Below are 576716 nucleotides of genomic sequence, written 5' to 3' on the forward strand. Positions count from 1 at the left end.
CTCAAAGCCTGACGAAAAGGAAACCAAAAGCATCATGTGGGTTAAAAAAAAAAATAGCAAATGGTTCATGAAGCTTTCTTTTGGCCATGACTCCCAAACAGCACTTTCCATTTCACAATCATCGCTGAAATATCGCCGCTGCTCACATTCTTCCAATTGTTAGCTGCCACTCCTGGGAAGGCTTTACACAAGATATTGGAGTGCGTCTGTGGGGATTTTTGCACATACATCCAGAAGAGCATTTATGAGGTCAGGCACTGATGTCGGATGTGAAGGCCTGAATCACAATCTCTGTTCTAGTTCATTCCAATGGTGTTTGATGGAGCTGAGGTCAGGTGAGCCTGGTGGTCGGACCATGGGACCCGAAAGAGTCACATGGGTGTACCCTCCTGCGGGCCCAGTACCTGCAGGGGGTAACTGGGGGTCGGGTGGTATGTGCATCAGGCGGCAGTAAAAATCAGGGGTCTTGGAAGACCAATCATTGGCTACAAACTGGCTTTAGGAACATGGTACCTAACCTCTCTTGTGGGAACAGAGCCTGAGCTGGTGCAGGAGGTAGAGAGATACTGCCTAGATACAGTCAGGCTCACCTCAATGCACAGGATGGGCTCTGGAACCAAACTCCTGGAGGGGTGCTGGGTTCTATTCCACTCTGGAGTTGCCCATAGTGAGAGGCACCAGGCAGGTGTGTATGTAATAAAACTCCATTTCGGCGCCAGTACATTGGAGTTGGGACTCTATTGGTCTGCTGGGGGACTTTTACGCTCATGTGGATAACTGGGAGGAACGGTTTGCCCAATCTGAACCCAATTTCACTGGTTTGGGCTTGCAATATGGGAAGTGGTGGAGTCAATTCAATTAAATTTATTTTTATACAGCACCTTTCACAACAAAGTTGTCCCAAAGCGCTTTACAGGCTTCTGTTGCGATACATACAACATAAGTAGAGGGAGATGCAAAATGGGCAAAAAGGAAGGAAAGAAAATGAATGAAGAAAGAAGAAAACCAGAAGACAATGGAGGAGAGGAATCAAAAGCTCCCAAGTAGGGAGGAAAAAAACCACTGGGGGTCCAATGTCAACTGGCCACCCAACCCCCCTGGGCATGATAACATCACTGAAAACAGAAAAGAGTGGGCATGCTTGCTAAAAGGTAGGTATATACTGTGATAAAGAATGAAGACAAAGTCCATCAATGAGTCCGTTATCCATGTTGCCCTCTGAGGGATGGCCAAGGTCTTTTCACCACGTTCAGCTGTGTCGGGTGGCACTGAAAGCTGCACCCACGATGATACAGTTCGTATTACCCATTTGTGATGCCACCCCACCATGGGACTGAACCAGGACTCCAACTTAGATGGTGCCCACCCTGGGCATCACCTGGACATGTGGGAAGGCAGAGAGCAGCGATGGTCAGAACATGTGTTGACGCATAAACGGAGAAGCACAGTAAATAAAAATGACATGTACAGCAGCACCAGCAGCCATAGTTATGGTGTGTTCGGTTGTGGGTAAGATAAACTGAAGCCATGGGTCTTTAGTTGAGATTTAAAGACCGAGACCAAATCGACATCCTGAACATAGGCTGGTAAACCATTCCACAATACAGAGGCCCTGTAGCAGAATGCTTTATTACATGCGGAACGACAAGCAAACCTGCATTATGTGACCTGAGTGGATGACACGGCTTGTAAACTTTAAGTAATTCTGTCAGGTAGGCAGGAGCTAGACCTTTAAGTGCCATATATGTAATTAGGAGAATCTTGAAGTCAGCTCTAAACCTAACAGGAAGCCAATGCAGGGAACCAAGAACAGGGGTTATGTCTTCAAACATCCTGCTCCTGGTGACAATTTGAGCTGCTGCATTTTGGATACGCTGCAAGGTGTTTAATGTGCAGTGTGTGCTGCCAGATAATAGAGCATTACAGTAGTCTAACCTGCTGTATACAAAGGCATGTATCAATTTCTCTGTGTCTTGAAGAGTAAGAAATCGTCGCAGTTTGGCAATTTGCCGTAGCTGTGAGAAGCACGCCTTCGATACTGCATTTACATGTGATTTAAACGAGAGGCTTGTATCTAAGATGACATCTAGGTTACAGGATGAATTGTTTAGGGAAAAGTTCAGCCCTTTGGAGTGAAGTGCGGAGATTATAATATTCCTATCTGCAGACCTGCCTCCAAACAGAACCTCTGTTTTCTGAGCATTTAATGATAAGAAGTTTTCCGCCATCAAGGTCTTAACTTCTTTAAAACAATTAGCTAAGGTGACAATAGATGTGGTGTCGTTAGGCGCAACCGAAATGTCGGGTGTCGTCGGCATAGGAGTGATATTTAACGTTATGTTTTCTCATTATGTTTCCTAATGGCAACATGAAGAGGGAAAATAGTAAAGGACCAAGTACTTATCCCTCTGATACTCCATATTTGACTGATGACATTGTTTTCTAACTAGCAAATAATTAATAAAATGATTTGTTCATCTTCCATTGTTTGGGGAGGCGGTTTAGTTTTGTGTTAAATTACATCACATTACAACCTTTGAGCTTTTTACGTCTTCCATGCTTATTTAACAAAAAGACCATAGTCTCTGTTGCGCGGTGGGAGAGCGACACACAAAAATGTCCAGGAGCTACAAAAGTTCCTAGTTAATGACCCAGAAATGAATTAGTTCCTGAGCTTTGGTGGGAAAGTGTCTTACAGTAGGTCGACGGCCACAGTTCTCAGCCAGAAAGGGGTGGATTACCCCTCCATTTTGGTTACTGCATCAAGCAGAGGAGTTTAAGTATCTTGGGGTCTTGTTCATGAGTGAGGGAACAATGGAGCAGGAGAATGACAGGCGGATCGGTGCAGCGTCAGCAGTTATGTGGACATTGTACCGTTTTGTCATGGTGAACAGATAGCTAAGCCAGAAGGCAAAGTTATCGATGACTCAGTCAATCTACGTTCCTACCCACACGAGTGGGCACAAGCTTTGGATAGTGATTGAAAGAATGAGATCAGAGATACAGGCGGCAGAAATGAGTTTCCTGCGCAGGGTGTCTGGGCTCAGCCTTAGAGACAGGGTGAGGAGCTCAGATAGTCAGGAGGAGCTCAGACAGTCAGGAGGAACTCAAAGTAAAGCTGCTGCTCCTCCACATTGAAAGGAGCCAGATGAGGGGGTTTGGTTGTCTGTCTAGGATGTCTCATTGATGGCTCTCTGGGGAGGCGTTTCAGGCATGTCCAACCGGGAGGAGGCCCTGGGGCAGACCCAGGACATGCTGGAGAGATTATATCTCTTAGTATCCCTCTAGAGGAGCTGGAGGAGGTGGCTGGGGAGAGGGAGGTCTGGGCATCCCTGCTTAGACTGCTGCCCCTGTGACTCGGATAAGTGGAAGATAATAGATGGATCCAGTAAAAGTCCAGAAAAAGGCTGAGGGTTTGGGGACATGAACCAGTCTGTGCAGCACAATACAGGGTCCATGAAAATGACCATTCATATGTAATTATGTGACAACTACCCCGGTTAGTCAGCACTGAATCTCAGAAAAGCCCCCAAATCAAGCAGTTAATACACATAATCTTATGAAATATCCTTTATTATACAAATACAAATATGCCTGGTGTCTGGCCAAAAAAATAAACACTATCATTTTCTCTCTTTTGAAATTGTTGTTTCTTTACTGTGATTCTGTCTTTAAAAGAACATAGTTGACTTCAGTTTTGTCTTGTAAAAAAGGTAACAGGTTTTAGTTCCCAATCAGTTAAAAGTACTTCAGTCTATGTATAACATTCATCGGGGTTTATTTTGCTGAATAAACATGTGTGATTAAGCAGAGACACTTTCCCGCTGTGGTCTGAAGGCCACAGAAAGCCCTGTCAGTGACAGTACCTGATCGTGTCGGCTGGTCCTGCTTCCCCTCTGCTGTGAGTCAGAGCTCTTCCTCAGCGGCGCTGAAACAGTTAAGAGTGACGTCATTCACAGAGTGCACAGGGTGCTCTACCAGCCCTGCTGATAAGGGCTGCTGCTCTCACACTGTCTCACTGCACCTTGCATGAGGGACACACTTCTGTTAGAGAGAAACTGGCTACAGGTTTTAGGTTTTAAAACAGGAAACACAAAAACAATGGTCGAACGTAAAGATTTCCAGCTCAATGTATGCCTGCATATTTATAAATTACTAATATTTAGAGTAAAGATTAACACTAAGGCAGCTGATACTGTGTGTAACTTTGGCACTTTCACTGCCCAGCAGTCCTGCAGGTGTGACCCACTGAGCCCCACTGGCCTTTAGCTAAGGAAGAAAGTCAGAGTTACACTGTATCACAGTGTATTAACACACAGCCCACAGGAAGTGTATAGTGTCTGTACCTGACAGACTGCACATCTGCTACGGCCCAGTCTGGGGCTGAATGAGACACAAAAGGACCAAACAGACAGGGAACACAAAACACAGTGACATCACACATGTCTGACCTTTGTAATAAACATAGCAGGCCAAGAAGATGAGGCAGAGGAGAAGGATGAAACAAATCAGGATGAAACAATGCAGGTGATCTGGGTTCTGGGTCTTGGGCTGAAGAGTCGTGCACTGGAGAGGGTGGGGAGTGGACTGGCCTCCAGGATGGTCTGTAAACAGAGTATAATCATCATCACTTTTAGGGTGATAAGCAGTGATCTCTGTTATCATCATGCATTGCCTGTAATACATTTCCTTAACCTACATATTACTCATAGATATATGACATAGTTCTCATATGTACTCTAAAAATTCCATATTGGCACCAGTGTAATTTTAATATTTGGTATATACGTAATTCTGATGTAAGAAGTCATAATAACTATGTGATTAGTCACAGACAATCCACAGTATGGTGCTTATATGTGTCCATACCAGTCAGTGTTAAATTTAACACTCTACAGAGTGCAGTGAATGTTGTTTTTACAGTGTTAAACTTTATTAGCTCTTATAGTGTTCAGTTGACACCGTAGAGAGTTTAGTCCCCGTGACTGCATCTCTTCCCAGTCTGCAAGCCTATATGGGTGGCACACAGGTACAAAATGGGAGCAGCCTCTTCTTTCTTAATGTGTGTTTTTATGTTGGTATTGAGTCAGGGAAAGACTCTTGGAGATTTATGAAGCAAGTCTCTAGTGGTATATAATTTAATGTTAGGGGGGTGTATTTGTTGTACCAGTCCTGGCCTTGTGACCTTGGCTGATGGGTAATATACACAGAGAGGTGTTAGGAGAGCTGTGACGCCCTTTACTGTGCAGCTCCTGGAACCGCCCACTCCCCTATAGACCAATGGTGCTGCATTTTTATTTGCATATTATAACCAGTGCGTTGTATAGCTGATGTTTTATATTAATCCACCACAATGGTGTTGAGTAGGGCAAGAGTATAAAAAAAACCCATATACAAAGTTTGCTGCTAATTGTGTCCACGCTCTTGTGTGCTAGTTAGTGGCTGGGTAGGAGGCTTTAACCTGTTTGTGTGAGCTCATAAGGTTCAGAGACCATAGCTGAAATAAATAGTGTGGGAAGAAAAACACATCTGACTGTTGACTGTTTTTCCTCCAAGTTCTTTCTCCCCAGAAAACCATCAGGACTAGATGTACTTCATCTATTGAGAAGCTTCCTTCCAGATACTTTTTGCATAAAAACCACTGCACCACTTAAGGAATGGAGCCAACTGACATACATCAAATATCTCAGACAACCCAAAGGAGCCTGAAGAACAACTACCAATAACATATGGTAGAGACAAATATCTGTGCCATACCATCATTTATCATGATGGGTTTCTAAAAATTAAGCTTAAAAAACCTAAATATTAAATAAGTAAAATGATTTGATTTATTCTATCTCAAGTTGTAGTCTAAAAGCAATGAGGCCAACACCCATTATATCTGCTTTAGGGAAATGCACTTCTATCACCACTAGGGGAGCTCTCATCTTCTCTCAGCCCTGCTAAATGGTATACAGTTTAATAAGCTTTATAATCTGTGCCAAGGAGTACTGGTGTTCCCCAAGAGTGGTAACATACATTTATACCATTTTATACCCTGTAAGGGGGCTCAGATGGCTGACTTTTATCCTGTTACAAGAAAACTATCTTAGGCTTAGAAAAAGAAATGAATAACAAAACCTTTCGATGTCCTTCGTCTAACTCAGTCCCAATTTTGGTGCACAGATAAAGTAAGAGTCGGAAAGAAAAAGTGTCTGTTCAGCTCACATGAGCACAGTTCTCTGGTCAATCTAGCTGAACTGACATAAAGATCGTGCAAAAAGAAAAAAGGCCATAACATACATACTGCTCATGACGGTGGGCTAATGAAACACCACAGCAGACTGCCCAAATGAGCTCTCGAGTGCACATTAAAATGGGGCAGATAGGGGCCACCCGTTTCGTACCTGTGTGCCACCCACATGGGCTTGTAATCTGGGAATATGTGGAGTCACAGTGATGTAACTGAACATTATCAGAGTTAATAAAGATTAACACAATTAAAACAGCAGTCACTGCCCTCTGTAACATGATAAATGTAACATTTGGATGCATAAACGCCATGTTGTGTTAATTTAACACACATTTGCTGTGTGGACTGAGGAAACATCTCTGCATCCTTTTGTTTCAACAGAACAGTGAATGATTAGAATACTTAGTGTATTTGTTGGCTGTATTATTATTATTAGTATTATCATTGTTACATTTAGTGTCAAAAGCATTCAGGTGGTTTCCTTAGCCGAGCTGAGCGGCCTGAACTCCGACATGCTGCACCTCTGCACTGTCTGCATGCACAGCTTCAGTCCACAAGGTGGGGGGGGGGGGTCACTATCATAGATAATAGTGAAAAGGCAGTAATATCAGACAGAGAGCTCTCTCAGATGCTGATAACTGATTATTCTTACTGTTACCATTGTCCTCCTTAATTTCCTACTATTATCATCAATTTTTGGGATTTAATACCAGCCAGAGGGAAAAGAGGCTGCATGGATACCAAGCCTCCTCTTCATTTTACTGAATTAATGTATATCTGTCTGTACAGCTGCTTCACTCATTGCGGTCATAGTGGGGTACCGCAGGGTTCGATTTTAGGACCACTATTGTTCCTAATTTACATAAATGATATGGATACCAATATATACAGTAAACTGGTGAAATACGAGGAACGGTTACTTGAGCTAAATCTGTTCAGTCTCAAGCAAAGGAGACTGAGGGGGGACATGATCCAGGTATGTAAGATTCTAACAGGTTTGGATGCTGTTCAACCAAATAGTTACTTCAGCATTAGTTTAAATACACGAACTCGTGGCCATAGGTGGAAATTAGCGGGAGAACATTTCAAGCTGGATTTAAGGAAGCACTTCTTTACACAGCGTGTAGTCCGAGTATGGAATAGCCTTCCTGATAATGTAGTGCAAGCTGAATCCTTGGGTTCCTTTAAATCAGAGCTAGATAAGATTTTAACGACTCTGAGCTATTAGTTTAGTTCTCCCCAAGCGAGCTTGATGGGCCGAATGGCCTCCTCTCGTTTGTATAGTTCTTATGTTCTTATGTTCTTATGTTAGCGTCATGCCCTTCACCTGTTTTAAAAGCACTTTAGAACAACACGCACCAACACTACATCTGAGCGGGCGAAGGGGGGCATGGAGTCTTTTCACACCCCCGTTCTCCGTTCGCCATTTGGGGCTGGGGGCTGAGAGAGGAAGAGCTGGCCGTCTGGTCGGGGTCTGGACTGGTGGGCTTCTCGGCTGCTGCGGGGTCCGGGGTGGTCTTCTGGTCTCCTCGCCAGAGGAAAAAAAAAATGGGGTATATATGGGGAGTGAGAGTATGTGTACAGCGTTCATTTCTGTGTGTCTAAATGTTGGGTGAATGTGTAAATATTTGTTTATGTGTGCATGAGGGTGGGAACGTATGCTTGTATATGTGTGTGCCTGTTTGTCTATACGCATGTGTCAGGTTGGGTCCTAGACTCCACCCGAAATAACATCTCGGGCTCTATTCCCCCCCGCCACACTCCCTGCCGGTGGATGGGGCCCCCGGCCGCTGGTGCGTTGGTGGTTCTCGTTGTCCGGGGTTGGGTGCTCGGGTGGGTGCTGGCTCACCCTCGGCGGTTGCCTGGCGGGATCTGGCCCTCCTGGCTCTGTCGGGCCCTTGCTGGGGGGTGGGGGGGGCCCTTGGATCTCTGGGCCCAGGGCCTGGTCTGCCCTGGTGGGGCCGGCCACCGGCGGAGCCTGCGGGCTCGCCGCCACGGCCCCCTGGGGCTCCTGCACTGTGGCTGCCGGATGGCCTCCCTCCAGAGCTCTCCTCTGCCCTTCTCTGGGTGAGGGGCTGCTATTCTCCCTGCAGCGGTCCTCCGGGGGCTCCCATGCCCTGGGGGGCCTCTGGATGTCTGGGGTCCGGGCCTCCTCCGTGTCAGCTTCATGTTCTTGGGGATGGGGCTGTGGCTCCCCACACACACTACTAGACATTTACATGGAGTAACCTTTTGAACACCAGCGCGCTCACATACACAGGTGTGCACACAGGGGTACAAACAGGTACTCACAGACACATACAGGTGTACACACAGGTTCTCACAGACACATACAGGTGTACACACAGGTTCTCACAGACACATACAGGTGTACACACAGGTTCTCACAGACACATACAGGTGTACACACAGGCTCTCACAGACACATACAGGAGTACACACAGGTTCTCACAGACACATACAGGTGTACACACAGGCTCTCACAGACACATACAGGAGTACACACAGGCTCTCACAGACACATACAGGAGTACACACAGGCTCTCACAGACACATACAGGAGTACAAACAGGTTCTCACAGACACATACAGGTGTACACACAGGTTCTCACAGACACATACAGGTGTACACACAGGTTCTCACAGACACATACAGGTGTACACACAGGTTCTCACAGACACATACAGGTGTACACACAGGTTCTCACAGACACATACAGGAGTACACACAGGCTCTCACAGACACACACTGTCTTTATCGGCTGTTGCTCCTTAACATGCTCATTGTGATTCGTACAGATGTTGATTGTTGTTTTCTCTCATCAGCAGGTATTGAAGCAGATTATCTGTGGTTTTCTTTCTTCTTTTCCTTTTTTTTTTCTTTTCCCTCCCTCCCTCTCTGTTTCCCTTCTTCTCTGTTTTCATCCTTCTGTCCCCCTCTCTCTCCCTCTCCCTCTCTTGAGGAAATAAAATTAAAAAAAAAGAATAAATAAACAGAAATAAAGTAGTCCTCCGCAGAGGGGGGGTAGTGGAGGGAATATTTAAAAAAAAAAAAAAAAAAAAGAATTAATAATATGAATAATATGATTCAACAGACAATTGCTGTTGAAGTGAGAAAGGCAGGGATGTTCTCAATACAAATTGACACAACACAGGATTTAACATCCAAAGACCAATGTGCAGTAGTTCTGCGATATGTTACTGATGTTGTCCACGAGAAACTCATTGCAGTCGTTGACTGTGAGTCATCAACTGGACAGTACTTTGTGGAGCTTGTGAAACAGACCTTAGAGAAGATGGACATAGACATCAAAAAGTGCATTGGTAATGCAACAGACGGAGCTGCAAACATGCAGGGACAATACAAAGGTTTCTCTGCATTGCTCACAGGAGCATCACCTAACCAACTACACATATGGTGTTACTCACATGTCCTCAACCTTGTTCTAGCTGACACTACAGGGGTTGTTGTGGCAAGTGAGTCCCTTTTCTCACTACTGAATGACATTGCATTGTTCATTCGTGATTCGTACAAGCGCATGAAGCTATGGGAGGAAAACAGTGAGGACAAGAGACACAGACGGCTTGGTGTAATTGGTGAAACGCGCTGGTGAGCCAAAGATGAGGCCTTGAGGAAAGTATTTGGAAGGTTTTCAAAGCCTGACAATGCACTTTACACAGATCTGGTCATCACTATGGAAAAAATTGAAAAGGATGTGACCATGAAACCTGTCATCCGAAACAAGGCCCAAGGGTACAAGGCTGCTCTCCTAAAGTAGGAAACCATACTGACAGCTGAGATTTTCCTCAGGATTTTTGAGTAGACAACCCCTCTCTCTAAATATTTACAAACAAGTGGCATGGATATTGCTTCAGCACAGCACTTGGTGACAGGAACAGAGGAGAGCTTTAGAAAGTGTGCCCGGGACTTTCAGGGTGTAATGAGGGCAGCAGATGGCTTTGTTGAATGGGCCAATGGCATTCTGGAGAAGCTTGAGGACAGTGAGGCTGAAGTTCAGACTTCTCTCCCAGAGAAGAGAATTAGAAAACACAAGAGGCAACCAGGTGAGCTGGCACAAGATGAGCCTATTGCTAATGCAGACACTGACTACAAAATCAACATCCACAATGTGATCTTGGACACTGTTATTGAAAGCTTTCATAGCCGTTATGTAGAAAATGCAGTGCTGTGTTCAGATGTCTCCTGCATGGATCCTAGGAACTTCCCTGAAATCAGAGAAAAAGGCCTTCCAGGGACAGCCATGAAGGAGCTCAGCAAATGCCTACTGCAATTTGATGAACGTGCCAGTCTTGAGACATTGCAGGCTGAACTGATCAGCCTTGCACAGCACTGGGAAAGATTGAAACAATCACTAATGGAGAACTACAACATTAGGGGTGCTGCCTCTAATGATGAAGCAGGGGAAGGCTCTGAGGTTCCTAATGAAAGTGTGGAGTTTGTAAGCAGAAGTTGTTCCACATGCAAAAACTGTCCAATATGCTGCTATCTCCTGTCTCAGTACAATCTGCTTACTGATGCTTATCACATCATTGGTTTGGGCTACAAGTTCCTCCTCACACTATCTATTACTCAAGTTGCCTGTGAGAGGACCTTCTCCACCCTGAAGTTAGTGAAGAGCCGTCTGAGAACCTCCCTGAGTCAAGATAACCTTGAAGCATTCCTTTTGATGGCAACTGAGAAGGAGATTCTTATGGAACTTGATAAAGATGACATAACTGACTAGATGGCAGAGAGCAGTGAGCTACTGCGCCGCCTACTGGTGTACTAGTAGTGCTAATTACTTACTGTTTACTCTTACTGGTCTGTTCCACATAATGCCATAATTGAGTAAACATTGTTATCTGTTACTTACGCTGTCATAGGTTTTGTTAAGTTTATTTGTGTTTGTGTTTCTGATACATTTGATATACTAGAGTTGAGCACTGGAAATACATAAAATGTAAATATTTCAACATGTGAATGTGTCTCTTATTATCTCTTTTAAAAAGCCAATTTTCTATTTGTCATTGGTTTGGTAGTATAAATGGTGTATTCCTAGTGAGTTGTTAAGGGTTATTTTTTTATTCATTTATATTGCATCTGGTAGTCTACCTGTTACAATAATAGGGTTAGCCTACAAGTTTATCAGTCCAGTAGATTACATGAATAGGGTGGTGGTGACTGCAGCAGCAGAGGTGGCCTGGGAGTGGAGTCAAATTCCCGGCCTGAATTATTTTCCCAGTCCGCCACTGACAGAAGACATGGCGAAATAACAAGACACAGCTGGGCATGATTGGGGAAGCACACTTGGATAATCAGGGGGTGGCACATGCGAGGATCGTACGAGCCGGGCATAACACTGAGGAGCAGAGGTTAAAAATTAAATCCAGATATCTCACTCTCCTCATTTCATCAAAAGAAACTCACTTCAACATAATGAATGATAGTTACCTTTGTCATGAATTTCTAAGGAAAATATTTAATATTGATAAAAATAACTGTGTTTTGCGATGCTGATATTGAAACTTTAGAGCATATTTTTTTCTTTTTTACCCATACAAACTCTTTTTGGGAAGTTCTTCAAAACTGGTTAAATGTCATTGATAATCTCTTACGCAAACTAGAATTTCATGATGTTAAATTTGGTGACGTCATGCAGGACAAAAAACATATATACAATTCTCTAATTTTAATGGCCAAACAAACCAAACAAAAAAAAAGTGTTTGTATCCTTGCATAGGTTTTGTGATGGTGGATTCGTCAATTTCGGAAAAGTGAAATGAAACTGCAAATATTTACTATTGTCCATACACATTCTTCAGGTTATTTAAAATATATACTTGAAGAGCAGTTTTTTTTTCATAAGGAATTCAGTTTTAGATTCCTAGACTAGTACATCACCATCCATGCTGTTAGAGAAATATACAGTATTATTCTTGTCATTTTGTTAGTTGCCATTTCTTGGAAATAACACTATGCAGCAGCCTGATCTTAATTTAGCAATTGCAGTTCTGAAGAAACTGTCGCTTAAAAATTCCCATCCCATATAAAGTGACAAGTAATGTTGAATGTCATTTACATATCCTGTTTGTGTAACTCAGTAAACGAAACTGCAAGGGGAGTTTCTCTTACGAAGTTGGCTGTGTCAGGCTGAGAGGCTAACACCTCGAAATTTGGACCGGACTTCCCTTGCAGCAAATAAAAGATTGTCACAGCTGTCCGTGTTGTTCTGTGTTCAGAGACTGATTGGTTTTCAGCGTATATTTAGGGGGGAAATACCCAACACATAGAAGAAATTAACTGCGGAAGAGAAACACAGCGACGGTAGGACGACAGCTTATACGTATCTGTATGTCAGTCTATCCAGTTATTCATTCATCTGTCAATCATCCAGCTGTGTATTATCGTGCAGGGACATGAAATTTCAACTTGTATATTATGATGTGATGGGTGGTAACGATGTTAAAGTTAGTTTTCTATTCGCAGATTCCATCGAGTGTAGTATTCACGGCGGTGTTATGCCGAAAAAGGCATCCCTGTCGTAGAATGCATGCCTGTCTCGGGAGCGCGCACCGCTGAAAACAGCGAAACGAAAGCTCTTTTTTGTAATGCGTAGAAATGATCGTTCCTGTTTACTTAAACTCATAAAACGTACGTAACACATCACATGGCTTGATTGGCTGCAGGTTCTTCAGCAAGGCTCTTAACCCTCAGCTTTCTGTTTGTCCCACCAGATGGCTGCTTTTTGTAAACAACTTACTCTATAAATAGGGAGGTGTAAAGACAATTTCTCCATGAGTGTCAATGAATTATCTATTATTATTATTATTATTGTTGTTGTTGTTGTTATGTACTTGATGATGGGAGCTACACAAATCCAAAATCCAAGGGGATGCCTTTTTCGGCAAGCACCTGCCGGAAAAGGCATCCCCCTGTTAAAACTGGCTGTACTGCAGCTACGCTGCTGAAACTTGCACAGGTAACTTATAACTCTCTCAAATACAAAGTCCCAAAGGCACTTGGTGATGGGAGCTGCACAAATGCAAAATCCAAGGGGATGCCTTTTTCGGCAAGCACCTGCCGGAAAAGGCATCCCCCCCCCCGTTAAAACTGGCTGTACTGTAGCTATGCAGCTGAAATTTGCACAGGTAACTTATAACTCTCTCAAATACAAAGTCCCAAAGGCACTTGGTGATGGGAGCTGCACAAATGCAAAATCCAAGGGGATGCCTTTTTTCGACTTGCATTTCTTGGCTTTGTTTCCATAGTCTTTCTTTGCGTTTAGTTTGGCTCTTGTTAGCTCTTGTTTCACCTGCCTGCCTTTATTTTGACCCATCATTGTCCTTGTTACGTTTTCCTTTTGAGTTTCTATTATAATTAAGTCCCCTTGTTGTTTCTAAGGTGTGCTGTGCACTGCACCTATATCATGCCATGCTGTAACTACATCTTATACAAAGCACTTGATAATGGGAGTAACAGAAATGTAAAACTTTTTTGAAACTTGCACAGGTAACTTATAACTCTCTCAAATACAAAGCCCTAAAGGCACTTGGTGATGGGAGCTGCACAAATGCAAAATCCAAGGGGATGCCTTTTTTCGACTTGCATTTCTTGGCTTTGTTTCCATAGTCTTTCTTTGCGTTTAGTTTGGCTCTTGTTAGCTTGTCATCCTCAAAAAAAAACTAAACCTTAAGTCTATGGACATCATCCTAAGATGTTCAGATTACATATTTCACATTATTCATCCTTACCGAGTACCTAAAAACATAACTAAATTAGGCAACAGTGCTAAACACTTATCCAACTTAACTTATACAAGTAAAACTGATATGAATGTGAAACATTTTGACGTACTAGGTAGTGCTCTGGGACCTCAGAAGGGTACCGGGCCTCCCTTCCAAACATGAGGTAAAATGGGGAGTATTTGGTTGTCAGTTGTTTTTTGGTACGCAGGCCAAACATTACTGCATCCAAGTACTGGTCCCAGGTGTCCGGCTTTTGTCCCACCAGTCTACTCAGAGCTCTGGAAACAAGAAACAGAGGACCCATAAATATGAAATGGGTCAAAAAAAGTGCAAATTTAAACCTGTATTCAAGTGAAAACATCATGTGAAAGCTCATTTTATGAATAAAAAACCTTTGTATAGTGGAATTCAGTCTCTCCACCAAGCCATTTGTTTGGGGTGGTATGGGGCGCACAGGCTTCTCTTTATTTGGAGTTTTTCACAAACCCTCTTGTTAACCTGTGAATACACACACACACACACACACACACACACACACACACATAAACATTTATTTGGCGGCATAAACAAAATTACACAAAATGAAATCACACACACTGTTTATACTGTTTATATGCCTATATATCTTGCTTACATGTCATCTGCTAATTTGGGGCAGCAAGCTCCAAAAATATTCAAATTTGACAGCGAAAGAAACGAAGCCGCAAATATAAGAATTAGCGGATGTGAAGGGATGACTGTAATTATAATGCTTACTCAACCATTTATCAATGTCTGGAGACATACCAGGCCAGTAAAATCGTCTGCTAATAGCATCCCTTGTCCGTTTTTGCCCAGTGTGGGCCCCTATTGGGCTGTCATGAAACTCAATGAAGATGGCGTTGGCTTCTTCAGCACCAACAACCACCTTCGTTTTGAATGATTTCTCTGGCCCTTTTATATAATAAAGCACTCCCCCTACAAAAGGAACAATTACATCAATTAGGCCTTAATCCAAAATAATAATTCAGCGCAGAAATTTCTTGTGGGTATATGCATTTCAGTTTCAAACTAAATTTATGCGAGGTCGTTGCCACTTAATGTTGTATTCTAAAAAATATATATAAAAATGTTGTTCTTGGTGACGGTAAAGATTGCATTATTCTCACCTTCTACCACATATTTGGAGGCTTTGCGACGAAGTTCAGTTTTTTGTGCCTTTGACACAGCAACTGTGTACTCCTTCTTCGTCTCATATTCCAATATCTCTCTGTAAAGTTGAGGATCCATTTCTGATTTGAAAAGAACTTTCAAAACAAACTACTCTGAAGTATATGACACACTAAATTACCAACTCCGAGCACTGCTTGCTGGGTTAAAGTTGCAGAGCAACATAAAAGACAACCGCTTACGTTAGATCCTAAAGACCACACTGTATTTTTTTTACTCACAGCACTGTCACTAATGAGCAATATATTATTCTTAAAGGCAATTTATTATGCATGACTAAAATTAAGATGAACATGCTTAAGCATGCGTGAATAAAGAGCACAATATTATATACACCTATGTATACTCCTGGGGACCCAGATGGGGAACTGCCAAACTGCCAAAGAACTGCCAAATCTACGCAAATTTGCGTAAATTCCCTGGGCCTAACACCTACTAGCATCCCTGCTGAGAGTTTATTGGGCCATTGTCCTCCTGCTTTTGTTGTGCAAACACACCCATTACCTGTGAGGCCTGGCACATTTGCATTTTTTTACTCAGAGCAGCTAAAATCCAAGGCAGGCTAAACCTCTGTGTGTGACATGGAAACCTTCACAAAAGTCTGCCATATCTATACCAAATATCCCACACGCTGACTGACCTGCAAATATGAAAGACACACATTCACAAAATATATGGAAGCACAAGTCTGTTTTATTTATAAAAAAATTGAGTGTTTCAAACTTTGCAGTGTTTGCAGACCCAGTGACCTTCATCCCTGCATTTGGCGCAAGTGAATTTGTAACACTTTGCACTGGTAAACCTGCTGCGGTTTCTGTTGCAGTTCTCCTGTACCTGACACTGAGTTGTCCATACAAGTCCTGGCACAGCAGCAGCCTTCCTCTGTCCCCATAGCCTTTTGTGGCATAAATTGGCAATAGAGTTCCTTGGCTAGATGACTCAAAAATAATCTTCTTTTGCCTTCCCACCCTGTACATGCCTTGTACAGAACGTAGGAATTTGCCACCACCAGGTCCAGCATGTTGTAAAATACAGCTACTGGCCACCTGCATGTTGCTGCTCTTACGGAATACATGCGCGCCATTTGGTCCAACACATTTACACCACACTATAACAGCAGAGAGAGAGAGAGTCATGAGTGTATTTGCTTTTTTTCTACCTTCTTTCTATATAGGCCTGTATAGTACATATCAGAAAACATTGTAGCACTGATGTAAAATTATACACACATTCACATACCTTCATGTGGTTATAGTCTGTTATCGTGTTGGGTTTCCTCTTTCTGCCTTCACAGATTGCCACATCTTGGTCCAAGGAACTCAGAACACACACAATCTTGATTTTTTAGGTGCATAAATTGTCAAGGAGACACTGCCACTTCTAAGCACTGACGCGGAGAATTCCTCTTGCTGTGCAGTGTCCTTTGAAATTGGAGGAAGTTCATACCAAACTTTATTCCCTGTGCTCAGTAGTGTTGTTTTGCGCTGAAGCAGTCTGTGTGACAGTGCCAGTGAGGTGAAGAAATTGTCCGTTGTGACATTTCTCCCGTCATCCAGAAATGGCTCCATCAGACTCATGACCATGTTCTCTGCCAGCCTCTCCCTTTTCTGGTGACTGGGGTCCTTTCCCAAGTTAGGGGACACGTTGCAGACGTATTTGGTCTCCAAATCCGTGGCCATCCAGAACTTGATCCCAAATTTGTCCGGCTTGGATGCGATATACCAAGTGACATGGAATGGATCCACATCTACTCCACGTTGTCTTTCCACCGGTGTCCCTCAGGGCTCGGTTCTTGGCCCTCTCCTATTCTCCCTCTACACTAAATCTCTTGGCGAAGTTATATCCTCACATGGCTTCTCCTACCACTGCTATGCCGATGACACTCAACTCATCCTCTCCTTCCCTCCCTCAGACACTCATGTCTCCACTAAGATCTCTACATGCTTGGCAGACATCTCATCTTGGATGACCACTCACCAGCTAAAACTCAACACTAGTAAAACTGAGTTGCTTTACATCCCGGCTGACTCATCCCCCCTCCAGGACCTTGCGATCTCCTTTGACAACTCCCTGATCCGTCCTTCGGTTTCTGCTAGAAACCTTGGAGTTACCATAGATGATCGGTTGTCATTTTCCTCACATATCGCCAGTCTTTCTCGCTCTTGTCGGTTTCTCCTCTTTAACATCAGGAGGATACGTCCATTTCTTTCCACCCAGGCTACCCAGATACTCGTCCAGTCCCTCGTCATCTCACGCCTTGACTACTGCAACTCGCTTCTAGCGGGTTTACCACTGAGCGCCATCCGTCCCCTCCAACTGATTCAGAATGCAGCTGCTCGTCTTGTTTTCAACCTTCCCAAGTTCTCCCACACCACTCCTTTGCTGCGCTCACTCCACTGGCTTCCTGTAGCTGCATGCATCAGATTCAAAACACTGATGCTCGCATACAAAGCCAAAAATTCTCTGGCACCATCCTACCTAAAGGACCTCATCACACCCCGCTCTGCACCACGATCTCTCCGATCCTCCAGCACTGCTCGACTGGTCCCAGCTCCCCTCAAGGCACAAGGAAGACACTCATCTCGGCTCTTCTCTGTCCTGGCACCTAATTGGTGGAATGAACTGCCAAATCCTGTAAATGTAAATGTAAATATACTGCATGGACAACGAACCTTGGTCGAGAACAGCTGTACATCTATGTTCATGTGTTCTCCTGGAGTGAAACTTTCAGCACAGTTCTTGGTGAAGGCTGGCAGAGAACGTGGTCATGAGTCTGATGGAGTCATTTCTGGATGACGGGAGAAATGTCACAATGGACAATTTCTTCACCTCACTGTCACTGTCACACAGACTACTTCACTTTACTGGGCATGGTGAATAACGTTTGCCGTGAACTTCCTCCATTGGCAAAGGACACTGCACAGGGAGAGGAATTCTCCACGTCAGTGTTTAGAATGGCGCGCATGTATTCAGTACGAGCAGCAACAAGCAAGTGGCCAGTAGCTGTGTTTTACAACATGCTGGACTTGGTGGCCGTGAATGCCTACGTTCTGTACAAAGCATCTACAGGGTGGAAAGGAAAAAGAAGATTGTTTCCGATTCTTCTAGCCAAGGAACTCCATTGCCAAATACAGGGATGATGGTCACTGGGTTTTCAAACGCTGCAAACACAGACTTTGAAAGATAGACAGACTGTGTGGGACAGTAACCACTGAGACAAAAGGCAGAAAGATGACGAAGAGATGAACCTGGAACTGAGGCACGGATACATCAATTTTTACATGAACAGCCAAACATGCAAAGCTGGAGAGATCACACAAAAACAAAATTCACTTTTGGTGTTATAATTCAGTGATGGCCAATGAAAATGAAATGACATTTTATTCTGCATGTGTATGAGCATGTCAAAACCCATGGACCATGACTTCACTCAGCTTATGACATTTATATACAAACATGCATTGGACACTGAAGTGTTAGCATGTTTTCATTTTATTCATTTCATTCTATTAGCAACTTTTCATTCTATTTTCACTCAATTTGTTTTATAAATAACACAGACTTGTGTTTCCATATATTTTGTGAATGTGCGTCTTTCATATTTGCAGGTCAGTCAGCATGTGGGATATTTGGTATAGATATGGCAGACTTTTGTGAAGGTTTCCATGTCACACACAGAGGTTTAGCCTGCCTTGGATTTGAGCTACTCTGAGTAAAAAATGCAAATGCGCCAGGCCTCACAGGTAATGGGTGTGTTTGCACAACAAAAGCAGGAGGAGGACGGGGCTGAAGACCTGCGAAAATCACAGCAGGGGTGACAAACACCTTGGGACTCTCAGCAGAGAATAAAAACTCGGTAAATCTAGTGTTAAAATATAGAGCATTTTTACTGAAATTGTCTGGTTCCGCTTAGACGTAACTTTGGGAGTTTTGGGGAACAGTCATGCTGTAATCTAAAAAAATTAGGTCCATTTGGATTCAACTTAGGTTCTGGGGACCCAGTACCCACATTCACAACATGGTTCTTTTGCGGTCAGAGGTAGGGAAACATAGCGCAACATGTCCTCTTGTCCGCCCAGCGGGGGGGGGATTTCCCCGTTCACTGAGCTGGGCTTCTCCAAATTGGGTGCGATGGGCGCTCCTGCAGGAATATTCTGCGACTTTGCTTTTTGCTTGCCTTCCATCTGGGATTTCGCTCTTTCCACAGAACGTATGTGTTGTGTGCTGAAATATCCATAATGTTATAAAATAGGGAAGCAAAATGTTTTTCTTTTGCAGCTGTGGTTTGCAATGGGCTGGTTTATTGTATCACTTTATTTTTGTTTTTAGTTTTGTTACAATCTAGTATAATTTGTAGCTTTCTGTTTAGCAGCGAAAGCGTTTACTTTCTTGTGGAATGTGCTCATTAAAAAAGTTTTTTTTGGGATATAGAACACAGTTATTGTATTATGTGCAAATACGAACTTTGAAGAGTACAGCCGCCGCAACTCTGGGCGATTTAGGCGCACAGTGCATACTATCGTAAGGCAACGTTTGTGGTGGGAAAAAAACTAATCAGCAGTTTGCCCTCTAAGCCCACCACTAGATATTTCCAGCATTATTCATTTGGTAAAATTGTTTTCTCTTGCCTTCCCCGGAGGCTTCTCCATACATGTGACAACTTTATGGCAGTAATTACTCTGGGCACCTGACTATCTGGTTTCAAAGTTTTGGCTCTTATCCTTTGTCAGTGACCAAATGGTAAGATAGCAACAGATACTAAAAATTGCATCACAACAGGTAAGGACCAGGCACAGTTTTGTCTTTACACCTCCCTATTTATAGAGTAAGTTGTTTACAAAAAGCAGCCATCTGGTGGGACAAACAGAAAGCTGAGGGTTAAGAGCCTTTCTGAAGAACCTGCAGCCAATCAAGCCACACGCTGCCCCCCCCCCCGCAGAAAAACTTCATCAAGAACCAACTTCATCATTATATTTGCACTAACCCCATGCACGTCTAACTAATACAATTTAGAGACAGGTCAGTGTCATCTGAGCTACATGGTGCAACACTATTAATTAACACATTAATTAAAACGAGACCCAGACATTTTAAAAAGATTGAGTGACAATTTTTTTTTTCGTGAAAAAACAGTGTTGCTGTGCATCTGATACACACTTATAATGTAACAAGCTTTATATTGCCACGTTAATGTCTGCTGTTTTGAACTTTTGAATCGATATCAACAGTGACAGCCCATTAAGTAACAAAGCGTTTTCAGATCAGCGATCTGTTTTATTTGTTTTGTGTTATATATCTGTATTTTAACAAAATACAACGTCATGTGATGTGTTACGTGAGTTTTATGAGTTTAAGTAAACAGGAACGATCATTTCTAAGCATTACAAAAAACAGCTTTCATTTCGCTGTTTTCAGCGGTGCGCGCTCCCGAGACAGGCATGCATTCTACGGCAGGGATGCGTTTTTCGGCATAACACATGTGATATAAACATTTCAACTTGTTTATGACGTGAAGGGTGGTAACGAAGTTAAAGTTAGTTTTCTATTCGCAGCTTCCATCGAGTGTGGTATTCACGGCGGCAAAAGCTGCGTGCTACATACTGCACAATTTATAGTTAGACATATTCCATCCATCCATCATCTCCCGCTTAATCTGGAGTCGGGTCGCGGGGGCAGCAGCCTCAGCAGGGAGACCCAGACTTCCCTCTCCCCGGCCACTTCGTCCAGCTCCTCTGGGGGGACCCCGAGGCGTTCCCAGGCCAGCCGAGAGACATAGTCTCTCCAGCGTGTCCTGGGTCTTCCCCGGGGCCTCCTCCCAGTGGGACATGCCCGGAATACCTCCCCAGGGAGGCGTCCCGGAGGCATCCTGATCAGATGCCCGAGCCACCTCATCTGGCTCCTCTCGATGCGGAGGAGCAGCGGCTCTACTCTGAGTCCCTCCCGAATGACTGAGCTCCTCACCCTATCTCTAAGGGAGAGCCCAGCCACCCTGCGGAGGAAACTCATTTCGGCCGCTTGTACCCACGATCTCGTTCTTTCGGTCACTACCCAAAGCTCATGACCATAGGTGAGGGTAGGAACGTAGATCGACTGGTAAATCGAGAGCTTCGCCTTTTGGCTCAGCTCTCTCTTCACCATGACAGACCGATGCAGCGCCCGCATGACTGCTGACGCCGCACCGATCCGCCTGTCGATCTTCCGCTCCATCGTTCCCCCACTCGTGAACAAGATCCCGAGATACTTAAACTCCTCCACTTGGGGGAGGACCCCATCCCCAACCCGGAGAGAGCACTCTACCCTTTTCCGGCTGAGAACCATGGTCTCGGATTTGGAGGTGCTGATTCTCATCCCAGCCGCTTCGCACTCGGCTGCGAACTGCTCCAGTGAGAGCTGAAGGTCACAGCTCGATGAGGCCAACAGAACAACATCATCCGCAAAAAGCAGAGACCTAATCCTGAGGTCACCGAACCGGATGCCCTCAACGCCCTGGCTGCGCCTAGAAATTCTGTCCATAAAAACTATGAACAGAATCGGTGACAAAGGGCAGCCCTGACGGAGTCCAACCCTCACCGGAAACGAGTCCGACTTATTGCCGCCCATGCAGACCAAACTCTGGCACCGGTCATACAGGGACCGAACCGCCCTTAAAAGGGGGCCCGGTACCCCATACTCCCGGAGCACTCCCCACAGGACCCCACGAGGGACACGGTCGAATGCCTTTTCCAAGTCCACAAAACACATGTAGACTGGTCGGGCAAACTCCCATGAACCCTCCAGAACCCTGCTGAGAGTATAGAGCTGGTCCACTGTTCCACGGCCAGGGCGAAAACCACACTGCTCCTCCTGAATCCGAGGTTCGACAATCCGGCGGACCCTCCTTTCCAGGACCCCCGAATAGACCTTACCAGGGAGGCTGAGGAGTGTGATCCCCCTGTAGTTGGAGCACACCCTCCGGTCCCCCTTCTTAAAGAGGGGGACCACCACCCCGGTCTGCCAATCCAGAGGCACTGCCCCCGATGTCCACGTGATGCTGCAGATGCGTGTCAGCCAGGACAGCCCCGCAGCATCCAGAGCCTTGAGGAACTCTGGGCGAATCTCGTCCACCCCCGGGGCCCGGCCACCGAGGAGCTTTTTGACCACCTCAGCGACCTCCACCCCCGAGATAGGCGAGTCCACCCCCAAGTCCCCACACTCTGCTTCCATATTGGAAGGCGTGTCGGTGGGATTGAGGAGGTCTTCGAAGTACTCCCTCCACCGACCCAAAACGTCCCGAGCTGAGGTCAGCAGCGCACCATCCCCACCATAAATAGTGTTGATGCTGCACCGCTTTCCTGCCCGGAGCCGCCGGATGGTGGACCAGAATCTCCTCGAAGCCGTCCGGAAGTCGTTCTCCATGGCCTCACCAAACTCCCACACCCGAGTTTTTGCCTCAGCGACCACCAAAGCCGCATCCCGCTTGGCCTGCCGGTAGCCGTCAGCTGCGTCTGGAGTCCCACAGGCCAGAAAGGCCCGATAAGACTCCTTCTTCAGCTTGACGGCATCCCTTACCACCGGTGTCCACCGGCGGGTTCGGGGATTACCGCCGCGACAGGCACCGACCACCTTACGGCCGCAGCTCCGGTCAGCCGCCTCCACAATGGAGGCACGGAACATGGCCCATTCGGACTCAATGTCCCCTGCCTCCCCCGGGATATGGGAGAAGTTCTGCTGGAGGTAGGAGTTGAAACTCTGCCTGACCGGGGATTCCGCCAGACGTTCCCAGCAGACCCTCACTATACGCTTGGGCCTGCCAGGCCTGGCCGGCTTCCTCCCCCACCAGCGGAGCCAACCCACCACCAGGTGGTGATCGGTTGACAGCTCCGCCCCTCTCTTCACCCGAGTGTCCAAAACATGCGGCCGCAAGTCCAACGACACGACTACAAAGTCGATCATCGAACTGCGGCCTAGGGTGTCCTGGTGCCAAGTGCACATATGGACACCCTTATGCTTGAACATGGTGTTCATTATGGACAGTCCGTGACGAGCACAGAAGTCCAATAACAAAACACCGCTCGGGTTCAGATCGGGGGGGCCGTTCCTCCCAATCACGCCCCTCCAGGTCTCACTGTCGCTGCCCACGTCAGCATTGAAGTCCCCCAGCAGAACAAGGGAGTCCCCAGGAGGAGCGCTCTCCAACACCCCTTCCAAGGACTCGCATAAGCGCAAACAACAGTCAGGACCCGTCCCCCCACCCGAAGGCGGAGGGAGGCTACCCTCTCGTCCACTGCGGTAAACCCCAATGTACAGGCGCCCAGCCTGGGGGCAATAAGTATGCCCACGCCCGCTCGGCGCCTCTCCCCGCGGGCAACTCCAGAGTGGAAAAGGGTCCAACCCCCCTCAAGGAGACTGGTTCCAGAGCCCAAGCCGTGCGTCGAGGTGAGTCCGACTATATCTAGCCGGAACTTCACAACCTCGCGCACCAGCTCAGGCCCTTTCCCCATCAGAGAGGTGACATTCCATGTCCCTAGAGCTAGCTTCTGCAGCCGAGGATCGGACCGCCAAGGTCCCCGCCTTTGGCCGCCGCCCAGATCACCTCGCACCCGACCCCTATGGCCCCTCCCATGGGTGGTGAGCCCATTGGAGGGGGGACCCATGTGCCTTGTTCGGGCTGTGCCCGACCAGGCCCCATGGGTGTAGGCCTGGCCGCCAGGCGCTCGCCATCAAGCCCCACCCCCAGGCCTGGCTCCAGGGGGGGGCCCCGGTGACCCGCGTCCGGGCAAGGGAAAACGTGGCTCCAAAATTTTTCTCATCATAAGGGGTTTTTGAGCCGTACTTCGTCTGGTTCCTCACCCAGGACCTGTTTGCCTTGGGTGACCCTACCAGGGGCATAAAGCCCCAGACAACATAGCTCCTGGGATCATTGTAACACGCAAACCCCTCCACCATGATAAGGTGTCGGCTCCAGGAGGGGTAGTTAGACATATTGAAAATACAAATAACGTATAAATAAGCAATTTTTGAAGTATTAAATCAGTGTGGACCAGGATAATGTTACCTTTTCTATATAGTTGGGTACCTGACGTGTACTGAGAAGTTCATATTTGCCTGCCCCAGAGAGGTTTAAGGTATTAAAATGGGCATGGAAACCTGGCTTCTCATTCACACCTTTGTGCACTATAGTATGACATTCTTTGTTTCCATCTGATTTTTAAAGTATTAAATCAGTCTGGACCAGGACAATGTCACTTGTTTTATATAGTGGGATACCTGACGTGTACTGAGAAGTTCATATTTGTCTGATTAGGAGTGGGAAAGACGTTTGCGTTTGTCTCGTTTTCTTATAAAATACACGCATAATATTACTGAAACTGCGCAGCTATGTACTTTCCTCAAAGTGGTAACAAGCCAGTAGAATCTTGTTAATAAGAATCGAAAGCCAAATGAACTTCTGGAGGTAAGCCTCGCTAAATGAGTCCCCTTACAGGCACAATCGCGTTATTGCATTCGGCTGCGCAGCATTTAAGGTGGACCTGAAAATCCGAATAAGGAGCTGCGAATAAGGAGCCAACTTCAGCCTCGTTTCTAAAATCCGGAAGTTTTAGTTCAGTCCCGTCCTGAGAAGGAGGGACGGTCTCACTTAAGACGCATTTTTAAAGGTAATTAATTAACATTCCTTTTATTCCATCTTCAGAAGGCCAAATCTGTAAGTGATATTAACTAGGGGTGTTCCGATTGATGGGTTGCCGATCACAATCGGCCGATAATTGCTTTTGGAAATTCTATAACGGCCGATATAGAAAAGCCGATCAGATGACGCAAAACTCGCGAGACAATTTTTTTGCGCGCTGCTAAAAGGGCTTCAGCGGTCCGCAGACACTGACCATGGAGTAAAAACTTCAAAAGCCACGTTGTTGGAAGCGGTCCAGAAAAGATTCCATGACATTGAATCTGAGCGCCTGTATAGCATCATTACAACCCTCGATCAGAGGTGAGAGAACGTAATTTATACATTCTTCCCATTCGCGTGAGTTGCGGTGTCGCTCAGAGCGAATTAAAGGGCAGGCAAATTGAGTATTGAAAACGTTTCAATTCAGAATCAATATAAACTGGAACATCCATCCATCCATCCATTTTCCAAACCGCTTATCCTACTGGGTCGCGGGGGGCCCGGAGCCTATATCGGAAGCAATGGGCACGAGGCTAAACTGGAACATATATATTTTTATTATTCTAGTAGGCTCTTTAATCCATATTGCAATAATCTTGCAAGAATTCATCTTTGCTCTAAATGATTGATAAAAGGAGCTATTACCGAAATGAATAAAGTGTTATTGTGTTATTCCTTAGGCTCGTATTTCCGTAGTTAAATAAATTAGTTAAATTTATTGTAAAAATAAGCATATATATTTGGGAGTATGCTAGCATAACCTTAGAAATGCATTAAATAATAGAACATTTCTTTATCAAATTAATATTATAATTTCTCTGTGCTGTTGCATATTTCATTTCTAAAATGGATCAATGTAGCCAGATCACTTAAGTATTTCGGATTATGATTTTTGACAAATTCATATTCAGTTCAGATAAATAAAGTTTTTCTTTTGTTTTCTTCTTAACAAAAAGGTACAAGGACAGATTTTTCCCTGACACACTTAAGCCCCAGATACGTGAGCTGCTTTCTGATGTCCTAGCCACTAGAATGGAGCAGCAGGATGGTGAGGCGAGTTTGTCTGCAAGCGGGTCAGAACCCCCAGAGAAAGTACCACCAACTGGCTCCTTGCATGCTATGTATGCTGAGTTCTTGGATGGAGATCAGGAACATGGTGGCAGTGAAATCAGCAGCTCAGTATCGTTGCAGCTGAACCTCTACCTATCAGAGCCAGTTATCCCACAAAATGGACAGCCTCTTGTTTTTTGGCAGAACAATAAAAGCCGCTTTCCTGCTCTCGCACAAGCAGCACGAACCTACCTCTGTGCCCCATGCACAAGTGTTGACAGTGAGCGACTTTTTAGCACAGCGGGAAATATTATAGATGAGAAGCGCAACAAGCTGTCAGGCAAAAATGTGGAGATGCTTATATTTATTAAGAAAAATCTGCCCTTGATGCTTAAGAAGTAAGCTACAAATCTTTATCCACCCTTTCATTCTCTAGCTCACTCTTGCTCTCTCTGCCCCTCTCTCTACCTCTCTAAATGTCCACAAAATCTGCCTGAGCTTCTCAGAAAAAAGTAACTACTTCAGAATTTATCATTAATTCATGAAAGTGCAGTTGTGGTTCTATTAGTTAACTGCCTTTCTTCTTGACATCCCAAGAGATGTGAACTTGCAATGGCTTGTTAGGCCTGCCCTGAGAAGTGAATTAATGTTGCAGATGGGTAGAAATAGATATAATAGAGATATAAGTTTTTTGTTAATTGTAGTTTTTTATTATTATTTATTTTTGTTGTGCAATTTATTACCTGTGGTCCTTAAAGCAAATTAGAAAAACTGAGTGCTTACTTTGGAAAACTGACTTGAAACAAAATTTTGACTATAGCCTTTTTTGTTGCAGTGTTGAACTTAAAGTTAAAGTACTCTAAAGTGAAAGACTCTGTTTGTTCTGTATGTTATTTCATTTAATTTTATACAATCTACTGGAAAGTTATATTTGTCAGGCTCTAAGCTGTTCCCAATTACTAACCAAGCACAGGCTGCTATGTTTTAAGTTGACATGTTGCACATGTTGATTGCCAATAAATGCAGTTGTCAATTCATGATATTCCTCTTCTTGTAATTTCAATACTTAGTTTACATTGTTGTTAGATATAGGTTAATAAATAATGCTACATGATAAGGCTTCAAGTAGACCCTGTAATCGGTGATTGGTATCGGTATCGGATGATACAGCTTCTAGTGATCGGAGATCGGTGATCGGCCCCAAAAATCCTGATCGGAGCACCCCTAATATTACACATGTTAATAATACATGTTCGTAAGAATTATAGTTTGTGCTAGTATGCAAATTTGTGCAGAAATTATGTAAGACACATTTTATTTTGATTTATTACAGTTTCACATTTTCTTCAGTAAAAAGCTAGGTACGACTAAATTACAGTCTTGGTGATTTATTGACGAGTCTTTAGTTGCTGGGTATATGTTCGTAAAACAAAGGCCAGAATAGATGTTGTGTGTTCTCCCTCTATTTCCAACGCCCCTGGTTACATGTATAGTAACCATTAGAGAGGTGGAATGGAGTTTCTAGATGAAAAACTGAAGGAGGAGAAAAATTGAATTAAATATAATGGGAGGGAAGTAAAGGGGTGAAATAGAAGGGATGAAAGAGGGTTAAATGGATGTAAGTTGAATATTTTTGAGCTGTACACTGGATTTCTTCATCAGGTTTGGAGGTTTTACGTTGATGATTGAATGGGAGCATTAGTTGGTCGCAGAAATGCAATGGGCATGATTATAGGGAAGTATGAATATTATCAGAATAAAGGTGCTGTTTAATCATCTCTAAACCAGAGTGTTTCCCCTTCTGTCCATCAGTTACTGGAGTGTATATCTGTGTGATTGTGTGATCCAACATAACTTGCAATAATGTGACAAAGGCTCTGCATTTTAGTGAAATTTTGCTTTAAAATGTTAACAAGAACACGATTTGAAGCATGGATCTCCCATTCAACCATTGCAACACACATTACACATGCTTTGTTTAAATCACATATACAGAACAGGGGAATAAATCACACTCCAAACTGATGTGCAGTATTAAACTGTGTAGCAGTATTTAATATTTTAATCTGTAATACTGTTGTTTTGAAAATGAATGAATACAAGGGAAATATAGATAGATAAATGGATGGATGTACATTATTGATCCTGACTAGGAAATTGATTTTGTTAAATCAACAAGGTAGTTCAAGTATAAAACATGAATGTACAATATGCAGCCTGCCGTTTAAACAGTGACCATATACACAAATGAAATTTGCCAATGAAAAACATTGAAGTACAATATGTAAGATGGATTCTTCACAGTAAATAATAAACAATTAATAAATGCTGACAACAGATATAACATAGAGGCTGTGGCAGGGAGCCAAACCACACTGTGGTACACTGAGCATCTAACAGTCAGGGTTGAGCTGTGCAGTCTGATGGCTGTTGGTAAGATTGATTTCCTGTATTGCTCTTTATGATAGTGGAGCTCAGTAAACCTATTGGAGAAACTGCTGCACCGTTTCATCAGTAGGTCATGAAGAGGGTGAGCTGGGTTTCTTTAATGTCATCCTATTAGTGGCCGTTTTGATGGAGTCTATGTTTTTCCCAGTATAAGATCTAGTTATTCAGTTAATAGATATTGTGTATTTAACTTAAGCTGCTCTATTTCACTTCATATTTTTGACAGATGAACTGTGAAGGTTTGAATCTGCATTGCCTGACAAAATGCCGTCTCTAAGGATCATTAGTAATTTGAACTCTATTTCCTCTGTTTCCAACAGAGTCTATTGGTGCCTCCACTGTGCTTCATAGTCTATAGGGAAAACCTATTGAAGCTGGACTGCCTTAACTATGCCAAGATGGACTTGCTGGTTCCTGGCCCAGATGAAAGAGGAGGGAGGTATGAGAATCCGTCTGACCATCAGCACTGTCCACTCTGCTGCTCTGGCAGTTCGCATTACTGCATATGTGTGTTCATCAGCTTGGCGCACATCAATGCTTCCTGGCCGTGACATGGGTCTGCCTGTCATCACTTCATAGACTCTCAGTCTGATCTCTTTGTTAAGTGTTACTTGGATGCTACGGAGCACAACAGGCAGAGCTTTTGGCCAAGGGGGTCCCATCTGATGACTTTGATCTCTGATAATTTTGATCTTTGATTCCTTGATAACACACGCAATTCATTCTTTCTCTTTATCCTGATGCGTTTGGTGTAGTGGCCACTGAATGTCCATCACACGAGACACATCCTTACAGAGAACTGAATGTCCACTGCAACGACATAGTGTGTAGCTACACTGTAAACAAAAAAAAATACCTTAAAAAAAAAAACAGAAATATTCTGGCAGCAGGGGGTACCAATAAAATACTGTGAAATTATATTAACCAACTCATAAAAATATGGTATTTTTTCACAATTAAAGTTTTTTGTAGTAATTTTACATTAAATTATGCCAATTCTATGTCTCATAATACTTGGATTAAGTATTTCTTTCTGACTAAAAAACATCAAATCAATAAAAACAACAGATTTCATTTGAAAACTTCAAAAACTGCTATAAAAAGGTAAGTATAATAATTACAATATGCTGTCAATGAAATGATGACACATGAATTGAATCTACATTTTGTTCAACATTCCAGAACATTGTCAATTTTTTTTTATATGTACCTATTTTTGCATACAATATATAGGCCTGTTTGTCAAAATCGCAATATGAAATATCAACATGAAATTGTGTCGTGAATAAAAATTAAAATCATTTAAACACCACAAAGATATCTTGAAAAATAATACTGGTCTACAGTGATTTTGGTACCAACGATGTCTGGACGGTTTTATATTAAGTTTATGGTGCTGATTAAGAATATGACTTCGGTTTTGCCAGATTGGCTCTAGTTTCTGAGCTATTAAGTTAATTAACGCAACACGTTTGAAAAGCATTCAGAATCTCAAGAATATTTTTATTTTAGTTACAACTAGTAAGTAAACAGTCTAATATCATACAAAAAAGAAATTAAAAATATCAAACAGTGACAGGAAAAAGTTATGTATGATTTGATTAATTAGTACAATATTAAATAGTTATTTATTGTTATTAATATCAATGCTTCAAAAAACGCTGTTTATGCGATTTCCTTTTATGTGTGTCATCAGGACAATCACATTGGAGACTCCAACAGTAGTCTGCCATCGTGTGTATGTCCCCTCTGCCTTGATATCTCTCCTCTGTCACCTTCATATCCTGGTGGAACCTCTCGCTTGTTCCTCTCTGAGGTCTCCAAGGTTATCTGGAAATCTGTTTAAATGGCTATGGAGATAGTGCATCTTTATGCTCATTTTAACTAAAATTTCTGAAGTTAGCAAGCATATCTTGCACCAGTTCTTCATAAATGTCTGCTTTGTGATTACCTAGGTAGTTCTTCACAACAGAGACAAAACTCTTCCAGGCCGAAGCCTCAGTGTCATTTATTTGTAATTCCAATGACGATTAAAGGTAACACTTACCAGCCAACTTGTAACTTTGCTATGCTAGATATGAGATCTCCTAAGTCTTTTCTGTGTTTTGTTTATTACAGTTTCATTCATGGATTTTCACCTGCCAAATAAAACACGTAGCAGGAAGAGTACACTGTTTATTATAGTATACTGTACACTACTGTATAAAAATTTACAAATGTACTAAAATGTTATAAATGGTGCAAAAGTGACATTAAAACACTATCTATAAATGGTTGACACAAACCCTCTACCAGTAGAGTATGCTTTACATATCGGTAAGGATTGGCTCCTTGCTTATCAACCAGTTCGCTTAATGATTTGGTTATTGGAACATAACTCATTTGTTAAGTGAGGAGTGTCTATACTACCATTTTAAAGATGTAATTAATCATGATTAATCACAGTGTATTATTTTAATTAGCTGGATTTTTTTTAATCGATTGATACCACTATGAATAATATAACCCGAGTCCATGGTTCATGGATTATAAATGAAAATGAACACACAAAAAAGAAAAATGTGACTGTTTGTGATGCAAAAAGAGCTACAGAAAGAAAGTAGTTGCTTTTCTTTTTTTAGTGACAGTAGCTTTAAAAAATGCCTGAACATGCAGTTTTGCCAATTATTGTAGTTTTTCTGCAAAAAGTCACATAGAACTGCATAAGTTGTATCACAAATTTTAAGAAAAGCTGCAAAAGCGTTTTGGGGCATCAATCACAAAATAAATGCGCAAAATCTTGTAAGATTTGTCAGTGTTGAAGACTTGATATTCAGCCAGGTTATATATTTATATCAGTTAAGTCTCTGCCTGGGTTAGTTAACTAAGGTAATTACTTACTTGCATGGATTTTCATTAATCTATATGACTGACACTGCAGATGATCATGATGTTATTTTAACGTTATTTAAATGTTACAGCGTCTGACCCTGAGGATGCAGACTGCAGACAGCTGGGCTGAGTTTGTATTTTTATTCCCATCCTTCATACCTGTGAATCCTGACCTCTTTCATCTCGATCTTCTCTAACTGCAGGATGATGTTCAGGTTTCTGCTGATCCTCTGCCTTGGTCACTGTCTCCCTGCTGTCTTAGGGGCAGATTCAAGTGGGTAACAGCCTCACACTGACCCTGTGTGTAATTAACTGTGTATGTCAGTGCTTCTCTGCTTTGTTAATTAGACAGTGGTGTGAGTGTCTGATGGGGGTGTCTGCTGTAATATTCCCCTGTCGGGGAGGGGGGTGTACGGTCTCTCACTGTCTCTGTTGCGCTGTAAAGGCTGTAACTTAACCAGCTGCTTGTTTACTCTATCTGCTGTATGATGTTATTTAAGATGAAGTTAAGCTGTGGTATGTGATTAGTGCAGAGTGACATGGTACAGTGAATGGACCAATCAGTGCGGTGAACTGGCACTGTGTGTAAAGTAATTGTTATAATAATCCTTTTTATTTCTTTATTCTCTATATTAATGAGGTAACGACAGTCATGTCGGAGACACTGTCATGCTGCCCTGTGATGGCCCAGCAGCTACAGACACCAATGAGGTTCATGTTATGTGGATGTTTGAAGGCAGACCTGCCTGTGAATATGAAAATGGGACCTGGTGTGAAATTGGTCATCATGTGAATCGAACTCGGCTTGGATCCATCCGACAGAACAACTTCTCTTTGGTCATTAATCCTGTCAGAAAAGAGGATGACGGGGCGTATGTGTGTCGAATCAATGGTAAAGTTATACGAATCATTCGCCTCAATGTTGACGGTAAGTGACCCTTCTGATGGTTCCCCTTCCCCTTAAACCCCCTGAGACCCGTCTCTGTGGGGCAGAGCCTCCTACAGCTCAGTCTGCCCCCCGACCTGCATGAACAGAACCGTGACCCAGAAGCTGAGAGCAGTAGGGATCCCTCTGCAGGCCGCCTTTATCCCCCGGCCCCCAGCTCTCTGCAGGCCGCCTTTATCCCCCGGCTCTCTGCAGGCCGCCTTTATCCCCCGGCCCCCAGCTCTCTGCAGGCCGCCTTTATCCCCCGGCCCCCAGCTCTCTGCAGGCCGCCTTTATCCCCCGGCCCCCAGCTCTCTGCGGGCCGCCTTTATCCCCCGGCCCCCAGCTCTCTGCGGGCCGCCTTTATCCCCCGGCCCCCAGCTCTCTGCAGGCCGCCTTTATCCCCCGACCCCCAGCTCTCCGCTGGCCGCCTTTATCCCCCGGCCCCCAGCTCTCTGCAGGCCGCCTTTATCCCCCGACCCCCAGCTCTCCGCTGGCCGCCTTTATCCCCCGGCCCCCAGCTCTCTGCAGGCCGCCTTTATCCCCCGACCCCCAGCTCTCCGCTGGCCGCCTTTATCCCCCGGCCCCCAGCTCTCTGCAGGCCGCCTTTATCCCCCGGCCCCCAGCTCTCTGCATGCCGCCTTCATCCCCCGGCCCCCAGCTCTCTGCATGCCGCCTTTATCCCCCGGCTCTCTGCATGCCGCCTTTATCCCCCGGTCCCCAGCTCTCTGCGGGCCGCCTTTATCCCCCGGCCCCCAGCTCTCTGCGGGCCGCCTTTATCCCCCGGCCCCCAGCTCTCTGCAGGCCGCCTTTATCCCCCGGCCCCCAGCTCTCTGCAGGCCGCCTTTATCCCCCGGCCCCCAGCTCTCTGCAGGCCGCCTTTATCCCCCGACCCCCAGCTCTCCGCTGGCCGCCTTTATCCCCCGGCCCCCAGCTCTCTGCGGGCCGCCTTTATCCCCCGGCCCCCAGCTCTCTGCGGGCCGCCTTTATCCCCCGGCCCCCAGCTCTCTGCGGGCCGCCTTTATCCCCCGGCCCCCAGCTCTCTGCGGGCCGCCTTTATCCCCCGGCCCCCAGCTCTCTGCGGGCCGCCTTTATCCCCCGGCCCCCAGCTCTCTGCAGGCCGCCTTTATCCCCCGGCCCCCAGCTCTCTGCAGGCCGCCTTTATCCCCCGGCCCCCAGCTCTCTGCAGGCCGCCTTTATCCCCCGGCCCCCAGCTCTCCGCAGGCCGCCTTTATCCCCCGGCCCCCAGCTCTCCGCAGGCCGCCTTTATCCCCCGACCCCCAGCTCTCCGCTGGCCGCCTTTATCCCCCGGCCCCCAGCTCTCCGCTGGCCGCCTTTATCCCCCGGCCCCCAGCTCTCTGCAGGCCGCCTTTATCCCCCGGCCCCCAGCTCTCTGCAGGCCGCCTTTATCCCCCGGCCCCCAGCTCTCTGCAGGCCGCCTTTATCCCCCGGCCCCCAGCTCTCTGCAGGCCGCCTTTATCCCCCAGCTCTCCGCGGGCCGCCTTTATCCCCCGGCCCCCAGCTCTCTGCAGGCTGCCTTTATCCCCCGGCCCCCAGCTCTCTGCAGGCCGCCTTTATCCCCCGGCCCCCAGCTCTCTGCAGGCCGCCTTTATCCCCCGGCCCCCAGCTCTCTGCAGGCCGCCTTTATCCCCCGACCCCCAGCTCTCTGCAGGCCGCCTTTATCCCCCGGCCCCCAGCTCTCCGCTGGCCGCCTTTATCCCCCGGCCCCCAGCTCTCTGCAGGCCGCCTTTATCCCCCGGCCCCCAGCTCTCTGCAGGCCGCCTTTATCCCCCGGCCCCCAGCTCTCTGCAGGCCGCCTTTATCCCCCAGCTCTCCGCGGGCCGCCTTTATCCCCCGGCCCCCAGCTCTCTGCAGGCTGCCTTTATCCCCCGGCCCCCAGCTCTCTGCAGGCCGCATTTATCCCCCGGCCCCCAGCTCTCTGCAGGCCGCCTTTATCCCCCGGCCCCCAGCTCTCTGCTGCTACCCTGCATCTCACACTCACTGCTGCAGCTCTGAGTTACAGGCTCACACTGACTCTGCTGCTTCTGTCCCTCTCTGTCTGCAGGAGACGGGAAGCCTGAGGATGCAGTGATGCCCCCTGGAGGTCAGTGCAGGTTTATTTAATGTGAACGAGGCAGTTACTCCCCCTGGGGGTCTGTGCAGGTTTTTTTTAACAAGGCTGTTACCCCTCAACCCCCCCAGTGGTCTGTGTAGGTTTATTTACTGTAAATAAGGCTGTTACCGTGTCCTGACCCCATCTCTTTTAGCCATGTCCTTGATGACAATGCACTCAGTTGTCACTGTGACTTGTCAGTGCTAATAGCATAGTACGTGTGTTTATTAAGTGATATGAATGTGATGGGATGTTACAGGCTCCCTAATAGATGTGTGTGAGCAGCATGCAAACGTGTTCAGAGGTCATGGCTGTATGACAGGGTTTGGCACAAACAGGAATAAACCAGAGATGTTCAAGAGTCACAAAATTAGAGTCAGAGTCAAGTCTCAAGCTTCCATCATGATTCCAGTTTGATGTTAGTATTTATCAAAATTGTAACCACTTATTTGTTTATTTTAGTAACTAATGTGACTAAATGGAATCACCACTTTAACAGTCAAAAACTGATTGTCTCATAGTTCCTTAAGCTTATATACATTTTCATAGTAATCATGCTTTCAGATGGCTTTGAAGCAAGTACTTTTCTAATGTGGATTTTATAATAGTTCCTCAAAAACATTATGATGAAGACATAGGCAAACTTTTATCAGGATTAGTGTGAACAGTTACAAACAGCCCAAAGAGGGTCCAAACATAGCAACAACAATGAAATATGTACACAAACACACACACACAGGTTTGTAGTTATATCTTGGGGACTCTCCATTCATTTCTATTGGTAAACCTGTAATCTCAGCATGACGACCTTAACCCCCCACCCAGCCCTAACCTTTACCATAAGTAACCAAACTAAATACAAGACTTTTGTCATTTTTACTTTTCTGATTGCATTCACAGATCTTTGTGGGGACCTTGAAAATGGTCCTCACAGCATAAAGAACAGGTTTTTATCACATGTTGGGGTGCATTTGGTTACAGGCTCAGTCTGACTCCGCTGCTTCTGTCCCTCTCTGTCTGCAGGAGGCCGGAAGCGCAGGGATGCAGGGACGGCTGGCGAAGGTCTGTGCAGGTTTATTTAATGTAAATAAGGCTGTTACCATCCCCAATCCCCGACCCGTGGTCTCTGACCCCCCCAGTCTAGGCTTCCGTCCATGTTTTAGCCGTGTCCGTGACAATGCATGTTTAATAAGTGATATGGATATGATGGGATGTTACAGGCTTCCTAACGTACATGTGTGAGGTCAGCATGCAAACGCATAGCCAGTGTTCAGAGATCATGGCTGTATGACAGGGTTTGGTACCAAGAGGAATAATCAGGCTCCAGAATTCACACAGTATCTGCTGATTTTATCTATTTTTTCCCTCCTGGATCCAGTATGTAGGCCATACAGAGAGAGAGAAGATCCTCCAGGTGAGTTTGTAAACATGCTTCTGCTCCAGTGTGATTCCTGCATTAGTTTAATTTGATTTATTTTACATGTTACTGCTTCTTAGTCATCACTGTTATGGCAGTAAGTGGTCATTACAGTTTGGACAAAATTAGCTGATTTGCTTGTTTTTACCAGGGTCAGAAACCAAAGACAAACAGGATTTTGATGAAAACCTTTCAGGTGAGTTTATCCCCTGTGTGATAAACATGCTTCTGCTCCAGTGTGATTCCTGTATTAATCTGATGTGATGGTAGATATTTATTTTACATGCTACTGCTTAGTAATCAATTCTTATGGCAGTAAGTTGTCACCATGGTTTGTACAATATCAGCTGATTTGCTTGTTTTACCAGGATTAGAAACCAAAGACAAACAGGATTCTGATGAAAACCCTGCAGGGGAGTTTATACCCTGTGTGATAAACATGCTTCTGCCCCAGTGTAGAAGCTGCTGTCTGTATCCAAGTTATCTGCTTCCTATCTCTGTATGAATAGTTATTGACTGAGTTATTAGACAGACACTAACATGTCATTAAACTTACACACCAGCCTACAGCACCTACCTACCTCTATGGTGGATTCTTAATGTTTATTAGTAATGATAATTATTACCAAGTTGTCACCCGGTCGGGATTAAATGGTCCCACCGGTCAGACCAGTAACAACGCGGGTTCTGACCCATCAGCTGAGGGTGAAGCTGTGAGAGGGTCACACTGGTGATGCAGCGCCCCCCAGTGCCCACAGTTCACAGCAGATACACACTCCTCACAGCTTGGCCATCCTGCGCTATTAGCATTTAGCCTTTCATGAGTGATACTGTGTCAGACTGGCTGTTCAGGGCCCCGCGGGCAGGGTGTCTAACGGTGTGTATCTGAACCCCAGGGGACCTGCTGTTGTACCCCTGAGGAGGGTCTGTAACAGCTGCAGAAAGGGGTCAGACGGAAAGCTGCTCTGGGTCGGGCTGTCAGCTCGGTGATGTGGCTCTACTGGCTGCTTCAGTGATGTTTTACACTGACTGGGGATCGAGTGTCTGTGTGAAAATGAGTCGGGACACTGACTGATCTCTCTGATCTCTGCCTTCAGGAAGAAAACGGGAGATGATTGGAGTGACCGTGTTGTTGATGGTGACTATGGCTGTAGCTCTAGTGTTGTTTAAAAGGAATCGGCAAAGAGCTAAAAAGCTGCCTGATCTGGGACCATCTGAAGATGCCCTGATTAATGGTGCCTCTGTCCATGCTGGGGAAAGCAGTGCTGATAAGAAGATGGAGGAACCAGCTGTGTGATAAAAAAGGTCAAATAATACAGTGGAATCAGTTGGAGGGGACAGATGGCGCGCAGTGGTTAACCCGCTAGAAGCGAGTTGCAGTAGTCCAGGCGTGAGATGACGAGGGACTGGACGAGTATCTGGGTAGCCTGAGTGGAAAGAAATGGACGTATCCTCCTGATGTTAAAGAGGAGAAACCGACAAGAGCGAGAAAGACTGGCGATATGTGAGGAAAAGGACAACCGATCATCTATGGTAACTCCAAGGTTGCGAGCAGAAACCGAAGGACGGATCAGGGAGTTGTCAAAGGAGATCGCAAGGTCCTGGAGGGGGGATAAATTACTTCAATCTGCTTTGTAGCTTTCGCTCTCATATTATCTGTATAATGCATGAATGTAATGTTAAACTTAATAGGGTTGGGACTATTGATAAGGCAGCTAAATAACAGGTGGTTTAACCTAACAGACATGCCCACATTGTGAGCACCAGTTGTGTAAATGTCTACCAGCCATAAAATGGCTTCTGAATTGTTGCAGTATTTTCGTATGTCTGGGGACCAGAAAATATAAGCCGTTTTCAAGCAGCTTCAAAAGAGTTTTCCCTTTTTCGGCAAACTGTCATCGGCACCTTCCGATCTCGCAAACAAAGCCAAACCCACAGGGTCAGCGTCATAACAGCATGTAGCGTCCAGGGAGAAGGTCAGCACACTTTGGGCTAAAGGCCGTGCTGCTGCGGTGGATGGTGTACCTACAATATTAACATAGCTGAGAGAGGCACTTAATAAAGTAAACAGACTGTCAGCCGCTGTGTATAAAGAGAGTCAGAAATACTGAGTGATAAGTGACTGGTAAATCAGATGTGTTAAATAAAAGACTGAATTGTACAGTGCAGGTTTGGATTTAAATGATGATAATGTCAATAATTTTTTTAAGATTTTACTAAATTTACTCCCCCAGCCCTGAAATTTAGCAATATATACATATATAATATTTATTTCTGACTTATTTAGTATAAATACTGCTTTTTTCTAGGACGCTCAGTGGGTCTCACTGTACAGTAGGGTTGTTGGTTTGAATCTCTGAACTCTGGTGGCGCCACATACCTTAAATTTCCTTAAATTCTTCTAACTTGTGCCTTTATACAACTTTATCCCAGAAGCCTTTTTAAAGCACTTTCCCAACCAGGCTGATTTCTTTTTCAGAATCTTGCACTACTAACTGTGAAATCTTCAAAAGACAGCTGGAGGTAATCAAAACCCCAACAGTTTGTCAGATGGGGCAGTTAGCCTAGTGTTTGATCTGGCAGCTGATTGGTTGCATCAGAGCCAGTTTAGAAAGGTGCATTATATGGGGCTGATGTTGGAGTTAGACTCCGCCGAGTCCGTTGATGAGGAAAGAGATGCACACTGGAGGCCGAGGATGGTTGTAAGTCCGCTCTCTTTATTCCTTGCACAGATCGCGATCCGGGAGCCACACTCAGATGCACAAACAGTACATACCTGAGGAAGCTCAAACTCTATTGTCTGTGTCTGGCTTATATAGCCCGTCTGGGCGTCTGCTGGTCTTGTTATTTTCCACTCCCGTGAAATACAACTCTATTTTGACATTTGCCTATTGCTAGTCCCAGTAGGTCAAGAGTAAGCATAATGTCACAACAACCCTGCAACACACACCTTCTGCTTTTTCTGCTACACCACAGTCTAGGGCGAGGCCCCCTCCCCTGCCTACCCGCAAGTTGGTTCCTATTTTTTAGTGTGACAAAGTTTAGCACAAAGCTTGGCCCCCCTTCACTTGATCACTTTACTCAACCAGGTTTTTCACTAATTGATTATAATAATTGTCCAAAATGTTTTAAAATGTTATTTTCACATTGACAATGAGGGCTATGATGTGTACCTACAGCTAAAAAAAGAATTGGACCAAAGCTGTAGATTTTAACAGGGTGATTGACTTTGTATAGGCACTGTATGTGTATGTATGTTTAGATCAGCTTTTCTCAACAGCACCCACTGTTATCACTGCATTTCATTAATATCTTGCTGCACACATATGAATGTTAAGAAGCTTGAAAAAATTCTGATTACCGTCTTATTCTCCAGTTGAAAAATGCACTTTTGCTGATTTACATAATAAACTTCCTCTGTTTTTGACTGTTTTATGGTTGTATGTGTTTCATGCATCTCCAACAATCGGGCCTATAAAACTGAGTGAGAATCTGGGCCCAGTAGAACCATCAGAACTGTCATAGTGCTGCTGGTGTCTGTGCGACAGGCCATGCAGACTCTGTCTCAACTCAGGGGGAGTTATTCTGTTAAAAGGCGAAGTAAATAGTGTGTTCGTTTATTTTTTTAACAACCCCCCCCCCCCCGTCACACTGCACTCGCTGCCGTTTGCCAGGGCAAAGAGCCAGATTCTGTGTCTGATCTCCATTACATACATGGTGACATGATCCTGTTTTTCTTGATCATTAGTGCAGCAGCCCTCTGGCATTTACTGGCACTGCTGCTCACTGTAAATAATCACAAACTGGAATAAATGGTTTCAGCTCTGTGCATCAGATCCGCCTCAAACAGCACATTGTCTGGTTTCCTGTTCTGATGAGGACTTTCCTGTTTCCTGTTTTTCTTACAGACATCAGCTCGTACTTTAGTTACACAATCAGAAATCATTGCTTTTTCAACTAATATTAAACTAAAATCAAAGTTACAGGTGGTCTGTCATCTTCTTTAATACTCGTTGAAACAAAATTAAACACAGTAGCTGAGATTCTCTAAAGAGCTCTCAGTGGGTGGCGCTGTCGCCTCACCCCGGGGGGGTTGGGGTTTGAATCCCCTCCCCCACTCTGAGTTTGCATGATTTCCCCATCTTCCCTCCCGCTGTCCCAAGATGCACAGGAGCAGAGGGGGAGGGGAAGTAGCTTCCGCTCCCATCTTCACGGGAACCTGACTTGGTGCAACTACAGTATGAGGAAATTTTAGCAAGTTCAAGAGACACGTCTTAACATTTGTTATGATACATTGGAAATGTTCCCCTTTAATAAGATTGTGAAATAAACAATATTTAACTGATGAATAAAACGATGAATAATTAAAAAAAACCCAAACACACCGAGCACACTGAGCCAGATATGCGGAACTGAAACCGGTTCCTCACGTCCAGCTGGTCTTTGACAGGCGCTTCCTAAGAAAACGCGTCACGCGGTTTAAAGCGAAAGTAACAAATGGCGCAGTGATATGTTCTGTACATGTATGGCGTGTCCTTCTTAATATGCAGGATAGTGTCCCTAGAAATGAATGGAGAGTCCCCACAAAGACAGCAATATATGAACTAAGCATGTGCATGTATGTGTGTGAGTATGTCTCAAAATTAGGAACTTAAACAGAACAGAAAGCAGGCAGGGTTGGGGCCTGATGCAGGAGAGGAGGTGACACAGACCTGGCAGTATTATATTGCCTTGGATGAAGCCCTTGGGGAAAGAGCAGGAGTCACGCTGTGAACTTCTGTGTCTCTGGTGGATCACAGGGGATTCCCTCAGATCACGGCCCTTCCCCTCAGAGCCGTCCCCTGGTAGATCACAGAGGATTCCCTCAGATCACGGCCCTCCCCCTCAGACCCGTCCTCTGGTAGATCACAGGGGATTCCCTCAGATCACGGCCCTCCCCCTCAGACCCGTCCTCTGGTAGATCACAGGGGATTCCCTCAGATCACGGCCCTCCCCCTCAGACCCGTCCTCTGGTAGATCACAGGGGATTCCCTCAGGTCATGGCCCTCCCCCTCAGAGCCGTCCTCTGGTGAACCTTCCCCTCATTTATTACCACTCAACCCTTAATCTCCACACATTTTAGCCCCGAGTCACTACTAACCAGCTGTCTACCTCCTGCCTCTCCACTGCCCTGTCTGAAAGTGTCAACTTGGCTTCACTTGTTAATGAAAGCAGCCCTGAGTTGGTGCTCAGCATTCAGGTACAGTGAGTTATATCTGCATTCAGGTACAGTGGGTTATATCTGCATTCAGGTACAGTGGGTTATATCCGCATTCAGGTACAGTGAGTTATATCCGCATTCAGGTACAGTGGGTTATATCTGCGTTCAGGTGCAGTGAGTTATATCCACGTTCAGGTACAGTGGGTTATATCCACGTTCAGGTACAGTGGGTTATATCTGCGTTCAGGTGCAGTGAGTTTTATCCGCGTTCAGATACAGTGGGTTATATCCACATTCAGGTACAGCGGGTTATATCCGCATTCAGGTACAGTGAGTTATATCAGTGTTCAGGTACAGTGGGTTATATCAGTGTTCAGGTGCAGTGAGTTATATCCGCGTTCAGGTACAGTGGGTTATATCCGCGTTCAGGTACAGTGGGTTATATCAGCGTTCAGGTACAGTGGGTTATATCCGCGTTCAGGTACAGTGGGTTATATCCACGTTCAGGTACAGTGGGTTATATCCACATTCAGGTATAGTGGGTTATATCCGCGTTCAGGTACAGTGGGCGCTCTAGTCACACTTTGGCACCAGGTACCAAGTACCTTGAGCACAAATAGCAACCAGTTAACAAACCATAATATCCAATTCCCTATAAGGACTTCTAAGTGCTGATTAGTCACCAAACACCAACAAATCAAGCTCAAACATATAACAAACACGATTCTTCTCCATTGGTCCTCCTTGGTCAGGGTACATACACCTATTTTGCTCAATTTTTCAAAACATCTCTACTGCTAGGCTTCTACTAGAGAATTGGATATGAATATGGGTTTACTGTAAATACATTGTTAACACATGGTTAATGTAATAACTACATATGAATTTGTACTACCGCATAACATATTGTGCCATGAAATACACGGAATCAGGCATGTACGTGCAACACTCTTTCCCCACTATAGCACAAATGGTTTTGCAGCTGCTTTTACGTTTAATTGATCATGGGGATTAATTATCACCGCTCGTGATAATAAATTCGCATTATCTATATTTTTATTGTTGCTTTTCTATATATTCATATGATTCATGCTATTCCATATCTGTTGTAGTACAAGGTTATTTTGCATTGTTTCGATTCGATCTTGTATCACTTGTTTTTTTGAGTGAACCTAAGCGTGCCTGTTTGTTCCTTCGAGAGCCCTATATCCCTCTCTCATCCATTTTAAGACACTTTGCCTGCAAGTTTTCTTTTATATAAACTGCAACATCACCTCCCTTCTTGCCTATCTGGTCCCTACGGAACAGCGTATAACCATCCATATTATATTCTTCTCCATCATTGTCACTCATCCATGTTTCAGTTATTCCTATTATGTCGTAAGTGTCTGATGATATTAAAGCCTCTAAATCATGAATTTTGTTTCTAATACTCCTAGCATTTAAATACAGACCGCAAAGGGTAGGCCTTTCACAGTGCCCACTTTTAATATTAATTGGGGCTTTCCGTCTCTCCCCACCTAAATTCTTAAGTAACCTCCCTGCCCCCCCAGTCCCTAGTTTAAACATTCCTCACCTACTTTACACATACGCCTCCCCAATACACTGGTTACCCTCTAGTTCAGATACTATGGAATATTATTTAGCACTATATAATGTAGAATACAAGTATTATGATATTATTAAAAAGTATGCGAAATATCCATGATGTAATCATTACAATGTAAACATTATAATGTAATCAACACAATGTAATCAACTGAGTATGTATTTGCACCTTTTGTTAGTCTGAGATTCTGTTAGATACTTTATGTTAGTCCTGAATCTATGAATATTCACTTTTATTAACGTATATTTTATCGCTATGTTAAAGGACAAATATATTATCAACCTTTTAGTTAGGCAATGTGTAAAAGGCTGAAACTGCCAAGGTTTACTACTGAAGGAAGGGATTCGCCTGAGTTCACCAGAAGTTCACGGCTGAGCATTTTTAAAAAACCAAGAGCTGCTCGCGCCACCATTATGTTCAGCCGAGAGACCAAACGGCAAAAGTAATGATGGACAAACTTATCACCTAGGGGTGTGGATTAAGGGAAAAAACAATTATTGTGAATGGCTGAAGGAATGATGATGCTTAAGTGACAAGATATTGTTAAATGATAAGAACTTATATAAAAATTGGTGTAAAACAGTACTGGACACACTTTTATGTGTCCAACCTTAGTTGTAACTTCATTGTTGCAATAAAGACTGAATTCTGGATACTACACAAGCAGACCTCTGACTTCTGATTTGGCGGGGAAGGAGAAAAAACCACGACAATACAACCCATCCGGCTTGAACAGGTCCCACCTATTCCAAAAAGTCTTCCAGAGCCCCATAAACCTAAACCCCTCTTTCCTACACCACCATTTCAGCCACACATTTAATCCCCTTATCTCAGCTAACTTAGCCTGTCTTGCATGTGGCATGGGAAGTATTCCAGAGAATACCACCGTGGACGTTCTGCTTCTAAGCTTATCCGCGACTTCTATAAATTCATCCTGCAGAACAGCCCTCCTGCCCTTGCCTATGTCATTGGTGCCAACATGCACCACGACCACTGGATCCACCCCGGCTGGGGCCAAAAGCCTGTCCACACGATTCAGAAGGTCCCCTACCTGGGCACCAGGCAGGCAAGACACTGTACGGGACCCTCTATCATTTTAGTTGATTTTATATTTGCAATGTAAATTTTCATTCTGAAACATTGTTTGCGGTTTTCAAAATTTTGTTTAATATTTCTGCCATAAACTTAACTCCATAAGTTTCTCCTCTGAAGAGAAAAGCCTCAACTAATAGCATGTATATCTTAGTGTTCTTGATGATTTTTTGTTAAACTGACTTTTCAAAGGCAACACTGCAGTAAAAGCAGTAATTTACTGCGTGTTGCGATCGGCACTGATTAAGCGGGCGATCGCTCGGGCGGGCGGGCAGAATCGGGGAAAACGGGGCATTATTCTCAAACCAGAGAGCAGGAACCATCTGACGTCGACTAACATCAATGACGGACAACGGACACAGGCAAGTCTTGGACTCAAATAGACAAGACAGATCAAAATAACTAGACACAGCTGGGTACGATCAGGGAAGCACACGTGGATAATCAGGGGGGCGGGCACACACGAGGGTCGTACGAGCTGGGCGTGACAATTACCAGTCTTATCACTAATTTTGCTCCATGTGCTGAGAGGATGTATTTTTGCTGAAGGAGTCCGTCACAGATTCGCGCTGAAAGGATGTTTTATCCTTCAGTAAAATGCATGTCTGATTGACGCAGTGTCACGTCCAGCTCGTACGATCCTCCGGAGAGCTCTGGCCCCTGCTACGCAGCCCGAGCAGCCTTCGCTGCTGCCTGCAGCTCCCACGCCCGAGGGGCTCCCTCAGGCTGCCCCAGTGACTTTAACCCTTGTGACTCCTGTCCCTTCAGCTCCAAACACCATTCTGGTGACTCCTCCGCCCTCGCCCCGGCGAGCTCGACCCTGGGCAAGGGTCCGTATGTCCGTGTCCAGGAAGGGGAGAGGACACAGAAGTAGGGCGGGGGTCCCTCCTGCCCTGCCCCCTGGCTCACCATCTCTTGGCTGCGCTGGGGCTCGGCTGTCGCCTGTGGGTCCCCCTACGAGGCCTCGTCACCCGGCCTCGATCCCGCCGCCGACTCCTCATCAGTCGCCTGCGGGTCCCCCCACTCCAGCGCGTCGGTGGATGTCGCTGCCTGCTGCGGCTCCTCCTCCTTCCTTACCTTCGCCGGTGTCCCCTCCAGCTCCCTAATTCCCTTCCCTGGTGCCCCCTCCGACTTCCTCCTCGTCCCCTCCGTCTGTCCCTCGCCCTGCCTCCTCTGCCCCTCCGAGGTCCCCTCCCGGCCGCTGCCTGTCGCCCGCTGGGGCTCCCCTTTATTCCCCCTCTTTCTCTCCTTGGTCTCCTCTTTGTCCTCCCTTTGTTCCTCTTGTTTCTGCTCCTCGTCCCCCAGTGTTCCCTCCGTTCACTCCTGGCCCTATATCAGGTCCTGTCGTGGCTTATGCTCTTGTGCCAATTCTGTGTTTCAGTCCTGTTCCCTGTGCCCCATTAATGGTTCTGTTCTTTTCCAGGTCCCGTTTCCCTCGTCTCTTGCGTCGCCTCCCCTGAGGGGGGGGGGGGGGGAGTTCTGTCACGCCCAGCTTGTCTATTTGAGTCCAAGTCTTGCCTGAGTCCTTTGGCCATCATTGATGTTTGTCGATGTCTGTACCAGAGTTCCGTCCCGTTTACCCGATCCTTAATAAAACCCAAGTTATTCCGCCTGCCTGCCTGCTTTCTGCCCGCATCGCCTGCCCGTGCGATCACCCGCTTCACCCAGCGATCGCGACTGATTGTGAGTAACATCTCTGTATTAAAACATCAATCACCGAACAAAAATTTTATTCTTTATGGCAGCATTTCACCGAGCCAACACCAGGAAAAGCCAGGTGCAATATCTGCAGCAGACTGGTGAACTTGGGAGCTGAAGAAGGTAAAAAGAAAAACACCACAAATTTGTGGAGTAACCTGAAGTGTCACCAACTCCAGGCTTATAAGGATGCAGAGAAAGAAAACGAATCAGCTGCTTCTATAGCCAATCTAACACAGCCCACTGTAGCAGAAATGTTTGATGCCCAACGGAAATGGCAGAATTCTCATCACAGGTCAAAATAATGACACTTTAATTACAGAAATGATTGCCACAGACAACCAGCCATTTACAGTTTCAGATGTTGGCTTTCGGCGGCTGGTGGCTGCAATTTGTATTGTGTTTTTGTTATTGAAGTTTATATTAACATTTTCACAAGTCAGTATTCAATAAATGCTAAGCTGAGAAATTCTGCGTATCGTTTGTTATTATTAGTGTGATATTTTACCTTAAAAACAGAGGGGAAAACGTCCAATTATCGGGCAAAAAAATATATCGGCCATCGGCTGACCCTGAATCCTAAACAAGAACAGCCTTGTTGCTACCTCATTCCACGCCTGCTTCACCTTAAAAGGCTTCGATGGAACACTGCAGTTCCCGTAGATCACGTGATTACGCATTTTCACTTTGCACCCAAGCACGCCCATTTCTTCGGCTGAAAACATCCACGGGCAAATGCACCATTGTAATAGCGATCCACTATAACTCATGTGCCACTGCGCTTTAAAGGTGAGGTGACATGCCATTCTGACAGTTTCGTTGCTTGTTATGCCCAAAACGCACCTCGTTAGGACAGCTTTTTTACGCCTTGCGCTCACGTGAAGTCTGGTTTTCCCGGCATCAAACTAACAAAATGGATTACGACACGCCCTTAAATGTTAGTCATACCTTGAGCTTTATGCTTTGCATTAGATCGTCAAAATAGAGCCCCCAGACAGGGAGGCTTTTGATTAAATTTATAGATACATACCTGGTTGCATTCTTCACACATTGTGATGCTGTGAGTAAAAGTAAACAAAGGAACAAAGGCACGTCACATATCAGCGGAAGTGGTGCAGAAAGATGCTGGGCATTTCAGCAACATTAAACCTCATTGTTAACTTCTGAGTTAAACGTCGGTGAGTCTGTGTGCAAACTCATCTCTCCCAAGTGGTCATGTGCTTTGGGCCCCTGTTTCACAATCGGGAGATGCTGACTTATTAAGTTTTGGTTTTTAATGGCTTGCTTTTTAGGTGACATCTTAACTGTTTTAATGGCCTTTGTTATTTTTACTGTATATTTGTTGGTTTTATGAATTTTGGATGTTTTATAGATCTATTTATTTTTATAGATTATTGGATTGTCTTATTATCAATAATGTATTTTTCTGCTCGGATGATGACGGGGGATTCCGTTAAGTTGACGTGATGTCATTCTGACCGGTAGAGAAAAAAATGCTTTATTTACTTAGCAGAAATTTTTATCCAAAACAAAGTGACCTTGCAGTTAGTGTTAAGGGCCTTGCTCAGGGCCCCATAGTGACATCACTGTGCTGAGGGACTTTCCGATGACAGGCGCAGCGTCCGAACCCACTGAGCCACCACAGGGCGCTTAGAAATGAGCCTTAACATGACGTCAATCAAAAGAGGGAGGAGCTGAGCCACCCTGGAGGGACGGAGTCTGTCTCTGGCCTCCGGACCCCACTGCCTGAGCTCAGCCTCCCCCCCCCACACCAAGCCGCAGGTCATATGGTCCAGTTTGCTGCCTGCAGATACAGTCCCACATAGATACAGCAGCGTTTACTGATGGATCAGCTCCAGACTCCTCGTGACCCGGCAGGTTTGGAAGACCGGCGGGTGAAGACAGCTCGGTACCAAGGATTTAAAAAAATTATTCCAAACCGGCAGCAGCAGCTGTTTCACACATAAACATCAGAAACCAGCATGAAGAACAGGAGGGGTAACACACATCCAGGGTGCTGTGATAAAACAGAGGGGGGTGAGAGGGAGGTGATGTGTCACAGTGAACACAGATAGGTGACAGTAAAAACACAGTGTTGTGCAAGTTCACACTTTTCGTGATCTAGTTCAAAGTTCAGTTCACACATGCTCAAAGTGAACTGTTCACATTCATAGCTCACAATTTAAATTTTTGAACTAGTTCAAAGTTCAGTTCATTTTATTTTTAGGTTCGATATATAGTCTAAATGAAAATTTATTTTGTTTTAACATACATCTATAACTTACCTACATTCTTGCATATATGGACATGTATAGACAAAGGACACAAAATATGATTCTTATTTATGGTTTATTTATCTCTTGCCCCAATACTAGACAAGGGAAGGAAAAGAAAAGTACTGTAAACACATATCGGCATCATATCCATCTCAAATGAAAACTAGACAGAACAGAATATTTATTATTCAGCAAAATATCTCTTTAGTTTTATTTAAAAAAAAAAAAAAAACTCTCACGCTTCTTGAAGGTGTGTGGCACCATCTCACTGAACTATTAAAAATAAAAACTTTCACATACAGAAGCCATTGTTGTAGTAAGTAATGAACACTCCACAGACCATGCCTACGGCTTCAGTCCAAACTGTTTTTTGTTCACGTTTAACAGCAGTTGCTTTTCAAAGTTGGCATCTCCCAATCGGTTTCTCCTGGGCCTAAATACCTGGCCACCGGTACTGAAGAGTCTCTCCACTGGAGCACTTGATGGGATTGCTGTGTTATATTTGATGAAGAGCTTCTTCAGTTTGGGCAGCAGCATGTATTCAGTAAACTCGTCAGTGGTTGGGGCGTCCAGATAGATGTCCACCTCAGACTTATTGACAGCTGATGGGCTTTGCTTGAACTTAAAAAAGGATGAAGCACTCTTTTTCCCCTCAAGGTCATCAGGGGGTTGCTCAGACTCAGGCACATTCACAGATCGCAGCTCTTCCCTCAACATCAATTTGTACTGCACTCGCTTACTCTGATCCTCCACCCAGTCCAGCTTGAACACTAGGAGTAGTATGGCTGCCAGTATGTGATCTTTGTTTTCAAGACAGCCTTCCAGTCTTCTAGAGAGTGACTGCATCAAGGTTTGAATGAGGGGGCGGCATGCCATCAGACCTTGTGTAGCTGTAGGCTTTGAACTCTCATCCAACAGACCATCCAAATCATTTTTCAATTGCACAATGGTAGGAGCCAGGTAGCCGAGGAATGTGTTTTTTTCCCCCTGAAGGATGTTCAGAGCACATGCCAAGGGACCCATCACACTCACAAACTTGTTGATGAAGTCTATTTCCTCTGGAGTGAATCGACGAAGCCCAAACTCATCACAGATGGTGTGCAGAAGGAGTCTGTCATACTCAGGAGTGGCATCCAATGGCACTGTTAGATTGCTGGTCTGGGGAGTCAAGGTGGCTATGTGAGCCAGGCGCTGCATTGAGAGGAACATAGAATTCCAACGTGTGTCGTTCGGAGTGACAAAGCCAATCTTTAGCTTTTCCTCAACAAAATCTGAGGCTTTCGCACTCCTTTTCACCCTATTCCACAGAGCAGATGCCTTGGAAAATACAGGCCTCGCTAATTTGTTATACAGCCTATCCGTTACATTCTTTGCATCTGTGGCAACAAGATTTAAAGTATGGGCCATGCACCTTCTATGAGGTGGGAGGCAGGGATCCTCTAACTCTGACAGAGGTGCAGGCTCAAGACCATCATCCTCATTATCGGAGCTCTCGGCAGGGGTAGATCCTGTGTCACTGCCTTCAGTCACCTCATCAGCTGCTCTAATAACACTGTCTCCAAAACAGCTGAATGCTTTGACGAAATTGGAAGCATTGTCAGTCACTGTGCGCACAATTTTGTTTTGAATTTTAAATTCCTTGTACACATCTGTCAGCACTTTAGCCAGGACATCATATGTGTGTGACCCTCTGACACGACGACATGCAAGGGCTGCTGATCTCCTGAGTGACACATCATTTTTATCAAGCCAATGAATTGTGATGCCCATGAATCCTTTGTTGACAGCTGACCAGCAGTCAGCTGTTGTGCATACAAAGTCAAGCTCAGCAAGTTCAGCTTTTAAATTACTGATAACCTCAATGAATTCCTTATTCAGTAGTCCCTGCACCTGTCTTCTTGAGGGCACATGTCTGCCTGGTTGCAAACCAGTTACTAGTTTTATGAAGGAGGGTTTTTCAACCTTACTCAGTGGCTGTAAATCTCCAACAATGTAGTCTATTATTAATCTGTCTACCTGTTGCTGGGAGATTATATCCCTGAAGGCAGCAGGCAGTGTGACTTGAGTCGTTTGGGGACTTTGGCTGGGGGTTTTGCCCTTCCCCCTATGACCTTGAAGGGCTTGCATATATGCTTTCACGCTGGACGAATGCTTCAACTCAACGTGTCTTTTCAAATTGGAAAATGAGGTCATTGATGTTCTAACTCGTTTTTCAGCGCAGGTGGACAAAGCTTGACAGAAAGGTTAGGTTTTTACCGTCAGAGTCTCTGTGAGACAGTGTGTAAAATGCCCGTAAATTGTCAAAGTTACAGCCAGCATCATCCGTGTTTTCTGTGCCAGCTACACTGGTGGTTGAGCTTTCCTCCTCTGCGCTTGCCATGGTTACTGCTGCAGCAGTTCGCTTCGCGCTCATGCGTTGCCAAGGCTGTGCCCTTTGAGATGTGTGTGTGTGCATTATGGGAAACGTAGTGTGAAGCTAAAGACATTAGATTTGACTGTCCTTGGCTTTACACTACGTTACCCAAGATGCACTGCACATAAGCGCTGAGCGAGAGTCAGCCTGTGCATTTTATTTTTCGAGTGGAGGAGCTCTTCGCTAGTGCTTGAGTGACAACGTAACATGCTGTTTAAATGTGTGAGCCGACCTTGTCACTCGACTCATCAGGTGAAAATAAATCCCGATGTTTAATTGCATTCTAACAGTGAACGACGTCTACGCCGTTCATCACACATAAAATTCACGTTCAAGTTCTTGATTTACTAATAAGTTGCGTTCAGTTCAAAGTTCACTGAAATATGAACGTGTTCAATGAACGTGTTCTTTTGAACTCGTTCATGCACAATACTGTAAAAACACAGACAGGGCCATTCGGGGGGTGGGGGGCATGAAGTCAAAAACAGCAACTTGAAACGGAGCTGACAGGAAACTGCATATAAGAACATAAGTACATAAGAACTATACAAACGAGAGGAGGCCATTCGGCTCATCAAGCTCACTTGGGGAGAAGTAAACTAATAGCTCAGAGTCGTTAAAATCTTATCTAGCTCTGATTTAAAGGAACCCAAGGATTCAGCTTGCACTACATTATCAGGAAGGCTATTCCATACTCTGACTACACGCTGTGTAAAGAAGTGCTTCCTTAAATCCAGCTTGAAATGTTCTCCCGCTAATTTCCACCTATGGTCACAAGTTTGTGTATTTAAACTAATGCTGAAGTAACTATTTGGTTGAACAGCATCCAAACCTGTTATAATCTTATATACCTGGATCATGTCCCCTCTCAGTCTCCTTTGCTTGAGACTGAACAGATTTAGCTCAAGTAAACGTTCCTCGTATGACATTCCTCTAAGACCAGGAATCATTTTTCTGGCCCTACGCTGCACCTTTTCTAAGGCCACAGTGTCCTTTTTAAGATATGGTGACCAAACCTGCACACAATATTCTAGGTGAGGTCTCACCAAGGAATTGTATAATCTTAGCATTACCTCCCTTGACTTATACTCCACATACCTGGAGATATACCCCAACATCCTATTGGCCTTTTTTATTGCTTCCCCACACTGGCGAGAATGGGACATGGAAGCATCAACATACACACCAAGGTCTTTCTCATGATCAGCTACCTTTATTTCAGTGACACCCATGAAATACCTGTACTTTATATTTCTGCTTCCTAGATGGAGTACCTTACATTTATCGACGTTAAATTTCATCTGCCAGGTATCGGCCCAGTCACTAATTAAATCAAGATCCCGCTGTAGCTGCTGAGCCGCTAATTCAGTATCTGCTACACCACCCACCTTGGTGTCATCTGCAAATTTCACCAGTTTACTGTATATATTGGTATCCATATCATTTATGTAAATTAGGAACAATAGTGGTCCTAAAATCGAACCCTGCGGTACCCCACTATGAACGCAAGCCCACTGTGACATTGTGCCTCTTATAACTACTCGCTGTTTCCTATCTGTTAACCAGTTATCAATCCAAGTCGCTACGGTACCTAAAATACCTGTCACTTTGAGTTTAAGTAGGAGCCTCTTGTGAGGGACAACATCAAAAGCCTTTTGGAAATCTAAGTAGATCACATCATAGGCCTTCTTATCATCAACTTCCTGAGTAGCTTCCTCCTACTCCAACAGATTCGTTAAACAGGATCTACCTCTCCTAAATCCATGCTGGCTATCCCGCAAAATGTTATTGGAGTACAGGTAATCTACCATTTTCTCTTTGATTATAGCCTCCATAACTTTACCAGTTATACAAGTTAGACTGATCGGCCTATAGTTAGACAAATTACTTCTATCCCCTTTTTTGAAAATAGGCGTTATGAAGGCGTGCTTCCAATCAGAAGGTACCATACCTTCAGATAAGGATTTTTGAAAAAGTAAAGTTAAGGGTCGGCAAATAATATCCCTCATCTTTTTTAACACTATAGGTAAGATGCCATCAGGGCCCTGTGATTTATTTATTTTGAGCTTAGCTAGGCTTTGCAAAACATCTGCTTCAGTTATATATATATTAGCTATAGACGATGCTGGATAGGTAATAACTGGTAAATTACTAAGGTCCTCAACAGTGAATACCCGTGCAAAACTATCATTGAATTCATTTACTATATCAATGTCGTTTACAATTATAAGACCCTTACTATCCTTCAGATTAGTAATTTCTGCAGTGACAGAAACTCTGAGAACATTTTCAAAAACAGACAATTAATACAAGGAAGGCACATGTGAGTCATCCTGGGTCACCAAGTGCATTGGTCTGTCCACTAGGTGGTGCTATCCAGGGAGGCCCCTCCCCTCTCACAGAAACACAGCCTCCTTATAAAGTCACATGGTTCCACAGTGAGCTTCCTGTTTGCCCTGACCTCATGTAAGCTGCCCCCTCTGGTTTGCAGAGAAGGAGCCAGTGGGTGTGGCTTGAAGAGGGACTAGAGGACATAGCATGCTGGGCTTTGGCTCCCCCTTCTGGCTCCTGAGAGTAGCACATCCTATCAGGACCATCTTTATGAGTTGAGTTCGATCAAAGAATGTTTTAAAAATTGTGCACAGTGTAAAAGCTGCCAAACTCTGACCTCTCTCTTTTAGCAGAGGTTGCATTTTGAAGAGTCCTGTGCCCTTTTTGCCAAGAAGGTCACAGCAAAAACTTGTAGACTGAATGCAGACAGTGTGTGTCCATGTGCGTAAATAAAGCTTCTGCACTCTTGTATGTCCGGCTTTTCGGTCCACAATCCTACGCAGGGCGCTGGTGCACATGGGACATTCAGCTCAGCCGTCTGTCACTTCGCCGGCCCTCAGCTGCTTCCTCTGCTCCCGCCCACGGTGCCTCTGGATGGCCCTCCAGATCTGGCAGAGGACTCCCCCTCTGCTCCACCCAGACCCCCCATGGGCCGCAGATGTAGGTTTATAACAGTCTGCACTGGGGATCAGCCTGCTGAGACACACTCACACAGCACAGACCCACACATACACTCACAGCTCCTCAGCACAGACACAGCGGGAACATGGCTCACCGTAGCCGTAGAAACCGCAGGTCCTCCTTGGTGATGTCGTTGAGGATGTCATTCAGAGTGTAGTCCTCCATCACAAACTGCAGCAGAGAGATGACAGGGCAGGCAGTCTGAGCTCTGCTCCTCAGGACGGACGCAGAACAGCCAGAGAGAGGGGTGCAGGTCTCAATCATAACATATAAACCCTTTTCTCCTGCTCTAGACAGTCACACATTCCAGCGTTGCTGGGTTAAATATATAGCTCATGGATACAGGTTTGACGTTCTGAACTTTAAACCTGATTCTTTTTACTATAGATCCAGTGCACTAATCACCACGCCACCTGCTGCCCACTGGCCCATGGTGCAAGTAGCGCTCCAGGTTCTCCAGAAGGCTTCCCATTCTGCAACACGCTCAGGCCGCATCCCAGCAGGCTATTCTAGCATATTTGCCTTTTCTATGGTGCCTGCATCCACAGCGAGCTACTTCAGCCAATCAGTCAGCTCCTTGACAGGCTCCACATCAACTGGGATGTGAAATACAGAGGGTGGGTGGATGTCTGTGGTGGGGAAGAGAGGCTCATGTGCTGGAGGGTTTGGTTACATCAGTGTTGGTGTCAGTTTGGCTGCTGTGGGAGGTTCTGGCTACATGTGTGTCCTGTCATGTTCCAGCCTCTTGCTCTACCTGTGTGTGTGTTTACCAAAAGGCCGGCTCTAGATTGGCATCAGCTCCAGGTGGTGCGTCCTCTGCTGGAGACTTTGCCTCGGATGCACCAGAGGTCAGTGGGAGATTGATGTGATGGGACGCGATTAATTACCCATCTATTCATCCCCCATAACCGCGGGAACCAAGCTCACCATGTCAATCACTTAAAACAGTCACACACAGTTCAGGAACCCAAAGGTAAAGGGAAACAAAGCACCCAGTGGAAGAACATGGCAACTACATACGGGCAGGGCTAGGGTGGGACTCGAACCTACAGCCAGCGGGAGAGCATGGCAGCTACATATAGGCAGGGCTGGGGTGGGACTTGAACCTACAGCCAGGGGGAGAACATGACAGCTACATATAGGCAGGGCTGGGGTGGGACTCGAATCTACAGCCAGAGGGAGAACATGACAGCTATATATAGGCAGGGCTGGGGTGGGACTCGAACCTACAGCCAGCGGGAGAACATGACAGCTACATATAGGAAGGGCTGGGGCAGGATTCAAAGCTAAACCCTGTGGAGGAGTTCCAGATGAAAATGACAATGTATAGAGATGTCAGTAAGTAGCAGAGGGGCAGGAGGTCCAGGGAGACTGCATAGGCTTTGTAAAGGACATTCCTATAGGGTACAGGTTCAGGGATGAGGAACAGCAACTCTGCTCTCCTCAGGTGAACAAGGTCCTGAGGAACCGTCACATCAAGCCCCACTGGATGTTCGCCATGGACAACATCATCCGGCGTGCCGTGCAGGCGGCGTCTGTCTGGGTGTCTGTCTGAGTCAGCTGACGGCCAGTACCTGAGTATTATGGGGAGTGGTGTCCCGGTGTGCCTCAGCAGACAGGAGCAGCAGCAACACTCCAAGGCCCTTGGTAGTGCTACGTCACCCAAACATAACCAGAGCTCCCCCTGCTGGCTGCAGCAGCAAGGAAACAGCCTATAGTCATGGCAATGCAGTTTCATTTGCATTGTTTGATCAGTGGGAGCTTGTTTCCTGTGCTTTCAGACCAGACTCATGCAGAAAATGTGTCACCACTATCAATTGTCTGCGTTATTGCAATTAAGATCTAAAACTTTAAAGATGATTTTTATAAAATGGGAATTTGGCAGCTCGTTACGATCGGACTGTACCATGACACTCAACACGGGGCTCCGATGTGAAGCTCCCCGTGGAAACGCAGACGACTGAGTAACGCTGTTTCCTGTCTGCTTCCTGTCTGCTTCCTGTCTGCTTCCTGGCCTGGAGCTTCAGACGCACTTCGGTCCGGCGTCGGAGAGCGAGGGAGCAGACAAAGGTGCCGACAAGGTGGACATGGAGGAGCACGGTGACTTTGGGACCAGCATCCTGTTTGCCTTTTTATCTGCTTCCCCACGTTGCTGAGAGTGAGACATGGAAGTGTCAGTATCACACCCTGATCTTTCTTGTTCCCTTAATCTCAGTTCTGTGGCGGAAAAACAGCCAAAGACTGGGTTTGAAGGCAGCAAATTCTTTATTAGGTTATCTTATGCATCAAATAAGCTGGGACACCGCATCTGCATACAGCTAGTGTAGGTCAATGTATAATAGGAGAAACATCCATCCATCACCGTAAGCACTTAATCCCAACTGGGGTGACAGGGGGGACTGTAGCCAATCCCAGGAACAAGGGGCAGAGGCGGGAACCAACCCTGGGCAGGTGTCAACACACCACAGAGCACACTCACTCACAGGGCCGATTTAGACTCTCCAATCAACCTGCACTGCATGCTTTTGGACCGTGGGAGGAAACCAGAACCCTCGTCAAACCCATACGAACACGGGGAGAGTGTGCAAACTCAAGACAAAAAGGACTCAGGACCAAACCCAGGACCGTCTTGCTGTGAGGCAGCAGCTCTAACCACTGTACCAACATGCTGTCCTGTGAAACATCAGATTTATTAATATATTGGCTATATATGCTGTGTTGTATTAGATGACAGCTCCAATGAGATGGTTTTTGGGCACATTACTCATGTGACATACGTCATACACAATAACCTGGAGATTTCTGCCTGGCATCTTCCCAGCAGTCAGACAGTGCTGAAGCCGGCTACTTATATGCAGGATCTGGCCACCTTAGATAAGGGATGCAGTTTGGACAGAGTCCTGTAGAGGGCACTGTGTGTGCTAAATCGAAGGCTTCAATGACGTTTTCAGCCTTTCATTTTACTAAGATAACGGTAATAATTCAAATGCTCTTGGTCACATGGCCATTGGCTCTGAAATGAAACTGTTCATTTAAATAAAAATTGTTAAATTTTGAGTCGTATGCTGTTTGATATCTCAGATATTTCACTGTGCATTTTTCAGTTTAAAGCCCTATGAAACTGTCACTCTTTCATTAAGACCTACTGTACAAACACTGCATTTCTTGCCCAGATTAAAGGCTTCTTACTGACAGTTGCTCGCAGTGACACATGCTGTGCAGTTTATAATAAAGACATTTTGAAAATACAAAATAATGCATGAACAAAACTGAGCTGTACCACCATTTATTTCATACATGCATTTTACAAACCTGTAATAAAAATGCTGAAGTTACCCAGGCTTGATGTGGTTTTTTTTTCATAACAGTAAAACGGCAGCAGGGCACAGTGAGCAACTGGACACATTGATTTGAATAATTCCAATAGGAATACCGAGGTCTTATTCATCTTGGGCAAATATGAAATACATCTTGCACAGCAGGTACAGTGAAAACAGCTAATGCAGTGAAAATGTGTCTTAAGCCTGTGTGCAGAAACCCTGGAAGAATTAGGATACATGCTGGTTCAGCAGATAGGTGGAGGCAATACTGTCCAAGGACATGTGGGCAGTGACAGTGGTGACATTCCTGGTCAGAGAGGTGATACCGAGGTTTGGGATACCAACCATTATGATGGTGCTTTGCTTATTAGCTCTGATTATTCTTGCTCTGTTACTAATCTTTTCCTGCTTAGTCCCTTTGTTCCGCACCCTAGTGGGCAAAGCACAGTCTCAGCAACCAATGATAGCTGCTATGTCAAAGGTGGTGGGAGGACCATCTGGAGCAGCAAGTGGACCAGTGCAGAAACCAACGGCAAGATAGACGTCATTGATGAGATCCTGCCTGAATCTGAGGCTGAGCTGCACCTTCCATGAAACACCATGCAAGAACCAATGGGGTGTATTTGTCTACTACAAGACGGCTGAACCGACCTGGATCGTGAAGGGGTGCATGTCTAAGATGTTAAAGTGCAGTATTATCAGATAACCAGTCATTTATCTTTGTGTGAGATTATAAGATTAGACTGGGCAATGTAGTTCTGGTAGATTATAAGCACAAGAATGTATATGCAGTACATCTCGGAGTGTTTCTTATATGTAAATCCTCTCCACTATTTACTGAAGACCCCACTGTAAAGTGGTTACCTGAATCTGAGTGTTGGCAGTTTGTGAGCCATGCCAGCCATGGACCCCGAAGGGGGGGCTGTGGGGGAGGATTAGGTGGACTAATTAATTTGTGGTTCAGGATAAGGCAGTGTTCTCAGAAGGTACCGGTCAGAGCACTGGGATCACAGCCGAGGTGGGTTTAAGTTGTTTACTCTGCACTGCTGGTTACAGTACAACAACCAAACAGTTGGCACCATCCAGGCCAATATACTTCTCTGTGACACTGTCTCACTGCACCTTGCATGAGGGACACGCTTGTGTTAGAGAGAGACTGGCTTCAGGTTTGAGGTTTTAAAAAACAGGAAACACACAAGTATGATGGTCAGACAAAATATTTCCAGCCACAGCTAATGTTTGCCTGAATATTTCTAAATTACTAATATTTAGAGTAAAGATTAACACTAAGGCAGCTGATACTGTGTGTAACTTTGGCACTTTCACTGCTCAGCAGTCCTGCAGGTGTGACCCACTGAGCCCCACTGGCCTTTAGCTAAGGAAGAAAGTCAGAGTTACACTGTATCACAGTGTATTAACACACAGCCCACAGGAAGTGTATAGTGTCTGTACCTGACAGACTGCACACCTGCTACGGCCCAGTCTGGGGATGAATGAGACACAAAAGGACAAAACAGACAGGGAACACAAAACACAGTGACATCACACATGTCTGACCTTTGTAATAAACATAGCAGGCCAAGAAGATGAGGCAGAGGAGAAGGATGAAACAAATCAGGATGAAACAATGCAGGTGATCTGGGTTCTGGGTCTTGGGCTGAAGAGTCGTGCACTGGAGAGGGTGGGGAGTGGACTGGCCTCCAGGATGGTCTGTAAACAGAGTATAATCATCATCACTTTTAGGGTGATAAGCAGTGATCTCTGTTATAATCATGCATTGCCTGTAATACATGTTCTTAACCTACATATTGTAATGAGGTGGAGCTGGAGGGTGCAATCTGGTTGGGGCACGGTAATTTCATTAACCTGATTGCTTAATTGTTGCAGCCAGCGCGTGTATATAGGACCCGGTTGTGGTTGCGTGTGTGACTGATTTGTAAGCGGTGACGTGACTCTCCGTGCGCCAGTATCTCCTTTTCCGGAAGTTGTGGCTATATCCAACGCTGCAGGTAGGGCATCAGTGGACGGGGTCGTTTGCTTGCTGTATGGGTGGTTGTAATGTGCTTTGGTATCTTCCTTACAGTTGCAAGGGCTTGGTAAATCTAGCAGCTTGCAGTTGCTTCCGCTTTTAAGGTTTTCCAACTTTTACCGCGTGTAATCTGCCAGGTATGTCTCGTCTCCTTTTACCAACGTTTGGGTAGTAGGGGCATACCTAATACTGTTTGTATTTGTAGTGGATCACGACTTGGAGTGTCCCGGACCGACGTGAGCCAGACCATCGACGGGATACTAAGTCACTACAATTGCTGCTGTTTTGCCCGGATGTTTTATGTTTTGTTTCATGTTTTAATTGGTTTTAAGTATTAATGTGTTGCATTGATTGGATGTAAATTGGGGGGGCGTCGTTGGGAAGGCTTGGTGCTGGGCGGTGTGGATCCGTGTCGGGCGATACCGTGCTGCGTGGTCGCGTTGCTTTTTTTAGCCCACCCCTTGGGTGGATGTACTTACGTCATGTACTGCGGGACCCCTTGGAGTGTTGTCTGACTGTATGCCTCCCATTCCCCTCCGATAACAGCTGCCTGGTTTGGGTTTCCTCTTTTGTCGTGTGATTGGAGTGTTTTAAACATGATTTGATTTGTATTATTTGTGCTGTGATTTTGGTTTAGTAATTTGCTGTTTGGTTTCTTTGTGTTTTTATTTGGAGTGTTAATTAACAGCAGCCTAATAAAGGGAGTGTTTATGGTCTTCGCGTCTCCCCTATGGTGATCACGAATCTGTGTCCTTTTATATTGGAGTGGGTTTTGAACTCCGGTATTCTAATTCTCTGGGTGCAATTCCCAGAGTGGCGTAGTCGGGTTGTCCATTTCCGTATTCCCTCGCTACTTCCTCCCTCAGTAACGCCACAATATTACTCATAGATATATGACATAGTTCTCATATGTACTCTAAAAATTCCATATTGGCACCAGTGTAATTTTAATATTTGGTATATACGTAATTCTGATGTAAGATGTCATAATAACTATGTGATTAGTCACAGACAATCCAGTGACCTTAATCTGAATCACTCGCTGTTACATTACCTGTGAATTTCAGCTTTGTACAGTTTCCAAACTTTGCACCTGTGGTTTGGATGCAGCAGTAGATCAGCAGATCTGTCTCAGTGATGTTCTTCAGCTGCAGACTGTGTGTGGAGTTATTGACGGGAGTCAGCCTCCCTGTAAATTCATTTCTAATGTAAACAGTGGTCATTATCCTTGATTTGCGTTCCAGGATTATGACTTTGGCTGGTATGTGGTCTGACTGCAGAGAATACCAGGAAACCTCCGTATTCACGGGGATCCCACAAGGCAGAGTGGCTGCTCCTCCAGGCTGGACCTCTATCACCCCCGGGTCCTCAGCCTGGGTCACCAGAGCAGCACTGCAACCTGGAGACACAGAAAACAGAGTAAATATGATATTAATAATGGCTGAAGTAAGTTACAAAGTGTAGTGGCGGTGATGATGCAACTTCTGCATTAAGGTACTGTGGTGTATGAGACGGCCACGTTTTACTGGCTACCTTTTTATTGATCTCATACTGCACAGAAAATGTGCCAGTGTTAAATTAACACAGTATGGTGGTTATATGTGTCCATACCAGTCGGTGTTAAATTTAACACTCTACAGAGTGCAGTGAATGTTGTTTTTACAGTGTTAAGCTTTATTAACTCTTATAGTGTTCAGTTGACACCGTAGAGAGTTTAGTCCCCGTGACTAAACATTTTTTGATGTACCAGTCCTGGCCTTGTGACCTTGGCTGATGGGTAATATACACAGAGAGGTGTTAGGAGAGCTGTGACGCCCTTTACTGTGCAGCTCCTGGAACCGCCCACTCCCCTATAGACCAGTGGTGCTGCATTTTTATTTGCATATTATAACCAGTGCGTTGTATAGCTGATGTTTTATATTAATCCACCACAATGGTGTTGAGTAGGGCAAGAGTATAAAAAAAACCCAGATACAAAGTTTGCTGCTAATTGTGTCCACTCTCTTGTGTGCTAGTTAGTGGCTGGGTAGGAGGCTTTAACCTGTTTGAGTGAGCTCATAAGGTTCAGAGACCATAGCTGAAATAAATAGTGTGGGAAGAAAAACACATCTGACTGTTGACTGTTTTTCCTCCAAGTTCTTTCTCCCCAGAAAACCATCAGGACTAGATGTACTTCATCTATTGAGAAGCTTCCTTCCAGATACTTTTTGCATAAAAACCACTGTACCACTTAAGGAATGGAGCCAACTGACATACATCAAATATCTCAGACAACCCAAAGGAGCCTGAAGAACAACTACCAATAACATATGGTAGAGACAAATATCTGTGCCATACCATCCTTGATCGTGATGGGTTTCTAAAAATTGAGCTTAAAAAAACCTGAATATTAAATGAGTAAAATGATTTGATTTGTTCTATCTCAAGTTGTAGTCTAAAAGCAATGAGGCCAACACCCATTATATCTGCTTTAGGGAAATGCACTTCTATCACCACTAGGGGAGCTCTCATCTTCTCTCAGCCTTGCTAAATGGTATACAGTTTAACAAGCTTTATAATCTGTGCCAAGGAGTACTGGTGTTCCCCAAGAGTGGTAACATACATTTTATACCATTTTATACCCTGTAAGGGGGCTCAGATGGCTGACTTTTATCCTGTTACAAGAAAACTATCTTAGGCTTAGAAAAAGAAATGAATAACAAAACCTTTCGATGTCCTTCGTCTAACTCAGTCCCAATTTTGGTGCACAGATAAAGTAAGAGTCGGAAAGAAAAAGTGTCTGTTCAGCCCACATGAGCACAGTTCTCTGGTCAATCTAGCTGAACTGACATAAAGATCGTGCAAAAAGAAATAAGGCCATAACATACATACTGCTCATGACGGTGGGCTAATGAAACACCACAGCAGGCTGCCCAAATGAGCTCTCGAGTGCACAGTAAAATGGGGCAGATAGGGGCCACCCGTTTCATACCTGTGTGCCACCCACATGGGCTTGTAATCTGGGAATATGTGGAGTCACAGTGATGTAACTGAACATTATCAGAGTTAATAAAGATTAACACAATTAAAACCGCAGTCACTGCCCTCTGTAACATGATAAATGTAACATTTGGATGCATAAACACCATGTTGTGTTAATTTAACACACATTTGCTGTGTGGACTGAGGAAACATCTCTGCATCCTTTTGTTTCAACAGAACAGTGAATGATTAGAATACTTAGTGTATTTGTTGGCTGTATTATTATTATTAGTATTATCATTGTTACATTTAGTGTCAAAAGCATTCAGGTGGTTTCCTTAGCCGAGCTGAGCGGCCTGAACTCCGACATGCTGCACCTCTGCACTGTCTGCATGCACAGCTTCAGTCCACAAGGTGGGGGGGGGGTCACTATCATAGATAATAGTGAAAAGGCAGTAATATCAGACAGAGAGCTCTCTCAGATGCTGATAACTGATTATTCTTACTGTTACCATTGTCCTCCTTAATTTCCTACTATTATCATCAATTTTTGGGATTTAATACCAGCCAGAGGGAAAAGGGGCTTTGTTGTGTTTAAATCCGATGGAATTTGAACTTTTGTGGGTAAATCCAAGCAAAATCAAAGCGTGTATTATCAGACCAGATGCGGGGGATCATTAAACTACAGTGCTGCTGTAACTGAGCGCTTCACAGAGCAGCTAATGAGTGAAGCAGCTGTACAGACAGATATACATTAATTCAGTAAAATGAAGAGGAGGCTTGGTATTCATGCAGCCAGGGTGACGTCCTTTATGTCTTACATAAGAACATAAGAAATTTACAAACGAGAGAAGGCCATTCAGCTCATCGAGCTCGTTTGGGGAGAACTGATTATTCTTACTGTTACCATTCTCCTTCTTAATTTCCTGCTATTACTATTAGTCTTTAGTGAACTCTGTGTAGGTAACTATATCAGAGTACATTTTGCAGGACATGTCTGTCAGATTTGGTTTTAGAGCTATTAATCCATTCATGTATTGCACCATGGCATATTATATGAATACAATATAATCCAATCATCCATTTTCCAAAACGCTTATCCTACTGGGTCGCGGGGGGTCCAGAGCGTATCCCGGAAGCAATGGGCACGAGGCAGGGAACAAGCCAGGATGGGGGGCCAGCCCATCGCAGGGCACACTCACACACCATTCACTCACACATGCACACCTACAGGCAATTTAGCAAGTCCAATTAGCCTCAGCATGTTTTTGGACTGTGGGGGGAAACCGGAGTACCCGGAGGAAACCCCACGACGACATGGGGAGAACATGCAAACTCCACACACATGTAACCCAGGCGGAGACTCGAACCCAGGTCCCAGAGGTGTGAGGCAACAGTGCTAACCACTGCACCACCATGCCGCCCCCCTTGCACATCTCCACTGTAAATCAAACTTGTGCGTCTCTTTCTGATGGTAGATGCATGTTCCTTGACATCAACTGTGGCAAGAGCTTCCTGCATCACCCGTGATGACATTTTAGGATTTTTGGAGACTTCTTTCAGCACTTTGCGGTCTGTTCTTGGACTGAACTTGCTAGGACAGCCTAGAACAATGTTCTAATCATCTTAACCTGATATGGTGCCACCTGAATCTAATTATACGAATATTAAATAGCGATGAATGTGAGGGTGTCCTAACTTTTTCCTCAGTGGAATCCTTAGTATCTTAGTTAATTTATTTTCGTAAATAAGTGAATTTGTTTCTTGTTTTGGTATAAATGATGCAGTTACATCACCTTTATCTACGGATATAATTTGAAAGAAGATTTAATTCTGATATGTTGATATTCCTTAATAAAGACCTGAATATTTAATGGGTTTTTTCATATGACTCTACATCAGCCAAGCTTTGTTTTTTTTTGCAAATACATTTTTGCAACTATATATGCACATAGATTAAAAGGTAACTGCAACTTTAAATGGTTTTGTGTGTATGTTTATAGCCTGTGATTTTCCTGTGTTTTTCCAGTGGTAAATAATACGAATAAACATAAATCATATAGATAATAATAAATCAAATATTTTGTTAATATATAATAGCCTATATGAGTATTGGGCACAGAGTAAAAGAAATAGGAGAGTTAGAACGAACACAATTTGGTGACACTTGGTTGAATGTGAACGCAACGTAATGCTGTCATTGATATGCAAATTAGCACATGAAGGCATCTAGTGACATCAACCAAATTTCTAGGTGTAGTTCAGCTACTTCTTGTAGGACAGACGGAGAATAGTGAATCTTTGCTGGATTGGGAGTTTATAGAACACCGGGCAGTGAAAGTCAATCCGGAGATGTAGTCCGAGCAAGAAGCGGGAGGTCTGAGAATCCGGGGAAGTGAAGCCGAGGGTCAGAAAATAGCATAAGTTTTGTAGATAACTGGTCCACTTTCGAGGGGAAGCCTGGTCTTTTGAGCCAAGATGGTATCCACCCCTCGTGGGAGGGTGTTGCCTGTATTTCAATGAACTTAGCAGCTAGCCTTTATGCAGGTACAGGTTTAGGCGGCCTTTGACAAACTGGAGCCAAGGCCAGGCCGCAGTTGTCACCTAGGTACCACCATATTGACATTGTATCTGTGCCCCAAACCAAAAATAGGACACATATACTGCAAAAAGCATCCCTTTCAGACTTAATTTGTATTAAGTTAGAACAGCTGATACAGACCACCTGCACCACTAAGCTAAAAATAGGATTACTAAATACTAGATCACTAACGACTAAGGCACTTATCCTAAATGAAATTATTTCTGACCACGTCTAAAACATACTCTGTCTAACAGAGACATGGGTAAAACCTAATGAGTATACAGCCTTAAATGAGGCGACACCTCCAGGATATAGTTATGAGCACAGACCCCGACTCAATGGTAAAGGGGGAGTTGTTGTGTCAATTTATGAAAAAACACTACCAATAATGCAGAAGTCACGATTTTAATTGAAATCATTTGAATTATTGTTCCTCAAAATCTCAAGCACCTGTTCAAAAACTAAAACTCTGTCTCTCCCCCTCGTTATAATTTATCGTCCACCGGGTCCTTATTCGGAATTCTTAGCTGAATTTGCAGAATTCCTTTCAGACCTAGTTACTTCAACTGAGAGAGCAATAATCGTGGGGGATTTTAATATTTATGTAGATAATGGACATGATCCCCTGACAATAGCCTTTATTAATATACTAGGCTCTATGGGTATCACTCAAAATGTAATTGGGCCTACCCATAACTGTGGTCATACCCTGGATTTAATCCTATCGTTTGGTCTTGATGTAGATAATGTGACTCTATTGCCTCAGTCCAGTATTATCTCTGACCATCATCTTATTATGTTCAATATTTACCTTGCTCACCCGGGTTCGAGTCTCTGCCTGGGTCACATGTGTGTGGAGTTTGCATGTTCTCCCCATGTCGTCATGGGGTTTCCTCCGGGTACTCCGGTTTCCCCCCACAGTCCAAAAACATGCTGAGGCTAATTGGACTTGCTAAATTGCCTGTAGGTGTGCGTGAATGATGTGTGAGTGTGCCCTGCGATGGGCTGGCCCATCAGACCCTACTGGAGCCTATCCCGGAAGCAATGGGCACGAGGCAGGGAACAACCCAGGATGGGGGGCCAGCCCATCGCAGGGCACACTCACACATCAGTCACTCACGCATGCACTCCTATGGGCAATTTAGCAACTCCAATTAGCCTCAGCATGTCTTTGGACTGTGGGGGGAAACCGGAGTACCCGGAGGAAACCCCACGATGACATGGGGAGAACATGCAAACTCCACACACATGTGACCCAGGCGGAGACTCGAACCTGGGTCCCAGAGGTGTGAGGCAACTAACCACAGAGTACCTCCATTTATTATTTGATATTTTTTGGATTGTCTGAATCGATTGGTTTACGCTAATTAGCTCATTGTCTTTAGCAGTACTGTAGCTACTTGGTGTGCCAGTCTGAAAGAATCCAGAAAGATTCTATTAAAGGGTTGGAGCCCATCAGAAAAAGAAGCTAATGAATCCTGTTTTTACGTAGATGAGCCTTTGTGCTCCACACCCCCCCCCCCCCCCAAACAGAGCAAAGCCAACTGCTGTCAAGTAACATAAATCACAACTAAGGCAAGTTTTTGTTTCGCTCACAGTTCCCAAGCTATTAAGAACAATGACAAAAAATCTGACAAAAATTTAACACAAAAAGAGGAAAGGCTGTATGGTCTATACTGATCACAGTTTTTCACATGACGGTGATAAATTTAATGCTGATAGGTGTGGACTAATATAAACACCATGCTGTCTTCATTTAATTTGTGCCGTTGCTTTACATAAATGCGTTTACATTATATCAACATAATTCATTTATGTATCACCAAGAATTGAGTTGAATCTTTCTTTTCAGTGACACGGCACTTTGTCAATTTATTTTTTAAATGTTCTAAGGCTACTTGAATTGTTGTATATTTTTTAACTATTAATGGAGGTACAATGTTATAAGGAAGTAAACATGTTTCAAGGAAATAAGTTTTCTTTCACCAGAATGCTTAGTTTTTGTTATAAAAAAAGTGTACTGATTGTATTATTCCTTTTGAGTTTGCCCAAATTAAATAGGCTAATTGGGTGAATAAGAAGTTTATCATTTGCTCAATTAAGCTGTTTGTCTAATATATTTGTTTATGTATGACAGTGACACATTGGGCTGACGTAGCTGTGCAATTACATCCATTAACTGGTGTTGGCTGTTTAACTGATATTGGTTGGTCCAGAAGTACAGCATTTCCTTATGATTTAGATGTGATACTACGATTAATTATTAAAATGTTGGGCAAACTCAATGTACTATGGTAATCATTTACTTAAGAATTTCTAATTGGAAGGAAGAAATATTTTTATAGTAATTTGCAGTGAAATACAGGTGCAATGAATATTTTGTTTTCTTATCTAATTTGATGTCAAAACTTTGGAAATGACTTTAAGAAGTATCAGTAACGTGTATCAGTAACGTGTATCAGTATGTTTCATACGCCCTTTAGCAACTAAACCAAGAAAACATGTTTCAAGGAAATAAGTTTTCTTTCACCAAAATGCTTAGTTTTTGTTATAAAAAAGTGTACTGATTATATTATTCCTTTTGAGTTTGCCCAACAAAAAATGGGAGCAGCGTGTGGCTCTGTGGGCTAAGCCTGTGCGCCTGTCATCAGAAGGTCGCAGCTTCAAACCCCACCTCAGACTGTGGGTCCTTGAGCAAGGCCCTTAACTCCCAGCTCCCTGGGCGCCGCTACGGGTGGCAGCCCTTCGCAGACGGCTTACTCTATGAAAAAAGAGCAAGTTGTGGGAGGCATAAAGGCAATTTCCCTACAGGGACAATAAAAGTGTCTATTATTATTATAAAACCAGATTAAAAGCATCATTTTAAATGATTGTGCTGTTCGCTCCTGAGTCGCCTCCTGTTTGATGTCTCTCTCTCTCTGTTTTTCCTTTCTTTTGTGTGTCAGTATATAAAACAAATGCTTCACAGGTTTAGTAAAAACCTTTTGCAAACGTACGATATGCTCTGGGGCTGTTTCTGTCTCACATCACATCTCTGTTTGTTCATATTCTATTAAAGGTTTTGTACCATATACATTATTACCCAGGTTGCCCTTCCGGCTGTAGGACACCCAGTAAAAGAGCAAAAGCCTCAACTAATAGCATTTATATCTTTGTCCTCTCGATGTTTTTTTGTAAAACTCACTCTTCAAAGACAACGGTGCATTAAAAGCAGTATTTTATTGCGTCAATCAGAAGCGCATTTTACTGAGGGATAAAACATCCTTTCAGTGTAAATCTGTGACAGACTCAAGCAAAAACACAAAAACTTGTGATAAGACTGTAAACATCTCTGTATTAAAACAGTTCTGTGTTATTCTCACAGTCATTTTTGTACATCACACACAAATACAAATACACATATATGCCTGTGGTATGTTTAATAAAACTGTTTGTGCGATTAAAGACAGAATCACAGGTAATATAACACTTGGAGTTGATAAATATCACAAACACTGGAAATAAACAATGAAATGAAAAATTAATTGGTACTTACAAATGAATACGAGCCTGAAAAACATTTCGTTGGAGTAACAGATTTTTAAGTTTTAGGAAATCAAATATTAGACAAGAAAAAAATAATTGGGAAATACTCAGTACAGCCTGATGTTCACTGATGACAACAGAAAATATTGATTCTGAAGCCTGTAAGTTAAAAGTCTGAACTAAATGACGTCTCACACTTACAGCTCTGCTCTGGTATAAACCGGACATTAAAGCAGGAGCAGTTTACACTGAACTGTCTGCTGGTCCCTTAATGCTGGACTCTGTTCACCACAGAGATTCACACTAAATACAGAAATAAACAGCAGGTCACAGAGGAAGTGAGTGAACAGCACAGCACTGACAGTTTAGCATAACACAACAACTGCTAACTTAGGATCTCTGAACACAATCTCTGTGGGTCCAGTGGACTCTCTCGTACCCGTGTTTGTGGGGTTCTGGGGGCGGGCTGGTCCATGGGGCTGTGGATACAGGGAGGTTTGTGCCTGAGAAAGTTCCGGTCTGTTTAAATGAGATGAAAGAGTATAATGCAGATTACAGCTCTGTTCATTCCACAGACAGCATAGTGTGGGGCTCATCTGCACGTTTGGGTAAGATCCACACCTGCTACAGCCTCTGATGTAAAATCTCTTATACTCAGACAATCACAGGCTTCTCTAAATAAGGAAACCCCACCTCTGGCCCTCTGGAGCTGCTTAGAAACTTACCAGGGCCTTTTAAATCATCTGCTTACTGATTTAGGAGCAAACTGTGGCCTGTGTCTCTGGTGCACTGTCAGGTCTCTCTGTGACTGAGGTTAATAACGGCTGATGGAAAGTCTGTCACACGCTGGAGGTGATTCAGCAGCTTCACTCTGAACGTCTGCAGGGTGCGGTTGTGGGTCTTGTTTCCATGGTGATGATGGGGCCACAGGTCTCTGGGTCAAAGCTACACTAGAATGTCTGCTCTCTCCACTGTAGCTTTAATAAAACAAACAGGATCTTCACATGAATCCCAGAGGAGCTGATTTCTGTCAGCAGGACACCAGTAAAGCTCTCTGAGCAGAACCTAAGTTCTGAACTACAGAGTCCCCAGGATACAAATGAGATCTGATCCCTAAGTCTGTCATTAAGTCCAATTTGTAGGTAAGCTGGAGTAACACAAGCCATAATAATACAGTAATAATAAATTCATTCACTTCCTCTGTGACCTGCTGCTCATTTCTGTATTTAGTGTGAATCTCTGTGGTGAACAGAGTCCAGCTGCCCCGGCAATGGATAGATGGATGGATAGATTAATGGATGGATGGATGGATAGACGTAAGGATGGATGGATGTGTACCTTTGACCAATAAGGACATAGCAGCATTCCAGCACAGTAATAGGAATGGACAGAGTGCACAGACTGCATGATTATAGAGCTGCCATCTGCATATTACAGGATCATCCTGTATTTAAAAATAAAATGCTCTGTTCTGCTTTGAACCATCGTTCCCCCCCCCCCCCCCCGGCAATTTGTTTTCCATCAGGGAACTGGGAGGGTAAGGGAGGTGCCCCCTTCATTTCTTCAGAATGAAAGTAACAGTGGAATATTATTAGGATTCCAACTGACCAATTAGAAGAAACGAGAGAAACTGACCAATCAGATCATTTACATATATTTATACAGCAGAAACATTTATGTAAAGTTACACATATTGGAGAAATCATGGTCAGTCAGGCCCTGGACCAATTGGGGTTTGGGGTCTTACTCGCCTAGCCTAATGGTGAGATCAGTCTGTCGACTATGGGACCTGAACTGACAACCTTCCGATGTTGGTTCAGTTTCCTCAGGCTCCCGTTTGTGCATGTGGTCAGGGGCTCCCTCATGTTTCTCACGTCAGCAGGACATTTCCAGAGCACAGTTTGGAAGGAAAAGCTCCATACTAACAAGGAGAGACCCTGAGCCTCATTCAGAACTGGATCAGAACCATCATGTGATTCTCTGTAAGATCGTTGTTTGGGGTAGCAGTCTCTCACTCTCTATCAGAATGTTAAATCTGCCTCTTGAGGACGACAGAAGGCTGTTAATTATCTTTCAGAGCCACTTCCTTCCACGTTCTTTTGAATAACCAATCAGCAGCAGTCTAAGGCTAAAATACCCCCCCCCAACAATCCCCCCTGACTGACTGGGTGCAGTAGCCAGTATCTGTAGGCTGTTTGTACCAGTGCACAGGAAGTCAGGAAGTCAGGCTCCTTTTTAAGGCTCCAGGCCCAGATTCTCCCTGCGCTCTGGGAGAAGCTTTTCAGATGCACCGCTGAGGTCAACCCCTGTATCTGGCTATATAAGCAAAATATACATGATAGGGAGGTTTTTATTAAATCCATCCATCCATTTTCCAAACCGCTTATCCTACTGAGTCCGGAGCCTATCCTGGAAGCAATGGGCACGAGGCAGGGAACAACCCAGGATGGGGGGCCAGCCCATCGCAGGGCACACTCACACACCATTCACTCACACATGCACTCCTATGGGCAGTTTAGCAACTCCAATTAGCCTCAGCATGTCTTTGGACTGTGGGGGGAAACCGGAGAACGCGGAGGAAACCCCACGACGACATGGGGAGAACATGCAAATTCCACACACGTGTGACCCAGGCGGAGACTCGAACCTGGGACCCAGAGGTGTGAGGCAACAGTGCTAACCACTGCACCACCATGCCGCCCCCTATTTATTTATTTAGCAGAAGCTTTAATCCAAAGCAAAGTGCATTTGCAGTTAGTGTTAAGGGCCTTGCTCAGGGGCCCCATGGTGACATCACTGTGCTGAGGGACTTTCCGATGACAGGCACAGCGTCCGAACCCACTGACCTACATAGGGTACTCTAAAATCAGCCCGAAGATCACACCCTGGGGGGGAGAGAGCCTGCATTTGACCTCTGGAGCCCGCAGGCTACCCTCAGCCACTGCCCCCTCTCCACTATCCGCTAAGCCACGGGTCACATGGTCCAGTTTGCTGCCGCCTGCAGAGACAGTCCCGCAGAAATACAGCAGCGTTTAGCGGTGGGATCGGTTCCAGGCTCCCTGTGACCCAGCACCGGCTAAGAGAGTTTGGAAGATGGGCGGGTGGAGAGAACTCGGTACAAAGGATTTTTAAAGATCACCCACAACTAGCAGCGGTGACTGAAGAGCAGGAGAGGCGAGGGTGCTGTGATAAACCAGCAGGGGGCATGAGGGAGGCGCCGTGTCACAGTGGACACAGAAAGGTCCACATGTGCAGGCCGTACAAACACTGATGGGGCTGTGGGGGGGCGTGAGGGAGGAGCCGTGTCACAGTGGACACCGAAAGGTCCACATGTGCAGGCCGTACAAACACTGATGGGGCTGTGGGGGGGCGTGAGGGAGGCGCTGTGTCACAATGGACACAGAAAGGTCCACATGTGCAGGCCGTACAAACACTGATGGGGCTGTGGGGGGGCGTGAGGGAGGCGCCGTGTCACAGTGGACACAGAAAGGTCCACATGTGCAGGCCGTACAAACACTGATGGGGCTGTGGGGGGGCGTGAGGGAGGCGCCGTGTCACAGTGGACACAGAAAGGTCCACATGTGCAGGCCGTACAAACACTGATGGGGCTGTGGGGGGGCATGAGTTAAATAACAAAACTGTTGAAGAGGCCTGGGAATTTTTTAAAAGCACATTATTGCAAGTGCAAGAGGACTTCATACCTGTTTCCAGCAAGAATAAATCTAGGAAATTGCAACCTAGGTGGTTTACTAGGGAAATAAAGCATAAAGTAAGGAGGAAAAGGGCTTTGTTCCAGCAATGGAAAATAACTGACGATGACAGAATTAAGCAGGAATATCTAAGTCTACAGACTGAGTTAAAAAATGATATTAGACGAGCTAAAAGAAATGTCGAAAGGATGGTTGCATTGGAAGCTAAGGATGACGTTAAAAGTTTCTCTAGATAAGATTTTAACGACTCTGAGCTATTAGTTTAGTTCTCCCCAAGCGAGCTTGATGGGCCGAATGGCCTCCTCTCGTTTGTATAGTTCTTATGTTCTTATGTTCTTATGAGGTAATAAACAATAACAACTCAAAATGGAGCTGAGAGGAAACTGCAGAGACAGAGACTCAGACAACAGACAGTTCCTACAAGAAAGGCACATGTGATTCATCCTGGGTCACCAAGTGCGTTGGTCTGTCCACTAGGTGGTGCTGTCCAGGGAGGCCCCTCCCCTCACAGAAACACAGCCTCCTTATAAAGTCACATGGTTCCACAGTGAACTTCCTGTTTGCGCTGACCTCATGTCAGCTGCCCCCTCTGGTTTGCAGAGAAGCAGCCACTGGGCGTGGGTTCAAGAGGGACGAGAGGTCGTAGCAGACTGGGGTTTGGCTCCCCCTTCTGCCACCTGAGAGTAGCACATCCTATCAGGAGTGTGACTTTATGAGTTTAGTCTGATTAAAGTATAATGTTATAAAAATTGTGTTGAAAGTGAAAGCTGCCAAACTCTGACCTCCCCCCTTCAGCAGAGGTTGCATTTTGAGTCGTGTGCCCTTTTCACCAAGAAGGTCACAGCAGAAACACAGAGACTGAATCCTTAGCATTTAGCAAAGCAGACAGTGTGTATCCATGTGTGCAAATAAAGCTGCTGCACTCCTGTGTGCGAGTGGGAGTGTCCAGCTTTTCGGTCCACAGTCCTGTGGGGGGCGCTGTAGCACATGATCCATTCAGCTCTGCTATCTATCACACTGCTGGCCCTCAGCTGCTTCCTCTGCTCCCACCCACGGTGCCTCTGGATGGCCCTCCAGGTCTGGCAGAGGACTCCCCCTCTGCTCTACCCAGACCTCCCATGGGCCGCAGATGTAGGTTTATAACAGTCTGCACTGGGGATCAGCCTGCTGAAACACACTCACACAGCACAGACCCACACACACACTCACAGCTCCTCAGCACAGACACACACAGTGGGAACATGGATCACCGTAGCCGTAGAAACCGCAGGTCCTCCTTGGTGATGTCGTTGAGGATGTCATTCAGAGTGTAGTCCTCCATCACAAACTGCAGCAGAGAGATGACAGGGCAGGCAGTCTGAGTTTTGCTCCTTGGGACGGATGTGGAACAGCTAGACAGAGGGGTGCAGGTCTCAATCACAACATATAAACCCTTTTCTCCTGCTCTAGACAGTCACACACTCCAACATCGCTGAGTTAAGTATACAGCTCATTGATACAGGTCTGATCTTCTGAGCTGTGAACCTTATCCTTCTGACTGTAGACCTAGTGCACTAATCACTACTCCACCTGCTGCCCACTGACTCACAGTGTGAGTAGCGCTCCAGGTCCTCCAGAAGGCTTCCCACGCTGCACCACGCCCATACCGCATCCCAGCTGGCCACTCTATCATACTTATCTTCTCTGTGGTGTTTGCAACCACAGCCAGCTCCTTCAGCCAATCAGTCAGCTCCTTCTCAGGCTCCGCATCAGCTGGGATCTGAAACATGGAGGGTGGGTGGATGTCTGTGGTGGGGAGGAGAAGCTCATGTGCTGGAGGGTTTGGTTACATCAGTGTTGGACGCTGTGGGAGGTTCTGCCTACATGTGAGTCCTGTGTGTCACGTCACTCTACCTGTGTGTGTGTTTACCGATTGACCAGCTCTTGACTGGCATCAGCTCCAGGTCGTGTGCCCTCTGCTGGAGCCTCAGCACCCGCTGGTACTCCTCCTTCTGCACCAGCTCCTCCAGCAGCCTGCAAGTCAGGACCGAGCCATCCCACAATCCCACTCACACCACAGACGTGCTGCAGATTTAATCACTGGTGGCTTCTGTGTAGGGAACAACCCTAATAAAATACAATATTTGAATGCTAGGAAGCTTCATCAGTTTGTTGACATGGCTTTATAGCTTTAGCTTTATACTTTACCCGTAATTATCAGGGTGGAGAACCAAGATGTCAGGATATATTTGTCATCAGGACTAAAGGCATATTGAGCTGAACCCGCTGTCCTCACACTCTCATGGTCCTAAACTGTAATGCTCCAAATGAGCTGCTTTCTGGGAGATTAGCACCCCCTGCTGGTCACTGTACAGTCAGCACGTTTATCTGCACAGTTAAGTAGAGCTACAGTTATTGCTTGACTAGGCCATTTTATTGGACTACTGTCCTTTGTCCTAATATACAGGCACAGGAAGGGAATTGATTTATTAACCAAAATATATCCAACTCTGCTACAGTAGGTGGCGATATGGCTCCTTTCAGCTTGTCAGTATTGGGCTTTTTCCGGTTGACCTCTTACGTCAGAGATATAAAAAAATAATAATAAAATGAATAATGATGGATGTGTGGAAATGTGAAGTGAGACAAGCTTTAATTGCAATCTGGCCGGAAGAACTGATACACCAAGATCCGGATGGAATAACAAGAAAGTATTTTGTATAATGTACTGCTATGCTCCAAGCTTCTTGTGTGTACCGGCTTCTTCTGTTATTTCCGGGTCAAACCTCGGGGAGGAAACTGTGGAGCATGTGCAGAGTGCCTAGGCCAGTTTGAGTCCGACTGAACGTATACATGCAGGAGCAAATCGACTCCCATTTGCATTATCTGAGTGTCTTAGTCTGACTAAGAGAAATTTGAATTAGTACGATTGCAGTCAACATATTCCCCCACAGGATAGCATGTGGCTCAGTGGGCTAATCCTGTGTGCCAGTAATCAAAAGGTTTCACTGGTTCAAACCCAACCTCAGCACATTTGTGGCTCCTTGAGCAAGACTATTAGCTCCCTGGGTGCCCCAACAGGTGGGTGCCCTTCACAGATGGCTTCGTCTGCATCAGTAGTTCTTAAACTCGGTCCTTAGGCCCCACTGCCCTGCTTGTTTTCCAGCTATCCCTGCCCTACACACTGCTGATTACCTGGATCAGGTGTGTACAGTCAATCAGAAGCTGAAAGACAGCTGGGACTTGTGCGTGGGGCAGGGATAGCAACAGAACAAGCTGGGCAGTGGGGCCCGGGGACCGACTTTGAGAACCACTGGTCTACATAGAGCAAGTTGAGGGAGGCGTAAAAAGACAATTTCCCGACGGGGATCAATGGAAGTGTCTATTATTACTCCATGTACTTTAAAGATCCAGTTTTAGTCAGTCTAACACAATAATTCGATCGTCTTAGTGTGCAAGTAAACATACTGACTGCCCCTGGGGAATGTGCATCACTGTCACACCCCCGACGAGCAGAGTGCACCTGCTAATGAAAGGAATCCCCGACACCTGCGCGGGGGCTGGTCATGTATAACCATAACACAGTGGCAGCCAATGAAATCGAAGCAATTTTTTGCAAAGTGAAGAGACACTCCACGGCACTGAAAAATCTCTGTTATATTTTTTTCAAGTTAGGTTGAAATGCGAATCATTTTGAAGCATGTTTCCAAAAAAGCATGAACAATTTTCTCCATTTTTTGTAGTCACATTCACCCATCATCTTCGTTGTCTTGATATTGATGTATTTCATAAACAGCTTAAAACTATGGTTACAGTACTATGTATTTATTTATTTATTTATTTATGTCACTTTGGTTTTTAAATCAATATGTAAATTAAACATACATAGACAGTTATGAATAAAATGTATTGTTTATTGAGTCTATTTATACAGAAAGAAACAAGTACTCAGGTTCTCATACTCAGGGGTATGAAGATAAGATACACATTACTGCTCAAAAGTTTGGGATCACTTGCAAATTTCTTTGTTTTCCAAAGAAAAACACATTTCCATGCAATTCACAAACAATGTTATGCACATCTACATTTTTGCATAGAGGCCTATTATCAGCACCTGTCAGTCTCCTGGTATGGCTGCTAATCCAAGTTAATAATTTTATAAGGCTAACTGGTTATCAGAAAACCCTTTTTGCAATTGTGTTGCACAGCTGAAACCTGCTGTACCGAGAATAAGGGAGCAAAAAAAGGAGCGTGGAACTTTTTAGGTTACTTTAGTATCTGAAGCATCAGCAGCTGTTTGTTTGTTTACAGGCTCAAAATGGCCAGAAAGAAAGAACTTTCTTTGGAGACCCGTCAGTCTATTGTTATACTTAGAAAGAAATGATACTGTTTCTAAACTGCCCAATACTGATAGTGTATCTTCTCTGTGATTTAATATGCTTGTAAACAAGTACCTGCTGAATCAAGACAAAACCCATAATTATGGGCCTATTCATTTCAATGAAGAGGCCCATATTACTCTTCACCTAGTAAACTACATTTTCCGAATTTGCACTTAGCCATTGAAATGAACAGAGATGATTTCGCCGCCAGGTCATAAGGCTTGCCTAGCCGGATGGACTGACATATAGCTTGTCTCGGTGCACCTTACGGTTTGCGTGCAATCCCCTCTCAAAGTCGAAAAAAAACTTTATTACTATTATGGGCCTCTTCATTTCACTGAAGAGGCCCATATTACTCTTCACCTAGTAAACTACTTTTTCCAAATATGAAATGGACGGAGCTCAGTATGGTGCCAATTTGTAGGGCTTGCTTAGACAGACGGACTGACATATCGTTTGTCTCGGTACACGTTACGGATTGTATGCAATTCTCTCTCAAATTTGAAAAAAAAAACGTTATTTATTATTATTATTATTATTATTATTCCATGAATTTCGGTAATTAATGCGGATCGTACTGTAGCATGCACCCAGACAATCTATATATCAGAAGTGAGTCCTTTATGGTGTGAGGTGTGCTATTACTTTTCTTTACAGAATGCGTTACCATGGCGACACTAATCACGATCAAACACACTAAAAATCCCATAGGAATGCATTGAATGCCAACTTTTTACTAGCATTAGCCTATACCTAACCAACCATGTGAATAGTAATATGCATCGATCTTTTTTTCATTGCAGTGAATAGCCCAATAAACAGAAGCAAAGCTCCTGCCTATTTCAGTCAAAGTTTTTCCAATTGGCCAGTGTTCATGCCACAGCAACATGACTCGGTATTCAACCGCAGACCTCATCACCCAACACCCCATGTCCACCATCTAACCCGCACTCGTCTTTCATCCCTCATTCTCTCCCATTGACTTCAATGCATTTCAGTCAAAGTTTTCCTACTCGGCCAGTGTTCATGTCATAGCAACAAGATTCGGTATTCAGCCTCAGGCCTCATCACCCAACACCCCATGACCACCATCTAACCCTAGATTAAGGCTATACTGGATTTCAAATGTTAACAAGTAATGATCTGAGAGCAGAGGACTCTGTGGCATAATAGACACATGTTCCACCAGGATGCCATGACTAATGATCAAATCAAGGGTATGGTTGCAGAGATGAGTAGGCCCGACTACATTCTGACATACACCTACAGAGTCAAGAATAGCTGCAAACGCTATTTTTAAAAGATCACTATCCTTCTCCATATGAATGTTAAAATCACCCACAATAACGGCTTTGTCAGTACTGACCACCAGGTTTGTTAAAAAATCAGCAAATTCCTTAAGAAAATCACTGTACGGTCCAGGCGGTCCATACACAATAACAATGGTGATTTGGGGTGAAGAACTACAGAGATGAGCCAGCAAGGCTAAGAACAAGAGTTTCAAATGTGCTGAAACTCACACCATATTTCTCAGACACTCCTAAGTTGGACTGAAAAATTGTAGCAACACCACCACCTTTGTGATTTGGTTGAGGGTTATGCTTATAACTGTATTCCGCTGGAGTAGATTCATTTAGTGCCATGAATTCATCCGGTTTAAGCCAGGTCTCAGTAAGGCATATGGCACCAAGACTAAACTCAGTAATTATTTCATTTATTAATAGTGCTTTAGGAGCCAGTGATCTTATATTCAGAAGTCCAAGTTTAAGTTTAAATTTTGCATCAAAACTGTTTTCTAGTGATGGATTCATTGTGATTTTAATTAAGTTATTATGGCATAATCCATGGTGGAATAGTTCTCCATGATTAAAGATGCGGGGAGCAGACACAGTCTCAATGAAATGAACCCTAGGTGACGACTCTAAGCGACTAGCAGGCGGTCGGTTATGCCCGTTTGCCTGCCGCCTGGACTTGGCTCTAGTTAGGCAGCAATTTGCCTGTAGACTACGAGCTATGCTTTTAGACAGGAGGTCGACACCAGCCCGCGAGGGGTGAATACCGTCCCTCTTCAAAAGCCCAGGCCTACCCCAGAACATCCGCCAGTTGTCTATATAACCCACACCATTTATCGGGCACCATTCTGACAGCCAGCGATGTAGCGACGATAATCTGTTGTACATTTCATCACCACGCCTAGCAGGGATGGGGCCAGAGCACGTTACTGACACACACATCTTCTTCACAAGGTTGCATACCTCTTTAAAATTTGCCTTAGTGATCTCCGATTGCCTCAATTGGACATCATTAGTGCCGACATGGATAATAATCTGAGAGTATTTACTTTTACCTTTAGCGAGCACTTTTAAATTTGCCGTGATGTCGGTCGCTCTGGCACCAGGGAGACAATTTACTATGGTCACTGGAGTCGCTACTCTCACGTTTCTTAGAATAGAATCGCCAATTACTAGTGCACTTTCAACAGGCGTCTCAGCGGGAGTTTCACTGAGTGGGGAGAACCTGTTGGAAACGCGAATAGGCAAATGGCGCCGGTGTGAGTTTACATTCCATACATCTATGAACTAATGCTGGCTGATGCTGTCAAAGTCATTTTTACACTAAATCAAGGTATTAGGTAGGCAACTACAACTGAGTTAGGTGCCAAACATGGGGCCTAGACATGGTTTTCATTACGACTGCCTACCATGGTGTTGACAGGTGTGGCTTGTTAGGGAGTCAATCCCAGAACAAACATTCTGTTAAGGTTTTCAAACTGCCAAACTTTCAAAATAGTTTAAAATATTCTTATCATAACATAGTCTACTATGGTAAAAATAGGTCACACTGGCCAAGCCTAGGTAATTATTAGCCTCCAATGAAAACTGTTATGTCATGTATGTAGTCCAATTGGTACATTGGCTTGTTTAGGAATGTTTCACATCCTGGATAAGTATTACTAAGAATGATGTCAATTCCAAGAAAAGGCCTAATTGCTGTACATTCAGTTTCTTTCCTAAGACACAGGGCAGTTATTTCATTAGTGAGTTGACTTCCCAATAACCAACAGGGATTCAGTTGACATGGCTGGTAATTCCTCCCTGGAAACCTGCTCCATTGGAAACTTCCTGAAGCACTGACCTGTCACAGGAACTGTCCGGATGGATTGGCCAAAGAATATCTAAGAACTGTGAACATGGCTTCTCATTAATTCAATGTTACTACTAGGTTTTTCAAATTTAAGATCTGATTTAAGTATCTCTGTCTGACAGTGCTCCTTCTCATTAGATTCACATTTCAAGAGGTGTACTCTCAAAAATGACCTCTTGGCAGCTTAACGGAAATACTTTAAAATGTCATATTTGACCCTGGGAGTTTATATTGAAGAACTTGACTTGAGATAGTTCTGTTTTCAGCATTTATTGTTCAGATATGCTTCTTTCAACTGTATAAATTTCATTCCCATCACTATCTACACTGTCAACCATGCCCCCGAAGTAGGGGGTCCGGTGGGGGGTTTCTCACCTGTGACCATTTTCAGATGGCAATATATCAAAGAATAAAGGGTTATTTAGAATGAATTTTCATCTGCTTACAGTATCTTCCTCAAATAACAAAAATATATAAGAATATTGGATGTAGGTGTGGTGGTGACCCCACAGCTTGGGGTCAGAATCTGAAAAAAGTGTCTGGGGTTGAACCAAAAAGATTTTTGCAGGTCCATAACTTTGAAGTGCTTCTCCTGAGCTTAATTTTAGCCAGATTCTGAACGAGCAGAGAAAAGTAGGCCAGGAGAGCAATTGTCATGAAGATATGGTCTCCTGAAAACCCTTACAAATTATATGCTCGATTCGCGAGTGCAAAAAAAGGGGGTGGCACCCAAATTTGAAAGGGCCATAACTTTGGACTACATCAGAATTTTTCAATAAAACTTGGGGAATTTTCAGTGTTCTCTATAAGGATCAAAAATACCAAGTTTTCATCAAAATCAGGAATGATGCCCATGGAGCCCCTGGTTGATTTGGCATGGACTGACCCCATACTAATCCTGTATGGCAACATTTCACCAAGCTTATCAAGTTTAAGTTATTGTTTACAAGTTGTATTGTGTTTTTGTTATTTAAGTTTATATTCAAAATTACAGTAAGTATTCAATAAATGCTAAGTTGAGAAATTTTGTGTATCGTTTGTTGTTATTAGTGTGATATTGCATCCATCCATCCATTTTCCAAACTGCTTATCCTACTGGGTCGCGGGGGGTCCAGAGCCTATCCCGGAAGCAATGGGCACGAGGCAGGGAACAAACCAGGATGGGGGGCCAGCCCATCGCAGGGCACACTCACACACCATTCACTCACATCCAGAAAAAGGGTTATTATCAGCATCCAGGACCATCACTCTCTAAGAAAAAGACATGATGAAAAGAAAAGTAATGATTACAGTGCAATGATGGGGAATCTTTCACCAACAGGCATCATGACATTGAACATGCACGAACACTCAATCCTCAGTTGCTTCACTCTGTATTTCTCCCAAAAGGCACGTGGTTTATCTGTTTTATTGAAATTTGGTGCCTTTTCAACACACATGCAATGGTCGGCAAACTTATGGCTTCCATGTTGTTGAAGATGCCTTCATCGTCCAGGATGTGCCGTCTGCTTTCTGAAATGTCAGAATGTCATTTCTAGCCCGGACCAAGTTGCCCACAGCCTGCTTTTGTTCGTCATTTAGGTATCTGCCTCTGCCTCCACTGTTTGATTTAGCTTCTATTCTGTAGGAAAAATTACAGGGGAAACTAGACTTCAAACTGCAGAACACATTTACATGGTCACATAATTTACTCTGGCATGCAGTATATGGTCATCTGACAGCTAAGAGTGGCCTACAGTATTGTGCTGATCATTGTAGCACATGCTGAGAACTTACCGGTTCTCATTGCTAAAGGTCCCGATGATTGAGGCCACAGTTTATCTTCTGTGGTTTGGTTGAAGTATTCGAGCTGCCTTAGTCATTGTCATACCATGATTTATGACCAGGTCTATAACCATTGCTCTGATCTTATGGGATCTCAGATGCGGTGCTTGTCCCCTGACATTCCTATGAGCACCATGTCTCCCTGGTCCTGCTTGACCACTTGCCTGCTCCATGTCGCTGTGGATTCCACTTATTTAAAACTTATATCACAAGGTGAAATTAATCATCAAGGAATTGGTGTCAGTGGATCTCGTTATGCTGATACTTTTCTGATGTTAACCTAGGATATTGTTCCTCAGATTTCACTATGCTTTAAGTGTGACGTAACAGTTCCTTATCATTTAGAGTAGTTGTATCCTTTGCTAGTTAAATCACTGTAATGAAATGAGCAGACAGTAATCTCAAATGCAATGCGTGACTTTTATTTTGAAATGCAGATACTTTGGTGTTAAGTTGTTATAATTTGAACATGTGATTTTGGGTCAACAAATGAATGATCTTTGTTTTATGTGTATTGTGTCCAATTGAAAAATGTGCATTTTGATCATCAGCTGTGTGTTTTGTGACTAGTGTTTTGAAAAAATACATCAAGGTTCTGTATCTAGTGAAAAAGTGATTGTAAGAAACTGGAAAGATATGGCCCACCCATTTTGTACCACCCATATGGGCTTGCAATTTGGAAAGAGGTGGATATACAGTGATTAACACTGTATACGTGGTGTCAATGGAACATTATAAGAGTTAATGCAGATTAACACTGTAAAAACATCACTCACTGCACTCTGTAAAGTGTTAAATGCGACACCGATTGGTGTGGACACATGTAAACACCATGCAGTGTTAATTTAACACTGGCACATTTGCTGTGTAGGATCACACACACACACACACACACAAGGCGATTTAGAATACGAGGCAAAGGAAGGCCAGCATTCCAACTCGTATGGCTCAGAGAGAGAAGGGCCTGTGTTAAAATTTGCCTATTGTGTGTGTCTGGCCTAAGTCTTAACTATGTGCCAACATAGTATAAATACCTAAATTTTATGTATTTAAAAAATACATAAAAGTATTAAAACCTTTTAATGGTTTTAATACTTTTGTTACTTTCACAAAGGTAACTCAGATATTATTAGCTATTCTATCTTTCTCACCTAAAGAAATATATAAGATATATGACCACGTAAACTCCCTTTCATTCACTTGTTAATCAAACCTATGTTGTTCTTCAGATTTATTATTTTGGGTCACACTTCTAGAATCCAATGCTTGCTGTTCAGAGCAGTATTTCCTTGAAGGGTACCAATTTAAATTAAGTTACTGTTACTGCTCATTGATTTTATTCTGTTTTGTTCAGTTACTTTGTTTTCGTTTCATGTTAAGTGTAGTGTCTGTTGTGTGTTAGCTGTAGTGTTAGGAATAAATGCATGTCTTGCAACTCGAACCTTCAGCTGAATGATTGCCTCGTAATTAAGTCACTTCACTGGTGCAAAATCACTACTAAGTGTCTGAATTCCGAAGCTTGTCCTAAAGTATTGCAAGACTCTCCCTACGGTTGTGAGCAGAGTTTTGCTATAGAGCTGCTACAGACCAGGTGAGAGCTACGTTCACAGGACAAACGTTCTAACCCAGGTTAAGTAGTTATACTTTAATGAATTCCACTTCTATCCTGGAACTAAATCTTCCAGTAACTCGAGGCACCAATGACTCGGTCTGCTGTCCTAGCTGTCCGTCGCAGTCTATTCCTGTCCTGTTCGGTGGCTGCTCCAAACCTGACCGTGATGGAGGAGCTCAGGTCGGACTCTGACTGCTGAATAAAACTGGATCAGCGGTTCCTGTGGGAGATCGTACTTCCTCAGTTTTCACAGGAAGTATGTCTTCTGCTGGGCCTTCTTGAGGAGGAGGAGATGTTGCTCTCCCACTTCAAGTCTTGAGAAATGATAGTTCCCAGGAACTTGAAGGTCTCCACAGGGGACACAAGGTTGCTGTGTATGGCGAGGGGGACCAGTACTGAGGGGTGTTTCCTAAAGTCCACTGCTCTATAACAAACACCGACAATTAGGCCATTTGAGCTTTTAAAATCTAGTTTTATCCATACAGCTTCTGTACTTTTATTTTTATCAGTGAGCTCCCTTGCCTGCAAGTTTTCTTTTAAGTATACTGTAACACCACCTCCCTTCCTGCCTATCTGGTCTCTACAGAACATGTAACCATCCATATTATATTCTTCTCCGTCATTGTCACTCATCCATGTTTCTTATTCCTATAATATCGCAAGAGTCTGATAAAATAAAAGGCTGTAAATTATGAATTTTGTTTCTAATACTCCTGGCATTTAAATACAGACTGCAAAGGGTAGGCCTTTTACAGTGTCCATTTTTAATATTAATTAGGGTTTTCCATCTCTCCCCACCTATATTCTCATCTAACCTCCCTGCGCCCCCAGTCCCTAGTTTAAACATTCCTCAACTACTCTAAACATACGCCTCCCCAGTACACTGGTTCCCCTCTGGTTCAGATGCAACCCATTCGGCTTGAACAGGTCTCTCCTGTTCCAGAAAGTCTTCCAGTGCCCCATGAATCTAAACCCCTCTTTCCTACACCACCCTTTTAGCCACGCATTTAATCCCCTTATCTCAGCTAACTTAGCCTGTCTTGCATGTGGCACGGGAAGTATTCCAGAGAATACCCCTGTGGATGTTCTGCTTATCCGTGACTTCTATAAAATTTTCTTGCAGAACAGCCCTCCTGCCCTTTCCTATGTCATTGGTACCAACATGCACCACAACCACTGGATCCACCCCAGCTGGGGCCAAAAGCCTGTCCACACGATACAGAAGGTCCCCTACCTGGGCACCAGGCAGGCAAGACACCATACGGGACCCTCTATCACGGGTGCATACATAACTACACCTCTAATAACTGAATCCCCTACTACCACAACCTCCCTCTTCCTGGGGGGAGGGGGCTCCTCGGTGCCCAAGGACTCTTGGCTCTAAAGCTGGAAGCACCTGAAAGCAGTTAGACACTGTCACTTCAGGTGATGCTGCTTCTGTGAACTGTGTACACCCTTTTCTGTGTCTATGACCTGTGTTCACCCAGCTCTCTTGACCTGCCTGTTCATCATTCTCCCCCCTCCCCGCTTGTGACGTACACACCATCTCCCTAAAACGTATATTAACTCTCTCCTTTAACCCCTTGTTGTGTCGGATGAGAGTCAGTTGCTCCTCTAGGTCACGAACCTTGACCATGAGTGAGTCCACTAACTTACATCGCATAGCAGATGAAGTCCGACTGGACGCAAGCATCCAGAAGGGCAAACATCTCGCAAACGCAACACTGAGCTGGCCCCATAATTACCTAACTCACTATGACCCTGCCCTTTATTCCCAGCCCAGTATATTAATATAGCGTATTTAACTTTTAGTTGATCTAATTAACGTATAGTTAAAACAATAAAGTGCCGAGTACGATAAAACACTAAATTAACACTTGCGTTAAAACTGAACTTTTTAAATTTTCCGACACCGTCAGAGATAACAACTTTTGAAATTAAACTTTTAAAATAACCAAATTAACAATTACCTACCATATACAGTATGGGGGATCATTAAACTACAGTGTGCTTCACAGAGCAGCGAAATGAGTGAAGCTGTACAGACGAATGTGCATTATTTCAGTAAAATGAAGATATCGGCTGGAGCAAAGCTCTCCTCTGAGTCTGGTTATAACAAAAATGAATCCGTTTGCTAACAGGAGGCTTGGTATCCATGTGACCAGGAAGAGGTTCTTGTGGTTTTTCTTTCCCAGAAGCGCTTGTGTAGATCTTTATTGCAACATCAAAGTTACAACTAAGCCTGGCCACCGTGCAGGAAATTTCACAGAAAATATCGTGTATTGCTATACCGCCTACTGGTTTACACTAATTTTTATGCATTTTCTTATGTGTTGGGTCGTCACTTAACCGTCATCTTTCCTTCAACCATTCACCATCATTGTTTTCTCCCTTGATCCACCCCCCCAGGTGATAAGGTTGTGAATCATTTATTTTTACTGATTGGCCCCTCAGCTGAACATAATTGTGATGCGACAATCTCTACTAGGTTTTTGTAAAATACTCAACAACTTTTGGCGAAATCAGCTGATTTCCTTCTCTTCAGTAGCAAATCTTGGCAGCTTCAGCTGGCTACGTGTCGCTTAGCTACAGGGTTGATAATGTGTTTGATCTTAAATACAGTGATAAGTTTCAGAGCTAATTAAGGTGGATGTTCATACCACCAGGACTAAAATAAAATAGCCAACAGTAACATACGGTGCAGAAACACTTATTTGATCATATTGTAATAATTACATCATGCGTATTTGCTTTTGATAATATCCTAAGGATTACATCGTCTAAGTGTAATACAGTGGTATATAATATTCCATAAATTTCCTCCCTTTTGGGACCCACAAGAGTCCCACACTCAATCCTGTCCATTCAGTCAATGGACAATCCTGTCCATTAGTCCACCAGGACTAAAATAAAATTGTTAGCATACGGTGCAGAAACACGTATTTGATCATATTGTAATAATTACATCATGCGTATTTGCTTTTGATAATATCCTAAGGATTACATTGTCTAAGTGTAATACAGTGGTATATAATATTCCATAAATTCCCCCCTTTTGGGACCCACAAGAGTCCTACACTCAATCCTGTCCATTCAGTCTAACAAGAACGGCAAAAGATTTAGAGAAATTCCACTCCCAGCCCCCCAAAGGCACAGCCCCCCTTCGGGGTCCATTGCTGGCATGGCTCACAAACTACCAACACTCAGATTCAGGTAACCACTTTACAGTGGGGTCTTCAGTAAATAGTAGGGAGAATTCCCATAAATTCCCCAAGATATATTGCATACACTTTACCTACATAATCTACCAAGACTACATAACGCAATTTGAATATGTAAGTGTATATATTTCTCACACAGGGATAATTGAGATGTTAACTGATGATGCTGCAGTCCAGTGTCCATAAAATACACTTCTTCATTCTTCACGATTCTGATCCTTCTGACCATCATAGTAGGCAGCTGCTCCCCAGCAATTCCTTCATGTTGTACTCATGGCAGGAACGGATTGACTCCCAACGTAGGCAGGACCTTGTCAGCGACCTGTGTTGCTGTCTGGTTCCATGTTGGGCCTGGAACTTGCTGATCCAAACGGTCCTCCCACCCCCTTCAACAAAGCAGCTATAGGGTCACATGTTGGACAGCATTCTGCCCACTAGGGGGCGCAGTAACGGAACTACACAATAAAAGATTAGTATGTCAGTACACTGATATCAGAGCAAGATTACAGCTCCTAAGCAAAGCCGCTTCATAATGGCTCACTGCCAACCTCCCACATATTATACCACCAGTCAAACATCCCCGCATGTTGCCCTGCATTCCTTGCCATCTCATCCTGTAACCCTGTGATTTTCCTTTTCTAGTTTAGAAATAGCTTTGGATTTTTCGGTTAGAGTCCTGAAGTACAACTTCAACTCATAAACCTTGTTTTTTTTTGGTTACATCTCCCCCTTGTGCAATTGTCAAGACTATGCACATCCATTATCAAGGTGTCAATCAATGACAGAGGTGCAACCAAAAGTCCCTCTTGGTTGCGAATCAGACGTTCAGCGTCCTTGTGCCACCCCTTTGTGTCCACACAGAGGTTCAGCACGTTGCTCCCATGTCTGATCTCACCGCCCTGGTATTGCTCTCGCCAATATAGCAGCTTAGCTCTGGCCATCTTATGCCCCCCTATCGCTAAGACCTTCAGCAACAGCACTGAGTCTCAATGGCAGTCAGCTAATTTGTCAGCACACAGCAGATCAGCTACATACTATATCACTGTGCTTCTTACATTCAGTCCATCCAAATCTGCCCTAAGCAAGCATTCGAATCCCTGTGTAAGCGTACCACTGACCCCTATAGGTGAACGCAAACAAAAATTGTGACTCTTTTGCTGGGGTCACACTGAAAAATGCCGAACACAAATCCACTATTGTAAACCACTTTGCACTGGGGGGCACATTTGTTAGCACAGTGTAAGGATCAGGAAGTTCCACTGTCTGAGCCTCTACTACCTCATTCACTGCATGCACATCATGAACTAACCTCCACAGCCTACATCCGTATCATGGGTGGTCCACACCCCCTCTAGCGCTTCTCCCACCAGCATTCCTCTGCACTTTCTTTCCCTTCACACTGCACTCCTATCATGCTCCACAGCTACAAACCTCACAATCTCCTACACTCTCTGCGCTCCACTGACTCTCACCAACTCGCCTTCTGCAGCAGCCTGCACTCCTTCATATTATGTTGGTGCCCAGACTGTCTGATTTACCCAGTCTGTCCAGAGATCATCTAATTTGTGGGTAAATGGGTGCCCTCTGAGGAAACCTCCATCCATCCAATCCATAGTTACTTCCTCAGTTCCCTCTCACACTCTTTAGCAGAGTTCTCCTCCTCTCTGTACAAGTCAGTAGTGTGCATTGGCTGCTCACAGTACTGCTCCTCAGGCTTGGCAATAAGCCCCCAAACTTATCTTAGCCTGCTTCTCACTGGCTTTGGGAGGGCGTCCTGCAGTGCCTTCCGATGCACCAAATCCTGCAGGTCCTGCTCTGTCTCAGTGCACCACCGCTTTTCTTGTGCTTGCAGATAGACAGCTGGGCTCTCCCCCTCCTTTATGGGCTCCACATACATATCTGCCCATATCTGCACTTAGTCTCAGAGAAAATATAACTCACAGCTGTTGCCAGAGGTTACTATGGTAACCATCAAAGAGACATGCATCATTTATAAGACTGAACCATCTTCACATCCCGTATTGCCACAGTTGGAACTGGGAGTCTGAGAAGCAGGCCCTCCAGATCCTGTCCTGCCCATGGCAGATACTGTGTCTGTGCTCCTTTTACCACCAATAGGAGCATCGAATACTTTTTTGGGGGCTTTATAGATCTCTTGCTTCTCACTGCTATTTTCTCTGCCTCATCCTCTTCCTCTCTTTCTTCCTCATTCTCTTTCTCTCTCCTTCTCCTGATGAACTCCTTCCTCTGTATGGAGGGTTAGGGGTGTCCAGTAGATGCATCAGCCCCTCTGCATTCTCACCAATCACACCTTCTCCCCATTTTTTTAGCTCTGCCTTTTCTGTCAGATCCCCACGCTTGGCCTCCCATTGTTACCTCCTGTTATCTCGCTGTCTTTCCCCCACTGCCTGCCACAGTAGGGCACTCACTTCCCTGTACCCAACTAGGCAGCCTGACATTCCTCTGTCCTTTCTCTTGACCTCCCTGCAATGCATTATTTCCCTTTTGAACTTTCCCTTGTATCATTGGGTATCTTTGGCCCTTATATGGCTGGGGAGGCTCTTCCGCTAACAGGTACTGACTTTGGTATGACGGCAGCCGTAACTCCTCCTGCTCTCTTTCCCCTTTTATTCCTGCCTGATTCTCACTCATCACCTTTTTCTCTTCTCCAGGCCTCTCCCTTTGCCTTAAATAACCTCAGAACCTCCAGTTCCTCACTTCTTTTCTTTTGACACCTTTCCATATTTTTGTTAGCCTTTTGGTACTTTATCAATGTCTCCATCTCCTCACATCCCATGTGCCTCCTCACATTTTCCTCAACTTACTCTTAAATCCTTGTGCTTTACTGATGTCTTAAAGATTTACCCTCAATTATACTACTGATAATTGCGATCGCTCGCAAATGCTTCAGTGGGCATTCTCTACTGTAACAATATCTTAACTTCACGAAAATGAACGGACCCCCCTCTCTCTAGAGGAATACACAGGCCCTTACTGGCTGTTACTGCATAAAGAGACCCCCCTCTCTGTAGGGGAAAACACAGGCCCTCGCTCTCCTTTACTACACAGTCAGACCCCCCTCTCTCTACTGGAATACACAGTATTCACAGTAAAATACCCCTTCTACTGAAGATGTGTGAATCTGCTGGCTCCCGGCGAGCTCAGGGCTTCTTGCTGATGGGGCTCCCAACATGCAACCATATAGATGAAACTCAGCTGGGGGACACAACAATATATAGTGTTGAGTGTTGAAAATGGTTTTGGTACTTTTTTGGTATCGTATTGAAGTTTGATATTTTGGTGACAACACTACAAGAGAGTCCACTGGACCCACAAAGATTGTGTTCAGCGAGCCTAAGTTAGCAGCTCTAGTGTTTTGCTAAACTATCAGTGTTGTGCTGTTTTCACTCACTTCCTCTGTGGTCCTGCTGGTTATTTCTGTATTTAGTGTGAATCTCTGCGGTGAACAGAGTCCAGCATTAAAGGACCAGCTGGCAGTTCAGTGTAAACCGCTCCTGCTTTAATGTCCGGTTTATACCAGAGCAGAGCTGAGTGTGAAACGTCGTTTAGTTCACACATTTAACAAACTTCAGTATCAGTATTTGTTTTTGTGATCTGACTCTTATTCGGTACTGAATACTTCTCTAGTTCAGCATTTAAAAAACAACTTGGATTATCTTTGAAAGAAGACAGCTTCCTGATACTTAAAATCACTTACAAATGTTTCTCCTCATACTCCTTTGTAAGTATTGAATAATTTTTATTTTGTGATGTTCCTACAATTTTATTGCTTTATACTGTTTAGCATCCAAATATTTATGTGAATGACCTGTTCATTGCATACATTAATAAAAATTACACTGGACAATGAGGATTTTGCTTTTATACACTTTTGGTTGTATTTTATAGATTTCAGACTGTTGATCACAAAAATAACCCTAAATTTCCCCATCATCTACCATAAATATTCCCTATTTTTGTGATTTACTGTTATATTTTAGGTATACTAGGATATTACCCACAAAGCAAGCCTTAATTTTGCTTAATCCTGAGTAGGTAGGTACAGGTGCTATACAAATACTGTTTTAAACATGCCTGGTAATGTGTAATCGGGGTAGATGCTGGCAGACAGGCTATATCCACAAGTCACATATACAGATGCTTTGCATTACATTGATATAGCACGAACGCATGTTGAAGTAAAAGTTCTTCAGACAATAACATACTTGAGTGCATGTAACAATAGCATTTACAACTGCAATATATTCTGTTACATTTGTGTACATGCTTAAGGCTCAATGACAGCATGACTGCACTTATACAGAAAGCTATGGGCTCTACTTCAGCTGTAAAATCGGTGATGAAGACAAACCCAGGGCTCCTCACATTTGCTATATAACATGTGGAGTGAAGCTGAGCGCTCGGCTCAGACATACTGGGGAGTCAGTGCCATCTGCAGCCCCAATGACATGGCGAGTACAGAAGGGTCAGGTGACAGACCGTTATGATGGATAAGTAAGAGACATACCTTGTGAACAGCTCTCTGACAGGAATGTACCAGGTCCTGATGCGGCGTGAGGTGACTGGAAGCAGAGCTGCAGGCAGGGCTTGAAAAATAATGAGGCCTATTTCAATTAGCAAAAACTACATTTTTATTAGTGACACAAATTCTGAGAAATAGACGATATATCACGTATGTGCCAAGAGAAAGAGAGATTTTAAACTTAAACAGGTCACTCTGGGTGACATGGCAGAGCAGAGAGAAAAACCCTCCCTACTGTATGTGTGTGTGGATTAGGGTTAGGGGACTAAATGTAAATGTAATAAAAACTAAATGTAATAAATGTAAATGTAATATAAACTCATTATTGTACAGTAATAAAAACTCATTATAGTAATAAAAGCAATAATGATTATCAATTGATAACGAAAAATACAAGAAGAATTGGGCTGTGAGTTCAAGCCTGTGATACTGACATTAACACTTTTGGACACAGATGTTTAAGGTTTCATGCCAGTTTTCACTAATTGTGTTTTCTCTGCTGGTCCGAATGCAGTGAGGATGTTTTCAGTGAAGTTGGCCTAGACTGTCAAAGTAATGATGAGTGCTGAAGTAATTTTTCATTCCTTCTGCAAAATGCTTGCTATCGTGTTGAGGTTGGCACCGACCCGTTTGTGCACAAAAGCACCACATAGATTTATGAACTGCATCAAGGCTTTTTGACTTTGTCAGGAATCTCTATTTAAACAAAATAAATTATTTATTTTATTTTTTTTACTAGGCAAGTCATGCCCATATATGTAAGGCAAGATAAGACCAATTCAGTTTATTTACATAATTCTCTTGAGGTTTATTTTACCATCATTTTTTTATTGAAAATGAGATACATGCTGTCAAAAGAAAGGTCCGGAAAGCCACACCAAAAATATTAAAATCAATCTTTTCATGGATAAGGCAGCTTAACAAGGTAATCAAGAGGTAAGAAGCAGATTAGATGATAAATTATTGTTTTGAGGGTATTTTATGGCTGATTTAAGACATAACAGATAGAAACAGAAAGCTAAGGATTCTCGTTGCTGGCATGATCATACTGTGATATTTTACTAAGGTGGAGGTGTAATTTGAACCCACCCCCATATCCAACTCTCTTCTACGCCGTTCTTTTAGGCTTCAAATAATTCCTGTTATTTATAAATGGCAGTAAATGTGTCCCACAATGTAATAAAAACCTGTTTTTTTGGCCCCACAAAGATGTGTCTCCAATCAAAAAACTAAAAATGTAAAAAGTCTTGTTAAGGTCGTTATGTTGAGATTACAATTCTCCCTATAGCAATGAATGTAGAGTCCCCACAAAGATATAATTACAAACCTCTGTGTGTGTGTGTCTGTGTGTCTGTGTACGTGTGTGTCTGTTTCTTCATCATGGGGCTGATTTAAATTAAGCTTTTTTGTAAGAAATGTATCTAATATGTTTTGTTTAAATTGCTTTGACGTATCTGTCATGTGCAGGTTGTTTTCTGGGGGGTATGCAGTGTTAAATTAGAGTTTATATCAATTAATGATGGTTTCGGTTACAGAAAGTTATGTAGAGCTTGTGCCTTATTAAATGAATTTAGGTCTATATCATAAGAACATTACAGGGCAGTAAAACATTATGGGTATGAAAGCATGTAATTTGATATTATTTTATATAAGCATAAAAATGAAATTAATATTAACATACCATTACAAGCCAACATGAAATACATTTGTTATCCAAATTTGACTTTGAAATGTTTATATGGCCCGGGTCCGAGTCTCCATGTGGGTCACATGTGTGGAGTTTGCATGTTCTCCCCATGTCGTCGTGAGTTTTCCTCCGGGTACTCCGGTTTCCCCCCACGGTCCAAAAACATACTGAGGCTAATTGGAGTTGCTAAATTGCCCATAGGTGTGCATGTGTGAGTGAATGGTGTGTGAGTGTGCCCTGCGATGGGCTGGCCCCCCATCCTGGGTTGTTCCCTGCCTCGTGCCCATTGCTTCCGGGATAGGCTCCGGACCCCCCGCGACCCAGTGGGATAAGCAGTTTGGAAAATGGATGGATGGATGGATGTTTATATGGACAGTATTACTGATGCCGTCCCCTTCATATGCTGTTTATTATTATTTTTTATTAATGACATTGTGCAAGACGTTAATTAACCTAATCCAGCCCATAAGGCGTAATATGAATGAAACCCAACCTTTACCATTCCCAGAGTAGCCTTGCCTATGCTTATATTTAACATGTTTCATACAATTATATTTCCTGCAAAAGCTATAGAAGGTCGTGTTTTAGGAACGTTTTTTACAGATAATAATCACTGTTTTTTCTCACTGAATGAGATGCTGCCTGCACACCCTCCCTCACAATGCTGCATGGTCACACACACAGTGTGAATTCGAGCTGCTTTTCGTGAAGCGCTTGTCTGCGGTCCACAAGTCGCACATCCTCTATCATGCTTATACTGAATGCTCTAGCTCTCTCTCACACACAGTAGAAACTATTAATAACACATTTGACCTGAATTAAAAATGCACTTGGCCCACAGACATTTTCAACTGCTGATTTTTTCATGCAGGTGAATATTTAGCTTCAAATTTTATTTTTAACTCTTTAAAAAATTACCGAGATCTGGACCTTGGTGACCTCATAGCTGGCTACAGCCCTCCTGAATCCCCCAATCTGCCATCAGCCATGAAAGCAGTGCTGCATGATGACAGTTTGCCAGGACCGAAGCCCCAGAGAGATGGAGCCTAGATGAGGTAGACGGAGATCCCACAATGAGCAAACCTGATGTAGAAAATGACACTGATCCAGATGTTTTAAACTTAATAGCACTAATAAAAATGTGGTTTTTACTATTTGAACATTGCCTTTAAAAACTGCGATTACACAATCCGTGGCAGGGGACAGGTTAGAGTACAACACCGGCATCGATAAAGGAATTGATAAGTTCAGAGGTGTACGATTCTGATGCTTTGGGAAATTTGGAACCGGTCCTCAAATGGCACCAGTTCAATTCCGATCCCTAGCTATGACTGGACATGAAAAATTCTCTTTCAGATTCACCAAGAAAATTTGACAAACTTCTTCAAGTAGGCTGGCAGCCTCTGTTTCAGCACAGACATGGGATGTTCATGGCTTTAGTTTGTGTGTGTAATGAGGTGGAGCTGGAGGGTGCGATCTGGTTGGGGCACGGTAATTTCATTAACCTGATTGCTTAATTGTGCTGAATTGTTGCAGCCAGCACACGTGTATATAGGACCCGGTTTTGGTTGCGTGTGTGACTGATTTGTAAGCGGTGACGTGACTCTCTGTGCGCCAGTATCTCCTTTTCCGGAAGTTGTGGCTATATCCAACGCTGCAGGTAGGGCATCAGTGGAAGGGGTCGTTTGCTTGCTGTATGGGTGGTTGTAATGTGCTTTGGTATCTTCCTTAGAGTTGCGAGGGCTTGGTAAATCTAGCAGCTTGCGGTTGCTTCCGCTTTTAAGGTTTTCCAACTTTTACCGCGTGTAATCTGCCAGGTATGTCTCGTCTCCTTTTACCAACGTTTGGGTAGTAGGGGCATACCTAATACTGTGTTTGTATTTGTAGTGGATCGTGACTTGGAGTGTCCCGGACCGACGTGAGCCAGACCATCAACGGGATACTAAGTCACAACAATTGCTGCTGTTTTGCCCGGATGTTTTATGTTTTGTTTCATGTTTTAAGTATTAATGTGTTTTATTGATTGGATGTAAATTGGGGGGGTGTCGTGGGGAAGGTTTGGTGCTGGGCGGTGAGGATCCGTGTCGGGCGATACCGCGCTGCGTGGTCGCGTTGCGTTCTTTTAGCCCACCCCTTGGGTGGATGTACCGGCGTCATGTACTGCGGGACCCCTTAGAGTGTTGTCTGACTGTACGCCTCCCATTCCCCTCCCGATAACAGCTGCCTGGTTTGGGTTTCCTCTTTTGTCGTGTGATTGGAGTGTTTTAAACATGATTTGATTTGTATTATTTGTGCTGTGATTTTGGTTTAGTAATTTGCTGTTTGGTTTCTTTGTGTTTTTACTTGGAGTGTGAATTAACAGCAGCCTAATAAAGGGAGTGTTTATGGTCTTCGCGTCTCCCCTATGGTGATCACGAATCTGTGTCCTTCTGTATTGGAGTGGGTTTTGAACTCCGGTATTCTAATTCTCTGGGTGCAATTCCCAGAGTGGCGTAGTCGGGTTGTCCATTTCCGTATTCCCTCGCTACTTCCTCCCTCAGTAACGCCACATGTGCATGACGCAGAACAATGGCAGATGATAACCTTAAACATCTGTGTTCAAAAGTATTTTTATCATTTTAGAGAGGCAGAAACACGGCAGTTTTCACTAATTGTGTGTTCTCTGCTCGTCCGAAAGCAGTGAGGATGAGAATGTGTTTTTAATGAAGTAGGCCTAGTCTGTTACAGTAATGCTGAGTGCTGAAATGGTTTTTCATTCCCTCAGCAAAATATCTAATCCATATTTAACTCTTTTATGGTGTTCTTTTAGGCTTTATATTATTCCTGTTATTCATAAAAGGTAGAATTCACTTTAACTACTTCTGCTAGCTGCATATAAACTACTTCGATTTAACATTGTTTTTGTAGAATCAGATTTATGAATAATAAATCTGGATAATAATGTATATGGTACAAAACCTTTAACACAATGTGATCACTTGTAGTAACAGAGATGTGATCTGAGACAGAAATAGCCCTGTGGTCAAGCTACCCGCACTTTGCTGATACATCAAATCATCCAGCTAAAAATATGTGATGCACATATAAACATAACGTTACAGTTTCATATTGTGCACAGGAAAATGACAGAGACTTGTCAGTCGCAGTGGAAAATACAGTGACGTACAGTCAGGGAAAAAAATATTTTAACCCCAGCTGATTTTGTAAGTTTGCCCACTAACAAAGAAATGATCAGTCTATAATTGCAATGGTAGGTTTATTTGAACAGTGAGAGACAGAACAATATCAAAAAAATCCATCAAATCTTGGGTGAGAATCTCCTTCCCCCAGTCAGGGCAGTGAAAATGGGTCATGGGTGGGTATTCCAGCAAGACAATGATCCACAACACAAAGCCAAGGCAGCAAAGGATTGGCTCAAGAAAAAGCATATTATGGTCTTGGAGTGACCTAGTCAGTCTGCAGACCTTAATCGCACAGAAAATCTGTGGAGGGAGCTGAAGGTTCGAGTTGCCAAACATCAGCCGCGAAACATTAATAACTTGGAGTGGATCTGCAAAGAGGAGTGGGACTAAATCCCCCCTGAGATGTGTGCAAAGCTTGTGGCCAACTACAAGACACGTCTGATCTCTGTGATTACCAGCAAAGGTTTTGCCACCAAGTACTAAAGCACGTTTTGCAAAGGGATCAAATACTTATTTCATTCATAAAAATGCAAATTAATTTATAACTTTTTCTAAATACATTTTTCTGAATTTTTTTGTTATTGTTCTGTCTCTCACTGTTCAAATAAACTTACCATTGAAATTATAGATCAATTGATGAAATTAAAGATCATTTCCTTATTAGTGAGCAAACTTACAAAATCAGCAACAGTTCAAATAATTTTTTCCCTGATTGTATATTTGGTTCCCTGATTGTATGTTTTCTTATGGCTGATATTCATGCAAACAGTCTTAAAATGTGGCCATATGTAATGTCTAATTTTTCTAATGATTAATAATTTCTAAATCATACTCCAGATGGAAGGTGTCATGCCCAGCTCGTACGTTCCTCGTGTGTTCCACACCCCCTGATTACCCACGTGTGCTTCCCTGATTGTCTCCCGCTTTGTCTGACTGTCATACAGTCCTGCAGGTGTCGCTGTGATGCTATTTTAAGCATCTTAAAGCAGAAGTTGGATTATTAACGCCAGGACAGTTTATACCTTTATTAAGCAGTGGGGGGTGCAGGAGCCCAGGAGGCCGTATTTATGAGTTTGCAGTCTGGGAGCAGCGGCTGCTCCCCGGATCAGCGTCTCTGACAGGAAACACGCCGCGGACTGAAAACCGATCTCATTAACAACAAAAATAAAGATTTAAAACTACATGTCCTGAAGGTGCTGTTCTGTCAGTATTTTAAATATCTTAATGTACACATTATAACTACATTCAACCTTTATTAATATCGTATTTACACTGTTTCCTGTGTCTCCAGGTTGCAGTGCTGCTCTGGTGACCCAGGCTGAGGAGCCAACGGTGATAGAGGTCCAGCTCGGAGGAGCAGCCACTCTGCCTTGTGGGATTTCTGTGAATATGGAGCTTTCCTGGTTTTCCCTGCAGTCAGACCACATACCAGCCAGAGTTATGGACTTGAAATTTAGCCGTGAGCATCTCAAAAGACCTGCTCCTGTTAACATCAGAGATGAATACAGAGAGAGGCTGTTTCCTGTTGATGACTCTGACACCCACAGTCTGCAGCTGAAGAACATCAGTAAGGCAGATCTGCTGATCTACTGCTGCATCCAAAATATAGATACAAAGTTTGGAAACTGTACAAAGCTGAAATTCACAGGTAATTTTATGACGAGTGATTCAGATTAAGGTGACTGAGGGTTTGTATAATGCATCATTAGCATTATTATACTATTATTATTATACTTTTTGTGTTGCTATAGCGACTCCCATGTCTTCGTATATTTTCTCACACATCACAATAATAGCACAGCTTCTGGCTGTGTACATTAGTCTGTCCCATCAGCAGGCGCAGCAACTACAGAGGTAATACATTTCATGGTGAGCAAACTCACCACTGACCATCCCAGTGTTTTATTGCTATTTCTGGTGACTTCCCCCTCGTTCTCCTCCACCCTCACCAGCTTTTTTCAGCTTGTGAGCTGCACCACTAGGGGAAACAAGACCCTGGACTTGTTATATGCTGATGCTAAGGAGGCATATGTGGTGGCCCAGGGTGTAGGACCCCCACTGCCTAATGACTATTTTTGTACTGAGTCTTTAATTCTTCCCCTTAACCCTTTCACACAGCACAATGCTACCCACACACCCTTTAGGATCTCCTGGGGCAATGACACAATGGGGCAAACAACTGGGTGAGCTGGCACAGATTTATTTGGGGCTCGGTTACAGATACTCCAAACTCCCAGGCAACAACCACCTCCCTCCCACCAACAGGTAAATCACACTACCACTACAAGTGTTATTTCTCCTTCCCCAATACCACTCCACAACAACCCCACAGCACTCACACCTCCCCCCAATATCCACTACAACTAATCACACAGTGACACAGCACCCTTATATACAGCACACTTATGCAGCGGGGAGAGGAGGTCAGTTAACATAGGAGAGGACAAAACCGAAGGGTGACCTGCAAAGGTCCCCCCTACATAAACCTAACCCCCAAACAAAAATGTAATAATAATAATAATATTATTATTATTATTATTATCAATAATAATAATAATAATAATAACAATAATAATAAGAAACGAAAATGAAAAAAAAGAGAAACTAAAGACTCAGTCCTGGGCCGGCGCACTTCCCTCGTCCGGCCCACAAAAACAACAAAAAAAATAAAAAATAAAAAAAACAAAACAAAACTTAACTATCCCTTTTCAGCAATGCCGCTACCCTCCGGCCGCGTCCACCTCCTCCTGGAGCTCTCTCGGTCCCGTGGGAGATAACCGAAACTCTTCCCACTGTCCTTCTCTTAGCCTGGTAGCTCGTACGCCGCTCACCGCCTCAATCCGTTGGCTGCGATATGCACCAACCCGGTGCCTCCCAAGCCAGCCGACCCACGGCGGCGAGCTTAGACCTGTGGGGGAAACAAAGCCCAAAACAACCCCGGAACCACACCGTCCCGGCTATAACCCGAACGGATACGTCCTACACCCCACCGATTAGGAACCTTCCCTTACCTCCGGGTTCTAAGCACAGTATCCCAGGCCACTCCCCCCACCGTCATCTGCGTCGCCTTCCCACTGCTCTTACCTCCCCAGACACTATGGCTGCGCGCTCGCTATCCCTCTATCGATACCGCGGACCCGTGACTTGTAGCCTGGTACCTCAGCTCACTCACGTCCGCGGTCCGCTTGGGAAAGCCCGCATCGCCACACCGACGCCTCCTTAAAACAACCGCCGCGATTACCTTCCGTCCCCGGACCGCGCTCCCGTCCACTCTGATGTAGCCATCTTTAAACCCGATCAAGTCCCCGCCTCCGCCAACCAATCTAACAAGTCCCGCCCCTCAATTACCAATGAGGGACGGCGCAACCTCCCCAAGCTTTCGTGGCACTGCTGACAGGAGAAAGAAAACAAGAAAATAGAAAAAAAAACCAAACCATAAACAACCCATAAATTATAATTCCCCCTTCCCCTCACAGGGGACACCACACATACAAGTCCATAGATCTGTCTCCCCTGAGCAGCTCTAACCTCAGCATAACCTAAAACCATGATTCAATGGCCACCTGTCACCACCTGGACCATGAGGACGTGGACAGAGGAGGCTGCGGACATTCTGGAGCAGAATGTAGGCAACCCTGATCCTGGAGTGCCGGTATCCAGCAGGTTTTCTTCTTTGTGGACAACACAGTCCCCACAGAGTCAGTGTTTCCTTACTGACAGACCGTGAGTCACAAAGGACCTGAAGGTCCTTCTGAACAAGAATAAGCAGGTGTTCAAGTCTGTAGACTTGGAGGCATCAAGCAGGTGCAGGCAGAACTGAATAAGCAGCTCAGCAAGGGTTAAAATCAGCAGAGTGATCTTATCATTGAACTCCTGAGTAAGACTCTTAACCCACAATTACTCCAGGTACTGTGTCACCCTTCTTTCTCAAAGATGTATGTCACTCTGGATTTTTAATTTATTTATTTAGCATTTGCTTAATAAGGAAAATATCACTTAATAAATAATCAGGGTGTGTCCAGAGGACGCTGCCTCAGCCCCGCAGGTCTGTTTTGACCACACTGACTGGGCCGTGTTTAAAGTGGCTGCCACCTATGGTCATCACATCGACTTGGAGCAGTATCATCACTGGGTACATTAACGATGTGACTGTCTCCAAGACCACACATGCCAACCAGAAACCGTGGATAACTTCAAGGATACCTGTGCTTCTGAAAGTCTGGAATGCTGCCTTCAGATCCTGGGACAAGGTGGTCCTCAGGACAGTGAGGGCTAACCTACTCTGCAGCACAAGGGCAGCCAAGTATGAATACGACAAAAAATCCACAGCCGCTTTCAGGACTCCAGGGAAATTCGGGGCACGTGGCAGGGAATCCAGGCCATCACAGACTGCAAGGCCACACCACCCATCTACAACAGTGACTCTGATGAGCTCCCTGATATGACTCTCTGTTGTGCTGAATGACTTCTGTGCACAGTTTGATGTCATGAACAACACACCTGCAACGAAGATTATCCCCCCTCCAGAGGAACAGGTACTGTGTTTGTCCACAACTGATGTAAGAAAAATTTTGCTGAAAGTGAACCACCGTAAAGCTGCTGGACCAGACAGCATAGCTGGCTGGGTGCTCAGAGAATGTGTGGACCAGCTGACAGATGCTGACATGTATGTAATAACAACTCCCTGAGTCAGGCGATTATACCCAAGTGTTTCAAGGCCACAATCATCATTCCTGTGCTGAAGAAGTCATCTGTCTCCTGACTCAATGACTTTCGCACTATAGCACTGACACTGACCATCATGAAGTGCTTCGAGAGGCTGGCCATGGGGAACCATACACCTGGATGTTCTGCACCACATGACTCCCTCCAGTATGCATACCAATGAAACTCTGCTCTCCACCTGACCCTCTCCCATCTAGAAAAGAACAGCTATGCAAGAATTCAGTTCATGGACTTCAGCTCAGCATTCAACACCATCATCCCCCAGATGTTCACAGGGAAGCTGAACCTGGTAAACTTCAACACTTCCCTGTGCAATTGGATCGTGGTTTTCCTGACAGATAGATCCAAGACAGTCCACATCGGCCGCAGAATCTCCAGCACCATTACTCTGAGCATCAGCGCTCCCCAGGGCTGTGTGCTCAGTCCACTTCTGTTCCCCTTGATGACTCATGACTGCATGGCCACATGCAGCACTAACACCATCATCAAGGTTGCTGATGACACAACAGTGCTTGGTCTCATCAGTGACAATGATGAGTCGGCATACAGAAATGAGATACAATGACTGGTGGACTGGTGCAAGTGCAACAATCTGTCTCTTAATGTGGACGATGATTGTTAACTTCAGGAAGGCCCATGGTGTCCATCTCCCACTGCTCATCGAGAGCTCTGCTGTAGAGTTGGTCAGGACCACCAAATTCCTTGGTGTACACCTGACAGCTGACCTCACCTGGACCCTCAACACCTCCTCCTTAGTCAATGAGGCACACCAGTATCTCCATGTCCTGAGGAGGGCAAGTCTACTTCCCGCATCCTGAACATGTTCTACAGGAAACCACTGAGAATGTCACCATCTGGTTTGGGAACTGCAACATTTCTGACCCCTCTACCCTACATTGAGGACATCTTCCTCAAAGTTGCATCTGCAAGGCCTCCAGCATTGTGGAAGACCCCTCCCATCCTTCACCACCCTCTCTCTGTCCCCCTCCTATCTGGCAGAAGGTACAAAAATAACGGACCGTCCTCTTCTAGGTTCTGCAACAGCTTCTTCCCCAAAGCTGATAGAACTATAAACGCTTTACTGGCCCCATAATAAACCAGCCTTCTGTGCTTCTGCTGTATTTATTGTTTTCTGTTGTATTTATTCATTTATTTTAATCAAGATTTCCACAGTGTCTGCTGTATCTGTTATATTGTGTTGGTACCCCTAGCCCCCATATGTAAGTGAATGTGAGTTTCTATAGTTTACATTCATTAGTTATTATTCTCCTTTTCCCTTCTCCCACATCTGATGCACTTTGCTTGTTTACATTCTCTTTCTTTCATGCCACTGTATGCTGTGAACCGTTATAGATTGTATGGCAATAATGACATACTTGACTTGAAATGCTGCTTTAGAGACGAGATAGAGCAGAAGCTACAGCAGAACAGTGTGAAGCCGGTGTGTGCAGTGGGATGAGGGCCATCTCTGGCTACAAGCAGCCTGGAAACACTGCGATGGAACGGAGCACAGATGGGGATAAAGAGCTAATCTGTCCTTCAGCAGATCTGACTTATGAACCAGGCCAGCTCTCCCTAACCCCACCAGCCTCAGTGTGCTGGCTGAGGCGGTTCTAAGCCCTTCACTGCCCCCTCCTGCCTCCAATAAACTCTACACCTTCCTGCAAATTCCCCATCAAAGACACCAGGCCCCCACTCCACGTCGCAGTCTGTCTCCACTGACCAGGTGGGAGAAAAGCTGAGACCAATCACCATCCAGCAGGAGAAAGTGGAGGCAGCATCAAACTCGTTGTGAAGCACAGCTCTGACACAGGACTGTCCCAGGACACACTGGAGGCAGGAGCGGAGAAGAGGATGATGGCAAGATGCGACAGGATCATGAACGATTCTGCTCATCCCCTCCAGGGGGCGCTGTCTGGGAGCACCAGCTCATCTCATCACGGTGCTAAAAAGTGCTACTGGGGATCATTCCTGCCTGCCACACCGCCATCAGACACCGTATCACCTCCTCCCAACACGCCAGGTCCACCTCCTGCTGTAACACCTGGCAGGACAGCATTTTAACTTTAAGTCAGACAGTACTGGATTGGACTTTGAAAGAGCAAAACAAAGGTTTTGATGTGACCTACAGATAATGTATGTTAATAACAGAGATCACTGCACATCCACCTGATGTTTATGCCAATGACCTATATATACTAGAAATGACAGGCGAGTCTCCCGCTATAGGCCAATGGGAGACGAGTGTTATTCCATCATGAAGAAGTAAATAATAATAATAACAATAATAGATACTTTATCAAAGCTGGCTGTTGCTCCAACCACTGTTTGTATGTGACACTATGAAATTCTTCCTAATTTCATACCAATGAGTTCTGCTGTTATAATTATTAGCTTATATCTGGAATATGATTTAGAAATCACTGGACAATAGTTTTGAAAAATAACAAAATCAACACAATGTCCACTAATCACACATTACCAGTATTTCTCAGTGGGATATACAGTATATAATATAATATAATATAATATAATATAATATAATATAATATAATATAATATAATATAATATAATATAAAGGTTCTTATTTGTAGGTCCCTCTTTGGTAAAATAAAATGGCAACAGGTGTTTCCACACCAGCCTGAACACAGACTGAGATCTTTAATCCCTTCAAACTAAAATTCTGAATGTCACTGCAGCTTCCCAAACACAAACAGATTCAAAGCTAATAATAACATTTGACCACTGCACAAAAATAAATAAGTAATTAAACATAAAACGTTTAACAGTCCAAACAGAGGCTGGAATATTGTGTTTAATCCATCTCTTCAAAATAAAATTCTGAATGCCACTGCAGCTTCCCAAACACAAACAGATTCAAAGCTAATAATAACATTTGACCACTGCACAAAAATAAACAAGTAATTAAACATAAAACGTTCAACAGTCCAAACAGAGGTAGGCATATTGTGTTTAATCCATCTCTTCAAAATAAAATTCTGCATGTCACTGCAACTTGCCAAATAGAAACAATTCATAATACTAATTTAATTTACATATGATATATCCAGCCCTTGACTTGTAATGGTTAAATACTTCACTATTTCAGAATATCTATATAGCATTATTCACACAATTATAGCTGTCATTTCGGCTATGCTACGGTATGGTGGTATATTAAAAATTCATACTGTACGGGAAATTATAACCGGTATATCAAATTAATGGGTGTATCACCCAGAACTATCTGAAAGACTGAAAAATGTATGTTTGCAAGCAAATATCAAACGATGTCAACACAAACATATATAATGATCAGTAAACACAGTAAATGGTGGAAGGTTGCAACACTGGAGCAGGATCCACGCCTGTTTCTGCAGCCAAAGGCTGCACAGTGTAAAGGACTGTTTCAACTTCTCTGATATGGTGGTCAAATTGTTGCAATATGTGTCATGGGTTTATACTTTGTTTACAGACCATCCTGGGGGCCAGTTCACTCCCCACCCTCTCCAGTGCCCGACCCCTCAGCCCGAGACCTTGAACCCAGATCACCTGCATTGTTTCATCCTGATTTGTTTCATCCTTCTCCTCTGCCTCGTCTTCTTGGCCTGCTACGTTTATAACAAAGGTCAGGCATGTGTGATGTCACTGTGTTTTTTGTTCCCTGTCTGTTTGGTCCTTTTGTGTCTCATTCACCCCCAGACTGGGCCGTAGCAGATGTGCAGTCTGTCAGGTACAGACACTATACACTTCCTGTGGACTGTGTGTTAATACACTGTGATACAGTGTAACTCTGACTTTCTTCCTTAGCTAAAGGTCAGTGGGGCTCAGTGGGTCAGACCTGCAGGACTGCTGAGCAGGTAAAGTGCTAAAATTACACACAGTATCAGCTACCGTGGTGTTAATCCTTACATTAAATATTAGTATTTTGTAAATAATCAGACATACATTCAACCGTGGCTCGGAATCTTTATTTCTTTATTTCGTGTTTCCTGCTTTAAAACCTCAAACTTGCAGCCAGTCTCTTTCTAACACAAGCGTGTCCCGTATGCAAGGTGCAGTGAGACAGTGTGAGAGCAGCAGCCCTTATCAGCAGGGCTGGTAGAGCACCCTGTGCACTCTGTGAATGATGTCACTCTTAACTGTTTCAGCGCCGCTGAGGAAGAGCTCTGACTCACAGCAGAGGGGAAGCAGGACCAGCCGACACGACCAGGTACTGTCACTGACAGGGCTTTCTGTGGCCTTCAGACCACAGCGGGAAAGTGTCTCTGCTTAATCACACATGTTTATACAGCAAAATAAACCCCGATGAATGTTTTACATAGACTGAAGTACTTTTAACTGATTGGGAACTAAAACCTGTTACCTTTTTTACAGGACAAAACTGAAGTCAACTATGTTCTTTTAAAGACAGAATCACAGTAAAGAAACAACAATTTCAACAGAGAGAAAATGATAGTGTTTATTTTTTTGGCCAGACACCAGGCATATATGTATTTGTGTAATAAAGGATATTTCATAAGATTTTGTGTATTAACTGCTTGATTTTGGGGCTTTTCTGAGATTCAGTGCTGACTAACCGGGGTAGTTGTCACATAATTACATATGAATGGTCATTTTCATGGACCCTGTATTGTGCTGCACAGACTGGTTCATGTCCCCAAACCCTCAGCCTTTTTCTGGACCTTTACTGGATCCATCTATTATCCTCCATTCGTCCGGGTTGTGGGGACAGCAGTCTAAGCAGGGATGCCCAGACCTCCCTCTCCCCCTCATCTGGCTCCTTTCAATGTGGAGGAGCAGCAGCTTTACTTTGAGCTTCTCCTGACTGTCTGAGCTTCTCCTGACTGTTCGAGCTCCTCCTGACTGTCTGAGCTCCTCATCCTGTCTCTAAGGCTAAACCCAGACACCCTGCAAAGGAAACTCATTTCTGTTGCTTGTATCTGTGATGTCATTCTATTGGTCACTAACCAAAGCTTGTGCCCACTGTTGTATGTAGGAACGTAGATTGACTGGTACATCGATAGCTTTGCCTTCCGGCTCAGCTCTCCGTTCACCATGACAAAACAGTACAATCTCCACATAACTACTGACACTGCACTGATTTGCCTTTCAGTTTGCTCCCTTCTTCCCTCACTCATGAACAAGACCCCAAGATACTTAAACTCCTCTGTTTGATGCAGTAACCAAGATGCAGGGGGAACTCCACCCCTTTCCGGTTGAACCCTGTGGTCGCCAACATAAGGCACTTTCCCACCTAAGTTCAGGAACTAATTCATCTCTGGGTCCAAGATCCAGGGTTCCTGTAGCTCCTTGCCACTTTTGTGTATTGCATTCCCACCGCGTAACAGTAACTGTGACCTTTTTGTTAAGTATTAATAGATACTTTATTGATCCCCTTGTATAAATTGTCTTTATGCCTCCCTCAACTTGCTCTTTGTAGAGTAAGTTGTCTGTGAAGGGCAGCCACCCATAGCAACACCCAGGGAACAGAGAGTTAAGGGCCTTGCTCAAAGACCCACAGACATGCTGAGGGTTTGAACTAGCAATCTTCTGATTACAGGCACACAGGCTTAACCCACTGAGCCACACACTACAAATAAGCATGGAAGATGCTAAAAGATCATAGGTGAGTGTCCTTGTATAGCGTTAAACTTTCTTAACTCTTATAGTCTTCAGTTGATACCATAGAGTGTTAAATTACTCTGACTCCACCTCTTTTCAGATTGCAAGCCCATACTGGTGCAATTGGATTCAGATTCACTGGGCAACCTTTCCAGGATTCACTGTCCCTCAGCAGACCAATAGAGTCCCAACTCCAATGTACTGATTCTGAAATGGAGTATTAGTACAGTAAATGCACACCTGCCTGGTGCCTCTCACTACGGGCAACTCCTGAGTGGAATAGAGCCCAGCCCCTCTCCAGGAGTTTGGTAGCAGAGCTCATGCTGTGCATTGAGGTGAGCTTTACTGGGGACGGGGCTACTCTCGAGAGTTGCAATGAGATAGACACCGAGATCTCGCCACAAAGTCCAAACTGAAAGACAAAACTCGTAGTTGAAAGACAGGTTTGTCAGGCAATGTGCGCCAGTGATCAGTGGGCTCAGACAGGTACTCGGTGGTTGGTGGGCAGGCAAGTTATATCGGAGTTCGGGGGGGCAGGTCTCAGAAACTGGGGATGGAAGCGGGGTCAAGAAAGCCAGGTAGACAGACAGGAAAAAAGGCTTCAACTCAGGACAAACCATGAAGATCTCGCATCGGAGTGCAAGATCAGACAAACTAAAATAGACTCCACTGATTCGAGCAGCTTGGAATCGGCCGAGCGGCAAAGCAGCACAAGAACCAGTCTGTTAAAATGTCTGTTAAAAATCATTACTGTCAGATGAAAAAACATACAAAAAATGTGAAAAAACTTAATTATTTTTGCACTCACTGTTTTAGGTAATAGTTTTTATGAGTAAAGCCAACCCCAGTTTAACAAATAATATAGCCAATGCTAATTAAGACAAAGGGCCCTATTCAGCCTCTGATGTGAAGTGGCTCCAGCATGAGGTAACTGTCTTTGCCAGCATGAGCCTGATGCTGTTTCCTGCCCAGCTGGGAGTTAAGGGCTTTGCTCAAGCGCCCATAGACATGTGACTGACTGGGCATGAACCAGTGACCTACTGATCACAGATATCGAGGCTCAATCTGCTGAGACACTGCTGAGACTCTCTACCAAAACTGGCTCTGAAGTCCATGGGTCACTGTTTCACTGTTATTTTAAGGGGGCACTGAAAGAAGTGCAGTGTAGAAATTATTTAAAAAGATCCCATTAAGTTATTGCACAAGCATTTTCTAAGTAAGTTTAACTGCAGCACTATTGAGTACAAGTCACTTAATTGTAAGCCTTAACAATCACACGTTAAATACAGGTATAAGGAAATTTAATAATTACCTTCTGGCCTTGCATATTTACTTTGTTCTATGTATTAAATAACGCCTGAATTAATCAAATTAAACCAAAATATTTAATGTGTAGAATCTTACATTACATAAACAATTAATAAATTGATTTGTAATTAACATTTATTTTTTCTATATATTCATCAACATACGTACACTAAAAAATGTGTGGGATGTAATTAATTTTATTAAGACAAGTGGTTACACACAATTTATCTAAGAATAAATATAAATTTTAAGTTCGTAGTTCAATTTTATGTTATGCAAACTAAACTAATTGTAGTACGGTGTAATTCATTTTTTTTAATTAACTCAACAGCACCCATGTCTAATTAATCTACTTAAATCTACCCAGTCTACTTAAATGTAATATGTATGTTGGTTTGCTATTAACCTTTACATTTTAATTAAATCCAACTTATAAGACCATTTTGATTCCCAGTCCTGGCCTAGTGGCCTTGGATGGTGGACAATTTACACAGAAAGCTGTGATGCCCTTTGCTGTGCAGCTTCTCCATGGAACCAGCCGCTCCCCTGTAGACCAATGGTGCTGGATGCAAACTCCTTGTTAAATAGTTAAATTAATGCGTGCAGTCGTGCTGATCAACAAGTCGGAATCGAGTCCGAGTCGAGATGGAAGTCAATTTAAGGGCGACTCGAGTGCGACCAAAATCACAAACTCGAGTCCTCATCTTCGGTATACACAGAGTCCATTCCAAAGATGGAGAACATAAATACGTTATAATCTACAAAAGAAACGCACAATAAAAACATCTGCATGAGCATTATGTCTGTACATCAGCGTAATTTCCTTAATTCTGCATTATATATACAGGCTATGTGGTTTTCACCACAAGCTGCCCTGCAGTGCTGCTGTCTCACCACCAGGTGGACATTTCAGCATGTGCCAATATGCCCTTACTCATTAGCTACATACTACAGCTGCAGGATACAAGACAAATTAATCTCTGTACCCTGACTTTATGAATAAGGAGATCCTGTCTGTGGGCTGAAAGAATTAAGCCTTGATATTGTTGAGTTCTAAAGCTTTGCTGGCTAATGTATGACATTCATGAACAATGTGGTCCCACCTCAGGGTATCGGCTGATTAAAATTGTAAAATTAAATTCAGTGGGTGCTTAAGCAACAGAAATTGAACAGGAAAACTTCTTTGTGCAAAATAATTATGTTTTGAAGTGGGGGGGATAGGGCAGGGATAGCTGTAAAACAAGCAGGGCAGTGGGTCCGAGTTTGAGAATCACTGCTCTACGAGCTGTTGGGTTACAGACATTGAGGCTCTGGTAACTTGGGTTATATTGTGGAATTTAAAAGGGTCTATGTTTGTTTCTTTAATGTTGATTCTGTTTCTTTCTACCTGTAGCATTGGAACGCTTCCTCTTAGTGTTACTGTGCTGTGAGCATTAAGCATTCCTGCAAAGGACCAGTTCAGCCGCTGTTTTATGGTTATTTGATAGGGATTTTGGTTTGTTTTCTTTTATTAGTTGCCCTGGTTGCTGCTATGGGCAAAGTTGTACGATCGTAACTTTCGTATTGTATCTCGGGTGGTGGGTACCAGTTGGTACCCTCCCGTTATATTTGTAGTGCTGGGGTGCCACACTGAGGGGACACTGTACTGTTGTGTGTAGTGCATGTCGTGTTGCATGCTGTGTGATGTTGGGTTTTGCTGTTTTCTTTGTCACCAGGGGCCTCCTGAGCTGAGAGCTGCGTGTGCCGATCTGACCTTACTATCTGGAGGATAGTCAGCCGAACCCCTAGCAGCATTTTGTATTTGTCTAATTGATTTTAGATATTTGTAATAAAGTGGATTGGGTTTTATTTTCATATGCCTCTTTGTTATTATCCCTTTGCGGGGAGGGTTCAAACTTAGCCACATTACAGAAGGAACATTAGGGGTTTCTCCTGCCCTGACCAGGAGGTGGCGTAGTCAGAGAGCAGTGTGGGTGTTCTGTGCTTTGGGCGCCACAGTAAGAGACCAAGTTTTTCTTTTTCTTTTTCAAAAAGTGCCTAGCGACAAATCTAGCGACATTTTTAACAAACCTTAGCTACTTTGAATTCAATTTTATTTATATAGCGCTTTTAACAACAGTCATTGTCACAAAGCACTTTACATTTAACCGGCCCGAACCCCACCAAGGAAGCAGTAGCGACAGTGGCAAGAAAAACTCCCTCGAGCAGGAAGAAACCTTGAGAGGAACCAAGACTCGGAAGGGGACCCCATCCTCCTCTGGGCGACCGGGGAGCATGAAACTGTATTTATATTGACATTAATTTGAGTTCATATAGTTCTGAAGTCCCAGTTGGTTTCATGTAGTTACCTCCAGGAGTCCAGGTGAGGGTTCACACGGTGTAGAGTCGGCTCGGGATCAGCTCGGAAAAGAGAAGATGGAGAAGAGTTATTGCCCTACACCTAACCTAACCTCCGGCAGGACTAAAGTAACTATGACAGCCTGGCTAAAAGAGAGACCTGGAAGGAAGCACAGATATGAGGGTTTCCAGGGGTTTCGACATCAAGCCAACCTACTGTCCACAGCTTAAGTGATCGGTGAGAGTGGCAGGACGATACCACCAATCCCTCCTTTCACGTTTAATCTCAAATGACCATGAACCTCCAGGTCTCCCATTCACCTTAGAAAAGGGGATTCTACTCTGTGTACAATGTTGTCATCAATATGGAAGTGAGCTGAGCTCCCTGCTACTATGCCCATCTCCTCTCCTTCCAGAGGGCGTGATCCCTGGGGCAGTTCAGCTGCTGAGCTGATCATTCTGACAGACACGAAAATGAATGATCTGCACATGTGGCTGTAGTACGCCAATGTCAAATCAACTGACTAATCAGAAACCTTTCTTGGTTGTTCTCACCCAATCACAAATCAAGTGACATTTCCTCTGGTATATTAACACTGATCTCTCTGGAAACTAGACAGACAGATCCTTGCTTTTGTTTTTCGAGCGTTGACTCACCTTTCAAAAGTTCTTTTCTTCCTCTGAACCATCGAACAAACAGCCTTTTTAAAGGCAACATTATATAAACATCTCCGGGTGGGTTTCATTTCTTTCTTTAAAAACAAAAAACAATTTCTTTTTGTTGTACTTTTACAATTTCTTGCCTAGTTTTAAGGGTTTGGGTATTTTTAAAATTCTTTTCAATCTTTTGTTTTTCATCCTTTTTATACTTATTCCTCCTTCCTCGTTTTAAGAACTATTTTATTAAGGGTTAGGGTTTTCCTCTCTTATTTTCTCTCATTCTCTGTCTAAGTGCTAACGCCAGCTTTATCATAGTAACACTCATTTAACATTCATGTAAAAAAATTACACACACTGAGAAATCAAACTTTTTATACAAACATAAACAAGTAAAACACACATTTGTAATATAAATACATTAAAACAATGACACAACCTATTCACAACCTACAACCATGTCATAACCTGCGTGTCCAGTCCTGGTGTGAGCCACGCCCCCTAATCATCCACGTCTACTTCCCCGATCGTAATTCCCCACGTAATCTGTTTCCTGTTATTTTTGGCTTGTCTTGTATATTTCAGACCGCGTTCAAATCAGTTTTCCCAGATCTGTCATTGATGTTGTCCATCGTGCTGTACCCTGCCCTGTCTTCCTGAATAAAACCCCCATTCCTGACTCCACCGCTTCGCTGCCTTCCTGCCCGCCGAGCGATCGTCACAGTGCAGTCCCTTGGTGTGCAAAAATAATGAAATATTAAAAGCAATAAAATAATTGTCGTATGTACAAAAATAGGGGCGGCTTGGTGGTGCAGTGGTTAGCACTGATTTAAATTTAAAAGATGAACAAAAACAAACAAAGAAAACACAGAGAGGAAGAGCTCTGAGCTGCTGCGTTTGTGCGCAACGCCACCTTGCGGGAAAATGGTGTATAATTGTGCTTTGGCTCCATGCTTTACTCAAGGGTTGGTAACTGATATTGATGGTAACAATTACAGCCTCCTGCTTGATGAAAGTAAGGATGTCAGTGTCTCCAAGTATCTGGGTGCTGTGGCTCGTTCCTTTAATGAGGGAAAGGGATGTATGGTGGATACTTTCCTTGGTCTTCTTGAGCTGGAGGGAGGAGATGTGAAGTCCATCATGAGGCAGTTCTCTCCTTCCTTGATCAGTGTGGCCTGAAGAAGGGGAACCTGCTTGCCATTGGCACGGCATACAATGATGTTCACAAAATTCTTAAAGAAATAAAACACCTTGTTCTTATCCGTTGTGTTTGTCACTCCTTAAGAATAGCAGTCAGCTCTGCCTCAAAAACCACCCTGCCTTGTACTGTTGAGTTTCTGGTCAGGGAAAAATACAATTGGTTCTCCATTTCACCTAAAAGAAAGGAAGTGTACAGGGCACTATAGGAGACCATAAACTGTGGGGAGAGGACATTAGTAATAACAGCAGTCTGTGCCACATACTGGCTTTCAGCTGCAGTATCAAGAATATTCAATCAGTGCTGAAATTACATTTGAGCCTGACCATGACAAGCAAGCACTGTTACATGGCAGATGTTTTACATTCAATGTACGGTGACCCACAGAACCTCCTGTACCTTACTTACCTGACATCAATCCTTGGTGAGGTGCAGAGTGTGGTCAAAAAGACCCACTTAAGCTCCTGGACTTTCTGATCAGACTGATAAGGGCTGTCTGCAGCAGAGTCCTTCATCCTATGGCCAAAACTGAGATGCTGAAAGACCCAATAAATAATCACATCTCACCTACAGTCACGTGAAAAAATTAGGTCTCCGTATTAAATATTTAATTATTTATTAAGAAATATCAACATATCAATATTAAATCTTCTTTCAAATTATATCTGTATATGAAGGTGATGTAATTGCATCACATACTGTATGCAAAAACAAGATAAAAATTTACTTATTTAACAAAAAAAATGAACCAAGATGCCAGTTCCTACTGAGGGAAAAGTTAGGACACCCTGTGCCTTAATTGCTAGTATTTCTCCCTTTAGCTGAAATAACCTCAATGAGATGTTTCCTATAACCATCTTTCAATCACTGACATCTACTGGCAGAAAGTTTTCCCTGCTCTCCAGTGCAGAATTCCTTAAGCTGTGTGATGTTTGAAGGGTGTCTTGCATGCACTTCCTATTCAAATCACCCCACAGCATCTCATTAAGATTCAGATCCAGGCTATGACTTGACCATTCCAGAACTCTCCATTTCTTTCTTGTAAGGCGTTCTTTGGTAGATTTACTGAAATGTTTCGGGTCATTATCATGTTGCATGGTCCACCCCCACTTCAGCTTAAACTTCTGGACAGATGATCTCACATTGTCCTCAAGCACCCTCTGATATGTTGAAGAATTCATAGTGGATTCTATGATGGTGAGCTGGCCAGGTTCTGCTTCAGCAAAGCAACGCTAAACCATGATATTTCCACTCTCATGCTTCACAGCTGGTATGAGGTTACAGTGAGGGAAATGATTTGACCCCCCTGCTGAATTCTTAAGTTGACCCATGAATAAAGAAATGAGAAGTCTGTAATGACCCTGGTATGTTTATTTAAACAGCCAAAAAAAAAAGATAGATTATTAATAAAACAAGCAATTATGTAACAGTTAGAAACCAATTTGTCATTTATCTAGGGAAATAAGTATTTGATCCCTTAGAACACATGCTTTAGTACTTGGTGGAATAACCATTGTTTGCAAGCACAGCTGTCTGACGTTCTTTGTAGTTGGTCACCAGGATTGTGTGCAGATCATCAGGAATTTTCATCCACTCCTCTTTGCAGACCTCCTTCAAATCTTTAAGGTTTTTAGGCTGTCACTTGGATAGATGAAGCTTGAGTTCCCTCCATCGGTTTTCTATGGGATTATAGTCTGGAGACGGGCTAGGGCCCCCCATGACCATAATGTGCTTCTTCTTGAATCACTCCTTTGTTGCCTTAGTCGTATGCCTAGGGTGGTTGTCTTACTTGAAGACCCACCCGCTGAAGGGGTGGCTGAAGGAAGGAGGTTCTTATCCAAGATTTTACGGTCCATGGCCCCGTCCATCTTTCCTTTGATGCAGTGCAGCCGTCCTGTACCCAGCCGTCCGAAAAACACCCCCAAAGCATAATGCTTCCACCTCTGTTTTTGACAGTAGGGATGGTGTTCCCGGGGTTATAGTCAGCATTCCTTTTCTTCCAAACACGGCGAGTAGGGCTGATGCCAAACAGCTCGATTTTGGTCTCATCTGACCACATGACATTCTTTCAAGCCTCATTGGAATTATTCAGGTGTCCACTGGCGTACTTCAGACAGGCCTGAACATGGGCCCTCTTCAGCAGGGGTACTTTGTGAGCACTGCAGGATTTCAAACTGTAACGGCAGGATGTGTTACCGATGGTGTTCTTGGAGACTGTGGTCCCTGCTGCTTTGGGATCATTAATGAGCTCCACCCATGTATATCTGGGGTTAGCCCTCACCATTCTTAACATAAGTGATGCTGCATGAGATAAAATCTTCCTTGGGGCCCCAGACCGAGGGAGACTGACAGTTATTTTCTCTTTCTTCCATTTGCCAATAATTCCACCAACAGTTGTCACTTTCTCACCAGGCTGCTTGCTGATGGTCATATACCCGATTCCACCTTTGTGAAGGTCAACAATCTTTTCTCTGGTGTCCTTAGACGTCTCTTTGGTATTTCCCATAGTAATAAGGGATCTAACCCTAACCAGGCTCAGAGGGGGAGCCCATAATCCTAGCAGGGAAAGTCAATTGATCAAGATGGCAAAGTCCCAAATCACACTGTCCTAATCTTTACATTTGAGTCACAAAGCAGGGGGCAGGGAGGTGATGACAGGCAAGTGCTGGAGCTGCTTCAGATGGCAGGATAAACAATAGTACGGCAGCAGGGCATACAGGGAAGACATCGCAGGCAGAAGGGCTGAATAACGTCACAGGTAAAGGAGCACAAAGTAAAATAGGGCATATGCTTATCATATATACAGACATGTTTTTAACCCCTACATATAATGCATTATAAATCAAACGATTATACCCAATAACTGATTTATTAACCCAAGGGACCCTGCCACCAGATCCTCACCTCTTCCCACGTGCGCAGTACACCAAAGGGAAGAGGAAATGAGTTCGGGACCCTAATAAAGGAGAAAAGACAGAGGGAGGGGCGATGCAGGACAAGAGCATCATGGGAAAGTTTAAGGGATATTGTGCCCATCAGGTTAAACAGAAAAAAGAAAACAGAATCTTGTATAATTATAAACAAAAGTAAAGTAACTAGCTGTTACACAGGCAGCAGGGTAGACAGGATATCTTGATGATTTGGGGTCTCTGGCATCAGGAGGGGAAATATAATGTGCAATAAGCCAAAGTAGGGGAGACTAGAGACAGTGCAGTCAGTTAGGTGAGTGCAATATGTAAGCTTCGGCAGATAAAACTATAGCAGCATAAATTGGAGGGAGAGGGAGGTGGGAATGCAGGTATGGGGAGTCCCTGAATGTCAGCACTCCAATTCCACAAGGGAGTGTGAAGCTAGAGTGACAGAACTGACAGTCCAGCTCATCCAAAGCCAATGGCACCGATCTTCACCCAGCTCTACACCTCACACTATAGGTCTAACTGGGAGTCAGCAGTTAGCTAGAGCTAGAACTAGAGTCCCTATGAACTAGACTAAAAAAGTGTGTTTTTAGCCTAATCTTGAATATTGAGAGTGAGCCTGAAACCCGCACATCCGGTGGGAGACCATTCCACAGCTGAGGAGTTCTATAAGAGAAAGCTCTGCAGCCTGCCGTAGCTCTTTCTACCCTGGGTACTAACAGATATCCTGCTCCTTGAGATCGAAGAAATCGAGGAGGGTTATATGAGGTCAGCAGATTACTAAGGTATTCTGGTGCAAGGCCATTTAGTGTTTTATAAGTTAAAAGCATTATTTTGTAGTCAATCTGCAACTTAACTGGAAGCCAATGAAGGGATCATAGAACAGGGGTAATATAATCATTTTTTTTAGTGTTTTTGGCTGCTGCACTTTGTACCAGCTGAAGTTTATGTAAGAATCATGTTGTCATGTTTGATTGAAATAAGAAAAATTCTTCCTAGCCGTATATGAACCTTGTGGTTTTTTTCATATTGGAAACCAGTGGGACCGGTGGCGCGATGTGTGTGACAGTTATATGGTCAAGGGATAAAAAACCTTATGGAATAAGGGAATGGAGGGGTGTTCCCTAGACTGCTGTTTAATTATTGGGCAAAAGGGAAGCTGTACAGCATACAGCTCAGAGCAAAGAGCTGAAGGAAGCAGCCAGACATGATGAGGGAAGGGAAGTGCAGAGAACAGCAGCCGTGCGACAGCAGACTGGCGGGGAGTTTGGTCCTGAGGTCTGACAGGAGTGAGAATGGCTGCCCTCCTTTGCAGACCTATCTGCCCTTTTGTTTAACCCCATTGGAACCAGAGCTAAGCCAGTGAAGAAACTGCTGGTATGTTACCCTCAGGAGGGCCACGGGGGACCTGATTTGGGATTTTCTGGTAACTGTGATGAAAATGTTAAAAAACATGATCTCATCTCAGGCACCACAGTATTGATGGACATTTACTGGCAATGTGGGACCCAGCTGTTAGATTCCCTTCTAGCAAACTGGGATGGGAGCTGTGGGCTGGTTGGTCTAGTGCAGTCCATACTGCCTGTAAAGGCTGCTGTATAACGTGTTTTATCCCACAATTCCTAATGTGCTTTTTAGGTTAATATCTGCTCAATATGTTCAAGTGCTCAGCAGTAGTAATGGTGAAGAAGAACGGATCCCTCCCTTTCAGGGGTAGATGTGTTTTAGGAGTGAATGCATTTAGCTGTGTTAAAATGGGGGATTGTGGGGGAAATGTGTGAAGGCCTAGAAATGAACACAGTCTGTATGCATCACTGATGTGGGCAACAACTGAGGAGGAGAACCATTCTGACTCCAGACACTGCTGAACCGTCTTAGTCCTCTGATGGTTCTCCACCATCCGCCCTGACACGGGGCAGGCAGCGGGAGACTCGGATCCCAGAACGACTTCTGTGTCGTAAACCCCAAGTTGTGTACGCAAACAAAAAAAACTGAGGAAACTGATTACCTCAAAGTAATTAAGTTACCAGACTTATTAGTTTCAAGTACATAACAAATGAAAAAAATTGGTCCAGTTGACTAATATTTAATAATTCCTTTTAGAGCTGGGCGATATAGCCTAAAATGTTATATCACAAAAAAAAATTCAGTCAATATTGATAAAAGTAATTTCTTTCAAGTTTAAAGGCTTAAGTTAAAGTTAAGCAAACCAGATGGTTAATAGTAGTTATAGCCTTTCCTTTATCGTCGGAATGTGACAAACACTTACCAAACAGTAGTGATGGCCAAAATGATACTTCTGGAACAATTTGCTCTATTTCCTGACCCCACTAGATGGAGGTCTCTGTTCAGGAAATTCCTCAAAGCCTGACGAAAATGAAACCAAAAGCGTCATGTGGGCTCAAAAAAAATCGCAATTGGTTCATGAAGCCATCACTACCAAACAGCACTTTCTATTTCACAATCATCACTGAAAAAACTGCAACTGACATTCTTCCTATTGTTTCTTAATTATGTGGATTATTACTGTTTTGATTTCTCATGGACTTTCCTTTTGGATCTCGCTGGATTACCCTTATTGAATGGGTTGCTTTGGACTTACTTGCTCTCAGAGTTGCCCTTTTGTCTTGACAGATTTGTCTGTTGCCTGCCTGCCTGTCTTGTTGGATTCTGTAATTTTTTTCAAAACAATCCCCCATTTTGTGAAGTAATTTCATTGTGTCGCAAAACAGGTTGCTGGCAGGTTGTTGTATTAAAGTCCATAAATTGAATGATCTCTAATAAAGTGGAATAACACAGAAAGAAATGTATTGAACACACTAAGAATAAGCAGTACACCAAGGCAAGGAACCAGCTGAAATCCTTAAGCAGGTAGAGAGTAATTCTGTCTCCTGTCTTTGGAAGTTAATATCAGCTGGGTTAGTACATATTGATGGGGTATAAAACGTGTCACTCTGTGGAGTTAGAGACCTTGGAAAATGCATATGATGAGAGCAGGTTATCAAACCACCTCCTCAGAATCACCAGTTGGTGGAGGGTTTGTGTGCCTCTGTGATCCTAGGAGCTGTGCTGTCGGGGATATTGCACCTGGTAGAGTCTCCCAAGGCAAACTGCTCCTAGATGAGCAGCCAGGCTAAGTGTGATTCAGAAAACCCCATGATGGAAAGGAATTAAAAACCAAGTGACCTCTATCTGGGGCCCTGCCCTAGAGTCAGGCCTGAGATAGGGGGCGGAGCTTCAGGCGAGCTTGATGGTCAGACCATGGGTAGTGGACTTGGTGGCAGTAGAAAAGCACCATAGAATTCCTGTAAAAATGAGACTCTCCTTTCAAACTAGCAGTCTGCCCCACTTCAACACCATTAGTACCTTTTGTTTTGTAAATGAATGAGTCACTCAGTCAAAGTCATCTCCCAGCCAGAAGTCACATCTTCAACTGAAGTCTGCTTCTGATGAGTTATCTAACTTTGGTCTAAGGAATCATATAATACATGCGCTGATAAATTGTAATGTGAAATACAGTGAAAACCCCATATCTGCTGATTTGGTTACTGTGGATACAGTTTTCCAAAAATATTTGATGTATTTGATATAATAATCCCATACACAATATGGACATGCAGCAAGTTTTATGACATCCCATTGTAAATCTACAGGTATCAATATGGAGTTGGTCCCCCCTTTGCAGCTATAACAGCTGCCACTCCTGGGAAGGCTTTACACAAGATACTGGAGTGTCTGTGTCTGCGGGAATTTTTGCACATACATCCAGAAGAGCATTTATGAGGTCAGGCACTGATGCCGGATTTGAAGGCCTGAATCACAATCTCGGTTCTAGTTCATTCCAAAGGTGTTTGATGGAGCTGAGGACAGGTGAGTCTGGTGGTCGGACCATGCGGCCCGAAAGAGTCACATGGATGCACCCTCCTGCGGGCCCAGTACCTGCAGGGGGGAACTGGGGGTCAGGTGGTATGTGCATCGGGCGGCAGTCAAAGTCAGGGGTCTTGGAAGACCGATCATTGGCTACAAACAGACTTTAGGAACATGGTACCTAACCTCTCGTGGGAACGGAGCCTGAGCTGGTGCAGGAGGTAGAGAGATACTGCCTAGATACAGTCAGGTTCACCTCAATGCACAGCATGGGCTCTGTAACCAAACTCCTGGAGAGGTGCTGGGTTCTATTCCACTCTGGAGTTGCCCATAGTGAAAGGCGCCAGGTAGGTGTGTATTTACTAATATATTTCAGCACAAGTACATTAGAGTTGGGAATCTATTGGTCTGCTGAGCGACTTTAACGCTCATGTGGATAATAGTGAAACCTGGAAAGGTGTGACTGGGAGGAACGGTTTGCTCAGTCTCAACCAAATTGCACCCATATGGACTTGCAATCTGGGAAGAGGTGGAGTCACAATGATATAACACTCTGTGGTGTTAACTAAAAACTACAAGAGCTAATAAAGTTTAACACCATACAAAGACACTCACTGCACTCTGTAAAGTGTTAAATGTAACGTTGATGCGTGAGAAACATATAAACACCATGCCGTGTTAATTTAATACTGGCATATTTGCTGTGAGAGCTTTATCCATGCTGTTTACAGGGCACTACTGACCTCAACTGGATGTAACCCGTGGAAGAAATAATTATAGTTAATATAAGTTCATGTCATTTAATAACGGAGGTTTTAACGGGTTAGATTTATAATGCTAGTATTGCAAGGTTAACCAATTCTGCACATAAAAAAAGAAAAAAATGTGTTAATGTATTGTTCTGTGCTTAATGTTATAGTATTGTTTGGTATTGTAAGAATATAATTGGAATGTGTAATGTGCATTACCTAACCAGTGAACCAATGAGAAGGAAGTACGATGTAAGGAGGAGGGACAAGAGAGGAGAGAGAGGCGGGAAGAGAGGAGACAGAGGCGGGAAGGAGGAGAGTTAATGGTGAAGTACACGGAGAGACCTAAAAGTTAAGAGAGTCAGCGCACGGTGGCTAAAAGTGCCTATGGTGGACGGAGCTGCAAAGTTAGCGGACAGCTAACATCGCGAGTGCCGTGCCAGCGACCCAGAGGACACCGGATTCGCCGAACTGTTGCACTGGACTCATCTACCCTCGCGACGGACGGGACCGACGGAACGGACGGATGCCGATGGAGTCTCCTCACCATAGTAAAGGATTTCCATTTCTTTGATTCAGTGATATCCCGAAGATTCAGGTACCTGGTTATTTTCCATATAGTGGAAGCCGCCATTTCGCGAGTCTACAGCGCACACGAGCGGCGGACAGGCCTGCAACGGTGAACATTTGGGGTTTATGATTCTAAATTTACGCCTGCTTTATGTTATTTGAACGAATAAGTTTAAGAATTACGGAATATTGGTTTATGTGTAGGAGAACCAGTAGTTTGAGTTTGATTTAAGGGTTTGTGTGCCCCTAGTTATATGGGAATGATTTACAACTGGAAAAGTGTGTTAAATTGTTAAGGTATGTGATTAAGTTTCATTCAAGTAAATACTGATATTGTTGTTTTATATTGCTGTGTGTGTATTTCCCTGAATGAGTGCATTATTGATTATACTTTGCATACTGGTAGTAGGTATTTTAAGGGTACCAATATTTCTGGGGAAGATACATTTACAATGATTAGTTAGCAAGCATAGTTGTAAGTAAAACAGGTAACTATATATCTTTTGGAGGTTTATACCCTGGGTTTAATATTAGTTTTCATAGGGGCATTGATACATATAGTCCCCTGGTCAACAAAGCTTCTAAATTTGATAAGTAAGGTAAATTATTTATTAGTAAGAGATTACACCCCTTACCAAGGGACCTGGGGTAGCTACCCCTATTTAACACCAGGAGAGCAAAGGGGCGCTACATGGAGATACAGATGCATGGTGGAAAGAGCAGTTTGAGGACCTTCTGAATCCCACTAACATGCCTTTCTTGGAGGAAGTAGAGTTGGAGGACTTGCTCATCACAAGGGATGAGGTCACTGAGGTAGTCAAACTCTTCAGCTTTAAGGCTCTGAGGGTGGATGAGGTTCACCCTGAGTTATTGAAGAGTCTGGATGTTGTTGGGCTGTCTTGGCTGGCACACAGATAATTCAGTTCGTATTGAATTCATTTTTGTCTAATATCGGTGCCAGGTGTGAAACTCGTTAGACTTATTAGCAGGATAACGTTACAACATATGTATTCCATTGAAAACGTAAGATCAATATGCTGGGCAGATTTAATGATTTTAAACATGTCACAGACTGTATAGATAATCTATATACTGTGTCCCATTCTGAACCAATAGCTTTCGGGACTTAATTTTTCAGTATTTTCGGATTCACCCCCCCATAACTAACAAATAACTAACAAAATGATTTGTTCATCCTGCATTGTTTTCGGGTGGTGGTGTAGTTTTGTGTTAAATTAGATTTGATGCTTAACCCATGAGCTTTTTGCATCTTCCATGCTTATTTAACAAAAAGTTCACAGTTCCTGTTGCGTGGTGGGAAAAGCGACACACAAAAGTGTCCAGGAGCTACAAAAGTTCCCAGTTCATCGCTCAGGACCAAGAAATTAATTACTTCCAGACCTTCGGTGGGAAAGTGCCTTATTCTGTCGGCCACAGTGCTCAACCGGAAATGGATGGATTTCCCCCAGCATCTTAGTTACTGCATCAAACAGAGGAGTTTAAGTATCTTGGGGTCTTGTTCATGAGTGAGGGATGAAGGGAGCAAACTGAAAGGTAAATCAGTGCAGTGTCAGTAGTTATGTGGAGATTGTACCGTTTTGTCATGGTGAACAGAGAGCTGAGCTGGAAGGCAAAGCTATTGATGTACCAGTCAATCTACATTCCTACCCACACAAGTGGGCACAAGCTTTGGATGGTGATTGAAAGAATGACATCACAGATACAAGCGGCAGAAATGAGTTTCTTTCACAGGGTGTCTGGGCTCAGCCTTAGAGACAGGGTGAGGAGCTCAGACAGTCAGGAGGGGCTCAAAGTAAAGCTGCTGCTCCTCCACATTGAAAGGAGCCAGATGAGGGGGTTTGGGTGTCTGTCTAGGATGTCTCATTGATGGCTCTCTGGGGAGGCCTTTCAGGCATGTCCAACTGGGAGGAAGCCCTGGGACAGACCCAGGACATGCTGGAGAGATTATATCTCTTAGTATCCCTGTAGAGGAGCTAGAGGAGGTGGCTGGGGAGAGGGAGGTCTGGGCATCCCTGCTTAGACTGCTGTCCCCGCGACTCAGACCCAGATGAGTGGAAGATAATAGATGGATCCAGTAAAGGTCCAGAGAAAGGCTGAGGGTTTGGGGACATGAGCCAGTCTGTGCAGCACAATGCAGGGTCCATGAAAATGACCTTTTACATGTAATTATGTGACAGTAATATTCCTGTGATCAAGCATGTGGATCCATCCATCCATTTTCCAAACCGCTTATCCTACTGGGTCGCGGGGGGTCCGGAGCCTATCCCGGATGCAATGGGCACGAGGCAGGGAACAACCCAGGATGGGGGGCCAGCCCATCGCAGGGCACACTCACACACCATTCACTCACATATGCACACCTTTGGGCAATTTAGTAACTCCAATTAGCTTCAGCATGTTTTTGGACTGTGGGGGGAAACCGGAGTACCCGGAGGAAACCCCACGATGACATGGGGAGAACATGCAAACTCCACACACATGTAACCCAGGTGCAGTAATTATTTATTACCCAAGTTATAAGCGGTTTGGAAAATGGATGGATGGATATATGACTTAGTTCTCATGTGTACTGTAAGGATTCCGTATTGGCACCAGTGTAATCTTAATCTTTGGTATATAAGTAATTCTGACATAATCAGAATCAGCATTATTCGCCAAATGTGCTGGGGCACACAAGGAATTTGGTTCTAGCTACGAGACTCTCTAGTACACAAACAATATATGACACTGTACAAACAATAAATTACACTATACAAGAAATAAAATTTGAAATATACACACATGGGTAACCCACTGTACAAACTATAAGGTGCGAGGTTGAGTGCAAACAGAGTTTAAGGGGGGAAAATCGACAGAAGGCAGGTGACACAGCTTAGCTGTTTAAGAGGGTAATGGCCTGAGGGCAGAAGCTGCTCCTATGTCTGGTGGGTTTTGTATACAGAGTTCTGTAGCATCTGCCAGAGGGGAGGAGCAGGAAAAGATGGTGTCCAGGGTGTGAAGGATCTGCAGTGATTTTATCTGCCCGTTTCCTAGTCTGTGCATAGTACAAGTCCTGGATGGAGGGCAGGGGGGCACCAATGATTTTTTCCGCTGCCCTCACTGTTCGCCACAGTCTCCCTTGGTCTTGTTTAGTGGTTGCTCCAAATCACACTGTGATTGATGAGCAAAGGACAGACTCAATGACAGCAGCATAGAACTGGCTCAGCAGCTCCTGTGGCAGACCGTACCCGTGGCTGCAGGAAGTACATCCTTTGCTGGACCTTTTTGAGGACGGAGTTGACATTGGGCTCCCACTTCAAGTCTTGGGAAATGGTTGTTCCCAGAAACTTGAAGGTCTCCACCATTGCCACAGAGCTGCTGAATATGGTGAGAGGAAGAAGTGCCTGATGGTGCCTCCTAAAGTCCACTGTCATCTCCACAGTCTTGATCGTGTTAAGCTTCTGGTTGTTCTGACTACACCAGAACAGCCGCCGGTCAACTTTCCACTGATATGCAGACTCGTCACCATCCTGGATGGTGTAGTGTCATCTGCAAACTTCAGGAATTTGACCGCTGGGTCATTGGAGGTGCAGTCATTAGTGTAGAGGGAGAAGAGCAGTGGGGAGAGAACACCCCAGCAAACACGGAAAGTTCAGTACAGTGTGTACTCTGTTAAATCCAAAAAACGAGAGCATATCCGGGTATTCCATCAGTACTTGACACATGAACTTAACTGATTGGTCCCTGATAGAACGCCAGATTTGAAAAAGACGATGTGCTCGCGGATGTTACTCGTCATCTGGGGAAGCAGCGGCTTAGAGACGGGTGATGGAAACGTTGTATAAAATGTCTAACTATGTATGTCATATTATATGAAGTGATTTCGGAGAAGATTTCTGTAACATTTTTACATGCACTAATCTGACAGGATTTCTTAGGTTTTTTTAACTCTTTGATTCACATATTTAACTTTCAATGTAAACTAGCTATGGTAACCTGACAGGTTTTCTGAGAGAATTATGTATGTAATACCCCGAAACTCTAACTAGGAGCAGTGAGCTTCAACATGATGTTTTCTGCACTTACATTTATTCATACATGACCATGGAAAAATTATAATGTTATAATACTGGAAAAAATATTATGACATGCAGCGTGACCCTCTGACAGCTTCACTGCCTGCTGTTGGGTTAGAACCTATGTTGTCACAAGTTTAATGTCATGTTAGTGTCTGTCTCATGGCAAGAACTAGATTCACTCAATAACTATTCATGCAGAGATAGGAAGCAGATAAATTGGATACAGATAGCAGCTTATACACTGGGGCAGAAGCATGTTTATCACACAGGGTATAAACTCACCTGGAGGGTTTTCATCAGAATCCTGTTTGTCTTTGGTTTCTGACCCTGGTATAAAGAAGCAAATCAGCTAATTTTGTCCAAACTGTAATGACCACTTACTGCCATAACAGTGATGACTAAGAAGCAGTATCATGTAAAATAAATCAAATTAAACTAATGCAGGAATCACACTGGAGCAGAAGCACGTTCACAAACTTACCTGGAGGATCTTCCATCTCTCTGTATGGCCTACATTCTGGATCCAGGAGGGAAAAAATAGATAAAATCAGCAGATCCTGTGTGAATTCTGGTGCCTGATTATTCCTCTTGGTTCCAAACCCTGTCATACAGCCATGACCTCAGAACACGTTTGCATGCTGTTCACACACGTACGTTAGGGAGCCTGTAACATCCCATCATATTCATATCACTTAATAAACACGCATGCTACGCTGTTAGCATCAACACACCACAGTGACATCAACCGTGTTGTCACGGACACGGCTAAAACACGGAGGGAAGCCCAAGCTGGGGGGGGTCAGAGGCCACGGGTCGGGGGGTGGGGGCGGCAGCAGCCTTGTTTACATTAAATAAACCTGCACAGACCTTCGCCAGCCGTCCCTGTATCCCTGCGCTTCCGGCCTCCTGCAGACAGAGAGGGACAGAAGCAGCAGAGTCAGACTGAGCCTGTAACCAAATGCACCCCAACATGTGATAAAAACCTGTTCTTTATGCTGTGAGGACCATTTTTACGGTCCCCACAAAGATTTTTGAATGCAATCAGAAAAGTAAAAATGCCAAAAGTCTTGTATTTAGTTTGGTTCCTTATGGTTAAGGTTATGGCTGGGTGGGCGGTTAAGGTCGTCATGCTGGGATTAGAGTTTTCCCCATAGAAATGAATGGAGAGTCCACAAGATATAACTACAAGTCTGTGTGTGTGTGTGTGTGTGTGTGTGTGTGTGTGTGTGTGTGTGTGTGTGTGTGTGTGTGTGTGTGTGTGTGTGTACATATTTCATTGTTGTTTGCCTGTTCTGCTCAAGGCATGTTTTCATCATAATGTTTTTGAGAAACTATTATAAAATCTACATTAGAAAAGTACTTAGGTTCTTATAAAAATTATATTGCTTCAAAGCCATCTGAAAGCACGATTACTTTGAAAATGTATATAAGCTTAAGGAACTATGAGACAATCAGTTTTTGACTGTTTAAAGTGGTGATTCCATTCAGTCACATTAGTAACTAAATAGAATAAAACAAATAAGTGGTTACAATTTTGATAAATACTAACATCAAACTTGAACCACAATGGAAGCTTGAGACTTGACTCTGACTCTAATTTTGTGACTCTTGAACATCTCTGGTTTATTCCTGTTTGTGCCAAACCCTGTCATACAGCCATGACCTCTAAACATGTTTGCATGCTGCTCACACACATCTATTAGGGAGCCTGTAACATCCCATCATATTCATATCACTTAATAAACACACGTACTATGCTGTTAGCACTGACAAGCCACAGTGACAACTGAGTGCATTGTCATCAAGGACATGGCTAAAAGAGAGGGGGTCAGGACAGGGTAACAGCCTTATTTACAGTAAATAAACCTACACAGACCTCTGGAGGGGTTGAGGGGTAACAGCCTTGTTAAAAAAAACCTGCACAGACCCCCAGGGGGAGTAACTGCCTCGTTCACATTAAATAAACCTGCACTGACCTCCAGGGGGCATCACTGCATCCTCAGGCTTCCCGTCTCCTGCAGACAGAGAGGGACAGAAACAGCAGAGTCAGTGTGAGCCTGTAACTCAGAGCTGCAGCAGTGAGTGTGAGATGCAGGGTAGCAGCAGAGAGCTGGGGGCCGGGGAATGAAGGCGGCCTGCAGAGAGCTCCCTACTGCTCTCAGCTTCTGGGTCACAGTTCTGTTCATGCGGGTCAGGGGGCAGACGGAGCTGTAGGAGGCTCTGCCCCACAGAGACGGGTCTCAGGGGGTTTAAGGGGAAGGGGAACCATGAGAAGGGTCACTTACCGTCAACAATAAGGCGAATGATTCGTATATCATCACCATAGATTCGACACTTATACACCCCGGCATCCTCTTCTTTCAAAGTATTAATGGCCAAAGAGAAGTTGTTCTGTCGGATGGATGCAAACTGAGTTCGGTTCACATAATGACCAGTTTCACACCAGCTCCCATTTTTAAACCAGCAGGCAGGTTTGTTTTCAAACAGCCACAGAACCTCCTTGGTGTTTGTATTCACCAGTTTATCACAGGGCAGCGTGACAGTGTCTCCAATTTCAGCAAATAAAGCTGATAAACAAACAGAGCAAAGTCATTAACAGGTTATTATATTAATTGCTTTATACACAGTGCCAGTTCTCCACACTGATTGGTCCATTCACTGTACCATGTGACTTTGCACTAATCACATACCACAGCTTAACTTCATCTTAAATTACATCATACAGCAGGTAGAGTAACAAGCACCTGACTAAGTAACAGTTCTTACAGCACAACAGAGACACAGACAGTGAGAAACCTGACCCCCCCTCTGACAGGAAAATGTTACAGCAGACACCCCCATCAGACACTCACACCACCGTATAATTAACAAAGCAGAGAAGCACTGACATACACAGCTAATTACACACAGGGTCAGTGTGAGGCTGTTACCCACATGAATTTGCCCCTAAGACAGCAGGGAGACAGTGACCAAGGCAGAGGATCAGCAGAAGCCTGAACATCATCCTGCAGTTAGAGAAGATCGAGATGAAAGAGGTCAGGATTCACATGTATGAAGGACGGAAATAAAAATACAAACTCAGCCCAGCTGTCTGCAGTCTGCATCCTCAGGGTCAGACGCTGTAACATTTAAATAACGTTAAAATAACATCATGATCATCTGCAGTGTCGGTCATACAGGTTAAAGAAAACCCCATTGGTTAGTAGATTATCTCGGCTAACTAACCCAGCCAGCCACTTTACTGACACTGACACATTAGAATCTGATTGAATATCAAGTCCCTTAGAACTGAGTACGAACCTGAAAAATATTTCATTGGAATTTGGGAAATACAGCCTGATGCTTACTGATGACAACAGAAAATACTGATACTGAACCCTGTTAGTCAAAAGTCTGAATTAAACGATGTTTAACATTCACACCTCTGCTCTGGTAGAATCCGGACAGGAGCGGTTTGCACTGAGCTACCTGCTGGTCCAATCATGCTAAACTCTGTTCACCACAGAGATTCACACTAAATACAGAAATAACCAGCAGGTCACAGAGGAAGTGAGTGAACACAGCACAACACTGATAGTTTAGCAAAACACAAGAGCTGCTAACTTAAGCTCACTGAACACAATCTCTGTGGGTCCAGTGGACTCTCCTGTACCCGTGTTTGTGAGGTTCTGGGAGCAGGCTGGTCCAGGGGGCTGTGCATACTGGGAGGTTTGTTCCGGTCTGTTTAAATTAGATGAAAGAGTACAGATGCTTCTTTACTTACAAATGAGATGCGTCCCGAACAGCCATTTTTTAACTTGAAATGTTTGTAAGTCATTATTCAACATCATTTGAACTTGGACGCTGGGAGTCCACAAACTACGCCGCTGCGTGGTGGGAGTAACAGCCAGAAGTTGTACTAGGTGGAACTGGAGCTCAGGAAAAAAAATTGATGTTGAGGAAATGGGAGCCCAATGAACACAATTTGGATTTACAGTCCTCTTCATTCATATGTCTGAAAGTTCGTAAGTTGAAAGTTCGTAAGCAGAGGAGCGTTTGTATAATAGATTACAGCTCTGTTCATTCTACAGACAGCATAGTGTGGGGATCATCTGCACGTTTGGGTAAGATCCACACCTGCTACGGTCTCTGATGTAAAATCTCTGATACTCAGATAATCACAGGCTTCTCTAAATAAGGAAACCCCACCTCTGGCCCTCTGGAGCTGCTTAGAAACTAACCAGGGCCTTTTAAATCATCTGCTTACTGATTTAGGAACAAACTGTGGCCTGTGTCTCTGGTGCACTGTCAGGTCTCTCTGTGACTGAGGTTAATAACGGCTGATGGAAAGTCTGTCACATGCTGGTGGTGTTTCAGCAGCTTCACTCTCAACGTCTGCAGGGTGCGGTTGTGGGTCTTGTTTCCATGGTGAGGATGGGGCCACAGGCCTCTGGGTCAAAGCTACACTAAAATGTCTGCTCTCTCCTCAGTCGCTGTAATAAAACACACAGGATCTTCACATGAACCCCAGAGGAGCTGATTTCTGTCAGCAGGACATCAGTAAAGCTCTCTGAGCACCGAAGTTCTGAACTACAGGCAGAGTCCCCAGGATACAAAAGAGATCTGATCCCTAAGTCTGTCATTAAGTCCAATTTGTAGGTAAGCTGGAGTAACACAAGCCATAATAATACAGTAATAATAAATTCAGTCACTTCCTCTGTGACCTGCTGCTTATTTCTGTATTTAGTGTGAATCTCTGTGGTGAACAGAGTTCAGCTGCCCAGCAACCCGGAATCAGATAAACTGAGGAAAATGGATAGATGGATGGATAGATTAATGGATGGATTGATGGATGGATAGACGTAAGGATGGATGGATGTGTACCCTTGACCAATAAGGACATAGCAGCATTCCAGCACAGTAATAGGAATGGACAGAGTGCACAGACTGCATGATTATAGAGCTGCCATCTGCCATGCTGCATATTACAGGATCATCCTGTATTGAAAAATAAAATGCTCTGTTCTTCTTTGAACCATCGTCGGGATACGCCCCTCCCCCGGCGATTTGTTTTCTATCAGGGAACTGGGAGGGTAAGGGAGGTGCCCCCTTCATTTCAACATCGAGAGACTCTGAGCCTCATTCAGAACCGGATCAGAACCATCATGTGATTCTCTGTAAGATCGTTGTTTGAGGTGGAGGTCTCTCACTCTCTATCAGAGTGTTAATTCTGCCTCTTGAAGACCACAGAAGGCTGTTAATTATCTTTCAGAGCCACTTCCTTCCACATTCTTTTAGAGAGCCAATCAGCAGCAGCCTAAAGATAAAAATACCCCCCACCCCCCCAACAATCCCTCCTGACTGACTGGGTGCAGTAGGGTCTTACTTAGTGTTTGTGTTTGTACCAGTACACAGGAAGTCAGGCTCCTTTTTAAGGCTCCAGGCCCAGATTCCCCCAGCGCTCGGCATTCTGGGAGAAGCTTTTCAGATGCACTGCTGAGGTCAACCCCTGTGTCTGGCTATATAAGCAAAATATGCATGATAAGGAGGTTTTTATTAAATATTAAAGTTTAAGAAATTCAGATTCATACCTGGGTTGCATTTTATTTTGTGGGCCGATGGGGTTTTCACACATTGTGATGCTGTGAGTAAAAATGTACAAAGAGGAACAAAGAAAAGTCACACATCAGCAGAATCACACGTCAGCAGAAGTCGTGCAGAAAGATGCTAAGCAACATTCTAGTGGCATTTCAGCAACGTTTTAACCTCATTGCCAACCTCTGAGTTAAATATCAGTGAGTCTGTGGTTGTCATGTGCTTTGGGCTCCTGTTTCACATTCGGGAGACGCAGGGATATTGACTTAATTTACTTATCAGAAGCTTTAATACAAAGCAAAGTGCATCTGCAGTTAGTGTTAAGGGCCTTTCTCAGGGCCTCATGGTGACATCACTGTGCTGAGGGACTTTCCGATGACAGGCACAGTGTCCGAACCCACTGAGCCACCACAGGACGCTTAGTAATCAGCCCGAAGATCTCATCCTGGGGGTATGAACATTTTAAAACATTAAAACATTTTTAATGTTTTAAAAATTGTGTTCAGAGTGAGAGCTGCCAAACTCTGACCTCTCCCCTTCAGCAGAGGTTGCATTTTGAGTCCTGTGCCCTTTTCACCAAGAAGATCACAGCAGAAACACAGAGTTGAATGCTTAGCATTTAGCAAAGCAGACAGTGTGTATCCATGTGTGTAAATAAAGCTGCTGCACTCCTGTGTGCATGTGGGAGTGTCCAGCTTTTCGGTCCACAGTCCACAGCTTTTGCGCAAAAAAACCTCATACCAACTGTGAACAATGTGAGATCATCTGTCCAGAAGTTGAAGCTGAAGTGAGGATGGACCATGCAAATGACAATGACCCAAAACATTCCAGGAAATCTACCAAGGAATGGCTATCAAGAAAGAAATGGAGAGTTCTGGAATGGTCCGATCTGAAAAGCCTGGATCTGAATCCTATTGAGATGCTGTGGGGTGATTTGAAGCGGAAGTGCATGCAAGACACCCTTCAAACATCACACACCTTAAGGAATTCTGCATTGGAGAGCGGGGAAAACTTTCTGCCAGTTGATGTCAGAGATTGATAGATATTATAGGAAATGACTTACTGAGGTTATTTCAGCCAAAGGGGGAAATACTAGCTATTAGGGCACAGGTTGTCCTAACTTTTTCCTCAGTAGGAATTGGCATCTTAGTTCATTTCTTAAAGAATTAAATATTTGTCCTACTTTTTTTCACATGACTGTAGATGAGACGTGATTATTTATTGGCTCTTTCAGCATGTCAGTTTTGGCCATAGGATGAAGGACTCTGCTGCAGACAGCCCTTATCAATCTGATCAGACAGTCCAGGAGCTTAAGTGGGTCTTTTTGACCACACTCTGCACCTCACCAAGGATTGACGTCGGGTAAGTAAGGTACAGGAGGTTCTTTGGGTCACCGTACATTGAATGTAAAACATCTGCCATGTAACAGTGCTTGCTTGTCATGGTCAGGCTCAAATGTAATTTCAGCTCCTCCCACTTATTGAATATTCTTGATACAGCAGCTGTACTGAAAGCCAGTATGTGGCACAGACTGCTGTTATTACTAATGTCCTCTCCCCACAGTTTATGGTCTCCTGTAGTGCCCTGTACACTTCCTTGCTTTTAAGTGAAATGGAGAACCAATTGTATTTTTCCTTGACCAGAAACTCAACAGTACAAGGCAGGGTGGTTTTTGAGGCAGAGCTGACTGCTATTCCTAAGGAGTGACAAACACAATGGATAAAAACAAGATGTTTTATTTCTTTAAGAATTTTGTAAACACCATTGTATGCCGTGCCAAAGGCAAGCAGGTTCCCCTTCTTCAGGCCACACTGATCAAGGAAGGAGAAAACTGCCTTGGCGATGGCCTGAATGAGGGACGATTTTTGGTGGCCGATATCACACACCTACTGAAAATGTAACTTCCGCTACTACGTATGCGCACGCTTACGACTTCTTGGAGGAGGCGTGCCATTTTTATGACATTGCGTCACACTTCATTTGATTTTTGATGAGAACATCGACAGTGAGAGGAAAGAGAAGATTTAACCGGATAATGATGGAGACCTTCGACTTTTACTCCGCTTTTAAAACATTTTATTTCGCACAGGGAATTAATGCTCAATGTGCCATACCACCCTGAACACGCCCGATCTCGTCTGATCTCTGAAGCTAAGCTGGGCCGGTCCCAAGCCCGGATGAAAAAGGAGGAGGGTTGGGCGTGGGGCTAGCAACCCCATCCCGTGAAAACCCAACCGCTACAGAAACGTCAAAAAGAGAAACAGAGACTAACTTCCTGGAAGATGAAAGATATCTGACAACTCAGAGATGCATGACGCTAGATGGTGAAAACCGAAAGGAAGCCACCGAGTTGACCACCCTTCTATCGACCAGGAGAACCAGGAGAACCCTCATCGGCACATGGAATGTCAGGACCATGTACGAGACAGGCAAGACGGCACAGGTAGCCGCCGAGATGAGAAAGAACAACCTGATCATGCTGGGCATCTGTGAAACCAGATGGACACAAGTCAGACAGAGAAAACTGACGACAGGAGAACTTTTGCTGTACTCCGGACATGAAGAGAATAACGCACCCCATACGCAGAGAGTAGGCTTCATGTTGTCCAAACAAGCACAGAGGGCACTGATTAGATGGGAGGCGCACGGCCCCAGAATCATTACAGCATTCTTCAGAACAAAACACAAGAAGATTCAACTCAACATCATTCAGGGTTATGCCCCAACCAACGACTCTGATGAAGAAGACAAGGACCAGTTCTACAACAGACTGCAGAAAATCATAGGGGCATTTCGAGCCAGAGACGTCAGCGTCCTTATGGGGGATTTCAACGCCAAGATTGGACCTGACAACACAGGATATGAACAAGTCATGGGGATCCACGGGCTGGGAGTGATGAATGATAATGGAGAGATATTTGCGGAACTGTGTGCGCTCAACAACCTGGTCATTGGAGGCAGCATCTTTCCTCACAAGCAGATCCACAAAAGCACTTGGGTATCACCGGACAGTTTAACAGAAAACCAGATTGACCACATCTGCATTGGCAAGAAGTTTAGAAGATCCCTTCAGGACGTTAAAGTTAGAAGAGGAGCAGATGTGGCTTCCGACCATCACCTAGTAGTAGCCAGCATACAGCTGAAGTTGAAGAACTGGAAGGAAACAACACAGTGTAGAGTAAAGTACGATGTCAGCCGTCTAAAGATATCCAATGTCAGGGAAGAGTTTGGACTTCAGTTAAAGAACAAGTTTGAGATACTACAAGACCTGCACAAGGAAGAGGAAGGAAATAGTGTGCAAGGCAGTTGGCAAGCAGTTAAAGAGACACTAAGGACAGCCTGTCATGAAGTGGTTGGAATAAAGAAACCTAATCACCTAATCAACAACAGTAGGACTAGGGCATCCAAAGCCAAGGCCCAAAAGGAATACGCGGAAGCCCATAGAGCAGTAAAGAAGAGCATTAGGAAGGACAAGAAAGACTACATAGATGGACTGGCAGCTGAAGCGGAACAGGCAGCGTATAATGGAAACATGAAACAACTGTATGACACAACTAAGAAACTATCTGGAAAGTACAACAGACCAGAGTGACCTGTCAGAGACAAGGAGGGAAAGGCCATCACAGGATTAGAACAGTAGATGAATAGATGGTCTGAACATTTTGAGGAGCTTCTGAACAGACCAGTACCACCAAACCCCCCAAACATCAACCCAGCCACCGAAGATCTCCCCATCAACTGCAGCAGCCCAACAAGGGAAGAGATCAGGAAGGCCATCATTCTGGTGAAGAACGGGAAGGCAGCAGGACCTGATGACATACCAGCAGAAGCCCTGTAGGCAGACCTGGAAGCTTCGGTCAAGATGCTGTACCCCCTTTTCGAAAAGATCTGGGAAAAGGAAGAGATACCGACCGGCTGGAAGGAAGGTTACCTAGTCAAGCTTCCAAAAAAAGGGGACCTCAGTAACTGTAACAACTACAGAGGCATCACACTCCTGTCAGTGCCAGGCAAGGTCTTCAACCGGATCCTCCTAGAGCGGATGAAGGACATCGTCGACCCAAAACTACGAGACGAGCAAGCAGGTTTCCGACAGAACCAATCATGCACAGACCAAATCGCAACGCTGCGCATCATAGTATAGCAGTGCTTGGAGTGGAGCACACCATTGTACATCAACTTTGTCGACTATGAGAAGGCGTTCGACAGTGTGGATCGAGAGACTCTCTGGAAGCTCCTCCGGCACTATGGCATCCCAGCCAAGGTGGTCAACCTGATCAAGAGCTCATACGAGGGAACAACCTGCAGAGTGATTCACGGAGGGCAGCTCACCAACAGCTTCCAAGTGAAGACAGGAGTCCGACAGGGGTGCTTGTTATCCCCGTTCCTCTTCCTCATTGCTATCGACTGGATCATGAAGACATCCACCAGTGAATGCAGAAATGGAATCCAGTGGACCTTGTGGAGCCAATTGGAAGACCTAAACTTTGCAGACGATCTCGCTCTTCTCTCCCACAGTCAGCAGCAGATGCAAGAGAAGATCAATGTGCTGGCAACCACATCATCACAGGTTGGACTCAACATCCACACGGAGAAGACCAAGATTCTGAAGACCAACTCCAACAGCAACAACCCAGTCACCGTGAATGGAAGTTCCCTGGAGGAGGTACAGTCCTTCACCTACCTGGGCAGCATCATCGACCAGCACGGTGGAACAGATACAGACGTCAAGGCAAGGATCGGCAAAGCAAGAGCCGCCTTCATCCAGCTCAAGAACATCTGGGCTTCCAGAGAACTGACCTTGACCACCAAGATCCGTCTGTTCAATTCCAACGTGAAGTCAGTATTGTTGTACGGGGCCGAAACCTGGAGGACAACCAAAACCAACATCCGAAGAATCCAGACGTTCATCAACATCTGTCTCAGAATGATTCTCCACATCCGCTGGCCAGACACCATCAGTAACACCAACCTATGGGAAAAGACCTACCAACCTTCAGTAGAAGCAGAAATCTAGAAGAGAAGATGGGGATGGATAGGGCATACCCTCCGCAAACCACAAACCAGCATCACCAGACAGGCTCTCAGATGGAACCCCCAAGGCAAGCGGAAGAGAGGCCATCCAAGAAACACCTGGAGACAAGACCTCGAGGCAGAAATGACAAGGATGGGCTACACCTGGAGACAACAAGAAAGAATGGCCCAGGACCAGAGGTGGGTAGTAACGCGTTACATTTACTCCGTTACATTTACTTAAGTAACTTTTTGGAAAAATTGTACTTGTAAGAGTAGTTTTAATGCATGATACTTTTACTCTTACTTGAGTAAGAAATTTCAAGAAGAAACGGTACTTTTTTTTTTCCAACAATATGTTTATTTGTCTTTTTTTTTTTTTTTTTTAGAATTTAAATGACATACAACAGAACATCCTCTCAGACACAAAATACAGTTATACCATATATAACATCAATAATGCCCTTTGACACAAGATATCAGGTATCAACCAGCTCATATCGAGCTGTTCCGTGAATGAGTAATGTTTCCTAACCATCTTCCTCCTCTTGATCTTCAGTTAAGTCTGTGCCTTCTGCAAAAAGCATGAAAGGTCTCCAAATACTTTCAAACAAGTCCTTTTTTCTTTTTAACAAGTATGTAATGCGTTCCAATGGAAGAGTAGCCAACATCTGTTTAACCCATTGTCCAATACTTGGTCGTTTTTTACATTTCCAATGCAGTGCAATCAACATTTTAGCTTGTAATAAACAAATATCAATAAACAACTTCTCATTTTTTGCATATACTGTGTGCTTGGGTTATAAACCTAAAATTATAAAGGAAGGTTCCAAAGGAAGGTCTTTAGAAATAAGACTTCACCGTTTCCTTTATTTTACCCCAAAATGTTTTAATTTCTCTACATTCCCAAACACAGTGAAACAGTGTACCCTTTTCGTCCCCACACTTTGTACATATGTCTGGGATATTCGGATTGTATTGGTTTAGTCTAACAGGGGTGACATAAACACGCATAAGCCACTTGTACTGTAACAATCTCAACCGAGAGTTTATAGTTTGCTTATATGCCTTACGGCAAACCACTTGCCACTCATCTAGTGACAAATTTATTTTCAGATCTTTCTTCCAAGCTTCTAATTTCAAGGTTGAATTATCTGGGGAGTGTGATAACAATAATTTATAAAATTGTGAGATTGCTCCTCTTTTAAGGCTACTTTCACTTATCATTTCTTCTAATTTAGATTTGGGTGGTTTCAATAGGTTTTTTTGTTTTTTTCTTCGTATATAACTTCTAAGTTGGAGATACTTGAAAAAATATTTCCTTTGAATGTTATATTTGTGTCTAAGCATGTCAAATGACATCATGTTATCAGAGCCAGTGGGATATAGATCTTGAATTTTCTCCAATCCATTTAAAGCCCATTGTTTAAACACTGCATCGGCTCTCCCCGGGGGGAAGTTCTGATTTCCCCAAATTGGGGTTAGCCGTGATAAAATAACTGGTTCTTTAATGTGCCTTTTAACATTATACCACACTTTAACCATGTTTTTCACTATTGGGTTTTTAGTTTTCTTCATCAAATTAACTTCTGTATCAGAAAGAAGGTACAAAGGTAATGGAGGGCTCAAGATGTCACTTTCCATTTCTGTCCACTGGGGAGGGTCCTTTTTACAAAAATAGCACCCTATAGATCTGAGCTGAGCTGCCCAATAGTACCATTCTATGTTTGGGCACATCAAGCCTCCTTCATCGTAGGGTAAATGGAGTAGTGACAGTCTTATTTTAGCACGTTTGTTTGACCATATAAAATCAAGAAGCAGTTTCTTAAATGCTTTAAACCAATCAGCAGGGGGTGGCAAGGGAATATTCTGAAAAACATACAACAGTTTTGGAAGTATATTCATTTTGTAAATATTAATTCGACCTATAAGGGATATGGGAAGAAGACTCCATCTATTGACACTATCTTTAACTTCGTTATTTATCGATTCATAATTATGTTGAACAATTAAATCTAAATTTGGAAGGATAAGTATTCCTAAGTAAGTAAATTTAGAAACTGATTTGAATTGTGAAACGGCTACAGGTGGATTTTCTCTCTCTCCTTTATCTAGCAATAAGATTGATGATTTTAATCTGTTAATTACATATCCTGAAATATGACCAAACCCATCAATTAGTTTTAACAAAGCTGGGATTGATGAATTTAGTCGTGAAAGGAATAAAATGATATCATCTGCATATAGCGACAACTTGTGTTCTACCTGACCAACCATGATTCCGGTTATGTGTGAATGTGACCGTACAGCTATAGCCAAGGGCTCCATTGCTAAAGTAAAGAGCAACGGAGATAACGGACATCCCTGTCGACAACCACGTCCAACCAAAATTGGCTTAGACACGTTCCTATTTGTTAGAATCTCTGCAGTTGGGTGTAAATATAATAGTTGTATCCACTTTCGAAATTTTGGTCCCAATCCAAATCGTTTTAACACATCAAAAAGATAGGCCCATTCTATCCTATCAAACGCTTTTTCAGCATCCAGGGATAGGAGGGCCGTATCCTTAGTGTTATCTAATGCTTGAATAACATTAAGAACCCTCCTAACATTGTATAGACCTTGCCGACCTGACACAAAGCCATTTTGATCCCTATGTATAATCAATGGAAGGGTTTCCTGTAAACGAGTTGCTAGTAATTTGCTGATTATCTTAAGATCTGAATTAAGCAGGCTTATTGGCCTCATATTCTCACATTTATCCCTAGATTTTCCAGGCTTAGGCAATAGAATAATTAATGCATTTGCCATTGAGTTAGGGAGGTCCCCAACTATAAAAGCCTCCTGTAACATTTCCAATATTGGCCTTACCAACTTTCCTTTAAATTTTTTATAAAAGTCGATTGGAAACCCATCAGTCCAGCTTTTTTTCCTGTGCTCATGTTGTCAATTACTTTGATTATTTCATCTTCTCTAATGTCTGAGTCTAATTGTAGGCCAAGTTCTTCTGTGATAGTTGGTATGTTTAATTTGTCTAAAAATAGTTTTCTTGTGTTTAGGTCTGTATGGTCTTGAGAATCATAAAGTTTTTCATAATAATTTCTAAATTCATTATTTATCTCTATTGGATCCACAACTATCTCCCCATTTGTATTTATTATTGTTATGTCTTTTTGTGCTTCCAGTTTTTTTATTTGCCATGCTAAAATCTTACCGGGCTTTTCTCCCTGTTCATAAAAAGACTGATTTAACCTAAGTATGTTAGAGGCTGCCCTGTCCACTGTAGCTTTATTATATTGTGCTTTTAACAGCAACAGCTCCTTTTCTACATATGAATTTTTATCTCTAAACATTTGTTCCTCTAAATATTTTATTTCTTCTTCCAACTGTTGTCTTTTCTTACGCTGTTCTTTAGATTTTGAAGAGGTATAGGAAATGATATAACCCCTTATACAAGCCTTAAAGGCATCCCACTTGATACTGGCTGTGGTCTGTGTTGTGTTTAAACAAAAATATTCATCAATTTTATTCCCTACATATCCTATGAAAGATTCATCTTTGAGCCATTTTTGATGTAAACACCACCTAGGAGGGTCTATCAATAAATCTTTGAGTATATTTTATGTTACATGAAGCATGGTCTGAAATTGTTATACTATCATAGAAACTATCTCCCATATTAGGCAACAAATCTGCCGAAATCAGAAAGTAATCTATGCGGGAGTATGTGTTAAATGTTTTAGAGTGACAAGAGTATGTAATATCGGTAGGATTTTGATGTCGCCAAATATCTACCATCCGTAATTCCTTCATAAAATTCTGGATGATTTCTCTGCTTTTATGATGAGTCTGGTCAGTTCCAGTAGATCGGTCTAGGATTGGATTCAAAACACAGTTCCAATCTCCACCAATAATAGTTTTACCTGAGAGAGAAGAAATGGTTAGAAATAAATTTGTAAAGAATCGATCATCATCTATATTCGGTCCATATACATTCACTAAATTGAAATTTTCATGTAAAATTGATCCCTGAATAATCAAATATCTTCCAAATCTATCTTTTATAATATTTGTAACATGCAAAGGCACCGATTTATGAATCAGTGTAATTACTCCTCGGGCTCTTAATGTAAATGATGATGCATACAACGATCCCTGCCACCTCCTGCTAATTCTGATATTTTCCTCCTCAAGAGTGTGGGTTTCCTGCAGGAAGACTATTTTAGAGCCCAGATCTTTTATTTTGTTCATAACCTGCTTAATCTTTTTAGGTGTACTCAAGCCTCTGCAATTCCAGGAAGTATATTTAATTTCAAATTTTTGTGTCATCTAAACAACATACAATAGTTTTATTTTTGCTCTAAATATATATGTCCGAGAGTTAACACACATTAGAACATTAGAACTAAAAGCTACAAACATTACAAACATCACAACAACAAAACCCCCCAACCCAGCTAGCTGGGTGAAACCCTGAAGTACACTACTTCCAACCGCGAACATCGTTAGATTCCTAGAATCTGAACTTTTGTCCCAACATTCACCTGCGACTGTATTCAAGTAATCCATCCTTTTTGAACAGTAATTGCATTTGCAACTTCAGTTATGCCTTATCAAAATACCTACACTGTGTAATTGGCATTGGCAGTACCTATTAACATAAGTCATTCTGCTTCTACTGTTTCCATTTGGATCTTCTGGGCAAAGAGTTTGGCCTCCGTTGGGGAAGTGAACTTGTGGACTTTCTCCTTATATGTCAGCACCAACGTGGATGGGGAAAGAATGCCATGCCTCACTCCTAGTTTACGTAGTTGATCGCGAACAACATCGAACTGCTTGCGCTGCCTGTGCACCTCCGTAGCGACATCAGCAAACAACTTCACACGCTGGTTCTTGTAAAAGATATCCTTCTTTGATTTGGCAGTTCTTAGTACGATTTCTTTCTGCTTGTAGTTAAGAAATCTCATAATTACCGTTCTCGGTGAGGTATTGGTGTCTCTCTTTGGTCCGATGCGGTGGGCCCTTTCCAGGACTAAAGGGTGACGCATTGGGTTTAGCTCCAGCGCGTCTGGCAACCAACTCTCCAAAAAACCGCACACGTCAAATCCCTCAGAATTTTCAGGGAGACCCACCAGCCTCAGATTATTCAAACGCGATCTATTTTCCATATCGACCACTTTGTCCTCAAGGTGTTTGTTTCTTGTCTGTAAGCTCTCGACTACCGCTTTCAAGTCAACCTGCTCGTCTTCCACGTTAGACAGACGCACCTCTACCCCAGCCATCCGCTCTGTACATTCAGTCACCTCCTTTCTTGTTTCTTCTATAGCTTTAAGTACCCCATCAAATCTTCCGGTGAACTCGCTTTTCAAATTGCGTATTTCTCCCAATATTTCATCTTTAGCCATATTTAGGAGCTGTTGGTCTTTGCTGGGTAAAATCGGCGCCTCATTATTCACTTCACCCTCGTTAGCTTCTGTGATAGCAGCATCAGCGTCCTTCGTAGCGTTAGCATCCCTGCTAGTTGATTGCTCTGCGCCATGCGCTCCAAAGTTTGTTAATTTGGATTGCGTTGTTGATTTAGGCTTACCTCTACTGCCTCTTCCAATACCAGACATTTCTGCCTCAATTCCACAGTTTCGAAGTTTTTTTTTTTTTTTTTGGTTCAAGTATAAGGATTAAACAGGATTGTTGTAGAGAGCAGGCTCGAACGTGACCGTCTAGCTTGCGGCCATACCGGAAGTCATAATGAAGCGGTACTTTTACTCCGTTATTCTAAGACATATGTTGCTCGCTACTCGCTACTTTCATTTTAATAATCTGTTATTCGCTACACAGGTGATTTTTTTGTCATACTAGTCCAAGGGTTCTGTCACATGATTCTTTTTCACCAATAAAATGTAGCTAATAACGCGTCACTCAGTTTCACCAATCAAATGGAGCCATACAGTCACATGACCACACAAAATTTACGCGGTGCCACACGGAGCAGTGACTGAAAGGAGAAAACAATGGCGTAAACAACGCCGTGTGATTTTGAATCAGATGAAGCAGAACTCCCCTGGCCTCACATTAAATCAATGTTTACATTACAGATTATAAAACAGAACAGCTATGTCATGCACTGTCTTGCGCGTCTGCCTAAGCGTGTCGACATTTCAACCTACAAGAACTCGACTTCGAACTTGAGGAAGCACGTTGCGGTATGTTGTAGTATATGTGTTTTGGCTGTGGATTTTATAACGTAATAACGTCATAAATAACTGTCAAATGTACATTGCTTTTGAGTAATTTATCACACTGCAGCCTCACAGACAGACACACATACACACACACACACACTAGTGAATAGCAAAGCACAGTCACCATGGTGGAGAGAAACTAAAGTGGAGTTCAGTGAATAAAACAATTTATAATAAAGAAAATCTTTTTTCTGTTAGGCACTGAGCATGTTTTTTTCAAATATCTCATTGAATTTCCCACCGTCATGGTGTGGTGTGGTGATTAGTCTGTCTGAATGGATAAATTCCCTGTAGCCCAGATATTTTTTCTGTCAACAGAGGGTTCACCCCAACAAACTGAAGAGGTACACAGACTTAGAGTCCCACAGAAAGCGAAAATCCTCCTCTTCTGACGAACCTCCTAAAAAGAATGTGAAGATCATAAATTCCTTCGCTGTCCCTCCACAGCAGGTAACACAAGCAAAGCTTAACAAGCTTGTGCTAAGTTTTGTATGTGAAGCCAACCATTTTCTGTGGTTGAGACACCATCCTTAAAGTCAATGTTAGAGACCTTGCAACCTCAGTGTACAGTAATGACAAGGAAAACGTTATGCTGTAGAATACAGGAATCTGCAAAGGACATGAAGAACATAATCATCAAAAATTTGAGCACTGTTAACCATGTTGCTACTACAACAGACTGCTGGACTGCCAGAAAACGTAGTTACTTAGGTGTCACCTGTCACTGGATAGACCACAACTCTCTAGAAAGGCACTCCGCTGCACTGGCTTGTAGACGCGTCAAAGGCTCACACACGTTTGATGTCCTTGCAGCAGCATTAGAAGAAATCCATTCTGAATACCACATCAGGGAGAAAGTAACCAGGACAACAACAGACAATGGCTCAAACTTCCTGAAGGCCTTTCGAATATATAGTGTGGAGGAGAAAGAGGACAAGGTTACTGATGGACAGGAGGAGCGAGACTCCACGGTTGATGATGTGTCAGAAGATGAAAGTGAGTTAGAGGTGGAGTATCAGGATGTGTCTGCTATTTTAGATGATGACACTGGCCTGGAGTACCAACTTCCAAAGCACCAAAAGTGTGCATGCCATCTCCTCAATCTCATATCAACAATTGACACCACTGCTGCAGGAGCTGCAAGCGAAACATACAAGAGGCTGTCTGTCTGCTTTTGCAAAATGCAATGCTCTGTGGAATAAAACCAGCAGGTCAACCATGGCATTTGAAACAGTGCAACGTGAATGTAAACTGCAGTTCCTGAAACCCAATCAGACCCGTTGGACCTCCCTGTTCCTCGCTGTAGAAAGGGTTGTGCGCATTCAGAAGGAGCAAAGAGAAAAGGCAATCCGCAATGTATGTACAGCATTGAAGATAAAGATGCAAGTTGGCAGTACTTGCATTGTTTGTTAAAGAGTAATGAAATGGATGTCAGCATTGTTGATTAATGTCGGTGAATCCTCCTGTCTTAAGTTTAAAATATTGCAACATGATTTAGTGTTCTTTACATGGTTGTGTGATAATTGTAGTTGATTTGACTGAAATAGTTATTTTTATTTTGTATTTTTTTATTTAAGATGAATCTTTTGTAGGTTCAATCCAGTGGAAATGGGATTTTTGGCTGAGTACGCTGCTGTAATGAAGCCTGTTGCCATGGCCCTTAACATCCTCCAAGGGGAAACATCTGTGCATATGGGCTTCCTGCTGCCAACACTTCACCAGTTGCAGGACAAGCTGAAGAAGTTGGAGCCAGCTTGCAATGTGTGTAGACCACTCATTGACACGCTGCAGGATGGTATCCAGAAACGTTTTGAGGAGATGATGAAAGAACCTGAGCTGATTGCTGCAGCTATACTCCTACCAAAGTTCAGGACCTTCTGGACCACTGAAGAGAGCATCTTAAAAGCTGGTAAATATACTTATGTATCAATTTAAATGTGAATCCGTAGACCTTGACATACACTTACTAGCCACTTCATTAGGTCCACTTGTACAATCTAATTTGATCCATTACAACAGCTCTGCCATAGATTCTGGCAGATGACCATGTTTATTGTTGAGGTTGTACAGTAGTTTGCAGTAGTGTTTAAATGGACTATTGTTTTGAGATGTTTCTAATATTTCGGCCACCTGAGAGGGCCAGAATATTAGAAACACCAGTCAATATACAGTACTCCAGTACAACAACAACACCCACTATAGACAGACTTCAATAATAATAATAATAATAATAGTAATAAAGTAAAATTGTTACCTTTTGACGGTGTCAACAAAAACAGGAAAATTTTGAGCTTTGTTAAAATAGAATTCATGACAGACCCTTTGTAGTGTATTGCATTATACTGTACAGGTATCCCTAATGAAGTGGCCAGTGAGTGGATATGAATCTAATTCTTGTGCACCTAATTCATTTGAAAACAATTTATTGTACCACAGGCTTTGACTACATCAAAAATCACCTGGAAACTGACTTTGAGTTGGATGATGATGCCCACACAAATAGCAGCCCGTCTGATGAAGATGACTTTTTTGCATCCATGAGGGCAGGAAAATCAGAAACAGGAGAGCTGGAGCGGTACCTTTCATGTTCAACCAATGGAGGTATGGATATCTTACATTCCTTTCCTCAAATGAAGAACCTCTCACTCAAAGTCAACACCAGTCTTCCAGCATCTGCAGCCTGTGAGAGACTCTTTAGTCATGCAGGACTCCTGTTCACGGCTAAAAGATCACAGCTTCACTGGAAGAACCTTGAGAGCCAACTGCTGTTGAAGCTTAACAGTCACTTCACTGAGTGATTCAGAACACGAATTTTCAGCAACACACACAATGCACAGCCTGTTCCTCCGTATAATCTCTGCCTGCTGAGCCTGTTGTTATTGTTACGATGTTATTAGCATTTCCTGTGGTTGAATTTGCCTTAATTTATGTTTGTTAATATTTTGTCATTTTGTGAAAACGTTATTTATTATTGTTTTAGTTAAAGAATTTGCATTGCTATTTTGTTTTTGTCTATTTAACTACATTCATGCTCTGAAACAATAAATCAAAAGTTACTCAATAAGTTACTCAATACTTGAGTAGTTTTTTCACTAAGTACTTTCTTACTCTTACTCAAGTAATTATTTGGATGAGTACTTTTACTTTTACTTGAGTCATATTATTCTAAAGTAACTATACTCTTACTTGAGTACAATTTTTGGCTACTCTACCCACCTCTGCCCAGGACAGAAACCTCTGGAGATCTACCTTTGGCGGCCCATACCCCGGAAGGGGTGGAGGGCGAAAATGAATGAAAAATGTGCCTCAGAATGAGCTACGTAAAATGTGGCGTATGGCTGTCAATTTTACAGTGAAAGGTGACATTACTTTAACGTTTTTCTCTATGTGCTAAATGAAATTACCATTACGTATTACACCCAGTTCGATGTGCTGTGAAGTTACTTAAACTAAGCCTGCTTTTTCTCCTCCTCAATCATTTCTTTTCTTAATTGTATCAGTGTAATAACCACACACCCATGTCAGATATGGCAGCTGTGTTTTATGGCGCTAAACCAGGGGTGTCAAACTCCAGTCCTGGGGGGCCGGAGCCCTGCAGTTTTTGGTTTCCCCTCATTTAACACATCTGATTCAACTCGTTGTGCTAATTACCACAGAGCTCATAAGCTAAACCATTTGTGGTGGAACAGGGAAAGAGCTAAGCTACACAGGGCTCCGGACCTCCAGGATTGGAGTTTGACACCCCTGTGCTAAATGAAACGAATTAAATTTGTTTCTGACAGATGAACGGTTGTTTTATCTTGGGCCAAACCACACATCCATATGTTTAGTTGTTTTAAATGAGGATGAAAATACCTTGTACATAATTGTAAATATATCATTTGTGAGTAGCCGGGAATGTTATCATGCCCGGGGGGCTGGGTGGCCAGTTGACCTTGGACCCCCGGAGGTTTGTTCCTCCTTGTTGAGGAGTTTTTGGTTCCTGTCCTCTGTTGTCTTCTGGCCTTTTGTTTCTGGTTTTGTAATTTTAGATAAATTTGCATTGTGTTACGTTTTATGTTGTGCAAATAAAAGTTCTTTACTGTTATTTTGGTGTGATTTTTTTTTAGGAAATGCTGTACATATATAACAACCCTTTGATAAGCAAAGTAAGATATAAAATGACCTAAACATTAACCAGATATACAAGAATTACAGTAAACAATGCCCATGTCCATAATTAAGGGGAAACGTTTTTTTAGCTTCCTTTCCCTTAATTATAGCCCTACAGGCAAAGAAAAATCGGTTCAAGTTCAGTTCAAGACTTTTATTGTTATTGTTCAGTTGCCTGGACAACGAAATTAACTGGCAAGACCACACAGATACAAGAAAAGTGACAGTGACATTACAAGATAAAAAAAAAAAGTATAATAAATAAAAGAATAACACAGGGCCATAGTAAATAGCAGCAGTTAAAATGACTATATGGAGGGGATCCACACATACTACGCCCACACACATGACTTCCTTCTTAAAACACAAGGAACAACGGGCAGGTTAAGAATTTTGGTTGATGAATAGAGAACTTTTTTTTTAAGTTATTATAATATGGGTACGAAACATTGATTTACACCCCAATTTCATTCCATTTTCTAAAGAAAAGGCATCTATTCAGCAATACCACAAAAACCTTATGTAAGATTACTGTCAGGCACTAAAAGCGATACGCACACAGATGCAAGTATTACAATCAGCAAAGCAAAATGGTTTAAATACCACAATAAAGTGGCGGCTGAACTACAAATATAAACATCGATGACCCATCTCACAATACGTGATCAATGCATGATGATACATGACGTCCGCGCCCTGAATCACGCAATCACAGTCTGCTGCAAAATGTGAATACATGCGCAGTATCGAGCCTGTGGAAGTGTTCCGTGGACGCATGCGTGATGAATGTGCGCATGCATAGTAGAAGAAGTAACTTTTTTTTTTTTATTAAACTTTTTAATACAGAACAGTGATAAAACAAAATGTAAAATAATAAATATTGTACAGTAATAAGGGAAAACATGCTAGGGGGTGCTATATACCTGTATAGCTAATTTGTAAGGGAATATTAGCAGTTGAGTCCAAACGTACCATCATGACTTATGGTGTCCCTCAAGGATCAATTCTTGGGCCCCTTTTATTTAATTGTTGTATGATCTCAGTTGGCCAGATTCTTCGGGACTACAAGGTAGCTCATCATGACAGTTATTTTGCTTTGCTGCCAAATGACTATAGTCCTATAGATTCACTGAGTCTGCGCCTCAAGGCAATAAATAACTAGATACAACAAAATTTGCTCCAATTAAAGAAAGACAAAACTGGAATAATGCTTTTTGGTAACAAAGCTGAAAGACTCAAAATGAATGGTTTTCTAGGCACTAGGACTCTACAGACTACAGGCCAAATCAATATTCTTGGTGTTAAACAGACAAGGACCTTAACTTCAACAGCTACATCAAAGTCCTATCTAAGGTGTCAGTTTATCTTAAAAATATTGCTAAAATCTTAGCTTGTGTTCCTAAACTAGACAGATAAACTTAAGCATGTATTTATCGCCAGTTAACTGGATTATTGTAATGCTCTCCTGACTGGTCTTCCCCAAAGACTATCAGAAAGCTTTAACTCATTGAAAATGCTGCTGCTAAAATCCTATGGAAGTTTATATTGGACTTTATTATTTGTAACCCACAGAAGACAACCCACAAATATGTACCGTGATCCATAAATATTTCCTTATCCACACATTTGCATTTGTATGCCACAGACTATGAAGGAATCCCAGCCGAAGATGCGGCAAGGTGCATCTGTGACACTCTCACTGCCCGCCTTCTGTGGGGCACCTGCATCTGTGACACTCTCACTGCCCGTTTTCTGTGGGGCACCTGCATCTGTGATACTCTCACTGCCCGCCTTCTGTGGGGCACCTGCATCTGTGACACTCTCACTGCCCGCCTTCTGTGGGGCACCTGCATCTGTGAAACTCTCACTGCCCGCCTTCTGTGGGGCACCTTCATCTGTGACACTCTCACTGCCCGCCTTCTGTGGGGCACCTGCATCTGTGACACTCTCACTGCCCGCCTTCTGTGGGGCACCTGCATCTGTGACACTCTCACTGCCCGTCTTCTGTGGGGCACCTGCATCTGTGACACTCTCACTACAGGTCTTCTGTGGAGCACCTGCATCTGTGACACTCTCACTGCCAGTCTTCTGTGGGGCACCTGCACCTGTGACACTCTCACTGCCCGCCTTCTGTGGGGCACCTGCATCTGTGAAACTCTCACTGCCCGCCTTCTGTGGGGCACCTGCACCTGTGACACTCTCACTGCCCGCCTTCTGTGGGGCACCTGCATCTGTGACACTCTCACTGCCCGTCTTCTGTGGGGCACCTGCATCTGTGACACTCTCACTGCCCGTCTTCTGTGGGGCACCTGCATCTGTGACACTCTCACTGCCCGTCTTCTGTGGGTCACCTGCATCTGTGACACTCTCACTGCCCGTCTTCTGTGGGGCACCTGCATCTGTGACACTCTCACTGCCCGCCTTCTGTGGGGCACCTGCATCTGTGACACGCCACAATCAGCTGACTGTCTGGCGTTGCTCAGCAGTCGGTGTGGTGTTCTGCAGTCTGTGCGGCGTTCAGCAGTTGCCCCACCTCATTTTAGGTGGGGTTTCTAAAGACCAAAATGTGCAGCTATCAAAGCCTGAGACTGACATGTTGAGAAATTGTGGGAATTATTTGATTGTAGCCAGTATTTTAACAGATGATGAACCCAAATCATCCCTTGCTAGAGCACGTTTAAAGGTACCTGTGAGTCTCGGCTGAAGTTATTAGTGGATTCTTAGTCAAGATACATTTCTGTTCTTCTTTGTACTGAAGGGTGATGCTATATTTAAAACTTGAACCAGTTTCTTTGACACAGTGGTTGTGAACCGGTTGATCATGATTAACAGGTCGATCTATTGGGCTTTTGTCGTCAATCGCAACAATCAGACGCTGAAAAAGTAGCTCACAGTAACTAAGGTTAAAGGCTGCTACTCTAACACATAAATTATAAACCTGCCATTTATGGTCAGATTGTGAATTAGATAAATTATTTATGGAAAAATTATTAATTATGCTCATTGAATTAATCTTAGTGTATATATATATATATATATATATATATATATATATATATATATATATGTATATATATATATATTTTTTTTTTTTTTAATAGAGCATATATGCATTGTAACTGTTTTATGAACCAGTGCCCTGCATCATAAAGCAAGGTTTGTTAGTTAACTGGATAACTTGTTGGATTTAAGGTACCCCAGTTTAAATGCACTTTATCTTTGTTTACTTACATTTAGTCCAGGTCAGGTCGGGGATCATGCACTGGTACAGCACGTTGGGATACTTTGGGATCCCGGATGGCAGCCCCTCAAGTGGACATGCGGCTTAGTCCTCCCCTCAGGAAATTACCATCTACAGTACTGAAGGAGTCCACTCTTCATCTCAGGTAACTGTATAGCATCCATGTCTCTAAAGACTTGGACCTTTGTGATGGTCTGTTTCGCAACCATGAGGGACTTTTGGAACAGGAGCATCCAGACACATACCTGCAGGTTCATGATGTAGGGAGCCACCCACTGGCCCAATGGCGGAATCCAATGGCGTAGCCGAAGGCTGTGAGTGTGTGTTGATCCTTCCAAGCGCTCCTGGGAATTACTTACCCTTTTTAATATATAAAGTATTCTTTTAGACACATATCTGACTCCATTTTATTAAATTCCTTATTTCAGCAAATTGTAGTCATGACGTTTATGTTGTTCGGATTACTTCGAGACTCTCCTTTATATTACCAACTCTAATTTACCCCTGACAAACGAGTCCACCAGATCCGCCTCGGCCGACAGGGCGATCCGCGGGCCTGTTCCACAGGGTTTCTCTTTGAGGTACAGAAATCACCACCATTTACAGTTTTTTACAATCGCTATGACAGTTTTTGCAATACATTTAAGAAGTTTCCTAAACTCTTAACACAGTTAGTACAACATCCGTCTTTGTAGGCTATACAATTAACACATTTCTTGTTGCTATGATACAAAATGCATACAGGTAACACCAATTTAAAATGCTTGAACTTCTTTTACACACAAGCTCAACCAAGACAAAAACAATGTAATTTTACAGTCAAATCTACAAATGCTTTCACACTGTATGGCAGAACAGATAACATCATGTTCTAAACATAACATATAGAAAGAAAGAAAGAAAGAAAGAAAGAAAGAAAGAATGCCTGCACGAGGGAGAGGAAGACAAGTACCAGGACAATTGAGAGGAGTGGGACAAGGTAGAGGGAGAGGAGTTAGAATGCAAATAGAAGTCTGTACTGCAGCAGTTCTGTGTCTGTATTTTTTTTTACATAAACTGTACATTTTATAAAGCTACTTTGAGATGGTCATAAATTTTTTTGTATTGAATTTCTGCAGCAAAGGAAACAAAATGCATGCATTTACTAAACGCAACAAAACAAAAATGTAGAAAGGTTTCAAATATAAGGGCAGACCTGACACATAAAATAATGCAGTTTCTGTAATTTCAGCTGATGATAGTGTTTTTTTGTCAATGTGTTATGATTGACTAAATGTTCCTGTTGGAAGAGAACATGTGTTAGTGTTTTCAATAATTATTCGATTTTAAAACATGTTTGCAGTGTTTTGCTAGATATAGTGTACTGTGGTACTTTATTATTGTATTTTGAAAATTAGTTTTGAGGTTTAGTTTACAACGTGTGATTTTGAGCATGAAATTAACCGTTTTGCCAATTGTGTGTTTTAGATGTATTGGTACGTTAAGAGTTTAGGGAACTTGTTAAATGTATTGCAAAAACTGTCATAGCGATTGTAAAAAACTGTAACTTTTAGTTGATCTAATTAATTTATAGTTAAAACAATAAAGTGCCAAGTACAATAAAACACTAAATTAACACTTCCGTTAAAACGGAACTTTTTAGATTATCCGACAACGTCAGCGATAACAACCTTTGAAATTAAACTTTTAAAATTACCAAATTAACAATTACCTACCATATATGGGGGGTCATTAAACTACAGTGTGCTTCACAGAGCAGCGAAATGAGTGAAGCTGTACAGACGAATGTGCATTATTTCAGTAAAATGAAGATATCGGCTGGAGCAAAGCTCTCCTCTGTGTCTGGTTATAACAAAAATGTGTCTATTTGCTAACAGGAGGCTTCATATCCATGCAACCAGGAAGAAGTTCTTGTGGTTTTTCCTTCCCAGAAGCGTTTCTGTAGATCTTCAGATTCAGTCTATATTGCAACATCGAAATTACAACTAAGCCTGGACACCCTGCAGGAAATTTCACAGAAAATATCGTGTATTGCTATACCGCCTACTGGTTTACACTGATTTTTATGCATTTTCTTATGTTTGGCTCGTCACTTAAGCATCATCTTTCCTTCAACCATTCACCATCATTGTTTTCTCCCTTGATCCACACCCCCAGGTGATAAGGTTGTGAATCATTTATGTTTACTGATTGGCCCCTCAGCTGAACATAATTGTGATGCGACAATCTCTACTAGGTTTTTGTAAAATACTCAACAACTCTTGGCGAAATCAGCTGATTCCCTTCTGTTCAGTAGCAAATCTTGGCAGCTTCAGCTGGCTACATGTCGCTTAACTACAAGGTTGATAATATGTTTGATCTTCAATACAGTGATAAGTTGCAGAGCTAATTAAGGTGGATGTTCATACCACTAGGACTAAAATAAAATAGCCAACAGAATGTTAACATAGGGTGCAGAAACATACTTATTTGATCATATTGTAATAATTACATCATGAGTATTTGCTCACCCTGCCTCGTGCCCATTGCTTCCGGGATAGGCTCCGGACCCCCTGCGACCCAATAGGATAAGCGGTTTGGAAAATGGATGGAAGGATGGATGGATATTGCATACACTTTACCTACATAATCTACCAAGACAACATAACGCAATTTGAATATGTAAGTGTATATATTTCTCACACAGGGATAATTGAAAGGTTAATTGATGATGCTGCAGTCCAGTGTCCATAACATATACTTCTTCATTCTTCACGATTCTGATCTGAGCTGCTCCCCAGCGGTTCCTTCATGTTGTACTCATGGCAGGAACGGCTTGACTCCCGATCTGGCAGGACCTTGTCAGCGACCTCTGTGTTGTAGTCTGGTTCCATGTTGGGCCAAGAATTTGCTGATCTAAACGGTCCTCCCACCTCCTTCGACAAAGCAGCTATAGGGTCACATGTTGGACAGCGTTCTGCCCACTAGGGGGCGCAGTAATGGAACTACACAATAAAAGATTAGTATGTCAGTACACTGATATCAGAGCAAGAATAATTACAGCTCCTAAGCAAAGCCGCTTCATAATTGCTCACTGCCAACCTCCCACATATTATACCACCAGTCAAACATCCCTGCATGTTGACCTGCATTCCTTGCCATCTCATCCTGTAACCCTGTGATTTTCCTTTTCTAGTTTAGAAATAGCTTTGGATTTTTCGGTTAGACTCCTTAAGTACAACTTCAACTCATAAACCTTGTTTTTTTTTTGGTTACATCCCCCCCCTTGTGCAATTGTCAAGACTATGCACATCCATTATCAAGGTGTCAAGCAGTGATAGAGGTGCAACAAAAAGTCCCTCATGGTTGCGAATCAGACGTTCAGCGTCCTTGTGCCCCCCCTTTGTGTCCACACGGAGGTTCAGCACGTTGCTCCCATGATTGATCTCACCACCCTGGTATTGCTCTTGCCAATATAGCAGCTTAGCTCTGGCCATCTTATGCCCCCTTTTCGCCAAGGCCTTCAGCAACAGCACTGAGTCTCAATGGCAGTCAGCTAATTTGTCAGCACACAGTAGATGAGCTATAAACTATATCACTGTGCTTCTTAAATTCAGTCCATCCAAATCTGTCCTAAGCAAGCGTTCGAAGTGTACCGCTGACCCCTATAGGTGAACGCAAACAAAAATTGTAACTGTTCTGCTGGGGTCACACTGAAAAATGCCGAACACTAATCCACAATTGTAAACCGCTTTGCACTGGGGGGCATATTTGTTAGCGCAGTGTGAGGATCGGGAACTTTCACTGTCTGAGCCTCCGCTACCTCATTCACTGCATGCACATCATGAACTAACCTCCTAACAAATTCACTGGGGTATATTCTACTATTAGTATGGGCATATTTACACCCTCTACTGGGTGTTGGAACATGCAGGTTGGACAGGTGTGTGCGGGCTGATTACAGCTCCAACACACGAGCTAAAGCGGCCTGTTCCCCAGTCTGTTCAGAGATCATCTAATTTGTGGGTAAATGGGTGCCCTCTGAGGAAACCTCCATCCATCCAATCCATAGTTACTTCCTCTGTTCCCTCTCACACTCATCAGGCAGAGTCCTCCTCCTCTCTGTACAAGTCAGCAGTGTGGATCGCCTGCTCACAGTACTGCTCCTCAGGTTTGGCAATAAGCCCCCCCACTCGCCTTAGCCTGCTTCTCATTGGCTTTGGGAGGGCGTCCTGCAGTGCCCTCCAATGCACCAAATCCTGCAGGTCCTGCTCTGTCTCAGTGCACCACTGCTTTTCTTGAGCTTGCAGATAGACAGCTGGGCTCTCCCCCTCCTTTATGGGACCCACCTTCATATCTGCCCATATCTGCACTTAGTTTCAGAGAAAATATGACTCACAGCTGTTGCCGGAGGTTACTATGGTAACCATCAAACAGACATGCATCATTTACAGGACTTCCTGCTGCCAGGACACTGTTTCACAGCCCCCCCTCCATCCTGTCCAACCCCAGGACACAAGCCTGAACCATCTTCACATCCCGTATTGCCACAGTTGGAACTGGGAGTCTGAGAAGCAGGCCCTCCAGATCCTGTCCTGCTCATGGCAGATACTGTGTCTGTGCTCCTTTTACCACCAATAGGAGCATCGAATACTTTTTTGGGGGCTTTATAGATCTCTTGCTTCTCACTGCTATTTTCTCTGCCTCATCCTCTTCCTCTCTTTCTTCCTCATTCTCTTTCTCTCTCCTTCTCCTGATGAACTCCTTCCTCTGTATGGAGGGTTAGGGGTGTCCAGTATATGCATCAGCCCCTCTGCATTATCACCAATCACACCTTCTCCCCATAGCTCTGCCTTTTCTGTCAGATCCCCACGCTTGGCCTCCCACTGTTGCCTCCTGTTATCTCGCTGTCTTTCCCCCACTGCCTGCCACAGCAGGGCACTCACTTCCCTGTACCCTCTAGGCAGCCTGACATTCCTCTGTCGTTTCTCTTGACCTCCCTGCAATGCATTATTTCCCTTTTGAACTTTCCCTTGTATCATTGGGTATCATTGGCCCTTATATGGCTGGGGAGGCTCTTCCACTAACAGGTACTGACTTTGGTATGACGGCAGCCCTAACTCCTCCTGCTCTCTTTCCCCTTTTATTCCTGCCTGATTCTCACTCATCACATTTTTCTCTTCTCCAGGCCTCTCCTTTTGCCTTAAATAACCTCAAAACCTCCAGTTCCTCACTCCTTTTATTTTTACACCTTTCCATATTTTTGTTAGCCTTTTGGTACTTTATCAATGTCTCCATCTCCTCACATCCCATGTGCCTCCTCACATTTTCCTCTACTTACTCTTAAATCCTTCTGCTTTACTGATGTCTTAAGATTTACCCTCAATTATACTACTGATAATTGCGATCGCTCGCAAATGCTTCCTCCTGCATCTTTATGAATTCACCGCCTACCGTAGACTTCTTACACTTTTTAAATACTGGAACAACTATTTCTGCTCCATACACCTAAACACTGCACTCATCTGTTAAGTTCTTCAGTCTCAGCACAAAACTGATATACAGCCACTTTCTTCATTCTCTCAAAATATTTCCCTATCAAACTAAACCCTCTCTGTGCCCTTCTACTCCCAGAGTACTTTTTCTTAACACAATCAGTCCGATCCAGCGGACCCTCTTCTTTTAACACAGTATCTGCAACTTTTACTCTGCTGGCTCTGTCTGGACTTACCTTCTTCAACAATACCCTTGCTTGCAAAATAACAATACCTTTGCTTCATAACATAACAGTACTTTTGCCTCACAAGTTAAAACCAAAAGACCATCCCTCTCTCTAGGGCAGTAATTCTGAATCACGTTTGCTACACAGACTCTCACTGGCCTTTTCTCTACTGTAACAATATCTTAACTTCACAAATAAACGGACCCCCCTCTCTCTAGAGGAATACACAGGCCCTCACTGGCCGTTACTGCATAAAGAGACCCCCCTCTCTGTAGGGGAATACACAGGCCCTCACTGGCCGTTACTGCATAAAGAGACCCCCCTCTCTCTACTGGAATACACATTATTCACAGTATCATACCCCTTCTACTGAGGACGTGTGAATCTGCTGGCTCCCGGCGAGCTCAGGGCTTCTTGCTGATCGGGCTCCCAACATGCAACCATATAGATGAAACTCAGCTGGGGGACACAACAATATGTAGTGTTGAGTGTTGAAAATGGTTTTGGTACTTTTTTGGTATCGTATTGAAGTTTGATATTTTGGTATTTTGGTGACAACACTGCAAGAGAGTCCACTGGACCCACAAAGATTGTGTTCAGCGAGCTTAAGTTAGCAGCTCTTGTGTTTTGCTAAACTATCAGTGTTGTGCTGTTTTCACTCACTTCCTCTTTGCCCTGCTGGTTATTTCTGTATTTAGTGTGAATCTCTGCGGTGAACAGAGTCCAGCATTAAAGGACCAGCTGGCAGTTCAGTGTAAACCGCTCCTGCTTTAATGTCCGGTTTATACCAGAGCAGAGCTGAGTGTGAAACGTTGTTTAGTTCACACATTTAACAGGCTGCAGTATTAGTATTTCTTTTTGTGATCTGACTCTTATTTGGTACTGAATACTTCTCTAGTTCAGCATTTAAAAAACATCTTGGATTATCTTTGAAAGAAGACAGCTTCCTGATACTTAAAATCACTTACAAATGTTTCTCCTCATACTCCTTTGTAAGTATTGAATCATTTTCATTTTGTGATGTTCCTACAATTTTATTGCTTTATAGTGTTTAGCATCCAAATATTTATGTGAATGATCTGTTCATTGCATACATAATAAAAATTACACTGGACAATGAAGATTTTGCTTTTATACACTTTTGGTTGTATTTTATAGATTTCAGACTGTTGATCACAAAAATAACCCTAAATTTCCCCATCATCTACCATAAATATTCCCTATTTTTGTGATTTCCTGTCATATTTTAGGTATACTAGGATATTGCCCACAAAGCATGCCTTAATCCAAGCATGACTGGGTATGTAGGTACAGGTGCTATATAAATACTGCTTTAGACATGCCTGGTAATGTGTAATCGGGGTAGATGCTGGCAGACAGGTTATATCCACAAGTCACATATACAGATGCTTTGCATTACATTGATATAGTGCGAACGCATGTTGAAGTATAAGTTCTTCAGACAATAACATACTTGAGTGCATTTAACAATAGCATTTACAGCTGCAATATATTCTGTTACATTTGTGTACATGCTTAAGGCTCAACGAATATGGAAGATTATAAGCACAAAAATTCAAATGGCAATTCATTTTGCAATTGTCAATTCAATATTCAACCAGAGCATGCATTTGTCATTTCAATATTTAATCTGTGCATGTAATTTGAAAATATATTTTGCAATCGGCAATTCAATGTGCAAAGTGCCTATAAAATCCTTAATTAATTTCATAATGTTTTGAATAAAAAATAGAATGACAATTCACTGAATTGCATTTCGTTTTGCCATGGGCTTTTTGCCTCTTTATTCAAATGGCAATTCATTTGGCAATTGTCAATTCAATATTCAATCAGAGCATGCATTTGTCATTTCAATATTTAATCTGTGCATGTAATTTGAAAATACATTCTGCAATCGGCATTTCAATGTGCAAAGTGCTTATGAAATCCTTAATTCATTTAATAATATTTTGAATAACAAATAGAATAACAAATCACTGAATTGCATTTCGTATTACCATGGGCTTGTTGCCTCTTTATTCAAATGGCAATGGCGTCCCCGGGAATTGCATTGCATGTTCGGGAGAAAACTCAATTTGCAATTCCCAACTGTCAGACCGCTCATCAAGGTGGACCTTCATTAACGACGTCACTTCCTTGTTTAGGGCCTCGCTACCATTCAACGGATTTGTTCGTTTAGTTAGAATGAGTAATGGCGGCAGAAGAGCTTGCAGTAAATATTTCTGCCTTAGCAGATGACATGGAAATTAATCGGGTATCAGCAGTAGATGCGTTTGATAGGTTGTTTGTGTTGTCACAGAGGGTAACCAACTGCGTGACTTGATGTAACGTCTGAGCTACATTAGTTTGCACCCTTCTCGTATCAAGTCCAGTTAAGATTGTAAGTTCCTCTACTCTCTGTGACAACACAAACAACCTATCAAACGCATCTACTGCTGATACCCGATTAATTTCCATGTCATCTGCTAAGGCAGAAATATTTACTGCAAGCTCTTCTGCCGCCATTACTCATTCTAACTAAACGAACAAATCCGTTGAATGGTAGCGAGGCCCTAAACAAGGAAGTGACGTCGTTAATGAAGGTCCACCTTGATGAGCGGTCTGACAGTTGGGAATTGCAAATTGAGTTTTCTCCCGAACATGCAATGCAATTCCCGGGGACGCCATTGCCATTTGAATAAAGAGGCAACAAGCCCATGGTAATACGAAATGCAATTCAGTGATTTGTTATTCTATTTGTTATTCAAAATATTTTTAAATGAATTAAGGATTTCATAAGCACTTTGCACATTGAAATGCCGATTGCAGAATGTATTTTCAAATTACATGCACAGATTAAATATTGAAATGACAAATGCATGCTCTGATTGAATATTGAATTGACAATTGCCAAATGAATTGCCATTTGAATAAAGAGGCAAAAAGCCCATGGCAAAACGAAATGCAATTCAGTGAATTGTCATTCTATTTTTTATTCAAAACATTATGAAATTAATTAAGGATTTCATAGGCACTTTGCACATTGAATTGCCGATTGCAAAATATATTTTCAAATTACATGCACAGATTAAATATTGAAATGACAAATGCATGCTCTGGTTGAATATTGAATTGACAATTGCAAAATGAATTGCCATTTGAATTTTTGTGCTTATAATCTTCCATAATCTGCAGCCCAATGACATGGCGAGTACAGAAGGGTCAGGTGACAGACCGTTATGATGGATAAGTAAGAGACAAACCTTGTGAACAGCTCTCTGACAGGAATGTACCAGGTCCTGATGCGGCGTGAGTTGACTGGGAGCAGAGCTGCAGCCAGGGCTTGAAAAATAATGAGGCCTATTTCAATTAGCAAAAACTACATTTTTATGCCAAGAGAAAGAGACATTTTAAACTTAAACAGGTCACTCTGGGTGACTTTGGCAGAGCAGAGAGCAAAAACCCTCCCTACAGTGTGTGTGTGGATTAGGGTTAGGGGACTAAATGTAAATGTAATAAAAACTAAATGTAATAAATGTAAATGTAATATAAACTCATTATTGTACAGTAATAAAAACTCATTATAGTAATAAAAACAATAATGATTATCAATTGATAACGAAAAATACAAGAAGAATTGGGCTGTGAGTTCAAGCCTGTGATACTGACAATAACACTTTTGGACACAGATGTTTAAGGTTTCATGCCAGTTTTCACTAATTGTGTTTTCTCTGCTGGTCTTAAAGCAGTGAGGATGTTTTCAGTGAAGTTGGCCTAGACTGTCAAAGTAATGATAAGTGCTGAAATAATTTTTCATTCCCTCAGCAAATTGCGCTTCTGATTAACCTTACTATCGTGTTGAGGTCGGCACCGACCCGTTTGTGCACAAAAGCACCACATAGATTTATGTACTGCATCACAGCTTTCTGACTTTGTCAGTAACCTCTATTTAAACAAAATATATTTTAAAAAATTTCACTAGGCAAGTCATGCCCATACCTGTAAGGCAAGATAAGACCAATTCAGTTTGTTTATATAATTCTCTTGAGGTTTATTTTACCATCTTTTTTTTATTGAAAATGAGATACATGCTGTCAAAAGAAAGGTCCGGAAAGCCACACCAAAAATATTAAAATCAATCTTTTCATGGATAAGGCAGCTTAACAAGGTAACCAAGTGGTAAGAAGCAGATTAGATGATAAATTATTGTTTTGAGGGTATTTTATGGCTGATTTAAGACATAACAGATAGAAACAGAAAGCTAAGGATTCTCGTTGCTGGCATGATCATACTGTGATATTTTACTAAGGTGGAGGTGTAATTTGAACCCACCCCCATATCCAACTCTCTTCTACGCCGTTCTTTTAGGCTTCACATAATTCCTGTTATTTATAAATGGCAGTAAATGTGTCCCACAATGTCATAAAAACCTGTTTTTTTGGCCCCACAAAGATGTGTCTCCAATCAAAAAACTAAAAATGTAAAAAGTCTTAAGGTCGTTATGTTGAGATTACAATTCTCCATATAGCAATGAATGTAGAGTCCCCACAAAGATATAATTACAAACCTCTGTGTGTGTGTGTGTGTGTGTGTGTGTGTACGTGTGTGTCTGTTTCTTCATCATGGGGCTGATTTAAATTAAGCTTTTTTGTAAGAAATGTATCTAATATGTTTTGTTTAAATTGCTTTGACGTGTCTGTCATGTGCAGCTTGTTTTCTGGGGGGTAGGCAGTGTTAAATTAGAGTTTATATCAATTAATGATGGTTTCGGTTGCAGAAAGTTATGTAGAGCTTGTGCCTTACTGAATGAATTTAGGTCTATATCATAAGAACATTACAGGGCAATAAAATATTATGGGTATGAAAGCATGTAATTTGATATTATTTTATATAAGAATAAAAATGAAATTAATATTAACATACCATTACAAGCCAACATGAAATACATTTGTTATCCAAATTTGACTTTGAAATGTTTATATGGCCCGGGTCCGAGTCTCCATGTGGGTCACATGTGTGGAGTTTGCATGTTCTCCCCATGTCGTCGTGGGGTTTCCTCCGGGTACTCCGGTTTCCCCCCACGGTCCAAAAACATACTGAGGCTAATTGGAGTTGCTAAATTGCCCATAGGTGTGCATGTGTGAGTGAATGGTGTGTGAGTGTGCCCTGCGATGGGCTGGCCCCCCATCCTGGGTTGTTCCCTGCCTCGTGCCCATTGCTTCGGCTTCGGCATTGGCTTATCATCTTCCTTGCTCTCCAGTTATTTCCCAAATCTTATTGGGGACAATGTGACTTGGCCTATCTCTGGCACTTAACCATCTCTCTATTTGACTATCCCTGCCGGCCCCTGGAGGATGGGCTCCCCCTTTGAGTCTGGTCCCTCTCAAGGTTTCTTCCTTCTAGGGAGTTTTTCCTTGCCACTGTCGCCTATGGCTTACTCACTGGGGGCTTTGGGTGAGGATACTGTAAAGCGCTTTGAGACAATGTAATGTTGTGATAATGCGCTATATAAAAATAAATTTGTTGTTGTTGTTGTTGTTGTTGTTGCTTCCGGGATAGGCTCCGGACCCCCCCGCGACCCAGTAGGATAAGCAGTTTGGAAAATGGATGGATGGATGGATGTTTATATGGACAGTATTACTGATGCCGTCCCCTTCATATGCTGTTTATTATTATTTTTTATTAATGACATTGTGCAAGACGTTAATTAACCTAATCTAGCCCATTAGGCGTAATATGAATGAAACCCAACCTTTACCATGCCCAGAGTAGCCTTGCCTATGCTTATATTTAACATGTTTCATACAATTATCTTTCCTGCAAAAGCTATAGAAGGTCGTGTTTTAGGAACGTTTTTTACAGATAATAATCACTGTTTTTTCTCACTGAATGAGATGCTGCCTGCACACCCTCCTTCACAATGCTGCATGGTCACACACACAGAGTGTGAATTCGAGCTGCTTTTCGTGAAGCGCTTGTCTGCGGTCCACAAGTCGCACATCCTCTATCATGCTTATACTGAATGCTCTAGCTCTCTCTCACACACAGTAGAAACTATTAATAACACATTTGACCTGAATTAAAAATGCACTTGGCCCACAGACATTTTCAACTGCTGATTTTTTCATGCAGGTGAATATTTAGCTTCAAATTTAATTTTTAACTCTTTAAAAAATTACCGAGATCTGGACCTTGGTGACCTCATAGTTGGTTACAGCCCTGCTGAATCCCCCAATCTGCCCTCAGCCATGAAAGCAGTGCTGCATGATGACAGTTTGCCAGGACCGAAGCCCCAGAGAGATGGAGCCTAGATGAGGTAGACGGAGATCCCACAATGAGCAAACCTGATATAGAAAATGACACTGATCCAGGTGTTTTAAACTTAATAGCACTAATAAAAATGTGGTTTTTGCTATTTGAACATTGCCTTTAAAAACAGCGATTACGCAATCTGTGGCAAGGGGACAGGTTAGAGTACAACACCGGCATCGATAAAGGAATTGATAAGTTCAGAGATGTACGATTCTGATGCTTTGGAAAATTTGGAACCGGTCCTCAAATGGCACCAGTTCAATTCCGATCCCTAGCTATGACTGGACATGAAAAATTCTCTTTCAGATTCACCAAGAAAATTTGACAAACTTCTTCAAGTAGGCTGGCAGCCTCTGTTTCAGCACAGACATGGGATGTTCATGGTTTTAGTTTGTGTGCATGACGCAGAACAATGGTAAATGATAATACTTGGATGTTTAAGGTTTTTATCATTTTAGAGACAGGCAGAAACACGGCAGTTTTCACTAATTGTGTTTTCTCTGCTCGTCCGAAAGCAGTGAGGATGAGAATGTGTTTTTAATGAAGTAGGCCTAGTCTGTTACAGTAATGCTGAGTGCTGAAATGGTTTTTCATTCCCTCAGCAAAATGCGTTTCTGATTAAGTCGGGATTCCTGTTACTGACATGGTTACACTGTGATATTTTACTTAGGTTGGGAGCGTAATTTGAGCCCCCCCCCCCCCCCCCCCCCCATATTTAACTCTTCTACAATGTTCTTTTAGGCTTTACATTATTCCTGTTATTTATAGAAGGCAGTATTCACTTTATATTCAGCAAACTCTAATTTAACGTTGGTTTTGAAGAATCAGATTTATGAATAATAAATCTGGATAATAATGTATATGGTACAAAACCTTTAACACAATGTGATCACTTGTAGAAACAGAGATGTGATCTGAGACAGAAATAGCCCTGTGGTCAAGCTACCCGCACTTTGCCGATACATCAAATCATCCAGCTAAAAATATGTGATGCTCATATAAACATAACGTTACAGTTTCATATTGTGCACAGGAAAATGACAGAGACTTGTCAGTCGCAGTGGAAAATACAGTGACGTACAGTCAGGGAAAAAAATATTTGAACCCCAGCTGATTTTGTAAGTTTGCCCACTAACAAAGAAATGATCAGTCTATAATTGCAATTATTTGAACAGTGAGAGACAGAACAATATAAAAAAAATCCGTCAAATCTTGGGTGAGAATCTCCTTCCCCCAGTCAGGGCAGTGAAAATGGGTCATGGGTGGGTATTCCAGCAAGACAATGATCCACAACACAAAGCCAAGGCAGCAAAGGATTGGCTCAAGAAAAAGCATATTAAGGTCTTGGAGTGACCTAGTCAGTCTGCAGACCTTAATCCCACAGAAAATCTGTGGAGGGAGCTGAAGGTTCGAGTTGCCAAACATCAGCCACGAAACATTAATAACTTGGAGTGGATCTGCAAAGAAGAGTGGGACTAAATCCCCCCTGAGATCTGTGCAAAGCTTGTGGCCAACTACAAGACACGTCTGATCTCTGTGATTACCAGCAAAGGTTTTGCCACCAAGTACTAAAGCACGTTTTGCAAAGGGATCAAATACTTATTTCATTCATGAAAATGCAAATTTATAAATTTTTCTAAATACATTTTTCTGAATTTTTTTGTTATTGTTCTCTCACTTTTCAAATAAACTTACCATTGAAATTATAGACTGATCATTTCCTTATTAGTGAGCAAACTTACAAAATTAGCAACAGTTCAAATAATTTTTTCCCTGATTGTATATTTGGTTCCCTGATTGTATGTTTTCTTATGGCTGATATTCATGCAAACAGTCTTAAAATGCGGCCATATGTAATGTCAAATTTTTTCTAATGATTAATAATTTCTAAATCATACTCCAGATGGAAGGTGTCATGCCCAGCTCGTACGTTCCTCGTGTGTTCCACACCCCCTGATTACCCACGTGTGCTTCCCTGATTGTCTCCCGCTTTGTCTGATTGCTTTGTGTCACGGGAGACAAGGCAGCGATCGCGAGCAGAGCGGCGATCGTGCGGGCAAGGAGCAGGCAAGGCAAACAGAGTACGGGGTAGAAGGGGATTTAATAAGGGCAAGGCAGGACAGGACATGGGCACCGACAACATCAATGACAGACCAAGCAAACTGGGGAGACCAGGACTTAAATACACAAGACTGAATGACAGCAAACGGAAACAGCTGGGTACAATTCGGGAAACACACGTGGGTAAGCAGGGGGCGTGGCACACAGGAGGAGCGGACGAGCCGGGCGTGACAGAACCCCCCCCCAAAGGCGCGCTGCACCGGGCGCGCCCGGGAGGAGGCGAAGGACGGGACGAGACCAGGGAACCAAAACCTGAAAAACAAGAACCAAAACCATCAACGAGGGACAGGGAACAAGACAGACAGGCAAAACTGACACAAAGGCATAAGCCAAGACAGGACACTACACAGGACAGGAAAAGCGGACAAACAGACCAGAAAGGGGGACACAGAGGGAACAGGCGGGACAAAAGGACCGGGAGTGAACGGAGGGAACCCAGAGAAAGAAGGAGGAACACGAGGAGCGGAGACGGGAGGAACAAAGGAACGAGGAACGGAGAAAGGAGGAAAGACGGGAGGAGGAGCAAACAAAGGAGGGACCAGGGCAGGAGAGAAGGGAGAGAAGGAGGGAGAACGAAGGGGAGCCCGAGGGAGCCCCAGCGGGCGACGGGAGGCAGCCGGAGGGGCCGCAGGCGGCCGGGAGGCCGGAGCCGGAGGGGACCTCGGAGGGGCCGAGGAGACAGGGCGAGGGACCCGCGGAGGGGCCAGGGAGGGAGCAGGAGGGAGCACCAGGGAAGGGGACGAGGGAGCTGGAAGGGGCCAGGACGAAGGTAAGGCGAGGGGGGGAGCCGCCGCAGGCGGCGACGTCCTCCGACGAGCCGCAGGTAGGGGCCCCGCAGGCGACCGAGGAGCCGCCGTCGGGGAACCCCCAGGCGACTGACCAGGCACCGGAGGGGGGAGCGAGGCAGGGCGACGAGGCACCGGAGAGGGACCCGCAGGCGACAGCCGACCCGGAGGGCCAGGACCCGCAGGCGCCAACCGAGCCCCAGCGCAGGCGAGGCAGGGCGAGCCAGGGGGCAGGGCGGGCGGGACCCCAGCCCTGCATCTGTGTCCCCTCCCTTCACGGGACACAGACATGATGACCCCCGGTCGGGGTCGAGTTCGCCGGGGCGAGGGAGAAAAAGTCACTGGGGGAGAAGGGACAGGAGCTGGAGCTGCTGCAGGCGGAGGGGGCGCCTCTGGAGCTGCTGCAGCGCGGTCAGGAACTGGAGCGCGGTCAGGAACTGGAGCGCGGTCAGGAATAGGAGGTGGCTGCAGTGGGGGCGCCGGCCCGGGAGCTGCAGGTGGCTGCCGTGGGGGCGCCGGCCCGGGAGCTGCAGGTGGCTGCCGTGGGGGCGCCGGCCCGGGAGCTGCAGGTTGCTGCAGTGGGGGCGCCTGCCCGGGAGCTGCAGGTGGCTGCAGAGGGGGCGCCGGGACAGGAACATGGTCAGGCTGTGGGGGCGCCGGCCCGGGAGCTGCAGGTGGCTGCAGAGGGGGCGCCTGCCCGGGAGCTGCAGGTGGCTGCAGAGGGGGCGCCTGGACAGGAACATGGTCAGGCTGTGGGGCCGCCGGCCCGGGAGCTGCAGCAGGCGGCTGCAGAGGGGGCGCCTGGACAGGAACATGGTCAGGCTGTGGGGGCGCCGGCCCGGGAGCTGCAGCAGGCGGCTGCAGAGGGGGCGCCGGCCCGGGAGCTGCAGCAGGCGGCTGCAGAGGGGGCGCCGGCCCGGGAGCTGCAGCAGGCGGCTGCGCAGGCAGCGAAGGCGGCTGCACGGGAGCGGGGTCCGCCGGCAATGGCGGCTGCACGGGAGCGGGGTCCGCCGGCAATGGCGGCTGCACGGGAGCGGGGTCCGCCGGCAATGGCGGCAACGAAGGCGTCTGCGCAGGCAGCGGCGGCAACGAAGGCGGCTGCACAGGCAGCGGCGGCCGCACGGGAGCGGGGTCCGCCGGCAGCAACGGAGGGAGGTCCTCCGTACTGGCGATCGCCGTTCTCCTCCGTCTCCCTCGCTGGCGCCTGGCGGTTGCGGGAGGCGGCGCGATGTCCGTGAAAACGGACGGTGGAAGAAAGGCTTCTGGCTCCGGGTAGTGGAAGGGCTCCTCGTCCTCGTCCTCACTAGAGAGCCAGTACTTCCACGCGGGATCGGGGACGCGTGTGGTCGGCCCCCGGGCTGGAGGTAGGGCAGGTACCTCCCTCTCGCCCTCCGTCGGGAGCCAAATCCTGGAGAGCGAGCAGGCGCCGAGATAGATCGGCTCTTCTGGGAGCCTCCTCCTCCCTCTCCGCTTCTTTTTGTGGTCTGTCATTCTGTCACGGGAGACAAGGCAGCGATCGCGAGCAGAGCGGCGATCGTGCGGGCAAGGAGCAGGCAAGGCAAACAGAGTACGGGGTAGAAGGGGATTTAATAAGGGCAAGGCAGGACAGGACATTGGCACCGACAACATCAATGACAGACCAAGCAAACTGGGGAGACCAGGACTAACAACTGGGGAGACCAGGACTGACAAGACTGAATGACAGCAAACGGAACTGAATGACAGCAAACGGAAACAGCTGGGTACAATTCGGGAAACACACGTGGGTAAGCAGGGGGCGTGGCACACAGGAGGAGCGGACGAGCCGGGCGTGACACTTTGCTTAACCGTGTTGTATTTAAGTCCTGGTCTGACCTGTTTCCCCGGTCTGTCATTGTGTGGATCTGTTGTAGATGTGATCTGTTTCCCAGCTTGATGTTCCCTGCTCCCGATTCCCTAATTAAACCCCGAGTTTACCCCGATCTCGACCTGTCTGCCTGCTCCTTGCACGCCTGCCCGCACGATCGCCGTTCCGTCCGGTCTAGATCGTGACAGAAGGGCCCATGTATCTATTTTTTTCATACCGTCATGCTCCTTGTGGAAGATTAAAAAAACACCATCCTTCATTATTGATACCACTCCACTTTTTCATTGTGGCAGAAACGTAGTTATCCAATCTACTAACTAGCGTGAATGTAAACACATAAAAATACTACAACTTTCAAAATGTTTCCGATAACTTTATTCACATGCATCTCATTCAGAGCAGTGACGGGTGTAAGGATCCAAGCCCCAGAGCCACTGTGTTTATTAAACAGTAACTGAGGGGGCATCTACAGTAGCGGTGGGTGTAGGGTTCCAATCCCCGGAAATGCTGTGTTCATTAAACAGTAACCTGGTGGTGTCCGGAGCAGCGGCTGGTGTTGGGGCCCAAGCCCTAGAGACGTCATACTCATTACACAGCTGGGGGCTGGATCAGGGTTGATGCTGATGACACTCTGTCCCCAGAAACACGGCATGGGCTGAAAACCGGGCCTGCAAACACTTAAAAATTGAATTTAAACTGCTTTTCGATGAAGGTCCCTGTGTTACCAGTATGTAATCTGACAGTAACCAGGCAACCATCAGTCACATTCTATAAAAAGTAGCAGTGTAGAGCTACTTGAAAGGTTGCATGTTGAAAGGTATGTGTGGTGTTTTTATTAAATTTAATAAAAAATCAGTTACAATTACTTTTACTTAGCAGACATTTTTGTCCAAAGCCACATACAAGCCAGGAGCTGAAGGTACGTGTCTGTAAATTCATACAGTCCTGCAGGTGTCGCTGTGATGCTATTTTAAGCATCTTAAAGCAGAAGTTGGATTATTATCATCAGGACAGTTTATACCTTTATTAAGCAGTGGGGGGTGCAGGAGCCCAGGAGGCCGTATTTATGAGTTTGCAGTCTGGGAGCAACGGCTGCTCCCCGGATCGGCGTCTCTGACAGGAAACACACCACAGACTGAAAACCGATCCTGTTAACTACAAAAATAAAGATTTAAAACTACATGTCCTGAAGGTGCTGTTCTGTCAGTATTTTAAATATCTTATTGTACAGTACATGTTATAACTATATTCAACCTTTATTAATATCATATTTACTCTGTTTTCTGTGTCTCCAGGTTGCAGTGCTGCTCTGGTGACCCAGGCTGAGAAGCCGGTGGTGATAGAGGTCCAGCCTGGAGGAAATGCCACTCTGCCTTGTGGGATTTCTGTAAATACGGAGGTTTACTGGTTTTCCCTGCAGTCAGACCACATACCAGTCAGAGTCATGGACTTGAAATTTAGCCGTGAGCATATCGAAAGACCTGCTCCTGTTAACATCAAAGATGAATACAGAGGGAGGCTGTTTCCTGTTGATGAGTCTGGCAGACACAGTCTGCAGCTGAAGAACATTACTGAGGCAGATCTGCTGATCTACTGCTGCCTCCAAAGCAAAAGTCTAAAGTTTGAAAACTGTACAAAGCTGAAATTCACAGGTAATTTTATGGCAAGTGATTTAGATTAAGGTGACTGTGGGTTTGTATAATGCATCAGCATTAACATTATACTATTATTATTATTATTATACTTTTTGTGTTGCTATAGCGACTCCCATGTCTTTGTATATTTTCTCACGCATCACAATAATAGCACAGCTTCTGGCTGTGTACATTGGTCTGTCCCATCAGCAGGCGCAGCAACTACAGAGGTAATACATTCCATGGTTAGCAAACTCACCACTGACCATCCCAGTGTTTTATTGCTATTTCTGGTGACTTCCCCCTCGTTCTCCTCCACCCTCACCAGCTTTCATCAGCTTGTGAGCTGCACCACTAGGGGAAACAGGACCCTGGACTTGTTATATGCTGATGCTAAGGAGGCATACAAGTCCGTATATCTGTCTCCCCTGGGCAGCTCTGACCACAGCAGGACCTACAAACCATGATTCAATGGCCACCTGTCACCACCTGGACCATGAGGATGTGGACAGAGGAAGCTGTGGAGGCTCTGGAGCAGAATGTTGACAACCCTGATCCTGGAGTGCCAGTATCCAGCAGGTTTTCTTCTGTGTGGACAACACAGTCCCCACAGAGTCAGTGCACTGTTTCCTCACTAACAAACCATGAGTCACATAGGACCTGACGGTCCATCTGAACAAGAAGAAGCAAGTGTTCAAGTCTACAGACAAGGAGACATCAAGTAGGTGCAGGCAGAACTGAATAAGCAGCTCGGCAAGGGTTAAAATCAGCAGAGTGATCTTATCATTGGACTCCTGAGTAAGACTCTTAACCCACAATTACTCCAGGGACTGTGTCACCCTGCTTTCTCAAAGATGTATGTCACTCTGGATTTTTAATTTATTTATTTAGCATTTGCTTAATAAGGAAAATATCCCTTAATAAATAATCAGGGTGTGTCGAGAGGACGCTGCCTCAGCCCCGCAGGTCTGTTTTGACCACACTGACTGGGCCATGTTTAAAGTGGCTGCCACCTATGGTCATCACATCGACTTGGAGCAGTATGCATCGTCCATCACTGGGTACATTAATGATGTGACTGTCTCCAAGACCACACATGCCAACCAGAAACCGTGGATGACCTCAAGGGTACCTGTGCTTCTGAAAGTCTGGAATGCTGCCTTCAGATCTGGGGACAAGGTGGTCCTCAGGACAGTGAGGGCTAACCTACCCTGCAGTACAAGGGCAGCCAAGTATGAATACGACAAAAAATCCACAGCCGCTTTCAGGACTCCAGGGACATTCGGGGCACGTGGCAGGGAATCCAGGCCATCACAGACTGCAAGGTCACACCACCCATCTACAGCAGTGACTCTTCCCTCCCTGATGTGCTGAATGACTTCTATGCACAGTTTGATGTCATGAACAACACACCTGCAAGGAAGATCATCCCCCCTCCAGAGGAACAGGTACTGTGTTTGTCCACAGCTGACGTAAGAAAAATTTTGCTGAAATTGAACCATCGTAAAGCTGCTGGACCAGACAGCATACCTGGCTGGGTGCTCAGAGAATGTGTGGACCAGCTGACAGATGCTGACATGTCTGTAATAACAACTCCCTGAGTCAGGCGATTATACTCAAGTGTTTCAAGGCCACAATCATCATTCCTGTGCTCATCTGTCTCCTGACTCAATGATTTTTGCCCGGTTGGACTGACACTGACCATCATGAAGTGCTTCGAGAGGCTGGCCATACAATTGGTGCACCACATGACTCCCTCCAGTTTGCATTCCAATTAAATTCTGCTCTCCACCTGACCCTCTCCCATCTGGAAAAGAACACCTATCCAAGAATTCTGTTCATGGACTTCAGCTCAGCAATCAACACCACCATCCCCCAGAAGTTCACAGGGAAGCTAGACCTGTAACACCATCATCAAGTTTGCTGATGACACAACAGTGCTTGGTCTTATCAGTGACAATAATGAGTCGGCATACAGAAGTGAGATACAATGACTGGTGGACTGGTGCAAGTGCAACAATCTGTCTCTTAATGTGGACGATGATTGTTGACTTCAGGAAGGCCCGTGGTGTCCATCTCCCACTGCTCATCGAGAGCTCTGCTATAGAGTTGGTCAAGACCACCAAATTCCTTAGTGTACATTTGACAGCTGACCTCACCTGGACCCTCAACACCTCCTCCTTAGTCAATGAGGCACACCATTATCTCTATGGCACGTCTACCTCCCGCATCCTGACCATGTTCTACAGGGAACCACTGAGAGTCTCACCGTCTGGTTTGGGAACTGCAACATTTCTGACCCCTCTACCCTACATTGAGGACATCTTCCTCAAACATTGCATCTGCAAAGCCTCCAGCATTGTGGAAGACCCCTCCCATCCTTCACCACCCGGTCTCTGTCCCCCTCCCATCTGGCAGAAGGTACAAAATTAACGGACCGTCCTCTTCTAGATTCTGCAACAGCTTCTTCCCCAAAGCTGATAGAACTATAAACGCTTTACTGGCCCTATAATAAACCGGCCTTCTGTACTTCTGCTGTATTTCTTATTTTCTGTTGTATTTATTCATTTATTTTAATCAAGATTTCCACAGTCTCTGCTGTATCTGTTATATTGTGTGGGTACCCCTAGCTCCCACATGTTAGTGAATGTGAGTTTCTACAGTTTACAATTATTAGTTATTATTCTCCTTTTCCCTTCTCCCACATCTGATGCACTTTGCTTGTTTACATTCTCTTTCTTTCATGCCACTGTATGCTGTGAACCGTCATAGATTGTATGGCAATAATGACATACTTGACTTGACTTGTCTTGATGACTTGAAAAGCTGCTTCAGGGACGAGATAGAGCACAAGCTACAGCAGAACAGTGTGAAGCCGGTGTGTGCAGTGGGATGAGGACCATCACTGGCTACACACAGCCTGGAAACACTGCGATGGAACGAAGCACAGATGGGGATAAAGAGCTAATCTGTCCTTCAGCAGATCTGACTTATGAACCAGACCAGCCCTCCCTTCCCCCCCCCCCCCCCCCCCCTTCGACAACACTAGCCTCAGTGTGCCAGCTGAGGGGGTTCTAAGCCCTTCACTGCCCCCTCCTGCCTCCAGTAAACTCCACACCTTCCTGCAACTTCCCCATCAAAGACACCAGGCCCCCACTCCACTTCCCAGTCTGTCTCCACTGACCAGGTGGGAGAAAAGCTGAGACCAATCACCATCCAGGAGAAGAAAGTGGAGGCAGCATCAAATTCATTGGGAAGCACAGCTCTGACACAGGACTGTCCCAGGACACACTGGAGGCAGGAGCGGAGAAGAGGATGATGGCAAGATGGGACAGGATCATGAACGATTCTGCTCATCCCCTCTAGGGGGCACTGTCTGGGAGCACCAGCTCATCTCATCACAGTGCTAAAAAGTGCTACTGGGGATCATTCCTATCTGCCACACCACCATCAGACACCATAACACCTCTTCCCAGTCTTCTTGCAAATTTCATAAAAATGAGATCTGCAGTAATGATTATTATTTTATACCTGGAATCCATCCATCCATCCATTTTCCAAACCGCTTATCCTATTGGGTCACGGGGGGTCCAGAGCCTATCCCGGTAGCAATGGGCACGAGGCAGGGAACAACCCAGGATGGGGGGCCAGCCCATTGCAGAGCACACTCACACACCATTCACACACACATGCACAATGTAAATGAGGGGTGGCATGGTGGTGCAGTGGTTAGCACTGTTGCCTCACACCGCTGGGACCCAGGTTCGAGTCTCTGCCTGGGTCACATGTGTGTGGAGTTTGCATGTTCTCCCCATGTCATCGTGGGGTTTCCTCCGGCTACTCCGGTTTCCCCCCACAGTCCAAAAACATGCTGAGGCTAATTGGACTTGCTAAATTGCCTGTAGGTGTGCGTGAATGATGTGTGAGTGTGCCCTGCGATGGGCTGGCCCATCAGACCCTACTGGAGCCTATCCCGGAAGCAATGGGCACGAGGCAGGGAACAACCCAGGATGGGGGGTCAGCCCATCGCAGGGCACACTCACACACCATTCACTCTCACATGCATTCCTACAGGCAATTTTGCAAGTCCAATTAGCCTCAGCATGTTTTTGGACTGTGGGGGGAAACCGGAGTACCCAGAGGAAACCCCACGACGACATGGGGAGAACATGCAAACTCCACACACATGTGACCCAGGCGGAAATTCGAACCCGGGTCCCAGAGGTGTGAGGCAACAGTGCTCACCACTGCACCACGATGCCGCCCCCAGATCTTTAATCCCTTCAAACTAAAATTCTGAATGTCACTGCAGCTTCCCAAACACAAACAGATTCAAAGCTAATAATAACATTTGACCACTGCACAAAAATAAATAAGTAATAAAACATAAAACGTTCAACAGTCCAAAGAGAGGTTGGCATATGGCGTTTAATCCATCTCTTCAAAATAAAATTCTGCATGTCACTGCAACTTCCCAAATAGAAACAATTAAGAATACTAATACAATTTACATATGACATACCCAGCCCTTGACTTGTCATGGTTAACTACTTTACTATTTCAGAATATCTGTTGCGCTCACGTCTGGGCAAGCAGGAGCAGGCAGACGGAGTCTCAAGAAAACAATGTTTATTGTGGGGAACCAGGAAGACAGAGAACAACGATCAACTAACATTAATGACAGATCTGGGGGAAACAGACTCAGATGCAAAACACATCAGACTGATGGAAAACAGCTGGGCACAATCGGGGGAGCACACGTGGTTGATCAGGGGGCATGGTACACACAAGGAGCGTACGCACAGGGCATGACAATATCTATATTACATTATACACACAACCACAGCTCTCGTTTCAACTATGCTACAGTATGGTGGTATATTAAAGATTCATACTGTATGGGAAACTATAACCGATATATCAAATTAATGGGTATACCACCTAGCACCATTCCAAAGACTGCAAAATGTATGTTTGCAAGCGAACATTAAACGAATGTCAACACAAACATATACAATGATCAGTAAACACTAGTGGAAGGTTGCAACACTGGAGCAGGATCCACGCCTGTTTCTACAGCCACAGGCTGCACAGTGTGAAGGACTGTTTCGACTTCTCTGATATGGTGGTCAAATCGTTGAACTTGCAGCCAAGGTATAGCAGGTCTAATAAATATACGTTTTGGGTTTATACTCTGTTTGCAGGCCATCCTGGAAGCCAGTCCACTCCCCACTCTCTCCAGCACACGACCCCCCAGCCTAGTAACTCTGCCCTCCTGCCTTGGATTCTCCTGCCTTGTGTTGCCCTTCTCACTGCTACCATCTCATCACTCTGCTGCTATTTCTGCCATAACCAAGGTCAGACATGTGTGATGTCACTGTGTTTTGTGTTCCCTGTCTGTTTGGTCCTTTTGCATCTCATTTAGCCCCAGACTGGGCCATAGCAGATGTGCAGTCTGTCAGGTACAGACACTATATACACCTCCTGTGGGCTGTGTGTTAATACACTGTGATACAGTGTAACTCTGACTTTCTTCTTTAGCTAAAGGCCAGTGGGGCTCAGTGGGTCACACCTGCAGGACTGCTGAGCAGTTAAACTGCCAAAGTTACACACAGTATCAGCTGCCTTGGTGTTATCCTTACATTAAATATTAGTATTTTGTGAATATTCAGACATACATTCAAGTGTATCTAGAAATCTTTATGCCTGACCATCATTTTTCTGTTTCCTGTTTTAAAACCTCAAACCTGCAGCCAGTCTCTTTCTAACACAAGCGTGTCCCTCATGCAAGGTGCAGTGAGACAGTGTGAGAGCAGCAGCCCTTATCAGCAGGGCTGGTAGAGCACCCTGTGCACTCTGTGAATGACGTCACTCTTAACTGTTTCAGCGCCGCTGAGGAAGAGCTCTGACTCACAGCAGAGGGGAAGCAGGACCAGCCGACACGATCAGGTACTGTCACTGACAGGGCTTTCTGTGGCCTTCAGACCACAGCGGGAAAGTGTCTCTGCTTAATCACACATGTTTACAGTATATAGCAAAATAAACTCTGCTGAGCATTTTATGTTCACTCTAGTACTTTTAACTGATTTATAAAATAAAGTTCTTTCTTTGCTTTACAGGAAAGAAATGATGAGGTCCAATATGTATCAGTGAATTTCAAATCACCCAAGCAGCAAGACCAAACAAGAGAAAGAAATGAACAGGATACTGTCTATGCCAGAATTAAGTGACAGGGAGGTTTATTCCTGAGCACCAAACAGAAAATGGGCATAAGGAAAGATTCATAATGTGGTTGTTATTGATTCTGACGATATTGAATTTATTGGAAATTTAATTTGCCAAGATTATTTTGTTAGTGATGACTAACTAAGCATTTAATAAAAACCAGATATATGTCTCCACTATTGACTTGTGCTGGTTACTGCACTGACGTTCAGCTCATTCAGTGACTAGTGGTGCATGTTGCAGTGGCTCATAGACACGTGACCGTGTCCTAATGGTGGCCACAATGGACCGTCTTACTGCTTTAATCTGTTGTAATGGTTTGTAAGTTTGTTGCTGTACATTTTTAATTATCATTCCTAATGGGGCTAATGGGATTGACGTGCAAAGAAGCAAATGTGCACATACGTACTCCTGTAAAGGGTGCCAGGTAGGTAGAAAACAATGATCTAAAGCAGGGAGCAACACAGGGGTAGTGTTGTTAGGTGTGATACTGAATGATTGCATCACAGATCACAGTTCAAAGCTCAGTTCGTTCTTGGTTCATTCTCTGACGCTTCGTTCGGACCACAACCACATGACTGCTTTGGCTTTGGAGTCATAAGGAAGCATGAATCCTGACACAGCTGTTGTTGTGTGAGTCGGGCATCTGCTTTGCAAACTGTGAGTAAAAATAAAATAGCGATGGAACAAAAAAACCTATGAAAAATAATAACAGTATATATTGTTATTTATATATGACATTAGCAATGTGTTTATTCTATTTCCAAAAAAACAAACTGACATCTTATACAGTGGATATTACACACCCCTGTTAAAATGCCAGGTTTCTGTGATGTAAAAAAACGAGACCAGGATAAATCATTTAAAAACTTTTCCCACCTTTAATGTGACCTGTAACCTGTACAATTCAATAGAAAAAACAAACAAATCTGTCAGGGGGAAAATATAAAATATTAAAAGACTTCAATAAGCTGGTCTGCATAGTCCAGACATATGGAGAATATGGTATTTTGTTGGCACATGTAGTACACAACCAGTACTTGCCAGAAATTCCTACAGTTCCTTCAGTGTTGCTGTAGGTCTCTTGGCAGCCTCAGTTTTCATCTTGTTTTTTCATACATTTTGGAGGGATATTGTCCGATCCTCGTGTGTGCCACGCCCCCGATTATCCACGTGTGCTTCCCCGATCATGCTCAGCTGTTTCCTATTATTTCGCCCTGTCTTGTGTATATCAGTCCGCGTCTTCCTCAGTCGACTGTCCATCATTAACGTTGTGATGTCCTGTTATGCTCGTAGCCATCTCCCCTTCAATAAATCCCCGGTTTTTCCCGTATTCTGCCTGCCTGCCTCATCCTTCCACGCTTCCTGCCTGCCTGTTTGCCCGTCCTTACCCGCAGTTCATAACAGTTACAGGGAAAAGTGGGGAGTTTCTGGGTGTTAATATTGCGGGGTGACATTCATATTATGCCCAATGAACCTGCGTGTGTGTGGGGTTTTAAATGTGTTCTTTTCCTATGAGTGAGATATTTTTTTGTTTCATGTTGGAGTTAAGTTGTTTATGCACTGAATGTATTAGTGTGGCATTCTGCTCAGTAGAATTTAACAAATTGTATTGTCCTGACGAGTACTGTTATGGGGTGGGTTTTTATATTTTGCCCAACAGCAAAAATTTACATTTACAGTTGAGGACAAAATTATTAGCTTCCCTATGAAAATCTGCATCCATCCATCCATTTTCTAAACTGCTTATCCTACTGGGTTGCGGGGGGTCTGGAGCCTATCCCGGAAGCAATGGGCACGAGGCAGGGAACAACCCAGGATGGGGGGTCAGCCCATCGCAGGACACACTCACCATTCACTCACACACGCACACCTATGGGCAATTTAGCAACTCCAAGTCCAATTAGCCTCAGCATGTTTTTGGACTGTGGGGGGAAACCAGAGTACCCGGAGGAAACCCCACGATGACATGGGGAGAACATGCAAACTCCGCACATATGTGATCCAGACGGAGACTCGAACCTGGGACCCAGAGTGTGAGGCAACAGTGCTAACCACTGCACCACTATGCCGCCCCCTATGAAAATCTCATTGTTTTTAAAGTATTTTTTTAGACATCTCAGTTTCATTTTGGATGCTTACATTATTTTACTTTTCACACAGAAATTAAAATATTTCACAGAAACCAAAAACTACCATGGTCAAGATTATTAGCCTTCTGGATATTAATAGTCAGTTGTGTATCCTTTTTGTTGGATAACAGCCTGCAGTCATTTGTTGTTGTTTTCAACAAGCCTCTGACAGGTCATCTGAGGAATCCCAGCCCATTCTTCTTTGGCAAATCTCTCAAGCTCCTTCAGATTTGATGGCCTTCTGGCATGGACCTTCTTCTTTAGTTCACTCCACGGATTTTCTATTGGATTTAAGTCAGGGCTTTGTGCACGCCACTCCATTACGTTCACTTTGGTCTTCTGGAGATAGTTCTTCACCAGGAGAGACGTATGTTTGGGATCGTTGTCGTGTTGGAAGATGAAGCGGCGACCCAGACCCAGTTTGGCTGCTGACTGCTTAAGGTTTTCTTTTAAGATCTCCACATATATTTCTTTCTTTATAATTCCTTCCACCTAGACAGGATTTCCAGTTCCTGATGCAGTGAAGCATCCCCACAGCATAATGCTCCCACCGCCTTGTTTCACTGTGGGGACGGTGTTCTTTGGGTTATATACCTCTCTTGTCCTTCTCCAAACATAAGCAGTGTCTCTATGACCAAAAAGCTCTAGTTCAGTCTCATCTGACCATAGGACATGCCTCCAGTATGCATCATCTTTCTCCAGGTTGTTCTGAGAATACTTTAGTCTGGCTTGAATGTGTCTCTTCTGCAGTAGTGGAGTCCTTCTTGGTCTGCAACCTCGAAGTCCATTCCTGTGTAGAGCTCTAGTGATTGTCTTCTTTGAGACCACAATCCCCGACTTGGCCAAGTCATTCTTTTATGTTGTTCTGGGGTCTTTAGACACATCTCTCACTAGTAACCTTTCCAGGATCTTTCGCTTCCTACTGTACCTCTGCCAGGCTTGTTCTGTACTGTGTGGCTCTCTTTGAATTTCTGGATTATACTTATCACTCCAGTTCCTGACACTTGGAGACACTGTGATAACTTTGTATATCCTTCTCCTGCTTTGTGTGCATCAACAATTATTTTTCTCAAGTCCAAGCTGATGTCTTTTGTTTTTGGCATGGTGCTTTCTCACATGACAGCTGAATGACCCTTACTGAGAATTTTACACTCAGTTTTATACCTTCAGTATTAACTTAATTTTTAAGTTAAATCACCTGTGAAGTTAAAGCACATCGTTATATATATATAAGTGGCTTGTACAATGGCTTAATAAATTGTCATTTCTTATAGGGGACTAATAATATTTGTTGTTTTGTTTTTTTTTCTGAAAATATTCTGTTATTGTGTGCAAATATAAATAATTTATTAATTCAAAAGAAAACTAATATGTTCAGAAATGCCACATACAGAAAATGCCATACTCTTTTAAAAATGCACTTTGGAAAATCTTGAAGAAGCTTCAAATTTCATAGGGGGGCTAATAATTTTGTCCTCAACTGTATTTAGGCAAACAGGCTATCGCTGTCAGTATGTGTCATGCCCGGCTCGTACGCTCCTCATGTGTGCCACGCCCCCTGATTACCCACGTGTGCTTCCCTGATCGTCTCCAGCTGTGTCCACTTACTTTGATTAGTCCCGTCCTATTTCAGTCCTGGTCTTACCTGTTCCCCTTGTCCGTCATTGTGGTTAGGTGATGGGATCCCTCCCCAGGTATATTCCCTGTTCCTAGTCTGTGTTCCCTAATAAATCCTGAGTTTTGCCCCGAAATCTGCCTGGTTGCCTGCTCCATACCAGCTGACCCGCACAATCGCCGCTTCGCACGCCCTGGATCATGACAGAATGACGGACCCGAACAAAGAGGCGCAGCAGCAGACCAAGGACCAACATTTCGGTCTGCTGCAGGAGACTTATTATTGGCTGAACCAGCCTGAGGTCCAAGAGGACCCTGTGGCGCTGGAATTCCCCTACCTGATGGAGATGACCTCCCCGGAGGACGTGCACCTCCTGGAGGAGGTGTGGGCCGACCTCCAGCGACTAGTCCAGCGGCTCACGGAGCAGAGGCTCGGGCTAGCCGTACCGCGTGGCATAGAGGCTGCTTCCCCAACGTCCGTCCCGATGGAGACGGCACAGCCTCCGGTCGCCACCGTGAACCAGCGGAAAAAGAAGAGAAAGCAGACGAGCGCCTCGTCAATTGTCTTGGGGGCATGCGCGCTCGTCCCTGCTTGTCTCCCCGCCGACGTACTGGAGGACTCTCCGGAGAGTTTGGAACTCTTTTCCAGCGCTGCTTAGCTGCCTGCGCAGGCAGCTTTCCCCATCCGGGGAAAGCACCTAGCCACCGCGGAGCTACCACCGCCCCTCGAGCGGTATTGCTTCTGACCTGAGCGGCTAGCCAACAAGGGGGCCAGCGCGGTGCGGGACGCTATCCCGCGAGTTCCCCGGACACTTAACGGGGCCACGCCCGTCCTGCCCGCACGGGACTTGCCAGTCCCGCCGCCTGCGGCAGCGACGCCTGAAACGCTCCCGTCTCCGCTGCTTGCGGTGCCTGCTCAGCCCGTACAGCGCGCCTTGGGGAGGTGGTCCCCGCGGGTGAACGGCCGCCTGCGCAGCCCGAGCAGCCGCTGCCGCCTGCGCAGCCGCCCCCTCTGCCAGCGGCTCCAGCTCCCGAGCAGCCGCCCCCTCTGCCAGCGGCTCCAGCTCCCGAGCAGCCGCCCCCTCTGCCAGCGGCTCCAGCTCCCGAGCAGCCACTCCCTCTGCCAGCGGCTCCAGCTCCCGAGCAGCCGTTCCCTCTGCCTGCGGCTCCAGCTCCCAAGCAGCCGCCCCCTGTGCCTGTGGCTCCCGCGCCCACGCCCGAGGCGCTCCCTCCACCTCCTATGCCTGTGGCCCTTGAAACTCTTGCTCCTGACCCGACTCCAGTCCCTTCTGCCCCAGTTCCCGAGGAGGTCCCGGAGGACTTCATCGTCGCTCCTCCCTCTTCGGAGATGGAGGAGCTTGAGTGAAACCCCTCGGGGACCCTTCTTGTACCTCCTTCGCCCTCACCCCGGAGAGCCTGACCTTGGCCTAGGGTCCTTATGTCTGTGTCCCGTAAGGGGAGAGGGCACAGACGCAGGGCTGGGATCCCACCCGCCCTGCCCCCTGGCTCGCCCTCCCTGGCCTACGCTGGGGCTCGGTTGGCGCCTGTGGGTCCTGGCCCTCCAGGTCGGCTGTCACCAACAGGTCCCCCTCGTCGCCCTGCCTTACTCCCTCCTCCGGCGTCTCGTCGGTCGCCTTCGGGCTCCCCAACAGCGGCTCCTCAGTCGCCTGCTGGTCCCCCACCTCCAGCGGGTTTGAGGATGTCGCCGCCTACTGCGGCACCCCCCCCTCCTTGCCCTCGCCTAGGTCCCCTCCAGCTCCCTTGTCCCCTTCCCTGGCTCTCCCTCCAGCTCCCTCCTCGGCCCCTCCGTCGGTCCCTCGCCCTGTCTCCTCTGCCCCTCCGAGGTCCCCTCCTGCTCCGTCCTCCCGGCCGCCTGCGGCCCCTCCGGCTGCCTCCCGTCGCCCGCTGGGGCTCCCTCGGGCTCCCCTTTCTTCCCCCTCCTTCTCTGCCTGCTCCCCTGCCTGTCTTCCTCCTTTCTTTGCTCCTCCTCCTCTCTTTGTTCCTCATTCTATGTCAAGTCCTGTCTTACTTCCTGTCTCTGTGCCTGTTCTTTGTCTCGGTCCTGTTTCCCGTGTCCCGTTGATGGGTTTGTTCTTCTTTTCCAGGTCCCATTACCCTTGTCCCGTCCGTCGCCTCCTCCTAGGCGCGTCCGGAGAAGCGCGCCTTTGGGGGGGGGTTCTGTCATGCCCGGCTCGTACGCTCATGTGTGCCACGCCCCCTGATTACCCACGTGTGCTTCCCTGATCGTCTCCAGCTGTGTCCACTTACTTTGATTAGTCCCGTCCTATTTCAGTCCTGGTCTTACCTGTTCCCCTTGTCCGTCATTGTGGTTAGGTGATGGGATCCCTCGTATTCCCTGTTCCTAGTCTGTGTTCCCTAATAAATCCTGAGTTTTGCCCCGAAATCTGCCTGGTTGCCTGCTCCATACCAGCTGACCCGCACAATCGCCGCTTCGCACGCCCAGGATCATGACAGTATGCAACACACATACTCATTAATACCTGCACGATAAGAAAAAACAGATAAAGCCTGATGAAAAATAAAAATAGAAATGAAATACCTGGGGATTAAACACACAAAGTTTGGGGTACCCTTTAGTTGATGTGCATATTGGTGCTCATGATGCTGGACAAAAGCATATTTTTCTTACCCATGGAACTATTCATCTATGGAGATAGGAAGCGTCTTATCACATCTCCATCTGAAGAAAAAAGAATCCCAAGAAACTGTATTAGATGCGTTGTCCTCACACAGACACCACAGTAGGGCTGTGCCATATTGTACTCTCCACTATAATACTGGTATAAAGTTTTATGTGATGGAAAAAAGTGTCATATTGAGATATCAGTGACGTAGCGCACATAATTCCACCTGTTGCTAGGCTGACAGGGGATTTATGTAGTGAAGGCATGTAGGATGTACCTGGCACTAGAGCTACTATACCTTGTTTTGAGCCCTTTTCTCCCACCTCATAAAAGAGGCGTGCTTCCGATGGGAAGTGACGTGTTTCGTGATGTTTCATGACGTTTTCATCCGAGTACTGACTTGGAGGGAAATAATCGAACGCACCAAGAGTTTTATTGTCCGATGGTGCATTCGTTTTTCTCTCGGAACTCGAAAATTCTGAGTTCAATGTCACGTCTGACAATTTCCTGTTCGAGCTACGGAACAAACATGGCTGCCTCCATGAACACGCTGCTGTGTGATATTGCTTTATATTTTAACGGATTATTTTTTTCTGAGAGACAAACAAACAAGAAACACTAACTACTCAAACCACATTAAAAGCTTTCTAAAGTATTTTAGTACATTCATAGTGATATTCTTTTTTTGAGAGGCAAACAAACTACAAACAAACCAAAGACGCTAACAAGTCGGGTAAAAATCTGATATTGCATGTTAGGATACTGTTTACGGTCACGATATGGTATTCTCTAAATCTAACACGTGCAATTACATTTATAATTATTAATACCCTTAACAAAATAAACATTTTTAAAGATTTATAAAATAGAATTACTGTTGAGTGTGTAAGCCACCATGTTGAAATTATCTCTCAGGAGAAACTCGGACAATAAAATTCTGTCCGACATCAACATCATAAAAGAGGCGTGTTTCCAACTGCAAGTTACGTTTTTCGTGACGTTTCATAACGTTTTTGTTAGAGCCAAAGTACAGAAAAAATATCCTTTTAATATTTTTTGTTGATATTTCAAATTCGAATGTTATTTTAGGCTTACATACCAATAGCCATTGTTATGATTAAAAGTACGGAAATGTACGTAGCGTTATTGACGCTGCGTTTCTATTGGTCAGTGTGTGAATCCAGGGCTGTGCATGTGACAACGGTAAAAAAAAGGAAAAGGAAGAAAAGTGGACATATGCGCAGCTTGGCAGTATATAGTTTTTGGACCGTGAATCCTAATCCATTATTATTCCGTTCATTGTTGATTATTAATTAGAAAAACTGAAGCTTATTCACGAAGTGGATGTGGATACGAGTCAAAAAGTCGTCTGGTCTGCTCATATGAGGAAGTGGTTGAATTTATTTGATTAAAGCCCTGAAAATTTGCCACTACATAAAAGTCCAAAAACTTCGCTTTTGCCCAGAAACTTTGGTGGAGTTTACAGCGATATAGCTAAATGGACGACGCCAGAAAGTCTACGCTAAATACGTTGTGGAACGAACGTTTGATTTCGCACTACATTTATAGCCAAGCGACCCCAGCTTGAAAAATTGTTGCAGTTTTTGTGCTGTGCCAGAACCGAAATTAGTTGTATTTAACTGAAACGAGGCTGTTATAATAGATTAGTTGAGTGGAAGCCTCCGTGAACAATGGCGGAGGGGAAGACAGACGTCGAAAATGTAACCCGTGATGACCGCCAGAGGGCGCTAACAGCTAAAGGCCTGGAAGAAAAACTGCATAGCCGTACAACAGCAAGAAGAGGTAAATTAGGACAAATGACAGCAAAATCAAACGAAATTGAGAGGCTCTTGCTCAGTGAAACTATCCCAACTATAAACGATGTTCTAAAAGAAATTAAAGCTTATAAGAAGTTGTATGAAGAGAGTTTAACAGTGCAGTGTCGCTGTATCTTAAAGATGAAGAAAAGGATGCTGACCAACAGTTTTGGTTTCAACCAAAGTCGGAGCAGTGTTTGCAGTTTATGAGTAGAGTTACGAAATGGGTTGAAGCACAATCGTGTGATCAAGAGATAACACCGCTGGACAGTGTATCTATGGTGTCAAAAATGTCAAATATATCAACTGCATCCTCCGCACGTATGAAGGAAGAAGCCACCAGAGTTGCTCTGATGGCACAAGTAGCAGTTTTAAAAGAAAAACAAGCATTACAGTTGAAAGAAGCTGAAATTAAAGCTGCAAAAGAAAGATTGGAGATCGAAACAGCTCTTGCAGTGTCTACTGCTAAAATGCGAGTGTACGAAGAATATCAAGGGCAGCAGTCTCAAGTAAGTGAGAACAAGTCAGTAATGGAACTTTTTGATTCCTTAAATAAAGATGCTAGACAAGGCAATGTACAAGGAATAGCATCCAAGTCAAATTACATGGAGAAGTCTGAAGTCCAGACAAACGGTGATGAGCTAGGTGCTTTAGGTGGGGCCATTCCTAAACAGTCTAGAGCTCTACTGCAGCTGCCTAGTCAACCTAGAGACACTTTGCATTATGACACGGAAGTTAGAGAGATGTGTAGCATGATGCAAAGACAGACAGACATCACAGAGATGCTTGCGACGAACCAATGGCTGTTCCACTTGCCTCGGAGAGATGTGCCAGTGTTCCAGGGAGATCCACTAGAATACCGTTCGTTTATGAGAGCCTTCATTCATGCTATTGGTTCCAGAGCCAAAAGTGATGGGGATAAGCTATATTTTTTGGAGCAGTATACCAGGGGTGAACCCCGCGACCTTGTTAGGAGCTGCCAGCATATGCCTGAACAACGTGGGTATGCAAAGGCCCTAAAGCTGCTTCAAGATAAATATGGTAATGAGTTAATGGTTGCTACGGCACTGATTGAAAAGGCATCTAAATGGCCTCAAGTCAAGGCCGAAGATGGAAAGGCTTTAGGGGCGTTTTCTGTGTTCTTGATAAGTTGTCGAAATGCTATGGAGGATATTGACTACATGGAGGAGATGGACAATCCCACAACTATGAGGACCATCGTTTCAAAGTTGCCGTTCAAATTAAAAGAGCGTTGGAGAGTCCATGCATATGACATCCAAGATCAGCGAAGGAAAAGAGCAAGATTCACAGAGCTTGTGGAGTTTGTTGAACGTCAAGCAAAGATCATGTCCGACCCACTCTTTGGAGATCTTGATGCAGAAAAAGGGGAAAAGGTCACGAAGAAGTTTCAGCAAGGAAACAAGCCAAAGAAAGACGGCAAGCAAGGAAGTAGCTTTGCTACTAAAGTAGACCAAGTCAGAGAAAGTGAAACAAAACCTAAACCCGGTGTGTCACTTAACTGTGCTTTTACAAGACCCTGCATGTTTTGCGAGAAAAGTCATGCATTGCAAGAATGTCACAAGATTAGAGAAAAATCTCATGGTGACAGAGTGGACTTCTTGAAGAAAAATGGACTTTGCTTTGGCTGTCTATTGAAGGGTCATCTGAGCAGAGAATGTAAGAAGAAAATGACATGTGAGGTGTGCTCTGTTAGACATCCAAGCTTGTTGCACTTTTCAAGTCAGGACAAGGGTGTTAAAGAAGTTAATAAAGGTACCACAGCTAGTGTATCAGCAGGTGTTCCTGAGGAGCGAGAGACAAGTGCCTCTACTGGGGCTGGAGACAGTTGTGTGCTTGCCATCGTGCCTGTTAGAGTGAAAGCCAGCAAGAGCAACAAAGCTGTTGAGGTTTATGCGTTCATGGACCCTGGCAGCTCTGCTTCATTTTGCACCGAAGCTTTGGCCAGGCAGTTAAATGTGCAGGGCAGAGTAACTGAGCTCATGTTGAGCACCATCAATGCCAAAGTCAAAGTAGAGAGCTACATTCTCACAGATTTGGAGGTCAGCAGCCTTGAAGATAACAACTTCATCCCACTGTCCAAAGTCTTTACACAGAAAGACATTCCTGTATCCAGAGAGAACATCCCACGTCAAAACAAGATTGAAAGGTGGCCATACCTCAATGAGGTAAGATTGCCTCATATCAATGCTGGAGTTGAACTTCTTATTGGGACTAAGGAATACATGATCTTGGAGCCATGGAAAGTGATCCCAAGTAAGGATAATGGACCATATGCAGTAAAAACAGCACTAGGATGGATCTTGAACGGGCCACTTAGAGAAACTGCAGTTTGTGATGGAGCGCGATCATGGGCTGCTGTGAACAGAATAGCCGTTGACAATGTGGAACATCTGCTTATACAACAATATAATCATGATTTTCCAGAGCGTCATTGCGATGAAAGATCAGAAATGTCTCAAGAGGACCACCTCTTTATGGAGTCCATGTCCAGTTCTGCCCGTCTCGTAGACGGACATTACTACGTAAGCCTTCCCACGAAGAAGTTGTGCGTCCAGATGCGAAACAACCAGGATGTTGTGTTGCAGCGTGCGCTAAACCTCCAGCATAAACTAAAAAGGAATCCTGCGCTTCATGAAGAATACACTGCCTTCATGACAGACGTTGAATAAGGGATATGCTGTTGAGGTTCTGTAGTAGATGGTGGAGTGTTATATTAAGAATCAGCCCAGGCTGTAGGGGGCAATATTGTTATATTGATTAAAGGTAAAAACGGGGAGTTGATCTTTGGCTGTTGAAAAGTGTACTCATCTTTTGTAACAACGTGGTCTCCTGATAAAGTTGGATTATACCTCCATACTCTGGTGTCCGCACTATCCTTATGTGAAAAGGATATTACATTTGGCGACGAGGATAACGGGTAAGCTCGGCAGCCGCTGGAAAAGGGACGAATAGGGTGAAGTGTCAGCCACGCTGGATCTTAGCTGCAGTAGCACCTAGAGGAAGCTAACGGATGCGGCGAAATGGCTACTTCAATGGTAGGAACACTTACTGCTTTCGACGGTCAGACTCAGGCTTGGGAAGAATACTGCGAAATGTTGGACCATTTCTTTGAAGCTAATGGCATTACTGATGAAGCACGTAAGAGGGCTATATTATTGAATTCGGTCGGCGGCAAGATGTACAGTTTAATGAGGAACTTGCTGAGCCCAGACAAGCCGGGTGCTAAATCATATAAGGACTTAACGGACCTGCTTTAGTCACACTACAACCCAAAGCCCAGCGAAATAGTCCAGAGATTCAAATTTAATTCTCGGATTAGGGTAGCAACGGAGACAGTGTCGGAGAATGTGGCGGTGTTAAGGGAACTAGCACAGCACTGCAATTATGGAGAAAAATTTAAAGAAATGCTGCGCGTCAGGTTGGTGTGTGGTATAGCAGACGACCATATACAAAGACGGCTGTTGGCGGAGCCAGAACTAACTTTCGAAAAAGCTTTGGCCGTCGCGCAAGCTATGGAAACAGCAAACAGAGATGTTCGTGACCTGCAATTGCAATCGACGGCACGGGACGGTACTATAAGTAAAGATACTTCTCCGCTGTCGCTGCATAAGGTGAATATGGGGCAAGGCAAAGCGGCCTCAGTGGTTTGTTATAGGTGTGGTGGTGACCACTGGGCACGAAACTGTCGGGTCATAAATGACAAATGTTATGGTTGTGGAAAAAAAGGTCATATGAAGAAGATGTGCAAGTCCTCAGTTTTCCATTGGCAAGCAGCAATTTATGGGGGGAGGGAGGCATAAGAATGTAGATAATGAGAGTAAGAAGGAAAAAAGGCAGTCAACACATCACATGAGCGAATCACCTGATACTCAAGCCAGCAATGATGAAGTGTTTACTATGCATAATCTGGAAGATTCAGAAATAACAAAAGTTGACCCCATCACCACACAACTAGAGATAAATGGGAAAATAGTGGATTTTGAAGTGGATACTGGATGTGGTGTGACAATTATGACAAACTCAGAGTATAGCAAACTGTGGACAACGGGACATGCACAGAAGCTGCAGGATTGTTCTTAGACATTGAAAACATATACAGGCGAAAGAGTAGCTATACTAGGCAGGGCAGTCGTTACAGTAAAGTACAAGGACTTAGTCAAGCAGTTATACATAGTGGTGGTAGCAGGAAAGGGGCCAAACTTGTTAGGCAGAGGTTGGTTAAAGGAGTTGGGTTGTAACAGTGTACAGATACATAAGATGGAGCAACCTCACCTGACCTTACAGAAGGTGCTGAAACAAAATGAAGAGGTATTTAAAGAGGAACTGGGGACCTGGAGAGGCCCACCAGCAAAAATATACATAAATGAAGCCGTTGCGCCAAAGTTCTACAAGCCCAGGCCAGTACCCTGCGCCATGAGAATGAAAGTGGAGAGTGAGTTAGAAAGACTTACAAAACAGGGCATAATTGAGCCCGTGAAGTTTTCAGAGTGGGCGGCACCAATAGTGCCAGTGTTGAAACCAGACAAGTCTGTGCGCATCTGTGGAGACTACAACCTCACCGTGAACCTTGTGTCCAAGCTTGAACAGTATCCGATACTGAAATTGGAAGACTTATTTGAGAAGTTGACAGGAGGTGGAAAGTTTAGTAAACTCGACCTGAGTCATGCATATCAACAAGTCACTCTGGATGAGGGGTCCAAGCCATATGTCACTATTAACACGCACAAGGGGCTTTTCCAGGTGAATCGCCTTCCATTCGGTGTTTCCTCCAGTCCAGCAATTTTCCAACAAATGATGGAGAGTCTGGTTGCAGGAATCTCTAATGTTGCTGTTTATTTAGATGACATTATGCTGACAGGACGGAGTGACCGGGAGCATCTGGAAACATTGAACGAGGTCCTGAGACGGCTACGAGAGGCAGGTCTTCGTTTAAAGCGTAACAAGTGTGCCTTCATGGAACAGGAGGCAGAGTTCCTAGGACACCAGGTGGATGCCTCAGGGCTCCACCCCATCCCACACAAGGTATTAGCAATACAGAAGGCCCCCGCGCCAGCAAATGTATCAGAACTCAGAGCGTACCTTGGCCTGCTGAATTATTACAATAGGTTTTTGCCAAACTTGTCAACCTTGCTCTTTCCCTTGCACAAACTGTTAAGGAAAGACAGCAAATGGGAATGGACGGAGGAGCAAGAGAGAGCTTTTGAAGAGTCTAAAAGACTCATGCAGCCGTCGGATGTGTTTGTACATTACGACAGCCAGAAACCACTAATTCTGTCCTGTGATGCATCGCCTTATGGAGTGGGGGCTGTGCTATCCCATCGCATGTCAGATGAGCAGGAGAGACCCATCGGTTTCATGTCACGGACGCCAAGACAAGGAAGGTCTGGCAGTAATGTTCGACATTCAGCGCTTAAATATTTCTATGGAAGAAAGTTTGTAATTTGCACAGACCACAAACCCCTACTGTCTCTCTTCAATGAGATGAAGGCAGTGCCTCAAATGGCATCTCCTCGTATTGAACGATGGGCGGTTACCTTGAGAGCATATGAGTATGAGATCGTGTATAAGCCTGGGAAAGACCACAGCAACGCTGAAGCTCTGAGCCGACTTCCTCTGCCTCAGCTATCAGAAAAGAGTGAGCAAGAGGATCGAGTGTTGTTGATGGAGGAGGTAGCACTGGTGGTAGCAGAAGAAGTGTGTCAGTGGACACGCAAAGACCCAGTGCTGTCCAGAGTGGTTCAGTTCGTCCTGCAGGGGTGGCCACCTAATAACTCAGACCCTGTTTTCCAGCCCTATATTGTAAGGAAATGTGAGTTAAGTGTGCAAGATGGTTGTTTATTGTGGGGGTCACGGGTGGTAGTACCGCCCCCGGGGCGGGAAGCATTGCTACGTCAACTGCATTATGGACATCCAGGCATCACCAGAATGAAAGCATTAGCAAGAAGCTACTTCTGGTGGCCAAAGTTAGATGTTGATATTGAAGCAGTAATGAAAGGTTGTAGCACTTGCCAAGAACATAGCAACTTGCCAGCCCCCGCACCTCTCCATCCTTGGGAGTGGCCAAGTAAACCATGGCAGAGATTACATATAGATTATGCTGGACCTTTTATGGGTCATATGTTTTTGATCGTGGTGGATGCCCATTCCAAATGGATGGATGCATACGTGGTTACCTCAGCAACAGCAGTCAACACGATTGAATGTCTACGGAAGAGTTTCAGCACTCAGGGATTACCCGAGATGATTGTGTCGGATAATGGCTCATGTTTTATGAGTGCAGAATTTAAAGAATTCATGAAGAAGAACGGTATTGATCACATCACCTCGGCACCTTACCATGCTTCTTCAAACGGCTGCGCGGAGAGGGCTGTCCAAACATTTAAGTCGTTGATGAGGAAAGCAGGTGAAGGGAACATCACTGCCAAAATATCTAGAGTGTTGTTTAATTACCGCATTACCCCTCACTCCACCACGGGGTTGTCACCTGCTGAACTGTTACAAGGCAGGAGATTACGATCCACACTAGAGTGCATCCTGACCTTAGAACTAAGATACAACGGAAGCAGAGTGTACAAAAGAGAAATCATGACAAGCAACGATCAGAGAGAAGTTTTCAAGGGGGGGATGCAGATGCATCTCCCTTGCCTTCAGGGCGGCTCGAACAGCCATTCACGCTGCCTCCTGTGCTGCCTACGGAACCTCCACCGGCACAGCTACTGGGGCAGCATTCGACTTTGCTGGAGCAGTCGTGTCCCCAGCCGTCTGCGCCGACTGCTCCGCTGCTTCCTGCTCATCAGGAAAAGTCGCCTGCAGCCTCGGGGAAGGTGCCCCCGCTGCAGCAGCCTGCAGTCCCGGAGAAGGCGCCCCCACTGCAGCAGCCTGCAGCCCCGGAGAAAGCGCCCCCACTACAGCAGCCTGCAGCCCTGGAGAAGGCGCCCCCACTGCAGCAGCCTGCAGTCCCGGAGGAGGCGCCCCCACTGCAGCAACCTGCAGCCCCGGAGAGGACGCCCCTACTGCAGCAGTCTGCAGCTCCGGAGCAGGCACTCCCACTGCCTACAGCCCCGGAGCAGGCTCTCCCACTGCCTGCAACCCCAAAACAGGCGCTCCCACTGCCTGCCGCCCCGGAGCAGGCGCTCCCATTGCCTGCAACCCTGGAGCAGGTGGCCCCTCTGCAGCCGCCTGCAACCCTGGAGCAGGCGGCCCCTCTGCAGCTGCCTGCAACCCTGGAGCAGGCGGCCCCTCTGCAGCCGCCTGCAGCTCTGCAGCCCATGGCGCTCCTCCAGCCTCCTATGACTGTGGCCCCTGAGGCCCTTGTTCAAGACCCCACTCTAACCCCTTTTGTCCCAGTCCCCGAGGAGGTCCCGGAGGACCTCACCGTTGCTCCTCCCTCAGAGGCGGAGGAGCTCGAATGGGACCCCTCGGGGACCCTTTTAGTGACTCCTCGGCCCTCGCCCCGGCGAACTCGACCCCGACCTGGGGTCAGAATGTCTGTTTCCCATAAGGGGAGGGGACACAGGCGAAGGACTGGGGTCCCTCCCGCCCTGCCCCCTGGCTCGTCCTCCCTCGCCTGCGTTGGGGCGCAATCAGCGCCTGCGGGTCCTGGCCCTCCGGGTCGGTGGTCGCCTGCGGGCCCCCCTCCGAGGCCTCGTCCCACGGCCTCGATCCCTCCTCCGGCTTCGCGTCGGGCTTCTATGGGCTCCCCAACGGCGGCTCCTCCGTCGCCTGCGGGGCCCCCACCTTCGGCTCGTCGGAGGACGTCGCTGCCTGCGGCGGCTCCCCCCCTCGCCTTGCCTTCGCCCGGGCCCCTTTCAGCTGCCTCGTCCCCTTCCCTGGCGCTCCCCCCAGCTCCCTCCTCTATCCCGTCGTCGGTCCCTCGCCCTGTCTCCTCGGCCCCTCCGGAGTCCCCTTCGGCTCCGGCCTCCCGGCCACCTGCGGCCCCTCCGGCTGCTGCCCATCGGCCGCTGGGGCTTCCTCGGGCTCCCCTTTCTCCCCCGACCTTTTCTCCTAGGTTTTCCGTCTTTGTCCCTCCTATGTTTGTTCCTCGTCCCTTTGCTCCACCTCTCTCTGCTCCTCATTCCCCTGTGTTCCCTCCATTCACTCCTGGTCCTTTTGTTCCGCCTGTTCCCTCGGTGTCCCCTTTCCTCATCTGTCTGTCTGCGTTCCCTGTCCTGTGCCAGCTCCTGTCCTACTTCCTGTCCCTGTGCCTATTCTGTGTTTCAGTGTTGTTCCCTGTACCCCGTTAATGATCCTGTTCTTGTTTTCTAGGTCCTGTATCCCTGGTCTCGTCTCGTCCGTCGCCTCCCCTGAAGCACGCCCAGAGTGCGCTGTCATGGCCGGCTCGTCCGATCCTCGTGTGTGCCACGCCCCCTGATTATCCACGTGTGCCTCCCCAATCATGCCCAGCTGTGTCTTGTTATTTCGCCCTGTCTTTGTTCTGTTTCAATCCACGTCTTGCCCTGCTGTTTGTCCGTCATTGATATTAGTTCTCCTGTGATGTTCTGTTCTACCCATAGCCGTCTTCCCCGCAATAAATCCCCATTTGTCCCGACTTTCACCTACCTGCTTCATCCTTGCCTGCTTTCTGCCCATCGCTACTCGCGAAGCCTGACAGCTTTCTTCTTTTAAAATACCCAAAGGGCCGGGGACACTTGTGTCTACTCCTAACAACGTGTGGCTGCGGCCGGACGGACCCCCGCTGGATGTGTAGGCGCTCTTACATTCATCCTGCTATATGTTTTATTATTCCTTAAAACGTAATTAAAAATAAGATATTAATTACTATCTACTATCTATAATCTATTAAAGTTTAATGGCAACCCTTATCTCCCAAACCATATGGCCCCCATCGGCAACACGTGGCATAAGCATGTATGATACCATATATGGACATAACCCCCCAGCCAATCAGAATAAGAAAACGCCCCCTCCCACTGATGACGTCATAAACTGAGCCATATTAAGCTCCGCCCAATGTACCACCTAATATTTTTTATCAAATCACTTTGCTCATTTAATATTCAGATTTTCATTAAGCTTAATTTTTAGAAACTGTTAGGTTGAAGAAACTGTTATTAATCATTTTGTTATCACTCCTGTATGATCAGCAATGAATGTAAATATGTATATATATTATTTTGTTTTCCCCTAGCCTCATACTTTAGATTATATTAATAATAGCATTCCCACCTTAGCAAAACCAGAACTTTCTCTCACCTCCCTATTCTGCATGACTCTTGCGCCTCCCACTGACTATAAATAAAGGAGTCAAGGGGAACCACCCTTTGTAACACATTCTGCTGTAGTTTGCATTGCAGAGAGTGTGGGTACCCTTGCAAGTAAAACTGTAACCTGTGTGTGTGTCTCATAAATGTGGAGTTGGGGTGGAAACGCCGGGCGCTTTCCCCAACATAGAATTTGGTCCTTCGAGCCGGATCCGAGGAACCCCGAAGACGTCTCCAGTACGCCGAGAGAAGCGACACCGAAAACTGCCGGCAGTCACTCGAAGACGGGTGCAAGAAAGACCTGTGATGTGAATTCGTCATCAGGCCGGTGGTTAGAACTGCGCTCGACGTCTGGTGATGTCTGAAGGACCTCGGTGACGGAACAGAGAGCACACTATACAGGTGAGAGATATGGCACCTAAGTGAGTAGGTGGTCAAGTGAGACATACGGCACCTAAATAAGTAGGTGGCCAAGACATGCATGTGGTTGAGGTTAGCCGAAATTAACCGGGAGAGAAAGTAGGCGTTATTGGAAATATATATATTGATGTATGTGGATGTGTTTTTATAGGTTTTAGATTAACCTACACGATCCACCCTAAAAGCAACAACATACTGGTGACTGAAGGATAAAGGACGGGTTTCATCCCTGAAAACTAACACCGCTGCTCTAATAGTGAGCAGTAGAAGGCCGTGTTGGTGTCCTCCTGAGGTCTCATGCCAGGGACTTGCTTTTAGGATTTTTTATGTTTTGTAGTGTATTCAATAAAAGGTAACAATGGGAAAAAATCTGAGTAAACAAATCAAATTAGAGGGAGATGAGAAGTTTATGGAAGGATATAAACCAGGATCAGGACAAATAAGTAGTCAGAGATGGAGGAAAAAACATGGGTTTGAAGGAAAACTCCATACTCCAGACATATTAAAGTTACAGGGAAACTTAAAACTGGAGATGTTACAGACTACCAATAATAAAAAAGGCCAAGATAGAAAAAAGGAATACGTTTTCTCTGATGCATGGTTAGAACAGAGTAAACTAAGAGATAATAAGAGACAACAGAAAAAGAGAAATAAGGAGAAAAAACTGCAGGTGGCTTTAATCACACTAGACGAAGAAACGGCAGCAAGACCTTCTGCCCCTCCAGCTCCTCCACCGCCCCCACAAATTCCGGTGCCTGCACCGGCGCTGGTTCCAGCCACAGATAGACAAGAAGCAAGGGGGGGGGGTGGAACCATCTCGCATGTTAACTCGAGGGTCTGATCCCTCTCTATATCCTGTAAAAGATTTGGCCACAGCTAAAGTACAATGGCATCCAAAAAATAACACAGAACAAGAGGAGGTAGAATGGCAGTGTCCCCTCGTAGAAGTGGCAAACCCAAATCGAGGGCCAAATAATGCAGGACCCGAAACTATGTTAGTATATAGACCCTGGACCGCTGAAGATAGAACAGCGGCTTTAAAAGGAATACCCCCGGTTGAAGAAGGGGTACCCGAGTTTTGGACTGCCATCCTAGAATTACAAAGTAGTTTTCATTTGAACGGCAGGGAAATGTACCGATGCCTAAGACAGTTGTTTACCCATAAATGGGGACATGTAGCGGGAGACTTCACAGGACATGGTAATAATGATGAAGTCTTAGCACATAACTCACAGGAACTCATACAAGCATTACAACACCTGCAAGAGAGGATAGACACAGTCTTCGTGAGACGTGCAGATTATGGGCGAATAGCGCAGTGCAAACAAAAAGATGGAGAGGAACCTGAGGATTTTATGGATAGGATGCGAGTGGTGTTCAGGGGAAATTCAGGAATTCCTCACGACGAGGAAGACGGAGGAGTGTATCAGCAACAATTAAAACGAGCTTTTGTCGCAGGCCTAAAGCCTGAATTGCGAAAATATCTCGACAAACATTGGGTACATCAGAATACTGGCTCAGTCCAACAAGCCTTAGAATATGCCCAACACGCACAGAAAGCGCAGAAACAGCAAAAGACAGATACAATATTCAGCGCCTCTGACGTGGTAGCGCTAGTGCAAACGAACCCTCGGGGACGCGGGGGATTCAGAGGTAGAGGAAGAGGAAGATTTAGAGGCCGAGGAAGATTTAGAAATAAACAAACAGGAGGGTTTTCACAGGAAACAGAGTGTTGGACATGCGGGAAACCTGGACATTTAAGCAGGGACTGCAGGTCAGGGAAGCGACCATTTAATCCAAACTCCACCGAAAATGACCAATGACCCTCCTCGGAGACCCCTGTTGCCGACACTATCCGAGGTGAAACAGAGGTCATTTTAAGGGAAGAACCGGAGGTTACCTTACAAGACCTCCTGGATGAGGAAATAGATTTGCAAGCAGTATGTCAGCTATTAGCAGAAAGGCAGTGGGGAACTTTGCCAAGTCGGAAATTAATCATAAATGGTATATATATAAAGTATACGAATGCCTGTGTGATACTGGAGCCTGTAGGACTGTCCTAACCTCCAGTCCTCCTGAAGTCACATACTCCTCATCTGTCATAAATATAAAAACAGCAGGAGGCCAAACAGACAGTCATCAGCTAACAAACCCAGTTGCAGTAAAAGATAAGGAAACTGGGATTGAATGTCAAGCACAAGTGTTAATAAGCCCTTCTTGCCCTGTCAATCTGTTAGGCCATGACCTTATGGTACAGATGGGCATTAGTGTAGTTGCCACAAACTCTGGCATGAAAGCAATCATAAATGAGGAAGCCTATGTTGTGCAAGGAACCGGAGCACCACAATATTACTGGTCACTGGACCTAGGGGGAACTGCACAGACACGAGAATTGTTGCGAAAAACTAGAGAAAAGCAGTCCCCTAAACAAACCCAGTTCATGCCTGACGATGCCTTACACGTCACTATGTGGTACAAAGGCACCCCAGGACCAGATTATGCCTATGACAAAACGTTTCATGCCCTCCAAGACACTTGTATTACCTTACAACATTTGTATGTTAACTCCACTACTGGCTTTTCTGCTGCCTCAGTCATCTTATCTAATAAACAACAGGCTGTGTTCAGAGGGGAAACACCACACGTATCTCTATCAAAATCACCTCAGATGCAGTGGAGGGATGTAGAGATGTTCTTACGAGATTCCATGCACAGTTACAATGACTACCAACCCGTACCTGGCTCCTGTTGGAGCTATGACAAAAAACACAATGTGTGGCGGTTCCCTTTGGGATGGAGAGTTCAAACTACTCTCACCACACACTTGCAGGACCCAACCTGACAAATTTTTTCTGTTCTGGAGGGGGGATCATGTCCAGATCTAGATCACCTCCCGGAAGGGTTGTGGTCGTCCTCCCCCACTGATGTAGGACTGGTAAAGGGGTTCCCACCATACAAAGTAATTGTGAAATCAGAACACCGCCCGGTAGTTAGACAATACCCGTTAAAACCTGAGGCAGAGAAAGGTATAGCCCCTGTAGTGCAGGATATGTTGGCATCAGGAATATTGCGAGAGGCTCCTGAGGCCACTTGCAATACTCCTATCTTCCCTGTCCAGAAGGGACATACAGGGAAATGGCGCATGGTGCAGGATTTAAGACCAGTTAATAACATAGTGCAACACGCAGCACCAGACGTGCCCAACCCACACTTATTGCTCAACTCATTAACCCCTGATAAAAGTTACTTCTCAGTAGTTGATCTCAGTAATGCATTTTTCTCAGTACCATTGCACTCTGATTCTCAACATTTATTTGGTTTCACCTATAAGGGAAAAAAATACACATATACTAGACTCCCTCAAGGGTTTTCAGAAAGTCCACATGTATATACCATGGCCCTTAGATATTCTATGAGTACCTGTAAAATACCATCCCATAGTCAAGTGCTACTGTATGTAGATGATATATTAATTGCTTCAGATACAAAACAGCATTGTAAGGAAGCCACACTGTTGGTGTTACAGCATTTATATGATACAGGACATAAAGCATCAAAACAAAAATTACAATATTGCAGGGAGGAAGTTATATATCTTGGACATAAACTCTCCCAACAAGGTCGATCATTATTAGAAACTAGAAAACAGGCAATACAAGAGGCACCAAAGCCAAAGACTAAACAGCAAATGATGTCCTTCTTAGGACTTTGTAATTATTGCAGAGAATGGCTACCTGATTATGCCGCACTCGTTCAACCTCTGCAAACCTTAATTTATGGGAAAGACATGGCCTTAAAAGATAAAATTCAGTGGACAAAAGAAGGAGAATTGGCATTCACAAACTTAAAAATGATGCTACAAACAAATGTGATACTTGCCTTACCAGATTATCAACAACCATTTACCTTATGTGTTGATGCTAATCAAGGTTATATGAAAGCAGCTGAACTCTATGCTGTAATTAGGGCATGCGAGCTATTCAAAAATAAGTCACTTACTATATACACTGATAGTCAATATGTGTTTGGAGCTGTTCATCACCATGCAAGAGTGTGGAAAAATAGAGGTTTTAAAACATCGCAGGGAACGTCTCTAACTCACACAAACTTACTACTTAGATTATTAGATGTTGTACAATTACCGACTCGCCTTGCACTGTGCAAATGTAAAGCACACCAAACCGATGCTTCCACAATAGCTAAAGGAAACAACTTTGCAGATAAAACTGCCAAAGAAGCGGCCCTGAAACAGCCCACCTTATAAGTGGCAGACATTCTTTTCATAGATAGTGATGTGCTGTGTGATGCACAGATTCATGCTCCTAAAACAGAAATACAGAGTTGGATCAAGAGAGGAGCAATACAGCAAGGGAAAGTTTACTATATGAATGACAAGCCCATCCTACCAAAAAACTTATACAAAACAGCTGCCTTAGTGAGCCATGGAAATACTCATGTCTCAACAGGAGGGATGGTACATATTATCCAGCAATACTTTTATGCTATAAATTTTTCTGATTATGCAAAGCAATTTTGTAGAACATGCTTAATTTGCTGTAAACATAATGCACAGGGTAACATGAGACCAAAACGTGGCCAGTTCCCTGTAGCTGAGTACCCGTTTCAAGTTGTACATATGGATTTTATTGAATTATCTTGGTCACAAGGGAAGAAGTACTGTCTAGTCATTATAGACACCTTTTCTAAGTGGGTAGAAATATACCCTGTAAAGCACTGTGATGCAATGACTGTTGCAAAATGTTTGGTAGGCCATTATTTCCCTACTTATGGCATACCTCATATTATAAGATCAGACAATGGGACTCATTTTGTAAATCAGACCATGTCCCTTTGTTCACAAGCATTAGGTTTTACGCTTAAGAATCATTGTGCTTATCACCCTCAGAGTGCAGGCTTAGTGGAGAGAACTAACGGCACTATTAAAACAAGGCTCAGAAAAACAATGGAAGAGACAAAAAGGCCGTGGCCAGAATGTTTGTCTCTAGTAAAATTGTGGATGAGAATAACTCCCATTCCTGCAGGATTAACACCTTTTGAGATAGTGTACGGAAGGCCATTTCCTCTAGCAACCGAAATGAGTGATATAGGGAAAGCGGACAGAGAAAATACATTGGCTAATTGGATGCGAAAGTTGCTATCATCACAACAAAAACATAGCCCCAGTAGTCTGCCAGTAAATTCTGTTTCTAACCAACAGGATAACTTGCAGCCAGGGGATTGGATCCTGGTCAAGGTCCTGTTGCGGAAGGAGTGGAGCACACCCCGGTGGGACGGTCCTTATCAAGTCCTCCTCACAACACCAACAGCTGTGAAAATAGCAGAACGACCTTCCTGGATACACAAAAGTCACTGTAAACCCATCAAGCCCTTATCAGAGGCCTCAGCGACAGAGTAGCAGTGGAAGTCCGCTACAAAGGCACAGTAACCAATAGGGTGCTGCTGTCTCAACCCGGTGAAGAAAACAACTGAACTGCACTCTATTAGGATGGCTCTGACGGGGTGGGCATGTGGTAAGGTGACTCTAGGGGTCATTATTGTTGTTGGACTTGTATGGTTGTCCTTGCTCCCACTAGCTCCATTGCAACACCTACGGCGATGGACCCATGACGACTTCCATCTGCGCCCATTGCCTGCTGACCACTCACACCCGTTCATGAAGAACTACTGGTATCGATATGTACATGACACTGTAACAGCAAAAAATGTGACGAATTGCTATGTTTGTTCTGTGATGCCTACTCATAGTGAACGACCCACTGTATATGGAAAACCCATGAATATGTCACAGGCCAAATGTGCCGCATCTTTTGCAGGTATAGGGTACCAAAGTATTGTTTCACTTATATTTTCTTTTGTTTTGTTTTTTATTTTGTTTTTCTGTTGTTTTATAACTGTTATACCATGTTTGAAAATGTTTATTAATCAAGCTCTTAATGCTGCTTTTCGGACACACAGTACAATGTTTCTCTCCCTTACTCAGAATATGGAGACAGAGCCTGTTTCCAGCGATAGCGATGAAGAAGACATGTAATTCATAATGACGGCTGAGCCGAAAGCACCCGTGCAGGGCTCGGACCTGAAGTAACGGAATTAGATGTTTTTCTATGATAAACAGGAGGAACGACTCCTGATGGTTTTCTGTACTCCACAGTTAGGATGATGATGATGTGATCTAAATGACAGTTGTACTGGAAATGCTTTTGCAACTTTTTGCTTTTGCAAAAACTACAATACTGATGTTTTTGATCATACTGTCATGATAAACAGGAGGGACTGTTAGGTTGAAGAAACTGTTATTAATCATTTTGTTATCACTCCTGTATGATCAGCAATGAATGTAAATATGTATATATATTATTTTGTTTTCCCCTAGCCTCATACTTTAGATTATATTAATAATAGCATTCCCACCTTAGCAAAACCAGAACTTTCTCTCACCTCCCTATTCTGCATGACTCTTGCGCCTCCCACTGACTATAAATAAAGGAGTCAAGGGGAACCACCCTTTGTAACACATTCTGCTGTAGTTTGCATTGCAGAGAGTGTGGGTACCCTTGCAAGTAAAACTGTAACCTGTGTGTGTGTCTCATAAATGTGGAGTTGGGGTGGAAACGCCGGGCGCTTTCCCCAACAGAAACCCACCACGATCGAGGATGGAATGGCACTGATATTAATCTTTACCACATTTTGTTGTTAGTTCTTTTGGGTTGCCTGTGTTGGTGTATGCTAATTGGTCTGAGTAGTGTAGTCCTTATATATGTACATCCCCAAAAAAATCTCCTCAACTGTAGAGGTCTGGGTGTTCTTCCGAGAGAACCAAGGCTTAAAAGAAAAAAAAAATTGATTTACTTCCCTGCCAAAACCATCTCTAGTTAAACCATAGAGAATAAACCATCTGGCCTAGTCACTGACTAGCACACAAGAGCCATTAGAGAGAGATGGAATACCGCTTCTTTCAAAAATGATTTATGACCTAAAGGTCATAAAGGTCACGGGTCAAAAGGTCACTTGGGGGCGGGGCTTGGTTGTGGTGGTACGATGTGACGTCATGGGAGTTGGATTTAATTATTTATTATTATTTTAAATTATTATTATTTTTAATTATTTATTTATTATTTTAATGAATTATTTATTATTATGTAAAATAATTTATTTATTTTAAAAATTATATTGAGGAGAGTGCTTATGAGTGTGTATTAATTTAATAAGTTATTATTTTTTAAAATTACATTTTTATATTGAGGAGAGTGCTTACGAGTGTGGGGGTTTTTTTTGTCGGGCGCCGCCGGGGCTGAGCGGGTGGGTTACCTGATGGAGCGTGAGCGTACGCTGTGTCTGGTGTTGCGGTACTGTGGTAAGGTCCCGGGCTTTGGAGAATCCGCAAAGGACTTAGAACGCTGTGTCTGGTGCGGTACTGCGGTAAGGTCCCCACGGCTTTGGATAATCCTTGGAGAGAGCGATGCCGGTGAGCTGAGAGCCGTGCTGCTGCGCGAGTCTGAGAGAAACTCTGAGAGAATGAGACTCTGGGAGAAAATGATAAAGTTGGAGCAAAGAATGAGAGGAGGAGGAGGAGGCGGAGGGTCTGATGTCCAATAAAACCGCTTGGCGGTAGTTTCGACCGTGTATGTGTTTTTTTTCCTCACGCAAGCGTGTGTATTACATCAGCGTAGGTGAAATCCCGGTCAAGTGTATGGGGCCGCACTTTTGTACATCCCGGTAGGTCATCCGGGTCATCTCTAATAACTTGGCCCACACATCAAGTTGGGCACGTTGGCTCCCAGTAAAATTCTGTCTTTCATGTATGACCGTCTGCATACAAGTACAAATATGGGTTAAAAGAGAAACGCGGCGACTATTTTTATTATTATGTCCAGCGGGGGTTTTCCTCTTTTGGTAAAGAAGGTATCATCATCGAGCCCTTACCCTACGTGCCAGCCAAAGAGCCACAAGTTTCATCGAGGCCTTACCCAGTGAGTATATTATTTCTTTTATTCGTGTGATATAAACGCTATTCAATTAAAAAATAACATTCTAATAATAGGTATTCTCTGTTTTTTTTCTATGTACAAGAGAGAGACTGCGCTGACCGGTCAAGAGAAAATCTACAAGAGACCTGAATCAGCAGTGTTATAAAGCACATAGCCAACGCTAATTAATAAAGAATTTAAGCATAATAGCCCAGACGTACCATGGCCTATAGCTGGTAGAAATGGAGCTATCCTACAGCCTACAAGATAAAAGCATATGGCACCAAATTGGAATCAGTAGTCTTTAAAAGAATAAATGGACTAGCAACTGTCTCTGGGGGAGCACCCCCGGTTAGGTACTATTAAGCAGCATTTAGTGACATGCATCAAAACACATTTTTAAAAACTTTGACAGAATAAAGTCTTAGTTATTTTAATAAATACGTTTTTCAGTAAATGTTTATTCACGCACATGCAAACACACACCCCGGAGGTCAAACTAAAAAAAAAAAAGTTGATACAAACTACAGTTGTATCAGACACGCACACAAAAACACAAAAGAGTTTGCTCAATCAAAAAAACACCAAACATATATAGTTCACGTTTTTTATTAAAATGCTTAAGGATTGTTTTGTTATATCGAAATTTTAAATTAATATGTGTGGGATATAAGTCATTTAGGCAACAAGATTTGAGGAAGAACCTAAATAGCGGCTAGAAATGACCGACCAGGCAGGCAGAAGTCTGCTTTTCTTATCTCACAAGTCATGGAAGGGTGGGATGGGGGACACATAAGTGTGGGGTAGGAACTGTGGAATCAGGCAGGGGTGTAAGAATTTAGGATATAGTCTTGTTATTTTAAAGAAGGTGTACATGATTATTTAATTATACTTAATAGGAACCAGTAAGCTGCATTTAGCACCATGCTGCAAATACACATTAAAAACTTTAAAGAAAAAGGTCTTAGTTATTTTAATAAAGACATCCTACAAGGTGCCCACGGCCCCAGCTTATATAATCTACAAGCTTGATCTGAGATGCTTGCTGGAGTACAATGCTAAGTTGACAACGGTAATGGAGCTGCAGACTGTTTGATAGTTAATGAAACATAGTTCAAATTCAACAGTGTCAGCAGTCATCCACTATGCAGAGAGACTACAGATTCACTGTAACGACCCCATTTATCTGCTGGCATTATTAAAAAATTTTTTTTGACAGAATAAAGCCTTAGTTATTTTAATAAATATGTTTTTTCAGTAAATGTATATTCATGCTCATGTGCACAAACACACACACACCGGTGGTCAGGGGCTTTAGAGTTTAACTTTAGGTCTGTGAAAGTATAGGACTGCAATGTGTATACAGACCCCAAAACATACTAACTTAGTCGTTCATGAGTCTTATTGTGAAAAACCACACAAAATAGACTTGTAAAATTTAAAGAAAAGACATTAACAGCTTTTGTTAATGTTTAAATGTATAAAAAACTTTAGATGTGTTTGTTAAACAGTCAAACAAAAATGTGTTATTTTAAAGTAGTATAAAATATAACCTTAACTTTGGACGCAAGATGAACAACCTACACACACAGACACAGACACGCACACGCACACGCACACACACACACACACACACACACACACACACACACACACACACACACACACACACACACAGCAAAACCCCAAGCATGCGCACAAGCACACAACCAAAGGCAGTGTTGTGCATGAACGAGTTCAAAAGAACGCGTTCATTGAACACGTTCATATTTCAGTGAACTTTGAACTGAACGCAACTTATTAGTACATCAAGAACTTGAACGTGAATTTTATGTGTGATGAACGGCGTAGACGTCGTTCACTGTTAGAATGCAATTAAACATCGGGATTTATTTTCACCTGATGAGTCGAGTGACAAGGTCGGCTCACACATTTAAACAGCATGTTGCGTTGTCACTCAAGCACTAGCGAAGACCTCCTCCGCTCGAAAAATAAAAAGCACAGCCTGACTCTCGCTCAGCGCTTGTGTGCAGTGCATCTTGGGTAACGTAGTGTAAAGCCAAGGACAGTCGAATCTAATGTCTTTAGCTTCACACTACGTTTCCCATAATGCACACACACACATCTCAAAGGGCACAGCCTTGGCAACGCATGAGCGCGAAGCGAACTGCTGCAGCAGTAACCATGGCAAGCGCAGAGGAGGAAAGCTCAACCACCAGTGGAGCAGGCACAGGAAACACGAATGATGCTGGCTGTAACTCTGACAATTTACGGGCATTTTACACACTGTCTCACAGAGACTCTGACGGTAAAAACCTAACCTTTCTGTGCAAGCTTTGTCCACCTGCGCTGAAAAATCAAGTTAGAACATCAATGACCTCATTTTCCAATTTGAAAAGACACGTTGAGTTGAAGCATTCGTCCAGCGTGAAAGCATATATGCAAGCCCTTCAAGGTCATAGGGGGAAGGGCAAAACCCCCAGCCAAAGTCCCCAAACGACTCAAGTCACACTGCCTGCTGCCTTCAGGGGTATAATCTCCCAGCAACAGGTAGACAGATTAATAATAGACTACATTGTTGGAGATTTACAGCCACTGAGTAAGGTTGAAAAACCCTCCTTCATAAAACTAGTAACTGGTTTGCAACCAGGCAGACATGTGCCCTCAAGAAGACAGGTGCAGGGACTACTGAATAAGGAATTCATTGAGGTTATCAGTAATCTAAAAGCTGAACTTGCTGAGCTTGACTTTGTATGCACAACAGCTGACTGCTGGTCAGCTGTCAACAAAGGATTCATGGGCATCACAATTCATTGGCTTGATAAAAATGATGTGTCACTCAGGAGATCAGCAGCCCTTGCATGTCGTCGTGTCAGAGGGTCACACACATATGATGTCCTGGCTAAAGTGCTGACAGATGTGTACAAGGAATTTAAAATTCAAAACAAAATTGTGTGCACAGTGACTGACAATGCTTCCAATTTCGTCAAAGCATTCAGCTGTTTTGGAGACAGTGTTGTTATTAGAGCAGCTGATGAGGTGACTGAAGGCAGTGACACAGGATCTACCCCTGCTGAGAGCTCCGATGATGAGAACGATGGTCTTGAGCCTGCACCTCTGTCAGAGTTAGAGGATCCCTGCCTCCCACCTCATAGAAGGTGCATGGCCCATACTTTAAATCTTGTTGCCACAGATGCAAAGAATGTAACGGATAGGCTGTACAACAAATTAGCGAGGCCTGTATTTTCCAAGGCATCTGCTCTGTGGAATAGGGTGAAAAGGAGTGCGAAAGCCTCAGATTTTGTTGAGGAAAAGCTAAAGATTGGCTTTGTCACTCCGAACGACACACGTTGGAATTCTATGTTCCTCTCAATGCAGCGCCTGGCTCACATAGCCACCTTGACTCCCCAGACCAGCAATCTAACAGTGCCATTGGATGCCACTCCTGAGTATGACAGACTCCTTCTGCACACCATCTGTGATGAGTTTGGGCTTCGTCGATTCACTCCAGAGGAAATAGACTTCATCAACAAGTTTGTGAGTGTGATGGGTCCCTTGGCATGTGCTCTGAACATCCTTCAGGGGGAAAAAAACACATTCCTCGGCTACCTGGCTCCTACCATTGTGCAATTGAAAAATGATTTGGATGGTCTGTTGGATGAGAGAGAGAGAGGGAATGCCGCTTCCATCAAATTGACAGGTCGGGTCAAAAGGTCACTTGTGGGCGGGGCTTGTGTAGGCGGGGCTTGGTTGTGGTGGTACGATGTGACGTCACGGGAGTTGGATTTATTAATTATTTATTTATTAAATGATTTATTATTTATTTATTATTATTTATTATTTTAAATTATTATTTATTATTATTATAAATTATTTATTTTAAATGATTTATTTAATTATTATTTTATTTTTAAATTATATTAAGGAGAGTGCTATATTGAGGAGAGTGCTTATGAGTGTGTGTGTTATTTTAATAAGTTATTATTTTGTCGGGCACAGCCGGGGCTGAGCGGGGGTGGGTTACCTGATGGAGCGTGAGCGTACGGCGTGTCTGGTGTTACGGTACCGCGGTAAGGTCCCGGGCTTTGGAGAATCAGCAAAGGCCTTAGAACCCTGTGTCTGGTGCGGTACTGCGCTAAGGTCCCCGCGGGCTTGGATAATCCTCGGAGAGAGCGATGCCGGAGAGCTGAGAGCCGTGCCGCTGCGCGAGTCTGATGCCGGAGAGCTGAGAGCCGTGCCGCTGCGCGAGTCTGATGCCGGAGAGCTGAGAGCCGTGCCGCGGCGCGAGTCTGATGCCGGAGAGCTGAGAGCCGTGCCGCTGCGCGAGTCTGATGCCGGAGAGCTGAGAGCCGTGCCGCGGCGCGAGTCTGATGCCGGAGAGCTGAGAGCCGTGCCGCTGCGCGAGTCTGTGAGAAACTCTGAGAGACTGAGACTCTGGGAGAAAATGATAAAATTGGAGCAAAGAATGAGAGGAGGAGGAGGTGGAGGGTCTGTCGTCCAATAAAAACGCTTGGCGCTAGTTTTGACAATGTATGTGTGTTTCTTCCTCACGCAAGCGTTTGTATTACATCAGCTTATGGTGCCATACTTTTGAAGGCCGTCTCTAACGACTTGGGCCATACATCAAGTTGGACACCTTGTCTCCCAGTAAATCCTGTTTTTCATACATGACAGTACAGATATGGGTTAATAGAGAAACGATATGACTGCACCTGGTTGATATTGCGGCGAGCAGGGGGGCCTATTCCTCCTAGGGCAGAGGCACAAGTATCTTCGAGGTCTTACCCTTCCTGCCAGCCAAAGAGCCACAAGTTTCATCCAGGCCTTACCCGGTGAGTATATTATTTCTTTTATTCGCGTGATAAAAATGCTAATTAATTAAATTAAATTAAATTAAAAATAACATTCTAATAATAGGTATTCTCTGTTTTTTCTATGTACAAGAGAGAGACTGCGCTGACCGGTCAAGAGAAAATCTACAAGAGACCTGAATCAGCAGTGTTATAAAGCACATAGCCAACGCTAATTAATAAAGAATTTAAGCATAATAGCCCAGACGTACCATGGCCTATAGCTGGTAGAAATGGAGCTATCCTACGGCCTACAAGATAAAAGCATATGGCACCAAATTGGAATCAGTAGTCTTTAAAAGAATAAATGGACTAGCAACTGTCTCTGGGGGAGCACCCCCGGTTAGGTACTATTAAGCAACATTTAGTGACATGCATCAAAACACATTTTTAAAAACTTTGACAGAATAAAGTCTTAGTTATTTTAATAAATATGTTTTTCAGTAAATGTTTATTCACGCGCATGCGGACAAACACACACCCCGGAGGTCAAACTAAAAAAAAGTTGATACAAACTACAGTTGTATCGGACACGCACACAAAAACACAAAAGAGTTTGCTCAATCAAAAAAACACCAAACATATATAGTTCACGTTTTTTATTAAAATGTATAAGGATTGTTTTGTTATAGCGAAATTTTAAATGAATATGAGTGGGATATAAGTCATTTAGGCAACAGGATTTGAGGAAGAACCTAAATAGCAGCTAGAAATGACCGACCAGGCAGGCAGAAGTCTGCTTTTCTTATCTCACAAGTCATGGAAGGGTGGGAGGGGGGCCACATAAGTGTGGGGTAGGAACTGTGGAATCAGGCAGGGGTGCAAGAATTTAGGATATAGTCTTGTTATTTTGAAGAAGGTGTACATGATTATTTAATTATATTTAATAGGAACCAGTAAGCTGCATTTAGCACCATGCTGCAAATACACATTAAAAAAACTTTAAAGAATAAGGTCTTAGTTATTTTAATAAAGACATCCTACAAGGTGCCCACGGCCCCAGCTTATATAATCTACAAGCTTGATCTGAGATGCTTGCTGGAGTACAATGCTAAGTTGACAACGGTAACGGAGCTGCAGACGGTTTGATAGTTAATGAAACATAGTTCAAGTTCAACAGTGTCAGCAGTCATCCACTATGCAGGGAGACTACAGATTCACTATAACGACCCCATTTATCTGCTGGTATTATTTAAAAATTGTTTTGACAGAAAAAAGCCTTAGTTATTTTAATAAATATGTTTTTTCAGTAAATGTATATTCATGCTCATGTGCACAAACACACAAACACACACACACACACACACACACACACCGGTGGTCAGGGGCTTTAAAGTTTAACTTTAGGTCTGTGAAAGTATAGGACCGCGATGTGTATACAGACCCCAAAACATACTAACTTAGTCGTTCATGAGTCTTATTGTGAAAAACCACACAAAATAGACTTGTAAATTTTAAAGAAAAGACATTAACAGCTTTTGTTAATGTTTAAATGTATAAAAACTTTAGATGTGTTTGTTAAACAGTCAAACAAAAATGTGTTATTTTAAAGTAGTGTAAAATATAACCTTAACTTTGGACGCAAGATGAACAACCTACACACACACACACACAGCAAAACCCCAAGCATGCGCACAAGATAAGGAAGTGTGCTTTCCTTATCTCACAAGTCATGGAAGGGTGGGGGGGGGGGGGGGGCACATAAGTGGGGGGGTAGGAACTGTGGAATCAGGCAAGGGTGTAAGAATTTAGGATATAGTCTTGTTATTTTAAAGAAGGTGTACATGCTTATTTAATTACATTTAATAGCAACCAGTGTCACGGGTCGTGGTAAACGAGCGCGGCGGAGAGCGGCGATCGTGCGGAAGGAGCAGGCAGGCAAGCGGGATACGGGAAAACGGGGGTTTAATCGGGGAAACTGGAGCAGGTCGGGAAACAGACATTGACAACATCAATTACGGACGAGGGACTCAGGTAAGACACGGACTGAAATAGACAGGACTGAGCAAATGAACTGGATACAGCTGGGTACAATCGGGAGAAAACACGTGGGTAATCAGGGGGCGTGGCACAGGAGGAGCGGACGAGCCGGGCATGACAGAACCCCCCCCCAAAGGCGCGCTTCTCCGGGCGCGCCAAGGAAGGGGGCGACGGACGGGACACGGGAACTGGAGCAAAAAAACAGAACCATCAACGAGAGACGGGAAACAGGACCGAGGCACAGAACAGGGCAAGAGACAGGACATGAGATAGGAGCTGACAAAGGGACGGGAAGGCAGAGAGACAGACCTGGAAGGGAGACACAGCGGGAACAGGAGGAACAAAAGGACCAGGAGTGAACGAAGGGAACAGAGGAGGACGAGGAGCAGAGACGGGAGGAACAAAGCGAGGGGGAGCAGAAACAGGCGGGACAAAGAAAGGGGAAGCAAACGAAGGAGGGACCAGGGCAGGAGAGAAGGGAGAGAAGGCGTGGGAACAAAGGGGAGCCCGTGGGAGCCCCAGCGGGCGACGGGCGGCAGCCGGAGGGGCCGCAGACGGCCGGGAGGCCGGAGCCGGAGGGGACCGAGAAGGGGCCGAGGAGACAGAGCGAGGGACCCGCGGAGGGGCCAGGGAGGGAGCAGGAGGGAGCACCGGGGAAGGGGACGAGGGAGCAGGAGGGGCCCACGGCGAAGGCCCGGAGGAGGGGGGAGCCGCAGCAGGCGGCGACGTCCGGTGGAGGGCCGGAGGTAGGGGCCCCGCAGGCAACCGAGGAGCCGCCGTCGGGGAGCCCGCAGGCGGCCGACCAGGCACCGGAGGGGGGAGCGAGGCAGGGCGACGAGGCACCGGAGGGGGACCCGCAGGCGACAGCCGACCCGGAGGGCCAGGAACCGCAGGCGTCAACCGAGCCCCAGCGCAGGCGAGGCAGGGCGAGCCAGGGGGCAGGGAGGGCGGGACCCCAGCCCTGCGTCTGTGTCCCCTCCCCTTGCGGGACACAGACAGGCCGACCCTAGGTCGGGGTCGACGCTGCCGGGGCGAGGGACCAGTGGTCACAGGAGCGGGGCCAGGGACAGGAGCGGGGCCAGGGACAGGAACGCGGTCAGGCTGTGGGGGCGCCGGCCCGGGAGCTGCAGCAGGCGGCTGCAGAGGGGGCGCCGGCCCGGGAGCTGCAGCAGGCGGCTGCAGAGGGGGCGCCGGCCCGGGAGCTGCAGCAGGCGGCTGCAGAGGGGGCGCCTCTGCAGGAACTGGAGCGCGGTCAGGAACTGGAGCGCTGACGGGAGCTGCAGGTGGCTGCAGTGGGGGCGCCTGCCCGGGAGCTGCTGCAGGCGGAGGGGGCGCCGGGACAGGAACAGGAGCGCGGTCAGGAACAGGAGCTGGCTGCAGTGGGGGCGCCTGCCCGGTAGCTGCAGGTTGCTGCAGTGGGGACGCCGGCCCGGGAGCTGCAGGTTGCTGCAGTGGGGGCGCCGGCCCGGGAGCTGCGTCCGCCGGCAATGGCGGCCGCACGGGAGCTGGGTCCGCCGGCAATGGCGGCCGCACGGGAGCGGGGTTCGCCGGCAATGGCGGCCGCACGGGATAGGGATCCGCAGGCAGCGGCGGCCGCACGGGATAGGGATCCGCAGGCAGCGGCGGCTGCGTCGGCGGCAAGAGCAAAGGGAGCTCCTCAGGCTCGGCTATGGCCTCTAGTCGCGGAGGCGGCTGTCCCAGCTGTACCGCGACCCGGCGTGTTCTCCGGACCGAGGAAGCCACTTGGGAAGGCAGCTTAGCAGCGCTGAGGGCCTCCGTGTCGTCCTCCAGCTCACCAGCTGGGAAGGAGGCGGGGACGAGAGCGCACGCCCCTAGGACGATCGTCCGGGCGACCGTCCGCTTCTTCCTCCTTCTCCGCGTCACCGTCGGGGGGGTAGGCTGCGCACTGTCCGAGAAAGCGGACCGCGGGAGGATGGTCCCCGGTTCGCGTAGCGCAACCCACCGCTCTTTACGGAGCTCGGCCACCCGCTGGAAGTTATCGCGCACCTCCTCCGCGAGGTGCGCGTCCTTTTCCAGGGACAGCCGGTCCAGGATGTCCCAGCTCCGGCTGATGAAATCCCAGGCCGGGAGATCTTCCCGGATGCCGGGCTGGGCGATCCAAAATAGCAGCTGATCGACGTAACCGCGGTAGTCCTCCACAGTCACGGAAGCTGCTTCTCTTTGGTCCGTCATTCTGTCACGGGTCGTGGTAAACGAGCGCGGCGGAGAGCGGCGATCGTGCGGAAGGAGCAGGCAGGCAAGCGGGATACGGGAAAACGGGGGTTTAATCGGGGAAACTGGAGCAGGTCGGGAAACAGACATTGACAACATCAATGACGGACGAGGGACTCAGGTAAGACACCGACTGAAATAGACAGGACTGAGCAAATGAACTGGATACAGCTGGGTACAATCGGGAGAAAACACGTGGGTAATCAGGGGGCGTGGCACAGGAGGAGCGGACGAGCCGGGCATGACAACCAGTAAGCTGCATTTACACATTAAATGCAAATACACATTAAAAACTTTAAAGAATGGTAATATATCTTGACCATAGTTTTTAGTTACACAAATATTTTAAGACGTAACATGAAAGTTTTTCAAAGTAAGATGTACAAATGTTTAAAATCTGACATGAAATTTTTTTAGGTAAGATGTACAAATGTTTTAAAATGTGACATGAAAGTTTTTCAAAGTAAGATGTACAAATGTTTTAAAATGTAACGTGAAAGTTTTTCAAAGTAAGATGTACAAATGTTTTAAAATGTAACGTGAAAATTTTTCAAAGTAAGATGTACAAATGTTTTAAAATGTGACATGAAAGTTTTTCAGATAAACAGATGTACAAATGTTTTAAAATGTGACATGAAAGTTTTTCAGATAAACAGATGTTTTAAAATGTAACATGAAAGTTTTTCAAAGTAAGATGTACAGATGTTTTAAGACGTAACATGAAAGTTTTTCAAAGTAAGATGTACAGATGTTTTAAGATGTAAGATGTTTGGGGTGTTTTACAAAAACATTCTGTTATTTGTTTGCAGCACAAACGTATTTTTAAAATGTACAAAGTTTTATGCATTCATTTTGTGAATTAGTTTTGAAATCTAATATGAACATGGCTTTTATTTTACAAAAGCAAAGTTGTAAAAATTTTGTAGGGTTTTTATCAAAGGAGATTTTGTTAATTTAACAAAGTTTTTTTATTTTCAAAGTTGCACAAGTGTTTCAAAATGTATCATGTATACGTGTGTTGTATTTTTCAAGCTTGTACAAAAATGTTTATGTACATTTATCAAATGAGTTTTTAAAATGTACCATGACCGGGTGTTTTATTATTCAAAATAAAAGTTGTACATATGTTTTGTTATATGTATGCACCACGGTTGTGTTTTTAAAATGTAATAATTTTGTGAGGTGGTGGGAATAAAGCGTATTTAAAGGGGTACCTCTCATGGAATCTACCAATCTTTACCAGCTGATGAACCCTGAGCCACACGGGGACTGGGGGTTTTAACCGTGAGACTCGACACCTAGGCATTAGATCCTTATGTCAGCAATGGTCCCCATGCATGTACCCAGTGTAGGGTCAGGTCCAGAGAAAGCTGTAACTACGAGTGCACCTGGTTAACAGCATTTAATTTATAATAGTACGAGCTAGAAAAATGCATTTAGCAGTCGCATTAAAACACGTTAAAGACTTTAAAGAATAAAGCCTTAGTTATTTTTTTAATAAAGATGGCTTTTCAGTAAATGTTGGCTTTCCTACAAGGTGACCCCCGAGGCCTATGCTTATAGCATCCGGGTGCCTGATTTGAGATGCTTACTGAGGATGCCATGTTAACACCGGTAACTGAGCTGTACCATGTGTCACACTTAATGAAACTTAGTCCTAATTCAACAGAACCAGTCGTCATCCACTTTGCAGTGAGATTTCTGAGCGAAAAGTGAGCGAAGTTTCATTTTCTTACTTTACCACCTATCGGTTAGTAAGGGAAATGGAGACGGTAATATGTCGGACACGTCAATGGCACTGAGCGCGAGGGAGTGTGCGGTGTGGCGCGAGCTGCTAGCTGATGTAACGCTGCGAACAGTGGGGCTCTTACGTTTTTAAGATGCGGCTAACTATCCCCGAGACACTTTAGCCAGGTTCGTGTATATTTGCTCTTAATGCTGCGGTCAACGCCAGGAGGGAGCTGGCTAGCAATAATATCTTTAGCTGGTCTTAAAGCTTGCTGTATTTTTCATTCAGTACATACACGGTTTAGAAGAAAACCTAATCGACATTTAAATAAATAAAAAATAAACATACAAAACTATTGAAATCCACCAGAAGCATGTGCATATTTTTCTGGTTTGCATGTTATGTGTGGTTGTCTAAGCACCGTCGGGCCTAGTGTTTCATAGGTGATGGAGAAGCATACGGTCGTAAACTGCATGCGCTTATGCCAACAGGTGTTTAACATACAAACATAGACGCTTTCTTTAACGTGAAACATTTAAAGGCTCATTCTGTTTTGTCGACATTCTTAATTTTATTCAAGTAGCCTCTAATCACCTTACACTTGTTCTATTTTACTGTAGAGTATTTTAAAACAATGTCACTGTAATGTCACCACATGTCAAAGCTAACAAGGTAACATGATTGTATCAGTGGAACAAAAAGCCGTCGCCTGGATATGTATAGACAGATCATGTATTGCTCAGCAAATTGACCGCATTATGAAATCTATTTGTATTTAGACAAATATATTGGGAATGAAGTGTCGTATTTTAAGAGGCAGACATTGAGGCCGAATTTAAGTTGGTCACAAATGTATTTTTCTTCTGCAGCTAGAAGCGTCGTCTGAGCCTGATTTTAACTGGCATGTCGGTGTGGGATTCTTATAGTAGAAGTTATGTGAATTGCGGTACTCTGAAATTAAGTGATATGTGTATTAGAATCGTGAAGTGTCATCTTCCTTTTGTTTTAGGTTCCCCCTGGGCATTTTTATGAACTGTATTGCAATATCAGACAGTGTGTCATGAATTTCTGAAGGCATGTTATATATGACCGTTTCTTGGATATGTTTCTTGTACAGTAGTTGCAGTTTGTCAGGACAAGACTGTTTGCCTAATGTGACATGGTGAACAAGTCCTGTGATTAAAGCATGTCTGCTGCTTAAAACATTGTGTTGTATGCTGAAGGTTTCTTGCCGGTACACGTTGAATTACCGTTCCATTACAATATTCAAGTGTTATTTTTAAATCATTTAATGAAATAGGTATTTATCTCATCATTGATGATGACTGTGGTCCACCTGTATGACAAGTAACCTGTCCCGGACAGAGGTTTCTTCAAGGCCTGTTGTAGGAACTCCATGGTGTAGCATTATGAGAAAGTATACAGGGAGTAGTACAAATGAGCAATCGCTCTGCCCCTCTTTTACTCATTTTGGATGCTTAAATTACTAAATTGTGTCTTTAATGCTATTCTGTATGATTCTATGGTCTGAGTGAGTCTCCAGTACTACATGAATGGTAAACTTAAAAACTCTACTTCTCTTAGCTTAATAATATTTTCTTTCTTGAGTTGAATTAGTTTGTGTCTAATTTTCATTTTATTGATTTTCTGCACACTTGGATTATTTATTTGCCCCCCTTGTCTTAAAGGCTAGAGGGGGTCTGTGCTTGTGACCTGGCAATTATTTTCGGTGTTTGTCACTAAACTTGCAATATAAAATTTGAAGACAGGTCTGTGACCTGTGCTTGCAACAAAAAACGTCTAAGTGGTAGTAGGCGAAGCACAGCGCTGCCTATACTTTCTGAAAAGGCTAATCTTTTATGGCACAGGCAGGAAAAAGGTGATGATCCACTAGCAGCTCCAAGACGAAAATGGGGTTTATTAAAGAAAAACAGAGCACCCTGGGGTAAAATACTAAGCAAAAAGACCGCGAGGGGTCCGAAACAAACTAGGAGAAATAAGAATGAACTAAAGAAATCATTAAGTAACACAACTAAGGAACTGGGCTAAACAGAGAGCAGGACTAAAAAAACCAAGCACACAGTTCACAACTAACACTGACCACGGACAGACGGACGGACGAACGAATGAATGTGCGTGCACGCGCACACATACATACATACAAACGCACACCCACTGCCACCCCAGTCTTGTCTCTTAATGCACGCGCTTAGGCCTTTTTGGAAAAAACATTAATGTGACACATGGTGCAGCTCAGTTACCGGTGTTAACATGGCATCCTCAGTAAGCATCTCAAATCAGGCACCCGGATGCTATAAGCATAGGCCTCAGGGGTCACCTTGTAGGAAAGCCAACATTTACTGAAAAGCCATCTTTATTAAAAAATAACTAAGGCTTTATTCTTTAAAGTCTTTAACGTGTTTTAATGCGACTGCTAAATGCATTTTTCTAGCTCGTACTGTTATAAATTAAATGCTGTTAACCAGGTGCACTCGTAGTTACAGCTTTCTCTGGACCTGACCCTACACTGGGTACATGCATGGGGACCATTGCTGACATAAGGATCTAATGCCCAGGTGTCGAGTCTCACGGTTAAAACCCCCAGTCCCCGTGTGGCTCAGGGTTCATCAACTGGTAAAGATTGGTAGATTCCATGAGAGGTACCCCTTTAAATACGCTTTATTCCCACCACCTCACAAAATTATTACATTTTAAAAACACAACCGTGGTGCATACATATAACAAAACATATGTACAACTTTTATTTTGAATAATAAAACACCCGGTCATGGTACATTTTAAAAACTCATTTGATAAATGTACATAAACATTTTTGTACAAGCTTGAAAAATACAACACACGTATACATGATACATTTTGAAACACTTGTGCAACTTTGAAAATAAAAAAACTTTATATTACATTAACAAAATCTCCTTTGATAAAAACCCTACAAAATTTTTACAACTTTGCTTTTGTAAAATAAAAGCCATGTTCATATTAGATTTCAAAACTAATTCACAAAATGAATGCATAAAACTTTGTACATTTTAAAAATACGTTTGTGCTGCAAACAAATAACAGAATGTTTTTGTAAAACACCCCAAACATCTTACATCTTAAAACATCTGTACATCTTACTTTGAAAAACTTTCATGCTACGTCTTAAAACATCTGTACATCTTACTTTGAAAAACTTTCATGTTACGTTTTAAAACATCTGTTTATCTGAAAAACTTTCATGTCACATTTTAAAACATTTGTACATCTTACTTTGAAAAACTTTCACGTTACATTTTAAAACATTTGTACGTCTTACTTTGAAAAACTTTCACGTTACATTTTAAAACATTTGTACATCTTACTTTGAAAAACTTTCACGTTACATTTTAAAACATTTGTACATCTTACTTTGAAAAACTTTCATGTCACATTTTAAAACATTTGTACATCTTACCTAAAAAAATTTCATGTCAGATTTTAAACATTTGTACATCTTACTTTGAAAAACTTTCATGTTACGTCTTAAAATATTTGTGTAACTAAAAACTATGGTCAAGATATATTACCATTCTTTAAAGTTTTTAATGTGTATTTGCATTTAATGTGTAAATGCAGCTTACTGGTTGCTATTAAATGTAATTAAATAAGCATGTACACCTTCTTTAAAATAACAAGACTATATCCTAAATTCTTACACCCTTGCCTGATTCCACAGTTCCTACCCCCACTTATGTGGCCCCCCTCCCACCCTTCCATGACTTGTGAGATAAGGAAAGCACACTTCCCACATTTTAAAACATTTGTACATCTTACTTTGAAAAACTTTGTTACGTTTTAAAACATCTGTATATCTGAAAAACTTTCATGTCACATTTTAAAACATTTGTGTAACTAAAAACTATGGTCAAGATATATTACCATTCTTTAAATTTTTTAATGTGTATTTGCAGCATGGTGCTAAATGCAGCTTACTGGTTGCTATTAAATGTAATTAAATAATCATGTACACCTTCTTTAAAATAACAAGACTATATCCTATATTCTTACACCCTTGCCTGATTCCACAGTTCCTACCCCCCACTTATGTGCCCCCCCCCCACCCTTCCATGACTTGTGAGATAAGGAAAGCACACTTCCCAACCTTTGGTTGTGCGCTTGTGCGCATGCTTGGGGTTTTGCTGTTTGTGTGTGTGTGTGTAGGTTGTTCATCTTGCGTCCAACGTTAAGGTTATATTTTATACTACTTTAAAATAACACATTTTTGTTTGACTGTTTAAGAAACACATCTAAAGTTTTTATACATTTAAACATTAACAAAAGCTGTTAATGTCTTTTCTTTAAAATTTACAAGTCTATTTTGTGTGGTTTTTCACAATAAGACTCATGAACGACTAAGTTAGTATGTTTTGGGGTCTGTATACACATCGCGGTCCTATACTTTCACAGACCTAAAGTTAAACTTTAAAGCCCCTGACCACCGGTGTGTGTGTGTGTGTGTGTGTGTTTGTGTGTTTGTGCACATGAGCATGAATATACATTTACTGAAAAAACATATTTATTAAAATAACTAAGGCTTTTTTCTGTCAAAACAATTTTTAAATAATACCAGCAGATAAATGGGGTCGTTATAGTGAATCTGTAGTCTCCCTGCATAGTGGATGACTGCTGACACTGTTGAACTTGAACTATGTTTCATTAACTATCAAACAGTCTGCAGCTCCGTTACCGTTGTCAACTTAGCATTGTACTCCAGCAAGCATCTCAGATCAAGCTTGTAGATTATATAAGCTGGGGCCGTGGGCACCTTGTAGGATGTCTTTATTAAAATAACTAAGACCTTATTCTTTAAAGTTTTTTTAATGTGTATTTGCAGCATGGTGCTAAATGCAGCTTACTGGTTCCTATTAAATATAATTAAATAATCATGTACACCTTCTTTAAAATAACAAGACTATATCCTATATTCTTACACCCTTGCCTGATTCCACAGTTCCTACCCCCCACTTATGTGCCCCCCCCCACCCTTCCATGACTTGTGAGATAAGGAAAGCACACTTCCCAACCTTTGGTTGTGCGCTTGTGCGCATGCTTGGGGTTTTGCTGTGTGTGTGTGTGTGTAGGTTGTTCATCTTGCGTCCAACGTTAAGGTTATATTTTATACTACTTTAAAATAACACATTTTTGTTTGACTGTTTAAGAAACACATCTAAAGTTTTTATACATTTAAACATTAACAAAAGCTGTTAATGTCTTTTCTTTAAAATTTACAAGTCTATTTTGTGTGGTTTTTCACAATAAGACTCATGAACGACTAAGTTAGTATGTTTTGGGGTCTGTATACACATCGCGGTCCTATACTTTCACAGACCTAAAGTTAAACTTTAAAGCCCCTGACCACCGGTGTGTGTGTGTGTGTGTGTGTGTTTGTGTGTTTGTGCACATGAGCATGAATATACATTTACTGAAAAAACATATTTATTAAAATAACTAAGGCTTTTTTCTGTCAAAACAATTTTAAAATAATACCAGCAGATAAATGGGGTCGTTATAGTGAATCTGTAGTCTCCCTGCATAGTGGATGACTGCTGACACTGTTGAACTTGAACTATGTTTCATTAACTATCAAACAGACTGCAGCTCCGTTACCGTTGTCAACTTAGCATTGTACTCCAGCAAGCATCTCAGATCAAGCTTGTAGATTATATAAGCTGGGGCCGTGGGCACCTTGTAGGATGTCTTTATTAAAATAACTAAGACTGTCACGATCCGGAAATACTGGAGACGGCGATCGTGCGGGAAACAGGCAAGGGAAACCAGGTACGGGGAATAACGGGGTTTTATTGGAGTAACGGGGACTAGGGAGCATCGGACAGGGACTAACAAACATCCACAATGACGGACAAGGGTAACAGGCAAGACCAGGACTTAAAACAGGACAAGACTAAGCAAAGTAATCAGACAAGGCTGGAGACAATCAGGGACGCACACGCGGGTAATCAGGGGGCGTGGCACACACGAGGAGCCGACGAGCCGGGTCATGACAGAACCCCCCCCCCAAAGGCGCGCTTCACCGGGCGCGCCAGGGAGGAGGCGACGAACGGGACACAGGAACCGGGACCGAGAAAAGAACAAAACTAACGAGAGACCGGAAACAGGACAGAGGCACAAAACATAGCGAGAGACAGAACGTAAGACACGACTTGAGACAGGACCGGGAAAGCGGAGAGACAGACCAGGAAGGGAGAGACAGGAGGGACAGGCGGGACACTAGGAGCGGGAGTGCAAGGAGGGAACATCGGGAAACGAGGAGCAGGAAAGGGCGGAACAGACGGGCGAGTAACAAAAGCAGACGGGGCAAAGACATGAGGTACGAAGGCAGAGGCATAGGGCGAGAAGGAGGGGGTACCAAGGGGAGCCCGAGGGAGCCCCAGCGGGCGACGGGAGGCAGCCGGAGGGGCCGCAGGCGGCCGGGAGGCCGGAGCCGAAGGGGACCCCGGAGGGGCCGAGGAGACAGGGCGAGGGACCCGCGGAGGGGCCAGGGAGGGAGCAGGAGGGAGCACCGGGGAAGGGGACGAGGGAGTAGGAAGGGGCCAGGGCGAAGGCCCGGAGGAGGGGGGAGCCGCAGCAGGCGGCGATGTCCGGGGGAGGGCCGGAGGTAGGGGCCCCGCAGGCGACCGAGGAGCCGCCGTCGGGGAACCCCCAGGCGACCGACCAGGCACCGGAGGGGGGAGCGAGGCAGGGCGACGAGGCATCGGAGAGGGACCCGCAGGCGACAGCCGACCCGGAGGGCCAGGACCCGCAGGCGCCAACCGAGCCCCAGCGCAGGCGAGGGAGGGCGAGCCAGGGGGCAGGGCGGGCGGGACCCCAGCCCTGCGTCTGTGTCCCCTTCCCCTGCGGGACACAGACAAGCCGACCCTAGTTCGGGGTCGATCTCGCCGGGGCGAGGGACAAGGGGTTACGAGTTCTGTCCCCGAGGGGTCCCATTCCAGCTCCTCCACCTCCGAAGAGGGAGGAGCCAAGATGGAGTTGTCCAGGACCACCTCGGGGACTAGGACAGGGACTGGAGCTGCTGCAGGCGGAGGGGGCGCCTCTGGAGCTGCTGCAGGCGGAGTGGGCGCCTCTGGAGCTGCTGCAGGCGGAGGGGGCGCCTCTGGAGCTGCTGCAGGCGGAGGGGGCGCCTCTGGAGCTGCTGCAGGCGGAGGGGGCGCCTCTGGAGCTGCTGCAGGCGGAGGGGGCGCCTCTGGAGCTGCTGCAGGCGGAGGGGGCGCCTCTGGAGCTGCTGCATGCCGAGGGGGCGCCTCTGGAGCTGCTGCATGCCGAGGGGGCGCCTCTGGAGCTGCTGCATGCCGCCGGGGCGCCGGGACAGGAACACGGTCAGGTCGCCGGGGCGCCGGGACAGGAACACGGTCAGGCCGCGGGGGGGGCGCCTGCCCGGGAACTGGAGCGTGGTCAGGAACTGGAGCGTGGTCAGGAACTGGAGCGCGGTCAGGAACTGGAGCGCGGTCAGGAACTGGAGGTGGCTGCAGTGGGGGCGCCGGCCCGGGAGCTGCAGCAGGCGGCTGCAGAGGGGGCGCCTGCCTTGGAGCTGCAGGTGGCTGCAGTGGGGGCACCTGCCCTGGAGCTGCAGCAGGTGGCTGCAGTGGGGGCGCCTGCCCGGGAGCTGCAGCAGGCGGCTGCAGAGGGGGTGCCTCTGCAGGAACTGGAGCACGGTCAGGAACTGGAGCGCGGTCAGGAACTCGAGCGCGGTCAGGAACTGGAGGTGGCTGCAGTGGGGGCGCCGGCCCGGGAGCTGCAGCAGGCGGCTGCAGAGGGGGCGCCTGCCCTGGAGCTGCAGGTGGCTGCAGTGGGGGCACCTGCCCTGGAGCTGCAGCAGGTGGCTGCAGTGGGGGCGCCTGCCCGGGAGCTGCAGCAGGCGGCTGCAGAGGGGGTGCCTCTGCAGGAACTGGAGCACGGTCAGGAACTGGAGGTGGCTGCAGTGGGGGCGCCGGCCCGGGAGCTGCAGCAGGCGGCTGCAGAGGGGGCGCCTGCCCTGGAGCTGCAGGTGGCTGCAGAGGGGGCACCTGCCCTGGAGCTGCAGCAGGTGGCTGCAGTGGGGGCGCCTGCCCGGGAGCTGCAGCAGGCGGCTGCAGAGGGGGTGCCTCTGCAGGAACTGGAGCACGGTCAGGAACTGGAGGCAGTGGGGGCGCCTGCCCTGGAGCTGCAGGCTGCTGCAGTGGGGGCGCCTGCCCTGGAGCTGCAGGCGGAGGGGGCGCTTCCGGAGCTCTCCGGAGCTTGATCAGCCTCCGGAGGTCTTCAGCCATCCTTTCCAGATCTGAATACGGGGATTCTGGAGTGAAAGAGGCGAAATCCTGCCCCAGTTGCACTGCGAGCTTTTCCCCCTCCGGAGGGCCCTGTGGGGCCGGTTCTCCCATCACCCTCCAATACAGTCCCTGGAGGGTGAAGTACCTGTCAGCGAGGATCATGGGTGGCGGCGGCAGCGAAGACGGCTGCGCAGGCGGCGGCGGCCGCACGGGAACGGGGTCCGCCGGCAATGGCGGCCGCACGGGAGCGGTGTCCGCCGGCAATGGCGGCCGCACGGGAGCGGGGTCCGCCGGCAATGACGGAGGGAGGTCCTCCGTACGGGCGATCGCCGTTCTCCTCCGTCTCCCTCGCAGGCGCCTGGCGGTTGCGGGAGGCGGCGCGATGTCCGTGAAAACGGACGGTGGAAAAAAGGCTTCTGGCTCCGGGTAGTGGAAGGGCTCCTCGTCCTCGTCCTCACTTGAGAGCCAGTACTTCCACGCAGGATCGGGGACGCGTGTGGTCGGCCCCCGGGCTGGAGGTAGGGCAGGTACCTCCCTCTCGTCCTCCGCCGGAAGCCAAAGCCTGGAGAGCGAGCAGGCGCCGAGAGAGATCGGCTCTTGAGGGAGCCTCTTCCTCCCTCTCCGCTTCTTCTTTGGGTCCGTCATTCTGTCACGATCCGGAAATACTGGAGACGGCGATCGTGCGGGAAACAGGCAAGGGAAACCAGGTACGGGGAATAACGGGGTTTTATTGGAGTAACGGGGACTAGGGAGCATCGGACAGGGACTAACAAACATCCACAATGACGGACAAGGGTAACAGGCAAGACCAGGACTTAAAACAGGACAAGACTAAGCAAAGTAATCAGACAAGGCTGGAGACAATCAGGGACGCACACGCGGGTAATCAGGGGGCGTGGCACACACGAGGAGCCGACGAGCCGGGTCATGACAAAGACCTTATTCTTTAAAGTTTTTTTAATGTGTATTTGCAGCATGGTGCTAAATGCAGCTTACTGGTTCCTATTAAATATAATTAAATAATCATGTACACCTTCTTTAAAATAACAAGACTAAATCCTAAATTCTTGCACCCCTGCCTGATTCCACAGTTCCTACCCCACACTTATGTGGCCCCCCTCCCACCCTTCCATGACTTGTGAGATAAGAAAAGCAGACTTCTGCCTGCCTGGTCGGTCATTTCTAGCTGCTATTTAGGTTCTTCCTCAAATCCTGTTGCCTAAATGACTTATATCCCACTCATATTCATTTAAAATTTCGCTATAACAAAACAATCCTTATACATTTTAATAAAAAACGTGAACTATATATGTTTGGTGTTTTTTTGATTGAGCAAACTCTTTTGTGTTTTTGTGTGCGTGTCCGATACAACTGTAGTTTGTATCAACTTTTTTTTAGTTTGACCTCCGGGGTGTGTGTTTGTCCGCATGCGCGTGAATAAACATTTACTGAAAAACATATTTATTAAAATAACTAAGACTTTATTCTGTCAAAGTTTTTAAAAATGTGTTTTGATGCATGTCACTAAATGTTGCTTAATAGTACCTAACCGGGGGTGCTCCCCCAGAGACAGTTGCTAGTCCATTTATTCTTTTAAAGACTACTGATTCCAATTTGGTGCCATATGCTTTTATCTTGTAGGCCGTAGGATAGCTCCATTTCTACCAGCTATAGGCCATGGTACGTCTGGGCTATTATGCTTAAATTCTTTATTAATTAGCGTTGGCTATGTGCTTTATAACACTGCTGATTCAGGTCTCTTGTAGATTTTCTCTTGACCGGTCAGCGCAGTCTCTCTCTTGTACATAGAAAAAACAGAGAATACCTATTATTAGAATGTTATTTTTAATTTAATTTAATTTAATTAATTAGCATTTTTATCACGCGAATAAAAGAAATAATATACTCACCGGGTAAGGCCTGGATGAAACTTGTGGCTCTTTGGCTGGCAGTAAGGGTAAGACCTCGAAGATACTTGTGCCTCTGCCCTAGGAGGAATAGGCCCCCCTGCTCGCCGCAATATCAACCAGGTGCAGTCATATCGTTTCTCTATTAACCCATATCTGTACTGTCATGTATGAAAAACAGGATTTACTGGGAGACAAGGTGTCCAACTTGATGTATGGCCCAAGTCGTTAGAGACGGCCTTGAAAAGTATGGTACCATAAGCTGATGTAATACAAACGCTTGCGTGAGGAAGAAACACACATACATTGTCAAAACTAGCGCCAAGCTTTGGACGACAGACCCTCCACCTCCTCCTCCTCTCATTCTTTGCTCCAACTTTATCATTTTCTACGATCATCATTAAAAATAAAAACTTTCACATACAGAAGCCATTGTTGTAGTAAGTAATGAACACTCCACAGACCATGCCTACGGCTTCAGTCCAAACTATTTTTTGTTCACGTTTAACAGCAGTTGCTTTTAAAGTTGGAATCTCCCAATCGGTTTCTCCTGGGCCTAAATATCTGGCCACCAGTACTGAAGAGTCTCTCCACTGGAGCACTTGATGGGATTGCTGTGTTATATTTGATGAAGAGCTTCTTCAGAAAATGCGCTATACAAAAATAAATGTGTTTGTTTGTTTGTTGTTAACCGGTTTATGTAAAGTATAACTGTCTTGCCTCAAAGCGCTTTACGGCATCCGCACCCAAAGCCCCCTTGTTTCGGACCCCTCGTAGAGAAGGTTTTGGCAGGGAAGTAAATCATTTTTTTTTTTTCTTTTAAGCCTTGGTTCTCTCGGAAGAACACCCAGACCTCTACAGTTGAGGAGATTTTTTTGGGGATGTACATATATAAGGACTACACTACTCAGACCAATTAGCATACACCAACACAGGCAACCCAAAAGAACTAACAACAAAATGTGATAAAGATTAATATCAGTGCCATTCCATCCTCGATCGTGGTGGGTTTCTAAAAATTAAGCTTAATGAAAATCTGAATATTAAATGATCAAAGTGATTTGATAAAAAATATTAGGTGGTACATTGGGCGGAGCTTAATATGGCTCAGTTTATGACGTCATCAGTGGGAGGGGGCGTTTTCTTATTCTGATTGGCTGGGGGGTTATGTCCATATATGGTATCATACATGCTTATGCCACGTGTTGCCGATGGGGGCCATATGGTTTGGGAGATAAGGGTTGCCGTTAAACTTTAATAGATTATAGATAGTAGATAGTAATTAATATCTTATTTTTAATTACGTTTTAAGGAATAATAAAACATATAGCAGGATGAATGTAAGAGCGCCTACACATCCAGCGGGGGTCCGTCCGGCCGCAGCCACACGTTGTTAGGAGTAGACACAAGTGTCCCCGGCCCTTTGGGTATTTTAAAAGAAGAAAGCTGTCAGGCTTCGCGAGTAGCGATGGGCAGAAAGCAGGCAAGGATGAAGCAGGTAGGTGAAAGTCGGGACAAACGGGGATTTATTGCGGGGAAGACGGCTATGGGTAGAACAGAACATCACAGGAGAACTAATATCAATGACGGACAAACAGCAGGGCAAGACGTGGATTGAAACAGAACAAAGACAGGGCGAAATAACAAGACACAGCTGGGCATGATTGGGGAGGCACACGTGGATAATCAGGGGGCGTGGCACACACGAGGATCGGACGAGCCGGCCATGACAGCGCACTCTGGGCGTGCTTCAGGGGAGGCGACGGACGAGACGAGACCAGGGATACAGGACCTAGAAAACAAGAACAGGATCATTAACGGGGTACAGGGAACAACACTGAAACACAGAATAGGCACAGGGACAGGAAGTAGGACAGGAGCTGGCACAGGACAGGGAACGCAGACAGACAGATGAGGAAAGGGGACACCAAGGGAACAGGCGGAACAAAAGGACCAGGAGTGAATGGAGGGAACACAGGGGAATGAGGAGCAGAGAGAGGTGGAGCAAAGGGACGAGGAACAAACATAGGAGGGACAAAGATGGAAAACCTAGGAGAAAAGGTCGGGGGAGAAAGGGGAGCCCGAGGAAGCCCCAGTGGCCGATGGGCAGCAGCCGGAGGGGCCGCAGGTGGCCGGAGCGGACCCCGGAGGGGCCGAGGAGACAGGGCGAGGGGCTGACGACGGGATAGAGGAGGGAGCTGGAGGGAGCGCCAGGGAAGGGGACGAGGCAGCTGAAAGGGGCCCGGGCGAAGGTAATGCGAGGGGGGGGGGCCGCCGCAGGCGGCGACGTCCTCCGACGAGCCGAAGGTGGGGGCCCCGCAGGCGACCGAGGAGCCGCCGTTGGGGAGCCCGTAGAAGCCCGACGCGAAGCCGGAGGAGGGATCAAGGCCGGGGGACGAGGCCTCGGAGGGGGGCCCGCAGGCGACCACCGACCCGGGGGGCCAGCACCCGCAGGCACTGATCGCGCCCCAGCGCAGGCGAGGGAGGACGAGCCAGGGGGCAGGGCAGGAGGGACCCCAGTCCTTCGCCTGTGTCCCCTCCCCTTACGGGAAACAGACATTCTGACCCCAGGTCGGGGTCGAGTTCGCCGGGGCGAGGGCCGAGGAGTCACTAAAAGGGTCCCCGAGGGGTCCCATTCGAGCTCCTCCGCCTCTGAGGGAGGAGCAACGGTGAGGTCCTCTGGGACCTCCTCGGGGACTGGGACAAAAGGGGTTAGAGTGGGGTCTTGAACAAGGGCCCCAGGGGCCACAGTCATAGGAGGCTGGAGGAGCGCCACGGGCTGCAGAGGGGCCGCCTGCTCTGGCGCGGCAGGCAGTGGGAGCACCTGTTCCGGGGTTGCAGGCAGTGGGAGCGCCTGCTCCGGGGCTGTAGGCAGTGGGAGCGCCTGTTTCGGGGTTGCAGGCAGTGGGAGAGCCTGCTCCGGGGCTGTAGGCAGTGGGAGTGCCTGCTCCGGGGCTGCAGACTGCTGCAGTAGGGGCGTCCTCTCCGAGGCTGCAGGTTGTTGCAGTGGGGGCGCCTTCTCCGGGGCTGCAGGCTGCTGCAGTGGGGGCGCCTTCTCCGGGGCTGCAGGCTGCTGCAGCGGGGGCGCCTTCTCCGGGGCTGCAGGCTGCTGCAGCGGGGGCGCCATCCCCGGGGCTGCAGGCGACTGTTCCTGATGAGCAGGAAGCAGCGGAGCAGTCGGCGCAGACGGCTGGGGACACGACTGCTCCAGCAAAGTCGAATGCTGCCCCAGTAGCTGTGCCGGTGGAGGTTCCGTAGGCAGCACAGGAGGCAGCGTGGATGGCTGTTCGAGCCGCCCTGAAGGCAAGGGAGATAGCTGCTTGCGGGGTGCAGGCGGCGGGACCAGTAGGTCCCGTGCGGGCAGCAAGGGGACGACTTCTTTAAGAAATCTGGGTCCCCGCGGGATCGCGTCCCGGATAGGACTCACCCCTTTGTTGGCCACCCGCTCTAGCCGGAAGTTGTACCGTTCCAATAGAGGCGGTAACTCGGTGGTGCCGGGGCTCTCTCCCCTCGCGGGGAGCACTGCCTGCACAGGCAGCTGAGCTGTGCGGGCGACCTTCAGGTTTGCCAAGGAGTTCTCTCCTCCCAATGTCTGAAGAGGAGCGGGGAAGAGCGTACATGCCCCCAAATTGAGAGTGGGGACGGTCACTAGCTTCCTCTTTTTCCTCTTCTTTCTGGTCGTCGCAGCGCTTGTGGAGGGTTGCTCCTTCTCCGCTAGGAAGGGAGACGGGGTAGTCACCTCCGCGGCACACGGTGCGTCAAAGCCCAACCTCCGTGCTGTCAGTCTTTGAACTAGCTGATAGAGGTTGGAGCGCACCTCCTCCAGGACTTTCCTGTCCCCTGCAGGAGACATGGTCAGCAGGAGGTCGCAGCTGTGAGTGGCTAGGTCCAGCGCGACCGGGTCCTCCTTTACGTCGGGCTGGTTGAGCCAGTAATGAATCTCCTGCAGGAGAACGAGCCGATCGTTGTCGGTCTGCCGCTTTGCCTTGTTTTCAGGGTCCGTCATTCTGTCACGCTTGCTGATCGGGGTAACGGCGAGCGAGCAGGTGAGCGGGCAGAAAGCAGGTCTGGTAGTCAGAACTCGGGGAAGACTAGGGTTTATTAGCGGGTACTCGGGGAAGAAGACATCAATGAACATCAGACGCTGACTAACATCAATGACGGACCAGGGAAACCGGGGAGACCAGGACTTAAATACACAGGACTAATCAAAGTAACTAGACACAGCTGGGTACAATCGGGAAAGAACACGTGGGTTATCAGGGGGCGTGGCACACACGAGGAGCGGACGGGCCGGGCATCACAGTTAACATATCCCCCCTTAACTTTTTTTTTTTTTTAAATAATGATATCTGAACATATGAAACAGAATATAACTAGACATCACAACACTGAACCGTACCACCACCTTATGTTAACCAAAACAAACAATTTTTTTCTTTTTTTTAGTTAACAATCATAGTCTTTCAAATAACTAGGTTTAGTCACAGTCCTTTGTGACCGCCTGGCTGGCGTAACTGATTTAAGCGGTGGTGACTCCATTGCTGTGCCTTGGGTTGGAATGTTTGTTGCCGCTGCTTCCATGTTGTGTTCAAGATGTTCTTCTGGAAGACATCCATTCCCCACTGCAGCCGGATTCCCAGAGCATGTCACTGTTTCAGCTGGTGGCGTAGGCCCGACCGGTGGTTCTGTAACTCTAGGAGCTATGACGTCTCTGACTTCCGGTCTAGCCAGTACCTGGTCTACATGTCTACGCACAATGCTACCATCGCCCGACATGACTCTGTAAGACACTGGACCCGTGACTTTCACAATAAAATCTGGTATCCACTTTGGTCCATGACTGAAATTCCTTATAAGCACTGCATCCCCCCCTTGAAAACTTCTCTCTGATCGTTGCTTGTCATGATTTCTCTTTTGTACACCCTGCTTCCGTTGTATCTTAGTTATAAGGTCAGGATGCACTAAGTCTAGTGTGGATTGCAATCTTCTGCCTTGTAACAGTTCAGCAGGTGACAACCCCGTGGTGGAGTGAGGGGTAATGCGGTAATTAAACAACACTCTAGATATTTTGGTAGTGATGTTCCCTTCACCTGCTTTCCTCATCAACGACTTAAATGTTTGGACAGCCCTCTCCGCGCAGCCGTTTGAAGAAGCATGGTAAGGTGCCGAGGTGATGTGATCAATACCGTTCTTCTTCATGAATTCTTTGAATTCTGCACTCATAAAACATGAGCCATTATCCGACACAATCATCTCGGGTAATCCCTGAGTGCTGAAACTCTTCCGTAGACATTCAATCGTGTTGACTGCTGTTGCTGAGGTAACCACGTACGCATCCATCCATTTGGAATGGGCATCCACCACGATCAAAAACATATGACCCATAAAAGGTCCAGCATAATCTATATGTAATCTCTGCCATGGTTTACTTGGCCACTCCCAAGGATGGAGAGGTGCGGGGGCTGGCAAGTTGCTATGTTCTTGGCAAGTGCTACAACCTTTCACTACTGCTTCAATATCAACATCTAACTTTGGCCACCAGAAGTAGCTTCTTGCTAATGCTTTCATTCTGGTGATGCCTGGATGTCCATAATGCAGTTGACGTAGCAATGCTTCCCGCCCCGGGGGGCATTACCGGGGGCGGTAATGGTGTGTTTAAGCAATCTAGAGTAGAGCCCCCCTTGGCATGGCATGGTACGGGAGGGGTTGCCTCTGCTGCCTAGGATGTTACCCTTGATCCAAGTTTTCAGGCTTTTGTTTTGCATGGGACTGTTGCACAAATAGATAAGGACCAACTTCAGTATCGCGTTAGAATACTTTGTGATACAGGAGCAGCTCAGTCTTTCGCTCTTGAGGGGGATTTGCCTCAGTCTGAGAAGACATTTGGTGGTACCCATGCATTTTGCAGAGATATTGAAATGGGGTTTGTAAAGGTCCCTTTACACCATATCTATCTTAGTTTCAGCCTAGCCACAGACAGCTGTGAGTTAAGGCTGGTGTTAATGGTGAAAGGCGTCACCTTTGTCCTAGCCATGGACAACTCAGTGTTGCTCATCTTTAAGTGACCCTGCCATTCTTGTAGATAGACAGGTTAGTTATGTCTTGGATAAGGGTGTGTTAATTCATAAACGGTCTCCTTAAGGTAGAGCGGACCTGGGTAGTGTGTACCAGATAGTACTGCCGTCCATGTACACTGTAACAAAAGTCAGTAAAATATACATCAAAACACCGTCAAATTCCAACGGTAATGGAGCGTAAAACCAAAAACTTCCTTTTACTGTATTAAATAGATTGAATAACCGTTAATTGTTAGACTGGATAAAACTTTGTTTTTTACTGTAATAAAATGTTGAAATTATAAATATTTTCTGTGAAAACAAATAAATATGCATACATTTTACAATTAAATATTGTAATGTTGAAAATGTCTGAAAAACGCAGATTTTACGGTATTATTTGAGTAAAACTACATCTTTTGGGGTTGTGCACATTGGAATTCACAGTATAAAGCTGTAGATTTTTAAGCAAACAAAAACATTCATTTTTACAGAAGCAAGATGTTAAAAAATAGGGTCCACCGTAATAATACAACCATTTTTTTAAAAGCAAATATCAGCAGTGAAAGACAATAAAATTGATAGTATTTTTTTTTATTTTAAAATTCAGATACTGATATACAGATTAAAAGTTAGGCCTGCAGTATATCATTGTTAACCTTCTGATAAAAAAAAATCAACAGCAAAAGAAGATGTTTAAAATAAAGTTCACGGTTGTGAATAAAATTGATTTCAATAATCTTTTTTAATTATTATTTTAAAACAACTTTATGTTGTTGTGTTTCACGGCATATTAGCAGACCACCTTAAGTGGGTCCGCCTTAAATTTTGAGTTTGTGTGATCGCTGTTGATTGGCAGCTAAACTGCTGGTAAACTGTGTACAGACGTATTACGTTCGAATTGCAGAGAAAAAAAATCCTGGTAGCAACATTGTGCAGTATGAGCGAACCATTTCACCAAAAAAAGGGGAAGCAAGGCAAGATGTGGCTGCAGCGGTCCGCAGACGTGACTTCTGATCAAATTCAAACCTCCTCCTAAAGAAACAAAGAGCGACATTACATTGCGGGATGACGTCACCTGAAAATGACCAATAGCGCGGCGCGCTGCTGAGCTGCATGCCAACCGCTCTTTTTTTCATGCAGGAGACTGAAGTTGGCTTCGCTAACGGACACAGTTTTGAACTCGTATATTAGCGCCATTTATAGCTGCTTGGACCACAGCATCTTCGGAATTTGTAGACATCCTGGCAGTTTACAATTAGTTCAAGGTGAGGTGTGTACATGCAACATCAAGTTAGCCCTGTTATAAAAATCCACCAGCCCAGCGTTTATAGATAATTTTAGCAGTTTGTTTTTTATGAGTGAGGTTGTGAATTTAGTTAGCATTTGTGAGTTGAGTTAGCATTACTGTCGCGAGGGAAGCATTGCTCTGGATTAGTTTCTGTGTTTGGCGTGCTTAATTCGCTAGGGAGGAATTACCAAAGTACATGGAGTTATGTTAACCTGTAATTTCTGTGGTAAGGTAGTTCAGTCATCAAGGGGCTACGTGCTTCATTGTAAACTGCATCGGAATGAGCCACGTTGTTTCTTTCGGTGTATTGAAGCAGGCTGTAAGCAGGCATACACCAGGTATGGCGCGTTTAAGGCTCATTTTTACCGAAGACACTCTGCCCCCACCCATGTCACTGGTGTGGCGGTGGTTTCTTCATTTACATGTGCAATGGCGATGTGTGAACGTCAGTGTCAGAACTCTAAAGAGTTAATAGCTCATCTGAAGAGCCATATTGTGGAAGGACACGTGGTCACTTGTCCAGTAAGAGGATGCACAAATACCTTTAGAGTTAAATCATCTTTTACTGCTCACATGTCACGTAAACACAGAGAGTTTTCAGACAGCAGCATTGGTGATTTATATAGAGATTCTGCATGTCAATCATCATCTGTTCCAACCACATCAGATGACTTTGTACCCTTGTTTTCCGAGCCTGCTGCACAGTCTATTACAGATAACATGGAAATGCCCCCTGAATTCTGTGATCTTTTTCTGAGAAACGTTTCACTATTCTACTTAAAATTGCAGGGTCAGTTTCTACTGCCTGCTTCAACCATACAGAACATTGTGGAGGAAATGCAGAACATACATGAGTTCGGACAGACATACAGTTTGGGTAAACTTGCATCACTGTTAAAAGATGACACATCATTATCAGAGGAGGACATCAACAAAGTCTGCGAGTCTGTCAAAAGCTATGATCTTTTTTCTGCATGTCATACCGGGCCATTGAGGACAGTGCACTCCAGAGCTCAGACCTTTAAAAAAGCCTTCAACTATGTGGAACCAATGAAAATATTTTTAGGGAGAGATGAAAACAGAAAAGATAGGTTTGCCTATTATGTGCCTTTAAGAGAGACTTTGAGATGTCTGCTAGAGTCTGATCTGTGGCAGAAATCAGAAGAGCCCTCTACTGAGCCTCCTGCTGATGTTCTGTGTGACATAAGTGATAGTAAGCTGTTTAAATCAAATGATTTTTTTGGTCAAAACCCATCATGCCTCAAGCTAGTACTCTACCAGGATGCCTTTGAAGTCGTTAACCCTTTAGGCTCTGCAAGGACAAAACACAAGGTATTAGCTGTATATGCATCAGTGGCAAACTTGCCACTTCATGTACGCTCAGACACAGATCACATGTCTCTTGTCTTACTGTGCAGGGAGAAAGATTTTAAAGAGTTTGGTCATGCTAATGTGTTCTCTGAATTACTAGCAGACTTGAAAGAATTGGAGGACAGTGGGATTGTTGCATCAGATGAAACTAGAGTCAAAGGAACTTTGTTTTGCATTGCTGGTGATAATCTGGGTTCTCACTGTATTGGTGGCTTCACTGAAAACTTTAGTTCTTCAAAGTACTTCTGCAGGTACTGCCTGATAACGAAATCTGAATTTCAGGGTGCTGACCCAAATCTGTGTGGACCAGAACGTACCAAAGAGAACTACAACTCTGCTGTTGATCGCCTCCAGATTGACAATACACCAGACGTCGAAGGAGTGAAGTTCAGGTCAGTGTTCAATTCACTGAAATACTTCAACGTTTGTATGCCAGGCTTGCCACCATGTCTAGGTCATGATATCTTTGAGGGAGTTTTGGCTTATGATGTGGCACTGTATCTGAAATACTTCATAAAGAAAAAAGCATGGTTCACTTACTCCACTCTGAACCGACGCATCAAACAGTTTAGTTACCATGCGTCTGATGCTTCTACAAAGCCATCTGAGGTCAGTCCTCAAGCAGCTAAACTCTCAGGACAGGCTATACAGAACTGGAACTTCCTCCGATTGCTGCCTCTCATAGTTGGTGACATAGTGACAGACCCCACAGATGATGTGTGGAACTTAACTCTGCAGCTGAAAGATATTGTAGACATGGTGTGTGCTCAGAAAATTTCAGTGGCTCAGGTAGCATATCTTGATATTCTTATTCAAGAATATTTAGAGTCAAGAAAAGCTCTGTTCCCAGAATGCAACCTGAGACCAAAACACCATTTTCTACGCCATTACCCAGCACTGATTCTGAAATTTGGCCCACTGATAAGATTATGGACAATGCGCTTTGAAAGTAAGCACAGTTATTTCAAGAGGTGTGCCAGAAATCTGAAAAATTTCAAAAACCTCTGCCATACACTCTCTGAAAGACATCAGATATTTCAAGCCTATCTTGCAGCAGGGTCATTGTGTCAATCTGTCTTGAAAGTCAAAGATGGTTCTCCATTTTACTCAGTGCTGTACAGTAAAGCCATTCAAGAAGCAGTTCAAATGTTTGACTTTACTGAAACCAATACAAAGGTCACAGTAGAAACGATGTACAAGGGAACACAGTACAAGAAAGGACACTTCCTTGTCACAGGGGGCTCTGACTCTGTTGAGTTTGGTGAAGTAGTTCTCATTTTGATTAAGAATGACAGTGTTTATTTTCTGGTGTCGGTGCACGTGACAGAATACCATTCTCAGTATCATCTGCACTCAGTGAGAAAGGAAAAAGAAAAGATGCAGTGTGTGAACATCATTGACTTAATTGATTTCTATCCATTAACATCTTACATGAAGTATGGGTACCAAATGGTTCCATTGAAACACAGTGTGCTGTCACAATAATGGGGCTGTTAGTTTGGTACTTACGAAACACTGTATAAAAGTGTAGTATCAAGCAAGATCAGCTTCATATTTTAAGACCAAAGGTACCATTTGGTGTAAATTGACCTTTATTCACATTCTTTTATCAGACATCTCGGAAATGGGGGACAGCATAAGGAGTTCCATTACTAAGGTGCTGCCGGACCTGTCTGCCTTAATCCTTGAAATTGTACTAGAGACACTACAATCATTAGGAGTGGAGACATCTGAGGACTTGCAGTTCATCAGTGAGACTGATCTGAACTCTGTCCTGAGACCAGTTCAGGCAAGAAAACTGCTGGCTGCTTGGAAACAAACCAGTAAGTATTATGATTTCATTGCACAATAGCCATGAAGGGCTTTCTGTTTTTTCTATTATGCTTTGGCCAAGGTCCAAGAAGTACAATTAATCTATCGTTTGTGATATTGATTTACAGCACCAAATATGGAAATTTCAAGCCAGGCCAGCATATCGTCTCCATCTTCTTGCTCCTCATTTTCTGCCTCACCCAGTCCAATATATTCTCTAGACTGGGTAGATAACTTTAGAATTCCAAGTGAAGATTTTCCAGAAGACTTGATCCAGTGTCTTCAGAGAGAGAAAAGACCAAAGCCTCGATTGCGGAGGGAGATGATCCGCATTATTGTGAAGGAGATGATGAAAGCCTGTGCCTCTCCAAGTAGAAGAGCCTCGACTGAAATTGCAAAAAAACTGGTTGCGATGTATCCCAAGTCACTGCAGGATGTCATAGAGGGGGAAGTGGTAGGACAGGGGTACCACTCTTTGGTAAAACAGATTCAGGCACGAATTGAAAATGTGAAGAGGTCTACTTCACCAGTGTTACAGAAGCGCAAACAGGGAGGATCAGATGACACCGATGAAGTCACACCTGAAAAGCGAGCATCTGTTCAAGACACATATGGCTGCATAAAGTGGGACATGAAGTTTTTGCCAGTCAGTGAGACACTGGAAACCCAGCAGGAGAAGAAGGAACGTATGAAGATTCTCAGTGAACAGACAAGCTTCAGTCATGAAGAAGTAAAAACTCTAATGAAATGCACCTACTACTCTCAGCGCAAAGCAATAAACAGCGGAGCAGACATGCAAACCCTCAAAGAAGAGTGGCCTTATTTGTTTCAGGCGATTGGAATGACAGTCCATTTTGAAGAACTTACTGGGGTACCGCTGAAAGAGACTTTCCTCACCAGTCTAGAAAAGAAGGGAAAACGGCTTCTGGACTTTCTGAAAACCACTTGTGCAGACAAGAGCAAGCGTGTCTTGGAGGCTGTCATAAAGCTTCGAATGCAGAGGGGACAGCTGAAGGGCTGCTCAGAAGACCTGAAAGATATGATGCTCCTCCTCCTCTCCTATTTCGATGAAAAAGAGGAGACCCTCTTCCACTATGTTGATGAAACATGTCTGGCAAAAGAAGTCCAAGTGGAAAGCCTGCCTGTGACACCATGTATCATTGTTTGTGGTGAGTTGAAAATCAGTACAAGTGCACCGAACCTAAGCTAATGCAAGGATACACTATATTAAATGTCTGCACTTTCACTATTTTAAGACACATTTGAATGGTAAAGGGGGTTTTACAGTTAATTCTTTTACACTTGTATTTCATTCCAAGGATCCTCCTGCTTTGCATCGAGACTGTTCATGCTCAGCATTGACCACAAAGTTGTAAATGACCAAATGACTGACTTCATCTCTGCAATCTGTCTGATGCTTGGTAGCTACTACTGCCTGAACATCCACTATCCCCTGGAACTTGGCTCCACACTTGAATTCCTTCAGAGGTAATTCTTTTACTTTTCCCTTGCCTTTCCCTTTCTTTTTTTTCTTCATTGTATTAGTGTTTTATTATGGATTATTGTGTTTATCAAGGTGTTTCTTCAACATTAACCCAGAGAAGGGAACAAAAGTTGAAAAAACTAAGAAGAAGACACTGCATGTGAACCCAAGAGTACTCACCCTCATCGCCGATCTCTCTGATCACGAGTGGCGAGAGACTGTTTAAAGACATTTTGAACAGATCGGTACAGTCAGCTTAACTGTACCTTGACTGGGAACTACTGTGTTGTTTATGTTTTCAGTTATCCCAGCTGATATTGAGTACTGTACTCTTACCTGATTTCTGTTATCACAGGCATGCTTTTCAGAGGTTTTTACCATATATCTTTAAACAATCCCTCTAACTAGGGATTGTTACTGAGAACTGTACTTTTGATGTTTCAGAGATGTTCTATATTCTATACAAGAGTTTAAACTATTTGAATTTTGTATTGCCCTAATTAGCAAACAAGTTAAGTGTTGCACTGAACTGTTAACATTGAAATTGAAAATGGTTAATATACATTTGTTAGTTGACTTTAAGTGTAGAGCTTAAGCAGTTTTGGCTTTCTTTTTTCATAATGCCAGGAGAAGCTTTACATGCTTGTTTTGCCTTTATTTGTTTAAAGCAATATATTTGACTAGCAGCAAGTGTGTGGAGGTCAAAATATGTTCAAGACAATAAAAATGTCAGTGAAGGACATCTGAAATTTTGTTGCAGTGGTTTTCTGATGCATGTGTTTTAAGGGTTAAGGGTGGTGGCACAGCTAAGACCCAAGAGTCTCTTTCAAGGTTAGTAAAGTAAACAGATTCAAGAAGATATTTTACACATTTCTCTGTTGTCTGTCTCTAAATCTTATTTTGTCTTTATTATGATTAAAAATGTTTGTTTTGTTCCTGCCCTTTTCAGACACTGAATTTGAGCAGAAACCATAAGGATACTCAAAGGACCTGTGACTCTCAGGAAATGGTGAGATTTCAGGTCATAATCTTTTTTTCTTTTTTTTCCATTAAATTCATTTTCCTTTTTCCCTTTACAATATTGCTGTTTTGTTTTTGTAAACAGCATCAAGTGAGAGTGACAGATGAAACAGTTTCAAGACAATGGCAGGTAAAGCATGCTGAAGATTGAAACAAACCTTGGCTGGAAATATTTGGTATGTGTTTTACCGTAAATCAAATTGTTGAAAAACATTCAGCTACACTGCAACACAGGGAAACTTGATTTGCACTTATTTTGTTACTTAAATTTCTTGTCTCATTATTTTTGTCAGTTATTATTGTTTATGGTGTATGCCCTTTTTGTTTTCTTTCTGAATGCAGAAGGTATCTAGCCGGTCCACAATGAAAGTTTCGTTGCCCCCCATGAGTCTTCTGGCAGAAATGATGGTGCCTGTATTCTTTGGTTTCCCTAAACATCACACCCTGCCTGTTTATATGAGGCTCTTCAATTAAGTCTGCACCCAAAGATTCAATAAGAGGTAAGCAGTGGTATTATTCAAGTTTTGCTAAAGAAAGATGGACAGGAGACACTAATCTTAATCAGCCGAGCTCAGGTTCATGTCCAGGTGAGCAGTTTCATACGCTATAAAATGTAGATTGAATGATAGGTCTCATCACCTTGCATTCAGCCATTAACTTCAAGTTCTATGATAAATCAATAGGAAACTTAAATACGTTTTCAAACAAATTATGATTGTGATTAGGGCTGCGTTGTGTATGTATCACTTTTACATAAGTAGATTTAAAGGATAACTATTGCCAAAACGCAACCTGGGCTGTTTTATTTTTACTGTATCGATTTTGATGCGCTCAAATTTATGCCCCTAGTATTCCCATTCACCGGCTATTGACCACAAAACAAAATCACGGTCAATCTCAAAAACGGCTCGTTTGTCATAATTATGCTTTTAGATATATGTTTGTCTCGTTTACAGTAAAAAAAATAACAGCCCAGGTTGCATTTTGACAATAGCTACCCTTTAAGAACTGTATATTTTACACTTAAGAAATCATTTATCATTAGATCTGTTTTTGGCAGCACATTTTGTTCATTTCTGTGCATTTTGCTCAAGCACTGATCAAACTTTGTCCATTTTTTGCTGCAGAGGGGATCCTGTCAGTCCAAAGTGAACTCCTGATGGACATTGAAGTACTCCTGCAGAGCTTGTATCTTCGACACCATGCGCATTAGAAACTCCACTGAGTCCTTTCCTTCACTAAGGCAGGACCCAGTGACTCATTACTGTTTATAGGGGCAGGTAATTTTTTGTTTCATGTTTATTTATTCCTCCATGGATTACCAGCCATATATATGGACACATGCTGTATTCTCAAGATCTATGCTGTTTGGTAGGAATAGAGAAAATGATATGTTTAGTCTGTTTTCAAATGGTATGTCAAATTTTCTCATTGTTTATCAGTAATATTCACTACCTTGGTTATATATGAGCATCTTTAGATTTTTCTATATTTAGCAGTTGCAAATGTAAAATGTACAGTAAACTATTTATGTTCCTCATATTGTACTGTATTTTTAGCGGTAAAATACCGGCAGCTGTGGTTGCCAGGAATTTACCGTAAAATGTATCTGGTCAAAATAAAATGCTGTAATTTGTTATACAATTTCACTGTGTTTTTTACTGTCAAAGGTTTTAATAAGGTTTAACATATTTCTGTTATTTTTACAGTTATTTACAATAATAGGGTCTATCCTATTACTGTTAAATTAACAACAAATTACTGTAAATATTATTATATTATAACTTTTTTTTTACTGCAAATATCCATAAAAAGCTATGGAAAGTTGCATTTTTTACATTAAATTGCTGTATAATTGACAAATATATTTGTTTTTTTCTACCATGATTTTGGTAAAATAATACGTGGTCTACCTTAAAATTTAGGGTTACAAAACCAGTATACCGTATTGTCTTTTACAGATTCCACATTTTTTTCACGGTATATTCCTGGCAACCACAGCTGCCAGTATTTTACCGTAAATTTGACAGTTTTTTTTTTACAGTGTACCGGCAGCAGGTTTTACATCTGGCTCATGATCATTCATGGCCGGGGCATTTAGGTATTACTAAAACATACACCCATATCCTTTCTTCTGGCCTTCCCTGAACAGAGATATAGTCAAGTTTTGCTGCCACACATGTCAATATACTGGAAAACAGATAACTCCCCCTGCTCCACCATACCCTATTCCAGTGGTAGGAGAACCATTTGAGCGTGTGCTGGTTAACTGAGTGGGACATTGCCTAGGACCAAATCTGGTAATCAGTTTCTGCTGACTATCATGTATACGGAAGCCATTCATTGGCGTAGGATTACTTCTACAGTAGTTGTGAAAGCGCTAGTAAATCTTTTTCTGTTTGGCCTCCTGTGCATTATTCAAAATGATTAGGGTTCTAATTTCTTGTCCAGACTGTTTGCACAAGTGTTGAAAACAATAAAAATAAAACATCAGGTTTCAAGTCCTTATCATCCCAAGCATCAAGGTGCCATATAAAGATTTCACCAGATTTGGAAATATTGCCTTGACACTGGTAAGGACTGCGATGAGGGTGTGCCGTACTCGTTTTTTGACATTCCGTTTGGGGACCTTTGAAGGAGTAATTTTTGTTTGACTCTGGCATAGAATATCTTTGATTATTTTAGCTCCTTCCACAAGAAACTGCATAAGGTTTGGAGCACAGCAAGGGATACCCCAAACGTAGCCCAGAGTTGAATGTTGGCAGTTCCTGGAACATCTCTGTCTGCTGGGTTTTCTGATCCTTATGAGGTGGAAACTGAGTGACGCAGACTTTGCCATTCGTACTACAGATCGCAAACATAACATGAGCGTCTGTCATATAAATATGCTTAAAGCATACCGTTCCCAGAATGTTACTTTTAGGCCTAGGGAACTGTCCCCTGATGGGGATCTTCCTGTGGTGACCACCTCCTTTTCAACAGAGCTGGAGGTACCAACATAGGATAGTGATGAGTTAGAACATAAGAAGTTTACAAATTAGAGGAGGCCTTTCGGCCCATCAAGCTTGTCTGGGGAGAACTTAAGAAAAGGGGAGGCGGTAAAAACGATAGAAGAAGGTGGCCTAAATGTGATTGACTATGACGCAATGAACTGTATGATAAAGTTAAAGTGGTTCCATAATTTTTTACAAGACTCTGGAAATCTCTGGTTCTTTCTCCTTTCCAAAGTTTTTGAGATGTGTGGTGGTATTATGTTTCTATTAAGCTGTGATTTCTGTATCTCTAAGTTGCCCATTAAGTTGTCCAAATTTCATCAGCAAGTTCTCTTATACTGGAAATTTATATACAACCATAATTTTACTCCACACAGCTCTCCAATATGGAATAATAGGTATATCTTGTTTTTAAAAAATCCTTGTGTTACTGTGATTGGATTGAGAAAGATATTTGGTCTGTATTACATCTGTTTGATGAAGGAGGTAATATTTTACAGTATGATGTATTTATAGACAAATTCAATTTGAAATGTACTGAGAAACAATAATAAGTGGTCATAAGGAAATTGGTTTTAGATTCTTATACTGCTACATCACCTTTTACTACTGCAGCATGTTTTTCATATTGTAGTGCTGTAGAGCGTATGTCTCAGTATGTGTGCAAGTGTAAATAGCCATTCTTGTATTGTTTTGTTGTTAATGTTAATGGATACATTTCCCTGTTGTCGAGCGTGTGTTGCCCGTGTCTTGTGTGTACCCTGTCTGATCCTTGCATGTATTTCGCTTGTGTGAATCTCCCACTGTGTGTGTACTTTACAGTTCGTCGTCTGACAACCTTGTGTTTCTGCTGTGTGTATTTAGATCGGTACTCGTTGGGTGTCCTGTTAAGGACCGGTATTAAAGAGTGTTTTCCCCAGCAAGCAAATCTCGTTATTTTTTTCTGTTCCCGCGATGCTTCGGTCTGCCCGGCGGGACAATGGTGTCAGAAGTCGGATCCCGGAAGCGATCCTGTACATCCGTCTCTAGTATGATACGGAAACATCCGTGCACTTTGTGGCGCAGATGAAATTAACTGCGGAAGAGAAACACTGGACGGTAGGACAACAGCTTATACTTATTTATTTTAAAAGCTACCTGATACGCAAAGATGTAAAAAAAAAAAAAAAAGATTTTGCACGATTTAGAGTTCAGTCTGAGCCTTAAGATAAAATGAGTTTGATACGGGACTAGTCTCCATTAGGTATGTTTCGTCCTTGCGCTCTGCATACGCGTCGAGCTGGCGCATGGATTTCGTAGTATAAATTTGAAAACGCGCTCCCTAGTAGGGAGACAAACGCTCCTATCTAGGAGGTAATTTTTGGTAATTTCTTTTATTTTTTTTGGTAAGGGGGAATCTGCCCCCCCCCCCCACTTCCGACGCCCCTGGTACATGTATAGACCGAGCTACGGATATAATACGAAACGGGTTTCACATGCACCCATTTTAATCTTTTTGTTTTAGATTCTCTTTGTCTTGTGAATACAGAATTAACCTAACTTGCTGGCCTTTCTAACAGGATGAAATTAGAGTCGGATCAGAATACTGTTTCTGTAACAAACATTTTATTGTAAACAATGATAGCTTTCCCTGTTTGGTATTTCTGATTGTAAATGATCACAATTTGAAGCTGGGTTTGTATTTTAGGACAAAGATTGCTCTTTGTTTTCTGCTAAAATGTTTACCACCATACCAATTTCCGTGAGTAGGCTATTTTCATTTTTAAACCCATATTAGGCAGACTCGTGTGACGGGAATTTACCATGACTCTGTGTGGCAGTCCCGCATTATGAAGAAGCAATTTCAATTTGATTGAAACCTCAAAGCTCATCCAAGTGTTTTAGATGTAAAGTGATGTTTTACATTACTCCCGTCTCCAGTATGATACGGAAACTTCCGCGCGATTTGTGACGCAGATGAAATTAACTACGGAAGAGAAACTCCGACAGGTTATACTTGTCCGTATGTCAGTCATTCATCTATCAATCATCCCGCCGTGTATTCTCGAGTAGGGAATAGAATAACGTATGAATAAAACGTTTAGCATTTAACACGTTTATTAATTTTCTATATATGTAAAACCTCGGATTGCGAGCATAATCCATTCCGGAAATTCAAAATTCAAATCACTTGTATATGAAAGGGAATTTTCCCATTAGAAATAATGTAAACTCTGATGATTCGTTCCAGAACCCAGCCAACATGTCCACGTGGGCCCCACCTGGGTTTTATGACGGGCCAAATCATGGACCCCAATAGGTTGCCCCATCTTGGACCCATCATATTTTGTCCTCAGTTTCCACATTGGTGGGTTAACAATGGGTCTGCAATGGGTCCAACAAGGGGATGTAGTGGGTAGAATATATAGAATTTTTCTGGGCCCCAAATAACATATTGTATATGGGTCCTTTCTGGGTGTTTGATGGGTACAGTGTAGGATTTTGTGTCAGAAGCATAAATGGAATTGATGCGGTCCCCATCAGAAGCAGGCCACATGTGTTTTATATGGGTGTTTACTGAGTGTAATATTGTAAAGTGAAGGGTTGTTAATGCATGAATGTAGATAGCATGTTGTTATTCATATGTTATAAGATCCATTTTATTAACCAGTGTAAAGTACCTTCGGTTTGTTTTGGTCATTAAAGAATTCCTCTTTAGGGCACCTTCTTGGGACACATGAAATATTGAAATGTTAGTTTGAATTAGTAGTATTAAGCATCACTAAAGTGATGTATCTGACTTTTTATATAGTAACAAAAAGCAGATTTTACATTGTTAAACATCTAATTTTTATGCCCTGCCTACCTCAGTGAAAACACCAAAATTAACTTTAACTGCAATCAATAGAAAATTACTTATGACAGTCTGTCAATGGTTTAGAAAATATACAAGTATACAAGTAAGCTACATAGTTCTATTTATACATATTTCACATGCTTGTACACCAGTTAGAAAACTAAAATTCCTCCACTTGCTGCAAGAAAGACTGCACTGAAACACTTCAAGGTCTTTACTCATGTCCAAACTGATAAATGCCAAGCTTTGTAAGATTTCTATTGTATGTTTGTTTCATAAATTATGGCCAGTATGTTTACATTCTGATTCCATTTCCATTCATGTAAGGTATTATAAAAATATTAGTTATCTGCAAATCTTGAATTCCAAATATTTGTACAATATTATTTCCCTAATACCGTAAAATACTTCAAACAAACAAAGAAAGTTCTTGGAACTGCCTTTTTCCATGGCGACCAACATAGTTGTACTGACAAGCCAGTTCATTCGACATGAGATATGCCTTCATTCTCCGTGTTGCTTCATCAACTGTTCTTCCGCCTATTTCACTTACAACACACACCTTGGTAGAAATGCAAATAGAAAAAATATATAAAAATTGTATTTTATTAGGGGCGGCATGGTGGTGCAGTGGTTAGCACTGTTGCCTCACACCTCTGGGACCCGGGTTCAAGTCTCCGCCTGGGTTACATGTGTGTGGAGTTTGCATGTTCTCCCCATGTCGTGGAGTTTCCTCCGGGTACTCTGGTTTCCCCCCACAGACCAAAAACATGCTGAGGCTGATTGGACTTGCTAAATTGCCCGTAAGTGTGCTTGTGTGAGTGCATGGTGTGTGAGTGTGCCCTGCGATGGGCTGGCACCCCATCCTGGGTTGTTCCCTACCTCGTGCCCATTGCTTCTGGGATAGGCTCCAGACCCCCCTCAACCCAGTAGGATAACCGGTTTGGAAAATGGATGGATGGATGGATGGATGTATTTTATTAATAAAACTGCCCATACTGTCACAATAAAAAACTATTACAATTCATCCTTTTTAGAAAATCATGAATTTGAAGTTTCATACACATTAGAATATGTGTAGAAACCATATTCTTAAAATATTCTTGATCCTCTAACTTTTCCAGGGCCTGGACGTCATCCAAATTTTTTAGAGGAAGCATTTCCTCTGGAAGGGAAGGCACAGTGTATGGCTTGTCTTGCTGTCTAAGAAATGTCTGTAACATTCTTCCATGCACACTCAGGGTGGCTTTCACATCTTCAAGTATTGTAAGAAGTTATCACGCTGTACAGCTGAGGCCTTTGTGATATGTGGTTCTCTTGGGGTTTGCGCTGACGTTACTGCAGACACAGAAGGTGGTGAATCACATCTTGGCTGGGCAGAAGAGAGCAGTGTCACTGGTGGTGGAGGAGGTGGTTTGCGAGGTGCACGTTTCTTCAGATTCAGAGGTAAAGAATCTTCTTTTCCTTTAGTCAAAGTCAAAGTAAACTTTATTGTCATCTCTGCTTTATATAGTACAGTATACAGAGAGACAAGACAAATAAGGCACATCCATTCATCCATTTTCCTCCGCTTATCTGGGGTCGGGTCGCGGGGGCAGCAGTCTCAGCAGGAAAGCCCAGACTTCCCTCTCCCCGGCCACTTCATCTAGCTACTCTGGGGGGACCCCGAGGCGTTCCCAGGCCAGCCGGGGGAGACAGTCTCTCCAGCGAGTCCTGGGTCTTCCCGGGGCCTCCTCCCAGTGGGACATGCCCGGAACACCTCCCCAGGGAGGCATCCCGGAGGCATCCGAATCAGATGCCCGAGCCACCTCATCTGGCTCCTCTCGATGCGGAGGAGCAGCGGCTCTACTCTGAGTCCCTCCCGAATGACTGAACTCCTCACCCTATCTCTAAGGGAGAGTCCAGCCGCCCTGCGGAGGAAACTCATTTTGGCCGCTTGCATCCGCGATCTCGTTCTTTCGGTCACTACCCATAGCTCATGACCATAGGTGAGGGTAGGAACGTAGATCGACTGGTAAATTGAGAGCTTCGCCTTTTGGCTCAGCTCTCTCTTCACCATGACAGACCGATGCAGGGCCCGCATGACTGCTGACGCCGCACCGATCCGCCTGTCGACCTCCCGCTCCACCGTTCCCCCACTCGTGAACAAGATCCCGAGATACTTAAACTCCTCCACTTGGGGGAGGACCCCATCCCCAACCCGGAGAGAGCATTCTACCCTTTTCCGACTGAGAACCATGGTCTTGGATTTAGAGGTGCTGATTCTCATCCCAACCGCTTCACACTCGGCTGCGAACTGCCCCAGTGAGAGCTGAAGGTCACGGTCCGATGAGGCCAACAGAACCACGTCATCTGCAAAAATCAGAAACCTAATCCTTAGGTGACCGAACCGGACACCCTCAACGGCCCTGGCTGCGCCTAGAAATTCTATCCATTAAAGCTATGAACAGAATCGGTGACAAAGGGCAGCCCTGACGGAGTCCAACCCTCACCGGAAACAAGTCCGACTTATTGCCGCCCATGCGGACCAGGCTCTGGCACCGGTCATACAGGGACCGAACCGCCCTTAAAAGGGGGCCCGGAACCCCATACTCCCGGAGCACTCCCCACAGGACTCCCCGAGGGACATGGTCGAATGCCCTCTTCAAGTCCACAGAACACATGTAGATTGGTTGGGCAAACTCCCATGAACTCTCCAAAACCCTGTGTGAGTATAGAGCTGGTCCACTGTTCCACGGCCAGGGCAAAAACCACACTGCTCCTCCTGAATCCAAGGCTCGACAATCCGGTGGACCCTCCTCTCCAGGACCCCCGAATAGACCTTACCAGGGAGGCTGAGGAGTGTGATCCCCCTGTAGTTGGAGCACACCCTCCGGTCCCCCTTCTTAAAGAGGGGGACCACCACCCCGGTCTTCCAGTCCTGAGGCACTGCCCCCGATGTCCATGCGATGCCGCAGATACGTGTCAGCCAGGACAGCCCCACAGCATCCAGAGCCTTAAGGAACTCCGGGCGAATCTCATCCACCCCCGGGGCCCGGCCACCGAGGAGCTTTTTGACCACCTCATTGACCTCCGCCCCAGAAATAGGCGAGTCCACCCCCAAGTCCCCACACTCTGCTTCCATATCGGATGGCGTGTCGGTGGGATTGAGGATGTCTTCGAAGTATTCCTTCCACCGACCCAAGACGTCCCGAGTTGAGGTCAGCAGCACACCATCCCCACCATAAATAGTGTTGATGCTGCACCGCTTTCCCGCCCGGAGCCGCCGGATGGTGGACCAGAATCTCCTCGAAGTCGTTCTCCATGGCCTCGCCAAACTCCTCCCACGCCCAAGTTTTTGCCTCAGCAACCGCCAAAGCCGCATCCCGCTTGGCCTGCCGGTAGCTGTCAGCTGCATCTGGACTCCCACAGGCCAAAAAGGCCCGATAGGACTCCTTCTTCAGCTTGACGGCATCCCTTATCACCGCTGTCCACCAGCGGGTTCGGAGATTGCCGCCGCGACAGGCACCGACCACCTTACGTCTGCAGCTCCAGTCAGCCGCCTCCACAATGGAGGCCCGGAACATGGCCCATTCGGATTCAATGTCCCCCGCCTCCCCCGAGATATGGGAGAAGTTCTGCCGGAGGTAGGAATTGAAACTCTCCCTGACAGGGGGTTCTGCCAGACGTTCCCAGCAAACCCTCACTATACGTTTGGGCCAGCCAGTCCAGGCCGGCTTCCTCCCCCACCAGCGGAGCCAACCCACCACCAGGTAGTGATCAGTTGACAGCTCCGCCCCTCTCTTCGCCCGAGTGTCCAAGACATGCAGCCGCAAGTCCGATGACATGACTTCAAAGTCGATCATCGAACTGCGGCCTAGGGTGTCCTAGTGCCAAGTGCACATATGGACACCCTTATGCCTGAACATGGTGTTCATTATGGACAATCTGTGACGAGCACAGAAGTCCAACAACAAAACACAGCTCGGGTTCAGATCGGGGGGGGCCGTTCCTCCCAATCACACCCCTCCAGGTCTTACTGTCGTTGCCCACGTGAGCATTGAAGTCCCCCAGCAGAACAAGGGAGTCCCCAGGAGGAGCGCTCTCCAACACCCCTTCCAAGGACTCCAAAAAGGGTAGGTATTCTGAACTGCCGTTTGGCGCATAAGCGCAAACAACAGTCAGAACCCGTCCTCCCACCCGAAGGCGAAGGGAGGCTACCCTCTCGTCTACTGCTGTAAACCCCAATGTACAGGCACCCAGCCTGGGGGCAATAAGTATGCCCACGCCCGCTCGGCGCCTCTCCCCGCGGGCAACTCCAGAGTGGAAAAGGGTCCAACCCCCCTCGAGGAGACTGGTTCCAGAGCCCAAGCCGTGCGTCAAGGTGAGCCCGACTATATCTAGTCGGAATTTCACAACCTCACGCACCAACTCAGGCTCCTTCCCCATCAGAGAGGTGATATTCCATGTCCCTAGAGCTAGCTTCTGTAGCCGAGGATCGGACCGCCAAGGTCCCTGCCTTTGGCTGCCGCCCAGATCCCATTGCACCCTCCCATGGGTGGTGAGCCCATTGGAAGGGGGACCCACTTGCCTTGTTCAGGCTGTGCCCGACCAGGCCCCATGGGTGTGGGCCTGGCCACTAGGCGCTCGCCATCGAGCCCCACCCCCAGGCCTGGCTCCAGGGGGGGGGCCCGGTGACCCGCGTCCAGGCAAGGAAAATCGTGTGTCCATGATCTGCTTCTTCATAGGGGTTTTTTGAGCCGCACTTCGTCTGGTTCCTCACCCAGGACCTGTTTGCCTTGGGTGACCCTACCAGGGGCATAAAGACAACATAGCTCCTGAGATCACAGGAACACGCAAACCTCTCCACCACGATAAGGTGTCGGCTCCAGGAGAGGCACAAAATAAGGCACAAAAATATGTAAATGGAATATAAATGAAACTGTAACCATATGGGGTTGAGTTCGTTGTCGGCGATGCAGCGTACTTTCCACGTTTATTTCAGTTTATATTTTGCTGAAATCTTCATGTAGATTTTCTGCATCAGGAGCGTGTGGTTCATTGCTCAGCTGTTGTGTAGTTGGGGTAGAGTGACAAAACGATCTTTAAATGGTAAAAGAATCAGCTTCCTCTTGATGTCTGTTAGAGAAATAATATGCAATTGATCAGATAGTCCAGATAGGCCAACCTTACCACTGTGCTCAAATCAATTGTCTCCCTCTAAACATGAGATAAATATCTCTTTGTCCTTATACTCTTTGTACTATAAACAATTAATCCACTGGCACAGGTCCAGAGATATGTTTTTTTGTGAGTTATTATGCCGCTGTGCATTTCTTCCTTCTATCTGTTTTTCGTTTAAACGGCACACAATCTGCTGAATGGGATTTTGAGGTCGCCCTACAATTTTTTTTAATTCACCCAAGAAGTTCTCAAAGGGAAAACAAGACACATTGTCTAAGGGTCAAAATTTTCTTGCGTCTTGCGTACATTGTACACCACAAACTCACTAGCATAGATGTCACTGAAGTTTTCTACAAAATATTTCATCAAGCCATCAGCATATTCACAGTACTCATTACAAAGAGCGACAGAGTAAAATTCTTACAACCACAGACAACACAAGAAAGTTCAGATACTTTTCACTTGGCAGGTTATTATACAGTACAACAGGTCCAGTATATAGTAAGAATCTGCGAAATTCTGTGGCTTTCCACTGTGCAACTTCCAACAGAGATCTGGGCCGTCGTGAAAATTTTTTGGGTTTGGTATCGTTTCATGAATTTCATTTGTTCAGAAATAACATTTATAACACCAGAAGATATTTTACACTTTAAAAGACCTTTTAACCACAAATAAATAAGTTTTCGAACAACTCCTAAGCAAATCAAATGCATGTAATCCAGAACAAAGGTGGTTACTAATCCCACATCCATGTCCATTAGTGGAGACACATCACAATGGTGTTCATCTGTCCTTTCAGAAAATAGTCTATCTGTTCTTAAGGGTGCTGTGATTTCAGGAAATGTCATCCTACCATTAACATAAACTCCCTTCTGAGTACAGCGCTCACATGAGCTGTACCCAGCGTGACCTTTTACACATTTAAGGTTTGCCCTGGTAGGTGCATCACAAACAAAAGCAGTAGGAAGACAAACTGAGAAATGCTTCCGCTTAAATTCCAAACCAATGACATTAACAGATTTTTCGTCATCAATGAACGCTTTCAAATAGTCATGGACGGGGGCAGCATGGTGGTGCAGTGGTTAGCACTGTTGCCTCACACCTCTGGGACCCGGGTTCGAGTCTCCGCCTGGGTTGCAAGTGTGTGGAGTTTGCATGTTCTCTCCATGTCGTCGTGAGGTTTCCTCCAGGTTCTCCGGTTTCCCCCCACAGTCCAAAAACATGCTGAGGTTAATTAGCTGAGGCCAATTGGACTTGCAGAAATTGCCCGTAGGTGCGCATGTGTGTGTGAATGGTGTGTGAGTGTGCCCCCCATCCTGGGTTGTTCCCTGCCTCGTGCCCATTGCTTCTGGGATAGGCTCCAGACCCCCCGCGACCCAGTAGGATAAGCGGTTTGGAAAATGGATGGATGGATGGTCATGGACAGAAGACGGCTTAGTGACACCTGAATGATGGCCACGGCACACTGGAGCTTTTAAACAGTGGCAGACCATCTATATTTATCTGAATAGACAGTGTCTCTGGTAGTTCTTGTAGCTCGTAATTGATCAATTCTGAAATAATTGCATTGGCAAGACCAAATTGATAAGATGCCCCTGCAATTTCTTGGATTTCAACACTTTGATTAGTCGAAAGCAAAGTTCTTGAGTCCTTTGGCACATCCAGACCAGACTATCTAAGAATTTTAAGCAGATCAGAGACAGCACTGTGAATTATTATAGCTGGTAGCCAATTCAGCTAAATGGTCCACAACATGACTTCTTGATATTTGTGATTCTGTTCTGTTGTCGGGGGCAGCATGGTGGTGCAGTGGTTGTGACTGTTGCAAAAACCCCATCCTCATATAAACTATTAATAGTGTTGAGCCAATTTTCTTCTGACCATTTTAGAAAGGCAGCTAACGTCTTTTATACCTTTAAACATTAAGAAAAGCCGTTAATGTCTTTTCTTTAAAATTTAGAAGTCTATATTGCTTGGTTTTTCGCTATGAGCCTCGTGAACGACTAACTTAGTATATTTTGGGGCCTGAATACACCTCGCAGTCCTATACTTTCACCGACCTAAAGTTAAACTCTAAAGCCCTGACCACCGGTGTGTGTGTGTGTGTGTGTGTGTGTGTGTGTGTGTGTGTGTGTGTGTGTGTGTGTGTGTGTGTGTGTGTGTGTGTGTGTTTGTGTGCACATGCGCATGAACAACCATTTACTGGAAAAAAAATAAGTTTTTATTAAAATAACTACGGCTTTATCCTGTCAAAAATGAAAAAATAATGTCAGTCGATAAACGGGGTTGTTTATAGTCAATCTATAGTCTTGCTGCATATTGGATGACCGTTGGCACTGTTGAATCTGGACTATGTTTCATTAACTATCAAGCAGGTGGCATCTCAGTTACCATTTTCAACTTAACATGGTACTCCAACTATCCTCTCGAATCAAGCATGTAGATGATATAAGCTGGGGCCGTGGGGCACTTTGTAGGATGTCTTTATTAAAATAACTAAGGCCTTATTCTTTAAAGTTTTAAATGTCTATTTGATGCATGATGCTAAATACTTACTAGTTCCTATTAAAGCTTACTAGTTCCTATTAAATGTAATTAAATATTCATGTCCACCTTCTTTAAAATAACATAAATGTATCCTAAATTCTTACACCCCTGCCTGATTCCACAGTTCCTACCCCACACTTATGTGTCCCCCCTCCCACCCCCTTCCATGGCTTGTGAGATAAGAAAAGCTGACTTCTGTCTGCCTGGTCGATCATTTCTAGCCGCTATTTAGGTTCTTCTTCAAATCTTGTTGCCTAAATGACTTGTATCACACTCATACTAATTTAAGATTTCGCTATAATAGTGATCCTTATATATTTTAAGTAAAAACGTAAACTATATGTCAAGTGTTTTTTAACTGAATTTGATTATCAAACTCTAAAGGCCAACCCTTGGTAGCGCGCTTGTGCGCACGTTCGGGGTTTTGCTGTGTGTGTGTAGGTTGTTCATCTTGCGTCCAAAGTTAAGGTTATATTTTATACTAATTTAAAATAACACATTTTTGTTTGATTGTTTAACAAATACATCAAAAGTTTTTATACCTTTAAACATTAAGAAAAGCCGTTAATGTCTTTTGTTGTATTTATTTTGCGTGGTTTTTCACAATAAGACTCATGAACGACTAAGTTAATATGTTTTGGGGTCTGAATACACATCGCGGTCCTATACTTTCACAGACCTAAAGTTAAACTCTAAAGCCCCTGACCACCGGTGTGTGTGTGTTTGTGCACATGAGCATGAATAAACATTTACTGAAAAAACATATTTATTAAAATAACTAAGGCTTTATTCTGTCAAAATTCTTAAAAATAATGCCAGCGGATAAACGGGGTCGTTATAGTCAATCTGTAGTCTCCCTGCATAGTGGATGACTGCTGACACTGTTGAATTTGAACTATGTTTCATTAAATATCAAACAGGCTGCAGCTCCGTTACCGTTGTCAACTTAACATTGTACTCCAGCAAGCATCTCAAATCCAGCTTGTAGATGATATAAGCTGGGACCGTGGGGGCACCTTGTAGGATGTCTTTATTAATATAACTAAGGACTTACACATTAAAAACTTTAAAGAATATTTGCTGCATGTTGCTAAATGCAGGTTACTAGTTCCTATTAAATGTAATTAAATAATCAGGTACACCTTCTTTAGGGTATATTCTTGTTATTTTAAATTCTTACACCCCTGCCTGATTCCACAGTTCCTACCCCACACTTATGTGTCCCCCATCCCACCCTTCCATGACTAGTGAGATAAGAAAAGCACACTTCTGCCTGCCTGGTCAGTCATTTCTAGCCGCTATTTAGGTTCTTCCTCAAATCTTGTTGCCTAAATGACTTATATCACAGTCATACTAATTTAAAATTTCGTTATAACAAAACAATCCTTATACATTTTAATAAAAAACGTAAACTATATATGTTTGGTGTTTTTTGATTGAGCAAACTCTTTTTGTGTTTTTGTGTGCATGTCCGATACAACTGTAGTTTGTATACCTTTAAACATTAACAAAAACAGTTAATGTCTTTTCTTTAAAATGTACAAGTCTATTTGTCTGTTTTTTCGCGATAAGTTAGTAAACGACTAAGTTAAGGTGCTTTGGGTTAAACTCTAAAGCCCCCCAACCTCCGGGGTGTGTGTGTTTGTGTGCATGAGCGTGAATAAACATTTACTGAAAAAACATATTTATTAAAATAACTTTGACAGAATAAAGCCTTAGTTTTTAAAAATGTGTTTTTGATGCTTGTCACTAAATGCTGCTTAATACTACCTATCTGGGGCTGCTCCCCCAGAGACAGTTGCTAGTCCATATAATTTCGCACCTGAAACATGACAGGGCTTTTGCCGTTAGAAAATAACGCATTTACTTAAAGTAACACATTGACAAACACGACAAATGTTTTTTATCCCTTAAATTATTAAAATAACAGGTATTAGTCTAACAAAGTTTTTAAAATGTTTTTGAAGTACATAGGTAAATACCGCTCACCATAGTTCCTATCCGGGACTACGGTGCCATCTCCGAATCGAACGGACTCCTTGCGGTGCCTTGTTTTATGAAATCTGCTTGAAAACTTTGTCAGACACCTTCCATATTGGAATCTTGAAGATGTTTTTGATGTATGTTACTAAATACTGCTCATTAGTTCCTACATCTATTAAATTAATAATGAAGTGGGTGCATTTTATTGAAAATGAAACAAACAAAATACAACTAAATTGTTTTATTAATTAAATCTTATTGGCTTAAAACTTTATACTAATTTGTCATACAACCATTTTAGTTGCGGCACTTTCTGATCCCGCTGATTAAGCAATTGAAGTTAGATACTTCATCCAGCCCCACAGGCCCACAGCGGGGTGTCCGGGACTATGCTAGAGTCCCAGAGATGTGGTGTTAGACATCGACTTTTATTTCAATTAGGAATATATTATTTTATACTATTTAAGAATAAAACAGATTAACAAATAGAGGTAATGTGCTTTCTGCCATGATGGGACTGCTGTCTGTCTGCTTCTCACATTCAGGACCAGCGGTTAAACGAGATGTTAGTCACTCTGCAGGCACCCTGCAACATTTTGTTAACCGGTGGCCATTTTGTTTCATTGACTCTTCCTTCTCATGGGCTTATCGCTCATGACTGCAAAAGCTCTTGCGCCGACGCCCTGTTACCCACTGCCGCGGACATTAGCTGACTGACATGTCTACACATGCAATACGCATAAATCCAAAAATAGGATGGCTGTATTTTACCGATATAAAATAGGACATTTGTTAAAAAATAACCCGTTAACAATTCACAACTACCATTCAAAACTGCCAGCCTAGAAAAGCTTGACGTGTCCGGTGACCCCGTTAAAATTATTGTTAATGAATAGTTTTATTACGCCTTAAAACATATTTAAAATATCGCATTAATAAATTCATGTAATGTATTTTATTCTTTTAAAGACTATTGATTCCAGTTTGGTGCCATATGCTTTTATCTTGTAGGCCGTAGGATAGCTCCATTTCTACCAGCTATAGGCCGGGGTACGTCTAGGATATTATGCTTAAATTCTTTATTATCGTTGACTATATGCTTTATAAAACATTTTATACATCTTTTACACACGTTTACTTATTGTATACACACTTTAAAATTCAGAAAACGACTTGCAGTTTATATCAAATATCAAGAAAGACATAAGTATTCTTTAAAAAAAATGACAATAACGAGGTTAGCTCGGAAAATGTATGGGATGCAATGAAAGCTGTAATTAGGGGAAAAATTATATCCTTCTGTGCATATAAAAAGAAGGAAAGGGAAATAAGACTATCAGAACTAAATAAGGAATTAGAAGAATTAGAGACAAAACACAAGACAGAACCAAATTACATTATTTGGCAAAACTTATGAAGGTTAGAAATGAAATAAATACCCTATATTCAAGAGAAATTGAGAAAAATATATTTACAAAACAAAGGTACTATGGCTCGGGACCACGGTTCACTAAATTCTTAGCAAGGAAAGTAAAAAAGCAACAAACAGATGCTACTATCTATAAGATTAAAGACCTGGATTCCAAAACCCTTTTACACAAACAAAATGAAATCCTGATTGCTTTCGAAAATTATTATAAACCATTATATTCAGAACCCCTTCTAGAAAAAAGCAAATATCTCGGTTTGTCTTCTGAGTGGTATAAGACCTTCTGTCTAGAACTTCTACCAAATTTAGTGAAGATATTTAATTTAGCCTTAAAAAAGGTATAATCCCAAAAACTTGCAGAGAAGCTACTATCTCCGTCATTCCGAAAGAAGGAAAATACAAACAGGACTGCGGATCATATAGACCAATCTCAGTCCTTAATTATTATAAATTATATACATAAATTCTAGCCAAAGGAATTCAAGCAATTCTTTCTCAGATTATCCACACAGATCAGACGAGTTTTATCTCTCAAAGACAAACCCATGATAATATTAGACGCTCATTACATATATTAAGTCACATTCAAAAAAATAAATGTCCAGCACTTTTGGTTAGCTTAGATGCAGAGAAAGCTTTTGATTCTGTTAGCTGGAGGTTTTTATTTAAGGAGAGATTTGGATTTCGCAAAGATTTTATTTAGAGTATTGAAACATTGTATAACAACCCAACCACTTGTATAAAAATAAATGGACATTTGTCTGACGTTATTAAATTAGAACGCGGGACAAGACAAGATTGTGGATTGTCCCCATTGCTTTTTGCATTGTACATAGACCCTCTTGCCCAGTGGATTAGACAGACAGCTAATATTAAGGGTATTTCAATACACCAAGAACAACACAAGATAGCGTTATAAGCAGATGATATTTTAATCTACCTAACGGAACCTTCAACTTCATTTCCAGAATTATTTAAGATGCTAGATATATACGGTAAATATGTAGGATACAAAATAAATATTCAGAAAACACAAATACTAACTTTAAATTATAATGATTCAAAACAGTTACAAGACGATTTTCATTTGAAATGGAATCAAACTACATTAAAATACTTAGGAATTATATTACCTAGATATATGATAAAACTGACAGGGACTAATTACGATCCCTTAGTAGCCAAAATTAAAATGGATATACAGAGATGGACCGTTAACCCTTTCATGAGTTTTATTCAAAGAATTGAAACTGTAAAAATGAACATTCTTCCAAGATTTCTATTCCTATTCCAGTCTCTCCCTATGGAAATTTCTATAAAACAATTTTCAGAATGGGATAAAATTATTTCTAGGTTCATTTGGCAAGGGAAAAAAACCCGAATAAGATTTAAGACTTTACAACTACCAAAAGAGAAAGGGATACCACATTTAAGGGATTACTATTGAGCAGCTCAAATTAGGCCATTAATGTACTTTTGCAACCAAAACTACTACGCTAGATGGAAAGAGAGAGAACTGTCAATATCTCCAAACCCCCCAATACCGGCAATATTAGGTAACAGAGAATTACAGCCTGTTATGAATAATATACAAAACCCGTGGTTAAAATTCCATCTGAAAATTTGGAACTTGATTAAGGAGAGAAAAGGTTACATGATAATCTAAGAATACTTAGATGGTGTTTATATGATACTAATTTTAAACCTAACCAAATGGATAGTAGGTTTGAAAAATGGATACCCAAAGGAATAACAACATTCTACTCAATAACAAAGGAAAGTTGGATGATTTTCAAACTATAAAAGAAAAATATAATTTGGAAAACCAAGACTTTTATAGACATCTACAAATACGTCACTATTTCAATCATTCTATCAAACCTTACTCGTTAGATATGAACAACCCTATACTGAAAGAAGTCTTAAGAGCACACTCTTCAGAACCGAGTAAAGGTATTATATCTGGATTATATAAAGGTTTCACAATTGGAAAATCACACTCTACTATATATCTTAAAAATAAATGGGAGCAGGAAGGCAATTTAGGAATCTCGGAGACTGAAAGGGACAATTGCTGTAAATCTCAATGGAAATATACCAACTCATATATTTGGAAGGAATTTGGCTGGAAATGCTTAGTTACCTTTTTTATTACCCCTATATGGGGGAAAAAAAACACTACAGGAGGAGACTACAAATGTTGGAGATGATGCGGGAATCAGAATGCCAATCATTGGCACATATTCTGGGATTGCTCATTTATAAAGGATTTTTGGTTTGAAGATGCATAAAATTCTGGAAGACATTTTTTCAACGAAAATAGCATTTCAGTTCTCTACTTTCATTTTAGGAAATGTCAACTCCCTACCAATACAGCTTAATGGATATTTATTTAAAATATTAACATCTGCTGCAAAGGAAAATATTACAAAACACTGGTTACTTCCAGATCCTCCCACAATAACTGAATGGATAGATATTGTCAATGAAATATATGTAATGGAAAAAGTTACCTTCTCAATCCATTTACAAACAAAAAACTTTATTAAATTATGGTCTAGTCTACGAAATTTACAGACATCCAACAGAATTAATGATTTGATTTAAGACTCCCAACAATTTCTCTATAAAAATAGAAAACAATTGTTTAACTATAACCTGTATGACGTAAGTGACAACACATGAATTTTCTCTCTGCACATTCCCTACTCCCTCCTCCCCCTCTTTTTTTTTTTGTATTTGAGTTCCATGTATGTTCCTTCATGGAAAATACTTCAAAATTTCCAAAAGACGCTATGGATAAGTGAAACACAATAATTTTGTTGTATAATGCAATATGACGAAATTATTCTTGTATAATCATTGGTGTACTGTGCTGTTTATAATAATAAATAAAAGTAAAAGATTGCTGCCTAAAAAATACAAAAGAAAAAAAAGATCCAGTTATTCAGTTAATAGATATTGTATATTTAACTTAAGCTGGTCTGTTTCACTATATATTTTTATCAGATGAACTGTGAAGGTTTCAGTCTGCATTGTCTGACAGATTGTAATCTGTAAGGATTATTAATAATTATAACTCTAATTCCAACAGAGCCTATCTGTACCCCCACTGTGGCTAGTAGTCTACAGGGAAAACCTGATGAAGATGGACTTGCTGGTTCCTGGCCCAGATGAAAGAGGATGGAGGTATGCTGTGGCAGTCCTCATCAATGCATGTGTGTGTTCATTGTCTTTGCACACATCAGTCCTTCTTGGCCGTGACATGGGTCTGCCTGTCATCACTTCATAGACTCTGTCTGATCTCCTTCTTAGGTGTTACTTGGATGCTATAGAGCACAACAGGCAGAGCTTCTGGCTAAGGGGGTCCCATCTGATGTAACTTTCATAAGTGTTCCTTGATAACACACACGATTCATCCTTTCTGTTTGTCCTGATGCATGTGGTGTAGTGACCACTGAATGTGCATCACGCGAGACACATCCCTACAGAGTACTGAATGTGCATCACGCGAGACACAGCCCTACAGAGTACTGAACGTGCATCACGCGAGACACATCCCTACAGAGTACTGAACGTGCATCACGCGAGACACATCCCTACAGAGTACTGAACGTGCATCACGCGAGACACATCCCTACAGAGTACTGAACGTGCATCACGCGAGACACATCCCTACAGAGTACTGAATGTCCAATACAACTACATAGTGTGTAGCTACACTGTAAACAAAAAAAATACCTTAAATATCTGGAAATATTCTGACAGCAGGAGCGCCAATAAAATACTGTGAAATTACAGAAATAAACCAACTCATAAAAATACAGTATTTTTCCAAAATGAAAGTTTTGTTACAGTAACTTTACATTTCATTATGAGATTAAAAAATGGCATAATTTATACATTAAGTATTTCTTATGTTTAAAAATGTAGTAATATTGCAATGACACAATATTGCAATATTAATCAACATCCCTATATTATCTGATAACTAAGGGTTTATTGCAAGGCAATTTTCAATAGATTGCACAGGAGCCACCTTATGTCTAGTATTTCTATATAATATTAAGTTGTTATGAAATTGATTTCTGCCTTCTTACCTCAGCAAACTCCATGATGTTGCTTCATCGGCTGCTAGTCAAGAGATGTTTAGACAGTATCAGGAGGCAAACATCAGCACAACAGCATCGCTTAAGACAGTGATTTGGTCATTAACAATGGTTTAGTCTACAAATAGCATGAAGTGCTCTGCTTTGAAAGGAGACGTTCCTGTAGTAAATACAAATAGCCTATCACCATCTTTTGAGCCAAACTGAGACCAGTTGTTGTACAGTGTTTGCATGGGTTTCCGCCGGGGGGCTTCGGTTTCCACCCATGGTCTGAAAGTGTGCAGGGCAGGTGAATTGGCGAGTCTAAATTGGCCTTGTAATTGTGTGTGCGCCCTCTAGTGTGTTGGTGACTGCAACCCAGGGTTAATTCCCGCCTGTGCCCCTTGTTCCTGGGATAGGCTCCAGTCCCCCCCCCCCCCCCCCCCCCATGGACCCAGTTGTGATTAAGCGGTTAGATGGAAATCAGACTACAGCATGAGATAATGTACATACATGCTTGAAAATGAGAACTATCACTTCAGATTACTAGTATTATACAATGAAAGTAGTATAAGAACACCCAAAAAAGAGAGAAACTTCATTGCACCAAAATTATTGTAAAGTAACAGCGTGCTTTTCATTCTTGTTTTTGACTTTGCTTTATGTCACAAAAAAAACTGAGTGGCAGTGTTAGCATTCAGATTGAATGCCGCAAAAACACATATAAAATATGGAAGGGCTGATGAGCGATGGTACAAATCGATTTAACAAGAAATAGGAGCGATTGGACGTGGATCAGTCACATTGCTTGTTTTCCTGCTGTCGCTGCCCCACACACAAGTCCCAGCTGTCATTCAGCTTCTGATTACCTGGATCAGGTGTGTTCAGTCAATCAGTAGTGTGTAGGGCAGGGATAACTGGAAAGCAAGCAGGGCAGTGGGTCCCGAGGACCGAGTCTGAGAATCACTGGTCTAATTAGATATGGATTGGTGCTGGTAATTCTGAATATGGGATCGGTGCACCTCTAGTAAAAAGTATATACTATACATTAAAATCCATCGATCTTACAAAAAGCAGCCTACCATTGTAAATGCATACAAGATGGGTTGTAATACAGAATTGTAATTTATAGTGCATTGCAATAAGGGAAACTTCACTGGCAAGAGGATAAGCAGATATATATATATATATATATATATATATATATATATATATATATATATATATATATATATATTTTTTTTTTTTTTTCTTTTTTTTTTTTTTTCTTTTCATTCTGAAAAAGTGCTACAACTTGCTGAGCTTGCTAGCTCAGGTTACCACAATGCATTTTTTATGCTGTGGAAAACAAGATCGATCTACAGGCCAGATTAAATGAATTCTAAACTTCACAACACAGGTCAGTACTTTTAGACTTCGTATAAGTGGCAAATGAGCCGACTAAAACCCCATCCTCCACTGTGGAAAATGGCTGATCGTCCAATGCAGTCATCATCATTTTTTCAATAGTATCTCTAGTGCTGCTAACTTTGAACACTAATAATGATTAAATATCTGTCATTTTCGTGCATTTCCACACAGAACAAACTATATCATCAAAATGAAAGTATGTAATACAAGTAATAATAGTGATAGTAATAATGAAAATGCTCAAGAATTGAAAATCACAATCTGGATCCTGAATGAAAAAAAAAGTGATTCATATTTTAACCAGAATCATGCATTACACCAGATTTAGCTCCTGCAAACATGTACAAAGTTTATTAAATATAATAAAATAGAATTAAACAATCTAACAATTTAACCAAATTAAACTAGCAACTGTGATTCTTTTTTGTATGTAATGTCAGTGTAGAGAGTAGTTACAGAATGTATGCATCTTCAGGGTGTATTCAAAGTTTCTCTGCAGCTTGTTTATCTAGTTTCAAAACACTTGAACGATCGAACAAAGCAATATGCTTTTTGATGAGTGACATTTGGTCCATGTAACTGAAGAGCCGTTTATTGAACATGAGGGAGCGGAGAGCATTTTTTTCAGGGGAATCCTCCATGCGTTGTTGCTCTTCCTCTTTGAGGTCATCGTGAAAACATGTCAAGTAGGTTTTTATTGTCATTTCAACCATACACACAGTATATAGTGAAATGAGATAACGTTCCTCCAGGACCATGATGCAACACAGAGCAGGACAAAACAGAGCAACATGCTCTTTCATTTCCATTTTCAGTCCAGTGCTGCACATCACATATGTGGTGCAGAATCTATGTCCACCATCTCTTAAGCTCCTAATTACACACAGCAAAGATTTCCAGAGTACGGAACAGGCATTTGCTCAGGATAAATGTTAATTCTGTAGCAGACCATACCATGAAATAAATGTATCAATGAACATATAGGAATATTAAAAATAATGTGTGCAAGTAAAAATAATGATTACTTTTCATAATTAAGTTATTACCATTGGATTACATTCACATGAAACTGAATGGTTCAGTTATCAAAACCAAGATGTTATATTTAAAAAGCATGTGATTCCTCTTACCAGTTTGTCATGCATTTCTTTGTGCTAAGACCACACCTGTATTTGTTTCATCTTCCAAAAAAAAACACATGCAAATACAGACACTCCTCACTTAATGACCTGCCTGTTTACTGACCGCCCAGACTTACCACCAGCCCTCTGATCATTCGGTATTGTACACTGTACAAGAACTGTGGTCATGGAAACGGCAGCGCGGCGTTTCTGTTCTATTCTGTTTGTTCTGCTGTTTGATTTCTTTGGGTCGGCGGTGGAAGGTTGTATATTGTAATTGACCTTTATTTTGATGTGCCATACCAGTTCACACTAATTTTGATACATTGCCTTTAATTTGATGCATCTACTTTCTGTTGTTGGATAGGGAACCTCTAGTAGTGAGTAAAGCATGGATGTGTGCAAGGCCAAAGTTTTCCTGTGTCATACTTTTCTTGTGTCTTCGAATGCAATGGCTCTTAGTTTTTCATTTACTTGTTTGATATCTTAGTTAATATGTACAAGTCAGATTTATTTTCTATGCGCTGCTTAAGTTCGGTAATGTGCCAAAGGACACTAATGCTCATTGGATTGCAGTGATGCTAATTTGCAATACATGCTTATATATGTTAGCGTATCATTTATTTGTAATTTCATTGACAATTAAAGGTAACACTTACCAGCCAGCTTGTAACTTTGCTATGGTAGATATGAGATCTCCCAAGTCTTTTCTGTGTTTTGTTTATTACACTTTCAATCAGATTTTCACCTGTCTCATACGTAAGAACACGTAGCAGAAAGAGTACACTGTTTATTACAGTATACTGTACACTAATGTGTAAAAATGTACAAATATACTAAAAATGTTATAAATGGTTCAAAGGGGACATTAACAATATCTAAAAATGGTTGTCACAAGCCCGCTACCAATACAGTAGCCTGACGTATTGGTAAACTTGTGATTAATCATGATTAATCACAGCCTATTATTGTGATTAACTGGATTTATTTTTTTAATTGATTGATACCACTATAAATAATATAACCCGAGTCCATGGTTCATGGATTATAAATGAAAATGAACACAGAAAAAACAATAAGCAATGTGATTATTTGTGATGTAAAGAGAGTTATACAAAGAAAGTTGCTTCTCTTTTTTTTTTAATGACAGTAGCTTTAAAAAATGCCTGAACATGCAGTTTTGCTAATTATTGTAGTTTTACTGCAAATAAAAGTCACATAGAACTGCATAAGTTGTATCACAAATTTTAAGAAAAGCTGCAAAAGTGTTTTGGGGCATCAATCACAGAATAACTGCTTAAGATCCTGTAAGATCTGTCAGTGTTCACTTGATATTCAGCCAGGTTATACTGTATATTGATGTCAGTTAAGTTACTGCCTGGGTTAGTTACCTAAGGTAATTACTTACTTGCATGGGTTTTCCTTAATCTATAAGACTGACACTGTAGATGGTCATGATGTTATTTTAACGTTATTTAAATGTTACAGCATTTGACCCTGAGGATGCAGACTGCAGACAGCCGGGCTGAGTTTGTATTTTTATTCCCATCCTTCATACCTGTGAATCCTGACCTCTTTCATCTCGATCTTCTCTAACTGCAGGATGATGTTCAGGCTTCTGCTGATCCTCTGCCTTGGTCACTGTCTCCCTGCTGTCTTAGGGGCAGATTCAAGTGAGTAACAGCCTCACACTGACCCTGTGTGTAATTAGCTGTGTATGTCAGTGCTTCACTGCTTTGTTAATTATACGGTGGTGTGAGTGTCTGATGGGGGTGTCTGCTGTAACATTCTCCCCTGTCGTGGGGGGGGGGGGTTCTCACTGTCTGTGTCTCTGTTGTGCTCTAAAGACTGTAACTTAACCAGCTGCTTGGTTACTGTACCTGCTGTATGATGTTATTTAAGTTGAAGTTAAGCTGTGGTATGTGATTAGTGCAGAGTCACATGGTACAGTGAATGGACCAATCAGTGTGGAGAACTGGCACTGTGTGTAAAGTAATTATTATAATAATCCTTTTTATTTTTTTATTCTGTATTTTAATCAGGTTTCAACTGTCATATTCGACATACTGTCACGCTGCCCTGTGATGAACCAGCAGCTACAGAGGAGGTTGTGGTTCTGTGGATGTTTGAAGGCAAACTTGCCTGTTCATATAAAAATGGGAACCAGTGTGAATTTGGTCATTATGTGAATCGAACTCAGCTTGGATCCATCAGACAGAACAACTTCTCTTTGGTCATTAATCATGTGAAAAAAGAGGATGAAGGGGAGTATGAGTGTCGAATCAATGATAAACTTATACGAATCACTCGCCTCAATGTTGATGGTAAGTGACCCTTCTGCCGGTTCCCCTTCCCCCTTAAACCCCCTGAGACCCGTCTCTGTGGGGCAGAGCCTCCTACAGCTCAGTCTGCCCCCCGACCCGCATGAACATAACCGTGACCCAGAAGCTGAGAGCAGTAGGGATCTTTCTGCAGGCCGCCTTTATCCCCCGGCCCCCGGCTCTCTGCAGGCCGCCTTTATCCCCCGGCCCCCAGCTCTCTGCAGGCCGCCTTTATCCCCCGGCCCCCAGCTCTCTGCAGGCCGCCTTTATCCCCCGGCCCCCAGCTCTCTGCAGGCCGCCTTTATCCCCCGGCCCCCAGCTCTCTGCAGGCCGCCTTTATCCCCCGGCCCCCAGCTCTCCGCCAGCCGCCTTTATCCCCCGGCCCCCAGCTCTCTGCAGGCCGCCTTTATCCCCCGGCCCCCAGCTCTCTGCAGGCCGCCTTTATCCCCCGGCCCCCAGCTCTCCGCCAGCCGCCTTTATCCCCCGGCCCCCAGCTCTCTGCAGGCCGCCTTTATCCCCCGGCCCCCAGCTCTCTGCGGGCCGCCTTTATCCCCCGGCCCCCAGCTCTCTGCGGGCCGCCTTTATCCCCCGGCCCCCAGCTCTCTGCGGGCCGCCTTTATCCCCCGGCCCCCAGCTCTCTGCAGGCCGCCTTTATCCCCCGGCCCCCAGCTCTCTGCAGGCCGCCTTTATCCCCCGGCCCCCAGCTCTCCACCGGCCGCCTTTATCCCCCGGCCCCCAGCTCTCTGCGGGCCGCCTTTATCCCCCGGCCCCCAGCTCTCTGCGGGCCGCCTTTATCCCCCGGCCCCCAGCTCTCTGCGGGCCGCCTTTATCCCCCGGCCCCCAGCTCTCTGCAGGCCGCCTTTATCCCCCGGCCCCCAGCTCTCTGCAGGCCGCCTTTATCCCCCGGCCCCCAGCTCTCTGCAGGCCGCCTTTATCCCCCGGCCCCCAGCTCTCTGCAGGCCGCCTTTATCCCCCGGCCCCCAGCTCTCCGCCAGCCGCCTTTATCCCCCGGCCCCCAGCTCTCCACCGGCCGCCTTTATCCCCCGGCCCCCAGCTCTCTGCAGGCCGCCTTTATCCCCCGGCCCCCAGCTCTCTGCAGGCCGCCTTTATCCCCCGGCCCCCAGCTCTCTGCAGGCCGCCTTTATCCCCCGGCCCCCAGCTCTCTGCAGGCCGCCTTTATCCCCCGGCCCCCAGCTCTCTGCAGGCCGCCTTTATCCCCCGGCCCCCAGCTCTCTGCAGGCCGCCTTTATCCCCCGGCCCCCAGCTCTCTGCAGGCCGCCTTTATCCCCCGGCCCCCAGCTCTCTGCAGGCCGCCTTTATCCCCCGGCCCCCAGCTCTCCGCCAGCCGCCTTTATCCCCCGGCCCCCAGCTCTCCACCGGCCGCCTTTATCCCCCGGCCCCCAGCTCTCTGCAGGCCGCCTTTATCCCCCGGCCCCCAGCTCTCTGCTGCTACCCTGCATCTCACACTCACTGCTGCAGCTCTGAGTTACAGGCTCACGCTGACTCTGCTGCTTCTGTCCCTCTCTGTCTGCAGGAGGCCGGAAGCCTGAGGATGCAGTGATGCCCCCTGGAGGTCAGTGCAGGTTTATTTAATGTAAATAAGGCTGCTGCCGCCCCGACCCGTGGCCTCTGACCCCCCCAGCTTGGGCTTCCCTCCGTGTCTTAGCTGTGTCCGTGACAACACATGTTTAATAAGTGATATGGATATGATGGGATGTTACAGGCTCCCTAACGTGCGTGTGTGAGGTCAGCATGCAAACGCATAGCCAGTGTTCCGAGATCATGGCTGTATGACTGGGTTTCGTACCAAGAGGAATAAACAGGCACCAGAATTCACACAGTATCTGCTGATTTTATCTATTTTTTCCCTCCTAGATCAAAAATGTAGGCCATACAGCATGAGAGAAGATCCTCCAGGTGAGTTTGTGAACATGCTTCTGCTCCAGTGTGATTCCTGCATTAGTTTAATTTGATTTATTTTACATGCTACTGCTTGTTAGTCATAATTGTTATGGCAGTAAGTGGTCATTACAGTTTGGACAAAATTAGCTGATTTGCTTGTTTTTACCAGAGTCAGAAAACAAAGACAAACAGGATTCTGATGAAAACCTTTCAGGTGAGTTTATCCCCTGTGTGATGAACATGCTTCTGCCCCAGTGTCTCATCTCTGTATGAATAGTTATTGACTGAACCTAGTTCTTGCCATGAAATAGACGCTAATGTGACAAACTTTCACACACCAGCCTACCTATAATGGTGGATTCTTAATACAATGCCCAGCCAAAAAAAGCCACCATTGGCATTTAAATCAGCAAATACTTAAAAGTCAATGACTGGATCAATATTGCAGCTCAACACCGTTATGCAGCAATACAGTGAAGTCAGCTGAGTACCCGAATCTGCTGAATAACCAGGTTACCCCATCAATGATTTTGTTCTTCCCTAATGCTATGGGCATATCCCAGGATGAGAATGCCACGATTCATCGGACTCGAGTTGTGAAAGAGTGGTTCAGGGAGCTTGAGGAATCATTTTCACACATGATTTGACCACCACAGAGTCTTCACCTTAATCCCATTGAAGGTCTTTGGGATGTGCTGAAGACGACGTTACGGAGTGGTTCAACTCACTGGTCAATACGAGATTAAAATTAATATGGATGAAAATAAAGGTTGAGATGTTGTATAAGCTTGTGGCAAAAATGCCATGGCAGATGTGTGCTATAATCCAAGCTAAAGGCAGTCCAACTAAAAATGGTAATTTTTATTTACATGCTAGTGTATTTATTTATATGCTAGAGCTTAGTAATGGTAATTATTACCAAGTCATCACCATGATTTGTACAAAATTACCTGAACAGACTGTTTTTGCCAGGATTTAATGGTCCCATTAGTCAAACCAGTAACAATGCTGGTTCTGACCCATCATCAGGAGGCGAAGCTGTCAGAGGGTCACACTGGTGATGCAGCGCCCCCTAGTGTCCACAGCTTACAGCAGATACAAACTCCTCACTGCCTGGCCGTCCTGTGCTATTAGCATTTAGCATTTTATGAGTAATACTGTGTCAGACTGGCTGTTCAGGACCCCGCAGGCAGGGTGCTTAAGGGTGTGGATCTGAGCCCCAGGGGACATGCTGTTGTACGCCTGAGGAGGGTCTGTAACAGCTGCAGAAAGGGGTCAGACAGAAAGCTGCTCTGGGTCGGGCTGTCGGCTCGGTGATGCGGCTCTACTGGCTGCTTCAGTGAGACTTTACACTGACTGAGGATCGAGTGTCTGTGTGACAATGTGTCTGGACACTTACTGATCTATCTGCTTTCTGCAGGGGCGTCTTCAGGAGGAAACTCTGCGGTGATTGGGGTGATTGTGGGATTGGTTGTGCTGCTAGGGGCTGTAGCTGTGGCTGCAGTGTTCACCAAAAGATTGAGGAACCGGCAAAGAAATAATCTGTCTAAACGGGTACCATGTAAAGCTAACATAATTTAATAACAGTAATTATTATTGTGTAATTAATATTTGTATAATTATTACGATTAATATTATATAATAATATTCACTCAGCTGGGGGTTAAGGGCGCCCAGGGAGCTGGGGGTTAAGGGCCTTGCTGAAGGACCCGCAGACTTGCTGAGGCTGGGTGTGATCCGGTCCCCTTGTGATTATAAGCACACAGACTTAACCCACTGAGCCACACGCTGCCCCGCAATGGTGCCTCTATGTAATGGTGACTCTCTCCATGTTGACGGCTGCAGTGTTGATGAGAAGATGGGGGAACCAGCTGTGTGATGAAAACAGGTAGAATAATACAGTGAAATGCAAAAGTTTGGGAACCCATGGCTTAAAATGTCTCTTACTGTGAATAGTTAAGTGAGCAGAAGATGAACTGATCAAAAAGCTTGAAGTTAAAGATGACACATTTCTTTAATATTTTAAGCAAGATTTTTATTTCCATCATTTACAGGTACAAAATATCAACAAATGATCAGGGCCTGAACCATGAGTTTGGCCACCTGACTTGGTCAGTACTTAGTGACACCCCCCCCCCTTTGGCAAAGATGCTTTTTGTATCCAGCAGAGTCCTTCAGATCTTATGTGGGGGATTTTTGCCAATTTATCCTTGCAAAAAGCTTTTAATTTTTTTTCAAAATTATTGGGCTGTCTTATGTCACTGCTCCTTTGAGATCTATCCACAAATTTTCAATGATGTTTAGGTCGGGGGACTGTAAGGGCCATACCAAATCCTTCAAGCTCGTGCCTCTTGATGTATTCCATTATAAATTTTGAGGTGTGTTTGGGATCATTATCTTGCTGTATCTCTTCTTAGCTTCAACTTTTTTACAGTCGGTGTGATGTTTGCTTCCAGAATTTGCTGGTATTTATTTGAATTCATTCTTCCCACTACCAATGACATGTTCCCTGTGCCACTGGCTACAACACAAGCCCATCACAATCAATCCACTCCCATGCTTAATAGTTGGAGAGTTTGTCCCCCAAGCATACCTTTGCACATTGTGGCCAAAACGTTCTGTTTTAACTTCATCAGTCCACAGGACTTCATTCCCGAATGCATCAGGCTTGTTTCAATGTTGGTTTGCAAACTTCAGATGCTGAATTTTGTGGTTAGGGTGTAGGAAACTTCTTCTGCTGATTACCATAGAGGACATATTTGTTCAGGTGTCACTGCACAGACGAATGGTGCCCCACCATTAAAGAGTCAACAAAATTTTCCAGAAGGTCATTTCTAGTAAAACAGGGATTTTTATTTGCCTTTCTGCCAATCCAACAGTTCTTTCAGAAAGTGTTCATGGTCTTCCAGACCTCAACTTGACCTCCACTGTTCCTGTTAACTGCCATTTCTTAATAACATTATGAGGTGAGGAAACAGCCATCTGGAAATGCTTTGCTATCATCTTGTAGCCTTTTTCTGCTTTGTAAGAATCAAGTATTTTATTTTTCAGAGTACTAGGCAGCTGCTTAGTGGAGCCCATGGCTGCTTATTGTTGGGACAAGGTTTGAGGAGTCAGAGTATTTATATAGTTTTGCAGTTTGTGTCACCTGGGGTTTCCTAATGAAGGCTGTGAACAAGCCGTAGTCCTAACTGGCTAATGAAGGTCTGGGACCTTCGTAAACGTTATCTGAGACCTCAAATATCTCGAGGAGCCCAAACTTTGGCATGGTGCTCCTTTCCTTTCTTTACTCTACAGTCGTATAAAACAAGAACAATGCACTAATCTTGCATAAAATGCTGAAAAGAAATGTCATCTTTAACTTTATGCCTTTTGGGGATCAGTTCATCTTCTGGTCATTTAACTATTCACAGTAACAGATATTTTAAGCAAGGGTGCCCAAACTTTGTATATCATTGTAACTATCTGTCTGTTTTTCCATAACTGCTTGTGCCCCAATTTATAAAATGAGATAATATACTTCAATCTGCTTTGTAGCTTTGGCTCTCATATTACCTGTATAATACATGAATATAATGCTAAACTTAATAGGGTTGGGACTATTGATAAGGCACATGAAATCAATAAGTAACAGCTATAACTGTCCATAGGTATCAGCCATAAGCGTTTGGTGCAGTGACCCGTTACCCGAAAACTCCTGTCCCAGTTTAACCTGACAGACACGCCCACATCGTGAGCACCGGTTGTGTAAAATAGCTTCTGAATTGTGGCAGTATTTTCGTATGTCTGGGGACCAGACAAAAAAAGCTGTTTTCAAGCAGCTTCAAAAGAGTTTTCCTTTTTGCGGCAAACTGTCATCAGCACCTTCCGATCTCGCAAGCGAAGCCAAACCCACAGGGTCAGCGACACAACAGCATGCAGCGTCCAGGGAGAAGGTCAGCCCACTTTGGGCTAAAGACCGTGCTGCTGCGGTGGATGGTGTACCTACAGTATTAACATAGCTGAGGGAGGCATTTAATAACGTAAACACAGGCTGTCAGCCGCTGTGTATAAAGAGTGTGTCAGAAATACTGAGTGATAAGTGACTGGTAAATCAGATGTGTTAAATAAAAGACTGAATTGTACAGTGCAGGTTTGGATTTAAATGATGATAATGTCAATAATTTTCCAAAGATTTTACTAAATTTACTCCCCCAGCCCTGAAATTTAGCAATATACACATATATGATGTTTATTTCTGACTTATTTAGTATAAATACTGCTTTTCTCTAGGACACTCAGTGGGTATCACTGTATAGTAGGGTTGTTGGTTTGAATCCTACCCCCCCTGCTGTGTGTGTGAGTTTTTTTTATTTCATTGTGGGTACCAAAAAACCTGGGATTCCCTACCTTGTTGGGACCAAAGATTTCCCCACAATGCATAACTCTTATAAAACTTTTATAAAAATCCGTGAATGCAATCAAAATATTAAGACGAAAAAAAAAACTAAAATAAATGGAGAGTCCACACAATGAGATTTACTCTGTGTGTATGTGTGTCTATCACATGTCTGCAGACCAGCCTCTCTGTATGTACAGTGCCTATAGAAAGTCATCAAACCCTTTTGAAATTATTTGGTCATACACCCTGATATCAAAACCCATTCTCAAAAAAGCTTCAACCATCTTTATTTACAAATTTTGCCTTACAACATCAAACTGATTAAAAGAAAGTCAACTGGTCAGAAAATGGTAGCCTTTCTGATCAATGCCCTTCCAGCTGGATCACCCAGTTTGGACAGACGGCCTGATCTAGGCACCAGGTTGGTGGGGCCACACACCTCTACCTTCTTAATGATGCACTCAGCACTCAGAGGGACAGCTAAAGCCTCTGAAATCTTTGTGTAGCCTTTTCCTAACTTCTGCTTTTATACAACTTTATCCCAGAAGCCTTTTTAAAGCACTTTCCCAACCAGGCTGATTTCTTTTTCAGAACCTTGCACTACTAACTGTGAAATCTTCAAAAGACAGCTGGAGGTAATCAAACCCCAACAGTTTGTCGGATGGGGCAGTTAACCTAATGTTTGATCTGGCAGCTGATTGGTTGCATCTGAGCCAGTTTAGAAAGGTGCATTATATGAGGCTGATAACTTTACCAAACCAGGTGTTTCACTGATTGATTATAATAATTGTCCAAAATGTTTTTAGAATATTACTTTCACATTGACAATGATGTGTACCTACAGCTAAAAAAAAAAGAATTGGACCAAAGCTATAGATTTTAACAGGGTGATTGACTTTCTATAGACATTGTATATGTAGTGTATGTATGTTTAGATCAGCTTTTTCTCAACAGTAGCCACTGTTATCACTGCATTTCATTAATATCTTGCTGCATACATATGAATGTTAAGAAGCTTGAAAAAATTCTGATTATTCTCTTATTACCCAGTTGAAAAATGCACTTGTACTGATTTACACAATAAACCTTCTCTATGTTTTGACTTTCATGGTTGTATGTGTTTTATCCATCTCCAACAATCCGGCCTATAAAACTGAGTGAGAATCTGGGCCCAGCAGAACCATTAGACGGGTCAGAGGATGGGGATGTCACTGATTCTGCTGGGTGTTCACACTGAGCAGATGTCAGCCTAAATACTTTCTGGATCTGAACTTTTCACATCTACGTGTGTCATTGTTACATAAAGAGAAACCTGCAAAGTTTGAATGAAACTATGAAACGTCACAGTGGTTCAGCTTCCTGAGAGTTAATGGGAAGCCACAATGTGATATTTACACAGGGGGCAAATGGCTCTCTGCTGCCCCCTGTGGCCAAGCATTGGTATCTGCTCATTGTCCCTCAAAACTGACAGAATAAGGCAGCAGCTTCATTCAGAATGCCTGCCAGTAGTAGAACGCAGAGCTGGGACTATAATACAGTCATAGTGCTGCTGGTGGCTGTGCGACAGGCCGACTCTGTGTCCCATAAGGGGGAGTGGTTTTGCTGAAAGGGGAAGTAAATAGTGTGAGTTTGTTTATTTTTTAACAACCCCCCCCCCCCCAGTCACACTGCACTCACTGCCGTTTGCCAGAGCAAAGAACCAGTTTCTGTGTCTGATCTCCATTACATACATGGTGACATGATCCTGTCCTTCATGCTCATTAGTGCAGCAGCCCTCTGGCATTTACTGGCACTGCTGCTCACTGTAAATAAACTTCACAAACTGGAATAAATGGTTTCAGCTCTGTGCATCAGATCCGCCTCAAACAGCACATTGTCTGGTTTCCTGTTCTGATGAGGAGTTTCCTGTTTTTCTTACAGACATCAGCTCGTACTTTAGTTATGCAATCAGAAATCACTGCTTTTTCAACTAACATTAAACTAAAATCAAATTACAGATGGTCTGTCATCTTCTTTAATACTTTTTGAAACAAAATTAAACACAGTAGCTGAGATTCTCTAAAGAGCTCTCAGTGGGTGGCGCTGTCGCCTCACCCCGGGGGGGTTGGGGTTTGAATCCCCTCCCCCACTCTGAGTTTGCATGATTTCCCCATCTTCCCTCCCGCTGTCCCAAGATGCACAGGAGCAGAGGGGGAGGGGAAGCAGCTTCTGCTCCCATCTTCACGGGGACCTGACTTGGTGTAACTACAGTATGAGGAAATTTTAGCAAGTTCAAGAGACACGTTTTAACATTTGTTATGATACATTGGAAATGTTCCCCTTTAATAAGATTGTGAAATAAACAATATTTCACTGATGAATAAAACGATGAATAATTTAAAAAAAACCAAACACACCCGAGCACACTGAGCCAGATATGCGGAACTGAAACCGGTTCCTCACGTCCAGCTGGTCTTTGACAGGCGCCTCCTAAGAAAATGCGTCACGCGGTTTAAAGCGAAAGTAACAAATGGCGCAGTGATATGTTCTGTACATGTATGGCGTGTCCTTCTTAATATGCAGGATAGTGTCCCTAGAAATGAAAGGAGAGTCCCCACAAAGACAGCAATATATGAACTAAGCATGTGCATGTATGTGTGTGAGTATGTCTCAAAATTAGGAACTTAAACAGAACAGAAAGCAGGCAGGGATGGGGCCTGATGCAGGAGAGGAAATGGCACAGACCTGGCAGTATTATATTGCCTTGGATGAAACCCTTGGGGAAAGAGCAGGAGTCACGCTGTGAACCTCTGTGCCTCTGGTAGATCACAGAGGATTCCCTCAGGTCACGGCCCTCCCCCTCAGAGCCGTCCTCTGGTAGATCACAGGGGATTCCCTCAGGTCACGGCCCTCCCCCTCAGAGCCGTCCTCTGGTAGATCACAGGGGATTCCCTCAGGTCACGGCCCTCCCCCTCAGAGCCGTCCTCTGGTAGATCACAGGGGATTCCCTCAGGTCACGGCCCTCCCCCTCAGAGCCGTCCTCTGGTAGATCACAGGGGATTCCCTCAGGTCACGGCCCTCCCCCTCAGAGCCGTCCTCTGGTAGATCACAGGGGATTCCCTAAGGTCACGGCCCTCCCCCTCAGAGCCGTCCTCTGGTAGATCACAGGGGATTCCCTCAGGTCACGGCTCTCCCCCTCAGAGCCGTCCTCTGGTAGATCACAGGGGATTCCCTCAGGTCACGGCCCTCCCCCTCAGAGCCGTCCTCTGGTAGATCACAGGGGATTCCCTCAGGTCACGGCCCTCCCCCTCAGAGCCGTCCTCTGGTAGATCACAGGGGATTCCCTCAGGTCACGGCCCTCCCCCTCAGAGCCGTCCTCTGGTAGATCACAGGGGATTCCCTAAGGTCACGGCCCTCCCCCTCAGAGCCATCCTCTGGTGAACCTTCCCCTCATTTATTACCACTCAACCCTCAATCTCCACACATTTCAGCCCCGAGTCACTACTAACCAGCTGTCTACCTCCTGCCACTGCCCTGTCTGAAAGTGTCAACTTGGCTTCACTTGTTCGTGTTCAGAAAGGAGCAGTTTCCCTCCGTATTGTAAGTGTTGTTGTAATATCTAAAGCTGTGACTAGAGCAGTAACATTTTAATTTGGTAAATAGCATTCTGTTATGTATAATAAACTGTTTCCCCCCCCCCATCAATCATTATCTCTTCCTAATCAATGGAAATTTACTGTTTTATGTATAAATTATAAAAGATTACTTACACTCAGTGAGGGACTCAAGCAGGTCATATTTAGACATTTACTGTGAAGAACTCATTAGGCAAAATATCAGTCCTTCCAAAATAATATTGGACAAGCACAGGCACAGGCGCTGGTCAAAGGTAATGAAGGAACTCGGTTCTAAGCTTCATAAACAGCAACGAACTAAACCTTGACATAAGCACATACAAAACATCCCTGCTGATATGGCACTGCTAATAATGCAGTTTATTAAATGCAGTAACCGGGGGGGGGGGGGACTGCAACACGAAGTCTCTCCCTGACGGCACCACCGCTCCTCTCCTGACAATATCCTGCCACCTCTAGTTGGGCATTGTCTTAAAATGGATGAGAGAGGAATATAGGGCTCTCGAAGGAACAAACAGGCACGCTTAGGTTCACTCAAAAACACTAATAATAACCTCGCATTAAAATCAATATCAGTATATCAATCGAAACAATGCAAAATAACCTTGTACCACAACAGATATGGAATAAATGAATCATACGAATATATATATATATATATATATATATATATATATATATATATATATATATATATATATATATATACAGTCAGGTCCATAAATATTGGGACATCGACACAATTCTAATCTTTTTGGCTCTATACACCACCACAATGGATTTGAAATGAAACGAACAAGATATGCTTTAACTGCAGACTTTCAGCTTTAATTTGAGGGTACTTACATACAAATCAGGTGAACGGTGTAGGAATTACAGCAGTTTGTATATCTGCCACCCACTTTTTACGGGACCAAAAGTAATGGGACAATTGGCTGTTCAGCTGTTCCATGGCCAAGTGTGTGTCATTCCCTCATTATCTAATTTACGAGGAGCAGATAAAAGGTCTAGAGTTCATTTCAAGTGTGCTATTTGCATTTGGAATCCGTTGCTGTCAACTCTCAATATGAGATGCAAAGACCTATCACTATCAGTGAAGCAAGCCGTCATTAGGCTGAAAAATAAAAACAAACCCATCAGAGAGATACCAAATACATTAGGTGTGGCGAAATCAACTGTTTGGAACATTCTTAAAAAGAAAGATCGCACCGGTGAGCTCAGCAATACCAAAAGAGTTGCAAGACCACGGAAAACAACTGTGGTGGATGACCGAAGAAATCTTTCCCTGGTGAAGAAAAACCCCTTCAGAACAGTTGGCCAGATCAAGAACACTCTCCAGGAAGTAGGTGTATGTGTGTCAAGGTCAACAATCAAGAGAAGACTTCACCAGAGTGAATACAGAGGGTTCAACTAAAGATGTAAACCTCAAAAACAGATGTGAGCCTCAAAAACAGGAAGGCCAGATTAGAGTTTGCCAAACAACATCTAAAAAAGCCTTTACAGTTCTGGAACAACATACTATGGACAGATGAGACAAAGATCAACTTGTACCAGAGTGATGGGAAGAGAAGAGTATGGATAAGGAAAGGAACTGCTCATGATCCAAAACATACCACATCATCAGTGAAGTATGGTGGTGGTAGTGTCATGGCGTGGGCATGTATGGCTGCCACTGGAACTGGTTCCCTTGTATTTATTGATGATGTGCCTGCTGACAAAAGCAGCAGGATGAATTCTGAAGTGTTTCGGGCAATATTATCTGCTCATATTCAGCCAAATGCTTCAGAACTCATTGGACGGTGCTTCATAGTGCAGATGGACAATGACCTGAAGCATACTGGGAAAGCAACCAAAGAGTTTTTTAAGGCAAAGAAGTAGAATGTTATGCAATGGCCAAGTCAATCACCTGACCTGAATCCGATTGAGCGTGTATTTCACTTGCTAAAGACAAAACTGAAGGGGAAATGCCCCAAGAACAAGCAGGAACAGAAGACAGTTGCAGTAGAGGCCTGGCAGAGCATCACTAGGGATGTAACCCAGCGTTTGATGATGCCTGTGCATTCCGGACTTCAGGCTATAATTGACTGCAAAGGATTTGCAACCAAGTATTAAAAAGTGAAAGTTTGATTTATGATCGTTAATTTGTCCCATTACTTTTGGTCCCTTAAAAAGTGGGTGGCAGATATACAAACTGCTGTAATTCCTACACCGTTCACCTGATTTGTATGTAAATACCCTCAAATTAAAGTTGAAAGTCTGCAGTTAAAGCACATCTTGTTCATTCCATTTCAAATCCATTGAGGTGGTGTATAGAGCCAAAAAGATTAGAATTGTGTCGATGTCCCAATATTTATGGACCTGACTGTGTATATATATACACTGAACAAAAATATAAACGCAACACTTTTGTTTTTGCTCCCATTTTTCATGAGATGGACTTAAAGATCTACAATTCATTCCAGATACACAATATTACCATTTCTCTCAAACATTTCTCACAAATCAGTCTAAATGTGTGATAGTGAGCACTTCTGCTTTGCTGAGATAATCCATCCCACCTCACAGGTGTGCCACATCAAGATGCTGATCTGACATCATGGGTAGTGCACAGGTGTACCTTATACTGCCCACAATAAAAGGCCACCCTGGAATGTGCAGTTTTGTCTCACAGCAAAATGCCACAGATGCCACAAGCATTGAGGGAGCGTGCAATTGGCATGCTGACAGCAGGAATGTCAACCAGATCTGTTGCTCGTGCATTGAATGTTCATTTCTCAACCATAAGCCGTCTCCAAAGGCGTTTCAGAGAATATGGCAGTACATCCAACCGGCCTCACAACCGCAGACCACGTGTAACCACACGAGCCCAGGACCTCCACATCCAGCAGGTTCACCTCCAAGATCGTCTGAGACCAGCCACTCAGACAGATAATGCACGGCCCCATGTTGCAAGGATCTGTACACAGTTCTTGGAAGCTGAAAATGTCCCAGTTCTTGCATGGCCAGCATACTCACCGGACATGTCACCCGTTGAGCATGTTTGGGATGTGCTTGACCGGCGTATACGACAGCGTGTACCAGTTCCCACTAATATCCAACAACTTCGCACAGCCATTGAAGAGGAGTGGACCAACATTCCACAGGCCACAATTGACAATCTGATAAACTCTATGCGAAGAAGATGTGTTGCATTGCATGAGGCAAATGGTGGTCACACCAGATACTGACCGGTTCTGAGTCCCCAGACCCCCAATAAAGCAAAAAACTGCACATTCCAGGGTGGCCTTTTATTGTGGGCAGTATAAGGTACACCTGTGCACTACCCATGATGTCAGATCAGCATCTTGATGTGGCACACCTGTGAGGTGGGATGGATTATCTCAGCAAAGCAGAAGTGCTCACTATCACACATTTAGACTGATTTGTGAGAAATGTTTGAGAGAAATGGTAATATTGTGTATCTGGAATGAATTGTAGGTCTTTAAGTCCATCTCATGAAAAATGGGAGCAGAAACAAGAGTGTTGCGTTTATATTTTTGTTCAGTATATATATATATATATATATATATATATATATATATATATATATATATATATATATATAGAAAGCAAAAATAAAAATATAGGTAAGGCGAACTATTATCACAAGCGGTGATAATTGATCCCCATAATCAATCGAACGCAAAAGCAGCTGCTAAACTATTTACACTCGGACGTGCCCTCATCACCCACCTTCACACATGGACTGGGGAGCCCTTTTCAGTCCTGGCAGGAGACCAACACGTGAGTCCCGAGAAATGCCGGGCGATGCACGCTCTAGCCCATGGCTGAGCTCCGGTCAGTACTGAGTTTTCCCCGTCCTTTATACTAAATTGGGTGCTGCCTGTGGGCAGGGGGCGAGCTGGCCAGGCTCACCCCTTCCCCCCAGGGCAAGGTGTTATCCAATTCATCCTTTTGTTCGAGTGATGCTGCTTAAGATAATAAAACACAATAGGCGTCCTGGTGCTGGATGTCTGCATAACGCCTCCCTGTCCCCCCTAAAGGCAATTTTAAGGTGCCGTATACCGACCCCCTCCTGTCTCCCGGAAACCAAGATAAACATCCTGGCTTCTTTTATGAGCCCAAGTTTTTTATGACAGGACAGGGTTTACGTGGGATCGGTAAAGAATAACATGTTCAATGACATTCCGGGTGAATTATGGACGATTGATTTTCAGGATGATCAGTCCCGACCTGATCAGAATCAATCCACCATTACGAATATTACCGTAAAAGGATTAATTCCATACCACATGGGTGACGTAATTGTCCGTGAATTCATCGTAATACATTCGGTCCCTCGGCCATGATTCACCAATGTATAACCCGTTCAGAGATGTGATCGCGGGTATAGATACATAAACAGGTATTCCACACTGCCAATAGTATTACCACATACTGGGAACAATGTTCCAAAATTGTTTCAATGCATTAGGATTAGATGCCATTAACATTTGCTGAACATTATTCCGTTGTATTTTAGCATTTCACATAGTCATAGTGCATTCAGTTCGATTCCTCCACTGAGTTAGGTCACACTCCTACACCCACTTGCCCTCCGGCAGATGCAAGGATGGGAATGTTCTTTCCAGCAGTAGCATCCCCCACTGACGTACATCTCGCTCCCGTTATTAGGGGCCAGTTCAATGACGAAGCATGATTGGTTTGCTGGTCAGATGAAGATGTCTTGCTGCCGCTCCGTCACGTTGTCATTCCATACAATTCTGAAAGTAGAAGTCTGCTCCAACTCGGTCCCTGGGACTGCAGCGTAGCCGAAGGTCATCCACAGTGTCGGCCATGCCCATCGCCAGAGCCATCTCGCCATCCTTCACACATAAAGGAAAGAACTCACATGCACATTAGTTTCCTCGTAAATAACAATCATTAGCTGGGACATGTAGCCACCCTCAACGCCAGGCTCCATAACGGCCACAGTGTTGTTTTGTCCCATAGCTCTGACTTCTGCAGGTTTCGATGGGCGGTTTTGTAGTTAAACCCACATACCTGTGTTTTCACGCTCTTTACTTATTCTCAGAACCATCACTACTGCTCATAACTCAGCCCATTGGCTACCTTTGCCATCTCCTGTCATCCCCAACATCTGCTGCGTACATGGGTTATATGCCGCAGCTTTCCCCTTTCGCTTACCACCAACATACTTAACTGCCCCATCCATAAACCACGCACACTCTTTCTGTTCCTCACTCCCCCCAATATAGAGGAATCCTCCAACACTGTCAATATCACAATCTCTTCCCCTATTTCTAGAACATCCGTCACTTGCTCATAGCCCTGTCAGCTACATACCGTTTCCATTTTAAAACCCATGCTTCTAACGTTCCACCAATCCGGTGCTGCTGCAATCTAACTGCCTTGTTTGCAAGAGGTTTAGGGAAAGATTGCATTTTCACCTCCCCCACCAATACCAGTTGCACTGTCACCGTACTTTTGAATTTAAATTGTCCACCCCCCTCCTGGGTTCCATGTGTAATCACTATCATCAGAGTACAAAGTTTGTTCCCTGGGCTGTCTATCAACATGTACAGTGGGTACAGTGTCAAACATTCAGGTACAGTGGGTTATGTCCGTGTTCAGGTACAGTGAGTTAAATCCGCATTCAGGTACAGTGGGTTATGTCCGCGTTCAGGTACAGTGGGTTATGTCCGCGTTCAGGTACAGTGGGTTATATCCACGTTCAGGTACAGTGGGTTATGTGGACTCAATATGCCTTCCCTCCCAGGCCTACCGATATCAAATTTTCATTCCACACCCCATACTCCCGGAGCACCTCCCACAGGACTCCCCGAGGGACACGGTCGAATGCCTTCTCCAAGTCCACAAAACACATGTAGACTTGTTGGGCAAACTCCCATGAACCCTCCAAAACCCTGCTGAGAGTATAAAGCTGGTCCACTGTTCCACGGCCAGGGCGAAAAAAACACTGCTCCGCCTGAATCCGAGGTTCAACAATCTGGCGGACCCTCCTCTCCAGGACCCCTAAATAGACCTTACCAGGGAGGCTGAGGAGTGTGATCCCCCTATAGTTGGAGCACACCCTCCGGTCCCCCTTCTTAAAGAGGGGCACCACCACTCCACGTAAAGTCCAAGATGCGTGTCAACCAGGACAGCCCTGCAACATCCAGTGCCTTGAGGAACTCCGGGCGAATCTCATCCACCCCCGGGGCCCGGCCACCGAGGAGCTTTTTAACCACCTCAGCGACCTCTACCCCAGAGATAGGTGAGTCCACCCCCAAGTCCCCACACTCTGCTTCCTCCTTGGAAAGCGTGTCGGTGGGATTCAGGATGTCTTCGAAGTATTCCTTCCACCGACCCAAAACGTCCTGAGTTGAGGTCAGCAGCGCACCATCCCCACCATAAACAGTGCTGATGTTGCACCACTTTCCTGCCCTGAGCCGCTGGATGGTGGAGCAGAATCCCCTTGAAGGCGTCCAGAAATCGTTTTCCATGGCCTCGCCAAACTCCTCCCACACCAAAGTTTTTGCCTCAGCAACCGCCAAAGCCGCATTCCGCTTGGCCTGCCGGCCCGCCTCCCCCGGGATATGGGAGAAGTTCTACCGGAGGTATGAGTTGAAACTCCTCCTGACAGGGGATTCTGCCAGGGCTGCCAGGCCTGGCCGGCTTGGGGCAATAAGTATGCCCACCCCCGCTCGGCGCCTCTCCCCGCGGGCAACTCCATAGTGGAAGAGGGTCCAACCCCCCTTAAGGAGACTGGTTCCAGAGCCCAAGCCGTGCGTCGAGGTCCGACTATATCTAGCCAGAACTTCACAACCTCGCGCACCAGCTCAGGCTCCTTCCCCATCAGAGAGGTGACATTCCATGTCCCTAGAGCTAGCTTCTGCAGCCAAGGATCGGACCGCCAAGGTCCCCGCCTTTGGCCGCCGCCCAACTCACATCCCACCTGACCCCTATGGCCCCTCCTATAGGTGATGAGCCCACTGGAGGGGGAACCCACGTGCCTTGTTCAGGCTGTGCCCAACCAGGCCCCATGAGTGTAGGCCTGGCCACCAGGCGCTCGCCATCAAGCCCCACCCCCAGGCCTGGCTGCAGGGGGGGGGCCCCGGTGACCCGCGTCCTGGCAAGGGAAACCGTGAATCCAAAATCGTTCTCTTCATTAGGGGTTTTCTGAGCCGCACTTCGTCTGGTTCCTCACCCAGGACCTGTTTGCCTTGGGTGACCCTTCCAGGGGCATAAAGCCCCAGACAACATAGCTCCTGGGATCATTGGAACACGCAAACCCCTCCACCATGGTGTCGGCTCCAGGAGAGAAAAATCACAGTCACTAAATTTATTCTGTTGACCCATGTTTCCTATTTAAATTCTGTTGTACAGGCCAAGATTGTGTAATATTATAAATCTTTAAATCAGTTTGAAACTTGTTTAAAAACAGGTGCAACTCAATGTCGCGTGGTCTTTAAAAAATATTGAGTACGTTTTAAAAAACTTATTAAAAGGTGTTAAATTCAACCTCTGGATTTCTGTATATACCCTGTATTTCAATCCAGGTAATCTACCATTTTCACTTGGATTATAGCTTCCATTACCTTTCCAGTTATGCAAGTTAAGCTGATTGATCTATAGTTTGCTGGGTTACTTCTAATCCCCTTTTTTGAATATGGGTGTTATATTAGCACGCTTCCAATCCAAAGGTACCACACCAGTAGATAACGATTTCTGGGATATCAAAGTAAAAGGTTGGCTAATAATATCCCTCATCTCTTTTAAAATTATAGATAAGATGCCATCAGCCCCCTGTGATTTATTTATTTTGAGCTTAGCTTGGCTTTAAACCACATCAGCTTCAGTTATACATATATTGATCATAGACGAGGCTGTATTTGTACTAAATGGTGGTAAGTTACTCGTGTTCTCTACTGTGAACACCCGTTTAAAATACTCATTAAACTCATTTACTATATCAATTTCATTTTCAATTATAAGGCCCTTACTATCCTGCAAATTAGTGATTTCAGCTTTTAGAGCTCCATTGGAGTTAAAATATTGGAAGAAACTTTTATTGTCATCCTTAGCCTCCAACGCTATTTTTATTTCGACATTCCTCTTAGAGAGTCTAATGTTGTTTTTTTTACTCAACCTGTAGACTTAGATACTCCTGTTTAGTTTTGAAATCATTAGTTAATATCCATTTATGGAAAAGAGCCCTTTTCCTCCTGACTTATTCATAATTTCCTTAGTAAACCACCTTGGTTGTAGTTTCATAGATTTAGTTTTGCTGGAATCTGGTATGAAGTCCTCTTGCACTTGCAACAATGTACTTTTAAAAAATTCCCATGTCTTTTCAACCGTTTTGCTATTTAACTCCATCCAGTTTACCAACGCTAGTTTCAGTATCAAACCATTAAAGTTAGCCTTCCTAACATTGTATGTTTTTGCTTTGGACTTTGCTCTTCGGACACTAAAATTAACCTCAAATTTACCCATGTTATGATCACTACCGTTCAGTGGTTCAACCTCTAATTTTCCAATCATATTCTGGTTGTTAGAGAAAACAAGATCAAGAAGGTCTTCTCCCCTGGTAGGGGTATTAACAAACTGAGTAAAAAAACAATCCTGTACTAATTCCACCATCTCAAGTTCATTTACAGAACAGCCAGAAACTGTGTCCCACTGTATCCCAGGTAAATTAAAATCACCCATAACCACCACATCATTTTTATTACTCATAATCCTGATATCATCATATAACATTCTGCTTTCCTCTGCAGCTACATTAAGTGCTCTATAACAAACACCGAGAATTAGGCCATTTGACATTTTAGCATCTACTTTTATCCATACAGCTTCTGTACTTTTATTTTTATCAGTGAGCTCCCTTGCCTGCAAGTTTTCTTTTACGTATACTGCAACACCACCTCCCTTCCTGCCTATCCGGTCTCCACAGAACATGTAACCATCCATATTTTATTCTTCTCCATCATTGTCGCTCATCCATGTTTCTGTTATTCCTATAATGTTGTGTCTGATGAAATTAAAGCCTCTAAATCATGAATTTTGTTTCTAATGCTCCTAGCATTTAGATACAGACCACAAAGGGTAGGCCTATTACGGTGCCCACTTTTAATATTAATTGAGGCTTTCCGTCTCTCCCCACCAATATTCTTATCTAACCTCCCTGCCCCCCCAGTCCCTAGTTTAAACATTCCTCAACTACTCTACACATACGCCTCCCCAATACACTGGTTCCCCTCTGGTTCAGGTGCAACCCATCCGGCTTGTACAGGTCCCACCTGTTCCAGAAGGTCCTCCAGTTCCCCATAAACCTAAACCACTCTTTCCTACACCATCCTTTTAGCCACGCATTTAATCTCCTTATCTCAGCTAACTTAGCCTGACTTGCACGTGGCACGGGGAGTATTTCAGAGAATACCACCTTGGACGTTCTGCTTCTAAGCTTATCCGCGACTTCTATAAATTTATCCTGCAGAACAGCCCTCCTGCCCTTTCCTATGTCATTGGTGCCAACATGCACCACGACCACTGGATCCACCCCGGCTGGGGCCAAAAGCCTGTCCACACGATTCGGAAGGTCCCCTACCTGGGCACCAGGCAGGCAAGACACTGTACGGGACCCTCTATCATTTTAGTTGATTTTATATTTGAAATGCTAATTTTCATTCTAAAACATTGCTTGCAGCTTTCAAAATTTTGGTTAATATTTCTGGCACCATAAGTTTCTCCTCTGAAGAGCAAAGCCTCAACTAATAGGATGTATATCTTAGTGTTCTTGATGATTTTTTGTTAAACTCACTTTTCAAAGGCAACACTGCAGTAAAAGCAGTAATTTACTGCGTCAATCAGAATCGCATTTTACTGAGGGATAAAAAATCCTTTCAGCACGAATCTGTGACAGACTCCTTCAGCAAAAACACATCCTCTCTGCACATGGAGCAAAATTAGTGATGACTGGTAACATCCATCCATCCATCCATCCATCCATCCATCCATCCATCCATTTTCCAAACTGCTTATCCTACTGGGTCGTGGGTGGTCCGGAGCCTATCCCGGAAGCAATGGGCACGAGGCAGAGAACAACCCAGGATGGGGGGGCGAGCCCATCGCAGGGCACACTCACACACCAGTCACTCACACATGCACACCTACGGGCAATTTAGCAACTCCAATTAGCCTCAGCATGTTTTTGGACTGTGGTGGGAAACCGGAGTACCCAGAGGAAACCCCATGACGACATGGGGAGAACATGCAAACTCCACACATGTGTGACCCAGGCGGAGATTCGAACCCGGGTCCCAGAGGTGTGAGGCAACAGTGCTAACCACTGCACCACCATGCCACCCCCTCTTTGAAAGAAAATAAATAAATAAATAAATTTAATTTAAAAAAAAATAAAATAAAAAAAAATAAATATATATATATATATATATATATATATATATATATATATATATATATATATATATAATCAAAAAAAAAATCCCCACTCGCCCTCCTGTGGGCGGTCTTTGTCCTTCAAGCTCGGGTCCTCTACCAGAGGCCTGGGAGCTTGAGGGTCCTGCGCAGTATCTTAGCTGTTCCTAGGATTGCGCTCTTCTGGACAGAGATCTCAGATGTCATTCCTGGAATCTGTTGGAGCCACTCTCCCAGTTTGGGCGTTACTGCCCCGAGTGTTCCAATTACCACTGGGACCACTGTTACCTTCACCTTCCACATCTTTTCTAGCTCTTCTCTCAGCCCTTGGTATTTCTCGAGCTTCTCATGTTCCTTCTTCCTGATGTTACCATCGCTTGGGATTGCTACGTCTATCACTACGGCCTTCTTCCTCTGCTTGTCCACCACTACTATGTCCGGTTGGTTAGCCATTACCAGTTTGTCAGTCTGTATCTGGAAGTCCCACAGGATCTTAGCCTGATCATTCTCAGCCACCTTTGGAGGTGTCTCCCATCTTGACCCTGGGACTTCCAGCCCATACTCCCCGCAGATGTTCCTGTACACTATGCCAGCCACTTGGTTATGGCGTTCCATGTACGCCTTGCCTGCTAGCATCTTGCACCCTGCTGTTATGTGCTGGATCGTCTCGGGGGCATCTTTGCACAGCCTGCACCTGGGGTCCTGCCTGGTGTGGTAGACCCCAGCCTCTATTGATCTTGTACTTAGAGCTTGTTCCTGTGCTGCCATGATTAATGCCTCTGTGCTGTCTTTCAGTCCAGCTTTGTCCAGCCACTGGTAGGATTTTTCAATGTCAGCCACTTCCTCTATCTGCCGGTGGTACATGCCGTGCAGGGGTTTATCTTTCCATGATGGTTCCTGTTCTTGCTCCTCTTCCTTCTTGGGTTTCTGTTGCCTGAGGTATTCACTGAGCACGTCATCAGTCGGGGCCATCTTCCTGATGTAATCATGGATCTTCGATGTTTCATCCTGGATAGTGGCTTTGACGCTCACTAGTCCTCTGCCTCCTTCTTTCCGCTTAGTGTATAGTCTCAGTGTGCTGGATTTGGGGTGAAACCCGCCATGCATTGTGAGGAGCTTCCTTGTCTTGATGTCAGTGGCTTCCATCTCCTCCTTTGGCCAGCTTATAACGCCAGCGGGGTATCTGATGACTGGTAGGGCGTAGGTATTGATTGCCCGGATCTTGTTCCTCCCATTCAGCTGACTTCTCAGGACTTGCCTTACTCGTTGCAGGTATTTGGTTGTTGGTGCTTTCCTTGTGGCCTCTTCATGGTTCCCGTTTGCCTGCGGGATTCCAAGGTACTTGTAGCTATCCTCAATGTTTGCTATGTTGCCCTCTGGCAGTACGATCCCCTCGGTTCTGACTACTTTCCTCCTCTTTGTTACCATTCGACTACACTTATCCAGCCCGAATGACATTCCGATGTCATTGCTGTAGATCCTGGTGGTGTGGATCAGTAAATCGATGTCTCGTTCACTCTTGGCATACAGCTTGATGTCATCCATGTAGAGGAGGTGGCTGATGTTCGCTCCATTCCGTAGTCGGTATCCGTAGCCAGTCTTGTTGATGATCTGGCTGAGAGGGTTAAGGCCTATGCAGAACAGCAGCGGGGACAGGGCATCTCCTTGGTAAATCCCGCACTTAATGGTAACCTGTGCTATTGGCTTGAAGTTGGCCTCTAGAGTTGTTTTCCACAGCCCCATTGAATTCCTTATGAAGGCTCTTAGAGTCCTGTTGATCTTGTACAGTTCCAAGCATTCTAGGATCCATGTGTGAGGCATTGAGTCATAGGCTTTCTTGTAATCAATCCAGGCGGTGCTCAGGTTGGTATGTCTGGTCTTACAGTCTTGAGTGACTGCTCTATCTACCAGTAGCTGGTGTTTTGCTCCTCTGGTATCTCTACCAATTCCTTTCTGGGTCCCGCTCATGTATTGATCCATGTGCCTATTCATCTTAGCCGCTATGATGCCTGATAGGAGCTTCCATGTTGTGCAGAGGCAGGTTATTGGCCGGTAGTTGGATGGGACCGGTCCCTTCTGGGGGTCCTTCGGTATCAGGACTGTCCTACCTTTGGTCAGCCATTCCGGGTGGGTCCATTAGCAGCTGGTTCATCTGTGCTGCCAGGCGCTCATGGAGTGCAGTTAACTTCTTTAGCCAGTAGGCGTGGATCATGTCAGGACCTGGTGCTGTCCAGTTCTTCATGTTTGAGACTCTTTCTTGGATGTCTGCCAATGTGATGGTTACTGGGGCTTGTTCAGGGAGGTTGCTGTGGTCTGCTCTTAGTTCCACAAGCCACTGTGCATTGTTGTTATGTGATGCCTCTTTCTCCCATATGCTCTTCCAGTATTGCTCAGTCTCCAGCCTTGGTGGGTCTATCTTCATGCTATTACCCTGCCACTGAGAGTACACCTTGGATGGTTCAGTGGAGAAGGTCCGGTTTATTCTCCTGGCTTCTATATCTCTGGTGTACCTCTTCAGATGGGTAGCCAAGGCTGTGAGTCTTTGCTTGGCAGTTTCTAAGGCCTCAGCTATGGACAGCTTGTTATACTTCTTAGGTACCTCTTTTTTCATCACACCTTTCTGTAATTCCGATAGCTGGCTAACTTCCCTCTGTGCTGCCTTGATTTTAGCCTCTAACCTTCTCTTCCATGGGGGACAGTCAGTGATGGTTGTAGTAGGGATTGTCCGTAGTGCTGCATTCACATCTTCTAGTAGACCTTCTGAGGGTACTTCACGCATTCTTGGTAATCGGTGTCGGAGGGTCCAGGGTTCCAGCTTAGCCATGATCTTATTTCTCAGGTCAGCTGCTCTTGTATTCAGCCTACTAGGGCTTGTAGTTCTTGGGGCTTGGTACCCAATCTCGGAATGTGGGTATGATGATGATATCTCCCCCCTGACCTGTCGTCCTGGCTCCCCCTTGTCGTAGCATTCATGTTGTACCTCATCAATCTCTAGTTGTGATAGCAGTTGTTTCTTGCGGATGTTGGAACATTGAGCTACTAGTTGTTTTGGTGTTAGTCTTGATGTGGGGTGTCCATAGGTCCCACATCCGCTTCATGTAACCTCTTTCACTGGGGTTACTTGTATAGTCCCTTGTTCTCATCTCTTGTCCATGCATGTCTTGTTCTTGTTCCAGTAGCCCACTTATCGTCAGATTGTCCTGGTTCCTCAACATCTGGCGCAGACCTTGTTAATCTGGGCGACGTCTGAGCCGGCGTGACTCTATTCGTATGTTTGTCTCTCATATTTGAGGTAGGCACAGTATAGCGTGAGGAGGTCTTGCCTAAGGACCTCTACTGCAGGTAGGCCACAACCGGGATTCGAACCCCGGTCTTTTACCACACCCCTCACAGCCACACCCACCACCACGGGCCCGGCAGACATCCATTCTGATGAACTGTCATATGCCCCCCGCAAGATTATACTAAGGGAAATTGGTTCGCTTTTCAGCTAGGCTGACCCCTCTGGGCTCCTGGTCTATAGGCTCTCTGAACACAATCTCTGTGGGTCCAGTGGACTCTCTTATACCCGTGTTTATTTCGTTTTGGGGGCGGGCTGGTCCAGGGGGCTGTGGATACAGGGAGGTTTGTACCTGAGAAAGTTCCAGTCTGTTTAAATGAGATGAAAGAATATAATGCAGATTACAGCTCTCTATTAATTTAACTGGTTTGCTATGAAATGTTACTTTAAAAGAAAACGGCGAGCGGGAACTGGCGTAATGATAATGAGCCTTCAACCCATTTTAGCTTACACGCAGCGTTAAGGATCATTGATTCTGACAGAGAGTTTTGTGCGCTTGTTGGTGGACCCACAGATGTTTTTTGATAGTTAAAAGTCATTAAATTTTTTTTTATTTTAATTATTACCATATCAGCCAGATGTTATCAGTAATGTTTTTTTTTCTTGTGTCGGAGAGTTTCATTCTGTGTGTGTGGCGGAGCAGGTAGCTCTCTCACACCAGCTGCGTTACTCTGCCCCGATCACAGACAGCACCGTCCTGAATCCTAAACAAGAACAGCCTTGTTGCTACCTCATTCCACGCCTGCTTCACCTTAAAAGGCTTCGATGGAACACTGCAGTTCCCGTAGATCACGTGATTACGCATTTTCACTTTGCACCCAAGCACGCCCATTTCTTCGGCTGAAAACATCTACGGGCAAATGCACCATTGTAATAGCGATCCACTATAACTCATGTGCCACTGCGCTTTAAAGGTGAGGTGACATGCCATTCTGATAGTTTCGTTGCTTTCATGCCCAAAAGGCACCTCTGAATAATGAGTCATGGATTACGACACGCCCTTAAATGTTAGTCATACCTTGAGATTTACGCTTTGCATTAGATCATCAAAATAGAGCCCCCAGACAGGGAGGCTTTTGATAAAATTTATAGATACATACCTGGTTGCATTATTCATATATTGTGATGCTGAGAAAAGTAAACAAGGGAACAAAGTCACGTCACATATCAGGGGGAAGTGGTGCAGAAAGATGCTGGGCATTTCAGCAACATTAAACCTCATTGTTAACTTCTGAGTTAAACATCGGTGAGTCTGTGTGCAAACTCGGCTATCCCCAGTGGTCATGTGCTTTGGGCTCCTGTTTCACAACCGGGAGATGCTGAATTATTAAGTTTTGATTTTTAATGGCTTGCTTTTTAGGTGACATCTTAACTGTTTTAATGGCCTTTGTTATTTTTACTGTATATTTGTTGGTTTTATGACTTTTGGATGTTTTATAGATCTATTTTTATAGATTACTGGATGGTTTAATTATCAAAAATGTATTTTTCTGCTAGTATGATGACGGGGGGATTCCGTTAAGTTGACGTGATGTCATTCTGACCGGTAGAGAAAAAAATACTTTATTTACTTAGCAGACATTTTAATCCAAAGCAAAGTGACCTTGCAGTTAGTGTTAAGGGCCTTGCTCAGGGCCCCATGGTGACATCACTGTGCTGAGGGACTTTCCGATGACAGACGCAGGGTCCGAACCCACTGAGCCACTGCAGAGCACTTAGAAATGAGCCTGAAAAAAAACGTCAATCAAAACAGGGAGGAGTTGAGCCACCCTGGAGGGATGGAGTCTGTCTCTGACCTCCGGACCCCACTGCCTGAGCTCAGCCCCCCCACACCAAGCCGCAGGTCACATGGTCCAGTTTGCTGCCTGCAGATACAGTCCCACATAGATACAGCAGCGTTTACTGATGGATCAGCTCCAGACTCCTCGTGACCCAGCAGGTTTGGAAGACCGGCGGGTGAAGACAGCTCAGTACCAAGGATTTTTTAAAATTATTCCGAACCGGCAGCAGCAGCTGTTTCACACATAAACATCAGAAACCAGCGTGAAGAGCAGGAGGGGTAACACACATCCAGGGTGCTGTGATAAAACAGAGGGGGGCATGAGGGAGGTGATGTGTCACAGCGAACACAGATAGGTGACAGTAAAAACACAGACGGGGCCATTTGGGGGGTGGGGGGCATAAAGTCAAAAATAGCAACTTGAAATGGAGCTGACAGGAAACTGCAGTGACAGAAACTCTGAGAACATTTTCAAAAACAGACAATTAATACAAGAAAGGCACATGTGAGTCATCCTGGGTTGGTCTGTCCACTAGGTGGTGCTGTTCAGGGAGGCCCCTCCCCTCTCACAGAAACACAGCCTCCTTATAAAGTCACATGGTTCCACAGTGAACTTCCTGTTTGCGCTGATCTCATGTCAGCTGCCCCCTCTGGTTTGCAGAGAAGCAGCCAGTGGGTGTGGCTTGAAGAGGGACTAGAGGATATAGCATGCTGGGCTTTGGCTCCCCCTTCTGGCACATCCTATCAGGAGCGTCTTTATGAGTTGAGTTCGATCAAAGAATGTTTTAAAAATTGTGCACAGTGTAAAAGCTGCCAAACTCTGACCTCTCTCTTTTAGCAGAGGTTGCATTTTGAAGAGTCCTGTGCCCTTTTCGCCAAGAAGGTCACAGCAAAAACATGTAGACTGAATGCAGACAGTGTGTGTCCATGTGCGTAAATAAAGCTTCTGCACTCTTGTATGTCCGGCTTTTCGGTCCACAATCCTACGCAGGGCGCTGGTGCACATGGGACATTCAGCTCAGCCGTCCGTCACTTCCCCGGCCCTCAGCTGCTTCCTCTGTTCCCGCCCACGGTGCCTCTGGATGGCCCTCCAGATCCGGCAGAGGACTCCGCCCCTGCTCCACCCAGACCCCCCATGGGCCACAGATGTAGGATTATAACAGTCTGCACTGGGGATCAGCCTGCTGAAACACACCCACACACACACTCACAGCTCCTCAGCAGACACACAGAGCGGGAACATGGCTCACCGTAGCCGTAGAAACCGCAGGTCCTCCTTGGTGATGTCGTTGAGGATGTCATTCAGAGTGTAGTCCTCCATCACAAACTGCAGCAGAGATGACAGGGCAGGCAGTCTGAGTTCTGGTCATCAGGACGGACGCAGAACAGCCAGAGAGAGGGGTGGAGGTCTCAGTCCTAACAAACCGCTCTCTACTTTTCGTGCCATATTATCCCTTTTCTCCTGCTCTAGACAGTCATATACTACAGTGATACGGGGTTAAGTACAGACACTCCTCAATTGATGACCTGCCTGCTTACCAACTGCCCGGACTTAGGATCAGCTTTCCAGCCAATCGGCATTGTACGCTGTACAAGAACTTTGGTCATGGAATTGGCAGAGCGCTGTTTCTGTTCTGTTTGGTCTGCTCTCTGATTTCTTTGGCAGAGAAAGGTTGTATATTGTAATTGACCTAGTAGGATAAGCGGTTTGGAAAATGTATGGATGGATGGATACCAATTCACACTTTATTTTTGATACGTTGCCTTTGGTTTGATGCACATACTTTGTATTGTTGGATAGGGAACCTCTAGTAGTGAGTAAAGCACGGATGTGTGCAAGGCCAAAGTTTTCCTGTGTCTTATGCTTTTCTTATGTCTTTGAATGCAAAGGCTCTTAGTTTTTCATTTACTTGTTCCATATCTTATTGAATATGTACAAGTCAGACTTATTTTCTATGCGCTGCTTTAGTTCGGTAATGTGCCAAAGGACGCCAACGCTCATTGGATTGCAGTGATGCTAATTTGCAATACTTGCAATACTGTATTGCAAATTAACATCACTGTAATACAATGAGCGTTAGCGTATGATAGCGTATCATTTATTTGTAATTCCATTGATGATTAATATTAGCAGTTATAGGCCAGCTTGTTGTAACATTGCTATGCTAGGTTTGAGATCTCCTAAGTCTTTTCTGTGTTTTGTTTATTACAGTTTCATTCATAGATTTTCAGCTGTCAAATATATAAAAACACATAGCAGGAAGAGTACACTGTTTGTTATAGTATACTGTACACTACTGTGTAAAAATTTACAAATATAATGAAAATATTAGAAATGGTGCAAAAGTGACATTAAAATAATGTCTAAAGATGGTTGGCACAGAGGCGCTACCACTACAGTATGCTTGGCATATCAGTATGGGGTTATTCCTTGCTTATGGACCAATTCGCTTAACTACCTTAAGTGAGGAGGGCCTATACCCATGGATACAGGCCTGATCTTCTGAGCCGTGAACCTTATCCTTCTGACTGTAGATCCAGTGCACTAATCGCTGCTCTACCTGCTGCCCGCTGGCCCACAGTGTAAGTAGCGCTTCAGGTCCTCCAGAAGGCTTCCCACGCTGCACCAAGCCCAGGCCGCATCCCAGCAGGCCGCTCTAGCATACTTGCCTTCTCTATGGTGTCTGCATCCACACCCAGTTCCTTTAGCCAATCAGTCAGCTCCTTGTCAGGCTCCGCATCAGCTGGGATGTGAAATATGGAGGGCGGGTGGATGTCTGTGGTGGGGAAGAGAGGCTCATGTGCTGGAGAGTTTGGTTACATCAGTGTTGGTGTCAGTTTGGCTGCTGTGGGAGGTTCTGACTACATGTGTGTCCTGTCATGTTCCAGCCTCTTGTCCACCTGTGTGTGTGTTTACCGATAGGCCGGCTCTTGACTCGCATCAGCTCCAGGTCGTGCGCCCTCTGCTGGAGACTCTGCCTCAGCACCTGCTGGTACTCCTTCTCCTTCTGTACCAGGTCCTCTAGCAGCCTGCAAGATGGGACCAAGCCATCCCAGAATCCCACTCACACCATAGACATGCTGTAGATTTCATCACTGGTGGCTACTTTATCTGCAAAATGTACTTAGATTCCGAACACAAGACTGCCAAAGACAGGATCATATGACTGATTTCTGATATGTCCAAACCCGACACCTAGGACCTTGCCCCCCCGCACCGGTTGGTCTCCTGCTTCATCCGGCCGAGCTGCGTCCCCAGTGGATGTGGCTGGTTCTGCCGCTGGGACTCGTGAGACAGCACAGAGCTCAGGGTGCTAACGCCCGACGTGAGACCCGGATCCTCCGGCGCCGCCGGCTCTGCCGTCCCGAAATCGGCATCCTCCTCCACGTCCACCTCGTCTGCATCCTTGTCTGCTCCCTCACTCTCTGATGCCGGACCGAAGTGCGTCTGCAGCTCTAAGTCAGGAAGAGGTCAGGAAGCATTTGGGGTGGGTCACATCACAGCCGCATACGAGTGTCCCAGTCCGGTTTGATCTCAGCCCATAGTGAGCTGCCATAATTCCCATTTTTTAACCATCATCTTTCTGTCTTTAATCTCAATAACACAGACAGATAGTGGTGCTGCATTTTCTGCATGATGTAAGCAGAAATGCAGCCTGGCCTGGAAGCGCAGGAAACAAGCCCCCACTCTACAAAAAAATGCAAATGAAACTGCATTGCCATGATGATAGGTTGTTTTCTTGCCGCTGCGGCCAGCAGGGGGAGCTCTATTCTGTTTGTTTGGGGCAGCACCGCCCAGGGCCTTGGGATGTTGTGCTGCCGCTGCTCCTGACCGCCCTCACAAACAGCCGGCACGCCTCCCCTGTGTCACGCACAGCCAATTCTGCTCACATGCTGGCCATCAGGTGACCCAGACACACCCATGGCAGCACAAACCTCACCTGGGATGAGGATGGTGACGGCCGCCTGCACGGCGCGACGGATGATGTTGTCCATGGCGAACATCCAATGGGGCTTGATGTGATGGTTCCTCAGGACCTTGTTTACCTGAGGAGAACATAGTTGCTGAACCTGTACCCTATAGGAATTATCCATTATCCATTATAGTCCATTATCAAACCTCCACACCCATGCAATTGCCTGGACCTCCTGCCGCTGTGATACCCACTGACATCTCCATACATCATGTTCATCTGGAACTCCTCCACAGGGTTTAGGTTCGAGTCCTGCCCCAGCCATATCCATTTGTAGCTGCCATGCTCTCCCACTGCCTGTAGGTTCGAGTCCTACCCCAGCCCTGCCCGTATGTCACTGCCATGTTCTCCCACTGGGTGTAGGTTTGAGTCCCGTCTGGCCTTGCCGTATATCGCTACCATGTTCTCCCACTGGGTGCTTAGTTTCCCTTTACCTTTGGGTTCCAGAACTGTGTGCGACTATTTTATGTGATGGCATGGTGAACTTTGGTTACCATGGTAATGGAGGATAAATGGACGGGTGATTAGTGGCAGCCAAAAATATCCTGCAACTTAATCTTGTGCCTATGTGTCGATCTCCCACTGAGCCCCAAGTGCATCCACTCACTGAGTCCTGGAACCCAAAAAGAACCAGCTGGATTTGGTTAATGGAGGTGCTGTCAAAGTCCAAGTCGAGCTTCAGCTTGGAGATTGTGGTCGCCATGACACGTCGCTCGGGAGAGCGGATGAAGTCACGCAGGATGCAGATGATCTGCTTGATGTGATCCACAGAGAGCTTGAGCTCCTCGCTGCCCTGTGGAGCAGAAGACATACTGGCACTGCAGTTGCATGGTACAAGGCAAGAAGTCAGTCAACTAATCAGAGTCAAACAAAAACTTTACATACAGTGCACATGGTGGGGGTGGGGGCATCTTACTTGTATGTGGTTCTCCATCAGGTTGGAGATGACCTTCTCCTGGTCCTCATTGAGGACCTTGTAGAGGATGGCCCGCCTCTCACTATCCTTTTTCAGCAGGAAGAGCCCAGAGTCCCGGTCCTCAGGGGATGGCGGTGCACTGCGGTCCTCAGTGACAGAGACCTCGTCGGGGACACTGCAAGGAAGGGGGGTGGCAAGGTGTCACAAGACCAAAACATAGCGGCCCGAGTGGAAACTACTGGGACAAGAGGAACACAAGTTGCACTTTTTGCAGGAATGAAAACTCTGCTCCAAGTGCGGCGTCCTTTCGGGAATAGCATAGAACATGACAGGAAGCAATGCTGTAAGAAGCCTTAAAGGCAGCATAACACACATGTCAAGGGGCAGAAGCATCCTGTGTGTACACCTGTGACATGCGCGTCGTTTGGGGCGGCACAGTGTTGACACATGCAAGGGTCTCCCAGCTGGGGAGGATCACGGGGGCAGGCGAGCAGTATCGTAAAGATCTCGTAACTGTAAGCGCTGGGCACATTATCGGATTAGATCCGGATCACAAAGCCGGAACGCCATGCCATCCCATCTGCTCCGCTAATAACACACGCGGCTGTGCAAACACAGTTACCGGGGAATTCTCCGGCACAACTGAGGACACGGCTGCATAAATACCAGCGCACAATAAATACCGCCAACGAAGGTGCGTCACCTTGTCTGGGGTCAGCGAGTTCTCTTTGGGGGTCACATTACAGAGGTTACCTGAGGAAGACTGGCCCACCCGCCCACCGGGAACAGCCGTCCTCACCTAAGATAGTTAGAGCTTGGCGGCTTGATGAGGTTTTCTGAGGCCGAGCGCTTCTTCTTCTCGAAAAAGACGTCCTGTTTTGAGTCGCATTCAGGCGAGATGGAGCCGTGCTCACTGCTGCTGCTCCCGGTGGCCTCTGTTTGTAACTGCGCCGGGAATGAGACGCTCCGCAGGTAATCTGCAGGCGCACAAGCGGGGTTAGTTACGCCCGGCCACATGCAGGGCGCCTCATTACCCCTCACTTTGTGGAAGGACCACTTCCTTTGAGGCCCACAGACATCAGAAGCACAAAGATCAGGATGTAGAGAAAAGTAACAGGACATCTGGAAGAAAAACATGGTCTCTGAGGGACAGGGATGATGCTCAGCAAGAAAACCAGCACAGAGATGGGGACTGCAGCATTTCCAAAGAAAGGAGGCTGAACGGCTACAGAGGATTAATTGATTGGCACAAACCTTGCCACACTGCCGCAACAGAGCACCAGCAAAAGGGGAGTATGTCCGAGCCCCGGAGAGGAGAGAGGGAGACAAGGGGTTAATCCCAGATGCCACCAAAGCGGCCATCGCAGCATCCCCCTGTACGGACCAGCTGGTCATCATTTCCTTCATTAGTATCATGAAAGACACTCAGACACCCTCGACAATCACACATAAACCCAGCAAACAGCATTTGGCACACAGGTATATCAAGACGTCTTGAGTAGTCAGAAGGAGGCTTTCAGTTTCCTGAGCACCGAGGGGGACAACATCCAGTGAGGGGGGACTGGGGAGCAGGAGTAAGCTGCATGACGATGTCCACGATGACAGGCAGGGAGCTTAGGGTCACCCACAACCCAAAAGGCCACCTTCTCGTGAATCACCAGACGGATAGGAGCTGTAGCGTGCAGCAGTGCTACTCATCATTGTGATGGTCCCCTCCAAGAGAGACACGTCACGGCTACCTGACGGCTTGAAGGCGATCTTGCTCTTCTTGCCCTTGACGTTTTGCCGGACAAACACGTCCTTGAGGAGGTCACCCGCCGTTGCCCGTTTGTTGGGGTCTGGCTCAAAGCATCGTAGGATGAAGGACTTGGCCTCAGTGGACAGGGCCTCTGGGATCTCAGGGTGGATCTTAAACATCCCCACCTGAAGCGGGACAGAGCTGTGAGTGGGACAGACCAAGCGGCTGATAAAACGTGGGAGCAGAATGTACAGTAAGCCCTCGGACATTTGCAGAATGTACATTCCAGAACCCGTCGCGAATGAGGATGATTCGCGGATGTTTGGTTGAGTCACTAAAAATTGTAATATGTGCTTATTTCTATAGTTTAAACCATAGTTTTGCTCCCAAAACACTTTAATTTCATTTAAAAGTTAGCTTAAAACATTACATAAAAAAAACAAATGTTTGATGGAAAAATTGAGTACAGTATCGTCTAACAGATATTTGTCACACTAGCACATTTACAGTACAGTATACTAATGTTACCCCTACTAATTAATAGAACACGGCATTGGCTATGTACGTAAACATTAGCACCTTTCAAGAAATGTATAATTTACGTAAGAAATTTACAAACAAGAGGAGGCCATTCGGCCCATCAAGCTTGTTTGGGGAGAACTTAACTAATAGCTCGGAGTTGTTAAAATCTTATCTAGCTCTGATTTAAAGAAACCCAGCTTGCGCTACACTAGCAGGAAGACTATTCCATACTCTACACGCTATGTAAAGAAGTGCTTCCTCAAATTCATTTTGAAATGTTTTCCCACTAATTTCCACTTATGGCCACGAGTTCTAGTATTTAAACTAATATTTAAATAGCCATTTGGCTGAACAGCATCCAGACCTGTTAGAATCTTATATACCTGGATCATGTCCCCCTTAGTCTCCTTTGCTCAAGGCTAAATAGATTCAGCTCAGCTAACCTCTCCTCATAAGACATCCCTCTAAGACCAGGAATCATTCTTGTAGCCCTACGTTACACCCTTTCCAAGGCAGCAATGTCCTTCTTAAGGTATGTTGACCAAACCTGCACACAATATTGTAGATGGGGTCTTACCAAGGAATTATATCATCGAAGCATCACCTCCCTTGACTTAAACTCCACACACCTAGAGATGTAACCCAACATCCTATTGGCCTTTTTTATTGCTTCCCCACACTGGAGAGAATGGGACATGGAAGCATCAACATACACACCGAGGTCTTTCTCATAATCAGCTACCTTTATTTCAGTGGAACCCATAAAATATCTGTACTTTATATTTCTGCTCCCTGCATGGATTACCTTACATTTACATTACATTTCATCTGCCAGGTATCAGCCCAGCCGCTAATTAAATCCAGATCCCATTGTAGCATCTTTGCTGCTAGATCAGTATCTGCTACACCACCCATCTTGGTGTCGTCTGCAAATTTAACCAGTTTACTGTATGTATTGGTGTCAGTATCATTAATGTAAATTAGGAATATCAGTGGCCCTAAAATTGAACCCTGCGGTACTCCACTATGAACGCAGGGCCACTGTGACATTGTGCCTCTAATAACTACTTGTTGCTTTCTGTCTGTTAACCAGTTTTCGATCCAAGCTGCTACAGTTCCTAAAGTCCCTGCAGTTTTGAGCTTAAGCAAGAGCCATTTGTGGGGGACAACATCGAAGGACTTCTGCAAATCTAAGTATCACATCATAGGCCTTTTTGTGATCAATTTCTCTTGTAGCTTACTCAAAGAACTCAAGTAAATTAGTTAAACAGAATCTACCTCTCCATGTTAGCTATCCCTCAGAATGTCATTTGAATCCAGGTAATCTACCATTTTCATTTGGATTATAGCTTCCATTACTTATCCAGATTGGCCTATGGTTTGCTGGATTACTTCTATCCTCTTTTTTGAATATGGGCGTTATATTAGCACGCTTCCAATCAGAAGGTACCACACCAGCAGATAACGATTTCTGGGATATCAAAGTTAAAGATTGGCTAATAATATCCCTCATCTCTTTTAAAACTATAGGTAAGATGCCATCAGGCCCCTGTGATTTATTTATTTTGAGCTTAGCTAGGCTTAGTACCACATCAGCCTCAGTTATACATATATTGGTCATAGACGACACTCTATTCATACTAAATGCCGGTAAGTTACTCGTGTTCTCTACTGTGAACACCCGTGTAAAATAATCATTAAACTCATTTACTATATCAATTATAGATTATAAGGCCCTTACTATCCTGCAAATTAGTGATGTCAGCCTTTAGAGCTCTTTTGGAGTTAAAATATTGGAAGAGAGGTTTAATGTTATTCTTAGCCACCAGTGCAATCTTTCTTTCTATATTCCACTTGGAGTATCTAATGTTATTTTTTAACTCGACCTGTAGACTTAGATACTCCTGCTTTATTTTGAAATAATTAGTTATTTTCCATTTGTGGAAGAGAGCCCTTTTCCTCGACTTTATTCATAATTTCCTTAGTAAACCACTTTGGTTGTAGTTTCTTAGATTTACTTTTGCTGGAAATAGGTATGAAGTCCTCTTGCAACAATGTGCTTTTAAAAAATTCCCAACCGTTTTGCTATTTAACTCCATTCAGTTTACAGTTTTTAGTTTCAGTCTCATACTATTAAAGTTTGCCTTCCTAACATTGTATACTTTTGTTTTGGACTTTGCTCTTTGGACACTAAAATTAACCTTGAATTTATCCATGTTATGATCACTACCGTCCAGTGGTTCTAAAACCTCTAATTTTCTGATTCTATCCTGGTTATTAGAGAAAACAAGATCAAGAAGGGCTTCTCCCCTGGTAGGGGTATTAAAATACTGAGTAAAAAAACAATCCTGTACTAATTCCACCATCTCAAGTTCATTTATAGAAGAGCCAGAGACTGTGTCCCACTGTATCCCAGGTAAATTAAAATCACCCAAAACCACCACATCATTTTTATTACTCATAATCCTGATATCGTCATATAACATTCTGCTCTCCTCTGCAGCTACGTTAGATGCTCTATAACAAACCCCGACAATTAGGCCATTTGAGATTTTATCATCTAGTTTTATCCATACAGCTTCTGTACTTTTATTTTTATCAGTGAGCTCCCTTGCCTGCAAGTTTTCTTTTACGTATAATGCAACACCACCTCCCTTCCTGCCTATCCGGTCTCTACGGAACAACATGTAACTATCCATATTATATTCTTCTCAATCATTGTCACTCATCCACGTTTCTTATTCCTATAATATGGCAAGAGTCTGATAAAATTAAAGGCTGTAAATCATGAATTTTGTTTCTAATACTCCAAGCATTTAAAAACAGACCGCAAAGGGTAGGCCTTTTACAGTGTCCATTTTTAATATTAATTGGGGCTTTCCGTCTCTCCCCACCTAAATTCTTAACTAACCTCCCTGCCCCCCTAGTCCCTAGTTTAAACATGCCTGAACTACTCTACACATACGCCTCCCCAATACACTGGTTCCCCTCTGGTTCAGATGCAACCCGTCTGGCTTGAACAGGTCCTACCTGTTCCAGAAGGTATTCCAGTTCCCCATCTCCCCTTTGGGGAGTCAGCGTGTGGCTCAGTGGGCTAAGCCTGTGTCTTTGTAATCGGAAGGTCGCAGGTTCGAACCCAGCCTCAACATGTCTGTGGGTCCTTCAGCAAGACCCTTAACCCCCAGCTCCCTTCACAGTCAACTTACTCCACAAAGAGCAAGTTGAGGGAGGCGTAAAGATAATTTCCCTACAGGGGATCAATGAAGTATCAATTATTAATTATTATCAAACCTAAACCCCTCTTTCCTACACCACCATTTCAGCCACACATTTAATCTCCTTATCTCAGTTAACTTAGCCTGGTTTGCACGTGGCACAGGAAGTATTCCCGAGAATACCTCCGTGGACGTTCTGCTTCTAAGCTTATTGGCGACTTCTATAAATTGATCCTGCAGAACAGCCCTCCTGCCCTTGCCTATGTCATTGGTGCCAACATGCACCACGACCACTGGATCCACCCCGGCTGGGGCCAAAAAAAGGGGGCTTCTCGGTGGGCAAGGACTCACCTGCCTCCCTAGTCTCTTCCAGCTCTAAAGCCGGAAGCACCTGAAAGCAGTTAGACACTGCCACTTCAGGTGATGCTGCTTCTGTGAACTGTGTACGCCCTTTTCTGTGTCTATGACCTATGTTCACCCAGCTCTCACAACCTGCCTGTTCATCATTCTCCCCCCTCCCCGCTTGTGTGGCGTACACACCATCTCCCTAAAACATATATTAACTCTCTCCTTTAACTCCTTGTTGTGTCGGATGCTCCTCGAGGTCATGAACCATGAGTGAGTCCACTCAGGGATGGATTATGGGTTGTGTGGGTCCCTGGGCGAAACATTCGCGAGGGCCCCCCCCCCACCACCACCACCACCACCACCACCACCACAACTACCACAATTCAAGGGCCCTTGGCAGCCAAATGCCCTCCCTATAGGGTCAGGGGCCCTTGTAGGCAGAGGATCAAAGAATGTAGGCCCTCTAAAATAGACAAACGAAAATACATTATTGATAAGCTTTGCAAATTGTTTTGGGCTAGGGGCCCCACGGGCCCCCTGCACCCCAAGGGCCCCTGGGCAGTGGCCCCACTGGCCCGGTCCGTAATCCGTCCCTGAGTCCACTAACTTACATCGTTAGCAGATGAAGTCCGACTGGATGCAACCATCTTGCAAACGCAACACTGAGCTGGCCCCATAATTACCTAACTCAGTATGACCTTTACTCCCAGCCCAGTGAGGTAGAAGAGGGGGCGTGGCACACGAGAGGATCAGACAAGCAGGTCATGACAGTTCGAAAGGGAATAAACTTTGCCAATGGGATTCGCATCTTGTAAAGGTACAGTACAGTATGCACATAACAAGGAACGTTTTCATAAGAAAGCCACGTTTTTTATGGGATTTTTAACTGATTTATATTATATGTCTTGTTTCTCCAATAACACAACAGAATCTTCATTAATTAAATTTCTTACCAATTTCACACTTAAAAGCATGAAAACTTAAAAATTACTGTGAAAATTAAACATAAACAGTTCTGTAGGGTTTTCCAAGGATTTTGCAGATGTGTGAAAAAATTGCGGATGCAAATAAGTTCGGTTCCAATGAAATTTTCGCGGATCTGTGAAATCACGAATCATAAAGCGTGAATGCAGAGGGTTTACTGTAATGTGACGGATTCATGTCCATAGGGCGCTACCACAAAGTTTATATACAAATCGAACCAGAACAGACTAAATAGACTAAATATTGAAGTTACAACTAAAAAATAGGAACTCGATGGCATGCTGAGAGGATGGCATGTGTGAACACTGTCCCCTCCACAGTGCTGCTGACGCTACCCCAGCCTCCGTACCTTGAACATGGCCGCTTGCGGCTCACCCAGCTCGTGGAAGGGGGGCTTCCCAGTGGCCATCTCAATGATGGTGCAGCCCAGGGACCAGATGTCGGCAGGGGCTCCATATCCCCGGGGCCCCTTGTCGATGATCTCAGGGGCCATGTACTGAAGGGTGCCTGAGGGGGGCAGTATAGAGAAACACAAGCTGGTAACATAAACTTACTTCAGTACAACAGCCAGCAATATGACAGGAGTTGTCCATCCATCCATTCATTTTCTGAAGCTGCTTGTGCTATTTAGGATTGCGGGGGGGGTACAGAGTCTATCCTGGAGGCCATGGGCCAAGGCGGGGAACTTTTCTGGTGCTCTATTGGGGCAGTGAGCACAAATTCTCAGAGTAAATAGTCTGCTCACATATCCCTCCGCGTGGCAGAGGCACTTTTGGAGTGCAAGCCTACCGGGGTGGGCCGTGGGGTGCCAGGCACCTGTCTTCACGCTTCAGCACACATTCATTAAATGCAAACAGACTCCCGGATGCTGCCCTAATAGCCTACGTTGCTGCTCGCTGCACAGGCAGATGTAATTTAGCAGAATCCTAATGATATGAACCGCTGAGGGCCACTTAACCCTACGCCAGAGGCCCAGCATGGGTCAACAAGAGGCTCGAAGGAAGGCCCAATGTCAGCCGCTCTTTCTACAGATGCCCAGCCGGCAGCGAGACCACACCTGTACACAGCGAGGACGGGCATGGACAGACAAAATAGGTGCTCCCTAAACCCAAAGTGGGAGATGTTACTGCTGCCAAAGGGCTCCCGCTTCATGGGCTTAGAGGAGTAGGGAAGTGTGGGGCCCATCAGCCAGAAACAGTGATGGACTGTTACCATCAGAGAGCCATAGTGTTCATGTGGGAGCAAATTAGTCCTCTTTGGAATTTCTGCCAACTAACCAGGCTGGATTTATTTGAGTAGACGGTTAAAGACAAAGACGCTACCAAGGCATGGTATCAGTAACCTGGAAGCATGTGTCCTACTGTCTTGTCGTTAAATCAAGGGACTTTTTAGTAGCATGAAGCAGATGTGGAAATATCAAGTCCAGAAAGTACGAATCCAGACCAAAATTTTGTTTCAACCAACCAGATGAGTATTTTGTGATTGTGACTCTTTATGCTCAACTGGTTGGTTGAAAGTAAATGATGGTCTGGATTTTTACTTTCTGGACCTGAAATTGCCACCTCTGGCATGAAGATTACAGAACCACTGCTCAACAATAAGGACTGTTAGACATCATCTCACACTCATTTGCCATTTGCAGCGATACCTGAGCTGACGTGGCTAAACCTACCTAATGATGGTCAGAGAGGATAAGCGAGTACAGCACAATGCAGATAGAGATAGCATGGTGGCTGGAGGCTGCAGAGATGAAAGTGGAGAAGACCACCAGAACCTACCGGTGAAGGTCTCTGTACAGGGGTTCACTCCAGCTAACCTCTTGGATGTACCAAAGTCAGAGATTTTGAGGACCCCACTGTAGGTGTTGACCAGGACATTGTCCCCCTATAGAGGGACAAACACGTAGTAGAAGAAGACCCAGTTTGATGGCCGTGTCATAATCCCTCTTGCCCGTAATCAACCAGCTTAGGTCGGCGAGGACTAGGTGCGGTAGTCTTGAAGATGTTTGGGTGAAAAAGGAGTGTAAGGCATGAAGACACCATTAGCTGGTACCTTGATGTCACGGTGAACAATCTGGTTCTCATGCAGGTACCGCAACCCCTCCAGAATCTGCCGTGTGTAAAAGACGATGGTGGCCTCCTTTAGGGGGCCCCACTTAGAGCGCAGAAGGGCTGACAGGCTCCCTAAACAGAGATGGGGATGAAAGGTTAACACAGCCAAGTGGTGAACCTACTCTCCATTCCTGTTATCAAAAAAGCTATGAGCTTCACAGATATCTATCTATTGGTATCTGATCTTGCAAAAGCAATAATTATACTGCAGTCCCAAGACCCAAGGCAGACAGCCTTATGAAGATCCACACCTCCAGGAACCTGCTCCATGAATATCTTGATATAACCGTCTTCGGACACAGAGCCCAGGTACTGCACAATGTTGCGATGCTTCAGGTACTTGTGCAGGGCAATCTCTTCATGGAGCGGCTGGGAATACCTGGCAGGGTGACAACATCCCGATGGCCTCTAGCCCTGCTCTCCATTTTCTGTGATAAAACCCTTTTGAATAATTCAAGACTGTCCATTTCAATTAGTTCCCTGGAGTGCTATTCCTGAAAAAATACTGCAGAGGGCGCCAAGTGCCAGGCATAGCCTTACCTGCTGTCCCTCTCTGGGATCTCTTTGATGGCAATGCGCACCTGGTTGCTCAGATCTCTCCCAGCATACACCACTCCGTAGGTGCCCCGCCCAAGCACCACCCGGTCCCCGTTCTCGTTGTAGTCATACTCGTACTGTGGTACAGAGGCAGTAGTTAACACACCCATAATGTGCGTGCAAAGACAGACAATGAGCAAGACTGACAAGTGTCACACATCTACAAAACACACACACTTACCTCTAGTGTGTCTCCTTCACCCTCCCCTTCAAGCTCCACAGCATTGCCCGACCCGTCTGAAATCAACTCTTTCACCATGGAACAGAACCTAGACATAAAAAAGTAACATAAAGCTAGTCAACAATAGCAATTTAACTGATTAGCTACCATAGTTAAAACACTAACTGAACAGCCTGTCCAGACCCAAAGCAATGTATAACCAAACAGCCATTCAGCCCAGACTCGAGCCCTAAATGCCAAATCAACAGATGGTGCAGATTCAACACAAGGAGCCAAAGACGATAACAGGGCTGCTCAACACACAGTTAAAGGGACTGACCAGGTGTGCAGTACAGGGCTGCACTTTAAGGAAACAATGTCACGTCTCCTTTAACTGGAAGAAAACCCATCTGTTCCCCACCCCTCTCTCAGCTGAACCCATCAGTGAGGATCAGGGTCACCTGCCACACTGGTCCTCAGTGGAGAAGTAGATCTGGAAATCGTCTGAGTTGTCGTGGACATACAGAAAGCAGCAGCGCTCATCAAACTTGGAGATACTGAAGAGGGAAAGCATGGAGGGGGGGGGGGTATCAGAGACAGGACTGGCGGATAAAGGCCCACTCATGGCCTCTATCTAACCTCAATAGCTAAGGTGGCCACCACAGTGGCTAATATGTAGTCCTGGGTGTATCTCCAAACAGAAGCCATTGTGTACTCATGCACATCAGCCATCCCCCTTGATGGTGTGTGCGAGCAACAAGGAGGCACTAAGAGTATGGAGCCTCTATGAATTAAAGGTCTTTATTAAACTCAAAATGGACTGATAGGTAGCAGTATCAGTCTAACAGACCAATAAATAGGGCTGCATGTGCCAGCCCAGGGTAACCAGGAAAACCAGTCAAAGTTCAGAAAGCATCTGCCCTGACCCACAGTAGCCTGATAGACCCCAACAAACTAGCTCTGCCCCACGATCCGTCTTCCCACACCTCCCACTCTTAAGGGAGGACATTTTACGGCCAGTGCTAAATCACCATCTGATTATTTCAGACGGCAGCCACAGAAACATTGTTTTTCCCAAGGGGTCTTTCGAGGATCTCGACATTCAAACCTAAACTGCTTACTGAACCAGTTCTTACCAGCTAAATTAACATGATTCTAACCCAGAAACAGCATCTGAGCAACATCAAACTCCCAACTAGCATGTAAGACAAAACCCACAAACCCTGAGCGAAACCCCAACCCACAAACCGTAACCCATAAACACACACAAATACAGACCTATGTGATTTAATGCATAATTTCTCCTGAAATGTAGTGTTTACATTTAAATTAATATGATTAAATATCACACAAAGAGCATCAGTTATGCTCTCTATTGGCTAGTATGCTTATTGCACACATCAGGGCTCCTAAGGCCCCTCCCCCTGGAGTCCGCAGGGGTGTGGGGTCCACAGGAATCAGTACCTATAGTCTAAATAAGCTGAAGTCAGCTGGAGTCTGACTCTCCTGCCAAGTTTGACCTGTGAGCCTCTTTGACCACAAGCTCCCATCAGATCAGTGGTAGAGACTAAGCACCTACCTGATGCCTTTGATGGACGTGCCCGTAAAGTTCCACTCATGAATGCCCTTCTGGGTCCCAGGATGAGTCCCGAGAGAAAAAGCAAGGGAAGAAGTGAGGAAGAGGAGGGGAGAGGGAGAGAGAAGATGCGAGAGATACAGTGATTCCTTTAATGTTATTATTATTATTACCATTGTACTGAATTACCATTTCTAGTGTGAAGAAAACAGCTCTTCATATATCAGTTTGGCAAGCTAGCACTGGATATCAGTTTTATCAGATTGCAGTGTGAGGAGGGTGATTGTGAGGTTTAGGGTCAGGGGCAGAGAGGGGACAGCGGGCAGGAGGGCCTGACCGTCTCTGCCGGAGACACGTGCCAGATTGATACGTTCTTCTCCTCTGCCTCGCTGTTGATGGACACATATGAAGGCTGGTACACCTTGGTCGGCTCCAGGATCAGCACCTGGCGGAGGGGATAGAGAGGAGGCGGCGAGGCTGAACACTTGCTTGAGCTAGGCGCAGATGCTGAGATATGCTGTGTCACCAGCTGAATGGTGTAATCAGCTGTGGTCTGATGGCATCGTCACATACAACACGCACTGTTGATACCATGTGGTATGATACCCACGACTGATGAAGCTGCACGGTAGCGGTATCAGAGCTTAGAGACTGTCAGTACCGGGAATCGCAGCCCGTTGGTGGCTCCCTGGGTTGCCTCCACAATGATGTCCATCCAGAAGTTAAGCCTCTCCCTCTGGGGTGAGTGCTCCAGGTTCTGTTTCTTAAAACGCTGGATCAGCTGCAGGTTCTGCACCACAGAACGAAGGTACCTGGAAAACACGCAGTGAGGCTATAAGCAGAAAGTGGTGAAGCACAAAATATGGAAGGTCACTCAACCTGAATGGCTTTCATTAAATCCTGAACTCCATCCAAGCTGTTTTCAAATAGACGTTCACACCTGGACCCCATGTTGCAGAGCATGATTTAGTTAGGACCTGATTCACACCTCCAACACCATCTGCTTTTGTATCCAAATAATTACTTGAATAAAGTCATTTAAATTTAAAGTACAGACAAAAACCACACTGGTCCCAGTGAGTCCAAAAGTAGTGCAAGGCAGAGCATGTGAGTATGAACCGGTACCAGATGGGGGGCTTGAGCTTGAAGAGCTTCTCAGCTGCCTGCACTGCCTTAGAAATGTCGTTGGCTAACATGCTGACGGTGAAGAACTGGCCCACATCCCAGTAGTTGTTCATCTTCTCCAGGCTGCCCTTTCGACCCAGCAGGCTGTTCAGCCTCACACCTGGGGAGGCAGCCAGGGGTGCCAAGGTAAGACACACGAGTGAGATCCTCAGAGATGGCGGGAAGTGGAGGTGTCCCCACCACGACTCCTCACCGATTTTCCGCAGCTCGATGGAGTTTTCAAACTGCTGGCCGGCCACGATCAGCAGCACGGCCAGGTTGATCCCAGAGTAGAGCGTGGGCTGCAGCTCGAAGCCCTTACGATACCTGGGGGGGTGTTGGTAACAGGACGCAGAAGGTCATGGCCATGCCGTGGACAGCATAAAGCTCTAGTGAGTCAAGATGGGTGTGGGAACGCCTCATACCACTGGATGGCGTTGTCTCGGTTCTTGGTGTCCTTACAGTCAGAGTCCAGGAAGATGTCCTTGTAGATCCGACCGCACAGGCAAAACATGTCAGGGGCGGGGTGATCACATGACTGCAATACCTGCAGCATCACGCGCAAAGCCTGCTCCCGATCCCCTGGGCTGTTCCTCCTGCACACAAAAGGCCCCATTCCAGAATGGGGAACCACCATCTTACATTACAAGTGTCTAGACCTCAGACCAAGTATGCCCGAGAGTGAGCATTCACATAATGAGACATCTGAAGGTGTATGAGCATGCATGGTGATGTGTGTTATCCATACCGGTTGAGTGCAAAAGCATAGTGGAACTGAATCATGGGCTGGTTTGCAAGGTCACATGTGGGCAGCATCTCCAGGGTCTGCACCAGCTTCACCATGGCATCATAATCCTGATGGGGAGAAGGGTCAGAGGTCACAGCACAGAGAAGGGTGCAAGTAAAAGCCAGAATCCTCGGGTCATACCTGGATATCTCTGTAGGAGAAGAGCAGGTTCATGACGATGTCCTGGGTCAGCACCTCCGTGTTGTCAATGCGGAGCTTGATCCGGGCCAGTTCCTTGGCCAGCTCCTCGCCCTGGTACTTATCCCGCGCTTTCCGGATATCATTCAGTAGTGTGTCCTTGAATGATGCACTGAGCAGGAAGCAATGGTAAAGAACAGGAGAGGGAAAGAAGGATTGTACCATTTATTACTCAGGCTAACGAACGTATGGGCCTCCTGGGGAGCTGTACCAGCCAGGCTCCCATCCTGCTGTGGCTCATGTCTCCTCTTTCAAGGCGCTGCTCCCCATTTATGGGACAAGATTCTAACAGTTCTGGATGCTGTTCAGCCAAATGGCTATTTCAATATCAGGTTAAATACTAGAACCCGTGGCCATGCAGTCGGTGGAAATTAGCAGGAAACTAACACCAGGCAGGATGCCAACAGTGGGTAAACACAGACCATCAGGGAATAAAAAGAGCCCAGCCAATAAATTAAGCACGTGTTGGTCTTTGAGTTGAGTGGACTAATGTTAATTTCTTCAGAAGCACATGCAGTGAGCACCTCTCCACGTGGGCAGGAACTTGTTAAACACGCAAACTCCGTAACTCCCACGTGTGCCGGCCGACCCAACGTGAGGCTCTGACCTACCAGGAGGTGACGTGGATATCCTTAAGCAAGCTGGTAAAGCGGTCCACCAGTGGGACGCACAGGGGCCCCAGCAGGCTGTCCCAGCTGGGCTGCATGTACTCCGAGGCTCGGCGCTGGGCATCATTCTCACAGCACATGTACTCGTGGTTGGTCGTCATCACATAGGGGATGAAGTAGTAGTTCCCACTGGATGCCTGTGGGGGGTAGGGGAGACCAATGGCTTTGATTCACAAAAAGTGTATGTCAAGTCCACCTAAGCGATCGCACCCGACTGCCGGGGTCAATCTAGTGATCCATTGGGGATGCTGTGGGGGTAAAATCAAGGGGGGCAGTGTGGGACAATGAAAACAGCCAAAACACCAAAAAATTTTTCCAGACTATTAATGCTCTAAAAATAATGTTTGGCTAGATTTTATCACTTGCCTTGGGACTGCTGAAAACCATACATACCCAGCTGTTACTGGAAGCCTCTTTCATGCTGTGAAACACAATACAGCCCATGCAAGCACACTAGCAACACCAGACATCCTCATATGAATAACATGTCGCTTCAGTTTTCACTGTCTTCTGTCTTGCGCGGTGATATAAAATGACAAATGGTCATCATATCTCATACAGGGTTTTGCACGATGGGCTTTGAACAGCCCAGTTTGAAACTAGAACAGCGCCCCCTGAGGGCCTGGTGTACCAGTGCGTAAATGTAGGAGGTCACGATATCCGATAGTGGGGATCAAGTTACCACTGTAAAGCTTCTGGAACAACTGTGTGGAAGATGGGTGCAGATGGGAGGACTTCAGATATAAAATTATCATTTGTGAACAAGACCTGAAGCCCGAGGTTAGAGTAAGTGGAAAGATGATATTCAACATGGTGAAAACTAAAAAACTGCAGCACTAATTGTGCACCAAGTAATGCTTTCATGACGTCTAGTTACACGAGATACAGATGATGATGTAACTTCAAAAACTACAAAAACATGCTATTAATATTATTAAGACTCCTAAATAATAAATATTCATGCAGACACTGCAAAATGGTGCAGACTGTGGGAATCAAGCATACCAGCATCATGGCGCCTAGGCAAGTACCCAGCATGCACTGCTACAGGACAACACATACTTTGTTTCTCAAGCCTGAGCCACGATACTCTGGAGGCAGCTGCACCCAGGGAAAGCCCACGGTGGTCGGCTTTCCAGCCTACTCCAGATAGCAGGAGAGAGAGACCAGATGAGGGGGGAGAGACTGCACAAAAAAGGGGAGGCTTCGCACGGTGCCTGTCAGCCTTGGCATGACTTCATCAAATCATGTCCATCTGGGTCAGACAAGAGCTGAGTCAGTGAAGCTGCCATCATACAAGCTCTACGGAAGACCAGGAATCTGCTCTCAACTCCTGTAACTGGCACCTCTGCCCTTGACACGGACGTGCTGGGGGGTGGGGCACAGTCACCACTACGGCTACAAATGCACTGCAGAAGTCTCACTGTTTAAGGATGATTCCATCTATGGAGCTTCATGCAGGATGCACATATTACACCTGGAGAGTGGTGACTGGGGGATCAGCCAGAATATGCTTCCTGTAGAGGTGAGGCTTTTATCTGACAGGGTCACCTTCTTAGTGGCTACAGGAATCAAGATGATGAAGAGAATCAACAAGCTCCCGTCACCACAGGGGGAAGAGACGACGATGCATTTCTTACTTCCTGCAGGGTTACAACGTATCTGGCTGACGCTGGAGAGAATAGATCCAGTGCCTGGATCAAAGTGAGGTAACCTGAGAAGGCATCCCTCCTGTTGCTTCAACACACAGAGAACTTCCCCGGAGCTACCAGAATGTTCCCCATCAAAAGACCCGCTCCTCCTCCGCCAAGCCACCCATCTTGGATCATGGATCCCCTCTCGATGCCAACTGGCCATGGGCATGGAATCTGGCCAGTTGCCGTGGCTACCACATACCTATCCATGACAACCAAAGCTCCCCCTCCCCCGATCCAGGCGAACTTGTCAGCATAGCAACAGTCGTAGTTCACTTGCCATTAAACCTTGACCAGCTGTTACCGGCTTAGGTGGCCTAGTCTAGGATGCACAGTGGTAGAGCTGACCAACGTAGGAAGGATCATCCAGCCACTGATGGTATTAATATATCAGGGCAGTGCTGAGGTTGGATAAAGGGTCCCCTGGGGCCATTCCCAGCATTCTGTACACTATTACTCATAGATATAACTGTGCCATACTGCAGGTCCAGCAGAAAGAGACGAGTGAATCAGGATCCTACTCTGAATTGATACTTACTGTGTTCTTCTGAGTCACCATGTCCTAAAAAGGGGGAAACAGATCAGACAATTAACACAGACACACCGAATGATACATTCCACATTAAAGCCATGGAAGCAACACATGACAGATACACTTCGGATGCAGGGTATTGTGGTTAACATTCTGATTTCAGGACAAAGTCCATTAGAAATCAGGACATCAGCGTAAGTCCTATGTGTCAATCTAGGCTGATATTCCTGCCCGATATTTAGACTTTAGTTGGTATTCAAAGTTAGCAGCACTGGAGACATAAGTGCTAAAATAAAGAAAATGACTGCAGTGGATGATCAACCATTTCCAGTAGTGGAAAACAAGGAATTTCATTAGTTCATTCACCACTTACCACATTATTACAGTTTCCCAAGGTGGCACTACTTAGCGGATGTGTCAGTGCCTATGTTATATGATTTGGTTGCTATGCACATTCACCGGATCTAACAAGTAACATCACTGACATGAATTTCACTACAGATTTGTGGAGCTCAGAGGTTAGTCATTATCAGTAATATTACACAAAAAAATATTGGCTGTTGGTCTCAGCCAAAAATTCCACATCACTGCACCACTGAGATACGCCTCACAAATGTATAGGTTCTGTCTGTGGCTGTGATGATGTTCTCACCATGTTTGAGGTCCTCGTTTTGAAACCATGTGATGGAGTAAAAGCACCTGGTTGTGACCAAATAGGTCACAGGCAGGTCAGGCGGCACCAGTGCTGCATTCTGCAAGTTCTGTGCATAGTACAGCTACAAACTGAACTTTATCTGTGTGGTGGCATATGTAGTGGTGCAACTCAACGATGATGAAAAGCATGCAAATGGCAGACAAGCAGGGTATGGGAGTCAGGTGGGCCTATTTTACAATCACTCCTGTGACGGAACCCTCGCTTTAGCGCTGCAGAATGTTCCTATTGGACAGGAGCCACAATGTCGGCGTGATCAGGAAGCTGCAGATGCCGCGGGCAGACATTTGTGTGGGAGGGGTCACATCTGTCATGAGGGACAGCTCAAGGTCAGACTCTCAGGAAGGAAATGCAGCAGGGCACACGGGAACTTTCATTTCTGCACGCAAAGGCAACAGGAGGCAGCCAGGCGGAGGCCATGCTGGAGTAGAAGAGAGATTGCATTCCAGACCAAATTCTCTGCATATAAGCATGTCTCTCTAAAGGTCACACACACCCAGCGCACAGCCTGCACTTAAGGGGAAGAGGATGTTAAAACCTGGTACTGCACACTGATCTAAGGCCTGCTATAATCCCCATAAGGGTCCAAATCTGTGCTGCACACTGATCTAAGGCCTGCTATAAACCCCACAAGGGTCCAGACCTGTGCTGCACACTGATCTAAGGCCTGCTATAAACCCAACAAGGGTCCAGAACTGTGCTGCACACTGATCTAAGGCCTGCTATAAACCCCACAAGGGTCCAGACCTGTGCTGCACACTGATCTAAGGCCTGCTATAAACCCCACATAGGGTCCAGACCTGTGCTGCACACTGATCTAAGGCCTGCTATAAACCCCACAAGGGTCCAGACCTGTGCTGCACACTGATCTAAGGCCTGCTATAAACCCCACATAGGGTCCAGACCTGTGCTGCACACTGATCTAAGGCCTGCTATAAACCCCACATAGGGTCCAGACCGGTGCTGCACACTGATCTAAGGCCTGCTATAAACCCCACAAGGGTCCAGACCTGTGCTGCACACAGATCTAAGGCCTGCTATAATCCCCACATGGGGTCCAGACCTGTGCTGCACACTGATCTAAGGCCTGCTATAAACCCCACATAGGGTCCAGATCGGTGCTGCATACTGATCTAAGGCCTACTATAAACCCCACATACTGTAGGGTCCAGACCGGTGCTGCATACTTATCTAAGGCCTGCTATAAACCCCACAAGGGTCCAGACTGGTGCTGCACACTGATCTAAGGACTGCTTTAATCCCCACATAGGGTCCAAATCTGTGCTACACACTGATCTAAGGCCTGCTATGATCCTCACATAGGGTCCAAACCTGTGCTACACACTGATCTAAGGCCTGCTAAAATCCCCACATAGGGTCCAAACCTGTGCTACACACTGATCTAAGGCCTGCTAAAATCCCCACATAGGGTCCAAACCTGTGCTACACACTGATCTAAGGCCTGCTATAATCCCCATATAGGGTCCAAATCTGGGCTGAATACTGATGTAAGGTCTGCTATAAACTCCACATAGCGTCCAAATCTGTCCTTCTAACTGATCTAAGGACTTTTAAACTAGGAGCACAAGGAGAGATTTTTGAAGTGGGGGGAACCCAAGAATGAGCATCTTAGAACCTTATCCAGCCATACTTGATTTGGCGTGATTTAGGATAATGGTTCGATAGACTAAATGTTTAGATTGACGGTGGTCGACATACATAGTCACTTTGTCCAGTATTGCCAATCATCCAAAAATGGCCTATTGGACAATAACCTAAACAACATGTATCCTTCTCTATATTGTGCTGGAAATTCAAATGTACTGAATCCCAATAATAATACATTGTAATGTTACATATTATGACATAGATTTACTGCTTAATTCTAACAGACATAATTTCATGTTAGGTCAAATTTAAATTAAATATTTAGCTTAGTTACAATTACTAATTAGAAATATGGCACAAAAATATGTTCATAATTGCATCCAACATAGACTTGGTATAGATTATATAGAATTTCTGTCTACTTTTATTGCTTGCTATTTGAAATAACGCTGTTATAGATCTTTCTGGATTGCCTTTTTTCTGTATTGCATACTGCTTTTGTCCATGTGACTAAAACTGGTGTGTGTGTGAGAGAGAGTGTGTGAGTGAGTGTGTGTGTGTCTGTCTGTCTGTCTGTGCTGCACACAGATCTAAGGACTGTTTCAAACCAGGGGCATGAGAGAGGTTTTTGAAGTGGGGGTAACCCAACAAGGAGCATCTTTGAAGTTTATCCAGCCATACTTGATCTGGTGTTATTTGGGAGAATTATTCGATATAATAAATCAGGTGTGGCCATTCTTATCCACAAACAGTCAGTGTGTGTGCAGGTTTTCGGGGTAACGTTTAAGTCAGCTGTCCAAACCCAGGTGTGAGGACTCTTCAGCCAATCAGTCCTCTAATTAGTAATCTAACAGGCTATTTGCATGCTCATCACCCAGATTCTCGTATACCGGCAAATCAACTTCCAGTTTCTATACGCTTGTCCAAAAGCCGGACGACAAGGCTATCTTTTACACTCTTTAATCTTTTGGGTTATCTATCTTTTAACAGGAGTGCCACACTCCTTTGGCAGAGTTAACCCAATGCACCATAAAATGGTTTTTATTTTCTCTACCCTCTTATTAATAGATTTCAATTTGTTTTCTCTTCCCAGAAATGCCTAATCTGTCAAATCTGTTTCCTGCTGTTATCATTACTTTTTTCTCATCAGTTCTTAATACATTGCTACTGTTTTGACTTTCGCAATGTTTTTCTTCTCTTTAAACAGAAGCTGGATGAGAAAACTTGTGCAGCGTATCTCAGTTTAAAACACACTTTCGACTTCAATCGAAACGACGTACACAAAGGCCAGTAGCCTGTGCTCCGGGATACGCTTCACAGGAAAAACGGGATAATTATTTTATAATGTAGACTAAGATCTATAATGAAGTTAATTTATACACTGTAGGCTGAATAAAATATATTTTATAAACCTTTCAATATATTTTCAAATAGAGACGGTTTAAAGATGTCAATCACCAATAATCAAGGATACGAGCCAAAAAGGGGCATCTTGGCCATCTACAGTAAAGACGTCCGTCAGCCTATTAAACACGTGTTACTCTAATCAGTGCCATGTTACTACTTAAACAAATTTCCAACAATGGTTATTAAACTGATACAGGCCTTTTACTACTGAAAGCAAGTATCCTGGCTAATGTTACGTCTGTGGTAATGAATAACTTTTAAAATCTAAGCCTGATGCCGAGTTCACTGGCATATTCAAAGATACTCTGCCTGAGCTTATAAGACTCATCTCCGTAATTTACAGGTAATAGTTCTCCTGCCTTTTGACTCAACATGACGGGATACACAGCTGATCAATGGCACTGTTTGAAATACAGTGCCTGAACACGTTTAATCATGATAAAAAGCCGTTACTGCCTTCTTACGCATTTTATATATTAAAAAAACCTGAATATTGACAGCTTTTCAGCAGAATATCACCGTATCACTGTCATCAGTCTAGCTACTGACCCAACAAACCAGAAGCTAGACTGCCAGTATAATATCTAACGGAAATATGTCACATACATTGCGTGAATAGAGCCATTTTGAGAGTTGCAGCAAAAACCTGCATACAGAGCGGCCCTTTCTGCATAAGACTGGCCAACCCTGGACTAAATGTTTTGATTAACGCTGGCCGTCACTCCACAGCTGTAAACCTGTATCGGACACTGATCTAAGGCCTGCTATAAAGCCCACATAGAATCCATGTGTGTGTGTGTGTGTGTGTGTGTGTGTGTGTGTGTGTGTGTGTGTGTGTGTGTGTGTGCGCGGGTCGGGGCGTGTAGCCTTGTACAGACGCACCTTGAGTGACTGGGCGGTGTCGGGGTCCGTGTCGTGGTACAGGATGACGTTGTTGGCCATGTCGAAGCTCTCCCGTACACCCAGGTGGTAGAAGAGAGACGGCTGTCGGAATACGTCACTCATATCCACCACAGCGATGTCTGGGGGGGGCGGGTGGAGGGTTACCATAAGGCAGACACAAACACACACACACAAACACTTTTTTTTTTGCATTCTGCTTATTTCTGCTGCACTGTCCACTTTGCTGCTGCATAATGCAAATTTCCCACCCGTGGGACTAATAAAGGCTCTAATCTTATCTCTTCTTATCTTATATTATCTTACCTTATCTTATACACAAACTCCAGACCCACGTGCACAGATTCTCCTTGCACAAATCACCTGCCTGGCTCTCCATGCAGCGCAGTACCTGACCGAAACGCGTCTGTTTTCATGCATCCTTTAAAAGGAAACGCTGCTTATTATCAGACCCATGGGGCATAAACGGCAGCGAGGTTCAATACGCGGGTCGCCGCTGCGTATAAATAGAGGTGCAATCGGACATGCGGCGTGTAGGTTTACAGACGCTGACAATCCGGCCGGTAGCAGCTGCAATAGGCGCAGAACGGGCGATAAAAACACGGCCAAAGTCATTAGCGGCCGGTTTGTCAGTGTCCATATCAGCGCGGCAAATGTCCGGCAGAGAGGGCATCGCAAGTCCGCTATTCGCGCAGGACGCTGTATTAGGATCAAAGTGAATTCCATCTAGCCACACTTCTGCTTTCCATTCATAAGGGGTACTGTAATGCATTATTTTAAGTGTTTAAATATTTGTATTTAATATAGTCCTACTATAGGCTGTCTTATAATTAACGTTTATTTTCCGTAATAAATTCATAGCTCCTATATCCAGCAAAGGATCATCTACCATCTACTGGTGCGTTGTGAAACCTTTGTCCAGGTGCAGTCAAAATGTCCTCTGTTTAGAAAAGACACAGGAAAATTAGCAAAATTACCAAACTCATAGAATAGAGAAGTTGTCCTTTACTGGAAATACTAGGCCTATGTGATCATGTCCGTGCAGGAAGTTTTACCACAACAAAATGCTTATGACATTCAGCAATTAGGCCTACGGTGTAGTTGCTTAAAACGTGTAAGAAAAATGCATGTGAATAGGTAAAACTGCTGTCAGACACGTATAAGAAGAATACCAGAGCCTCCTTCTTTAAGCTGACGAATATAAAGTTACATTCAGGAACATTGAAACATCAGACATATTAATTATATACCGATGTATTTAAAATGATATGTAAAAATGAAAGAACGTTTACAAAATGGGATGGGGGTGCTGGACTTGACCACGTACTGTAGAAAACATGAGCTGTTTAAAAGAAGACCTGTTTCCAAGTAAATTAGCTGAAATGTACAAAAGTTATTAAAAGTTGCAGGGGACAGACTTTCGCCAGGGGCTGCCATTTCCCAAGCATATTTCAGAGCGCGATGTGCAGGGGCCAGCTGTCACACTCACCCGCGTCGTAGAAAGTGTCCAGCACCGTGGTCTCGCCGAAGTCCAGCCGGCCGAAGGTCACCGTGGTGAGGATGGCGCTCTCGGCGTCGCAGGCGCGTTGCAGGCATTGCAGGGCGCCCGACTCGGGGCTGTTGGCGGCCACGGCTTTCAGCCCATCGTTGAGAACATAGACAGCCCGTAGCGAGCGCTGCTTGGGCAGCTGGCTGGGGCTGGTAACATCCGCCCTCTCCGTGCTGGCAGCCATCAGTATACCGGGTGCATGATCGCCCCCAGGGTCTGCTGCTGGCTGGCAGGGAGAGATCTCCATGGTAAGCCGCACCTCTAGTGAGCTCTACCTTTCCCACTGTCTGTCTGGGGGATAAGCGCCGCTGGTCCACCGGAGAGGGCTCACTGGGTCTAAGGTGGGAGCACCTGCCGCCGGGGGAGGCGCGTCTCCGCGCCGCCGCGCATCTCCTGCTTAATCATCTCGGTGCGCATCTCAATTATTCTCGGGTCAGGTAGCTTATCTTAACTGCTCGGTCCAGTTTTAACTAGTTTGCCCTCCCGGAGGGGGGGAAAAACTTATAGGTCCAGGATCGTTATGTAATTACGCAAAAAAAAAAAAAATCAAACAAGTATGAAATATCTCCCACAATACCCTAGAAAAGTCAACACCGCTCACCTGGCGAGGTAATGTCAGCGCAGTGTCGCTTTTCCGGGCTCCTTTGTCCCAGGTTCTTTAATTACTGCGCCCCACTCACTCTTCCAAATGCAAACTCCCAAGTTTAACAGACTGCTGCGGAAAGCCACGCCGGTCCGGCTCGCCAGTTTATGTGACCCGGATAATCGGCGGAAAGGGTCCCCGTGTCGCGTCTTGGGCAACGGTGACCTGTGCGGCGAAAGCGGAAGATGCGTAGCCGCTTTGGCGGAGCCTCACTGCCATGTGGGCGCTGCCGGCGCTCCTGCGCATGGAGGGGGACATACGGCGTAAGTAAGCATTGTTCATATTGTGCTCATGGTAACACTGATTTATGCATTAGGCTACTCATATTAATGTTGGTTTTTGTAAATCTTGCTCAGCAGTTTCTGGGTTAAAAGCCTGTGTTGAAAGTGTGTCTGTTGAGCTCGAACTCACTGTTTTCCCCTCCGAGCTTCGACAGGTTGCGGTGAAACACTATCAGCACGCCGCGCTAAATATAAAAATGCACACCCGATGTGCCAGTGGCGGAGGCTGCCCCCCTGGCCGCTGAGCTGACGGACGCCTACGCCGGACGCTCCCGCGGATCCCAAGCGCTGGAGACGACTGTCTGCGCGCTCCCCACACCTGCTGTTCCTGCTTAAGATGTTGGGAATGTTATGAAATTCCTCTCCGGTGGCTGTCAGGACTTGCCCGGCAGACTTCTTGTGTATTTCGCCGCCGAATTTTTCATCTTTCATATAAAGAGTTTTTTTTTTTTTTGTAGACATGGATTTCTCATTGCGCCGCGACGTCAGGGATGGTGATTTATATCGATATTTTGTAAAATGTATTTTTAAAAGGGAAGTCAGCTTTAGTTTATCTCGTGGGAACAAAATGTATAACTCTGGCGCATCCCCCTACATTTTAATTAATATTTTTTAAAAACAAAACAATCTTGATATCTTTAACAGATTACTTCGGCAGCAAAAAAAAAGGAATTTTCCCAGCCAATATTTCACATTGGTGAATGTTTTTGTTTGTGTTCTATCAGCTCTTCCGTTTGGCAGTATCATACCACGGTAAGGGCCGGGAAGCCGCTGTGTTTTGGCTGCGTCCCCGCATTTCTGTTTAGCGAGCCGGTACATGTGGTACGACAGAAATATGCTTGTAAAAAAAAAACCCAGTCAGAAAGGTTAGTCATTCCCAGGTAGGTTCAATAGCCCCAAAACAACGGCACACAAAGGGAGGTCACTGAATCATTTTAATAATAACATTGTCACTGTCGCACAGAAATATCGAGGGCCATTAAAACATGTCCAGTGGTGGACGTGGTGAAAATGGACACGTTTACATTGAGACTGAACTATTAACACAAGACTGGAGCGTCTACAGCACCTCCCTGGGAGTGCATTTTAAAAGCAAATAAGCCTGGCTACTGTATTTAGATAAGCATGAAACGAAGCGGATCGTGATTTGGTAAATCAACAGAGCCGCGTCAGCACGTTCAATGCGCGTGTTGATGTTTCTATATAAAATTACGTTTCATTTCTCGTCTTTACTGCTGCGAACCCTGGCGAGACACAGACGCACTCTAATGGGGACGGAGGTGTGTAGGGCTGAGGTCCCGGTGTCCCCGCGCCTGTGCCAGTGACGTCCAAAGGTGCTGCCCCCGCTGCGGTCCATGCGATGCCTACGCCTTTTCCCGGCCGGCAGCTGACTGGTTGACGTCTGCAGGTTTGCTGTCAGACTGGTTGGGGGTCGGTCAGTGTGCCGCGTGATCGGCGATGCCAGGTGTGCCCGTGCCCTTCCAGCGCCCTGTGGCATCGTGCCGGGTACTTGTGGTACTCTAGATAAATGACATCACCCTGTCATCTCCACAGTGACCAGGGCACGTGGCTGGTCATGCAGGACGAGCCTGTGTCTCTGTGGGCACCCTCACCCACAACAAACACAGTAAAGGGCAATTGCCTGTTCCTGATAGGGCCAGGATGCCGGGCTGTTAAGTTGCTGTGTGTTTGCTGGTTCAGGTGAAGGGGTGCCCCTCCCCCCAACCATCTTGGAGACATGCTCAAGCTGTGGGTACAGGGGCTCTTCATGTTGATTTGTTCACTTCACTCTGACTCTTGGCAGAGTATACAAATAGGAGTGTTCAAATGTGTCTTTATCCCCCTAGTCCCATTCAGTCCCCATCTTTGCTGGGTCCATTGTTCCCCCCCCCTGCATCTTACATGTTTATTTTCTGCACCATTTACCTTCTCCCGGTCCGGGCCTCGCAAATCCCATCCCCCACTAATCCTGCCATTCTTGCTCAATCCCAGGCTGTGGATCGTCCAGACGAGAATGAGTGCTGCTCTTTGAAGCAGACGCTTTGGTGTTGTGTGTGTGTGTGTGTGTGTGTGTGTGTGTGTGTGTGTGTGTGTGTGTGTGTGCTTCAGCAGGGATGTGCACAGGCCTGGCCCTGTGATTTAATCCAGGTTAAACTCCCAATCATAATATGCAGGCAAATTCGCTGCATGCGGCTGCATGTCTGCTCAAGCGCAAGTTATGATGCACAACTGTGCAAACAACGTTGGGAATTTGCTCTAGGGGCCCCGAGCGTAAGGCACAATTCTCATTGGCTACAGAAGTTTTGCACAACTGGATATGAAGCAACACCTTTTTTCAACTGTAAACCAGAGGCCAAGAATGTTACTAGTACCAGAAATGTTAACATGGTCACATGACTAAATGTTTGTTTGGCATGCACAGCTGCTGTTTTGTGGGTAAACGTCTACCGGTGTTGTCTTGTTACGTCCCACTGACCTCCTGACCATTCACAAGTTATGTCTGAGTGAACTGTGTCTGAGTGCCAGTTCTAGGAGAGCTCTGAGACTGCAAAGATGGCTCTAGGGTGACACCTGGTGGCAGAAACTTGATAAAGCAGCTGGACTGCTGTCAGGGTAAACATACAACACATGACCACAGAAACAACTGCTACAAGAAGAAATAAATAAGAAAAAAACAATTAGTGTGTTTTTTTAATAAAATTTTCCACACATAACTGCATTTTTAGTACATCAAAATACAAAAGTATATATAATTATATATATTTATATAATAGATTTCTGCAAGAAATAACTAAGTTTGCAAATGAAACCTTGTCATCACCATAAGGACCAAAGCAAAGGACGGTGAAAACCAAGAAGGCCTCGGTGTACGGTCGCCATGGAGATCGCGTGCGGGGCTAGGTGTGTATCAAGTCCCTCCACGCCCCCCCACCCCTGCACAGAAATTAGACGAGCAGGAGACCCCAGGCGCAGGGAAAGATGCAGTGGGACCGTAGTCCAGTGGGAAACAGCTGCTTTCATCTGATGGGGAACAGTACCAGTGAGGCTCAGCACCCGGAACCCATGTGGTGCCTGGGTGGTCTGGCCCTGTCCCCTCAGACACCCCACATTTCCCCAGGCAGAGTGTAAAACAGAAGAAAAACAAAGGAAGCTATTAGAACAGTAAGGGGGGCAGGACTTATCCATGATTTCTTTGTTTGTTTGTTTTTTGGCACAGAAGGTTTTGGCTGTCGTGTGTCTTCAAGTCTGTGACCCGTGGGGCCGGGTGGGTTGTGTCCCCCCCACCCTCCCTTACTTGCAGAGGGCTTTCTTGATGCTTTCCACCTCCATCTGAAACACACACATAGTGAGGCGGCTGAAGCCGGCAGCTGTCAAGGGGTCGGGTTCAAGACCCAGACATTTACCCCCCCGAGAATGACATGACATCGTTTTCAGAGCTTCCACAGCCCCCAATCACCTCCCACTTTAAAACGTTAGCCACGCTGGCTAATTGTACCTTGCTAATCTGTAATTAAGGGGGCTGTGATCTAGAAATGCATCAGTACTGCAATGAACTTAAACGTCACGATTCAGCCTGTCACAAGTTTTCATCAAAGGCCAAAATGTTAATGAGTTAAAGCTTCTTTTGATTTTACTAGTTACCTAGTGAGGCTCAAAATGTCTACCAGTAAAACTTATAAAAGTATAAATTGAATCTATTGGTTCTCCAACAAGAATCCCACCCAGCGAAAATGTAACCCCATAAAGCCTAATCAGGTTTTACTGTTGTTAGCTGGCAGCTCCTTGCTTACTATCCATGCAGAATTAAGCATGAAAATGCATTTGTGCAAGTAAAGATAAAAACAGCTCTGCTTCATTGCTGTTTCATTATTTCTGTTCAACTATGAGGCACTGAAATGGCCAAAAGCTGAGCGAAAATTGCGAGAGGAAACGGGAATACAGACACGAGAAATAGTACTGGGTGAAAGAGACTGAATTCCATGCAAAAATAACAAGTTATGCAAGAGAGGTCAAACTTTAAGAAGGGTGAACACAATAAAAACACTGCAGATGATTGGATCTGCAAACTCAATCCAGAAAGCCTGAGTCTCTAAGTCAAGGTCTGTTCTTAAGTCAAAGAAAGTAGGAGTCCTACATGCAGGACTGACACGGCCATTATTTTTAGGAGTTTAAGAATTTAAGTGACTTGTTTTGAACATTTGTGGAGAGATGTGGGCAATGAACGTGTGGGCTTGTGTTCACAAATATTTTAATTTATTGAGGTTATTACATCAAGACTGTAGAACAGAAAAAAAAAAAATGTTCATTTAATGTTCAATTAATCTATCTGCCTGTTGGTTTGTTATTTTCTAACTCATTTTGTGTCTCATTAGGTTTATGTAGACCTTGGATGAAGTTTACCAAGGGAAAAAAATAGAAATAGACATTCTGATCACAAAAATCACAAAAAAATATGAAATCCTGGAGGGACTGATCTATATAGTGAAGTTAGGATATTTTAGAATGGGAAATGAATAAACATGTTGTAAATTCATTAAACACTAAATACTGAACTGATGCTTGATCGCAAATCAAATCAGATTTGCGGTATCTGTCAGAAAAATTGAGAAATTTTCCCAAAGTTCTTCAGCCCTAGTAAAACCTCATCATGCTTTATAGGGTTACATTTTCGTTGGGTGGGATTCTTGCTGGAGAGCCAATAGATTCAATTTATGCACTTTTTCCTTCCTTCTGATTAGCATTTAGTTTAACTAATGAGCATTTTGGCTTTCACTAGTTCAGCTAGTACACATTTTCAGCATCGCTAGTTAACTAGTAAGGTCAATGGGGCTTTTACTAGTTAAATAGTGAACATTTTGGTTTTCACTAGTTCAGCTAGTACACATTTTGAGCCTCACTAGCTAACTAGTAAGGTCAAAAGAGGCTGAAACTAGTTAATTACTGTGCATGATGGCCTTGTGAGCATTTTAGCTCACCAGTTAAGTATCTTGGGAACTTATAGGTCGCTAGTTAAGTACTTGCTGAAAAAGACTGACTAATAAGTGTTAGTTTATTTTTAACTAATATAACAAAATAGCCAAATAGTGTGAAGAAATGTCCAACTAGTGCCGACAAAGACTGAACTAGCCGGAAGAAACTGACATTGATATCAAGGATACTGAATACTCAAATGGCTTTCCATAGGGAATTATATCACGGACTAATTGGCAAAACCCAGTGCTAGCGTGATCTGAGCTGCCCTCCCAGTCGCCCCCCCCCCCCCCCCCCCCAACTCACCTGTAGAGTGAGGCGGCTCTTTCTTTCCTCATCCAGCTCCCCCGTCAGCTGCTTAATTTCTTTCCTGCATGGGGGAGGGTGGGGGGCAGCAAATATAATTTATTATCACGGGAGTATCTGGAAAACCTCAGTAACAATGCATACACAGCAGACGGACCACTAGCAACCCCCCCCATCCACCCTCTCCGCATCCACCCCCCCACCCTCCATACTTGTGCTGCAGCTTCATCATCTCTACGGCGGCCTGCAGGTCCCTGAGCTGAGCCTTGAGCTCTTCCAGGCTGGGGGGGTCAGAGGAGCCCCCCGATGCCGATGCAGGAGGAGTGGTGCCGGAGGACAAGGAGGGGATGACAGGCTTGGGGGGCAAGGCTGACTTGTCACTGGTCTGAAAATGAACCCCCCCCACACACACGGGCTGGTCATCATGATGACCGGACATACATGTAACGCTCATGTGACATGGACACCGTGGGCCGTGACAGTCCATACTGTCATTTGGGTCAATAACATGTTTTTAACCTGAACCTCAAACTGTAGTTCAGAGAGCTGTTTGAGGCTTGTTGGACCCCCCCCCCCCAAAAAAAAAGTACTAGTGTCACATTGGGACCCCCACCTGGCAGTGCCAAGACCAGCATGTTACTGAAAGCAATCTCTATAGAAGTAATGGGGCATTATAAAGTGGTAGCAATGGCAGAGGGGGCCTAGTGGGGCAGCTTACTGGTAGGACTGGGGCAGTTTTGGGCACCTTCCTGGTGGCATCGAGAGCTTTGGAGGAGGGGGAATCCTGCCCCTCCTTCTCCTTTTCCGGCTTCTCATCATCTAGCACCAGGGAGTCTTGGAGGTCTGGGCTGGAGAGGGAGGACTGGGGGAGGGAGAGAATGGAGGGAGCGATGACGGATCGGATGACAGGCACATCCTGAGACTGAATCAAGGCTATAATAGTTTTGCAGTTTTCAATAGCTTTTAATTCTGTTTTATTTTCACTTTTTGTTTTCAGTTTCAGTTTTTATTAGTTTTTAAAGTGAGGTTAATTTAGTTCAGTTTAATTTTATTGAAAATGCTTAGTTTTAGTTCAGATTTGATTATACATATATATACTTATTATACGTAAAGGTAAAAATAGTACCTTTACGTATAATAAGTATATATATGTATAATAACAAGTATATGGCTTATACTAATTAGTCCATTAATTCTATCTTTTCTACTTCAAACGCACACAGGACGAAGAAAGGTACTGAAAGGTCTCGCAAAGGTCTTGCATCTTTTTTCCCAAACCAATTGATTTTTTCTGGGGCTCCATACAGTTGCACACGTAAAACTGGCACAGCTAAACAATAAAAGAAATCATCCACCTAGAGTTATGTATAAAATAATTGACAAAAATTAAAACTGAAGACATTTTCTCTGTAATTTTAGTTTATTTTAATTTGTTCTGTATAAATACACTACAGTTTCATTTACACTACCATTCAAAAGTCTGGGGTCACTGAGTAATTTCCCTGCTTTTGGAAAAAAAACGTTTTTTTTGTCCATTAAGATGACATCAGATTGATCACAAAAACTGTGTAGACACTGGTAATGCTGTATATGACTATCATAGCTGGAAACAACTTTTTTTAATGGAATATCTACATAGGTGTAGAGGCCCATTATCAGCAATAATTAGTCCTGTGTTCCAATGGAATGAAGTGTTTGCTAATGCAAGTTTATCATTTAAAAGGTTAATTGATCAATTATGTTAGCAAAGATGAAAATTGTTGTGTTGATTAATGAAGCAATAAAACTGGGCTTCTTTGGACTAGTTGAGTATCTGGAGCACCAGCGATTGTAGGTTTGATTAGCTCAAAACGTTCAGGAACAAAGAAATTTCTAATGATACTCGTCAGTCTGTTCTTGTTCTGAGAAATGAAGGCTTTTCCATATGAGAAACTGCCAGGAAACTGAAGGCCTGGTACAACGCTGTGTATTACTCCCTTCACAGAGCAGTGCAAACCAGATCTAACCATAACAGAAAGAGGAGAGGGAGGCCCCGGTGTACAAATGAGTGAGGAGATAAATATATTAGAGTGTGTAGTTTGAGAAACAGACGCCTCATACTGTAGATCTTCAACTGGCAGTTTCATTAAACAGGACCCGCAAAAGACCGATCTCAACGTCCACGGAGAAGAGGCAACTGCGGGATGCTGCTGTTCTGGGCAGAATTGCAAAGAAAAAGCCACAGAATCTCAGAATGGCCAATAAAAAGAAAAGGCTGAGATCGGCAAATGAACACAGACACTGGACAGAGGAAGACTGGGAAAAAGGGCTATGGATAGACGAGTCTAAGTTTGAGGTGTTTGGATCACAAAGAACGTAGATCAAATGCAAATATGCTGGAGGAGTGCTTGACGACATCTGTCATTGACTATTTCCTATTTATTTAGCTATATTTCCTACTCAAACTCATTTCATGTATGTTTTCATGGAAAACAAGGACATTTCGAAGTGACCCCAAACTACTGAACAGTAGTGTAGTTATTTTTTCGCGAAGCCTTGTTTTTATTTCTGTTAATGAAAATATTTCTTCCCATTTTGTATTCGTCATTTCATTAGTTTTCATGAATGACAACCCTGGACTGAATTACAGTGCCCCCTACTGGTCAGGCCTACTCACAGAGGTGAAGATCTGTGAGCGCGGACGACGGTCTATCATGCGTGGTCGAGACGCGGTCGGGTGGTTCAGCCGCTCCGTGGATGACACTATGGAGTCAAGGTCTTCCACATCTTCAGGGTGCAACCACGGTACCAGTTTGGACCAGGGACAGGGTGGGAGAACAGAGAGTGGGAGAGAGAGGAACAGCCATCTTTCCAAAGACCTTTAGTTTTTTCTGAATTGATCTGTAAGGCATAGAGATTCAGTACATCCTGACAACACCCCCCAGCCACATTGTGTCAGCCCCAGAAATGTCAGGCAGCCCACAGACAGCTCACCTATGTCAGTAGACCTGTCTGAGGACCCCCGATCTGATGCTGGGGTCCCACCCTCTGATTTGGAGCTGTCGCTTCTGCAAGGGAGGTCAGAGGTCAGGCAGGGTGCCGAGTGTGCAGGAGACCACAGCGTGGGCGTGTAATGTAGTGTGTTCAGATGTGTTTTCGTACATGTGTGTTTAACTGTGTGTCTGTGACTCTGACTATATGTCTGACTGACTGTGTCTGTGACTCTGTGTCTGTCTTTGACACTCATCTGTGGGTACTTTTCCACCACACCAGATACCGTTCTTTTGGTGCTTCGAGAAAGTAGTTTAGTTAGGTGTTGGTTTTTCCACTGATGTGGGAATGACATCACAATGCAAAGCAGGGTATTTTGTACTGAATTTGAAAAATGGCTGTAGTACATTATAGGGTTGGACAATGTGTAATATTAAAACTAACGTTGCATGCTTAAGATCAGGCTTTTTCATACCTTCATACAGCTAAAACATTTTTACTCTGTCAAAGGAAAAAACCTTAGCTAGCTTTGCAATTTTAATGATAATTTATAAAATGAATAATGTATTATACGTTTAAAAAACCAGTTTAAAGTTTACCACCACTGCTTTTGTATGGGTGCAGCACACGTCCCCGAGAAAATCATAATCATATTATCGTGGCTGTTGTAATCACTCCTACACTTATGGATTAAGGATTTATGTTAAAATCCATTTTGCTTTATAAATATCCCAATATTTACAATATTTATAGCAATAATCATATTGCTATATTTAGAAATTTTCTAATACAACGCTGTCCTAGTATATTAAACAAAATGCTTTTGTTTAAATTTCCTGTTATGCTATCCGGATCTTTTTGTTGCATGTGTACTCTTGGCCAGATCACACTGTATTATTTTTTACTTAGTTTATCATTGTTTTCTGAGTTGGTAACTTTTTTCAACACTGCAATTGTATTGTTTCAGAGACAGGCTACTTGCACAACTAATTCACAAAGAAAGTGCTTACAAGTCCCACCCCAAAGTTCCGAAGTAGCAAAACAGTACCTCAGTTGATTTGGGACTTTAGGTACTGGAACATGACTAGAAATTAATGGAAAAGGAAAAGTACCAAAAGTACGGTACTTGGTGCGGTGGAAAAGGGCCCAGTGAGACTCTGGATGCTTTTCCACTGCACCAGGTCCTGGTCTAAACACAATAATACTGCTGTCTTGAAAAAAGTCACAATCTCAGAAAACAATAATAAACTAAGTAAAAATAATAACTAAGTAATAATAATGCAGGGACAAAGAAAGAGATCCAAGCTTTATTTGTGATCTGGGTGTGAGAACCGGGAGCAGATCTGGATGACATGACAAGAAACAAAAAGCACGGTGGAAACGACTTATAGTGATCACAGTTATACTGATCAACTGCTTATATGAATCAACAAGCTCTGCCAAAACCTCCAAAAAAGGAAAACTGAGATACAGCACCAAAACTACAATAAGCACGTTGAGACAATATTATGTTGTGAAAATGCGCTGTATTAATAAAACTGAAATAAATTTAATATTTATGTACAGTACTGTACTTTATTATAGTGTATTTGAATTATAAACAGTTCAGTAATTTAATTAGTACAGTACTGTAATTTGAAAAGCATTTAAAATAGCTGCACTGTATTTTGAAATTGTCAATAAATTCAGTCTTTCACAGAACAGTTGCATTTATACTGAGAATAAATTACACACAGACTCTATTTACTAATTGGGCGACTTCTGAAGGCAATTGGTTGCACTGGATTTTATTTAGGGGTATCAGAGTACAGGGGGCGGAATGCAAATGTACGCTATACTTTTCAGATTTTTATTTATAAAAAAAATGTTGAAAACCATGTATCAGTTCCTGTCCACTTCACAATTAAGTGCTACTTTGTGTTAATCTATCACATAAAATCCCAATAAAGTACATTGAAGTTTGTGGTTGTACCGTGACAAAATGTGGAAAAGTTTAAAGGGTATGAATACCTTTTCAAGGCACTGTACTAGAGCTGCACGATATTGAAAAAAAATTCAAATATCGGCATGTTATTTTGTTGTACTAAATACTGGGATATTTAGAAAGCAAAAAGGGGGCCAAAATAAATTTCTCTCAAACCCATGTGGGTAATTTGTTTATTTTTATTATTACTCTGTATTCGTTAATTTGTTCGTAAACCACAAACTTTTAGATTGTAACATTTGTACAACTATTGCGTAACTTTTTGGTGAGTGAGGTACAGTGTATTACCTGATATTTTCAATAAAAAAAGCACTATCACCAAGAAACGATGCTATTACAGCGAATGTGAGGCTGAGACTGAAGCGCTACCCTTTGTTTCCGATGAGACACGTGCCGCATGACTCATTTCCCCGTGCGTACAAGTTATCTTAGGTCGGTGTTCACGGTTTGACTGAGATTCATATCGAGTTCTAGGTAAATTTTTTTCGAACTGGTTGATTCGACTTTTAAGAAATTCGAGTTCTAATGAGTTTGAGTACCGAGGTACCACTGTACTAGATACTGTTGATAAGGAACAATCATTAACATTGCAATGCTTGCTAAGCTTTGTTTCTGCAGAAAAAGTAAAAATGTTAGAGAAACATTACCCCCCCCACACACACACACACACTATAATTTCCATACTGGTATGAAAAAGCCTGATCTGAAACGAGCTCTCAGGGTCCTTATGATGTCATAACTGCATGTGCATAACATGTGATGTTGGTATTAATATCGCACATCATCCTGCCCTGTAATATACTACAGCCATTTTTCGAATTCAATACAAAATACCCTCCTCACGTTGTGATGTCATTTGGCGCTGATACCAATTTTTACATCAGTGGAAAACAAACTGCTTGAAATACCAAAAGTACGGTACCTGGTACGTTGGAAAAGCACCCTCTGTCTCTCCCTGTATCTTTAGGTCTGTGATGCTCTCTGTCTCTCACACTCTTTGTCTCACTCTCTGTCTGTGACTCTCTCTCTCTGACTGTCTCCCTGTCTGAGACTGTCTGCCTGTGACTCTCTTTTTCTCTCTGACTATGACTCCCTCTGACTCGCTCTCTCTGAATGCGACACACTCTCTGACTGTGACTCTCTAGCCCCGTCTTTCTGTCTGTCTGTGACTCTCTCTCTCTGACTGTGACTCTCTCTCTATGACTATCTGTTTGTCCCGCTCTCGCTCTCTCACTGGGTGCTGGGCACAGCTGGCCTCTCAGGTCGCTCTGGCCTCCTCGGCCCGGAGGAGGCGGGAGGGGGACGTCCCAGCGAGTTGGTGGCCTTGGGGGGCAGGGGCTTCTTTGGGGGGATCCCAGGGAGGGCCGGCTTCGGGATTTCCACCACCTTCACCTCGTCACCTGGCACATGCACACAGGAAGGGAGTATGTCACTGGGGCCTGTACCACCAGAAGAGGGACAGAGCAGGACAGAGTGGACCAATGCCTACCTCTGTCCTCCCCCCTCTGGGGCAGGCACTCGGGTCGCTCGGGGGGGACCTTCTTCATATCTGTTTTGCCATCTGGTTTGCTGTCTGGCTTCCTGGTTTCTGAGGACACAGAGAGGTGAAAGTTCAGCACTGGCTTCAGCCTCAGGGCACGTGGGCAACCTGCACCGGAGTGCCCTGACTCACACACGCGGCAAACACACGAGTGTGCACCTGACACACCAGGGCTAATTTCCCTGGGAAATATCAGGTAACACACTTACGATCAAGACTCCTGGGAATAACACTGAAAGGGAAGTGAGAGAGAGATGAGAGAGACAGAGATGTTGGGGGAAGAAGAGGCTATTACCTGCATTCTGTTTGGCTGAGGGGGCAGCCGGAGGGGGCGGTTTCTTAGGCCTCTGTGAAGACAGGGAGAGGTTAATCTTCAGGAAGCCTCCAGGGGGTGACAGAGAGCTGCTGAGACCTGGTGCTGGGGCAGCCTACCTCTTTCTCCACCTCTGGGATGAAGAGCTTGACAAAGTTGTCTGGGAACACGCCCTGTTTGCCATTCAGCTCGCCGAGCCACCAGCCAGTGTCCGCACACTCCTGCGGGGTCAGGGGTCAGAGATCAGGGGTCACAGGGCATAGCCCCGAGACTTCACCAGATACTCACCTTGGTGATGATGGCTACGATGTCGCCCTCCTTGATGGACAACTCGTCTTCGTTCTGTGCCTCGTATGGAAACAGCACTTTGCAGAGCTCCTTTGCTGCTGCGGAGGAGGAGGAGATAGAAGCGGCTCACCATCACCAGGCCAGGCCCCAAAACACAGCCGTCCAATCAAAACACAGCCCAGCATCCCCCGACCCAGCACCGCCCCTCCAAACCCACCCCAGCATGGCCCCCCGATGTGAGAGCATAAGACTGCTAACCTTTAGCCTTGGCATCAGGATCAGACTTGACGGCGTCCTGGCCCCCTGCGGGGGGAGGGGCTTTCTTCACGGCCTGCTGTGGGGATGGGGACAGCCAGACACACATAAAGATCCAGAAGTGCCACGCGGTCAGCAGCCCAGGCACACACACCAGGCACACACACCAGGTACACACCAGGGACACACAGATCCCACATGTAAAACATCCCAACTCCGCAACCTGCTGAGCCTCCTGGGCCCCTAAACACCCTTAAACTGAACACAGGAACGCAGGCAGCGTGTTTATCAGAGAGCTGAAGCAGCAGCAGAGAGCAGGGACCCGAGAGCAATGTCTACAGCAGTAAAATGGGGAAAAAGACAGGGCTGATAGAGAGCGAGAAGCCAGAAAGATCAGGGTATAGAGAAACAAAGAGATAGACAGAGATAGAAGGATAGAGAGACAGATAAACGGAGAGATGTTTCTTACTCCCATTCCACCAACAGACTCGGCTCGCCCCGCCATGCAAATGCAGCATCTTTACATCTCAATGTAAATCCGGCAGGGATGGGAGAGGCCGGCGGCTGTTGTCACGGCACCAGCTCATCACACCGTGTCACTGCCCCACCTCACCGCTCTATTACTCTCTATTACTCCCCATTACTGTCACACCCTGTCACTCTCTATCTCTCCTTATCGCTCTCAATCGCAGCAGGATGCTGGGTAGCAGTGAGAGTATGGTGGCTGCTGACCTTCTCCAGCTCGCTGTCGGCATCCATGGAGCGTGGCCGCAGCTTGATGGCCTGGTCTTTGAAGATGTCCCCAAAGCCAACACCACGGACCTTCTTGGGCTGGATCCCGCCGCTGCCGGACGCCACACTGCCCGTGTCAGAGCGCACGCTGCCCGAGTCGCCGCCATCGCTCTCTGAGCCCGTGCTGTCCTTCATGCCTGCCGGGTTCAGAGAGCGTTACCTCGGTGCAGCCGTTGTCCATCTGGCTGGTCCCCGTATCTGCCTTAGTCCCTTATGTAAGGCGTTAGCAGGGGAACAGATCCACACATGAGAGCAGTGGGACTCACTGGTGCGGCCACTGCGGCTGTCCTCCTGGGGAGTGGGCGGGTCCTCAGCCTCGTCCAGTAACAGCTTGGTGAAGTTAGAGGGGAACATGCCCACCTTTCCGTGGAGGGTGCCTTCCCACCAGCCCTCCTCCACCTGCGGTCAAACGGGCACACAGCCACGCCCTCTTATTAATAAATGCACCTCATACATAGGCAAACAGCCACACCCCATTAATGCACGCATGGCCAAGCCCTCATTAAAGCATGCTTCTCCCATACAGACACATGGCCACACCCTCTTATTAAATTGTGCAACTGCCACACAGTCACACGGCCACACCCTCCTATTAACAGGCGCACCTCCCACACAGTCACATGGCCACACCCTCCTATTAACAGGCGCACCTCCCACACAGTCACATGGCCACACCCTCTTATTAAATTGTGCAACTGCCACACAGTCACACGGCCACACCCTCTTATTAAAAAGCGCACCTCCCACACAGTCACATGGCCACACCCTCCTAACAGGCGCACCTCCCACACAGTCACATGGCCACACCCTCTTAAGATGCGCCCCTCCCATGCAGACACATGGCCACACCCTCTTAACATGTGCACCTCCCAGTCACATGACCACACCCTCATTTACATGCGCAACCCTCAGACAGTCACATGGCCACACCCTCATTAACACGTGCACCTCCCACACAGTCACATGGCCACACCCTCTTATTTACATGCGAACCCCTCAGACAGTCACATGACCACACCCTCTTATTAAAGCACACACGACCTTCATTGGTGAGCTCACCTCGGCCAGAATATCGATGACATCCCCGATCTTCAGCTCCAGCTCGTCCTCATTCTGAGGAGCGTAGCTGAAGGCCACCTTACACCTCCTCCTGCGGATGGCGTCTCCTGCTGGCAACAGGGCCGATGGGTGAGATGGCGGGTTGGCAGGGCGGTCACCCCACCGACAGGAGTGTCGCAGTCATAATGAGGGTAAATACCCCCCCCAGTTTAACAATAACAGAGTGTGTATTATGGGGGGGGGGGGGGGGTGTCACATCAGCAGGTTAGGGATCAGTGCCAGTGACCTGGAAAGATGCTGGTTTAAATCACACGAGTGGCAGATGAATCCTCTCACTACAAGGCCCCTGTTACGCCACCTGCTGGCTGAGCCTAAACCTCTCTCTCACCTCTATAGACATGTGTGTCTGGAGAGCCAGAAGGATTTTTGAAAACTACCAAACTGTAAAATCTCTCATATCTGGCATTCAAGTAACCAAAAGAGTGCCGCGAAATCAGAGTATCTATCTCAGCTAATTGAAATGAACAAAAATAATCCTAGATTCCTATTTAATATGGTGTCCAAGCTGACTAATAACCAGACCACTGCTCAAAGTGTGCCCGTGTTATTTTCCAGTGACGACTTTATTACATTTTTTGACCAAAAAATATATTCAATTAGACAGAACATTTTGACTGTTCCAATAACTTTATTCTCTGGCCTCGACACGGCATGTGCTAATGCTGCAACCACCCTATTTGAAGCATTTACCGTGGTTAACCAGTCAGAACTGATGTCCTTAATTTTATCTTCAAATTCATCTACTTGTATGCTAGACCCTATCCCAACAAAATTATTCAAAGAGACGATCCCAGCAGTGATTGACTCCTCAATCAGCATTGGCTATCTACCAAAATCTCTTAAACTAGCAGTTATTAAACCTCTATTGAAGAAGCCAAACTTGGATCCCTTGGAAATGATAAACTATACAGGTGCTGGTCATATAATTAGAATATCTTGAAAAAGTTGATTTATTTCACTAATTCCATTCAAGAGGTGAAACTTGTATAATGTATACATTCATTCCACACAGACTGACATATTTCAAGTTTATTTCTTTTAATTTTGATGATTATAACAGACAACTAATGAAAATCCCAATTCAGTATCTCAGAAAATTAGAATATTACTTAAGACCAATACAAAGAAAGGATTTTTAGAAATTTTGGCCAACTGTAAAGTATGAGCATGTACAGCACTCAGTACTTAGTTGGGGCTCCTTTTGCCTGAATTACTGCAGCAATGCGGTGCGGCATGGAGTCGATCAGTCTGTGGCACTGCTCAGGTGTTATGAGAGCCCAGGTTGCTCTGATAGTGGCCTTCAGCTCTTCTGCAGTGTTGGGTCTGGCATATCGCATCTTCCTCTTCACAATACCCCATAGATTTTCAATGAGGTTAAGGTCATGCGAGTTTGCTGGCCAAGAACAGGGATACCATGGTCCTTAAACCAGGTACTGGTAGCTTTGGCACTGTGTGCAGTCCTGTTGGAAAATGAAACCTGCATCTCCATAAAGTTGGTCAGCAGCAGGAAGCATGAAGTGCTCTAAAACGTCCTGGTATACAGCTGCGTTGACCTTGGACCTCAGAAAACACAGTGGACCAACACCAGCAGATAACATGGCACCCCAAACCGTCACTGACTGTGGAAACTTTACACTGGACCTCAAGCAATGTGGATTCTGTGCCTCTCCTCTCTTCCTCCAGACTCTGGGACCCTGATGTCCAAAGAAAATGCAAAATTTACTTTCATCAGAGAAGATAACTTTGGACCACTCAGCAGCAGTCCAGTCCTTTCTGTCTTTATCCCAGGCGAGATGCTACTGACGCCGTCTGTTGTCCAAGAGTGGCTTGACACAAGGAATGCGACAGCTGAAAGCCATGTCTTGCATATGTCTGCGCATAGTGGTTCTTGAAGCACTGACTCCAGCTGCAGTCCACTCTTTGTGAATCTCCCCCACATTTTTGAATGGGTTCTGTTTCACAGTTCTCTCCAGGGTGCAGTCATCCCTATTGCTTGTACACCTTTTTCTGCCACATCTTTTCCTTCCCTTTGCCCCTCTATTAATGTGCTTGGACACAGAGCTCTGTGAACAGCCAGCCTCTTTTGCAATGACCTTTTGTGTCTTGCCCTCCTTGTGCAAAGTGTCAATGGTCGTCTTTTGGACAACTGTTAAATCAGCAGTCTTCCCCATGATTGTGTAGCCTACAGAACTAGACAATTTAAAGACCATTTAGAGACCTGAGAGACCACTTTGCAGGTGCTTTGAGTTAATTAGCTGATTAGACTGTGGCACCAGGTGTCTTCAATACTGAACCTTTTCACAATATTCTAATTTTCTGAGATACTGAATTGGGGTTTTCATTAGTTGTCAGTTATAATCATCAAAATTAAAAGAAATAAACACTTGAAATATGTCAGTCTGTGTGGAATGAATGTATACATTATACAAGTTTCACCTCTTGAATGGAATTAGTGAAATAAATCAACTTTTTCAAGATATTCTAATTATATGACCAGCACCTGTAGACTAATCTCTAATCTAAGGGGAGTGGCACTCTCTTGATTTAAATCTTACCTGTCAGACCACTATCAGTATGTGAATCTAAATAGTGATTCCTCAGATCATGTCACGGTCAGATACAAAGTGCCACAGGGTTCAGTTTTAGCTCCCCTACTATTTTCTCTATACATGTTACTTCTAGGCTTAGTTATTCGTAAGCATGGAATTAGCTTTCATTGCTTTGCAGATGATACACAATTATATATATCAGCTAAACTAGAAGATAGACAGTAACTTCAGAGAATGGAAGAATGTTTAATTAACATCAAATAGTGGATGACAGACAACTTCCTCCAGCTGAACCTAGACAAGACTGAGGTTCTTCTTACTGGCACTAAAGCCGCCAGAAGTAAACTATTGGACATCACAGTCAATCTGGAGGGACTACCTATTACAGCAAGTACTGTTGTTAAAAATCCTGGTGTTATTCTAGACTCTGATCTTTTGTTTGATGTACATGCTGCTAACATTAGCCGTACCGCCTACTTTCACCTGTGCAATATTGCCAAGTTAAGAAACATGCTCTCCTTTCAAGATGCAGAGAAATTGGTTTGTGTGTTTATTACCTCCAGGCTCGATTAGTGTAATGTCTTATTCTCCGGCTGTCCAAATAGGTCATTAAATAAACTCGTCCAGAATGCAGCAGTCAGAGTCCTCACCAAAACTAAAAAACATGATCATATCACCCCAATTTTATCTTCACTCCACTGGCTGCCAGTTAGACTTCGTGTTGACTACAAAATACTACTCTTAACTTCCATCCATCCATTTTAACTGCTTATCCTACTGGGTCGTGGGGGGTCTGGAGCCTATCCCGGAAGCAATGGGCATGTGGCAGGGAACAACCCAGGATGGGGGGCCAGCCCATCGCAGGGCACACTCACACACCATTCACTCACACATGCACTCCTACGGGCAATTTAGCAACTCCAATTAGCCTCAACATGTTTTTGGACTGGTCTTATAAAGCTGTAAATGGTCTTGCACCGCAGTATGTGAGTGACCTCATTTTCAACTACATTCCGACTCTACGCTTAGATCACAAGAAGCAGGTCTTCTATCCATACCCAGAATAAAGAACGTTACTTTTGGGGGAAGAGCATTTGCTCATAAAGCACCACAGCTATGGAATAAACTTCCTATTAGTGTTCGGAACTCAGACACAATCTCTGCTTTTATTTCAAGGCTAAAGACTTACCTCCTTAATCAGTCTTTTAGATATTAAAATCCCCTTTTCTAAGGTGAATGGGAGATCTGGGGGTTCATGGTCATTTGAGATAAAAGGTGAAAGGGGGGGGTTGATGCTGTAGTCCTGCCACTCTCACCTATCATTTAAGTTGTTGACGGTAGTTTGTTTTTTCAGTGTAGGGGTTTTATTGTCAAGACAAACTTTTAGGCCTAATAAAATGTATTAAACTCTATTAACATCTACACTGTATTGTTAAAATTATTTATTAACAAAGATTATTTTAGCAATAAAGAATTATCAACATCTTTTTTAAGTACCTGAAAAACATGTTTTTGAGTGTAAGATTTACTATAGATTTTTAAATACTTTTGAAATGTTTTATTTTCCTTTAACGTAAACTCAAAAATGTCAAATTTTAATCTGAACGTTATAGACGGGTTAACACTTAACATGCTTTAAATACTGTATACTCCTATCAAAGTTAAAATTAGGACAGGGTAGTACTCCTCATTTTTAGTTTGATAAAAGTGCTGGCATGTTTCTATTTAAATATACATGGATGAACAAATTCTATATATAATCTAACAACCACTTTTTCATGTAAGACCATTTGTTCCTCTTTTCTGATGTGTTTTTACCTATCAATATTTTATCTTTTCAGATCAAGGAGTAGTTTAGTAGAATAACTACAATTTCTTTGGAGCAGCACTTGGATCAATACACGCGCAAACTTATTAGCCTGATGAAAGCCAAATGCTGTTGTGGTGACCAAGCTCAGGCTATTCCTGGACAAACTTAGTGAGGTATGTTTGTTTTACTCTGTGCTTATTCACATGTTTTGGTGAGGAGATTCACATACTTGGTTGCTCACATGGAGACCATCTTGACACGTGGTTACTACTCTAGCCATAAACTTATGAACATTGACTGGTAAAGTAACTGTTCTCAGCTTGTTAAAGTTACGGTGGGTAAACCAGCGTCTTCATTCGAACAGTGGTGAGTATTCCTGCCTGTTAAGCAGGAGACAGGGGTTCGATTCCCTGACAGTGGCAGTGGTGGCCTAATGATTAAGGAAGTATGTTTGTGGTCAGAAGATTGTAGGTCCAAATCCAGGACCGGTAGGTTGCCACTGAGGTACACCTGAGCAAAGTACTGTCCCCTAGACATGCCCTCCAGGCGCTGTAATAGTGGCTGCCCACTGGATGGATGGATGGATGTGTCAAATGCAGAGGTCACACTTTGTTGTGGTGCAGTATGCGTGTTTGTGGTGTGTTCACAATGACAAACTTTCACTTTATTGGTATTTTCATTAATTTCATTCTTGCCACCTGCCCAAATAATTGTTTGGAACAACCACTTCCCCACATTGCAGAACCACTGTGTTACAGTGACAGCACACCATCTGGTGTCATTGGGTCCCACAAAAACTGTTAAGGAAGGGCTAAAAAATCTGATAGTTTGAAATGTCTATTAGTCTTCAGACTTCCTAGATACCGATATGAAAAAAGCTGATAACATGTGTGGGGTCCTGGTACAAGAAACATGTCCCATGGTCTTTGTCTATAGCCTGAAAGGATAGAGAGGGATTACTCAATTAGCTTGGTAGTCATAGCTTATGTATGTATGCTTTTGATTGTATTTAAAAGTTCTCCTTGGGGGGGCGCTGTTTAGCGGACCATGGAGTAGACGTATATAACTAAGCTCCACATTACAAAGCATTAACATTACGTTTTTATGGGGAGTAGATCATTTTTATTGCATTTTTCGGCACTGTCAACAGCACTTTGTTTATCTTTGAACGACAAATTATGGCCAGCAAGTCGAGGAAAACGCGCAGTACGATTCAGACAACTTTGCGGCCTGGTCTGCACGGCTCGCCTCCGGAGCCGAGTAGTGTAGATACCCCGGCTGACCAGATTACAGATACTTTCAGACAAGAACTACTGTCGTTACTGCGAAACGACCTCGCGGAGATAATGAAAACAGAGCTCAGGGTAGCTCTAGAATGCGAGATGTCAGCCTTTAGAGCCGATATTAAGTCAGTGGGAGCTGAGCTGAAGTCCTATCAAGAAACAACTACAACAGAGTTAACATCTTTGAAAGGGACAGTACGAGAACTATCGTGGCACGTTTTCATTACCATCGCGATTGCGCCAACATCCTGCGACTTGCCAGGAAAAGCAGCGGATGTCAGTGGACGACATGACAATCTCAGTCTTTCCCGACTTTACCTCACGAGTGATGAAAGCCAGGGCGGAATACAACAGCATCAGAAATCAGCTTCGGGGAGTCGAAGGAGTTCGATTTGGCATCCTGTAACCGGCCCGATTCAAGATTACATACAAAGGCAAGGAACGGATCTTCTCTATCCCTTCTGATACTCAATCGTATGTCACACGGTCCATTCTAACACACGGTTCTACATCTACGACCCGAATGTCTTACTCGAAACCACACTGTAGTTGAAAGTTTCCATGCAGGACTTTAGCTGAAGTGCTGCATGATCCAGAGGACAATGAAACTATGTTTACATACAGTTAACATTGTTGTCAGTCATTTACAACTCTTTCCTTTAATTAGATATATTATGATATTGATTTATAGTGTTTGCTGATGATGCACATGCCTCTATATGTTTTGATTTTTGAATCCCAGTAGTTATTTGAATTACATGTTTTGTATTGTGGACTTAGGAGGTTTGAAGGTTTCATAGGTTCCAACCCCTATTTTTTGTATTTGGGATTTGGCCTTTTAGTTAGAAAGGCTACAGCGACCTTGCAGTTACGGGAAGGTCTGCATAAGGACCCAAGGTGTTTCTTTTTCCTTTTTTTCTGTTTGCTTTTGTTTATTTTCTTTCCATTGTTGACATGGTCATTAGATTTTATGCTGTTTGCTTTATAACTCCAGTTCACTCATTCAGCTATCAATCTATGTTCATCTTTCAATGGCGGAGACGACAACACGTGACTTAAGCTCTATTTGTCTTATAAGTTGGAATATTAAGGGGATACAGCATCCAATAAAAAGTTTTTACGCACCTCCGATCATTAAAACCAGATATTATGTTTCTTCAAGAGACGCATCTTCGAGTGGGCAAAAGTAATACATTTCCAAAAGGTTGGGTTGATCAGGTGTTTCACTCGAAATATAGCGACAGGTCAAGAGGAGCGGCCATATTAATTAAAAAAGGCATCCCATTTAAAGCTTCTAATGTAATTCCGGATAATAATGGCAGATTTATTATAGTGGCAGGGAAATTGTTTGGTCACCAAATAATACTAGCTAATATCTACGGCCCAAATTGGGACAACCCAGATTTTTTCTCTAACTTTTTGTCCAAGCTCCCAGACTTTAATTCACATATGTTAATATGGAGGGGTGATTTTAACTGTACACTAGACCCCGCATTGGATAAATCTCATCCTAAGCACAACAGTAGAGTCTCTAGGTCACGAGAAATGCTACTGTCTTGTATGCAGTCCTCCAAACCCTATGACCCGTGGAGGCATTCTAATCCTACTTCTAGGCAATTTTCTTTCTACTCGCCGGTACATTACTCATATTCTAGAATTGACTTTTACTTAACTGATCATAAAGCAGTTTTAACTAACTGCCAATACCACTCTATTATAATTTCTGATCATTGTCCTGTGCAATTAGATTTGGCATTTCCAAATAATATTCAGTCGCAATGAACTTGACAGTTTGCTCCCATATTATTAACTCACGACTCATTCATTAAACTAATTTCGGAACAGATCGGTACCTACATAGAAATCAATAGTACCCCTGGTACTTCATATACAGTTATATGGGAATCACTTAAGGCCTATCTTAGAGGTCAGATTATTTCATACACAGCTTATGAGAAGAAAAAGCAAAATAGGTGTCTAAACGAACTAGCTGAGCAAATCCAAAAGATAGACCGGAAATTATCAAGTGAATCTACTTCTGAAGCATTTAAGACACGACTACTGCTCCAGACAGGATATGACAGCCTCTCAATTGAGAAGGCAGAGCGGCTCCTGCTTAAAACCAAACAAACATACTATGAGCATGGTGAGAAACCCAGCGAATTGCTTGCACATCAAGCGAGGCAGGTAGAGCAATTTCGGAAATTCGTACCACAACAGGTTCAATTACTACAAATCCTAAGAATATCAACGATCAGTTTAAAATGCAATACATGAACTGTTATCAATCTCAGTCATCCGCGAATACAACTCAAATTCATAGTTTTTTGAATAATTTAGAAATTCCCAAAATTTCAGTTGAAGACCAAATTTTTATTGATTCCCCAATAACGAGTCAGGAAATCACACAAGCTATAAAAAATAATGCACAGTGGTAAATCACCAGGTCCAGAAAATGTTGTCCCAACGTCTCGAGAAGGTAATACTCTACATAATCAATCCTGACCAGACCGGCTTTATACCGGGCAGACAGTCATATTACAATGTGCGGAGGCTCCTTAATATCTTGTATTCTGCCCACTCCACCCTCCATCCTGAAATCATACTATCTCTTGATGCAGAGAAGGCCTTTGACAGGGTGGAATGGAGCTATTTGTTCACAACTTTGGAAAAATTTGGTTTTGGACCATCTTTTATTGCATGGATTAAGATTCTGCATTATTCTCCAAAAGCTTCAGTTCGGACAAACTCCAATTACTCTGAATACTTTTTACTACAAAGAGGCACAAGACAAGGCTGCTGTCTGTCCCCCTTTTTGTTTAATTTAGCCATTGAATCTTTCGCCATAGCAATAAGACAATAACCAAAGGTTACAGGAATCACTAGGAATTGTAAGATACATAAAATATCATTGTATGCTGATGATGTATTACTGTATGTATCTAACCCATTAGAGTCGATTCCATACTTGTTACAGATTCTTAAGCAATTTGGGAATTTCTCAGGGTACAAATAAAATTTTTCTAAAAGTTTACTTTTTCCTATAAATAATTTAACAACTAACAGATTATAGCACTTTTCCATTTAAGTTGGAGAGTCGGTCATTTTCCTACTTTGGTATTAACTTCACACAAACATACAAAGACTTCTATGACTATAATTTAAAGGTGTTACTGGAACGTACCAATTCAGATTTTAACAGATGGTCATTGCTTCCCCTTTCATTAGCAGGTTGAGTTAATATTGTCAAAATGATGGTGCTACCCCGCTTTTCATATGTATTTCAAATGATTCCTGTTCTCTTAACCAAAAACTGGTTTAATAAGTTGAACACACTACATTACTAACTTCATATGGAACAAACCGATGCCACGTATGAAGAGAGCCTATCTGGAGTTACCCAAGACAGCAGGAGGGCAGGGTTTACCTAACTTTATGTTTTACTACTGGGCTGCCAATTTTGTCAAACTAAGCCACTGGATTTCTGTACACAAATCAAGGTAAGACCCAGCTTGGGTTACTATGGAGCTAGAGTCATATCAGTCTACATCTCCAATAATTTCAACCTTAAAAATTTAAACCCTGTAGTAAAAGCAACCCTTAAAATATGTTTTCAATTCAGAAAACATTTTGGTTTCACCCAAGCATGTAGTTTTCTTCCACTAACTGATAATCATCTATTCCCACCTTCTCAAATAGACACAGCTTTCAAAATCTGGCAGGACAATGGCTTATTTTTTGTTGGGGATTTGTTTAAGGATGGTACATTTCTTTCATTTAATACCCTACAAAATAGCCATAATATTCCAAAAACACATTTTTTCCGATATCTGCAGGCTCGTAGCTTTACCATGAAATACTTTTCTACCCCTCTTCAGACATCTAAAACTGCAGTGAATTATATTTTAGAAATAGATCCCTATACAAAAAACGCAAGATTTCAGTGATCTACAATATCATTCAGAATATCAACATACCTTCATGGGATAAAACCAGAGTATCCTGGGAACAAGACCTAAGTGTTGAAATCAATGATGGAAATTGGCGACATATTATTAAACAGATGCACACTTCTTCTTTCTGCCTTAGACACAACTTAATACAATTTAAAGTAGTTCATCGTTTACATTTCACAAATGAAAGATTGGCTAGAATTTACCCTGGCACCGACGCAGGATGTCCCAGGTGCCAACATAGCCCAGCTACAACCGGTCATATGTTTTGGTCCTGTCAGTCTTTAAAACATTTTTGGGAACAGATTTTTCACTCTTTCTCACGTATATGCAACACTACAATAGAGCCCAGTCCCTTTGTTGTGCTGTTTGGGGTGCTCCCACAAGACAAACATTACACGAGATTGCAGGCGAGGGCTGTTGCCTTCTCTTCTCTGTTAGCACAAAAAATAATTCTTTTAATGTGGAAGTCCCCCAGACCACCAACATTTAGTCAATGGGTAAAAGCTGTGCTCTCTACACTGCCGCTCGAAAAGCTGAGACATAGCCGAGGTAAATGCAGACTAAAGTTCCATGCGATTTAGTCCCCCTTTATAGAATATGTTGACAACATTGTACTCACCTGAACATGGAGGTTTTTTTTTTATTTATTATTATTATTATTATTATTATTATTACTATTATTATTATTATTATTAATTTATTTATTTATTTATTTATTTATTTACTTTTTCCAATTACTCTGTTATTGTTACACCTGGGTCGGGGTGTGTGTTCGTTCTCTTTCTGTGGCTTAATAATGTAAAATTTGTAAAAACTCAAAGTAAAGTTTTAAAAAAAAAAGTTCTCCATTATAGTTGATGGTTAAATATTGACACAGTAATTTGTTCACAGAACCACAGCATTGAGTTGAGACATGAAACCATCATTCGCAGCCTTATTGTGTTCTTTGGTGAGAAACCGGAGGAACTTATTGAGGATTGCCTGGTAAGGCTTTTGTGTAAGGATTAACTGTTTTACATGTGTCTGAAAATGCACTGCTCAAAAAAATTAAAGGAACACTTTTTAATCAGAGTATAGCATCAAGTCTATTAAACTTCTGGGACATTGATCTGGTCAGTGAGGTAGCGGAGGGGGTTGTTAATCAGTTTCAGCTGCTTTGGTGTTAATGAAATTATTAACAGGTGAACTAGAGGGGCAACAATGAGACGACCCCCAAAACAGGAATGGTTTAACAGGTGGAGGCCACTGGCATTTTTCCCCTCCTCATCTTTTCTGACGGTTTTTTCACTAATTTTGCATTTGGTGACGGTCAGTGTCACTACTGGTAGCATGAGGCGATAGCTGGACCCTACAGAGGTTGCATAGGTAGTCCAATTCCTCCAGGATGGAGCATCAATACGTGCCATTGGCAGAAGGTTTGCTGTGTCTCCCAGCACAGTCTCAAGGGCATGGAGGAGATTCCAGGAGGCAGGCAGTTACTCTAGGAGAGGTGGACAGGGCCGTAGAAGGTCCTTAACCCATCAACAGGACCGGTATCTGCTCCTTTGTGCAAGGAGGAACAGGATGAGCATTGCCAGATACCTACAAAATGACCTCCAGCAAGCCACTGGTGCGAATGTCTCTGACCAAACAATCTGAAACAGACTTCATGAGGGTGGTCTGAGGGTCTGATGTCCTCTATGGGGCCCTACTCTCACTGCCAGGCACCGTGGAGCTCGATCGGCATTTGCCATAGAATACCAGAATTTGCAGGTCTACCACTGGCGCCCTGTGCTTTTCACAGATGAGAGCAGGTTCATCATGAGCACATGTGACAAACGTGAAAGGGTCTGGAGAAGCTGTCTAGAACATTATGACGACCTGTAACATTGTTCAGCATGATCGGTTTGGTGGTGGGTCAGTGATGGTCTGGGGAGGCATATCCATGGAGGGACGCACAGACCTCTACAGGCTAGACAAGGGCACCTCAACTGCCATTAGGTATTGGGATGAAATCCTTGGACCCATAGTCAGACCCTACGCTGGTGCAGTGGGTCCTGGGTTCCTCCTGGTGCATGACAATGCCCGGCCTCATGTGGCGAGAGCATCCAGGCAGTTCCTGGAGGATGAAGGAATTGATACCATTGACTGCCCCCACGTTCGCCTGACCTAAATCCAATAGAACACCTCTGGGACATTATGTTTCGGTCTATCCAACGCCGCCAGGTTGCACCTCAGACTGTCCAAGAGCTCAATGATGCCCTGGTCCAGATCTGGGAGGAGATCCCCCAGGACACCATCCGTGGTTTCATTAGGGCCATGCTCCAACATTGCCATGCATGCATACAAAAACATGGGGGCCATACAAACTACTGAGTACGATTTTGAGTTGCTGCAATGAAATTTCAGCAAAGTGGACTAGGCTGCTGCGTCATTTTTCACTTTGATTTTCGGGGTGTCTTTGAATTCAGCCCTCTGTAGGTTTGTAATTTTCATTTCCATCAAACGATGCGGCATCCTTTCGTTCCTAACACATTACCCAGTCTACATCAGTATAGATATCCAGCATGATTTTTTTCCCATTGAGATCTGATTCGTTTTCAAAGAGTTCCTTTAATTTTTTTGAGCAGTGTATAAAATAAAAAGTCATAAAATCATATTTACCCTGGGGGCATAAAGCCTTACAGGATTTTGGGATTGTAAATGAACCCGAACACACAGGAGCAGTGGTAATTCAGCAATGGCCGCCTTTCAAATCTACATTGTACAAAGTTTATCTTTTCAGCTGTAAAATTATTTTCAGTTTTTCCTGAAGATACGTAAAGTCACTTGGGGAAATATGGTCATGTAAAGCAATTCTTTTTCCTTCAGTTGTCTAGGAGGACAGCAGTAGTGACCCCATTCAGCATACTCTGAAGATCCTGGTGGTCCACGGCGCTGATGGAGAACATCCATTAGATATAGCCATTCTGCTGGAAGGCCAGAAGATCCAGTCATGCTGCGGCTAAAGCTTGTACTCTCCTAATCGGACTGATATATGCTCTTAACCTCGCATATCCCACAGCACTCCGTTACACTTTTGAGGCGTTCCAGAAACTTGTTATTAGATGGGTCCAAGCTCTCTCCAAAAGTGCAAGCGTTGAAGTTAAAGCTATTGTTGTGATTTACATACTGGACCTCATTTACATTCTGTTGTTCTTCAGTTCTGTGTGTATTGATGGAAAGGAAAATAAGCATTTAAAAACTGAACATATGCCACTGTCACTTTTCTGGCCTCTAACAGCTTCCCGTTCCCTGGGACATAGTTGTTGAGACCAAATGTTTTCTTGGTTTTATTTGTTAAATAATAAAATGTTGAAATTACATTTGTATTGTGTAATTTGTCAATTTGTGATTTTTGTGTCTGGTTCATGGTAGAGACACCAACACCAACTTGATATTTCAAGAGTAAAATTTACTTTAAAATAGCTTGTGCAAATTGTTACGAGGATTTTATTAAGTAAATTTTAAAAGTTCTTTTTTTCAGTGTAGACACCCTCATATCTGTGCTTCCTTCCAGATCTCTCTTCTAGCCAGGCTGTCATAGTTACTCTAGTCCTGCCGGAGGTTAGGTTAGGTGTAGGGCAATAACTCTTCTCCATCTTCTCTTTTCCGAGCTGATCCCGAGCCAACTCTACACCGTGTGAAGCCACACCTGGACTCCTGGAGGTAACTACATGAAACCAACTGGGACTTCAGAACTATATGAACTCTAATGAATGTCAATATAAATACAGTTTCATGCTCCCCGGTTGCCCAGAGGAGGATGGGGTTCCCTTCCGAGTCTTGGTTCCACTCAAAGTTTCTTCCTGCTAGAGGGAGTTTTCCTTGCCACTGTCGCCACTGCTTCCTTGGTGGGGTTTGGGCCAGTTAAATGTAAAGTGCTTTGTGACAATGACTGTTGTTAAAAGCACTATATAAATAAAACTGAATTGAATTGAAGCATAAAAAAATAAAATTCATAACATTCTTGTAAAAATTTACACTAACTAAAAATAACAAAGAAAAGCATTGTGCAATACAAATGTGAGTTCCTGTGCATGACTTTCAGTTCAGTGTGCACAATGAAATTAATGAATACATTTACTGACACGGGCGGTAGATCTTCAACACGGAAACATTATGTTAATTATTTCTGAGAGTTACGGCTAATGCTGGTTATAGAGTCATAATTGGCACTTTGAAAACATTCCGGTTTCCCAAAAAAGTACATCAGCACTGGAGAGGGAGTCGTTCATGAGACTAAGACTGTCTGTTATACTGAACTCAAATATGCTGCTGAAAACACAAGCAAACATGCCGATTCATTTGAGGTGACATCATGTGACTGTATTTACTACCAGAGCAAGACAAACCGCCTCGGCAAGTCAGTCTCCCCACAGCATTTTTACCAGTAAATCCAAATTGGGCTGAAAAATAACTATAGGCTATAGGAGTGTTTAGTGCTACAGATATACATCCATACTCAGACAGGCTGTAGTTCCTTATAGTCTTTTAGGCTTTGTTAATTACACACATCGACAGACACATTGCCTTTTGTTTGGTATATAATAATAATTTCTAATTGTGTTCAATTGGAGTTTTACTAATAAATAATCTCAAAAGAAATTTTGTTTCTCCTGCTGTAAACAAAATTGCACCGAAAAGTGAACCTAAAATTAAGGTTTGTACCAAAACCTGAGTTTCGTGTCCTGCTGCTGCACCCATTCGCCACTAGATGCCGCCCTGCACCTGCTACTCAGCAGAGTCCTTGCCACAGCAACACATCATCATAAGCTAAATCTCATCGGCAGACAGAGGCAGCTGCCTCAGGCGGACCAGCTGCAGACCACCCCCTCCCCCGGGGCTTGTCCATACCTTTCTTGATGGCCCGCATGCTGGGCTCAGTCCCCGGGCTGGGGGCGCCGTTAGGGAGCTCTGCCTTCTTAGCTCCACTGCTGACCTCCTTCTTGACCTCCTTCTTCATCTCCTACAGAGGGAGCAGAGTGTTCAGTCCCAGGGAAATCCCACCTAACCAGCGACGTTGGTGCCTTTCAGACCTGTCCGCCTCCCTCCCAGCACCGAGAAGGGGCAGGTCAGCTATGCATCGGACCCTGGGGGAGCTGCCACTCAGCAAGCAAAGCAGCGTGGTGAGCAGTTAGAGGAGAAGGGCCATCTGACAGGAAGGACGGCCCCGAGATGCAGCCATGCCCACCCAGCTGCGATTCCACTTCCTGTTCCTGTCAGTGAATGCTGAGGTTAGGCTGCGCAAACACACGCAGACAGTATGCAGACGCACACAGTCGGTCCCCAAAGACACGCAGACAGCATGCAGATACACACAGCCGGTCCCCAAAGACACACAGACAGCATGCAGACGCACACAGCCGGTGCCCAAACACATGCAGACAGCATGCAGACGCACACAGCCGGTGCCCAAACACATGTAGACAGCATGAAGATGCGCACACAGCCGGTCCCCAAACACACGCAGACGGCATGCAGACGCGCACACAGCCGGTCCCCAAACACACGCAGCCTGCATCCAACCACATGCAGAAGGCATTCACACGCACACAGCCTGTGCCTAGAGACAGACACCCAGCCCAGTGACACACGTCTGCAAACACATGCAGATGTCATGCACATTCACACAGGTACCACCCAGACACATACTGTCAGGAATCAGCGCCTCACTTGGCTGAAAGAGACGCACATGTGCTCAACACATTTAAAAATAAACTAGTTTTCGTCAACCATGTGGTGTTTGACGGCTGACAGGCAGCCCGTCCCCCCCAGCAGGATGAGGACACACCCAGCACATTGCAGCAAGAGAGGAGGCTGCAGCTGGTGGTGCGTTTCGATGGCTTTCACCCACCCCAGGCCAAAGTGACCTGGGGGCAGACCTGTCGTCAGACCAACCTCTGCTTTTGCTCATAGTTTCCATGACAGCAGCACTCACAGATCTCATGTGCACCCCCCCCCCCGCCAAACCACGCCCCAGCAGCCCTCAGAGTTATTCAGGGCAGCTAGGGGCGGGCATGGCGAGAGCCCAGCAGGGAATGGATCTCAGGGCACTTTTCCACCACACCAGGTACCGTACTTTTGGTACTTCAAGAAAGTACCAATACTACAGTACTTTAAGGTGCAGGTTTTCCCACTGGCATAAAAACTGGTATCGACGTCGAATGACATCACAATATGAGACGGGGCATTTTGTACTGAATTCATAAAATAGCTCTAGTATATTATAGAGCTGGACAATGTGTGATATTAATATCAACATTGCATGTTATGCACAAGTTTCAAATAACAAAACAAAAGTTTTCCAAATTTCCAGTATGTTTAAATTCACCAGATAACATGACATTGACCTTTTTCTTTTGTTACAAGCCTCCAAATACTTTTAATGTTGAAATTACATTTAATTTCTACTTACTTAGGTAAATGTATCTGTTCTTCTGAGACTGCGATATTTTTTTTGTGAGTATTTTCAGTGTTTTCTGAATTCACATTCAGAACTTTCAAGGCAGTTTTTGTTTTCAAGGCAGTGTTTGTATTGTGTTTCAGAGCCAAACTAACCAATTGACAAAGAAAGCATTTTAAGTCCCACCCCAAAGTAGCGAAGTACCAAAACAGTACCCCACCTGGTTTGGCACTTTTGGTCCTGGGGCTCGACCGGACGTCAATGAAAAAGGAAAAGTACCAAAAGGACCGTACCAAAAGTAAGGTACTTGGTGCAGTGGAAAAGTCTCCTTATGGACTGCGGTGCGGACACTTATCGAACTGGCACCTCCAGCTGGGTGCAGACAGGAAGTATGCTGGGAGACAGCTCCTGCTCCAGCAGCCACCTCCCCCCCACCCTCTACCCTGGACAAACTTGGTGGAATCTCTCTACAGGACTCTCTGCTGACAGTAGCGGGTGCTAGCATCTGAGCGGAAATGCTTCACTGCCATTTACGGTCAGGCTTTTCACCAAACATCTGGGGACCTGGACGGTTACAGGAACTTTGCTTGAAATTTCATGGCTATTTCAATTCCTGGCCATATTCCGGCCGGCTCCCCCACAGCTCCATGTGCAGGAAGCGTCCCGTTTTTCACTGTAACGTGGCTCCTTTTCACCTCCGACCAGACCAGCTGCTGCATTCCTGCTTTCTGCCTGCTGGGCGTAACCCCCCCTGGACTGCTCCAGCCTCGGCCATGAGGGGGCAGCCTTTCACATGGCTCTGAACCGGAACAACATCTACAACACTTTAAGAACGAAGCTAGAAGAAGGACAGGTGATGCTCTGCGTGTGAAATTCATAAAACAAGAGATGCTCTGCGTGTGAAAACCAGTGAAACCGCCCCGCAAACACACCCCTGAAAGTAGAGAGGTACACCAGTGCCCTCTTTGATCAAGGAGAGTTGATGTGCCACTGGCTCTAGGTGTGAAGGGATCATGCTTTTCTGGGAAGGACACTAGCCAAACGGCCGCAGGAAGTGAAAGACGCTATACAGCGGGCTGCTCTGACTCCACTGCTAAGTGACGGAAGCCTTCAGCGCGACAGCAACCTGGGCCAAAAGGAAACATGTTAAGCGGAAAAACAAAGGCTACTATGCTCTTAAAGGAGGGCAGCCTTGGTGACACAGTGTGGCCTCAGGAACTCCCAGCATGCTCAAGAAAAACAGCCCGATTTCCTGCATAGCCCAAGTTCCAGAACACACAGACACGGAGACACAAACACAGCTGCACACAGACTGACAGACAGATGGGACACAAACACAAAGAGACAGAGACACAAAGACAGATGCACACAGACAGACAGACGAGACACAAACACAAAGAGACAGAGACACAAAGGCAGACACACAGAGAAATATTAAGACTGTAAACAGAGCACTATGAAAGGGTTACCACTGACTTCCCTTGGTCTATGATCACAGTGTGTGTTATCTGCTTATATGCTGATATATTGCACTTTCACACACCAACGTTGGTGTCTAACTGAAGCATTTCAGCCTTGACGAGTTTCCAGTCCAGTCACATGAATCAGACAGAGGCACGGGCGCCAAGGACAGATGGACGTGCAGATAATGTGTGTCCCCCCCACCCCCACCCCCACCCCCGCAGATGCACAGCAGCACCACGCTGGACATAAGACTTCACTGCATCTGCAGACACATCGTGACATTACACTGCGACACATCAGTGCCCAGAGGCCAGACCTCACCCTGGGGGCCCATCATCACCCAGCCAAACACCCCCATGTCATGAGGCCCACCGGTGGTCTGCCTGCTGCATTCTGGACCGTGCGTGCAGGTGCTGATTGCTTTCTCTTATGGCCCCATCTGGAGGAGGCCATCTTGAGGCACAGCACTGGAAAATGTGGGCAGGGACTTGCACTGAGGCTGCCAATCCCTATGCATATCTCCCCATGTCACATGACGTGCAGATGTCCAATCAGGAGACAGTATCTATGGGAAGGCGCTTCACTCAGCAGAGTCTGGCCCTTGGACAGAAAGCAGCAGAGCGGCTGTGATCCAGAGCCTGTGGGCGAGTTCTGGAAGCAGCCAGGATTTGTCCGTCTTACAGCCCATTTCTAAAGACATTTGTTTGCGACAGGATTTGGAACGAGAGAGGAAGAGGATCTGCGCTCCTGTGTCCTGTCTGCACCGAGGCATGAATGTCTTACTTCCTAGGGGAAGTTAAACAGTCATACATAGGCAGAAAGAGATAGCAAACACTGGGTAACCAAGATCATGTCACAGAACAACTAAGGGGTGGTGCTTACATACTTTATGCTGAAATCCATCCATTTATTTTCTGTAACTGCTTGTCCTATTCAGGGTTGCGGGGGGTCCGGAGCCTGTCCCAGAGGCTACAGGCACAAGGCAGAGAACAACCCAGGATGGGGTGCCAACCCATCACAGGGCACACTAACACGCCATTCACTCAGACATGCACAGATGAAAATTGTTCTGCTGATTAAAGAAGCAAAAAAACTGGCCTTCTTTGGATTAGTTAAGTCCCCAATTATGGGTTCAATTACAAGGTCAAAATGGTCAGGAACAAAGAACTTTCTTCTGAAACTCGTCAGTCTACTCTTGTTCTGAGAAATGACAGCTATATTGCATGCAAGAAACTGCCAGGAAACTGAAGACCTGGTACAGTACCGTGTACTACACCCTTCACAGAGCAGTGCAAACCAGCTCTAACCACAAGACAAGAGGAGATGGAGGCCCAGGTGTACAAGTGAGCGAGAAGATCTTCAACTGGCAGATTCATTAAACAGTACCCGCAAAAGTCCACTGAAGAGGCAACTCCAGGATGCTGCTGTTCAAGGCAGGATTGCAAAGGAAAAGATGTATTTTGGAATGGGCAATAAACAGAAAAGGCTGAGATGGGCAGATGAACACGGATACTGGACAGAGGAAGACTGGGAAAAAGTGCTATGGATAGACGAGCCGAAGTCTGAAGTGTTTGGATCGCAAAGAACGTAGATCAAATGAAAAGACACTGGATTACATTGTTATGGGTGCAGCCAGACTGAATGGTACGTAAGAAGTGGGAGTGGAATCTCATCAGGTCACCTCAACAAACTGACACCTAGAACGCCAAAGGTCTACAAGGGTGTAACTGCTGCCAATGGAGGACTCTTTAATGAAAGTAAAGAACACAATTATTATTTTCAAAAATTATTGTTATTTATAACTATATCAATGATTATTTTCTATTTATTTGGCTATATTTCCTATTCAAACTCAGTTCATGAATGTTTCATGGAAAACAAGGGCATTTTGATGTGACCCCAAACAGAACAGTCTGGGCTACTCAGATTGTCATGATTTGAGGTTTAATTCAGGTCATGATTTGATATGTAAATACTGTCAGTCTTGATATCCTTCTTATGAAGAAAAACTACTTGCGCCTATTGAAATTTAAAAATTTTGGGTGTCATCTAATATAAAAACTTGCAAGCAGTACAAATACATGGCTTAGTATTGTGAAGGAATACATGGTGAGTGAAAAGGTGGGAATGAATAACTGATTTTGCATCCATTTGGTAACGTATCTGTTACCTGACAGCAATCTGACAGACAGCAACGCACACTTTTATATTTTAACATTTGTATTTATTACTTTATAACAACTGAAAGAAATTGAAATAGAAAAGCAATGTTTAACTGATGATCCATTGAAGTGAAGAAATACTGAAATTGTGGCCTATATAATGACTTCTTGATCATTCTGAGATAGCACTACTTTACCCAATAACCCATACATACCTGTGTGACCCAAGCAAACATGAATGCACTATGCAGGCAGAAACAGTAACAAACCCAGGTCAGGAGTCACTCACATCTTTAGCAGGATGTCTGACACACACACACACACACACACACACACACACACACACACACACACACACACACACACACACACACACACACACAGGTTTTAATTATATTGTAAAGCCGGGCAGACCAAGGCATCGCAAGCATAGTGAAGAACAAGGAGACTTGATGCCGGGACAGAACAGCTCTTTACTCTAGTCCTGAACCGGACTGTATCAGGCACCGAACCCTAAATACACACAACGGAGGTGGTCAGACGCTGCACTGTAAGGCGCACAACACAGTGGGAGAGTTATACAGGACAATAACACACGAGAATCGGACAGTGTACACACAAGACATGGGTAAACACACATGCCACGTTCGGGAAGACAACTATAACCATAACAACAACACAAGGGCTATTTACAATTGCAGACAGGGGCTATTTACATTGCCCACGAGCATGCTGGGATATGCGGACCCCAGTGCTACACTTTATTTGTGGGGACTCTCCATTCATTTCTATGCAGAAAATTCTAATCCCAGCATGTCAACCTTAACCCCTACACAGCCCTCACCTTAACCATAAGTAACCAAACAAAATATGAGGCTTTTGTCATTATTATTTTTTTGACTGCTTTCACAGATCTTTGAAATCTGAAAAATGGTCCCCACTATGTCAAAAAAAAAAAAAAAAAATGGTTTTTATTACCTTGTGGGGGGCATTTGGTCCCCACAATGTAATATATACCTAACACACACATCACCCTAAAGATAAACTTCAATTCTAATATAAGCTCAAAAGAAATAGGAGTACCATGGATTTGCTTTGCTTATATCTACTGTTCTGATGATACCTGGTAGTTCGTGGATAATTGCAGAAGCAAATATGCCCTTTGTGTTCTGGGGCACGTTTTAGTGGAAAATATTTCAAATATACAGTCAGGTCCATAAATATTGGGACATCGACACAATTCTAATCTTTTTGGCTCTATACACCACCACAATGGATTTGAAATGAAACGAACAAGATGTGCTTTAACTGCAGACTTTCAGCTTTAATTTGAGGGTACTTACATACAAATCAGGTGAACGGTGTAGGAATTACAGCAGTTTGTATATCTGCCACCCACTTTTTATGGGACCAAAAGTAATGGGACAACTGGCTGCTCAGCTGTTCCATGGCCAAGTGTGTGTCATTCCCTCATTATCTAATTTACAAGGAGCAGATAAAAGGTCTAGAGTTCATTTCAAGTGTGCTATTTGCATTTGGAATCCGTTGCTGTCAACTCTCAATATGAGATGCAAAGACCTATCACTATCAGTGAAGCAAGCCGTCATTAGGCTGAAAAATAAAAACAAACCCATCAGAGAGATAGCAAATACATTAAGTGTGGCCAAATCAACTGTTTGGAACATTCTTAAAAAGAAAGATCGCACCGGTGAGCTCAGCAACACCAAAAGAGTTGCAAGACCACGGAAAACAACTGTGGTGGACCGAAGAAATCTTTCCCTGGTGAAGAAAAACCCCTTCAGAACAGTTGGCCAGATCAATAACACTTTCCAGGAAGTAGGTGTATGTGTGTCAAGGTCAACAATCAAGAGAAGACTTCACCAGAGTGAATACAGAGGGTTCAACTAAAGGTGTAAACCATTGGTGAGCCTCAAAAACAGGAAGGCCAGATTAGAGTTTGCCAAACAACATCTAAAAAAGCCTTTACAGTTCTGGAACAACATCCTATGGACAGATGAGACAAAGATCAACTTGTATCAGAGTGATGGGAAGAGAAGAGTATGGAGATGGAAAGGAACTGCTCATGATCCAAAACATACCACATCATCAGTGAAGTATGGTGGTGGTAGTGTCATGGCGTGGGCATGTATGGCTGCCACTGGAACAGGTTCCCTTGTATTTATTGATGATGTGCCTGCTGACAAAAGCAGCAGGATGAATTCTGAAGTGTTTCGGGCAATATTATCTGCTCATATTCAGCCAAATGCTTCAGAACTCATTGGACGGTGCTTCATAGTGCAGATGGACAGTGACCTGAAGCATACTGCGAAAGCAACCAAAGAGCTTTTTAAGGCAAAGAAGTAGAATGTTATACAATGGCCAAGTCAATCACTTGACCTGAATCCGATTGAGCGTGCATTTCACTTGCTAAAGACAAAACTGAAGGGGAAAAGCCCCAAGAAGAAGCAGGAACTGAGGACAGTTGCAGTAGAGGCCTGGCAGAGCATCACTAGGGATGTAACCCAGCGTTTGATGATGCCTGTGCATTCCGGACTTCAGGCTGTAATTGACTGCAAAGGATTTGCAACCAAGTATTAAAAAGTGAAAGTTTGATTTATGATTGTTAATTTGTCCCATTACTTTTGGTCCCTTAAAAAGTGGGTGGCAGATATACAAACTGCTGTAATTCCTACACCGTTCACCTGATTTGTATGTAAATACCCTCAAATTAAAGCTGAAAGTCTGCAGTTAAAGCACATCTTGTTCATTCCATTTCAAATCCATTGAGGTGGCGTATAGAGCCAAAAAGATTAGAATTGTGTCGATGTCCCAAAATTTATGGACCTGACTGTATGCCTCTTTGTGGACAGGGTTACTCTGAAATGCTTCAATGGACAACACTGCAACTTGGACAACCACGTCAAGCAAGTTCACTCGATTCCAAAGACATGCAAAGTCTGTGCGTTATACTGATCCAAAGCTACAAGCCTGAGATTAATGGGTGTGAAAATCAACACATTTTGTGTTTGTTCGGTTCAATGGGTAAAAACACATATAGTTATCAGAAGAGGTACAGATGTTGGAATGGATACAGATATTAGAATAGAATAGCAGCTTTATTGCCAGGTGACCACAGCCAGTGGGGATGTTTGTTAATACAGCTTATGCCAGTACACAGAACCAGATAAATGGGGTATAAACTAGGGGTGTAGCAATTTATCGATTCTGATCGATACATCGATTGTTAAGGCCACGATAAGATTTAATCAGCTGAACATGTATGGACACCCTGCACTCTGAGTGTGCTCCCACCTGGAGGCAGATATTACAGGGTGCTGATGCCCACATGGTGGGACATCCAGCAGCCAGAGGCAGGGGCCCAGACCATGCCTGCATTCATTCATAATACCAGCTCATAAAAGCAGGCCGGGCAGCCCCCCCCATCCCCCCCCCATCCACATTGGAGGGCCTGATCAAACAGGACCTAGGGCTGTAACCAGAGACTCACCAATCAACCAGCCAAGGACCGGAATCAGATGATATTCAGCGAGCTCGGTCCGGACTGAAGACCGGCCGGTCAGCCTCATCCATTTCCAATTCCGAACCAGTCCGTTTTACGCATGCACCACACGTCATACGCACAACAGCGCAGGTAATAGCCTCACAGTCGTGTGCACACTCACAGCCAGATGCTAACATGTCATTTGCGTGGACGCTCTTCACTGTGAGTGAAGACGACACAAACCTTGCAATTTGTAATACATATAAAGCAAAGTAAACCGTGGGGGAACCACCAAATAACGTGGTGAAACAGAGGTAAACTTTACACTGATTGCTAAACATTTTAGATAATACCAAAAAGAATTAATCATTAAAACTGCAAAGCTAGCTAAGGTTTTTTCCTACAACAGGAGTAAAAATGTTTTAGCGAAACTTTAACCTCCTGCGCTATAATGTCTGTACAGAATTGAAGGTATGAAAACAGTATGCTAATTGTGGCTGAGTTTGTTATGGCAAACGCTAGTTACAGACGGTTTGAGAACATTTTGGTTTCCCAACAAATTACATCGGCACTGGAGAGAGATTAGTTACTGAGACCGTCTGCCCGAACTCGGATATATTTGCTGGAAACACATCTGATGTTCCAACAAAGGTTGGAAATTGAAATGGATTTTCTTGATCAACAGTCACCACACACACACACACACACACACACACACCATATCAAGTATGCAAGTAGTACATTCCCAATAAAGGACTTTGTTGAAGAAAAACCTTTTCCATTCGACTTTTAAACTTACTAATAATGATCTCGTTAGCGCAGGTACAGGAATAATTTGGCAACAAGCTTAAGCTATATCTTCCTTATGAAGATAAATCCATTCATTAATAGCTTACTTATGACACAGCTGAGCTGTTATTTTCTAAAAGCCCTCATAAGATAAAGGTTGGCCTACTTATTTGTTTTTTTTATGTAAAACATCTATATTTACAACATGCAAACTCCACACAGCATGCAAGCAGCATGCAAACATAGCTGTTTGTAGGCTCTATGCTTGGCTACAACATAGGGTCTGCATAATGTTACCTTGACGTATACCCAACATGCTATAGACTGTGTAAAGCTGAAATATCAGACATAATATTATTATAATTGTTATTGTTGTTATTATTATTGTTGCTGTGGTTATAAATATGGTCGGTCCTTGGGTGTGTGTTGCAACTGTTAGCACCTGCATGGAATTATAAGCTAGAAAGGACTCTATACCTGTTACGAAAGTGTTTACTTTGTTTATTAAATCTGTTCCTTCCACTAAGCACACTAAGTGTCTCAAAACACCACACACAATTACACACATGCATGCTCAGGTCTTTTGTACGGACTGTATCACCTGATATCTGGACTTCAGGTGGTATTTACAGATTGTACTCAAGTTAATAATTATTAAAGATAGTTCTTTTAGCATCGTTCACAAAACCACACTAAATGCTGTTGACAACACACACACACACACCTTTTGTTTGTTTAGAGCATCTAATATTTTAACTTTACACAAGATGTTCAAGATGACATTTTATTTCATCCTTTTGTGACACGTTTATAATGCATATTTTGCGCTTACATCATGTCAGTGCAGACATAATTGCATGCATAAATAATCTGTCTTAACACAAACTTTTACAACATAATGATAAATCAACACAGATTGTTACCTTATACTTCACTTGTTCCAGTTTAGATATAATATTCAGCATATCAGACAAAACAACGAACCTCAGTGTTGAAATTCAATATCAGTGGTTATGAGTAAAAGCCGAAATGTGATCATATGGTAGTAAGAACATAACACAAGAGACACGATGCAGCAACAGATAACAATGCACTACAGACCAAACCCTTTGCCTTTGAATAAAAAAGTATTAGTCTATAGGTATATCTTAGTACTGAAAGACCTTTTTTTAATACATACATTTGTACCGTTTTGCCGCGGTATAAAAATGCATGTCATCATTGGTTTTTAAATGCATATTTTAATGCCAAAGGAAGGTGCTGTGTGGAGAAGTATAAAGGGCAAAAAAATACTGTGTCGAGAGGAAGTTTCTCACGCTTTCTGTCCCAATGGCCGTCCATATTCAGAGAGATATGAGGTTTTACTGCGAATACTGATTGAGAAAGTAATGCAGTTCTCAAAAATCCCATGACTTTTCCAAAACTTTCTGATATTTTGTGTTTTCCATAACTATGTATAAATCAGCCTCAACCAATGCCGACCGTGCAGGCCTACACACCAGTATTAATATGCATGAGATCCGCAATTTATTTAATTAACTTGGAACTCTTGATCAACTATATTCTTAAAGGCAAATAATCGATTGTTGATTAATCATTAAAAACCCCAATACCCTAATGTCGGAAGCCATACCAGCTAGTTCATAAAAGGTCATGGCTTAGGGGTGTTCATCCATATGTGACCACACGTGCTACTAGAGAACGCAGGATTTAGATTGAATTTAGTTTACTGACATTTATGATTTTTCTAATTTATTAAATTCATTTTACATTTTTATTTTTCCAATGTGAAGAGAAGCGTTGCTGCTTTCGTTATTCAGACACGTCGACAGACACATGTACAGCAACTGTTCCTAATTGTTATTGCAGTTAAAAAAAAAATAATGCTGTACCCAAAAACAAGGTTGGTACAGAATCGTGAATTCTGTGCACTGCACACGCCTAACAGGAACAGAAGCTCCCGGTTCAGTGATTCACGTGGGGGAGGGGGTAGCATCCCTCCCGGGCTGATGACGCCCTGAAACACACAGTCCCATGAACTGCGCAGGTGGGCCAAGGCCCAGACGACTCCACAGGACCTTATAATGGGGTAACGGGATGGGTAGGGGGGAGCACTGTGGGCTCGGGGGGGTCAGGGACAGTCCGTGAAGCAGGCTTCTCACTAAGAACCAACACCTCCCACACGGCTCAGGCAGAGACACGACTGCAGGGGGGGGCAGAGCCAGATCAGCACAGTGCGGCCGGACACAGGCTCCAGGCCGGCGTCCAGCCTCCGGCTCACGAGGGGGGAGGCGCATCTTACGCGACACATACTGAGAACTCTCTACAGACCCTGACTAAGACTAAGACCAGACCAAGGCTTGGTTAATTCAGAGCCAGAGCCGGAACCAAAGCCAGAGAGCTGCCACTGCACCAGATACAGGGTGGCAATACAGTGAGGACACCAGGGGCCTCAAGGCTGGGGGGCTTCGGGACGGCAGTGTCAGCGTGCCACTGGCCACACAAGCACGCGGGGGGGGGGGGGGGGGGGGGCATGCAAAGAGAAGCTCATTATTGCCTCTTGCTGCTCAGATATTTCACACATCTAAGAGTTTCAATGAGCACCTGAGAATGTGGTCAAGTAGCACACTGGGTTACCAGCTCCATGATGAACTGCCCTCAGTCCGGTGAAGGAGGTCAGAGGTCACAGGACTCACCCTGACGAAGTTATCCGGGAAGAAGCCCCTGCGGCCAGCCAGCTCTCCCTCCCACCAGCCGCCGTCATCCTTGCGGATGTTGCTGATGATGTCGCCGACGGCGATGGTCAACTCGTCATCGTGCTGGGCCCTGTAGTCGAATTCCACAATGGCCTCCACTGGAGGGGGACGTCAGGAACAGAGCAGCTTATTTACTGAGATTTACCTCACTAGCGCCTGCCCGACCCCAAACCCAACCCTCACAGGAACCCCAACACCACAAGCTCCTTGGCTCTCGTAAACCCATCCGGTTCTGGTCCCATGTTTAGCTCAGACGGTCCTAACAAAATGCATACATTCTCACCTCACTCACACACACACATGGCATAAAGGAACCGACCCGCACCTGAGCCGTACCACAAAGAGAGACTAGTTACAGCACAGTTCCAGCTCGCATTGGGTTTCCACTGCAGAAGGCTCGGCTTGGCAATGGTGTTGCCCGGTCAGGAGTGACAGTGACATAAAGCCTAGGAGACTTGTTTACTGTTCATACATACATCAGGATGGTACTATGTGCAATTATTATTAATAATATTTTTTTTTATCGTGTGCTAATTTCCCCTAGAACTGTCAGTGAGAATCACCGCCTTATGTTAGCATCAAACACTAGCGGAATTAGCATTCCCTTGCATAAATCTGCACTATGAATCCATTCTGTTCAGCTGTTCTACACTGAACAAAAATATAAACGCAACACTTTTGTTTTTGCTCCCATTTTTCATGAGATGGACTTAAAGATCTACAATTCATTCCAGATACACAATATTACCATTTCTCTCAAACATTTCTCACAAATCAGTCTAAATGTGTGATAGTGAGCACTTCTGCTTTGCTGAGATAATCCATCCCACCTCACAGGTGTGCCACATCAAGATGCTGATCTGACATCATGGGTAGTGCACAGGTGTACCTTATACTGCCCACAATAAAAGGCCACCCTGGAATGTGCAGTTTTGTCTCACAGCAAAATGCCACAGATGCCACAAGCATTGAGGGAGCGTGCAATTGGCATGCTGACAGCAGGAATGTCAACCAGATCTGTTGCTCGTGCATTGAATGTTCATTTCTCAACCATAAGCCGTCTCCAAAGGCGTTTCAGAGAATATGGCAGTACATCCAACCGGCCTCACAACCGCAGACCACGTGTAACCACACCAGCCCAGGACCTCCACATCCAGCAGGTTCACCTCCAAGATCGTCTGAGACCAGCCACTCAGACAGATAATGCACGGCCCCATGTTGCAAGGATCTGTACACAGTTCTTGGAAGCTGAAAATGTCCCAGTTCTTGCATGGCCAGCATACTCACCGGACATGTCACCCGTTGAGCATGTTTGGGATGTGCTTGACCGGCGTATACGACAGCGTGTACCAGTTCCCACTAATATCCAACAACTTCGCACAGCCATTGAAGAGGAGTGGACCAACATTCCACAGGCCACAATTGACAATCTGATAAACTCTATGCGAAGAAGATGTGTTGCATTGCATGAGGCAAATGGTGGTCACACCAGATACTGACCGGTTCTGAGTCCCCAGACCCCCAATAAAGCAAAAAACTGCACATTCCAGGGTGGCCTTTTATTGTGGGCAGTATAAGGTACACCTGTGCACTACCCATGATGTCAGATCAGCATCTTGATGTGGCACACCTGTGAGGTGGGATGGATTATCTCAGCAAAGCAGAAGTGCTCACTATCACACATTTAGACTGATTTGTGAGAAATGTTTGAGAGAAATGGTAATATTGTGTATCTGGAATGAATTGTAGGTCTTTAAGTCCATCTCATGAAAAATGGGAGCAGAAACAAGAGTGTTGCGTTTATATTTTTGTTCAGTATATAATACCTTTTAAGTAGGAAGTTGGAAATTACCAATATCTGAATTATTAGGAATGTATCAATACAATACATGCGCGATACTATTAATATTGAATGATACATAGAATACATGCTTTTTCCTTCAGATAATCCATGCGCCGAACAGCGGTATCTCCATGCATTAGTGACCAATCAGATGGTGGTGACACAAGCAGCTCAGTTTGGTTACGCTTTCAGTCCTGATCTTAAGCTAGGCTGTGCCAGTGCAGGTACGGCTTGGCTCTTGGTGACAGTGGAAAACCGGCATCTCACACAGATCGACACACACAGTCAGACACACACACACACACAGGCACAAACAGACACAGGCAGACACACGCAGATGCACAGTCTTTCCAGAAAGGTTCTCGGATGGCCTGCAGCTGAAACGAGGCCAGTCTCAGTAACAAACAGGAAGCGTCCTGCAGATGGCCAGTGTTTACAGACGCCCCCCCCCCCATCAGAGCACGGACTGTCCGGCATGGCACCTCCCCAGGGGATCTACACAGCCCAGAGAAGAGCATGTTCATTTACACACAGTTCACTGCATGGGCGGGGGGGGCTGGTGGGGGTTGTGTGTGTGATGGTGCCACGTCAAACCCCAAAAGACAAGTGAGGAACTGATCCACCTGTAATTAATCTCGGCAGTTCAGAGGTTCCTGTGTCCTCACTTCCTCTTCCTGCGTCCTCACTTCCTCTTCCTGCGTCCTCACTTCCTCTTCCTGCATCCTCACTTCCTCTTCCTGCATCCTCACTTCCTCTTCCTGCATCCTCACTTCCTCTTCCTGCATCCTCTTATGAGAAGCCGGCTCCTTGCGGAAGCTCCAGAGGCTATAAATCTGCCGTCAGCAGGAATCTGAGGTCGGCAAACCCGACCCACCCGTACAAAGATCCGGCACCCGCCCTACAGAAACACACGGGGGCCGCCAAGCCCGAATGCAGTTCGGCTTCAAATTGACACTCAGGCTGAGGCCTTTAGGTCTGCTGCTCTGCGCTCCCCGACCCTCTGACCTGCCGAGCCCAGCACTCAGTGACGGTCAGCAGTGCTGCACGAGGCCTCATCACCCCACACCCTGCCAGGTCCCGTCACTGGGGCACTCTGTCCAACTCCCTGCTTTTGCTTCACAGACACTGCTCCTCTCTCTGGGGGTGTCTGTGAGCCTCGCTGGCTCTTTGTGGAGGCGTACAGATACAGAGTGTGAGCTAAAGAAAGACACGTTTAACCCTGGGAGGGGGGGGGGGGGTGATGCATCTGCAGCCTGGAATGTGGAGCTCCCTGTCCCAGGTCGCCATGCGGAGGTGCAGCGCCCACCCGCCCCCAGCCTCTGTGGGATGAGCACCTCCCTTGTGCGAGAGCACACTGCCACAGTGTTGCCAGCTGCCTTTTCACGCTGCACAGGCCCCCACTGTTCCCCGTGATGCCACCCCCCCAGGAAGTGATGGGACTGCAGCCAAGCTCCGCCTCTTACCGCAGTGACCCCACCGGCGACCGCTGTCAGGACACACAGCAAGTCCTCCATCATCTAAGAGATGCCAAACCAGCCCTCCCCCGACAAATCCCGACACACTAAGCCCCTCCTTCACACTCAAGTCGTAACGTGAGCCGGCCGTCCTGCGGACATATAACGGAGGCCTGTCCCCTCATTGGGAACCGCCATGGCGGATTCTGGGGGCCCCCTGGTCTGGTCATACAGACGACCATTAAAGCCAGTCCTCTCCCAGCAGATGGAAAGTAGTCATGGAAACATCACCATGACAACGCAAGCATTCTGCCTAATGAGCACCTTTTTACCATTTATCATATTAATCTTCCAAACAACTTCATGTCCTGCCCAAGGTGTCCCCAGCACTTGCTGGGACAAGTTCCAGGTTCTCCATGACGCCGTGCTGAATACGCACCCGTCTGACGTAACCAGACTGACAGGCCTGACCTTTCCCATGGTCTGCCTCTCCACAACCCCCATGACGCCCTTGCAGTGACCACGAGAAGCAGAGGTATCAGGTGGCTCAGTGAGTCGGGGAGCAGGAAGCGAAAGGCCACCATCTCAAACTCTGAGGGCCATGAGGCACCGAGCAGATGCGCGACGTACAGCGACACGGGCCTTGAGAGGAGAGCCACTGCCTACGCACCACTGCGGACGTTTCAGCAGGGATGCAATCTGGAACCCAGGAAGAGGATCATGACATCGTGGGTTAGAGCCTACACCCTACAATATTCTCAAAGGAACATCCCTCTGGCGTGAGTCACAGGCCAGCTACCAAGCCGGCCACCCTGTCCCAATTCTCTGCCTCCTCCTTCCACTGCATTTAGGGTCAGGGTTTGCACAGATGCATTCTCACTGAACCCCACGCCGCTCTTCCGGGAATCTAAAGGCCACCGCAAAAAATCGACACTCTCACAAACAATCAGAGAGAGCAGTATAGTCACCTGATTGGCTGCCTGAGTAATGCGGACCTACAGCCACTCGGGCCGCACAATCAGATGTAGAAGAACAAAATAAAGAGGAAATGACTATGAAATGCAGAAGTGTAGGGGAGAGTTTTTTTATGGAAAGGGGAAGTCTGCTCTACAACATCCTCTGGCAAAAACAGGCCCCGCATCCCTGCTCAGGGGCAGAGGCTGCGAGCTCTAGCATGAAGTGACCTTCGGGGCAGGACTGAATTTTACGCCAAAAACCGTTACGGAGCAAAACAGGCGAGCGCCTTGTGCTGGGACCTTGTGCCAACACTACAATCAGGAGCCTTGTTTATTGAGCTGATGATGCTCATGATGAACTCACACACAGACACACACATGCACACCGACTTCACCTTCAGCACCTCACTTCCTCAGACGGAACTGAATCAGGGCGTCCACATTAACCAATGAAAATACAGCTTCACAGAACTGATTCCGACCATCCTGATCCCCACACAGCAGTATGTAGGCAGTTACATTACACTCTGAGCTTCACTTTTCAATCCTGAGTAATCCACCCAGTAAGGTCATTTCTGTCCTTATCAATATTATTAAATCCAGTTCAAGACTAAAAGCAGGTTTGTTTAAATCGTTACAAAGCCATCCATCCATCTTCCATAACCATTTATCCAGCATAGGATTGCGGTGAAGCTGGAATCCATCTCAGGAAGCCAAGGGCACAAGACTGGGGATGTTAGTCCATCACAGGGCTCACCCACACACACAGCTACACTCACACACCCAGAGAGACAGACAGACACCCAGAGACAGAGACAGCTACACACACAGACCCAGAGACAGACATAGATACACCCAGAGACACAGACAGCTACACACACAGACCCAGAGACAGACATAGATACACCCAGAGACACAGACAGCTACACACACAGACCCAGAGACAGACATAGATACACCCAGAGACACAGACAGCTACACACACAGACCCAGAGACAGACATAGATACACCCAGAGACAGACAGACACCCAGAGACAGACATAGATACACCCAGAGACAGACATAGATACACCCAGAGACAGACAGACAGACACAGACACACCCAGAGACAGACAGACAGACACAGACACACCCAGAGACAGACAGACAGACACAACGACACAGTGATACAGACACCCCCCCCCCCCCCCCCCCGAGACAGACAGAGAGAGACACACTCAGACTACAGATTACATATACACATACAGAAACACAGACAGTCCTGCATATGCACAGACAGACACACAGACACCCCTCATGTATTTGTAGGATTCTGAAGGAAACACCAGAACATTCAGCCTTGACATGCACATGTCCAGTGGCCAGACCCCTGGAGGTGTGAGATCACCCAGGGGGCTAGTGTGCCCTTCCTCTGAAAATGTGAGGAAGTGACAAACCCCCCGCACCAGGACAATGGCAACAGGGGCGCTGGGACCCCCGGAGAGAGGCAGGACGGGTTGGTGACGTGCTGGGAGACTCCCCCACGGAGACCCATTGCCGCCACCCTATCGCGAAGAGCTCCGGGCAGCCCCAGCACACACTAAGAGACCTTCCCTTGCATGCTCAGCCATCTACTGCAGTGTCCGTCCCTGCAAAATAAGCCATCAGCCAAAGCAAACCCGGCAAGCGCGCTGGGAGGGGGTTCCAGGGCTCGCGTTGTGTAGCTAATTTAACTACTAAGGGTACAAGAGGCATGGGAGAGCAGTCAGACCTGTGCAAGTAGCGGGAAGCGTGCGATGCTGTGGCTCTGTACAGCGCCAACCTAAGCAGGCACGACACAGGCTAAGCGGGTCACCGCGCGCACGGCACTGCCACCTAAAAATATAGGCGGCGGGGAGGATGCAGGTTCACACGCAGATAAGCACTTACGGGCATCCTGTAGACCAGCTGGGGCACATTAATAATGTAAACACGGTGTCATGGATGTGTATTTCCCCGTCGATGCGGTGCACATTTCCTCCCTGAGGTTTGTCCCAGAAAAAAAAAATGTCCGAGGGGCGACGAAGCAGAGAGAGCCTTGGGGCGCTTCATCAGGTAATCAAACGTGGGGGTAAAAAGCAGCAACATACTTACTGTACGTGGGCAACGCAGCTCCGGGGGCTTATTTAGTCACCACAGATACTTCGCACGAGAGGAAATAACAAGCGACGATGCCACCCAAAACGAAAAAAAGAGTGACAGGCGCCCCTGTGCCCTGCCAGCCCAAGATGCGCTGTGATGGAGCGGAAATCATGCATACCCGGATGACCATTAAATGAAATTAATGCATTAAATAGCGTGACTAGACAAGAGAAGATCGCTAATGGCCGTATGCAAGGTCGGCGTGTGCAAACCCGGCGTATCCCCGTCCATCCAACGATTCGCAGCGTCCCGGCCGCAACGTGAAAATGCAAACGTGTCAACATCTTGAATTGATCAGCGAAGCGCTCAGCCTAAACGGGGGAGCGCCTCTCATTACCCATCCGCGGCCACTACGAAATACTCGCTTATTAACACGCCTCCATCACGTCCGCAATACGCAGAAAGCACAAATATTCAAGAATTTATGGGCTTAAATCCTGATTTACAGAAAGGTGGAATTTAAAACTTACCCATTTATGTTCACTGCAGCCTTCAAATCCTCGCTCGGATGAACTTCGTTTTCCTATTTTTCACAGTGCGATGCTTTGCAAATGAAAGGAAATGGAAACTGGCAGGTATGCGTTACTTTGCACCGAGGGAGCGAACTCTGAGACCCAGCCCTGGCTCGGCGGAGGGAGATGGTACCGCTATCTTAACGGCGAGTGGCGGGGCAGCCCTGCACTACAGCCGTCCAACATAGACCGTGTCACCGTGCGAGGGTGCAGCGTGAACAAGCGTGTACCAGGGGAGACAGCGCAGCGGATGTGTACCGCTATGCACGTAAGCAGGAGCGCGGCTCGCCTACCCCTCCTGCCCCCCCACGGAGATGCGCGTGAAAAAAAGAAAAGGAAAGAAAGAAAAGGGGGAAAAAATAGAGTCTCGCGAGAGCAGCCGAGGAAGTCCCGCGTGAGTCAGGGCTGCACGAGACGCGAGTGGCCGGTCATCTAGAAGGAGATGGAGAAGAGTCAGTTTTCCGCTGAAAAACGTATTCTGTGAGTGAATAACGGAGTTTTAATTGCCAGAGACGCTGTGAGGGAACAGCGGGCTGAATAAATAGTCGGGTTGTGAAGAACCCAGCTGTACAGTACTTCACACGACTTCCCGTCAACACTGTAGGAAGCATCCCCAGTTTGACTTAGGTACAGAATGAAATACGCCTTTTCTTTTGGGTTTAAATTCAAATCACATCAGTATTAGTGTAAAATGACAAGAACAACATTAACAAAACTAACAAGAGCGGCATCAACCACTTGATGCACACTGTTATTCACCCGGTGTTGTAACGCGAGGAATATATTGTGGCGATTTGTCACCTGTAAGGCTAAAGATAGAAAAATCCTGAATCCCACAGGTTTAACGCTCTGTGCTGCCTCCTCCGGTCAGTCAGCTTATTCCCAGAGGCCACCTCAATTTGGGCTGCAGAGTGACCTCAGCTGGGTGTCCTGTGATGAGCCCGGACCCTTTGGAGGGAGACTTTGATCAGACCCTCCCCCCAGGACTTAAACACAGCCTTTTAATAGTGTGCATTTCATAATCCCACACCTCTAAATTAGCATGGTGACATGCAGGCGTTGCTGTTAGTTAGTGGGTGGTTTATCACACAGCTTGGCTCTGTCTGATACACACTTTGTGACACCACTTTCTCAAACAAAGGGAAACCATTTCCTCACTTTCAATTTTTGTTTTTTTCTTCTTCCAACTTACAAAGCAGAAGAGCAGAGCGGAAATGCATGCTGCAAACCTGCATTTCACCAGACACCTGTCAGTGCCTGTGATACACAGAGCGAACTGATCTCGTATGAGACAGAATTCCAAAAAAACAGGTAACCCCTCAATTCCCAGACCTGCTGTAACCCTGTATTCTTTTGCCAAAATTCACAGGCCGCATGGACAGCAGCAAAGTCTACAGTTCGTACATGTATGTATGTGTGTGTGTGTATGTGTGTGTGTGCGTGCATGTATGTGTGTGTATGCGTGCGCAGATGGCAAATAGAGCCACACAGAAACAGCCGCTCTGTTGTTTTTACTGGTAATCCCCTCATTTTTGTCAACGGCGTTGGCAACGCACGCCAGATGGAAATTGCTGGAGGCAATTTGAGAGATTGTATGTGTGTGGAGGGGTGAGTGGCTGCTGTGGCTTAAATTCGCTGAAGCAGCAGGGCAGCAGGTGGATTGTGGGCATGCTACATTCATGTCAATCAAGTGGTAAGCCATGCTCCATCACCAATGAGAAGGGAGCTCTTTAATGAGGAGGGGGATGGAGGGCATGATTAGTAAGACTCACGGGGCATCCATTCCACATAACCACTTGTTGAAACACTGCAAGTCTGTCCCAGGAAACAAAAGACACCAGTGAAGGATCACTGGGGACTAGATGCCAGTGCATCACAGGGCACACAGGCAGTAAGTGCAATTCGGAGACACTGCTTCATCTAAACCAGATCCCCCAAAAGAAAGTTGCACAAGCACATGGGGATCTTAAATGCGAACTTCACAGGCGGACATACACAGCTGGGTTAAGAATCAAGCAGCTCAATCACACGGCTCTACTCAGACATCGGTGCACTTTAATCAGTTACATCTTATCTGCAAAAGGCGAAAGAAAAAAACCACACAGAGCAAAACACCGTGCTGCCCCCTGCAGTCAGACTGGGTAAAGCAGCATATTTGAGGGAGATTCCATGTGAGGAAGCCATTGCTGAAATTAGTGGTGGGATACAAATCATAGAAGATGGCAGTCATATACTTATTGTAAGTGGGCTATTGTAGGGTAAATACACTGCAGTCTATCACGAATTCGAAGTCAGAGAATTTAGTCAAACCTACACATATTGTATCTCAGAGTGGCCACAAGGGGGCATTATAGCCTTGCTAAAAGTGAAAATCAGGGTACTTCCTCATCATCTAGAGGTAATGCTAAAGAACCATTGTATTAAATGTGTGTGTCTAGTTTACATTCAAGTGAGAGGTTAGTTGTGAAGTGCTGCAGTGAGGTGGAGTTTAAGCCTAATCTGTATCCCTGCTCACCTCACCAGGACTTTATATCTCTGTGTTTGTCGCTCACTTCAATACAAGGATGATTTAAGGCAGTGCTGCTGGTGCTATTTCCAAAACAGGAGGCCAATACTGACAAAATCAATTAAAGATCATAAACTAATAACAATAAAAACAATCTATGATGAATAATGAGAGCAGCAGTAAAAAAATATCATTAAAGAACCAAAAAAATACATGCAGTACTAAAACATGGTATATTGTGTGTAGCTTGTTCTGTACATAGAGTCTGATAACCTGTTGGAACTTAAATCTTTGTAAATATCACCCTAAAGAAACTCTAAATTTAGGTTTTATTGGACTTATTAGCAAAAATTACAGCAAGCACATCTAACAAGAGAAAGCTTAATTGTGATACACATACAGCTTTTTTTTCCCCGAAGAAGCATTTTATTTAACAAGCGATAATATATTTCAAACAATGAAGTCCAATACATTTATAAACCAGCATAATGCCAAAGAACACTACTATGCACTGATAATTGTCCATCCATTTTCTGAAATCCCAACTGGGATCACAGAGGGGACTGGAGCCTATCCTGGGAAGGGTGGGCGCAGGTTTGAACTAACCCTGGGAAGTCACCAACACAGCAGGGGGTGCATACACACTCACAGGGCCAATTTAGACTCACCTATCCTGTATGTTTAGAATCAACCTATCCTGTATGATTTTGGACCGTTGGAAGAAACTGGAACCAACGCAAACACAGGGATAACATGCAAACTCCACACAGAAAGGACCCGGGACCAGATCTGTGACTGAACCCAGGATCATCTTGCTGTGAGGTAGCAGTGCTAACCACTGCGCCACCATGCCACTCCTCACTGGTAATTATAATAATTTATAACCAAGAAGTAAATCATGAAAGTGGTGCCATATAGTTTAAACGTATTAATAAAATGGAACCAGTTTGGCTTAGCTCTAGGTCATTTTATTTTGAGAATATGAATAAAATTTACCCAGTATGGTAAAAAGCTGTGCTACAGAACAAATGTTACTGTCCACAATTTGTGTTCCAAATGCCATAACCAATTAACCAATCACTAGCGACTAGGGGCAACAAGGAACAGTTGCGTGTCATTAACAATCATAAGGCCTCAAAGAATCAAACACCAGAAAATGCTGGCACAGGAGAAACAGGAATAACCAGGAATTTAAACAAGATAAAAACAAGGGGAAATCGAAACTCAAAAGCCCAGCCTACAATGGCAAGACATGATTGAATTTCATGTTGCATTCCATTTGAACTCGGATGTTAGAATTTCCAGTTCTTACTATGAAATTTAAACTGGAATGTCCTCTGAAGTCGGAGTTCTGACTCAACTCCGACCTCAGAATTCAACATGGCTGCGCCCTTCTTCAATTGATGTTAAAGCTGTAATTTAATACTGTTTATAAGCACTTATTTGTGACTTATTAATTCGGTCATGCACAGTATTGTCCAACCGCTATCTGATATTGTTGGTATGATGTCTGTATTCGCAAAATGCCAATTGATCAGCTGCAGGCTCAGCCCATGCAGCCACACAGTGGTCCAGGTCACAGGGTAACACACTAGGACTTGTGAAACGCACAAGACTAGGGGACACGGAGGCCCGCAGCACCAGCTGGCCAAACTGGGGAAACAGACAGGACCAGCTAGGGACTGATCCTGACAGAGATAGTTGGACCGTGGGTTTAATTTGGGACATTTATGTTCTGCTGTATTCATTTTCCTAACAAAAATGCTGCTTGTATAGTTGTCCTGCATAACTTCTGTGTTAAAATATGAAGAATTTAGTAAGAGTGATACAGCCTTCCTTGGAAGCATATAAGACAGGGGCCTACATACCTGACTGTTTCAGGTATTTAACCGTGTAGATACACTTTTTACGTAGCTAATTTTTTAGGTTATTGTCATATCCTGTTCGTGCCGATCCTCCTGTGTGTGTCACGCCCCCCTCGCTGCCTCGTGTAGAATCCCGTGTCATGAGCTGTTTCTAGTTGTGTTTAACGTTGTTGTTGTATGTATGTACCTGAGCGTGGTTTCCTAATTACACCGTGTTCACTCGACTCCTGCTTCCCCGTTCCGTGCCTCATGATATTTACAGTGGAATAATATAGATTTACTGCGTTAGTCTGAAAGCGTCATGCCAGATGCTTGAGATTTGGCACCCCTCCAAACATATTTTTTTTTGTTTCATCTGAGTTGATTTATATAACAAATAACATTACTTTATACAGATGTTTAAAAAGCTAAAACTTCACCTATAAGTCACGTATAAACTACGTTTATATATCCAACATTTGTTATATAAAACATACTGGGTTTGAAAACTTTTCAGCTTTACCATTTCAGGACAGATCAGCCACTTTCTTACGAACATTACGCTTTTTGGTTGCGGGTGTTAGCTTTGCTGCTGCTATTAAAGGCGATTGCTATTAAAGGTTCATTGGCGTTGGAAACGGCGGTTCTAGTGCTAAACCACTACCGAAAAGACTACAAAGCTGCGCCGGTGAAAATAGAAGGGCCCCGTCAGGTTTTAAATAATAACTTTATGTTTTGGCTATCGGTCCGGGTCCATATGGAACAGATTCTGGGTCCGGACCACGGTCCGCTTGTTAGTGACCTCTGATGCAAGGCATATTTCATATAACATGACAGATGTAATTACCTATTATAACATTTCATTTTACAGTTGATGCCTTAGGGAATGCCGTCATTATATTTAAGAAGTACAAATTGTGTGTCCCAGTTTTAAAAAATTAGTTAACGTAAATTAATTAAGCTCGTCAGCATGGTATTAATATCTCTCCAGTAAGTTCGATATCCTCTTAAGCGTCGCTCGCACCCAGAAGAGACTCGCACACTTCGTGTCCTTTGCGGACTTCATTTCCCAGAGCCGCCAGTCCGCGTCAGCTGACACTTTGCGGCGCTGCACCCGCCCAGTTCAATTGTCTCCCCGTGTTACTGTTGGCTTTAAAATATAAACTTACTATCGAGAAGACAGCTGCATTGAAATGCTATCAAAGTGAGATGACATTATGTTTTTTTTTCTAGGTTAATCGGACCAGGAAACGCAGAACTGACTTCCAGTTTAACTTTACAATACCATCGGATTTTTTACATGCATGCAACTTTGATATAAGTGGAAACATTCAGCGACTGCATGGTAGTTTAACGGCAGACAGCTGCGCATTTTTGAGAAATGAAGCACTTTTTAATTAGAGAATAACTATTAAGATCAATTAAGTTTTCTTCTGAAGTTATGTGCATTCCATTTTCGTTTTTTGAATGGTACACATTCAATTTTCTATTAAATTTAACAATTAGAAAATAATAATAATAACAACAATTAGAAGTTATAAAAATGTTCTGGGTTGAATTGAATTCTTAAATTGTAAAAATTACAGTATTTAAATCATTTAGTATTTGTATGCATTGATATCCGTGCAAAACGTGTTGATAGGAAAATTTGCAAGTTTTCTCAGTAACAGGGTTAAGTCATCTTGTTACAGAGCTGTCTTTTTATCGAATGTTTAGTCGGCCACTGGGGGGTTTAATGCTGACGAGATCCGCTTACCTCATATCTGGCATGTCTAGTCCCTTTTATACATCTTGGTACAGTAATGTTATAGGAATTAATGTGTCAGGTGAGCAGAACTTGTATCCTTTTAATGAGAAACTTTGGTCTGGAGAAAGGTCTGCTTAGGAGGAGAAATTCTAGCATGGACAATTGGCTTTTTTTCTGTTCTTGTGGAGAGCTGGCCTTCGTAAAATGTTACATTGTAATTAAACAGGGAGAACAGAGGTGGTTTAACACTAAGTAACGCATCTTATTAATAACTTTTACTAGTCTCTAAACCCATATTTCTTTATATTTTGCCATGTCCATAATCTAATGCCTGTCCTGCTGTTTCCATGATGTTTACACCATTAGATTTCTTGTTCAGTATGATATGATATAACCACCACTTCAGATGTTCACATTACAAAGGAAATAGCATCTTGCAAAGAAATACAGATGTATAATCCGACACCTTTAGGTATCACAGGGTGTCTTTATGTTTCCATATTAACCCCAAAGGCTTATAATAATGCTGTAATATCCTCCCAGCTTTGGAGCTCCCCCTTATGTGACTAGCTGCATTTGCGTGCTGCTCTCTGTCTGAAGCCTGTATTGCCCCGGGGGCCTGATGTACCTGCTTTCCTTTGAACTGCCTGTCCGTCGGGTTTATGTCCCTCTAAGATAGAACAGTTCACGTTCTTTCCCTTCCTGCACACCATGGCTCCAATTAGACTTGAATCAGTCAAGGACACATATTTCAGAGGTCATTAAGTCCCTGAGCTCTGATCCAATTTTCCCCAGCTGCAGCCATATTTAGCACAAAGACCACGCTTCCTGTAGCAAGCGTGAAATGGTGATGTGCTGGGCGTAGCATGACGTGGTGCTGGGCGTAGCATGACGTGGAGCTGGGCGTAGCATGACGTGGTGCTGGGCGTAGCATGACGTGGTGCTGGGCGTAGCATGACATGGAGCTGGGCGTACCATGACGTGGAGCTGGGCGTAGCATGACGTGGTGCTGGGCGTACCATGACGTGGTGCTGGGCGTAGCATGACGTGGAGCTGGGCGGAGCATGACGTGGAGCTGGGCGGAGCATGACGTGGAGCTGGGCGTACCATGACGTGGTGCTGGGCGTAGCATGACGTGGTGCTGGGCGTAGCAGGACGTGGAGCTGGGCGTAGCAGGACGTGGAGCTGGGCGTAGCATGACGTGGTGCTGGGCGTACCAGGACGTGGAGCTGGGCGTAGCATGACGTGGAGCTGGGCGTAGCATGACGCCCAGCGCTCTCCAAGCTGCTGCAGCTCGTCCGCATGCCGGTGCTGCACCCCAGCTACTTTGTACAGATGGTGGAGTGTGACCAGCTTATCCAGGACATCCCCGAGTGCAACCAGCTACCTCAGTAGACCTGGTGCTACCATGTGCTGGGCAATGAGAAGATGTTGTCCTGCACCATCTGGACATCTGGATGGACGGACAGATGGATTTATTGCCATTGAAAACACATTCAGTGAAAGCTGATGTTAGCCCATAGTCGATTAGTTCCATGTAGTTTTATAAAAACACACAAGCAGTTGCTGTTGGCTCTTTGAATATCACCTTTTAGCTGCCTTGAGGATTAAGTGGGAGCAGTGAGTGATAATGGACTTTCTGGTGTCTCATCTGAGCAGGGGTGCTAAAGGCGCCTTTTGGCTTTGTCCCGCACCCTTTTAGGTTGTGCCGGTGTATGTGGTGTAAGCATGGTCTTCAGAAGCCCTGCTGGTCTTTTTTCTCAGAGGCTCCTGACTTTCTGGAAGCCCCAGCCCATCACGCTTGTGGACGGTCTTCCCCGCTTTGGGTTTAAAACGCGGCCTTCCCCATCACCTGTGTATCAGTGTGACTGAGGAGAATTTGGCATGGCGTCGGCCTGCCGGGTGGGAAACTGTTTCTATCTTGTTCCGTTGTGTGCTGAGGCTGGGTTACTTTACAGACGCTTGGGTGGTTTAGTGGTGGTTAAACGGCTGTGGTGCTGACGTGTTTGGCAGCTGACATTCCTGTGCACCATTCAAACTTTGACAGAGAGAGAGATTTTTTTTTTTTTGGTTGGGGGGGAAGGGGGGGTCACAAGTCTGGTTTATCGTTTCACGCCCCATGCTCAGAGATCTCAGCATAGCACGTTGTTCGCTGGCTCCGCTGAGCGGGATTTAACTTTGCTATTAACGGGGCATGTTTGCAATTTTATAAACTGCTGATCCCTCCTGGTTCTGGGTCTGAGAGTGTGGCTGGATACAGCTTAATGTCGCGCCAGAGGAGGGGAGAGAGACGGAGAGAAAATGAGGAGCGACAAGAAGCAAAAGCAGAGACCAGAGAGGCAGAGGAGAGCGCATACAGGAAGCAGGCCATCAACCCGGGAAGCCCTGTGTGCTAAAGGTCACCGCAGGTCATCTGTGCTGCAATTCATAGATAAGTGTGAAATACTGGGTCTTCGCAGCCACCGAGTCCAATGACCGATGACCGTCAGAGCAACCGATGAACAAGAATAACTGAGTGGGTAGGGAGGGGCATGTTGCTGCTCTGCCTGGGTACATACTGCCAACGGACCTACAGCCGCCCTACCTATGTCACCGTAAGTGTCATCTGGGAGTAGCGCTGTCATTGGTCTGAGCTCAGAGCCAATCAGGTGCTGCACATGGAAGGGATTCCTGTTTGGATGTTGATGGGTGGTGTTGACCTGCTCCGACTGGGTTATCACCAGGTATCCAGACTTGTGATCTCAGTGTAAAATTCCCCCCCAGGGCCACTGGCTTCTCAGAGGTCATAGTGGTGGTGGGCTGTTGTGAGAGGGCAGGGGCCATCAGCCTAGTTCATACCGAAAACCGTTTTTTATTATGATGATATGAATTTTTCTTATACTGCAATACTGGTTTAAATAACCTACACAATGTTCGAAAAGTGGCGCAGCTGGAAACTTTAAGGGGGGACCTTTTGCACTGTGGGAGTGGCCTGAGGGAAGGTGGATTAGGTCATATGCCATTGGCTGATGGTCCGTGTTCCGGTAAGATAGACAGCCAATTGAATACTATAGCACAGGATGAGTGACTTGAATGAGGATGGCAGACAGATCTACTGATTTCCATCAGGATGCTGTATAGTACTGCTATGGCTCTGACTGACTTACTGCTGGAGAGAGTCCCATGATGTGTGTATAATTTCTGTGTGCTCCCTCTGCTCTGCCTGCTCATGTACAGTGTAGTGACTCATGTTGTTTACACTGATTCTATCATGGTGGCTCATTTCCACTTACCACTAGAATGTAAAGAGTTTATTCATGTTTGGTCTGTTGATGGTTACCAAGGAGAACCCTTCTCCCTCCCTCCGGCGATCTTCACTGACCTACTTCTCCCTGCCCACCCCCCCCCCCCCCCCCCCCGACGCTGGAGCATAGCTGTCCTCTTCTGATTGAGCTGTTAGCAGGGAGGTAGATGGTGGTTAAAACAGAAACAGACCCCTCGCCACAGAGCAGCTGAAAAAGAGTGGAAGGGGGTGCCGTAGGTGTAGTAGCCTCCAGATTGGGGAGCCAGGCCAATCAGGGTAGGGTGGGGCGTTGAAATTGTCAAGGTTCTGTCCAGAATCAGAGACTTTAGGGATCCTTCATGTTGCTGAGTAAGGTGAACCATGGAACCCAGGAAAGAAATGCAAAATTCAGTGGCTGCCATTAGTTAAAATAACCAGCAATTACATAATTGAGTGATGAAGTCACTGGTGCTTATGTCAAAATACAAATATTAGCAATTAATGATTCATCATTGTTGGAATGCTATGTGATAGTAAGGACTGAATCATAGAGGGATGTGTTCCGTAACACTCTCCTTCCTGGTGTGAGATGCCCTCTCCATCCCCCGGATCTAACACTCTGCTTCCTGGTGTGAGATCCCTCTCTGTCCCCCAGATCTAACACGCTGCTTCCTGGTGTGAGATGCCCTTTCCATCCCCCGGATCTAACACTCTCCTTCCTTGTGTGAGATCCCTCTCCTTCCCCTGGATCTAACACTCTGCTTCCTGGTGTGAGATGCCCTCTCCGTCCCCCGGATCTAACACTCTCCGTCCCCCGGATCTAACACTCTCCGTCCCCCGGATCTAACACTCTCCTTCCTGGTGTGAGATGCTCTTTCCGTCCCCCGGATCTAACACTCTCCTTCCTGGTGTGAGATGCTCTTTCCGTCCCCCGGATCTAACTCTCTCCTTCCTGGTGTGAGATGCTCTTTCCGTCCCCCGGATCTAACACTCTCCTTCCTGGTGTGAGATGCTCTTTCCGTCCCCCAGATCTAACTCTCTCCTTCCTGGTGTGACTCCCTCTCTGTCCCCCGGATCTAATGCTCTCCTTCCTGGTGTGAGATGCCTTCACCATCTCCCAGATGTAAGAGTCTTATTCTTGGCTCCTGCGGGCCAACATCCCCGTTATCCAGTTCTGTATCACCACTGTGTCCCTCAACAGCCTGATCTAGGTGTCTGCTGGCCTCACCGGGTCCATCTTCTGCACTAACCCAATGGAGGACCACTGGATGAAGGTGGTGCAGATCTTCATCATGCAGGTATGAGAAATAGGGCCTTCCGTTTCATGGGTGTGTTCATTCGCGGTGACCAAGGCTGACCAGTGTATGTGTGTGGTGACTGACCTTTTCCGACTATCCGACCTGTAGGACAGCTGTGCCCCCCTCCATGGGCTCTGAGACTGACGCAATGACAGTTTGAGACTCCCTGCACGATACACTCTTTGTGACACGAAGCTGTGTCCTATATACAAATGAGACGTCTTTAGGGTCCATCACCTGACAGTATCCTGACTGGCGTCAGTGGTACTGCTGTCCAGGGTCAGAATCACTACCTATAGCAGGCAACCCAGTCTCTGAATTGAGCCACTGCGCTGTTACGGATGCTCACTTTTCACTGTCAGCGGTGGCTGCTTAGGCCTCCCTTTCCAATCGCTGACAGATGGTCCTGCTCTTCAGACCTGGGGGCGGAGCAGTGAAGCTGCCATGTCCCTCAGACCTGACGCCATGGGTTGCCATTCTGCTTATGCAAAACAAAATTTGTGATGAAAGCACAAAACACTGTATGTCTCCTTAAATACGTGGCTCTGAATACTGTGTGTTGATTGTAGATGTGTCATTGTCTTGCATCTCCCAATAAAATTGTCATTTTTTGCATCAGTGGCGTAGCAGAGCGGGGTTTTAACAGTTGATGTGTTTTCCAGCATCTCCCCCCCAGTCCGCACAGCTGCTGGCTCTTCCTCTTCCAAGCCGCAGTTGTGCCGGTCTCCTGGCAGCTTCCACTTTCGGTCCAAACCAGCTGAACTTGCTCACTGACAGGCAGGAATGTGAGGCGGGAGGATTCTGGATCTGCTGCCACGTGAACACCCCTCCCCCAAGCCGCAATTCTGTACAGTATCCACGGAAAAGCTGACATCATCCGGAAAGTAGGTCAGGGGAAATGCCTCTGTGAAACAGCCACACTTAGGCTTGAAGTGGGGGCCACGCAGTCCTCTCACATGCACAGGACCCCCCCTCAATATGCACGAACACCTTAGCCAGTGTATGAGGAATGCTGTCACCTGCACCAAACTGAATTAATAGAAGTTTCTGATTTAGTGAGTAGAGCCCAGATTGATTTTCAGCACAACCGTTTTAGGCCCAATTTTGACAAATGGCTATTTTGATGATGGCTTTCTTTTAATTAAATGAATTGTATTGTACTCAGTTCTAAATGGCAAGTGATCACGCAGACGTGCATACTGCGTATTTGCAAATTTCCCTATGCAGAGCAATAATGGTCTGTTTTCTTTGTGTGTGCGTTTGTACACACGTGTGCAAGAGAACTTGCTGATTAACATTCTGAAACGTTGTGGTAGAATTTTAAAGATTTTTTTTTTTCTAACCAGCTCAGTTTTAATCTTAAACTTGTATCTGAATAGCACAGCAGCTAAGCAGCCCACCGGGAATTCTCCTGAGTATCCCAACTAGCCCCTCCGGGCCTGAGAGCCCTCAGCTGTGGGGGTGTTTTCCGGCCTGCAGGAGACAGGCTGTTATGTTTTAATGAGGTGTAACCCTGTGCCATTAAACTGCCCCTTGGGGGCCTGGAGCTTTCCATCCTGGCAGGAATGTGCATTATCACATGACACAGTGGGACTTGATCAGGCATCACACAATGGGATTCTCTATCACATGACAAAGTAGGACACTTTATCCAACCAAAGCTAAGCCTCGTTGCTCCTGCAGCCGGCCACCTAATTCAGATGGGACATGCTGATCCTGGCAGCCCAGAGAATGACCCCGCAGCTGCTATGGGTGGGCGGCGTCGCCTGCTGGGACGAGTCGGTCCAGTGGAGAAGCTGTTTACCGAATGTGCTCATCGCACCATGCTGTTTGCACCATGTTCTGCAGGTCTAGCAGGGTGCTGAGGAATGGCAAACATACATCAAGCATAGCATTACTGTGTTTCCCCTTCACGCCCCAGGACTCGCTGCTGCTCCTGCCCCCCAGTCAAGAAAAGACCCAGCCACCCAAAATCCCTCAGGACATACCATGGTAAATGGGTCACACAGGAGGCTGGATGGATGCGATGCAAACTGTCCTTGTGTGGAACACACATCATACCTACTAATCCATAGTACTGCGGAAAATCGTTAGCAGAAAGTGAGGTTTAAATGAACTTTTTGGTGTAAAACCGTTACCCTGGTATTTGCAGCGACCATCTGATATACCCATGTCTTTTTTGACTCATTTAACTAATTAAGTTCATTATTTGAGCTGGTTTTGAAGTTTAACATGGAATGGCTGGGGTGCCCCTGAGGAGAGGTTTGGGAACCCAAGCGGTGTTCATCTAGCCATCCAACAAAATATCTGTAACTTTTTGGATAACAGAAGAAATACTTGTTAGCTTTTGTTGTATTACTCTTATTCTACATGTGTTCTAATGTTAAATTGTGTTTTTTTTCTGAGCTAATATGCACTTACTACCCAGATAAATAGCTTTAACCACAACAGGTGGCTGCCCTTTGCAGCCAGCTTACTCTGCAAAGAACAAGTTGCGGGAGGCATAAAGAGAATTTCCCCACGGGGATCAATAAAGTATCAATTAAATTTAATTAAAATGATCAATTAAACATACATACTTGTTCTCAGAAGATAAAATACAGCAGATCATGACATGCAGCATGATTACCTTGCAAAGTACACAGTGTCTGACACCCGGTAATCAGGTCCCTGCTGAGGAGTTCCTGTCTATACACAGCCTGTAAAACCACTTTGCTTGAGAACCTGAGATTAATAATTGGCTGAGAATAATTATAGCGCCATCTGGCAGCAGTACAGGGTTTGCACTGCCAACTAGTTTGTGTTTAGAGGTAAAAATAGGAGAGCGTGGGCGGTCTGTGTGTCAGTGTGAGTGTGTGAAGTGTCTAGTGCAGTAGGGCAGGGCAGAGGTGCTTGTAGTTAGTGCATGATGCATGGCGCTTTCTGCTTGCCACTTTCTGCTTGCAACTTTCAGCTACTGCCGCTGGCTAGCCTCTGCAGGGGTGAAAAGGGGAGCCGAGTGCGTAAGTCTCCTCATGCCAGTACACAGCCACTCCACCGCCAAGACCCCTGCGGTGCCTCCTAGTGGCCACACACGGTAACTGGGTACTTTGCAGTCCCAGGCAAAAAACAGCAAGGGATCTCAGAGCAGCAGTGGGCCCCAGAGACGCTGTGTGCAAGCCCACCACTTGTGGACATGCCCTTGCACCTGTCGACCACTGCCCCAGCTATGGGTAAATAGCCTCAGTGCCTTGTGGGTAGGCCTATTGAGATAAGGTTAAGGGAGCACACCCCTACAGAAAAGCAAGGTGTTGGTGGTGCCTTGTTTAGGGATCCCACTGCTCACCTCAATCTAAGGAAGGGCCTAGAAAAGGTGGCTTAAAAAATGCCACTCAAACCTGGAGAGGTCACCGTACCTGTCGGGTCATTCCACCACTGCAGTCAAAACAGTAGAAATCAATCTTACAGCCTGAAACTGGCAACTTGGAACATAAGGACCCTCTAGGACCTCTATGGCAGTTCTGAAAAACCCCATAGAAGAACAGCATTGGTTGCGGCGGAGCTGAGTCGCTATAACATTGACATCACTGCTCTGAGTGAAACCAGGCTACTGGATTAGGGGAGCTAGAACTCTTCCTGCGTGGTGACCACCATCTGGATGAACTGTGGACAGCCATCAGCTCAGCACTCCATGAAGCAGCATCCCAGACAATCGGCTTTAAGAGCAAAAAACACCAAGACTAGTTTGACAACAACTCAGACACCATACACAATCTTCTGAACAACAAGCACAAAGCACACCAGGTAGCCCTAAAAACCCCTTCATCCAACACCGGCAGACAATTATGGCAGAAAGCTTGACAGGATGTGCAGAGGACTCAGTGGACCATACAAAATGAATGGTTCGAGTCTCCGCCTGGGTCACATGTGTGTGGAGTTTGCATGTTCTCCCCATGTCGTCGTGGGGTTTTCTCCAGGTACTACATGCTGAGGCTAATTGGACTTGCTAAATTGCCTGTAGGTGTGCATGCGTGTGTGAATGGTGTGTGAGTGTGCCCTGCGATGGGCTGGTCCCCCATCCTGGGTTGTTCCCTGCCTCATGCCCATTGCTTCCGGGATAGGCTCTGGAGCCCCCGCGACCCAGTAGGATAAGCAGTTTGGAAAATGGATGGATGGATGGAACTTCTACAATGCAGTCAAATCTATCTATGATCTAACTACCCACAGCATCACTCCCCGGAAAACAGCAGATGGTCACAAAATCCTGAAAGACCAGAATAATATCCTTGAAAAGTGGGCTGAACACTTTAGCACCCTAGTAAAGCAGGATGCCGGTGTAGACTGCACCATTCTGAGCGAACTGCCTGAAAACCCACAATTCGACGACCTCAGTCAGCCCCCAACATTCCGGGAGCTGCTAACAACTGTCCCCTCCCTGAAGAATAACAAGTCCCCTGGCACTGATTTAATCCCTGCAGAATTGCTAAAGCGGGGGGGGCTGCACCTCTGCACATGAACACTCCACCAATACATCGTCAAGGCCTGCGCAGACAAGAACATCCCACAGCAGTGGAGAGATGCCAGTATCGTCACCATCTACATGATCAGGGGTGACAAGGCCACCTGTGGAAATTACAGGGGCATATCACTCCTCGCAGTGGCCGGCAAGGTTCTGGCTAAGGTGATGCTCCACAATATCATAGAGTCAATGCTATCTGAGTCACAGTGCAGGTTTAGAAAGAATAGGAGCATGGGCGACATGGTCTTTACAGCTCGGTAGCTTCAGGAAAAGTGCAGGGAACAACACAGAGACATGTTTATGGCCTTTGTAGACCACTCCAAAGCCTTCGACACTGTGCAGGGAGATCTTTCATGGGGCATCGTCCCCCGGATTGGATGCCCCAACAAATTTGTCAACATACTGCGGCAATTTCATGATGGAATGACCTCTAGGGTGACAATAAGAAAATTGCCCCTTTTCCTGTGCGAACAGGGGTTCGGCAGGGGTGTGTACTAGCACCTGTACTCTTTAATATCTTTCTTATATGCGTCACCCTGCTTCTCCACAAGGAGACTGAGAACAACAGTGGGGTAACAGTAACCTACAGGCTGGATGGACTCCTCTTCAACATGAGGAGGCTACAAGCAACCACCAAGCTCCACCAGGGTGAAGGTCCTCGAGCTACAGTATGCAGATGACTGTGTTCTTGTGTCTCACACCCCACAGGACCTCCAGATTGTCCTTCATGCAGCAGTGAAGGTATATAGCAGGTTGGGACTGACCATCAACATTGCCAAAACAGAGGTAGTCTGTCAATAGAGCTCCAACATCCCATCCACATCACCTGTCTTACTCTCTCTGGCAAACAACTGTCTGTAGTTCCATCTTTCAGATACCTGGGGAGTATTCTCTCTGATGACAATAGCATTGGCAATGAGGTCCAGAACGGAATCCATCAGGCATCAGCTGCCTTTGGGAGACTGAGGCGCCGGGTCTTTCAGAACAAGAATTTACATCTGCATACTAAAATCTGCATCTACCAAGCAGTCTGCATTACCACCCTCCTCTACAGTTGCGAAGCCTGGGTCACTTATAGTCGGCACATCAAGGCCATGGAACATTTCCACATATGCTGTCTTCAGCGTATCATGGGGATTGGCTGGAGGGACCGAGTACCTCAACCAGAGACACTCAGCAAGACAGGCTGAGTGAGTATCGAGGCAACTATCACCGAACATTAACTGCAATGGCTGGGGCATGTTATAATGGTGCCCTATAATCATCTGCCTCGCAAAGAGCTGCATGGACAACTAGGCCATGGTCAGCGCTCTGCTGGAGGTCAAAAGAAGGGCTATAAAGACTAGCTGAAAACAACGCTAAAGAGATGTAACATCAAGCCGGGGGACTTGGAGAACATTGCTGCTGACCACAACACTTGGTGGCAGCTGTGCTTATAGGGGACCCAAGCACTGGAGGAGTAAAGGATGGTTAGAAGACAACAGAGGAGGCTAAGGAGGGGTAACACATCCATGGCTGCCAGCAACACCACCACCACTTTCACATGTCCCACCTGCAGTAGGACCTGTGAATCCAGGATAGGGCTATACAGCCATCAGAGACCTCACTGTTGAAGGACTCGATGGACAGCCACAAGCAAGAAAGTGTGTGGGTGTGTGGTGTGATTTTGCCGGGGGGAATCGTGCCACATGATCCAGGAGGGATGAATGTAGCTTGCAGATGAGGAAAACATGTCTTCCTAATCTACCCTGGCAGGAACACCACTTCACGTGATCTAAACTGCGTCTGCTCCAACAGTCCCAGCATTATGATGCCAGAGGCTTCTGCTGGTACATGACCATGTTGTATTTGGGCCTTTCCATTACTCTCTGCTGGTGTGCCACTGCCCCCTAGTGGCCTCAATGCCACAATGCTTTTTTAAAGCAGAGGTAGAGCATGAATATCCACACAGGATGTGTCTGTCTGTCCACCTCCCTGTCTGTATACCTGTCTCTCTCTGTCTGTCTACCTGTCGCTGTCTGTCAGTCTTCCTTGACTGTCTGTGTTGTTCTGTCCCTCCAGGTCACCGGTGATGTTACTCGCCTGGAGACCTCCAAGTAGCCCTGAACCCAGCAGCATTATGCTGAAGCTGCCCACACAGGGCAGTGTGAAAGCAACTCGCCAAATCCAAGGACCAGCTCAGCCGGTTGTTATGGTAACACTGAGTCACATGACTGGAGACAGGGACCCTGGAATGTTCCAACTGTGGTTTAGTAATAATGTGATTATTTTCTGAATTGTCAAACAGATCTCAGACAGTCAGTTTTGTTACCCCAAACCCCCAAAGAAGTTAAAAAACACAGGATGATACCACTGGGGCAGAGGACAGGTGACCACCCATGTCAACCACAACCCCCCCCCCCCCAAGATCAGTGCAGTGAGCCATTCTACAGAGAATCTGTTTCCTGGTGGTCTTATGAAACAGCCCCCCTCTTTCTGTGGTGCCTTCCCACTAACAAACACGGCCAATTGTTCTTAATCCCATTCTTAAAAACTGAGAAAGAAAATGTTTTTTAGAAACCTTTAGTATTTTTATTAGTACTTACAGAAATAAGTAATATTTATGTTTTCCTTTTGCACCTTTTTCAAACATAGACAACATACAAAAAGGTTAAATAATCGATACTCTCCAGAAACTGACCAAAAATAGAATAAATACTGATACCATGAATAAACGCTTTGCTGGTCAGATCAGTCTGTGCTAACAACTGTAAACTGCTGAACCTCTCACTGAGGTCCTAAACTGCATGCCCAGCAAGAATTTAAGTCACAGGGATGAGTGCATCGGAATGTTACTGACATGCAGGTGTTCTGTACGGAGTAACACCCTCCTGCTTGCATCGAAGGCAGGGATGGAGCTGCCGCGCTTCCCCTGTTGCTCCAGTGGAGGGCACTATCACAGCGCTGCTCTGAAAAATGGCCGACAGATTGGAGGACCTCTGCGTTCTCACTGTTTCACCCTTGTTTGAAAAGACAGAAGTGTAATGAACATCAGAAGCCGCAGCTGTTACTGCACTCACACCATGAGACCACAGCTCATGCAGCCTGGTTCCGACACACAGTTCCTGCGTGAGCGCCCCCTTCAGGTGAGGAAACCACATGAGTCATCAAGGGCATGGATTAGTGCCTTACAAGCTGCTCACATGAATTCGACATTCACTAGAAGATATAACCATTATAAAGTTCATGTGGCACCACAGCAGTTCTAAAGACTATTGTTGAATCTAGATTGGTTATTCCAGTTAAGTAAAATTTCTTAAGTAATGTCTGGTGCTGTAATACATTACTCAGGTATTATCAGGGTGCCCACTCATCCTGGAAAACCTGGAAAATAGTCCACCAATTTTCCAGGCACGGAAAACAGGTGGAAAGAAAATGTAAAATGTCCTGGAAAACTATTTCAGCAAACAAATAATATTATTCTAAGTTTTGAATATATGAACACTGAAAATTGGTTGATTACTTTCCAGCTTTTCCAGGATAAGTGGAAACCTTGATTATGCAGAAAATCCAATATACTTTTTTTTTTTTTACATATCAAACACCTTTAAGGGCCTCAAAACATGTTTACATCTATATATGGAAGTTCAAGGTCAGCTGCACTTAATAACAAATTCAAGAAGAGTTAGCAGAGGCCCAGGTGAGCTGCAGGGCATGGCGGTAATGAGGCCTGTTAAAGAAACATCTCACCTCCGTCCTGATCCCTGTCTGAGGTGGGCGCAGTCTCTGGGCGGGTCTCTCCAGCCGCTGCTTCTCCATCGTCCTCGGGCCGTGCCCCCCAAACGCCGCCCGGTAACTGGTCACCATGGGGACCGCGGACAGGGGGGTGCTTTTCTTTTGCTCCACTAACCTCGACGGACTTGGCCTGGTCCAGTCCTGGTAGTCCTGTCTGACCGTTAGGTGGAGACCATAAATTTTGGTATCCATCCAGACCAAGTATAAGAATTATATGAATAAAGAACAGTGACCCTCAGCTGTCGTCATTGCCAAATTCTGTCCTGTTACACATGTTAATTTGATGTAGCACACTGTCAGAAAAAAATGATACAGCCCTAGCACAAACAACAATAATCTACCCTTAATGGTACAAAAATGTTCCTCTTAGTCCACTTCTGTACCTTAAAATATAGATTTACTAACAGCTAAGAGTACAATTGGCCCCAGTGACAAGTAATTGTATCCTCAAATATACAACTGGTTTTTCCTGACAGTGTTGTCATACCAAATGGGTATCAAGTAAATAATATTAACCCCGAAAATGATCAAAGGATGATCAATCGAAGGCCAACCAAGTCTGCGGGATCCAATTTTAAAACCCACCGTTTGCTTTAAAATGGCTTGCGACTGGCACGAAGAGTTTATTAGTCCGCAAGGTGACGGTGAAATGTAACTTGGTGACACATCTTCAGTTGGCAGATTACGCAACACAAAGATAAACAAGCACTGCATCGATAAGACGTCTGAAGATGGCTCAGTCTCTGCGCCCCGGTCCGCTATAATCGTACCTGTAGGAGCTCGTTATAAAGACTTTTGCCCGCGGTTCCAGCGGCTTTCCTCGTCCTCTCTCCCCTTTCTCGGGCCTCTTCTGGGTCTTCTTCGGGTAATAATTCCCGGGGAAGCTTGTCTTACTTTCCGTGCCAAGAGACACGTTCTGTCTCCGCGGAATGGGCCAGGGTTTGAAATCATGCTTGTAAAGGCTAGTCCTGAGAAGGGGCTGCTCATCCACACCGTGCTGGCCCGCAATTCGCCGCTTCTTCTCCGCCAGATCCCGAACCGACGGCGACCTTCTGTGATCAGGAGTTGGACAGTAACTCTGTAGTGTCCGATCGGCTGGGAGGTGCGTCTTAATGGATACGGGCGCATCCTGCTCTCTTATATCAGAGTAATTCGGGATCGTCAGCGGTACCGCCAGATCAGACTTATCGAACTGGTTCCAGAACCGAGCCAAGCAACAGACTCTGCTAATACACGGCCATGCCATGCTTTTAACGTTACAAAACGCAACCGAAAAGAGATAAAAACGTTACGCACGGCGAGTTCCGAATATATCTATTTGCGGAGATAGATCCGTGCCTGAGTTCTCCGTGTGAAACTTCATTTCATTGCCTGCTCCCCTTCGGTTTCCCGCGGTCCGATGGGATCCCATCCCATGCAGAAATTAATGGCCGAATGTATGATAGCTGCAGGAAACATGAAACGTCAGCGTGGAGAGTCTCGTGCGCGCCGGTGCTTCGCGGTTGTGACTCGGCGGGTCCTCGTGCAGATTCGTTTCACCGCCCCCATCACACCCCGAGCAGAAACAAACGACGGCTGCCTCTGGAGTGCTTATTACAATTATTAAGAAAGCACAATTAGTTAGTGTTTTATCTGCAGGCTGGTGTTTCTTCACAATGCAGGCTCCCTATATATGCGCAGACAGTAGTGTTAGTTATTATTTAAAATCGTAGTCTCGCTGCATTTTTTATTCAATATAATATTGTTATATAATAAGCGCCTTATACATGTTTATATCTGTGGGAGGGCGCTCTGCCTGCAGAGAACGCTTGGCAGGGAGTAGGGTTCCATTTACGGAAGCACGGATTTCGGGTCAGATTGAACATTTCGTTTACGATTCATTGTAATTTGTAATGGATTATGTGTACCTCTTGATTACAAAACCTGTAACAATCAAATGGCTCCCCCTGCGGACATATATGGGAACTTTTTTTTCACATTTTCTTGATATACTACATTCCCCATGAGCACCACGAAGTAATGTATGCAGTCCACCACTAGGTGGCATGGAAGCAGCATGCATGTTGCAGTTTCAGAGCCCAAGTATATACAAATGGTAGAGTAGCCAGTGCAGCGTCCTCATCATGGCTGTCCTGCATGACCCTTGTCCATCTTGACCAACATTTTCAGGTGTGAGGAAACCATGAGGCGTGTGGAGTGTCCTGCTCACCCAGACTCACTTCATAAGAGTGGCATTCTCACCGTATCCCAGAAAAAGCATTTTCCACAGCTCATCAGCTTCTCCGCCTTGCCTTTTGCCCACCAGGGGCAGTATTATGCCTCCTGGCTTGCAGCTCTCCCGTGTGGCAGCTTTGAAATGTGTGTCAGTGGAGTGACAGGTCTGTGCGCTCTCTGCCGGGGCCTGTAGTGAGTCAGCAGGAATCTGCACCATGACAAGGACAGGGTCCAGCCTGAGACACACCCTCCCCCATACTCTCACTACTCCAGCAATTAACATGCGGACGGGCGAAATTACAGTATCTCTGCAGTAGAATCCTCAGTAATATGTACTGGAAGGGGCAGGGTGTGCCTGTGAGGACATTAGGGTGGTGTATACACACACAAACACACACACACATTCGCCTGCTGCAGGGCTGCTGTTTTGATGTCCTGCATACATCTCTTTCTCGCTCTCCTTCTCTCTGTCATGGACACACAATCATAGACGCCCTCCTGTGGGGGGGCGGGGTTGCTGTCACTCAAACCTCTGTGGTAATCCCCCGACTCTCTCCGGCCTCATTATGTACCCATGTGTGTGTTTTGGTGAATAAGACGCAGGAAGCGGCAAACGGACGCAGCGCTGACAGTCCCACCAATTAATGGGCTTTTCAAAGACTGGCTGAGAAACTGCAGCCACCCCAATTCTCAGATCAAATGTGGAAGCTGCTTACAGTCCCCAGTGCAGGGGCTTAATCACTGGAACAGATCAGAGAGTCTGGACAGTTTGTGAAGGCAGTGGAGGGGAGAGAAACAGAGAGAGGAAGAGAAACAGGGAGAGGGAGAGACCCATGGGGAATTTTACTCATTACACAGCCTTCAGGTCCATAGCCCAGTGCCCTCACCACTACTCCCCCTGTTGTCACGTTTGATAAATTGCCATCCTCAGATACTTTAACCACGGGTGTTGTCCTTTTACCGATGGTGTCAATGTTCGACGGAGATGATTCAGCTCTATTCCACAGCTTGGCCAGTTACCCTGGTTACCAGCTCAGGTAGTGAAGCCAGGTCTATGCTACAGCACGGCTTGTTGCCACGGCAACCATATGGAGTGGCAGAGGCGGAGGCCAGAAGATGTGTTGCATGTTGCCTGTACTTCAGTCACTGATGTCTTGACGCATACAGCAGATACAGGACCCTGACAGTGTGGGGCAGTGTGTAACATCCATGACAGAACTGTGTGGGGCCTTTGGTGTGTGTGTGTCTGTGTGAGTGATGCCACCTTTGTAATCTGTGGGCTGAACAACCTCTATTGTTTTCTTGAATGGGAAACCTCACAGCCTGAGGATTAGCAGAAAGGATGGTGATGCTCCAAAGGGTCCTGGGGGGGCGTCTGGGGCAGATTCATTCTGGCTTTTGCACATTATAATCACTAAGTCAGTTCTGCTGATCCAGAGTTTTGTGTGACCAGTGACAGTCGTGGGTGGGAACAGCCACTTTGTTTTTGCCCTGTTTTCAGCATAACGACCCCCCTGCCCCCACAGAGTCACACCTCGTCTGCAGGAGCCCTCCCTTTGACCTTCATCTGAAACTGAAACTGCCCCCCCGCCCCTCCCCCCCTCCATGCACAGCACAACATCCCCATCAGATTACAGCAGGAGGCATGTGTCCCTGGGGGCTGTCTACACTCAGTTACGTAAGGAAGAACCCGGACTTGTTCCCGGCCACTTCGCTGCAGAGAGAGACTCTTAAGAAACATCATTCTTTTCACATTCTGCTGACACAACCGTAAACCATAACCGTAAGTAAAATGTTAGAAATATTGCTGTTAAAATGCTAATATTATTAGACAAAGAGCACAGAATATCACACTTTCCAAAACACATCTACAGCTGACTCTTGCATTTGTGGATTCACACACTCTGGCCATTTGTGTGTGTGTGTGGGTTATGTACACATTACACCGTGGGGACCAGTTTATCTTCTCATTGTGAGAAAAACTTATTATGATATTGTGGGGACAATGTTTTGGTCCCTATAAGGGGAAGGTCAATTTAATAAAAATCTGTGATTGCAATCAAAAAATGTTTATTTTTTGGTTACTTATGTTTATGGCTAGGGCTGGGTAGGGCTTAAGGTTGTCATTGCTGGGATTAGGGTTTTGCACTTAGAAATCAATGGACAATCCCCACACATACTGGGAATGACCAGAAACCAGCCAGGTAAAGGGTAGAAGCGGCAAATGCCAGAGATGACCGTTGACTGACCTGACAGTTTCCCATGAATTAAAGGTGACCTTCAGAATGAATGGAAAATATTAAGTGCAGGTGTGAAGTGCACTGCTAGGAGAGTTTGTATCAGGCTCCAAGATGCAGGAACGAAGTCCCATAAAACAAGGAAGAAGCCCTTCAATAATGAGAAACAGTGAAGAACCAGGCTGCAGTTTGCAGATATATATATATATATATATATATATATATATTCACAGATGCACTCCCATAAATTGAGAAATGAGTGAAACAAAACATTGTGCTGGGGCTGTATGTGAAATAAAATGTGTGTCTGTGTGTGTGTGTGTGGGTTTGCATAGATCACATTTGGGGACCAAAATGTCCCCAAAGTGCGGTATAACCTGAAGCTTCTTACTTTTGGGGACACTTCTTCAGGTCCCCATTTGGATAACCTCAGTTTTATAAAAATCTGTGAATGCAATCAAAAAAGTAAAAGTGCCAAAAGTCTTGTATTTTGGTTGGTTACTTATGGTTAAGGTTAGGGCTGGGTAGGGGTTAAGGGTGTTGTGATTGAAATTAGGGTTTTTCTCACAGAAATGAATAGACGGTCCCCATTTAGAAAGGAAGACCAATGTGTGTGTGTGTGAGTGTGTGTGTGTGTGTGTGTGTGTGCGCGGTGAGTTCAGCATAGCATCCATTTAAAATGGAGGACTCTGATCCTTGACCTGCTCGCTTAAATGCCTGGCTTATGCAGGAGATGATGAATGGAATGTCTCAAGGAGGCGACATGTTGGATCTTTGTGGTGGCATTGTCAAGTTGACAGTGTGTGTTTGACGTCCACGTGTGGGCATGAAAGAGAGCCTGACAGGAGTGTAAACATATCTGCGACCCTGTGCAAGGTCGGCATACCGGCCATCGCCATGACAATGTGGGAGTACTTTTTTCTGCAAGCCAGAGACGCAGGCGGGTGTGTGGGCTGCCAGGACGAGCTTTGCTTGGGTCCAGCTTCGTGCACCAAAGTTCTCTGAGGAAAAACGTAGGCCAGACTTGGTTTCACAAAGCAAAATTTTGACATGGAGAGCAGTCAAAAACCCCAAAGTCTCGAGGATTCATTCTCATGCATGCTGATAAAATTCAATGCGCACGTTCAGAATCATTCGTGAAAATATGTTCTGGAGGAAAAAAAAACTGCTCCTTCTGCTCCTCGAAGCAGGTACCATCCCCTGGTTTCCATGGTACCGCGTTGCTATGGAAACCAGTGCAGTCTCTGCAGTGAGTGCAGACACCAGGAGCTATTTGGGAAAAAGTGAAAAGATTACTGCATGCCTGTCATCGCCAAGAGCAAAAGACGCTTAATGAAGGGTAACGTGAGGTGCCGCAGAGCTGCGGAATGTTGATTCACATACCAGTGGGTGACCTGCATTAGGTGCTCGACCTGAGAAGTTAAAGCTAAAATGTCCAGTAGCTGACGAGTGAGGTTGCACTGGAGTCACGTTGGCTGCAGGTGTCAGATAGATACCTTAAACTCTGCGTATTTTTGATGTTATTTTTGTATTTGCAGTCTGTCAGCTCACTCCTTTAAACAGGATGTCTCATGGTGCTGCACACAAGTAAATGTGATGGAGAGGGACAGGGGGACAGAGAAGGGCAGATGGGAATGGGGGACGGAGTGGGGCAGATGGGGGCAGAGGGACACAGAATGTGGCAGGATGGGACATCGAGGGACAGAGAAGGACAGATGGGAATGGGGGACGGAGTGGGGCAGATGGGGGCAGAGGGACACAGAATGTGGCAGGATGGGACATCGAGGGACAGAGAAGGACAGATGGGAATGGGGGACGGAGTGGGGCAGATGGGGGCAGAGGCACACAGAATATTTCAGGATGGGACATAGAGGGACAGAGAAGGACAGATGGGAATGGGGGACGGAGTGGGACAGATCGGGACAGAGGGACACAGATTGTGGCAGGATGGGACATCGAGGGACATCGAGGGACAGATGGGAATGGGGGACGGAGTGGGGCAGATGGGGACAGCGGGACACAGAAAGTGGCAGGATGGGACATCGAGGGACAGATGGGAATGGGGGACGGAGTGGGGCAGATGGAGACAGCGGGACACAGAATGTGGCAGGATGGGACATAGAGGGACAGAGAAGGGCAGATGGGAATGGGGGACGGAGTGGGACAGATGGGGACAGAGAGACACAGAATGTGGCAGGATGGGACATCGAGGGACAGAGAAGGACAGATGGGAATGGGGGACGGAGTGGGACAGATGGGGACAGAGGGACACAGAATGTGGCAGGATGGGACATCGAGGGACAGAGAAGGACAGATGGGGATAGAGAGGGACAGCAGGGCAGATGGGAATGGGGGACGGAGTGGGGCAGATGGGGACAGCGGGACACAGAATGTGGCAGGATGGGACATCGAGGGACAGAAAAGGACAGAGTAGGGCAGACAGGGATGGTGAGACAGTTCAGGACAGAATGGGACACCAAGACTTCTACGCTCTTAAGATGGGGATGTGCTGGTCCACAGTTGCATCAACCTCACATGATGGAACAGAGGATGGACTGCTTCACCCCTAAACCCCATTAAAGGAAACTGGGGGAGGGGGGCTGGAGACTTATGCACATCCCCCTAAACACATTACACACCTCTGAAAAGTTTCATTCATCGCAGCCCAGATTCACTCTGACTTCACTGCAGAGGGACTGTGACTGAACCGTCCAACCCACACTGCATAGATCCGGTTTATTAAACTCACGCGGCACAGTTCCAGCTTATTAAAACTACACTGCACTGGTCCGGTTTACTAAAACCACACGACACAGGTCCAGTTTATTAAACCTACACAGCACAGGTCCGGTTTATTAAAACTACACTGCACTGGTCCGGTTTACTAAAAACCACACTGCACAGGTCCGGTTTATTAAAACCACAAAACATTGGTCCAGTAAATTCAAACCACATCACAGGTCCGGTTTATTAAAACCACACGGCACTGGTCTTGTTCAGTTGGCTATATTGCTGTCACTGTTATGCTTCAGAATAACCCAGACGGCATGAGCCCCATCTCTTCCAAGGCCAGCATGGCCCTCAGACTCTAGGTGAGCTAATTAGCACCCAAAACAGTTGGGTGTGTACCCCACACCCCCGAGCACACCCCCTTCCCCATACACACACCCCAGAGCACGGCCCTTTCCCCCATATATACTCCTGAGAATGGCCTTTTCTCATCCTCACACACACCCCTGAGCACTGCTGCTTTCCGCCCCACACACCCTGAGTCAATGTGTGATCATTTAGTGATGAAGCGGCAGGTGGCCCCCTCCCTCCCTTGCTGTGTTTACCTCTCCCTCCCACTCTCCCTTCATCGCTCTGGGCCCTGCTGTCTCCTTGCTCTTGTGTGCGTGTGTGTGTGTGTGTGTGTGTGTGTGTGTGCGTGTGTGTGTGTGTGTGCATGCGTGTGTGCATGCGTGCGTGCGCGCATGTGGGGGGGGGGGGTGGAGGATGCCCATGGCAGTGAGCCAATGCCCCCCCCCATCTCCACGTGCTGTCTGCTCACGAGGTCCTTCCTTGCAGCTCCGCACGGGCTCCACTGTTGCCTAGCAACAGGCTCCAGGTCCATCGCAGTGAATCGATGCCTCATTGCTGTTATTCATTATTTCTGTTTTACAGTTACATGCTCAAAGAATGGTCACTGATTAGCCAAACAGATTCCCATATTTGTTTATCCATATACTGTCCATAGCCACTTACCCAGCGGCGTGCTGGGGGTGGGGAACGCTTTGGTAATGTGTAAATTCATAATGGCCTTCGTATGTATAGTTTTACAAAACTGGTGCTGTATTCTAACAAATGTGTGTATCTAATTGGGCAAGAAATGCAATATATTTATTTGGTAAATGATGATGCAATGTGTTCATTTTTAAATGCTGGTCTATAGGCAGTATACTGGTGTATGTGGTGTCACTGTCATATAGTGTGGATGATTTCACATGCAGTGTGGCAGAGCTGATGTGTGTTGTAATTGATTTTTCATGCAGTGTGGCAGATTTTACTTGGAGTGTGGCTGATTTTTCACGCAATGTAATTGGGTTTTCATGTTCTGTGGCTGATTGTTCATGCACTGTGGCAAATGTTATGTGCAGTTTAATTGGCTTTGTGTATGCACTGAGGCTCAGTTTACACTCAGTATGAGCAGGGCGCTGTGTTGGTGTGAATTCTCCCGCTGTCGGGTGCATGATCCCACTGTCATCCTGTGGCCTCTTGCGTCACCATGGGGACTTTTGATGTGATTTTCAAAGCCTGAGCTGCTGCAAAAGTTTTTCCAAAAAGCTAAGAAAATTACTCATTCTATTTGTAATAATACATTCATAAAGCACACTGCTGATGAAAGAGGGGTAGTGGAATGTTCTGGGAGCTCCCCTGACTGTCCCTGCAGGGTCGAAGTCCTCACCCTTGGGTGACCCTCAAAGTCCTGCTTCTCACACATTACCTCATTAGTTTTGGTGCATGCAGGTGGTGCTGAATATTCATGAGTACACGTCCATATTTTAGTAGCTACCAATCAGAATCACTTCCGGTGTGCCCATTCATGTATATTCATGAGCGAGCTCATATTTCCTCAATGGCCACAGCTGCCTGGCAGAGGCCTCAGGCTCCTGTCCTTCAGCTGATGGAGTGGATGTTCTGGCCCCATTTAGCTTGTGCTCCTCCAACCTGTGTGCAGCAACGGGGCCCCTTTTACGTGACAAAGAACAGCCCTACTCTGCTTGGAAAATAAAAATCATGTGTCTGCCCCTCCAGAAGGCTTGGCTGGACAAGGATAATGGAAAGGGAACCATAGGGCAGTAATGCCATGGGTGTCATCAGGCTCGATCACTTGGGGCTATTTTAGCCCCAATGCCAATCTTCCTCCAAAAAAAGGTCACGCCTCAGGTAAATTTGACTTGGCCCCAGATCTTTTCAGTAGCTTGAAGCTCCCCTGAGTGATGTCATGTCTGCTTGACAGAGGGTTATTCCTCACAGCCCTGCTACTCATTAATTAGCCTCCTTTGAGCTGCTGATTGAAATGATGACAGGATTCAATTTACATATAACCAATTTTCAGTTGTGTTCATCTGAAAGTATTGAAGTCTGGGATTATCCAATGGAAATCCAGGAATATTTGATGACAAAAGGGAGGGAAAACTGGCCCACTTTAATTTACCTCCACTATATCTCAAAATTAAACAAATTAGCATTTAATTAATTTATATTAATCAAGTGCTCAGTTGCTTAATTGTTCAGCGGCTCAAATAATTCCATAATCAATGATTCATCGACGCAGCAAGCGCTATTATTAATTTTAAGTAGTGAAAAAGAAATGTAGCCTTTTCATCATCACAGTCACACCCCTAATTAGCCGTTTGCCAACACAAATGCTGCGCCGTTGCTGCAGAGTGCCAGCCGGACCTGAGTCACAGCTCTCGCTTGGGGTCACTCAAGATTAATTCAGACCGCAGCTCAGCCGGGCCTGATTCTAAGCAAGCATCAGCAGCAAAAGCCACGTAGATGGCGAGCTCAAAGGGGCCGATTTGAGGAGCACTTAAAGAGACGAGGAGGAGGAAGAGGAAGTGATGGAGTGATGGGAAAGAGAGGAGAGGTGAGATGGAGGTGAAGGGTTAGTTTAATTTAACCTTCTGTGCTGTGTGTGCGTCTCTTTCCAGGGACGCCGAGAGAAAGTGTCCATTTGCAGAGCCCAACACGAGAGTCTCAGTCCCACCCCACTCCGAATGCTGCTCCTCACTCAGCTGTCTGCTATGGGCTGGGAGTCGGCGCAGACTTCCTGTGGTTGCCATGAGAACAGCAGCTGCATAGATCCACAGCGACGATCCCCAAGACTTTAACCCTTTAGTCAGAGTAGCTTTTTGCGGAGTGAAGGTTAGCGCACCAGACTGTGGGCTGCAGTATGATGAGTATAACAGCAGGGGGAGTACCGGTTAGAGTGGCATTCGACTGTTCTGTGATCAGTGGACTTTCTTATGGATGAACAAAAGCAAGCTGCTTGGACACTTACAGTATGTGTTTTGTAGCTGCACTACAATCAGTTTGGCTGGTGAAACAGGTCATATGAGCTGTTCCTGGCATCCAGCACCGCACAAAAAACTGGCCCCTGAACTTCCACACAGCCTCTTCTTCATGAAGCGATGCTCCTGGCACATGACTGCTGCAACCTCGGCACTCCTTGCCGTCCCTGGGTTCCTGCTGCATTGTTGCCCTGGTGGGCAGAATGCCTTGGCTGACTGATGAAATGTTAGTGTGGTGACTAACCCTCTCTGCAGAGCCGAGCCTCCTGCTCCCTCTATGCACGCACGCCAGTGTGTACTGTTAGGCTGGGGAATGGTCTGGAGAAAGAGCGCAGATCTGCCTCGTTAAGTCCCCCTCCTCCCCACCCCCTGCCTCTCTCTCCCTCCCTCCCTCCCTCCCTCTTTTCCAGTTGTCTCCATGTTGACAGTGCAGCACATGCCAGCTGAGGGGGGTTGTGGATAACAGGAACTGGAGCGATGCTAATTTCCAGTGCGTGAGAGACGGGATGAAAGGGAAACTGAGAGGATGCAGAATGTGAGGCCTGAGGGTATGCATCACCACTAACAGACAGATACTCACACTCACAATCACAGGAATATCATTATTGCAGCTATGGTATGACAGCACTGCATGTCAACCACAGGGTTCAAGCTCTCTGCAGTGCCATGGTCTGCCACAGCTGCCCTTGGCTCAACAGAAAGACCTTCAGAGTACATGCATACCCAATTGGAGTACACTCACACTTGACTGCAGTACACTCACACTCTACCGGAGCACGTTCATACGCTACCAGAGTACACTCACACTTGACCACAGTACACTTGCACTCTACTGGAGCACACTCACACTCTACTGGAGCACACTCTTACTCTACCAGAGCACGCTCATACTCGACTGGAGTACACTCACATGTTACCAAAGTACACTCACTCTCTAATGAAGTCATCTGATGTCTGATGTTTCCATCTTAACTATGAGTCCTTTCTGTCACACCTACGGGTTTTTGTCAATGACATCTTCCCCCAGTGACCCTCATGCTCTGGCTGTGGGGCAGACAGAAGGAGCAGCCTGGGGGTCTCATAGCCCCTCCTCCTGGATACATTGTGTACATGTCTCTCTCCTGTATCTCCTGTCTGTATTAGAGTCTCCTTTAGGAGGCTTTCTGGTGGATCCGCTCCATGAAACCTGCTCCTCCATACGGTGCCGCTGACCGAAACATCACAGGTTCACCTAACAGCCGTAGCATGAAGCTGTATAAACAGCAGCAGCCTCCCTCCTGTTAGCGTGTAGGACATGTGTCATCAACACGCCTCCGCAGCAGCCACACGGCATGGCCGCCTGGCCTGTCATCTCGCAAAGCAGGTGCAAACAGAAGCTGATAAACACAACAAGGGCATGATGAGATGAGCCGCACGCCATGCAGTTATAAGAAGGATGGATGGATGGATGGATGGATGAGATCCCTGCTGCTGCAGCATTAGCACTTACTCACTGTGCAACCTGTGAATAAACCGTCAGTGGTTCATTGGTCATTATTCTGCAGAATGTAATTACTGTCTCCTTTACAGGCTGAAACACAGGTCCTGTTCCATGGTGCCATGTGAGGCATAAACACCCCCGAATAATCCGTCTCCTGGCCAGGACAGAAAGAACAGCAATAAAAACCATCGTCTGAAAATCATTAAGATAGATGGAGGTTACTTACTGCAGGGTGCTGGGGGAGAGCTGGTTATTCATGCTAAGGTGGGGGGGCTGGTTACTCACTATAAAATGTATGGGAGTGTTCTTGGTTGCTTTTACTTTCTCAGTTGAGCTGCATGGAGAATACCTCGAATTTCCCACTGTTTCCTCCTGCATATTTAAACCGGTCACTAACTGACTTAGCAAGGAGGAAAACTTCAAATGCTGCCTTGGGTTCAATCCCATTTCTCCATGATAGGTTTGCTTCTAGTCATGTGACTGTGAAAGCCTGGATGGGCAGAACCATGTGATCATGTGATAATCTCCCAAAGTGACCTTCCTGCCCTTCTAGTTACATGCAAGATGCCCCCCACCCCCCAGTCTGACAGTGATTATGATTGTACAAGAGGGCAGTATGAGGCGGTCATCCTGGATGAATGATTGCAGGTGGAGGTTATCCTCAGAAGCGCCAGTCGCCATGTAATTAATAGGATCTGCTGCATGAAGCTGATGTGAAGGCGTCAACCCCACAAATCAAGATGGAGTCGACACGGTGAGCCTCCCCCCAAAACATTCTCTCCTCTCCCCTTTGCGCTCTTTCTGGGTGCCTGTCAGCATCTGTGTCCCTCTGTCTGTCCTCGTTTGGCCAGTTCTCTGCTGGCCTTCTCATCTCATATAATTACCCTCACCTGTTCCTTATTACATGTGATGCCTAATATTTAGTTAAGTGTTATGGCCTGCACCTAGCCCTCATTATTAGCATATATACAGTAAGGGAAATAATTATTTGACCCCATGCTGAATTCTTAAGTTGACCTATTAACAATGAGAACTCTAGAATTTCACTGATGGGTTTATTTTAACAGCAAAAGATAGATTATCGACAAAACAAGCAAGCAAAAATGTGCCCTTGAGAGGTAAAGTGGGCTATCCCTAGTTTTGTGAAAATGAGCCCCAAAGTTGACATTTTTTCAAATAATCAGTGTGCCTATACCCTACAATTGATATACATCATAGGCAGCACAGATCTCGGTATATTTAAAGACCCTCAATAATTAATATTGGACACTAAACTCGTTTTTGACTGACATGTGGGATAGCCCACTTTACCTCTCAAGGGCACAAATCATTATGTTACAATTACAAATCAATTTGTCATTTATCTAATGAAATAAGTATTTCATCCATTGGAACACATGCTTTAGCACTTGGTGGAATAACCATTGTTTGCAAGCACAGCTGTCTGATGTTTCTTGTAGTTGATCACCATGTTTGCATGCAGGTCAGCAGGAATTTGCAGACCTCCACCAGATCTTTAAGGTTCTTATGCTATCACTTGCATACACGAAGCACAAGTTCCCTCCATAGCTTTTCTGTGGGATTAAGATGTGGAGACTGGCTAGGGCCCCCCATGACCTTAATGTGCTTCTTGTGGAATCTCTCCTTTGTTGCCTTGGCCGTATGCTTAGGGTCGTTGTCTTGCTCGAAGACGCACCTGCAGTGCATTTTTAGTGCTCTGGCTGAAGGAAGGAGGTTCTCATCGAAGATTTTACGGTATATGACTCTGTCCACCTTTCCTTTGATGCAGTACAGCCGTCCTGTGCCCTTGGCAGAAAAACACCCCCAAAGCATAATGCTTCCACCTCCATGTTTGACAGTAGTAATGGTGTTCTGGGGTTATAGTCAGCATTCCTTTTCCTTCAAACACCAATGCCAAACAACTCGATTTTGGTCTCATCTGACCACATAACATTCTTTCAAGCCTCACTGGAATTATTCAGGTGTCCACTGGCATACTTCAGACGGACCTGAACATGGGCCTTCTTGAGCAGGGGTACTTTGCTAGCACTGCAGGATTTCAAACCGTCACGGCAGGATGTGTTACCGATGGTGTTCTTGGTGACTGTGGTCCCTGCTGCTTTGGGATCATTATCGAGCTCCTCCCATGTATATTAGGGGTTAGTCCTCACCATTCTTAAGATCAGTGATGCTGCATGAGATGCGATCTTCCTTGGGGCCCCAGATCGAGGGAGATTGACAGTTATTTTGTCTTTCTTCCAATTGTCACTTTCTCGTTAGGGCTGAGTCATCAATCAGGTTAACAATCTTGTCTCTGATGTACATAGACATCCATCCATCCATTTTCCAAACCACTTATCCTATTGGGTCGTGGGGGGCCCAGAGCCTATCCCGGAAGCAATTGGCACGAGGCAGGAAACAACCCAGGATGGGGGGCCACCCCATCGCAGGGCACACTCACACACCAGTCACTCACAAATGCACTCCTATGGGCAATTTAGCAAATTTGCAAAATGTTTTTGGACTGTGGGGGGAAACCCCACAACAACATGAGGAGAACATGCAAACATGTAACCCAGGCGGAGACTTGAACCCGGGTCCCAGAGGTGTGAGGCAACAGTGCACCACCATGCCGCCCCTGCACATAGACAACTCATTGGTATTTTTCATGGTGATAAGGTTGAAGATGTAGACAGGTTAGTGACCCAAGAATACTATTTAACAAAGTAATGCCATTAAATGAGAATGCTGGCTTAGTACCTGTTAATTCTTAATTATTTAGTGCTTGTGTTGTGTTAGTGCACATGTACTTGATCTAATTTCTTGCTGACTTGTAAGGGATCAAATAATTATTTCCCTAGATAAATAACAGTTTGATTTGTACCTGTCATATAATAATATTTTTCTTGTTTGTTTAGTTGAAAATCTATCTTCTGATGTTAAAATAAATCTATCATTCTCATTTCTTTATAAATGGGTGAATTTAGGAATTCAAGAGGGCTCAGATAATTATTTCCCTCACAGTATGTGGCTGTCTTTGTCCTATTTCTTTTTTGGTTATTGTGGATGTTAGTGTTTGTACTATATGTTCTTTTGCAGTGTTGCTACTTGTCTATAATAGCCCTGGTCCCTCCTGGTTGTGAATGAATGAGTGAATGAATGAATGAATGAATGAATGAAGGTTACATTTATATAGTGCTTTTCAAGACACCCAAAACACCTCACAGAACCAATGGGGAGCCACTTCAACCAGCACCACTGTGCAGCCCCCACCTGGATGATGCGACAGCAGCCATTCTGCACCAGTACGCTCAGCACACAGTAGCTAAGGTGGTGAAGAAGCAGGAGAGAATTCAGCAGTTAGATACAGGGGATGATCAGGAGGCGAGATGTGATAGGACCACAGCAGGCGGTGTTAGCCAGGACATCGGGGTACCACCCCTACTCTTTCGGAAGATGCCCAGGGAATCATTTACGACCCTGGTTTTACATCTCTCCCTGCCTCATGTTTGGACCCCTTGTGTTTTAGGTATTGTAATAAAGTCTGCATCAGTACCAAACAAGGCTGTGTTTGGATCGTCACTCCTTCCCCCTTTCCAGTCTTCACAATGTATGTGCGACTCAGCTCCCATCTTTTACAGTGGCCATTTCCCTTTGCTGTCTCCAGGTTGATGATATGTGGGCCTTATTCATGTTAATGTTTAAGCATCAGCACCAACCATGGAATTGGACCTGATCTCCAGAGTGATCTGTGTGGTTCCCTAACCAGTAATACCCCTATTGACTGCCTATTGCCTGCTTCTGATTCCTAATTTTCCGCAGTGTGCGTTATAGGAGGGTGACAGAAACACACTCAGGAATACGCAAACACGCGGTCGGACTCTCGACATTTATTCAGTCATCAAATCCAGTGAACATTGCACCGTAGCACACAACGACTCATTCTTAGAATGTCATGACATTAATAGATTTTTTTTGCTTCATAAATGTATTGAAAATATTAAGATATCATGCAGAATAAACCATAATTATTCTGTATTGTGTAGAAATCAATCAGATAAAAACGTTACGTGTATATATTTATGTATGCATGAAAAATCCACACGTCGCACCACTGCATAATATAACCTCCGTATTTGAAAAAAAAATAACACGATCAGTAAAATAAAAACGCAAATACTTCCGTCAATAAAAACCTGTTACTTATTGTATGTCAATCGTAACATCCTCTCGTGGATACATCGCAAAATGGTACATCGACGTATCAGTATTACTAACAAATTTGTTAAAATTAGATATAAAAATTACAAATGTGAAATGTGTCAAAAATAAGCAAGACACGGGCTACTGATACACCCGTCAAGAGCCCGAAACGAAACTTCATGCAAACATGGAAAACGTCGACTTCTTTTTATGCGAAGACGAAACACTATTATAAAAGCAATAACTCTCGGCAGTCTTTATTTGTTGTGATTTTGTGTATCCATTTTACTGAGGATGAAATAAATATATTCCAATACATTTCATGTGAACCATATAAATATGGACATTTCTTTGCAAAAAAAGCGAATGGATTGGTCTCATCTGTTTTTGAAAAGGAAGATACTTGTATATAAAGAACGAGTAATCCTTGGGTAGACTTTATGATGCAAATCTTTTTTTTTTTGCCTTGGTTTTCGACTGTCGGTGCTGGGACGAGCAGCTCCGTGAGTCGCCGCTTGTGCTTGTTAGACGTGGTCAGCTTGTAGACACACCTATACATACTATACACCTGTACAGGTTGGACTGAACACTGCTGTATATCTCCAGGTGCCGTTTTTGGAAGAGTGTGGTGATGAAGTGGTATGTCCATTCGTCTCCGCCGGGCAGAGATGGGACGACGGAGCCGCGCACATCAGCTATGTCCCCGGCTGGGGGGGCGTCAGGTTGGGTCTCGTGTGATGAAGTGCCAGCAGCCCTTCGCTCCCTCCGTCCTCCTCGCCCCCCTCTTCCTCCGCGCTGTCTTCCATCTGCTCCTCCCTCTTCTCCACCGCTGTCGTGCTTTCTCAAAATCCCCAAAAACACAGGATCCGACAAATGCTTCCAGCCGATGATTTAAATGAAAAATATGTGGGATGACTGGGGTTTAAACGCCTGGTGGCGATTTGTCTGTCATTCCCTTGAGGACCTCATCTATTCGGTCGTCTTCGATGACCACTGTGAGAGAAAACAAGAACCACATTTTTATTTTTCCGCAACGTTTTCGGGCTTTTCACCAGCATCGGCAAGCATAAACATATAATTGTACTACACAGGTATTTCTAGGACAAACACATATGGATGATTATGCCTCCAGTGAAGGTGGAGGTGTGGACATTTTCCACGTATTACGTTATTGCATTGGAAGGTCAGGTTTTCTACTTGAAACTGGTTAAAAATCAGATGCGAGTAATTGGTAACCTATTCACAGTTAAACAGCAGCGTGTTTGTAATGCAGTATGTACCCTGTCTAACGATCAGCTGTTGCTCCAGCTGCTTCTATTTTGACAGACATCAACGACGCGCTGCGGTCTCACTCAGTAAGGAGAAAACGTCAATGTAGAACCATTTTCATGCTAAATAAGACGCAGTCCTGGACTACGCAGACTCCTGCTTTTCTATATTCAAAGGTTTGCTATGCATATTATTGGCCTATAAAGCTATTCCAATTAAATTACACCAGATGGTTAATGTATTTGATAAAGTCAGGTCCCTAATTAAGACGGCGGTTGTGTTAGATGTTTGTGTTTTAGCTCTTTATTTAATCATCTGTCGATTATTCACGCTTCTTAACACAATATACATCATTATTGCGGGCATTTTTCCCATTGTCACATTCTTCCTAATAAACAATTCCCAAATAAATTGTCACATAAGAAGGTATTAAAATCGTAATTCCTCTGTCTTTGCTTACCATGTTTTGCTCTGCCGATTTCCCCAAGTTTGGGGGGTCGTTTTGTCTGCGACGCCCCGAAAAACGAATTGGTGTCCTGCAGTCGGCAGCTGAAGGATATCGGGCTGACTTCGCCATCTGCCCCGTAGCCATTCATTTTGCCCTCACTGTACGGCAGGACCTCGGACATCTCGGCACAGGTAGATACAAGTCAGAAAGACAAGTTGCTGGGAAGGAAAGCGGTGGTAGCCCTTAGGAAAGCAAGCCGGGATCTCAGGAATAATTGCAATTCCCCTTTTTTCGTTGCTGTGGACTTGATGATGATGATGATGAGTGATGATGATGATGATGGTGATGATGGTGATGATGATGGAAATGCAAGCGGAGAGACCGTTCCAACTCCGAGAGCGCTTGGCCGGCTATGGTGATGCTTGCGCAGCGGAGTGTGGTGCGCTGTGCTCCAGTCAATGTTCAGAGGATTATGACAGAAAAGGCTGGGAGATCCCCAGAACATAAAGGAAACCCAAGCGGAAAAGTGAAGTCATCCATCCGGGTTTAAAGTGATGGGGGAGGTGAAGGTGGAGAAGGAGGGAGAGGGAGTCGCAGAGCCGCGGAAGTGAAGTATAGTAAAGAGTGACATCAGCTGGCGAGAGGAATAATTAAGGGAAAACAAGTACGATCACTTGTGTTAAGCCGCGTATAACTTCACAGAATGTCGTTCTCCCAAACCTGTCAAAGAGACACAATCAGCTCCTGCAAACTGCACATCAAGCAGTGGATGCATGTTCAAGTCAATCAATCCATGGGTTACTGAGCAGTACAAATTTCGGACTTCTGTTTGTACTGGAAAACTCAGTCGGAACGAGACTCTTAGATTATAACAAATTGTATACATTTGCGATTTCCAGTGCAAAGACTGCAGATGGGTGGTCAAAATATTCAGACATTTTAACAACAGTGATAATATATCCGATAACACGATGTCTTTGCAATTCTTAATTCTCACGCAACCGCCTCGAACAAGTCGGTGCCATCAGTCATCAGGATACTGGGGCGTCGACGACTGGTCACGTCACTCCGCCGAGCGTTCAATAACTTTGTATTTATATTCATTATTGAAATTACAGACTTTTATTTCCAAAATGTCATAAAATATCATGTGGTAGACGGTGGGAGACCCCGATACTTTTTTCTGGTATGATTCTATAGCCTACAGATAGGGATAATCTATGCTATTATCGGCCAACTTGGAGGCTACGCGAGTGTTACTATACCACGTATTAATCATTCCACTGGCATGCGTCCACTCTCTGGTAATGTTTCAATAACATTAACGCATGGCCGCAATATACCAGAAACGCCAGGGAATGACTCAGGTTGTTTAATTTAAAAGTCGTAAATCCCATATTTCCAGTGCCGCAAATTCTGTTTTTCCTTCTCGTGGGTCTATTTTGTATTTGTGTGACGGGGATTTGTATGTAAATAAGATTGGTGTTGTAACACGGTCGTTTTGGTTGAAAACATATGTTTAGTACGGTTTTGGGGTCATTTGATGTGTAAAATGCTCTTTAACATTCTCATTATAATGCGTTTCCAGGGGAAAAGGCAGTTAAATATTTGATTATTACATTGAGCTGTTTTGCTGTTACCAAAGATGATTAAAAGATTTTAGTGAATGAAGTTGGGCTTTAACGAGATGGATGGGAGCCAGAGCACTCGGGAGCTCTGACCTTTGCAGTATACCGGGAGATTTTGGCAATTAACCTCTACACAGAACTTGGAAGCTCGATGGAAACTGTGAAATAAGCAGCGTTTTGCATGATCTGTCCTCCGTGTGAAATACGTCATATGGAAAGTCATGCAAAGTGTGTCTCGGGCTGGTCGCTTTATGGCCAGTCTGGAGGCTTGGTCTGACGGCTGAGATGACAGTGCGTGGGTCGAGCTGAAACGCCGGACAGTCCGTGTTTTTTCACTGTACCACCATAGTTATGTTGTTGAGTATCACAACAAACATCGTGGGGCAAGTGACGTTAGATCAGAATTACAATAATTCGCTGTGGTTTACGGTTAGGGCTGCACATCTGCCCCATATCTCATATTGATCCTCATCTTGCAGAAGCGTGGAACAGAATCTACCACTTATAAAGTCAGAACATACACGAGTTTGTGTTTTCCACCTGCTGCTATGCTGCTTCTAACGTACATTTCTTTAAAATCCCAAATGAACAACCTCCTGTACGTCCATTACAGCTCGTTTTACGCTTGCTGACCCTGGGGCGCCATCTTGTGGAGGTCGAGTCATGAAGACACGCTAAGTACCTCAAGACTAAGTCACTGCCATATAGAAGCGCATGAGAACGTGAAATAGTTTTTCAGTCATGCTATATTAAACACAATCTGATACATTAGCACACGTGTTATGGTCAAATGTTAATATTTTCCCTTATTCAAATATCCAGTCTTGTTGGTGATTTGGCATGTCAAGAGTTCTCAGGTTATTGTGTGAATAGATATGCCTTCCAAGGGTGTAGGTTCGGTTTCAGCATTGGTAGTGACCAAATCGCCCCCTAAATACACACGGTACCCCCACAATATTCGCAGGGTCATGTCTCTACCATCCATACCCAAATCTAAGCCCTTGCTGTCTTCCCTGGTAAAATCTGTCAGAGGAGCTGGAATGTGTTCAGTTTGTCTTCAGGAATTTGTGCTCTGTGACTGACTGGCCACCATGCATTCAGCTGGAATAACACACTCCTGAGCACATGGTCAGGCCATTCAAGCAGAGACCTGGAGCACAGAGGCTGCAGAATGTTTGAGTCGTGCATCAAAATGAGCAAAACTCCTGCCTTGTCAAACTGCGGCACTTTCCAGCTTACTAGTGGTGTTTGAGACTTGCCTTATCTGAGTGTATGCCCCCCCTCTCCCCTCCACACATACGCACCCCCCTGTCTATTCCCCAGAGGGAAACTTGCTGTCATTCAGGGTATTGGCTGGTCAGCGTGGCTTGTTTTGGGCCCATGTCTCTGCCAAACAGTGACACCATTCCCGATTCAGGCTGTCAGGGATCACGGAAGGAGCGTGTTATGGCTTTTTGCTATGTAGGGCTTTACACCAGCCAAGGGTGCCCCCTCTGATCGGGGCTTCGCTCCGACTTCTTTGCAGTGGACAAGGTGAAGACTAACTGCGCAAGATTTATGGATTCAGGGGTAAAAGCTGCCTAAAATCTGATGGACCGATTCTGTGGGCTGCCAAAATCAAGCTTGGCTCCTCTTCCTTTTGTTTTTCTCTTCGTTCCTGCCCCCACCAGCCATTCCCGAAACCCACCCTGCAGAAACACGTCTATTTTGGGCTCCCAGTTCCCCCACCTGCTCCTGTCCATCAGGGGCCGACAGCAGAAGGCTTAAAGAGACTCCTCACTGCGAAAGACTTTGTAACAAAGGAGGGAAACTATCATGAAAGTGTCCTACTTTGCTTTTGCCTTGTTGTTCTGGATTTCTCTCTACACCACAGGTATGTCTCAAAACCTTCCTCAACCGCACATCCTTGCGACACGTCATCGTAAGTTCATGTATTTTCTCCGAAAACGCTTCGACTGTGACATGAATCAGAGGAAAGCTGTTCATCATTTTGAAAGGCATGGTGGAAGAGTCTACAGTAAACGAAAGTTTTGTGTCGAGGGTTTATTTGTTGTTTTTTAGCTTTGGAATGGTTGGATTCTTTGGCTTGAGTCTCTACTGCATATTTACGTTTAATATTCATACTCTAAATAATAAATAGTGTAAATTACATACATGGTGAAAAAATGACTAAGTATGCATTCCTTTTACGATGGAGTGCATGTTTTGGCAAATTTACGGCTGTCTTGTTAATGATCTCATCGCACCGGAGCACAGGCTCCTCATTCCAACCACTCTCCTGTCTCACCTCGACACTCAGGATGTTGGGCCAGGAACGAGGAGGAGCGGCTCCTGAACTACTTGATGAAGGAGCGCGGCTATAACAAGGAGCTGCGGCCGGTGGCCAACAAGGACGATGCGGTGGACGTGTATCTTGCCCTCATCCTGTCAAACCTCATCTCGCTGGTGAGTGCCATGCTGAGCTTTCGCTCTATTTAGCCGAGACACCCGTAATAATCATTTCTGTAATCTACTCGGCTACTTATTTTTAGAAGTTCTTTTTTTTAGAAAGAAGTTGATGAAACGCTGCTTACAAACGTTTGGATGGAGCACGTGAGTAGGCAGATGCATTCGCAGTTTCTGTATCTACGCTCGTCTTGGCTTCAATGTTGAATATTCACCAGGGCGTGTTAGCTGTTCTGTGGTGGCAGCTGATTGGCTGTCCTGGCTCTGGAAAGTTCTGGTTTGTCGTTATCTCCAGATATGGTCCGACCCAAGGCTGTCCTGGAACACCTCGGAATTCGGCGATATCGATGTTCTCCGGTTACCATCCAGCATGATTTGGCTTCCTGAAATCGTGCTGGAGAATAAGTGAGTAAGCATGAGCATATGTGACAATACTAACCCCCCCCCCCTCCAAAAAAAAAGGTCTGTGAAGCTCAGCTTATCCTTAAACCATGTCAATTCAATTTAAGTTTGTGTAGTGCCTTTCATGACAGAGTCGTCCCAAGGTGCTTTACATCGATGTGTCGTGATACATCACAACATCATTAGAGAGAGTAGTTAGAAACGGGGAAAATGAAGGAAAGAAATTAAATAAAGCAAGCCAGATGAAAATGGAGGAGAGTGGACTTGCTTGCTAAAACCAAGGTGTAAGCTGTGATTAAGGATCTGCCGGTCGAATCACCTGCTGTGTTGTGTCCCCCACACCAGCAACGATGCCCAGTTCCAGGTCGCCTACTACTGCAACGTGCTGGTCAACCCCGACGGCTCCGTCTACTGGCTGCCACCCGCCATCTTCCGCAGCTCCTGTGCCATCAATGTCAACTACTTCCCATTTGACTGGCAGAACTGCACACTAAAGTTCAGGTACAGGCCATGCTGGCGGGTATTTTAGGAAGTTTTTGAGAGCAGCAGCAGCTATTCACCTGTAGGGGTCAGCATAGCCACTTTCAGGGAATGTCAATCTGGGCATTTCTGTATAATCAGTCTACTGTCAGATGGCTCTGACCAATCAGGTGCTGGACCTGAGAGTCAAACTTAATTCCTAAGTAGTTACCATGGTGCTGAAAGCCCTACAGGCCCCTCAAATTAATCAACTACGCTCAAGAAACATGCCTCTCTCTGATAGGCTTGTTGTTTCTTATTAAGGACAGAAATAACGACTACTGTCCAAAAGATGCTTTAAGGACAGATCAGTATGTTTTCCTCCAGTGCGCTGGCCTACAACGCCAAAGAGATCACCATGCATCTGAAGCAGGAGTTTGATGAAGCCACTCAGAAGACATACACAGTGGAGTGGATTACCATTGACCCTGCAGCATTCACAGGTAGCTTGCATTGCCATTGACCCCGTCTATACACAGGACAGACTGTGTTGTCATTGGCCCCGTCCATACACAGATTAGACTGCATTACCATTGACCCTGTCTATACACAGGACAGACTGTGTTGTCATTGGCCCCACCCATACACAGGATAGAATGCGTTGCCATTGGCCCCATCCATACACAGACTAGACTGTGCTGCCATTGGCCCCACCCATACACAGGATAGACTGTGTTGCGATTGGCCCCACCCATACACAGGATATAATGCGTTGCCATTGGCCCCATCCATACACAGACTAGACTGTGTTGCCATTGGCCCCATCAATACACAGGTTAGACTGCGTTACCATTGGCCCCATAAATACACAGGATAGACTGCATTGCCATTGGCCCCATCAATATACAGGTTAGACTGCGTTACCATTGGCCCTATCAATACACAGGATAGACTGCGTTGCCATTGGCCCCATCAATACACAGGTTAGACTGCGTTACCATTGGCCCCATCAATACACAGGTTAGACTGTGTTGCTATTAGCCCCATCAATACACAGGATAGACTGCATTGCCATTGGCCCCATCAATACACAGGATAGACTGCATTGCCATTGGCCCCATCAATACACAGGATAGACTGCGTTGCCATTGGCCCCATCAATACACAGGGTAGACTGCGTTGCCATTAGCCCCATTAATACACAAGATAGACTGCATTGACATTGTCAGATGAGCAGTGAAAATGGCCCTCGGCGTGTTTAGCTTGGTAGCCTGATGGCTCTCCGCCTCTGCACGGGTGATGGAATCTGTGTTTGTACCTTTCCCTGCTCCTTTCCTGGCTTCTGCTTACAGTTCACTGTAATCCATACTCTGAAATCCACACTCAGTACAGATGTGGGCCTAATCTTGCTATGCCGCAGAAAATGGGGAGTGGGAGATCGTGCACAAGCCAGCCAAGAAGAACACGTACAAGAACATCCCCATGGACAGCAACAAGCACCAGGACATCACCTTCTACCTCATCATCCGGCGCAAACCACTCTTCTACATCATCAACATCATCATCCCCTGCGTGCTCATCTCCTTCATGGCCTCGCTCGTGTACTACCTGCCGGCCGACAGTGAGAGCTCAACCACTGCATCTCTGTCATGCATGCATCTTTCACAAGCAATTTTACAGGAGCTCAGAAAGACGAAAAAAAGACAAATTTAATAATAATAATAATAATAATAATAATAATAATAATAATAATAATACAATAACAAACTTGTAACGGAACATTATGACTGAGTGTGTGACAGTCTGTATCTATGACTGAGTATATGTCCATGGATATATTTGGTTTTTGTTGGTCTGTGGTTGGGTATTTTTTAACCAAGATGTAATAAGAATCCCCACTAAAATGTAAACATATCCTTGTGTACATGTGTTGCACGGTATCAGTAGAACAGCTTCTGGCAGTTTGTATGTGGGTGAGGGTGAAACAGTTCATGCTGTGCTTCGGTACTCTCTCGCCCCCTACAGGTGGGGAGAAGATGACCCTGTCTATCTCTGTGCTTCTGGCCCAGTCTGTGTTCCTGCTGCTGATATCACAGAGGCTGCCTGAGACGTCCATGGCCATCCCGCTCTTTGTCAAGTAACTGCCATGGGCGTCGGGGCATGTTTGGGATGGGGGGGGCACATTTGGGAGTCTGGTAGGTCACATCTGCCTGGTCCAGTTCAGCATTGTGCCTCAGTCCCCAGGTTTTCCGGAATCCCTGGTCAGGTGGTAACTGAGTTCCTGTCTGCCTCTCCCTCCCCCAGGTACCTGATGTTCATCATGGTGCTCGTCACCGTGGTGGTGCTCAACTGCGTCGTCGTGCTCAACCTGCACTTCCGCACCCCCAGCACCCATGTCATGTCAGAGTGGACCAAGGAGGTGGTGGGGGGGGCACTGTAGAGTACAGCCATACGTCAGAAAGGAAAACGCTTTGCATATTATCATGCCGAGAGCCACAGGATGCCCATGCAATCGCTGGGAAATTTCTATGAAATGTGCAAATGAGTTGGTTTGGGGAAATACTGCAGGAAAATTAGTGCCCAAAATCTGACCTCAAACAGACGGGACTTCCTAATGATAGCACAAACGGGCGGATTAATGCATAGGCTGTCCTAGGCTATAACCCAGAGCCTGGCAAACATCAGGGCCCTGTGCCGTCTCAGGGAAAATAGAAAGGTTGGTTAAACACCTGTGTGTCCATACTGATGTCAGCCTGGGGCAAACGGACCAGTGAATCTGCCCCTAACAGCACAGAATTAAGGCAAGATGACGATGGTCCTCTATAGCAAGGGGGAAATTGTGGTTTGACCATTGCAGGGGTTGAGGTCTCCATCCATTTAGGGGGAAACATGATAATTGGGGGGGGGGGGGTTATATTAGCTGGTTTTGATTTATTTGGGGAGTTACAACCCCCCATTTCCCCGTAATTTACACCCGTGCTCTATAGCAAAGAAGCTTAGATGTTATATTGATAACTCCAACTGCCATTAGCAACCGGGTTCCATTCAAACGACCAGGTTATAAAGTGAAATAGGTGAAGTTCACTAGGTGAAAACCTCAGTCGCCCAGGCGTGACGGTGCGACGCTCGCAGCGTTTCCTCAGCCATCCATACTTTCTTTCTTGCAGCCTTCATTTTGTACATTCTACTTCGAAGACCCCTTTAATTCTGCAAAATTTGGTCCTAAATGCATGCAATGGTTAGAAGAAAATTTTTTTTATTACCATCATATTTGTGAGTGGTCGCCAACCGCAGTCGTCGCTAAATGAGGAGTGGCTGTATTTTAGTGTATTTTTATTTAGTTAATTACTGTAAGTTTAAAAAGAGGCTGGATGCCAAATCCGGCAGCATGCTACAGAAACGGTCAGCATGTAGAGGCAGGAATCAAGCCTGGGAAGAGCCCAGCATGCTGTTAAAGTGCAGCTCTGATGGAGATGCTACCCAGTCGCCTGGGACGTGCAGTGATGTAACAAGGGCTGTTACATCCCCCCCCCCCCAGTTCTTTCTGGAGAAGCTGCCCCGCTTCCTGCGCATGTCGCGACCTTCGGATAGCGAGCCCGGCCATGGGGGGGCACTGGTGCGCCGCTCCAGCTCAGTGGGCTACATCGCCAAGGCGGAGGAATACTACAGCGTCAAGTCACGCAGTGAGCTGATGTTCGAGAAGCAGTCGGAGAGGCATGGCTTGGCCCCCCGCTCCACGCCCGCCGCCGGTGAGTCTCAACCAGGGCTCCCTCCACAGGTCACTACGGGCAAGCGGGCACCACAGGGAGCTGCTCTGTTAAAAAGAAGCAAACTGTATAACAAATACTGCTTAAGTCTCTATATGGATATACGGAGTCAGCATACTGGAGACTATATTTATTTATAACAGCAGTAGGGGTGATATCAGGGGTGTCAGATTCAGGGGGGCCCACACTTTATAGGGACTTCTGATTATGGAAAAAAAATGTATGTGCCCCCCCCCCCCCACTTGGAAAATTGTGCTCTGGAGGCCCAAGGTGACATATTGTCAGAGGGCCCTGAATTTGTTGCTGTGTCCCTGCTGACAAGTGGAGCTGCGTTTTTAAGGTTGACCACATCCTCAGGGTGAATTGGCTGTTCCTGTATGAAACATGTTCCTAGTCATAACCAAGTCATAATGATACCTAGCGATGTCCGCTTCGGGGGGGGGGGGGGGGGGGGGGCGGTCAGCCTGACGTTGTGTCTTTGCTTTTCGTCCCAGTGCACAAAGCGAGCGATGAGGATGAAGCCAGCGACCAGCTCTTCTCGGAGATGAAGCCAGCTGTAGATGGGGCCAATTACATTGTGAAGCACATGCGTGAGAAGAATGACTACAACGAGGTGAGAGGATTTCGGGGGGGCAGGTGGGGGAGGGGCTACGGTGGCTGTACAGGGACTCTTCTGCTTGTTGTCAGCCTGTTCAGTGAACTTAAGCCACAGTTTTGTGTACGAGTCACACCTGATTGTGGATGTCAGGCAATGAGGTTTAGGGCTTGACCCTGTTGCCCGAGTGAAGGTGCCACAGTGAAGCCTTTATTGTCACCTAACCAGCTAATCCCCCCCACTCCCCACCCCAGGAAAAGGACAACTGGAGCGGCATTGCCCGGACCATCGACCGCCTCTGCCTTTATGTGGTCACACCGATCATGACCGTGGGGACAGTTGTGATTTTCCTCACAGGGATTTACAACTGGCCCCCGCCGCTGCCCTTCGACGGCGACCCCTACAACTACCTGGAGGAAAACAAGCGCTTCGTCTGAGCTGCGCCTGCCCACCACCCACAGACCGAGCCGATACTAACTGTCCAACTCGTCAGTGTGGTGAATATAACACACCTTTAGGCACAAGCAGTGGTTTGCAGTGTTTAATTGCTACTGGGATCCTTCGGAAGGGTTGATGCCAGCACCAGGGTTTGGGGTATTTCTGGTGCATTCAGTGCATTATACAGTGATCACTGGGTGCAAAATGGGCAGCACAGTGAACATTTGATGCAGTTTCTACTCTGATCTATGAGCCATTGATTTCAGAGCAAGAGGGGAACGGTGTCATGGTGGTCACAGTGCGTTGGGGGCATTCTCTCTCCTGTCTCTTGCTGGTTTCCTCTTGCTATTCTGTGATTTCCATCCTTTCCCCTAGAGCAGAGGAGAGAGTCCATCACAAACTGAGATTCCTCATCTCCAGGATTACCTGATGGGCTCAAACCCTGGATCATTTCATGTTGGTTTGAATGCACTGGTTGCTAATCTGGGTCTATAAAGGCAGGTCAGCACACTGAACAAAACTGATTCATGTCATCCCCATTGTACTGTTGGTGTTTTTACTGCCTCATAAAAGATGAAAAATGGAACAAAAATCATCGTGTGATTATATGGTTTTATGCCACTCCTGTGCAGTCACATCCATGCTTACTATATAGCGGTAATGGAGGGGTTTGCACTGACAAACATGAATTATAAGTCAACTCTCTCCAGTTTTATGAAGATCTGAATCGTGGGTTACTCAGCCTAAGTGCACTTTAGCTTGATTTAAGGCCAGAGTGGAACTGGCGCTGGCAATGACAAACCACCACCACCCGGGGGCAGCCTCGCCCCGGTAATCTGCTGTTCTGCGCTGCAGGTGAGGCTAAATTATTACCTTTTTGAAATAAAAAATTTACTCGGGATTCATCATTTTTCTGATTTAGTCCCTGGAATCATTCGCCTTTGAAATGTGCCTTTTGTGACGCTTTCCTGAGGCGAAAAAGTTCAAAGTAAAAGAACAGAAATCAGGATTATGATCAGGATTATGATCAGGATTATGATCAGGATTAGTGTTACGGTTACGGTCGAGGTTGGGGTTAAGGGGGGGTGCTCCGTCCGGAAAAGTGCTTTTCGCCTAATTTGAAGATAAATGCGGTTGCGCGCTTATGCGGGCGGAATGGCAGTGACGAGCCTCCAGGTAAAAGCGTGAGAAATCGTTTTATATCCAACTGAAGTGCAGCTGTGATTATACAGGATACATATGCAGATTATATGGCATCGGCATGTAGACGCAATAGCCTGATTGGACAGTGTTTATAGAGTATGTAGTTGACGTAGCCACTCCTCCGCCTGTACGTATACTTACATGAATGCATACACACGTATATCAAAGTGAAATTACTCTTTATTCAGGTCCTAACTTAACAAGGCATTTCCAGTATGAAGAGGTATCTGTGATCTCCCACAGCGACATGAACGCTGAATTTGACCCCCTCCCCCTGCAGGTACAATTTCCCTGTGGCCCATCGGTCATTTTGTAGAGCCAGCCAGACCTCAGGGAGGTAGCAGCCATCTCCATGACCTCTGTGTGTTCTTCTCCCATATCTGGAAGCTCTCCGACAGTGTTACACTCCTCTCTTGATATCTACACAGTGTGAGCTGTTCATTGGCGCTGCTTGGCTGTTCCCTTGTTATGGTACTAGATCCCCTTGGTAGTTAGTAGGAACCCTTCCTTGAGTAAGATCCTTGCTCTCTTCAGAAGCCCGCCTCCTCACATGGCTTGGGCCTGAATGATGCTTCCGTGTTCTCCTCCAGGATGATGTCATAGCGGCACAGCAGTGGCCTGCGGAGGAGAGCATTCAGCACACGCAAATACACGTTTATCAGTGGGTGATGGGACGGCCATACAGGGAAAAGGACAGCCCCACGGGTCACACGCACTGGGGCCCTGACCTGTTGGGCTCGCCCAGCGGCGTGAGCCGGATCCATAGCATCCGCAGCTTGTACTTGGGCCCGATCATGTTGCCCGTGATGAAGCGGATGGAGATCTTCTGGACTGGGTGCAGGTCCTCGTCAAACTGGGCCAGCATGCGAGTGGCTGTGTACTGCTCGAACCGGATCACTTTACTGGGCCAGAGAGAACACAGGTGTGTGAGTCAGGCTGAAGGCTACAAGATTCTGATGCGTCAAATATATAAATGTGTATGATGTGTGCAATGATGTATCAGTTGTGTCTCTCTGACTCCTGCCTCTGTGTCTCTCTGTGACTCCTCTCTGTCTGTTTGTCTGTGACTCCTCTCTGTCTGTTTGTCTGTGACTCCTCTCTGTATGTTTGTGTGCGACTCATCTCTGTCTGTTTGTCTTTGACTCCTCTCTGTATGTCTATGTGTGACTCCTCTCTGTCTGTTTGTCTTTGACTCCTCTCTGTATTTTTGTGTGCGACTCCTCTCTGTCTGTTTGTCTGTGACTCCCGTCTGTGTCTGTATGTCTATCTGTGACTTATGTCTCTGTGGCATGTCCTGGGGTTTGTACGGGAAATAGGGGCAGATGAGCTCACTGGTCCATGCGAGTCTCTGTCACCCTCCTGCCGCTGTGTAACTTGAGGACCACAGTCCCCCAGCGTGTGAACTGGTTCCAGGTCATCATGTCCACACGGTAGCTGCTCTCTGTGATGGGCAACAGTGGCACAGGTCCCCCCATTATATTGCGATCTATATGCACCCCAGACTGCAGCATGAATTGGTGATGGTGATCAGAATTGGTGATCAAGATTGTGCCCATAATGCTAATGCTAAAACACAGGCAAAGACTCTGTGTGCGTCACAGACTCACTGCAGTAAGGTGACTCTGCGGCAGTGGAGAAATAGGCCCTGGTTTGGCCCCGCTGCACCACGGCGTCCCTCCACCCTCTGACGTCATAACCTATGGACATGGAGGTACAGTCAGCCATCAGAGCACTGTGGCACAGTGGCCTGTTCCCCTCTTTCAGGTGGGTGGAATCAGCGTGACTCTGCCTGCTTATAGTTATATTTGTTTTTATTTAGGGCTATTTGCTGGTTTATGTTTGTCCTCTGGCAGTAACCCAACCTGTCCCACGGTCGGCGGGGCCGGGGGGGGGAATTTCCGCACCGCCCACATGAGGTGTCTCACCAAAGACAGGGCAGGGTGCGGGCCTCAGCGGCTCACAGGAGAGGCACCGCCCATCCTGGAAGTCGGAGTAAGACGAGCACGGGTAGGCGGTGAAGCTGCATGTCTTGTTGAGGGCACAGAGAAAGAGGAAGACTGCCCTCTGGTGGTCACACACAAAGTACGACTTTCCTGCGGGGTGAGATTAGGGATGGAAAAGTGGGTGGGCAGAGGGAATGAATGGTTTCAGCACCAGCTTTATGCTCTGAAACATCTTCACATGTCAGGGCTGTGTTTCATTTAATGTTCTTTGACGTTTTAAATAAGGTAGGAAAGTTCTCCTATATTACAATGAATGGTTAATATCCCACATGGCCTGTAATTGGCTCGTGCGCCAGTTAAGATGATAAAGGTGATGTCAACCAGAAAAGCTTGTTTGCTGACCTGCGAAGATGGACTTGGGACAGCCGGGCTGCTCGGCTCCCCCATTAGCATAGAAGTCGATGTGTCCCAGGGACCCTTTGTACCCCAGGCCTGTGGGAACATTGACATCGTGAAACATTACGATGAGACGGACGCTACAGGGCTTCACAGGCTGGGTTCCCATGACAGTGGTGGGACAATGAGTGTAATTCATCTGCAGCCCTGAGCTGTTCTGTGGACTCTGGATGATTCTGCCCACACAAGAGGCAATGGGAAGGGCTGCTATTCTGACACTGGTTCTGGAAACTTCATGTGCGTCACATAACCTGTTTAAGCATGCTAAACTCCAGGGTTATTTTGGCTCTGGCTCTTCCATGGATTATGATGTTATTCTGAACACAGTGACTTCCTTTCTCTTCCTGGGGGAACTAAAATTCAAACCTAAATGCACAGTAAAAGCCAGTTTCCAAAGACAGAAGATGGTAGTTCAGATTTTTCTAGAAGGGAATTGCTCTTGTACCCTTGAGAACAGCACTCCTTTTAAACTCTCCAAAATCTAATGAATGATATCTGTAAAATAGACTAATGGACAAGTGCTTCAGTCAAGTCAGCAGGCAGGAGGGCTGTTGCACGATAATAAATTTGGACATCTTTTTAGAGCCAGCTATGGCAGTTCTGAGGAAGCTTTCAAATGATTTCCAAATGCTGTCATTTGGCATGGAGAGGAATATAAAAACCACTGAAATGCTGAAACAGGACTGCCGGAATTGCCTTCTGAAGAGTTCATTAACCATCACTGATTAGCAGGTCCATCCACGTCTCCAGAAGATGTACATCAAGCCTCTTGGGCTGCAGGCACTCTGAGGCTGAGCTTAGACCTTCTACATACACTACAACATGAGGAGGTACCTACCGTGCATGTCGGTGTGCAGAACATCAACAAACTGGGCATCTGTGGGGTCCAGACGCTCTGCTGGGGGTACCCCATTGAACAGGGGCCCTGCTGGGTCTAGGCCTGGGATGGATTGACACATAAGTACACATATTGATGTACTCTAGACAAGAGAAAATGTCAGCCTCACCTGTGATCCTGCCGATCTTGCCTTTGAGCATCGCCCCCACAAAGCCAGCCACGTGTGCCCCCAGGCTCATTCCAATTAAGTGGATGGAGCTCAAAGAGGCCCCATGTTCCTGCAAGCACAGGAAAAAGGGAAAGTCAAACCTGACATGGTGAGGCCAGCAGGAGGGGATGTGAGACCAACTGGACAGAAAGACCAAAAGGACAGACAGTGACATCAGCAAGACAGAAAGTCAGACCAACTGGACAGAAAGTGAGACCAGCAGGACATAAAGTGAAATCAGCAAGACAGAAAGTGAGACCAACTGGAAAAAAAGTGAGACCAACTGGACAGAAAGTGAGACCAGCAGGACATAAAGTGAAAACAGCAGGACATAAAATGAAAGTAGCAGGAGGGACAGTGAGACCAACTGGACAAAAGGTGAGATCAAATGGACAGAGAGTGAGACCAGCAGAAGAGAAAGTGTGACCAGCAGACAAACATGTAGAGACACAGAGCCAGGTGAATGGTATAGGCAGCATTTATTTTTCAGTCAGTCTGCAGCATGAAGAGTAAGACAAAGCAAGTTACGGTACAAACACACGGGTGCTATAATACTTTTACACGGTCACCATGGGAGCACCAGAGGCTCTCTCCTGCCTGACTTTACCTGCATTTTCTGAATGAAGCTGGAGATGTTAATAGCAGTACTGCGGCTGTTAGCCACAGCAGTGAAATAATTAATGTTAGCGGCGCCACGGTTCCAGTCCACGACGACAACGTTTGTGTCATCCTGTGCAGCCAGCAGGTGCACCATGTGAGACACCCAGATGGGAGGGGCCCCCGTGGGCCGGTACCCGTGGATCACCATGGCCGTCCGCCGGCTCAGATTGAATAGTGGCTGGTGTGTGAGGTCATGATGTGACAGCTGGTGGCCGCAGTCTGGATTGGCCCCTGTGTACAGCAACAGCTTCACGGACAGGCTGGTCCCCATAAAGGACTCGTGGAAATTCAGGTCAGTGAAGCTGTCACACTCACTCTTCTGGCCTGGAGGAAGGTAGGAGCTTGTTAATCACAGATAGGCAGCTAGTGTGTTAGATGCTACATCATGCAGTGCAGTGTGTGCTGTGTGGAGACCTGATGGTCATGTGACCCAGCGGTCAGCCCTCTGACTGATGGAGCATATAGAGCCGGTTTCCTATATTTTCATCCTGGAAGACCAGACTCCAACAGTTTGCAGATTTCCCTGCTCAGACACATCTTGATCAGCTAATGACCATGTTTAGTAGATGTGTTTGAACATGAAAACCCACAAATTGAGTTGGATCCTGGCCCTCTTGGCCTGGAATTGGGGAACCCTACTGTACAGGCCCTGTTTATAATTAGAGGCTTACACTGCTGCATGTGAGGTGAAATTGCATGTTTTTCTAAAAGGGGACACTCTGGTGTATTCCAAAAACAGCACAGGCAGGTTTTTTAGAGGTTTATGCTCCACCCAAGAGCAGGCAGCCCCACTCTGTGGGGCTTGGGGTCTGTCCCTATAAGCATCGTTCTTTCCCTGTCTGTCTTGCTCAAAAACAGAGTCCAAGTGGAGAAATCCTGAATTAGTGGCTGAATTCCTCCTGGGCAGTGATGGGTCTGGAAGCAGAACCCAAAGAGAACATCTCTGTGCTCCTTGCAGACCCTGTGGTTTTTATTGAGCCAGGGTCAGAACAGCAGAGTGGCACCGTGACCCAGTCACCTACGCTGGCTGCGTGGCACCTCGAGTTGCTGGACACTTTCCTCGGCTGAGGCTGCAATTAGACTGTTAAATACCCCACTTCTAGTACAAGTTAATAGCAAGACCTTGCCCTTCCCTGGTCTCCTAAATGCCCCCACCCTCTTCTGGTTCCCTAAACGCTGTGGTGGCCAATGGGTCTCAAGCTTACCTTTGCATCCTGCGAGGAAACAGAGCAGAAGAAGCAGCAAGTAGGACTTCATGCTGTCAGCAGCGAGAGAGACACTTCACTGAGCTGTCAGCTTCTGGGCAGGATGGAGGGAAGGAGGACTAACAAACTGAGAGAGAGAGAGAGAGAGAGAGAGAGAGAGGAGAAAGTGGCTTAAAGAGAGACAGTAGGGGAGCAGAGATAGATTAGTGAGGAAAGGAACAGGGATAGATCTTACTGGAAAAACTAACGACTCAAACAAAAAGTCCACCACTAACACATCTCCCTACATCCCGCCAGCACTGACACCATCTACCTTCCTCCCGCCAGCACTGACACCATCTCCCTACCTCCCGCCAGCACTGACACCATCTCCCTACCTCCCGCCAGCACTGACACCATCTCCCTACCTCCCGCCAGCACTGACGCCATCTACCTTCCTCCCGCCAGCACTGACACCATCTCCCTACCTCCCGCCAGCACTGACACCATCTCCCTACCTCCCGCCAGCACTGACACCATCTCCCTACGTCCCACTAGCACTGACACCATCTCCCTACCTCCCGCCAGCACTGACACCATCTCCCTACGTCCCGCCAGCACTGACACCATCTACCTTCCTCCCGCCAGCACTGACACCATCTCCCTACCTCCCGCCAGCACTGACACCATCTCCCTACGTCCCACTAGCACTGACACCATCTCCCTACCTCCCGCCATCTCCCTACCTCCCGCCAGCACTGACACCATCTCCCTACCTCCCGCCAGCACTGACACCATCTCCCTACCTCCCGCCAGCACTGACACCATCTCCCTACCTCCCGCCAGCACTGACACCATCTACCTACCTCCCGCCAGCACTGACACCATCTCCCTACCTCCCGCCAGCACTGACACCATCTCCCTATGTCCCACCAGCACTGACACCATCTCCCTACCTCCCGCCAGCACTGACACCATCTCCCTACCTCCCGCCAGCACTGACACCATCTCCTAACCTCTTGTCATTATTTAACAGTCACAAACCAATTTGTCATTAATCTAGGGAAATAAGTATTTGATACCCTACAAGCCAGGAAGAAATTAGGTCAAGTACATGTGCATTAACACAACATAAGTAATACTTAATTAAGTATTGACAGATACCAAGCCATCATTGTCATTTAATAACACTACAATTTGTTAAATAGTATTCTCGGGTCACTAACCTGTCTACTTTTTCAAACTTTTCTCTCTGGGAAATAACAAAGAGACGTCTAAGGACAACAGAGAAAAGATTGTTGACCTTCACAAAGGTGGAATCGGGTATATGACCATCAGCAAGCAGCCTGGTGAGAAAGTGACAACTGTTGGTGGAATTATTGGAAGAAAGACAAAATAACTGTCAGTCTCCCTCGGTCTGGGGCCCCAAGGAAGATTTTATCTCATGCAGCATCACTTATGTTAAGAATGGTGAGGGCTAACCCCAGATATACATAGGTGGAGCTCATTAATGATCCCAAAGCAGCAGGGACCACAGTCACCAAGAAAACCATCGGTAACATATCCTGCTGTTATGGTTTGAAATCCTGCAGTGCTCACAAAGTACCCCTGCTCAAGAAGGCCCATGTTCAGGCCCGTCTGAAGTACGCCAGTGGACACCTGAATAATTCTAGTGAGGCTTGAAAGAATGTTAGAGATGAGATCAAAATCAAGCTGTTTGGCATCAACTCTACTCGCCGTGTTTGGGGGAAAAAGAATGCTGACTATAACCCCAGGAAGACCATCCCTACTGCCAAACACGGAGGTGGAAGCATTATGCTTTGGGGGTGTTTTTCTGCCAAGGGTACAGGACGGCTGTACTGCATCAAAGGAAAGATGGACGGGGCCATGTACCGTAAAATCTTGGATGAGAACCTCCTCCCTTCAGCCACCCCTTCAGCGGGTGGGTCTTCCAGTAAGACAACCACCCTAAGCATGCGGCTAAGGCAACAAAGGAGTGATTCAAGAAGAAGCACATTATGGGGGGCCCTAGCCAGTCTCAAGCTTCATTTATCCAAGTGACAGCCTAAAAACCTTAAAGATTTGAAGGAGGTCTGCAAAGAGGAGTGGATGAAAATTCCTGGTGATCTGCACACAATCCTGGTGACCAACTACAAGAAACGTCAGACAGCTGTGCTTGCAAACAATGGTTATTCCACCAATTGCTAAAGCATGTGTTCCAATGGATGAAATACTTATTTCCCTAGATAAATGACAAATTGGTTTGTAATTGTAACATGATGATTTGTGCCCTTGAGAGGTAAAGTGGGCTATCCCACATGTCAGTCAAAAACGAGTTTAGTGTCCAATATTAATTATTGAGGGTAATATACCGAGATCTGTGCTACCTATGATGTATATCAATTGTAGGGTATAGGCACACTGATCAAATAAGGGATCAAATACTTATTTCCCTAGATAAATGACAAATTGGTTTGTAATTGTAACATGATGATTTGTGCCCTTGAGAGGTAAAGTGGGCTATCCCACATGTCAGTCAAAAACGAGTTTAGTGTCCAATATTAATTATTGAGGGTAATATACCGAGATCTGTGCTACCTATGATGTATATCAATTGTAGGGTATAGGCACACTGATCAAATAAGGGATCAAATACTTATTTCCCTAGATAAATGACAAATTGGTTTGCAACTGTTACATAATGACTTTTACTTGCTTGTTTTGTTAATAATCTATCTTTTGCTGTTTAAATAAACATACCAGTGAAATTACAGACTTCTCAGTTCTTTAGTAATGGGTCAATTTAATAATTCAGCAAGGGGTCAAGTACTTATTTCCCTTACTGTACATGCATAGTTTCAGTTTTTTTTGTCCTTCCACAAACACACAGGCATATCTGGCTGGGCACCTGTGCTTTTTGTAGGAGTGCATGCATGTGTCTGTGTGGCTGTTGACAGCTGGTCTCACGGTCTCTGTTTCTTCCCACGGCTGTTTTCTCTGAGGTCTGACAGTTATAGATCATAAAACTGTCCCCAGACCTGAGGAGCGGGTGGAGGGGCCATCAGTATTGGATAAAAGGGCTAAAACGGTGTAGGGGCAGGGGATAAACGGGGATTATACAGGGAAAGGCAGCACTGATCACTTAAAAGATGTTTTTCATGTCAGTGATTCCAAAAATCTGAGTATTACATGACAGCTGAAGTGCAGGGCATTGTGGCTTTAAAATTAATTAAAGAAATGGCTGGTGGCTTCTTGATCTCCCCGGGCTGAATAAAGACGATCCCGCTAATCCCCTGATCACTTTAGCTTTATCTGAGCTGCTGTGACACCGTGTTTATTTTTTAACACTTGAATCAGTTTATCCCTAGAGAATGCAGACGGCCTGGTACTGTTTGCATTTTCCTTGTGAGTATTAGTGAGTATTAGTGGAGCTCTGCACACCACCCACAACCTGATGTTTACTATTGATGTTTGTCCTCTTCTGCAGGCTGATCAGTAGCAGGTCCATGCATGGAGGGCGTAGAATTTATGACATGCTTAGCCCTGTCGTTAGCCTTGAAGGGGCCCGCTGCTATTTCGCAGCAGCCTTTTCCGTTGCGTAACAATTAGAATGGGGCCGACTAGGGGCTTATCTGAGCTTATCTGAACTCGGGAGCTTAAGCGGTTTGACGACAAAATCGCTAACAGATATAATGATTTAATGCCGCAGTGCTGCCAGCTAATTACAAGTTTAAATGATTCACTGCTCACAGTAAACGGGAAGCTCGTCAGTAAATGCCAGGCTGCCTCAGCTGAGCCAAGGAGGCCGGATAACTGCACATACACACGGAACCGGTGGTCTGAGAAGAAAGGACCTTTCCAGAAGTGGCTGTTTGAATCAGTGAATTCGGATAAGATATTCAGGCACATCACCATTTGGCTTTGGGCTGCATGACATCCCCCCCTGCCCCCATGACCGCACTACAGTACCACCACACAGGGTTGAGCGGTTAGGATTTGGCTTTGTTTTAGTTGTTTAATTTCGCCATTGCAGCTGAGATGCTGCTGTACTTCGGCGCAGTCAGACTGTTGCGGCGCATCCTGCTTTTCCGCCAGCTGCTGCCGCAATTCAGTGGTTTTGCTGCTGGAAGGGGCACATTTTACAGTTGCGGTGTTCCTGTGTTGTTGCCTGAGGCCCCCTGGACCACGGCACTGATTACCATGAGCACGTTAGCCTGCTCAGCCAGCAGCCAACGCAATTGGTTCCCTAAACTCCAGGCAGTTATGTTTCTCAATGCAAGGGCTTTCACAAGGGGAGGGGGCTGCAACGCTTCGGCTGACCGTTACCGCATAACCGAGTTTATCAGGTCTTATGGTGATGAGGTCACAGCAGTATTATTATAGCTTAGATTATTTCAGTTTTGTTTTTATATTTTCCGTTTTCATTTCAAATGCAGTTTATTTTTAGTTTTCTTTGTTTTATTACTTTTTATTTGAAAGATATATTTCTGTTTAATTTTTATATACTTTAGTGTCAGTTTAGGTTTTAGTAATTTTACTTTTTAATTTGGTCTTATAGTGTTCATATATGAACACTCAGTACACATTATTTTCCACCTCATAGTGGTAGATCACGTTCCAGGGAATATTAATTAATGGTAATCAAAGACTTTATTTACTTTATTTTTTACTTTGTTTTTGTATCATAATCATTTTAAGCAAAAATATATTGATATTGTTTTCTGTTGCACAGCTGCACAGGGGCAACAGAGCAGACTCATGTTTATCGGTGTCCCGTGCGTCTATGTAGAGCTCCAGCCGGGATAATCGACCAGCATCAGAGACGAGACGTACAGCAGGTCATGGAGAATCACTCAGCCCCAAGCTTGTGAATGCCTCTGTTTATTTGGCTTCCGGTACATTGGGTCAGTAGGTGGCAATGTGGTTCAGAAACCAGTTAGATCTTTATTACTGTACTTCATCTCAGTAAATCCTGTTTTAACCACATGAATCTGAATGATTTTGGTCCCAGGCCAGAACCGCTCTCTTGTAACTGATAGTCTGAGAATCTCTTCAAATGGAAGTTATAGGAGTTGTCAAATATTTCATGACAAGTGACTAACGATTCTTTAAAGTCCTTAGAGCAGATAAAGAATAACTTTGGCATCTCTCATACAGATTTGTTTACCTTCCTTCAAATATAACCATTTTATTTCAGGGATCTACCAGATCACTAAATCTTAAGGGAAAGATTACTTCTGTATTCAGACTCATCTGCTTATGATTCTCTTGACTTAATATGCTAACATTTTTTCCTGAAGAATGGAGTGACATTTTTCCTAGCTGTGCTTCAGGTTCTCTACATGAACTGAATTTTCAGAAGATTGTTATACCCCAGCCTGCCTCCAGAAAATGTTCCCTACTATCTCAAATTTGTGTTACAAATGCAATTAACGTAAGGAGAAACTCACTCACCATCTGCAACATAATTCGGGTGAATTCTGGCCAGTCTGAGATCCTTTGTATTATTTTCTCCATGGACTTCGATTTGCCAGCTACACTCTATATTTCTCTATTTATTTATGTTTAACTATAATTCCCATTGTTATTCATTTCGACTGATCGTGCTTTTTGTTTATTGTTCTTTTTACTCATGCATACATATATAAACCAGCATCAGCGCTTCGGGGTCGAATGTGTCTGTTTGTTAGTGTATTTGTATCCATTTGCATATACATACACAGCCTGAGGAAAATAGAGAGACCACAGCATACATTTTTTTCACTCATTTCTCAAGTTTTAGGTATGTATCTGCGAATAATATATTTGTATTTTGCAAACTGCAGCCTGGCTCTTCCCTGTTCCTCATTAATGAAGGGCTTCTTCCTTGCTTTATGGGACTTCAGTCCTGCTTCTAGGAGCCTAGTATGAATTATCCTAGCAGTGCACTTTATACCTGCACTTAACATTTCCCATTCCTTTTGAAGGTCACTTGATGTCATCCTCCGATTCATGAGAAACTGTCGGATAAGTTAACGCTCATCTCTGGCATTAGAAAGTCACTTCCGCCCTCTGCCTGGCTGGTTTCTGGTCGTTCCCAGTGTCTCCTGCTTCACCTTTTGTGTGCTGCTGTCTTACAAATTTTGAACCTGAAATTAACCTGCTGCTTAGCATAGCCTCTGCCAGCAGAACCACGATTATACCAGGATTTAGAAATGCAGATTTGTTTTAAAATATAGAGTGGTTTCTTTTTTCTATGTCTGTATATTTGTACATTTGTATAAATATGATATATTATTTTCTATTATTTTCTGTGTATTGTTATGTGTTTACTGTGATGGGCTGGCATCCCGTTCTGGGTTTTTCTCTGCCTTGTGCCTGTAGCCTCTGGGATAGACTCCAGACCCTTTATAGGACATGCGGTTCCAGAAAATGGATGGATGGATGAATGTTATGTGTATATTTCTGACTGTTTGAGTGGAAAATCTTGTTTAAAATCAATAAAAACAATAAAAATATTTTCAAACGTGGACTGGGAATTATACACTAATTATACAGAAAATTCACAGGTTGGTACAAACTTCAGTTTTGGATTCACAGTTGGATGGAATTTTGATACAGCGTGGAAAACAGAATTTGTCTTGAGATTATTTATTATTAACATTGCAAACACAAACACAATTAGGAACAATTGTGCACCTAATGTGGATGATGTCACCTTGTCAAGAAATGTATTCATTTCAATGTGTTTTCTGAAAAGTGATGAAATCAAAAGGATGGCGACGATTATGTTTGTCATTACAGTCCTACCCAGGAAGTCGGGCTCGTCCTGGACAAACCTGCACTTTACCTTTCTGCTTCCTACCCTCACCCTGCTGACAGGTTCAATAGCTGTGCTTTAGCGTAAAATTCAGTAAAATGTCCTGCGTGTAAATCTGGTTGTTTTGAGTTCCTGGGACCAAACTCAGCTCATTTCTCTTGTGAAAGGATCCAGTGGATAATGTCAGGTTTTGTATATCGTTGTTTTATTTAAAAAGAGAATAATGGAATATGTTTATTACAGGTATAATGTTTTAGAATCACACCGTTCACATTTGTAAGCGTTATTTACATAAAGTAAAGATTTCAACCACATGACTGCAAAGCTTTAGTTATATTGTTAGCTAAATAAATAAGCCTTGGTCAAGCTGCTAATTCATTGAAGGTTTTTCATTCATTGGTAGCCCCTTCAGTGATTGAGTTTTACGCCTGACTTAATTAAAGCATCAAATAGCAATGAACAGGCATTTTACAATGACCAAGGTCTCCACTGCTGCATATGAAAATGGGAACCTTCATAATTTCAACAGAAGGGGGCATGTTTAACGGTCCTGTGTGAAATGTTTGTGTCTCAATGGTTAAGAAATCAGCCTTGCCAAAGCGGGGGCTGGGCGAGGGGGTGGGTGTCTCAGTGAGTCTCCTCAGCTCTCTATATAAGCCTCTGAACAGCAGGTAATGTCAGTCTTGCTGGGCCAAGCATACTGAGGACGAGCTGGAACCATGCCAAAGTCACTGCTGCTCCTGGTGCTGCTGGCACTGCTGCCCGCCTGCAGGGGGCGAAGCATGAGTCGCTGCGAGGTGGTACGCATCTTCAAGCAGCAGAATCTGGATGGATTTGAGGGATTCGCTCTGGGCAACTGTAAGCATAAACCGCCTTGACTAGGTTGTGTCTGTGTTTGTGCTGTTAGGTTGATTTTGGTGCTAAAGTGACAGACTGCTCATTTAGAGTTTGATTAAGCACATTAAACTAAGAAATGAACCGATGTTGGGGGATGTACTCGGGTTTGAGCTCCTGCACCACAAACCCAGCTGAGCCCATCGGGTGTTTCTGCTCCCTCCAGATGTCTGCATGGCATTCTGGGAAAGCCGGTGGAAGACCGACAAGGTGCGCGACAGCAGCAACATCGGGAAGGACTACGGAATCTTCCAGATTAACAGCTTCAAGTGGTGCAACGACGGCACGGCTGGCGGGGAGAACCTCTGTAGTGTGAACTGTGCAGGTGAGGAGGTGGGCCGGCCGGGGTGGGGCGACTTTGCAAGGTCAGCTTTCTGATGCCTTTCTGGTCCCGGCAGAGCTCCTGAATGACAATCTGACCGCCTCCATCAACTGCGCCAAGACCATCGTCAAGAAGGAGGGGCTGAAATCCTGGTAAGCACAGTTTACCCTCCCCCCAAGAGCTTACGGGGGGTCCTCGTTTGGGGGGCATGCCTGGTGTGTTTGGTCACATGACCGTGTCCAGCGGCTGGGATGCTTAATCTGTTGCTTGTCTACAGGGACTCCTGGAACGACTACTGTAATGGGCGCAAGATAAAGCGATGGGTCCGGGGCTGCGACTTCTCACAGGGCAGGCGGCCCGCAGCACGCCCACACCACCGCCACCGCCACCCCCTGCTGGCTGTCAACGCTTCTTAAACATTACTGCAGTGCCAGTGTCATGTTGTTTGGTGTATGTGTTATACCCTTTCAAGGAGCCACACAATAAAGTTTGCAGTAGACCTTGTATCCACTCAGACTGTCTTTGCATCTGTCAGCCCGCGTTGCCGTTCATCCATTTAATGGCATTAGCTATGGTGTCGCAGCATAACTACTGTGGAGCAGAAAGAGGGCAGCTCTGATGTGCTGCTTAAATCATCACAAACTACACCAATGTCTCTCGCACAGGGATCTCCTTAGCAGCAGAATAACACATGGTAACACACATTTCCTCCCGGTGAACCACACACACTTTTATGGAGCTCCTTCACAAACAGCCCCACTCCCCTCGACCAGGTCTTATCGACTGGGCACTGCTGGCCCCAATATTTATGGGCCTGTGGCGGGTTAAAGGTCAAGTGGTGCTTTACAGGGGCCTCCGTGCAGCCCAGCTGTGGCTCTGAGTGTGTGCGGGACCGTGCATGATGAGTGTGCGTGTGTGTGAACTTCATCAAAGGTGAATGTGAGGAAAGCATGGTCCTCTGTCAGCTTCATTACAACAGCAGTGAAGAGCAAGACATTCCCATCATTCTGTCCTCTGGCTCCTTGTCAGTAATTACTGTTCCCGGCCGGTGTGTGGAGCAGCAGGGCTTGTTAGTGCAGCTGCCTGAAATGCCGCTCTCCGTTCGGGGCAGCCTGCTGCTCATTACACTCGCGTAACCAGCACATAGAAATGTGAGGATTTCGGCTGCACTGCATAGGTGCATTTCTATGGCCGCAGCAGATTGGGTTTCTGTGTATATGTGTATTACGTTTATATTACAATAAACATAATAATTGGGGACCAAATGTACCCCAGCATGTGATACAAACCTGTGTTTTGAAGTTGTGCGGACCATTTTTCAGGTCCCCACAAAGATCTGTGAATGCAATCAAAAAACTAAAAAAAAAAAACTAAAAAGGCTACTTATGACTTAGGGCTGGGTAGGGGTTAAGGTTGTCAGGTTGGGATTAACGTTTTCCCCATAGAAATTAATGGGGAGTCCCCACAAAGATTTAATTACAAACCTGTGTGTGTGTGTGTGTGTGTGTATGTGAGTGAGTGACATGTGACTATCCTGCTCTACTTTGGCCTGTCTGTGGCAGCCCAATGGCCACCAGGATGCCCATGGCTTTGCCATCTCCAGGTCCCATTTATCAGCTTTACTCGTTTCCAAATTACCCAGAAATCTGAGCAGTTTTGCCCCACACAGCACAGCAAACCCCTCCCTCACATAAAGACTTTAATTGGTATCTTCTTCACATGACAATACATGGGCAGAACATTTTCACTTACATGAATCTGGAAACGGTGTTAAACAAGCATTTATCTGCTGTGGGAGGTTCACATTTCCACAGCAAACATGGATACAAAACACGCCAATCTCCACCTTTTCAGCAACACACAGATCACACCACTTCCATCTAGCGGGGGGGATACAGGCTGTTGGAATGCCGGGAATCTGCCTGCCACCCCTCTCTGCTGCTGCTTCAAAGCCCCTCAAAGTCTTGTGTGTTCAGAATCTCTCTGACACAGAGTTGAGGCCACTTTTAATTCCCCCAAACACTTAATTACGCAGCATTAATCTCACTGTTCTGCTGCCCTCTTTGACTACCCTGGTATCCACAGTCATGCTCTACAGCAGGCGAGGGGCAGTGGGGGTCAGCACTGAATGTGCCTGGGGCTCCGTCCAGCTGAAGAAATAGCTGGGGAAGTCACTGCTATAGGATAAGCATGAGGTAAGCGAGGAGGCAGGTGGGTTTGTGAGGGAGGGGCAGCTGCCAGGTGCTGTACTGTTCAGACCACCAGGGGGCGATCTCAGCAATTAACATCAACAGAACGTAACAACAACGTAAAGAGTAGCAGTGGGGGTGGGTGGGGTGGGTGGTAATGCGGGGCATTCTGTGGTGCAGGACTTCACACCTCCATGCCGCTGTCTGTTTTGGGCGTCTTGGAGATCCAGAGCGTGGGCTGTTTCACACTGGTTTTGGCCCGTGGCTTGCTGCATGGACAGAGCGACAGTGTGGTCAGGATGAGGGTCTCCGCTGGTAACCTGACGTTACTGTATGGAGATGCTGGGTCAGCCATGGAGCACAGGGAATATGTTCAGGACCGTGAGCCATAACAGACCTGTCCAGTGTACATGTGGTGTCAGGGCTGTGTTTCGGCTGCTTCGTAAAGCGAGGCCCTTGTCTTCCTTGGGAGGGGGGGGTCAGGCAGGGAGGGGGGTGTTGAACAGCATCCAGCCAGCCTTTTAATGTCGGCCATGTTGCGAGCAGTGATTAAATGTACTGTCTGAAGGACCCCCCCCCATCTCCAGGGGCAATGGAATGTATGTTAAAAAGACATCATTCCAGGCAGGCAGGTTTTCATTAATAAAATAAACCACAAACAGTCTGGGGGAGGGAGGGGGGGAGGTCCTCGTTCAGTCTGTGTGATCGGTGCACTGATCGCATTATTTAGTCATAAAGGGTTCCTTAGGGCCAGCTTGATCGTGATGTGGGAGCGTGTGTGTCACGGGGATTGTCAGTGTGTGAGGAAGTCTGTGAGAGTGACACGGGGGTTGTCAGTGTGTGAGGAAGTCTGTGAGAGTGACACGGGGGTTGTCAGTGTGTGAGGAAGTCTGTGAGTGTGACACGGGGGTTGTCAGTGTGTGAGGAAGTCTGTGAGTGTGTGTCATGGGGATTGTCAGTGTGTGAGGAAGTCTGTGAGTGTGACACGGGGGTTGTCAGTGTGTGAGGAAGTCTGTGCCTGTGTCAAGGGGGTTGTCAGTGTGTGAGGAAGTCTGTGAGTGTGACACGGGGGTTGTCAGTGTGTGAGGAAGTCTGTGCCTGTGTCAAGGGGGTTGTCAGTGTGTGAGGAAGTCTGTGAGTGTGTGTCATGGGGATTGTCAGTGTGTGAGGAAGTCTGTGAGTGTGACACAGGGGTTGTCAGTGTGTGAGGAAGTCTGTGCCTGTGTCAAGGGGGTTGTCAGTGTGTGAGGAAGTCTGTGAGTGTGACACGGGGGTTGTCACTGTGTGAGGAAGTCTGTGCCTGTGTCAAGGGGGTTGTCAGTGTGTGAGGAAGTCTGTGAGTGTGACACGGGGGTTGTCAGTGTGTAAGGAAGTCTGTGCCTGTGTCAAGGGGGTTGTCAGTGTGTGAGGAAGTCTGTGAGTGTGTGTCATGGGGATTGTCAGTGTGTGAGGAGGTGTGGGAGTGTGTGTGACGGGGTTTGTCAGTTTGTGAGGAGGTGTGGGGGTGTGTGTGTCACGGGGGTCACGAGTGTGTGAGGAGGTGTGGGAGTGTGTGTGTCACAGGGATGACGAGAGTATGATGAGGTGTGGAAGTGTATGTGTCGGGGGTCGCGAGTGTCTGAGGAGGTGTGTGTCACAGGAATTGTCAGTGTGTGAGGAGGAGTGGGAGCGTGTGTGACACGGGGATCGTAAGTATGTGAGGAGGTGTGGGAGTGTGTGTGTCACGGGGGTCACGAGTGTGTGAGGAGGTGTGGGAGTGTGTGTGTCACGGGGGTCACGAGTGTGTGAGGAGGTGTGGGAGTGTGTGTGTCACGGGGATGACGAGAGTATGACGAGGTGTGGAAGTGTATGTGTCGAGGGTCGCGAGTGTGTGAGGAGGTGTGTGTCACAGAAATTGTCAGTGTGTGAGGAGGAGTGGGAGCGTGTGTGTCATGGGGATCATCAGTGTGTGAGGAGGTGTGGGAGTGTGTGTGTCACGGGGATGACGAGAGTATGACGAGGTGTGGAAGTGTATGTGTCGGGGGTCGCGAGTGTGTGAGGAGGTGTGTGTCACAGGAATTGTCAGTGTGTGAGGAGGAGTGGGAGCGTGTGTGACACGGGGATCGTAAGTATGTGAGGAGGTGTGGGAGTGTGTGTGTCACGAGGGTCACGAGTGTGTGAGGAGGTGTGGGAGTGTGTGTGTCACGGGGATGACGAGAGTATGACGAGGTGTGGAAGTGTATGTGTCGAGGGTCGCGAGTGTGTGAGGAGGTGTGTGTCACAGAAATTGTCAGTGTGTGAGGAGGAGTGGGAGCGTGTGTGTCATGGGCATCATCAGTGTGTGAGGAGGTGTGGGAGTGTGTGTGTCACGGGGATGACGAGAGTATGACGAGGTGTGGAAGTGTATGTGTCGGGGGTCGCGAGTGTGTGAGGAGGTGTGTGTCACAGGAATTGTCAGTGTGTGAGGAGGAGTGGGAGCGTGTGTGTCATGGGGATCATCAGTGTGTGAGGAGGTGTGGCACTGTGTGTGTCACGGGGATCGTCAGTGTGTGAGGAAGTGTGGGAGTGTGTGTGACGGGATCGTAAGTGTGCGCGGAGGAGTGGTAGTGTGCGTGTCATGGGGATCGCCAGTTTGCGAGGAGGTCTGCCAGTGTGTGTCACGGGGATCATCAGCATGTGAGAAGGTGTGGCAGTGTGTGTGTCATGGGGGTCACGAGTGTGTGAGGAGGTGTGGGAGTGTGTGTGTCACGGGGATCATCAGTGTGTGAGGAGGTGTGGGAGTGTGTATGTCACGGGGATCGTCAGTATGTGAGGAGTTGTGGCACTGTGTGTGTCACGGGGGTCGCGAGTGTGTGAGGAGGTGTGGGAGTGTGTGTCACGTGGCTCCGGAGGGGGAGGAGCTATGCTGGGCTGAAATCCTCACCTCTTGCTGAGCATCTGGAAGCAGCAGGTGCCAGAAGCCACCAGGATGAGGAGGAGCAGCGGGATGGTGGGGATGATGACGTAAACCAGGAGGAGGCCTGAGAAGCAGGATGAAGAGGAGGATGTCCCTGTTTACACACTCATCCACAGCATACGGCACCCACCGCCCCCCCGCTCACTCACCCGAGGGGCCTGTAGCTATCACGTGAGGCGGGACTAGGGTCTCCTCCTTCACGTCCGGCTCCTTATTAGAGAGGTCTGGGACACCAGGCAAAAAAAAGAGAAAAAAAGAAGGTGAGTGGGAATGGTGGATGAGTCAATGCAGCTAAAACGGGATGAGTGAGTGCAGCTGGAGTAGATGAGTCAGTGAATCTGAAGCCAGTGAGTCAGTGAAGCTGAAGCCAGTGAATCAGTGAAGCAGGCAGAGTGAAGTTGTCAGGGTGAGGCAACATGACCCACCTGGCTCTGATGGTCCTGGCTTTGCTGAGAACTTCTTGTCCTGCTCATTGTCTGCAGCAGAAGCACAAGACTCTCAATAAAAGTTACCTGCCCACCCCTACCTGTGTACCATGCAGGCACTCCCTACCTGGCTTGTACTTGCATATGAAGTTGTGCTTCATGTTACATCGGTCGTCATTCCACTGGTACAAGTATGGCCCCCCCAGGCCACTGAGAGCATTGGGCTGGTGGTACATGACCACACAGGCCTCCCCGCCACACGACGGCTCATCATAGTACCAGTTCCTGAAACACAGGCACAGTGGTGACATCACTTCCTGCCAGCAAACACTGCACCACAACTACAGATAGTTCCCGCCCACCTGAATGTAGCAGTGCTCCCGTCTGTCCAGCGGTACAGGTCCGGGCATGATGCAAAACTCCCATGGTCCTGGGGCTCCCCTTCTGTCCGTGTCAGCCCAATCCAGAAGTCTCCATCCACTGCCCCCGGCCCTAAGGCGGACCCGGAGGAGGTGTTGCTGAGCTCCTGGAGGAGGTGCTCGATGAGCCTCTGCTCTGCCCCACTCTCCACACTCAGCAAGGTGCCCCCATCCATCTCGCATGCGCGTTGCGCCTCTATGAAGGCTACGCGGCTCGTCATGTCACGGAAGTACGCAAGCTTGTAACAGGGCTCTGCTGGACCGGCGAGGCACACCGTCTGACCTGGGGACCAAGAAACCAGTCACATTACAGTATGTGCCACTCAACAGTGGGGGATCAGAAACCATCCCATGGACCACAGAAAGGGGGTTTGGGGGCTCAAAGAGCCAGCAAAGTTGGGGAATGATAACGTGATTAATACACATGCAGTTAAAAGGCAGATAATCCCATTAGCGCACTGCCCTGACGCTACTTTAAATAATTGCCTGGTTCAGAACTGCACCATCATCACTTTGGACCGGAGCTGCCGCCGCATCTCCGGAGATCGTTGCACTCAGCAGTTTCACCCATTCCTGCCTCTCGCTCGCCTGTTTCCTTGCTCCCCTTCCTTGCCCCTCGCCATTTGGTTTTCATTTTTCTTGCTCACTGCGCGTCTCCGTTCCTGTTCGCGACGGTAAAGATGGGAAGCGGCCGGTAATGCAGCACATATAAATCACTTCGGATTAAATCATCCGATACGCAAGGCCGCGTGCTTTTTATAGCATATAGAGTAATACATTGCACTTATTTGATCCCTTGGAAATACGATACCAAGCGTTCCTTACACCATCTGCCTGTGCTTCCTGATTTTTCATTATGCCCTTTTTGTTGCACTTCTGATGACTTCAGTCCACAGTAAAGTGACTTTAATGAGAGGGGGGATTGTAAGACACCATCCCCCTGTAGGGAAGCACATGCGTAAGGTGCTGCCAAAAAAGAAGTTCCCGGGAGCGCCGATAGCGATTAAGTTTTCATAAACGGCAACAGCTTATTAGCAAAGAAAAATGAGCCATTTTCCAGGAGAACCAGGAAAACGTGAAGCTTATTATGAGGGACAGTCCTTCGATGATTTAATTTAGAGAAATTTAAGGTTTTGTGCATTATCATCCGACTTTTTTGACTGAAACTATATGATATGCGGACTGTATAAAAATGGATCATTAGTACAGGGTCTCGGGTAATTCGTATCCGTTATCGGGTAATTCAGTTCTTTGGAGTTTTAATGATTTAAGCATCCAAATGCATACCAGCAAAACCCATGCAACTGCATGTCTATTTCGTATAAACCTCAAATTAATAAAATTGCACATATATTTCGGCATTTCGTTTCATCGTTGATAGAATACTAAAAATCAGTGCACGAAAGGATGAAAAAGCATATTTCATACCATCACAGTCATTATTTATAGAGTAGATACTCTGTCTTTATATAAAATAATATATTATATCTTTATAATATATATTTGTTATTACAAACAGTTAGTTGATATAGTGAATAATATGAATGTTTATAAAACGAGCGTTTTACAATTAAAATTTGCAGATAAAACACACTGACAATTTCCTCCTAAGAAAAACATTCCTGATAAGCGCCATCACCATCACTGTGGAAAAAAAGTTTAACTCACCGCTTAAAACTCTGACGCCCTGGCATCCGACAGCCGTGATGATCAGTCCGCAAACGGCGAGCAGGATGCTGCGGTCCCGGCGCATTTTTAGCGACTGCAGCCGAAGTAGCGGGTATTAATAAAGCGCTCGGTAATTACAGAGCGCCGCGCAGCCGCTCCGCTTTCCACGCGCAGACCTGCTGCTCTGCTGCGCGTTCACGCGCCCCCCGCTCCACACACCGTCTCAAGCGCGGCACCCACACACGCCGCTTCACGAGCCTCTTCTGCTTATAGTCTCGAGCCTGTGCCGCGAGACCTGCGGAAGTGTGCTGCAGCTGGTCCGGTGGGGAGCCACTGTAACCCCGTGGCCGCACCAGAAATTTGATTAAAGTAAAATACGACAAACGCAAACCAATACGTAGGTCAATTATGCAAACGTTAAGTTACGTTAAAGGCTTTAAATATGCAAATATGAATCAATCAAGGTAACGGAAGCAATGCATTTTATTTGTGTTCTGTTCCATCGAATTCCTGATTGGTATCATTTCTTTAGTGCTATTATTCAACCAGAGTATTTTTTTTTAAGTGCAGCTATGACTATGAGCCATGCAACAATGCTCCACAGATAAAAGACAAAGAAGTAATTTTACGTATGTGTGTAGGAATAGGGGGATCTCAGCTATTTGTTCAATTATGTTCCTTTCGAAATATTAAAAAGATTCATGTGCGGTTCGCATAGATGTTACAGACCAGAGCTACTTAAAATCAGGGGGTTTTCTTTCTGAGAGTGGAAAGTGAATGCCTGTTATGCAGTGAACAATTGTGCAAAGTGATATTCTCAAATAAATACAGCCACATACATCCTCAGCCAAGACGGGTAACCTGGAGGAGCTCTTGCAGGACGATCCTGTGAGATGAAAAGCAAACGCAACCCTCCCCCGTTCCCCCGGCTGACTGTGAAAGGGAGAAGAATAGGCAGTGATGATTTTCATATATTTCCCGACACAATCATCTTCACAACGGACAATTACACTGCCGTGGACGTCCATTCTATTCCTGATTGATTCCGTCCTCCTGTCTAGCAAGAGCTACGCCAGTTTTCGGGGCTCTAAATGGCGCCATAATATGCACAGACACAAAAATGCTATTACTTAATTTGCTGTTGCACATCGATCAGTTATCCCTGCCCGGCGAGGCCGCCACGGTATCAGGCTGCCGGCGAAAACGCCATTGAGAGATTGTCTGACATGCTATCAATAAGGCTGCTGCGATATTACAGGCTCAGCGTGGTGGGGGGCTGGCAGGAAGTGAGCAGAAGCTGGATTGGGGGGGTCAGTTAAGCAGTGCATTTTGACAAAGGCCAAAATCACGGGCTACCATGTATAGCAGCCTGAAGCAAGTCTGGAGGAGCATGAGGATCAGGTCCAAACCCGCATCCGGTGCCGAATCATCCCGATACTCCGTGGGGGGTGGTGTGGGATGGGGCTGTTTCTGGAGGGACATGGGGATCAGGTCCAAACCCGCATCCGGTGCCGAATCATCCCGATACTCCGTGGGGGGTGGTGTGGGATGGGGCTGTTTCTGCCGCACCCTCAGTGGTTATGAAAGCCAGTGTTTTTTGTTACCGTGCATTTTGGAGGGGAAGAAGTACCGATTTCAGCAAAATGTGTTCCGCTTTGATGACTTAATTTGGCTAAAACCCTCCCCAAGGGGTACTGCAAAATGGCCCCATGCTTTCTGGCAGCTGGGGTGCTCTGGTCGTAATCTGCGCTGAGTGGGTCCGCAGGAGAGGCTGACCTTTGACCTCCTCCCAAGCTGGCTGAACCTGCGGTCGGTTAATTAGTCACGATATTTAGCTCAGTGTCTCACTCAACCCAAACGAGGACCTGTCTGCAGCATAGCTGGGGTGTCCGAAACGTTACACTTTTAATTGCTTACATGTTGCCAATGGATGACTCAGGGAGATATAAAGTGGGGGGGGCAGGTGAGGAAGGGGTCTCTGGCTGATGATGCACAGGGTCTGTCCCTCTGCTTCTCCATCGGGGGCTGAGACAGACCCCCCACCTCTAACAGACTACTCCACAGGGGCTGATCTCCCATATCAGCTGGTGGGTGTTTCTAAAGATAAATGCCCCTCCCCCCTCACTGCTCTGGGGAACTGGAAGCCCAAGACTCATACATTAAAGCTGCTCAGGAAATATATCCAGAGACACCCATGGCAGACAGTCTTTGGTCAACAAAGTGACCCACTCTGCCAGGGCCTGGATATGATTCGCTTTCATAGGACCCCTAATCTCCAGTGGTGCCCCTGCATTGTGCCTTTGTCCAAATCCACAGACTGTCCCGTGCAGCCACTGTCCACAAGAAGCTTAGAGCCCCATGCACAACCCATCCTGGAAAGTGTGACTGTGGGAGAGTGTAAGCACATTGTGCATAGAGCGCCCCCTGGAGGCACGGCATGGCAGAAGTGCTTCTCCAGACAGCTTGGCCCCCTCATAGCCCCTCCCCCCCTCTTCCCATCAGACTGTTAGGGCGAGTGCAGGGGTGAGATCAGCCGGTGACGAGCTCCCCCTCTCATCAGCCTAATGAAATCACATTCAGAACACCGGAAGGGCTCCGGACCATTTGCCATCACAGTAAATACGCGACCAGAGGGGGCTGCCACCGGGGGCAGCACCTCTCTGACAGGGGGCTTTCCATTGTATACATCCCATAAAAGACCATAAACGTAATTAAATATGATGTTATATCACCCAAGCCTCCAAATGGAAAATGAATGGGTGGGAGGTGAAGTAATGCCCTCCTACACGGCCCATAGTTTAGTGAAACAGGCAGATTTATACAGTCAGGCAAACCGTGTGCAGCTGGGGTGCGACATTGCAGATTTGGGGGGATCCTGGGTGCAGGTTTGAGGCCTTGCTGAGCTGCGGACCTGACAGCCCTGAGTCAGTGTTAGTGTGAGCTGCGATATGCAGGCGAGCCTGAAACCGGAACAGGAGCCACTCTGGCAGCAGCGGAGAGCCAGCGATGAACAAAATAGACTTCAAATTAGTCATAAAGAGAGGAAATGTGTAGCCCACGTTTTGGAAGCCCTTTTTAATCATCCTTTATTAATGACATTATACGAGGCTATGCCTCAAGCGTAAGGCTGAGTGAACACAAATAAAATGGTTGCTTTAAGTGACACCTTCAGTCAGGATTCATTAGGAGCTCAGCGGTAACAGGGGGGGCCCCTGCAGTGTCCCTCTGCCTCACTTTCCTGCCTCTACCCTCCCCTCTCTGCCCCCCTTCCCTGCCTCTGCCTCCCCTCTCTCTGCCCCTTCCCTGCTTCTGCCCCCATTCCCCTCTCTCTGCCCCCATTCCCCTCTCTCTGCCCCCATTCCCCTCTCTCTGCCCCCCATTCCCCTCTCTCTGCCCCTTCCCTGCCTCTGCCTCCCCTCTCTCTCTGCCTCCCTTCCCTGTTTCCCCCCTGCCTGTACCCTACCCATTTTGCCCTCTTGCCTCCCTGTACTCTCCTCTCTCTGCCCCTTTCTCTACTCTCCCCCCCACTCTGCCCCACACCCCTGCCTCTAGCCCCCCTCCCGTCTCTACCTTCTCCTCTCTCTGCCCCCCTCCCCTGCCCTGCCACCCCACCCATTTGCCTCTCTTCTGCCCCTGTGTGTGCAGGAGGGCAGTTTTGCCTAAGTGGACTCTGGGAGAGGGGCATATTTCCCCCAAATTGCGCCATTTCCTCAAATGGATTCGTATTGATTCTGGGAATGCATCTCTTCCAAACAGATAATCTGTTACTGCCATCTGCCTGAGCTGCTCACCACTTAAGCGTAATTACCCAGCAGTCAATGCTCCAGCTCAGCCTGCACACCCATTAACCCCTCGCATGCCGGGTGCCCACGCTGTGTCCTTCCCGGAGCGTGACGTGATGCGACAGCTTCAGGCACCACCATGGTTGCCCAGAAACTGCCCAACATTGTCATCAGTCTATGCCCCCACTGCAAACAGAAGACCGGGCTTAAGGGTCAAACAGACAGTCCCTGCTATGCTTCTTGGTCCCCTTTCTTGGTCCCTGCACGCCCCCACACACCTGTCCTTCCCAATCTGACTCATACCAAATTGAGCACAAAGTAATTTTTCTTCTTGTCTTTCTCTGATTACTTTTGGAATATGTATAAATATATCCAGAAGGTGAGCATGTTTACCACAGAAGTACATTCTGTGAATAGAGCATCTTAATGTGGAAACTCTTTTAAACCAATCCTGGGATATGAATTGGTCTGTCACACTCTGTCTAGCACATAATGTATTTTAAGAAAGAAGACCTTTCATTTATGCTGCAGATGACAGGAACCTTATGAAATATGTAAACTCCCCCCGCCCCGCCCCCCCAAACCCACAAACTGCAGTCCTCTGTTTACCGCTGAACTCTCCTTAGAAACCAGCAGTGCGTTGTGAGGCCGATTCGCTGATTGCGAACATGTGGGTTAACGATCAGCTGTGAGAGAATGGCAGATTCAGTTGCTTCCGTTACGGTTCCATCAGGACCATGAGGCCGATTAAAGCTGGACGAAGATCCTGCCATCCATCCATCCATCCATCCATCCATCCATCCATTCCATCTTTCTTATGATGGTGTGTGGCAGCCCCATATGAGATGGCGGCATGTGTCCCACAAAGGTTTCTCTCAGCTGTTGTAAATATTAAACTAGGGCAGCAGGTGGTGTATTGGTTAAGGACACAGACCTAAACGCTCCATGGTCTGATCAATGAAGGGCTTTGCTTTTGTACCGTTGACAAAGGAACTTAAGGAAAAACAGCACAGGTCAGTAATCATGTGTTTTTTTTTTACATTAAAATATATAAATTGTTTTTCCTCCAATCAGGGAATCTCAAACAGTCAGACTAGCCAATCCTGACTAAAAGGGCTTCTATTAGGGGCAATTAGTGGGTCCAAGTGATTGATGCCAAAAATAATTAGTGATTGGCATTATTTATAGTAGAATTAGCCAGCTGTATGTCACCTTTTGATTACTGTTCCCCAAAGTCCTGATTAAAATTGATTTTTACAGATTAATGCTTTGGAAAATGCGACTAAACTCTGATGAGGACATACAGTGTTTTTGGTGGATCTGCGTGGAGGGGGTCACCCGAACACTGCGAGACCCAGTAAGGATGCAGACCCCTACCCAGTACCCTCACTCCCACCTGGCTTTACACACGACTGCAGATATTAAGCACGCTGAAGTATTGCTGCTTTATACCGGTCACCCCTTCCTTGCCTCCCACGCTAAGCCATTACAATATGCTAATTAGCCAACATTTTCAATTAGAATTGATTTTTTAACAGTCTTTATATAACTTAAGCCTCTAACTCTTCAGTCTCTGTGTTTGTGGTCAATCAGCTCTAATGAAGTCTTCCCTTTAAATATGACTGCTGCTTTCATATTTACGTAATGTGTCCTAAGTCTGGTTCCCATCGTTCAGCTACAGTGTACTTATGGTATCATTAGCCAAAGCAGCACTGCATTTACTGATAATGTGTCTATGTGGACGTGGGTTCTGTCTAACGCACTTACCGCTCTTCCCATTTGGCAAATAAATAAACATAAACGTCCGCCTCAAAGGAGGGATGATGGACAGCAATGTAGGCGATCTCATTGGACAGAACATTACAAGGGTCGGATCCTTTAGAAATGGTTCGCTCACGACTTTACATGGTCTGTGTTCACAGGCCAACACAAGTAGGCTTGAAGCTATTCACTCACAGTGTAAACTTTCATGGCTGGTACCGACCTGCATTTGTCTAAGTATACTGGTTCAGGTCAGATATTGCCTGTAGATAAACTGTATTGGTTTTGACTGTAATGTGCACTGGTGAGGATTCCTAAATCTCATGAAGGTCATGGAAACTCCAGTCCTCCATGTTTAAGCTAGGATCTCAGAAGGTGGTTAGAAAACAGGAATGGCCTTAATCACTGCATTCCTGTTAAACCGTCATGAACCACAGTATGCACCGATCAGCCGTAACATTAAAACCACTAACAGGTGAAGGGAATAACAGTGATTATCTCCTTGCAGAGGCACCTGCCAAGGGTGTCATTATGTATTAGGGAAGCGAATAGTCGGTAACTGACGCTGATGTGTAAGATGCAGTAAAAATGGCCAAGTGTAAGGATCTAAGTGAATTCGACAACTATGATGGTCAAAGCATCTCCATAATGGCAGGTCTTGTGGGGTGTTCTGGGTATGCAGTGGTCAGGACCTACCGAAAGTGGTCCAAGGAAGGCCAACCGGTGACCGGCGGTGGGGTCATGGGTGCCCAAGGCTCATTGGTGCAGGTGGGAGGGAAGCCTGTCTGGTCCGATCTACTGTGGCACAAACTGGTGAATAAGCTAATGTTGGCTACGGTAGAAAGGTGTCAGAACACACAGAGCACTGCAGCTCGCTGCGTATGGGGCTGCGTAACCACAGACCGGACAGGTTGTCCATGCTGACCGCTAACCACTGACAAAAACGCCTACAATGAGCAAGTGAGCATCAGAACTGGACTATGGGGCAATGGAAGAAGGCTGCTGGTCTGATGAGTCACGTCTTCTGTTACATCATGTGGACATTCGAGTGCATGTGCGTTGTTTACCTGGGGCAGCGACGGCACCAGGATGCACTATGGGAAGAAGGCAAGCCGGTGCAGGCAGTGTGATGATCTGGGCAAAGTTCTGCTGGGAAACCTTTGGTTCTGGCATTTATGTGAATGTGAGTTTGCCACCTACCTAAATATTGTTGCAGACCATGCATACCCCTTCATGGGAATGATGTTTTCTGATGGCGGTGGCCTCTGTCAGCAGGGTAATGCACCCTGTAAAAATGCAAAACGGGTACGAAGGAGGCAGGAAGGCAAGGGTCTTCGGGAAATGGGTTTATTGATGGGATCGGAACAGGAGAGACAGGGCAAGCAGGAAGCGGGGAAGGTGACAAACTAACGTCAACTAACATTAATGACAAGTCTGGGGAAGACGGACTCAGACGTGGACTAAATACAAAAGACAAGCCAAAAATAACAGGAAACAGCCGGGCATGATCGGGGAAGCACACGTGGATGATCAGGGGGCGTGGCACACACGAGGATCGGACGAGCCGGGCATGACAGCAATGTGATTTAATTGTAATAAATACTGGGGTATTTATAAAGCCAAAAAGGAATTCAACATAAATTTCTCACAAACCCGTCTAGGAGTGATTTAAACTGCTAGGATGAAACTGGCTATGCCTGTCTCAGAGAACGCATGCAGCACTCATGCAATAGCAGCGGCGGTAAACTTTCGACGGATTTTTTAAACATACTAGATAATACTAAAAAGGAGTTTTGTTTCAACCCCCCCCCCCCCCCCCCCCCCCCGCGCTATATTATCTGAACAACAGGAAGATATGACAAGGCCTGATCTCAAACCAACCGACTATAGCGGTCCTCGCGATATGTAACATGCAATGCTTGTATTAATATTGCACATCGCTCACCCCTTTAACATACTACAGCCATTTTCCAAATTCAGTAGCCTACAAAATAGGTTACTCCGCCTCACGTTGTGATGTCATTTAGCTGCGGTAAGTTTTTACATCAGTGGAAAACCAACATCTTGATGTAGGCCTACCATAATTTTGGTACTCTTCGATGTAACAAAAGTACGGTACCTGGTGCAGTGTAAAAGCACCTCAAATCTATAGCTACTATTAAAATAGGAGCCTTCTTCCATGGAGCTAAAACTTCTGACATGATCAAAGGGCATTACTTTGGGTTGATCATTGAGGGATTGAGGTCTCCACCTATTTAAGGGGGTCCAGCGGATCGTATTTGCTGGTTTTGATCATTTATACCCATGGTTATGTTAATTGTCTGGTTTCTCATAACGCTCTATTAAATGTGACAAATTCGCCCTCTAATGGCTTTTATGAAAAATTACAAACGACGGTATAGATATTTTTTTCTTTTTCAAAAGTAGTTTTCTTCAGTGTCGCAAGAGGGCAGACTAACAAGGACTATTGACATTATAGTTATTTTAGTTCTTTCTACGTAATATATTCATATTTTTTATAAGGACTTATATACAAGGTTATGTTTATTGTTGAGATTCAGCCGGCAGTATGCCTACCTAAAATTAGTTATGAGCCTAGCAAAACAAAACTGAAAGAATGCATCTATGATACGCCCATATTTATTTTACACGTTTAAAGAGATAAAGTCCACTGGTAATATGATACAGAGAGCAGATGGGCTGATACGCTGGACTCTGAGGGGATCTTATGCAAAGCACAGCGGCAACTTGTTCAAATAATGACCACAATTAATGATTACGGATCACGATATTTTTACGCCGACGGTTTGTTTCTATATGGGAAACTCGGGAGAATTGTTTTGGAAACACAAGACTTCGTACCTCTCAAGCAAAGAAATGCCATCCACCACAAGTGCCGGAAATAAAAGGTAAATGTCTGCCTGATGAGCGGGCATAGCGACAGGCTGCAGACCTGAGCCTCTCCGGTGTGAGCGCTGCCTGCGAAGCGCCTTTAACGCGGGCAAAGCCGGTGGGAGGAGGGAAAGCTACAAAACAGGATGTCAAAACATGAAACAACCTGGATTTCAGCTACCTGAGCACAGAAGAAGTTAACGCAATCCAGGATGTACTTGCGAGAGACAAGTTGCTGAAAAAGTGCGAGGAAGACAGACTTCAGTAAGTAAGAACAACTATTATTCTTTTGCAAATACGATGAGACATTCACCGAAATTGGAAACAATTCTGCATTAAAAACCGACAGTGTATCTCGTTAAAGTCACTAAATTCCACTGCAATGCCGCTGATGCTTATCTGAAATTATAATAAGAAACATTAAATTGCCCTTTGGTTAAACTGTGGCTCCTTTTTATTCAAATGGAGTTTCGGTGATTTACACACGCTGTCAAAAGTTCGTTCAGAAATCAGTAGGACTGGAAAATGTAAAAATCGCAGTAACTGTATTTCTTAACGCTGTATTTAGCTATGTCCAGCATGCATACAGTGAGTGACTTGTGGGCACCGGGAAGACGCTCCGGCGTAGCAGGGCTGCGCGGCGACTTCCGGATCCTAATGGTTTTCTGCAGGATTACGAAGCCTGATGACAGCATATCGCTGTCAAACGCAGGTTGGCGCCTCCCGGGCTCCGTGCGGCGTGTGAAATGCGGCTCAACCGGGCCGATCAGGCGGCACTAAAATAACTTTAGAATTAGTATTGTTTCTTTTTTATCGCGATACAAATATAAACACAACTGTATTTTATCATTCTGGTTAACTTAGTATTTGTACACCTGTACGTACGCCTATATTTTTTTTGGTAAAGGTGTTTCGCTGTTAAGAATCGTCATAATAGTTTCCAAATGTGAGTAATGCAGGTTGGACCTGAGATGTCAGCCCTCTTCTGATACTTATTCTCTGTTCTTTTTGTCGTTCCGGGGGGTGGGTGCATGGTGTCCTCATCACTATCCTTAGTGTGTTGGTGAGTGTATCTGGTTGATCTCTATGTGGGTTTAGCGGTCAGCAGTGGAGGTCCAGACCATTTCAACTTGTCGGCCAGACTAGGGCCAGTTGTTAGGGGGGGCAGATGCAGTTGACCGTAATATCATCCAAGTATTACTTTCATTAGACTGCCTGCATTAAGAAGCAAAAGACAATTTTGAAAACCTTTTACAGTTTTTAACAAATATATAATTCACTCTGATTTCTTGTTTAGACTATTGTGCTTCCACAAGCTTTATTACTTGTTCTATGTCGTTAACTTCGCTTTTCATCCAGCGACCCCGACCACCTTGGCGCACCCGCGTTAAGAGTCCGTCAAGGAAATGTGCTTACGTTCGTTTCGCCCTGTGCCCAGCGCACATTTTCGCCCACATATATAAATATAAATAATATTAATAATATACCCAAGTAGCATACGTATTTAGGTGGGAGCACGGGGGGGCCATGCAAGTTGTCACGGGGGCACTGCCCCCCCACCGAACCACTCCTGGTGGTCAGATTTCTGTCCAGTTTTGGACATGTGAACTCAAAGGCTACGCGTCTCACTTAGACATGCGAGAATAATTATTGCGCACGTCGTGAATGTTTGATGCAGTGTTATGCACCATTTAAAATTGTGTGACGCCGAAAGTGCATTTCAGAGTATTTTGGTCGTAGCGTTTGTGTAACAGGTTAGGGTAAGCGGCCGTGTGCAGAGACGTTCCTGGAGGGAGCTGGGTTGGTGTTTCTGTTGCGCTGTTATGCAACGCGTTGTCTGCGACACTTAAAAGCGTGCGGTTTGCAGGAGAGGGCACGTCTACTGCAGGATGTACCATTAGCTGCCGCTTTGCGCTTCTCTGGAGCTCGGGGCTAACTGGGCAGGGCAACGGCATGCTGCGCCGACTGCTTTCTGGCACTTACAGCCTGCTGTGTAATGTCCTTTCTTTCCAATGTGACCCCCATGGTCGGCTTTGTTCATTCAAAAAGCAGGCAGCCCCACACAAATATTGGCTTGAGTGGTGGTGAGTGGGGGTTCATTCACATGTGGCTGGGATCCCAGGGCAGTGGAGAAGCTTGTGCAGACAGCAGAGACATAGCTACTCCCCAATATTTAATTTGCCTTTAAATTATTTAGTTGTGTCCCCATCCCACTATCAAACCATTGGAAGACAGCTTAGTTTGACCTTAGTGATAATGTACACATCCATGTTTGCAGATAGCTGTAGGTCATACTCTTAGCATGGTTAACTTTTAACCATTTATTGACACTTTTTATTGATCCCCGTAGGGAAATTGTCTTTACGCCTCCCACAACTTGCTCTTTTTTTATAGAGGAAGTTGTCTGCGAAGGGCTTCCACCCGTAGTGGCGCCCAGGGAGCTGGGGGATAAGGGCCTTGCTCAAGGACCCACAGGCTGAGGCTGGGTTTGAACCTGCAACCTTCTGATTACAGGCACACAGGCTTAGCCCACTGAGCCACACGCTGCCCCCTCATTTGCACATACCCTTAAGCATTAATGGAAAACATACTGTTCTATCCATAAACGGTCGGTGTTGGCATAGTTATTACTGTCTTAGCCCTCTATGTGCGTAGTTAGCTTTATCATGGTTATCGTATCATGTTTATCTTGCCGGTGCTTGCATAATAGTGTAAACTCGGCTATTGTCGTCTTTTGGCTGGGAACACTTGCATGTTGTGAGAAGTAGTGCAGTTGCCAAGGTTATTTGAGCTCTGGGTTCACAACTGTCATGAACTTTGTGGGGGGACGTGGGGGGGGGGGCGGTGTTGGTTCAGGTTGCTGCATTAGCCAAGCTAATGCTAACGGCCTTAGTAATTTCTGTATGAACTTGCCCTCACTGCATCTATCATCTGATATCAGATCTGAGTTTGCCTCAGTGTCGTTGGCGTCCTGAGTCTGGTCCCGCTTCTCTGTCAGTTGGCGTGCTTATCTAAGTGATAACTCTGCATGTATTATGGTGTTCTTGGTTTAGCGTTGTTATCGCTTTAATAACTCGATGCCTGAATGGACATGTTTTCTTTAGGCTCACGCACAGTCTAACTTTCAGTTTAATGCAGGTTCTCTCCATACATTGACACTGGTTTCTGGTCTCCCTCTATCAGGAAGATCCAGGACGATGGATGGAGGGACCAGCGCTGGATGAAGGGGGTGTCGGGCCAGTGGTTCCAGGAGATCCAGCAGTCCAAGCGGAGGAACAGAACCAACAGCGGGCACCACACCCAGTCACTTCTCGCACCCAGAGGTAAGAGGCTAGGTGATAAGACACACAGCTGACAGATACGCACACACTGCTAGTTCCGGTGTATGTGTGATACCATGTCTGTCTAACTGTGTGCACTTCTCTAAGCTTCCTATGGAGGTGACAGAACTGGGCCAATGAGGTTTACTCATTACAAGTGCTGGACTTGAGAGCTGGGCTGTAAAAAGTTATTTTACATTTTTATGGCAGTGGCACTTTCATGACATTTATAACACGTGGATCCACTTGCTTTCCAGCAGTTAATACATACTGGGTGACCCATGTGCTACAGCTGTTTGCAGCCTGTAACACAGAGAAATAGAGCAGAACCTCTAACCTTTGTGTAATTATGGTGACTTGTGATCAATGTGACAGGTAGCTGGCAGATGCTGGGTCCTGATTCTGGAATGTTCTCATTCTTCTTACCTTAGAGACACCCCTGAGGTCAGGGAAGCTCCTCAGAAAGCCTGGGGACAGGAGAGAGAACCACGACAAGGCCGTCTCCCCCAGCAGGGCCTCATTCCGTTCTCGGGTCACCTCGCTCTTGGCCTTCCGGTTCCTCCAGAAGGGATCGGCCTCCCGCAGGAGCCGAGACGGCAGCTTCAGGTAAGCACCGAGGCAGGGAGCTGGCCAGCTTCTCCCATTGCAACTGTGATGTAGTGAGGTACGGAGGTCCAACAGCCACTCCCCAACTGGTGGGCTACCTGCTGCCTAGCTTTGGATGCACCTGCCCTCTGGCCCTGGCTGCCCATGAACAGCAGAGGTTCCTGGTGATGACATGCCCCTGCCTGAGCATCCCCGTGTTAAAAGAATCGAGGGCAGAAGGTTAGGCTTACATATGTCATGTGGCACGGTACAATGAGCTCTTTAGAGTGACACGCATGAGAGCCCTTATCCCCATTCCGCCAAGGGTGCGTCCCTCCTGGGTGGGGTGTGCTGGTGTCGAAAGCAGCACAGGGCGGGGCTAAGATGGAATGTGGCCCAGCTGGTGCCTTTGGGAACAGCTGGGCTGTCTCCAACATGCAGCCAGCGAGTTTTTAACTCGCTCTGAGGCAGCCCTGTCTGGGCGTAGCTCTGCAGGGAGACACTGGATCCCATCTGCGTGCAGAGCGAGTTGGCCCCTTTGAAGGTGTCGAGTTCCTGCTGCAGCAGCCACATGTACCACTGTGGGTCGCAGTGCCAGCTTGGCGAATAAATGAGAGCCGGCACTGACCTGCAGTGTAGTGTGAGGAGTCTGTGGTTGCTGTGGCTGTTGCTTCGGAGAAACATGGCTCTCGGGATTACATTTAATATGCCCTCAGCCAGCTTTTGACAGAAGCAGTTTGGGGTGAGTCTCGTTACCAGAGCTGCAGCTGCTGGGATGCGGAAGGCATCTGCCTGACGGCTGTTTGATTTCTGCCTTCTGTTCTGCAGCTTCGCTGGAGCCAGTGGACCCAGTTCAAGGGCTGGAGATCAGGATCATTCTGGTTCCCACCTTTCAGAGCAGGTACAGTGGCCCATTTCCCTGTGTGGAGAAGATGAGTGTCTTGAAGTTCCTCCCAGATACCTGTACTACCCTTCAAAAAACTAGCCACATTAACTGGATTGTCCAATTACTCAAATCCGTTCAGCAACATGGGCTCTGAAGTTTAATTGACAGGGGTCCAGGCGTACCTGGGACTCACATGGAGAGTCACACTTCCAAATGTCACTCGTTCTGTTTCTGCCTTCTTGTGTGGCTTTTTATGAGAAGCAGGGTTTTCAACTGAATATTAAATAATCCGTTAATGGGTGACGGCCGAATCCATATCAGGTGAGATGAGATTACAGTGCAATTTCTGGATGTGACAACTGCATGTGTTATATGCAAAGTCTCCAGTGAACAGAAATGTGAGCAGTTCCCCGTGGAGCACCTGTACTACACAACACACAGTCCAGTGTTCTAACATACTGTGGTCTGTTGGTGAAGTAGGCAACAGTCTGGGATACAATGTGCTGATCCACCTCCATACTGTCTGTTTTGTTCCTCAACAGTGATGGTATTATAGTGCTGAATGCACTGGAGAAATCAAAGAACAAGATTCTCACAGTGATTCCCAGCTTTTCCAAGTGGGACATGGATCTTTGCCGCATGTAAATGAGCAGGGGGGTCCAAACAGTAGAGGGTCCATAGAAGAATTTACCAGGAGTCTGAGATGGGCCAAGATAAGCCTTTCCAGAGTAGTAGTAGTAGTAGTAGTGCAGTAGTACTAATAATAAGAAAAATAATAATTAATGATAATAATCTTCTTCACTGAACAGGGACCACATCCGGATTTCACAAACGACTGCCCCACTGTTCAGCAACAAGAAGACTCTGAAGGTGAGGAGAATCTCTCATGTATGATGTCACTCATATGAAAATTGTAGAATCTGGTAAATAGGAAAATGTTTTTTATGCTGTACTTATTAACTGTACCCTTTGTTTTAGGGGCCCCAAACCACAGACCTTCAGAACATCATGTAGACCCCAGGAAACCAGAGACTAGACCAGGCCAAAAGAAAGCTTGTTATCCTTCAGTCCCAGAAGAACCCAGAAAACCAATTTTCAGAGACCAGATAGACCTGTGTGTAGCACACAAACGTGGGAGCTACCACAACAGCCTCACTGACTCGCTTGGAGAGCCTCCTGTCACTGATTCTCTCAGAGAATCCACCGGCACTGACCTTCTCAAAGTCTCTATAATTACTGACTCACTTGGAGAATCCACCATCACTGACGCACTTGGAGAATCCACCAGCATTAAATTTCACGGAGAATCCACCTTAACTGACTCGCTCGGAGAGTCTGCCGGCAGTGACTTGCTTCGAGAATCCACCGGCACTGACTTGTTAAAAGATTCCGCTGTCTTCTTGCTAAATCAGCCTTCCAGTGGGATTGCCTTTCACACTGAACAAACTTCCGATTGTCAGAGAAACTCAGACCTTCCCAAGTCTAACCTTGTTCCCTTGCCAATTGTTGCCTCTTCTTCTGGTCTGAAGCGTTCCAACTCCTTACCCACCCTCCAGCTCCAAAGTGATGAAACGCCCCATTCAGAGTTGCCAGCTCACCTCAATCCACTAGCAACCATGTTGCCTCCTTCAGTGGTCACAGTTGTTGCTCCGCATTGGACAGGAAAATTTAGGAGACCCAAGCAGGGAGCTGAAACCACACAGGCTGTAAAGGAAGCCAATGGGAGGAGCCAGGAAGTCAGGCGCAGCTCTTACGTTTTCAAGGAGCAGCAGACTCTCAGACACAGAAATTCAGTTTCTCAGTCATTTCTGGGCAGAAACACTGTGCAGGACAAGGACATATTTCATGGACCTGACACTCCACAGAGACAACCAGCCACTGAGAGTGCACGAGGTTTGGTTGGCTGGCTTCCTGAGAGGACTACATCAAGGATACCTTTGTCTGCGTCTGTCTCACTGGACAACAGCAAAAAGATCTCCACTGGTTCCAGCTCCTCACTTGTACATCCAGGCACTGGCCACTGCAGCTCGCTGGATGTCCACCATCACAGAAGAATATCTGAGGTCTGTTGCCAGCAACCTCCTGTGACTCGTTTCAAAGGGTCTTCATCCCCGAGCAGCATTTTGCTATCTCTGCGGGGAGGTGGTTCTGCCTTAGGCAGTCCCGGAACACTCTCCTCCTCTATATATGCCACTACTCCTCGCTCTCACCCTAGCAGCACCACGAATGCTGCCAAGTCTGCTAGGGAGGGGCAGTTGCAGTACACTCGAGGGGATGGATCAGATCGACTATACTTTATCAAAAGCCAAACTCTCCCACGCAGATCGACACTGCCCTGGCGGAACCATAACCAGAAAGATGCTGCGGGACTGGATCATTATGACCATGCTTCCTTGGGGTACCCCCTTTCTCATCATACACTCCCTGGGCCTGCTGACGTACAGAATCCCCCTGACCAGAGCCCGGATAGTCTCAGTGCTACAATAAACCTTAGAAATAACCAAAAATCAAGCAATGCCCATAACACTTTTACCTTTCCCAGAAACAGTCCATCATGGACACCTGATACTAGGAAAGTCCTTCCTAGCTACACCGTGTCTAACCCCACTCACCCTAGCTCCTTCAGTACTCATGACATGCCTACATCCCAAAACAATTCAAGCAATGTGCCCAACCAGTCTGATAAGCTACGAACCCCTTCCCAGATGTTCAATTCGAGGAACATGAAAAGTGTGGTATCTTTCTCCCAAAGCAAAGACATTTCACCGAAAGAAGGGGCTGTTCCTACCCACACATTGGAGGAGCTTAACTCTGCAACTCCTCTCAGTCCTATGGCTGTGATTAGTCCCAGAACACCAGAGAGAAGCTGCCACTTTGGGGAGAGTCCAATGACTCTTTGTCCAACTGGTGAGACTAACCCCACAACACTAGGAAAATCATCCAACAGTTTTGACAGTTCAGAAATTCACAGAATACTGGTTGTGAGAATTCCTGCATCCCCAAATGTGGATCATTCAACTCCTCCCAGGTCTATGGCTGTGACTAGTCCTGCAACACCAATAAAATCTTCCCAATTTGTGGACAATTCAGTAACTCACAGGATAAGGGCTGTTATAAGTCCTGTATATTCAACTGGAGCATTCCAAGGCATGGACCATCCAGTAACCCTCAATCCACCTGATGCGACCAGCCCAACAAGATCAGCAAGATCTTCCAGCACTACTGACAACTCAGACATTCACAGATCAATTGTTATGAACAGTCCTTCATCACTAACAACTTTTTCCTATTCTGTGGACAATTCAAAAACTCATAGCCCAAAGGCTGTGACCAGCCCCATATCACCAAGATCATCTTCTCACAGTGTGGACAACTCAATATTTCACAGTCCAGGGGTAGTGTCAAGGTCATCTTCTCCAGCTGTATCTCACCAAGATGTGAACAGTTCTGTGTCTCACAATCCACTCTTCCTGACTACTTCTGTGTTGCCCACAGAATTGCCCCAAAATATTGATGATAAAAAAGTTGAAAATGTAACAACAAGTACCAGTGCATCATCAAGGTCATTTAACTTTTTAGACAGTACAAATGTGAGGACCCACAGTCCAGTATCACTGGCTGATTTAACCAGATTGCCCCAGAGTAGCATCACACCAGTGGTGATAAATGGTCCTTCATTGTCAATAAGATCAAGTCTGAATAATGCAAGCATTCAAAATCCAACAAGTCAGAATAATTCTAATTTGCCAAAAGAATCTCCCAACAGTATAAATAATACAAAGATCCTGAGTTCAACTGGAGTCATTACATTAAATAAATCATCTGATGTGGAAAGTTCAAAAACTGATCGTTCAACAGCATCATCCAGTCCATTACTATTGGAGATACCACCCATTAAATTGAGAAATTCAAGAATTCCAAGTTTAGAAGGACTTTCTTCTTCCACTGCCAACGTCCTATCGCGTAACAGTGAGGGGGCTAGCTTGACGCACAGTGGGGACACAGCATGTAGTCCGTCACCGCTGAGTTGTCCTGTGCTGCAGACAAGATCAATTTGTAATGTGGGTGCTCTCAAAACTTACTCTTCCGAGAGACAATACAGTCCTCCCAGAGTTGTCTCCCCCACACAGAAGTCCCCTGATCCAGAACTCAGAAAATCCCCTTTAAGCCCCACAGAAAATAACAGGCTTGCATCTTGGAGGCAGCACTCTTTTCACAGCAGACATCCTGCCTGGTCCTCAGCTAAGGATACACACTCAGAAGCGGCCCACAGATTATCGTCGGACACTGCTTCCCTGGATGCCACAGTTAGCAGAAGTTCTCAACCTCTGTCACCCCTCCCTGACTCAAAGAGGATGTTTTCCTCAGAGTCAGTGGTTGATATCCCTACATACAGTGAAGGTTTCTTTGACCTATCAGGAAATGTTAAATTGTCTAGTCCTGGTTTACACAAGCAAGCATTGAATCTGAATGTTAGTGAAGTGTCTGACAACATTTTCAGTCCAGAAACCAAAACCGCAGAGAAGTTACGGCATGCTGACTGTGGAGGTTCAGGGTATCTTGATTTTAAGGAGCAAGGCAAAAACCCAGTTCTCAGAAAAAAGCCGACTGGTATAGTGGTTAGCATAGATGAGGTCTGGTACCAGTCAGCCAATCTCAGGGCTAAAGATGAGAAAGCACCGGAGAAGCCTCTGCGAGATCATAGGTTTGTGTCCATACAGGAACAGAACTCACATAAGAGTCTACTGACATTAACAAGCAAGAAGGACCATACCAGCCCAATATCTCCTGTGGTGGCAACAGAATTTTACTTTTCTGAATGTGAAACAATAGAAGTAAAAGAGAACCAGGGTAGGAATAACTCCGATGTGATGTCAAATGGTACCAAGATGAGTTTCAGTTCAAAGCAGTTTGAAGATGAACTTCAGACATTGAGGAAGAAAAGCAGGGTGGAGATGCCACTCATCCAAAGTAGAACCAGCAGCTCTGTCTCAAGCACTGGGAAAGAGGATGTTTCAAGGGTGCTGAAGCCCTCGAACCACAAGAACATCATTGAAAGGGAGGTGACAGGTTTTCATCCTGACTACAGTCAGGCATCATGGTTGACTGAAGAAAACAATCAACCTAAAAATGCGTCCGAGACGGACCGCATAAGCAGTAGTTCAAACTGTCTCTTTGATAAGAGTAGAAGCTCCTCCTACCACAGGAGTCCATGCTCACCTCTAAATAGCCACAGTGTCTCTGTTGAACGTTACACCCTTGTCCCAGGACCCAGGAGATCCTCGCTCAGTCCCAGAAGTAGCCAGATAAGCATCGACTTTGATTCTGATGATGCCGATAATGAAAATGTCTTCTACAGAGGGAGCTTAGAAAGGAAGTCCAAAAGGAAGAAGACCATCTCTTTCTCTGAAGTAAATGACTACCAGGTATGTGTGGGTGGACAGGTTGGTGCTGCTGACAGGACTGGGAACGTGTCTCTTTCCAGGAGCCTTAAGGACATCTCTCAAGAGAGCCAGAGTCACCCTTTCTCAGATTTCAGCCTGAAGGCTGGACGCTCGTTTTCTGTGAGTAACGTCCACGCCAGCCGCCCGTCTGGCTCCGCTCGCATGGCCACTGTTCCTCGAATGACCAGCATTGACAGCCTCAGAGGCACTGATATTTTGGACATTGGGCCGAAGCAGCGATCCCGGGCTCACTCATGCAGCATAGATCAAGCTACTTACGGGGATGAGAGCGGGAAGCAGGTGACCCCAGGCAGGAATCGATCACCTCCCAGCCTGCACACGCCTTCCTCTGTACAGGCTGACGAATTGTCACCATCACCCCCACCATCACCCCTCTTTTCTCCCCCACGGATGTCTCGAGCACCCAGCTCCTCACCCAGGAGTAGCTTGACCTCACCAGACAACCTGTCGCCCAGAGGGTGTTTGCCCTCCAGGGGATACAAGTCAAGCCTGTCAGACCTTGGGGAGTCTGACTCAGATACCACCACAGACGATGAGTATTACCTGAGTGGTGACAAAGGTGAGAAGGAGACAGAACTATAAAAGTGGACAATGTTCTAGGGTTTTCTACTCTCTGGGTCAGCTACTCACTGTTATCCATGGCTGCGTCTACATTTAATTATGAAAGTAAAATATAGATTTTTTTTTCTAATGGTTTAAAGATTCCTTACATCTGCTCTCAAGCCAGCCTTTTCGACTGATGCACTTTGATTCTCCTTACCTCCTATCTTACGTTATTTCAGTTGGTTGAAGTTATTTAAAAAAATTTTTTTTTTTAAGAAAATCATGCTATTTTCTGACATGGTGTTCTGTTTCTGTTCTTTTTCAAATGTACTTTTATTAAAAAAAATGTAATTTAATTTATGTATCACTAGGATTTCCTGAACGTACGTACACACACGCGCACACACGCACGCACACACACACACACGCACACACACACACACACTCAAGTCGGTCTTACTATCTAAATGGGGACCATCCATTCATTTCTATGAGAAAACCCTTAATCCCAATCATGACACCCTTAACCTATACCCATCCCTAACCTTAACCGTAAGTAACCAACCCATTGCCATTTTTACTTTTTTGATTGCGTTCACAGATATTTATAAAACTGAGGTTATCCAAATAGGGACCTCAAAAGATGTCCCCAAAAGTAGGGAAATTTCAGGTTTTACTACACTTTGGGGACAATTTGGTCCTCAAATGTGATCTATGCAAACCCCCCCACACAAACACACACACAGGTCTTTGTGAGGACTCGTCATTCATTTCTATGGTGAAATCTCTAATCCCAACATGACAACCTTAACCCCTACCCAGCCCTAACTTTAATCATAAGTAACCAAACAAAATAAGAGAATTTTGGCATTTTTACTTTTTTGATTGCATTCACAGGTCTTTGTGGGGACCTGAAAAATGGTGCCACAGCATCAGAATAACAGGTTTTTATTACATTGGTGGGGACATTTGATCCCCACAATGTAATATAAACCGAATCCACACATACACACACACACACACACACAAATACATATAAATGATGTTAGTGCCTTTGAACTTGCAGCAGGTGCTGCCCGCGAGGTTATCAGCGTATTAGTGGGTTGGTTAGCTGGTTGTCATCAGCATCATGAAACCGGGCTGTGGGATGTGAGGTCACCCGCGATTCGCTGCTAACTGACCAAACCGTCATTTAGATAAAGAACGACTCTGCCGGCCTAGATGTGTGGAATGCACCCGCAGTGTTTATCTGCCTTTAGTTGCTGTTTCTAGCACATTCCATTGAGGTGAGCTCCACCCACAATAACACAAACCGTATTTCCATATATAGCTAAGTCACTGTTAACTAAAACGGCTGCTTAGCATAGCATAGTGCAATGCAGGGAGCACATGTCAGTAATTCCAGTTATTTTCACTAATAAAAAAAATCAGCTGTTATGGTTTTGGAGTGAATTTTTTTTTTCCTAGAAATGTGTGACACAAACTCCAAACCACGCTGGTGGTGTTTTTGCACAGTTGTGTAATCGAGGGTGGATCCAGGAACAACAACAATGTCTCTGGCACCTAAAAAGATTCTTCAGAGCAGCGTTCTCAGCCATGTCCATGCGGATCTCCATTATCCAGCAGAGGGTAACCGTTACCTTGGTGACAGTCCTGGCCAGTGTTAGGCATGGGCTGGGGGACATGGGTGTGATGCCAGTGTCTCTTGATAACATGTCCCCAAAATTCATCTACAATACCTGCCGCTATGGTGACCCCTGGATGTGTTATTCCCCCACCCCCCTGCCCCCAAGGACTCAAACATGCACATGTGATGTGTCTTGTGAATGTTCATGACATTATGGGCAATGTTGATCGCTATTTTTAAAGTCCATGTAATTACAGGCTTGTCCGTCCTGTTCTCAATGAGTACTTTAGCTCTTCGTCCAGTGCCAACAAGACAATCATGGTGACTAAGGCAGTTGTTTTGGTTTCACACAGACATTTTGTGACTAGTGTGGGGGGGATGCTAAGAGTCCGGCCTATTCCCAGTGTGTGTATGTGGGGGGGGGGGGGGGGGTCACACCCAGGAGGAGTGCCTGCATGTGGCAAAGGGAAAGCAACCAGTGGTGAATGGGACAATGATAAATGATGGCTTGATACATTAAGAAGAGGCCTGCCATTTACATGCGAGAGACGGAGCCCAGCTGGTCAGGTGAGGACCCCTGTGATGTAGGACAAATAGTGTGGGAAGCACTGCCACACAGCCCTGCCTCAGAGGGAGGAATGCAGCTCTGTGACATGCGCAGGTTGCTGACGGTCGCATCGCTGAAGGCTGAGTGCATGCGCGGCTTGCTGACGGTCGCATCGCTGAAGGCGGAGTGCTTGTGCGGGTGCACTGCAGCCCTAGATACCTCTTGCTTTAAAGACGGAGTCTCCCTTGAAAACGATCCTGTTTTTCTACTGTTGTCACGGAGACTGAGCCTTGTTTGCTCATGCTATTGGGGGCCCATCACATCATGCCTGCCATGGTTGCGTTTACTGCTAAGGAGGTTTCCGACGGGGCACTTGGACCCAGAGCTGGGGCCTCACTGGGGGGGAATTGACAGCAGTTGTCACCAGCAAACTCATTTGTAGCACGTAGTGGACACCAGCAACCGCGATGATCTTCAGCAGCTGTGCATATTGTGTTATCTATTCACAGAGCAGTGGAGGCAGGGTGCCGGCAAGACTGATAATACCTGTTCACTTACCTAAGATAATCGGGCAGGTATGAGCAGGGGCTTATATCAAATGCCTGTCAGGTGATCATATTTAGACACTTAAACAGCCATGTTACAAAGAAACTGCTCCAAGCAGTATGTTAAGATCCATCCTGTGTCTGGAATGGATCTCACTGACTGGTTTATTGTTCTGTAAGGCTCTGTGTGCTAATGCACTCATATTTGGAAGAAACTGAAGGATTAATAAAAGTAGATGTATTCTCATCACTATGACAACAAGAAGAAGAGCCAGTTTTAAGCGAAATCCACAGCTATAAACTACTGAATGAAAAGATGATGTAATGTGTTTTAAGAGTGGGTTTGGTGCTTTTTGTAAAGTAAAGAACAGCAGGAGCCTGACCGTACACGTCGGAGAAAGAGCCTGCCTCACTCTGGAGGTGGTTGTTGGGCCGTGTCTGGGCTGGTGATCAGTCCAGATCACCACTGAATAAGAAAATGAGAGTAAAGGCATAGTGTGTCAGGGGGTAATCTCCTGCTAATGGTAACCATGGAAACGCAGCATCATTTGACCTGCACACATGAAAGCCCTGATGTCACTCTTCTGAACCTGATCGTTGTGCGTGTACTCAGTTGCTGTAGCAACTGCCGTCTGCGTGCTCCCAAGTAGTTTATCGCAATATAACAACGAAAATTTGTTCAGTACAAATAATATGGAGTTAATCACAAGACACGTGTAAGCTGAGGAATGACTAACCTCAATCCTGAACTACCAGAATTTTTTTAGTCGGTAATGAGATTCCAGAAAGAAACTTTGAAACCTACGGTAGAGTTTCCTTTTCACTGTATGAAATCTGTACCTTGGTAAAGCCACTTTGACCTTTATATTAACTAGTTAAGCAGGGTAACCCTTCTGCTTTTATGAAAAAATGTAGCATGAAATGTAACCCTCTGAATCCTTTTGTGACATGGTGCTGTCACATGTTAACATGCCTGCTGTCACATGTTACATGTTCTATGTGTGCTGCGGTCTGTGCTGGTGTGTAGCAAGCTGGGAGATCACAGAATACACACACTTATTTCTTTGTGATTTTGACATGATCTCTTTGTTTTCTTGTCATATGTGCCTCATGCAGAATTATTAGGCAAGTTTGTATTTTGCTTGTATCTTCTCTTGAGACAAATAATTTCAGTCAAGATGCATCTCTTATTAAGAATGGACTGTGTAACAATAGATCATACTCAGTATTTGGTCTGACTACTTTACTGGTCGGAGTTAAACAGGGAACCTTTGATTCTTCCCTGTGCAGAATTATTAAACAAATTATTATTACTATTACAATGGGACAAAAAAGGACCTTAGAGAAAGTGGAGAAAACAAACAAAATAACAAAGTGCCAGTCAGAAGGATGCAAAACAAATGTGATCATCATACAGTCAAGTGGCCAACAGCCAAAGATGGAAGAAGCATGTAGTAACGAGATGACATTTACTCAAAGGGGAGACTTCCAGATGAGATTTTAAAACTGCAATATGAGCAGAATCTCCAGAAGTAATAGGTGCTTTGAGCTATGTGACGTGGCTGAGGTCAAAAAGGCCTCTACTCAATAAAGCATGCAAGATACCACATCTCATTACTGATTTTACAAAGGTTTTGCAGACAGATGAGAGGAGAGTGACGCTTGATGGAGCAGGTACACAGGCCTGTGGATGGACACCTTCTTCAGGTGCTGACAAGGTAGTGGAGGACTGATGGTGTTGACCACAATTATCAGTGAGGAACTTGTCTGGACTTTCTGACTTGCAGATAGTGTAAAATGCACCCCCTATTATACCTACTGGTATGAGAAGTAGTCAGCAGTTTTTTTAAAAAAAGGTTATGATATTCATGGACGACAATGCTCCTTCCCATGAATTGAAATATTCTATACATTGGCCAAGAAAAACTGGAAAGGTGATTGAATTACGAACCAGGCCCTCTTCATTGCCTGACTTAACACCCTGTAAGAACCGCTGGGCCTTACTAAAATGTGAGATTTACTAAGGCAGTAGACAGTACACTTCTCAGCAGCATCTGGGCGGCGGTCCTAGCTGCCTTAGCTAATATGGGACAGTATCGAATCAAAAACCTGACCGGTTCAATGGACGACAGGCTCGTGACGATCACTGAGAAGAAATATGACCATACGGGACATTAAGATTGGCCAAGTTACTGTATAGAACAGATGATAGGTTGTTATTCCTTATATAGAGTGAATATAATTTTTTATTGGAATTTCTGTGGGTGATTGAGAAATGTCAACTTAGTTTCTGACTGTTTTTACTTAGTGACTAATGTAAAATTTTCTCTCTAAATAAATTTCCTTGGAGCAAAAGACTTGTATAAGTCTGCCTAAGTTTTGTTGAAAATTTTCCTAAAGGAATAGTACTTCCCTAATAATTCTGCATGCAGTGTAAATGTTCACTGATGTGAAAGATGGATACAAGTTCAGCTACATGTGTGGTGTAAACTCAGTGAATACAGATGGAAAGTTGTGCTGCATTGCTTTTTTGCTATTATGTGGATCATGGCACCGCACCCATGCCAGAGAGTGAGCCTTACTGTTCAGGGATGCGGTATGCAGAGCGTGTCCACATTTGCTCAGCAGCACCCCATGTGGCGGCGATTATATTTACACCAAATATTACCCGACAGCTAGCTCACCCTTCCCCAGATGCCGGGATCCAGCCTGGCGTATTGCCTCGACCCGGTCAGAAACACTAAGTAGAACCAGCAGCTTGCAATGACAAGCCTGAGCAGAGAGTGCTGGCGGCTCCACTGTCTAAGAGTCAAAAATCACACAGGGCCCCTGTGGCCCCGGAAGAAGGTATATTAGTAGGTGTCGCCCACAGCTACTGCCGTTTTACCTTTGAACACTAGCATATTAGCATAGAGTTGTGCGTGAGTGCCAGATGTGTTAGTCAGTACAGACTTCTATGTCTTTAGGTTGAAGCATTGCTCGAGGTGTGCTGGGGATGGGGCGAGGGGTGGGGGGACTGGGGTTTAGCATTGCCTCTATGAATCCTCTTTCCAGGTTACTCCACCCAGAGATGAGAGATGTCCTGCTTCCCAATCAGCCAATCAGCCGCATTCACTGATCATCAATAGATCAGCCAACACTCCCCGAACCCCCACACCCCCGAGCTCCCTTGGCGGACTATAGGTGGGGTTTCCTCACCATGAAGGCTGACACCCTCCCCCAGGGATGTCAAGCCGTAAAAAAGCAATAAAAACACAATTTCGCGGTAAATGGAGAGGGACACACCTCCTGCAGGTGGGTGAGGAAGCGACACCCTGAGGACCCCTCATGTTACACTTAGGCTGTCCCTCTGGCTCTGCGGCTCTGCACCGAGAACAGGATGGACAGTTGGCTGGGCACCGTATTGTGTTCCCTGCATTGTGGAGAGCTTTTGTCCTCAGTGTTTTACACGGGTGTGTGAAATAGTTCAGGTGCGTATAAAACAAAACACAATAAATGGATAAATGGTAGCAGCCGCACCTAGCTAATCCATGCATTCCAGTTCATAAAGACAAATAAGAGTGTCAGGTTTCTGAAGCTGCTGTGCAGTTGTGTGAGTGGGGGAATGTCTCCCAGGGCTTGTCTGTAAACAGGCTGAAATTCTTACATTTCCACGGAGGTTTCTAGAAGGCTCTGGTGCTGCCGGCTGACAGAGGATTTTAAGAAGCTTGGAGCACACCGAGCATGCCTGGTAGATGCACCCTAAATGGCCCCCAAATATGAAGAGAATCTGAAAAATTCACGGGGAACATGAATGGTAACGTTCTAGGAATCTCTTCTCCATCAGAACACACCACTGGCTACATGGGAAATTCATCTACATCATTAATATCTTCACTGCTATAAGCCTGCTGAATGTAGCCTGGGAGGATGAAACTGGATTTATGCACACAGTGTATAAATAAATACCTGCTTATAGTTAAACAGATCTGGGAATTTAACAACAGTATAGAACTAGAAGTGGGTATTTATAGAATTGTATGTATATACATTGTGAGCTGTTACTGCTCATAATTATCTGGCTAATCAGTGTCCATTGCAGTAGACAGAAACATAGTAAATAAATTACAATTAACTGGCCCAAATGGGAGCATCATCTCTACGACCATGAATGGGCACTTAAACAAAAAATGCTGTTCTGTTCCACAGTGCCTTGGGGGGTACAGTGGGATTGGGGTGTTCGTGACACACAGGCCAGTGGTCAGGCCGGAGTTCAGTGCTGCCTGAAGGTGTGTCTTATGGTAAATAGGGACCTGTCCATGTCCCCAGGAGTGTCTTATTCAATTTATTTCTATATAGTGCCTTTCAGAACAAAGTCACCCCAAGGGCTCTTCACATGGGTGTGTTGTAATACATTCCTGCATCGTTTATACAGAATAATTCAAAAACAGGGAAAAGGAAAAACTAAGAAATAAAAGAATGAAAGCAAGATGACAACAGAGGAGAGGAGCCAAAAACTCCCAAGTAGGGAGAAAAAAATCCTCTTGGGGTCCAAGGCCAACTGGCTGCCTAACCCCCCTCCCAAGGTGAAAACTGTGATAAAGGTCAAAGTCCATCAAAGACTCGGTTTTCTGTGCTGGTCTGTGTGAGGTAGCTGATTGAAGGTTGCATAGCACCATGTCCCCAGGTGTGTGTTAAGGCCCAGATGTCCCATGTCCCTTCATGTCCCCAGGTGTGCTGTCTTACAGCACATAGAGACCTGTCCTGTGTCCCCAGCTGTGTGTTACGGCCCAGATGTCCCATGTCCCTTCATGTCCCCAGGTGTGCTGTCTTACAGCACATAGAGACCTGTCCTGTGTCCCCAGCTGTGTGTTACGGCCCAGATGTCCCATGTCCCTTCATGTCCCCAGGCTTTGTGCTGTTACTCATCACATTGTGTCTTTCTTAGCCGCCGCCGGTATATGTGAGCAGTCCCACCCGTGATGCCGCTGGCTTTTTTGGCTCAGCCCTGGATGGCTCATTGTTGATGCTGATGAGAGGAAAGAGGTTTTGGGCTGCAGTCTGGTCCACGCCCTCTCAGCTTACCTCATCTCAGCTCTGTCCTGATGCCTGTCAGCCAGTCCCTGGGGATGAGGGCCCAATGGTGACATCACTCTGCCAATCATGGGATTTGAGCCAGTGACCTTCTACTCAGGTGCATTAACCTGCAGAACCACACACCACCCTGTTTTTGCTGGCAGTGTCTACCTCCACAGATCACACCCATCTCTTCCATATAACATTGATCTTCCTCTCCAGTCTAAGCCAATCACGCCCACTCATTGTAAGGACCCCATTCAGAAGTTTACTGTTTCCTAACAGACTGCCTTTCTACCACAACATGTACCACAAGATCCTTGGCCCTTAGTGGACAGACAGGCCCATGTAATTCATCCTGCCCACCCCCACAAGACCCAGTGCCCCAGAAGCTCCACAACCATAATGCCTTTGCCCAGTATGACCACTCTGATTGGTGCCTTCACCAGCACTAGCAATCACTAACAGAAAGAGTACCACCTTCTTTCTCCCTGCATGGGGATCCTGTCACCCTGGAGACCAGCACAAAGGTGATTCAGGTCCACTGTGGATGAAGAAGAGGGAGGAGGTTATGTGGCTGCAGACAGCTTGAGGTTACTGTTCCTGATGGGTTTTTATCCCCAGGGGCATCATGGGATGGACGACCATGGTCACCAGAGGATCCTCAGGGATTTATGCTCGACACATAAAATGAAAGCATTTATAATTTTATATCAGTATTTGACTTATACATGTAGCAGCATGTCTAGCAGGTTTGTGTGAGTCAAACAAACATGCAGATCAGATCTATCAGAAAGGAGAAAAACAGGCTCTGTGTCGACCAAACATCTCGCCCCAGTCATGAGCAGCTCTCTGCTGGCTTTACTGTAAGCTCTGCTGCCACCTGCTGATGGATAATAACTGAGCCCAGTTCATGTTTATGGGCAGGGAGCTCATGCATCACAGTGCTATAATCTGTCTGACAGGTACTAGTCAATGCAGGAGGTTTGCAGCACTGAACTGTAGGGCCTGAAGCTCATCCCAGGTAGAACAGAGCAAAAGGCTAGCTCTGCTCACGTGTGTGATAGTTTGCACTATTATGTCCGCATGTGTTTTATTTATAAATTGTCATAACATTTCTCATCCCTTAGGAGATGTTCAAAATCAGGTGATATCAGAGCAGGAAAACAATAAACACACATTTCACCCAAATTGTGCAGCACATCATTTCATATGAATGGATGGAGATTTGTTCAATTCACTCACATTGCTGGAAATTGACACCTCAGCCTCTGGCTTTATTGATGATGGCGTTATTTGATAATGATTACAACAGGAATAAAAATGTGATAAACACCAATAGCATTGTGTAATTGATCATATTTTAAAAATAAAATAAAAAAGAAGGGGGCACCCGGATTTGAACCGGGGACCTCTTGATCTGCAGTCAAATGCTCTACCACTGAGCTATACCCCCTAACTGACAACATGCAACCAAAATTACCTATATAAACTTATTATTGAAGTAGGGTCTTCTTGATCAGTTTTTTTGGTTATTATATGTTATACAGATTCATTTAATATTGAATATCACCAAGTATGCATTATTTATGTGACTTTTGATATAGAAATAAATAGTTAAATACGGAAGAGTATTACATGCGAGTTTCTCTCGATGGGAAATTGCGTTTTTACATTCAGAGGAAATGACATCATCATACTCCGAGTAGACCGGAAGTACCTGATTAGTGTGACGGACGAGCGGTGCGGAGAAGTGTACAGCTGAGTTATTGTCATGGTGAGTGTTGCTGCTGATTATAAAATTATTATAAGATTTCTGTGTCGGGAGTCTCCATATGCCTCGTTAGTACACGTGGAAGTTAATCACCGAGCTTCAGTTACTTCTGGAGCTCCATTTACCAGTCGCCCTGTTTTGATTAGTCACTCCGCTTAGCCGGTTGCTAGTTTGGTTACCTCGCTTTCCAGGTTACCGATTTAGGGTGCGTTTGAGTGCGTCCCATGTTCGTGTTTTCATTTGCCTGTGGCAGGATTAGCTTCACTCGCTTTTAACTACGCTTATTAGATGTCAAAGTGAGGAAACGCGGCGTTTATGCGAAAGTGAAACTATCATGTCATGATGCAGGGGGTCGGCCAAAGCGCCTACGCTGGCCGAGCGGCTCCTTCCTCCTCTGATGTAGATGCTGACCATGCCACCGTTGTCCTTATTATTTACTTTTTTTTGTTGTTGTTTGTTTGGGTTTCGTGCCCTGTCGTCCTGGATTTGTGGTTTATTTTATGGACAAACATCCCCCCCTTTGTAATTAGTAAATGACTTACTTGTAGTGTATAATGTAGTGGGAATGATTAGTTTGCTTATTTATTTATGATTATTGAGACTGAGCTCTCCATGTCAGTGCTGACCCTGTGTTTATTTGCCCCTGGTTTTACCCCAGAATACCCGTGGCCTGAGATCCCAGCTGAAGGACACCGTCGCTGTGACGGGTCTCTGCCCGCAGGCTGGAGCGTATGGAGTGCAGGACACGCTTCGCAAGGGGTGAGTGCAGTGTGTGAAACCAGCAGCAGTGGCTGCATGTTCCGCCTGTTTATCACACTGAGGCATGTGCTTCGAAACCTGGCTGACATTCAAAGCCGACTGGCCAAGTACACCTGTTAAGAAAGTGACTTCATGCAGCAAAGGTGAAGCATAACAGTGGCTGAAAATGAATGAATAAAAAGTCAGCCAGTGAGAGTGATTGTAATGTAAAGAAAACCCAAGCAACCATGTGAGTGACAGTGACTGATTGGCTGCCACTTGTTTTCAGCTTCACCAGCGTGAAGAATGAGCTGCTGCCGAGTCACCCGCTGGAGCTGTCTGAGAAAAACGTGAGTGACGGACGCATGGGGGTGATCCCTCTCTGCCCTGCCCACACTGAGGCCACGCCTCTCACTGCTGGCTTACCTCATCTCCATGCATCTCTCCACAGTTCCAGCTTAACCAGGACAAGATGAACTTTGCCACGCTGAGGAACATCCAGGGGCTGCATGCGCCGCTCAAGCTGCAGATGGAGTACCGGGCTGCACGGCAGGTAGGCAGGAGGGAGGGAGCGTAAGTCCTTACGCCCTTTAGAGGAAGGCTTGCTTCACATGCCACCTGATTTACCCCCCCCCCCCCATGTAGATTCAGAGGCTGCCCTTCCTGCAAAGCTCCAACATCGCCTTGGATACACTCAGGGGCAGCGATGAATACATCGGCTTTGAGGACATACTCAATGGTAAGAATGTGATAGGGACCCATATGAAGCCAGGCACTATGATCCGGGCTGTGTTCCTTTGGTAACTGGCTCCCTCTGCTGTCCATACAGATCCAGCACAGAGTGAGGTGATGGGGGAGCCCCACATCATGGTGGAGTACAAGCTGGGAGTGCTTTGAGTTCATATGCGTGTAAACAGCGTGCTTTGTTTCTCTGCCTCTATACAGTTTACTTTGGGTTCTGTGACAAATTGAGTTATGTTGTGTGTTTGTAATAAAAGTGAAAATCCCCCGATTAGCTGTTTCTTTAAGCTGCCTTATTTGGTCCAACAACATCAACAAAAGTTCTTTCTCATGTGTTTATATGTGTGGTCCTGTGGTTGGGCACTTACGTGCATGTCGGTGCCCTTATACAATAACATCAGACAGCATTTGCCAGAAAATTTGTGTTTTATTTCAGTTTAATTTCATATATGTATAATTTACTCATTAATTTACTTACTGATAATGTTGCCGGGTCACATTGACCACCTGTATGGCTTTTCTCTGCATTGGTTCAGCATTTCACTTCCTGAGGGGTTAAAGGTCATGCTGCGTGCGTGCCACCTCATTCCCATATTCGCACGGTCCCGTCGGAGCCTCCAGACAGGAGGTGCTCGCCTCTGTGGTCAAACACCACGCTGTGGACAGCACCCTCGTGCCCTATCAGGCTCTTCACCTGCGCTGAGCCGATCTCCACCACCTTGATGGTGCCGTCGTCCCCGGCGACGGCTAGCTCCCGCCCCGATGGGCCAAAGGCCACCTGGTTGGCGGCATGCGGCCCAAGGTCCACGACGGCCGCGGCCTGCGCTGTCCGCACGTCCCATAGCTTCACGATGCCCCGTGAGTCGCAGGATCCCAGGGCGTCGCCGCTGGCGCTGAATGCTGCGTGGTTGCAGGGGTGCTGGTGGCCGGTGAAGGTCGTGGCACGCAGACACGTGCGGGCGTCCCACAGGGCCACGGTGCTGTCGGCCGAGGCGGTCAGCAGTGTGCTGGAGGAAACCAGAAAGGTCACACTGTTGACAGCGGAGGCGTGGCCCCGCAGGACCCCCCCGGCAGCGCTCGCTTTGCAGGTCCCACAGCCTCGCTGTGCCGTCCTGTGAGCAGGAGGCCAGGAAGAGGCCGCAGGAGTGGAAGGAGCAGCCCCACACTGCGCCGGCGTGGCCTCGCAGTGTCAGCACACAGCCGCCCAGCGCCGCGTCCCACAGTCTCACCACAGCATCCCCGCCGCTGGTAGCCAGGGTGCTGCCATCTGGATGGAAGCAGCACCCTGACAGCCAGTCACCATGCTCCCCCCCTGCGCTGGCGACAACCCGGCCCCTTGGCACCTCCAGCAGCTTCCACGTGCCCTCATCACTGGCTGTGGCCACCAGCGACTCACGCGGGTGCAGTGCCAGGCCACTGATAGGCAACGTGTGGGCCTGCAGGGTGCCGCTCAGCCGGAAGCCTGAGGCCTTGGCCGAGAGCGCCCTCCCCTGGGAGAGCAGGGGACTAACACGTGTGTCGGCAGGGAACTCAGAGTCCTTGGAGTGTCTCCCAGCGCTGCTGCGAGTGGTGGGTCGGGTGGGAGAGTTGGACATGCCAGCCGGTGCCGCTGCTTCAGCTTCTCTGCTGGCATCTCGCTCATGTCTCCCCTGGAAGGCGCCACAAGCTGACTTTGCCTCCTGAAGCTGTGTCCCGCTGGTGCTGGTGTTGCGATGGCGTCCCAGCGCCTTGTCCCTCTCCAGGCTGATCAGTACCTTCTGTTTCAGACTCTCCTGGTACTTGTGCGTCAGCAGGCTCAGAGCTGCCTCACAAGATGCATGGTGCTCCTGCAGCTTCTTGAGCTCCTCTGTCAGCCTGATCTTCTCTTGGACTACGCGCTTGTGCTGCATGCAGTGAAAGTCGCGCTCTTTCTGCACCTTGGTCAGGGTCTCCGTGGCTTTGAGGAATTCTTTCCTGTAAGCATCCCGCCCTCGTTGCATGTCCTCCAGCTGCTTCTCCAGGAGCTGGTTGTGGGTGTAGGCATCAGGCACTGAGTCTGCCAGCTCTGCTCTGAGCTCACCGTGCTGTGCCATCTCATACCACTCCGTCTGAAAGCTCTGCAGCGTTCTTTGCATCCGCATCTTGACGAGGAAATTCCGGAGGAAGTCATCAACCGTTTCAGGTATGTGGGACACTTTGCTAGCGTCCTTGAAAATTCTGTGGTCCACTGACCCTGTGCCTTCAGCGTGCTCCCGGGTCGCCCTCACAGTGGCCTCCAAACCCTCATCCTCCTCTGTGAGGCTGCAGTCATCATCAAGAGTGACTTCCTTGTACTGGTAACCATCCTCTGAGTCTTCTGGTATGGAGACCTGCTCAAAGTAAAAAGCACCGTCGTCTGATTCCCCGGGCACTTCCATTTCAGTTCAGCTTGTTTACAATCACCATGGTAACAGACGCAGCGCTCCAGAGAAAATACCGCGATATCTTTTGTGAGTCTCGCGAGCCGGGCGAACCAATCATGTGCGCCGTAACCCTCCTACTGCTTTGGGTGAGGTTCTCTTGAAAAATTAGAGGATTGTTATTAAGTTACGCTGGGCGTGACTTTTTATAGTTTGCCCTGCAGCTCTTCTCTGAACACTTCAGCGGGTTTAAAACGTTTCTCTCCTTTTGTTTTAGTTCGTTAATCCCCATCTGTATATGAGAGCCCCGGCATATGGTCTGTATAAGGTCCGCCCGACATGATCAGGGACAGTTATCGGGCTTTTAATGCACCGCGTTCTTTAGATGGCGGCATATGATTCCGTGATAAATATTAGTCAAAGGCAGTTATTCAAATATGTAACATCCATAAAATTTTATATATTTCATGTGACATGAAAGGTGCTTTAAATCCTTTGGGAGGCTCAAAATGGACGCCCAAATCGAAGGTGAGAGTGACGGAAATTCAGGTGCAGTGTTTTAATGGGGAAAGCTGCAGTATATCTGCGTCAACTGTGTTTGGGTATTTATGCCTTATTCACTGGGAGAACTTTATTAGAAATGTTTCGTGCACACAGTCTGCAGGCTCCAAGCGTACTGCTGAGCCCCACAATATGATGTCTGTAGAATGAATAGAGCTGCAATCTGCATTATACTCTTTCATCTCATTTAAACAGACCGGAACTTTCTCAGGCACAAACCTCCCAGTATGCACAGCCCCTTGGACCAGCCCACCCCCCAGAACCCCACAAACATGGGTACGAGAGAGTGCACTGGACCCACAGAGATTGTGTTCAGTGAGCTTAAGTTAGCAGCTCTTGTGTTTAGCTAAACTGTCAGTGCTGTGCTGTGTTCACTCACTTCCTCTGTGACCTGCTGTTTATTTCTGTATTTAGTGTGAATCTCTGTGGTGAGTCCAACATTAAAGAACCAGCAGACAGTTCAGTGTGTATCGCTCCTGCTGTATTGTCCAATTTATACCAGAGCAGAGCTGAGTGAGATGTTCAGTTCACTTTTTAGTAACAGATACCAGAATTTCCTTTTTGTGATCTGACTTAACTCATCTTAAAAACTTGTATGAAAGATAAAAATGTTTTTCAGCCTCGTATTCCTTTGTAAGTACCGAATAACCTTCATTTCAGCAAATTTTTACTGTTCTAATGAGTGCTTAGTACTACCAAATATGTCTGTGAAATGATGTGTATTGCATATATTAATGTTAACTACATATATTATTACAAAAAGAAATCGAAGACTAAAATAAGGATAGCCATAATCATTTTTAACCGTTAATGACGTAACTGACTTTTATAGAGCCGATACTGTGATACTGAGAGTAACTTGTTTGAATACGGAGATGCTGACGGTCTTTATTATAACTTAAGCAAAACACAGAAATGCAGCAGTCAATGTTGCTTTTGAAGAAACAGCTGGTATTTTAGTCTCTTCAGGGGTGAATCTGTCTTCTTCGGTAAGCAGACAGCTGCTGTGTCTGTCCACACCTGACATCAGCAGAGCCCTATCGGGAGTGAAACCCATGCAAAGCTACAGGAGCAGACGACACTCCTGCCCACATGCTCTGGCAGTGTGAGGACCAGCTGGCAGATCTCCCACAGACATCTTCAACATCCAAGTCAGGCAGCCATCCCTCCTGTGCCAAAGAAGACTATGATCATATTCAATGACTACCGCGCAATAGCAGTCGCACTTGTCATCATACAGTGCTTTGACAGACTAGTCATGAGGTACATGAAAACTGGACTGTCTGCCTCACAGGACCCACCCACTGCATGTCCTGTCCCTTTCATTAAATAAAAAGTATGGTAATTTCATTTCAGATAACATACATTTTTTTGTTTCACCTGAGTTGATTGGTATGAAAAATAACCTTGCTTTCTACAGTTGTTCAATAACATAAACTTTGACGAACATGAAATCACCAGTAAACTACATCTATTTATCCAGCATTTTATAAAATGCTGCGTTTGAAAGCTTTTCATCTTTACAATTTCGGGACAGAGCAACCACTCTGTTAGAAACATTATGGTTTTTTGGTTTAGGGTGTTAAAATTCGCTGCTGTTATTAACACTAATGGTACATTAGGGCAAACAAAGGGCTGCACACCCCGAAGTACGTCTTGCTTGGAGGTTAAAGGACTTTGATGCTCATTGTTATGGGAAACGGGCAGTTCTAGTGTTACCTGGGCAGTTGTGCCTTTTTCCACGCAGCCTGCATGAAGGCAGCTGCGCATATATTTGCTGTAGCAGTAAATGTCTTACTTTTTAATTTGCTGCTATATTGCTGCCAGGTTATTTTCAGAGTTTAATAGAAAATTTATACAACGCAGATAAACCGGTTACGTATACTACACGTACAAAGCTTGGCCACATCACTTGGACTTGTGTAAAAATCTAGTTTCTTGTCAGTTTTGTCTGTCATGCTTAACCTTTCCATTCCACTAGACTACATGTGAAGTTGTATTTTAATGATGCATTGAGTGCTTAAAAAAACAGAACTGACTGTGCTCCAAAATTTCTGTCTGTGCTCCTAATTTTTTTAAACTTGTGTGCAGAAGTGCTCCTTGAAAAAAAACATAAAGTCCATACAGTGGTGGGCCTCATCAGCAACTGTGATGACTCAGCTTACAGGAAAGAAGTGGAGTAACTAGCGGACTGGTTCACAGGCAACTGTGTCTGAACCTGGACAAGATGAAAGAAATTACTGTTGATTTCAGGAAGGCCCGTGCTGTCCTCTCCCCACTATACTGTAAATCAAGGGCTCAGAGGCGGAGACTGTCAGGGGCACCAAATTTCTGATGATCTCGGATGATCTCACAGTGGACCCTCAACACCACCTCTCTGGTGAAGAAAGCACAACAGTGACTGCATTTTTTACGTTGGCTGAAGGAGGCAAACCTCCCATCCTCCATGCTCACCACATTTTACAAGGGAACCACTGAGAGTGTCCTGAGCAGCTGTATCTCTAAGTTAAAGTGAAAACGTTGATTTGAAATGTTTTACCCAGCAAACATGCACAGCGTCCTGAGATACATGCGGCTTATTGGGATGTGATCAAACACAAAGCAGCGCATACTTGTCAAGTGATGAGAAAATGATACATGGTTTTCAAAATGTTTCACAGATAAAAACCTGAAATGTGTGGTGTGGTTTTTTATTCAGACCCCTGTACTCTGATACCCTTAATTAAAATCCAGTGGAACCAATTGCCTTCAGAAGTCACCCCATTAGTAAATAGAGTCTCTGTGTGTAATTTATTCTCAGTATAAATACAGGCCTCAGAGGTTTGTTACAGAACAATAGTGAACAAACAGCATCATGAAGACCAAGGAACACACCAGACAGGTCAAGGATAATGTTGTGGAGAAGTTTAAAGCAGGGTTAGGTTATAAAGCAACATCCCAAGCTTTGAACATCACGTGGAGCACTGTTAAATTATTCATTCGAAAATGGAGCGAGTATAGTACAACTGCAAACCTACAAAGATATGGCCGTCCACCTAAAGTGACAGGCCGGGCAAGGATAGCACTAATCAGAGAAGCAGCCAAGAGGCCCATGGTCACTCTGGAGCTGCAGAGCTCCAACGAACCTAAGCATACAGCCAGAGCTACAATGGAATGGTTAAGATCAAAGCATATTCATGTGTTCGAATGGCCCAGTCAAAGTCCTACTACATATTGACTCAGGGAGGCTGAATACAAATGTATGCCACACTTTTCAGATTGTTATTCTTAAAAAATTTTTGAAAACCATCATTTTCCTTCTATTTCACAATTATGCACTACTTTGTGTTAGTCATGACATAAAACCCCAATAAAATGCATTTAAGTTTGTGGTTGTAACGTGAGAAAATGTGGAAAAGTTGAAGGGGTAATTCTATGGGATCATATTTGTGCCGATATTATCAAGCGAAACTTTGATATCAAGCAAAAACAAGGCTTTGAGAAGAAAAAAAAAAACAAGCAAAAGAAATGTCATCTCAAAAGTAAAATTTATAACTTACAAACAGATTATTGGTCTTTTGTTAATGCTTTCCTTTGTTTACACTGCCAGTGTCCTTGCTTGCGCTGCCTGACTTTTTTTTTACAGTTCTGACACAAACTTCTCACGTGGGCGGGTTTGTTTCAGGGAAGTGTCCCCATTGGCCAATAGGTTTTTAACTGACAGGTCAGTGCCACTGACATTTTTAATTAAAAGCGGGACTGGACATTCGCTATCAACTCATTTTTTTACTGGATCCGACAGCAAGATTAACAAAATGTAAGTGTTGATGTTGTTTGTGCTGCACTATACATTTTATTGTGCTAAATTAGAAGTAAAGTTAAGCTTTTCAGTATCTTTCCACTCCTGCACCAGCTCATGTTCCTTTCCCACAAGAGAGGTTACATTCCATGTTTCTAAAACCACTTTCAGTAACCTGTAGCCTTCAGTAATTCTGCATTATATATATAGTCTATGCGGTTTTCACCACAAGCTGCCCTGCAGTGCTGCTGTCTCACCACCAGGCGGACATTTCTGCACATATCAATATCCCCTTACACATTAGCTACACACTACAACAGCCAGATACAAATCAGCCTCTGTACCATGACTTTATGATTGAATAGACCATGTTTGTGGTATAAAAAGATTAAGCCTTGATATTGTGTAGCTTTGGTGACTAATGTAAGATATTCATGTGCACATATTAATGAGGCCCCACCTCAAGGTAACAGCCGATCAGGATTTTAAAATTAGATTTAGTGGGTGCTTAAGCACTACAAATTAAATTGGAAAACCTCTGGATGCAGAATAATAATGTTTTCAAGCGGGGGGGGGGGGGGGGGGGGACCTGTTTTCAGAGTCACATGATCTTGTCTCTGGGGGTCATGTGAGCTCGAGGTCTGAATACACCTTCATCTCTCATACAGGCTTTATAATGAGACCTGAGCCAATCGCTGTGCCTCTGGGCTCCTGGGTCACTGTGTACAGTGACCAGCAGGGCCTGCTAATCTGTACAGTGACCAGCAGGAGCTGCTAATCTGTACAGTGACCAGCAGGGGCTGCTAATCTGCCAGAAAGCAGCTCGTTTGAAACAGCATAACAAACCGGAACACTGAGGAGTTTAGGACCATGGGAGCGTGAGGACAGGGGGTTCAACTCAATCCAGGTGAGAAATATATATACTGATATATACGGACTATCTTGGTTCTCCACCCTAAGAATAGTGGGTAAAAGTATGAAGCTGTAATATCTGTAAATTTAACTCGATCAAACTTCATAGCATTCAAACATTGGATTTTATTAAGATTGGTGGCCTCTGTCGGGGGCGGCATGGTGGTGCAGTGGTTAGCACTGTTGCCTCACACCTCTGGGACCCGGGTTCGAGTCTCCGCCTGGGTCACATGTGTGTGGAGTTTGCATGTTCTCCCCATGTCGTCGTGGGGTTTCCTCCGGGTACTCCGGTTTCCCCCCACAGTCCAAAAACATGCTGAGGCTAATTGGAGTCGCTAAATTGCCCATAGGTGTGCATGTGTGAGTGCCTGGTGTGTGAGTGTGCCCTGCGATGGGCTGGCCCCCCATCCTGGGTTGTTCCCTGCCTCGTGCCCATTGCTTCCGGGATAGGCTCCGGACCCCCCGCGACCCAATAGGATAAGCGGTTTGGAAAATGGATGGATGGATGGTGGCCTCTGTATAGGGAACAATGATGAAATCTGCAGCATGCTATGGGATGTAGGCTGTTGGAGGACCTGGTGCAGAAGTAGTCTCCAGTAGAGGGTGCACAATCTGGAAGTGATACAAGTCAAGAACCAGCCTATCTGTAAACACACACACAGGCAGAACAAGATGCTGGAACATGACAGGACACACATGTAGCCAGAACCTGCCACAGCATCCGAACTGACACCAACACTGATGTAACCAAACTCTCCAGCACATGAGCCTCTACTCCCCACCACAGACATCCACCTGCCCTCCATGTTTCACATCCCAGCTGATGTGGAGCCTGACAAGGCACTGATTGATTGGCTGAAGGAACTGGGTGTGGATGCAGACACCACAGAGAAGATAAGTATGATAGAGCGCCCTGCTGTGATGCGGTATGGGTGTGGTGCAGCGTGGGAAACCTTCTGGAGGACCTGGAGCGCTACTCACACTGTGAGTCAGTGGGCAGCAGGTGGAGCAGTGATTAATGCACTGGATCTACAGTCAGGGGGATAAGCTTCATGCTCAGAAGGTCAGGCCTCTATCCACTGACAGACTATAAGTCCACTGTGGGACCCGTAGCATTTTTTTGTTTATTCTATATGGTTGATTTTTTTGTTCTCTGCTACCTAGCGGGGAGAGGGCTCCTTAGACAGCACCACCTAGTGGAGAGACCAGTGCAATTCTGCCCTTGGTGACCCAGGGTGAATCACGTGCCTTTCTTGTAGTAACTGTCTGTTGTCTGAGTCTCTGTCTCTGCAGTTACCTCTCAGCTCTTTTTCGAGTCATAATACTGTTTACCCATTACTGTTTATGCCCCCCCCCCCCCCCCCCCCCAAGAAAGGCCAAAGCACATGACCATCGGAGAGAACTGAGTTTGCACACAGACATTGGCAATGTTGTTAATGTTTTCCTGAAATGCAGGATAAATGTTGCTGGAATGTCCAGCATCTTTCTGCACCATTTCTGCTGATGTATGATGTTTCTTTGTTCCTCTTTGAGCATTTTTACTCACTGCATCACGACATGTGAAAACCACATGGGCACACAAAAAACTTAAACTAGAAGCCCAGTATATATTATATGATAAAAGCCTCTCTGTCTATGTTTTGATTTGATGTTTACTTTTGTAAACATCAAATCAAACAGCAAATAGCAGCCTCTCGCCAGATGCAGGGGTTGTTCTGACCTCAGTAGTGCATTAGAAATGCAGCTTTTCCCAGAATGCCAAATGATATGGGAATCTGGGCCTGGAGCCTTAAAAAGAAGCCTCACTTCCTGTGAAGCCTTTTATTGTGGGCAGTATAAGGTACACCTGTGCACTACCCATGATGTCAGATCAGCATCTTGATGTGGCACACCTGTGAGGTGGGATGGATTATCTCAGCAAAGCAGAAGTGCTCACTATCACACATTTAGACTGATTTGTGAGAAATGTTTGAGAGAAATGGTAATATTGTGTATCTGGAATGAATTGTAGATCTTTAAGTCCATCTCATGAAAAATGGGAGCAAAAACAAAAGTGTTGCGTTTATATTTTTGTTCAGTGTACATTTGGTAAAATGTGTTTGCGGTAATTATATTAGCTTGTGCACCTGTATCCATTTTGAATCTGAGTTTGTGTTTCTGTGTCTGCATGCTGTTTTATGATTGAGGCAATAAACAAGTCCTGTGTCTGTTCAGTCACAACAGAGTGTACCTTTCGCTGTCTGTGTTTTGCTGTGTGTTGCATTTGGGTTCTACACACCTTGGAGAAGTGATTTAATTTCTTGCATTCGTTGCATTGCTAACTTGCACTGGGCATTCTTCTTTACCGCCATGTTCTCTCCCACAGAACGCACATTCCGTGCCCTGCTTAGCAACATTGTTAGAATTTCCGAGTGGTCTGCTATGTTTCCGGCGCAGTAAAGCTGCACTTTGCAGGCGTTTATTCACAGTATGGATGGCCTGGCCAACTGTACAACACCAACTGCTCACCATAATTTTTAACTGCTGCTGTGAGACCTCATGTCAGTGAGTGATGTCAGAGATATTATGTGGGACCTTGGGTGGAGCTTAACTTGGCTCTGCTTCTGACATTTACCTACCTGACGGTAGGTAAAAGGCGAAATGAGCGAGTCCCACAGCTTTGGAACGTGCGACCGGCCGGTTTGAACAACGCGGCTGAAATGATTGCCCGAGACGCCCCCGATCCTGCGCATGCACACTCACGCAGACACACATTTCAAAATGGCCACAACAGGGACACATGTAGCCCTTTTATTTCAAATAAATTTAAACATTATGAATAAAGGGTCTTAAGTAATGAAACTCTTTTTCAGCCAATGTGTTATTTAAAACATCCTAAGCATTTTGTCAACAAGAATCAAGCAATAACGCAGGCAATCCTTCTTAAAATGACTCTCGCTCTCTCTCCATGTCATGCTTGTGCTTTAAAGCCACGATCCTCACACAACACTATCTTTTATTGAAAACAGCTGAGGCAAGTAGTTATCTAAATTTAAAATTGTGTATAAAATAAGTATAACGTGTGTTATAAAGCATATAGCCAACGATAAAGAATTTAAGCATAACATCCCATACGTACCCTGGCCTATAGCTGATAGAAATGGCGCTATCCTACCAAATAAAAGCATATAGCACCAAATTGGAATCAGTAGTAAAATAAAATACATTAACTTATTAATGCGATATTTTAAATATGTTTTAAGGCATAATTAAACTTTTAACAATAACTTTAACGTGGTCATCAGACACATCAAGCTTTTCTAGCTAGAGAGGAAAGAGAGTCTGGCAGTTTTAAATGGTAAAAGTAGTAGTTGTGTATTGTTAACGGGTTATTTATTTTTTAAATGCACTATTTTATATCAGTAAAACACAGCCATCCTGTTTTTAGGGGGGATTTATGCGTATTGCATGTCTAGACATGTCGGTCAGCTAATGTCCGCGGCAGTGGGTAACAGGGCGTCGGCGCAAGAGCTTTTGGAGCCGTGAGCGATAAGCCCATGAGAAGGAAGTGTCAATGAAAGAAAATGGCCGCCGGTTGACAAATTGTTGCAGGGTGCCTGCAGAGTGACTGTAACATCTCCTTTAACCGCTGGTCCTGAGTGTGAGAAGCAGACAGACAACAGCTCCATCCTGGCAGAAAGCACATTGCCTCTATTTATTAATCTGTCTTATTTGTAAATAGTATAGCATATTTCTAATTTAAATAAAAGTCGATCTCTAACACCACAGCTCTGGGGCTCTGGCATAGGCCCGGACGCCCCGCTGCGGGTCTGGGGCGTTTGGTAAAGTATCTAATTACAATTGTTTAATCAGCGGGATAAAGTGCCGTAACGGATGTATGACAAATTAGTATAAATTTAAAACCAATAAGATAAGGAATAAAACAATTTAGTTGTATTTTGATAGTTTTATTTTAAATAAGATGTGCCCAGTTTATTTAATTACATTTAATAGCTGTAGGAACTAGTGAGCAGTATTTAGCAACATACATCAAAAACATCTTCAACATTCCAATATGAAACGTAGCCGAAAAAGTTTTCAAGCAGAATTCATAAAACAAGGCACTGCAAGGAGTCCGTTCGATTCAGAGATGGCACCGTAGTCCCGGATAGGAACTATAGTGAGCGGTATTTAGCTACGTACTTCAAAAACATTTTAAAAACTTTGTTGGACTAAGCCCTTAGTTATTGTTATAATTTAAGGGATAAACATTTGTCATGTTTATCAGTGTGTTATTTTAAGCAAATGCGTTATTTTCTAATGGCAAAAGCCCTGACATTATGTTTTAGGTGCGAAATTATGTGGTCTATCATTATATGGACTAGTAACTGTCTCTGAGGAAGCAGCCATTAAGCAGCATTTAGTAACAAGCATCAAACACTTTTTTACATTAACAGAATAAAGCCTTAGTTATTTTAATAAAGTTTTCAGTAAATGTTTATTCACGCTCATGCACACAAACACACACCCGGGAGGTCGGGGGGCTTTAGAGTTTAGGGCGGTGATCGCGATGTGTGACCAAACCCCAAAGCACCCTAATTCAGTCGTTCACTAACTTATCGCTAAAAAAGAGACAGAAATAGACTTGTAAATTTTGAAGAAGAGACTTTCGTTAATGTTTAAAGGTATACAAACTTCAGATGTATCGAGCATGCGCACAAGAACGCACCCAAGGGAGGGCCTTTAGAGTTTGCTTAGTTAAAAAAGCACCTGACATATATGGTTTAAGTTTCTTAAAATGTATAAGTATCGTTTTGTTATAGCAAAATTTTAAATTAGTATACGTGTGATATGTCATTTAGGCAACAAGATTTAAGGAAGAACCTAAATAGTGGTTAGAAATGATCGACCAGGCAGGCAGGCTTTTTGTTGGAATACAGTTTGTATTTAGTGCAACAACTACATATCTATCTATGTACATAGTATTGTTAGAGTTTAAATGTATACCGGGTCGTGTGTAGATGGCGATGTTAACTGTACTGAAGGTTGTTTAAGTGCGGTGAAAAATATTCTCTTGCTGTGGGGAAAAAAAAAAAAACTTGAATAAGAATGAAAAGGACTGTGTGCATTTTATTTCTGTACTGTTTTACGAAGCTTTTTCCCAATAGGTTATGGGCCGAGGCAAATATCTGATACAGTAAATAAGTGCATAATACAGCGACAGATACGGACTATGGCAGAAAGACGATAAAATGACTAATAACGCAGCTTCAACAAAATTCGCAATAGCTAACCTGACCAACCAGAATTACCAGTCTTGGAAATTCAAGATGAAGATGCTGCTAATGAGAGAAGGTACGTGGAAATGTATAAATGAAGACAGACCCCCACAACCCACGGATGAGTGGATAGAAAAAGATCAGAAAGCGCAAAGCACGATCTCCCTTTGCATTGACGATGATCAGATTGTGAACATTTGCAACTGTAAAACTGCTAAAGAAATGTGGGATGAACTGCAAAAAGTACATGAAAGAGCTAACCTGTGCAACAAACTGTACTTGATTAGAAAGCTATACCAGACAAAGCTAATGAAAGGCCAGGATATGCAGGGTTATATAAGGCATACCTTAGAAATGGCTGAACGGCTGAGAGGTATAGGCGAGGAAATAAAGGACTTTCATGTTGCGGCACTGTTACTTAGTGGTCTGCCTGAAAGTTATGAAGCGCTAGTCACGGCGCTTGATGCGCGTCCGGATGATGAACTGACGCTGGAATACATTAAAGGCAAACTGGTGGACGAGTACAAGCACAAAACAGAAAGCAGAAACAGTGAAAGTGCTTGCAGTGCAGAGTCTGCTTTAAAAATGAAAGATATAGAAATAAAAATAGCAATGTTCAGCTAGAGACGCGTGAATATTGTGTATGCAAGAAACCAGGTCACTTAAAAGGCAGACTGCAGAATCTGGAAAGCTAGAATGCAAAAGCAAGGTAAACCACACATGGCCAAGTAGGCCATAAGGTGAACCTAGAAAAAGTGGCTAGAAATCACTTTTTGTTCCCACGTCTGGGCACTACTTTTTTTATGAATTTCTGGATAGACAACAGTCTTATGGCTTCTATGTTAAAAGTTCTCCACAAAAAATACTGCAGTTTTTTGTCAGGATGCAAAAATGTGTATAATTAGGAATTTACAAAAAACGAAAATCTCATGCTGCTAGTTTGGCCTGTAACTTTATTAATACGCATTTAATCAAAACAAAATATATGTCAAATCCACATTTATACATGTAGCTACATATCTGAGACAAGTATTTGTGCATTAATCAACTCAATTTTGAAGGAAGACCATGAAATAATGCATTTTTTTTTATAATGCACTTCAACTTCACCGATTGGCACCAAATAAAACTGAAGAACAAATTGAAACTTAAACATTTTTGTTATGTTTTATTCATTAAAATGTTCAGTAGGCACTTAGGAATCACACAAAATTAAAGACAAAAACAGTTTTTGGTCCAAGTTGGCTAAAATGACTTGAAATGCTGGACTGCTGCACTAATTTTTCAATAACGACAAATATTAAACATTTTACAGCTGCTTCATTACAGCTCAAATCCAAGTAACCTGTGACACAGATCACCTTTACTCATCACTACTATCCTTATCACTTTCATCAGAACCATCTTCACATGTAGCTCTTTCCTCTGTTTCCTGGAAAACATTTGTACAATTGAGACAGCGGCATAAATCTGTACAGGACAGATTTGCAGACATACAGGAGCATCTTCCAGTCTCACATTTGCCTTACTTGCAACTGCAGTGGACAACCTGCAACACACTATCAGGGGCTGGATTTCTAGTCATCCACGTCACTTAACTCCCCATCCTCGAGGTGCCATCCATTGCCAACAGGTGAAGGGGCACACATTTTACCTTTCAGAGAATGTCTCATTATGGCTGCTTGGTAGTTTGCCCTTTTGCAGTGTTGGTACAAAGCATCACTTGTCGGAGGCATGGATCATTCTGGCAAAGCTGATGATGCCATGCAGAATGCTTTGTATCGTGCATCGTTCAGACTTTTAGCACATGATTGGCCATATAGGTGACAGACATATTTGCAAAGCACTTCAAAGGTAGACTGGTCCAAATTAAAACTGCTACCCAGATTTCTAAATGCAGTCAAGTATTCCTCTTTCTCACAAGCAACAGAAAATGACTTTTTTTCCCCTTGCCATAAAAGGCATTTGTAGAGTCACAGCCTGAGAAGGTATGGATCCAAATAAGTGCCAAACATTCACTGTTGCAGAGAGCTGATGACACCTTACATAAGTCAATGATCCTCGTTTTGTTGCCAACCCTAGTGAAAAAATACAATCTGCATGGTAAATCTGGCTGCAGACTTAATGCAATCACTAGTTGGTCACTAGTCACTAGTAATGCCACATCAGTATCAGGGCTCTTGATGAATACAGTTTGGTGTTCCTGTGCAGCATGTTTTGCATGAAAAACAACCTGGTGTCACATTCCTCATGATCACATTTCAGATTTTCAACAGCACTGACAGTTTGTAAACCCTCTGTTACAGCCATGCAGTGACACAGGTCTCCATGTGTTATGTATAAATATAAGTCCTTACCTAAAATTGTAAGATCAGCGTCTTGCCACATTACATAGAGGAATTCTGCCAGTGCTTCTTTGTTTGTCCCATCCGACAGAAACTTCTTCCATTGTGTTGTGTCTTTTGATCCCGTCCATAAATTTTTACCTGTTGTGTGCCACCAACAGCTCTGCGTGATCATTCTACATTTTTAATACTAATTTCTGGATACTTGTCTATCACAAAATCTATCCGTGTACAGTTGTGCTTGAGAGCAAGATTGACTAAGTACTGTAGAATAGTGTCAGCAAGCTCCCCGAAGGTACTTGGTATGGACTGAATGGCTTGAATGACTGCCATGCCATCAAAAAGTATAGCTCCATTTACTGGTACTCTGTCAACTAAACAGTCTCCACCTTTGGTTTCCAGAACATCCATGAGAGCTGATTTGTTTGTTTTTCCAAGAGAACCATCAGCACTTGATAAAGGATATGACACAGTTCCCAAGGAGTAGGAGAGAATTTCCCTCAAGTATATCTTTCTTCTTTGACCTATGACGAGCCGTCTGGAGAAAAGCTTCTTATCTGCACGTAGAATTACTTCCTTGCCTGCTGCAGATTTCTTATTTGTCTTGGCTTGATCACTGAATGTCTTTAGTTTTAGTTTTTTGATGGGAGCAAATACGTCAACTGATGGTGATAGCAGTCTTTGGTCCATAAATTCCTGAACAGCATTTTCCCCCTTTTCTGAAGCTGTGAGCAAATCCATCATAATTTCTTTAGCTGCAACTATTCCAGAGCTAAGACACAATGCCATCTTGGTGTGAGTCAAAAGGATTCAGCATGGAATCTAGTAGACTTTGTCAAGAACCTGGTGTACTGTCTGTAACAGGACTTGTGATATCGTACTTCCAAAGACACACAGTCTTTGTCTTTAATATGCACAAGAATGCTAGTGTCTTCCTTCATCTCAGCTGCTTTGAGCAACTGGCCTGTAATAAATATGTATTTAAAAAAACATAACAGTTCTCACTGTTCATGCATATGTGTATGCAAAAACTGACTGCACTATAAACATTATAATGTACATGTAATGTAAATATTGATGTATTTGAAAGTTAGTTATGGTTCTCAGTATATGACATATAACTTTAAGTTCAAACGTGTGCTTTATACCTGCCGACAGCGTCTCCGCTTGTGAAAGATTGTCCTTCTGGCGTTTGCCTGCCACAGTGATGTACTTGTCCGTTTTCTTGCAAATTATGCACAAAGCAGGAAGTACAGGACCCAAACAAGCTATCGGCAGTCCGGTACTGGACCTAAGTTTTTTTGTTGGGCTATACGTTGACGAAATACTATTTCCCGATGACACAGACTGGTCTGTGTTATGATCATCACCAGCTTCAGGGCACCGTGAAACTCGTTTCTCGGCCACATCCAAGCGCTTTTTGTCAATAAAACGCCGGTAGCAAGTGGAGTGAAACCCTGCGTCTTCGGGCACACGGTCAAACTCGATTTCTAGACAATGTTTGTATGTTTCTGCTATTTTCTGACTCTCACCCTGCAAGTCAAGCCACCGTTTGATGCAGTTTCTAAATGTATCCCACCGTGTGCGTGTAAAATCCTTCGTTTCTTTTTTTATGGACGTGAGATGCATATAGCATTTTTTATAAACCCTTTTACTGACTTTTGGTGGAGGTCTGACAATAATTTCATCCTCTTCGCTACTCGATAGTGACGACAAGGGCGCTGCCATCTTAGACCATGTTTACATGTCGTTCCGACGTTATGCCATCTCATTGGTCTAGCGGCAAGCACGTGACGCGAAGCCGCATCTCTCACCTTTAAAAAATGATTACGCGAGGATGGGACTATTGCCAACTTTATACACTTGTAAAAAAATAACTGCTGGATTACACATGGAGAACTTTTATTTTTTCATTCTATACCAATTGATCCTTTTATTGGAATAAAAAGAATGTAGTGCCCCATATATGGGAACGAAATGAAACGAAAAGCTGCTTCACCTTATGGCCTAAAGGGTGTTAAAGAAGAATCAGATGTCACTTCTGATACTGAGTACGCTTTTTGGGTGAATGGTGGCACCTCATCTTTGCAGGCATGGTGTGTTGACTCAGGAGCTACAAGTCACATGACCAATGACAGAAGCTTCTTTGCTCAGCTTGATGAAAGGAAATCAGAGAACATCACGACAGCTGATGGGCAGTTAATGGCATCACAAGGAATAGGAGATGGATTTCCTTACTGTCCTATCTCCCAGAATGTCACCAGAAAGATACCTGTGAAAAATGTGCTGTATGTGCCTAGTCTTGAAAGTAATCTTTTGTCAGTGAAGAAGCTCACTAAACAAGGTAATGTGGTGACATTCCAAGGCGACAGTTGTGTCATCACAAAAGGGGACTGCTTACTTGCAAAGGCTAAAATCACAGATGACCTGTATCAACTGAACAGCAGTGAAGCAGTGAATACGGCCAAGGAAGAGAAACATTTAAACTGCATCCACACTTGGCACAGGCGTCTTGGGCACAGAAGTCCTGACACGATAAAGATGATGGTTGAAGATGAACATGCAGGTGGTATAAAAATCAATTTGTGTGATCAAACAATGAAATGTATCAGTTGTATTAAGGGAAAAATGACAAGGAAAACTTTTGCAAAGGAGAGCAGCAGCAGAGCTCGAAAAATCGATTGACTTAATTCATTCAGATCTTTGTGGTCCAATGAAGACCTTAACTCCAGGAAAGAAGAGGTATTTCCTCACCTTCATTGATGATTGTTCTAGGTATACTACACTGTATCTGTTGCACAACAAAGATTAATTACCAGAAAAACTTCAGCAGTATCTGGTTCAAATGAACAACAAATTTGGCAAAATGCCAAAAATGCCATATACAGACAATGGAACAGAATATAAGTGGTATCACATAAGCCATTCTTCGAAAGCATGGAATCATGTTCCAAACTACAGTACCTTATAACCCAGAACAAAATGGGGTTGGGGAGAGAATGAATCACACGCTGTGTGATTCCCTCTCCGCTTTCTCTTTTTAAAACGGGGATCTTTGGCACAGGGCAAAAATGTAGCTTGATAGTTTTTGCGTAGGAGAAAGAGTATTCTGATCATTCTTTATCTCAATATGTAAATCCCATAGGCTCTGCTTGTTCACCAGTACGGCTTGTGGTAATGGTAATGTGACTACGTCGCCAAACCTACCCTCTATTTTAACGGTTCTGAGGAGCGGCACAAATTCCCCCACGTGCTGCGGTTCAACAATGTTACACTAGACGTACATATTATAGAATTCTCCGAGGGAAAAGGTAAGGAAACGTGTGCGTCTCCTAAAGGGTCAGTGACTCTTTTTGCCTCCGCATATCGCAATAAGAAAGTATTGTCCGGATATGTAATATCTCGCCACGTGTAACAATACATGATTTCAGCCAGTCCTACTTCGTCAGGCCCCCATAGCTCTATAGGTCACGACAGCATCAAGGTGTAATCCGAACTCTTGTTATTGGGGAAGATGGAGCGACAAGAGTTTGACGGTAGCGTAAAAAGAGGGGCGATCATCCATTTTTCTCTCTTAAAAAATGTAATCTGTATCAAGTCCAACTGTGGTATCCAGGAATCAAACCTTGAGGGCCAACCCTGCCAACGTACTAAAATCCACTTTTTCCCCTTTTCGGCCTATAACCTTCTCAACATTGAACGCGCATTTCGGAGATATTTTGACTTTCTGCAGCTCCGCCTCATAGAATGTACCCTTGAGTATTTCGCCGCGCACGTCCCTCAATTTATACATCGGCGGGGATCTGGGTACACGTTCGCATATGACAAAGTACTCGTCCGTAAATGTCTGCTCGTACTTTTTGTCAAATATCTGACTGTGCTTGGATACCCTCACAGTGTCCCCTATGTTAAACTTAAAACGTGGGGGTCTGCTTTTTTTCCCCAGAGGTAGGTGACCGTATAGATTCTCAAATACTCGATGAGCATTATCGGGCGTGACCTCCGAAGGTTTCATTTTAATGCTGCTGTGAAAAGACTGGTTGTACCCTTTTATTAGATCAAGGTCGCCCCTGTCCAAATTAGGGCCCCAAGCAGAATTTTATTTTTAGGTCCCCCCCACATTACAAAATGACTATCATGAAATGCCAATTAGGTTTACAACCTTTATTAGAAAGAACAAATCAAATGAACAGCCTCATTCAACAATGGAACAAGCCCAAAAGCTCTATTGATAGCATAGATTGATAGGTTATAAACCTGAGACAACATATGACCACCAACTGATCAATTAACCACTCCTTTTTCAACAGAGGTGAATGTATATGCAGTTAACAAGACATTCAATAAATGATAGTCAGGCCCCCTGGAAAATTTAATCTCCAGTCCACATCTAGACAGAATGATCCTCTCTTCCAGGGGTAGGGAACCTGATCCATGGAGAGCCGGTGTGGGTGCGGGTTTTTGGGATGGCCTCTCAGGCAGCCAATAATAAAGCAGCGATTCTCAACTCCAGTCCTTGGAATCCACTATTATTGGCTGATTGAGAGGCCATCCCAAAAACCCGCACCCACACCGGCTCTCCATGGATCAGGTTCCCTACCCCTGCTCTTCTGTCTCCTGATTAGCAGGGTAGCAGCTGAGGTGTTTATGTCACAAAGTTTATTTCAACAACATACCCACCTCATTTAAAAAATCAGGATCCGTCTAAACTTGAGGGGTACGGCCCGCTCGGTTAAAATAGAATCAAAGACCTCCATTACAGCCACCCCTATGTCTCATCGCACACGCGTAGGCCTTTTTTGTGGGGGGGGGGGACATCAGTCACCGTAAGTAGGTACTTTTACCCTTCGTCGTATGTCACCAGGCCTTGCATGTTGCATAAATCGGCCTGCCACTGACACATCGCTCTCGGTACAAACACTCTGTTCCTGGGGAAATTCTTCTTAACCGGTTTATGTAAAGTATAACTGTCTTGCATAGACAGCCAGTCTCTGATGTCATCAGTACCCACTTTTTTCCCCATATCTTCCTCCACCGCTCTCTGCAGTCTGGAGGGCCCCCCCCCCCCCAAATGTTTCGTGTTACACACCTTTCCTCATTCTACGCTCCAACTCTCATTTTCCCCAGGATTTTTCAGACTCGTACAACACCAGGATAAGCTCCAACAGCGCTCTCAGAATGACCAAGTCCTTTACAGACACAGCCAGTCGCAGAGGGCTGTAGAATTTCTTATCCACGTTTCAAGGCTCCGGACTGACGGGGACATCATTCACCTTCCGATAGTACCGCACCAGCGGCAGACCCAGCGTACGGTCACACTGGATCAGGTAATCAGTCCGCTCAGCACCAGCCATCACCCTCATATGGGCTATTCAGACGAATTCCACTCGTATTCATAAGCACCCACATGCCATTTTCCGCTTCATTTCAGTCTCCGCATTAAATGCCATTTTCAACCTTCTCACATAACCGCAAAAAACACCCCCCCCCCACAACATCTGGAAATAATTCGCTAGCCACTACTCCTGGTCCCGCCCCTAGTGACCTGTGACCCCAAACCTTTTCATCTTTGTGAGCTTTGACCCAACCTGTCATTTTGACCAAAGCGGCATTATTATACTCTATGTCAAAAGTACAAATGAATAAAGAACGCTGATGACATGATTAGAAAAGGCGAAAGCAAGTTATTTTGGATTTGGCTGTTATTTAGAAATGCCACCATCAGTGTAACATTCAGTACTTCCGTAATATTTTACTTTAAAAACAAAGCAAAGTTAAACGCAGTATTGGTGATAAAATGCTGGCTACCTATCCCAAGCAGCTAAGACTGTCAAACACAGGTCAGAGAACCAATACACAGGAAAGGGGAGTTTATTACAATGACAACAAAACTCGAATCTGTAAGCAATACTTGTAGTCGAGGTCACGGATCCAGGGATTTCAGAAGCTGGAGGATCAGTCCAACGAACACATGGAGGTGGCGAGTACACAAGGGAGCTCTGGAGGATATGGGGATAAGGATGAATGGAAGCATAATGGGGAAGACTGAGGACACTAGAGAATCACTCGATATAATGTGACCCAACACCTTGCATTGAGCGCCAAGGTGACCCCAGGATAAAAATATTCTGTGTCATGCTAACAATGAGGTAAAAGCGATTGTATTCACTATTCACCTTTCACTTGTTCACTATTAAGGGGCATAGTGGGGTCACCAGGAATACCGAAAAAAAAAAGCAATCAATGGACAGGGCTCTAGCCTGACTCCTAAAGCATAAGAAGTCAAAGTAGATGGATTATGGTTGAAGTCTAGGGCAGAGGAAAAACGTGTTAGATCAAGGAAGAATTACGCTTGTTGCACGTCAGGGATGTTGGGATAGATGTTACATTATTTAGATAAATGCGCTCTATGTACTACCTTACACTGAATAAGGTAGTGTCTCAGGTGATGATGTAATGGATCCTGTCAACCATCCCAGCAACATTCTCAACTCGATCCAGCTCATGTTGCAAATTAGACATATTTTTACTGGTTGAATGATCATCCATTGAGAGAAGTTCTGTGATAGAGGAGCTTTCTTACGGGGCACAAGTTCAAACAAGTCTGCATGGGTGGCCGACTGGGAAGCTCAGGAAAAATGTTGGATGTCTAAATTGGAAATAAAATTAAATGAGGGAAGGCCACACAAAGATATCAGAAAAATTCTCTTTAAGAGGCACAAATACAACAGTATTACCTGTACTGTGAGAGGGACACAGGAAGATGAGAATATAACAAAGCAGGGAGGGAGGTAGACAAACAAAGCGGAGCTTCCAACCGGCACCACGCTGCATGAGGATCACGCAGCCAATACATGTACATTTGAATGTTGGCTGCCCAAACACCGAGGGACCCCCACTGAGCCTGTAGTAGTAATGATTTGTGAATCCTGGGAGTCTTACCTTCCCATATAAATGAGGAATGGGGAAATATAATTTGATCAATAGATTCAAAGAATCTATAATGGAATACACTGAAAAAGTTAAAAACTTGGGTAAAACCTTCATTCTAATTGCATTAATCCTCCCAAGAGAACGGTAAATTTAAAGCACTAAATTTTGTATTGCTACGATAGATGCAAGATAAGCAATTGAATTTGTGACACATCAGGAAATCTGCATACAGAGTAGTCCTGTGTTCCCATGGTAGTAAAATCAACAATGCATATATAATTGTAATTTCAAATCGGTAATTACCAAAGAGATTCATAATGACACTTGATTTAATGACAATAACGATTGCCGCTTTTGGAATAGTTATTGTACTAAACATGTCATGCAGTAATGCAAGTTTGCTTAATTATTGGGTTTTCATTTACAAAATTAGAAGCATTTTATGAGGAATTAACACGATTGCTTAATCTGCAAAGCGATTGGATAAAGGTGCAGACTTGATCCAAGGAGTTAGAACTGTTAGATACCAATTTTAGATATACTTGACATATGACATCAGTACAGAAAGTAGAAATGAGCACAAGGGTATATAGGGGAAGTAAGATGAAGTTACTGAAAACAGCTTGTCGAGTTGAGGTAGTGAAACCATGAGAACAATCGGCTTCTACAAGTTGACCCTGTCGAACTGTTAATGGGTCTCTAAGCAGAAGTAACTGATGTCTACAGATATCTGACCAAACCGTAAACTGCCGCATTTTTGGCTATAAGATGTATGCACTTGTGCAGGGAGCAGGTCACAAGACACTGATGAGATTCCCAAAGCTTTGCGGTAATAGGGTTGTCAGACTCAATCTACTTTTTCCAAATTTCTACCACACTATCTCCACAAATCACCCATTGGAATAAAGAGGTTCCGAGAGTAATGGAACGAGGCTCTATCAAAAGGCAAAGACAGAGTAAGAGTAAAATAATCAGATTTTACTGTATTTGTACAGACTGACATTAGCAATACCTGGAAACTGCATGAATCTCACCAAATTCAGGACAGAAAAGTATTTCGATTCCACTATCAAATGCTGTTTTTGGCATCCAACGAAATTACCACCTCTGGGAGATTATGGCATTTAGAGTACAGTATATTGAAAAGAAAATGAATACCTTCCTTTAATAAAACCTCTGTTCATCTGATAATACAGAATACAGATCCTCTAAGGGTATAGAAATTCTGTAATTATTCTATAGACAGTTTGAAGCAGCAGGTAGTTATCTACATGTTAATTTGTTTTATTGCAAAAATCCACACAGTAGCGTACCTCCCAAACTGCAGAGCGACTGCGCCGACAAAAGCGTGCCTGTATTGTGCCGATTCCAGTCAGATCCCAGCCCAGTGGACCACCCTATAAACCTGGCTCCTCTGTTCAGGTAGGAGCATCATCTTTACGTGACGTTGCACAAAAGCAAGTTGTTCCATTTGATTTTTCCTAGGAAGGGAAAAGCAGAATGAGTTTTGCCCTGGATTCATGTGCATCCCAGGAATTTTATAGACGTTAATCAATACTGGGCAATTAAAATACAAACCTCGGTATGCCGTACGGGTTGGCAAATATTCCTGTGGTTAAGACATAACACCACAAGTTCCACAAATGAGTGGAAGCTATTAAGCCCATCAAGCTCACTTGGGGAGAATTCAACCAATAGCTTAAAGTTAAAATCCAGCTCTGATTTAAAGGAACCAAAGGTTTTCATTTTACTACACTAACAGGAAGACTATTTCATACCCTAACTAGACAGTGTAAAGTGCTTTCCAAAATCTAGTTTAAAATGGTTTTTCCAATAATTTACACTAATTTAATTCTTATATTTGAAAGAATATCAAAGTACTATTTGGCTGAACAGCATCCAGACTTGTTAGAATCTTACATACCTGGATCATGTCCCACCTTAGACTCCTAGTAACAGATTTGGGTGGTTCTGGCATACAGATGAGGCATGATACAGACAGGAAGGTGGATAACCCACTGACAGCTCACAGGACACAACAGGGGTTCATTATTAAAACAGAAAACACTAGGAACACTACAAAATAAATGGACCACAAGGGGTCAAAAAGTAAAAGGGATGACCAAAGATCAACTACAAATGGGTCAGGGCAATAAAAGGGCAGGTCAGCAACATACAAATAACACACCATCACTGGCATACAGACATTCAATGACCTAACAAGGAGCTAATCTAAGGCAGGAATATAAATACACAAAAACCAAACCGGGTAACGACGCAAGGAGTGAGACATCAAACAATCAACCAATCAAGGAGGATGCAGGACAACGAGCAATCAGGAAACACACAAGGATCGTCACAAGAACAGGCAACAGGTGAAACTAATAATTAACTCAAGGAACGCAAACTAACAGATGATAGATTTCTTCAGATGAGGCCGGTTCCTTAAGCTTAAGCAGTTTATTAAAACATAATGAAGATATTACAAGAAGATGTTTCACACTGCCGGTTCTGTGTCTGTCTCTGCCCGAAACACCTCACCAGGGAGGCGTCCAGATGTCCGAGCCACCTCATTTAAGATTCAAGATTCTTTAATTGTCACATACATATACTGTAAAAAATTATTCAGTAGGATAAGTGGTTTGGAAAATGGATGGATGGAGGTTGATAGATCATCCAAAATCAGGATATGCAAATAATACTTACAAAGCTACTAGTAGAGAAGTAGTCCAACAAATATTAGCACAAAAAAGAGCCCAAGACATATTTCAATTTGGAATATTTATTATCTCAACTGCAGACAAATGTTAACTAAGACACATGGTCAACTGTCAGTCATAACATGAGAAGTACAGGTATTGCTCAAATGTCCACTGTTCAAGGCTGCTTTAAAACAAAAGGAAAGAGTGTCTCAGAGACACATTTCCTCTGAATAGAGCAGCCACAACAAAAACACTTCAAAAATATCAAATGTCAAGTGTACAACTGCCAAATAATAATAATAATAATATAGTGTCTTGCTGATACATTAAAGAGATACTTACAAGAGATATATTACAAAACTGCCTCTGTTCACAACAACTCTTCATGGGAATAGGGCTGAAATATATAAAGTCCATCCATCCATTTTCCAAACCACTTATCCTACTGGGTCGCGGGGGGTCCGGAGCCTATCCTGAAGAAATATACTCACATCCTTGTCAAGGCTCTCCAGTAAGGATGTCGGTTAGATTCCTTTCAGATCGTCTGGGTTTCTTTACTTTGTTTCGCTTCCCTTATAAGTCCTCAGAACCTCTTTTCTAAGAATTTACCATTAGCTCTCGACAGCCTGCATCTCTCAGTTTTTCTCTATAATTGCCCATCTTATACTTTAGCTTCCACCCATACCATCCAAATGTGGAGCCAGGTTCTTTTAGGCAAGGGTGTTTTTCAACGAGAGCAATGGCTACACACTCAAATTCTTCATTTCTACAGTAGGCCTTGAAGGAATATATTGCCTCAGCAATTTTCTCCAGAATCTCTGACTTCATCTCCCTTGAAATGGACAGAGGTGTTCCATCTTTCCTGAAAGCATCATTGCCTTGCCTGAGCCTCAGCTCAACATCATATGAGAAAATGGGAATGGAAAATGTAGTTGGCCATGGCTGTAAACGACCGGCAAAGGACTTTGAATGGCTGCTTAATGAAGATGATGCTGATGGTGATGGCACAACAAAAGTGTCCAAACTGGAGTATGAGGAGACAGCAACCCAGAAATTGACTTTCAACGTAACCTTCTCCTTCGGTAGATCATCGACACAAGTGAGGTTACAAAAGTCTCTAAAGTCTTCATGGCTGGCTTAGCTCCAATTTGTCTTTCAACACCAGTTTCAGGCCATCCACTAAATCTGGGGCTGTGTCCAACCTGATGCTGTTGGAGACACAGCTCCCAACCCTCACCACCTGTGACCTACCAGTGAGAAAGTTCAGCACCCACGCCCACAGTCGGTTATTTACTCCTAAGCTCCTCAGTTTAGTGAACAGTCTGCAGGGCACTATTGTGTTAAATGCTGAATTATAATCAATGAACAGCAATTGCACTCTCAATGCAGAGGAGCAGCAACTCTACTCTGAGTCCATCCCAAATGACCAAGCTTCTCACCTTATCTCTTAGGGAGAGCCCAGCCACCCTGCAGAGGAAATCCATTTCGGTTGCTTGTATTCGCGACCTCTTTCTTTCGGTCACTACCCATAGCTCATGATCATAGGTGAGGGTAGGAACGTAGATCAACTGGTAAATCGAGAGCTTTGCCTTTTGGCTCAGCTCCTTCTTCACCATGACAGACCGATGCAGCGCCCGCATCACTGCTGACGCCACATCACTCCGCCTGTCGATCTCCCGCTCCATCCTTCCGTCGCTCGTGAACAAGATCCCGAGATACTTAAACTCCTCCACTTGGGGAAGGACCCCCTCCCCGACCCGGAGAGAGCACTCCACCCTTTTCCAGCTGAGGACCATGGTCTTGGATTTGGAGGTGCTGATCTTCATCCCAGCCACTTCACACTTGGCTGCAAACTGCTCTAGTGTCCAATGAAGCTAACAGAACCACATCATCTGTAAAAAGCAGAGACCCAATCCTGAGGTCAACAAACCGGACACCCTCTATACCCTGGCTGCACCTAGAAATTTTGTCCATAAAAGTCATGAATAGAATCACTGACAAAGGGCAGCCCTGGCGGAGTCCAACCCTCATGGGAAACGAGTCTGACTTACTGTCGAGAATACGGACCAAGCTCTGACAACGGTCGTACTGTACAGGGACCGAACAACCCTTATAAGGAAGCCCTGCACCCCATACTCCCGGAGCGCTCCCCACAGGACTCCCCAAGGGACATGGTCGAATGCCTTCTCCAAGTCCACAAAGCACATGTAGACTGATTAGGCAAACTCCCATGCACCCTCCAGGACCCTGCTGAGAGTATAGAGCTGGTTCACTGATCCACGGCCAGGTTTATTTCAACAACATACCCACCTCATTTAAAAATCAGGATCCGTCTAAACTTGAGGGGTACGGCCCGCTCGGTTAAAATAGAATCAAAGACCTCCATTACAGCCACCCCTATGTCTACGCACGCGTGTAGGCCTTTTTTGTGGTGTGGGGGGGGACATCAGTCACCGTAAGTAGGTACTTTAACCCTTCGTCATATGTCACCAGCCCTTGCATGTCGCATAAATCAGCTTGCCACTGACACATGGTTGTCGGTACAAACGCTCTGTTCTTGGGAAAATCCTTTTTAACCGGTTTATGTAAAGTATAACTGTCTTGCATAGACAGCCAATCTCTGATGTCATCAGTACCCACTTTTTTCCCATGCATCTTCCTCCACCGCTCTCTGCAGTCTGGAGGCCCCCCCCCCACCCCCGTATGACCCCAGGTGGCTGGGGTCATAGTATGTATGGCTCAAGACACGAGCTGTAGTCTTGGTAACAGACATGCTTTTCACAAAATGAGAGGGCAGTAAAAGCAAGGATGCTGTGTTTTATAGGCAGGTTTATTTCATTGGATGGATGCACACATGGTTTGTTTAAAAAGACGAGTTTTGCAAATTTATTACACAGGTATACGTTTTGGCAAATTTACAGTTAAAAAATATTAGAGGTAGTTAAAAAAATTGTATTACACATTTAAATTGCAACCGTGACAGTTGAGGTAGATTGCTGATGTCATATGCAGTAAAGTCCATGTAGTGGCTTTTTCAGAGATTCAGGTATGCAGAGTAGAAAGCATCTGATTAAATTTAGTAATAAGCATCCTATCGATCTTAAAGGCAACTACATCTACAGTTATAGCATAAAATTCAGAAGTGTGATTACAGTCAAATTAATTGTCAGGAATACAGAAGATACACGCGTAAGAGGCTTCCGGGGGATTGCCCTTCTCTCTCTCCCGTCAGTTGAGTAAGTAAAACTTTTCCCCGGTGATGACTATCCCTGACTTCTGTGATCTCAAATATCAGTCTATGAAAGCAGCAACACACAATCATCCCTGGGAACATCCTGACCACCACTTTTAAATCAACAGCATGCAACTTCTTCTTCAAAAAAAAAAAAACACACAACATTTAGCATAAAGCAGGGAGGGATTACGGACTGGGCCAGTGGGGCTGCTGCCCAGGAGCCCTTGGGGTGCAGGGGGCCTGTGGGGCCCCTAGCCCAAAACAATTTGCAACGCTTATCAACAATGTATTTTCGTTTGTCTATTTTAGAGGGCCTACATTCTTTGATCCTCTGCCTACAAGGGCCCCTGACCCTACAGGGAGGGCGTTTTGCTGCCAAGGGCCCTTGAATTGTGGTGGTGGTGGTGGGGGCCCTCGCGAACGTTTTGCCCTGGGGCCCACACAACCCATAATCCGTCCCTGGCATAAAGTGGCGCAAGACCCTGCCGATAGCGTTCTCCATCCCGAGCTTCATTTTAGTCTTCGGCCTCCCAATGAGTCAATTTTTTCTTGCAGGATCTGCTTAAGTACGGGGTTCTGTTCAAACAACTCCTGTTCCAGTCTATTGATTTCCAGCATTCCGTCCCGGGCCTCCCCAAAATCGTACAGAAGAGCTTCCACAGTCCCCTCCAACCTACCGACAGAAGCTCGGGTAGGGTTGCCAGAACGTAAGTCAAAGTGGGGAGTCAGCCGGTCGGTCCAGGGGTCACAAAGCACAGAGTCAAAGTGGATGTAAAAGTAATTCCTCTCAGGCGGAAACAGGCAAGGGTGCTGTCTTTGACTGGGATGATCCACCTCGCAGCCGTAACAGATTTTCTGTTTATGCTTCCTGATGGAGGCTAAAAGGCCGACTCATCGCTTTTATGCAGCTCAGCATCCCTAGGCACAAAGCGGGTGTGGAGAGAAGCGTGCAGATCACAGGCATCGGGACTTCTCCAGGGTCAGAGGCCGGTGTTGGAGGAGGAGGGGGGGGTCAGAGGGCAAGAGGCCTCATACTCCCCACTTTCGTTGGAGATTACGATCATCCAACTTCAAAATACCTTTTCGTGCACTGAAAAGACAAAATGTCAAATTGATGTGTGGCTGGTGTTTATTTCCTAAATGTAATTGCACACAGACAGAGACCAATACTGTTTGACCAGGATGACCTACGGGGGAGTGAATAACAGCTGTATGTGAAAACTACTCTCCCTGACTTTACCACCCAACTTCAAAACAGCTTTTTTTCTTCCAATTACCACACGTTAATTAAAGAAGGAGGGTCACTCCCACTTCCAGCCACTCTCACAGACACACAGACAAACTGCTGCAGGGAGATACTTTCCTCCTAATAAAATGTTTTGTGTCACACACCTTTCCTCATTCTACGCTCCAACTCTCATTTTCCCCAGGATTTTTCAGAATCGTACAACACCGGGATAAGCTCCAACAGCGCTCTCAGAATGACCAAGTCCTTTACAGACACAGCCAGCCTCAGAGGCCTGTAGAATTTCTTATCCACGTTTCAAGGCTCCGGACCGACGGGGACATCATTCACCTTCCGACAGTACCGCACCAGCGGCAGACCCAGCGTACGGTCACACTGGATCAGGTAACCAGTCCGCTCAGCACCAGCCATCACCCTCATAGCACGGGCTATTCAGACAAATTCCACTCGTATTCATAAGCACCCACATGCCATTTTCCACTTCATTTCAGTCTCTGCATTAAATGCCATTTTCAACCTTCTCACATAACCGCAAAAAAAAAAAAAAAAAAAAAAAAAACACCCCACCCCCACAACATCTGGAAATAATTCGCTAGCCACTAGCATCAGAGAACCAATACACAGGAAAGGGGAGTTTATTACAATGACAAAACGCGAATCTGTAAGCAATACTTGTAGTCGAGGTCACGGATCCAGGGATTTCAGAAGCTGGAGGATCAGTCCAACGAATACATGGAGAGGTGGCGAGTACACAAGGGAGCTCTGGAGGATATGGGGATAAGGATGAATGGAAGCATAATGGGAAAGACTGAGGACACTAGAGATTCACTCGATATAATGTGACCCAACACCTTGCATTGAGCGCCAAGGTGATCCCAGGATAAAAATATTCTGTGTCATGCTAACAATGAGGTAAAAGCGATTGTATTCACTATTCACCTTTCACTTGTTCACTATTAAGGGGCATAGTGGGGTCACCAGGAATACCGAAAAAAAGCAATCAATGGACAGGGCTCTAGCCTGACTCCTAAAGCATAAGAAGTCAAAGTAGATAGATTATGGTTGAAGTCTAGGGTCAAGGAAAAACGTGTTAGATCAAGGAAGAATTACGCTTGTTGCACGTCAGGGATGTTGGGATAGATGTTACATTATTTAGATAAATGCGCTCTATGTACTACCTTACACTGAATAAGGTAGTGTCTCAGGTGATGATGTAATGGATCCTGTCAACCATCCCAGCAACATTCTCAACTCGATCCAGCTCATGTTGCAAATTAGACATATTTTTACTGGTTGAATGATCATCCATTGAGAGAAGTTCTGTGATAGAGGAGCTTTCTTACGGGGCACAAGTTCAAACAAGTCTGCATGGGGGGCCGACTGGGAAGCTCAGGAAAAATGTTGGATGTCTAAATTGGAAATAAAATTAAATGAGGGAAGGCCACACAAAGATATTAGAAACATTCTCTTTAAGAGGCACAAATACAACAGTATTACCTGTACTGTGAGAGGGACACAGGAAGACGAGAATATAACAAAGCATGGAGGGAGGTAGACAAACGAAGCGGAGCTTCCAACCGGCACCACGCTGCATGAGGGTCACGCAGCCAATACATGTACATTTGAATGTTGGCTGCCCAAACACCGAGGGACCCCCACTGAGCCTGTAGTAGTAATGATTTGTGAATCCTGGGAGTCTTACCTTCCCATATAAATGAGGAATGGGGAAATATAATTTGATCAATAGATTCAAAGAATCTATAATGGAATACACTGAAAAAGTTAAAAACTTGGGTAAAACCTTCAATCTAATTGCATTAATCCTCCCAAGAGAACGGTAAATTTAAAGCACTAAATTTTGTATTGCTACGATAGATGCAAGATAAGCAATTGGATTTGGAATTGTTCCCATGGTAGTAAAATCAACAATGCATATATAATTGTAATTTCAATCGGTAATTACCAAAGAGATTCATAATGACACTTGATTTAATGACAATAACGATTGCCGCTTTTGGAATAGTTATTGTACTAAACATGTCATGCAGTAATGCAAGTTTGCTTAATTAATGGGTTTTCATTTACAAAATTAGAAGCATTTTATGAGGAATTAACACGATTGCTTAATCTGCAAAGCGATTGGATAAAGGTGCAGACTTGATCCAAGGAGTTAGAACTGTTAGATACCAATTTTAGATATACTTGACATATGACATCAGTACAGAAAGTAGAAATGAGCACAAGGGTATATAGGGGAAGTAAGATGAAGTTACTGAAAACAGCTTGTCGAGTTGAGGTAGTGAAACCATGAGAACAATCGGCTTCTACAAGTTGACCCTGTCGAACTGTTAATGGGTCTCTAAGCAGAAGTAACTGATGTCTACAGATATCTGACCAAACCGTAAACTGCCGCATTTTTGGCTATAAGATGTATGCACTTGTGCAGGGAGCAGGTCACAAGACACTGATGAGATTCCCAAAGCTTTGTGGTAATAGGGTTGTCAGACTCAATCTACTTTTTCCAAATTTCTACCACACTATCTCCACAAATCACCCATTGGAATAAAGAGGTTCCGAGAGTAATGGAACGAGGCTCTATCAAAAGGCAAAGACAGAGTAAAAGAGTAAAATAATCAGATTTTACTGTATTTGTACAGACTGACATTAGCAATACCTGGAAACTGCATGAATCTCACCAAATTCAGGACAGAAAAGTATTTCGATTCCACTATCAAATGCTGTTTTTGGCATCCAACGAAATTACCACCTCTGGGAGATTATGGCATTTAGAGTACAGTATATTGAAAAGAAAATAAATACCTTCCTTTAATAAAACCTCTGTTCATCTGATAATACAGAATACAGATCCTCTAAGGGTATAGAAATTCTGTAATTATTCTATAGACAGTTTGAAGCAGCAGGTAGTTATCTACATGTTAATTTGTTTTATTGCAAAAATCCACACAGTAGCGTACCTCCCAAACTGCAGAGCGACTGCGCCGACAAAAGCGTGCCTGTATTGTGCCGATTCCAGTCAGATCCCAGCCCAGTGGACCACCCTGTAAACCTGGCTCCTCTGTTCAGGTAGGAGCATCATCTTTACGTGACGTTGCACAAAAGCAAGTTGTTCCATTTGATTTTTCCTAGGAAGGGAAAAGCAGAATGAGTTTTGCCCTGGATTCATGTGCATCCCAGGAATTTTATAGACGTTAATCAATACTGGGCAATTAAAATACAAACCTCGGTATGCCATACGGGTTGGCAAATATTCCTGTGGTTAAGACATAACACCACAAGTTCCACAAATGAGTGGAAGCTATTAAGCCCATCAAGCTCACTTGGGGAGAATTCAACCAATAGCTTAAAGTTAAAATCCAGCTCTGATTTAAAGGAACCAAAGGTTTTCATTTTACTACACTAACAGGAAGACTATTTCATACCCTAACTACAGACAGTGTAAAGTGCTTTCCGAAATCTAGTTTAAAATGGTTTTTCCAATAATTTACACTAATTTAATTCTTATATTTGAAAGAATATCAAAGTACTATTTGGCTGAACAGCATCCAGACTTGTTAGAATCTTGGATATATACATACATACCTGGATCATGTCCCACCTTAGACTCCTAGTAACAGATTTGGGTGGTTCTGGCATACAGATGAGGCATGATACAGACAGGAAGGTGGATAACCCACTGACAGCTCACAGGACACAACAGGGGTTCATTATGGGACATGGTCGAATGCCTTCTCCAAGTCCACAAAGCACATGTAGACTGATTAGGCAAACTCCCATGCACCCTCCAGGACCCTGCTGAGAGTATAGAGCTGGTTCACTGATCCACGGCCAGGGTGAAAACCACACTGCTCCTCCTGAATCTGAGGTTCGACAATCCAGCGGACCCTCCTCTCCAGAACTGCCAAATAGACCTTACCAGGGAGGCTGAGGAGTATGATCCCCTATAGTTGGAACACACCCTCTAGTCCCCCTTCTTGAAGAGGGGGACCACCACCCTGGTCCGCCAATCCAGAGGCACTGCCCCCGATGTCCACACGATGCTACAGATGTGTCTCAACCAGGACAGCCCTGCAACATCCAGAGCCTTTAGGAACTCCAGGCGGATCTCATCCACCTTCAGGGTCCAGCTACCAAGGAGCTTTTTAACTACCTCAGCGACTTCCACCCTAGAGATAGGGGGTTCACCCAGTCCCCACACTCTGCTTCCTCATTGGAAGCCATGTCGCTGGGATTGAGGAGGTCTTCGAAGAATTCCTTCCACCGACCCACAACATCTGGAGCTGAGGTCAGCAGCGCCCCATCCCCATCATAAACAGTTTGATGCTGCACTAATTTCCCACCCGCCAGATGGTGAACCATAATCTCCTCGAAGCCATCCTGAAGTCGTTGTCCATGGCCTCGCGAATTTCTCACACCCGAGTTTTTGCCTCATCGACCACCGAAGCCCTGTTCCACCTGGTCCGCCGGTACTTATCAGCTGCCTCTAGAGTCCCACAGGCTAAAAATACCAGATAAGACTTGACAGCATCCTTCACTGCCGGTGTCCACCAGCGGATTTGGGGATTGCCGCCACAACAGGCACCAACCACCTCACGGCCACAACTTCGGTCAGCTATCTCCACAATGAAGGTGCGGAACATGGCCCATTCGGACTCAATGTCCCCCAGGACATGGGTGAAGTTCTGCCGGAGGTAGGAGTTGAAGCTCCTTCTGACAGGGGATTCCGCCAGACATTCCCAGCAGACCCTCAATATACACTTGGGTCTGCCAGGCCTGACCGGCTTCCTCCCCCACCAGCGGAACCAACCCACCATGAGGTGATGATCAGTTGACAGCTCCGCCCCTCTCCTCACCAATATATGCGGAATATATTTCTGGGCTCCTTTCATTGAATATGTGGCAGCTTTCATGTATATGCATGAGCCATTTACACTTGGCTACACGGCCCCCCCCCTTTTATGGCACTAATGGAGATGTATCTGGATCGCGTTTCACCGTTGCGTTGTTCATCAAATTACCATGCGAATGCGATTTGAATGCGCGGAAGTGTGGCTATTTAGAATGTGAATAACGATCTTCAGGTGAGAGAGGTAGTGCACCCCCCCCCAGATGCAGGTAAAACAAAGTAATGTGACATGGTTTACTTTTTTGCCAATTTAACCTAATTTTAAAAACTTTAATACTTCCGACAATGGACGTTTTGAAAAGAACACAGATTACGGATTTAGCCAGCGTTTTTCATGATTCTACATTAATATTTCAGCGAGATATGAACTGAAATAGACACGAAAAGTATGCTGCGTCGCCGACGATGCATTCAACCATAAAGGGTTAATCAGTACCCACTCACCAGGTACCAGAGTGTGACCTTTGTTGACGGAATCTTCCCACACTTCAAAAACCTGTTGAAAGGCAGATTGAACAGCATTGGTGAGCTTAATGCAATAATCAACCTGGCTATCACTAGCAAGGTGTATATCTGCTTTTTCCAAATCTATACTGTCAGGAAGATGCATCGGATGCCCTGTGATGATCTCAAATGGGCTCAAACCAGTCTTTTTGTTGGTCGTTGCTCTGATGCTGCAGAGAACGTTTGGCAGTGCCTGAGGCCATGGCACTCCTTCCTGATGATATTTGGACAACCTGTTTTTGATGACTGATCCTCTCTACTTGTCCTGATGACTGTGGGTGATGAGGGCAGTGGAATGTCCATTCAGTTCCTATAAGTCGGCTGATCTCTTGACAGACTGCTCCAGTGAAATGTGTTGGTCTGAGTCGATCTGGCATGGTAGGCCCCAGTGTGGAATGTAGTCTTTGACCAGTGTCGTTGAGGTGTGAGTGGCTGTGGCTTTTCGGCAGGGAACTGCTTCCACTGGGCTTGAACATTTGTCCACAATGACACCTGTGTAACCTTGACTCTTTGGCTGATGTAATCCACTTGGAGAAAAGGGCCAGGCAGAGCAGGAGCCACTAGAGTTGGTGTCGGCGTTCCTGTATCTGCATCATTCTTCTGACAGGTCAGACACCATCTCCCCACCTGCTGTGCTTGTGATCGGAACTGTGGGTGTTGACTGATTCGATGCACCATTTTATCCAAACTAAGGTGACCTACTGAATGAATTCAGTGTACTAGGTATGGAAGTATTGATGACACGGCCACTATTCTGGATCCATCTCCATATCTCCATACATCATCCTTGTGAAGTTTCGCCCCTCTTTCCATCCATGACTATTTTTCATCAGCAGGATTATTGCTCTGCATATCCTTGATGTCATCTCAACTGGACTACATAATTTCCCATGCTCCTAGATTCCCAGAACTGAAGGCCAAGCAATCCACTCCCAGGACCACCCTAATGCAGGAAGGAGAAGAGTAAAGGGGGTCCATTCATATCAAACAATTGAGATCCTATTTCTTCCATCTGTGTAATATTGGTAAACTGAGATCTATGGTTTCCTATACAGAACTGGAGATGCTTTTACACGCTTTTATATCATCTCGCATTAATTATTGTATTGCACTCTTTTATTCACTCAATAAGTCTGTCCTCCCCCATCTGCAGTTGATTCACAATGCTGCTGGAAGACTACTCACAAGGTCAGGAAGACGTTCACGTATCACCCCTCTGCTTAGTTCCCTTCATTGGCACCACATGCCCTTTAGAATTCAGTTTAAAATCCTCACAATTACGCACAGAGCATTGCATGGTTTCTGGTGCATGCATATTTGACAGATTTAATTTATTCCCACTCATTGGTATGCTCCCTCAGGCCCAACAATCAAAACCTTCTCGCTGTCCCATGCACTCATCTAAAGACTTGTGGTGATTGAGTATTTGAGGCTGTTGCCCCTAAATTGTGGAATGCCTTACCCACCCATCTTAGGGTTACTGTGGATTCTTTTAAAAGGCAGCTGAAAACCTACTGTAGAGGTGTCAAACTCCAATCCTGGAGGTCCGGAGCCCTGTGTGACTTAGTTCTTTCCCTGATCCACCACAAATGATTCAGCTCAAGAAGTAAGTGGTAATTATCAGAAGGAGTTGAATCAGGTGTGTTAAATGAGGGGGAACCCAAAAATGTGCAGGGCTCTAGCCCCCCAGGACTGGAGTCTGACACCCCTGACCTACTTATTTAGACAAGCATTTGGCTAGACTCTTTTATCCTTTTTATTCTTATTCCCTTTATTCTTTGTTTTTCCGTCTTCTTATTCTTCTTACTGTTTTATTGTGTATCCCATTATTTTATTATTCTTTTATTATTGTATCTCTTTGGCTTGTTTTCTCTTTTTGTGTCCCCAGCTTTCTTATTTGTTTTTGCTATTGTAAAGCACTTTGTGACCAGTGTCTGTGATAATTGCTATATAAATAAAATGTACTTACTTACTTACTTACCTACACTGTCCTGACATATGATGGTTTTTCTCTTTTCCGAAAGTGTATGAACTTGCTCATAAACCCAGTCGGGCAAGTATCTCCAATCATTATGTTAAAAAACTGGTGAAAGGGATGCAAGTTCCAAACAGCCTCAGCCAGCAGAAATTCCTTACCCCTGGAGAGTGCTCCCATGCTAAGGCCCAAAAATAAAAGAAAGGGCAAACCTCAAGGGCCTGCAAATCCCCTTTGAGGCTCTGAAGTTTTTCCAAACCCAGGAGATGCTGTCTCGCTCACGTCCGTAGTTCCATGTCCCGAAGAGGAGGCCTCACCAGTGTCCCAGGTTCTTGGCCCAGAAGTGGCCACCTTGCCAGAATCCCGAGTGCCCAGCCCAAAGAAGGCTGCATCACCAGCATTTAGCCCAAATCTTGCTATTTTTTCACTACCAGCATCTGTCTCTCCTGTTTTTGCTTCGCCTCACTTGGTGCTGCTTCATGAGTGCCTGTTGTCCTTTCTGCTGCACCAGAAGCTGTCTAGTCAGTTGACTTACTGGCAGCAGTCTTGCCAGCAGCTTCCTCACCAGCTGACTAGCCAGCACCCGCTTGCCTGCTGCCTTGCCAGCTACCTCGCTGATGCCCATCTCACCAGCTGCCGCCTAGCCGTGTCTCCAATGCCTGCCTCCCTAGAGGTATCATCGGATCCTGACATTACCCCACCAGTAAGCTCAGCTGACCTTGACCCAGAGGAGGCCCCGCCAGAGGATCTAAAGTGAAAACCAGTGGGCATCACTTTGGATCCAACCTGGGTCATCCCTGCACAGGTCCAATGTCTTTGTTTGCCCAGCAGTAGGTTCTGGCCCAGGTCTTACCTCTCCCAATCCTGAACAGGTCAACAAAGACACGGACTCCTTCAGATACAATCTGGCCGGCTCTCTGTTTTCCGGAGAGATCATTGGGGGCATGGACTCCATCAATGCCCCAAGACTCACTGCCAGCTACCCTGCCTGCGAACAAGGGTCCTTCTTGAAACCCTCACCTACCTGTGGTTCCTACTCCTGTCAACCCTGCCCTGATTCCATCTGTTCCAGTTGTGCTGTCGCTCAGCCCAGCTAAACATCCCTCAGTCATCCTCGCAGCAGCCCCCACCGCCTAGCCTCCTTCATCTCACTCCCATTCCTTTGTTAGACCCCCAAAGTCCCATAGTCCACCGCCCTACTCTATGTTTCTTAGGGTCCCTACTGTTCAGTCTTCTACCTTGATATCTCTTCGTGTTCCCTTGGTTTCTGAACCCTTTGTTTAAGGCAGCCTTAGTCCCAATTTAAGTCCGCTGGTTTTGTCCCTCCTCCTGATCGGGTCCCTGAAGTAGTCTGTTTATTCCAGATTCCCAAGGCCAACTCCCTCTGCCGTTCCCCATTTTTGTTGCCCTGTCCAATTTATTGGTCCTGGCATTACCTGGAGTTCAGGCATGGAGAGGGGTGCTGTCAGGATCAGTCCCTGTCCTGCTCTGTTCTATACTATCATGTCCCCATTTGAAAAAATGCAAGTTCTTGCAAAAATTATTTTGTGCGCTTGATTCTGCATTTATTTCTGTTATTGCAGAACCATGGAATCCTGAAGGTGATGATTCAGTCTATATGTTTCTGCTGTGACCTTTTGGGTGGAGAAGGCACAGGAACCTTAAAAATGCATCCTGTGCTAAAGGGGAGAGGTCAGAGTTTGGTCTTATACTATATGCAAACATTATCAGAGTTAATCTCTCACACTCCTGATAGGACGTGCTACTTTTAAGAAGGAGGAGCTCCTTTGTAAAGCAGAGGGGATGGCAACATGAGGTAAGCAAAGACAGGAAGTTCTCTGCTGTATACCTACACTATATGGGCAAAAGTTAAGTACCTATCCATGCATCCATGCTAGTGATGTGTCGGTCGCGAACGAAACGGCTCTCGGAGCCGGCTCTTTGAAGTGAACGATCGGAGCCGGCTCCTGCCTGTGAGCCGGAGTCAGAGCTGCTTTTTTTCTTTCTTTTTTTTTCCCACCCGCACGGATTGGTCAACTACACGATGCGTGTCTGCTCTGAGCAGGAGGGGGAGGGGCGGTGCTACGGGGTGTGTTCGACTTGGGCTTTAAGTCTTAAGTCGTGTCCAGTCTCTATTCCCTCCTCCGCAAATCCTCTCATAAACCTCTCCCCATAATTGCTGTCTGGCAGGGGGAGCTCTCTCCCACCCCCGTCTTATCTTGGAGTGTTATTTTTCATAATATTAAAAATTGTCCTAAAAATCCCAATCACCAGCAAACACAATTTAAGTTTGTTCACAGATTATACCCCACTCCCAGGAAACGCCATCTCATGGGCTTAGAGCCTGACCCCTTGTGTCATCTTTGTCCCCTCCAGGTTCCTGGTACCTTTCTCCATATGTTCTGGGACTGTCCTCCAGTGGCTGCTCTTTGGGATTACGTGGCCAGATCTCTCTCTTCAGTTCTTTCCTCGCCCATCCCCCTGTCTCCCGTGGTCCTTCTTCTCCTGGACTTCTCTTCTCTCTCTCTCTCTCGCTTCCAGCAGAGGCTTCTGATGTCTGCCTCCTTAGCGGCCAAGTTGTTATTAGCCTCTCGTTGGAAGTCTCCTGATCGTGCCATTCCTTCTGTCTGGAAGTCCACCTTTCTTGATCTGCTTCTGCTGGAACTCTCTGCAGTCCGGATTAACAACTCGTCTGGTTCTACAATCCAGAGCTGGGTCCATGACGTGCAGCTGGTCAAGGATTGGTTGCAGGTCATGTCCTGAGGCCATATTCCTTTTTTTTTGTTTTGATTTTTACTTTCCTAATTCTGACATTTTTCAGTGGTATAAGTGTGTTATTTCTTTTATCCTCAGTTTTTAGCTGTGCTCTCCGTGGCTGAGTGTGCCAGTGACCATTGTTGGTTTTCTGTTTCTTTAAATTTAACTGCTGTCTCAGGGTGTATTGGGGGTGGGGGTGGAGTATGTTCTGTTTTGTTCCATTTTGTTCTTTGTTATAAAAAATCTCTAATAAAAATTTGGTCACAAAAAAAAAGTCTTAAGTCGTCTTGCTCTCGTGAGGTTTTTGTACCATGTAACATTGTCACGGGTGGTGACGTTTTGCCGGCTGTAGTCGGACAAAAAAAATCTAACCATGATGCATTGCATTGGGACCAGAATGCACTGCTTTAAGCCAGCACTGCAAATGGCTGTGTGAAGTCGAACACACCCATAGACAAATACAGCAATCACACGCACAGAGAGAGAAACAGGAGGAAGGAGACGCGACAAAATGAGTGACTGCAGGAAACAGAGTAAAATTTGGATACATTTCAATTGCATTGATAATACAAAGGCAGAGTGTAGAGCTTGCAATCTCATATCGAAAAGGCCCTACAAATAACCTGCATCAACACATGAGAACTGTACATCCATCAGTGCAGTGGGAAGAAAAAAGGCAAGCAAGTGAACCTGCTACTAAGGAAAGTGACAGTTTTTCTACTGCAACTGCTGAAAGTGCCAGTTTGTCAATATCTACACCGTCATCCAGTACAGCACCACAACCACCTAGACCTACAACCTAGAGCTCTGTGAGACAGTTTGTGCAAACAGAACACAATTGATGAGGAATTGGCTATAATGGTTGCATGTGATTTCCAACCATAGTAATTCATTTCACTAATAATTAAGGGTCCAAAGCACGAAGTGCTATGGAACCTTATTGTTTTTGTTAGGATTTTTTTCTTTTATTATTATTTTTTTTCTTCCCTAAAACTGCATGCCCAGCCTAAACCGTATGTCCTAGGCCTACCAAATTTGGCAGATAGATTCCTATTCCTACCCACTACTCAGGCCGTTCGACCCGTCCCAGTCAGCCGGAGGGGGGCGCCGTAGCGCCCCCCAACGCGTTTCGGTCCATATCTCCTGTCCTGTTAGTCCTACAGTTGAAATTTTTTTTTCTACTTATACCTACAGCTGTCCCCTACCAAAAAGTCAATGGGACTATGAAGCTCCGCCTACTTAGATTTTTTGCTAATTTGCATAATTTTCAAATCCTACTTTTTCCTTAAAGTCCTACCCTGTCCTACCAAATCAGACAAATGAGGTGTCAAACGAATCAGAACTCTCAGCTGATCAATAATCATAAAAAAAAAATCCGGACATTTGCCTATCCTACGGCCATCAGCCACACCCAAACAATGTACAAATTTGTCCAGTTTTGGTCTGACTGCTATAACTTCGCCCTGCCTTGTCCTACCTCTACTAAATTTGAAATCCTACCTCCCTACCCCATTCTGGGGACACCCTCCAAGGCGGGCCGCATTTTATCAATAGGGGGCGCTACAACTAAAAACTGCCAATATCTCCTGACTGCCTCAGTCAATCTAAGTGAAATTTGGCAGATATGTATTAGGACCCAGGCTGAGGTCAGACAAGTACAATGGCAGTCATAAGTCCTAAAATTGTGGCCGCCATCAACCAATCAAAATCAAGCAGCCGTTTGACAAGCTTAACGATGTCCAATCCGAACCAAATTTGGCTCCTACGTTTGTCCTCCGACCCTCTGCCCACCCTGTAAAGAACACCTCATTCGGCCAGATGGGGGCACTATGGCCATCTGCATTTCTGGCTATTTCTCCAGAACTGTCGAGCCTACAGTTGAAATTCATTGCTAGACCAATTCACTATGTCATGCCAAATCAAACAACATATAGCACTTGGTTCTCCGTCATTGCGTTTTTCCATCATTTATATTGGTCTGATAACATGACATTTCGTTAACCTCCTAGGATTTTCACCCAACCTACATAAATCTGGTGTCATTCCAATCAGGAGACAGTCCTTGTAAATATTTAGAAAAAAAAACTGAAAGTTTCGGTAAGATACGGCCAGCAGACACACCCTTACTGTACTGGTGCCACGCCCACTTCAATCAGACAGCTGTATCTCAGGCCTGCCTCAGCCAATCACTACCAAATTTCTGTCACTACTGTAGAGCTATACCATAGAGATACCCTCCAAATTTCGCGTCAATCGGTCAAACGGGGGAGGTACGGCCACCGTTTATATATGTGCAAGACCCAGCTAAGCTAATTTAGCTAAAATTAGTTTCCAGATCAGGTAGGAAGCTCTCTCCCTATCTCACCTTTTTTACCCCGAGCAGTGTCTGGCTCAATGGGCTAAGACTGAGTGTTTGTGATCAAAAGGTGGCCGGTTCGAATCCAGCTTCAGTAGGTACTTGAGCTAGGCGTCCCAACGGGAGCCTGCTGGTGTCAGTCAGTCCTCCTGCTCTCTGCCGTCCTACCTGTCCGATTGTCCTATGCTTTGGACCCTTCAGTCACTGCCTGCAGTTACTAGTTTTACATTATTTTTGATAATAAATTCATTTAAGTACCAAAAAAAATCTGAAGAGCCACTTGGAAGCCGAAAGAGCCGGCTCTCTCAAAAGAGCCGGAATTCCCATCACTAATCCATGCAGTCAGGTTTACAAACATTTGTGAAAGAATGGGTCATTCTGAAGAGCTCAGTGAATTCAAGCGTGGTCCTGTCATACAGTAGCATACCTCCTTTGCAATAAGTTAGTTCATGAACTTTCTTCCCTGCTAGATATTCCACAGTGAAATATAAGTGGTATTATTGCAAAGTGGAAGTGGTTAAGAACAACAGTAAAGTAAAAGGGCGGGGTCACTGAATGCTGAGGTACATATTGTGTAAAAGTCGCCAGTGCTGTGTTGATTGTAATTGCAGCTCAGTATATATTGTGTGATAAAAGTCTATGTGTTGGTTTTATATTTATTTGTTAAAGGTATGAAAACACCAGACACAGCGGTAGTACTGACCTCATATATCTGAAATGCAGCTTCTCCCAGAATGCCGAGCGCTGGGAGAATCTAGGTCTGAGACCTTAATAGGGGCCTGACTTCCCGTGCACTGTTACAAACAGCCAGCAGATGCTGCACCCTCTTGGTGGTCGTTTGGCAAGGTGGGTGGGGTAGCGGTATTTTAATCTTTAGACTGCTGCTGCTTACCCCTTCTAAAGAATGTGGCAGGAAGTGGCTTTGAAAGACCAGTACAAGGATCCTGTGGTCCTCATGAGGCACATTTAACACAATGATGGGGAGCGAAAGAGAGACAGGCATCAGTCCCAAGCAAGCTGAACCACGTCTGCGGATCCATACATCAGAGACCATAGCAGGTGTGGATCTTACCCAAACGTGCAGATGAGCCCCACACTATGCTGTCTGTAGAATGAACAGAGCTGTAATCTGCATTATACTCTTTCCTCTCATTTACACAGACCGGAACTTTCCCAGGCACAAACCTTCCTGTATCCACAGCCCTCTGGACCAACCCTCCCCCAGAACCCCACAAACACGGGTACGAGAGAGTTCACTGGATCCACAGAAATTGTGTTCTGAGAGCCAAAGTTAGCAGCTCTTGTGTTTAACTAAACTGTCAGTGCTGTGTTGTGTTCACTCACTTCCTCTGTGACCTGCTGCTTATTTCTGTATTTAGTGTGAATCTCTGTGGTGAACAGAGTCCAGCATCAAAAGACTAGCAGGTAGCTCAGTGCAAACCTCACTTGGTTTATTGTCCGGTTTATAACAGAGCAGAAGTGTGAATGTAAAACGTTGTTTAGTTCAGACTAACAGGCTTCACTACCAGAATTTCCTTTTTGTTATCTGACTTAACTCGGCTTAAAAAACTCGTATGAAAGAAAAATGTTGTTCAACCTCGTATTCCTTTGTAAGTACTGAATAACTTTTTAATTTCATGAAATTTTTACTGTTGTAATGATAGTGTTTAGCACTACCAAATATGTCTGTGAAATGATGTGTATTGCAGATATTAATATTAACTACGAATATTATTGCAAAAAGAAATCAAAGATTAAAATAAGGATAGTGATAATCATAACGATAATCATTTTTAACAGTGAATGATGTACCCGACTGAAATGCTGCCGTAGAGCCGAGACTGTGATACAGAGAGTAACGCGATTGTTTGAATACAGAGATGCTGACGGTTTTTATTATCATTTCAATAAAACACAGAAGTCAATGTTGCTTTTGAAGAAACAGCTGATATTTTAGTTGCTACAGGGGTGAAACTGTCTTACTCGGCAATTAAAGCTCGTTGTTCTTACATCCATCCATTTTCCAAACCGCTTATCCTACTGGGTCGTGGGGGGTCCGGGCACGAGGCAGGCAACAACCCAGGATGGGGGGCCATCCCATCGCAGGGCACACTCACACACCATTCACTCACACATGCACACCTGCGGGCAATGGAGCAAGTCCAATTAGCCTCAGCATGTTTTTGGACTGTGGGGGGAAACCGGAGTACCCGGAGGAAACCCCACGACATCATGGGGAGAAGATGCAAACTCCACACACGTGACCCAGGCGGAGACTCGAACCCGGGTCCCAGAGGTGTGAGGCAACAGTGCTAACCACTGCACCACCATGCAGCCCCCGTTGTTGTTATATATGGCACAAAACGTTTCACCCATAGGAACAAAGATATGTGGTGTGAGACAGAAAGCCCTCGAGCATATGGGAGCTACCACTGTTGAGACAGAATTCACATGTTCCCTCACTCGTTTATCCACATAGGTTAGCAAAGAGTGCAGATACCCTGACAGAGAGAGTACTGGAGTGAAGGGGAAAAATGGCACCTCAACTGGGATTGCTGCCATTACCTTTTTCACCACACTCCACCTCCACAAGCAAACTGTCCATTTGCAAAAAGATTTCAATAAACCTGTGAACCACTTGGTTTATAGAAAAACACAGAGAGACATTAAACAGTAACCGAGAGGCATCCGGAGAGCGGGTGCAGGTGTCCAAGCCCCAGAGACACCGTATTCATTATACATCAACTGAGGGGGGGCTGCTTCTGGAAAGCAGCGGGTGTAGGGCTCCAAGCCCCAGAGACACCGTATTCATTACACATCAACTGAGTGGGGGCTGCTTCTGGAAAGCAGCGGGTGTAGGGCTTCAAGCCCCAGAGACACCGTATTCATTACACATCAACTGAGGGGGGGGCTGCTTCTGGAGAGCAGCAGGTGTAGGGCTCCAAGCCCCAGAGACACCGTATTCATTACACATCAACTGAGGGGGGGCTGCTTCTGGAGAGCAGCGGGTGTAGGGCTCCAAGCCCCAGAGACACCGTATTCATTACACATCAACTGAGGGGGGGGCTGCTTCTGGAAAGCAGCGGGTGTAGGGCTCCAAGCCCCAGAGACACTGTATTCATTACACATCAACTGAGGGGGGGGCTGCTTCTGGAAAGCAGCGGGTGTAGGGCTCCAAGCCCCAGAGACACCGTATTCATTATACATCAACTGAGGGGGGGCTGCTTCTGGAGAGCAGCGGGTGTAGGGCTCCAAGCCCCAGAGACACCGTATTCATTACACATCAACTGAGGGGGGGGCTGCTTCTGGAAAGCAGCGGGTGTAGGGCTCCAAGCCCCAGAGACACCGTATTCATTACACATCAACTGAGGGGGGGGCTGCTTCTGGAAAGCAGCGGGTGTAGGGCTTCAAGCCCCAGAGACACCGTATTCATTACACATCAACTGAGGGGGGGCTGCTTCTGGAGAGCAGCGGGTGTAGGGCTCCAAGCCCCAGAGACACCGTATTCATTACACATCAACTGAGGGGGGGGCTGCTTCTGGAGAGCAGCGGGTGTAGGGCTCCAAGCCCCAGAGACACCGTATTCATTACACATCAACTGAGGGGGGGCTGCTTCTGGAGAGCAGCGGGTGTAGAGCTCCAAGCCCCAGAGACACCGTATTCATTACACATCAACTGAGGGGGGGCTGCTTCTGGGGAGCAGCGGGTGTAGAGCTCCAAGCCCCGGAGACGCTGTATTCATTACACATCAACTGAGGGGGGGCTACGTCTGGAGAGCAGCGGGTGTAGGACTCCAAACCCCAGACACACCGTATTCATTACACATGATGAATGGGGGGGGGGTTTGGTGTCCTTGCGATTAATAAAATAGAAAAGAAGATAAAAGGGAAATAAGACTTGTCTAGTGTCATCACTCTGAACTTATACATCCACTAACTCAGCTGTTAAAATATATTTACTCTGTTTTCTATGTCTCCAGGTTGCAGTGCTGCTCTGGTGACCCAGGCTAAGGAGCCGGCGGTGGTAGAGGTCCAGCCTGGAGGAAATGCCACTCTGCCTTGTGGGATCCCTGTAAATACGGAGGTTTCCTGGTTTTCCCAGCAGTCAGACCACATACCAGCCAGAGTCATGGATCTGAAATACACATCTGCACATCAGATAATCCCTGTTTACATCAGAGATGAATACAGAGGGAGGCTGGTTCCTGTTTCTGACTCTAACACACACAGTCTGCAGCTGAAGAACATCACTGAGGCAGATCTGCTTATGTACTGCTGTATCCAAACTTCAAACACAAAGTTTGGAAAATGTACACATGTGAAATTCAAAGGTAAATTAATGACAAGTGATTCAGATTAAAGTGACTGTGGACTGTGTGTGCATTAGGCATGTTAAGCTAAACTAATGCCAATATGGAATACTTAGACTTTATGGATATGAATTGTGATTTAAACTAGGGCGGCATGGTGGTGCAGTGGTTAGCACTGTTCCCTCACACCTCTGGGTCCTAGGTGTGTGGAGTTTGCATGTTCTCCCCATGTCGTCGTGGGGTTTCCTCCAGGTACTCCGGTTCCCCCCCACAGTCCAAAAACATGCAGAGGCTAATTGGACTTGCTAAATTGCCCGTAGGAGTGCATGTGTGAGTGAATGCTGTGTGAGTGTGCCCTGCGATGGGCTGGCCCCCCATCCTGGGTTGTTCCCTGCCTCGTGCCCATTGCTTCCGGGATAGGCTCTGGACCCCCCGCGACCCAGTAGGATAAGCGGTTTGGAAAATGGATGGATGGATTAAAACTAAAAGTAATGCATGTTTATAACAGATCACTGCTTATCACCATAAAAGTGATGATTTTTATACTCTGTTTACAGGCCAACCTGGAGGCCAGTCCATTCCCCACCCTCTCCAGTCCACTCCCCACCCTCTCCAGTGCACTACCCCTCAGCCCAAGACCCAGAACCCAGATCACCTGCATTGTTTCATCCTGATTTGTTACATCCTTCTCCTCTGCCTCGTTTTCCTGGCCTGCTACGTTTATAACAAAGGTCAGACATGTGTGATGTCACTGTGTTTTTTGCTCTCTGTCTGGTCCTTTTTTGTCTCATTCAGCCCCAGACTGGGCTGTAGCACCTGCGTGAAGTTGTTAACATGAGAAGCACGAGCTTGAGCACTATACGGCAATCATATAAAGGCATAAACTAAGACGTATAACTCAGAAAAATTACAGTGCAGACAATATTTAAACGGCATAAGCTATTGAGACCGGTTCGGCGGCAAATGGGGGGCTAACTTAATGGCGGAGTCACTTGACCATATAAATAAGCAATATCGCTTCACTGAAGCAGCACAAAGGACAGTTTTAGCAGCACAAACGATTGTGATTGGTTTGGTTGAAATCAGACACAAATGGAAGGGGGGGGGGCAATCTTACAAACATTCATATCTCAGAAACTAAAGCAGCACAAAGGACAGTTTTAATGGCACAAACCAGCACGAATGCAGTACATACGATTGTGATCGATCTGGTGGAAATCAGACATAAATTGGGGGCTAATGTGACCATGCAAACAAACATTACTATGTCAGAAACTAAAGCAGCACAAACAAAAATTTTAACGGCACAATCCGGCACAAACACGGCACATGTGATTGAGACCAGTTTGGTTGAAATCTGAAACATATGGGGGGGCCAACTTCACGCAGGTGGCCGTAGCAGATGTGCAGTCTGTCAGGTACAGACATTATACGCTTCTTGTGGGCTGCGTATTAATACGCTGTGATACAGTGTAACTCTGACTTTCTTCCTTAGCTAAAGGCCCGTGGGGCTCGGTGGGTCACACCTCCAGGACTGCTAAGCAGTTAAAGTGCTAAAGCAACACACCACCAGCTACACACCACCGGTGTTAATTCTTACATTAAATATTAGTATATTGTAAATATTCATAATCAAAATCAGAATTCACTTTATTGGCCAGGTAATAGGAATTTGTGTTGGTAATACTGGTACTCACAAAAATATAGAAGAGCAGGAGCATACATTAAGATAAACAGATAAGTAGAAATAAATTAACAGAATAATAGGATAAAGGAATAAAATAGTATAAGCTGTGCAATATATTTATAAGGACATCAAGGGAAACAGGTATTTGAATACAGGAATATAAAGGTATGAAAATATATATGATGTCCAGTAGATGATAAAAGATGCACAAAGATGCATGCAGAGTGAGTGTTGGAGTGACAGAGGTAGACTATGTCAGCGGGGGTCAGGGGGCTTGTTGATGAATTCAGCTGTGTGTTGTTCTAGTCTTGATAGACCAGAGTCTCTTCCCAGAGTGTAGTTTTTTGAACAGTTCGTGTCCAGGATGGGAGGATTCGGGCATAATCTTTCTTGCCTGTGCCAGGGTCCTGGAGACGCATAGATCCTGTAGAGATGATAGATTGCAGTCAATCACCTTCTCTACTGTTCAGAAGATACGCTGCAGTCTGTTCTTATCCATGGCAGTGGCAGCAGCGTACCAGATGGTGATGGAGCAGATGAGGATGGACTCAATCATGGCTGTATAAATGTGCGCCATCATTGACCTTGGCAGACTGATCTTCTTCAGCTGCCATATGAAGGGCATCCTTTGTTGGGCTTTTTTGATGTGAGAGAAGATGTTCATATCCCACCTAATGTCCTGGGAGATGACAATGCCCAGGAAAAGGAAGGACTCTATTAGCATGAAGAGTGATGGGGGGATACAGCTGGGTTGCACCTGAAGACCACTACCATCTCCACTGCTTTTAGAGCATTGAGCTCCAGATTATTCTACCAGCACCGGTTCACCAGAGGATGAATTTCCCTCCTGTAGCTGGATTCATGCCCTCCTAGAGATTGGTTCAATGAGGGTAGTGTCCTCCATGAAGTTCAGAAGCTTGATGGAATCATGGCTGGAGGTGCAGCTGTTGGTGTACAGGGAGAACAGTAGGGGAGACAAGACACAGGCTTGCACGGGACTGGTACTTATGATCAATCAGGGATGGGCTTCCCCAGCTTTATTCGCTGCTTCCTGTTAGAGAAGAAGTGAGCACACCCACCTGGGTGTGCTTGTACTGGAGCAGAGCTGAGATGATTGTATTAAATGCAGAAGTCCGCAAACAGGATCCTGGCATAGGATCCAGGAGAATGCAAGTGTTGGAGGATGAACTGAAGGGTCATGTTGACAGCATCATCTGCATACCTGTTGGATCTGTAGGAAAACTGCATTGGGTCTAGGAGACAGTGATAGATCTGAGATGAGACAATACATGATACTCAAATGACTTCATTACTACAGAGGTCATGACGATGGATTTGTAGTTGTCCAATGACCCTCGGCTTTTTGGGGATGGGAATGATGGTGGAGATACTGAAGTACATGGCATATCTCCAGGGAGGTGTTGAAGATATCTGTGAGCACCGGAGACAGTGTGTCAGCACAATGCTTCAGTGTGCAGGGGAAGGCAGAGTCTGGTTTGGTTCCTTTGTAGGGATTCTGACGCTTGAGCATCTCATGTTAACATCACACTCAGAAAGAAGGAGGGTTGTTGTGGTAGAGGGAGGGTGGAGGGGGGCCATTCATAGCGAGTGGATGTGTAGTGGCCCCAGTCGTCATTGTGATGGGTGGTTCAATGTTGGTGCCAGTGGGCTGCATCTGATGGCTGTGCACACTGGGAGTGGTGTCAGGACTATCCCTTTGTTTTTCAAATCAACCGTAGAATTTGTTCAGCTCATTGGCAAGGCTGGTTGTTGATGGAGTGTGAGGTTTTGGGTTTGTAACTGGTCATTTCCTGTCCTTTCCAGATGAAAGCTGAGTTGTTGGTTGCAATTTGTTGCTCCAATCTTTCGGAATAATGGCATTTGGTTGCTTTCCCCACCTTGCTGGACCTTGTGTTTTGCTTCTTTGTATACATCCTGGGCCCTGCTTCTAAAAGCCTTTTCCTTCTCCAAATGTAGCCGTCTGAGTTTAGCTGTGAACCAGGGTTTGTCATTTTTATAGCTTACCCTTTTATAGTTTTTTGAAGTGTGTAGCTCATCTTCATGGATATTTTTAGTGGTTTATAGGCCTCCTGTAATTAATGATATGTTAATTTCTGGATTCTCTGATCTCCTGGCTGACATTACGCTCACCTATGATAAAGTACTTCTTGTTGGCGATTTCAACATACACGTTTGTTATAAATCTAAACTTTTGGTTAATAACTTTTTATCAGAATTATCGTTTGATTTTATCCAGCATATTAATGCTCCAACTCACTCTCTCGGTCACACCCTTGATTTCATTTTTACACGTGGTATTTTAGCCAATAAAATTACTGTTGATCTTGGAAATACTTCCTGTGACACATGTTATTCTTTTTGAATTGTTCTATTATATCAGATTTTAAAATCATATTCTCCACATGGCTATTGTGATGGCATCGAAGATTCTGTTTTAGCATTTAATTCTTTATGAAAAACAGTTTTAGACTCAATTGCTACTGCAGAATGGTGTTGGAAAAAAGAAAGGCTAAATATATCTAAGCAGATTTTTAGGATTAGAGTTTTTGAGACATCTTGGTTGCCACGTTCCATAGCTCGTTAGTCTGCGGGTGGTAGCTGCGCGTAGAAGAGAGGCTAAGAGATATATTGAGTAGGGCACAAAATGCCCGTAATACTCTTATGGTGAACTGAGGTCCCCAATCCGATACCACAGGCATATCCAACTCCGGACCTAGAGGGCTTCCGTCTAGTAGGTTTTCTATCCTACCTAGCTTCAGATGAGCCACACCTGTTCTCAGGTAAATATCAGGAACAGGTGTGGCTCATCAGAAGCCAAGTGGGACAGAAAACCTACTGGATGGTAGCCCTCTAGGACAAGAGTTGGAGACCCCTGTGATACAATGTCTTTGAGCACTCCATATTGCCTGAAAATCCAGGTCAGCAGAACATCACTTCAGAGCTAAGGGCGGTTTAGCCATAGGAGTTAGTCTGCACATACCCAAGAATTGGTCTATTGCCATCAGGATCACTGTGTATTCCTGGGACCTGTGAGACCAGGAGTGTTGAGGCAAGGGTTGGAGGAGAGCAGCGGGTCAGCAATTGTTGGCCTTATGTTAAGCACACAAAAAGGTTTCAAGAGATTCGATTGCCAGAGGTTGGGGACGGTGCTGAACAGGGTCTTTAACCCTTGATGAGAGAGGTCAGGGGTGCTGCCACCGTACTAAAATTCTATATGAAATGGTGATAAAAACCGTTGAAGATCTTTCCCTGTGAGCAGCTTGAGCCACTCCCACACCACTTTTACCTGTTCTTCATCCATCCCTACACCACTTAGTTGAATCTCGTATCCTAAGAACTTGATGGTGGGGAGATGGAACTCATACTTTTCCCCTTTGACAAAGAGGTGAAGGGGAATAGATGAGGATGTTGTCAATATAAACTATTACATAGCGCTGGAGCATATCGGCTAAAACTGGGACATAAAGTAGGTGTAGTGGCGCACCTGCCCCCCTACCAGGAAGGTTCCACTCCACTCACCGCCAGTGGTGTCCATAGGTCTTCCATCGGGATGGAGTGGCGTTCCACTAGGGGCTCATCAATAAAGTTCTCCTTCACACTGGAATCCACCAAGGCACTATGCTTCAGCTGGTGGCCTGACCAGGATAGGGCCTGACAGGATGGCGCCATTCACGGACTACATTATGCAGGGTGATAGACAGCTGCATGTATTTGTCAAAAGTGCATGCCTCTCTCCTACAAACTAGTTCGGGTTGAAGCTGAGGATTCATTGCGTGGCGATAGATCACCTGCAGGCAGGTGGTGAACCAATCCAACCCTGCCGCAAGGGTGCGGAAGTTGAGGGCAAAGTCCATAGCTGATCTGTGCCCTTGGCAGAGGTCCAGGAGACGATCCCCCAGGCTTCTGCCCAATGTGGGATGATCAAACACAGCCCCAAAACGCCTGTTGGAAAGAGGCGGCCGAATTTAAGACAGGGCTCTTCTCCGTCCAAAGAGCAGTTGCCCAGGAACGCACTCTGCGCAACAGTAGAGAGAGCACAAAGTAAACCAGGTTGTGATCATATGAGAACATTTCCGGATGGTGATCTATATAACTCGCAGTGCATAAGGAACGTGCAACATTGATCTGAGTTTCCATCGCAGCGTTCCGGAACAGCTATTGGAATCCCGGAAGAGGCGCAGGACGGCATCCAAGGAAGAGGTGCTGCTATGGTGATTCCCTGTTTAAGCTGGCCGACCAGGGTTGTCAGCTGATCAGTCCGCATCTGGACATCCTACAGCTGGTTGTGTGCATCTGCCAGATCCACCTCTCTTTGTTCAGCGAGGTATTCTGTCACGGCACAGAACACTCTGAGAAACTCTGGGCCTGGAAACAGCACAGGCTATATTGTACTGGAGGCAACCAATAACAAGGATGACAGGAAAACTCGTAGTCGTGACAGAAGGCGCAGGGTAATGGAAGCCAGAGAGGTTATTCCAACGGACAGGAGATGAGACGTGGTTCAAAACATGGTTGGGCTCCAGGGAGGAAAGGCAAGAGCGGGAACAGGAACATGATGGGGGCACGTGATCAGGGATGCACGAAAGACACAAGAGAGTTGCTCAGTTTGTAGCATGAAACCAACAATACTTCACACTGGGGTCTCAAGGAGCAAATCCTTAAGTATGGCTTCCTCCAGGTGCATTGAATCTTTGCGGGTTGTCCAGTGAGTTCATGAGGGGGTGTGGCAGGAGGGCATGGCAGGAGGGCGTGACACCGATGTCCTCTAGTGAGCCCCGTGCTCATTGCCTGGCATTGTGGAGCTCAATTGGCATTTACCACAGAATACCAGAATACCCTGTGCTTTTCACAGATGAGAGCAGGTTCACCCTGAGCACATGTGAGAGACGTGAAAGGGTGGGGAGAAGCCATGGAGAATGTTATGCTGCCTGCAGCATTGTTCAGCATGATGGGTTTGGTGGTGGGTCAGTGATGGTCTGTGGAAGCATATTCATGGAGGGACGCACAGACCTCTACAGGCTAGACAACGGCACCACTGCTGTTGACTGGCACTATTAATTAAAAAAAAATAAAAATTCATTTTGCGTGAGAATTCTGACATACACTCAGCAGTAGCTGGAAATTTTTATTTCCGACCATCTCTTTTTCTGTGTTTCCTGTTTAAAACCTCAAACCTGCAACCAGTCCTTCTCTAACACAAGTGTCCTGCATGCAATGCGCAGTGAGTCAGTGTGAGAGCAGCAGCCCTTATCAGCAGGGCTGGTAGAGCACCCTGTGCACTCTGTGAATGACGTCACTCTTTACTGTTTCAGTATTACTAAGGAAGAGCTCTGACTCACAGCAGAGGGGAAGCAGGACCAGCCGACACGATCAGGTACTGTCACTGACAGGGCTTTCTGTGGCCTTCAGACCACAGCGGGTAAGTGTCTCTGCTTAATCAGACGTGTTTATATAGCAAAATAAACTCTGCCGAATGTTTTACATAGACTGAGGTACTTTTAACTGATTTGTAAAATAAAGCTTTTTCTTTGCTTTACAGGAAAAACTTGATGAAGTCCCATATGTACCAGTAGAGATTAAATCACCCACGAAGCGAGACCAAAAAAGAGAAGATGCACAGGATACTTGTGGGGGACCAGCAATCATTCACAGTGGCGCAGAGTTTGTTATCAACCCAAATTTACTCAAAAACCAAAAATTATCCAAAATAGAAAAGAACATCCAACAAAAGAAAATACTGGGCTCCATAAAATGAGGTCAACAAAGCAGAATGACATTGTGTGGTTACATTGCATGTATTTATGTCAGCTTGGTGTAGTTATTATAATATTTTTCTTAGTTTAAATGCGTTTTGCACTTTTGCGTTTTTGTATTTATGAATTTCTGTTTTCTAATGTTCTGGGGTGTGGATTTACCAGTCCATACCACTAGGAGGCAGAGTGTGTTTTGCGCATGAGTTATGTAGAAAGAGTAAGCAGAAGCTCTCAGAGACAGAGAAACTGTGAGAGAGTGTACAGCACACTCTGCCTCAGTCTCATTTATTTCTATTATTTTTCCGGCAATAATTGTTTCAATTTAAAGTATATGCAATGTACATTATATAATAAATCTCCTAGACATGGTTACTCATCTTTTGATGTACGTTCTGTCAAATATTGAGGTTTTGTTAATACAAACATAGTTCTGCTTCCTGCATGGTCACAAAATGGTGGACGCTCGTTCCAAGTTGTAAAAAGCCGGTTTGAAGCTCCTGAACTTTTCCGATGGTAGTCTGAATAATTAAACATGTGGTGGTTACTGTATGTAATATAAAAGTAATGTAGTACGGTTTTAGTTTTATTTAGGATGTATGTATTTAATTGGTCTGTTAGCTGTTGTACACTGTTAAAGCCAGGTGCCTGTTTCTCACTCTGTGGGGGTCAAGTTGAGATCTGATGACCTTTACCCAGACCTTTGGCCAGATGTCCCAACTACTCAATTAAAGTTCATCTACTCATTAAACACGGCTCACAACAGCCCGTCAGATTTCAGTAGGCTATAATTGCCCTCATATATGACTGTGAATCATGAAATTTGGTATAATGGTGCAATATTTCTTCTGCTTCTCAGGCCAGAAAAAGACACAGGTTGGGCTATAGTGCTCAGTAGTCCATAGGCCCTTATACCGTAATGTAAATATTATAAAGCTATACATACATAAAGTGCTTCCATACTTAATAGACGTTAATTTACATGCATTATAATGGAACATTTACTGTTAAATGTTGACAGAGCACCTATTCAGGCCATAGTGCTGAGACCCCGATAGTCACTGGCTGTGGCTATATTTTAATTACAGGATGGGCTGACCCTAACCACACTGGCTTGCAAACTCAGAGCACTCCTTCAGTTCAGACGCCTCATATAAATGACCTGACCTGCCACGTTCACTACTGCTCCTGAGAAGTATGATGGCAACTAAGGGAGTCACCAATACCATCTTTCAGACTGAGTGCGGTATGTGTAGCAATATTCATGACTGATTCGATTTCAAGCTGAGATGGGGAAAAGTGCCTTCTAGTGGTGCTTTGTTTGCCTGGCCAGGAAGAGCTGCTGTTTGCTTCAAACCACAAAGAGCTCTGATTGGTTTGCAACGTTACTTCACATAACAGGGTGCAGTGTACTGAATCTGGTTGGTGTTTTCGCCTTGACTTGAACACTGTTTTTGTCCATAACGGTATTCAGGCTGTAGTGTTTCATGGTGTCTGTATGTGATGTCACAGCCGTGACCTGGAGGGGGTGGAAAAAAGCTCACTGGGTTCGATTCCAAGGATATTCAATGTGATTCGGTTACAGTGGAACATGAGTGGAGTTACTATATGACCGAGAATATCTTAAAAGTACTTAAATATTATTAGTTTTCATTCAGGACAGAAATGCAGAAGATAACGGAACAGCCCCCTGCACAGGTCACTGAAATGTGGTCAGATTTGAGAAAGATGTGATATTTCTCCTTTAGAACATGACAGCATGACTAAGAGACGGTGAGAGTAACTGGTGGTAAGCCAGCCCACCCTGCAGGAGTGCCAGTGTAAAGGCAGTGACACATATTATGCAGCTGGCTAGACCGGGGTCACATAATGGAATTGTTTAGAAGGGCTGAAAGAAGGCAAGAGCTCCCCTAGTGGTTATAAGAGTGCATGTTCCCTAGTGCAGATGTAATGGGCGGTGCTCTCATTGCTTTTAGACGACAACTTGGGGTAAAAGAACAAATCAAATTATTTCGCTTATTTAATATTCAAAGATTTATTCAGCTGAATTTTTAGCCATCCAGACTTAATATGTAGAAATCCACCACAATTGAGGATGGCATGGCATGGCTATTAGTCTCTACCACATGTTCTTGTTATTTATCAAGATTCTCCTGAGTGTCTGTGTCTTTGGTATGTGTTAGTCAGCTCTATGCTTACAGTACTCTTGTAGTACTTTTAAATGTACAAGATTGATTTTTTCCAATCATGGTATCTGTCTGTCTCATAACAGCGAAAAACCTCCCCCTAGGTGAGCCATAGGGGTCCACCTAAGCAGCTCCTGGAGGTTCCACCAAATAACCAAAACTGTAAATGTCAAATTCGCGAATGTGAAGGGGTTGCTGTAATAGGTATAAAAAAGCCAGTGCGGAAGCACGTCACATGCAGCATCATAGCGCTGCCAAATATGAATGAAATAAGTATTTATAGGTCAAAGTGATTATTATTTTTCCAATGATGATTTGCCTTGTCATCTATCTTGGACTGCATGCCATGAACGATTCTGATGAATCTACTGAATGACCTACAAGACGAAATCACGCTGTCTATCCATCTTTAAGCACTAACAACACTCGGTTTTGTGGCTATTGGAACATATCAATGGGAACTGGCTGACAGATATGTAATATCCTAGCCTATTAGGTAGAGATGGCAATTTCGGCACCCAGGATTGATCCGTTCCGAAGACGTCCAAAACTTCTGGTCTCAATACGGAGTTTACAAAATGTTGCGAAACATCAGTCATGTGTCATTTTTCACGGCGAGAGAGAAAAACCTATAAAAAACCTCGGAAAAAACGGTGCGTGTTGGGTGTTTGTGGCATCGTTGGTTTCAGCGAGTAGTTTGCCAATTATAATCATTTGAAATCCAATTGTATTAGTGAAACAGGTTAGCAGTTAGTGTGATTTAGGCAAAAGTTTAGTGAGGGACATATAGTTATAGTAGGTGTAATATCAAGGTTTTGCTTGGATTCAGTTAGAAACATAAATCAAAAAGCTGGAGTACAAATAGACACATAAGATTACATATACATATATTAACACTGCTAACATAGACAAAGAGTGTTTTTGCACTGTTCTATCCATCCATCCATCCATCCATTCATCCATCCATCCATCATCTTCCGCTTAATCCGGGGTCGGGTCGTGGGGGCAGCAGTCTCAGCAGAGAGGCCTAGACTTCCCTCTCCCCAGCCACTTCATCCAGCTCCTCTGGGGGGATCCCAAGGTGTTCCCAGACCAGCCGAGAGACATAGTCTCTCCAGCGTGTCCTGGGTCTTCCCCGGGGTCTCCTCCCAGTGGGACATGCCCGAGCCACCTCATCTGGCTCCTCTCGATGCGGAGGAGCAGCGGCTCTCACCCTATCTCTAAGGGAGAGCCCAGCCACCCTGCGAAGGAAACTCATTTCAGCCGCTTGCACCTGCGATCTCGTTCTTTCGGTCACTACCCATAGCTCATGACCATAGGTGAAGGTTGGAACGTAGATCGACTGCCCACATCACTGCTGACGCCGCACCGTTCCACCTGTCGACCTCCCGCTCCATTGTTCCCCCACTCGAGATACTTAAACTCCTCCACTTGGGGGAGGACCCCATCCCCAACCCGGAGAGAGCATTCTACCCTTTTCCGGCTCAGAACCATGGTCTCGGAGGTGCTGATCCTCATCCCAGCCGATTCACACTCAGCTGCGAACTTTCCCAGTGAGAGCCGAAGGTCACGGTCCGATGAAGCCAACAGAACCACATCATCTGCAAAAAGCAGAGACCTAAACCTGAGGTCACCGAACCGGACACCCTGGTGCATACAAACATGCAAATTGTGACGATCGTGGGTTGGATGGGCAGACAGGCAGGCAGGAAGCAGGGAAGGATGAGGCAGGCAGGCAAAATACAGGGAAAACCGAGGATTTATTCAAGGGAAGATGCAGGGAGATGGTGACGAATATCAATGACGGATATGACGCAGATGGACTTAGATGTGGACTAAATACTCTGGGCGTGCCCCAATGGGAGCGGCGGACAGAACGACACCGGGAACACAGGACCTGGAAAACAAGAGAAAAACCATTAACGAGGGACCAGGAACAAAACAGACTCACAGAACAGGCACAGGGGCAAAAGCCAAAACAACACCTGACAAAGGATGGGAAATGCAGACAGACAGAGGAGAAAAGGAGACATGAAGGGAACTAGCAGAACGAAAGGGCCAGGAGTGAATGGAAGGAACACAGGGGGACGAGGAGCAGAGACAGGAGGAACACCAGGATGAGGAGCAGAGACAGAGGACTAAAGTGGAAAGGACAGGGGACAAAGGGGAGCCCGAGGAAGCCACAGTGGGCGACGGGCGACAGCTGGAGGGGCCGCAGGCGAGCGGTAGGCCGGAGCATGAAGGGACCTCGGAGGGGCATAGGAGGCAGGGCAAGGGACAGGTGAAGGGGACGAGGAGGGAGCCAGAGGGGGCACCAGGGGAGGTGAGGAGGAAGCCGGAACACCAGCAAAGGCAAGGAGGGAGGGGGAGCCGCTGCAGGCAACAGCATAGCCACAGCCGGCCAAGGCGACGTTCCCTGACATACCAGAGTGGAGGGACCCGCAGGCGACGGAGGAGCCATAGTGGGGGAGCCCGCAGGCGACCAACGAGGCATTGGAGGCAAGGCGACGAGGAGTCGGAGGGGGACCCGCAGGCGACTGCTGACCCGGAGCCCCAGCCAAGGCAAGCGAGGGCGTGCCAGAGGGCAGGGCGGGTGGGACCCTAGCCATGCACCTGTGTCCTCTCCCCTTCTGGGACACAGGAGTCATCTGGGAGGTCCCAGAGGGGTTCCACTCAAGCTCCTTCCATCAAGGGAGGAGGAGCGAAGATCTGACAGTTTAGGACCTCCTCGGGGACTGGAGCTGGAAACAGGAGAACTGGAGCAGGGTTAAGGACTGGAACAGAAGCCTCTGGGGCAATAGACACAGGGGCCGGAGTCACGGAGGAATCCGCAGGAGCTGTGGGCAGAGGCAGAGGGACCTCGGGCAGAGCTGCGGGCGGAGGCAGAGGGACCTCGAGTGGAGCAGTAGACGGAGACGGGACTGTAGCGGACATAGTAGGAGGCGGGGTCGTAGCAGGGACTGTGGGCGTAGCCGGGACCTCAATCGTAGGCGGAGGCAGTGCCTCAGGCGGTGCAGCAGGCGGAGGTGGGACCTCGGGCGGAGCTGCAGGCGGCGGCAGGGCTGTAGCTGGGACTGCAAATGTAGCCGAGACCTCCAGCGTGGACGGAGCTGTAGGCAGAGGTGTCGCTGCAGATGGAGGCACAGGCGGTGCGGCAGCAGAAGCAGGGAGCGGAGCCTTAGGTGGAGGCGGGGCAGGGGCAGGAGCCTAGGGCAGCGCAGGCACCGCAGACTCTGGGCCAACAGGGGGCGATGCAATGGCCCGTGCAGCCTTGCTGTGCGGCACGGCAGCCGCTGGGGCAGGTGGATCATACGGTGGGAGGACAGACAGATCATGCACGGGCTCCAGTGTGGCTGCCTCACTAGTGGGCTTTGCCCCTTTAAGAGCCTACAGAGCCCGTAGGATAGCATCCAAAACTACCCTGGCTCCTTTTAAAGCCAGGCGCGTTCCCTGGAAGGGGGAAGCTGCGCGGGAAGACAACTTGGAGGCAGTGGGGATGTCTGGAGTGATCGTGGAGTCCTCCCGATCACCGGCAGGGAGAGAAGCAGGGAAGAGAGAGGTGGAACCCAGGAAGACGGCTGGCTCCTCCGATGGTCTCTGAAATAACAATAAACAGCTGGGCACAATCAGGGAAGCACACATGGATGGTCAGGGGCATTGCCATCTCTACTATTAGGTGTCCTGGCCTTTTCTGCATTGATTCCACGTGTTGTCTGTGAAGCTACATGAGGAATTAACGTGATGTGTGAGTTGCAGTACCACCAAAAATTGTAGCAACGTTTTGTCACCGAAATATATTTATATGTGTGTTGTGTTCTACATCTCTACTCTCAGCAAACACGAAAGACCTGATCGAAAGAGCATGTATGAAAACATTTAGCCTGCCAGCTGGGAGCCGTGTCTGCTCCCAGGAAAATTTATTTCTAGGGCAGCTACCTAAAACTGTGGTCACAGGACTTGTAGATAACATTCACTTTATGAGACTGTACGACAGAAACCCGTTCAATTTAAGACATTACGATGCGGAATTTGTCATCCTTTATGTTGAAGGGCAACAGTTTCCTGCCAAGTCCTATCAGCCAAATTTTATACTAGGCAACGTTGCCCACGATTATTACAGTGTTGTGAATGACGTGGAATGGAGTGGGGAAGCAGGCAAGGAGAGCAGGTTCGGGATAAATAAAATGGTTTTAATGGGGAAACGGAGCAAAAACGGCATAAAGACTTCAATGACCGGACTGGGCAAAACATACCTAATGCGGACTAAATACATTCAACTAAGGACGGCAACAGGAAACAGCTGGTGAATGCAGGGGTTAACGAGGGGGGTGTGGCACACAGGAGGATCGGAAGAGCAGGTCATGACAGAACCCCCCTCCCGCACCCAAGGTGCGCACACCGGGCGTGCCCCAGGGACGTAAAGGATGAGACAGGACCAGAGGCCTCATGTATAAACGGTGCGAATGCACGAAAATGTGCGTATGTCCGTTTCCACACTCACGTCGAGATGAAACTTAGCGTACCGCTACGCACATTCTCACAGCAGCTCCACACATGGCGTACGCACGTTTCTGTTCAGTTTAGTAAACGGACGGCTCCCAGTGGTAAGTCATTGCTACTGTGGTTTCCCTTTTTAAACTGAAAATCATGAAGATGACTTTATACAATACATCGACATTAATTGTATGTTGTTTACAAATGTACGACACCTGATTTTAATTCAGTTTGTAACAATAAAACGGTGCAGGAAATGACCGAAGTACAACTACCATGGCAGCTCTTGCGTTATTCGAAGACGTAGCTTATGGAAGAATTACAAGAGAGCGCGTATTCAGGGATCATAGTGATTTAGTCAACACCAAGTCGCGCCATGCCAGCTATACGGGCTGGACAAAACCGGCGGGGTGCCGCTATACAGTCCGCAAAAAGTGTTGCATTGTACATGCATGTAGCGTACTGCATAATCTGGCATGAAATCGTGGCTTGCCGGTATCTGAAGAGTTTAGGCAAGATGAACCTGAGCCACTAAATTTTCTGCCACATGGAACAGCATTACAACTTTGTTCGGAAGAATTGAAGGTAGAAGTTGAGAAAGGCTGGGGGACAATAGGGAGCCTGGGGGAGCCGCAGGGGCAGCAGGCGACCGCAAGGCCGGAGCAGGGGGGGACCTCGGAGGGAGCGAGGAGGAAGTTGGAGGGGACCCCAGCGAAGGCAAGGAAGGAGGGGAAGCTGCACAGGCAACGGTGCAGTCACAGCCAGCAAAGGCGCCGTTCACCAATGAGCCATAGTGAGGGGACCCACAGGCGACCGAGGAGCCAAAGCGGGGGAACCCTAAGACAACTGACAAGGCATCAGAGGTGGGGCCTAAGGTGGTCGACGACCCACCGAAGGGTAGCTTGCAAGCAACTGCCAAGCAGGAGCTGGAAAACCTGCAGGTGCCCCTGGAGCCAGAGCCAGGGAGACCGAGCGCGAACCAGGGGACAGGGTGGGCGGCACAGGCATCCTCTACCCTGGAGACCGAGGGGCCTGGCCGGGATCTGCCCTGCGGTGATGGTGGCGGTGGAGCAGTCACTGGGGAAGCCAGGTAAGAGATATTATGTGGTACCTTGGGCGGAGTTTAAATTCGGCACTGCTTCTGACATCATAAGTGGGAGGGGTGCATGTCCCTTATTCTGATTGGTCGGGGGGTTATCTCCATATACCATACATGCTTATGCCACGTGTTGCCGATGGGGGGGGGGGGCATATAGTTTGGCGATAAGGGTTGCCGTTAAACTTTAATAGAATAAAAATACATTAGATGTATTTATTTATTTATGTGGTTTTATTACGTTTTTAAGGAATAATAAAACATATAGCGGGATGACTGCAAACCAGTGCATAAATGTCTAGCGGGGGTTTGTCCGGCTGTAGCCACATGTTGTTAGTAGGCACAAGTGCCATGGCGTATATTATAAGAACAAAGCACCAAAATGTTTTAAAGAAGAAAGAAAAGCAAACATGTCCGAAAGAAGCAGAAGAGCAAATGCTGAGTTTAAACAAGCACAAGCGAAACCAATTAACATACAGCACGTCGTTTTAAAAGAAGGCAGCACTTAAACGCATTACATTTAACCAACATGGTAAAAGAAAGACTTTAGCGGTATTTACCAGTGTTAGGTTGAAGAAAGCATTTAAGCAGCAAACTTTTAGAAGAAATAGGACGAAAGGCAAAATAAGCAAGTCCCGGAGCTCAGCCATATGTGGTGTGGAAGTAAAATTGGACATTGTTAGGCCCGGGAGGTTGGCATATTGGGTCCATTATGTCTTAGGCCTTAGGCAAGAAGAGATTGTTTTGAGTACTGTGTGACCTCGCTTTGTGATAGCTGCCTGCAGTAAGTTCCACAGACCCTGAGGAAAGCTCGGACCTTGGAGAGGCAGACAGCGGAACAAACAGGGGGGAGAAACCACTTGCAGGAAGAGATTCAAAGCTACCCCAACTGGTGCACAGCCAGTAATAGCTTTATAAAATAGTTGCGGCAGACAATATATAGCATGCTATGCGGTAGTGCAAATGTATAAGTAATCATGTTAATCATATTAATCATATGTTAACCATGTATTTGCAGTGATTTAATGACAATACGTCAATGTGTTAATCATTAATCAATGGAACACCCAAACATTAATAGTGATTCAATGTCATATTGTCACACCCTCACAGACAGGAACCACAAGCTGAGCTGGGTTACGGCTAATGAGAGGGCACATATAAACAAGCCAAAGTCCTCAGTTCAACGTGAAGTATTGCGCGAATGATTTCAAGCCTTACCGAGCATTTACTTGTCCATCGTGTTACCCTCATTCCCAACCTGTTCCGTTTACCCTGTGTTTATTCCTTACCTGTCTCATCTTTCTTTTCCAGACCCGCTCCCGAACCTGATCCGTCTTCCCTGCCGAGCCCGGCACGTCCTGTTCCCACTCCCCTGTGTGGTCCCGTCCCGTGCCTTCCCGTAGGACTGACTCCCCGGCCTCTGACTTACCTGCCCGTTTACCGACCACGATATTCGCCTGTCCCCTCCATTACTTCTGCCTGGTACAAACCAATAAATCCCATTCTGGTTTGCATCCCTGGATCAGTGCTTTCCTGCCCAGGAACTTGTGACACATATGATCAATATCTATATTCATATCTCAAGTAAGAGCCTAGCAGTCGGGACTGACTCCGGTAAACTGAGCAAAATGAGTGGATTTTTCCTCGCTACCAAGGTGAACCAATAGAGCAGGTGAATTGTGTTTGTTATATGTTTCAGCTCGGTTTGTTGGTGTTTCGTGACCAATCAGGACTTAGAAATCCTTATTGGGAACTGGGAGTTATGGTTTATCAACTGGTTGCTCTGCGTGCTCCATGTGACTTGGTACCAAGTGCCAGAGTGTGATGGGAGCACTTTGCTGAGTTGCTAGAATAAAAGAGATTTCCTTTACTCACCAAACTGAGAGGTCCAGACGTTTATTTATAACATGTATGTTATATTTAAAATTTTTCTACCACAGTGGCTGATCTGTTTGAACAACGCGGTCGAAATGATAGACCGAAGGGGCCAGCACTTGGCGCATGCGCACTCACGCAAACGCACATTTCAAAATGGCAACACCAACGGAGCGCCTGTTATTTCAAATAAACCCCTATAACCATAATGTTTTTTAAGTAATGAAGCACTTTTCTGCCAATTTGAATAATAAGGTAAGCATTTCGACAGCAATAATCAAGGAATAACGTGGTTAATTCTTGTTTAAATGAGCGCATGCGCTTTCTCTCTCTCTGGCTCGCTCTCATGTAGCGCATGCGCGTAGAGCCACACAGTATTTTCTTTAAAGAGCCGACTCATTGCGTCAAGCAGCTGTCAAATTGGAAACAAAATGGCTACCAGTGGAAATTGTTGTCGTGACGCTAACCGATGGCCCCGGATTGTGAGAAGCAGGCCGCCATCCTGACAGAATGCACATGAACTCTAAACGTTAATCTGACTTATTTGTAAATAGTATAAAATGTTCTATTTCCAATTTAAATAAAAGTTGAGCTTTAACACCACAACCCCTGATTGTTTAGCTACATTTAGGTAAATTTATCTACGTCTGTTTAATCAAAAGGAATAAAGCACTATAGCTTGAAAATATGTATGACACATTAGTATAAATTTTTAAACAATAACATTTAAGGAATAAAATACAATTTAGTTGTATTTTGTTAGTTTATTTTAAATTAGCTGGACAGCATTATTTAATTGCCTTTAATAGCTGTAGTGTCACGCCCAGCTCGTACGATCCTCGTGTGTGCCACGCCCCCTGATTATCCACGTGTGCTTCCCTGATTGTACCCAGCTGTGTATAGTTATTTTGCTCAGTCTTGTGTATTTCTGTCCGCGTCTTGCTCTGATTCCTTGTCTGTCATTGAAGTTAGTCAATGTCCGATGTTTGCAGTTTCCTGTACCCTTCATAAACCCCTCGTAATTCCCCGTATTCCGCCTGTCTGCCTGCTTTCTGCCCATCCGGCACCGATCGTGACAGAATGACAGACCACACCAAACAGGCAGAGCGGCAGAGCGATCGTCTCGGTCTGCTGCAGGAGGTCTATTATTGGCTCACCCAGCCCGACGTCAAGGAGGACCCCGTTGCACTGGACCTGTCCTCCCAAAGCTGCGATCTTCTGCTGGCTATGTCCCCATCGGGGGACAGGAACTGCCTGGGAGAAGTGCGTGCCCACCTCTATCAGCTGATTCAACGGATGACAGTGAAGAGGTTGGGAATGGACGCATCATGCGTCGCGGAAGTTGTTCCCCAGCCGTCCGTCCCAGTGGAAGTGGAGCAGCCCCCCGCAACCTCCGTGATGACCAAAAAGCAGAAGAAAAGGAAGAAGCAAGCGATCGGCCCCGCGATCGTTCTGGGAGCTTGCACGCTCACCCCTGCTTCTTTCCCACTTCAGGTCCTCCCACTCCTGCGCGTCAGAGGACATTGCCGCATGCTGCGGCCCCCCCCTCCTTGCCCTCGCCATGGTCCCCTTCAGCTCCCTCATCCCCTTCCCTGGTGCTTCCTCCAGTTCCCTCCTCGTCCCCTCCATCTGTCCCTCGTCCTGTCTCCTCAGCCCCTCCGAGGTCCCCTCCAGCTCCGGCCTCCCGGCGGCCTGCGGCCCCTCCGGCTGCCACCCGTCGCCCACTGAGGCTCCCTCGGGCTCCCCGTAGTTCCCCCTCCTTCTCTCCCTACTCCCCTGTCTCTCTCCCTCATTTGTTTGCTCCTCTTCCCAGCTTTGTCCCTCCTGTCTCCATTCCTCGTCCCTTCGTTCCTCCTCCGTTCACTCCCGGCCCTTTTGTCCCGCCTGTTCCCGCTGTGTCCTCTTTTCTAATCTGTTTGTCTGCCTTTCCCGTCCTCTGTCAAGTCCTGTCTTGGCTTCTGCCACTTTGTCAATTTTGTCTGTCCGTCCTGTTCCCTGTGCCTTGTTAACAGTTTTTTTCTTGTTTTTCAGGTCCTGGTTCCCTAATCTCGTCTCGTCCGTCGCCTCCCCTGAGGCGCGCCCGGAGAGTGCGCCTTTGGGGGGGGGGGTTCTGTCACGCCCAGCTCGTACGATCCTCGTGTGTGCCACGCCCCCTGATTATCCACGTGTGCTTCCCTGATTGTACCCAGCTGTGTATAGTCATTTTGCTCCGTCTTGTGTATTTCAGTCTGCGTCTTGCCCTGGTTCCTTGTCTGTCATTGAAGTTAGTCAATGTCCGATGTTTGCTGCTCCCCGTACCCTTAATAAACCCCTCGTAATTCCCCGTATTCTGCCTGTCTGCCTGCTTTCTGCCTGTCTGCCTGCCCGAGCGATCACCTGCTCCCCAGCGTCCGTGGCGAACCTGAAATGTAGGAACTAGTGAACGATATTTAGCAGCAAACATCAAAAACATTTGGTAGAATAAATACTTAGTTATTTCAATAATTAAGGGATAAAAAACATTAATTGTGGTTGTTAAATGAGTATGCTGAATGCGCTGTGTGTAGGAACGGACAGTGGCCCCAAGAATTTAGGCTGCAATTAACTCTTTTTCGTTATAGCAATACGCTATACATGATAGTACAGATAGGCAGAGGGGGTTTCTTATCGCACGAGTAGCATGTGGGTGGTGTAGAAACGGCCAATGGTCAAGAATTTAGGACACAGTGACTTATATCAGAGTGTGATATAAGTCATTTATGCAATAGGAATTGAGGAAGAATTAAAAGAACCAGGCTCAGTAATGGTTCGACAAACAGCTGAGCTACTAATGCTGTAAACAAGGTATAAAAACCATTAATTAACCCTGGGTATAATAATTACGTATAAAAATATACAAAAGTTTAAGGAATAAAGCACACGACAAACAGCTAAGCCACTAATGTGCTAAACAAGGAATAAAAACCGATAATTAACCCAGTTATAATAATTAAATATAAAAATATATAAAAGTTTAAGGAATAAAGCACTCGACAAACAGCTGAGACACTAACGCCGTAAACAAAGATTAATGAATAAAACAGTTTAACAGTTATTTTGATGTTGCTAAAGAAGACGTACATGATTATTTAATACATGTAATATAAGAAATAGTGTCAAAAACATATTTTTAAAAACTGGTCATAGCTCGACCGATGGTAAAGATAGATCGCTAGCGCCATCCTGCCGGTGAGTGTATCCACCACGTGTAACCCCACGTAAAGCAGATCTAGCAACTGCCGCAACCTCGACCGATAGCGTACGGAGTGAGCCGGAAGGCCAACTGGAATCTACGTGGCCGGGGAATCCTACGACAGGAAGCGTGACACCGGACCAAGGGGGCTGTGAATACGGTGATCCAGCGAACACAACCCAAGCCTTATTGGGACCCCTGCAGAGGACACAAGATTGGGATATTGACCCATTAACACCTTGGCAGTGGCCTGTTGTGAGTTCCTTGGATGGCACTGTATCCCGGGTCGAGCGGCTGAAGGGGCTCAAGGTAGCTTTTTTCCTTTTTCAGGATCAAATGTGTGATTTTTTTGGCGGATTTGTCTGACCAGATCTAAAGAATAAGCACAGACATGTCAGAAAAATGGAGGCAGTGGAGTTTTGATGGGGTCGGGGAATCTAGAAGGATGCATATAAATGATGACGATGATGGTGAAAAGCCGATGAACCCTGATTTGCTTTGGTTGATTGATGAACTGAATGACGAACCACCGGCTGAAATTAACCCCTTCATGCTTGCCTTAATAAATGATTTAAATGAGAATGGTGCTGATGAAGCGGTTGATGCTATGGACTATCTTAATAGGGGTGACGCTATAGGAAATGTAGACGGGTGGTCACCAAATGCTCATGTGTCTATGAAGGTGGAAATGGCTGACGACCACGTGGCCGGACCAGGTGACAGCGGCATGGACATTGATGTACAAATGCTTGAAGCAGATGACGGATCGGTCACTCTGAGCTGCATCAGATGATTGCAGAACTGAATGGTGAGCATCCGGGTGAATTTAATCCCATCTTACAAAACTTATTAAATGATTTAAATGATGATGATGGAGCTGCAGCGGTGGTGGTAGATCCTGAAATTATGGACATTGATAATGTAGTACAACAGCAACATGGTGGGGGTGCAGCTGATGGTGATGTAGATGTTGATGTAATAAGCAGGCCGCAGTTTAACAACACTGAAATAAGGCAGCGCTTTCATTTTCATGGAATTGAGAATGATGACATAATAGATGTCTACAGGTTTGTGATACAGACATTCCAAAATTTGGTGGACAGAGTGAACGCCTTAGCGGGGCCGGGGGATGTCATACAGGTGGAACTGCAGGGGGATTCAGTAACCAATACCACAGATATACATGTTCGAGGCGAGATCAATCTAAATGATCTGCTATCGATGGTAGACAACCTTTCACAGAGTAATGCCGAGGTTTTTAGCGATGAAATGCTGAAGCTATTTCGGCATAAAAAGCTTGAAGACGTTTTTTGGGGAATCATACGTCTGTGATTATTGTTACATCTCATTCAGTATTAAAACAGAACACAAATGCAAGTATTACTGCAACGTGTGTCTCAGTCCCAAGTGCCATAAGCATCGTACCGCGTACATACTGTACATTGTGAGGACTGCGGGTCTTTCTGTCAATCGCGGTATTGCTTTGAGCAACACAAAATCTCAAAACAGCAACCAGGCGGCGTTAGTGTACACAGCTTGTGCGACACAGTCAAGTATTGTGACAAGTGTAACCGTCGGTACACCGCCACTAAAAATTATTGAAAGGCTCATAAATGTAAACCTAATACGAGATGCGCTTTTTGTAAAGAGGACTTGACACCTGACTGTGAGCATCAGTGTTTTATCGAGCCAGTAAAGACTGAGGACTTAAGAACATAAGAACATAAGAACTATACAAACGAGAGGAGGCCATTCGGCCCATCAAGCTCGCTTGGGGAGAACTAAACTAATAGCTCAGAGTCGTTAAAATCTTATCTAGCTCTGATTTAAAGGAACCCAAGGATTCAGCTTGCACTACATTATCAGGAAGGCTATTCCATACTCTGACTACACGCTGCGTAAAGAAGTGCTTCCTTAAATCCAGCTTGAAATGTTCTCCCGCTAATTTCCACCTATGGCCACGAGTTCGTGTATTTAAACTAATGCTGAAGTAACTATTTGGTTGAACAGCATCCAAACCTGTTAGAATCTTATATACCTGGATCATGTCCCCCCTCAATCTCCTTTGCTTGAGACTGAACAGATTTAGCTCAAGTAACCGTTCCTCGTATGACATTCCTCTAAGACCAGGAATAATTTTTGTGGCCCTACGCTGCACCTTTTCTAAGGCCACAATGTCCTTTTTAAGATATGGTGACCAAACCTGCACACAATATTCTAGGTGAGGTCTCACCAAGGAATTGTATAATCTTAGCATTACCTCCCTTGACTTAAACTCCACACACCTGGAGATATACCCCAACATCCTATTGGCCTTTTTTATTGCTTCCCCACACTGGCGAGAATGGGACATGGAAGCATCAACATACACACCAAGGTCTTTCTCATGATCAGCTACCTTTATTTCAGTGACACCCATGAAATACCTGTACTTTATATTTCTGCTCCCTAGATGGAGTACCTTACATTTATCGACGTTAAATTTCATCTGCCAGGTATCGGCCCAGTCACTAATTAAATCAAGATCCCGCTGTAGCTGCTGAGCCACTAATTCAGTATCTGCTACACCACCCACCTTGGTGTCATCTGCAAATGTCACCAGTTTACTGTATATATTGGTATCCATATCATTTATGTAAATTAGGAACAATAGTGGTCCTAAAATCGAACCCTGCGGTACCCCACTATGAACGCAAGCCCACTGTGACATTGTGCCTCTTATAACTACTCGCTGTTTCCTATCTGTTAACCAGTTATCAATCCAGGTCGCTACGGTACCTAAAATACCAGTCGCTTTGAGTTTAAGTAGGAGCCTCTTGTGGGGGACAACATCAAAAGCCTTTTGGAAATCTAAGTAGATGACATCATAGGCCTTCTTATCATCAACTTCCTGAGTAGCTTCCTCAAAAAACTCCAACAGATTTGTTAAACAGGATCTACCTCTCCTAAATCCATGCTGGCTATCCCGCAAAATGTTATTGGAGTCCAGGTAATCTATCATTTTCTCTTTGATTAAAGCCTCCATAACTTTACCAGTTATATACTGAACAAAAATATAAACGCAACACTCTTGTTTCTGCTCCCATTTTTCATGAGATGGACTTAAAGACCTACAATTCATTCCAGATACACAATATTACCATTTCTCTCATACATTTCTCACAAATCAGTCTAAATGTGTGATAGTGAGCACTTCTGCTTTGCTGAGATAATCCATCCCACCTCACAGGTGTGCCACATCAAGATGCTGATCTGACATCATGGGTAGTGCACAGGTGTACCTTATACTGCCCACAATAAAAGGCCACCCTGGAATGTGCAGTTTTTTGCTTTATTGGGGGTCTGGGGACTCAGAACCGGTCAGTATCTGGTGTGACCACCATTTGCCTCATGCAATGCAACACATCTTCTTCGCATAGAGTTTATCAGATTGTCAATTGTGGCCTGTGGAATGTTGGTCCACTCCTCTTCAATGGCTGTGCGAAGTTGTTGGATATTAGTGGGAACTGGTACACGCTGTCGTATACGCCGGTCAAGCACATCCCAAACATGCTCAACGGGTGACATGTCCGGTGAGTATGCTGGCCATGCAAGAACTGGGACATTTTCAGCTTCCAAGAACTGTGTACAGATCCTTGCAACATGGGGCCGTGCATTATCTGTCTGAGTGGCTGGTCTCAGACGATCTTGGAGGTGAACCTGCTGGATGTGGAGGTCCTGGGCTGGTGTGGTTACACGTGGTCTGCGGTTGTGAGGCCGGTTGGATGTACTGCCATATTCTCTGAAACGCCTTTGGAGACGGCTTATGGTTGAGAAATGAACATTCAATGCACAAGCAACAGATCTGGTTGACATTCCTGCTGTCAGCATGCCAATTGCACGCTCCCTCAATGCTTGTGGCATCTGTGGCATTTTGCTGTGAGACAAAACTGCACATTCCAGGGTGGCCTTTTATTGTGGGCAGTATAAGGTACACCTGTGCACTACCCATGATGTCAGATCAGCATCTTGATGTGGCACACCTGTGAGGTGGGATGGATTATCTCAGCAAAGCAGAAGTGCTCACTATCACACATTTAGACTGATTTGTGAGAAATGTTTGAGAGAAATGGTAATATTGTGTATCTGGAATGAATTGTAGATCTTTAAGTCCATCTCATGAAAAATGGGAGCAAAAACAAAAGTGTTGCGTTTATATTTTGTTCAGTGTACAAGTTAGACTGATTGGCCTATAGTTAGACAAATTACTTCTATCCCCTTTTTTGAAAATAGGCGTTATGAAGGCGTGCTTCCAATCAGAAGGTACCACACCTTCAGATAAGGATTTTTGAAACAGTAAAGTTAAGGGTCGGCAAATAATATCCCTCATCTCTTTTAACACTATAGGTAAGATGCCATCAGGGCCCTGTGATTTATTTATTTTGAGCTTAGCTAGGCTTTGCAAAACATCTGCTTCAGTTATATATATATTAGCTATAGACAATGCTGGATAGGTAATAACTGGTAAATTACTAAGGTCCTCAACAGTGAATACCCGTGCAAAACTATCATTGAACTCATTTGCTATATCAATGTCGTTTACTATTATAAGACCCTTACTATCCTGCAGATTAGTAATTTCAGGTTTTAGAGCTCTTTTAGAGTTAAAATACTGGAAGAAACTTTTAACGTCATCCTTAGCTTCCAATGCAACCATCCTTTCGACATTTCTTTTAGCTCGTCTAATATCATTTTTTAACTCAGTCTGTAGACTTAGATATTCCTGCTTAATTCTGTCATCATCAGTTATTTTCCATTGCTGGAACAAAGCCCTTTTCCTCCTTACTTTATGCTTTATTTCCCTAGTAAACCACCTATGTTGCAATTTCCTAGATTTATTCTTGCTGGAAACAGGTATGAAGTCCTCTTGCACTTGCAATAATGTGCTTTTAAAAAATTCCCAGGCCTCTTCAACAGTTTTGTTATTTAACTCCATCCAGTTCACAGTTTCTAGTTTTAGTCTCATACACTTAAAGTCAGCCTTCCTAACATTATATATTTTTGATTTGGACTTAGCTCTTCGAACACTAAACTTAACCTCAAATTTGACCATGTTATGATCGCTACTGTCGAGTGGTTCTAAAACGTCTAATTTACCAATCCTGTCCTGGTTATTAGAGAGAACAAGATCAAGAATGGCATCTCCCCTGGTAGGGGTGTTAACAAACTGAGTAAAAAAACAATCCTGTACTAATTCCACCATTTCCAGTTCATTTTCTGAAGAGCCAGTGACAATGTCCCACTGCATTCCTGGTAGATTAAAATCACCCACTTGACAGACCGCTATGTATTTTATGACTTTGAATGCAGACAAGATGCACATCGCTAATTACATTTGCTGCAATGACTTTGCAGGCAATTGTTGGTCCGCTAAGGGGGATGGCTGGGTGTATTAATTTCTCAAAAAGTACCGCAATTATAAATACAAGGGGTACACATTCATAGCGCACAACTCTGAAGGCTATTTTACCTGCTTATGAAATATTTAGTTGAAAATGGCATAACCCCACACATTATCACGCAGGGCAGCAAACTACTCTGTGTGACAGACGAGGACTTTAGCCAAAGATACATCGATTCACTTTGTTTTCTGCCCATGAAGCCGAGTGCCTTCCCTGCCGTTTTGGGTTTTGAGAGCAAAAAGAAAGGCTATTTCCCACATTTTTGTAACACCGTAGAAAATCAAAATTACGTCGGACCCTACCCGCCACCAGAGGCATACAGTGTGCAAACCAAGATGGAGAAGGAGAAGAGTTTATGGAGTGGTACGGTACTGTTGTTGGCACAGTGTTTGACTTTAGGAAAGAAATGGCAGACTATTGTAAAAATGTTATCCTAAGAGAGGGCTGTCTCAGGTTCAGGGGGGAGATTATCAACAGCTGTAATCTAGACCCTTTTCAATGTGTCACCATAGCCTCTGTGTGTATGTTTTGCATGAGTTTTTTGCCTGAAAACACAGTCGTGCTAACCACTCCAGATAATTACATCAGGCGACAAAAGGACTTTAGCCAAAGATTTTAGCCAATCTACGCCATCAATTCAGTGGCTGGAATACATCGCAACATAGTAAAAAACTGGAGGTTCAGCACGCGCTCTGTAGAGGGGAGGTGTAAATGGGTCCCTACTACCTCGACGGCTATGCTGTGGGTGTTTTTTTCACAGGTGCCCAGAATGCTTTGATACAAACGCACTGAACCCTGTAACAAAACTGCATTTTGGGGACATGCATCAGCAGTTTCAGGATAAAATATTTGCCCTTAAACACATGTACAATCTCAATGTACATGTTATTTGGGAACACCAGTGGGATAAACAGAAGGCTGAAAATGCAAATGTACAGACATTCTTGAGGGAATTTGATGCGTTACCTACCGGGCCGCATCGATCCTCGGGACGCTCTGTTTGGTGGTAGAACTAACGCCTTGCAATTGTACTACAAAGCAGAGGGCGGTGAGCGCATAGATTACTACGACTTCACGAGCCTTTACCCCTCTGTCAACAAGTTTAAGAAGTATCCAGTAGGCCACCCCGTAGTCATTTACCGTGATTTTGACAGTGTTGAAAACTATTTTGGGGTGATCAAAGCCAAGGTTTACCCACCAAGAGGTCTTTACCTACCGGTTCTGCCTTACAGGTCTGGTGGTAAACTCATGATTACACTTTGCAGAACATGCTGTGAAACCGAGACGCAGGGGGTCTGCAATCATTCAGATGAGCAGAGAGCTCTGATCAGCACGTGGTGCAGTGTCGAAATCAACAAGGCTGTTGAAAAGGGCTACAAAATTGCCAAGATTTACGAGGTCTGGCATTTCTCCGACAGGACAGACATACTCTTTGCTGACTATATTGACACCCATTTAAAAGGAAAACAGGAGACGTCAGGCTATCCCTCTTGGGTAAAGAGTGCTGAGGATAAAGAGAGATACTTACTTTGAAGGAGGGCATCCGCTTGAACCCCGAAAACATCGGGGTGAACAAAGTGAAACGCCAAATTTCCAAATTGTTTTTAAACAGCCTTTGGGGAAAGTTTGGTGAGAGAATAAATCAGGCAAGCACGACGCTCATCAAAGATGCCGATGAGTTTCTCATGTTCATTTTTTCAAAGCTGGTCAATGTGTCTCACTTTTCCTTTCTGAATGACAATGTGGCAATGGTCCAATGGCGTAACATAAAGGGGTTCCCTAACACGCTGTGGCACATCAACGCATTTATTGCTGCATTCATTACTGCGTATGCTAGGCTTGAGCTGTACAACCTCATGGATTGCTTAGTGCGGCGTACGCTGTATCATGATACAGACTCTGTAATTTTTTTCAGCAAGCCGGGTGTCATGCCCGGCTCGTCCGCTCCTCGTGTGTGCCACGCCCCCTGATTACCCACGTGTATTTCCCTGATCGTCTCCAGGTTTGTCTAGTTACTTTGATTAGTCCTGTGTATTTAAGTCCTGGTCTCCCCGGTTTCCCTTGTCCGTAATTGATGTCGTTTGATGTCAGTAGCCGTCCTGTGTTCCCTGCCCCTGATTTCCTCAATTAAACTCCCGTTTACCCTGCTTACGCCTGCTCTTTGCTCGCTCGCCTGCCAGCGCGTTCGCCCACTTCCGGAGCGTCCCGTGACACCGGGTGACTGGATGCCACCTTTGGGCGACATTCTCGGGGAGCTGACAAGCGAGTTGGACCCAGATGATCACATTGTGGAATTTGTCTCGGGGTCCCAAAACTTATGGGTACAGAACAGCAAAGGGCAAAACAAGCATGAAAGTGAAGGGGATCACACTGCATACCACCAATTCAAAAGTGGTTAACATCGCATCCCTCACAGACTTCGTTCACGACTTTGTGAGTAACCCACGTGACCCCCCTAGAGAGATCAGGACATCCATTTAGCAGATTGTGCGGGATAAAATGGGCTTCCTTTTGAAAAATAAGACAGTCAGCAAGTGTTTCAAGGTTGTGTACACTAAGCGGCAGCTACTGTCTGAATACATGACATTACCATATGGATTCTAGTGACGGGTTCGACAATAGACTTCAGCACCCATTGTCATGTATTATATTGGGACCGAGCGACTGTGGCAAGTCGCATTTCATTAAAAGACTGTTGGAAAATGTGGATTGTACATTGTCCAGAGTGCCTGAAAATGTTGTATGGTGTTATTCTTGCTGGCAACCATTATATGATGATTTGTTGCGCAAAATAAAGAATATTAAATTTGTGGAAGGAATACCGGTATCTCTGTATGACGATGAACTTTTGTCATTAAATAAAATCAACTTAATCATCATTGACAATCGTATGGAAAAGGCCAGCGATAACAATGAAGTGGAAAAGGCTTTTACTAAGTACACACATCACAGAAATCTAAGTGTTATATATCTGGTGCAGAATCTTTTCTTCCAAGGTAAGAAGAGTCAGACCATCAATCTTAACACTAATTATATCGCATTATTTAAAACCTCCCGAGATAAATTACAGACGAGTGTATTGGCAGGGCAGATGTACCCGCGGCATTCAAATTTTTTTCTAGAAGCTTTCGAAGATGCTACAAAAGTCCCTTACGGATATCTGTTGGTGGATTTAAAAGCCGTGACACCCGAGGACTGTAGCAGAACAGGAATGCTTCCACCCGAGTGGCCGGCTGCTTACATGCTCAAGAAAAAATATTAATCGTGTCGGCGCGTATAAAAAGAAACTGGAGTGCCCTGAAAATGGAGTGACGGTGCTACCCGTCACACCCACACAGGCGGGAATTGCCAGGTGTAATTCGTTGCCGACAATTAGGGAAGGTTCAAAGGAATCCAACCTACCACAACCCAGTGCGAAGTTTTGAGCCGAATGTTTGCGTGCCGTATCGAGCAGTTTCTTGTCTCTTGTCTTCCCGATCTCCCAACCCTACTCCGTTTGCCTAGTGTGTTTGCCTTACCTGCTTTCCTTTTCCTCTCCAACAACAACAACAAATTTATTTTTATATAGCGCATTATCACAACATTACATTGTCTCAAAGCGCTTTACAGTATCCTCACCCAAAGCCCCCAGTGAGTAAGCCATAGGCGACAGTGGCAAGGAAAAACTCCCTAGAAAGAAGAAACCTTGGGAGGGACCAGACTCAAAGGGGGAGCCCATCCTCCAGGGGCCGGCAGGGATAGTCCAATAGAGAGATGGTTAAGTGCCAGAGATAGGCCTAAGTCACATTGTCCCCAATTAGATTTGGGAAATAACTGTAGAGCAAGGAAGATGATAAGCCAATGCCGAAGCCAAGTCTTCTTCCAATTGCCAGGCAACCAGAGGTAAGGCAGCGGGTCATACATGGAAGATCAGAACGGCGAGCTGGATGCAGGGACGTCACTGGTGGTGGCGACGTCACATGTGGCCGGGTGTGCTGGATATCTTGATAGATTGAGGTCTCCAAGCATCACCCCCCAGGAGGAGTAGGGGAAATAAAATGTACAATTAGGCATAGTAGAGGAGGCTATTGGCAGTGCTAAAAGCTAGGTGAGTACAATACGAAGTGCAATCTGCAAGCTCCGGCAGATATGGCTATGGCAGCATCAGTAGGAGGGAGAGGCAAGTGGGAATGCCGGCATGGGGAGTCCCTGAAATGTCAGCACTCCAGTTCCACAAGAGATTGCAAAGCTAGAGTGACAGCACTGACAATCCAGTTCATCCAAAGCCAATGGCACCGATCCCCACCCAGCTCTACACCTCACACTACAGGTCTGACTGGGAGTGAAGAGTTAGCTAGGGCTAGAACTAGTGTCCCTATACGCTAAACTAAACAGGTGTGTTTTTAGTCTGGACTTGAATATTGAGAGTGAACCTGAAACCCGCACATCCGGTGGAAGACCATTCCACAGCTGAGGAGCTTTGTAGGAGAAAGCTCTGCAGCCTGCCGTAGCTCTTTCTACCCTAGGCACTAGCAGATATCCCATGGCTTGAGAGCAAAGCAAGCGTGGAGGGTTGTATGTGGTCAGCAGATCACTAAGGTATTCTGGTGCAAGGCCATTTAGTGCTTTATAAGTTAATAGCAGTATTTTATAGTCAATTCGAGACTTAACTGGCAGCCAATGAAGAGAGAATAAGACCGGTGTAATATGATCAAATTTTTTAGTGTTTGTTAGAACTCTGGCTGCAGCATTCTGTACCATCTGAAGTTTATGCAAGGATCCAGACGGGCAACCCGATAGGAGGGCATTACAGTAATCCAGTCTGGAACTTACGAAGGCATGTATTAGTTTTTCTGCATCATTAAGTGAGAGCATCTTACGAAGCTTGGCTATGTTCCGTAGATGATAAAATGCAGTTCTAGTAATACTTCTTATGTGAGCATCAAAGCATAGATCTGAATTGACAAGAACGCCAAGATTTCTAACTACCATGTTAGGTTGTGTAGGAAGGTTACCAACGTTGAGGTGGTGGAACTTATTTCTAGCAGCCTTGGGACCAATTACCAGAACTTCTGTTTTTTCTGTGTTTAACATAAGGAAATTTTTTGCCATCCAGCACTGGATATGTAATAGACAGTCTTCTAACCGAGATAGCAGTGATATATCATCAGGGTTAACAGATATGTACAACTGTGTATCATCTGCATAACAATGAAACCCAATACCATGATTTATAATAATGTTACCAAGAGGTAGCATGTATAGGGTAAACAGTAGCGGGCCCAAGACTGATCCCTGTGGGAAACCATATTCAACTTTTGTGGCCTTGGATGATTCATTGTTCACATGGGCATACTGATAGCAATCAGACAAATATGAGCGGAACCAAGAAAGTGCTGTCCCTGTAATGCCAACTACACCTTCTAACCGGTCCAAGAGGATATTATGGTCCACAGTATCGAACGCTGCAGTTAAATCTATCAATACCAACAGAGATACACAGCCACGGTCAGAAGCCACAAGTAAATCATTCATTACTTTGACTAGAGCAGTTTCTGTGCTATGGTTTGGTCTAAAGCCAGACTGATATAATTCATTGGCATTAGTTTTTTGTAGGAAAGAGGACAACTGACGAACTACAACCTTTTCCATGATCTTTGAAATGAAAGGAAGGTTTGAGATAGGTCTATAGTTTCCTAAAACACTGGGTTCAAGATTTGGTTTCTTTAGGACGGGTCTGATAACAGCCATTTTAAAAGGTTTTGGAACATATCCAAGCCTAAGAGAAGAGTTTAACACATTTAACACGGTAGTGCCAATCTGTGGTGCAATTTCCTTGAAGAATTTTGTAGGAATTGGGTCTACAAGGCTAGTAGAGGATTTACAGGAGAAAATTAAGCTCAAAAGTTCTGAGTGTGTAATAGGAATGAATGATTCAAAGGTCTCATTATTGGTAGGCATAAGACTAGCAGGAGGCAGGCAGCCGTAAGTAGGTAAAGGTGTGCACTGGATAGTCTGTCTAATTGTAGTTATCTTACCATTAAAAAATGTAAGAAAGTCATCACTCTTAAGAGCTTGCGGGATTTGCAAGTTTAATGAGGAATTCTGTGTTATCCTAGCCACGGATTCAAATAGGAATTTAGGATTGGTTTTGTTCATGTCTATTAATCTGGAGAGATACACAGACCGAGCAGTTACTAGTGATTGTCTGTATTTAGAGAGGCTCTCTTTCCAGGCAGATTTGAAAACTTCCAGTTTAGTTGAGCGCCATTTTCGCTCTAGCTTGCGTGATGCCTGTTTGAGTTCACGTGTATTATCAGAGTACCAGGGGGCAGGTTTGTTATTGCTATGCTTTATACTTCTAAGTGGAGCCACAAGATCTAGTGCTGCGAAGGGATTTTTCCATGTTTGAAGTTGCCTGTTCAAGTTCATTTACACACGATGCTTCAGATGTAAGGCTGAAGGACTGTGGAAGTTGTTTCATAAATGTTGTTGTAGTTAGTGCCTTAATAGAACGTCTGATTCTATACTTTGGAGTGGTGGTCAACAGGAGGCTATACTGGATTTCAAATGTTAACAAGTAATGATCTGAGAGCAGAGGACTCTGTGGCATAATAGACACATGTTCTACCAGGATGCCATGACTAATGATCAAATCAAGGGTATGGTTACAGACATGAGTAGGCCCGACTACATTCTGACATACACCTACAGAGTCAAGAATAGCTGCAAATGCTGTTTTTAAAGGATCACTATCCTTCTCCATATGAATGTTAAAATCACCCACAATAACGGCTTTATCAGTACTGACCACCAGGTTTGTTAAAAAATAAGCAAATTCCTTAAGAAAATCACTGTACGGCCCAGGCGGTCTATACACAATAACAATGGTGATTTGGGGTGACGAACTAGAAAGAGATGAGCCAGCAAGGCTAAGAACAAGAGTTTCAAATGTGCTGAAACTCACACCACATTTCTCAGACACTCCTAAGTTGGACTGAAAAATTGCAGCAACACCACCACCTTTGCGATTTGGTCGCGGGTTATCCTTATAACAGTTGTCTATATAACCTACACCATTTATCGGGCACCATTCCGACAGCCAGCGATGTAGCGACGATAATCTGCTGTACATTTCATCGCCACATCTAGCAGGGATGGGGCCAGAGCACGTTACTGACACACACATCTTCTTCGCAATGTTGCACACCTCTTTAAAATTTGCCTTGGTGATCTCCGATTGCCTCAATCGGACATCATTAGTGCCGACGTGGATAACTATCTGAGAGTATTTACGTTTACTTTTAGCCAGCACTTTTAAATTTGCCGAGATGTTGGTCGCTCTGGCACCTGGGAGACAATTTACAATGGTCGCTGGAGTCGCTACTTCACGTTTCTTAGAATAGAATCACCAATTATTAGAGCACTTTCAACAGGCGTCTCAGTGGGAGTTTCACTGAGTGGGGAGAACCTGTTGGAAACGCGGATAGGCGAATGGTGCCGGTGTAAGTTTGGTTTGGATTTACGACTATGCTGCCGGGTCGTCACCCACTCGTCTTGCTGCGAAGGCTCTGCTGCCGGACCAGGGGGAGACTTACTGGCTATCGCGGACATATCCGGAGCCGCTAACACTGAGTCAATAAAACTCTCATTCTCCTGAATGTTATGTAACGTCCGGATACGTCCCTCTAACACTACAATCTTCTCCGTCAGTCTAGCGACTAACTGACACTACTCACATGTATAAATACCGCTAATGACTGGAGAAGAATAGCTAAACATATTGCACTCTCCAGACCCGCTCCCGCACCTGACCTGCCTTCCCCGCCGAGACGGGCACGTCCTGTTCCCTTATCCCCATGTGTGCCTGTCTCGTGCATCTCTGTAGGACGGATTCCCTGGCTATTGACCTCTGCGCTCCCCCATCGACGACGACTTCTGCCTGCCTCTCTTGTTACCGTGTTTATCAGTCCGCTAATAAACCAAACACTTGCTTGTGTAACAAAGTTGTTTTGGTATGTATAATTACTCAAAATTCCTTATTTATTAAAATCCTGGTAAAATGAATAGGAGAGGGAGTAAGGAGAATTCCCAGAAGGCCCTGCTTCATGGTGCCTCCCACTGGTTAAAAGGGGGCGTGACGTGTTTCCTCTTCCTCTTTCCCTGTCTCTTCGAGGAAGAGGTAACATGGCTCTCTCATTAATCTAATTAAATAGAAAATAATCCTTTTATTATTATATAAAATTCCTGTAATAAAAGTTTAAACATATCATTATTAATATATATCAAGCAATATTTTAATGTATGAACTTAATTTGGTTTGTGTTTTTCTTTTTATTGTCGGGGTGCACATGGGCAGAATGTTGAGCTGCTACATGCTGCTGGGGAATTAATACTTTGCTCTTCATTACCAGAGAGGAAAAGACACGTGCCAATAAAGGGACGTCGGATCCCGAGTCCAGAGGAAGCCACGCGGTGTCGTCTCTCCCTCTCCCGCACCCACACACCACACACAACAAAAAAAATACACAACGCAGAGTGAGAGCATCAGCTCTCGGACTTTAACCGGGACTATGTTTTAACTGGACTCGCTTGGCGCGATCGGGCCGTAAACAAAGACCCAAACGAGACCGGTTACATTTGGTGCCGTGACCCGGATGGTGTGTGTGTGTGCTGAAACCGCGCAGAGGATCACCGCGAGGACGCTGCTTTTCCCCGTCGCGCTCTCCGGACTAACAGCTGTTAATGACCGAAAAAAAGTGTCGTTCAACTCAGTGTTGAAATTTGTCCTTTTTTTTTTGGGTGACTTCATGTTATTTAATGAATCTTTTTTTTTCTTTCCCTCTCTGATTGTTTACATTTCCTGTATATTACCAGAATGTTTAGACTGCTGACCACATTGTGAGCTGTAGTACAATTGTATGGAGTAGCACGTGTTGTGCAGTTTTATTATTGTAGTCATGCTAGTTAAGTGTGAGTGTTTAGTCTAACAGTGTATTACCTTGAGTAGTTGTTTAATCAGTTAAAGCTGGTAATAATCACAGAGGATTTTTTTTTTCCCCTTTCAACTTTCTTTTAAGTGAGTACTGACTTTCATATCACTGCTTGTGATTTATTCTTCTAGCCCTGTCAAAGGTAGGTATGTTTAGTATGCTGGGTTTGCCAGACACTAATAGGGAAGTTTCACCTTGCAGTCTTGGTAGGGGACGGGGTTGGTTTTTAAACCATGCAGGTAGAAGTGAGACTACACCCATAGCTAGACAGCCTGAGCCAGTTCCTGTGGCTAATTCTACCCCTGCTTCAGACTCTTCCTATAATCCAGTTCAAGTGATTACTGTTGATGCTATGGGCAGTATCATAGCCGATTTAGCCAAGCAAATTGGGGAGAGTGTTACTGCTAACTTGTCCACCCTGAATCACCACAGCAGTGGCCTGTCAAAGTCCCTGGGTGTTTCACAAACTCCTGGACGCCATGATGCTTCAGAGCTAAGGGTAGTGGTTCAGCCAAGCTCAGATCTGCCTCCCTTCTACAGAGGTGATGGTTCAGATAAGTTTACCATCCATGAATGGAAGGAGATGATGGAGCGGTATGCTGCCAAAATGTCGTATGACACTCATGGTGAAATGTATGATTTTGTAATGAGCAGATTAACCTGTAAAGCTAGGGATGTGGTTAAAGTGTCTTTACGGAGCAGTGCCGATTTAGAGCCAGAAGAGCTTGCTGCAACTGTCTTTGACATCCTTGTACGAAATTTCAGTGATATTGCTTATTCTAATATGCCTATGAGAGACTTTTACAGTACAGTTCCAAAGCCAGGTGAGTCGGCCTTAGATTATTGGATAAGGCTTAACAAAATGATTGATGCGGTTGGGGAATATTTGCGCAGACGAGGGAAACATATTGAGGATCCAAACGCTGAAGTTGTGCTCATGTTTATTTCTCATTGTCCTGATCCCGAGCTTGCGATGTCTTTCAAGTTCAAGCCAGCTGAAAAGTGGACTGCTGCTGAGGTGCAGGAGCGATTGGACAGCCACGTGAGTTATCTGAAGGGTGCTAATGCTAAAGCGCACCGTTCTCAGAGCATGTCTGTTTATGGTCAGTGTGTGGTTGTACCTGTTCCGCCGAGTCATGAATGTGAGTTGGGGCCGACGCCTTCTAACACGGGTGGCACATATTTTAATAGTCCCAACACCCATGTGAACAGTTCGGTGCAGCCGGTGTCCTCTTCTGCCAGGCCGCTAGCTGCAATGGCCCCAGTGGTTCCTCATTCAGCTGTCCAGTCCCCTAATGCTTATTCCTCTGACTCTGGTCTGAGCCAGCTGGTTGCTGTCCTTGACAAAGCCTTGACTATATGTTCTGCAGAGTCTCAGTCGTTGCCTGCTATGGGTTTTCACCGTTCTCGATGTCAGAAGGATGTGACAAGTACAACATGTAGAGTCTGTAGTGCTAGAGATCATTCCACCTATGCACACTGTAAGCGTGATAAGTTGTGTCGCCATTGCTTGAAGCCTGGTCACTTCAGGAGTCAGTGCCCGTCGTTACTTCCTTCACAGTCTCGTTCGGTGGGTCTTTCTTCGTCTAAGCCGGCTTTAAACTAACTAGCTCATGTGAAATGAGGGATAGCATGAGCTATGTTGGGACTTCCCTCGACCGCTCTGATGATGGTGGTTCTTGTGGTCTCACTAACAGCCAGTCCGCCACCCCAGTCGAACCCCAGGCTCTTGAAGGAGCAAATGAGTTGTTTTACACTCCAGTTTCAGTCAGTGGTTTGTGTATTTTAAGAGGTATGCTTGATTCAGGGAGTATGTCTTGCACTCTCAGTGAAACGGCTGAAGCACTTCTTAAGGCAGCTAATGTTCCTTTGGCTGCTCAGCCTGTCCCAGAGTCAGTAGTCCTCGTCGGATGTGGTGGACTGACCACAAAGCCAAAATGCATTTACGAACTGAACATTGATGTCTATGGTCTAAAATTTTCAGTACCTACACTGGTTGTGCCTGGTCAACTAGATGATTTCATCGTAGGTAGTAATGTCTTGCGGTCAGTCATTAGTTCCATGAAATCTTCTGAGAAGTATTGGGATCTTATTTCTTCTCGTTCAGCTAATTCTGACTGTGAACAGTTTCTCCAGCTTATTAGTTGTGTCTCCCGCTGGTCTAGTTCCATTGTGCCCAATAAAATTGGAACAGTAAAACTCAGACAGGCAATCACACTGCTTCCACGCAGCGAGTATGTAGTGTGGGGAAAGTTGCCCAGTGAGGCTCCAATGTCACCAGGGAGTACTGTTGTTGTGGAACCAACATCCTCCCGTGCTACACCTAAGAACATTATGGTGGGCCGGGTTGTTACACCTATGTGGGGTGACAGATGGGTGCCCATGAAGATCCTGAATGCTTCTCAGCACCCTGTAACCATGCGTCGCAATGCGAAATTGGCGGATGTATTCCCTTGTCTTGCCCTAGAAGATCTGACCTTCATGCAAGGGCTAGCTAATTCTTCTCGAGTGACTGATGCTTCGTCTCCACAAGCAGTTCCTGATCCTGTACGTAGTCTTGCGGGGTGTGGATTAGGTGACATTAACATCGAAGGGTGTGAGGTGTCCGGCGAGTGGAAAAATAAGTTGGCAGAGCTTCTTCTTTCGTACCAGGATGTCTTTTCTCGTGGGAATCTAGATTGTGGTGAAGTGAGAGATTTCGTACACCGTATTAGACTCTCTGATGAGAAGCCATTTAGATTGCCTTACCGCAGGGTTCCACCAGCTCACTACCATAAGTTAAGAGAGGTTCTGACTGAAATGGAAATGAAGAATATCATCAGTAAGTCAGTGAGTGAGTATGCTTCACCTTTGGTGATGGTGTGGAAAAAAGATGGAGGCTTGCGTATTTGTACAGACTTTCAGATGCTGAATGCAAGAACATTCAAGGATGCGCATCCTTTACCGAACCCGGCAGACTGTCTTGCGGCTCTTGGTGGTAATGTTTTCTTTAGTACAATGGATTTGACTTCAGGGTTTTACAACATTCCTCTGCATGAAAAAGACAAACATTATACAGCCTTTACGACTCCTCTTGGGTTGTACGAATATAACCGGTTGCCTCAGGGCCTTTGCAACAGTCCTGCTTCATTCATGCGTATGATGCTCAGTATTTTCGGGGATCTTAATTTCTCCAATCTCCTTTGTTACTTAGATGACCTACTTGTTTTTGCACCATCGGAGGGTGAAGCTCTGGAGCGTCTGGAGATGGTGTTCTCGCGTCTTAGAGCTAACAATTTGAAGTTATCCCAGAAGAAGTGTCATTTCCTCCGAAGGTCTGTCCGGTTCTTAGGGCATGTGGTGGGTGAAAGTGGAGTTTCGGTCGATCAGGAGAAAGTTAATGTCATAACAAAATTCAAGAAGGAGGACTTGATGGAAGCAGACGGCTGCACTCCATCTCAGAAGAAGGTTCGATCCTTTCTCGGCATGGTCATGTTTTACCAGCACTTTATTCCAGATTGTTCATCTCTGGCTAAACCGCTGTTTGGTTTGACTGCAGGTCAGAAACGTGTGCAAAAGGGCCGATCAATGCGAAAGAAACCAGGAACATTCCGTGTGCTAACACCAAGTGATTGGTCTTCAGCTTGCGATAAGTCTTTTGCTGATCTTAAATCTGCTCTGTTGGGCAGCACTGTCCTAGCACATCCTGACTCCAGTCGTCCGTTTGTTCTGTCCACTGATGCTTCGCTTGATGGTCTCGGAGCTGTACTTTCGCAGGTCCCGGAGGGGGAGGAGAAAGCTAGGCCGGTAGCCTTTGCCAGTAAATCCCTTACACGTAGTCAGGTTAATTATCCTGCATACAAGTTGGAGTTTCTTGCCTTAAAGTGGGCAGTGTGCGACAAGTTTAGTCATTGGCTCAAGGGTCATGAGTTTACGGTATGGACAGACAACAATCCATTGTCTTATATTTTAACCAAGCCGAAGCTGGACGCTTGCGAGCAGCGATGGGTGTCAAAACTAGCTGCTTATTCTTTCGACATCAAGTATATTCCTGGCAGACAGAATGTGGTGGCTGATGCATTGAGCAGGGAGCCCTTTGTGAAACCACTTTACCGTCGGCTAATGTCGGAATCATACTCTGTGTTGCTTGACCAGACGCAGGGTGTGAGGCATGAGCTTCTTCAGGATGCTTTTCGGCTTTCTTGCATGCCTCACTCGCTTGTGCATTCAGACGCTGCATCTGCCCCGTTGTCATCTGAGGTGGTCTCTTCTTTATTGTCCGCACATGATGGTTGGGAGTCAGCCTCAGCCCAGCGTGCATTGACTTTGGCTGGAAGCCTGAGTGATGTGGTCCCTCCTGCTAACGAGGTGTTTCAAACCCTTTCCCTGTCTGACTTACAGTCCCATCAGAGCCAAGATCAGGTAATCGCCAGTGTGGTACCTTACGTGGTGAGGAAGCGTAGGCCTTCGAGGCGGGAACGAGCCCATGTGACTGTTCAGACATTAAAACTTCTAAAGCAGTGGGATAAGTTGACAATATTGAATGGTGTCCTGTATCGTGTCACGAAAGATCCTATGACTAAACATAAGCGATTCCAATTTGTGGTTCCTAAGTCCTTGAGATCACTTGCACTAACTGGTATTCACGATAGTGCTGGTCATCAGGGCTTTCCCCGTACTCTGTCTCTTGCTCGGCAGCGCTTCTTCTGGTGTGACATGGAGAAAGATGTTCGTGCCCACGTGAAAACATGTAGGCGATGTGTTGTCAGTAAGACTCCTGAACCTTCAGCGAGAGCTCCCTTGGAGAATATTAAGACCTCAGCTCCACTTGAGCTGGTCTGTATTGACTTTTGGTCAGCAGAACATAATGATAAGTCTGTAGATGTGTTGGTGATTACTGACCATTTTACTAAGCTGGCACATGCTTTTCCTTGTCGGGACCAAACAGCAAAGACCGTGGCAAAGAAACTTTGGGATGGGTTCTTTTGTGTTTATGGCTTTCCTGAAAGACTGCACTCTGATCAGGGCACGAGTTTTGGCAGTGAGTTACTTGCTGAGCTTCTAGAGTTGACCAATATTGAGAAGTCACGGACCACACCGTACCATCCGATGGGTAATGGTGGAACTGAGAGGTTAACATGCTGCGATCGCTGCCTCCAGCAGCAAAGCACAAGTGGCCACAGTTGGTACAAAGTATGACTTTTGTTTATAATTGCACTGTCCATGAGACCACTGGCTTTGCCCCATTTTTCCTCATGTTTGGTCGGGTTCCCAGACTGCCAGTCGATTTAGTTTTCAGAAATGTCCTTCGCGATCCCTCGGTGTGTGATTATGATAAGTATGTGAAGTCCTTAGTGGATAACCTTCGTTCAGCAATGCTTCTTGCTCAAAAGAATTCCACTGCTGAGCAGCGACACCAGGCTCAACAATACAATAAGAGAGCCAAAGGTTATGCCTTGTGCATTGGTGATGCTGTACTGGTAGCTAACAAAGGTGTAAGGGGGAAACACAAATTAGCTGATAAGTGGGAACCTGTATTGTATACAGTGGTAGAGTCAAATCCCTCCACTCACGTCTATCGGGTCAAGGATGGCAATGGCAATGTGAGAGTTGTCCATCGCAATTTACTTCTCCACGCTGGGTTTCTGCCACTGGGGGAATGCCTTTCTGATGGGCCTGTCTCCCAGAGGACTGAAGGTAATAATGTGCTCTCTTCAGTTGTGAGTAATGACAATTTGTCAGTAGTTGATTCTGATGTACCCTCATCTGTGCTTTCTCCAGCTGGCTCCTTACAGGATCTCTTTGCTGGTGTTGATCACGTTGGATCTGAAGGTTGTGATACCTCTCCAGTCAGTAGTCAGACGGCGGCTGCACAGCCAGATACCCCTTGTACAGAGACTGCAGTTGATACCTCTAGTCCGACATGTCATAATTTGGTAGACTCTAGGGGTTCTCCTAGTGAAGGTGCTGTAGTTGTATCTCCTTTACCCCACATCCTTTCCCACCCTGGGTTTAGCCAGCCTCAAGTTAATGTAGGTGAGGGCTCTCGTGTTTCACGGTTTGGGAGGATGATTAAACCTGTTCGACGGTTGCTTGAGTCTATGTCACATGTTGTTCCCTCCTTTGAGAGTAGATAGATTGGAGGCACATTAGTGCTTGTTTTTTTCTTTGTTTCTTTTTGTTATTTGGCACATTGAATGGTGTTTTTCCTCTCTTATTTTTTTTTCTATTAAGTCCTGTATGTACCATGATGTTGCTGTCATGGGTGTTAACAGTCATTGGACTGAGCTGTGTAGTGTATATGGCACTATGGTTTCCCGAGGATGTTCTTTGAGGTTTTGCAAGGCGCCATGCATGCTTCAAGTGCTCCTTGACCCTACTTTGGGGTAGTTGATTCACTGGGTTATACTGTGTTTGTATAATGCTCTTTCCTGGTCTTTTTTTTTTTCTCTCTCCCGCCCTATGTAAGAATTTTGTGTAATTCTAGGGGGGTGAATGTAACAAAGTTGTTTTGGTATGTATAATTACTCAAAATTCCTTATTTATTAAAATCCTGGTAAAATGAATAGGAGAGGGAGTAAGGAGAATTCCCAGAAGGCCCTGCTTCATGGTGCCTCCCACTGGTTAAAAGGGGGCGTGACGTGTTTCCTCTTCCTCTTTCCCTGTCTCTTCGAGGAAGAGGTAACATGGCTCTCTCATTAATCTAATTAAATAGAAAATAATCCTTTTATTATTATATAAAATTCCTGTAATAAAAGTTTAAACATATCATTATTAATATATATCAAGCAATATTTTAATGTATGAACTTAATTTGGTTTGTGTTTTTCTTTTTATTGTCGGGGTGCACATGGGCAGAATGTTGAGCTGCTACATGCTGCTGGGGAATTAATACTTTGCTCTTCATTACCAGAGAGGAAAAGACACGTGCCAATAAAGGGACGTCGGATCCCGAGTCCAGAGGAAGCCACGTGGTGTCGTCTCTCCCTCTCCCGCACCCACACACCACACACAACAAAAAAAATACACAACGCAGAGTGAGAGCATCAGCTCTCGGACTTTAACCAGGACTATGTTTTAACTGGACTCGCTTGGTGCGATCGGGCCGTAAACAAAGACCCAAACGAGACCGGTTACACTTGCATACCTGGATCCTGGTCTTCCTGTGCGAGATCCCCTGACATGGGCCTCGTTTTAAAAAAAATAAGGCTATTATACAAACCGGTGGGGGTTTCAGTCTACCCCTGCTAAGTGTCGCGATACAGTTTCTCACCAGGTCTTTTTCAATGGGGCTAATTAAATGGAGCACGCTAGGAAAATGTATCTGGTTCCTAAGGAGCAGCTTGAAAAACTGCATAATGCCTCAGCTCCTAAAGATACAATTAGGCAGACTGCCGAAAGCGAACTGGACATTGCAATACGCAACATTTTATCAAGAACAGATGTTGCTGACCACGAAAAGGTCCGCTTACACACAGAGGTGCTACAGAGATATTTGACTTTGGCCAGGCAAAGTGATAATGAGCCTGTATCTTTGACACTTCCTCCTGAAGAGGCAGGGGCAGCACACGCCACGGTTGCTGATGATGCTGGGGCCCCCATCATGGATGATGTTATTAAAAATGTTGAATCGCATAACAAGAAAAAGGTTAAATATATGATGGATAAAATGCTTGAAAACTATGCCGTCACTGCATGGAATCCGCGCAGGGAGTTTGTTTTTAATGGTAAAACTATAGCTGAATCCCACATGCTAGATTTGCTTAAAAACATTATCAACCCGCATAATGTGAACGAAGGGAGAAGATCAGTGGGATGGGGCAAATTTCTACAAGGATTGGCAAGACTCAACATGCCTTGCACCCTCATACCCAACCAAGATGTCTGCCGTCTCATAGAAACGATTAAGAACAACCCCGAGGTATTAGTCGGTCACCACGAACCCCACAGAAATTCTTAAGACCAGACTGGCTTGTGTTTTAAAATGCTTTTGTACTTACTTAATTAATACGCTAAAACGATATTTTTTTTATTTGACATACACAGTCTTTTTCAAAGCCTCACAACATCTCACCATTTGCATTTTGGTAAATACATTTTTCACACGATTGATATATTTAAATTTAGAAACAAAATGAAAACCATAGCAACGTTATCTTTTAAATCATTGCTATAAAACAATAGAATTTTATAAAAAGAAAAGCATCTAAAGCGGTTAATCAAATAAAAAAAGCAATGTTGTCCACACGTCACACTGAGATCATCTTTAACCTGCTTTGCATTGTAAAAAAGCCGGTCACAGTTTCTTGTCATAAAAGCGTTTATGGCCCTCGGAAAGCTGGGGTGATCCGGAGGATTTCCATACGAGTCGAAAAACGCTGCGGTGCGGTGCTCTACAGTTTTAGGCAGCTGCCCTAGAAACAAATGTTCTTGCGCGCAGACCCGGCTGGCCGCAGCCATGCAGACTCTCTCGATCGGGTATTTCGCATTGGCTTTCAGCAAAGCGCTCGCGTGCCCCAGTTCGATAGTTTGACACAGGGACGCCACTACTATTTTGAGCGAGTTCTGTTCAGCGGCATCTCCGCTCATGAGGCAAAACTCATCTTTGTTTTCGGACCATTTTAATTTTGACATCGACCCCATTTAGCATTAGCCGCTCCTGAAAAAATGTCAGAGTGTATTGGATCCATCAAATCGAAAACACTACTTCTTTTTGAAATTGCGGCTATTTTCTCTGACCCGGCATTATCGCTATGGGGGTCAGTCTCATCCAAACCTCCACTGCTATCTTTGAAAAACAACCCGCAGGTAAACTGTCTGGAGAGCGTACCAACGCTATAATTAAGCAGGCACTCTTTCATCGCTCTGTAAGGGTAAGTGTTGCTAAATTGAATCACTAGCCGGTCACCCAGGGATACGTCCACTTGTGAGAAAATGAAAGCGATCAGGTAATTTATGATGCCCACATTTGCACCTGCGTCAATGTTTGCACCGTTAGCTCTTGTGATCCGACACCGGAGATGCAGTAGCGTGTTGTTGAGATCTAGGTAATCTTCCCCATTACCAGCGATAAAAAACTCCAGGGGGGCGTTATTAGTTAAGGCTGAGAGTGGTGGCATTTCCACGTATATATTCTTATCAATGCTTGCTTGTGTGTATGTTAATGCAAAAATGTCCAATTCTGATTTCATACACTCTTCCGACATGTTGTGTATGAGGGCCATAGATTTAGATAATGTATCTTCTTCTCTGTACTTTTTTGGCCACCTTCTTCTCTTGCTTCATTTTGACTACTGTGCCTCTCTTGGGTATTGCTCTGCGTTTTTTAGCAGCTGTAATTCGATCCCCAGGGGGTCTATGACGCTTGCCATGCGCCAGCACCATGAACCCCAAGCCCTCTTGTGGTTGCGCTGTCAATTGACCCATTATAGCACCTGTTACCACGTCTTTAGCGATATTTCGTGCGGCCAATTTTAAATGTGGTTTCACCATTTTGAAAGTCATTTTCAGAAATGGCACTGCCATTCTGAGGAGTCCTCGAAAAAGGCGACTCAGACCCCCACCGCACATGACCAGGGCTCCATTGTATCCGGTGAGACCGTTACCCGCCTGGTTTCTGTAGTATTCCACATACCTATGTGGATCTGAAAAGCCGTCGGCGCTGTATATTATTGGGGGTAGTACTGCTTAACCGGTCTGAAATGCAGTTTTACGCTCGTTTTCCCGTATCGGAAGGGTATCGCCTTGTTCTGGTCAGACTTTAACTCGCTGACTATATTATCAATGTGATTCTTGCAGAGCAACACATACAGTAATGAATCCTATCGTAAGATATTGTGATCATCGAGTTGTGTTCCCCCGCTATATGTACACCCCGTAAAAGAGGCACGTAGCTGTCACCCACTCTTTGAAGCTCGACAATGTCTGAATACACGTAAATCGTGTAAAAGACGGCGCTTATGTCAGTGGGGTTCAGAGCTGATGGTCTTTTGCCAATCTTCTGAAATACATCAGGAACAAACCCCAGCATCCGTGCAAGGTTACCTTCACTTTCAAGGCCACGTGTGGTGGTCCAACCGTATATACTTCGTTTTTTATTACGCTATAGTCACATTTTAGTTTTGACATTCCTAGAGCATTGTTCGTCTCACTGATTAGTTTTTCAATATCTCTGTAATGTCCCGCCTTTAGCTGTATTGCATGGTTGGCGGTATTGACATCCCCCCGGTCACGTAAAATAATCACGTAAAATTCTTCTACCTGCGTATCCCATGTACGCGGGTAATGGATTTCAGCTAATATTACTTCCCATTTACCATTCAGATAAATCGGTTTGGCTAGTTTTGTCGTATAGCTTGATATGGTATTGTGCGGGAAAACATCCATAGATGCATTGCTTGGGAGCGTGACATAAAAGCCCCTTTCCTCCATGGCTGCTTTTGATGGAACTGCACACTACACACACGGGCCATCGCACTTATATGTCAACTACTTGGTTAGCAGGAACCCAGCTGTTAAATTTGTCAGGCCATCTCTGCCATTTCACTAAAAACTTTTTTTACCACGCTGCGTTTTTTTCCGATTTTCTCAACTTTGAAGTGTTTGTCTTTGTCTAGTCTGATCTTTTGTAACTCTTTAGCGTAAAATGTGTCCTCTATGATTTCACCATCATAATCTTTTAACCTATACACTGGCGGTGCTCTAGGCAGACGTTCGGCGACTGTAAAATACTCGTCCGCATAAGTTTGCTCATATCCTTTAGTAAATTTTCCACGTGCTTTCGACACCCTGACCACATCCCCAATTTTAAACTTATAACGATGCTTTTCAGATGTACTCAGCATCAAACTATACATGTGGTTGAAGACTTGGGCTGCGTTCTGTGCATTTACCTCAACCAGCTTCATTTTAATGCTACTGTGGTGGGTGTTATTGTAAGCACTCGCTAGATCTTGTACAATGTCCACATACCTTCTTGTATTATAAGCTGTAAAATAACGCCACATCTGTGTCTTTAATGTGCGGTTAAACCTTTCCACTACAGATGCCTTGACATCGTTACCAGTGGCGAAATGTATTATTCCATGTTTCTCGGTAAGCTTATGAAATGACGTGTTAAAAAACTTTAGCTTTTTGGGGGTCCTGCTTTCAGAGAGAATGTTTCCAAACATTTTCTTTACCTCTGCCCCCGTCTTGCTTTTAAGACACCGCACCCATGCATATTTTTATAGAATGTCTATACACGGTAACATGTATTTAAAATCGTCATTCTGTCATGTCCACCAAGTCAGCTTGCCATTCAGAATCGATATTAGTCACAAAGACTCTATTCCTTTTAAAGTTAAACCTAATCGGTTTATGTAATGTGTATGCATCTTCACCAGATAGCCATGTAGCAACTTGTTTCTTATTTATATTACACACACCTTCTTCATCTATCAGAGATCTGTATAATCTGTCGAGGCCTCCAAAAGACCCAGGGTTTGATGGTGTATAATAAACACGTTTCAAGTGCTTGTTATCCATCGTGAGCCTCTAGCAATAATGACACAGTGTTTTTTCAGTCAATTCATTTTTAAAAATTATGTAATGTAAAAATTGTCAGAAAGATTTTGATCGCATAGTCCAGCGTTTACACAGCAACCTGAGGTGGTTTACAAGTGCGCAAATTACAGAAATCATTATATGCGTCATCTATAGCCCACTCGTAATCTGACCCTTCAACATCACGTTTCAACTCGCGCAATTTCTCCCGTACATTCTTTAAGCTGACACATGACGGCCTCTACAGCACCCTGTACTTTCACAGGTGAGGGGTGGGGATTGAACACCGCGACCACTTTCGTGATGACATATTTAATCCATGGTCTATACAGCTTTTTGATCAAAAATATTTTGGGGTCGTACAGGCACGTATGCCGACGCTGGCTTGGGTGATTCACAGAGCACCCTACACAGTTCTCCTTCATGTCCTCCTCAATTACTCAATCCAGAATGCAGGTCAAAGCCCCTTTTATTATCTTCATAGCAGAGGCGGTGATGCTCCCAACCACAGCATCTTCAGACAATGACAGCGCCGCGAAACGCTCGCAGAGCTCGTCGGTGAGGGGGCCATGATGTACCCAAGAATACATGCGGGGTCACCGCAGCTGCCTCAACCAATGATGCCGGCCATTGCGCCCATGCCAGACTCGAATAGGGGTGCTGGTGACAGGCACGGGTCGCCATATGGACCCCATGATGCGTCCTGCTGAAGCTCAGATATGGTGTCAAGTCGCAGCCCAAAGGCCCCTGGCTGTATCAGTGGAGACCAGGATGGGGACGCTGAGGGACTGTTTCAGTGTTATTCAGTAGCAGTCGAAAAGTATGTTCGTCTATCAGAGGTGGCCAGGACAGATCCGGCTGCGTGGTCACTTCAGGAGGTGTCGGGATGGTCGAAGTTTTGATGGTCTGTTTGCACGCCATTGTTTGCTGGGGAGGTGTGTCTCGTCTTGAGTGCTAACTCACAGGAATGATGGGTGTTAATAAGTTTTCACTATGGTTAAGTACAGACTGTTATTGGCTATTATCATATGCGAGAATATGCTGCACAGAGCCCCATGCTTGTGATGCCGCGACGGTTTGCGGGGAGCACATGTTGGGTTTAGCAGCACTAAGTTGCGGGGATGGTGCGTCATCGAACTCCTTGCGGGCACTGTCTGTATGAGATCGCCAACAATTTGTCCGTTGCTAGCCATTTTGTTTCCAATTTGACAGCTGCTTGACACAATGAGTCAGCTTTTTAAAGAAAATGCTGTGTGGCTCTACACGCATGCGCTACATGAGAGCAAGCCAGAGAGATAGAAAACGTGCGTTGATTTAAACAAGAATTAACTGCGTTATTCCTTGATTCTTGTTGTCAAAATGCTTAGAGCGCTTTACTTTATTATTCACATTGGCAGAAAAGTGCTTCATTACTTAAAAAACTTTCTGGTTATAGGGTTTATTTGAGATAACAGGCTCTCCGTTGGTGTTGCCATTTTGAAATGGGCATCTGCGTGAGTGTGCATGCGCCACGTGCTGGCCCCTTCGGTCTATCATTTCGACCGTGTTGTTCAAACAGACCAGCCGCATATGGCTGAGCTCCAGGACTTGCTCATTTGGCCGTCCGTCCAATTTCTTCTGAAGGTTTGCTGCTTAAATGCTTTCTTCAACCTAGCACTGGTAAATACCGCTAAAGTCTTTCTTTCAACATGTTGGTTAAATGTAATGCGTTTAAGTGCTGCCTTCTTTTAAAACAACGTGCTGTTTGTTAATTGGTTTCGCTTGTGCTTGTTTAAACTCAGCACAAGCGCTCTTCTGCTTCTTTTGAGCATGTTTGTACTTGCTTAAATTCCGCCTGCTTTTCTTTCTTTCTTTTATAATAACGCTAAACTTTTTCTTCTTTAAAACATTTTGGTGCTTTCTTCTTTTAAAATACGCCATGGCGCTTCTGCCTACTAACAACACGTGGCTACACCCGGACGGACCCGCTGGACGTGTATGTGCTAGCATGCATTCATCCTGCTATATGTTTTATTATTCCTTAAAAACATAAATAAATACATGTATTTTTATTCTATTAAAATTTAACGGCAACCCTTATCTCCCAAACCATATGCCCCCCCATTGGCAACACATGGCATAACTATGTATGGTATATGGAGATAACCCCCTGACCAATCAGAATAAGGGATACGCCCCCCTCCTGCGTATGACGTCAGAAGCAGAGCCGAATTTAAGCTCCGCCCAAGGTACCACATAATATCTCTCAGGTAGGTTAGGGAGATCCCCGAGGTGTCCCACTGGATCTCCTCCTCCAACTCCATTATGGAGGGAGAAGCAGTTGTCCAACAGTCAGGGACTTCCTCTGGGACAGGGGCCAGGAACAGGGATGGGTGTAGCCTGGGCTGGGACCTGAAGCACGGGCAGAACAGAGGCCAGAGCCGTAGCAGGAGCCTCGGGCGGAGCATCAGGGACAGGCAGAGCAGGAGCCTCGGGTGGAGCCGGTACAGGTGGAGTCAGGACAGGCGGAACAGGTTCCTCAGGAACAAACGGAGCCGGGATGGGCGGAGCAGGCGCCTCAGGAATGGGAGGAGCCGGGATGGATGGAGCAGGCGCCTCAGGAACGGGTGGAGCATCAGGAATGGGCGGAGCAGGCACCTCAGGAATGGGTCGGAGCATCAGGGAAAGGTGGAGCAGGTGTCTAAGGAACGGGCGGAGCCAGAACATCGGGCATAACGGGAGCCTTGGGTGCCGTCACTCTTATTAAGGGAGCGTGCTTCTTCCTCCACTGGAGCAGCTTGGGGGGGACTTGGGGGTACTGGCAGCGAACTCCCTCCGCAGCTGTTGCAGGAGCAAAGTTGCCTCTGGGGAGTCTCACACCACTGGCTCCCCCATCATTCAGCAGAACTGACCTTGGATGGCAAAAGAATGCTTAGTTAGGGTCTCAGGTGTGGGCAGAGCCGAAGCAGGAGGCACAGGAAACACGGGGGCACTGCAGGAGGCACAAAAACCACAGGGGGCGAGACTGCAGGAGGCACGGGAACCACGAGGAGTGAGGCTGCAGGAGGCACAGGAATCACAGGGGGCGAAGTCGGGGTTCGTGACCCGGTAGCAGGCACTGTCTGCTTCCAGAACTGGGGAACCCACAGGATAGTGTCCCAAATGGACCTGGCCCTTTTAAGGGACAGCCGCGTCCTGGTAAAGCAGCTGACATGGGCCAGACAGCGGTGGGCAGAGAGTCGGGGCAAGCGGTAGCAGGAGCGAACACTGCCGGATTAAGCACCGGGAGGAATTCCTCCTGACACGCAGCAGGGCAGGCAGTGGAGATCGAGACAGCCTCTAAGGATAGCTCCAGCAACTCCCATCTGCAATTCTTCCACTTTTTCTTTGCGAAGCCAGGGGCACTTCAGGCAACTCCGACAGCTGGTCAAAGGGCAGTGTGCTGGCAGTGCGCTGTCCAAGGCTACCCACCGCATCATGGACTCAGCCATGCTGTCCATGTCCATACTCCTCTACGAGGTGTGCGTCTTCGGACAGGGACATTGTCTTTAAAATATCCCAGGAACAGACGGAGCCACGAGGCGAGCGATCGAGCCACGGGGTCATCCCTTACATCGGGCTGATCTCGCCAATATAGCACCTCGCCGATCAGCTCAAGGCATTCATCCTCGGTCAGGTGAGGCGTCTTTTGCTGGAGTCCGGTCATTCTGTCATAAATGACGCGGAATGGACCGGGGAAGCAGGTATGGAGAGCAGGTTCGGGGTAAATAAAAGGGTTTTAAAAGGGAAATGGAGCACAAACGACATAAATACTTCAACGAACAGACTGGGGAAAATATACCTAATGCAGACTAAATACATTGAACCAATAATGGCAACAGGAAACAGCCGGTGGACGCGGGGAATCCACATGGGGTTAACGAGTGGGGCGTGGCACACAGGAGAATCGAATGAGCGGGTCATGACATACAGTCTGGTTCTGACATAAACACTTGAAAAACAAGCCTATTGCTATTGACAGAAACGACTATGCAAATGGATGTACTTTGTCTGCATTTAACATCTCCAGATGAGGGATGCAGTCAGCACCTCTCTTGTTAAGAGCAGAAACATGTGGTTGGAGATGAGATTCTGCCAGTCACCCGCTAGGACTGTGAACCTAATAGTTTATGCCAGCTTTGACAACATAATCGAAATTAACCAAAGGAGAAAAGTTTTGTACAATTACTACTAGCCATGAACATGTGAGAGTTGATGGCTATTCTCAGTTCAAATCTTTGGAAAGGCTTCTCTGTACTAAAGTACCTTGTTTGCATTTGACTATAAACTTTGATAAAGGTTATGATAAATTTTAACTTGTTCATAATGTGAACTTTAACCACTTGCACAGGTTTGGAAACATACCCTTGTGATCTGACTTACCCCTTCACAGAATAACCTTCAACTCCTGTGTTGATTTTGTGATCTAAAGCAGTGTTAAAAACTTTCACTTAAAGTGTGGTGTATCAATACTTTGTTTATGTGTGGTGTTTATGGTGACACTTTATGTAGTGTTAAATTAACACTATTGTGGTGGTTCACATATAAACACTTTGAAAGTGTTACATTTAATTCTGAAGGTGTTCAGTTTGCAATTATAAATTTGCATTGCGGGTACTTCTGTTGACTTTAAATAAAACTATGCAAGCTGGAATAAATGACTTCAGCTTCATGCATTATATCTGCTGTGATGTTCGAACACCAGAAAGGAGGCAGGCCCTGTAATGCTGGAGAAGGATTTATTGGATAGTAAGTCGAGTGCACCAAAAGCCAAAAGGGAAATCCAAGCGCGGAGGGTCTAAAGCCGGGGAGGTCAGTCCTACAGAGACAGGACGTGGAGACGAAGGGATGGGAGAGAGGACAAAGGCAGACCAGGAAGGCAGGGCAGGACAGGCAAGCGGGGGAGGCAGAGTCGACCAGGGAAGCAGGACAGTAGGGTATGACGAGGCAGGCAGGGCAGGCATGAGACAATGAAACACTCAGTAGATGTCATTCGCATGGCAACAATACTTTGCAACACTCTGGTACGATTTGGATTTAACTAGTTCAGTGGAATTGTGCTAATTGCTAGCAGCTGTGTTGCCCCGTCCCAGTGGGCGTGACATCTGCTTCAAATAATACATTGGTGGTTTATTTGTTCTGAGAGGTGAGGTTTCCTGTTTTGAAACAGATAAACCGCATCTAATCCAACCATGCAGATCAGCCCCACTCTATCCTGTCTGTAGAATGAACAGAGTGGTAATCTGCGTTATATTCATTCATGTCACTTAATTAAACAGACCGGAACTTTCTCACACACAAATCTCCTTGAATCCACACCCCCCTGCACCAGTCCACCCCCAGAACCCCAGTCCACTGGACCCACAGAGATTGTGTTCAACGAACCCAAGTTAGCAGCTCTTGTGTTTTGCTAAACTGTCAGTGCTATGCTGTATTCACTCACTTCCTCTGTGGTCTGCTGTTGATTTCTGTATTTGCAACTAGGGATGGTAAGACTCAGAGATCTGCATCAATGCACTGGCATACAAGTTCATGATGTGACTGCCCCGATTGAAATAACGGTGTGCACCACATACAATTTGGGATGAACTTGAGATACATAATTTCTAACTGTTATATGGAGACCTGCTGCAGCTGGATTTACAGTGAGGACGACTTCCCCCAAATGTAGTGGAACAACACGTCTTTATTTTCCATGCAGCTCTTCTTACAAGCACTTCACATCGAGCATCTTTACAGCACAACAGAAGAACCAAAAAAAACCCCTCTAATGACAACTGGCAGCCTTAAATTCTTTCAGCTGTCACAGACTAAACCATTCTTCCACTCACAGGTAATTTCTTAAATTCCCCCCTTCCACCATAATACACAACACATCAACCTACATAAATACTTAACTACATTTAACATTTTCATATTAATACATATCTTCCTCTTTAATCTTACACAAACCCCATATTATAAAACCCAAAAATCCCAGCACAACAGATTCCCCACTCTCCCTTAAGCCATGGTCTCTCCCGGAACCTTTAAATGGTGTTTGGACCCAAGGGACATATTTGCCCAAACACCTTGGAGAAACACAAGAAAGAACGGTGAGTAACCACATCTTACAATCAGTTCTTTGCATTAATTGTTCTTACTGGTAACCTTATTCTCCCTCAATCACCATTCCTTTTCACAGACCCCACCACCTTCCTTGATGAGGAGGCACTGCGCAGGATCTGAACCAAGGCCACCAACTGACTTCAAGATCCAACAAACAAGCAAACCCCTGTATGCCACTGTTCTCCTATGCAAATCCCTGGGTAAAGTACAATGCTAAATAAAATACTGTTTATTAAAATAAAGAGTGTATCACTAGCATGCTATCAATTACAATAAAATAATAGTAAGGGATTCCTCTCCCTTACATTAACATCTTTGCATTAGTCATACATAATTTTTTAATGTACAATAGAGAAGTTAAATCATTTTGGTTTATTAATTTTGTTTTGTACATTTAGCTCACAACTGGTGTTATTAATATTTTTGGGGGTCATAATGCTTCCAGACCACAAGAGGGCATGTATTTTGTCACACACCAACTTGTGTTTGTAAGCTGCTCCCTTGTGTGAAACCCTGATTGTTCCCAGCAGTTTGATGTTATTTCTGGCTAGTCTTGTGTATTTAGTCTGCGTTCAAGTCTGTTTCTCCATTCCGGTCATTGACGTATGTGCCTGAGTGCTCCCCTGTCTGCCTGTACTCCCAAACAAACCCTGTTGTCCTGGATTCCAGTCTCTCTGATCCTGCTTTCCTGCACCCCGCTTACTTGCCCGGTACCCGGTCGTAACAGAATGACCAGACTCAGAGAAGAAGTGCTTCTGCAGACCGAGGATCAACGCCTCGGTCTGCTTCAGGAAGTTATTTACTAGCTTAATCAAGCCAAGGTACAGGAGGAACTCATGGCATTGAAGCTAGCCAATCGGAGCGGGACTATGTACTACAACAGTTGTCTCCACCCAGGAACACTCCCTTCGTGAACGAGGTGCACGAAATGCTCCAGCAGCTGTTCAAGAGGGTAATTAAGGGCCCGGCTTGTACCACGCAACAGCAAGCAGAGCCCAGAGCCGTCCGCCCTCTCCGAAGCTATAGACCCTCCATCTACAACAGCTAGCCAGAGGAGGAAGAAAAAAATGGAGAAATTCAAAAATGGGAAGAACCAACGATCTTCCTGGGGGCCGTCTCCATCTTCGATGCTTCTTCCCCCACCGAATATCGTAGGGAACCCCTCCCAATCCTGCACCCGGTAGTATTTGCCCCATGTGTCACTGCCCCCACATCACAGCGGCCGCTCGCTGCTTTGTTGCCCGGGTCTTCCGAGGGTGTGCCCGTGGCTGCACGGCTAGCACTGGTAGCTCACCCCTTCCGGGACACGCACCTAGCCCTTAAAGGGGCCAGGTCTGTATTGGACGTAATCCCGCGGACCCCCAAGGCTCTTAAAAGGGCAGCGCCAGCTATCCGGGCGCCAACCCCAGCTCCAGCCCCGGTGGTTCCTGCATCGGCGGATGATGCGGCACCCCCCGCTGTTCCTGTGCCGGCGGTTCCTGCTGCACCGCCAGTCGATGCGCCACCCTCCACTGAGCTTGTTCATGTGCTGCCTGACCAACCTGTTCTGCCCGTGGCTGTTCTGCCCAAGTCTGCGCTGTTGGTCCCGAAGGTCCCAGCCCCAGCTGACGTGCTTTCTGGCAAGGAAGTGCCCATGCCCGCTGCACCGCCCAAGGCTCCTCCTACACCTCTGCCTGCTGCACCACCCAAGGCTCTTGCTACGCCTCTGCATGCTGCACCGCCCAAGGTGTCGTCTCTGTCTTCTGCTTTTCCCCAGGCTCCTGCTCCTCCCTTCCCGGCTCCGCCCGGCCCTGAGCCGCCCGCTGCTCCACCCGAGGCTCATGCTACGGCACCACCTCCGCCTGTCCCTGTTCCGTCTGAGGCCCCTCTGCCTCTGCCTGTACTTGCTCCGCCTGTCCCTGAGGCACCTGCTCCGCCTGAGGTGCCAGCAGCGCCCACGCCGCCTGCATCGCCCGAGGTCCCGGCTGCACCCACGCCTCCTGCGACACCCACCGCTGTGCCCGAGGATCCTGCAACGGTGCCGCCCGCTGTTGCACCTGATGCCCCGGCTCTGCCCGCGCCTGACGCTCTGACCCCAGCTCCGCCCGAGGTTCCTCGGGCTTCGGCCTTTTGGTCGCTTGTGACCCCTCCGACTGCCACCCGTCGCCTGCTATGGCTCCTCTTTGCCCCCCAACCTTTCCCGTTTGGCCTCCTGTCTCTCCCTCTGTCCCTCCTATCTCTGCTCTTCGTCCTTCTGTGCCTCCTATGTTCACTCCTGGTCCTTTTGTTCCGTTCGTTGGTGTTTCCCCTGTGTCTCCCTTCTTGGTCTGCCTGTCCGCGTTTCCCATCTTGTGTCAGGTGTTGTCTTGGCTTTTGCTCCTGCTTGCTCGCCCGGCACCCAGTCGTAACAGCTCCTGGCTCATACGACTTTTAGGGGAATAAAACTGAGCCATTCGTATGTTTATACACTGAACAAAAATATAAACGCAACACTCTTGTTTCTGCTCCCATGTTTCATGAGATGGACTTAAAGATCTACAATTCATTCCAGATACACAATATTACCATTTCTCTCAAACATTTCTCACAAATCAGTCTAAATGTGTGATAGTGAACACTTCTGCTTTGCTGAGATAATCCATCCCACCTCACAGGTGTGCCACATCAAGATGCTGATCTGACATCATGGGTAGTGCACAGGTGTACCTTATACTGCCCACAATAAAAGGCCACCCTGGAATGTGCAGTTTTTTGCTTTATTGGGGGTCTGGGGACTCAGAACCGGTCAGTATCTGGTGTGACCACCATTTGCCTCATGCAATGCAACACATCTTCTTCGCATAGAGTTTATCAGATTGTCAATTGTGGCCTGTGGAATGTTGGTCCACTCCTCTTCAATGGCTGTGCGAAGTTGTTGGATATTAGTGGGAACTGGTACACGCTGTCGTATACGCCGGTCAAGCACATCCCAAACATGCTCAACGGGTGACATGTCCGGTGAGTATGCTGGCCATGCAAGAACTGGGACATTTTCAGCTTCCAAGAACTGTGTACAGATCCTTGCAACATGGGGCCGTGCATTATCTTGCTGAAACCTGAGGTGATGTTCATGGATTTATGGCACAACAATGGGCCTCAGGATCTCATCACGGTATCTCTGTGCATTCAAAATGCCATCAATAAAATGCACCCGTGTTATTCGTCCATAACAGATGCCTGCCCATACCATAACCCCACCACCACCATGGGCCACTCGATCCACAACATTGACATCAGCAAAGCGCTCACCCACACGACGCCACACACGCTGTCTGCCATCTGCCCTGAACAATGCAAACCGAGATTCATCCGTGACGAGAACACCTCTCCAACGTGCCAGACGCCATCGAATGTGCGCATTTGCCCACTCAAGTCTGTTACGGCGACGAGCTGGAGTCAGGTCAAGACCCCGATGAGGACGACGAGCATGCAGTTGAGCTTCCCTGAGACGGTTTCTGACAGTTTGTGCAGAAAGTGTTTGGTTATGCAAACCAATTGTTTCAGCAGCTGTCTGAGTGGCTGGTCTCAGACGATCTTGGAGGTGAACCTGCTGGATGTGGAGGTCCTGGGCTGGTGTGGTTACACGTGGTCTGCGGTTGTGAGGCCGGTTGGATGTACTGCCATATTCTCTGAAACGCCTTTGGAGACGGCTTATGGTTGAGAAATGAACATTCAATGCACGAGCAACAGATCTGGTTGACATTCCTGCTGTCCGCATGCCAATTGCACGCTCCCTCAATGCTTGTGGCATCTGTGGCATTTTGCTGTGAGACAAAACTGCACATTCCAGGGTGGCCTTTTATTGTGGGCAGTATAAGGTACACCTGTGCACTACCCATGATGTCAGATCAGCATCTTGATGTGGCACACCTGTGAGGTGGGATGGATTATCTCAGCAAAGCAGAAGTGCTCACTATCACACATTTAGACTGATTTGTGAGAAATGTTTGAGAGAAATGGTAATATTGTGTATCTGGAATGCATTTTAGATCTTTAAGTCCATCTCATGAAAAATGGGAGCAAAAACAAAAGTGTTGCGTTTATATTTTTGTTCAGTGTATGTTGGAGCATGCTTGGTAATGAGCTGGGTGGAGGTTTATTTGGTTCATTTAAAAGATTTTGATAAATATAATATGCTTATCGTGGTGGAGGGGTTTGCGTGTTACAATGATCCCAGGAGCTATGTTGTCTGGGGCTTTATGCCCCTGGTAGGGTCACCCAAGGCAAACAGGTCCTGGGTGAGGAACCAGACGAAGCGCCGGCTCAAAAACCCCTTATGATGATGAAAATCTTGGAACCACGTTTTCCCTTGCCCGGACGCGAGTCACCGGGGCCCCCCCCTGGAGCCAGGCCTGGGGGTGGGGCTCGATGGCGAGCGCTTGGTGGCCAGGCCTACACCCATGGGGCCTGGTCGGGCGCAGCCCGAACAAGGCACGTGGGTCCCCCCTCCAATGGGCTCACCACCCATGGGAGGGGCCATAGGGGTCGGGTGCGAGGCGATCTGGGCGGCAGCCAAAGGCGGGGACCCTGGCGGTCCGATCCTCGGCTGCAGAAGCTAGCTCTAGGGACATGGAATGTCACCTCTCTGATGGGGAAAGAGCCTGAGCTGGTGCGCGAGGTTGCGAAGTTCCGGCTAGATGTAGTCGGACTCACCTCGACGCACGGCTTGGGCTCTGGAACCAGTCTCCTTGAGGGGGGTTGGACCCTTTTCCACTCTGGAGTTGCCCGCGGGGAGAGGTGCCGAGCGGGCGTGGGCATACTTATTTCCCCCAGGCTGGGTGCCTGTACATTGGGGTTTACCGCAGTGGACGAGAGGGTAGCCTCCCTCCGCCTTCGGGTGGGGGGACGGGTCCTGACTGTTGTTTGCGCTTATGCACCAAACGGCAGTTCAGAATACCCACCCTTTTTGGAGTCCTTGGAAGGGGTGTTGGAGAGCGCTCCTCCTGGGGACTCCCTTGTTCTGCTGGGGGACTTCAATGCTCACGTGGGCAGCGACAGTGAGACCTGGAGGGGCGTGATTGGGAGGAACGGCCCCCCCGATCTGAACCCGAGCGGTGCTTTGTTATTGGACTTCTGTGCTCGTCACGGACTGTCCATAATGAACACCATGTTCAAGCATAAGGGTGTCCATATGTGCACTTGGCACCAGGACACCCTAGGCCGCAGTTCGATGATCGACTTTGTAGTCGTGTCGTCGGACTTGCGGCCGCATGTTTTGGACATTCGGGTGAAGATAGGGGCGGAGCTGTCAACCAATCACTACCTGGTGGTGGGTTGGCTCCGCTGGTGGGGGAGGAAGCCGGCCAGGCCTGGCAGGCCCAAGCGTATAGTGAGGGTCTGCTGGGAACGTCTGGCGGAATCCCCTGTCAGGGAGAGTTTCAACTCCTACCTCCAGCAGAACTTCTCCCATATCCCGGGGGAGGCGGGGGACATTGAGTCCGAATGGGCCATGTTCCGTGCCTCCATTGTGGAGGCGGCTGACCGGAGCTGCGGCCGTAAGGTGGTCGGTGCCTGTCGCGGCGGCAATCCCCGAACCCGCTGGTGGACAGCGGGGGTAAGGGATGCCGTACAGCTGAAGAAGGAGTCTTATCGGGCCTTTCTGGCCTGTGGGACTCCAGACGCAGCCGACAGCTACCGGCAGGCCAAGCGGAATGCGGCTTTGGCGGTCGTTGAGGCAAAAACTCGGGTGTGGGAGGAGTTTGGTGAGGCCATGGAGAACGACTTCCGGACAGCTTCGAGGAGATTCTGGTCCACCATCCGGCGGCTCCGGGCGGGAAAGCGGTGCAGCATCAACACTATTTATGGTGGGGATGGTGCACTGCTGACTTCAGCTCGGGACGTTTTGGGTCGGTGGAGGGAGTACTTCGAAGACCTCCTCAATCCCACCGACACGCCTTCCGATATGGAAGCTGTTAGAGTGTATCTGTGTATTTTATCATATTATTATCCTCCTATATGTGTACGTGCAACCCTTAACAACTAACCCATGGCCCAGAAAAGGTTGCAGACAAAATGTCCTCACAGGGGCCTACCAGATTGTGACGCAGGAATAAGAGACCTTGAGAAAGGAAACAGATTCTGTCAACATAGCAGGGGGCCCACCTTGAGAAATGTAATGCTTTGTATTAACCCTGTTTCACGGAGGCCTCACACAGCATTGACTAGTTTAAAGACAAGACCCATGCAACCCCTCCCCTACCCTATAAATAAAGAAGCCAAGGGACTGTCCGGTGTGACACTCAACAGAGGCGCAGATACTGTCTGTTGCACCTGAAGTGGGCACCCTTGCGCAAGTAAAACAGAAAGACGTGTGCTGTCTCGTTATTCCTGGGTCCTAAAAGTGGAAGTGTGTGAGTAGTAAGCTGCGGCGCTTCCTCACACAGGAGATTGTAGGAGTGAAAGCTACGGCGCTTTCTCCTAACAGAAGCAGAGTGTGGGGACTTGGGGGTGGACTCGCCTATCTCGGGGGTGGAGGTCGCTGAGGTGGTCAAAAAGCTCCTCGGTGGCCGGGCCCCGGGGGTGGACGAGATTCGCCCAGAGTTCCTCAAGGCTCTGGATGCTGCGGGGCTGTCCTGGCTGACACGCATCTGCAGCATCGCGTGGACATCGGGGGCAGTGCCTCTGGATTGGCAGACCGGGGTGGTGGTCCCCCTCTTTAAGAAGGGGGACCGGAGGGTGTGTTCCAACTACAGGGGATCACACTCCTCAGCCTCCCTGGCAAGGTCTATTCGGGGGTCCTGGAAAGGAGGGTCCGCCGGATTGTCGAACCTCGGATTCAGGAGGAGCAGTGTGGTTTTCGCCCTGGCCGTGGAACAGTGGACCAGCTCTATACTCTCAGCAGGGTTCTGGAGGGTTCATGGGAGTTTGCCCGACCAGTCTACATGTGTTTTGTGGACTTGGAGAAGGCATTCGACCGTGTCCCTCGGGGGGTCCTGTGGGGAGTGCTCCGGGAGTATGGGGTACCGGGCTCCCTTCTAAGGGCGGTTCGGTCCCTGTATGACCGGTGCCAGAGTTTGGTCCGCATGGGCGGCAATAAGTCGGACTTTTCCGGTGAGGGTTGGACTCCGTCAGGGCTGCCCTTTGTCACCGATTCTGTTCATAGTTTTTATGGACAGAATTTCTAGGCGCAGCCAGGGCGTTGAGGGCGTCCGGTTCGGTGACCTCAGGATTAGGTCTCTGCTTTTTGCGGATGATGTGGTTCTGTTGGCCTCATCGAGCCGTGACCTTCAGCTCTCACTGGAGCAGTTCGCAGCCGAGTGCGAAGCGGCTGGGATGAGAATCGGCACCTCCAAATCCGAGACCATGGTTCTCAGCCGGAAAAGGGTAGAGTGCTCTCTCCGGGTTGGGGATGGGGTCCTCCCCCAAGTGGAGGAGTTTAAGTATCTCGGGATCTTGTTCACAAGTGGGGGAACGATGGAGCGGGAGATCGACAGGCGGATCGGTGCGGCGTCAGCAGTCATGCGGGCGCTGCATCGGTCTGTCATGGTGAAGAGAGAGCTGAGCCAAAAGGCGAAACTCTCGATTTACCAGTCGATCTACGTTCCTACCCTCACCTATGGTCATGAGCTTTGGGTAGTGACCGAAAGAACGAGATCGCGGGTACAAGCGGCCGAAATGAGTTTCCTCCGCAGGGTGGCTGGGCTCTCCCTTAGAGATAGGGTGAGGAGCTCAGTCATTCGGGAGGGACTCAGAGTAGAGCCGCTGCTCCTCTGCATCGAGAGGAGCCAGATGAGGTGGCTCGGGCATCTGATCAGGATGCCTCCGGGACGCCTCCCTGGGGAGGTATTCCGGGCATGTCCCACTGGGAGGAGACCCCGGGGAAGACCCAGGACACGCTGGAGAGACTATGTCTCTCGGCTGGCCTGGGAACGCCTCGGGATCCCCCCAGAGGAGCTGGACGAAGTGGCTGGGGAGAGGGAAGTCTGGGTCTCCCTGCTGAGGCTGCTGCCCCCGCGACCCGACTCCGGATTAAGCGGGAGATGATGGATGGATGGATGGATGGATAATATGCTTAGCAGTTTTCAAAAATATATATTCATCTCAAAAAGTCATGGTGCTCACTATGGTAAAGTTAATTACTGGTAAGTTCTTTTGGGGCTAAAAGCTATTACTAAGGCACTAACTGGTTAAATATTACTTGCTATAATTTTGTTGTATTTGTCCATGTTTTATGGAGCCAACATTTAAAAGTTTAATTTGTGGCTATTGAAAACTTGTGTGCCAACACACACAGAAGAATTGCTAACTCGTTCTTATGTTTATGGGGAAGTAAAGAATAATACAGTGCAAAGTTTGTTTTTTGCTTTGCAATTTTTTTCTTTAAGTCAAAACTTTTAAAAGATTTAGGCCCACAAGCAAGTCTTTAGTTTTATTTTGTTCACCTCTGGACCATATTCACCATCGCCCACCTCTCCCATCATATTGCATTCCCCGCTGTGTCAGAACACTAGAAGCCAGACTGTTACCATGGTTACTGCTGCTGTATAACTCTATAACTTGATTTCTCAACAGTGTGTCGTCTAGGAGACAGCAGGCTGTGTAGCTGTTGGAGATTCCAGATGCATACATTCCAAGAACTTCAGACATCATGGAAATTTCTTGCCCTATTGAGATTTGTAATTTCAGCTTTCCCATCAGATCCCTGCCCAATAGATTAACCAGGCAGTGGGAAGAAATCGGGAAAGTCTTCCCACTTCCCCATCTTTGTTGCTTCCTGTGGTCGAAGGGGTTGTTTTTTCCATGACACAGGCATGTAAGAGGCATCTGTAGTCTTGATTATTTTTCCAGTGGTGCGGATCCCCCACACCTCTTCACTTCTAAGGTAAATGGCATTAATGCTTCTATCCATAAATGACAGAAGCCATAACACACCCACAAGGAGCATACGTTGAATACAATTTAGTGCCCTAGCATGAAGTAACCATGGTAGAATTGATACAAGAAATTGTGATCCTTGGTTACATAAATTTTTTCAGAGATGGCAGAAGTTCAATGGACAGTGGCTTGCAAAACAAGTTGGGAAAAAATATCTGACACACAGAAGACAACTTTGAGATTTCAAAACCCATAAAGACAGGTTGGTAAACTTGTCATATCTTGCCCAATGTGCGAAAAAAGACATCACTATATTTTATTTCTACATATTTGAATTGTTTACCAGAGGAACTCATTACTATTACACATGAAAGTAACTGGTTTGCGGCAATGACGGTTGCGTGATGATTGTAATGTTTGCTTTGTTATGGTTGGGACAGAAACCTTGTTGACCATCTCAGCATCTTATCCTCACTACCTGCTGCAGGAAGTTTTGTGCGGCGATGTTGTAAGACAGTGATGCAGCTGCATGCACCATGCACCATGCTCTCTGCTGTTCTTGTACAAGGGGGTAAGGTTGGGAGGGGGGAGGTCAGCTTTCTTCAGTCTTCACAGGAAATAGAGATGCTGCTAGGTGACGGATGTGGTGTTGATTTTCCTGATGAGGTCCTTTGTTATCTGCACTCTGAGACACTTTATGCTGCTGATGTTTTCACAACAGAGCCAAGTAATGAAAATTTACACTGCAAATTGTAAAATCACACACCTCCTTTAATGAGAGACCAAAATGTTCTCAAATTGCCGAGTGCAACTCGAGTTTAAGTGACAAGCTTCCACGCAGTAGCACACACATCGCAGAAACATTTTTATTAGAATTAGATAAAGAAGCAGTCAATTTACAAAGAGGATGAGTTGGCAAAGGAGCAAAGGAACATATTCCACATGTTCTGAGAACAGATCGCAAGTTGAAGATAGAATTAGAAGGAAGAATGAGTGATAGGAAATTTAGAGCAGAGAGCCTGGAACATGAGGAGGCCAGAACCATCAGATAGATCCCCCAGTGTGTGGACTCCTGATGAAATCCACTGGGAGTTTGATATGGGTTGCCCTCCAATGTTGAGTGCTCTATTAAAGAATATTGGTGTACAGGAATGCCAGCATAGAACAGAATGGAATGGAATCCGTTTCCATCCGAACAGGATGGAAGATCCGTATAGCATAAGATACAATTAGATCCAGTGCAGGATTAGTTGCCTTAGATTTCAGGGAGATAAAAGGAAAATGGTGTGGATACGCCAGATTCTCTTAAATGAAAACCCAGGAGGTCGGTGATGAGGGAGGTTCAAGTCAGTGCCATACTAAATGGAAGACAAAGGACCAATGGTAACATTATCCAATAAATGTACATCACCATCATCTATAGAAAGGGTCAGGAAGGAGTACTTTATTCGAGGTTCACGAGCGTTCCACAGAAAAGGTGATATATAGTTGATCTTACATCTTTAAAGTAGTGGGAAGGAGGTGATAATGGGGGCATATTATTTAAGAAGTTTAAACGTGACAGAACATTCATTTTGATTGTAGCCAATCATGACTGAAATGACAGTGATAGAGACTTCCAGCTATTTTAATTTTGATACCATCAAGCACATGACTGAAATTCAAAGTAGTGATGCCTTTAATGGAGAATGTAATTGTGGGAGTGGACTGTGTGTCTGCCTGGGTCGAATTACTTTACATTTGTATACATTAAATTTCATCTGCTAAGTGTCAACCCAATCACTAATTAAATCAAGATCCCACTGCAGCACCTATGCCGCTAGTTCAGTATCTGCCACACCGCCCACCTTGGTGTCGTCTGCAAATTTAACCAGTTTACTGTATATATTGGTGTCAATATCATTAATGTAAATTAGAAATATTAGTGGTTCTAAAATTGAACCCTGCGGTACCCCACTATGAATGCAGCCCCACTGTGACATTGTGCCTCTAATAACTACCTGCTGCTTCCTGTTAGCTTAAGCAGGTGCTGCTTGTGTCTAATCGTATTCCCGGTAAATTAAAATGGCGCATAACTACCACATCATTTCTATTACTTATAATCCTAATATCATAACATAATGTTATGCTTTACTTCGCATCTACATTAGGGGCTCTATAAGAAACACTGACAATTAAGCCATTTGAGTTTTTTCCATCGAGTTTTATGCATATGACTTCTGTACTTTTATTATTATAAGTGAGCTCCCCAATACACTGATTCCACTCCAGTTCAGATGCAACCCATCCAATTTGATCAGGTCCCACCTGTTCCAGAAGGTCCTCCAGTGCCCCATAAGCCTGAACCCCTCTTTGCTACACCACTGTTTTAGCCACGCATTTAATCTCATTATCATGACCCTTGACCATGAGTGAGTCCTCCAGCTGACATCGCTCACAGATGAAGTTCCAATGGACACAAGCATCCAGAAGGGCAAACATCTTGCAAGACAACACTGAGCTGACCCCATAATTGACCAACACATTATGACCCCGTCCCTTACTCCCACACAAGTATATTTTTTATTTAGCATTTAATTTATAGTTTTATTTAGCATTTAACTTATAGTAGATTTAATTAACATATAATTAATACAATAAAGTTCTAAGTACAATAAAACACTAAGTTAAAACTTGCGTTAAAATGGAAGTTATTAATTATCCGATAAGGTCAGAGAGATAAAAACCTTTAAAATTAAACTTTTAAAATAACCAAATTAACTATTACTTCCCAGAGAATAACTTTGTATTGAACCATCCATCCATCCATCCACCCATCACCATAACAGCCTAATCACAACTGGGTGGGAGCCAAGACCCTCACAGCTGCAACTCTTTGTCTGTAACACTCGTGCCGTTTATTAACAAGGACAGACAGACACTCACGTAGACTGAAAAAGAACAGCCACCCACGTAAACTGTACTAGCACACAAGCACACAAATATACTCCCAAACAATCCCAAACAACCGCTGCAACACACATACAACACACCTTCACCAGCAGTTTCACATCAGAATTCATTAAGGACAGGGGATGATAGCTGCAACAATCAGCAGGGTTCCTACCATGTTTTCATAGTAATGAGTTTATAGAGGCTGAGGACAGCATAAGGAACAGATAAAGGGCTAACTGTAACTGAAAAGATACTAGGTTCATACAACACTACAACTTGGATTCTGTCTGCCCCAGGAGTGTTAATTTTTTGCAAATGACTTAAGAACCTCTTGTAAGCTCACTGATTGTAAGAGGGGCCTCTAGTAGTAAAATGTCTGACTGAATAAGTTTAGGTGGAGGAGCTGAGGAGAGAACTTCCTGTGAGAACTTCCTGTGAGGGAGGGGTGTCAACTGAAAAGAGATCTGAATAAAAGTCATCAAAACAATCATTGATTTCATAAAGATTGTTGGTAATAGTACCATCTTTGGATTTCACATGAAATAGTAGCAAAAGAGACAGAGCTTGAGCGTTAACAACTTATGAGGCTTTGCTCCATTATGATAGTACTGTGTCCTGGTATGGTAAACATGAAATTCACCCTTATGCATAATCAGACCATTAAGTTAGGCCCATACCCTGGAGAAACGAGGCTCATGCACTAGGTTCAACTGCCGAGGTCGCATAGACTTCATACGAGTTACAAGTTCACATTCAGAGAAGGACAGAATTTTCCCAGTCAGGCTTTGGAAGAATGTATTTCTGTACAGCGTAGGTGCATAAAGCGAAATTCAAGCTAGTTTTCTGCAAGCTAGCTCCACCACCACACAACAGAACCTTTGGTAAATTTTCTGCATGCTTTTGACAGCCTGACCACATCCCCGACATTAAACGTATACCAATGTTTTTTAGGTGTGCTCAGCACCAAGCTATATATGTTGTTGAACACTGGGGAGGCATCCGTGCATCTGCCTCATTCTGCTTCATTTTAATAGTACTGTGTTAGGTGTTATTGTAAGCACACACTAGCTCTTGTACAATGTCCACATATATTCTTGTATTGTAAGCCATAAAATAACAGCACATTTGTGTATTCAACGTATGGTTAAACCTTTCCACCACAGATGCCTTGACATGGTTAGATTGTGAAAGATTGCGAAATGACGTGTTAAAAAACCCCCATGATCTGTTTGAAGCTTTTTGGGGACTCTGTCTTCAAAGAGAATGTTTTCAAACGCTTTCTTCACCCTTGTACTGGTCTTGTTCTTAAGAACCCACTCCCACGCATATTTTGATAGAACATCTATAACATTAGCAAGTACTTAAAATTGTCATTCTGTTCAGAATAAGCAGCCATGCCTACTAAATCAGCCTGCCACTGAGAATCGATATTAGAAACACCGTTTCATTTAAAATAATGTCATAGGCTAATGTAAAGTGTATGCTAACCATGTTGCAACTTGATTTTTATTTACCTTTTGTTCACCTTCTTCATCTAGCAGAGACCTGCACAGTCTGTCTGGAGCCCAAAATGACCCGGGATTCATGGTGTATAATAAACACGCTTCAAGTGCTTGTTATCCAACATGAACCAACATTAAAACAAGATTACATGTAAGCAAAAAATATATCCAGTCACATTTTTTTTCGAATACGGCCTATGAGTCAATAATTACTATCAATCAATAATGGTATTAAAAATACAAAATAATGCTAAACAGTGCTTATTTTCAAAAAGTCACACAGCCGTAATCATTTCTCCGTTCACAATGGCTGAGGACAACATGGTCTGGTGCATTTTTTTTGGTCGTTTCTCGTCCCAGAAAGCACTCATTGCGGCACCTACAGCACAGTGATAATCTTTCCCTTCAACATCATGTTTCAAGCCCCACAACTTCTCACAGATATTAATTTCATCTTTAAGATCACAAATGATAGCCTCGACAGCCCCCTGAACCTTCACAGGCAGCGATGTGGGTTTGTCGGGGGGGTCGACAACGTTTGAGCAAGACAAAAAGATTCATCGTGTTGATTTTGCTCCGCACTGTCACATACAAGCATCAACATTAAATGGACTAGCCCTTTGTTTTGTGACGTAATGAACAGTGATTGATTCGGAGTAAACCGCTCCTGCTTATACCGGGGCTGAGGGATGTGACGTCTGTTAGTTCAAATATTTAAATAACAGGCTTCAGTATCAGTTTCTCAAACTTTTTCAATAAACTGAAAAAATAGCTTCTTAGTACTTAAAATCGCTTACAAATGTTTTTCAGCCTCGCATTCCTTTGTAAGTACTGAATGATTTTTATTTCATGATGTTTTACTCTTTTGATGTTTACAGTGTTTGGAATATTGATGCAACATTTATGGACTTTGTCTTGATCTTAATCATAGCTTACACCTTGCTTTTAGCAAGCAAGTCCACTCTCTCACTTCCTGTTTTCAGTAATGTTAGTATGTCCAGGGGGGTTGGGCAGCCAGTTGATCTTGGACCCCCAGAGGTTTTTTTTCTCCTTACTTGTGAGTTTTTGGTTCCTTTCCTCCATTGTCATCTGGCTTTCTTTAATTTTTTTGTCTTTCCTTTTCCCTGTTTTATATTATTCTTTGTTAATGATGTTATAATGTATCACAACACGCCCAATTAAAGCATCTTAGGGTGAATCGGTTGTGAAAGGCACTATATACATATTATCCTGTGCTACAGAGAATAGCACAAGACTGTTTGAATTAAGAAACGTTTACAAAGACAAGATAAGTTTTACAAGATAAGAAAAAAACGTTAAGGCTTTTTTCTGTGAATGAAAGCCTTTTACTTGGTAATCAAAGTTTGCTAATGTTATACTGTATACTCATATGAAAACGTGTGGTTCATATATGGCCATCGAGTATTTTTCTTATTTCAATTATATATGGCAACACATGATGTTTTTACAAGTTCACTACATGTCAGTTTTTTCTTGCATGATTATGGCCGCATTCATACTAAAAACACACTTGACATGTAAGGTACTCAAGGGAAAATACCTATAGGAAAAATACAAAACCTTTATGTGAACTTTACATTTTACCATATGTGTGATAACATACACTGGGGGCGGCACGGGGCTGCAGTGCTTAATTCTGCTGCTTCATACCTCTGGGAACAGGGTTTGAGTCTCCCCCATAGCTCCATGTCAGTGCATGTTCTCCCCGTGTCATCGTAGGGTTTCCTCTGGGAACTCCGGTTTCGCCCCCACAGTCCAAAAACATACTGAGGCTAATTGGAGTTACTAAATTGTCCACTGGTGTGCGTGTACGTGTCTGAGTGTGAGAGTGAGTGAATGGTGTGTGTCTGCCCTGCAATGGGTTGGCACCCCACACTGTAAATAAATAAATAAATTGTAGAAAAATGGTAAAAAGTCTGGCAGCAAAGTTGCCAAACAATTACTGTTAAATTTTGGTTAAATACCAAATGTTATTTTACAGTACATCTCTATAACAAATGACAGGGTTTTCCCGTATATGTATGCTGTAATTTTACAGCCAAACTTTGGTAAAATTACAGATCTGCACTATTATAAAAACATGTCAAAAATGGAAAAAACATCAAAATGCTGTGAAATTCCATAATTGAAATGTTTGATATCTTTTAAATTACAGTATAGTACTGTTTTCAAATAAAATTGTTTGTTTATTCACAGCATATAACAGTTAAGATACAGATTTTTACACTTAAAATAAAAGACAAATATAAATTTACATTTACTTTTGTATTTCTTTAAAATTACATTATCCTGGGTAAAGAAACATTACCTGTCATTTTACATGCATATCCTAAATATTGTCATGCCTGGTTCGTCCGATCCTCCTGTGTGCCACGCCCCCTCATTTACCTTGTGTGAAACCCTGATTTTTACCAGCTCTTCCGTGTTTCCTGCCTTCAGTCTGGTGTATTTAGTCCGCGTTCAAGTCCGATTCCCCAGTCCTGTCATTGAAGTCTGCACCGTGGTTGTTCGTCCGCCTGTAATAAACCCGTTTGATTTGGGAGTTCCTCTATTTGATCCTCATTCCCCGAACCCTGCTCGCTCGCCTATACACAATCGTGGCAGAATGACAGGACTCCATGAGAAAGTACCCCCCCAGCTAAGGACGTTTACCTCGGTCTGGTCGATGAGGTACTGCACTGGATCACCCAGCCCGAAATTCATGAGGACCCGATAGCCTGGGCGCTAGCCATCCAGAGCTGGGACATGCTTGAAGGGATGTCCCTAGAAGAGGACACGCACCTCGCCGATCAAGTGCGCGAAAATCTCCGGCAGCTGCGGGGGAGACTACCCGAGCTGAGGACTGGGCTGATCCCACTCGACAGCGAGTGGTTGCCAGATCTGCCACTGGACTTCCTTGGAAGTTCCCAATGTCCACCAACAGCTGCAAATCGGAAAAAGAAGAGGAGGAAAGGTAAAAGACCAGAAGACACGTGGACGATCTTTTTTGGGGCGGTCTCCCTCTCCTCTTCTCCCTCCATCAGGTGTCAGGAGAAGCTTGACCTGGAGGTGTTCATGCCGGTGGCAGATGCTCCTGCACGGCTCCCAGAAGAGCCTGATCCATCATTCGCCAGACAGTACTGGAGGATGCTGGAAGATTTGGCCTTGCAGGACTCCCTGGAAGCAGCCCAGCTCACCAAACAGCTTCAGGGAGAGTTTGCTGCCTTCACCCCAGCCTCTCCCCGGGGATATTTGGAGAGGTTGGCAGATGACATGTAGAGGCTGCTCCAGTTGAGGAAGGAGCCGGCGGCCGACAGCTGCATTGCTGCCTGCAGAATGCCCCTTTCCGGGAACTTACCTGGCTCTTAAAGGGGCCAGGTCAATAGGGGATGCCATTCCCTGGATCCCCAAGATCCTTAAAGAGGCAATAATGGCTGTGGAGACACGCACCCCCGCTCCAGGCCGTGTGGTTCCTGTGCTGGAGGTTATGGCACCGGCCCCCGCGGTGCCTGTTCCTGACCTGCCTGTGTCTGATGTTCGTGACCTGCCTGTTATGCCTGTTCCTGACCCACCTGGTGTTCCTAGCCTGCCCAACCTGCCTGACATCCTGGAAGTGCCAGAGCCGGCGGTCTATGCACCACTGCCCACAGAGACTCCCGCTGCGACTGAGGCCCCTGCAGCGCCCCCTGTGCTTCCTGCAATGCTACCATCCTGCAGGGCTCCAGTCCTGCACCTCCTGCTCCGCCCAAGATCCCAGATCCGCCCATCGCTGAGCCCACAGAGGTTCCCGCTCCAGACCCTCCTGCACCTGACCCGGCTCCCACAACCCCTGGTCCCAGGACGCCAGTTCTAGTCCCCGAGGAGGTCCCAGACTGCTCGACCGTTGCTCCTCCTCCCTTGATGGAAGGAGAGGAGGAGCTCAAATGGGACCCCTTGGAGATCTCCCTGATGACCACAGGGACTCCTCCAGGGCAATGACTCCTCTACCATCGCCCCAGCGTGGTGGACCCCGGCCAGGTCCCCACCTTTCGGTATCCTGAAAGGGGAGAGGACACAGGTGCAGGGGTCGGGTCCCACCTGCGGTACCAGCCTGCAATAAACCCATTTGTTTTGGGAGTTCCGTCTATTTCACCCTGATTCCCCGAAACCTGCTCGTTTACCTATCGATGGTGACATATATTTACAGCTAATTACTGTTAAATATTAATAAATCCTTTAAAAAACTGTTTGCTCACCATTTTATCTACAATGTTGAAATTACTTGGACAAGAAAATTCTGGTGCGTTCGATTATTTCTCTCCAAGTTGGAACTCGGATGAAAACGTCACGAAAAATGTCACTTCCCGTTGGAAACATGTCTCTTATAAGACGATGATGTCGGACAGAATTTTGCCCCTGTGACGTAATTTCAACATGGCAGCTTACACACTCAACAGTAATTCTATTTTATAAATCTTTAAAAATGTTTATTTTGTTAAATGTATTAATAGTTATAAATGTAATTGCACGTGTTCGATTTACAGAATACCATATTGTGACCGTAAACAATATCTGTTAGGTTTCCCGGGAGGACGGGCTAGCTGGAGGTGGCAAAGGATGAGGCAGGCAGGCAGAAATAAGGGCAGACGGGGGTTTATTGGGACTAGCAGGGGGTAGCAAAGGCGACACGGAGGGAACAGGCAGGACGAAAGGGCCAGGAGTGAACGGAGGGAACACAGGGGGACGAGGAGCAGAAACAAGAGGAACAAAGGGACAAGGAACAAACATTGGAGGGACAGATACAGGAGACCAAGGAAGAAAGGATGGTGGATTAAGGGGAAACCAAGGGAGCCACGGCGAGCAATGGGCAGCAGCCGGAGGGGCCGCAGGCGACCAGGAGGCCTGAGCTGGAGGGGACCTTGGAGGGGCCAAGGAGACAGGCCAAGAGACAGACGCAGGGGACGAGGAGGGAGTCGGAGGGGGCACTAGGGGAGGCGATGCGGGAGCCAGAGGGGACCCCGACAAAGGCAAGGAGGGAGGGGGAGCCGCAGCGAGTGACGGCGTGGCCACAGCCAGCCAAGGTGACGTCCCCTGACGCACCGGAGTGGGGGAACCTGCAGGCGATGGAGGAGCCACAGCGGGGGAACCCGCAGGCGATCAACGAGACGTCGGAGGCGGGACTGAGGCAGCTCGACGAGGCGTCGGAGGGGGATCTGCAGGTCACTGCCAGACCGGAGCTCCAGGACCTGCAGGCGCCCCCCGAGCCCCAGCCAAGGCGGGAGAGGGCAAGCCAGGGGGCAGGGTGGGTGGGACCCTAGCCCTGCGTATGTGTCCTCTCCCTTTCCGGGACACCGACATGCGGGGTATAGGTCGGGGTCGACCTTGCCGGGGCGAGGGCAGAGGAGTTATCAGGGAGGTCCCCGAGGGGTCCCATTCGAGCTCCTCCTCCTCCAAGAAGGAAGGAACAATAGTCAGATTGTCCGAGACCTCCTCGGGGACTGGAGCTGGGGGGACTGGAGTGGAGCTGCAGCAGGAGGCGGAGGGGCCTTTGGCGGAGAGGCTGCAGCAGGTGGCGGAGGCGGCTGCTCGGGCGGTGCTACAGGCTGAGGTGCCTGTTCAGGCGGTGCTGCAAGCACAGCGGGCGTAGCCGGGACTTCCAGCTTGGGCGGTGCTGCAGGCTCAGCGGGCATAGCTGGGACCTCCAGCTTGGGCGGTGCAGCAGGCATAACGGGCATAGCGGCTGCAGCAGGCGGAGGTGCCTCGGGCGAAGGCGGAGGCAGCGCCTTGGGCGTAGCGGCTGCAGTGGGACAGGCAGTTCGTGCGCAGGCGGGACAGGCAGAACAGGCGCAGGTGGGACAGGCAGAACAGGCGCAGGCGGGACCGGCGCTGCCCCTTTAAAAGTCATGGAGATATGCGGAATGGCGTCCCACATGGCTCTAGCTCCCCGATTCACCAGCCGCGCTACCCGATAATGGTACGTCGCCAGAGGCGGCAGCTGCTCAGCGGTGGCGAGATCAGGGCTGAGCCATACCGGTGTTTGAAGAGGGAGGAGTTCCTCCCGATACTCTGCCGGGAGAAATACAGAAGAGAGAGAGCAGGTGCCCAGGAGGATCGTCGGGTCCTCTGCTAGCTTCCCCTTCGGTCTCCTTCTCTTCTTCTTCCTGCCTGCCACGGTGGAAAGAGGCTGAGCCATTTCCTATGGGATGGGAGGTGGTACCGCAGCCTCCGTAACACACCCAGGGCCAACTGGGCTCTCCGCCCAGTGAGCTGCTGCAGCAGCCACTGGAGATTTTTGCATACCTCCAGCAGTAGGTACGCGTCTCCAGTCGGGGACATCCGCGCCAGCAGGTCGCCGCTCTGCTCGACCACTTCCATTTATTGGCTTAAAGATTTATTGTTTAAGCCAATAAATCACTTCTTGCAGCAGACAGAGGCGTTGGCTCTCGGTATACTGTGGTGGATTGGCTCACTGGTCGGTCATTCTGTCAGGTTTCCCAGGAAGGGAAACTGGCTGGAGGTGGCGAAGGATGAGGCAGGCAGGCAGAAATAAGGGCAGACAAGGGTTTATTGGGACTAGTGGGGGGTAGCAAGATGCGCATTCCAACAACAACAACAATTACCGACATCAGACAGGGCAAGACGTGGACTGATATACAAAAGACAAGCCGAAATAACAGGTGACAGCTGGGCACAATCGGGGAACCAGTATTTACC

At 45.3% G+C, this 576716-nt stretch overlaps 16 protein-coding genes, 3 long non-coding RNA genes and 1 other non-coding gene across 60 annotated transcripts; 10 read left to right on the forward strand and 10 right to left on the reverse strand.

The window, feature by feature from the left end:
- Window positions 1-12185: 12185 nt before the first annotated feature.
- Window positions 12186-39093, forward strand: LOC125739679 (uncharacterized). Of its 11 annotated transcripts, none has more exons than XM_049010039.1 (10): window positions 12186-12560; window positions 28655-28773; window positions 30290-30370; window positions 31409-31479; window positions 31846-32133; window positions 34196-34234; window positions 35267-35305; window positions 35622-35657; window positions 35812-35856; window positions 36758-39093. In XM_049010039.1, exons 4-10 carry the CDS (start codon window positions 31410-31412, stop codon window positions 36955-36957), a joined length of 717 nt encoding a protein of 238 aa, XP_048865996.1. In that variant the 5' UTR covers window positions 12186-12560; window positions 28655-28773; window positions 30290-30370; window position 31409; the 3' UTR covers window positions 36958-39093. The 11 variants fall into 11 exon arrangements, 7 of the variants coding, with proteins under 7 accessions (XP_048865996.1, XP_048865991.1, XP_048865994.1 ...); XM_049010032.1 differs by lacking the exons at window positions 12186-12560; window positions 30290-30370 and adding exons at window positions 26560-27020; window positions 27326-28416; XM_049010034.1 differs by lacking the exon at window positions 30290-30370 and having other exon boundaries at window positions 12260-12560.
- Window positions 39094-53022: 13929 nt separating this feature from the next.
- Window positions 53023-311432, reverse strand: map3k15 (mitogen-activated protein kinase kinase kinase 15). 6 transcript variants are annotated; one of them, XM_049009993.1, is made up of 31 exons: window positions 311195-311431; window positions 310742-311021; window positions 310081-310362; window positions 308574-308713; window positions 303971-303994; window positions 301682-301875; window positions 301014-301182; window positions 300834-300940; window positions 300511-300681; window positions 300300-300412; window positions 300047-300206; window positions 299583-299733; window positions 299259-299366; window positions 298925-298974; window positions 297807-297902; window positions 297367-297454; window positions 297129-297262; window positions 296840-296967; window positions 296530-296660; window positions 296256-296361; window positions 294827-294984; window positions 289410-289593; window positions 288470-288647; window positions 287671-287845; window positions 287362-287547; window positions 286722-286827; window positions 285999-286236; window positions 285698-285810; window positions 285451-285557; window positions 284031-284107; window positions 282548-283895 (listed from the first exon to the last, which is right to left on the reverse strand). In XM_049009993.1, the coding sequence occupies exons 3-31, from the start codon at window positions 310322-310324 to the stop codon at window positions 283799-283801; spliced, it is 3933 nt and encodes a 1310-aa protein (XP_048865950.1). In that variant the 5' UTR covers window positions 310325-310362; window positions 310742-311021; window positions 311195-311431; the 3' UTR covers window positions 282548-283798. The 6 variants fall into 6 exon arrangements, with proteins under 6 accessions (XP_048865952.1, XP_048865953.1, XP_048865950.1 ...); XM_049009994.1 differs by having other exon boundaries at window positions 298925-298971; window positions 310081-310366; XM_049009991.1 differs by having other exon boundaries at window positions 310081-310366; window positions 311195-311430.
- Window positions 88696-171711, forward strand: LOC125739682 (uncharacterized). Of its 4 annotated transcripts, XM_049010052.1 has the most exons (6): window positions 88696-88993; window positions 95955-96311; window positions 102865-103017; window positions 103200-103249; window positions 171197-171258; window positions 171429-171711. In XM_049010052.1, exons 1-5 carry the CDS (start codon window positions 88972-88974, stop codon window positions 171203-171205), a joined length of 591 nt encoding a protein of 196 aa, XP_048866009.1. In that variant the 5' UTR covers window positions 88696-88971; the 3' UTR covers window positions 171206-171258; window positions 171429-171711. The 4 variants fall into 4 exon arrangements, with proteins under 4 accessions (XP_048866009.1, XP_048866007.1, XP_048866008.1 ...); XM_049010050.1 differs by lacking the exons at window positions 95955-96311; window positions 102865-103017; window positions 103200-103249 and adding exons at window positions 164971-165327; window positions 170514-170666 and having other exon boundaries at window positions 88702-88993; XM_049010051.1 differs by lacking the exons at window positions 88696-88993; window positions 95955-96311; window positions 102865-103017; window positions 103200-103249 and adding exons at window positions 153176-153603; window positions 164971-165327; window positions 170514-170666.
- LOC125739675 (uncharacterized) lies at window positions 225367-233073 on the forward strand. 5 transcript variants are annotated; one of them, XM_049010024.1, is made up of 10 exons: window positions 225367-225720; window positions 227397-227506; window positions 228728-228937; window positions 229055-230095; window positions 230246-230414; window positions 230503-231240; window positions 231359-231418; window positions 231515-231605; window positions 231772-231929; window positions 232557-233073. In XM_049010024.1, the coding sequence occupies exons 3-6, from the start codon at window positions 228739-228741 to the stop codon at window positions 230633-230635; spliced, it is 1542 nt and encodes a 513-aa protein (XP_048865981.1). In that variant the 5' UTR covers window positions 225367-225720; window positions 227397-227506; window positions 228728-228738; the 3' UTR covers window positions 230636-231240; window positions 231359-231418; window positions 231515-231605; window positions 231772-231929; window positions 232557-233073. The 5 variants fall into 5 exon arrangements, with proteins under 5 accessions (XP_048865981.1, XP_048865982.1, XP_048865980.1 ...); XM_049010025.1 differs by having other exon boundaries at window positions 225367-225725; window positions 230503-231418; XM_049010023.1 differs by having other exon boundaries at window positions 230503-231418.
- Window positions 235378-264711, forward strand: LOC125739680 (uncharacterized). 3 transcript variants are annotated; one of them, XM_049010040.1, is made up of 9 exons: window positions 235403-235520; window positions 238603-238704; window positions 251475-251569; window positions 256602-256672; window positions 257042-257323; window positions 258855-258893; window positions 259196-259237; window positions 259392-259436; window positions 260643-264711. In XM_049010040.1, the coding sequence occupies exons 1-9, from the start codon at window positions 235488-235490 to the stop codon at window positions 260801-260803; spliced, it is 870 nt and encodes a 289-aa protein (XP_048865997.1). In that variant the 5' UTR covers window positions 235403-235487; the 3' UTR covers window positions 260804-264711. The 3 variants fall into 3 exon arrangements, with proteins under 3 accessions (XP_048865999.1, XP_048865997.1, XP_048865998.1); XM_049010041.1 differs by lacking the exon at window positions 235403-235520 and adding an exon at window positions 235548-236163; XM_049010042.1 differs by lacking the exon at window positions 238603-238704 and having other exon boundaries at window positions 235378-235520.
- A 2297-nt stretch (window positions 311433-313729) lies between the features above and the next one.
- Window positions 313730-359548, reverse strand: sh3kbp1 (SH3-domain kinase binding protein 1). Of its 12 annotated transcripts, none has more exons than XM_049010009.1 (18): window positions 359182-359548; window positions 352238-352395; window positions 340076-340187; window positions 325543-325649; window positions 324750-324882; window positions 324424-324620; window positions 323695-323767; window positions 323437-323531; window positions 323268-323369; window positions 323131-323182; window positions 322785-322883; window positions 322530-322695; window positions 319315-319388; window positions 318998-319107; window positions 317060-317203; window positions 316554-316726; window positions 316342-316405; window positions 313730-314394 (listed from the first exon to the last, which is right to left on the reverse strand). In XM_049010009.1, the coding sequence occupies exons 1-18, from the start codon at window positions 359183-359185 to the stop codon at window positions 314356-314358; spliced, it is 1902 nt and encodes a 633-aa protein (XP_048865966.1). In that variant the 5' UTR covers window positions 359186-359548; the 3' UTR covers window positions 313730-314355. The 12 variants fall into 12 exon arrangements, with proteins under 12 accessions (XP_048865966.1, XP_048865964.1, XP_048865957.1 ...); XM_049010007.1 differs by having other exon boundaries at window positions 323695-323770; XM_049010000.1 differs by having other exon boundaries at window positions 323437-323537; window positions 323695-323770.
- A 9231-nt stretch (window positions 359549-368779) lies between these two features.
- On the forward strand, window positions 368780-376588 carry LOC125740793 (uncharacterized). 2 transcript variants are annotated; one of them, XR_007397774.1, is made up of 4 exons: window positions 368780-369880; window positions 370543-370764; window positions 371802-371872; window positions 376440-376588. It is a non-coding gene; the product is annotated as an uncharacterized LOC125740793 (long non-coding RNA). The 2 variants fall into 2 exon arrangements; XR_007397773.1 differs by lacking the exon at window positions 376440-376588 and having other exon boundaries at window positions 371802-372363.
- Window positions 376589-376784: 196 nt separating this feature from the next.
- Window positions 376785-379703, reverse strand: LOC125740792 (MAP6 domain-containing protein 1-like). Its single transcript, XM_049012446.1, has 3 exons — window positions 378923-379703; window positions 378108-378306; window positions 376785-377377 (listed from the first exon to the last, which is right to left on the reverse strand). Exons 1-3 carry the CDS (start codon window positions 379396-379398, stop codon window positions 377210-377212), a joined length of 843 nt encoding a protein of 280 aa, XP_048868403.1. The 5' UTR covers window positions 379399-379703; the 3' UTR covers window positions 376785-377209.
- A 14306-nt stretch (window positions 379704-394009) lies between these two features.
- On the reverse strand, window positions 394010-396833 carry LOC125740210 (calcium/calmodulin-dependent protein kinase II inhibitor 2-like). Its single transcript, XM_049011093.1, has 2 exons — window positions 396072-396833; window positions 394010-395335 (listed from the first exon to the last, which is right to left on the reverse strand). Exons 1-2 carry the CDS (start codon window positions 396238-396240, stop codon window positions 395265-395267), a joined length of 240 nt encoding a protein of 79 aa, XP_048867050.1. The 5' UTR covers window positions 396241-396833; the 3' UTR covers window positions 394010-395264.
- Window positions 396834-399062: 2229 nt separating this feature from the next.
- On the forward strand, window positions 399063-406385 carry chrnd (cholinergic receptor, nicotinic, delta (muscle)). The gene is made up of 12 exons (XM_049011091.1): window positions 399063-399560; window positions 399987-400132; window positions 400235-400279; window positions 400428-400537; window positions 400880-401035; window positions 401381-401496; window positions 402414-402614; window positions 403019-403130; window positions 403298-403412; window positions 404532-404742; window positions 405255-405373; window positions 405610-406385. The coding sequence occupies exons 1-12, from the start codon at window positions 399503-399505 to the stop codon at window positions 405790-405792; spliced, it is 1572 nt and encodes a 523-aa protein (XP_048867048.1). The 5' UTR covers window positions 399063-399502; the 3' UTR covers window positions 405793-406385.
- A 773-nt stretch (window positions 406386-407158) lies between these two features.
- Window positions 407159-412409, reverse strand: lipib (lipase, member Ib). Its single transcript, XM_049011092.1, has 10 exons — window positions 412307-412409; window positions 411049-411425; window positions 410403-410511; window positions 410234-410335; window positions 409342-409431; window positions 408922-409089; window positions 408604-408693; window positions 408329-408437; window positions 407725-407898; window positions 407159-407614 (listed from the first exon to the last, which is right to left on the reverse strand). Exons 1-10 carry the CDS (start codon window positions 412356-412358, stop codon window positions 407527-407529), a joined length of 1359 nt encoding a protein of 452 aa, XP_048867049.1. The 5' UTR covers window positions 412359-412409; the 3' UTR covers window positions 407159-407526.
- Window positions 412410-419754: 7345 nt separating this feature from the next.
- On the forward strand, window positions 419755-420806 carry lyz (lysozyme). The gene is made up of 4 exons (XM_049011033.1): window positions 419755-419942; window positions 420145-420303; window positions 420377-420452; window positions 420578-420806. Exons 1-4 carry the CDS (start codon window positions 419804-419806, stop codon window positions 420714-420716), a joined length of 513 nt encoding a protein of 170 aa, XP_048866990.1. The 5' UTR covers window positions 419755-419803; the 3' UTR covers window positions 420717-420806.
- Window positions 420807-421991: 1185 nt separating this feature from the next.
- Window positions 421992-428212, reverse strand: chodl (chondrolectin). Its single transcript, XM_049011078.1, has 7 exons — window positions 427937-428212; window positions 426212-426551; window positions 425977-426134; window positions 425850-425900; window positions 425574-425648; window positions 425392-425488; window positions 421992-422758 (listed from the first exon to the last, which is right to left on the reverse strand). The coding sequence occupies exons 1-7, from the start codon at window positions 428019-428021 to the stop codon at window positions 422674-422676; spliced, it is 891 nt and encodes a 296-aa protein (XP_048867035.1). The 5' UTR covers window positions 428022-428212; the 3' UTR covers window positions 421992-422673.
- Window positions 428213-436072: 7860 nt separating this feature from the next.
- On the forward strand, window positions 436073-447526 carry zmp:0000000991 (uncharacterized). 2 transcript variants are annotated; one of them, XM_049010732.1, is made up of 6 exons: window positions 436073-436639; window positions 439555-439694; window positions 440123-440297; window positions 441105-441177; window positions 441972-442032; window positions 442141-447526. In XM_049010732.1, exons 2-6 carry the CDS (start codon window positions 439592-439594, stop codon window positions 447207-447209), a joined length of 5481 nt encoding a protein of 1826 aa, XP_048866689.1. In that variant the 5' UTR covers window positions 436073-436639; window positions 439555-439591; the 3' UTR covers window positions 447210-447526. The 2 variants fall into 2 exon arrangements, with proteins under 2 accessions (XP_048866689.1, XP_048866688.1); XM_049010731.1 differs by having other exon boundaries at window positions 436073-436635.
- An 8802-nt stretch (window positions 447527-456328) lies between these two features.
- On the reverse strand, window positions 456329-456400 carry trnac-gca (transfer RNA cysteine (anticodon GCA)). The gene has a single exon. It is a non-coding gene; the product is annotated as a tRNA-Cys (tRNA).
- Window positions 456401-456587: 187 nt separating this feature from the next.
- Window positions 456588-458468, forward strand: LOC125739992 (proteasome maturation protein). Its single transcript, XM_049010612.1, has 6 exons — window positions 456588-456721; window positions 457377-457477; window positions 457746-457806; window positions 457908-458009; window positions 458102-458195; window positions 458286-458468. Exons 1-6 carry the CDS (start codon window positions 456719-456721, stop codon window positions 458351-458353), a joined length of 429 nt encoding a protein of 142 aa, XP_048866569.1. The 5' UTR covers window positions 456588-456718; the 3' UTR covers window positions 458354-458468.
- Window positions 458469-458597: 129 nt separating this feature from the next.
- On the reverse strand, window positions 458598-460928 carry LOC125739979 (sperm-associated antigen 16 protein). The gene is given in 2 exon segments (XM_049010587.1): window positions 458598-459263; window positions 459265-460928. Coding segments are annotated over 2 exon segments (1812 nt in total). The 5' UTR covers window positions 460594-460928; the 3' UTR covers window positions 458598-458780.
- An 11092-nt stretch (window positions 460929-472020) lies between these two features.
- Window positions 472021-475436, reverse strand: LOC125739993 (uncharacterized). Its single transcript, XR_007397412.1, has 2 exons — window positions 473442-475436; window positions 472021-473162 (listed from the first exon to the last, which is right to left on the reverse strand). It is a non-coding gene; the product is annotated as an uncharacterized LOC125739993 (long non-coding RNA).
- A 3685-nt stretch (window positions 475437-479121) lies between these two features.
- LOC125739996 (uncharacterized) lies at window positions 479122-500849 on the reverse strand. Of its 3 annotated transcripts, XR_007397417.1 has the most exons (6): window positions 500765-500849; window positions 493207-493916; window positions 492914-492965; window positions 490521-490688; window positions 481676-481843; window positions 479122-479428 (listed from the first exon to the last, which is right to left on the reverse strand). It is a non-coding gene; the product is annotated as an uncharacterized LOC125739996 (long non-coding RNA). The 3 variants fall into 3 exon arrangements; XR_007397415.1 differs by lacking the exons at window positions 492914-492965; window positions 493207-493916; window positions 500765-500849 and adding an exon at window positions 491146-492083; XR_007397416.1 differs by lacking the exons at window positions 490521-490688; window positions 492914-492965; window positions 493207-493916; window positions 500765-500849 and adding an exon at window positions 482287-482560.
- Window positions 500850-501313: 464 nt separating this feature from the next.
- On the forward strand, window positions 501314-512203 carry LOC125739987 (uncharacterized). Of its 2 annotated transcripts, XM_049010606.1 has the most exons (6): window positions 501314-501671; window positions 504041-504391; window positions 504928-505101; window positions 510221-510402; window positions 511391-511497; window positions 511618-512203. In XM_049010606.1, exons 1-5 carry the CDS (start codon window positions 501647-501649, stop codon window positions 511397-511399), a joined length of 741 nt encoding a protein of 246 aa, XP_048866563.1. In that variant the 5' UTR covers window positions 501314-501646; the 3' UTR covers window positions 511400-511497; window positions 511618-512203. The 2 variants fall into 2 exon arrangements, with proteins under 2 accessions (XP_048866563.1, XP_048866562.1); XM_049010605.1 differs by lacking the exon at window positions 510221-510402 and having other exon boundaries at window positions 501407-501671.
- Window positions 512204-576716: the final 64513 nt, after the last annotated feature.

The sequence above is a fragment of the Brienomyrus brachyistius genome, chromosome 4 (genome assembly GCF_023856365.1).
Source record: "Brienomyrus brachyistius isolate T26 chromosome 4, BBRACH_0.4, whole genome shotgun sequence".
In the NCBI taxonomy this organism is placed as follows: Eukaryota; Metazoa; Chordata; class Actinopteri; order Osteoglossiformes; family Mormyridae; genus Brienomyrus; species Brienomyrus brachyistius.

What these genes read in the sequence shown, in the direction of transcription:
- LOC125739679 (XM_049010033.1), top strand. An exon ending in CCAGATGAAAGAGGAGGGAG is followed by an intron (nt 28,774 to 31,408) that starts GTATGAGAATCC and finishes CTCTAACTGCAG; the next exon opens with GATGATGTTCAGGTTTCTGC. An exon ending in TGCAGTGATGCCCCCTGGAG is followed by an intron (nt 34,235 to 35,266) that starts GTCAGTGCAGGT and finishes CTCTGTCTGCAG; the next exon opens with GAGGCCGGAAGCGCAGGGAT.
- LOC125739682 (XM_049010050.1), top strand. Translation starts at nt 88,972, where the DNA reads ATGTTTCTCCTCATACTCCTTT. An exon ending in CTATTTCTGCCATAACCAAG is followed by an intron (nt 170,667 to 171,196) that starts GTCAGACATGTG and finishes TAACTGTTTCAG; the next exon opens with CGCCGCTGAGGAAGAGCTCT. An exon ending in GGACCAGCCGACACGATCAG is followed by an intron (nt 171,259 to 171,428) that starts GTACTGTCACTG and finishes TTTGCTTTACAG; the next exon opens with GAAAGAAATGATGAGGTCCA.
- LOC125739675 (XM_049010025.1), top strand. Translation starts at nt 228,739, where the DNA reads ATGGGGGACAGCATAAGGAGTTCCATTACTAAGGTGCTGCCGGACCTG. An exon ending in GGCTGCTTGGAAACAAACCA is followed by an intron (nt 228,938 to 229,054) that starts GTAAGTATTATG and finishes ATTGATTTACAG; the next exon opens with CACCAAATATGGAAATTTCA. An exon ending in ACACTTGAATTCCTTCAGAG is followed by an intron (nt 230,415 to 230,502) that starts GTAATTCTTTTA and finishes GTGTTTATCAAG; the next exon opens with GTGTTTCTTCAACATTAACC.
- LOC125739680 (XM_049010040.1), top strand. Translation starts at nt 235,488, where the DNA reads ATGAAATTAACTGCGGAAGAGAAACACTGGACG. An exon ending in CCAGATGAAAGAGGATGGAG is followed by an intron (nt 251,570 to 256,601) that starts GTATGCTGTGGC and finishes CTCTAACTGCAG; the next exon opens with GATGATGTTCAGGCTTCTGC. An exon ending in CACTCGCCTCAATGTTGATG is followed by an intron (nt 257,324 to 258,854) that starts GTAAGTGACCCT and finishes CTCTGTCTGCAG; the next exon opens with GAGGCCGGAAGCCTGAGGAT.
- map3k15 (XM_049009993.1), bottom strand. Translation starts at nt 310,324, where the DNA reads ATGGCTGCCAGCACGGAGAGGGCGGATGTTACCAGCCCCAGCCAGCTG. An exon ending in ACACCGCCCAGTCACTCAAG is followed by an intron (nt 303,995 to 308,573) that starts GTGCGTCTGTAC and finishes CCCCCTTTTTAG; the next exon opens with GACATGGTGACTCAGAAGAA. An exon ending in ACGTGTCTCCGGCAGAGACG is followed by an intron (nt 298,975 to 299,258) that starts GTCAGGCCCTCC and finishes CCTGGGACCCAG; the next exon opens with AAGGGCATTCATGAGTGGAA.
- sh3kbp1 (XM_049009999.1), bottom strand. An exon ending in CCAGAGGGGGGAGGACAGAG is followed by an intron (nt 322,696 to 322,784) that starts GTAGGCATTGGT and finishes TGCATGTGCCAG; the next exon opens with GTGACGAGGTGAAGGTGGTG. An exon ending in AGAGCCGCCTCACTCTACAG is followed by an intron (nt 314,395 to 316,341) that starts GTGAGTTGGGGG and finishes TGTGTGTTTCAG; the next exon opens with ATGGAGGTGGAAAGCATCAA.
- LOC125740792 (XM_049012446.1), bottom strand. Translation starts at nt 379,398, where the DNA reads ATGGCATGGCCGTGTATTAGCAGAGTCTGTTGCTTGGCTCGGTTCTGG. An exon ending in TTTATAACGAGCTCCTACAG is followed by an intron (nt 378,307 to 378,922) that starts GTACGATTATAG and finishes CCTAACGGTCAG; the next exon opens with ACAGGACTACCAGGACTGGA. An exon ending in AGACAGGGATCAGGACGGAG is followed by an intron (nt 377,378 to 378,107) that starts GTGAGATGTTTC and finishes TTTTCAAACAAG; the next exon opens with GGTGAAACAGTGAGAACGCA.
- LOC125740210 (XM_049011093.1), bottom strand. Translation starts at nt 396,240, where the DNA reads ATGTCCGAGGTCCTGCCGTACAGTGAGGGCAAAATGAATGGCTACGGG. An exon ending in AATCGGCAGAGCAAAACATG is followed by an intron (nt 395,336 to 396,071) that starts GTAAGCAAAGAC and finishes TTTCTCTCACAG; the next exon opens with TGGTCATCGAAGACGACCGA.
- chrnd (XM_049011091.1), top strand. Translation starts at nt 399,503, where the DNA reads ATGAAAGTGTCCTACTTTGCTTTTGCCTTGTTGTTCTGGATTTCTCTC. An exon ending in GATTTCTCTCTACACCACAG is followed by an intron (nt 399,561 to 399,986) that starts GTATGTCTCAAA and finishes CTCGACACTCAG; the next exon opens with GATGTTGGGCCAGGAACGAG. An exon ending in GTACTACCTGCCGGCCGACA is followed by an intron (nt 402,615 to 403,018) that starts GTGAGAGCTCAA and finishes CGCCCCCTACAG; the next exon opens with GTGGGGAGAAGATGACCCTG.
- lipib (XM_049011092.1), bottom strand. Translation starts at nt 412,358, where the DNA reads ATGAAGTCCTACTTGCTGCTTCTTCTGCTCTGTTTCCTCGCAGGATGC. An exon ending in TCCCAAGTCCATCTTCGCAG is followed by an intron (nt 409,090 to 409,341) that starts GTCAGCAAACAA and finishes CTCACCCCGCAG; the next exon opens with GAAAGTCGTACTTTGTGTGT. An exon ending in CCGCTGGGCGAGCCCAACAG is followed by an intron (nt 407,615 to 407,724) that starts GTCAGGGCCCCA and finishes TCTCCTCCGCAG; the next exon opens with GCCACTGCTGTGCCGCTATG.
- lyz (XM_049011033.1), top strand. Translation starts at nt 419,804, where the DNA reads ATGCCAAAGTCACTGCTGCTCCTGGTGCTGCTGGCACTGCTGCCCGCC. An exon ending in GGGATTCGCTCTGGGCAACT is followed by an intron (nt 419,943 to 420,144) that starts GTAAGCATAAAC and finishes TGCTCCCTCCAG; the next exon opens with ATGTCTGCATGGCATTCTGG. An exon ending in CTGTAGTGTGAACTGTGCAG is followed by an intron (nt 420,304 to 420,376) that starts GTGAGGAGGTGG and finishes TGGTCCCGGCAG; the next exon opens with AGCTCCTGAATGACAATCTG.
- chodl (XM_049011078.1), bottom strand. Translation starts at nt 428,021, where the DNA reads ATGCGCCGGGACCGCAGCATCCTGCTCGCCGTTTGCGGACTGATCATC. An exon ending in GGGCGTCAGAGTTTTAAGCG is followed by an intron (nt 426,552 to 427,936) that starts GTGAGTTAAACT and finishes CTTGGTCCCCAG; the next exon opens with GTCAGACGGTGTGCCTCGCC. An exon ending in GCCAGGACCATCAGAGCCAG is followed by an intron (nt 425,649 to 425,849) that starts GTGGGTCATGTT and finishes CTGGTGTCCCAG; the next exon opens with ACCTCTCTAATAAGGAGCCG.
- zmp:0000000991 (XM_049010732.1), top strand. Translation starts at nt 439,592, where the DNA reads ATGAAGGGGGTGTCGGGCCAGTGGTTCCAGGAGATCCAGCAGTCCAAG. An exon ending in GTCACTTCTCGCACCCAGAG is followed by an intron (nt 439,695 to 440,122) that starts GTAAGAGGCTAG and finishes TTCTTACCTTAG; the next exon opens with AGACACCCCTGAGGTCAGGG. An exon ending in GCAACAAGAAGACTCTGAAG is followed by an intron (nt 442,033 to 442,140) that starts GTGAGGAGAATC and finishes CCTTTGTTTTAG; the next exon opens with GGGCCCCAAACCACAGACCT.
- LOC125739992 (XM_049010612.1), top strand. An exon ending in AGTACCGGGCTGCACGGCAG is followed by an intron (nt 458,010 to 458,101) that starts GTAGGCAGGAGG and finishes CCCCCCATGTAG; the next exon opens with ATTCAGAGGCTGCCCTTCCT. An exon ending in CTTTGAGGACATACTCAATG is followed by an intron (nt 458,196 to 458,285) that starts GTAAGAATGTGA and finishes CTGTCCATACAG; the next exon opens with ATCCAGCACAGAGTGAGGTG.
- LOC125739987 (XM_049010605.1), top strand. Translation starts at nt 501,647, where the DNA reads ATGTTGTTCAACCTCGTATTCCTTT. An exon ending in GTTCAACCTCGTATTCCTTT is followed by an intron (nt 501,672 to 504,040) that starts GTAAGTACTGAA and finishes CTATGTCTCCAG; the next exon opens with GTTGCAGTGCTGCTCTGGTG. An exon ending in TACACATGTGAAATTCAAAG is followed by an intron (nt 504,392 to 504,927) that starts GTAAATTAATGA and finishes CTCTGTTTACAG; the next exon opens with GCCAACCTGGAGGCCAGTCC.